Genomic DNA, 572,430 nt, shown 5'->3' on the forward strand with positions numbered 1-572,430 from the left:
TGTTAAACAATTTGTCCCTATTTTAATAGTTGAAATGGAGTTTGTTTACTTTGAAGTTTTATTTATTTAATCTTGAAGGAAATAGGGAATCACGAGAGTTATTTACTGATTATCCTAGGGAAGGGAGGATATTCTGGACACACCGGTCTCCTTGGAGTTCTTCCCGGAAAGGACAGAGGGGAACAGCGGAGGACCCTCCCTTTCTGTGCACTTCAGTCTGTACTCCAGTCTGCAGTGCACACTCTCCCCCAGACGCTGTTGCTCATTTCATTAACTTCTGTGTTGTGTTGTTTGTTGCTGTTATTGTTGATTCTGTTTTGAGTGGAGGACTTTTAGAAATTTGTGTGGAAGTGAGGAAAGAAGACATGATAACCTGAGGAGGAGGATTGGGAGGCCGTTTGCTGAGCTGCAAAGAGCTCTGGACTTTGTCACCCTACCATGAGGTTAATTTTCCTTATCTCCCAAATGAGGGGGTTGAACCAAATGCTCACTTGGGTCCCATCGAACATAAGCATCCTAATTCCCTGAAGCCCAGGAAGATGCTGAAAGACTAGTTGATGTTCAAAGACTACTAACACTAATCTTTAGAGGCACAGTTTCTGGGAATCACCTCAGAGTTCCCGGCTCTTCTTTTCTGTAGAGGAAACTGAGGCTGCATGGTAACACGGTGAGGTACTGCCAGTGTCCTCCAGATCAACTGCTGCCATGTTCCAGTCCTCAGTGAGCTGGTCACAGTCTGTGCAAAGCAACCAGAAAAGCACTTCTGGCAGCAGGATAGGAAAGCAAATGTCAGAATGACTAACCACAGTCTCACAGAAGTAGAAGGTGACTTTCGACAGATAAAACAATTATTATTTTGGAATGTTTTATGTCTCTTGGTTCATGCTCAGATCCAGAAAGAGATTGCCACCATTCTCCCTAGCTGTGAACACATCAATCAACTCCCACTTAAAAGTAATTGATATTAGAGGTCAAAAACACATCCTCGTCTATCAATCAGTCTCAGTTCTGGTAGAATATTCTTCTGTTAGAGCTGGAAGCTAGTGTCCCACCTGTCAAGCACCCCCAGAAAAGCACCTGGGTTGTTATTTGGAAGTATTACCTGCTTACAATTTTTGCTGCTCTAAATTGGGAGGGGGTGTTTCCAGAAAATAGGACAATGGCATACTTAGACCATTTTAGTCCTCTTTCCATCCTGAACATTCCTCTGAGACAAGTCTTTGAATACTTCCAGATATACAGCCCACTTTGTCAAAATGTAACACCAGGGGCACCTACTTAAAGACTGCAGTAGTAGAATCTTAAAAAAAAACAAAAAACAAATAAATAAAACCCATAGACAGACACGGAGAACAGCTGATTACTGCCAAAGGGGAGAGGGTAGGGGGCTGAGACGAAGGAAGGGGAATTAAGTGTGACCGGGTGTCCTTTATTCAAGGAAAATAAAATTTATAAAGAAAAAGTAAAGCCACCAGATTGGGTAGGGTTGCCGGATTGAATACAGGACAGTATCAGTAAACCCAAGTCAGATATAAGTATAAACACAGTGTTAAGTATATCCCAAGTTTTGGATGGGACATATGCTAAAACATTACTTGTCCTTTGTCTGAAATACAAATTTATTTTCATTCTGTATTTTTATTTGCTAAATCTGTCAACCCTGTACTTCAAGGGCAAAGCAAGGGAATGATATGGGGCTAACAGCTCAGGGGTGGTACAGGCTGTGGAAACTGGAGACACGTGCTCCACACAAGGGCGTTTAAACATGACTCTTTAAAAAGCACTGTGAGCCTGCAAAATGTGTCTGCAACTAGATTTGGTCTGTGCACCCCCAGGCCCTAATCTTGACTTCTTGGAGACCTCTGAACATCAGAAAGTGTTTCTTTGATCGAGTCAAAATCTCCCTATGAGTTTCAACCTCTCTTCTAGTTCTGCTTTTCACCTATTCTTCATTCCCAACAGAGGGAATGAAGAATAGGTGTTGATACTTTTAGGTATTAAAAGATGCCTCCTGTTTGCCTCTACGCCCTCGCTTTTAGGCGAAACGACTCCCATGTTTCCACTGTTGATGCGGTTGGCTCCCACACCCATCGCCCGTCCTGGAGCCTCCCTTCTGTGCTGACCGCAGGCTGTCTTCTCCCCGCTGTTCTAGCTCTACTCTGGCCAGAGCAGACTACGTCTGGAGGCTTGTGTTCCCTTCTTCCAGCCTCCTTTCTTAGACATACACTGTTCTTGACTAAGCTCAGCTCTCCGTCTACCTTCCTACTAGGCCTGACATGGGCATGGCCCTTTACTAAGATCTGGCGTTCCAGTTGAAGGAGAAAATTTTCTTTCCCTCCAGAGCCTTAGAGAGCAATGGCTTCAAATCCTGCTACTTGCACAGGTTAGCTCAATCTTATACATATAACCTCAATTTCCTTATCTGTAAAACAAAGACAACACTTTGTGGGCATTGAAATAGATAATGTATGGAAAAATACATAGCATGTATGGTTAATTCTGATTATTTGCAGCAGTTATATTCTGTAACATTTGAAAAGTGAACGTTGAACTATTCCTAGAAGAAATACAGGGTCCGGTGCCTGTGAGCCTGTGGTCACATTTTTTATAATTAATACATAACCCTTTTTATTTTTCAACTTCCAAAATATTGATTTATTGAGGCCTAGCTACTAGTCGAGAATATTTTCCAGGAACTAAAAAACAGGAATAAAAGGATGAATAAAATATTATTTCTACCATGTTATATGTCCCTTTAACAATGAAATCCAATTCTAGCTAGAACCTCATCCCACATAGGTTATACATAACCTTTAATATGTGTTCTATTTAAAAACACTTTGTTATATATCGCCGATTCATGAACATTGAACTCACGGGCACTCGTATGTGGATGAAACTTACCTAACACACACTTTCTCTGTAAAGCGCAGCACAGCCTCCTGTGCTAAGGGCACTCGACAGCACCTCAGAACTTCATTTGAGGGTCTTTCCATACAGCAAAGTCGCCAACAAAGGAAAACAGTGCAAAACACATAACACTAAATAGACTGAAAAACCAAAAACAAACAAGCACAACACTTGTTTACCATAGAAGAGCTGAAATCAGAAGGCAGAGCATTTGCTTGACCTCAACTGGGAACGTTTGCACTGGCAGACACAGGTTTATTTGCTGCTCTGCTCATGTTTGTGAACAACCTCGAGAGCACCACGAGCAGTGACTTGGGAATTACAAACACATTTTGGTGAGTGCGTGAATTCACAAGTATAACATCTGTGAATAATGAAGATCAACTGTACTTTAACACCACAGTTAACATGTTAATACCATTTCCTAGTATTAAGTACCTCTGTTACCGAGTTGTTTGGTTTTTTGTTTTGTTTACTTGTTTACCTTTTTTACACCACTTTCTATCCCCTAGTTGTTTTCAGGAAAGCATCTCTGCATTTCCGGCAGATGCCTCCTCATAGCTGGGCAGAAATATGTCAGAATCACCCGTCCCACCCACTGCCTTAACCACCTCCCACCCACTGCCTTAACCACCACCGCGTTTTCAAGGGGGGCTGGCCTCGGCTCTCCTGTTTGCCTGTCTCCAGGTTCCACTACCACCAGCTTCCAAGGTCAGCAGGGTTGTCCCTGGTGTTCACACAACCACTCCTTGTTTTCTAACTCCCACCTTGCCTCTTCCCTGGGACTATCAGGGATCAGAGCGCAGAGGATTGTGGAGCTCGGCTTCCAGACCTTGGCACTCACGGGAGAAAAGGGTTCCCTTCCCATTGGTGTGATTTCAACACGAGGGAAACTCTGTCTGCTGCACAGACACCTCCTACCTCTACCTCTTCACTCAGGCCTCAGACTCCACACTCCAGGGATCTTAGAACTGCAGGGGCCGGGCCTTTGCCACACACCATAGCAACAAGGTGAGATGGGGCTTACCAAGCCCACTTCACAGACAAGGAGCTCGGGCTCCAGGAGGCTAAACAAGTTGTCCAGGGCCACCGGGCCCAAGCCCCTTGCTCTTTCCACTGCACCAGGTAGCTTTTGCCTCGCAACCTTCACAGGGCGGGGCCGTGGTGCCTCGTCAGCTGTTGTGTGAGCTGTTCCTGTTTGAAGAGCTGTGTTGAGATATAACCCACACACCACACAGTTCACCTGTTTAATACAACTCGATGGTTTTTAGTACGTCCACGGACAAGGGCAGCCGTCACCTCAGCCAGCTTTAGAGCATTTCTGCCACCTCAGAAAGAAGCCCAGCACCCTTTAGGGACCTCTGCCTTATCTCCCGCCCTGCTGCACCCCTACCGGGAGGAATCACTGGTCTGCTTTCTGTCTACACATTTGCTTGTTTTTGACAATTCTTGTGAATAAAATAGCATATTGTGTGGGTTTTTTGTGACGGGGTTCTTCCACTTAGAAAAGCGTTCTCAAGGTTCATTCATGTTGTAGCACGTATCCATGGCTCACTCCTTCCCGTGGCCAAATCACGTTCCGATGTGGGATATTCCCCCTTTTGTTCATCCACTCGTCAGCTGACAGACACTGGAGTTGTTTCCACCTTTTGACTTTTATGAATAATATTATTGTAAACAAGATTTCAATATGTGGACGTATGTTTTTGTTTCTCTTGAGTATATACTTAGAAGTACAATTACTGGCAATGAGAGCTATTCCTTCTTAAATGCATGTGGGTCCTTAAAGCCACACAGACCTAGATTCAACTTTAACTCTCTTACCTTCTAGTTGTAAGATTTCAGGCAAATACACCTCTCTTGGTCTTAACCTTCTGGCATGAAAAGAGAGATAATTATACCTATTTCTCAGTGGTCTTGTTGGCAGTAGACAAAATAATAAGGGAAAATTCTTGGCCCACAGAACTGCCCAAAGGAGCAGATAATTAAGGCAGCTATTCCAAAGTCTCCTGAATGTGGCATTCCTGCAGGAAGAGTCACGGAGCAGCTAGTGGTGCTGCAGAGGTTGGAGACCAGTGGGCTGCTGGTCTCTCCAGGCCTTCCTGCTTTGATGATCAGTAACTGAGGTGTCTGTTAGTGACGCTGGAGGTGCCGTCTGGTGAGCAGGTGGAGGGGTGGGGAGTGGAGGGGAGGCAGAGGTTGGCGCTGCAGGAGAGCCGGGGAGCTGCGTGCAGCTGAGGGGAGAAGCAATGGCACAGAAAAGGGAAGTTAATCTCTCTCACTTCAGTTCTGCCAGGCATGTGCTGCCCCTTTGGTCTTCTCTTCTCTCTGCTAAATGATCTCATTTCCTTTCACTTTAGTGAAAATGGTTTTCCATTTTCCCAGCACCAGTGTGGCCCTTTGTGAGTCAGAAAGCAAAGGGCTCAAAACCCTGGTTAAATTATTCTGGAATTGATTAGCTCTGGGGAAAATCTTGCCAGCAATTTGCCCCTCGGGAGCACAGGAGGCAGAGATTTGTTCCCATTGTTCACACCCCACCTCCCCGAACAGGCCACATTAGCCTGCCCACTGAACCGTGCAGCCAGACAATGGTGGGCCTGGCTGCAGTGCTGACCTCTGCGATTTCTCAGTACACTGGAGGGTTTGCCCCAGCTCACCCTAACCTGACTAGGCTGGCACACCAGGATCCAGTGCTCAGAACTAAAAGAGAAATCTTTAGACTGTGTTCCTGTGAGTAGGAGGGGGAAGGAGGCTGCCTGCAAGTTGGTTATAAACTAGAAATAAAAAGTATCCCGATCACTAACAAAGCTTTGGGGGCTTCTGCTACAGGCCAGGGCCAGCCGCCATGCTCAGGGAGTCACATCTTCATGCCATGCTGGCTACGTTAGAGCCACTTAGGAGGAGCTCACATTCACCATTCTGTCCACAGTTTATAAAGCTCCTTCACATACAAAACCTCACTGGACCGTCACCATAGTTATGTGAGAACAGAAAGAGAGTTCTTGTTATCCCCATTTTACATGTAAACGAAGTGAGTCACTGAAAGGCTTTGTGACTTTAGGGGTGATCACACACTTCTGGACCCCCATCGTTTAAAGCAGCTCTTTGGTGTAACAGGTGTTGATGCAAAAAGTCTTCTGCATGATGCAATCATTTAAAAAACCATTTCTCTGATCTGTATCCCAAGTCTAAAGCATTTCAGAATAAGTGGCTCCTAGGATTTCAAGTGGGAACCAGAGTGCTGGACTGGGCAGGAGCATGTGAGGACCTGTGAGGGGGCATCAGAAAGACAAATGGAAACGCATTTCGTTTATCTATCATTTTGTACCATCTCTGTGCTCCTGGTTTCCAGCTGGGCCCTGCCGTGATGGAAAAACACCTATAGCAGATCTCTCAAGCAAACGGGAGCTCGATGGCTTATTCTTCAGGCACATGACCTTATCAGCAAACCCAATCCATGAAAACTTTCAAACTTGCAAAATAGGTAAATTAGGGGTAGAAATAGTCACTTTACAGTGGCTGCCTATGGGACTCTAAAAATGCACATTAAAAATTTCAACATAGGACTTCCGCCAAGATGGAGAAGTAGATGGAGGATCCACCTCGCCTCTGTGCACAACCAAATCTAAGAACAACTATTTTTAACAGCAGTCACAACTAAGCCACACGGAAAATCGACAATACGGAGTCCAAAGGACAACTAGATACTCGGCTGGACCGGTACGAGGAGCGAGACCAGCAACGGAGCAGGTTAGCAAGAAAAAATTCCCGGGGCAGTGCGCGGTGCGCGCAGGGAACCAAGGGCGCGATTGCGAGCGAGCTGGCTGCCGGAGCGCACAAAGAAGGGGCGCGGTGGGTCGCTCAGTCGCGCGCATTTACGTGCGGAGAAGCCAGTGAGAAGGGAAGCCGGCGCGGGGCAGCAGGCTCGCGCAATTCCGATCGGATAAACCCCAGGCGTGCGGAGTGACTGGAAGCGCTGGGCTAGCGGAGAGGACCACCATTGCTCCCTCTCTGACCACGCCCCCACACACAGCGTCACAAACCAGCGACCTGGGTCGCCCCGTCCTGGTAAACAACTAAGGCTTCGCTCCGCTCACTTAACAGCACGAATAGACCAAAAATGGCTCTAGGACAACTCAGAGCCCCAGAACCGATAGACCTAAGTGATGAAGAAATAGCCAGTCTTTCAGAAGCACAGTTCAAAACACTGGTTATAAGGATCCTTACAGAACTGTTTGACTTTAGTCACAAATTAGAGAAACATATGGAAGCTAAATTAATTGAAATGAATGGGGATACAAAAGATACCAATAGTAATGGAAAGAAAATTGGGACTCAAAACAAGGGAGAGAACCAGAAGGAAGAAAAAAATGATAAAACAGAAAGGAATGAAGAAATAAGAATTCAGAAAAATGAGGAGAAGATTAGGAACCTCCAGGACATCTTTAAACGTTCCAACATCCGAATTATAGGGGTACCAGAAGGGGGAAAAGCACAATCACCAGTTGAAAAATTATTTGAACAAATAATAAAGGAGAATTTCCCCAAGATGGCAAAGGAAATAGACTTCCAAGAAATCCAGGAAGCTCAGAGAGTTCCAAAGAAGTTGGACTCAAGAAGGAACACACCAAGGCACATCATAATTACATTAGCCAAGATTAAAATGAAGGAGAGAATCCTAGAAGCAGCAAGAGCTAAGGGGACAGTCACCTACAAAGGAGTTCCCATCAGACTGTCAGCTGATTTCTCAAAAGAGACCTTACAGGCAAGAAGGGGCTGGAAAGAGGTATTCCAAGTCATGAAAACCAAAGATCTACAACCAAGATTGCTCTACCCAGCAAAACTTTCATTTAGAATGGAAGGACAGATAAAGTGCTTCTCAGATAAGACCAAATTCAAGGAGTTCATCATCACCAAGCCCTTATTATATGAAATGTTAAAGGGACTTACCTAAGAAAAAGAAGATAAAAAAGATGAACAGTGAAAGGACAGCAAACTCACAGTTATTAAGAACCATACCTAAAACAAAAGCAAACTAAGAGGATAGCTAGATCAGGAACAGAACCATAAAAATGAAGATCTCAGGGAGGGTTAGCAACAGGGGAGTGGGAGGAGGGGAAGGTGGGAGAAGGTACAGAAAATAAGTAGCATAGACAGTAGATAGAAAATACATAGGGGGGAGGGTAAGAATAGTAGGGGAAATACAGAATCTAAAGAATTTGAGACACATGTTCATGAACTAAAGGGGGAAATGGTGGGGGAGGGGTATGCAGGGTGGAGGGGAAGGGAGGGGGGAATAGAGCAAATGTAATGGCATAATCAATAAAAAAAAAAAAATCCTCACCAGAAAGGAGGAGAGACAGAAAAAAAAAAAATTTCAACATAAATTCAATGTTCATAGAAGATTTACTGTCCATCGGTTCTCTCTCTCTCTCTCTCTCTCTCTCTCTCTCTCTCTCTCTCATTTGGCAAATAAACAATTGAGAGAAGGGCAGTTACAGGAGAGAGGATCATTGGACTGAAATGACCCTCCGCACCAGGGAGGAGGGAGACAGCCCAGCCTCTGCCCTGGGAAACCAGAGGAAAAGGATCTCATGCACTTACCTCTTCATTTACTCGGGGTAAAACTCATTGAGGTAAAATTTACGGACCATAAAATTCACCCTTTTCGAAGTGTTTGGCAAATTTTGACAGATACAGTTGTGTGACCACCAGTACAAGCAAGATAAAGAACATTTTCATCACCCAGTCAAATTCCCTTATGTCTCTGGTGTTAATCCCCTCCCCTCTTCCTGCCCCGGCCACCACTGATCTGTCTTCTCCCCCCATAGCTCACCTTTTCCAGAATGTCACACAGGTGAAACCATGCAGGGTATAGCCTCCTCTCCCTGGCTGCTTTCACTTAGCATTGAGTGCTTTTTGAGTTACTTTTTATGTGTTGGGTATATAGATACGTATGTATTCACAGTTTATTCTTTTTTTCATTACTGACTAGTACTCAATTGTATGGATGTAGTACATTCTGTTTTACCATTTACCATTTCAAGGAGATTGGCTTTTTTTCCTGAAGTTCTGCTTTGTTCACAGTTGATTCATATCACCCAGTGAGGATCTCGCCAGAGAAGTTTGCACAAGAGGACTATGATCTTTCTCTTCTCTCTACGTGGATGATATAGTTTTGGAAGGTGCTTAAAAGTGCCTGGAAATCCTGAGTTGGCGAAATAACATGTAGGTAGGAGACCCACCTGCCTGCCCTGGCTTCCCGAGGCCCTTGATTGTGTCAGTGCCTCTCCTGGGTTCAGAGGGCCTAGTCACAGCCGGTGGTCCTGAGCCCAGGTGCGCCTGTGACCCATCCTGCACCAGCAGATGTGAGCTGTCCCTCGGGCCCAGAGGTGAAGGGCTGAGCCAAGGGAGATTCAAGGAATGGGCTGGGAGGCCCTGGATGGGAATGCAGACCAGTTGTGGGAATAGCTTAATTTATCATTTCTAAATGTTTAGACAGCTGCTATAGGGGCCTCCATTTCCACACTTGCTTCACACCTGCAAATGTTGCGAGGGCCCGCTCCTGGCTGTGAGTGGGGAGGCACCTGGGAGCTGCATCCTGCACTCCCATAAGCAAAGGCTACACGGCACCAGTGGCCCTCTCTCCTGGTTCAGAGGAATTAAGTCTGTACCTAAAGGGACTTGCTCTGCTCCAAGAGTGTAGCTTCTGTGCTGGGAGAATGTCACCTCATTATTCCATCTGGTCCCCTGACTGACAGCAGCTGTCAGGCCAGGAGAAAACAATCTGTGCTTGGCAGTCCTTCTAGTGTCCCCAACCAATCCCTCACCCACATCCCACAGCAGTTGTTTGCCCCTCACTCTGCTCGTGCCCCCCCCACCACCGCCACCACTACACACACACACACAACAGTGGTCTCTACAGACACCGCCACCTCCTACTTAGTGGGAAAAAGACAGGCTAAGACGGAGGGCCAGCATGTTCTCAGCCACTGCCCTCCCCCTGAACATTTCTTTCCATCTCTAAAATACCAAGTTTCCCTGACATTCTGTTCTTTTTCTTCTTTCCACTAGACTCATCAATAGATTTGACTTCTCCCCTCCCCATATATTTGACTCCTGAGTCATGTCCCCAGAGCCACTCTCCTGAGCTTCAGAACCCAGTCATCGTTGTCTTCGTCCTCTCCTCTTCCATGTCCACTTGGTTACTAAACCCTGTGCCATCTATGCTCCAAGCATCCCTAAGCCTTCACTTCTGCTCCACATCCCTGCCTGTGTCCCTGCCTGTATCCTTGATATATCCCCACCCCAAGCTTCCCAGCCTTCTCTCAGTCCTCATCCAACAAGCATTACTGCTTTCAAAGTATTCTCTTTAAAACACACTTGTGATTGTGTCACTTCTTAATTTAGATGCTTCTAATTAATCTTCCAGGTTTGAGTGTTTTCTGAATAAAATCCAGACATCCCGGACTGTGACACATGTCCCCTGTGATACAGTACACTGGGCCAAGGGCATCTGTGGGCAGTTGTGCAGTGTGTACGCAGAGGCATTGAGCCAAGGGCAGGTGCTCACACACGGCCAGGAAAGGGGCCTGGGGAAGCTCCAGGCCTGAAAGGGCACCGTCTCTCTACTCCCCCAGCTCCTCACGCCCACGCCTAATCGACTGCACTCCTAGTGAATCACTGGTAATCTCAAAGATGTCATGCTGCTTCCTGTCTGGAATGACCCTGCTTATTTATCCTTTTGCATGTCAACTTTCTCATCCTTCGTAACAGCTCAGATGTCTTCTGTCGGGGGAGGGTCTTCTCTGACCAACAGGGCTGTTTTTCACGGTCCTGTGACACTCCACCCTCACCTCTATCACAGTCCTCAGTGCCCTGAGTCATTGTCATCTGTCCATGTCTCTCATCCTCTTTAGACTGTGAACTCCGTGAGGCCAAGGACTGTGTCTTGTCCATATGTTACCAGAGGTTTGTCATGACATGGGTATTTATTACACACCTGTGTGTCAGGTGCACTGTGTACTGTTGCCAGTAATGGTGGGCTAACGATCAAGAAAGAGATTTCTCCTGAAAGTCTAACCTTAAGCATAACTTGTCAAGGATCATAGCGGAGGTCCCCTAAGTCATCTTAGGGAAACAAAAAGCTCCCCATCCTCCAGGTTTTACTGTACTCTGATAGAAAGCAAGAAGTCCCTTATGTGCGGGCACAGATTATCCACGTCAAGTCCTAGGGACAAACGTTCAGTGAGCAGGTGAGTAAGTCTTAATGCTGCCCTTGGGAGAGAGCGCCTGGGCTGGTGCCTTCAGATTTCGCGGTCTTGAGTGCAGGGGCAAGCAGGCAGTAAGCCTGCAGCAGCAGGTCCACGTCGGCGGCTGTCAGGCACTTGAGTTCTGTAACTCCCTGTAACTCCCCTCTTTCTTTTTAATTTTTTTATTTTTCAACTACAGTTGACTTACAATATTATATAAGTTTCAGGTGTACAACACAGTGATCAGACATCTCCATAACTGACAAAGCAATCACCCCAGTAAGTCTGCTACGCACCTGTCACCATATGCAGCTACCACAATACCACTGACTATGTTTCCTGTGCTGTACTTCACATCCCCGTGACCGTCCTCGTAACTGGCCGTCTGTACTTCTCAATCCCTTCACCTTTTCCACCCATCCCTCCACCTCCCCTCCCATTGGATGATGATCAATTTGCTCTCTCATATTATATAAGTTAGTTTCTATTTTGTTGGTTTGTTTATTTTGTTTTTTAGGTTCCACATATAAATGAAATCATATGGTATTTATCTTTCTCTGTCTGACTTATTTCACTTGGCATAGCACCCTCTCAGTCCATTCATGTTGTCACAAGTGTCAAGATTTCATTCTTTTTCACAGCCAAGATCTATTGCATACACGTACCACAGCTTCATTATCCCCTTGTCTGTCAGTGGACACGTAGGCTTCCTCCATATCTTGGCCATTGTGCTTCTTGGACAATCTTCTGATTCTAACTTGGCTTCCAAGTAATATGACCGCTATCAGTCAGCAGGCTCAAGGGCTCTGGTTTGGTTCCTCTAGTAGTTATTTCTCCTTGTAAATAACCAACATGGATGGGCTCATCTTCATGGTGCTGACCCAGCTGGGTTCTGGGTGTACAAATCTGAAAGCCAAATCTTGGACCTGGACAACCTTACCAAAGCAATGAAACATGTTCTGTGAAAAATCTTGAGACATAGACAACACCCCCAGGAGGGGACACACCATGGAAGTATGCAGCTACAAACGAGAATTTATTTAGACAGCCTGGTGTAACGGTTACCATACAGGCTCCGGGGCCCGATAACAGAGGCTCAAATCTTGGTAAGTTATTTCATCTTTCTGTGCCTCAAGTTCCTCACCTACTAAATGGGAATAGTAAAGTGGCCTACCTGTCATCATTTTCTCCACACCTCAAGCCCTGTCAATCCTTGCAGTAGTCCTCAGACAGAAATGCTGAGAAGTAATAGATGAGGAAACTAAAGCTCAGAGAGATGAAGTAACTGACCCAGGACCACAGAGCCACAGTGACGGCACCCAAATTTAAACCCAGCTGGTCCATTCTCTTTCTACTTTCCCCAATACCTAACCGTGCCAGAGAAGGGTCATGGGCCCCCACCCATGCTTGTTCCCGCTGCTGCTAAAAACTCAGCACCAACCTGCAGATGCTGCTGCATTGCCCACAAGCATAGGGAAGCTTCCCTCACCCCCGCCTAGAGCAGCCAGACAGACCTGGGCTCCTCAGATGTTTCCACTACTTCAGAGGAGCTGATACACTCATGGGCTGGCTCGTTTCTGATGGACTGAGGTTTTTTATTTTTCTTTCTGCCCTTGTGTGAACACTGGCATAGACTTCATTGTTTCTAAACAGAATGGTTGATATTTCAATAAATTTAAATATGATAAGAATCATCTAAGGCGATGACAGCATGGGATGTGAAGCCCTCCGGGCCTGGCATTTCCATTTCCAATGGGAATGTTCGGGGCACCCTAGGAGCGGTGTCAGTATGATTAAGACATCACCATAATCATAGAAACTTAGACGTGTGAAGTTCAGCATAAGAACAAATGCAAATATCCCACCAGCACCAGCCGTGGACATAAATTTCTGTTGGCTCCCTTCTAGCAACTGAAGCTCTAATCTCCGTACAAGGAACACCAAGAGATTTCGTAGGATCACAGACTGTGTGAGCTGCCGGGAACATGGGACTGTCACTCTGCTAGCAATGAGCTAACTCTGAAACAAAAAGGATACATGACTGATCCCTGGTCCCATAAGTTCATAGGGACAAAGTCCAGAGCAGGATCTGAGTCTTTTTCTTCCCACAACTTGTTGCCTCTCTGTGCCCATCTTGAGCTCCAGTTTCCCCTTTAAAATGGTGTCTTAACTTGTTTGGGCTGCGCTAACCAATCACCATAGACTGGGAGGCTCGAACAACAGAGTTCTGAAGGCTTGTAAGTCCAAGATCAAGGTGCTGCAAATCCAGGGTCTGCTGAGAGCTGCACCCTAGTTTTCCAATGGCTGATGGCCGCCTTCTCACACAGCAGGGAGCTGAGAAAGAGGGAACCTCCACCTTTGAGGGCTCCACTTTCACAACCTAATTATCTCTCCAAAAGCCCCAGCTTCAGATGCCATCACATTGAGGATTAGGCTTCAACATATAAATTTAGGGGGGACACAAACATCCAGTTTGTAGCAAATGGGAATTAAAAATAAGTCCTGGGTTTGAAGGTTGTGAGGATTAAATGGGATAGTACATGTGAGTTGCTTCATAAACTGCAGGTATCACGCAACTAGAGGGAGCAGGAACATGGAGAAGAAGATGCATTTTAGAGACAGGCCTGGTGGGAATCCTTGCTTCCCATTTGCTTATCTAAGCCCGATTTCTCTAAAATGTGATGATCTTATTACCTGCATAAAGTTGTTATGGGATTTAAATGAGATATATTATGCAAAATTCTAATTCTCTGTCAAAGACAGAGAACAGAGTAGTTCCCCCTGCCCCACCCTTATCACTTTGCATGGTTTTGGTTACCGGCAGTCAACCACAGTCTAAAAATATTAAATGGAAAATTCCAGAAATAAATCATTCACACATTTTAAATTGCTCACCATTCTGAGTGGTGAGATGAGATCTTGTGCCATTCTGCTCTGTCCCACCCGGGGCATGGATCGTCCCTTTGCCCAGCATGTCCACACGACCCACCCTCAGTCCCTTACTAGCCAGCCGGGTTAGCAGGTCTGCTGTCGTGGTGTTGCAGAGCTGGTGCCCAAGTGACGCTTATTTCACTTAATAATGGCCCCAGGGCTCAAGAATAGTGATACTGGCAATTCAGACATACCAGAGAAAAGCCGTAAATTGCTTCATTTAAGTGAAAAGGTGAGTACAGCACAGTAAGATATTTGGAGAAAGAGGAAGAAAAGAGGGAAAAGTAGAGACCACATTCACATAACTTTAATTACAGTATATTATTATAATTGTTCTCTACTATTAGTTATTAATGTTTATCTATTACTATACTTAATCTCTTACTGTGCTTAATTTATAAACTACATCACAGGTATGTATGTACAAGAAAAAATATATTAGGTTTGGTACTATCCACGGTTTCAGGCATCCACTGGGGGGGTCTTGAACCTTTTCCCCACAGAGAAGGGGGGACCACTGTACTAATTCTCTATCATGTGTGCTCAACTGAAACCAGGTTTCTGGTAATATTCCTAGAAATGGAAGATATTTGCTGAAACAGGCATTAGCCCAAATAAAGCACATAGGGTCTTTGCTTCTTTTAAGAGTGCCCACCATTTCCAAAGGTGGCAGTGAAACGAGCTGAGCAGATGACAGGCAGAGACGACCTTCTGTAAGGTTGACAAGATGTCCAGGGCTGGCCATCAGAATGAAGCCTGTTGCTTCAGTATTCAAAGCAAGTAGGCTGTGCTATTTCTGGGAGCCTTATTTGCTTATGTAAGGAAGCTCTCTGAGTTGCCGTATTTACAAGCAGGAGCAGATTAGTCATGCAGGGACACCATGCAAGGGGCGCAGGTACTGCTAACCTTCTAGGTAGCCCTTTTCCCCTCCCTTGTAATGGAGAATGATATCAGTTCGATTCCTGACCAAATTTTACATGTTTTCCTACATGTTTTTAGGGCCAAGGTGACCTACTTTCCTGTTCTTACTCCTTTTTGTTTTTATTTTTCAGGTAGTACATACATGCAAAAAAATGCACACAGCACAAGATGGTGTTCAGTCTCCTTCCCATGCCTCGTCAGCCCTGACACACACCCCCACCTCCCCACAGGCAACCACCTATGCCTTATCCTCAGTATCTCTTCAGGAATATTCTTTCTATTCTTTCTATTTCTTCACTGAATAAATACTTATTGATTGCCTGTTCTAGGTTTTGGAGATAGAGCAGGGATAAAAAAATGGAAAATTCTTGCCCTCACAAAGCTTACATTAAGTGGTACTTCCCTTTTCAGCTATTGAATATACATTCTATGTTTTTAGAACCGTGTGTCCCTCTGCTTCAGTACAGCAATCATGATGCATTATACACACTTCTCTGTACCTTGCTTTTTCCATGTAATACTGCAGCTGGGAGGTTAATAAGGGCCACACTTAAACTTAGCTCACAGGCTTTTTTGTTGGGGTCGCCTGGGCCCCAAATACCCAACTCGGCCAGAAGGAAGGTAAAGTCCACAGTGACTCCTGACCAGACAGAGGTGGGAGGGAAAGGCTAGCATGAGGAGGCCGTTTGCAGGTGAGGGGGTGGGAATAGCCATGGTAATCAAGTCTAGATTTCTGCAGGAGGTTTAATGTTGAATTGGTCGGGGCTCTTTTTGTTCTCAGCCAGTGTTAATAACTCAAGTTCAACTGGCTTGAATGGGGAGAATCTATTGGTTTTCAAAGCCTGTAAAGACACGGGGGCAGCTCCCAGAATAGAAGGAGACACAAGAATCAGCTTGAGGGTCCCAGGTTACCTCCGACTTTTAATCCGTCTCTCCTCTCTATGTGTCTGGTTTGGTGGCATGCCAGCCTCCATCTGTCCCCCCAGCAAGCAGATCCTCTACATTTTGTGGAGAAGCATTGGTGCTACAGGTTAGGAGAGGACTGTTAATGGCTAGGATGGTCACCTTTTTGATCAGAGGGATGGTATCTGTTCCTAAAAGATGGGCGATTGGAAAGCTCTCTCAACAGATTAGCAGCAGTTACTAAGCCCTGTTTCCTGGGCTTCCGCAATCACTTTTCAGAACAGTGTCCCTGCCAGTCTAATGTTTCTTGGGCCAAATGGTATGCTTAAAACTCAAGAAGAATGCAAATTTCCAGAGCTATTTTAGGAAGTCTTATGCAACTTGTTTGTGTTTTGCCTCACTGACAATTCAATCTTTCATCAATGTATAAATTCATCCAACATTAATAAGCACTCAGCACATGCCAGGCACTGTTCTGGGCTTCTGAAGATACCTTGGCTGAATGAATGATACTTTGTCCCTGGTTTGCAAAGAGACTCAGTCCCTGCCCCAAAGGTGTAGTAAAAGAAAATGGGCAGATGGCCACTTAGATCATTATCACACACGGGTGAGTACAGAACTGTGTACAAGATGCTGTGGGAAGAGGGGTGCAGCAGCTCACCCTGCCTGGGGGAGACTTGGGGGGGGATGCACACAGCAGAGTCCTAGAGAGGTGGGGTTGGGGGTAGCTGGAGATGTTTATTAGGATTCTTTTGGGGATAAGACATAGAAAGCAAATTTAGCTAACTCAACTTAAAAAAAAATATTATTTGATTTCAACTGCATTCTAGCAATCATAGAATCACGACCTGGAGGACCAAAGGCACCCAGGCAGCAGTGTTATCTCCCCATCACTTGTGTCTGCTGCCCTTTTTCTGTCTGCCTCCGCTGGTGTCTCTCTCTCGGCAATCACCCCTGTCCCAGGCCAGCTTTCTCTACTCTTCAGTGTACATGCAGGAGCTTCTCCTGGCTGGGGGGAGAGTGGTGGAGGGGATACTGAATGGGAGAGTAGAATGGAGAGCTACACAGAGGCTCATGGAAGAGTCCAGAGCTCCCAGCTGAGAACTCCTTTACAAGGCCATGCAGGCCTTCCCAGGACAAAGAATGAAGTCGACTGGCCACACAGCATAGTCTGTAATGGCAAAGGGAGGGCCAGGTATTTCCAAAGGAACAGGAAGGAAAAAGTGCCTGATGTTGAAGATAGCATATGATGTGTTGAAGGGGCTACCTGACCGAAGAAATGAGAGCTAAGGAAGGGAGGACGTTTTTACACCAGAGAGTCAAACAGGAGCAGAAGGCATGCATCGCCCGTCAGAACATCCACTTGTCACAGGACAGTGAGTTGTGCTCAGGGTGCAGGGCAACAGAAAAAAGGAAGAAAGTCCTTTCATTATGAGTTTTACATACACACACACCTTGTTTTTCCAGAAGCCCAAGCCCCATGAGCTCTGAGGTCAAAAGTTAGTGGAAAAAGTTTTCTCAGAGGTCCGGCTGGGCTGCCCCCATGGGAGTGGGCTCACCACAGTCATGGTCCCAGCTCCCAGCTGGCCACACACTGTGCACACAATGCTTAGTACCAAACAAATGAACTTGCCTTTTCTCTGGATTCAATAAGCCAGCGGCCTGGAGAGGGACCCCCAGTTGAGGGTACATCTCTGAGGTTCTTTCCATAGGGGTGTCACCCATAACTTGATTTGTTCATTTGTGGGCTGGATTCTGAAATTACTGATGTCACACACAGGCACACACACTCTGTCCCTTGTTGGGCAATTTTCTATAACTAAATTCACAAGTTCACAATGTTAGGCATGCTCCTGGTGGTCACCGTTCCTACGTATTCCCACCCAAATGCTGGGGCAGGAAAAATGCTAATCCACCCAACAGATTCCACTCTGAAAGGCAGTGGGGTCAACTGGTATTCACAATCAATTTTATTTATCTATTAGGTGGTTTTCTATTTGCTTTGCAAGACTTCTTCCCGTCTCTATTTGACTGGAGCAGGGATTGGGTAGCATGGGTCAGGGGAGGTAGGATGTAAGACCACCCATTTCAAGAGGCTCTGAAACTAAGCTGCTCTCCTTTGGGGTGTATCTCTGGGTGGGCAGTCTCTTTCATTTAAATACTCCACTCACTCCCCCCACCTCATCTCATTCATTTGGAGTGGGCAACCAAGTTTTTGATAATATAGGCTGTAAGTAGAAGATGGTAGAGCTCCTGAGTTTTAAAAATGAAAGGCATGCAGTGTGACTGTTTTGTCATTCCTTTCTCTGAGCCTGGGCTTTTGAGTGTAAGCCTCGTTCGTGGCACCAAGTACCCCAGAGCCTGTGTGAAGGGGGAAACCAGCTGAACTCAATACTTACAGAAAGACTTTTTTGAGACCTGGAAGATGGTTCTGGGTTCAGGTCCAGCTAAAAACCATAGCTTGTAATCACTGAGCCCAGACTCTGTGCTAAGCATTTTTCATGGATGATGAAACCCTTCCACATCCATCCTGACAAATAGGGATTATCACCCCCATTTAGTAGAAGAGCAAGCTGATGTTCAGAGATTAGTAATTAAATTGCACACTTTGTAATGACAGAGCCAGAATTCAAATTTAAGCAGTTTGAATTCAGAAACAGTATTTCACACTCTCTTACCACTTAGCTGGGTGTTTGGGGGAAATTACTTAACTTGTCTAAGCTCCAGTGTCCACATTTAAAAACATAGTTATAATAATAGTACCTGCATTCAGGGCAGCTGAGAACATTTGATGGGAAGAAGAGTCTGGAGCAGAGCGCACACCGAAAGCAATGGGAGCAACTGTTTATTATGTGATGCTTTGTAAGGCACAAGCATTTCAGACCTGCCCTAGATGAAATCTCCTTGAACTCTGTCCTGGTATCCAGGGCTGTGTCCTCAACCCAAGATCTCTCCAGGGGTGGGTGGCTCAGGATAGGCCTTGACCCACAAAGGCTCCCAAAGTGAGAAGGAATTTCTTATTAGATGCAATATGGGGCCTTTAGTCCAGCCAGGTGACGGGATGCGCCTGCCTCATGCTCTCTCTGACCACGCCCTACTGGGCAGAATGGGGAACCCCTGCCTCCAGTGCTCAGCACTAAGAAGGACCCTCTTGGGCTGGTCTGTGTGATGCTGATGGTGGGTGGTCCTTTTAGCTGGAATGTTCCTGAGAACAGATGGGACTCTCAGAGCTGTTTGAATGTGGCAGCTTGATGTATATTAACTGGCAAACTGCTCAGCGTGTAGGGCAGCCCAGAAGGAAGCTTGCAGTTGTGAGTGGGCGAAGGGGACCACAGAGGGAAGTTGGCATGCAAGAAGGCACAGTGTAGGCGGAGGGAAGGGCAGAGCTGTGGGTGGGGCGTGCTCAGGAGGTGAACCAGGCTCAGCTCTGAGCCAGCTTGGCCCTGACGCCTCACCAAGAAAATATATTAAGTAATATTTGCTTAACTGATCTCATAGAAATAGCATCGTGGAAGCTTGGAATTAGAGTGAGGTGCTGTGAGAGGCCTCTGCCTGGTGTGACCTGTGGATGGGAAACCCAGGCCCAGAGAGGGAATGAGACTTGTCTCAGTTGCACAGTATGTCTTCATTCTGATTGTCGGTTAAATGCAATCTCTTTAAAAATAAATCCAAATATGCAGACTTTGGGTGTTTTCTTTAAGTTTTAGGAGTATAATGAGCAACACATAAGAGGTTTGGAAAGAAAAGAAAAAAATCATTCAATACCCTAATTATGATCATTTTGTGCTTTCATTTTCAGGATTTAAGAAAAACACTTTTATGCACCTGCAATCATAGAAAAGAGACAATTCTGCTTTCTCATCTAAGAGTGTGATATTTTCTCATTCTACAGTCTTCAGAGTTATTACAAAAAAACATACTTTATAGTTGGACAGTAAATCAATGTTCAATGACACAGAATAGAACTCATGAAATGTGGCTGCTCTGAAGTCAGTTACAGCTTCCTTGGTGACAGCTTCACGTCTGTCTAGTGTCCTTCCTGTCCTATTGGGACACGCCATACTTTTCAAAATGATAACTTGTAGCCAAAATGAGAAACAGGACTGGGGAGACTGGCTGAGCTTGCCTGGAATGCCAGATATTACCAATGTGTACGGTCTGCAAGAATAACATCATCGCTAGTGCACATTAGAATCACTTGGGGACTTTTAAAAAATATTCTGCTTAGATCTGATGCCCAGAGATTCTGGTTTAATTGTTCTATGATGGCACCCAGACATAGGTATTCTTTTCAAACTTTCCAGGATTCTAATATGCAGCTAAGATGAAGAAGCACTGATGTAACAAGCCAAATCCTGGAAAGATCCTCACCACATGTCACATAGAAGATTTAGAATCCTGTCCTATAACAGAGTGGAGACTGTTTCCATTTGCATAATGTGACAGCTACAATTTGCATAGAACATACTTAAAATTGGCAAAATAGGCCTCAGAAAATGCTTGTTTAATGGGAAGAGAATGAAGGTGATCAGAGAAACGTTTGGGAGTGTGTGTGTGTTTTTTTAAAACTTCACCTGATGATGTTTATTTATTTGATTTGATCTTTATATATTTTATTGATTATGCTATTACAGTTGTTCCAATTTTTCCCCCTTTGCCCACCTCCACCTACTCAATACCTCCAGTTTTCTCCAGCAATACCCACCTTAGTTCATGTCCATGTGTCATGCATGTAAGTCCTTTGGTTACTCCACTTCTTATACTGTTCTTAACTACCTCTGGCCTATTCTGTACCTACCAATTTGTACTTCTTAATCCCTTTATCTTTTCCTCCAGTGGCCCCCTTACCCCTCCCAGCTGATAACCTTCCAAATGATCTCCATATCTATGATTTTTTTCTGCTCTGCTTGTTTGCTTAATTTGTTTTTTAGATTCAATTTTTGATAGATATGTATATTTTGCCAATTTATTGTTCATAGTTTTGATTTTCTTGTTCTTGATTAAGTCCCTTTAACATTTCATATAACATGACTTTGTGATAATGAACTCTTAGTTTTACCTTATCTGGGAAGCACTTTATCTGCCCTTTCATTCTAAATGATAGCTTTGCCAGATAGAGTAACCTAGGTTGTAGGTCCTTGCTCTTCTTCACTTTGAATACTTCTTGCCAGTCCCTTCTGCCTGCAAAGTTTGTTTTGAGAAATCAGCTGCCAATCTTTTGGAAACTCCTTTGTAGGTAACTATCTGCTTTTCTCTCACTGCTTTTAATATTCTCTCTTTATCTTTAATCTTTGGCATTTTAATTATGATGTGTCTTGGTATGGTTCTCTTTGTGCCTATCTTATTTGGGATTCTCTATGCTTCCTGGACTTGTATGTCTATTTCCTTCACCAAATTAAAGATGTTTTCTTTCATTATTTTTTCAAATAAGTGTTCAATTTCTTGCTCTTTCTCTTCTCCATCTAGCACCCTTATGATTCAAATGTTGGTACATTTGAAGTTGTTCCAGAGGCTTCTTACCCTATCCTTATTCTTTTGGATTCTTTTTTCTTCTTGCTGTTCTGATGTATTTTCCTCATGTTCCAAATCACTGATTTGATTCTCAGCTTCATCCACTCCACTGTTGATTCCCTGTAAATTTTTCTTAGTTCACTTAGTGTAAACTTTATTTCTGCCTGGGTCTTTTTTTATGCTGTTGAAGTACCCAGTGAGTTCCTTGAGCATCCTAATAACCAGTGTTTTGAACTCTGCATTTGAGAGGTTGCTTATCTCCATTTTGTCTAGTTCTTTTTCTGTAGTTTTGTTCTGTTCTTTCATGTGGGCCCTATCTGTTTGTCTCCTTAATTTAGCAGCCTTCCTGTGTTTGTTTCTGTGTATCAGATAGAGCTATTTTGACTCCTATCTTAGTAGCATGGCCTAATGCAGAAAAGTGCACCATAAGTTGGATAGTTTGGGGCCTTAGGTAATCATCTCGGCTGGGTAACCTGTGTGAACCAGGCTGATGGAATCTCACATATGGTGCTGGTACTCTGTGGCTCTGTGTGGGGGAGGGCTCAGAAAAGGGACAATGGCCACGACCTGACCTATGGAGTTTTGTCCAGGAGGAAGCTGTCCCCCACCACTTGCCCTATTGCCAGACATTTCAATTTTTCCCCATAAAGGGCAGCTTCAGTTTCTCCCCAAAAGGTGCCCTTCAAGCTGCTGCTCCAGAGCTGGAGACCAGAAGGAGTGAGTCTGCGTAAGTCCTAAGTCCATGCAAGCCCTTTTAGAAAAGACTCCTGAGATTCCTGCAGTTTTTTGCATTACCCCAACCCCCACTAGTTTTACAGCCAGTAGTTATGGTGACTTATCTTCCTGGCACTGGAACTCTGGGCTGAGTGGTCTGGTGTGGGGCTGGGATCCCTTGCTTGTGAAATATCCCTCCCAATTTTTACTTACCACATGTGGGTGTGGGACCCCCCATTCTGAGTCTCTGTATCCCTGCCCCTCCTGCTTGTCTGAATGAATGTGACTTCTTTAACTCCTTGGTTGTTGGACTTCCATACAGCTCAATTTTCTGACAATTCTGGGTGATAACTGTTTTGTAGTTTAGTTGTAGTTTTTGCTGTGGTTGTGCAAGGAGACAAGCTGTGTTTACCTGCTCTCCATTTTGGCTGGAAGTATGTTTCTTGATTTTAGAGAAAAAGGAAGGGGTGAGAGAAACATCAATGTGAGAGAAAAACATCAATTGGTTGTTTTCCCTATACACCCTGACCAGAGATCAAACCTGAAACCTAGGTATATGTCCTGACCATGAATTGAGCCCATAGACTTTTGGTATACTGGATGATGCACCAACCAACTGAACTACATAGCCAGGGCAGGGAGTGTATTTTGAAAGGGATGGTAGTGACATAAAAGATCTATTTCTGGCCCTCAAGAGGGCTTTGATGGCTCTCCGTTTCTGAGGCTCAACAGTAGTTAAAAGACCTGGACTGGTATTGCCCAGCAGATTGTGAATGCAGGGTCCATCTCAGCTAGACCCATGATGGATGTCCGAGGTGTTCCTGATATCTCTTGTGAACTAGATTCCTTCTACCCAGAACCTACAGGTACCTTCCAGAGAGCTGGGCAAGTATGCTGTTGGCATCAGCAGTGTAGGTCTATAGTATGTTGTCAGTGAGCAAGAAATTACAGTAGCTTCTAGCTTCATCAATCTCTCTTCAGTTCAGATTTTAAAAATAGTCTCAAAGGTTTTCCTTCATTCTGGATTGGAAAGTTTTACATGACTGATTGGGCACATTCAAAGTTGCTAGTCAATATTGTGCACTCTGGGGTCCTTGACTCTGTGTCTTTAGCTTGCCTGTCTGCCTTGAAGGACTGGAGAAGAAAAAGGAAATCAATCATTTCCAGCAAACCTTATCTGAGCATCTACTCATGAACTGTGGTTGCCACCAGAGTCTCATAGATGAGTGAGGCACAATCTTCGCCCTTGCTAATTAAATTGTGTGTCAGACTGTGATAAATCTCATCTCTGAAAGACATGGAGAGCTGCAGGAGCACACAAAAGAGGGCAATTTATTCATTCCAAGGGCTCAGGGGTCTCTGCACTGAGGAGTGGCTATTTGAGCTGCACTTAGAAGGAAGTTATTCCAGAAATCTATTATTGTATAACAAACCACTCCAAAACTTAGTGGCTTTAAACAACAGTTGATTACACAAGGTATGTCCAGAAGGTATTGAGCCACATCCTGTGCAAAAATAGAGGCATTTATTAAAGAAGATATAAGATACAAGAAACATTGTACATAGGACAATGATGCCTTAGTCCCCTTCAAAGTAGGCACATTGGAACCTCACATGGTTCTCCCAATCACCTTCCTCATTACATTTTCCTGAATCTTATTGACGGTCTGAAATCTCTTCCCTTTCAAAGGTGAATTTAATTTAGGGAAAAGCCAGAATCTGCAAGGCACCAACTCTGAGCTGTAGAGGGGCTGAGTCACCTGAGTGATTTGATGTTTCTCAAAAAAAATCTGCATGAGACATGATGCATGAGCGGGGGTGTTGTCATGATGAAGCTGTCAGTCACCAGTTGTCCATAGCTGTGGCCTTCTGAATCATCCAAATAGTTTCCATGAAGGAATGTTCAAGCTTATCACAAAATTTGATGCAGATTCATTGCTCTGCTTGCTCAATCATTTTGAAAGCAATGGCCACATAGTACTCATGTTCATTCAATGGCATTTACTGCCCCCACTGAATAGTACATTGGAGTCATCATTGTTCACCCATTTGTGTTCCAGTCCACTCTCCTTGGCTCCCAGGTTACATCAATGTTGTGCAGAGCATTCTAGTTATATTTACCATGGCTGAACTTCTGGATGGACCTAGTATTTTCTCATTTCTGTGAGTTGACTGGGCTGTCTCAGAGTTCTCATTTGAGGTTTCCTGTGAGGTTGCATTTAGGTTGCAGCTTGGGCTGAAGTCATCCAAAAGCTCAGCTGGGTTTGGCATCTAAGTTTCATCACTCTTCTGTGGCACCTAGCCTGAGATGGTGGGAAGCCTTGGCAGGTAGAGTCTCTCTATCTCTACCCAGTTTCTCCACCTCAGCCAGCTGGGCTCCATCACAGCATGGCAAACTCAGGGTAGTTGAATTTCTTACAGGAAGCTGACTTCCCTCAGAGCATCATTCCACAAGACTAACAGGGAAGCTGCAAACCTTCTTATGATCTAACCTTGGGAGCCATGTAATGTCACTCTTACTGCATTCTATTGGCCAACCCAGATTCAAATGGAGGGGATCACACAAGAGCACAATGACCATGAAACACACATTGTTTACCAGCTGCCACAGAAGATAGGATTTCAACATCCAAGATGGAGGAAGGAAGTATCCTTTGCTGAAGAGACCTCATGAGCAAAGCATAGGTATGTGTGGAGAACAAAGAGTGGTTTTAGTTTTGATCACTTTTCAATCTAAATAGAAGATAAGACTGGAAAGTTTGGAGGAGGTTAGATCTTGGAAGAATGTCAATTTTGTTCTGTAGGCAGTAGGGAACCACTGCATATTATGGGATGGGGAAATCCACACAATTAAATCAGTGCTTTGTTTCCACTGCCCTTGTAGCAGTTTGGAGGGAGGTTGGGAAGATGGAGGAGACTCTGGGGGATTGAGAAGAAGGGGGCTCTCAGAAAACAAATGCAGTGGGCCAGGTGAGAGAGGATGAGAGTTCCATGAAAGGAGGGGCAGTGAGGCTCAGTGGGACAAGGAGGGAGGATGGGTGCAAGAAATGGTTCAGAATAAGAATAATCAGATGGAGCAATTGACCACATGTGGGAAATGAGGGAGAGGCTGGACTAGGAAATGAAGTTGGGATTTTGAGACTAGGCGACTGGTAGGAGAGAAGCCTGAGATGGTAATAAATCTGCAGTGTTCAGATTAATTGGCTGGCCAGTGGCAGGTGGAGACGTTGGAAAGGATAGGCCACTGGGAAAAACATGGTTACTCTATAGATGTAAGAATATCCTGGAGAACATATTTTTTAATGAAAATACTAGAATTTGAGAGTCCGATTCAGCATGTCTGAGTGGGTCCTGGGGTCTGAGTTTTTAACATCTACCTCAGGTGATTGTGAATCTGGTCTTAGGGCCCAAGTTTGAAAAATACTTTTGCAGATAATGCATATCAGACTCTTAGTGCATTGTGAAAGGTGACATTACACTTGTAAAAGGAGGATGAGGAGCCGAAGAAGGCAGGGAAGTTATCGGGAGTATCTGTCTTTGCATGTCAGGGAAAAGTGCTCCAAGAAGGAAGAAGCATGCCAGTGGGTCACATGCTACAGGAAGACTGAATGAAGTGGAAAACATTCTCCAGGCTTATTCATGAAATCTTTTGTGGACTTGGGGGTTGTAGAAGTCAGTGTATAAGAAACTAGGGAACGAGTTGAGTCAGGGTAAAGGAGGTCAAGTGTAGATGATTTCTCCCTGTGGTGTATTGGAGGGAAGAGAAGGAGAAAAAAACTGACTGCTACAGAAAGGTTGAAGTGTGTGTCCTTTCAGAAAAGAGAAATGAAGGAGGCAGAAAGGGAAAGAGATGGTGGAAAAGCAGAGAGAGAAGATGAGAGGAAGAAGGAGGAAGGAAGATAATAGTAGGGCTTAGTGATAAAGGCAAGGGGCTTTTATATCCAGCTTCCAATCATGATTGCTACTTACTAGTTCTGTGACCTTGAAAAATGGCAATCTATGAATTTCAGTTTTTCCTCCATGCAGTGAGGATAATAGCACCTACCCTACTGGACTGTGGTAGGAATTGCAGTTCTCGGTACAATACCAGGTCTCACTCAGCTGGTGTTAATGCTGCTGCTGGTTATTATGAAGGTGGAGCAAGGGAACAAATGTAATAATACAAATGACAATGATATTTGATACTGCAAAAAACAAACATTTCACCTTTTAAAAAAACTGTATTATAAAATTTTCAAACATACAGATACTAAAAAGTGACTACCCATAAACTCTCACCCAATTTAATAATTCCTAAAATTTTGTCACACTTGCTTCATCTATTCCTTTTGTTGTTGCTGAAATATTTTAAAAGAAATCCCAGATCACCTATAATTTCATCTTTTTACACCTAACAGACATAGCAATTAAAACTTTTCTTGAGAGTCTGGTCGAGATGGAGGCATAGGTAAATATGCCTTGCCTACATGCACAACTGTAGCAAAAAATACAACTAGACTACAAAACAAATATCACCCAGAATTGTCAGAAAATCCAGCTGTGTGGAATCTGACAACCAAGGATTTAAGAAGCCACATTCAGGTAGGAGCATCAGAAATGCAGAGAATTGAGGAGGGGCATGGAAAGGCACAGAGAAGCATGGAGAGGGGCAGAGAGGTATGTGGAAAGGCATGGAGATGGAAATGGCTGGTCCCACATCCAGGTGTGATGGATAAAAATTGGGAGGAATACCTCAGGAGCAAGGGATCCCAGCCCCAGACCAGACCACCCAGCCCAGCATTCTAGTGCCCGGAAGATAAGTCCTCATAACTTCTGGCTGCAAAAACCAGTAGGGGTTGGACAGCCGAGGAAACTGCAGAATTCTCAAGTGTTTCCACTTAAAGGGCCTGCAACAGACTTAGAACTTTAACTCCCTCTCAGACTCAGCAACAGGGCAATAGCTGGAAGGGCAACAGCTGGAAGGGCAACAGTAGTATACAGGGAGACATTGAAGTGACTGGCATCAGGACAAGTGCTGGGAGACAGCTTCCTCCTGGGCAAACTCCAGAGGCCAGGCAGTGGCATCATCCCCTCTCGGAGCCCTCCCACACACAGAGCAACAGAGTGGTGACATAGGTTTCCCTGCCATGGCAAATACCTAAGGCTCTGCCCCACTCACCAAGTTCAGTTTTCTAGAATGGGCCACACCACAAAGACAGGGAGTCAAAACAGCTATACCTAATATCCAGAAACAAACAATATGGCGTGGAGGCTGCCATATTGAGGAGATAAGTGAGAGAAGAAACAAAACTCTAGAAAAAAGAATTAACAAAATTAAAGCAACCTATGAGATGTACAGTTCAAAACACTGGTTATCAGGATGCTCCTAAAACTCACTGGGTAGTTCAACAACATAAAAAAGACCCAGGCAGAAATGAATGTTGCATGAAGTGAAATAAAAATAAATCTACAGGGAATCAACAGTGAAGTGGATGAAGCTGAGAATCAAATCAATAATTTGGAACATAAGGAAGGAAAAAACACTCAGTGAGAACAGCACGAAGAAAAAAATCTAAAAAAAATGAGAATAGGCTTAGAAACCTCTGGGACATCTTAAAACCTACGAACATCCAAACCATAAGGGTGCCAGAAAGAGAAGAAAAAGCAAGAAATTGAACACTTATTTGAAAAAATAATGAAAGAAAACTTCCCTAATTTGGTGAAGGAAATGGACATGCAAGTCTAGGAAGAACAGAGAGTCCCAAACAAGATGAATGAAAAGAGGACCACACCCAGACACATCATAATTAAAATGTCAAAGATTGAAGGGAGAATCTTAAAAGCAGCAAGAGAAAAGCAAATAGTAACTTACAAAGGAGTTCCCACAAGACTGTCAGCTGATTTCTCAAAAGAACCTTTGCAGGCTAGAAGGGCTCTGAAACAAGAAGTTTTCAAAGTAATGAAAAGCAAGGACCGACAATCTAGATTACTCTATCCAACAAAACTATCATTTAGAATGGAAGGATAGATAAAGTGCTTTCCAGACAAGGTAAAACTAAAAGAAATCACTATCACCAAGTCATTATTATATGAAATGCTAAAGGGAATTGTATAAGAAAAAGAATATTAAAATGACATAAATTCCTAACTGTCAATAGCTGAATCCAAAGAAAAACTAAGCAAACAAGCAGAACAGGAACAGAATCATAGTTACGGAGATTATTTGGAGGGTTATTAGTTGCAAGGGTGCAGGGGGAGGATAGGGAAAAAGATTATGCAGAGATTATGAAGCAAAAATTGGTACAAAATAGACAGAGGGATGTTAAGAACAGTATAGGAAATGGAGAAGCCAAAGAACTTATATTCATGACCCAGGGACGTGAACTAAGAGAAGGATTGCTGGAAGGAATGAGGTACCAGGTAGAGAGGAGCAAAGGAGGGAAATTTGGGATAACTACAATAGTATAATCAATACAATATATATTTGAAAAACATGTCTTATATTATCTCAGTGTAATTACAGAACTAACATAGTCATTCACTCTTTGAAACGTTCTAATTCTATTGCACAATCAGGTTTCCCTAGTTGTATAAAAAGTGACCTGTCCAATTCAAGATCCAAAGTGCATTCATGCACTGTATTTTGTTGTTATACCTTCAAAGTCTTTTAATCTGGCACATTTCCTTCTCGCCCCTTTTAAAGCCATTGAGTTACTGAAAACATAAAACGAGTCAGTTGCTCAGCAGAATGAGTCACCTTCTGGATTTGTCTGGTTGCTTCCTTACAGTGTCACTTAACTTGTTTCTCTAGCCCCAGAAACAAGTTTGACCCAGAAATTTCTTCTACTAGAGATTAACTTGAATGGCTTAAGATCAACTTTTGTGAGGGCAAGCACAGTTCAAGGATGTACTTTGTACTTTACTGGTAGAATTTTGTGCTTCACGTGGTAGTGGTTGCAATCTTGCTGCTCATTAGAATCAGTTGGGGCACTTTAAAAATGTCCATGCATAGGCTATACCCCATACCTTTTAAATCATAATTGGTAGGGATAGGCCTCAGGCATCAGTACTTGTTAAGGCTCCCCCAATGATTTTCATGTGCAGGTGAGGTGCCATCTACTCTATGTCTCATCTCATCAAGACACCCATGCCTTGGTTCTCCCATTTTTAGTGATTTCACCCATTCTTGGTGATGCCTTTAAAATGGAACAGTGGAGGTCAGGTGGTGGCAGCCTTCTCTCTCCATGTAAAGTCCTCAGTGGGGGGCAACTTTGCCAGTAAGTCCCACCATTGACCACAGATGAAAATGAAACTACCAAGACATGATCTGCTTGGGGAGGAGAAGTGGTCAATCTCTCAGAGGAGAAGGACCAAGAACCTCTTCTTCAATGGCTTTTATTAAGTTATAATACACAGGAATACAGGTAAAGCTCATCAATCGATGTCAGGCGGCACGGAGCAAACAATAGATAACATTTCAAAGAAATCTGAGGGCTTAGTCCAAGTCAGTGTCTGTCAGGTAAGGGGGTTCCAAAAACTTTGGGAGACATATTCATTTCCTGCTTGGACCCTTATCATATGGAAAGCACTCTTAGCACAGCAGGCTTCACAGGACTTTGTGAATTCTTTCTTATGCCCGATCACCCCGGAACCTGCTCTGGCCAGCAAAGGAATGCACCACCTTCCCAGTCTTAGGTTTTTAGGCTTAAGTGGATTAAAGTCAGGAAGCACTTCTCCCAGATTAAAATAGGAGCTCAGGCTATGTCAGAATAGCCAGGGAGTGAGGGTCTATCACTCCCTCTTTGCTACAGCCCCCCCAAGTCCTTCCTTGAGGGCCTCCCAAGTGATCGTGTCTGGCTTAGGTTGCCCCTCCTCTGAGGGGTCTTACCCATCTCTGACTAAACCGACCAAGTGTTGGGGGCGGGGGATGAAGCAGAAGCAGCACTGCTGCCAGAGACAAGCTTTGTCTCCTTAGTGGCTCGCATTCTGGAGGTCGCTCACTCAACCTTAGCCATGGGGGACAATTACAACTCCTAAAATCAGGCAGAGCGGTTCCCAACAGTCCTCCATTAACATACCATCTGATTGTTTCATGAGGGCTAAAGATGCAAACATTCTCTGAGGTGAAGATCTGTAGCAAGAACCTGGGAGTTCACTTCATTATATGATGTCAGGCCACCCTCAGCAAGTGAGGTGGGCAGGAATAGAACAGAATGTGCCGCTAGGAATATGGTGGGCAGTTAATTATCAAGGAAAGGAAGACTGAGTGGCCAAGTGTCCAGCTGGGATTAGAGTATAAATTTGTATTGGAACCAGTGGTGGCAAATTTCTACAGCCAAGTTCAGCCAACCTTGGAGTCAGCAAGGTGGGTACTGAAGGACAAGGGGTGAGGGAATCAGGGTGCAGATGAAACCATCACCACAATAGCATCAGGGTTCCTCTGTGTGTGTCTATGGTTTCCCCCACCTGGACCTCACATTTCCTGGCCAACTGCTGCTTATCCTTCAGGTTTCATGTCATATGCTACCTCATCTGGAAGGCACCCCTGACTTTCCAACTGATAAAGCCCTTGTCTGACTGAGTAGCCCTTTTTTCTACTTCCACAGTTTTCTACGTTGCCCTACTGCAGCTTGAATCAGCAGCACAGCAATTGTTTATTTGGTTGTATTTCTTATTAGAGTATAAGTTCTAGTTCAAGTCCATGGACATGCAATATGGGCTGTGAAGGAAGAGCACTGTTGAGAAATGGCAGCCATAATAGAAAGACTACTTGTAAACCCTAAACATCATTATTGATCTTGGTAACTGAGGGTGGTCTCACACACAGAAGCCCATGCTTTCACATTTTAAAATCATGGGTCAGATTGCATCAGCCCCTTCTGGAGTGTCCAACATTCTTGGCATAAAACCCTGCTGTGGTCTGAATGATTGTGCCCCCCCCCCCATTCATATGTTGACATCCCAGTGCCCAGTGTGATGGTTTTAAAAGGTGGGGCCTTTGGAAGGTACTTAAGTGGAGCCCTCCAGATTCTGATTAATGTTCTCATAAAAGAGACCCCCACTTGGCTCCCTTGCCTCTTCCACCAAGTGAGGGCACAATGAAGTCTGCAGTCTAAGGGAAGACTCTCACTCAACCATGTTAGCACCCTCATGTTAGATTTCCAGCCTCCAGAACTTGGAGAAAGAAATATCTATTATTTATAAGCTACCTAGTCTGTAGTATTTTGTTAAAGCCACTCTTACGGTCTAAGGCCAACCCTGAATCCCCATAATGGCCCACAAAGATCTGTGATCTGCGTCCACAGTTGCCTTCACTCTCTGCTCCCCCCACAATGGCTCCTTGCTCTCCCTCCATCAGTCTGCACATGAGCCCACCGCAGAGCTTGGCACGCGCTGCTCCTCCTGCCTGGAAACTTTTTCAGACAGATATCAGTGTGTCTCCCCCACTTTGTCAGGTTTCTGCTCTGTCGTATTCTCAGGGAAACCCTGACCACCCCACCTCTCTCTGCTCTTCCCCTGCTTGCTTCTTCATGGCACCTACACCACTTGGCGTCCTCTCACACACTCGGTTTCCGTTTGGGTACAGTCTGCCTCTCCCCACTAGACCGTAAGTGCTGTGGGGGTGGGACTTGTTCTTGTTTGCCACTCTCTTCTCAGCCCCTGGAACACTGCCAGATTTGAAATAGATGTCCAACATTTAGTTTTTAGCATGAAGGTATATGTACCTAGTGCCTTTGAAAGGCAAACAAAACTTGAACTTAGGAATGGGGTGTGTACTTGTCTACATCCACTGTATCCTCCAACCCTCATAGGATGAAGCACTAAGTCCCAGAGAGGCAGAGCCAGGGCTGAGAGCAGCACCAACCACCCTTGGGCACAGAGGACAGGGCCAGGGACCTGTTGTGGATGAACTGAAAACACAGGTGGCACAAAGAAGCCAGTAAGCCCTGGGAAGTGCTATTGCCTGGGGTGGCAGACAAGATACGTTCTTTCAGCAAGCCTATGTGAAGCCTTGCTGTGGCCTAGATCCTCAGCGGAGCTGGGACACAGACTCGCCTGGACAAAGAAGACATAACACTGTCCTCAAGGAGACCACAGAATGAAGGGGGCCCTGAGAAGTCAGCAGGTAAAACAAGGAGTGGGGGTGCTGGAGGCTGGAGGGCTGGTAAGCATCATCGTCATCATCTCCATTTCACAGATGGGGAAACCAAGCCTGGTTCACAGTATTGTGAAGATTAAATGTGTGTACATACATACACATACACTTGCATACATATATGCTGTATATACTTATGTGCACATATACATACACAGTCATCGTTTTTATCCACAGAGGGGAAATGTTCCAAGACCCCCAGTGGATGCATGAAACCACAGACAGTATTGACCCTATTATACTCTCTTTTTTCCTATACATACATAGCATTGACACAGTTAAATTTATAGATTAGATACAGTGAGAGATTAACGATAACTAATAAAAGCAGAACAATTATAATAATATACTGTAATAAAACTATATGAATGTGATCTCTCAAGATACCATACTGCACTCACATTTTCACTGACAGGAAGCACTTTACAGCTTTTCTCTGGCGTACCCAGAGCACCAGCATCACTGCTCTCATGCTCCGGGGCCACTCCTGAGTGCACAAGGGTGGCTTGAACAGGGCGCTGCACGGCAGCCCGGCGACAGTGCATCGCATGCTGGAGACCGCAGCTAAGTGACTAAGGGTGGGCGGCTGCACAGCGTCAGTGCACTGGACGAGGGGGCGACTCGCATTCTGGGCAGGACGGTGTGAGACTCATCGCACCATTTTGAATGGCGTGCAACTGAAAACTTACGAATTGTTTATTTCTCGGATTTTTCATTTTATATGTCAGACCATATCCAACTAAGGGTAACAAACCAAGGGGATCAATGTACATCTCAGAATAGTAAGAAAGAGAAGGAGAAGGAGAGAAATATCAATGTATGGTTGCTTCTCCTACATCCCCTGCTGGGAACTGTCCCACAACCCAGACATGTGCCCTGGACTGGGAATCGAACTGCGATCTTTTGGTTCGCAAGCCCATGCTCAATCCACTGAGCTACACCAGCCAGGGCTTACATGGAGCTGCAGCATGAGAGGGGAGTAAACCGGCCCCCTGGGGGAGGGCCCCCAGTAAGGAGCATGACGGAGGCTCTCAGAACACTTGCTCACGCTGGGAACATCGGTCCTGAGGTGACACTGGTGTGATGAAATGTTACCAGGGCAGCACAAGGTCTGACCAGAAGCAGAGCGCAGCACTAGGGACAGCATCAGGGAGGCTTCCCACAGCGGTCTGCTCTCAGCTTCCAGCCTGTCCAGGGAAGTGGCCACAGGATGGCTCCATGCCTCCAGGATAAGCCAGGGCCATCTGCAGGCTGATTGTGATTTTTTTTAAAGAAGGAAATACAATTTTCTGGTGCTGGAGAAGACATTAATTTTGTTATGGGGGCTGCATGAGTCATCCAGGAACAAAGGGAGAAATGTAAGTACACTTTCTAACAGCCTTTTGTGTGTCACTTTGTGCCTGCCCAAGGCTGGTCATTATTTCAGGCAGCTCAGATCTTCTTCCACTGGGGAGGTCCAGTGTCAGGGGGCCCCTTTGAGCTGGAGACACTGGGCCCTAGACTTCCTAGGTCCATACCAAAGCCTGTTTTGCAAGCCCAAAAAGTCATGGGGGAAAAAAATGGCTGCCTCCTTCCTCTCTGGGGTGGGGTTTTGGAGACAGCCAGAAGGCTTCTTCACATATGACCTTGGGTATGATGTCCCACCACCCCTCAGCTTATCAGATTTCTCACCTGGAAATGGGGTGCAGTGAGAGCCCTCTCATCGAGGCTAAGACAAGGATGAAGTGTGGCAGCACAATCAGAACACACGCCTACCTCAGTGGGCTCTGCAAGTCTTAGTTCTGCCCCTCCCAGCAGGTGAAGAGCCCCCAGGCCCTCCCCTTCCCCTCCAAACCTCAGTATGGGATCTGTAAGAAGAGGTACTCAAACTCGTTATAATCCTCCAGAACTGACCATCTAAAATTCCACGTTTGAGGCAAGAACAAATTTGCCTCGAGGTAACAAGGGGTATGTTTGTGCCTGACTAGTCAGAGAGTTGAACGGGTCATTAATGGTGCCTAACTGAGTAATAGCTCCCAGCAGGTGCTAAATCAGTTTGGTTGTTGGTTCCAGTGGACAGTCTGTACCGTTTGTCTCAACAGTGTGGTTCTTTATTTAGGGAAGAATCACAGGTGGGGGCGTGAGACAGAAACTGGAAGGACCCTTCCCTAAGCCTCGCTGAGACTTTATCAGAGCCTTCCCTTGTGGGAAGAAGAGGGGTTCAGAGCAGGCAGTTTGTACTTGAAAGCAAGGGGACTGGAGGAAAACCCTACCCCCAGAGCTGCCTAAACTATCAGCCTCCTCTCGGGCCCCAGTCAAATTCAGCCTCCTCTAAGAAGTGCAGAGCCTGGCCTTTCGGAAAAAGGGTTTTGGACTAAGAATCTTGTCCTGAATCTATCTCTTACTGGCTGTGTGACTTTGGGAAGTTATTTCTCCTTTCAGAATCTCAGTTTCTTCATCAGTAAAATAGGGGTAATAGCAATCCCATTCCTCACAGAGTTGTGTGGATTAAATGAAATAGGGGAGGCACCCTGCACTTAGTAAGTACTCAATAAGTGGCAACTGTATTAGGCCTTTCTAGGGCCTCTTTGGTTGGAGAGTCTCTCCTCTACTTATACAGCAGTTGCTCTGTCCCATCAGAGAGGCTTAGGACTATCCATGGATCTGCCTCCCTCTCCTGGTAAATTCTCAGCTTCTCCAGAGTGAGGACTCCTTCAAATCCATGTCTGATCCCTGGTGTGCCTGGCACAGAGTAGGTGTTCAATTAAAGCATCCTGAATTAAAAGGAAGGCGAACTACAAGAGAACAAAGAGCATTTCTCTCCTTGCCAGCCTCCCTCATCAGCCTAGCTTCCCGGCTTCTGCCGCCCAGTCCTTGGGACTGACTACGCCACGGGAACCCAGGGGGCAAAACCGGGCAGCAGGAGAGAGGCGGGCCAGTCACCGCATGCCCAGGGCCCATCTTCAGTCTCTTTGGCTGTATAGCCCAAAGTAAAACAATCCACCAGCCAGACCCTGTTTAGGCTACACCAGCTATTCTCATCATTTGTAATGGAAGTCTCCAGCAGAACATCACAGCTAATTGCAAAGAAGGGTGAGTCACACCAAGCTGCCTGAAAGGAAAGGACACTCACAAAAGGACAAAAAGACCAGCTCTGGTGTCAGGCAGCTACGGGGCTTTCGGGGAGGGGGAGAGGGAAGCAGAATCGTGCGTTCTGCCCCTCCGAGCAGGTGAAGAGCACAAAGAAGACACCAGCCGTCATTATGTGTCACAGACTGTGCACAGGGGATCGTTCTTTACGTATCTTACAGTATTACAGTTCTTTGAGATTGTAAAAATACAAAAAAATATTCTAAGTAACAAGACCAATATCTGTACACAAGACTTTTTAATCCTGTGACTGTGCTGTGGAGGGAGCGCTGTCAGCCTCGTTTACAGATGTGAAAGCTGAGACCCGGAGATTTTGTGGTTTGTCCAAAGTCACAGTGATAGCTGTGTGATATAAAACCCAGAGCCATCTGCCACCAAAGCTGTTATGCAAAACTTCCCAGGGCCAAGAGACCGTAGGAAGAGGCTGACAACTCCATCATATTATCAAGAGTTTATTAAGGGAACTTACATACAAGTCCTGTCTCCGGAGGTGTCAAGACAACGGCTATCCCATGTGTCGCTGGGCAGGCACTAAGGACATGTATAGGACGGGGCAGGATGGATAGGGGTACTGGCGCATGACCAGCCCCAGATGAGGGGGAAATGCCTTCCACACTTGCCCAGGTGGAGCAGTAGCCTGTTCCAGGAGCCAGTACAGACCAGCATGCTGAGGGGCAGGGGGAAGGGGTGATCAGATGGTCTCTGAGGGAATTTTGGGGAAGCAACCTCTGTTCTGGCCTGGATCTAACTGTGAATCTGGCCAGTGGTCACATCATGAAATAGGCTCTCCTCCACAAAAGCCTGGGCTCCATTCTCTGCACCATGGTCTGGTCCAACCTTCCAGCCAGTGCAGGAGAGACCTCTAGCATCCCTGACACTCGTCGTCCAGTCTGGTTTGACTGCTTCTGGCAATAATGTTTCACTACCTAGCAGTGTAACTACCTAGCAGTTACAATTCTAGGGACTACCCAGCACTTAACAGAAGTGTATACATATGTCAGGCACTATTCAGTGCCCATTACAAACATGGACTCCTAACTCTAAAACAGCCCCACGAAGTAGGTACCATTATTTCCTTCATTTTACAGATGAGTACAGAGAAGTTAAGAAACATCCCAAGTTCACCCAACTGTTATGTAATAGACCTGGGACTTGGCCCAGGTGCCTTCCCCGTAAGGTCACACTCTTGTCCACTTTCTTGAGAGCCTTCCTCAGGCCACCCACTTTGCTGCCGTGTTGCTCTGTTTAAAAGATTTTCCTTATTCCAATCCAAGTCAGCTGCCCTGAGACTTCTGCCCATGGGTTTTAGTTTTATCTGATGCTGAAAAAAATTTTTATCTCCTGTTGTATGTGACAGTGCTTCAGCTAGCTGCCCACTTCACTCTTCCATCCCACCTGAATCTTCTCTTGGTTTGGTTCTAATTTCCCTCCATCTTCTGGAGTCAATGACCTCAGTGAAGGATGCAGAGCTGTCCCAACATTCCAGGCATCATGGAATGAGTCTCCAGATTAGATGAGTTTATCAGGAGTCATATCACCCCATTGGCTCTTGAGTCATTTTATGATGAACATAGTGAGTCAGAGGCTCCACTCACATGGCAATTGCTTCTCTAGAGGGCTCGGTTCAGCTTCTGAGCCTGTGCACGAGAGCTTCTAGGCTCTTGGAAGGTCCATGTCCTTTCTGGACTTTCAGTCATCCTGGGGCTCTAGACATGGTGTTCTCATAGATGAGGCCAAATGAGAAAAGAATAATAATTCACAGCAGCGACCAGGTGTCACCCTAGGGTTGTCATTGGTTGGCATCTGAAGTGATGCTCCTTCCACCTCAGGGCTACACAGGAGTTGGGTTAGGCCCGTTGTAGACGATGTGAAGGTGCCACTTACGGGAATAAGGAGGGTGGATTGCGAGCTGTCAGATCTGGCTTCTCAGCACTTACTGGAATGTGCCTATTGAAGCAGTTCTTCTCCCAGCCCATTCACTAAGCAGTGACGTCTTAGAAGGAGAAGGAGGGAGGCAGGAGAAAGTCAAATTTTTGGTCGCTTGTTGACTTGATTCTTCACCATGTTGCTTGTTATAAAGAATCAAAATAATGCCAGGGAAGGGAGTCATCCTTGGTTTTGGCTGTCATAAAACATGATCTAAGCACAAAAGGAAATGTATTGGGAAGTTACCAGGGAGCTCATGGAAGTAATAGGGAGTCCAAAGACAGCCTGGAAGCAGAATAGGAACCAGCACAGGAGGTACTTGACAGTCAGTGTTGCATCACGATGTTGCTCTGCTCAACATTCAAGGCCCCAGGGGAGAGTCTGCTTGGTTGGCCATAGGTCATAGGCCCACTTCCTTGGCTGTACTATAGTGACAGAGGAGGGATCTGATGAAAAGAGTTTCCTGGAATGGGGGCAAAACACACCAATCTGCACACAGTAAAGGGCGTGGAATGGAGTTACTCCCCCAAAAGACACTGGGGTATTTTATTTTTAGATAGGAAAAGGATGCTGAAGAGCCAAAGTGAACATACGCACAAAACATCAAACACCTACTCCATCCATAAAAACTGGAGCTCAAATCACTAGTAATTTAGCCCTGGCAGGTATGGCTCAGTTGGTTGGGCATTGTCTTGCAAAGTAAAGAATCACAGGTTTGATTCCTGATCAGGACACATGTCTGGGTTGCAGGTTGGATCCCCAGTCAGTGCACAAACGAGGGGCAACCGATCAATATTTTTCTCTCACATTAACATTTCTCTTTCTCCCTTCCTCCCTTTCTCTCTCTCTCTCGAAAAAAAAATCTCTAGCAATTTAAAAATAAACAAGGAAACCAGGACCTCCTTCTTTGAAGGCACAGAGGATTGATGTTAGGAGAACCCAGATCTTCTGCAAGGGTTAGAAGATGTTCCATCCCATCCCTGGGAAAACTAGATGAGACCTTCCAATGCAGCAAAGAAGTCTGAACAAATTCAGGTTTCTTATCAAAGCAAATTGAAGGTCCATATCCTGCTACAATTATTTGATCCAAAAAGACCACAGAATGTAGCCCATCTAAAAGCATTGCTATGAGGGATAAATTAGATGATGTGAAGCTCTGAGTGCAATAAATCTGTTGTTCTCTCTTTTGGTTGTTCCCAGTGTACAAACAGCTTCTCTACCTATGTCTGGTCTAAACTAGATGTCCTTGTCTGGAATTATGGAAAGATATGGCAGATCTGGAGGGTTGAGTTTAGGGCCAATTTTTTAGGTTATAAGAGGGCAAACTCCAGCCAAGAGACAAGGAAAAACAACAATGACACATAGGAAATGGGCAGGAGCAGCCATTTGGCATGTTCCTTTGTGGGACTCCTTCTGTTTATAGATAATTAGGCCTGCTAGACAGGGCACCATAAACAGTGTATTCAGACAAGATGGGGGATGGGTTGAATGGGAAACCGGGCCCACTGGGCCAGGGTCTGACACAAAAAGATGGCCCATAGGAACCTCTGCTGTGATGTGGTGACACACCATTGCCTCTTCTGGCAGAATCTGTGCCCCCACTGGTGGGGACTGGACTGCACCCCCGTGATCCAGCAGCATGCTCCCAGGCTCAGAGGGAACCCAGGCAGAGCACCAGTTGCCAGGCCTTGACTGCAAACTGACACCTGCGAGCTGAGAGCAGGTCCAATTCCAAATAAGGTCAGAGAGTTCAGGTTCAAAGACAAGTGTCCAGAAGTTTACTCTTGGAGATTCTGGTTTTCATATTCTCACTGGGAAACCCATACTTATAGCGTGTGTTCAGACTGTCCTTGTGCACCAGTAGGCTGCTCAAAATGTTGCAGCCTGGGCTCACCAGGCTGTGTAACTGGCATCATGCCCATTGACATAACTCACTTTGGGAATCTTTCTTCAAACTTCAAAACAGATCATCCCTCCAAAAACCTCAGTTCGGTGCTTGCTCGAACCTCAATTGTTAATGGCTGTGCGTAGTGGAACATTCTTTCTGTACCTTCTACCCCCTGGTTCTAGTTATGTCCCGAGATGTCCCTAATTATGGCAAATCCTTATTCCACAGGTGGAGCCTCACTTAAGCACCCTCAGCTCCCTCTATCACTCACTGGCAAATTGTTCAGATCCCAGAGCAGATCTTTGCTACCTTCTCAGGCCCAGGAGGCTTTACTTAACCCTTTCAGTGCCCACAAGCAGGTGCTAACTCCTTCTTGTCTGGCTGGAAGTCCTGGGCAGCCGAGGATTTTACTCTTCCCTCAGTCTCAGTCAGCTGTGGGTCGGGGCCCATCTCCAGTTGTCCCAAGCTTGTCAGGGCTTTGCAATTAACCAGCTCGGCCTGTGAGGGGGCAGCTCTGCAGGGCCTCCCGTCCAAGCCCCCAGCCCTATGGCACTGAGTGGCACTGAGTCCAGGTGTTTGGCTGTGAGCCAGGGATTCCAGGATTGGGTCACTCTGTCCTTCTCCCGATTCTGTGTCCCCAGCAGCCCACCGCAGGGCCTGGCCCAGATACAGAAAAGGCGGTGCCATCAGCCTCTCACTGCTGCCGTTACCTGACACCTACCCGAGTGAGAACCAGTCACCCTGAGCCCAGAGTCGTGACAGGCCTTGCGCAGCTCTGTGCAGGCGGGGCTATAGCTCTTGTCCTTTTAGGGGCCACCAGAGGACTGGGTGTGTGGGAAAGGGTTGTGTAGGTTGGGCCAGGAGCCAGGGAGGAGCTGCAAAGCTGATCTTGGCAAGTGGAGCACTGTCTGTGCCTCCGACTCAGGCAACTCCTGGGCTGAGAAAACAGTGCAGTAGCAGCGGAGGACCCCTCGGAGGGACAAGGCTTCCATTTTCAGCGAGGGGCACCCATAGCTCCAATCGGCCGCATTGTCGCTGAGAACTGTGGGGCGGTTATCAGAAGCTCTTATAGGAACAGCAATGTGCATTTCATTGTGTGGATTTACATTTGTTTTGTTCACTTCCCTTTGTTTCCTCAGAGTTGCTTCTTGTGTACATGTTTCTCCTGAATAGTTTCAAATAATGTTAGAGGGAAGGCATCCGCCTGCCACCCCCACTCTATCTTGATGACTTCTCAGCTAAAGAGGCAGGCAGGGGCAGCTTCCCCCAAGCAGAGAGTGGCAGCCAGAAAGAGCTGCAGGAGGGAGGGGTGGGGATTACTGAGCCCCTTTTAAGCGTCCAGAGCTCCATGTATGTGATCAGATTCCATTCTCACTGCAACCCTGGAGATAATAACCTTGGTTATTCCCATTTTGTATTCTTTACATGAGGCAACACTGAGGCTCAGAGAAATGGAGTCACTTGTATTACCCACAGCAGGTAAGTGGCAGAGCCAGGATTAGAACTCAGGTCTGACCCCAAAGCTTCCCTCACCTCCATGGTGCCTCTGGGCTCAAAGGGGAGAGGCGGGGCTGCCCCACCTCTCAGGTTTAGAGTCAACTGCCCCAGAACCACTCCTGCTCCCACCCCTCGGAGGACCATGTGTCTAAGGGCTGGGCCCCTCTTAGGGATATGAATGAACATCCTCAGCATTAAGACACATCAGCATTAAGAGGACAGTGTCTGAGTCTGGAGGACCCAGCCTCCCCAGATGGATAGGCCCCTTGGCTGGGCTCTGCTCTCAGGGACTCTGGGGAGGACACATATATTGAAAAGTTGTCAGTGGGTAGAGGGTATTCCGGCTGGCCAGGTTCACTGTCAAGAGAATGTATTGTCCAAGGAACTCCACGCAGGTGGATTTAAGTGTGGTCAACACCCCCAGACACTCTGTGTGTACCTGCTTAGCCGAGCCATGGAGTCCGAATGTCTGGGGTTTGATGAATAGCACCACCCTAGATGACAGAACTGGAGGGTCCCCTGGGCTTATCCCATCGAATGTCCTTATGTAACAACACATGGAGGAGTGCAGTCACACAGCACATTCACCCCGCCAGCTCCACATCCCCGTCTCCCAGCGACCAGCTCAGTGCTGTCCCCTCCCCAATGGCTGTCACCAACCTGGGTAGCCGCCACATCAGAACCATTTGGTTCTGGGTTAGAATCTCCAAGAAGGATCCAGGAATCCACATTTAAAGAAATGTCCAAGGCAATTCTTATGTCTGTTGGCTAGGCCATGCAAATAAGGTTTAAACAAAATTCAATTTTAGAAGGTTTTACCAAGCAGAGCTAAGGGACTGGCTTAAGGATAGCCTGATTTTATTCACCCTCCTCTTGCCCCTCCTGCATAGTGCCAAGTGCAGCAAAGGGTCCTGCCCAGTGGATAAGTAACCTGGATGAGGCACAAAGGGTTAAGAAGTAGCAGTCATCATTTAGAGGGGTCTGCACCCTCCAGATCAACTTAGTCCACCATTCAGCCCACATCACTCCTTTGGGTCATTAGTCTGGAAAGTTGCCCCTTCGTGGTGGACTGGCAAAGACCTGGCCAAAGAGTCCAAAGAACCGGACTCTAGACCCAGCTCCAAGGCTAACCGTGCAACCCAGGGGAGAGCAGATGTCCCCACGATGGGCCTCATTCACTTCCCTGCTATTCCGAGACCTGCACCCCGTGGCGCCCCACCCTGCTCACTCTCACATCACGGGTCCCTGTGATGCGCTGATGGAAAACCCAGCCAAATCACCGGTGTTCTCCACCACACCCATTTAGACCTGGAACATGGTAGGTGCTCCATAGAGTTTCATTATTCAAAAGAAATTAATTTGGAGGTTGAAGCACTGTGGGGGTTTATTTTGATTTGAGACTGACTCAGGGCCACAGGCATATAAGAAAGAAAGGATGTTCTCCCGGGAGACCTGTTATATGAACAACTCTTTAAAATCCATGTCTCTGGACCTTATTTTATCACATGATGCCTAGCCCTGTGTGAACGTATGCTGAACCAGCTGGCCTGAAATGAGCTGTTGGAGCTGGTCAAGGAATGGCAAGGGGAAGTCCTGTGGTCCCTGCGTCGAGCGTGGGGACCAACACCAGACAGAGGTGTGAGTGGGAGGGAGGCAGGAGGCCTGCCAGCTGCAGACTTGGGGGTGGTGAGCTGACTTGGAGACACACCGGGGACATTCCGGTTTTAAAAGAGCCTGACTGTAGGGTATACTCTTTGAGACCACATGAAAGGAATTCATTACAGCTGCTTGTGAGGGAGGTAGAGGAGGCTTCAGGCAGCATATGCTGGATTTCAGGCAATGTCGGGACAAACTTAGAGACTGATCTGGTGGCTGAGCCAGTCCTGCAGGTTTCTAAGAGAAGGTAAGTATTACCTTCAGGAAGGGGGCTATTATCCCAGAGCTTAGAGCAGACCCCAGCACAGGAGGGCTGCAACTGGGTATTCACATTCTGGCTGGATTTTTATGCAAAATCTCCCAAATGTTAAGACTGGTTACAGGTTCATGGAAATGCAGACCATTCTGTGGTCACATCCCATGACAGTCTCATTCTAACCTTTTCAATCGTCCCACCACTGACCTAACTTACCCTCTACCAGCTGGTGAAATATTTTTTTAGTTCCTAATTAAGGTCCTAAGAATTGGCCTGGCTCATCCTCTTGAATCATGGCAGGCCAGGCCATGACTGGCGGCCTTTAGGTCAGGTGCCTACCCCTGCCCAGTCCAATCAGCTGTGGCCAGCAGGCAAGAGCGGGTGCGGGGGCCAAGCCAGGGTCTCGGCCAGCACAGTTTGTGGACAGGCCAGTTCCCTTACACAGGCCGCAGTCAAACATGTCAGTACATGTGTGTTATCTGAAACCCCAGATAGCCTCTATCTGTCAGCGTTCTCCAGAGAAACAGAGAAAGAAATATGTGTGTATATTAAATATATAAACAGAATATATACATATGTATATATCCTTGGGGGTGGTGAGCTGACTATAACTGAGTAGTATATGTACTATATATAATGTACACTTATACATATACAGAGAGAGACAGCTTTATTTTAAGGAATTGGCTCTTTCAGTTGTGAGGACTGGTGAGTCCCAAATCCACAGGACAAGCCAGCAGCTTGGAAGCTCAGGCAGGAGTTAGCACTGGGTCTTGGAGCAGCATTTCTTCCTCTGTGAGAAACTTCAGAGTTTTCCCTGAAGGCTTTTAACTGGATGAGCCCCATGCACAAAATTGAGAGTAACCTCCTTGACAGATGTCAACTGAGCACAGATGTTAATCCCATCTACAAATTACCTTCACAGTGACACCTAGATGAGTGCTTAGATATGTGAGTACTATAATCTAGACAAGTTGACACCAAAAAACTCTTCCCACAGCACTGTGAGGTAGATACCGGGTCTCCCACTTTATAGATGAAAAGACCGAGAGTCACTCAGAGTAAGTAACCTGCCCGTGGTGGGAAGGGTGGTGTGTGTGGTCCAAAGCCCGCCCTTTAACTCCTGCTCCACCTGCCTCTCAGTCAGGCCGGAGGGCCGAGGACGTCTGAGGGGGCTTTGTAAACTCCCTCCTTTCCAGAAAGAGCTTTGAGAAAAGGTATTTCAGTTTCCTTTGGATGTAACATTTCCTTCTTTTCTTCTTTTCCTTTTCCCACGATTTCTTGCATTCTTCCTAGTCTCCATACAAAACTAGAAGAGTGGTCTCCTTGCCCACTAGTAAAATTATAAAGCTGTTTTATAAACTTTCTTCCTCTCTTCAAGAAGTTTTGTCTGCATTGATTAGAAGCAGGAAAAAAAAAGAAAAACAAACAAAAAGAAAACGGGTCAGCATTTCTAGTTTCTCAAGCTGCTTTCCAGTAAGGAAAGAGGCAAAGAAAACTCCAGAGATGGGCATGAATTGGGTAAAGATGGTTTCTCCTGAAGAGATGCTGCTTCCCAGAGAGGGCGCATTTATTTAATTAGCTCTGCTGGCGCACCTTCTCCAGTCAAAGATTTTGAGTTAGAGTGACCCTGAAGATGAGGTCCGTGGCTTAGTGCTCACTGTGTTGATAATGAGGTTGATAACGATGACGGTACCTTTCTATGTGTACGTAATGCTTTTCAAAGGCACTCACCCACACGGTGGAGACACGCTTACAGGGGTGTCAAACTCATTCACCCGGGCCCACATCAGCCTTGCGGTTGCCTTCAAAGGGCTGAATGTAATTTTAGGACTATAAACGTAACTACCCCTTAACAGTTAAGCAAGAGCTCAGCACTGCCACTGGGTAGAAACAAGGTGCCAGGCAAGACAAAACAAGGTGGAGGGCCGGATTAGGCTCTCTGGCCTAGTGTTTGCCACCTGTGCTCCAGGGTGTCTCTAGCCCAGGATGTCCTGTCTGTGCTCCCAGCACTCCTGCTAAGAGACATCTCTGATGTCTTTGTGAACTAGAGGATAGAACATCGTTGATTCATAAAAATTCCTAGAATATAGGAGCCAGAAGGACCCTCTACTTAGCTCTTTTATTTTACAGATGAGGAAACCGAGACCCAGAGACCAGGTAACTTGCCGACACAGGGTGCCTGGGAGCTGTACCATAGGAACGACTTGTCTTTCTTTGCTTTAAAACTGTCCAGTCTGAGCTGCTTTGAGCTGACAGAGAAGAACATGCTCCCAGTCTCCAGGGGCAGCAGCGAGCTCTATAAAAAGGATGATGTGTGAGTTGATTCTGCCCCCTGTTATCCTTGGCGTGGCTTTGCATGCCAGTCCTTAACCCTTTGCAGAGCTCTGGGCAGTGTCTCCACAGTGGGTGAGAAAAAGGGCAAGGCAATCCCTTGGAAGAGCAGGAAATATAGCGAATTCCTGAGAACAAGTGAAGGAGATGAGCATGAGGAGCCTGAGGAGAAGGAGAAGGGAGAAGTGGGAGGGGACAAGGGGCTGAGAAAGCCATCTTTCCAGCTCCTCCACTAACAGAACAGCACTTTTGACAGATTTTCCTTATTTGTCTCTGAAGGGGATTTCAGATTATTCAAGATGGACTCAAGTGGTTGCCAAGCAACAGTGTTACCATCATCACTGCCATGGAAACCCTTTCTGTGGCACAATATAAATATTTTTCTTTAAGAATGAGACGAGGAGTTGCGTGGGTGACAAGTTATTTTCTAATGCTCACGGGCCGTGGCCAGAGCCTGCAATAGATGGAGGGAAAGAAAGGACCAAATTAGCCTAGACTCTACATAGTTCACCAAACAGGCTGTTTTTATTTGTTTATTTTTCGGTATAAGAGCCAAAACTGTGAGGGGGAAAGGGCAAAAATATCAACAAAAATAGTCCATTGTTCTAAAGTGGAGAGGTAAGACCTTCCCATTTTTCTCATTTGTTTGTTTGTTTGTTTGCTTTCCTCATGGATGAACTGTGGGACTGGTTGGTTAGAAGAAGTCATAAACATATTTTAAAGAGCTTCCAAAGCCTCCTCTTCCTCCTCCAGCCTCCTCCAGTGCAGGACGAAGCTTTAAGAGAGTCAAGAGCACCACAGATTTCTGGGAGCAGTAGTTACACAGTGACAAAGGAGAAGGGACATTTTTTTCTCCTCATGTACTAACTACATCAGAAGTTAGAGCTAGAAAAATGCTTCTTACTTTTGCTACCTTAATCATGTCCCCAGGGTCACAAGGTGTTTGTGGCCACACTATTGCTGCATTCAGCTTCCTCAAAAGAAATTTCTGTCACCTAGGTGGGGAGACAACACCAGATGACCTCTGAGGTAACCTCCAGTGTGAGATTCTAGGATTCCCAGGCTCACACTCTCAAGAGTTTATGATTCTTCCCTGACTGGTATGGCTCAGTGTGTTGGGCATCATCCTTCCAATCTAAAGATCACTGGTTCAATTCCCAATCAGGGCACATGACTATGTTGCAGGCCAGGTCCCCAATTGGGGTTGGTGGCATGTGAGAAGCAACCAGTTGGCATTTCTCTCCCTCTCTTCCTCCCTTCCCCTCTGTCTAATAATAAGTAAATAAAATCTTTTTTTTAAAGATCCTCTAGCTCACTTATTCATTAAAAAAAGAGTTTATGATTCTAAGAGTCAATGGTTCTATATTCAAAGATGCTTTGATTGTATTATTCTAAGAGCCTGTTATTTTCATTGACAGGCAAAATGAATCCAAAGAGCTGGGGATAGGGTGGAGGAACTGGTCACCACTGTGCTGCTGTGCTGGCCTGTGTCTCATCCCTTCCGGGGCTCAGAGCACTGACGTCAAGGCCTCCGCCTGGCTGTTCTCCAGGTGGTTTCTGATACTAGACTTTCACTGGCTTATGTATCTGGTCAGGGAGCTGATGAAACAGCCTCACAGAAGGCACAGCCAGGCTGCATCACTGACTAGGGCCTGAAAGCGGCCAGCATCATCACTTGTGAAAGCTGGCCACCTGGACTGCATTTCTTTCCCTGGGCTGTTGGTAGGAGAATGACAGTGGTCCTCTAATCAAGGGGCACTTATGGAGGGGCCTGGCCCTACAGCCTGACCTTGCCGGTCCCCTCCGGAGGAAGGGTGGAGGGAGAGGGTGGCTTTGCATGGAAGCTCACACTGTAGCAAGATGAAGAATTAGGCCTGGGGCTTTAGCACCTCTCAGCCTGGTTTCCTGTTCTGCAGGAGGGGGGTGGGGTGGGAGGAATAGCACAATGGATGGAGCAGACAATAACCAAATCTGTGAAATGATTCAGGTTTAGAAAGGAGGCAGGTCCACTTATTTAACAATTTTCAGAATGCCAAGGAGTCCTCCTCATCAGGAGAGGGAGGGAGTGCTAGAATCCAGTGAAGAAACACCACTTCCTTCACGGCGTAGTCAAATAAAAACGCAGTTCCAGGACAGGACTGGTAACAATTTTGTTTCAAAGAAATCATTAGGTAAATTCATGGATGATGAATCCTTGGCAATTTTTTTGTTTGTTTTTTTCTTCACTGTGAAAATAGTTTTATTGCTGGGTTGGTTTATATAATTAATATATGCTGTTTGGAATAAATTGAAAAACATATAGAATGAAAAAAATATCTTTTAAAAGTCACTTAAAAAATCCCCAGCCAGAGATGACACCATGAACCATTTGTTCACAATCACTCGTCTATCCATAAATGTTGCATATACATACCCATATATCACTTGACATATATTAAACTACCTCATAAATGCTGTTTTTATTTTGGGAGATTTTTAAAATGCAACCTGTCGCTCTCTCACCTTCCTGCTTCACTTCTACATGCCTCTGCACCAGCAGCCACCTGCCTTCCCATGCAGGGAACCCATGGTAGCCACTTGGGATACCAGGCGCTGGGCTGGAGCTCAGGGAGGCAAGGGAACATATGAAAAAATATATTGAAGAAATATTTTCAAGTCTTATGATTCAGATCTAACTCTTTTTATTAGTTTAATCCCTGGTGCTGCACTCAAAGGTACTGAGATGCTTGGAATGCATCACAGGCTTTAGGACAAGGGAGGGGAGGGTTTAGAAACAAGCAGACCCCATCCCACAGTGAGGGAGGTTGGGGGGACCTTGGGCCTGTGCCAGCCACTCTGAGTCTCCTCCATAAGGCCCGGCATACCTACTTCACGGGGTTTGGAAAAGGGAGATGATGAAGGTGAATGGACCGCCCGATGAGGGAGGAGGCAGACAGCAGGGAGGAGGGGGCCAGGCACATGGTAGATGTTGAGTAAGTTGTGCTTCTTACTACAGGAAAGAGGAAGTAATTAGAACTTGGGGGACCATTCCAGTGGCAAATGTATCAATCGAACTGTAAATACAATCTGAAAAGTGTTCAGGAAAATAAAAAGAAATTAAAAAAGGCTTTTTGAGCAAAGTGCAAGGGCAGAAGGAGAAAACGAATATAATAAATGCCTTCTCAGGCCAGTTGGTTGGTTTTGGAAATTTTGCACCTTAAAGTAGGTGGTTTCACACCCTGTGAGGGCCTGGCAGGAGCAGCAGGTGAGAGAACCACAGGGAGCAGATCTAGGGAACAACAAATGCTGCAGCCCTTTGGTGAGGCTGGGAGGTGGGGGGTGGCGGGGCGGTGAAAAGCCCCAGGAGGACTCCGTAGGGGTGCTGTAAGTCATCTTGTGTCCTGAAGATCAAACAATCATGGCTTGGGAGGGATCTTAGAGGTCGTGTGCCCCAGTCCTCTCAGAGGAGGACGTGTCTGCCTGGAGGAGAGAGGCAACTTCTGAGGCCCCACGGCCAGCCAGCCAGTACCAAGTCTGGGAGCAGGGAGTGCCAGGGCTCCCTGTGGCTCTTCCTCTGTGAATGGGGAGCAACAGACCTGCAGGAAAATGTTACATCCCCTAACAGCAAGCACAACCTGGGGACCTGTCTTCACCTGATTCCATCCACCTGATTGACTCTGGCTTCTGCAGGGGCTGGAGCCCCGAGGGAGGGTTGGTTTTGTGAGTGAGCTGGACCAGGTCTCAGTCCAACAATGTGCTGCCCTGAGATTTCCAGATGCCAGTGGTATCCACTGCCCCTCCATCTCCACCTGACAAAATGGAAAATGTTCATAGATTGTTCAGAAGTGGCCCTTAGTCTGCTGTCAGGGGGCTGCCTCACTCAGATCCTCTTCTAAGAAAAATTTCACTAGGAATTTTTCCTCTCTTTCACCTCAAGGAGGAAGACAGAGTACCTGGGTTATTTCCATACCTCCAGGAGACCGTGAGACTCAGAACATGACTTGGTAATGGGGCCCATGTCACACCTGCTTGCCCCTGAAGCCTGTCGGCAGAGTGGGATACTTCCCCTCCATACCATTCATTCCATTCCATTCCATCCCATGAGCATTTGCTGTGAGAGACGCTGATGGAAGAGATACTGTATTTTTGCCATGTATAATGCGCACCCACTGTTTCAGTGCACACTATACATGGAAGACATGGAATCGTTATACCCATATGTAACGCGCATCCTTACTTTTCCCTCAAAAAATTTGGGCAAAAAGTGTGCATTGTACACATTTTAAATACAATAATGTAGAAATGGTCCCTGTTCTCAGGAATCATAATTTTACAAGGATACGTAGACATGACAAGATAAACCTAACCTTCACAGAGAGTAGTTTTTTCTTCTGTCTTGCTAGTCCTTCACCTAGTTCTTTATCACTCCGACAACAGCTCCTCCCTGATTTGGGATTCTGTAGAGACACGCCCCCCTCCCACCATGATATCCTGGTGTAATACCCTTGTGTAATACTTTGCCTGGAGTCCACATGAGGATGCAAACTGGTGCACTGATTGTGGCCACCAAACCTACTGTGGCTAGTCCACATCAGGTTTTATCAGTTTATGTTTAATTTGAGCCGACCTTGAAAAGTTTAGAAGTTTCACATAAATGTATTGCTCTCTAGCTTCTCTTAAAAATAGGAAACATTAGCAACATTTGGGTCATTACTGACAATAATGGAGCTGAAAGCAGCTGTGACCTAGGTGAACGAATCTGCTCATCCACAAAACCACAGTGTTGCACGTCAGGAAGGCAAGGAAGGAAGTGAGACTCATCAGGCTGATAGGCCCTTACTACCTGATGGGATGGCCCTCATTTCCCCTTTCAAATGTATCTTGAGTTTCATGCTCTTTCAGAACTTGCTGGCCTTTGATTTAAGGTCCTGACTTCCTTTCCTTACTTGAGTGTTAAGGAGGTCCTCCCTCCCCTGATGGTCAGCTGGCAATTCTTAAAGGGGCCATGATTCGTATTTGTTCATAAAATAAAACATGTAATTTTGATGTATTAGGGAAAGGGGGTGTAGTGCGTGTTTAGTTATTTGCTGGTGAATACATCATCCATCTTTCTTATAATCATCTTCTTAAAACACAATGAAGAAATTTTAAATTTTGAGTCTAATATTCCATAATAGACTTTTTAGATAAGACATAGACTTTGTAATTTGACCCAACCCCAGCCACTATTTATTGCCTCCTCAACACTGGGGTTAAATACTGGTTGCCCTTTATTATCATCCTCCCATCATTAACAGGGGTAAACACTATTTTTTATGACCGTGAAATATTTTTCTTTACTCATTCTCATGTCTCCCTGAAGGTGGTAAAAACAAAAGCTAGAGAGAGAAGGCCAAGTACTTTTTAAAAATCTGGAACATAGTTCCAATTGGAATAAAAACTATTTTTATATACTTAATATGCCAAGTGGACATAAGTTAAGTTTAAATTTTCTTCTTAACTTATTCACTCACATAATCTGCCTGACCCTCACAGATGTTCATACGAGCATTTATAGCTAATAACATCTCACTGATCTGCAATTTCCCTCTTCCTTTCTGCAAGGCAGGGAGGGGGCAGGTATGACTAATAAGCACCATCTCACAAAGCTCTGCTGAAGCCAGAGAGAGACTGAGAGCGGTCCCTGAAGTGGGCACTGCGAACGGCCCAGAATTTGAACCCATCCTCCCTGGCCTGAATTCTGCTTCCACTAGCTACTCTGGAATTTTAAGCAATTCTTGGTCTGAGCCTCATATCTTGTACAAATTGTGGATGATACCACCCATTTTGTCGGACTGATGTGCCGACTAGATGTAACATATTAAAAGTGGAGTGGTCGAGGCATGCGATGGGTAAATGCGGCTGTTCCCCAGTTCCGTGCTGACTTGGCAGCGGCAGCTCAGAGCCTGGCCAATACCTGTGTACAGAGCGTCCTCTTCGAGGAGTGTTTTGAATGCTGCGGGGAAAGCTGCCTACACCAAGTGCTCAAGATGGTTTGGATGGCAAAGAGAGATTTTAGAAAATCTTTGAAGTGGTTTTGTAAAAACAAGACTTTAATTCATGTGAAAACAATTAGTTGAAGATTTACTGCTTCTCCTGCTTATTTCTCTAATACGCACTGTTCAGGCCGGGGACATCAGTGGGTCACAGACTCAGGGCTTCTCCGCAATACCTCTCACTGTGATTGCAGGGCCAGCAGAACCATGCCGCAAAGACATCACTAACTACAGCGGTTCTCCAGCTTCGGTCCACACTAGGATCGGTTGATATGCAGATCCCCTGGCCATAACAGACCTAGTGAATTACAATCTTGGGGGGGAGGACAGGAAGGTGCATTTCATTCTAAAACACTCGCTTCCCTTCTCTAACCCCCTCCCTAACCCCCTTCCACCCCCTGCATCTTCTACATAGTTTCTTTCTTTTTTTTTAAGGCTTCATTTATTTACTTTTTAGGCGGAGGGGAAGGGACGGAGAAAGAAAAGGAGAGAAACAACAGTGCATGGTTGCCTCTCACTCTCCCCCTACTGGGGACTGGCCTGCAACCCGGGCATGTGCCCTGACTGGGAATGGAACTCATGACTCTGGTTCCTGGGCCACTCAATCCACTGAGCCACACCAGTCAGAGCCATATGCTTTCTTTTTTTATTTTTTAAAGTATATTTTATTTATGCTATTACAATTGTCCCAATTTTCCCTCTTTTTTCCCCTCCACCCAGTACCCTGATTCCCTCTGGCAATCCTCTGGCTTAGTTCATGTCCATGGGTCATATATATAAGTTGTTTGGCTTCTCCATTTCCTATACTGTTCTTAACATTTCCCAGTCCATTTTGTATCTACCAATTTGTACTTCACAATTCCTGCACCTTTCTCCACCCTTCCCCATTGCCCCTCCCAATTGATAACCCTCCAAATGATGTCCATATCTATGATTCTGTTTCTGTTCTGTTTGTTTGCTTAGTTTTTTAGATTCATTTGTTGATAGTTGTGAATTTATTGCCATTTTAATGTTCATAATTTTAATCTTTTTCTTCTTAAATAAGTCCCTTTAACATTTCATATAATAACAGCTTGGTGATGATGAACTCCTTTAGCTTCACCTTGTCTCAGAAACTCTTTATCTGTCCTTTGATTCTAAACCATAGCTTTGCTGGGTAGAGTAATCTAGGTTGTAGGTCCTTGTTTTTCATCACTTTGAAAACTTCTTATTTCAAAACCCTTCTAACCCACAAAGTTTCACTTGAGAAATCAGCTGATAGTCTTATGGGAACTCCTTTGTAGCTAACTCTGCTTTTCTTTTGTTCCTTTTAAGATAGTCTCTTTATCTTTAACCTTTGGCATTTTAATAATGATGTGTCTTGGTGTGGTTGGTCCTCTTTGTGTCCATCTTGTTTGGGACTCTCTGTTCTTCCTGGAATTACATATCTATCTCCTTCACCAAATTAGAAAAATTTTCCTTCATTATTTTTTTTAAGATTTTATTTATTTATCTTTAGAGGGGAAGGAGAGAGGGAGAGAAACATCAATGTATGGTTGACTTTCGTGCGTCCCCTGCTGAGAACTGGCCTGCAGGGAACTGGCCTGCAACCCAGGCATGTGCCCTGACTGGGAATCGAACCGCGATCGTGTGGTTCGCAGGCCCATGCTCAATCCACTGAGCTACACCAGCCAGGGCTTTCCTTCATTATTTTTTAAAATAAATTTTCAATTTCTTGCCTTCTCTTCTCCTTCCAGCACCCCTATGATTTAAATGTTGGTATGTTTGAAGTTTTCCCAGAGGCTCCTTACCCTATCTTTGTTCTTTTGGATTCTTTTTTCTTCTTGCTCTTCTGATTGAATGCTTTTTTACCCCTTATGTTTCATACCATTGATTTGTTTCTTGGCTTCATCCACTGCACGACTGGTTCCCTGTAAATTGTTCTTTATTTCACTTAATGTAAGCTTCATTTCTGCTTGAATCTTTTTTATGCTCTTCAAGTACTCAATAAGTTCCTTGAGCATCCGAATAACCAGTGTTTTGAACTCTGCATCTGATAGATTGCTTATCTCCATTTTGTTTAGTTCTTCTTTGGAAGTTTTGTTCTTTCTCTCCTTTGGGCCCTATTTCTTTGTCTTCTCATCTGCGCAGCCTCCCTGTGTTGTGTCTACATATTAGGTACAGATGCTGACTCCTTGTCTTAGTAGCGTGCCCTATTGTAGAAAAGTGCATCTGCAAGTTGGATTGGGTGGAGACTTAAGTAATCACCAGGGTTGGGCAACGCATGTGCTCTGATACCACATCACCACTCTTTGACTCTGCGTGGGGGAGGGGTTCGAAAGGGAACAATGCCACTGCCTGGCCTCTGGAGTTTTGTCTAGGAGGAAGCTGTCCCCCAGCACTTTCAGCCAGGGATGCCAGACACTTCAATTGCTCCCTAAATACCACCGGTGCCCTTCTAGCTGCTGCGCACCAGTGTTGGACCCAGAGTCTGCATGAGCCTAAGTCTGTTGCAGACCCTTTAAGAAAAGACTACTTAGAGTCCCAGTTTCTTCTGCTGCCCCAACCTGAACTGGGCTTTACAGCTAGAAGTTATGATGACTTATCTTGCTGGCACTGGGCTGGTATAGGGCCAGGATCCCTTGCTCCTGAGGTATCCCTCCCAATTTTTATCCACCACATATAGGCAAGGGAGCACCTGTTCCCCATCTCCGCATCTCTGCACCTTTCCATGTGTCTTTGCCTCTCTGGCTCCCTCCTACCCATCTGGAAGAATGTGGCTTCTTTAACTCCTTGGTTGTTGGACTTTCACACAGCTCAATTTTCTGACAATTTGAATGATAGTTGTTTTGTAGTTTAGTTGTATTTTTGCTGTGCTTATGCAAGGAGGTGAGACGCCTCCGTCCTGACCAGGAGTTCAGTGATCTACGTATAGTTTCTGACCCAAGTCATAATCTCAGTTGGAACTGATTCAAGGCCAAACAGTGGTTTGTTTATTTGTTTCTTAATTTGTTAATCTAGTGTTTTAATAGATTTATAATTCATATAACTTGGGTATATTCTCTAGATTTCACCATGATTGGTCAGTTGTGATATATGACCAATTTAAGCATATTTTTAAAAATTAATCATATAATTTTTTAGAAATTAAGCATATAATTTTCAAAAAAATTAAGCACATTTTTAAAAATTTAAATGTGTGAATTAAAAAAAATTAAGCATATCATCTTAAAAGTTTGCTTTTAAGAGTAACAAATTCCTGCCTCTATAAAGACCTGTTTTTCCACGGACAGTTTTAGTCCCAGGTTACAGAGGCCTCAGAATTAAGGCTGGGACTGCTTTCACGGTTAGAATGTGAAGAGTTTCACACTCTTCACACCTGGCTGAAGGGTGTCTTCCCACCACTGACACACTTCGATGTTCTGTACAGAGCTCATGTATCTTTTCCCATCCAATGTACCTTCAAATACTTAAAACCAGGATCCTCTCTGTAACCTGTTTCCCCTCGGCCTCAGCAGCCTTTGGGTATAGAGTCCTAGCAATGATTCTAATCCAATGGTAGTGGTTTTGCTCCTCCTTCATTTCCCTCGGGCTCCTTGGGTCTCTTTCTTCTCCAGCCTCACCCCTTCTGTGCAAAGCAGGAAGCCCCTTGAGGTCAGAGTACCTCTGCTCCTGCTGCTGCTGGTTCTGCAGCAAGGAGCTGCCCCTGGTATCCCCAGAGTTGCAGTCTGGAGAGGCTAGAGCAGCTAGATGCTGCTCCTTGGTCCTCTTGGAGAATTTGGTGGTCCAGCAACTGGCTGATTTCCCTTCAGAGCTATGGGGTGCCTCTGTGCCATGCTGTCACACAAGAAAGTCCCCAAGCAGCCCAGTGGAGTCTTCACGTCACTCAAGGTCCCTGAGAAAAATGGCTCTTTTAGCTTTTGCCTGCAACCTCTCTTTGCAAAGGGCTTAGTAAGAAGCCTATCCCTGGGGCAGGCTCGGGTCCAGAAGACTGATCCATCTTATTCTGCCAGAACCCTCCCTTGTGAGACACAAGCTTCTTTTTGCATTTTGTATAGGGAACAAACAAGAAAATCAATGTACAGGGCCCGCCCTACTACTCAGTTACAGCATGCCCAGGCCTGTTTAAGTCCAGCATGGGACCCCCGTCACATGCCTGACCCTCTTCCACAAGCAGTCAAACAGGGCCCAACTTCACGGGGACTCTGCAGCTAGTTTAATGCTCTGCTGTTGCTGTGGTGAATTCTTCATCATTTATCCCAGAACTTGTGCTCTGTGAATGAATTTCTGATGGGACAATGGAGCATGTGTGTATGAGCAGTGTGAAATGCATGGTTTCAAGTCTGCTGCGCAGTGGGCAGTGTATGAGCCAAGTGGTTGGCTGGGCACCCTGGGCGGGACCTGGGCCAAGACTGGTGGTGAAGACAGTGTCAGTAGCAGCAGAGGCAGCAGTGGTGGCCACAGCAGCCAGCTCTGGGAGCGAGGAAGAACTCTGCATGAGAGCCGCAACAGGGCCACTGCGGGGAGGGGCAACGTGCCTGTCTGTTCCCAGAACCCACCCCTGCAGCATCTGCTTGAATATCAACTCTCTGGCATGAACATGAGACAAGAGCTGCCGAAGCTCAGACAGTAAAATTTGTCAGTAAATTATTACAAAGTAAGGATATACAGCCATGAGCAGTTGCTTAGAACATTGTCCCAATATACCAAGGTTGCAGGTTTAATTCCTGATCAGGGCACATACAAAGATAAAACCAGTGAACGCAAAACTAAGTAGAACTACAAATTGACGTTTCTTTCTCGCTCTAAAATGAATTTTTAAAATTTAATAAGGGCATCAGGGAGTTACTAGAATTCCTCAAAAAGTTTAGACTCTAGTTTTTAAAACTGCTGCAACATTGCAGCAGCCTTAGAGTAGAAATTAAATGTAGATTGTTGCGTTTGATGGAAAAAACCCACAATTTTCATGCAAAGTTTAGGTGAACCAATTTTTAATAAAGAAGACAATGGTAAAATAAATTTTCTTTGTAAGATACAGTGACAGAATGCACAAATAGATGCTCTGAACTATGTAAAATCATGAAGCTATTTTTGGTTTCTTGTATGATGTCCCTAAGGTACAGGAAATGTCAGAGGAAACTTTAAAGTACAAGCATATAAAATTAATGTAAAATTAAATTCAGACCTCATAAAACCAGTTTGTATGAAGAGTTAAATCTTTTTAGGAAAAATGTTTCATGAGAATCACAGCTCTAGATGTATACTAAGAGATATATTTCAAAATAATTTATCAGAAATTTATTTCCATGTTACCACAGCTTGTAAAGTACTCTTAATAGCTCAGTAAGAGTTGAATCATGAGGAAGATTATTCTCAAAATTAATGTGATCCATTGTCAGTTTATAGTCTTGCATCTGCCAAGAGCAACTCATACTGCCTTCAATTATATTGATTGGAAATAAAATTGCTATAAATATGAATGAAGAAACCTTGTGACCAGTCAAAATATCAACTTAATAAAGTATAATTGTCAAATTACATAAAATTATGACACTAAAATGTTATTATTTTGCAACTTGTAAATTTTTGTTACAACTCATATATTGCTATTTACTTACCCATTATGTTTTATTGGTAAAAAATTTATTTTTTAATGGTAAAAGCTTAATATTTTAGTACCATTAATGGCCCTCGTCCCTGCTTTTCTGAACAAGTTGGGCTGCATTTTCATTTGCACTGGGCCCTACAAATGGTGCAGACCACCTGCCCACGGCCTCCTTCCACACAGGCCACGCGTCCAGAACCTTAAGTTTTCCTTTACGTGGCATGGTGTGGAATCTTACTACCATCCTACTACCACTTGCATCTTTGCTGTTTTTCTTTTGCAGAAGTCATTCTTACAAAACTGCTTGCATTCAGGCATGGCATTCAGGTCAGTATGGATAAGAAGTAGACTACAAACTTGTAGCCTTTCAGGAGACCACATTAGCATGTTTTGGCAGCCTTCCTTCACTGCTGGCCCAGGCTAATTTTGCACCCAACTAAAAAGTCCAAAGTATTTCTATCCTCCTTGCTTGCTGTTAAGCCATGCCTCACTCATTCTGTACATGTGACGGTGATTTTTGGTCTGTAGTGAAGTCATTTCCATTTATCTGTTGAAATTCAAATTTTCAAATCTTGTTAAGATGATTTTAGACACAAATCCTGCTGTTTAATGCTTTCTTTTTCTTTACAACTCCATGGTGTCTCAGATTCCATCAGTATGTTTCCTGTTTTTATCTCAGCCGATGATAAAAACGGACTTGCTGGAGGGTGCTACTTAACACAGGAGAACACAGTATCTGCAACGATTTGACTGGGCTGGTCTTTTGGAGGCAAAAATGGCACTAGGCGTTACCAGTGATTGGACCTCGGTTCAGCAACCTCAGTTCTTGAGTTCTGGTGGAAAGAATTCAGAGCCAAGACTCAAGCTCTCAGGCAAAAAGTTACAGAGGCAAAATAAGGACCCTTGGAGCCTAGGGGAGAAAGAGAGACAAAGAAAATGTACAAATGCTCCTAGGGGAAGGGATGGGGTGAGTGCCTGTGTGTTTGCTGGTGGGGGGTACGGTGTGGAAGCAGGGAAGGAAAGTGCTGGGTCCTTAGTCTTGAGGGGTTTTATCTGAAAATCTCAGGGGAGGATCTCAATAGAATATTCATCAGCTTTCTAGGTGTGTACCCTTGGTCTCCACTGACTGGTCAGCACTGGGGCAGAGATCGTTAGCCAGCACAGCTGGTCCTGATGTCAGCCATGGCATCAGTTGTCTGGTTTTGCTGCTTTTCTAGGCCTGGAGCTGCAACACAACTGAGGCCTAGATGTATATGAAGCAGGTCAGAACTTCATTACCTTGGGGGCTTAATGCTTAAGGGCTGTTCTACGGCCCCAATGTTCTTTCTTCTAAGGGGTTCTAATGCACCTGACTAGCCACATGCTAGGGGAGGAAAGGTCAGGGGAGGATCTGAACCGCATTACCAGCAATTTGAAAGGTCAGGGTGTTACCATCAGTAATTAACTAATTATTAATTAAAAAAAGGAGTAGCAACGGGACTTAAACATTGAGCTTAATAAAATGGGGAGCATGAACCTGATTGATTAACCAGGAAAGTACAACTTCACATTCCAGGGGACCACAGCTTTGCTCCACCAAGGGGACTAATAATCCTCCCTTCTCTACTCTGGTACTGATTGTAGCAGGGCACAGGGGGAGGTGCTGGACCTTAGAGGCCTGTCAGTCTAAGGGGTTAGACCCATCCAAAGCCCATGAAAGCCTGGGAAATTGATCGGTCAATTTTTTAAATCTTCTCATCTTCTCCAAACCCAAGCTAATATAATCCCAGGGAAACAAAGAATCTCCCTCTCTCTCTCCCCAACCTGGTAATACACTTGCCCTCTGTACTTTCTCTCTATGGTCATGTGGCTTTAGTAGCCAAATGGCTGGAGCCATGTGGACTCTGACACCGGAGAAGCTGGGAAAAAGCTAAGCTTACCTGTATGGGGACTGAGATCACTTAGCAGCCACCTGTGGGTTCCAAAAGAACTACCCATTCTCTCTCTCTCTCTCTCTTTCTCTCTCTCTCTCTCTCTCTCTCTCTCTCTTTTGCCTGGAACCCCACACTCATCCCATGCACTTGTGCATCCTCTCTCCATAACCATGTGACTTCAGGAGCCACATGGCCTGTAGCCATGCAGACTCCACATGCAGGTTCTAGGAAGAAGCCTGAATACCCCAGCACAGCAATGGAGTGCATCTGGAAACACAGGCTAAGCTAGCAGTGTGCTGGACTGGACTGCAGAGAAACTCTGGCTTTTGTCTTGGCCTTGCTAAGGACACAGTTGAACCTTTTCCATAGTGAGATGCACAAAGATAGGATATTGGGAAATCAGGAGGGGAACCATCTTGATTTTATATCATCAATAAAGCTTAGCATGGAACTCAATCCTCCCATGCAGGCCTCAGGAAATTCTTTTCTGAGAGACACCACAAGAACTCCTTTTCCACTGATAAAAAGGGAGTCTAAACTGCATGGTAAGAGAGAGGTATGCTAGCAGAGGAAAGGTAACCCTGGGGGTAACATCTCAGCCCAGTTTTGCCCATTTCTAGGCACCTAGGTTTTCCACCTTGGCGACCTTCCATGCCCAGCCTATTGTCCTTGCTCTGCTCATGCCTGTCTGTCTGCTACAGGTCCTTTGCTTCTGGCCCTCCCCACCCCCTCCTGTTCCCATAACCCAAATATGCATGCTTCCTCTCCAAAGTGTTATCTTTGATCATCTTCCCCTTATTAGACCTTCCACTAAGGATGCTTGTACTCAGAAACAGCTCTGGGTAAAATGATAAAGTGTGCCGAGCTCTCTCTCTTTTCTGCTTTTCTTTTTTTAAACCTCCAAACTCACAGGGCAGACAGAAGAGGCTGCTGTGTCTGCTGCTCTTCATTGTTGGAGGTGGCTTGGGCCTTCTGTAAGGTGGGGTACCACTTACAAAATCTGCAGCAAAAGGAAAGAAAAAAGGCAAGTCAAATGCTGAGGTCCTTGGGATTTAATTTCCCTCCTGGGAGAACTTCCTTCGATCTGATAATGTGCGGAAAACGTGGCTTTGGAAAGATCATCTTATCTTCCTTATTTGATCCCTGAGGAGTTGGCTACATACCTCATTCAGGTAACGAGAGTTGCAGAAAGATAAGAGTGTGGGACTATAGATAGACAGGGAAGCAGCGGAGAGTAAGATTTAATTTCCTGTTCTTTTCGCTGTTATGCCACCACCCCTTCCAAATATAAATCATCATATGTGAGTCCCTGTCTACAGCTTGACTTCTGGCTCTACCTTCCAGACAAGAGATTTCATACTTCTGAGGTGGGTTTCACCGATTCCACATCTAAAGGGCCTGGGGTTCCTTGGCCAGAGTGGATGACCCCTCCAGTTTCCATATTACCTGTAACTCCAGTTTCTGAATCTATGCTAATCGAAGCCTCAGAACCCATGAACCTCACTTCTTTACAGACCTCAGCGCCACAGCTTTTCCTTATTCTTAGCTTCCCACGGATCCCCTGGTTCTTACCTGCCTGTCCGATTCCTGGATCATGACCCTCTCTAGGCTTAAGCCTCGTCTCCATTGCAGCACAGGCTGGCCTCAGTTGTCCTGGGCCATCTCTAACATCTTCCATCACCTTTGATGCTGGTGCAATGATACAGCTCTTATTTCTTCCTCCTTGTTTTACTTACAAGCTGATTATTGTTGTAAACTGCTGGGACAATCTCTGGAAAATAGCCTCTTCTGAGAATTTCAGGAAAGGTGCTCCCCTGAGTCAACCAGACATTCCCTTTCCATTCCTATATGAGCAGTAGGTCTTCTTCCATTTTTGTAACCAAACCAAACCACTTGGTTTTTACAACCATTGTATATTGTGAACAGATGGGCTTTTTGGACACCAGACCCTATTATAAATGATCCAGAACTCTATATCAAAAGGAATCCTGAGAAAAAATTTACAAATTAAAAAAAACTTACCTTCATGACTTTAACTGTTTCCCAGAACTGACTTTTCATTTATGGATTGTCCTTTGAGTGGCACATGGGTTCTCTGCCACCCGACTGCTCCATTCTCTGCTCTGTAAGACTCTTGCACTATGTTCACTGGACATACTGCAAGAGTCTTACCTCATTCAAGGACCTCATTCAAGCTGGACCTCATTCAAGCTGCATGCCTATCTACCTCATTTACATTTTTGTGGAAAACCAGTGTTTTGGATGCTACATTTAAAGGGCTGGCATCCCCCAGAAACCCTTCCTAGTGCCCCGGGGCCATTGGAATTTGCCACAGCTGGGGAAGTTATCCCTCCTACCCTCACATCCTAGCAGAGCCACCCGAGTCCTGGCTCTACACTTGTGGTAAACTGATTTAAATTTTACTCTCTCGCTCTTTTTAATCTTCTGCTTTCCCTAAATCCCTGGTGGGAATAGAATTGTAGTAGGTTTTAGGTAACAGCTTCACAGGCTTAATTTTATTTATCTGACAAGTTTGACTCTGGGGATATCAGCTGTAAGTTTATACAAAATAGCCTGGAAATTATTAACTTTTCAGTCCAGGGTTCTGCTAGCCTCATATCAGGACAGCAGGGCTGATTATAACAATGCTGTCCTCAAGTTCTTTGTAAGCAACGAACAAACAAACCTCGTGCAAGCCTTGCGCAAGTGACTGCAAGCAAAACTATGAGCTTTAGACAAAATTTCCCAGAGAAGTTTTCTCCACTGGCTTTGTAGTCCTGTCCACACTCCCCGAAGCTGTCAGCAAGCTGGCTCGGGAGCAGACGCACAATAGTGTAGCTTCGCTATTTATTAGACTTTCTACTCTCTCCTCTGGGACTGGCAAACTTGGATCAGGAGAAGAAACTTGAGACTAAAAAAGAAAGTAAAATTAAAAATAAAATTAGGAAAAGAATAAAAATAGAAATAAATAGATATCCCATTTTCCTGGGAAGGTTGAAGTATCTAGATACAGAGATTAGTGAGCCTATTATGATTAGCATGAATAACATCACAGGATGTTAAAGGAAGTTGGGCTTGAGATGCTCTGATATGGATTGGGCAAGGAGGGAAGGTGGACCAAGTGTCCAGGGAAGGTGGGGGAGCATAAAGAGAGAGAAGCCAGGCTGGTGGGACCAGGGATTCAGGGAATGTGAGGCTTTGTAAGGGAGGTGGGGGGCAACGAATTTGAAACATCAGGAGGATCTGGTAAGAGGTGGTAGGTGTCCCAACAGGTAGAAGAAAGGGCAGAGTCCCGCACTGGGTATTCTCAGAGGAGTCAGGGCACAGGAAAAGGAAGAGGCAAAGACAAGACAGATTCAAGGCTAGATCCACTGAACTGATTCCCACAATAACCCAACTTCCCAGAATGAGGTCCTCAGCCTAGAGCCTGGAGCCTGGGCTGAGCCTGCAGTAGGAGGAGGCAGGAAGGCTATGGCACTGGTTTGGGATGTAGGGCCTTCAGGCCTGTCACCTGGCATAATCTGAAGACTTTGGGTGCGAATCTGCTACTGCTTAGTGCAGCGGTTCTCAGCCATTGTTGAGCTTTAGAATCACCTGGGAAGTTCTTCAATGTACTGATACCTAGGCGATCCCTTTCTCACACCCCAGCACAACCCAGACCCATTCAATGAGAATATATGATTATCTGGTGATTCCCATTCCAAGGCTGAAAACCACCAATGCACAAACAAGAGCCACACTGTCAGTGCCTGCAGGTGAGCTGTGCGATGTGGCAGCCATGTCAGCGTGTGTAAGGAGCCATGCGATGAGACTGATTTTGAACTAGATGTGCTGGACTTGGCGATCTAAAAAAAAAAGTAAAATATTTCATTAACGGAGATATTTGTTGAAGTAATATTTTTGGTTAAATAAAATATATATTAAAATTAATTTCATTTTTTGTCTTCACTTGCCTTAATGTGGCTACTAGAAAATTTACACTTGCATATGTGGTTTGCATCCTATTTCTTTTGAGACGTGCTGCTCAAAAGTTCCAGGTCACCAATCACACAACTGACATTGCTTTTCCAGTGTTGCTGCTCCAGATGGTATGGACTTTGGAAAAAAGAGCACTTTTCTCAGTTTGTAATTATGTATTCATTTGTCTGTATACTTGTTTAGTATGTGGTATCCTCAGTGGGCCATTAGTTTACCTATGTCAGCATCTAGCTGAGTATCTGGGACATAGTAGAAGTTCAGCAAATATTGGTTAAGTGACTGGATAGAGGAATAAATGAAAGAGCGAACCAACATATGAATAAAATAGATCTCTCTCTTGTTGCCACATTCCCTTGACATAGGGGTTCATCAGCAAGTCTCCTGCTTAAGCTTGCACTGCAAAAGAAAAAAAAAGATTGTTTTGCATAGAAGAGAAGGGCCAAAGCAGAGGGGAAGTGCAAGGGCTCTGAAGACAGAAGGACCTGGGCTAAAATCCAGGTTCAGCAACTCTGTGAGCTTCCTGGGCTCTGGTTTCTCCTACCTGTGAAACTGAGATAAGATTATCTCAAAGGGCTGTTGTATTATGAAAGGTTTAGCAGTGCCTAGCACATAGTGAGGAAGAGTTGGTTTACAAAAAAAAGAGAACAGGACTAGTCTTTGAGATGCAATCTCTTCTCCACAGGAGATTGTGGCAGTTCTTTGCCTCCTGGAAGGCAAACCTGCTGCCCCGACCTGAGCTGGGCAGTTCTTCAAAGTCTGACTCTCGCTGTGCCTTTGGGCAGTTGTTGACATTGGAGGGATTAAACTTCTAGTGTCTTTGTGCTACACAAGAAGAATTTTGCTTTAGCTGATGGCACAGCCATGGCCATTGCTCTCAGACTGCATCTTTCTTCCTTACCTTCATTAGCAGAGCACTTTTGGATGAGGTCCCAGATTCAGATCAGAACCTTTCGAGATAAGCTCTGGGGTGCAGGGAGGGGGCTCTTCTGTGCCCATATTTGGACACAAAAGGAGTTGCCTCTTTACCTTGCTCACCATAGCTCATAATACAACTCATGAGGACAAAGAAGGAATGTTGAGAAATATGAGGCTTGACCAGTATATGCCAGAATGTTCTAGTCTGGCCAAAGAGAACTCCCTTGTTTATCAGGTTGACAGTTGAAGAGGGAGAAAGGGCAGCTGTCGAGAAAAAGAAAGTAAATTTATTCTCTCCTTTGGGAGCTATTTGAAATTAATTTTCAAGCTAAATTTATCCAGATAAATAAAATGTTATCTTTAGGGACATGATTAGTAATTTATGTGTCTCTTCGAGATGGGTAGAAGCATATCCATGTGCCAAAGCTGATACAGAGGTGATCAGCAACATTTCTACAAAACCCTCAATCCCAGGTTTGGAATACTCGACGACTACAAGGACATACATATGACAGGTCAGGGCCTGAAGTTGTAAAGACTACAGAATCACTAATGCTGTCAATGCCCACACTGTCTGCAGTCAGCAGAGGGGACAGAATATCAAAATGGGATTAAAACAGTAAACTGCCAGGATTTGTGCAGAAACTGGGTGGAAGAAGCCAAATACACTGCCTGTGGCTCTTAGGTTGATTAGGTCTATGACATACAAATTGCCAAGACTTGACTCTCATGAAATATTAATGAGTGAGACCCTGGTTTCTAACTTAGCAACTGAGATCAACAGAAACATTGCTGAGCAAGTTAACATTGTATTATATTGCAGGGCATTAACAAGGGTGTCAAGGAACTATTCACAGGCTCGGGAAGTGCTATTACCCACCTTGACAGACAGGGCCATGATGTAAAGCCTGATGCCTGGTTAAGTTTCAGAGCAAAAACCATTAGTTAGCCTCTTTGGAAAGGGCTTCTAGTTCTGTTGTCTATGAATGCACTGTCTAGTATCAAGGTCTTTGTCTTGGATCCCTGCCTCCCACTGAATGAAGACATGGAAACACAAAGAATTAGCGATCTTTTACCATCAACACAGGCATTGACTCACTTCCCACTTGAGTCCAGACCTGACTGGATTACCCAAAAGAAGCTCTTGGCAGTGATCTGAAACCACATGGAGAGCTGGTCAACCAATTCTAACTATGACCCGATGACTAGCAATTCATCCTCAAGTTCCAGACTCATTCAACAATCACTGCAAGCAACTCAAAGTGAATTCCATCCTGCACATCTCAGTCAGGCTCAGGAAAAGCTCCAAAGAGACAGCCCTCAACCTCTTTGACTCCATTTCTCTCTTTCTTGCTTGATTCTAATTTGTCACCCATGAGCTCTGACCTACATTTACCTCATAAATTGAGGTTTATCCCAGCCACCTCTAAACTAGAGAAAAATACTATAAAATTTTAAAGGTAGAATTATTGTACTGATTCATTATCGATCCGAATGTGTTCAAGTATACTGCAGTAACAATCATGACCTCTCAATGACTGAAAACAGCAAAGTTTACTTCCTGTTTACCCTACATGCCCCTTTAGGGTTGGTAGGAGGCCTGCTTCATATCATCCCCACTCATTCATAGTAGTCAGGGCCATATGGTGTAGGACAAACATTCCTAGTCCTACATGTTAAGAGCATGTAGAAAATTCTGGAGTCTTGAGCCAAAATCCCTGAGAAACAGACTGTAGCAGACATTTGTGTGCAGGATGATGACAAGCAGACGGAGGGGTGGAACGTGGTGCAGTTGCAACAGAGTGGATGCAGTCCACTGTTTGCACTGGTCAAACCCACTAGCTTGGTATAGTAAGTTCAGTCTATCTGGGAAACAACTTTTCTGGGATTCTGGCTGATTCCCTCTAACACTGACCAGAAAAATGATCTACAATCTAGGTGGCTGCGGTTGGCTACAATACCCATTTTACATTTTCTTCACTGTTGACTTTGCCAGTCAAGGTGTTTATGGTGGTAGAATGACCCAAAATTATTACCCCTTGAGCTCTGAGGTCAGAATTCTGCTCTCTGACCACAACTATTGCACTTGTCGATTTACTATCAGAAGATGTAGGAGCATACTGAGAAAAGCCCCAGTATATCAACCAATGTCACTGTGTAAAAGCAGCTCTACTTCCCCCTGACAGTCAGGGTCAATTACCCCCATTAGTATGGGGAATCCTTTCCTCACCTCCTTCTTTTGGCAGAAGGAGCTTAATATGACTATGTGGTAGATGATACTTAAAGTTTATGGTGCACTTACTATGTTCACTGGTGCAAATATTCCCTCTGGAGACCAGGACCCTAGACCTTCAGAGTCTCATGCTACAGCAATGAGAAGCATTAACTGACCCTGAAAAGGAAGGTATGTGGGGCCTTTCCTACTTTTATCCCTTGGTTTCTAGACCTATGTATTCTACCAACTAGAGATATCAAACCATATAATGGTCTTTGATTGAGGGTGTTAACTGCATCCTCTCCTCTGCAGATGGCGTGGCCTTGCTCCGGAACCATAGAGAACTACATCGGGATTCTCCTCTTGGAGCATCCTAAAAGGCTGCACATAGTGCTTTTTCCACTACAGATAAATCTAATATCAGTAGGGTCTGTACAAACATTTGGCCCAAGTCGTATGGCTTTTGCATTGCATCTTAGGCTTGCTGTGACTCAAAGCTGACAGTCTTTCATGCTACCTGGTAAATGGGTCAGTGTAATACCACTAAGTGGCCTCCAGCTCCTAAAGACACCTACAAGACACTGAGGCTCCTTTCTTAGTGGTAGAAAGTGTGAATTGCAGTAATTTGTCCTTTATCCAAGAGATGTTCCTGCATGTCCCAAACCACTGGACCCCTAGAGTATACTGATGTGACAGTGATATGTTCTTCTCGAGTGGTACATGATGCTGATGTGTCTCATTAGTGGTGATGTTAACTTTGACCCTTTGGTTGAGGTGGTGTCTGCCAAGTGTCTCCTCTGTAAAGTTTTATATTTTTCCCCAGTAATTAGTATCTGATGAGGAGACACTTTGCTACTATATAAGTATCATATTTATCATCACACTTTACCCATTGACTTTAGTATCCATTGATGATTCTTGCCCACAAAAATTATTACTGTGGTATTTGCCAAATGGTGATTTTCTATTTTTCATCTTCCCTTCTACATGTATTAATTAGAAGTCTTTAGGAGAGATCTGTCCCTTCTTCCTCATTTTAAAACTCAATTATTTTGCCCTGGCTGGTATAGCTCAGTGGATTGAGTGCAGGTCTGTGAAGCAAAGGGTCACTGGTTCAATTCCCAGTCAGGGCACATGCCTGGGTTGCAGGCCAGGACCTCAGTGGGGGGCACATAAGAGGCAATCACACATTGGTGTTCCTCTCTCATTCTTTCTCCTTCCCTTTCCCTTTCTCTAAAAATAAATAAAATATTTCAAAAAAAATGAAAAATCAATTATTTTATGTGTAACACTACAAACATATATATTCACTTTTTCTATAGGTTACAATCCATTATTATCATTACTTATTTTATTGCTCAAAATTCTTTCAGATTTGGCCATTGGGAGTTTCTTCAAGTGAAGTACTCCCTTAAAAATAATTTTTTTTATTTCGATTAGTTAAGACCATTGTCTCATTCCACTGCAACCTCTTCTCTGCTGTATCCCTCCCACACCCAATAGTGTTGTAATGCCCATGAGCATTTGGGGGTTTTGGCTAAGGAAGAATTGAGTTGGCGACATGTTTAAATTAGTTATTCTACTTATTGGGATATAATTATATGGTTTGAAATCATATAATTTGTAATTATACAGCTGTCTGGTGTAGAAATGGTTTCCAGAAATGTTTCTACTATCCAAACTGTGTACAACAGGAGGTTCATTTCAGTGCGAGTGTGTCCTTCAGTCCCAGCACTGGAATTATGTAGATAAGGCTTGGTCTGCTATTATAAACCTGTTCATCTTGCAACAAGGGTACAACAACCTTTAAAAGACAAATATATTTTGAAAGACTCAGATGAAAAACACAAATACAAATAAGAAGCAAGTGTTCACTTAAAAGTCCATAAAACTCAACATGTCATTATAATTCAATTTGGAAAGACATTTTGGAACATTTCTTTTTTTAAAATATATTTTTTAATTTTATTGATTATGCCATTACATTTGTTCTATTTCCCCCCTCCATTACCTCCACCCTGCACACCCCTCCCCCACCATTCCCCCCCTTTAGTTCATGAACATGTGTCTCAAGTTCTTTAGATTCTATATTTCCCATACTATTCTTACCCTCCCCCCTATCTATTTTCTATCTACTGTCTATGCTACTTATTTTCTGTACCTTCTCCCCCCTTCTCCTTCTCCCACTCCCCTGATGCTAACCCTCCACGTGATCTTCATTTCTATAGTTCACTCCTGACCTAGCTGTCCTCTTAATTTGCTTTTGTTTTTGGTGTGGTTGTTGATAACTGTGAGTTTGCTGTCCTTTCACTGTTCATCTTTTTTATCTTCTTTTTTCTTAGGTAAGTCCCTTTAACAGTTCATATAATAAGGGCTTGGTGATGATGAACTCCTTCAATTTGATCTTATCTGAGAAGCACTTTATCTGTCCTTGCATTCTAAATGAAAACTGCTGGATAGAGCAATCTTGGTTGTAGGTCTTTGATTTTCATGACTTGGAATACTTCTTTCCAGCCCCTTCTTGCCTGTAAGGTCTCTTTTGAGAAATCTGCTGACAGTCTGATGGGAACTCCTTTGTAGGTGACTGTCCCCTTATCTCTTGCTGCTTCTAGGATTCTCTCCTTCATTTTAATCTTGGCTAATATAATTATGATGTGCCTTGGTGCGTTCCTTCTTGGGTCTGACTTCTTTGGGACTCTCTGAGCTTCCTGGATTTCTTGGAAGTCTATTTCCTTTGTCAGAACAAGGAAGTTCTCTTTTATTATTTGTTCAAATAAGGTTTCCACTCGTGACTGTTCCTCTTCCCCTTCTGGTACCCCTATAATTCGGATGTTGGAGCGTTTAAAGATGTCCTGGAGGTTCCTAAGCCGCTCCTCATTTTTTTGAATTCTTGTTTCTTCATATTTTTCTGTTTGGTCATTTTTTCCTTCCTTCTGGTCTACTCTCTTGATTTGAGTCCCAGTTTCCTTTCCATTACTATTGGTTTCCTGTGCATTGCCATTCATTTCAATTAGTTTAGCCTTCATATGTTCCTCTGATTTGTGACTAAAATCAACCAGCTCTGTGAGCATCCTGATTACCAGTGTTTTGAATTGTGCATCTGATAGTTTGGCTATTTCTTCATCGCTTAGATTTATTGGCTCTGGGGCTCTGAGTTCTTCTTGAGCCATGTTTTGATCTGTTTGTGCCTGTTATGTAGGAGGAAGTATTCACCAGGGCAGGGCCACCCAGGTCGCTGGTCTGAGACACTATATGTGGGGGCGGGGTCAGAGAGGGAGCAAATGGCGGTCCTCTACGCTCGCCCAGTCCACCTCACCGCTCACCCCCTGCCTGTTTATCTGAGCGCAAATATGTGAGCCCACCGCCCTGCACCAGGAGGTCTCAGTGCTCGCCTCTTCACTGGTTTATCTGCATGCAAATGCTCGACTGATACAGACAGCCTGCTGCACCTCTTCCCTGTGTCTGCCCATAGCTAGCTGGCACCTGGGATCCGTGCCCTGGGCTGCCTGCACACTGTCCCAGTTGGGGGATCTTCCCTGCCCAACCCACTCCGCTGCTGGCTTTGCCCCCCTCACCAGTTTAGCTGAGCAGTTTATTATTTTCAGACTCCATATTGTCGATTTTCTGTGTGGTTTGGTTACATTTATTGTTGTTAAAACTTTATTGTTTTTAGGTTTGGTTGTGCAAGGACGCAAAGTGTTTCCACCTATGCCTCCATCTTGGCAGAAGTCCCTGGAACATTTCAATAAAAGAAATAAGAGTATATACTCCCAATTTTGTTATATATTATGAGTACATTCTTTTGCCATCTTTAAATACATTTATTCAAGAATTGAGAGAAATTTCAGGGGAAAAAAAGTTAATAAAAAAAAGGAAAGCAGTGAAATAAATAGAAATTATTCTGACAGCAAGAATAGAACTATAACCAAAAAATTAATCATATTAAAGGCAGTATTTCAGTAAGAAGAAGAGATAACTTTCCAATGGGATAATAATGAATAGACTTTGGATTGTTTAGTGATCCAGTTAACGAAGAGGAATGAATCATGTGAACCCACTGGGGAAAGATTTGCCTTTCCTGCTGATAAACTAACACCTGTGAGGGTAACCTACAACTCACTGTCCGCCTCTACAACGAGGACGCGTATGACTAACTAACTGATTCACGAGTCAGTGAGTAATTCTCAAATCAAGGAGTGTTTAAGATTAGTCACTGCTGGAGAGAACTTGAAATGCTCTGAAGTCCTGCAATCATATAGAAAAGAAACTTCATTGGAGTTTTCCCCAAATTGACAAATCAGTTCTAAACATTACATGACATTTCCAACTATAAATTGTGAAGCAGAAAAGAACTTCGTGAAACCAGTACAAAACAATTTTGAGTAAGCCTGCTGGGATAAGACAGACTTGTCTCCTCCGGGCAGAACTGCCGGCAAACTGTTGCCACAAAGAAGTGATCCGAAGAGTACGTGGCTCCCCCAAAATAGGAAAAAACATAGTCTGTTAGGCAGGGGAGAAAATATTGTATCATTTTCCTGGATTTGGTCATGTTTTTGTCAACATTTTTTAGATTTGAAATCCGCTGTGATTTCTTTTCTCATTCTACAATAAATAGATACAGACTCTCAAATCTCACTTTGCATTCATAACTTGGTATTCTTTTTCTTTAAGAGAGCCCCCAAACTGTATAAGCTTCAGGCCTCACAAATCTGAATCTGCCTTTTTCCTGAGATCTTAAACAGGGCAGGTTTCTGAAAGCAGGCCCCACTACTGTGGTGGGGGCTTTTCCCAGCCTGGGAACCAGCATCCTGACTTTGCCCAGTGCATGCAGACGCCTCACGTGCAGGAAGTGGGGGCAGGGTCACGCCTTACCCACTGCTGCCAGGCCCACAAGAGAGGGAATCCACGTGAAAGCAGCTCTCAAGGTCATCCCGTGCAGGGTGGACACCTGCACCCCATTCATGAGGTGTGAAACGGTTGCCGTGCATGTGTATGAGTGTTTATCCAACAGGTCTGCGAGAAGTGTGAATCTTGGATTTCTGCCAGTTTTATTCTCCAAATAGAAACTGGTGGTGGTGGTTGGGGGTAAGGTGGGGGTCGGTGATGACAGGCAGAAGGGCTTATTAATATCAATATTTCTCACCATGACTAGTGAGTATCCTGGGGGCCCCGAGGATCTGACAGTTTTTATTTCCTGCAAATGACACCTTGCAGGACCTCAGCCTTCTTCGCAAAGTTTGGGATGGATTTGCAATGATCAAACAAATGGCAGCCTCAACGCAATGGATCCTTCTCAAATCACACGGTGGATATGGGATGACACTAAAAATGCCCTTAGTATATTTCCATGTTTCCACTCCTTGTTCTGTCTTCAATTAGAGCATAGCTTCACTATCATCTTGTGCTGCCTGTCTTTCTAGAAGGCCTTTCTTCCATCTCCTCCTTCCTCAATGGTATCATCCTTCAAGAACCAGCTCAAATGCTGCCTACTGGAGAAGCCAACTCAAGTCCTGCGCATACCCTCATCTCTCTCTCTCTTTGTCTGTGTCTCATTGCTCTACCTATTCTTCACCAAGACAGCAGTTCTTAACTATTGCCTGTATGTATACATTTTATGTACCAGGTTTATACAACCAAGACTAAAAACTTCTTGAGAGCAAAACCTAGGTCTGAGTCACTGTTTTGTCTCCAGAAGGGCCAGCAAGGTCTGTACTTGATAAATAAATGTTGAATGAATCATTCCATTAACAGTGAGCTTTACTTTATCTAGTGCATGCAAAGCGCTCAACCCAGGTCCTGACATATAGCAGGCACTCAGTAAATGATAGCTATTATTTTTTCTGTTTCCATACAAGCTTTTTTCATGGCTCTGAAATGAGTAGGCCCAGCAGAGAAGGCAGTACTGAGTTGTCACTAGGAATATGGCATCTGAAGCCAGGCTGCCTGGTTTTAAATTTTGCTTTGCTACTTACTAAGTCTGGGGCCTGGAGCAATTTGAGACCTCTTTGCACCATGGTTTCTTCATCTGTGAAATGGACCAATGATAATGAGCTGCTGCAAGGATTAAATGATTCAACACATAGAACATAACCTGGCACACAGTAAGTGCTATGTTAGTGGTAATTATTATTATTATTAGTAGTAGTAGTAGTAGTAGTAGTAGTAGTAGTAGTAGTAGTGTAACTGCTGTTATCATTATCTAGTGATTCAGACTAGTGCCACTCATTTCCAGAGACCTCTCAGAACCCAGTCTCTCTTAGATTGATGCATGAAAGACTTCGGCCTAATTCTAGGGCCCCTATGCCTCATTTCCTGGGCCCCTCAAAATGTACTGCCTCCCTTCCTTATTCCTTTGGCCAGTGTGGCAGAACACAAGGATGGGCATAATCCCTGACTTCGTGTATCTGAAGGGTAGTCACATGAAAGAGGAGAGGATTCACTTTGGCTTCACTGGGCACACCTTGAACCAGGAATGGAAGTTATAGGAAAGCCAAACCCAGCTCAGTGAGAGCAGCACTTGATCACACTCAGAGTTGATGACACTTAGAGTGGTCAGGCCACGCACAAGGCTGCCCTGGTAGGAAGCAAGCCCTCTGTCAATGAGTGTTCAAGCCAAGTCTGGATTACTTTTTGATACAGTTAATTCAATCACAGTTGCTATGGAAAAATTTAGGAGCCTTGGATTAGTTATCCATTGCTATATAACAAAATATTACACAAATTAGTAGTTTACATAACACATTTTTCTTACCTTGCAATGTCTGTGGGTCAGGGACTCAGAGGCATTGCACAGTTGGCTTAGCGAGGTGGCTCTGGCTTGGGGTCTTTCATGAAGCTGTGCCTAGATGTTGGCTGGGGCTACTTTAGTCATTTGTTGGCATGACTGGGACTGGAGCGCCTGCTTGCAGGATGACTCATTCACACACTGTGGGCAAGAGGCTGCAGTGCCTTTCCTCCTCTCAAGGCTGCTTGAGTGTCCTCATGACATGGCAGCTGACTTCCTGCAGAGCACATGATCCTGAAGAGAGAGCAAAGCAGAAGTGCAATGTCTTTTTAGCTACCCTTGCAAGTCATATTCCATCATTTCAGCCTATAGACTTGTAACCAATAGAGAGCAATTAGTTTGCTTTGAAGGAAGGAGATTCAAAGAATTTGTGGAGTTATTTTAAAAGCACCGTAAGCCCCTAAGTGCTGAGTTATTGTGATTGCTTTATGCATTCCTAGACCAAATTTTTTTAATGAGCAGCGCTGCTAAGCTCCTTTGTTAAAGTTACCCACACACACAGGAGTCACTGCCTTGCTCCACCTCCAATGAGCAGCTTAAGAATCTGTATCTGGATTGCCCAGGACGATTCAGCCCCATCAGTCACTCTGTCTCTCTCTAGATTCTGGCTGGCCCCACTCCAAACAGCTTCTTTGCTTCTCCTTCTCTCGTATCATCAGGAGAACCCACCCTCTTCTGGAGGCCAAGGCCCTGGCCAGTTGGGTGACAGTGGAAGGATGGAAAAGTGAGATCCTTCGAGGTGCTCTGGAGGAGCACTGCCTAAACTGCCCAAACTTTCCACTTCATTTGCTCTTAAGACCATTTGCTCTTAAGACCTTACTTATACTATTTGGAGACATATTTGAATGAAAAAAATCCACCTCTTTTAAAAATCAAATAATCTAACTAACTTTAAGAGATTCTAATTGGTCAATCTGAGCCTGGGTTCAGCCTGCCCTACAGAGGGAGTACTGCCCTACAGTACTGGCAGGGAGCTGAAGCTTAATAAATGACATTCCAAGTGAAAAGATGGACACTACTTGAGGTCTTAAGCATGGTCATAAGCCACTATGTCATGTTATCCATATTCATAAGCAGATTTGTAACATGTTCTCCCTCCTTCAAAGTAATGCCACCAAGCTTCTAAAACGCTGGGTGGTTTCTAGATTTGCAAAGGTGACTAAATTGCTGTTATGTAGAATCCTGGATTATCAGGTTTAAAGATTGTTTAAAGGTTGATTTTGTGTGTATTTTGGGGCAGGAGAAATGGTTAACACATTCCCTAGCAAAAGTGCTATGCTTTCCCTATATAGATTTTAAAGCAATGCTCATAACAACAGTATGAAGCAGGTATTATTATTATTATTATTATTATTATTATTATTAAAAGCTGCCAATAATAAAACTCTAAGGATGAGCTTAAAATAAAGTACTTTGCAAACAATTACCAAGTCAATAAACAGAGGCATTCTTTTCCTGTCTTGCTTGTGAACTCCTCATTCTTATTGTTGAGAGGGTTGTAAGTGGACAAAATTGTGGGAGCTTTCAAAGAACTGGAAGGTGGCAGCACAATGCAGACAAAAAGCAAGACTGTTGACCAGCCAAGAAAGCCTCAGCTGTCTTCCAAGTTCTGGTGCTAACGGCGTGACAGAGAGCACATTGATGTCCCTCTTTGAGTCACCTGTGAAAGGAGGGTGTGTGTGTAAGGGGGTGAGATTGCTGAGCACAGGGGTCACCCGGGGAGCTTTATAAACACACAAATTGCCCACCTTGGGTCTGCCTCTTGTCTCAGAATTTTAAAAGGAGGGCACCTGTTCAGTTAAACCAACTGAACAGGTTGTTTTATTCACAGTCCTTGGCACAAGCTGGTGTTTGGGAACCGTAGACCTGAGGATCCCTAAGGTCCCTCCGAGTTCCAGAATTTAATTCCATTTTAGGACATGGAAGAAGGAAGAAGCTGTGAGAGGTTGGAACAGTTTGGGGAGCACTGACCCCGTAAAGGCAACTCTGCTTGCCCTCACCCTCTGGCAAACTGCCCAAACTTTCCACTTCATTTGCTTTTAAAACCATTTGCTCTTAAGACCTTACTTATACTATTTAGAGACATATTTGAATGAAAAAAATTCACCTCTTTTAAAAATCAAATAATCTAACTAACTTTAAGAGATTCTAATTGGTCAATCTGAGCCAATGTGGGTATCAAAATAAATAATGATACTAATTTATTACAACCTATTGAATATAATATGAATTCATGAATCTATGTTTATATAAATAAACAGATAAATGGAAGAGAAGGAAAAGAAGCTCTTCCCTGTAGTAGAAAGCCAACTCATAGGTATAGAAGACATGACAAAGTTAGATATTCTCCCCTCGGTAGGCATCATAGTAACCATGGATTCAGGCAAGTGTTATCAATGCATGCTGAAACAAATGGGTGAGAATGTGCTGAGGAACAGAATGTTTGCGTGTTCTCAAGTATATTCCCACAGAATTCTTACTAATGACTAACAAAATGCTTATTAACTTGACACAGAAACTTGGAAGAAACTAAGGGATAGAACTTAGGATAGTCCTATCCCTATCCTAAGGGATAACAGCACCATTAATGGGGCAAGTGGACACTGTGCAACACCTGTTAGGATGTACTAAGAACACAATGCCACCTCAGTGGTTTTCCCAGCAAAGGTGTGTAACCCACCCTGGCCAGTGTGGGTCAGTTGTTTGGGCATTGTTCTGCAAACTGAAGGTCATAGGTTTGATTCCCAGTCAGGGCACATGTGTGGGTTGCAGGTTCAGTGCCCAGTTGGTGTGCATGCGAGAGGCAACTGATCAATGTTTCTTTCTCACATCGATGTTTCTCTTCCTCTCTTTCTCCCTCACTTCCTCTCTCTCTAGAATCAATAAAAGAAAAAAGGAAGTATAACCTGAGTCTAATCATGAAGAAACATCAGACAAACCCAAATTAAGGAATATTCTGCAAAACAACTGGCCTATTCTCTTAAAAAATGTCAAGATTGTGGAAAGCAAGTGAAGACTGGGGAAAGGTACCAGACTGAAGGAGATTAAAGAGGCACAACAACTGAATGCAAGACATGATCATGTATTACATCTGGAGCCTGAGGAAAGGGAGTTAAGAAAAGATATTCTTGCTATTGTTGTCATTGTCTTTCTATAATAAGCATTATTGGGCTAATCAACAAAGTTGAGCAGAATGTGTAGATTAGAGCATATATGGTATAGTGTTAATGTACTAATTTCTGGTGAGCATATTGCGGCTGTGTAGGAGTGTGCCCTTGTTCTTAGGAGATGCACACTGAAATATTTGGGAATAAACTTGCAATTTACTCTGGAATGGTTCAGAAAAAAATTGTGTGTAGTAAGAAAGAGGAATAAAACAATGTATTTCAAAGAAGAATATCTAGGAAATCTGTTCTTTTCTTTGTAACTTTTCTGAAAGTGTGAAATTATGTTGAGTTAGAAAAAAATCTAAAAATCAAATACCCTTAAATGGCTATGGGCTTATCAATCATTCACATCTTAGTGTGAAGTCATCTAATCAGATTGCCTTTCCCTTACTATTTAGGGATGGTAGCTGCCCTGAAGAAATGGCAGTTTACTGGGTCATGGAGGAAGATAAGCAGTTTGAGAACTTGCAAAGCTAGAATAGTCAGACAAAATGGGGCACTTCCAAGGGAAACTTAAAGATAATATAAATGTGAAGAACTATGGGACAAAGACCCAAAGGGATAGAAGAAGAATTCAGAAAATCAGGCAAGAGAGGTCAACAGTTCAAAATTTTGCCTGGAGCTGCAAAGACTTTCTTTTTCACCCTTTCTTTTCTCTGCATCATGGTATTCTTCTCAGCATGGTTGCACATTACATGGAGTGCCCAAACCCTCTTCAGAACAATTAAATCAGAACCTCAAGGGGTTTGGGCCTGGGTGCCAGTGAATTTTAAGAAGCGCCCCGGGTGACTTCAAGGTGGAGCCAGGATGGAGTATCTCTGAGCTGTCCTGTGGGGTGAGCAGGACGCTTGCTCATCTCAGCAGCCTCTATCTGGCCAGCTCACTTCTAGACTCTCCCCAGGCTTCACATGATCACCAGGCTGATCTTTCTAAGGCATAGATGCAATCATACCAGTCTCCCATCTAGAAAGCTTTCCTGGATTTTCTAATGTGCTCACTCTGACACAAAAGGCTTCCTGTTGTCTAACCCCAGCCAGCCTTATTTCCCCCATGAGCTCCCTGCTGAATAATCCCATACCACTCTCTTCTTTAAAGTTAAACATTCCTAATTTTAACTGTCTTTAGTGACATTGTATTGTCCCCAACTCTCCACAAAAAAACTTGTACTGTCTCCTCCTCTGTACCAACATTTGTCTTGCTGCACCAGACAGTCCTCCCCCTGGCTTCTAATCTTAGACCACTGAAATCCTCTCATTCCTCAAGACTCATGTTAAAGGGCTCTTCCTTCATGAAGTTCCCCAGATCATCCCAGTTGGACCTAATATTCTTCTCTGTCATTTTCGTACCTCCTATTATAACACACAATTATAGCCAGCTTCATGTTATTGCTACTTCTTATAATATGGTTTTCATCCATTAAAATATACCTTTAGTTACTCAAGGGTGAAGGAGGAGCCTAGAATATGTAAAGGCAAATGCTTTGGAAGCTGCCAAATCCTAGTTTGCCTTTGGGGTGGGTTTAATAATATGTCCACAAATTTTTGATATTCCTTCAAGAGGTGGAGCTTAATTCCACTCCCCTTGATTGTGGGATGGACTTAGTAACTCGCTTCTAACAAATGAATGAGACACAAGTGACAGCATGGCTCTGAGACTCATAAAAAGCATTGGGACTTCCTCCCTGCTCTTTCCCTCTTGGATGACTGGATGTAGGCAAATCCAGCTGCCATGTCATGAGGAGACTCGCTTTTTACAGAGAGGCCCAGGGTTCCAACAGCCAGGGAAGAGCCGCCACCACACACAGGACCAAGCCATCTGGCAGTGCATCCTCTGGCTTCAGGTTGGAACCCTGAGAACCAGGTTCAGGCCAGTCTTCCTGGGATGACTTTACAAGCACTGGCTCCCTTAAGTTCTGTTAGGTGAGCATCATTCTCAATATGATGTTTCAGGCAAGGCTTTAGCTGCATAATTGCTTTCCTCATTTTATTCTGGTTTTAAAAAAAACAGATTTTTAGTAACCCTATGTAAATAACTATATTGCCATGATAAGTAAGGAGGCTTAATAAGAGTTTCTGACTCTAGGAGGAACAGTGAGAATTCAATATAATTTTAAAATGTTAATTTCAGTACCTAGAAGCAGCATCTACTCAATTGTTCTGGATTAAGGAGTTTAAGGAGAAAAAGTGCTTGCTTTTATATTTGGAAAATCGAACATTTAACATCCACAGTATTCCAAACAAATAATCACAATAAAAATTTTCTCATCAGTTCATTCAGTCCTATGTAATTAATTGCTGTTCAACTGAATCTTGAATAGCAGTCTCATGAGTGAGGATTCTGGAAATCCTCACTCAACACACTGGCATGGCCTGACAGCTGTCTAGGAGATGCATCAGAAGCCTGTACCCAAGAGTCTAGTCTCTGAAATGTCAATACTTAGTACAGTCCTTGTCCGTGGGGCTCTGTGTCGGTCCTTTGTTTAAGACAAAGTCAGGCCTATAACTGATAACAGAGCCTTCACAAGCATCAGCATAATAAAAACTATCTTAGGCCACAGAGAAAATGGCTGTGGTTGACTTATTACTGATAATTTTCCAATGTAAAGGTCTAATGAGAGTTCATAATAAGAATAATGTAACTGACAAGGAAATCTGATTGCTTCATTGACATGCATAACAAGATGATGCTAAAGCCATTCCAAAACCAGCTTTAGACAACAAGTCTCTAAGACTAATGATAAAACCCATGTTCAGAGAAGTCAGAGAATATCTACTTATAAAAATAGATAAACATAATCTTATAGAAGGAAAACATTGAAATGTAGCATAATAATCATAAGACTATATATATAATATACCAAGATTATATCAAGCATATAATTTAAAGAGATTCAATAAATCTGGCATAGGTCCTACACATTCATATTTTTATAGATCTTTGTAAGTAAGTCTGATGTACATCTCTGGTTGAAAACAAGTGACAAGAAGATCCTAGATTCAAAAGAAGGAGACTGTGACAAAGTTAGCATTCTAAATCATAATTGGAATTATGATTAACACCCTATTATTGTCTAATACAAGGCCAAGTACTACTAGGATGATGACAAATATTAAAAACTCAACAGAGTTTGGTCAATGTTTCCTCTGAAGTTAAAATATGAGAAGTGAGGACATTGACAAATATCCAAGGACTTCCCATGAATCACATAATTTCTGAAATCTTTACGTGGGTAATGTTTTCTTACCCATTCAAATTTAACCTGGGGAAGACTGAGTGTCTCTTCGGATTCGACTTTTCCCGTGGAACTTTACAATGGTAGCAATTTTTTTAAACCTAATTATTTCTGGCATCTGTCTTTTTAAAAGGTAAAAGAACAAATCTTTGTGATTTTCCAAGGACCCTCTGGGAAATCTCAAAATAGATTTCAGTATAAAAGATATCCTGAAACATTCCTCTTTTTTATTTCTATATTTGGATCTGATTTGGGGAAGATAAAAATACAAAAGTTGTTCGAGGAGAATTGGACATTTGATTAAGACAGGAATGATAGGTGCCTGAAAGCAACACTTAATTATGTACTTAACCAAAATAACAATAAAACATTTTTTAGACAATAGAAAGTAACATGATTGTAAAGAACATGTAAGCTTTTTCATAACTGAGATTTTTCCCTAAATTATCAGGAATATGAGGGCTGTCTGGAAAAAGTCCATCCATTGTTAATATAATAAGAATGTAACCTGTTAATTGTTACATAATTGTAACAATTATGTAACAATTGTTAATATAACATCAATGTAACCTGGCAGCCAAGGACAGTGGACTGGAATGTACATGTGTGAACAATGATGGCTTCACTGTAGTCAGTGGGAGCAGTAGACACCATTGAGTGAGCATGTGCACAGTGTGGCATCAGATTCAAAGACTGAGCAAGTAGAGCAATGAATCTGCATCAAATTTTGTAGTAATGCTTGGACATTCCTCCGTGGAAACTATTTGGATGACTCAAAAGGCTGCAGCTCTGGTCAACTGGTGATTGGCAGTTTCATCATGACAACGTGCCTGCTCATCCATCATGTCTTGTGCAGAGTTTTTTGGCAAAACATCAAATCACCCAGGTGCCTCAGCCCCTCCATAGCCCAGATTTGGCACCCTGCAACTTCCGGCTTTTCTCAAACAAATGACCTCAGAAAGGGAAGAGATTTCAGACCACCAATGAGGTTCAGAAAAATTTGACAGGGAAGCTCATGGCAATTGGGAGAACTGTGTGAGGTCCCAAGGTGCCTACTTTAAAGAGGACTGAGGTGTCATTTGTCCTATGTATAATGTTTCTTGTATCTTATGTATATCCTCTCTCTTCTTCAATAAATATCTCTATTTTTCATATTACATAGTTGGATACCTGCTGGATAGACCTCATATAACACACTTAACATAAAGGATTTTTGCTATGTTGAGAGATTATACAGAAATGAAGAAGGAGCCTTTATATTGTTAGCAAAGCCATTAATCAGTAAATCAAGGAGGAAAGCCCATTAAAGTGGGCCAACTTTACTAAAATTTTAACATATTTCACAAGTTTCTTTATTCAAGTATTATAAACCAAGACAAGTAAAATTCACTTACCAAGTCTTGTTTTTTATCATGCTTCTTCATATTCTGGGACAATCTTTTACTTTAGGATTGGCTTCAGGTTTCCATAAGGTAAAAGTAACTTTCTTATTTTTTTATTTAAAAAATATTTTTATTGTCATTCTATTACTAAAAGTAATTTTATAATAATTACTCTAAGAAGTTCTTTTTCTTGACATGGAAAGGATTCCTCCCTGCTATCTTCAAATGAAAAGAAGTATTTCAAAATATTCTGAGTTTTAAATTTTAATATAATGTTGATAATTATCACCCACATAAAAAAAGCTCTTTGGGGTTTTCAATAATTTTTAGAGAGTAAAGGGGTCCCGAGACTAAAACTTTGAGAGCTGCTGCTCTAAATCAACTGCTGTGATGTGGTGCTGTGTCCTCAGGAAGTAGAATACAAGGGACAGAATTAGGACTCGCCACACCCACTGTCACTCTTAGTGACCAATTTATGGAATCTGTTTCTCGTCCCTGTAACTGAGCTCTATGGGTTCAGAGGTTCTGGTTTTCAGAGAGCAAATGTTTCTAGCAGTGGTCCCAGCAAGATTCCCATTCAACTTTTAACTATGGCTTTCAGGGGGCCGCTTTTGACTTGTGCTAAGAGAACAGTAGACACAGAAAGGAGAGGAGACACAGTCCAGGCAGAGGTCACTGGCTCCACTATAAGGAGGAGGTAGGGCTGCTATAACCCTACAGAGGCAGGTAGAAAATGGTCAGCATCCAATGTTGATAATAAAGGCATGTGCAGCTGTGACAGCCGTGAGGCTCAGACCCTCAGGGATACAGATCTGGTCACCACATCAGGTAAGCCACCTACACCGACAGAGTGGCCAGCTGTGGTTGAGGGGAATCTGGAAAGCTAGTCAAAGGAGACAATAAGCATCAGTTGCAACCTTTATAGGTGCTGCATCGTGAGGGTGCTATTATTCTTGCAAGTTTCCTCATGTAAAATGACCAACCAGGAATCTAGAGGAGCTGTTCCCAGGATTCACTGTACAAAACACCTGGCTCCAAGTGGCACAGAGTGGGCTGTGATGGATGCTCCTGTGCTCCCTCCAGTTGCTCATGGCCTCTCTAAGAACTGGCCACTCCAGCTCCATCCTTCTTCAAGAATTCCTCTCAACGGAAGAGTGATGCCTAATCCAGGATCATGCCTGCTATCATGGAGACAGCCTAGTGATGAGGGATATGAGCCTCTTGCCTTCAGGTGAGACAACTTTGAGGGGCCATCCCAGCTTCAAACAGCACCTGTGACAGTGTGAGGCCTTTGTTATGACTACAACACAGTTCAACTTCTCCCTCTGCCCAGTGCTAGGCCATGGGTCCCCACCTGTGTTCATCCTGAGCACACAACCCAGTAAACTTCCACACACTAGTCCTTATCTCAGAAATTGCTTCCTGAGGGCCTGATTTAAGGCAAGGGCATATACACGACCCTGTTCCATTTCAGTCCTACACATTTTTCAAAATCATACATCTGACCTAAAATTTAAATATGTCAACTTACCTTAAATTAGAAGCTGGAGAAGCATGAGGCAAAATCAAAAGCATTTCCATGTTCAGGTAAATTAGGGAAATAGTTAAATAAAATAACATACTTCTTTACAATGAAACTTCTCACAGCTTCAAACATGCTGATTTGGAGAAAACCTCTCCAAGAGGAGGCCCCTGTAGTAAACAAATTCTTCCCAATGTTTTCTGAGCATGGATTTAAATGTTTACATTTCTTTTATTCATTTTTGTACTTAATTTTGCTGCATACCTATTAACATTTCTTGAAGCAGTTTTGTGCAGGGTATGGTTTAGGAAATACTGGTCTGTATTTAGAGACAATTAATTGTCTACGGCCACACCACCCTGAACGCGCCCAATCTCATCTGATCTCGGAAGCTAAGCAGGGTTGGCCCTGGTTAGTACTTGGATGGGAGACAATCATTCTGCTTGGCATCTTTAAAAGTTAACATGGCTCTGGGGGTGCTATTTATAAGTCACTTACAAAAATTGTCAAGGAAGTTAGAGCTAATTTGTTCTCAGTCAATTGCTCAGTAACAGACAGAGATATTGAAAAATCAATTCACTGAATGTATAAGCTGCCTCAAAGTTGGAGTCATTATTTTGAACTTAGCCTTACTAGGACTTTAGCTATAAATGTTCACAAAAATGTCCCCTGAAAATAACCATTCTGAACTTGCTGAGAGGGCTTATTCATGAGTTCATGAAGTCTCCACACATGTCTGGCCAATAGGTACCCTGTGGCAAAGGGGATGTGAAGAGGCTCCTCTTATCAATTTCTATGGCTCTTGCCAAGTGAACCGAGTAACACAATCCTGATGACTTCACCCCAAATGATGGACCCATCGATTGGCTGAATATAAAAAAGGCTAAATGCTATAGTGAGCTTTGGCATAAATTAATTCCCAAGAGAAGCACTCCATTTGGATGGTGTCTACCTGATTCAGTCAAACTCTCTATTTTAGGAAGTACAAATGCTGGGCAGATCTCTGACACTAAGGTCATTACCCAGACAATCCTGAGCTTTTTTTGTTCTGGTTCCTCACTGAGTTCGTTGCACTTTTCACTCAGCAGCACGTGGACCCGGAGGGCCTAGGCAGCTAAAGAGATGGCTTCCCTTGTTACTTCACTAATCCTGTGCATCTTTATATACATTCCCCATACCAAAGGGAATCTTTGCAATCACATAGAAACCTAACTGATACAGAAATTAGTATAAAGAGTAGAGTTGCAAGAGTTCCTCAGTGGAGACATGACTCAGATTAAAATGCCACCAAATGGAGAATAGTGGGAATAACCATAACTTGATTGGAAAGCTGGTGGGTCCATGGTTCCTGGCAGTGAAACAGTTAATTATGCCCTCATATTTTGGTCTCAGGATCCAAATGAGGTACTCATCAGAGATGAGTTTTGGAGGCAATCACAAATGCCATTACACAGGCTATGCAGTTTCTGGGTAAGAATGGATAAGATTGGAAAAGGAATTGACTCTGTCTCCAGCTTGCACTGCTCCAGGCCGATAAAGAAACTGACCCCATTCAGGAAGTACTGTTTCTTTGCCCTTTCCCTTCTCATAAAGAGCTGCAGAATGAGATCAGAAACTGATTCGATTCAGAACTTAAGCAGAAGCTCAATTCCTAGACATCAGTGTCTATGGTAAATGTTATATAGGGCAAATGTTTTTGCCCTAATTGGCAAAAACAGGAATTGTGAAAAACTGAGTGATATCTGGGAAGTATTGAGTAACCCAGTGATTAGAAGATTTCCAACCCAACTGGAATTACTTCAGATAACCCCTCACCATCCCTGCCATTTCCTTCGGGTGAAACAATTCGTTCCCATAGCAACGGTAACTTGTGACTATCAAGTTAGTATAGATTCATCATAGATGCATCTATGTGAATCCCAGACCATGGAAGAGAAAAAGCAATTCAGAATTCATTGCAGGCCAGATTCTAGGGAGGAATATGGGGACCTGGGCATAAGGTCATCTGCTCAAGGTAGAGTGACTGTGTAGTAGGGTCAGCTGATTTTAAAGCTGTGACGCTGACAGCAAATGCCGACTTTAATGCTTGCATGTCTGGCCAGAGCTTTTGTTCATGGGCATTATATCTACTGACATTTCACACAGTTTTAACCTGGTGGACCCCAGTAACAGATCTCAGGGACCCCAAGGGATCCACATACCACACTTTGAGAACCACTTACCTAAGGACACCATGGGGTTTCCTGAGATAACCTTGAGGATTTGTAAGTTTCATGTATTCATTTTTACGATGAACTAGAATATGTATATATAAACACACTCTGGGTCTTTGGGAGGGTCACCTCACAGGTGGAACAGAGCCATGCACCTCGGGGCCCACACTTACACTGTATCCAGTTTTGGTGGCAGCACATTTGGAAGTAGTTCAAAGAGGTAAGTGTGACAGGAGAGGGCAGGGTATACAGGGAGGCTGCATGGACAAGAGCGCGGCCCCGACCATCAGGACCACCTTCATGACAGAGAGGAGATTTACCATGTGGATCTCAGTTTATTAGCAGTAAAGACATTTTAAAATAGTCAATGAAAAAATTTCCATTTCCAAGTCCAGAAGTCTAATGGAATCAGATGCCCATTTCCAGTACCAATAATACTGCAATGGGCCTCTTCCTACACAGAGCCAGAGAGCTAATGAAGTCAGCACTCAAGGGCAAAGTTTGGCTAAGTATAAGTCCTGATTCTCTTCAAATAAAAAATAAAGGTTATTGTTAATACGATTTTGCTTATTAAAAATAATTCAGGGTATTCCCTGAATTATTACATTTAAAATACAGAAACAAAAAAGATTTAAAAACTGACACTAAAATATAACTTTTTATGTTAAACTCAACATAAGAGTTTCCATCAAACATTATCGCATTAAACTAATTTTGATTGATTTTGCAGTTTTGTTTAGATTTAATTTAGAAAGTTTATTTGAGCTTCACAGTTGAATAAGTACCATAGGCATAAGGAGTTTATTTTTTTACTTGTACATATTTATATGAGATCATAATAAAAATAATTAACTCAATGCTGTGAGTACATGAGAATTCTTTACCCTGTAGAAATGGGTGCACACAGACTCACATGACCTAGAGAAGAAAGTTAAAATATTTCTAGAGAAAGGCATGGTGGCTTGCAACTATTTGTGGGTCAGGATGCTCCTTGGAAATGACCCAAGAGTTTTTTACTTTGACTGACAGACAATACTAGGTAGATGGGAAGGGTACCTGCAGGATTGGAAGCACAGCTCATAGTCAACAGTAGATTTTGGAAAACTGGAGATAAGCAGGCACAGCTGGCGGCTATTAAAAGGAGAAGCCAGTGGGGTGGTACTGCAGGGGCTTGACAGCAGTGACCAGTGTGTGGTTTTGCCACTTTTACAGCCCTAATATTTGTAAAAGCTAGGGCAAGCGTTAAATCAAAGGCCTACATATCTATTATATGCCTACATTTAACAGTGATAAATCACAGTTGAACAACACACTTTCTATCCTCCCTTAACAAATATATCTTTATAATGGTAAACAGAAAAAATATGTGAAGTTGAAGGTTTCTAATTAACAAAATATCAAAAGTGACTGAACATAATTATTACCAAAGATACTAGAATTTCTGTTGATGGGCCTGTGGCATTGGATGAGTAATAAGTGAGACATTCAGAACTCATAAATTACTTTCAATAACACTTGTTTTTTTGCTTTATGCTACCAAGGTCACTGATTAGATAATTATACTTAAGATTTTCACGTAATTTGTGTTCTAGGAAAAGAATGACCAAAAGCTGCAGTGTCCAGTATGATAAAAACTCACTAAGTGTGGTTATGAAATTTAAATTAATTAAAATCATATAAAAGTAAAAATTAAGTTTCTCAGTTGCACCAGCCATATTTCAGGTGCTCAGCAGGGCTTTCCCTGTGGACAGCACAGACCGGAGCGTTCCCGTCACTGTGAAGGTCTATCAGACTGAACTGATCGGAGAAGTTAAACCTTAAGATGAAATTGTATTAAAATGACCCCAAAATGATTAAATTTGATAAAATATAATTAAGGTGTGAGTTGGGGAGTGGGTAGAGGGATCAACAAGAAAAAAAAAACAAAACGAAAAAAAGAGAAAGAACTCATAGGCATGGACCACAGTGTGGTGACTGTAGGGGGTGAGGAGGGAGGCAGATGGTGATGGAAGAGGGGTATTGGGGGCATAAATGGTGATGGGGAAAATTATTTTTTTTAAAAAGAAAGTGTCAAAAACAAAAAAAGTAAAATTATTCTCCATACACTTTCAATAAGTTATTTTTTCTAAAGTATTCAAAATTACTTAAATTAAAATATAAAATACAAATTATAATAAATATATTTTAAACATGTAATCAAATATATATTATATGTTTATTAAAATATTTAAATAAAGCTTAAACTTGACTTTTATTTTTAAATTTTAACTAAATATTATTAACTTTTTACACAAATAAAACTATTTGCAATTCCAGTGTTCAATGTACATTTAGATGCCAATGTAAAGGATCATTATCAGGCTTTATACATATGATGTGCAGACACACACACACACAAACATTAAAAGTGCTGTGGAATGAAAAAATAAAGATATCCAGACTGGGAAGGGAAAGCTGACGCTGTTTTTATTTGCAAGTGAAATGATCATCCATGTAGAAATGATGGGATCTACAAAAAAAGCTAATCTGACTAATAAGGGAAGTTAGCAATGTTATAGGATTTCAGATTAATACATGAAAATCAATTTTACTGCTAGCAATGAAAATCAGAAATTGAACATTTTTAATATCATTTACAACAGTATCACAATCTATGAAACACTTAGGAATAAATCTGACAAAAGATGACATTTCCTATAGTCTTTTTCAGCCTTTACGCTGAAAACCACAGAACAATACATCATAGGGAATACAGTCAATAATATCGTAACAACTATGTATGGGGCCAGGTGGGTACTAGATTTTTGGGATGATCACTTCTAAGTTATGTAAATGCCTAATCACTGGGTCGTATACCTAAAGCTAATATAGTATTGTATTTCAACTGTAAATGAAACACAAAAAATTATTTAAAAATAAAACGAACCATGAAACATTGCTGGGAGAAACTAAAGACCTCCAAAAGTGAGAGCACCTCCCTGGGGAGGCGCAGCCCAACTCTGCCGGTAGCAAGCGTGTCCTGGCCTCCAGGAGCACGCGTAAACGGCCAAATCTGTATCGGTCCATCATAAACCGGGGGAAGTAGGCAGACCAAGTCTTGGGATATGAGCTGGGGCTGATGTTTCTCCCTTTTGTACTGCAGATTATAGAAACTGATAGATAATAGAAAGAATATGGGCTTTGCAGTCAGGCACACTTAAATCTCAATTGCTGTGACTTTAGCTGCTTCACCTTTGAATGTTATTAACCTCTGAGCCCCAAATTCTTATTGGTAAAGGGGTGATGACACAGATGTTAGCAGAAACTGGCCGGATACTCACTAACCTCTTCCTGGCATCAAAGAAGACTACATTTCTCTGGCTTCCTTGCAGTTAGGTTGAGGCCACATGACTAGTTCTGGTCAATATAAATGGGTGGATGTGTTGAATATCAATTTCAGGCCTGGCCACGCAGCCCCAGTGCAAAGTCATGTTGCTTCTCCCCCCAATCCCATGGCTGAAACTGAAGGCTGCTGAGATCGTAGTTCTCTGAGCCAGCAGAGCATCTCGACTCACAGTGGACTGCAGCGTGAGCAAAAATTAACCTTAATTGTGCTGAAGTTCCTGAGGCTCAGGGTCATCTGCTACAGCAGTGGACATATGATTACCTTACCTTGGAAGGGGTGACATTAGGATTGTTCGTGGTATATCTATCTCGTGGGTCATTTTCCTCTGCTGTTTAATGGGGTCTAGCACAGAGCAGACGCCCATGTGATAATGATTATTATTTCTACCAGTTTCCATGAGGGCTCCCTCCTTTTCCCCGACCTGCTGCTGCCTCCCTAAGATACTGCTAAATACCAGCATTACAGGTAATTTCACTACTTAAACCTGTTGGACATCACTTAGGGAGATAAAGTTGAAAATGACAGTGTAGAGAGGTAAGAGCCAATATAGAGATGATTTTTACAAGACCACTAATGAACGGATAAATGGACAACCATAAAAGCTGGAACTGCCACTTGGAAATTTCTCCTAATAGCCTACGACCTCCTTCTCCCCACTACAGCAAGTTCCGCTATAAGTAGCTCAAGATATTTTCTCTGTGAGGCACTTAGCCTTGCCAGGAATGCAAATCACTGCCCTGGGCTGTTTTAACAAAGACATCTGATTTTTAAATAGGATGACCATAAATACCAGTGTTCCTGGGACAGTTCCAATGTGTGCCTGTAGTCCCCGGGTCCCATCCAGTGAGCACCCCCCATCCTCTCTTAAGTGTTCTGGTTTGGATGACAAGTTATATGGCTACCCTATTTCTAAATAAAGTATGTGTGATACATTATTTTCCTCAAATCACTGACTTTAGTTGATTATTCTTGACTTACCCGGTGAACCACTTATCTTCCCCTACAGCATGTCTTCCCTTTGACCAGAGATAGAGTCCTCAGAGGAACAGAACTATTAAAGGAGTGGAGAACTGAGGAAAAATAGGCTCTGCTGAAAGTAACGATAAGGAGTTGATGAGTAGACCCTAATTTCTTACCACCTCCCTCCCCCATATCCCTAGAAACTGCCATCTCTGTACTTTTTGGCAGCTTATCCAAACCCGTGGTGTAAATAAACAGCATGAGGATTCTGTCTTTGCATGGTTGGCACATAAAATATAAGCTCTTGTGTTTTGAACTGTCAAAAGTGAAATGTGAGGCAAGCCTAAAATCCCTTTTCTGTCTCCAAGGAGATAACTGCCAAGACCTCTCCTGAGAAGCTGGGCTAAGCTAAATCTCCTTCGGTTGGAGATAGGGCTAGAAATAAGGTTTCGTGAGAGGAGGGCCAGTGGTGGCCACTGGGGAAGGAGAGAGGTTCACGTAGGAACACAGGAAACTCCCCCAAACGGGCATTGATTGACTTTGCCGGCCAGACCTTTCATTTAGATAGCTAGAAATAATATAATAACTTCCAAGGACAAACATTTATTGAGGACCTCCATGTGTTCTTACTTAGCTAAGCTTTATGGAGGATACAAAGGCGATCTGACCATAAAGGGCTTTTATTATAAAAGAATTTGGAGACTGAGATGCTTACAAGGGCCACATGGGTGGCATGAACAGATGAAGACAGGATGTAAGAAGAACAGTGTGGAAACTACCATTCAGCCTCAGCGTCCCGGAGACTGTAGGAAATGATGAGAACTGTGGGCACCGGGAGAGACAACATCTACTTCAAAGGGGGCAGCCACCCCCCGGGTGCAGACAGCTATTGTGAGAACCCAGGGCTGCCAGGTTTTATAATTTTCTAGGAGAATCTAAAGATACAGATTTTTATTCAAAATGTGCCTATTTTTAAGTATTAATGTGACTTTTTTCTTTTTGAATTCTGTGCCCTTATAACACTATGAGCCCAAACAAAGCATCTCTGTGGACAGGAGGAAGTCCTTGGGCCTCCAGTGTGCTCCTGGACCCTAGACTTGTATGTGCGATAGTTCCCAGTGTGTCAAAGATCCAAGGGCAAATGGGGTTTAGGCACATTGTAAACGCTGTAGAAGCAATAGTTTACCTCCAAACAACTCTTGTCAAACCCTAGAGTTGGAAGGAGGCTTAGAGTTCATCAGGTTAACTCCTCATTTTATGGAAGGAGCTGAAGTCCTGGCACAGAGTGGAGGCACTAAGGCCCCACCCAAGGTGAGATTTGTCAGCCTGGTCAGAGCCACTGAATGGCTCTGTTCTGAGGCAACGAAGCGTTCGAATGGCTGTGTTCCTCCGTGTCCCACCTCAGTGAGGCCATGCCCCTCCTCAATGAGGCCGTGCCCCAGTGCCCTGCACGTGGTGTCTGTACCAGGCTGCTTCTAGGTGGGTGCCTGGCCCTGGAGCTCTGTTATCCCTGAGCCTGCTAAGAATATCTTGCAGGCCAGTGTGGAGGGGTTTGGGTTAAATGTGAGGAAGAACCTTTAGATTGAAGACAATGTCAGACCTTGGAGAGGGTTCTGAATAGCTTCCTTCAGAAAGATTTTGGGCAAGTTAGCATGCAGTAATTCTTTGAATTTAGGAGCTGAGAAGGTCATTTAGTCCATCCCTCTGCCTCCAAGGAGCCTTGCCTTTGCTTTACAGTCTCTGGGAGTTACTAAGGCAAGAGAAAGCCACTTCTGCTGCCATGCTACTATTGTGCCTTCTCGGGGATGTGCCTAAGGGAAGAACACACAACTTTCACCTTGGTAACATGCATGTGTTTTTTAAATCATATTAGAATTTTTCAAGTCCCCTTGAAGAAAATATGGGATATAAAGAACAGCAAGAAGCACAGTAAACATAAGAGACCTCCCACTCCAGATGAAGCCGAGGCAGGGTTCACTATCAATAGTTTTCCTGCAAAAGGCTACTTATCTTCATTCTCTCCCTGCACCCCCTTCCTTGGCTGCAGAAGCTATTTTTAAATCACCCTAGCAACGAGAGGACACAAGCTGGTCTTCCTGTGATGTTGCAGTCACCAGAGACTGGAAGGAGGGTGGTAGAAGAATCCGTCTCTCCCCTCCTGGCAGAAGTGATGCCCTTGTGGTACAGGATTCAAGTTCCCTGCCCTACCCCCACCTCCTTTCTTAACTTGGCCATCATCAATTTATTCTGAGAAAACATCTCTGACTTCAGGCTTCAGAGACAACTGTGACAGGTGTTCAGGAACCTGAGGCAGAGCTGCACCCTGTGGTGCCACGGTGAGCTGGGCAGCAGGTAGTAGTAGTAGCTGTGGGAGCGGCCCCACCCATGCAGCAAATAAAGGCATATGTTGTCTGCAGAGAACAAAAAATTAGTAATGAACCAACTTAAAGCTGATCTGCATTTTACTATTATCATAGGCCAGCAACTCTCTTGTCAATGATAAATACCCCTGAATGTTCCCCTCTCTCATGTTGTTGCTCTGCTGGCCCCACTCCCGCTGGTGGGCCCCCTTGGCTCATGCTCCACAATGACCAAGCTCGTGGTGTTAATGCCCAGGAAACCGAGACATTCTTCAGCTCGAATTCTATCAAGTCCTGCTATGTACTGAATGTTTGTATCGCCCTGGAACTTCACATGTTGAAGGTCTGACGCCCAGTGGGGTGATATTCAGAGAAGAGGCCTTTGGGAGGTAATCGGGTTTAGGTGCAGTCACAAGAGTGGGAGAGTGAGTGCCCTGACCAGGTGAGGGTGGAGTTCTTGCTGTCTTTCTATCACGCAAGGACACAATAAGCCACCATCTCAACCAGCAAGAAGGCCCTCACCAAGAACCCAGCTCAGACTTCCAGCCAACAGAGCTGTGTGAAGTAAATGTTTGTCATTTAAGCCACCCGTTATGTTTGTTAAAGCAGCCTGAACTGATTAAGGCAAATCTGTCGTGCTGGTGCTTGGCGACGAGACACAGAGACATCTTGGCCGCATGAACAACATGCCCCTGAAATGTAAAGTACCTGCTGGTTCAGGGACCTTTCCTGCCAAGACCAGGAACATGAATTACAGTGAGCCAAATACCCAAAGAGCCCCCCTCACCCATCATACTAGTGCTCAAAGGCCAACTGGTAGGTATACACTCCTCTGAACCCTGAATGAAATGTGAAGTTCAAAATTCCTCTGTAACAGGGACTGCCACTTAAACAAAAACACACTTGCCCCTCGGAAGGGCTTAGATTGATCACAGGAGAGTGAAGAGTGGAGGAAATGGGCCCTGGTCAGGTGGTTCAGTTGGTTGGAGCATCGTCTCATACACCAAAAGGTTGCAGGTTTGATTCCCTTGCTGGGATGCATACAGGAGACAATCAACTGATCTCTCCCTCTCTCTCAAAGCAATGAAAAAAACATATCCTCGGTGAGGACAAAAAAAAGAGTGGAGGAAATGGGTATGGATGGAATAAGCAATCATAATAAATAAATCATTTGCTTGAAAAGTTTTGCAGAAAGCCTACTCATGCATTTTTCTGTTCTGAGACAAATTTGTAAACATAATAAACACATTCTAAATGAACGAAATCTTATCATGTGGCCAAACTTTATACAGCACACCAAAGGGCCATGTGTGAGTGCAGCGAGTCCTGACAGCACACGTGTGCGTGCCGGCTGGGGCCCCTGGCAGCATTTACTCTCCGGAGGGATTACACTACCCCCTCGGAACTGTTCCCTAACCTTCCTTCTGGGTCCCTCCGTTGAGCTCAATTCCCGCTTATTTTGGTAAGAGTGCCACTCACATTGAAGTGCGTCAGAAGCAGGTCTTCAGGACCTTGGCAGGCTGAAAATACACTGGTGGTTTGGATTCATTTTCTCTTCCTATTTTTAATCCTCTTGCATATTTACAGAGGGCCTTCCCCCCCCCCGGGGCTCCTAATGCTTCTCAGCTGTGAGGTGTTCTTCCCAAAATCGCCTAGAGGCAGCAGTCGGACACTGCTGTACCACTCGGGACCAAGGAGAACCCTTCACACAGTCCGCCCGAGGCCCCCCAGGTCTAGGAGCCCCTCACTCACCATCACCAAGCAACCTGGAGGTAGTCTCTTCACCCATCTCTACCCATCTTCCTTGTCATCTTGCACTAGATCACTTTTCAATAACTTCCCAGTTGGATCGCCAGTGTCAATCACAACCAATGTCTGGGAACAGACAGGATAACTGAAATATTTAATGGTGGGCAGAAAGTGAACATTGCAGTACTAGAGCAAAGGCCCTTCAGTTGCTGGGTGGGCAGAGGTCTGTGGGTCCCAGTGGAGCAGCCAGGACAAATAAGGTAGCTGGCTGCGCTCAACACGGTTCAGGCTGCAGTTCGCTTCCAAAGAGCACAAAAATATTTTTAATATTTTTAACAACTGGGGCAGCTTTGCCTGTGTGTGTTGGCTGGATATCAGCCCTGCTGAAGAATCAATCCTGGAATTCTTAGTAGGTATCCCTAGAGTGAGAACAAAGTAATTTACCCAGTTGGTTTAAGCAAATTGTAAGCAAATTAAAAGGAATCTTACATAAGTGTCCCTTTCGAAGACAATCACAGCAGCCATTTGAACTCTGTGCGGCCGGCCACAAGGTCATGTCAACCCTCCTTGTATCTCCTTCAGTTGTACTCAGGTGGTATCTGCACAATACACCCCCGCCCGGCCATCATACCACTGCTTGTCTTTTCTTTTTTCTGGAAACACAAGTAGCCCACTGGGGCTTAGAATTAGAATTTGAATACTATGGTAAGGGCAGGCCTGGTGTGTTACTTTGTATGTACTCCATGCCCTTAGCAAAGGTCAAGATGAAGACACACTGGAGAAACACATGCTGTTCCGGAAATCTCATTTTGAGAGAAAGCCATCACAGAGACAGCTCTCAGGACAGCTGTGCGTCCAGTTGTGCCATGACAGAAAACCACCTGCTTTGCAGCCACGTCCACCACTGGCCACATACTGCCTATCCACCCATTCCTTCAACCCTTCTGGGACCATCAGGGTTCTTTCTTTAAAGGATTCCAAAGAAGGATTATTTTGAACACATAACTCATTTAGTGAATTGAATTACATGAATCACAATTACCTTGCAATAGCCTAAATATGCATTGGGTTATCTTTGTTGGAAATTTCAAGCGATTATACCACCAAACTGTTGGCATCTGGTGTCACCTGTTCAAGTAGGCTTGAAATTACCGCACAGTACTTTTCAAAGTGAAATTTTAAATTTTACGTTTATTGTACAATATTATTTTAGAATCTGGTTGAGACTGCAAAAATTCCCTTGGTTGCTCATTATAACTATCTAAATATTTCAGTGGGGTCAAGAGACTGATTAACACAGGAATAGACAGCTAATGAATAGGCCACTTAACACCTCCTTTCCCTAGATAGGCAGCCACAGCCAACCCTGCGAGGGGAGGGCCTCACCTCGGAAGCTGCTGGTTTGGCCTGGGAAAGTAAACCTGCAGAAGCCATAGCCTTCAAATGTAAACCTGTAGACTTGACAAACTATAGTGCTGACTGCATGAGATTCCTCTGAATGCAACATAAAAAGTTACTACTTTTTAAGATCTCATAGGAAGTGAAAGAAAATTTGTTTGGTTATTGGCTTCCTGAGATCAAGATGGCAAGCGGCCTTTCCATGATATCATCCTGAAAGCATTAGCTTCCTTGGAATCAATGGACAATTGAACCCAAAAGGTTATTAGCTAATCCTTATCTTAAGTTGTTGAAATGATCATTTTTGGTCTGCTGCTGCAGTAATGAGATTCATAGCTTCAGGATCTATTGTGTATGCACTTCAGGCTTCACTGGGCCTTCCTCTTCATTCTGGTATTTTGCAACAAATATTAATACATTCTTTTCAGAATGCTAATACTTTTATAGCAGATCATATTCTCCATCAGGTCTTACTATTTCTAAATTGAGCCTCTTTTTCTTTATTTTTTTCCATCTGGCTTCATGTGGCAGCAATTCCATTCGCTATATAAATCCTTCAGCTCCGTTTTGTTTTCCTTAACATTCGACAACCAGGATTTGATTCACTCAAGGTTCCCTAGTCTGGAGACTCCCCACTGTGTTCCAGTGGCAGGATGTTTCTAATCCACATTCAGCTTGGAGGTGATCTGCAGTCCGTCACAGAGAAGTGATGTTTCCAGGTCACTAATTTTAACCTTGCAAACTCTTAAGAGTTTAGAAATTACCATCTTGGGGAACGATCTAAGTCACTGTCCTTGTTTTTAACTAGTCCCTTGGCTGCCCATCATATTATAAATATCATTTGGCTTACCTAAAACTTCTAGATTTATATGCCAAGTCAGGAGTTTGTTCCCACTGGATTGACATTCACCAATCGGAGATGTTTAATATCAGTTTCACTCTTTTCCATGTGACACAAAAAACGTTAACTAAGGTCAGTACCTTCCTTGCATTGCTCCTCTTTCTAGTTCACCACCCAGAAAAGTGGTTTTTTTTTCTACATCTCTTACTTCCTATCTCTTAGGCATGCCCCTAGACATAATAGAGGGACTGAGGTATCACTAATATGGGGGAAATACTCTAAAAAACTTGGCACAAAATCTTGTTATGGGCTATTAAAAATATCAGTAATGTCCACTAATTTATTTTCTCAGGAATTCTCTTTACCCCTCTATAAATATGGTGTATACATGTCTTAATTTTAATATGAGAAGTATTCTTTTATCCTCTTACCACCCATATATTATATTTGCCTACGGGTTCGATGATCAGGTCCTTTAGCACCTATCACCTCACCTGATGTGACAGTAACTTCAATGTGTCAGTGCCATAGCACCAAACCTGACAGTTTTCTCATTTATTTTCCTGAAAGAAACATATAGAATATCTAGTCCACCTTTCTCACTTTCAAGATGTGGAAACTGAGGCCCTGAATGCTGACGTGATTTGATTAAAGCTGCAAAATGAGTTATTTCAAGATCAAGATTCTAACTAGCTCTCCAGCATTTTCATATAGTATTCCCATTTAGGTATTCAGGTCCATGTCATTTATAAGGAAGCATTCAAACATTCTGACCTGGCATTTCTGCCATGTCCTTCATGGGCCAGTTGTCCAAAGAGATGGGTCAGTTATGCAGTCATCTCCATTCTTAGCCTGTCACAGCTTCTTCCTGAATAATTTAGTAGGCTTTTGACATGAATTATGATATAATTCAAATGTTATGTTTGGGCAGATGATATGTAGCTCATTTCTCTATGCATCATTTTATAGTCCTTAGGACACATTTCTCTTACACTAGATGATAAACACCTTAAGGGCAGTGGTCATTCATTGTTAATATGTTGGATTATAACAGTTACTTGAGAAATGCTTGACTAACTGGATAATTATAGGACTTGCTGAGGACATATAAGTAAACACATCGTAATTAACTGTATATATATATATATAACTGTCCAGTAAACCCATGTTAAAGGTCACTCAAAGGTGATTTTGGCAAATAGGCAAATGTAAAAAAGAGAACCTTGATCTGTGCCACATATCATACATGAAAAAACTCTCAAAATGGAGCATAGACCTAAATATAAAACCAAAACTATAAAATTTCTAAAAAAAATAAAACATAGGAAAAAGCCTTTGTGGCCTTAGGTTAGATGAAGATTTCTTTCTTTCTTTTTTTTCTAGATTTTTTATTTGTTTATCTTTAGAGGGGAAGGGAAGGAGAGAGGGAGAGAAACATCAATGTATGGTTGCCTTTCGTGCGTCCCCTGCTGAGAACTGGCCTGCAGGGAACTGGCCTGCAACCCAGGCATGTGCCCTGACTGGGAATCGAACCGCGATTGTCTGGTTCGCAGGCCCGCGCTCAATCCACTGAGCTACACCAGCCAAGGCTTAAGATTTCTTAGATACAACACAAAAAGTAAGATTCATAAAAGAAAATAATGATTAAATAGGACCTGAGCAAAATTTAAATACCTGCTCTTCAGAAGATACTGGAGCCCTGACTGAGGTAGCTCAGTAGATTTAGTGTGGACCTGTGAACCAAAGGGTTGCTGGTTCAATTACCAGTCAGGGCACATGCCTTGGTTGCAGGCCAGATCCCCAGTAGGGCACACATGAGAGGCAACCACACACTGATGTTTCTCTCCCTCTCTTTCTCCCTCTCTTGCACTCTCTAAAAAAAATAAGTAAAGTCTTTAAGAAAAAAAAAAGATACTAGAGAGAAAAGAAAAAGACAAAACAAGAATGAGAGAAAATATTGGCAAAACAGGTATCTGATAAAGCCTCTGGTTCTGAAATATAGAAAGAACTCTCCAAGTGATAACAAGAAAGCAAACAACCCAATGTTGTAAATTGGCAGAATATTTTAGCATACCTTTCAGCAAAGAAGATACATGGATAGGAGATAAGAACCTAAAAACATTTTCAACAACATTAGGTACCAGGGAAATACAAATGAAATGTGTCTGGATAGCCACAGCCTGGTGGATAAGTCTATTAGAACGGCAAAGAAGGACAAACACTGGCGAAGACATTGAGTAATGTATCCCATACATTCCCCGTGGGAATGCAACATGGTACAAAATTTTTGACAAATATTTGAGAGCGTTCTTTTGTTCAGTAAAGTTAAACATATACTAACCACATGATTTAGCAATCTCATTCCTATGACAGAAAGAAAATATTCACACAGTAATCTGTATTGAAATGTTTGCAATAGCTTTATTTATAATTGCCCCAAACTAGAAACAATGTTCTTTAAATGTTCTTTAACCATTTAAACACAGACAAACTATGAAACCTCTACAAAATGCATACTAATCAGCAATACAAACTATTGACACACACAGCAAAATGGGTGAAACTCAAATGGATTCTGGTAAGTAAAAGCATTCAAACTCAAAAGGCTACACCGTAAATTACACATGACATTAACAAAAGGTGAAACTTCCCAGAGAACACTGATCAGCGGTTGACAAGGGCAGGGAGGGGCTGCCTGCGAAGAGGCGCAAAGGTATTTTTGAAACTATTTGACAGTTTTTTTAAAAAATAAAGTTAAACATTCAGTTTTTGTGCTCCTATTTTAGTAACACCTCAATGAGCTTTCAAAGTTTTACAGTTTCAGATTTTATACTTAGCTCTATGATTCATTTTGAGATTTTTTGTATTTTCATGTATGAAAATGGTCTATCTTCGCCATTTCACGATTGTATGCATTTGTTAAAACCTACAGTACTGCATATTAACAGGTCAATTTTACTATATATAAATTACTTCTCAATAAACGCAACATTAAAAACAAATTTTTGGTTTTTCCTTTGTTTCCACACTCCTCAATTTTGAGAAGCTCACTGAGGTGCTATTAGAACAGGAGCCCCAGGACCGGGTGGCTGCCGCCCCCTGCACCCGCTGACTACCCGCCTCTCTTGGACTTTGGCAAGATTCTTCACCAGGTTCATGGCTATTCAAACATCTGTTAAACAATTAGTACAAAAACTGCTTATGGTTTGGTTAAAGCCAGGTGGCCTAGCCTTTACCAAGAATATAAATTATTTTTTTAAAACGTGTATTTTGGTGGTACAAGAGCATAAAACAGTTCATACCGCACAGCAGGTTGGTTTACAAAGACACACCTGTTGAACCTACTGCCTGGTATTGGTTGTGAACAAAGAATGTAGCAAACATACAGATATCCCCCATTTGTCTAAATTTTTTAAATGTAGTACGAATTATGTTAATATAGTTGTAAAAATAATGTAAGCAACATAAAATGTAAATGTTTATGTCAAAGTAGTGGAATTGTCTATGATTTTTTAAATGTATAAAAACTTTACGCATACATAAAAGAATAGAAAATTGTATAAGAAACTGCTAAAACTGCAATGGTTTTTGGTTGTTTTGGTACCTTTTATTTCTTTCTATTTCTAAAAGCATAAATATTTTTACCTATTTCCAAAAATCATACACACTAGCCACCAAAAATATTTGAAAGTACTGAAAAGCACATATATGTGGGCACACATATATACTAGTAAATAAATATCACCACTTTAAATGTTTGTTGCTTGGGTTCCACTCTTTTTTTAAAATACACAGTATGAAAACAGTTTTCACGTGCATTTACAAACATGGACTCCCTCTACCTTACAACAAGCTCTTTTCACTTAATGGTATTTCATTATCCCAGATCCCTGCTGGTCTGCACCCACTGCAATGGCCTAGCAGCAAGAGACTAATAATGTCTACTGCTGAGCCTGATTCAATAAGCAGCCTGCTCTCCAGGCAGACTGTCTTCTTCCAATTTTCCAAGCTAATGCAGGAAAAATGTGTAACTGAGATAAATGCGTACCCAGTGTTTTCCCATTGTCATCATACTTTCCTGAGGCTCTTTTTGTGCCTGTGTTCAAGGGCAGAAAGAGGCTCTTTGCAGCACCTGACTTGACTACTATAGCTTTGTTGCTGGTGAAACCCGAGAGCTGAGTCTTTAAGACGTCTGGAACTACTTGAGGAAGCTCCCTCCCTTAAGTGTCCGAGGGGAGTTTTTGGCTAGAGCTGTAACTCACCACTGGGGCCCTGAGGTGATGACCAAAAGGACCTATTCTAAAGCTGCCACCCCGCAGGGGTGGCCCAGACCACAGGGCTTCCTGGTCTTCAGAGCTAGGTCTGTCCCCGCTGCAAGCACCAGCGAGTTACCATGCAGAGCAACTTCTTAGGTAGGGGCTGGCTTGAGCAGCTACAAGATCTGAACTATGCTTTAACAAAGCAGCTGTGTACAAGACACAATGGAGCCAAGAGGGCTTGGAGGAAGGGGACCCCTTGCAGCCACAGGAACAGTCTGGTTGTAAGTTTACCACAGGGCTTGGGGAGGGAACAGAAGGTGCCAGTGGGAGAGATTTCCCTTCCTTTATGTTTTTTGTATTATTAAAAATGTAATGCATGCACATTGGAGAAAACATATAAAAGCAAAAATGGAAAAGAAAAATTACTCATAACTTCATTACTCAAACATAATAAACTTGTTAGTAGGTATGGGGTCTTCTTATCTTCTTTTGTGCAAGGGAAAGTGGATCACGCTGTACACACCAGGTATACTACACCAAGTTATAACCTACCTTTGCTTAGTTAATCATGGGGAGAACCTCGTTCTCTGTCATTAAATGTTCTACGTTGCTGAGGATGAGCAAAATGAACAAGTGAGGTCTTCAGCTCTTTCACATCTCTCCACTCCGTCTGGATCCTACTCTCCAGGCTTCCATACTCAGGGTCAGCTCATCTCTGATAAAGTACGGCTCTGCCCAGGATTACCTGACTTTTACAAGAAACTCTAAAAAGCAGAATAATCTCTACAAACCTCAAATTAGTCACTAATGACAGAATATCTGGGCGGGAAGATGTTTGGGTTCTTAGAACTGTCTACTGTGTCAACTCTCTGGTTGAGAAGGAATATGAAGATAATGGGAACAGCTCATGCCTTTGGTGGGATGGGTGTAGAGATGTCTAAATTTCTCCTGGAGCCTGACAGGATGGTATAAACTAACCCACTGATGCATTAAAATTTGCTGATTATGGAGGAACAGCGTGGGGTTTCGGGGGAGACTCACCCACAGCCTGGGGTAACAGTTAGAGCCTGGGGTTAGAAGTCACACAGTTATGGGTTAAAACTCTGGCTCTATAAATTTCTAGCTGTGTTGCCCAGGGCAAGTTATTAGCAACTCTATGTCCATCTCCTCACCTATAAAGGGAGGTGGAACACATCTCTCACAGGGCTGTTATAACAAGTAAAATGGGATAATATATGTAAAGTCCCTAGCTGGTGCTGAGCCCTCAATAGTAGAAATTATGACAAAAATAGCAACATATAGTTTCAAAAGAATTTTGGCCAGCACAGAATTATATAGAAAATCAAGAAAATTTGATACACAAACATCTGAACTTGCATAACAAAGTAAAGCCTGATTATTTATATCATAAAGAATGATTTGCTTTGCAAAGATTTAATTAATTAGTCAACAAATATTTAATGGGTGGGTATATGTCCCAAGCACAGCAGCAGGTCTTGGGTACATAGAGATAAGTAAGTCAGTCTCTGCCCTCAAGCTCCTTACATTTTGATGAGGAAGATAGATAATTAAGTCATTTCATAAGATAGTTTCATATTTGCAGTCACAGATACACATAGGTATAACCATAGATACGGGCATAGGCATCAATATAAACAGACACAGGCATAGACATAGGGATAGGCATGGTCCTAGATAGATACATAGATGATAGAGATACAGAGGCCTGTGCATAGACACAGACATAGGTATAAACATACATAAATACACATAGTCAGATACCGGCATCTATGAGGCAGACATGGACATACACATGGACATAGATATTTTCCCCTTTGTGAGAGGGACTATGAAGGAAAGAAAAGAGGAGAATATAATAAAGACTAATAGGTTTGATGATGCTTTGGCTAGAATAACCTCCGAGGAGGTGACATATAAGCCAAGATTTAAATGATGAGGAATTAGCCATGCGAAGATCTGGGGAGAGAGCAAACCTAGCAAAAACCTCAAGTGCAAAGATGCTATGGCAGGGCCAAGCATGGTCAAGGGAGAGAAAGCTGGCCAGGGTGTCTAGAACATTGTGAAAGGCAGGGAATAAGGGGAGACATGGCGGGAGAGGTAGGCAGGAGCCAGGTCATTTAGAGCAGGGGGAAGACAAACATTTTTTATAAAGGGCCACACAGTTTCTGTTGGGACTCCTTAACTCTGCCCTTGTGGCAAAGCAGCCATAGATAATTTATATATAAACAAGTGTGGGTGTGTCCAATTAAATTCTCTTTACAAAAACAGGTGGGAGGTGGACGGGTTGCTGACACCGAAGAGCATCGGTGTGTCAGCTCTTGATTTAGATTCTTGAAGGCCTGGATGAGGAACCTGGACTTTATTTCAAGTGTGGGTTTTAAGCAGGGGAGTGATAAAATTTGATTTACACTTTCAAAGGCTTGCTCTGTTCTGTGGAGGATGGACTGGGAGGCGAGGGGCCTGGGAAGGAGGCTGTAGAGACAGCCCAGGGAGAGGCGATGGTTGTGCAAAACCAGAGCTGCAGCGGTGTTGAGAGGGGGCCAGATTCTGATTACATATTGGATTAGAACCAATAAGATTACGGAATCAAGAATGATTTCTGGGTTTTCGCCTTAGCAACTTGGTTGATGAGGCTACAGACACTAAGATGGGGGCATCTAGGGGAGACACATATTTTGAAATGAAAAGAGTAACAGTTTTGTTTTGCCCACCCCCACCCTGTTAATTTTGAGATACCGTCAGATATGTGAATGAGTTACTAGCTTGCAGTGGTGTTTGTCCATCTAGAACCTCACAGGGAGATCCAGTGAGCTCTGCTCAAGGGGAGCAGAGTATGCCTCCCCAAAATGTGCCCCTTTGACATGTGGATTATTTTGAACTGAAGGCAATCAAGACCCAGCAGACTTCAGGAAAACCTCCACCTCTTCCTTAAATGCCTGAAAGGATTTAGTTGGGGGCGTGGCCCAAACACATCAGACTTACCTGTTTGACAGGCAAACGGCTCTTTACCAAAGATCTGCTCTTCCTGAGAATCACTGTCCTCCCCTTTGAAGCCCCCGGCCTGTCCCATTCCTTAGCTCAGGACTGCATGTCAGTCTCAATTGTCTGACTGCCATTGGGTCTCATATTTTTATGAGGCTCCCATGCACAGGAAATTAAATTTTTCTCCCATTAACCTGTTGTATGTCAATTTAATTATAAGAGTAGAAGAAAACATTTTCCACCTTGACACCAGCTATAACTAGAAACTGGAGAGTCATCGGAATGCAGGGATGGGTACCCTTCAGATTATCTAGGAAGAGGGAAATGAAGGCAGGAGGACCAAAGGTAGAACCCCGGGTCCCTCTAGTACTTCGAGGTCTGGTCGAGGCAGGAGACAGCGGAGGACACTGGGAAGCACAGCCCGTGACCTAGGAGGGAAGTCAGGTGAGTGCGGGGTCAGGGAATCACCACTGTTTTACGCAGGCCATAGACAGCTGCACCCAGTGCTGCGGAGGGACTGGATTCAGAGTTTTCTCTGGAGGATTCACTACAGGATCTATGGCCGTTCAGCTCTCTGGGGTGTTTAAAATATGATTCGGCCTACAAAAATTACATTTATCCACAACTTCTTCGTTACGAATCAACTTAACATGCATTGAGTTATTGCCATGACTCACTTATTTGCTAAGAAATCATGAGAACAAAGGTAATTCACAAAGTGTCTTAAATTAAGCAGCCTATACTTAGAGGGAGGGAAAGCTAAACAATCATTTTCCCTTGCAGAATAAGAGAGGGGAAAAAAGCCAGGTGTTGATTATCTGTGCCAATCAGAAACAGAGTAGGGATAACAGAGCCCTTCAGTAATTCACAAAATCTGCAGGTGATCTCTTTTTAGGCGGTGGTTTTATCTCTCCCACTATTTAGATTTTAAATTAGACATGATGAAGAGAAAGCTGCCTTAATTTGAACTGCTTCCTTTCTTTTCCCCTTACCACTTTTAGGAAGGGATGATAATTAAGAAACAAAAAGACCTCAGGGCTTTGGGAAAGGAAGGAAAAGCAGGGACTTCTAGAGCGTCACTGTTACCGAACGAGAGGTCCGAGGGGGGAGCAATACAATATTCGGCCCACCTAGGGATGCCAAAAACTGCTACAGAACAACAGGGGCCCCTCCCAAGGATGGAATACTAAAATCTACTGGGCTCTTCTGTCTGCCGCCAATTGGAAAGACATCTCTCAATGCCAGAGATTTGTGAAAAGGAAACAAAATGTTTATTTAATGCTATTCAGGCCTAACGCCACCACTAAAGTAGCAAAGTCCTTTAGGATATACACCTACACCCACACAGCTCTCCTTTCTCCCACTGTCTCAACTCCGGGTACCGTAAATCAGGAAAAGAGCACACGTCTGTGTTTCAGGCCGCTGGCACCGTCAGCTGTGTCACCGTGCAGGCAGGATCTCTCTCTCTCTAGTTAATCCAAAGTACTGTGGTACCCTCTCATGGTCCACTGGCAAGAGTTCTTTGTATCCAGTTCCAGTCAAAGTCTCTCTTGCTTTCCAGGCCACGCAGCCAAAGGGGGCACCCCAAAGCCGCGTGGGCCTCTTCTACCAAAGCTGCAGGGGTTCGCACTCCACCAAAAGCATGTGGCTTTCTTCTTCACCTGGCTGCAGGGATCTCCATTCTGCCCTAAACGGTATGGCCCTCTCCTCACCTGGGCAGTTATCCCCTCATGTCCTGGAGCCAGTCTTTTCCAAGCTCTCACACAGGCCTTCCCACTCAGGGGCGCAGCCCCAAGTTCCATCCTGGGTCCAAGTCCACTCCCTTCCCCCTGGCTCAAAACTTGGCCACAGCTATTTAACATATCTATGAAGCCAGTTAAAGGTTATAGATATGTTAAATAATCATTCCAGAGGTTAGCTGCAAAACTATTGCAATGCAAAACAGCTCTCGATGGCCCTGCTCCATTGTCCCTTCCCCCTGGGGGTGGGGATGGGTGAGGACATCTTATGTCTCTCCAATATTCCTATACACTTTGAATTCTGGACACCATTCCAAATCTATTTTTGGGGTGCAACCCCCTTGGCTGCACCCTGTATCATCATCAGTTGGTTCTCAAGGCTGGCAGGAGGTAAGGTCTCTCCCACGGGCTCTGCAGGGCTGGGAAGGTGCCCACCACCCACAGGGCAAGCACCTGGCCCTGCTGAGGCAGTTAGTCACACATCCTGGTTTGCATTCAAAAGTCTGCTCTTTCTGACCCAATTTGGCCATTGGCACGGGCCTCACTGTGTCTTGCCATGGCTCAGTTCTCCTATCAGTGCCCTCCCTTCCCTGACTCTGATTCTCTCCTTCCTGCCCTGTGAAGAGAAGTTCAGTCTGAGGGGCTGGTAAGTGCCTGGTGAAGGGCGTACTGTACCTGCTCGGATGCAAAGAATACAGAGTTTTCCCTAGCTTTCACCTCAAACCAGTGAGCCCTGTAGGCCCCCCAAGGGATCAATGAGCTAAAAATAGCCGAGGCTTGTAAATGAGCTGGAATCCTTTCTGCCTGCCTTCTTAGTCCTTCACAGTCAGGGGCACAGGGGAGGCGTACAGCTCAAGTGCTGTTTATTTTTCCTGCCGTTCCTGGTGGAGGCCAGGGCAGCTACCCCCCTGTGGCTTATGGATTAATGATGGCATTTCCACTCTCCAGCTTCCCAGTCTCCCGTGAAGGTACAACTTGTCCTGCTCTGGGACGCCAGTTGGCACTCCTTCTGGAGGAAGTGGATTTTGAGTTGCATTTGAAAAGAAATGTAATGCCACACGGATGTGCTCTAAATCAGCCAGCTCCTGTTCCGTCAGATTACGTCCCATCCCCCACCTCCTGCTCTTCTCCCTGAAAATTCTCCTTGCCTGGCACGGTGCACCAGCAAACAGGGTATCCATCCATCTTATCCTTTAATATTTTCGAATGCCTGCTAGGTGCTGTATACTATGTCAGATACCACTGGGTACTGTGCCAGATGCTCTGAATTCACAGATGAATAAATGCAGGTTATTTGTCATTTCTCATTTGCCCTGGGAGATACAAAGCAAGGGAAGGGTGTCCCAGGGTCTCTCCGTTTTTCTCCTACAAGGCGAGATGAAGGGCACAATGAGGAGGAGGCAGCCCTGAACACCTCCAGGGGCGAGGAGTGGGAAGGTTATTTTCTTTGGGGTTCAAAGCCCTTGAGATGGCCTTGGTGGCTTCAGTGTTTGCTGCATTTTGGCAACCAGTCAGCACTCAACAAATGGCAAGAGAGTGGCTAAGAGCGTGGGTTTTTCAGTTCAGCCGGGGGGGGGGGGGGGATGGGGCTCACACCCAGCCTTCCACTCACACCACTTCCAGGCAACACCTCCAGAGCCTATGTTTCCTCGTCTGTAAAACAGGGTCAATGACAGAATCTTCCTGGCGCTACATCCACACCCACCCCCTGAGTGCTCTGGGGGCTGCCAAGGGTCTTCGAATTCTAGGATGTATAAAAATTACCTGGGGACCTAGTTCTAAAACAGATTCCTGGAACCCCACTATCCTTAAACTCTAATTTATCAAGTAGCATGTAGGCTTTAGAAATCTACATTTTTAATAAGACTTCCCCAGTCTTGAGGCAATGGCTCACACACAGACCAGACTCTTGGGTAACTGTCAGTCTAATACCACCTCTGTGCCCTGGTTCTCAGTCTCCTGCCAACAAGCCTAGGGTGGCACTCAGGGTCCATAGACCAGACTCACCAGGCCAGTTAAAACTGTGGGCAACAGCTTTGTAGGTGATGGCATTCTGCACACTGGTCTGGTGTTTATTTACCTTATATTTAAGAGTTTCTATGGAAAAACGAGCTCCTATTTAATTACAAGGTAACTTCGAAAACAAAACCTACTTTTTAGGAGAAACAGTCCCAGGGGTGTCCAATCCGGGACCTTCAGGATGCATGCAGTCTAACATGGCTGTGAATGCGGCCCAACACAAAATTGTAACTTTACTTAAAACACTATGAACTTTTTGTGATTATGTGTCACAACGTATTTAATGTGGGGCCCAAGACAACTCTTCTTCCAGTGTGGCCCAGAGACGCCAAAAGTTTGGAAGCCCCTGGCTAGGGCTGGACAAGGTGTAATTGTTGGACCCTAGTGCGAGGCTTTCCTCAAGAACCTGAAATAAGAGGTCACTCTAGTGGTCACTCTAAAGTGGTCACTCTCAGTGGTCACTCTAAAATCAGCCCATGGCCGGTGATCTTATGAGTCACAGGAAATCCACCTTTAGGAGACAGTCGAGCACTTGGGTCTGGAAGATTTTACTGGTCCCCAACTGGGTGTATTCATTCATCCCCCAAGCTTCCATCCTGTCTCATCTTCTCAAGTCTTCAAATATTCACTACTTTCTGTACCATTTCTATGTAATATTTCCTTTTAACCTGATCTTCCCCTACTTTTCTAAAATTTAAAGTGCTCAAGGAATCTTTTGTTTAAGAGGGAAATATGCGTATGAAAATTAGGGCAGATCTTGGCCCCAGAAAGAAGGTGCCCCCGGAGTGAGAGGGCCGGGGTCATAAGGGCCAAGAGTAGGGAGGGCCTGCAGTTGGTAGAGGAAAGCAGTTGGCGGGTGGGGCGGTGGGTGGGTGGGGGTGGTAAGGCCTGGAGAGAATGAGAATTCCACCAGGGGAGGGAATGCCACTCCCTGGGAGGTCAGGAAGAAAGAAGGTGTGGGGACAAGATCTGATAGAGGAAGGGATCAGTCAGCAAGGCTGCACCTGGGAGAGGATCCAGGGGACAGGGAGCAGCGTGGGGCTCAGGGAGGGAGGGCAGGGGTATGGTCAAGGCCAGAGGAGGCCCAGGGGCAGAGCTGAGATTCCAGGAGGCTTGGGGTTTGCTAGAGAGGATAAAATGGAGTACATGGTAGGGAGGATGTTAAGCAAAAGGAGACTGAGGTAGGGTGTGTGCAGAGATGAGGAGCTGAGGAGGGGCCACAGCAGGGTGATGTGGATGGATGAAATGTTAGGAGCAGGGGAGGGGGTGTGTCCCCACAACACCACGCTATAGGGTTATGTTCTTGGGTCTGGACTACAGCAAAGCAGTACAGCCAGCAGCTGGGGGAGAGATGCCATGTTAGTGGCTGCATTTCACCCACAGGGAAATTCTGCATTAACATCCCCCAAAGAAACATCTGTGTCTCCAGAAAGAGGGCTGCTGGCATCAGCAAGAGTGAGGAGGTCAGTGCCAGCCCTGTCCACTCCCAGCAACCTCGGTTGGGGGCAGGGAGAGAGCTTGCCCTGTTTGGCCCTAGAAAGTAAGGTCCCGGAGAGGAGGAGCTTGTCTGTCTTACTTCCTGCCATAACCCTGTGCCAGAGCAATGCCAAGCATATAGTAGGGGTTCAGAAAGCATTTGGGAATGAATGAATGTGTGAGCATGTAGGTGAACGGCAGCAGCTCTCTACACTGTGAAGGTGGCTGAGTCAGACTTGGCCCAATGTCATTAGCCTTGGGGTTGTGACAAGGAGCACATAATCGGCTGCCAAGCCCACAAGATCCTTCGGACCCACCTGCCTTGGGTGAGGGAAGCCCCCTTGGACAAAACACAGACTCCAATCTGTAGCCAGGGCCACACTTAACCTTGGAAAGTGCACACCCATCTTCTGACCTGAAATACCAATCTTGGAGACAAGATTTTTTCTTGGTATTTTGGCAAAACCAGACTTCTGTGTCTGCCAGCATGATATTAGGCTCTGGACCATGAACATTATGAAAATAATAGTAATAAAGTCACTAAAATTATTGAGTATTTGTTTTATACCAGGCTTCACATATATTATCTGATTTAGTCCTGACCACGTGTGAGGTTCACCCAGTGAGGACTCCATCAGAGGGGCTGAGTTCTTGCCCAAGGCCACACGCTGCTAAGCAGCAACACTCAAGTGCTAGCAGTAGGACACAGACTTGCACATGCCAATGTCGCCTCCTGTCTTGTCACCACCATCTATACTGAATCCCACCCAGGCACATCCCATCTGCAGTCTGGCCCCTCTCCCCCCCACAACACCCCCCACCCCCATCCCACAAAGAAACTTCTCGAGGTAGAGAAGGAGCATAGATGGGGAGACAGGACCTGCATTTGACCTTTCTAAATTTCACTGACTGTGTATATAGCTTTAGGTGGGTCACACAGCTTTTTCAAGCCTCAGTTTATTCAACTGTAAAGTAGCTGAAGCAATTTTTGCCCAATTAATGAATGAACCTTCCTCCTTATGCCCTCTGCAGCTGTGAAAGAAATCAAACAGAAATGTAAACGGCAGCACTTTACAAAATACAAAGCATGGTTTGAACTCACACAATTATAATTACACAGCTTTACATCGTCCTTGGGGTTGGTTTGGTTCTAAGGGAGCAGCACTGCCTCCTTCTGTGATGCTCTGAGACATGGCCCAGGGCTTATCTTCCATGGGAGTGCCCAGGGCACAGACCCCATCTGAGGGAGGACTCCCACAAGGGATCCGAGTCAGGCTGCCCCGCAGAGCTCAAGACTTCAGGAGGCCAGGGTCAGGGAGGCAAACTGGGAGACAGCCATCTTCCATCTGAGGCAAGGACAGAGAAATCCAAAACACGCTGAAAGAATGGAATTCCCCAAGTATTTTTAAGCAGTTGACCTACTGTGCAGAGCTTCTCCCTCACCTGACCTTGGACCCAGGTAAACCCACTTGCCTGGGTTAGGGCTGTTTCTGCAAGTGACAATGGGCCATCCTGACTCTGACCTGCTGGTTGAATAAGAGACCTGAGCTGCTGCTTCCCAACCACTTCAAAACTGTCACTAGGTTTCCGGAAGTGCTAGGCCCAGGGCTGGGTCTCAGAGACTGGCACCTTCTCCCAAGCTGGAAGCCTGTCCACCCTCCAGTGCCTGGCTGCCCGTGCAGTCTCCAGTTAGCTCCTTTACACACCCACAGGGCCAGGGGTGTCTGTGCTGCCCCCTGAAGACCCCCAGGCCTCGGCTCCTCTCTTCTGGGAGATGACTGCACAGGAAGTGGACGTGGCCATTGCCCCAGATTGACACCTCTTGTGTTTGGGCAGAAACTTCAGGCTTCTTAGAAGCTTAACTTCAGCCCTTGACCTCCCTGTTTTCCTTTTTCCACTTAAAAGGCAAAAAGAAAAAAAGAAAAAATCTATCACCAGGCTATTTTAGGTGAACTCGCTGAAAAAAAAAAAAGAAAACCAATGTTGGGACGTCACAGCTATTTTTAGCTGGATCTCTCTCCCTCTAGGACTCAGGCTCTATTTGGGAGCCCAGGGCCTTGGTGGGCAGCCAACCGTGTGCTTTTTCACAGAGTAATCCCCTGGCATATGGCAAAGCCTCCTGGTCCTCCTCACTGTTTTAATGGAGCGGAGTTTGTCGGTGACAGCCTAACCTTTGTTCTGGTTCCTTACTCACAGGCCCGGCCTCCGGAAGCTCAGCATCTTTTATACTTTGCAAAGCACTTTGCAGTCGGGATCACTGTTCTGCTTCCCCAGGCTTCAGATACATCAGAACACAGCAACTTTTTGCAAATTAATGAGTTTGTTTCCAGGTCACATGTTGTCATTGAAAATTGTTCATTCCGTTAGCATAAGAATTTTTGATAACCCATGAACTGAAGTCATGTGGAAATGTCTGATCTGGGACCCTTGTTCCCAAATACAAACTCAGAAAGTCACGTGTATTTTTAATTGAATTTATTGGGGTGAGGTTAATAAAATTATATAAGTTTCACATGTACAATTCTATAGCATATCATTTGTACATTGTATTGTGTTTACCATTCCAAGTCTCCTTCCATCACCATTTCTACCTCCCCTCACCCCCTTTCCCTCTGGTAATCACCACACTCTTGTCGATGTCTATGGGGTTTATTTTTTTCATATCCAGTCACCTTTTTCATCCAGCCCCCCAACTCCCCACCCCTCTGACAGCCATCAGTCTGTTCTATCTATGAGTCTTTTTATATTTTGTATGTTAGTTGATTTTGTTCTTTAGATTCCACATGTAAGTGAAATGATATGGTACTTGTCTTTCTCCAATTGGCTTATTTCACTTAGCATAATACGCTCAAGGTCCATCCATACTATATTGCAAAAACTAAGATTTCCTTCTTTTTTCATCCACTGTTGGACACTTGGGCTACTTCCAAATCTTTGCTATTGTAAATAACATTGCAATGAACACAAGGGTGCATATATTCTACTGAATTAGTGTTTTGAGTTTCTTTGGATAGATTCCCAGAAGTGGTATTGCTGGGTCATAAGGCAGTTCCATTTTTAATTTTTTGAGGAAACTCCCTACTGTTTTCCACAGTGGCTGCACCAGTCTGCATATCCACCAAAAGTGCATTAGGGTTCCCTTTTCTCCACATCCTCTCCCACACTTGTATTTTTGTTGATTTATTGATGATAGCTGTTCTGACAAGTGTGAAGTGATATCTCACTGTGGTTTTAATTTGCATTTCTCTGATGATTAGTGACATCCAGCATCTTTTCAAATGTCCACTGACCAGATGGTATGTCCTCTAGAGAAGTGTCCGTTCAGGTCCTTTGCCCATTTTTCAATTGGATTGTTTGTTTTTCTGGTGTTGAGTTTTATAACTTCTTTATAAATTTTGGATATTAACTCTTTATCAGATGCATCATTGGCAAATATGTTTCCCATTCAGTGCATTGTCTTTTTTATTTTGTTGATTATTTCTTTTGCTTTGTAAAAACTTTTCTTCACACATCTTCTCCATTGGTCAGAATTTGCTCTACAAAAGTTTTTCTGCTACTTTTTTTACTCTCTGGGAGATAAAACAGAAAGCAAATTATGAATGTGTCAGATGCCATGGTTTCTCAAACCTCAGGTCACATCTTTTCAGGTATCATAAAATCAGTTTTTTGGGTTGTGACCAGCATTTTAAAAGATGAAATAGAATAGAATAGAAATCTTAGAGTGGAATACACATAATGAGTATTGTTTCATGATATTTTTGTTCCTGTTATATTACATACAGAGGTTGAACTATATAAAATTATTATTAATTAGGTCAAAACACTTTCATATACCTCACCTTAAAAGAATATATGTGTATTTGACCATAATGTAAAAATTTCTTTCTGTGAATCATAATTTTAAAAAAGCTTGAAAAAGACTATTGAATTGGGAGTCAGAAAATGTGCATTTGGATTCCAGCAGAGGTCTTGACTAGCTGTGCACTCTTGCAGCCTCATTCCCTTTCTCTGTACAGTGGGAGTGATCAGCAAGTTGATGGGACTGATGTCGAGAATTGTGGGAGAGAATACATGTGCTGGAACAAAGTAGGTACCTGCTTATCATCAGTTAAATCTGGGGAGAACAGTGGATACCAAGTGCATGTCGTTCAGGACTCATTAGCTGCAAATCTTCTCAACACAGAGCAGCAAAAGCAAAAAATCAAAGTCTAGGAGTAAGGTGGCCACAGGCATAACTGGATGCAAGGACTCAAATGATGTCACCAGATCTCTCTGTCTCTCTACCTCTCAACTCTACCTGCCTGTAAGGACAGGGTTCTCTTAGCAGGAGGAAAGGAAAGAATTGTTACCTACAGTCCTGGTTTATATCACCCCACTAATGACCTCATAGGTACACCCAGATGAAGACTGACCCAGACTGGCACATGTGCTTTCTCATCAGCATATCTAGGAAGATGGAATAAAACTGCCTGAGGGACTCGCCCTTCCCTGCAACCAGGGGGTGAAATGTTGCCAATTGTTGGTTCCAACAGAGAAGTGAGAAGATGGTGGGACTGGGGATGAGGGCAGTTCCCAAAGGAAGAGAAGCTTGTTATCTCCAGAAGCAAGAAAAGAAAGGAACCCTGGGCAGACCAAAGCAACAGATGTCCACCGAACAAGAGGAGTAAGAGACTCCCAGGTGCCTGCGTGGGGCACCCGAAATAATATTTCTCCTTACAGATGTCCAAAATGTCCATCCACAAAATATAGTGCAGGGATGGTGGACAAAATGAAGTGGGTTATCCAATGGGCAGCCCACATGTTCTAGTATGTCTCTCTGTGTCAGACTGATATGGGTCTCAAGGCTTAAAATACAATACCTAAAGGACAGACACCATTCATAGAAGGCATACCCATCACCAAAAGGCCAGAGCACAGATAGGAGTCAAAAAGATTTATGGCTTTCAGAAAATGCACAATGCTCCCAAGAGTAGCACCAGACAAAGGAGTAAGTGAGAAAACCCAAGAGAAGAACAGATATAGTAGAACATGGCCTGAGAGAGGAAGTGGAGGATGCATTTCTGATACTGATCATAAAATTGCCCCCAGGGAGAATACAGTAAGCTACTCGCATATTCAGATCTCTGAATATATAACTTGGCAAAAAGCAGAGCATCTGACACATTTATAGTTTGCTTTTTGTTTTATCTTCAGGGGAGTAAAGAAAGTAACAGATAAACTTTTCTAGAGCAAATTGCAATCAATGAAGAAGCTGTGGTGGAAATGGGGAGGGCAGGGGGCAGGTTGTGAAGAACTTTGGGGCAAAAATTGTTCAAGTAGTCTCACAGTTAGTTTATGATAATGCAGGGGAGACAGCTGGACATAGTCAAAAATCCACCCTGGAAACGGGACAGGTAGATATCAGAGACTTTGCAAAAATAGGTATCATTTCATGGCCAGAGGGCAGCTGGAGAGGATAAACAAGCTCTCAAAAACACAGTTCTGATGGTGTATGTACAAAAGATCTTAATGAGGAGAAAAGATGGTGTTATCTTAAGAAAACAGAAATGGTAGAAAATTCACATAAAACAAAAATAATTTTCTGTTTACAGTGGAACCAAGTGTTGTATTTGTATGTGTATTTTTATTACCATTTATCCCCCTTATCCCCTCTTCTACCTGCATCCACCCCTCACCCCCACAATCACCACACTATCGTCCATGTCCATGAGTCCTTTTCCTTTTCTGTTTGAGTCCTACACCCTCTACACCCCTGGGGCTGTCAGCCTGCTCTCTCTCTATGAGTCTATCTCTATTTTGCTTACTCAGTTTGTTCATTAGATTGCACATTTGAGTGAAATTGTATGGCATTTGTCTTTCTCTGACTGGCTTATTTCACTTAGCATAATATTCTCCAGGTCCATACATGCTGTCTCAAAGGGTAAAATTTTCTTTTTTATGGCTGAGTAGTATACCATTGTGTAAATGTACCACATTTGTTTTTATCATTCATCTATTGATGGACATTTTGGCTGCTTCCACAACTTGACAATTGTAAATAACATTGCATAGGAGTGCGTATATTCTTTAAAATTAGTGTTTTGTGTTTCTTTGGATAAATTCCCAGAAGTAAAGTCACTAGGTTATAAGGCAGTTTCATTTTTAGTTTTTTAAGGTAACTCCATACAGCTTTCTACAGTGGCTGCACCAATCTGCATTCCCGCCAACAATGCAAAAGTTTTCCCCTTTCTCCACATTCTTACCAACACAAGAACAAAGTTGAAGAAATCACGCTACCTAATATCAAACTATACTATAAGATCATAGTAATCAAAACATCATGGTACTGGCATAAAAACAGAAATGTAGATCAGCAGAACAGAATAAACAGCCTAGAAATAAACCCATGCCTTTATAGTCAATTAATATTTTGCAGAAGAAGCAAGCACATACTATTGGGTAAAGATCATTTATTCAATAAATGGTGTTGGAAAAATGAAACTAGACCACCTTCTTATGCCACAAAAAAAAGAATAAAATCGAAATGGATTAAAGGTGCAAATGTTAGACTCAAAACCATAAAACTCCTAGGTGAAAACATAGGCAGTAAAATCTTGGACATTGCTCATAGCAACATTTTTTCTGATATATCTCCTCAGGAAAGGGAAACAAAAGAAAAAATAAACAAATGAGACTACATCAAACTGAAAAGGTTTTGCACAGCAAAGGAAATCATCAACAAAATAAAAAGACAACCCACTGAATGGGAGAACATATTCGCAAATGATACATCTGATACAAAGTAAACTCCTAAATTTATAAAGAAGTTATAAAACTCAACACCAGAAAAACAAACAATCCGATTAAAAAATGGGCAAAGGACCTAAACAGACACTTCTCCAAAGAGGACATACCATCTGGTCAGTAGACATTTGAAAAGATACTTAATGCCATATCAAAAGAGAAATGCAAATTAAAACCACAATGAGATATCACCTCATGCTTGTCTGAATGGGTATCATCAATAAACCAACAAACAAGTGCTGGAACCAAGTTTCTTAAATACCATTTTTATCTTCTTGTGAATTACCCAAGTATCTGTCTTCAACCAGTGACAGTGCTGATGGTTTAATCTCTCTCTCCCTCCCTCTTTCTGTTTCATTCTCCAACATCTGGAGTCCCCTATTCTTTAACTTTCTATTCTACTATTGACAGGAAACTTGGGCAGTCGTTAGTTTTGTCATCATCTTAGGGTGGCCGTGAAACAATTTTGAACATATTTACACTAAAAAGTTATTTATCTGTAATTCACATTTAACAGATGGTTGTAAGTTTTCTTTGGAGAGGGTGAAGGGAGACTGTGCTAAATCTGCAGCCCTACCCCACCCTTACCCCCAGCCCCTCCTTCTAGGAAGCTGCTGTAATGGAGAAGATAGTGGGTGGAGCAAGGGGCTGAGAACTACCACAGCTGTGCAGGTCCCCAGGCTTCCAGAAGGGAGTGGCACAGCTTCCACCCTCTGTTTCATTCCCCCTACAGTCCCTCCCCTCACTCTAGGCACAGTCACGCACTGAGGAGGGGGTGTCCCTCCATGCTGCTCTTTAGCTGCACCTCTCCCAGTAGAATGGTTTATTTTCCTGTTCACACACAAACACTGTGATTTTGTTCAGCTCACAGAGCCATGGGGAGTTGCTACATCTCCCACCTGGAGCTTTCTTCTCTGGGACCTCTGCCACTCCCATTACACACAGCCTCCCAGGATTCTCCAAGTCAGGCCATCTTTGCCTGGTTAAAGTGAGTGTTACCCCTACCCCTCCTACCACACTTCCTCCAGCGGCTTAACATGGAGCCACTGTCCTCTTCTTTTAGGCTTTCTTTGTAGCCCTTCCATGGTTATTGTAGCTCCCCTTTGAACACACTCCAATTTGCTATGGTTTTTTTTCAGAAATGAGCTGTGCTCTACTGGTCCCAGTGTTCTAGGCAGGATCCTGGGGGGAGGGGTGGGGGGAGGGGGAAGAAGGGGGTGGCAGGGGGTGGCCTCCAGGCCCTACCCAGTCAAGCCTACTGGGGCTTGACAGTTATGGGGACCATCCCAGGAGGCAAAATACCTCCCTGGCCCTTGGTTTTGGCTTCCTCATCCTTCCTACTCCCTCTTTCACTGAATATATCTACAGGCTATTAATTGTTTTGTTTAAATTACCTCTCTTCTCTTCTTCTCCCAATCAAATATCCCTTCATTAAAGTTGATGGATACGACCATATTTTCTGGGTATCTATGGAATTCACATACACAAGTTCCATATTTGCATACACAGTTTAAAATTTTCTTCTTAAAACAGGTTTTTCTTATTCAGAACTAAATAAGAAAGAATCTATCCCATGAAAAACTAACCGAGGAGATTTTATTATAGATCAGTTTAACAAAATGGAGAAAGCCATTTACTCTTAGGTAAAGCACTTTATGTGTATGGAAGAAATGCTTCAGTGACGATAACTGAGGTCAGTGGGAGTGGGAAGGTGGATTTTTTAAAGATCTATTCGAGTATCAAATTACTGCCACAGTTCCTTTCTAGAGAAGGTGATCCAAGAGTTCAGAGACTGTTTTTTTTGAGTCACAGGACGAATGTAAGTCTGTGAAGCTAGAAACTCTTATAGTAATTACAAAAATATGACCAAGGTAGGGGAGGGGTACCTAGAAAGAAGGAAGAACCAGGAAAAACAACGAAAAAGTTCTGCTGGTGCTGCAGCCACATAGGGGCTTAACATAAATCAGAAGTGGTTAAGGGATGTGTTTATTAAAGTTGTTTGCTTTAGGATATCCAATATAAAGTCTTCTCTCTTTCCTATGAAATCATCAGTAAAAAAAGTCAACATTACTCATTGCTCATTGTCACTGTGGAATGAACTAATTTTTCTTAGAGAGCTGAAAGATGCTGAGTTCTTCTGAAAATGAATGGTACAGGGAACAAAGAAAATAAGATGAAGTTGGAACACTGAGAAAGCCAACTCTGGGTCACACCTATTAATCAGTATTAATATTAGATTGAAGAATATTATGCAGCCACTAAAATAATATTAATGGAGGTTTTTGATATGAGAAATGGTTTATGCTAAATATTAGATTTGACAAGCATGGTTTAAATTTTATATACTTTATCATCTCAATTACCTAAAAATTACAGAAAAAGGACTGAAAGGAAATTTACCAGAATGTTAACAGTGATTGGCCTTGGATGGTGGAATTACAATGACTTTTTCTAATACTTTATGCTTTTATGTATTTTCCAAGCTCTATACCATGAGCATGTATTACTGTTAACAACCAGTACAAAAGAAAGAAAATCAGGTTTCTCAAAAGTCCCATTTGACCTATATGAATTTTTTGTCCTTCTTTCTCTTCCACATATGTCTCCAATGGAGTCTAGAGAACCACGCTGGGACTCTAGCAGCCAGGGTGAAAGAAGTAAGACCCAGTGGGATAAAAGTCAGAGGACCCTAACTTTGCTGCTTCTGGCCTGGGGCACATATGGACATAAAATAGAATACAGGACCGAGAGGATGCAGCTTTTGGAAACCAGAACTCTCTGCCGCTACTCTCACTGGGCCCAGTATAGTGGTTTGAAACTCATATTGACTGTGGCTACAGGTAACCAGGTAATTTAGAGGAGGATCATACACAGTGCTTACTGGTATTGGAAGTGACTGTTTGGTGGGAACTTGCCAAGAATTCTTCCTAGCCAAGTGCTGAACACAGAGACCCAGGGAGGCAGTGTGAGACTGGGAGGCGAGGTTAAAACCCAACTGTATTGCTAGGAATTATATTGGAAGATAGGAGAAGGTTGCAATTTGGAGCTTTCATAGATATTTCTTTCTTTCTTTCTCTTTCTTTCTTTCTTTCTTTCTTTCTTTCTTTCTCTTTCTTGCTTTTTTTCTTTCTTTCATATATCCATCCATTCCTTTATTCATCCAGTAAAAATATATTGGGTCTTCTTGCTAGGCACCGGAGACACAAAGCAAATAAGGCGTTATCCACCATTTATCAGACTCATGCCAGGTCCTTTTACCTTGGTGGTGCTGTCATGAACACACCTAGGATTTTTATAGTCTTGATCAACCTGTGAATAAAGCAGAACAATGACTCCAGTTTAGCGGGGCTGGGAAAGGGTTTGCATCCATAAATCCTCCCTAGGATCAATCACACCTTGTCCCACTGCTTCCTATCACACAGAATCAGAGAAAACAAAGCATTGGGAAATATCAAGGGCCACAGGAGATTCTCCCAATCTGGCTCATTTGTATGTCACTAAGGATCTGCCCAGGATTGTGCCCAAGAAGCAGGATTTAATGAAAAACAGTAAGTGTACACAGAGCTTTAAAGGTGATAAACTGACTTTAAGTCTATTATGTTTTGTTGTTCTAACAGGATGACAATAAGCTAGTCAGAGGTTACCATTCCCATTTCACAGAGGAGAAGGCAGGTTTGCAAAGGTTAAGTCCTATGTTTACGCGTAGGCAATAAACTGGATATCCAGTTCAAGTCCTCTTCGCCCTTCCAAGTTCGTGGCTTTTTTATCACAACCCATCAGAGAGTACAGATGGCCCCATTACTCTAAGAAAAACAGCAGGCTCGTGGCACACTCAGAATGCAGGGCGTGTGTGCCGAATGTGTTAGGGGCAGGATAAGGCTGGCTGTATTCATTTTTTATGGCTGCTGTAACAAATTACCACAAATTCAGTGCCTTAGAAAAAAGAAATTTATTCTCTCACAGTTTTGGAGGCCAGAAGTCTAAGACCAGTATAACTTGGTAGAAATCAATGTGTCATGGGGGCTGCATTTTCTCCGTAGGCTCTCGGAGAGAAATCTATTTCCCTCTTCCCTGCATTTCCTCTGGCTACTGGCACTCCTTAGCTGTGGTTGTATCAGTCACTCCAATTGTCAAAGCCAGCATCTTCAAATGGTCTTCTCCTCTGTCTGTCAAATCTCCCCCAGCCTCTCACTTATAAAGATACCTGGTACTGCATTTAGGGCACACCTAGATCATCCAGGGTAATCGCTTTATCTCAAAATCTTTACCTTAGTCACACCTGCAAAGCTCCTTTTTCCAAATAAGGTAACATGTATAGTTCCAGGGAGTTGGACCTGGTATGTTTAAAAGACATTATTCAGCCTTCTGCCCTGGGCTAGGGATTGCACATTGGTGATGTATTCTGCCTATGGGTAACTGCTCAGTAAAAACTGAGTCTACTTGGAGAAAGGGAACTATGATAGACTGACAAAAGGATTTTGGGAAAACTATGTGGATGAAGGTAGGGCTAAGAAGATTTCTTAAGTAGCAGTTTGTTTATTGATTCTCTTAAATCCGCTGCCTCTTCCCTTGGTCCTGCAGTGTTGGCTAAGGCTCTTAGCCTCCTCTCTCTTCCACTGAGTACAGCAAAGATGGAATGGCTCTGAAATCCTGGAAAGTCAGAGCTAGAAAGTTCGCTTGGGCTGATTCCCACTCCCCTCCTTCACTGAGGGAGAGCCTGAGGTCTAAGTGAAACCAGGCCTGCCGAGTCCCTTCCTCAAAACCCAGTATTTCCAGTACTGGAGGTTATATGTTTAAGTATTCAGCACAGTATCCCCCACCGAGGCTTCAGGTCTGGGACATGAGGGTCAAAGCAATAGTAACCGGGATTGACTGAATAAATGGAAATCCCTTTTTTATGCCACCTTTGAGCCCGGCTATTGTACTTCCTGCTCATTCTCCCTGGGTGGCCGAGGTATCTCCTTTTCACTCTCCAGATCTTCTTCTCCCCTTGTGGTTAATCTCTGGCTCCAGACTCACCCTGTTTTCTCATCCCTTAGCCCAAGGCCCTCATAGCTCCCCAGGACTTCCCCCTATTTCCCTTTGCCTCCCTCCTCCCCACTGCTGTCCCTCCCTCTCAGTCTACCTGATTCTAGCTAGCATCCTTCGCAATAGGCTCTTTGTCAATTTCAAAGCCAGCATGATGAAAGAGTGGCATAGTGACTTCTGGAGGCAATAATTTTTTTCTTGGTCAGGTTTAAAGCCTCTGAGGGAGATAACTGAGGGAGATAGTGAGAAAGGAAGAGGAAATGAGGGAGGGGGGTTACCTTAGCTTCTCTGTTTGCAGGCTTTACTTGCATGAATCTTTCCTGTCACCAGAATGATGAGTCAATATCTGGGTATCTACTTACATAATTACGCATTTGAAGTTTGTGTGCATGAGCAAAATAGTCCCCTAAATTAAGATGTCTGGTACTTGGATGGTCAGACCGATGCTTCTAATTGTGTCAATGTTCCAATATCATTAATTAGCCATGTGACCTTTGAACTTATGTCTCCTCATCTTTTGAAGATCACAGGGATAATAATAACGACTTCACAAGGTTTTCGTGAATCCTCTAGCACCGGAATTAGTACCAGCTGATAGTAGTATTTGTGAAACTCATAGCTGGGTCACTTCCACCGAGAAGACTTTTCTGACCTCCAGCTTCCAGGGAAAGTGACCCCTCTTTCCTTAGTGTACCTTCTTTACCCCATTTATGACTCTGTCTTGAAACCTGTAATACTTTATTACTCTACTCGGCCCCCAGCAGCCCCACACCCTCATCTCTCTGGCTCTAAACCTCCCCAGGGCAAAGACAGAGTTTACTCATCTTTGTAATCCCAGTGCCTAGGACAGTGACAGGCTCATGGGAGATGCCCTGTAAATATTGGGTGACTTGATTTGAAGTGGTGAGGGTTTCAGAACAAGCCTTTCAGGACAGAATTGTTTCAGATTTATTATGCCAGTTGCTGCCTCCCTGTATTTATTAAGATTGATGGCAAAACCCGTTGAAAGGCATTTGGCTCTAGTAGTCCCAGGAGATTCTGTGGGCTCTGGTCCACCCTAGGCAGACAGGCCTTGTTTAGAAAGATCAGACTGTTTACTATGCTGGCAGTGCCCAACTTGCTTCCCTCCCAAGCTGGCAAAGTTCACCATTCAGTGCTGTCATCTCACTGAAATGGTAAGGGCTCAAGTGAAAGCCATGTACCTCTCCAATATTTCCAAGGGGGCTGCTTCATGGGGTCACTTTCCCTGGACAGAACAGTCTTATCTAGCTGCAACCAGAGCCTTCAAAAACTGTCAGGGTTGGTTCTGTCTAGCTGTGATGGATGGGAGGATAGCCCGAGTAGCCACATCTAGACAGAAAGAGTCCGTGGGCCTGGAGGTGCCAGAGGCCATTCTCCAAAAATGTCTGTGGTATATTCTCAGGATAGTGTGCCACCAGTACTGTGACTTCGGAAAGAATAAACTGTGTGCCAAATCTGAGGGTGATGGGAGGCCCCACAGAAGAAGGAGCTGCAAGACACAGTGGGGAGTTTCTGAAATAGGTCACTGAAGGAAGCAAGAAATTGGCTGAATGGTTACTGATAATTAAAGCTAATTACCATGTATTTGGAAGCTGCTAATGTGACAGACAGTTTTTCTTTTGAACCCTCATGACAACCTATGTAGTAGGGTTATGCAAAAAAGAAACTGAGGCTCTAGAACTGAGTGATTTGCTTAAGTTCACACAATAAACAAGTGACAGAAATAGAGTGAAACCCAGGCTGTGGGCCCCAGTCTTCTGCTCCTACCACACTCCACCACTATGGGAATGGAAAGACTATATTATGATGTCTCTTGTATGCGGTATTCTGCCTGGGCCGTACACACATAAGCCCAGCTGATTTGGGGGGTCATGCCAGGTGGAAAGGCGTGACCCACTGCATTTCTTGTAAAACAAATAATCCTCTTGTCCCCCTTATGGCCCATTTCTTGTTATTATGTCCGTGCTCATGTCATTGCCCTGTGTTGAGATGGGGTTTCCTGAGTCAATCACTATAAAGAGGCAGGACCTGACCCAGAAAACTAAGTAGAAGGGAGTGAAGATTCCTGTTCCTCTTGAGGTGTCCCTCACTGCCATACCAGAGGTCAGAAAGCATGGGTTTCTAAAGCATGACTCTTAGGTGTTAGATGGCTCCCAGCATATAAAGACTGAATGAAACCCAAAGCCACAATCTGAAAATGACCAAGCCATATTTTGAAAACCAGACTACATAGTTGCAAATTAATCCCTACACTTATTTTCCTGCTAGTATGTCTGAACATTGGGTGCAGAATTATTTAAATAACTCAGCCTGACCTCTGTTCTACAGGGAACGCTTTTTTTAAGTATATTTTATTGATTATGCTGTTACAGTTGTCCTAATTTTTTCTCCCCATTATTTCCCTCTGCCCCCACCCTCCAGCATTCCCTGCCTCCCTTAGTTCATGTCCATGGGTTGTACATATGCGTTCTTTTCCTTCTCTATTTCCTATACTATTCTTAACCCCCCTGTCTATTTTGTACCTACCAATTATGCTTCTTATTCCCTCTTTTCCCCCATTTTCCCCCTTCCCCTACCCACTGATAACCCTCCATGTGATCTTCATTTATGTGATTCTGTTCTTGTTCTAGTTACTTGCTTAGTTTTTGTTTGTGTTTTTTGGTTTCAGCTGTTGATAGTTGTAAGTTTGTCATTTTACTATTCATAGTTTTTGATCTTCTATTTCTTAGATAAGTCCCTCTAACATTTCATATAATAAGGGTTTGGTGATGATGAACTCCTTTAATTTGACCTTATCTGGGAAGAACTTTATCTGCTCTTCCATTCTAAATGATAGCTTTGCTGGCTAGAGTAATTTTGGATATACGTTCTTGCTTTTCATGACTTCGAATACTTCTTTCCAGCCCCTTCTTCCCTGCAAGTTTTCTTTTCAACCAATAGCCTTATGGGAACTTCTTTGTAGGTAACTATCTCCTTCTCTCTTGCTGCTTTTAAGGTTCTCTCCTTATCTTTAATCTTGAGTAACTTAATTATGATGTGCCTTGGTGTGTTTCTTCTTGGATCCAATTTCTTTGGGCCTCTCTGACCCTCCTGGACTTCCTGGAAGTCTATTTCCTTTGCCATATTGGGGAAATTTTTCTTCATTATTTGTTGAGATAAGTTTTTAATTTCTTGCTCTTCCTCTTCTCCTTCTGGCATCCCTACGATTCGGATATTGAAGCATTTAAAGTTGTCCCAGAGGTTCCTCAGCCTCTCCTCATTATTTTGAATTCTCATTTCTTCATTCTATTTTGGTTGGACATTTATTTCTTCCTTTTGTCCCAAATCATTGATTTGAGTCCTGGTTTCCTTTCCTTCACTGTCGGTTCCCTATATATTTTCCTTTATTTCACTTTGTATAGCCTTCACTTCTTTCTTCATTTGTAAATGAACTCAGTCATTTGTGTGAGCATCCTGACTACCAGTGTTTTGAACTCTGCCTCTGATAAGTTGTCTATCTCCTTGTTACTTAGTACTCTCTCTGGAGTTTTGATCTGTTCTTTCATTTGGGCCATATGTTTTTGTCTCAGCACACCTGTTAGGTTGTAAGGGGGAGGAGCCTTAGGTATCTGCTAGAGCAGGGCAACTCTCTTTGCTGTGTTGTAGCTCTGTCTGTGGGGGAGGGGCCAGAGAGAGAACAATGACGCTTACTTGGCTCTTGCCTCACTTTCCATCACTTCTACAGGGGAACTTCTAAGGAAAGATTGAGGTTAGGACATTTCAGAGGAGTAACAAACTCTGAGATCACCGTGGAAGGTGAATCTTTGGAAATAAGAGTTGGACTGTGTTGTTTTTATGAGTCAGCACATGGAAAGTCTTCCTCCCCAGCCAACCTGCACGACATGTATCCCTCAAGATCCTTTGGGCGGCAAGAATGGAATATGTTGCATCTAATTGATATAATAAGGAAATTTGACATAACAGGAGCCCAAGGGCAGGGCAGGCAGGCCCTGGGCACCATGCAATCTGTGCATTAACAATGGCATCAAATACACAGGTCCTTTCTGCTGTTCCAGTCAGTGGTCCTCAATTTCAGCTTCTCCCCAGAGCTGGTTTCCCTTGTGGCTTTAAGATAGCTGCTAATGACAATCAGGGCTACATGGGTCCTGTGCATTGAGGAAGTATGATGCTTCCTCAAGCACGGACTATGATTCCTTAGTCTGAATGAAACACTTTCCACACTCTCACACCAGGACCAGTGACAGATGCCAGTGAAATGCTATCGCTGACAATTGGTGGGCGCCTGAATAAAATCAGGATTCAATGGAGAAATTCAGTTGGCAACCAACAGAATCTGATGCAGAGGGGCTGGGTATAATTTTATCAAGGAAAGAGACAATTTCCTTAAAACTGGCCTTTGCTTCTGTGATTGGCTAGAATTTGGGGGCCCCCTCCTTGCCTGCAGGCTGAGAGCCAGGTAGGGTGGCAGAGATACACATTGCCAGGTACACACAGTGCCTAAGATTTGTTGACTACTTCTTTATAGTCAATGTCTGAGTCACTGTCCAGAGTCTCAAGGGGTTGTAGCTGCCAAGGGCTGACCCTGTGCTCATGGAGGCAACTAGGAGACAGAAGAAATCCTTAAAATTAGGTCTCTGGAGAACTGCCAGGTACCAACATGTGCCATTGTCTTATGCAAACCTTTCTAGGTAGAGATTTGCCTGGTGGCCATATTCATAGCCCATGGGTCTAGGAAATTGCCTTTGTGGTCTGGCAGTGCTGAGTCAGACCATGTGCTTCCTAGAGGCTGTCCATTGAAACTCTGAGTTGATCCTTTCCACACACTGCAGTTAACATGGCCTTGAAAAAACTGTGAAAACATCTGTATCCCTTCACTGAACATTAATTTTCTAAGCACCTCCCAAGAAGCAGACACCAAGAAGTGATGCTAACATGCTCGTCCACCTTCTTGCCTCAGAGATTATTACTCCCCTCACCTAAGAAAGTAAAGGATCATCTAAAGGCAGACACTTTAGTGAGTCGGTGATTGGGTGGTACTGCTGGGGGAATGGGGAACGACTGAGGGAGGAGCGTATGCAGAATGAATTGCACATGCTTCTGTGGGGAAGAGATACTGTGGAGCATGATAAACATCAGAAGTCATTATAGGGTCAAGGCTATACTAAACTAACCTTGAAAATAGCTAATTGCCAAGGAAAGGCAGTAAGTCATACTAGTTAGTACAGATAATATAGAGTGGTAGTTTCCTTCATCAGGTATATCGTATGTCACTCCTGATAGATGAGAGAGTTGCTAAAGCTAAACAGAAGGCATCTTTTTTGTGACATATCTCCTCAGACAAGGAAAATAAAAGAAAAAATGAACAAATGGGACTACATTAAGCTGAAATGTTTTTGCACAGCAAAAACAAACAAACAAAAAAACATCAACAAAATGGGAAGACAATCTACTGAATGACAGGAGATATTTGCCCATGATATATCTAATAAGGGTCAATAGCCAAAATCTGTAAAGAACTCAGACAACCAAACACCAAAATGACAAACAATTCAATTAAAAAGTAGGCAGAAGACCTGACTAGAGGCTTCTCCATGGAGCACATACAGATGGCCATACATATGAATAGATGCTCAACATCACTAATCTTCAGAGAAATGTAAATTAAAACCACAGTGAGATATCATTTCACACCTGTCAGAATGTCTATCATCAATAAATTAACAAACAATTGATGGCGAGGATGTGGAGAAAAGGGAGCCCTCGTGCACTGTTGGGAATGCATGAGGACTGGTGCAGCCACTGTGGAAAACAGTATGAAGGTTTCTCAAAAAATTCAGAATGGAACTGTCTTATGACCCAGAGATTCCACTTCTGGGTATATATTCAAAGAAATTTAAAACACTAATTTAAAAGGATATCTGCACCCCTATGTTTATTGCAGCATTATTTACAATAGCCAAGATTTGGAAGCAACCCAAGAGCCCTCCAATAGACAACTGGATAAAGAAAAAGTGGTACATATATACAATGGAATATTACTTGGCCATAAAAATAATGAAATCTTATCATTTGCAACACTATGTACCTAGAGGGTATCATACTAAGTGAAATAAGTCAGAAAGAGACATGTAATTTCAGTTACAGGGGGGAACCTAAAGAACAAAATCAATGAACAAACAAAATTGAAACAGACTCATAGATACAAAGAATAGACTGTTCTGGCAACCGCCAGAGGGGAGAAGGGTTGCAGGAAGGGGTGAAAAGGTGAAGGGATTAAGAAGTAGAAATCGGCAGCTACAGAATAGTCCCGAGGATGCCAAGTACAGCATGGGGAGTATGTCGATAATATCATAATAACTAGATGTCGTGCCAGGTGGGCACCTGAAATATCAGGGAGATCACAATGTAAAGTATATGATTGGCCACTATGCTGTACATCTGTAACTAATACAAAATAATGTTAAATGTAAACTGTGATTGAAAAATAAAATAAAATAAAACACTAAACAGAAGGTAAGCCTGGTATCAACGGGAGGACTGCCCATAGCTGCTGTCAAGGCCGCCCCTGTGACTCCTCATCTGGCGAGCTCTCGTTTCAAACACGCAAACCACATACTGATCTTCTTCACTGGTGGTGGTGTCTCAGCGACTGTCAGTGGCATGGCTGCCGGCACTATGTAGCCTGCCTGGGTCAGAGTGGCGGAGGCGCGCGTGTGGCACATTAAGCACACACTCCACTCTATGCATAATGGATTTTAAAGGCAAACAGCATGAGCCTCTGCTGAAACCATGTGTGAGTCTGCATAGGTGTTAGAGTGTATTAGGTGTGTATGGGTGCACCTGCCTATCAGAGGAAATGCTTTCGCATATGTGGACTTATGTTTCCACCATAAACATTCCCACAGAAGCTTCAAAAATTCTGCCAGGCCTCAAGACGCTGTCTTTGGGCCACCTGGGAATGGAAGACACTGGCGGTGTCCAGCAGGATTCCAACCTGGGTGGCCATTCGGGCCAACTAAGCAGCCTGAGCTGGACAGGCCAGGAGAGCTATGATCATCTCATTTTCCTCACAGCAATGAAGTACCTTGAGGCAATATGGCAGTTGTTTGCTGTTCTGGGAAAAACCTTACCTGAGGCCATTACTGGGCCTACACCTTTCCCTGTGTGCATTGACTCCTCAGATTTTGATGAATTCAACTTACCCTAAACCTCAGAGGGTAAAACACCATTCCCCCCAAGACCACCACTGCCACCACCTTCATCTTCATCTCCACCTCCTCCTGTAGGTATCACCTCCCCCTTCCTCTCCAGTCACCAGCACTACCACAACCAACACATTATTGCCTCCACCTCCCTGAACACCACCACCTTCACACCATCACCAGCACTTTTACCATCATCGGCCATCATCATCTCCTCTGCTGACATTGCTCTGACAGCTGCCACCTCCACAGCCACCATCACCACCATCTCCACCTCCTCTGCCACCACCAACTTCATTATCCCCACATCCATTTCTACCATCATGCCACCATCTCCTTCACTACTGTTGTCATCCTTATCATCTCCATCATGACTTCTACCACCATAGTCTGGGTATTTAAATATAAGCCTGCACAGTATTGGGATCACGCCTCGTTTGCTGCTATCACTTACAACAATTCTTCCCCTTGTAAAAAGTCTTACAGTCTATCCAAGCACAGACTAGAAGACTATTTAGTTTAGCTGCTGGCACTATCATTCATAAATAAGGGATTTAGATTAAATTGCCTACAGATTGTCTTCCAGCTCCAAGATTCTTTGACAGGTGTGTGTGTCTGTCTGTATGATTTCGTGTGTACATATCCATGCCTGTGTGCATGCAGGTGGCCAGTTCAGCCTGGTATTCACCTTCTTTCCATAGAATTTCTGACAGAACTGAAATTCAGAGTGAGTACAAGGGACAAGAAACAATGATCTACTGTGCATGCGCAAGCTCCTCCATGCTCACACCATTCCGTTTAGCCCTATGAGCTAGTGGTGTGTCCCAGGATCTCTGGCTTGTGACAGAGGTTTGGGCTGCATAACATAAGGAAGAATCACCACAGAGGATTAGAAAGAACTGGTGTTAAAAATCTTTCGGGCCTCTTACTTGCTGAATGATCTTAAGTGATTCACTTTTATCTCTTAGCTTAACTTCCTCTCCCTGTAAGTGGGGACATTTTTACCCACTTCCTAGTATTACTGAGGGGATTAAAAGAAAAGATAATATGTGACAATATCTGATTCCAGGCCTGGAATATGAAGGGTGTTAGTTCTTCCCCTCCTCTCCCCAACTGCACTGAGATCCTGCCGTCTTCAGTTGGTCGGGGAGCCCCGTTCTTGATCCCTTCCTCTGAGACAGTGGGTTTCCTGTTCTCAGTTCTATCTCAAAGGCTATGAAGAAAGAACACAGTGATCCTGTAAAATGTCACTGAATCAGAAGCTCTGCAGCTTTGCCAAGAATCTGGGGGAGAGGACTCCAGAGAAACTACAGGGGAAGTGACAGGACACAGTTCTGGTCTTGAGCTCTCCCTATGGGGATGGATTCTAGGGCTTACATCTTCTCTGACTCTTTACTAGGGAACACACCACACACACACACATACACACACCCATCCTATTATTGATGCAGAAGACAAGGAGAAGCAGAGAATGGGATCAGAGCCCCTCACCCCCCAGAAACCCAGAACTGGTGCCCATGAGGTTTGATGATTCAGTGCCCACATCCAAATGACTCTGCCAAGATAGTGCCTTCTGCAGCAGCCCCCACCCCTGGAGCATACAGATGAAGGAGCTGGTGGCCACCCTCCTAGCTCCACTCAGCAGGTTTTCTTGCTCAGCTTCTCTCCCTTCTGACCATGTGAGTCTCTTGCTAGCCTTTCACCCAGGTCGCTCTCTCCATCTCCTTGGCCTCACCAAGGCTGGTAAAGCATCCAGAATGGGACTGGTTGGCCAGGGGGCTATAGGAACACAGGCTGAGGCTGCAGAACCATTGAGAGACAATGGCTTAGTGACAACGACCTCACCTCTGTCCCAGTGGCTAGCACTGTCCTCAAAAACCCAAGGTCAACTCTGGGAATCAGAGCCAGGGAGCCAATTGGGTCTGTCTATTCAGCAGTCATGTGCTTCCTGAAAGGTGTCTTCACATTTCCTTTCTAGCTCACAAACTCCCTATGGAAATAAACACCCACCAAACCTCAGGATTCATGTGTTGGCATCCATTGGCGGTGAAGACCGCACTGATACCATGAGCCCTGGATTTGATCCCGGTTCTACTACATACTGGCTAGATCACTTTGGGCAAGTGACTTATCATCTTTCTTTATGCTTTGCTATCTTAATCTTTAAAAATAGGGATAAATAATGACATCTGTTTAAGAGTTGTTGTGAATTTAAATGAGATTATTTAAATGAGAGTCATCTTCTGCTCTTGAAGAATTTCTGATGTTCTACAAATGTTAGTTAGTGCTGCTCTTACTACACCTACTCCCACCACTACAACCATTATTGTCATTATCAGCAAAGCTTGTTAGAAGAGTTAACCCCAAATCTCAAAGTTAAAATCAGCTTTAGTTATCACCTAATAAGTACCTACTATGTGAACACTCTGATGGGCACTTTTGTCAGCATTAACTAGTCTAGCCCACACAATTAGCCTGTGCAGTAGGTTATATAATTTCCCACCCATTTATAGACCTCAGCAGGAACAGGGGGGTTTCTTATGTCCCAAGAAAAATGGAGGTAGGGAAGGGAACTTTGCATATTCTTGACCTAGGCATTCATCTAGTTATATATGTATTACTTCATTCCCCCCAAAAAAGAGTTGAGGGCATCTATAACTCATCCATGTGTCAGGTAGTGGAGTGCCCTCAAAAGTACAAAAGCAACAAAATTGATAAGCTGGAATCCCAGCCCCATCACTTACTGACCAAGTTACTCTGTGAGCTTCAGTTTCTACCTCCTACGGATCAGCTATGCAAACTGAGAGACAGTCACTAAATCCCCACTTTTATGATGAGCATGTGGAGATTCAGAGATGTTGAGACTTTACAAAGTTTACAAAACTACTAAGTAAGTAATTAACAGGTTGATCAGACTTTAAATTCCAAAGCTCTCCTCATTATTCTAAGCTATCTAAATGGCACCCTGGGAAGGGCAAAGCCAGGATTCAAATATAGGACAGCGCTTCCTATTACATCATGGTGCTATCATTTTTCTGGGGACATTGGACTTAGTGGGGGAAAACCAAGATATTCCGATTTCCCCATTTATACTTGTCCCCTTCCAAATGACTAAGTATCTAAAAGTCTTCTGTCAAGAATAATTTAAAATAAGCCCTGGCTGGTGTAGCTCAGTGGATTGAGCGCGGGCCTGCAAACCAGACAATTGCGGTTCAATTCCCAGTCAGGGCACATGCCTGGGTTGCAGGCTGGTTCCCTGCAGGCCAGTTCCCAGCAGGGGATGCACGAAAGGCAACCATACATTGATGTTTCTCTCCCTCTATCCTTCCCTTCCCCTCTAAAGATAAATAAATAAAATCTTTAAAAAAAAAGAATAATTTAAAATAATACTGCCTTCAAAGTGAGGAGGCAGAGGATGGGCTCATGGGAAGTGGGGCAGCCCAGATTGCAGCTGGAGTTTCTGACGTTTTTAATTCATCCCTTATTGCGTAGAGCACTGCAGTCTGGCATCTGCCTCTACACACCATGTGAAAACTCTCTCCTAAGGTTATCAATGATCTCCTGGTACTCAGTTACATGGGTCTTTAAAAATTTGCCATATCTAGTACCAACTATATACTAATTATCTGTTACCCAAAAGTACTGTGGTTGGCAATTCAACATTCACAGGGGCATCAGGCCTCAAATAGATTATAGTCTCTAGTGGGAAGTGACAAGAAGAAATATACCCAGAATGCAAGGCAGAGGTACAGAGGCATGGAGAGCCTGAGTGTTATCCCCCACTGTCATCTCTTCCATCTCATTCTCCTTCTCATCCTACCATCCTTTCCGTGCAATCTTCCCACAACCATGAATGAGCTACCTCCCCAGCCACCAATCCCCATTCAGCATCTCCAGTCCAGGTGGGTCTCCCTAATCAAGCTGTAATCACTAGTTGTCACTCTGATGGCCCTCAAAACCAGTGAATTCAAAGCAATGTTCACTATCTTTCTGCCACCAGCAACACCTTCCTAATGAAAGGTATCATCGTTTTAACCTCAACACCCTTTTTCCCCTCATCCTCTAAATTTAATCAACCTCCTAAAATCTTTTAAATCTTCCTCCTGGATAGTCCTTGAACATATCTGCTTTTCTCATCTCTATAGTCACCTAGTTTAATACTACTATCTCTTGCCTGAATTGTTCAACTGATCTTGACTCCATTTCTGCTGTGCTCTCACCTGCTATTTGCACTATATCAGACTGATCTTTTTAAAAGCTAAATCTGATCTTGTAGTTCAACATTTAAAATCTCCTTTGCCTTCAGCATAAAATCAAAACTCTTTACCCTGCCCTGGCTGGTGTAGCTCAGTGGATTGAGGGCAGGTCTGCAAACCAAAGGATTTCGGTTCAATTCCCAGTCAGGGCACATGTCTGGGTTGTAGGCCAGTTCCCAGCAGGGGTCGTGTGAGAGGCAACCATACACTGATATTGCTCTCCCTCTCTTTTTCCCTTACCCTCTAAAGGTAAATAAATAAAATCTTAAAAACAAAACAAAACAATAACTCTCTACCCTGAACCACAAGGCTCATTAAGGGCTGGCCCCAGTCTTCTCTCTTCTCCCTTCCTTTCTCTCATTTCACAAACCATTAGGGTGATTAAATAATTTTCATCCAAATAGAAATTTAGGAGAGTTAAAGGAGACTCCCATAATTTTACTGGGATAAACTAGGACTCTTCAGAACAAACAGAAACCTATTCAATCCATAATAGCCATTCCAGACCCTAAATCTATAAAACTTTTTCTCTTCCTTCCCAAAGCTGTCAACTTATCTCTATGTCTCTCAGCTCCCATTTTCAGAGATTGGGAATTCATTTGTCTCAGCTGATGATTTCAACACAAGCCGAAGTTATAGCTCCTGGCCAGCCTCCAGGTTGGTCAACTGCCCTTATGTCAGGTAACTGAGATGGACCAATGAGAGGTGTCCATGTGGACTGCCTCATGGCACAGTACATGGACACTCGTTCATCATCACTCACTAAAAGGTAGTTAAAGAGAGAGAGAGAAGGAAAAGAGGAAAGGGAGGAGGAAGGGAGAAGGTGAGAGGAGGAGGAGAGGAGAGAAGAGAGACTAAGACCTAGGGGCATTCAGTCCCTGGTCCCAGTTGTTTATGAGGGCCATCCATTTCTCTGCTGTCTCTGCAGTTTAGTGATTCAGAAGTTTAGTTTTTTGTGTGCTTTTTGGTTTTTTTGTAAGGTTTTGTTTTTTTTTTTTTGCTATTTCTTAATAAAGTCTTGACTAAAATGGGACCACAGTGAAGTCAGGACCCCCATCAAATGACTGAAGACAGCTCTTGGGGTCCACAACTCCTGGTCCTGCTCTGCCATCTGTTTAGTCCTAAGGTTCAAAGGAGCCTAATCAGGGGCCATGTACAGCCAGATATTACAAATTCTTTGGATTAATATTTGGCTTATCTATAAGGTTAGGATTTTGTGGTTAAAATGTATTTGAAAACAATTGCCCTTGATTTTTTGAGTCAGAGACAATGTTCATTTATTGTTGTCTCTTTGGTGTTTAGAATAGGCCATGGCACACAGTGGTGTCAATAAATGTTAGATGAATGGATGCATTATTGGATTTACTTTCCTTTACCACCCTGGCTGCTCTCCCCTGAAGGCTCAGGCTTCTAAATCACCTGGAACTTTCTTCTACACTTTAAAAACTGCCTTCCTTTCTTGGGAATATTTACCTAGAAGTTATAGGCCTACCCTTCTCCACCTCTCACAGAACAGCCAACCAACCCATCAGCTGGCTAACTTAGAGGATGTTTTTTTTTCCTTCCCAGCTGAATTTTCTTCCATCTCCCTTTCAAATCCTGCTGTGCTGTTACTCAGTAATGGAAAGAGCAGAAATTACTTTAGAAAGGAAGCCAGCTGGTTCATTAGTCTGATTAAATTCAAGCAATGGAATCTGAGCACAGTTCACATGATGAATGGTGTGCCTTCTCCTTGGCCACAGTGAAATTTGCAGTGATTATTAATCTTGGGGCTCAGTCACCCCTCACATCTGCAAAATCATGTGGCTCAGAGAGAAAGGACAGAGCCACAGCAAGATAATGTCAGGACTTTCTGAGTAGAGGTTGTTCAGTCTCCAATGTCTCCCCTGTTGCAGACCTGCTAAACTCCACAAAGTATGCCAGGCTCCCCTAGTCTGTTGGAAAGACCCTGTTCTTCGGAAACAGCAAGACTTGTCTTCGAAATCAGATTTTGCCATTTATCAGCTGTGTAATTTGAAGTTCAGAATTTTTACCTGAAAGAGGGTATAAAAATATGTTGAATAGGGGAGTCCCAGAGACTAATAACTGGTGCTGGCTGGTGTGACTCAGTGGATTGAGTGCCAGCTTGTGAATCAAAGGGGCACTAGTTCATTTCCCAATCAGGGCATATGCCCGTGTTACGGGCCCGGTCCCCAGTAGGGGACATTTAAGAGGCAACCACATTGATGTTTCTCTCCCTCTCTTTCTCCCTCCCTTCTCCCTCTCTAAAATAAATAAAATCTTTAAAAATACACACTACTTAAAGCTCCAAATCTAGTGTTTCAGAATGTCTGAAGTATAGACAGGGATGGGCAGAGGTAAGAAATGATTCAGAGCAAGATTAGCAGGGGCCAAGTCACGAGTGGTTTTATAGGTTGGACACAGGAGTTTATGATTTTGTACTGAGAATATTGGGGAAATTGTAACAGTCAAAATCACAGGAGCACAATATGATCAGATTTGCATTTTGGGAAGCTTGCTCTAGCTATAGGTCAGAGGGTCTAAATCCTATTGGTACTAGGCTGCTTGTAGGGATAATGACTAGGACAGTCATCTTGAAAGAGATGATAGGAATCTAAATGAAGACAGGAAGTAGAGTGATGAAGAACCTGCCTCTCTTGCACCGGATTTAGAAATCAACAAAATAAATTGTGATTGTGAAGGGACTAAAGATAGAAAGGGCGCTAGAGAGGGGATGTCCTGCTGGTCCTGAAGCTTTCAGCTTGGGTTGCTCTGCAGATTGGGGGGAGCCAATGTCTATGGAAAGAAACAGAAGTGGAGGAGCAAATTTGTTGAACATTAGGAGACAAGTTGAGACTAGGACATGTTGAATTGGAGGTAATATTTCTAATGTTCCACTTATTGGTATAGAATCCAATAGAGGCAAACAATTAGATCCTATCTGAAGGTGTCGCCTCCCCAGGCCTTATTTCTAGGAAGATGAACAGCCCAACTAGCCAAAGACCAATCTGATTATGCCTCCAGTGTGACAGTTTTCCTGGAAAGTCCTTTTGGATGCTGTAGTAGCCATGGCTTGGTCTAGAAATGCTTCTAAATTTTCTATTCAGCAATCTCACTCACTGTGCATAACACCTAAATTTACCATTTCTTATTGTCTTAACCATTCAGGGATGCTCATTGTGACTATACCTTTCCTCTGCTAATTCCAGCTGTGGGAGCAGGAGGGCAGCAGCTCTGATGGGAAGGAACAAAAACAGGTTAGGGTCCTGCAGGAAGAGGTCAGAGATGACCCCAGATGTTACAGAGAGGAAAAAAGACAATGTTGGGGAGAATGTCAGGGATAAACTTAGGAATAATTAAAAGCAAGGACAATAAAAAACAACAAAAGATGACAAACAACTCATACACATAAGAATGTGTCCTAAACCTGGTCTACAATGGCAGAGAAAGAGGAAAATGGACTTTAAATTTGCCTTTAGAAGGTGGCTTTATGGAATAAAAAGAGTGCAGTTTTTAGAGCTTCACATTCTTGGGTTCCAACCCCAGGGATAAGCCTGGATGTGTGACATTGGCCAAGTCATGGGAGCTCTCTGGGGCTCAGTTTCTTGATCTCAGTTTCTTCATTAGGTCCCCCCTTGCAGGAACAGGGTGAGAACTGGCCCAGCAAGGCATTGAGTGGGGAGGAAGTGATGAGTTCATTTCAGTGGTTGCCACTGTTGTGATTACCTTCCAGCTGTTCTTGGCTTGGTTCTCTGTGTTTCACAACCACAGCAGCAATCCTGCACCCTTGAAGGAACCCAGACATGAGGAACACGATCTGGCCAAGTGCCCATAGCCTAGAAGGGCACTGACTGCAGAACATTCCCTGGACACATCTTCACCTGAGGAGCTATGGAGGACCCTCTAGGTTTGTGAAAAAGTGAAGTTTGGCATCAGCTTCCCTTGAGTTTGAAGACATCTGGGAATTATGAGGAGAAGCAATGAGGCGGAAAGAGCCTGGGTCTTGGCATGTGACAGAATTGGTGACTTTCTGCTACCACCCCAACTATGTGATCTTGGGCAACTCACCCGACTCCCTCTCCCGAGCTTCAGGACCCTCTCTCCTTTGAAAGGTCACTATGGCACAACCCACAAGACAGCGCACACAGCAGGCACATGATGTGTGTTCTCCTTCTTACCCTTCTTTCCTTCTCAATGGCATTGAGATTCCAGAGAAGATTAGAAATTAAGTATGAAACCGCATAGGGCTAACTGACATAAATCAATCTCATAAATGACTGTTAAATGTACTTGTCATTAGAAGAGTACAGAAAAACAAGCATCCAGAATTCAACAAAATAAGCTGACGCTGGATTTCTGGATTGATGGCAAACTGGCCGAGTTCCTATTCTTCCTATTTGCTTATTTACTTATTTACTGATGTTGAAGAGATGAGGTAACACCAATACCCAAGCTGAGAAAGGAAATGTCCAAGTGCATACACGTTTTGAGTTTAATCCTTTCAAATACAAGAATCGGACAGTCATCTAGAACCAAGTAGCCCAATGATGCACCTCAGCCTCTGGAGCTCATTTTGGGGACTCTTCTCCATCACCACTGACCACACAAAAGTAAGAGCATAAACAACATATTTCTGATCTTTATTTATGTATTAAGCTATCATGATGAGATCATGGAGGTGAAGTCCAAATTTATATAAATTTTAATGATCAAACACAGAGCGATACAGAATTTGAAAGCTTGCAGTAATGTGCTTAGGCTTTGCCTCAAGACCTGAGGAGGAAGTCATAAGTTTATGCATTGATGATAGTAATATTTCCAAGGAGAACATTATAGAAGAGCTGTGTGGGCAGCAGTATTTACCTTCTTAATGTCATTATCCTTAGGAGAACCACCATCAAAAATCTGCTCACTGGTTCTCAACACAGTGGCACACCTCATCAGTCCTAGACGGTCAGTTGGGCTTCAGTTGAGAGACCCAATGAGGGCCCCCAGGAAGAGTTTAACCAGGAGCCTGGAGAGGTAGGGGTAGGAAGGTAGGTAAGTGATTTATATGTTAGGACCAGAAACTAAGTTCTATCTCTTCCTTGCCTGTGTGTTAGTTTCTCGCACACATGAGCTATGGGGTGGGATGGTAGGACCCATGATGTGCTGGCAAATGTTTGAAAACCAGCTCTGATGGAGTAGGGTAGGGGTGCCTGATTTATAACATTTGTGGATTTCAGTAAATGTTAATACTCCACTCCATTTGTGGAGTATTAACATTTGTAAATACTCCTTCTACAGCTGATTTCAAAACACCAAAATAATATCACTGAATGCAGAATTGGGAAGAGACGTACGCCATCATGTCCAGCATACCAGTGGGTAGGGGCCTTGGACCACCACTATCCATAGTTGTCAGTAGGTCCCAAGTGTCACAGAAGGGCAGATGGAAGGCCTTGACAAGCATTGAAGACACAGATTAGGCATCGTCGCCTGCCTCTGAGAAGTCTCCTTTTAGCGCCCTTCCACCCACCTACCTCAGCTGGATCCCCCGTGCCTCTCTCTCCCAGATCACTCATGAGGCCATGGTGTCATCATTTGTCCACATGCCAGTCCTCACATTAAACACGGGGCCCATTCTTCATATCCATACCCCCAGCACCTATCAGAGTGCCTGGGGAAAGTAGGCTGATAAAGATTGTTTGGTAAGTAAATGCTTATTGGATAGACACCAGAATTCATGACAACTGAATATTTGAAGGAGAAGGGGGTGAGGAACACAAAAGCTGCCATCAAGCATCTGCAGAGATGTCATATACAAAAGGGATGCATTTTATGCCCATAAATAAAATAGGCAAAACTAAGACCAGCAAAGGGAAGTGACAGGAAACAGGTTTAGCATCTCCTTGAGCTCCCAGCCCTTATAAAATGTTAGAATGCGGGGTCCTTCTTGCCTTCTGCCTCTCAGTTGCACCTCCTGCCCCTCACCCACTTGAAAAATGGCCCTAATCCGTTTCCCCCTGCCTCCAGCCCTCCCCCGCACCCCATCAGAAGGAAATGAGTTTTTGCTATTGTCACAAATATCAAGGGAACATCTGCCAGTGTATATGCCTAGCCCAGCAGAGGTTGGGGTCACTGAGTTATGGAGGTCACAGTCCCGAGTATCTATTCCCAGTATATAAATGAATAATAAGAACTCCTGGTGGGCACTCAGGATTTCTTTCACCCTTCCGTTAACTCCTTGACTCTCTCCCCTGTAGACCTTAAGCTCACAGCATCTTTCTCACCACTAACTCCTCACCACAGACTGCTGTGTGAGTCTGTCATTTTTGCTCCACCTACTAGACCCTGAGCCTCTTGGGGACAGAAAGAGAGGCTCCTGTCTGAACCTGCAATGTTTAGCAGAACACCTGGTGCATCAGAGGTATCCATGATGCATTTGTTAAATGAACAAATTCACCAGTGAGAAAAAAGGAGCCCATCTCTTGCATTTCAAATGTGTACATCCAACTGGCAAAACTCCCACAAACACCTAGAAACAAGTTGCAGATCAAGACAGCTCTGAAACTAGCCATGACTGCGTGAGAAGGCCATTTGGGGAAACTTATCCCCATGCCACTTTCTCAGAGACAAAGAACTATCACACTTTAAAATATGGACAGTTTCCTCCTTAGAAACATGTTGCATTCTGAATGTTTATTTATGAAACTATTGTTTGAAATTCAGAATACAGTTTCTCATAGAACCATATTAAGAAGAGTAACTGACAAGGAAGCTCTAACTCGAGACATTTGCAAAGGAAAATAATAGGAAGCAACAAAGATATACTGGGAAAGTGATTTTTTATTTTAAATACCATAAAAGAGACATATGGAATGCATCAAACTACAATAGACTTTGGACGAGGAACACTACCAGGAAGCAATATAATGAAATTTCAAATGGCTTCTTTTAATTTATTGTGGATGTCTATAGATGAGAAAAAGCCAGTTGCATCTGGAGCAGTTGTGGTTACAAAGGGTCCCTGACAGGAGCTGGGCACAGGCAGTGGTGCTCAGACCTCAGGGGCCCCGTGAGTCACCTGCAGGACTTGTTTAAAATGCAGAGTTCAGGCCTCTCTTCCCAGGGAGACAGACTAGGTGGGTCTGGGGGAGAACTCAGGAATATACATTTTAGGAAGTACTCAGGGAAGTCTGACCCAGGCCATACCTAGCTGCTTGTCTGTTGAAGCTAAAGTCTCATCTCCTGAGACTGTTTGTTATATAGTGCCATGCCCCTCTTTCCTCCTCCCATGCCTTCTCAGTGGTGGGAGAAAGTGGCGATGACTACCTGCAAAAAGTATGTATGGATCAGGAATTAGACGTAAGAGTGTAGGCCAGGGAGATAAAAGAAACACCATCATTCATTCAACAAACACTGAGAGAGCTGAGATTCAGCTGATATGCTGGAGATGAAAACAGCAAAAAACTTTGTAGCTCCTGGAAAATAGCCTGTGCACTGAGCATCCCAACCCTTAGTACTCCTCTGCCAGTAGCTGCCCTCAATTAAACTCTTGTAGAATGAGATCAATAACACCTTTTTTTGTAGAATTAATGTGTATGTTGCTAAAGACATAAGTGCTTAACAGATGCTTGTTTTTATTATTACGTTGCTCTACAGCTCCTTAGAGAATGGAGACAAAGACACCAAAAATGTGGCCAGGCGGCAATAAACCAGTTTTATATTATACAGTCTAATGTGTTCACAAATGCTGTAGAATGAAAATTCAGGCAAGCTTACTGTGGAAGAAACTCTCTTAGAGGAAGTGGAGACAGTGCACAAGGGGCCTTCTGGTTTCTAATACTGGCTCCAGTGCTTATTGGCTGGGAGACCTTGAGAGATAACATCCACGTAAAGCGAAGCTGACAGTGCCCTCCCCACACGACTTGGGGGAGAGTTAACACACAGTTCTGAGCAGTGCCTGGCACATGGTAGTGTTCAGTGAGTGGCAGCTCTTGAACAGGTTTGAAAGTAGGAAAAAACTTTCCCTCAGTGGTAGACTTGAGGCCAAATAAGGACATCCAGTGGCCTTCTTTAAATTCAATCCAATTATTATTCATCCCTGCTCTGTGGGTAATAGGATGCCTATTAAGTTGTAGTCTATAGAAGATCAATCGTTGTCCAGGGAGGGGGCAGAACAGTGGATGTGAAGCAGGGTTTTGTAAGTACTGGAATAAATTATAAACACATTTCAGTGGGAGTATAGGAAAGAGGATAATTAACTTCAAAGGGGTGGGTTTAAGTGGTGGCACTATAAAAAGAGCAAGAGAGAGAGAGAAAAGGCAGTTCTCCTGGCCTTGGGAGCAGCTTGAGGAGGGGACAAGTGTAAGGTGTATTTGGGTGATGAAGCCAGTCAACACACATTCTGAGTCCTTGAAGGGCTTACCGGAAGAACAAATGGATGAGTAAGCCGCGGCCACTCCCTGGAGGACCTTGAATGCCATTTTAGAAAATATTAACTCTATGCTAAAGCAGTAATAACAATAATTCCATTTACTGAGAACTTGCTATGTGACTGACACTGGGCTCAAGTTTTTATAAATATTCTTCTGACCCCTGCAAAAATCTGTGCCTGATAAGTATTACCGTGCCCATTTTATGGATAAAAATTTGAGACTGCTGTGCAAAGGGAGAGCTCCGTAGTTTATATTTTCAGATGGTAGTTCTGGCAGCAACGCATGGGAAGAATGGACGAGAGAAGTGGCAGCAGTTAGGGGCTCTGTTAACATTGTGACATTTTGTCTCCCAAATTGGATAAAAGGAGGTAAAGAAGTGGCTGATATTTTTTAAAATGGGCCGATCCTCTCAAAAGTTTTGTGAGTTGGGCAGGTTTCATGGAATTAGAACCTTTTCCTCCTCCTGGTGGTTTTCCCAGGGGCCCACATGAAATCTTCCCCTGCAGGCACAGCCATGAAGAATTCCACAGCGTGTCTCCTGACCAGGCAGAGCAGCAAACGGGTCCAGAGTAATGTGAGGCACCAAAATTAGCCTTTTTACAAGCTCATTAAAGCATAAAGTTTAGCATCCATTGCCCAAAATATTACAGGAAGGCTTTTCTCTTTCTCCTTCTCCCTACTTACTCATACTTCCCTTGCCTTCTTTCCACCATCCCTTTCCTGACAGGCAGGAATCAAAGCAGGATCTTGGGTCATGTCTGTCTCCTTTGTTTTCAAATAAACCCAAAGTTCCTGAGCAACATAGTGCAGAATTCTAGGCAGGGGGCAAATCTGCAGCCTGTTAGTCAGTGCTCAAGTCTACCAGCTCCTGTGGTAAATTTTCACGTTCAAATATTGCTATGCTTAGGAGTGTGGAGACAGTTGCTGACTTGAATTGTCGCTTCCTGGGAGGCAGACAAGTGAGTAATATAGTTGGATTTATTTGTTTGTTTTTAACAGACTGACTTGGAGGAACAGACTATCTTTAATAACTTTTTTGCATAGTACATCTAAATACGTAAGCATTTTCACATGCACCTCTTCATCTAATCATCACCCACCCAGTGGTGCAGGTATGACCATCCCCATTTTGCAGAAGAGGAAACTAAGGCTTCTAGACACAGGCTGAGGTCTTCCAATTGTATCTAAATGGTCTGTTTGTAACTCTATTTTTGTCACTTTAGTCTTTTTTTATTGAATTCATTGGGATGACACTGGTTCATAACAGCATGCAGGTTTCGAGTATACAGCTCAGCGAAACATCGTCTGCTCACAGTATGGTGCGCCCATCACCCAAAGCGAAGTTTCTTTCCATCCCTATTTAGCCTCCCTTGGCCTACCTCCGCCACCCTCCACTCTCTTCCCCTCTTTCTCTCCAGCTATCACCACACTGTTGTCTGTGTCTTTGTGATTTTATATATATATATAGATATATAGATATATATAGATATATATACTTTTTTGTTTAATCCCTTCACCTACTTTCATCCAACTCCCCAAGCCCCCTCTCCAGTCTCCTCTGACTAAACCTCAGGGCACCTCTTTTTCCCCAAGCTTATCAGTTTTATGGTGGGGATTTCCCCAGCTTGCCTGGTGGTGGAGCCTCTAGCCAGTTGTGGGGCAGTATTTGAAAGTCGCTCAGTTGACAGTACTTAGAGTATCAGAGCCAGAAAGCACTGTTGAGACCGTTCCCAAAAGCCTTATTTACCAATAAGAAAGCTGAGGCCCACTGAGGGGCTGACCTGTCTACTTTCCCAGGACTGATTTACAGCTCCTGATCATGGCAGAACTGTGACCAAGAGCAAGTCCTATCTTCACAATCAAAGCAAAGAGGAGAATTAAAGTAAGGCCTTGGCTAGTGTCAGTTGACCATCTTGTATTTGTTTAGTGAAATAGAAAGATCCCCTATGAAATAATGAAATATGAGGTAGAAGGCAGCTTGGAGACAATCTGGTATAATCCTTCAGTTTTGTAGGTGAGAAAAGTGAGGCCCAGAAAGGCAAACTGAGCTCCCGAGCAGAAACTTGAACCCAGCTCTCCCGGTCCCCCTCCACTGACCCAGACTCTGTGATCACAGCCGTTTGTGTTGTCATATGCACTTCACCCAGCTGGTCAGAGACAGTCCGACATAAAAATTTCCAGACACAGGTATCTGACTCAGCCCTGGCTTTGCCTTGGCAGTGGCCATCAGGCATCTTCTGCCAGCTTAGATGATGTGTTCCCAGAGCAACATGGCGGGTGTTCGCTGCCAACTTTGAAGTCTCAGGGAATGTAAAGGGCCAAGCCAGTTAAACATCCAAAAATGCCCTGTCTCTCAGAAACAACAGTGACTCATCAGAGTGCTTGGGCAATGACTAGGAATGGCATTCAAGTAGCCACGGGGTCTAAAAACCCAGCTCAGAAGCCTCCAGCTCCCCCTGCTTCTGGCTCTTTGCTCACAGCTCTCTTCACTTCAATAGGCACCTCACTCAGAAGCGCAGACCTCCTCCTCCCTGAAGCTTTCCTTAACTGTTCCAGCCCAGAGGAGGTCTTTCCTCTCACATCTTGAGAATGTGCTCTATACGATTTGGCACTTGATTTATGCTGCCTTTTACTGCTCCTTCGAAACTGGTCAGAGTGTTTGTTTTATAGCCAACACAGATTGCAAACGCTCCGAGGGGAGCACATCAGCTTCTTCCTCCGCACCCTGAGTGCATCTCGGAGTGTCACACCGAAGAGCAGAAAGTGCTCAGCCTCACAGCTACTCCTGACTTCAAGACTCTTTCCCCTTTACCTTGTGTTTGCTCAATAAATCCTCACTTGTTTCACTGTAGCTGCAGCCTTTTCAAAGACAAAGTCAGCAGCCAGGGCTTCTATTAGCTCACGTCCAGCCTCTGCAAATTAGAGAAAAGGCACCCCTTCCCCCAGGCAGGCATGGCCCTGCCAGGCTGCAAGGCTGAGCTGGTGGAGCACGGGCTGGACTTCGTTCAGCCCCGTGCTGTGAGCGGCTGTACTTCCTGGGCACTGGCTCCTCATGAGGGCAGCAGCGAGCTCTTCCCCTCAAGCACCCCAAGCCCCATTCTGACTAGGAAGGCCGTCAGGGGGCATCAGAGGCTTCCAAGTTTGTTTTCCAGGCCCTTCCTTGTCAAAACCACATAAAAACAACAAAAATGCACATTGTAAGTAGTTCCTCAGTACTCAGAGCCTGAAGTCCACCCTGCTGGCAAGGCACTTGGGAGCCCTCTATAATAATGTCCCAACCTTCCTTTCTTCTACTGAAGGCCCAGAACTCACCACGAGCTGCCCTCCTTCTGCACTTTTCTTTCCCTCAGCCTAGAGTGCCCTTGTCCTGCTGATCTGCGCATCAGGTTCCTACTCCCCTTTCAAGCCCCACCACAAACGTACCTCCTCCATGATGACTCAGTCAGCACAACTAGTCTGCCTGGTGCTTCTTCTCAGCCCCAGCTCTCCCTGCCTTCCACGTTGTTTTGACCTCTGTTACCACCGTTTCCCCACATGACATTAGCGTGTCACTCAGGGGCCCACTGTCTTGAAGCCATCTGTCCATACAGGCATCTTTGTACTCACCCTGCATCAACCCACATGCTGAACTCAGTCAGCACCATCCTGAGTAGCCCTAGTCAAAAACAAACTGAGGGACAATATTGCCTTTACAAATCATTTATTTCCAAGAGTTTGGAGAACAGGGACTTCACAGCCCCCCTTCCCACCAGTAAAATATTTACCAATCTTTGTAAGCACCCCCATTCTCTAAATCATTGCCTGGCAGCCCATGTTCTCAGAGTTTCTCTCTCATTAATCTTCAGAAAGCTCCCAACCGAGTCAAGTCTTCGCACCCTGTGTCTGCATGTCTTCTCTATTCCTTGCATTCAACTTCGTTCCTGTTCTAATAGACAGAACAACTCAGTGTTGCCCCAGCCCCTACCTGCAAGCATACATTTGCAAATCTATTATGATGCTCAGCTAAATATAGGCTCTTTCTCCCTTTCTCCTTCTTTAGAAGGAGTCAAAAATACACAGAGCAAGAACGTTTTTCTTGTGACATGCACGTGAGTGTTTTCCTCCACAGAGAATGCAAGTTGAGAAATCAGGGATTGTGTGTCCCGCATCCACCCCACCTAGCACAGTGAAAATACATCAGTTAAGGCTGTGATCAGCCTTCTCCTCCACCGGGGACAGAGACAGTTCTACGCTCTCTCTGTCTCTCAGTTCCTCTTCCTTCCCAAGGAGGGCCTAGGACTAGAGTTGGGAAAAGTACCTGAAGACAAAGTAGGAATTTAATAGATAGTTGTGAAATGAAGAAATCAGTAAGTGAAAGGGAAACAAGAAAAGATAAGAGAACTGGAGAACCTCTTCACCAGGACTGTTTCAGTCTAGCTACAGGGAGCTTCGAGAACCAACCCAGGGCGACAGAACAAGAAGTGAGTAGTGAATGGAAGGATGAAGTGTGGACGCAGGCATCTGGTATCGGCCCTGCCTTCACTGCCATGTGCAACCTTGGGGAAATCTCTGAGCCTCAGTTCCTTGTCTGTCCCATCAGCCTGCCTGCAGATGACCCAATATGGACACTGACCAGCAGGGTCCTTGGGGACATTTGACATTCATGTTTGAGGCTTCTTCCCTCACATGCCCAGACACCCAGGGCCCCTTGGCGCCTCTGCATTTGCAGAAAGCTTTTCTTGGCTGCAGTCCTGACCGGAGACCTTCACTGCCTGCTGGTGGAAAAGAATTCTCAGCTGGGGAAACTGGTAAACTCCACATATTTTACAGATGAGAGTCAAAATTCCCGATGACTCTAAATGTGGTGTGCAATGGACAGAAGTCATCCTGCTGGTGTGACATGCCTGAGGTAGTGTCACCATCACCACTACTGCCCCATGAGGACATACACGTCATGGAAAGAGAAGAAGCAACAAGTCCCTGGTGCCTTGGCCAGTGTTGGCCCTCATCCCTTACCCCTCACCCCAGAGCCTTTTCTGTACTTGTCTACATTTTTAAAAGATGTGGTCTGTTGGCTGTGCAGGAGAACCGTCCGTAATCGTCTAAAAGCAATGGAGAAGGAAATTAAGAACCCTCAGTCTCTGAGACCTGGCATGGGGTTCAGAGCCTAGCTCTGATGGGCCTGTGAAGTTCTCCACCACATCTGAGGAGGGGCAAATCTTTTCAGCTCAAACAGCCATCAGGCCCTTGCAACCAAGGTCAGAGATGTCAGAAATGTGCCCCTGAGCAAGGAGGAATTTGGAAGCAACAGACACGCAGTTCCTGGGAATCGGAGAGAATTTCTTGATTTTTTTCTTTCTTATTGGGTCTAGATTTTAAGGCAGCCTGGACTTTTTTGGTTTGTAGAAATGCCCAATGGGTCATTTTATTTGTCAAACGGTTGTCCTCCGTCCCCAAGTCAGAAGGCCTCTGGCGCCCTTCGGAGCCCCACTGCTGCAACCTCTCGGAACTCCTAAGCTAACTCCTCCTCCCAAACCGAAGCCCTACCAGTGAAAAGTGCCCAAACCATGCCCAAACCCAAGTTGCACCAAAGGTGCACGGGTTCCCACAGGGCAGATCCGCATTCATGCGTGTGTGCGCGCACGCGTTTGTGTGTGGCATGTGTGTGTGCGCGCGCGCGGGTGTGTGGTGGGGGCGGGCTCTGCGCCCGGGGGCAGGGCTCAGCGCTGAGAGTGGCAGCGGGACTTACCAAACCGCTAGGGGCAGGGCGCCGCAGTGCCGTAGTAGCCGGCAGCGGAGGAGGACTGCTTCGGAGCCGCGGATAACCGAGCTGGCAGAAGACCCTAGTGCTGCCTTTCCTCAGCAGCGCCACGCGAGCTCTGCTGCGGTGCCCACTCTGGCTGCCGTCCCCTCCCTGAGAGGGCTGCGCGGGCTGGAAGACGCTCAGACGCCGGCTCCGGTCCCCTTTCTGTCTCTTAGTTCTTCTTTCCTCCCAAGTAAGGGAATAAGCTCCGAGGAAGGAGCGCTCCGAGGAACCGCGCAACCAAGTGTTGCCTGGTGAGAGGTAAGACAGTGGCCCGCGTAGCAGAGAGGGGTTTGGGGTTGGGTACGTGGGCTGCAGCAACTTGGAAAAGGAGGGCAAAGAGGGAGCTGGTCCGGTGGCCAGGGGAAGAAGCTGCAGCCGAGGCCACAGCGCCCACCCTGACGGTGCCACCTGCTCCAAAGTCCCTTCAGGAGGACATCTCCCGCTGTTAGGGTGAAGGCACAGGAGTGGCTCAGGGTGGGAGAATCTTCCAAACCTCGAAGGTGTGCAGGCGGGAAGCGGCCTTGCTCCAGGCAGTTTGCTGAAGCAAGCGGACAGGTTTCTCATCTTGGCTGCTAGGTATCCAGTTCGCTCTCCAGGGTGCACGAGGGCGGCAAGGAGCGGGGGACACTTTTCCTAACATTTGACCATCTCGCAGGGTTTCAGGACTTCGGGCACTCGGAAAAGCTCCTGGGCTAGGGGAGCTTCGAGGGAAGCTGAAGAGAACACGGATACGTTGACAAATGCAAGCTAGAGAAAGAGAAGGGACAGGGAGAGAATGTAAAGCTGACCTGTTTAGTCTCCGAGTCACAAGATGCGTGCGTGTGCGTGTGCGTGTGTGTGTGTGTGTGTGTGTGTGTGTGTCTTGAGGGGCACACATATAGCATCACCCGTGGGCTTAAAAACTCTACCAGTCCACCTCACCCTGCATATTCTGGTATTTCCTTGCTCCGGACGAGTGGACTAGAATTTGGGAAGGGAGCTGTGGAGTTCGAAAAGCCCTACAGGTGATTCTGATGCGCCGCCCCCATCCCCGCCATCATTGCAGTGGAAAGCAGGGGCCCAGAACCAGGAGGCATCACCCAGATGTGCGCGATCCAAAGTGGCAGGCAAGACCCTTCCCCCCACTTCCCACCCCCGGAGGCAGGAGGGTCTGCAGCAGCGCGCGAGGTTTTGTGGCTGCGCCGCAGTGGTGCGCGGGAGAACTACGAACCCCGAACCCGCGGGCGAGCTCGCAGGCAGGCTCCGCGTGTTTGTCTTTTCTGACTTCATTAGCATACGATGACCTCGCTGTCCGGAAGAGGGCCCGGGAGGGCTGTTTGTCATTCTTTCATTTTGAGTGCTTAGGGGAACGCACCCTTTGTCTGGAGGTGTGGACCAGGGGGTGTCACTGAAGAAGGGCATTCGTCAAGACACAGGGCCAAGGACTGCTCTCTGGTTCCAGTCCCCTGAACGACTTCGTTATTTCGGTGCCTGAAATTCAATGTCTAAAACACAGCAGACAGAGATTGCTGGAGCACAGGCTACCCTCTTTGTCAATGAAAGACTTTAGATCTCAGAAAGTGAATGTCCTCACTGTTTGGTCACGGACACACACACACACACACACACACACACACACCTTTATGCTTGGTGACCCTCTCATTCCAGAGATATGCCCTAAGGTGGGGAGGGACCTTGCCATTTGTGCTGTTAGAAATGGCTGTATTGCCAAAGACTTCCAATATTAATTACACTCATTAAATAAAGCAGCTTCAATTAGACTAACTTTCCTGTTATTCCCTGTTGTACCCCAAATCTAAGTCTCTTCTTTGCCAGTCTCACTTAAAGTTAATGTACAGTGCTGTAGACGTAGGTGTTATTACAGGTGTTTTTATGGGAGAGGTCTGGAGGTAGGGAACAAGTAGATGAGTCTTGCCCACCTCACAATTTTATGTTAGTGTTTGGTTCAGATTAACTCAGACGTGGGGAGGAAATGATAAACGTCAGAGCATCTTGGAATCTAGACTCCCAGAGATAGCAGAATGTGCTAAGGACATCTGTTCCCTGTCCCCCACCCCAACTTGCAGAGCACCTTCGACAAGTGGCCCTGGGTTCAGCCAGCCCCCTACTCCCGGGGTCTGGGCTGTACGCATGTGCGTAGCTCTGTCAGGGGAGGAAGCCGATAAGCAGCTCTACTCCCTCCTGCTCGCCCCGGGGCAGAAGGCTGCCTCCAGCTCTTCCCCTGGGAGGGAAGGAGAGAGAAGTACTGTTTTATTGTCGTCAAACTCTTTTTTAAAAATCTTATTGTGTTACATCATTATGATATACTCTTTTAGTATAAAAGTAATTCATATTGAATGTAGGAAATTTGGGAAGTTGGAAAGTGTGCAAAGAATTAAACAAAACACCCACAATTCAACCAGGCAGATTCCATACTGTCGATATATCAGCACACTTCCTTGTCATCTATTTCTATGCCATGAAATCTTACAGTCCACAGACATCCAACATTTATTGGGTACCTAACACATGTACTTTGCAGGTATTAAGTATTTTTATATTTACGTGCCACTCAGAAGTCCTCCTAAGGCAAGTATTATGTATTATCAACCCCACACGGTTCAGGTGACTTGCCCAAGTCACACAGCTAGTAATAAGTGGCAAAGCCAAGATTCAAACCCAGCCTGTCTGACTTCTGGGTGGCTGCTTAACTTCTGTAGCTGTTTCTCTGCCTTCTTGTACGAAAACTCCTTCGTGAACATCATCTTCATAACTGCACATTATCACACTGTAAGTCATTTAAGTTGTTTCCTGTCTTAAGCAACTACAGATAACTGTACAGTATCCTGGGCAAAGTCTTTGTTGTATACATTTGCAAATACTTCCTTTGGATAGATTCCCAGAAGTAGAATGACTGAGCCAAAGGACATAAATGTTTTAAGGCCCTTGGTATATATGACAAGCTGCTTCTCAAAAACACTACGTCAGTGTACACCTCCATCCAGCAAAGGCGACACTGCCGCAGTCAAAGCAGGTACCCCCTATGGTCTCACATAGATCAGGGCCTCACACAACCAAGCCAGGCTCCATGAGCATCTCTCTGGTCTCATGGGAGAAGGAACCACACAGATAATCTTGCTTTATATGCACAAATATGATCATCAAAACCATACAATATAAAGCTGTGCCTATCTTTATGTGAATATATGTCAGCTGCAGAATTCTCTCTCTTGATGTCACATTATTAACTTTGAACTATTGTGTAAAATATGTAAATGGGCCAAAGATCCCTCTTCTCCACCCAAGCAATTAGAACAGCCCTCGCTCCTATGAACAGGCATCACTATCACAGCCATATTCAGCCAGCCCAACTGATCTGTAGCAGTTTCTTCACAGATTGGCCGTGTTCACAGAGCTATTTGTTTATAGTAGGTATCCGAATTCCACAGCCAAACCACAGTGGGAGTTGTTGTCACTTCATGTGTAACAGAGTTCACTGCCTTCCCCCTCCCCAAATCACTCATGGTTAGTGACTACTAACAAAACAGTAAAAAATAAGGTTATGCACATCATCAAAAAATGTCCTCAGGCAATGAAACTGTGGCCAGAGAAGAGAATGGAACCAGATATATCAAAAGATGGGGGATGTTTTCTAAGAAAGCAAATTGGCCCCAGCTATGAGTTTTCCCCGGTTTTCCTCATAGCCACCTGTGCTACCAGCTGTGGGCTTAGTGGCTCTGGAATATAATCTGTTGTTGTAAATGGAATCAGTACCCATTGAGCCCCCACTATGAGATCTACTTATTCAAGATTGCTCAGGTCTTAAAAGTGTCTTTCCAATTGCCCATCTGGTTGCAGACCTCTCTCTGCTACACCTGTAGCACCTGTGCATACACTTACTTCCTTACGGTAAAAGGATTCATCTGCATATCTCCCACTCAGCAGTGAGTTCCTGGAAGGTACAGCCAGCAGTGTACCCACAGCACCTGAGATGGGACTTACGCACAGTAGAATTAAATGTGATGACTGAACACATAAGAGAATCTTCCAGGCACTACGTTGGTGCTTTACGTGCATTTCTCTTTTGATGCATCTTTATTGGCCAGTCTCAGAAATGTACCTGAAAGGTGTCTAGAGCTGTGCTCTCTATTTCCACACGGGACTATTTCCATTTTCATTTAATTCATTAAAATTCAATGAAGTTTAAAATTCAGTTCCTCAGCCACATCAGTCACATTTATAGTGCTTAAATGCCACATGTGGCTGTTGGCTACCATATTGGAGAATACACATGTATAATATTTCAATTATTGCAGAAAGTTCAGCTAGACAGTGCTGGTCAGACTGTAAGCTTGGTGCAGGCAGGAAGCATGAATTTTCTTTCTACTGTACCCCCTAAGACCAGCACAGTGCCTGGCCAGCAGAGGGGGAGGGGGAGAAATAAAAGAGGGATGGTGGTAGTAAATGTAGAAGTAATATAAGCAACACCGTTTGTTGGGCATCTACGTTGTGCCCCACATTGTGCTATATTTTGTATATACATTGTCTCACTCAATATTCACATCATACAGAACCTGGTATCGACTCTATTTCACAAACAAGGAAAGTGAGTCTCCGAAAATTCAAGTGGTCACAGAGCTAGTAGGACAGGCCGAGTTTTAACTCAGGCCTCTATGATTTCCCAAGGGAAAGAATTGGTGTAATTTGCAAATGTTAATGGCATTTCAAGAGTGTAAAATCTTGTTTGGAGGCTTAAGAGGCCCTATCCTTTAATGGGTGAGGTATGGAGAAAGGAACCCACTTGTAGTGTGGCCTAACCAGAGAGCCAAAACCGCCTCAGCAGAACAGGCCAGCCAACTCCCACCATCCATGTTTCCACCCAGGGAGGCCTGTCGTCAGCTCCAGAAGTACTTGCTTGGTCAGGATCTTACAGCCAAATGCCTGGCTCCCCACTTGCTGGTCAGTGCCCTTTCCACTGCTCCATCCTGCCTCGTAGGCCATTGGTTCCAGCATCATTACTATCATTATCACTCTGGTACCAGTTTTCTCTAATGTCTTCATTCTTAACAAATAAAATACAAAATCTCAAGGGAGGCCTAATCAGCACAAAGTAGAATAAGAATATTACTTTCCTTTTTCTATATTTTATAATTCTGTTGAAATCCTGTCAGGTTGAATTAGGAATCTATACCAGTATACATGTTAAGTTTAGTATTAACTAAAAAAAAAACCCCAAAACTCATTTCTCTTTTAAACTTGATCTTGAACTGTGTATCATCTGCCCCCTCCCCCACTCCATGCTTGTACAGATGCTGCCTTGGACCCAAATACAGAACCCTTGCATTTATTTTTAATTTTATCTTCTTCATTTAAGTCTGTCTTGCCAGCTTGCCCAGATATTTCTGGCTTTGATTCTGTTAGTTATTGTCCCATCTGGTTGATTCCCTGTCATCCTCAAATCTGATGAGCATGACCTCTTCAACTAAGTCATCGATAAAAATGATGAACTACATGATTCTGAGGCATTCCACTATATGCTCCTGAAACAGTTATTAATTCAATAACTAAACAACACTCTTTTTAGAAAATTTATTCCACTATCACTTGGCCCATATTTATTCTTTTTTTTTCAAAAAAATTATCAGAAAAATCTTATCAAAGGTCTTAATATAGTTCATATACTCTTTATCACTGGTATTTCCCTGATCTGCCTACCCAATAACATTGTCAAAGAAGCAATTTTGTTAGTCCGACAAAAACTTTTTTGATGACTGTAGTCCTAACATCTTACTACATATCTTATCCCAGAATTTTACTGAGATTAATATCAACCCTACAAGTTAAAAAATTTTTGTAAGTTATGTTTCTCATTTAAAAAAATAGAACTGTATATTGCCATGAATGTGATGGTGGTAGGGGTGGTAGTGATGATGGTAATGACGATGGTGGTAGTGATGGTGATGGTGGTGGTGGTGATGGTGGTAATGAGGTCATGGGTATTAGTGGTGATGGTGGTGGTTGGAGGTTATTGTGGTTATGGTGATAGCACAGTGTGGTGGTGGTAGTAGTGAGGGTGGTAGTGGTGGTAGTGGTGATGGTGATTGTGTGCTGGTGGTGGTCATAGATCTGGTGAGGATGCTGGTTGGTGGCGATAGTGGTAGCTGTTATTGGTGGTGATGATGGTGGCTGGTGATGGTGGTAGTGATTCTGAATCTCCGTCTTCCTTACTCTATGATTCTGAACAGATTACAGAGAGCAGTCTAGTCATCTCAGTTGCATGTTGTCTTAGCACCTTGGGATATTATCCAATTATTCCAAAAGACTTGTATTAATTTGCAGTGAACCTTAGAGTCTCTAGCATCATTAAAAATGGTGGGGAGAAGTCAGGAGAGCATCTGATCCCAGGTCTCTGATTCCTCTTTAAAATGAGGAATCCTCCATCCAAAGGGGAAGTGCCCTGCCTGGGGTCACACAGCTCCGACAGAAACCCAAGTCTCCCACTTTTCCCCAGGACGTAACTCCTTTTCATCTGTTTTTGAAAAAGCCAGAGGATTTATTTTATCGTTTTCTGCGAAGTGGCTATTTTTATTTCTCTTGGAATAAACCTCTGAAGTCACTGATACCTCAGGATCAATTAAAGATTCTTCCCTGATCATGATTTAAACAGAGAAAGGAAGAGAGCATTTATTTTCCAAGTGGGAAATGGAGCCCTTTCCATTTTAGGGCAGGAGCCCAGAAAGAAACAGTTCAAGTAGGAAAGACTGTTGAAATAATTAAAATCACAATGATAATAACTGTCTTTTACACGTGTACCATTGTCAGAAAACAATGTATTCGTATCTACCGCCCCTCCGGACTCCAGTCATAGGTGTGAGGCAAGCAGCAGGGATGTCATCAGCCTGGTTTCACTAGTGTGATTTTACCAAAGCAACGGCTGTGATCTAGAAAAGTCAATTATGGCAAGATAAGGGATAAAAGGTAAAACTCGGTGGCCACATAGCAGCTGGCAGACCCCAGCCTTGCCTGTCCAGCTAATCATTTGGGCCCATCACTCCTTTCTGTGTGGTCTGCCTGGATAAGTTTTCTCCTCACTTAAGGCATAAACAGTATCTTCTACATAGGAACTAAGCTCTCATTTTCCTGATGGCTGATCTGGTGTGAAAGTTCCAAGAAGCCAGAGGTCAACAAGGCCATTTTGAACCTAAAATGTTAAAATGCTTGAAATGTTTGGCCCAAGTATTTTCATCCCTGGCTGCATTTATCCACCTCTCTGCTCCGGGACAGCAGGCTGTGGCACCTCACCGGCTGCCTTGGGCCTCTGCTTGTCTGAGAAAAAGAACTAGAAAAACTCTCTCGATCTCCCAAAAGGCCAGAGTGTTCTTCCCAGTATCTCTGAGAGGCACACAAAATGGGTGCTCTCATCCAGTCCCCCACAGTCCCCATGCCAAGGTTTCATCAACCGCATGTCCATGATCCCCAGAACCTAGCCAAGAACACCCGTTGGTGGAAGTCGATCTCCTTCCTTTTCTCATGCCGCAGATGTCCAGCCACGTTGTGGCTGACAACAAAGTGATCTTTCCCAACAATTAAGAAGCCAGGAGCCATATTTTGCTAGAGTTGAGGAAGCCCCCGCTGTTTCTAGTGCTTAAATCACACAAACAATGGCAAACGTGCCCCTGAGAAGATTCACTCATCATTTCATCAACACTAAGTCAACAAATATACAGGGTGGGACGAAAGTAGGTTTACAGTTTGGAGTAAGCAAATCACAGAATTTGTGTAGTATTATTTGTTATTGTATTGATTTCCATATGAACAACTGTAAACCTACTTTTGCCCCACCCTGGGTATTGAGCACCTGCTCTGCACTAGGCAGAGGACTTGTTTCTGGGATTTGGACTAACTGGGTTTCCAGAAGCTGGGTGGAACTGTATGGAACAGAGTCAGAATCAGACATCATGTAGCATTTTCTCTAGATGAGAGTTGGAGGAGGAAGGTATTGGACCAAAGAGGTCAGATAATACTCCCTGGAGTAGATGAGCTTAAGCTGAAATTTAAAGGATGGTTAGAAGTTAAATGAAAAAGTGAGTGTGGGTAATGCATTCCAGGTAGAAGGAACAGTGCACACAAAGGCTCAGAGGCAGTCCTTGTCTATAGTTTAGTGTTATTTTGAGAAATGTTGGGAGATGAGTCTGGAAATGTAAGCAGGAGGGTCTTGTCTGTCAAGGTAAAGAGTGTGGTTCTTTTCTCACAGAGAGTGGCAGGGGGTAATTAAGTGGGAACTGACATGGTCAGATTTTAACTTAGAGCAACTCCCTCTACTGCAGTGTTGGGAGGAGAGAAGACATGAAGCAGGGAGCAAACTGAGAGGCTGTTTTGGAAATTTAAGTAACATGAGGGCTAAGGTAGTTCAGATGGAGGGAGGCATAGAATCAGGAAAGAACTGGTAATGAAGTAGGTGCAAGGATAGTGAGGGAGGCAGAGGAACGAAGGGTAATTCCCAGGCTCTGTCTTGTGTGCCTAGGACAGCAGTTGCCCCATCAACCACAAGAAACAGAAGCAAGAACAGGGCTAGATAACGATTCATTTCAAGGCATGTTACATGTGAGTCGTCAGTGAGAGATCCAGATGGGGAGGTGGTTGATAGATAAGCCATGTGGCTATAGACCCAGATTATGGAGCGATCAGCATAAGTAGTAGGTGAAACCACTAGACCAGATGAGATCATGGGAGAGTCAATTTTTATTTATCTCAATCCATGTATTGCCAGTATCCGAAAGGTCCATGTCAAAGGAGTCCCATGCTTCTTTAATAAGGGGAGGAAACTACTCATAGTGCTGAGACCCTGGGTTTGGCTGGTGAGCTGTGGCAGTAGCCATTTGCTGACTCAGCTGGACCAATGTCCACTTCTGCCAGGAGAACAGTCAGGCATGGCATTTGTTACAGAAATGCTTGTATTCCTCTTCTGCATGTGAGCTTCACAAATTTGAAAACATGATCCTTTTTTTTTTTCTAGAACAGTGGTCGTCAACTCCAGCTAAACATTAAAATAACCCAGGGAGCTTTGCAAAAATAGCAGTTGTGGTTCTCACGTGGGAAGATGCTGATTTAATTGGTTTGGGGTTGGGGCCTGGGATTGAGTAGTTTTTTTAAGGGTCCCCAAGTGACACAGTGTTCAGCAGAGTTAAGAAACATTACTGAACAAGAAATTTCCTCACTACTTTCTCAAATTACAGGGTTTTTAATTCCATAGCTCCTCTGGAAAATCTCCTATGAGTGCATTACAATTTCTCTAAAAACCACTCCAAAGCATGAGAATCTACGTTGCGCACTGCACTTCAGTCCTGGTCCTGCCTGAAGTTATCACCGCCTTTGCATTGTACAGATATTTCTCCCTCATGCCTTCCGGGAGAACCTTGGGGAAAAGAATCATGGGAAATCTTGTCAGATATCCTGGATATAACCATTGTCTACCACATTTCTGAGTTACATAACTTAATGCCTGTAAAAAGATGTTAAGAATCACCTGCTATGACTTCGGTGTGAACCTTGGGGGTTCCAAGGGTTCATTGCTGTCTCTTCTAAGTGCTCACAAAACAGCACTCAACCCAGCAGTTCCTGCATTTTCACTTATATTAGAATTGCTCAGAGACTTTCCCTCAGAGATTATGATTCAAAGGTGTAGTGTAGGGCCCTGGAATCAACATTTTAACCAGCACCCAGGAGGACTTTGGTTCAGGTCTACCACTTTTGAGAAATATGGCCTTAAAAATGGGAAATGAAGAATACACATTTAACTTATACCCACCCACTCCCCTAATTTTTTGAAATAACCAAAATATTTTAAGATATTTATCACAGTACTGACAACCCGAAGGTGTACCATATAACCCACATGTTAGAAAATTTGACAACATTCCATGATGAAGATAGTACACAAGAGTGAATTGAAAGAAAGCCCAACCAACCTATAAGTCACCAGAGTGGAAGGAAAAGTTGGCCTGGAGATGACAAGGAAGGGACTCTTAGAAAAACTTCACTAGCATCTCTAAATTAAGGTGGCAGGGGCTGCAAAGAATGGGAGGAAATATTTGTAAATCACACATCTGAAAGAGGATTAATATTCAGAATGTATAGAGAACTCCTAAAACACAACAGCAACCTGATTCAAAAATGGACAAGAGATTTGAAAGATACTTCTCTAAAGACACACAAGTGGCCAATGATCACATGAAAAAAATGCTCTTTCTGGATCGATCTGGAAGATGTTATGCTAAGTGGAACAAACCAATCACAAAAAGACAAATACTATACGATTCCACTTATGTGAGGTATTTAGAATAGTCAAATTTAAGACCATACTTTCAGGGATCATTTCTATAGTTAGTTACTAGAATAGTCAAATTTATAGACAGCAAACAGAATGGTAGTTGCCAAGGGCTGGTGGGAGGGGGGAATGGGGTGTTATCATTAGTCATACAGAGTTTTCGTTTTGCAAGATAAAAAAAGCTCTGCAGGTGGATGGGGTGGTGGTGGTTGCGCAACAACATGAATGTACTTGATGCAACTGAAGTACACTTAAAAATGGTTAAAATGGCAAATTGTATGTTATGCATATTTTATCATCATTTTAAAAAAGTAAATGTGTATGTACATATATGTGTGTTTATGTATATGTGTATATATATACACACACATGCATATAGGTGATAGGAAACACTTCTCAGTCACATTAGTGCCTCCTCAAACCTGCCTTGTCCACACTCAGCACAGGACTGACTGTCAGTGAACACACGGTGGAAGTTCAGTGAATAGTCTTTAGTAGTTCTAAAGAAGAGAGACATCTACAAATGTAAAAGTAATGTCTACCTGTAAAATAGACACTGTAATAAAAGAGAAAAACTTTTAAAAAATCTTCAAGTTATACTTACAGAGATTAAGGAGACATGGCAGAAACTGTCAAAAGGGAGAAGTCTGAGATTAGGAAACTTTGCCTCCTTTAAGATGAAAAATATCGTGTCGAATTATTCAATACGTTCTGGTCAAAGGGAAATTAATGAACATTAAAATTTGGGAATGGAGAAGATATGATTGATATAAAAGACATGAGGTGAACATTGAAACCATTCAAATATACACCTAATGTTTAAATGTTATTAATATGGTTACAAAACAATGCAACTGTCACAAAAATTCTTAATGAAAAAGATACATGAGAAAGTTCAAGTATTTTGGGGCTAAAAACTTAGATTACTCCAGAAAGAACTCGAGTGCTAAATTTCTCACCTTGTACTGTAGGAAACATTGAGTATTGTTTCATTGTTAATATAGATAAATATAAGTTTAAATATATTTTAAATGAGAAAGAGAACAAATGCACATAAAACTAGAAATTGTATGTTTTACTTCAAAATTAAGAGGAATATTTGGACTATTTAGCCAATATTAAAAACTAATAAATAGCAAGATAACATAAAAAAAGAAAGTGTAAAATAAGATGCTAGAAGTAAGGTCAGACATATTATCACATTAAGGGTGACTGGTTTACTTGTTTCTATTAAAAGACAAAGAGACATGTGAGGTTAAAAGCTAACTTTAAATATATGTCATTTCAAATAAAATGGGACAGAAAAAAATAGGGAAGAAAGAGTATAGATATAAAGGTTTGTCCAGAAAGTATGCACCCATGTAATATGAAGATATTATATAAACATTATATATTATATAGATATACAAATATCTTCATATTATATCTCTGTAATAGAGATATTTATTGAAGCAGATACAAGATACAAGAAACACTGTACATAGGACAATGATGCCTCAGTCCCCTTCAAAGTAGGCACCTTGGGACCTCATACTGGCCATCAGCGGCCCTGTTGTGTTTTCCTGATTCTCAGCAGCAGTCTGAAATCTCTTCTCTTTCAAATGTGATTTTAGTTTTTGGAAAAGCTAGAATCTGCAGGGCACCAAATCTGGGCTGTATGGGGACTGAGTCAGCTGTGTGATTTGATGTTTTGCCAAAAACCTCTGCATGAGACATGATGCATGAGAAGGCGCTTTGTTGTGATGAAGCTGCCAATCACCAGTTACCCTTAGCTGCAGGCTTCTGAATCATCCAAATATTTTCTGTGGAGGAATGTTCAAGCTTAACACAACATGTGAAGTAAATTCATTGCCCTACTGGCTCAATTATTTTGAATGTGTTGGCCACACAGTAGACATGTTCACTCAATGACATCTACCACCCCCACTGACTAGTACAGTGAGGTCATCGTTGTTCACACATGTGCATTCCAGTCTACTCTCCTTGGCTGCCAGGTTAATTGATGTCGCACAAACCACTCTAATTATATTAACAATGGCTGGACTTTTTCTGGACAGACCTTGTGTTTGTGTGTGTGTGTGTTTATACTCATTATATTACACAATTTTTGTATTTATATTATTTCTTATTTGATCACTTGATAAATAAAAGGCTGAGAGTGGCATTTGAAATCTTTCACCATTATTGGGTGTTGTATGCAACGTGATCTTTTCATCTATCAACATTTATTAAAGCATATATTTCTATCACAGTGTGTCTTCATTGTGAACTGGGTTCTTCAGTTATAGCAAACAACCCTCATTGTCCTATTTGATGAAATTTTTCTTTAATTGAATTTTGTCTCATATTAATGTCATGACTTCTGTTTTAGAGTTTGTTGCATCTGGCTGCCATACCTTTTCTCATCACTTTTTCTTTTAATCTTTGCACATAATTTCATTTTAGCAATGACTATGGTAAAAAAAAATATGGTTGGATTTTAGTTTGACCTAGTATGAAGACCTTACTTAAAATAGGTTATTTAGTTCATTTCTCTTCATTTTTATAACTGAAGTTTTTTATTTCATTATTTTTATGCTGCTAATTTTTTAAAATGTTTCTTTGCTATCTCCTTTATTTTCTTTTGCCATACAAAATATGTTTTCTTAGACTTCAGGGGATGCAACCCACAGCCCACGGGCTGCATGCAACAGGATGGCTATGAATGCAGCCCAACACAAAATCATAAATTTACTTAAAACCTTTTTGTTGTTGTTCATTGGCTTTTGTTAGTGTCTGTGTATTTAATGTGTGGCCCAAGACAACTCTTCCTATTCCAGTGTGGCCCACAGATGCCAAAAGGTTGGGCACCCCTGGTAGGAGATATATTAATGAAAACAGGAATTATGTAACTATTATTTTCTAAATTTAAATGTCAAAAATTAAATGACTCATAGTTAAACCAAGCAACTCAGAACAATTGCCATGTCCCATCCTTTCCTACAGACTCCAGACACCAGTTTATTCAGGCTTTTCAAAATGTAATCTGGGTTTTCAAGTTCAGACTTGTTGTTTCATAACTTTTTGTAACAATGCATATCTTCTCTGAATTTTACTTTTGCATACTGTTTTGAAACTGGATTTACAATACTTATCTAGACAGCTTTTAAAATTGGCTTTAGTACTAATTACCTGTCCTTTATGACATTGCTTCCTCCAGATACATTATTTTATTTTCGATAAAATAAACTCTGCTCATTAGTTCTACCTAATAGATTTTAATTCTGTTCCTGTGTTCTAGTTTTCTGGCTACCCTTCCACATCTCATTCATATCTTTGGATACCATCTTTCATTTTCATCTCAGCCTATTCTGGCTCTCTTCTGATTTGTAGAGGCTATGGCTTCTTGCCCTCTTCAGAGAATTCCAGTCTCCTAAAATGTCCTTTGAGGTCCAACTGGAGGAGCTCATTTATTTTCATTCTGTATGCTACTCTTTACTCCCTTATCTTGCATTTTCCTTAGCTACTGTTTTGCCCTTTACTCATTCTTAAAGAAGGAGGTATTCTGTATACTTATTGCTTGTCAAGTGACGGGTCTTGGATCTTGTTCTCCCTGAAGGCTGAATTGATAGTGGCAGGTGGATGTGCACAGACCACATCAAGTTTCTAAAATAAATTATCTCAGAGTAACTCTGCTTCAGTTTTATTTTTCGCTTACTGTCAGGACAATTCTTAGTTTTTGGAATGTATCACAGTTTTACTTAAATGTGATGAAAATATCCCAATATTTCATAAGCATTTTAATAGATATACTTGCATACATGCTGCATAATTGTATTCTAGGCATTATGCAATGTGTGTGTGTGTGTGTGTGTGTGTGTGTGTGTGTGTGTTGCATAATACCTAAAACACAAAGGATGAAATTTCTATTCCAGGGCATACAGAACATTTACAAAAATTAATTCTGTACTAGGTTACAAATAAAACCTCAGCAAGTTCTTCAAAACAGAAATAGTAAAGATCATAGCCTTAGCCATTAGAAATGGCTAATAAAAAATAACGAAATGGGGGACAAGTAATAAATTATGGTCCATTTACACAATAAAATATTATGCAGCATGGAAAATAATATTTCATAGAAGAATGTTTAATAATACCAAATAATGCTCACCATGTACTGTTAAGAGAAAAAAATGTTTTAAATAAGAAGTTTTAAGAATTTTAAGTGCATGCATCTATACATGGCAAAACTCTAGAAAGAATTTACAGCAAAATGTTAATTGTAGTTATGGTTGGTGGTAAGATTATATGTGATTTTTATTTTAGAGCCATTTTATAATATGACATTATTTTTGACTAAGATTAGTCTTCCATTTTTTGATAATGGAAAATAAGATTATATTTGCTTGCTGCTAGCCCTTTGGATTTTGCTGTTGTTCTCCAAAAGTCTTCAGAGATTAATAAAAGTGTTCAGCAACCTGCACTAGAAGTTCTCCTGGTCATCCTTGTTCCCAAATAGTAGTACAAACTGTTCTTTGCTCTTCTTGCTCTGAAATTAACCAATCCACTTCCCAAACTTCCCCTAATCTTTTTTTGGGGGGGCCAATAGTTTTTGTTTGTTTATGCCTCTTACTATTTTCAGACCATTTCGAGCTATTCTTCCATGATATAATTCATGTACATTTGTGCCATCTTCCTATATATTCCTGGGTTGTGTGTATTTCCTCTCCGTATTTCTAAATGTCCTTTTCAAATATAAAACTATGGATTAGTCCTGCAGGCTGTGTGTGTGTGTGTGTGTGTGTGTGTGTGTGTGTGTGTGTGTGTTTGAAAGGACCATTTCTTTTCCCTCTTGTCTTAGCCTTAATCTAGACTTTCTAGCTATTTATTATAGCCAGGCTTCTCTTTCTTGGCAATCATGACTTAAAGTTGGAATGGCTTTTTTCTCCTAAAACATCTCTTTTGCTTACTTCAGCAAACAGGGTCTTTCTGTTGGTCAGAATGAAACGCAGAGGAGTTCATCCAGTTAAACTTCATGATTCCATGTCAAGAAGGGAAATGACAACATTTGTATGATGCTCTATTTTTAGCCAAATGAGGCTTTCTGTAAATGTTCAGCCAGTACAAGTTCTCTTTCACTGCTTCAGCTTCCTTTGTGCCACAATAGTAGTGGCTAAGAATGCACTCTTTTCTCCTTGTGGCCAAGTGGCCTATAGAAAATGCTCACGGCAAAATTGCATATGTTCCTTACCCTTTTGTGCTCATGCATAAGATATTCTAGGTGCTATAGGTGCTTTAGGATCATAAATTTTATCATAAACCAATTTTGGGTCCAAAGCCATGTTGCCATGTAGACATATATGCCCATACATATAGTTTCTTGTACTCTTTATAATTCTGTAGACATGTGTGTGCTTGTATGTGTCATCAGGCACTTCTCCTCTTGTGTTTGTCTTTTTTTTTTTACCAGAAACATCTGCACTTTCTTATAAATTCATGAAATGATTCCACTTCTTTGACCCACCCATACTTACAAGATACAAGCCTTTCATTACTAGACATGAGCTTTTTCTTTCAGCATATGATGAATCATGACCCGGGAAGCTGGGTCTAGTATTGACAATTTGCTTTCTTTTTAGCCCAGCATCCCAACTGTCAGCAGAAAGAATGCATGGCAACTATTATCCCTAGTCCTGGGTTTTTCACTGTCTTGTCCAAAACTTGTGGGAGATTATATCAGTCTAGATGATAAGGACCTTGAATGCCTGGAAAAAATTAGACACAAATTGATAGTCAATAAGAAGCAATTGTTGGTCCTTGAGAAAGAGAATAATTGAAACTAGTAGCTTTTGTAAATCGCTCATTGCAGAGCAGATGGAAATGGGGTGAGGAAGTTATAAAGACTCGAGACATTTGCTGAGGCAGGGGAGGAGGTTGTTACCCTAAAACTGGAGGTCTGTCACAAGGACAGAGCTGACAGATAATAGAAAACAAGATTTGGTTGGTTGACTTCTGATCTGATATGCCAATTTTAGAGGTGGAATGCGGTTGGAGGTAAATAATATCAATTATCAAGCATACTGAATCTGGAGAATGACATTTCCATTGAAAAAATGAGGAAAATCTATGTTATTTCACTTTGAAGGTGGATGGAGGTGGGAGGAAGATTAAGTTTGAGAGTAGATCTATTTATATAGTTAAAAGTCACACCTAGTGAACAGTTGGGGGACTGTGTAAATGCATATGATTCCATCAACAACAGAATCTTGCTCACCTAATAAAACTCAGCATGTGATTTCATGCTCTGACCAAAACAATGTCAATCAAATCAAACAATTTTTTTCTTCTTTAGTGAGGGCTGGTTTCTGTTTTCTGTTTTTGTCTAGTTCAAAGTGCTTCACTCAAGCAGGTCAGTCTCTCCAGTTGGACTGTAATTTATTAAACACATTCAGCCACATGACTAACTCTGTGCTCATTTGCAACCTCTCCAGTATCCTGATCTAGCTCATGCGTGCAGCCACTCCTAACACCTGCAAGCAGAAGTTGGTACAAAGGAGCAGTTGAAGAGAAGCTCTTTTCACCTCACAGGCCCTGGTGTGTAGATCTCTTGACATCTCAGCCTCTCTTCACCCATACATGCCCCTGAGTGAATAGGGCTCATGAGTTTGGAAGATTTGGGGGAAGCTCCCCTGGCAGTTTTCTGCTTTGTTCATTAATTGCTTCCTAGGGGTGAAAGTGAAAATTTACATCATTTCATCTTTTACAAATGGTTCTGAAAAGCATTATTTTCCCTTCCATCTTCTTCCTTAAACTGAGGTGTAAGAATTTTCATCCCTAAATTCATGCTTTCTCTAATCTTAAACTCCTTTCTCTATTATATGAGACACTAATGGTACATTTACCTGTGTTTGATAAAGAAGAAAGAAAGGCAATTAACATCCATAAAACCCGATGAGCCAGGCACTGCTAGGAAATCCGTATTCATTATGTCTCATCCTTCTCTGTAAGGTGATATCACTATTCTGATTTTCCAGCTCAGGAAACTTGGACTCAGACAGATTAAGTACAAATGAGTAATGTGCTTAAGACCACAAATCTTGGAAATATCCTGGATGAGATGCAAACCCAGGTGTGCTGGACTTCAGGGTTATACTCTTTCCCGATTTCTGACAGATCTAGATTTCCAAGTGTAGGACAGTGTTGGTGCTTTGTTCTCCTCATCAGACACCAGTGGTACAAAGGAGCAGTTGAAGAGAAGCTCTTTTCACCTCACAGGCCCTGGTGTGTAGATCTCTTGACATCTCAGCCTCTCTTCACCCATACATGCCCCTGAGTGAATAGGGCTCATGAGTTTGGAAGATTTGGGGGAAGTGAAATGGCACACCCCTAATTAGTACTAAGGAATTCATTAGCTATAATTTTTATTGAAATTGAAAATATAAGAAATAATCTCATAACGAGAATAACTCTTTTAAATTAGACCCAATTTAGGAGTCTTGACATCTTGATTTCAGTACTTGCTCCCTCCAGCACAAACATGTCAGGTACACTTAGGAAACAAAAGTCTTTTCTCATATAGAAAGAGTATTTTACACATGCCAAGAGGTGGGTAAATGTACAAGCAAAATTACCTTTTGAACATTATTATTTTAACCAAACTGTACAGGAAAAGATAGGATTAATAGAAGACAGAAAAAGTCCACTATGATGTACAAAATAATAATTCCGATGTAGAACTTCAGGAGCAGGTAATTATTTAACCATGATGTATATTTATGCATAGTTCCAAATGCTGAAATTCACATATACGCATATAATACTCCTAAGGAACAAAAAGATATATGATGTGCGTTGCTCATACTGTAAGCCCACACAGATGACACATTTATATGCAGCACACATAAATTGAGCTCCATGTAATAACTGCTTAGCTAGCTACCTTCAAGTCAATGTGCTATAAGGCTCAGTCTCTAACCGATGTAGACGAACTCGAAGCAGATTGACTTGGTTGTGCCAGTGAAAATAGAAAGAAGCAGACTAAGATGGTGAAAGTATGGAATTTAAAAAATATTTTAAAGAGTCTATAAATAATAAATTATCTTTTAAAAAATAATTAAAGCACTACAGACAATGGAATCGCAATTTCTAATTTCTCTGTGTTCTTTGGAGGTAACCACTATATAGTGTGCATCCTTTCATCTCTCTTTGTTTGCACCATTAAAATATTACATATAATTCTAAGTTTTTAAAAATACCAATTCCTTCTAAAAGTTCTAATAATTATAATAATTGCATAAGGGAGATTCTGTGATTCTCATTTTACAAATGAGGACACTAGGTAGGGCTCAGCCTACTTAAGACTTTTCAATTATTCTGAGATCACAGAGCTTGTAAGTACCAGAATTAAACTAAGCCTTCCTTTCCATGGTTAAGATATTTATTCATTTAGTTGGGTTTTCCTTAAGGTCTTTTAATAAATTTTTATAGATTTCTCCACAAAGGTCTTACACATTTCCTGTTAGATTTATTCCAGGGTACACTTCACTTTTCATTAAAATTTTGAAAGAGATATTTTTCTGTTATGCTTTATTTTCTATTTGAATATGGCTTGTATAAAGGAGAGCATCTCATTTTTAATATCGATTTTACATACGATCACTTTGCTAAAATATAGTAGTTTTTGCTATTTTATTCTCTTGGTTTTTCTAGGTATACTGTCAAATCATTTAAAAATCGCGACACTTCCATCTTCCCTATTCTAACGTGGACACCTCTTACTTCTCGGTCTCAGGTGCCCAGGATCTCCAGTAGATTGTCGAATAGGAGACATCTTAATGGGCATTCTTTGTCCTTAATTTTAGTGGTGATGCTTCTAACACTTGCCATTTATTTTCTATATAAGTATACATTTGTGTATTCTTGCCCAGAGTATCTTGATGCTTTATTTCTTTCCAGTTTTATTTAGGTATGACATGCATACCACTGTATAAATTTGAGGTTTACAGCATAATGGTTTCACTTATATATATTGTGAAATGATTACTGCAATAAGTTTAGGTGACATCCGTCATTTCATGTAGGTACAAGAAAAAGAAAAAGTTTTTTTCCTTATGATGAGAACTCATAGGATCGCAGTGTCAGCTCTAGTCATCATGTTGGACGTTACATTCCTCATAATGTTTTACCATTTAAGTATGAAGTTGCTGTGGAGTTTGGGCAATAGCTGGTATGAAGTAAAGGATGCTCCATTTGCCTCCTAATGTGCTTAGAGGTGTATTTGCTTCTCCATAATATTTTGATGTGAAATTTTAGAGGTTTTTTTTACTATATTGAGATGGTCATACGAATTTCTCTTTTATTTTGTTAAAAAGCATATTATATTTATAGGTTTTATAATCTTGATCCATCCTTGCTTTCCTGGAATAAAGTCTGTGTATCGTTCTTTTAATTCTTTACTGGATTTAGCTATTTTATCGGGTGGGTTGCTTTATTTATTAAGGTGGTAGATCTGTAATTTGTTTTTATTTTTGCTCTCCCTATTCATCTTTTGTAACCAGGTTATACTGACCTTATAAAATAAATTGTAACTTAACATCTTTTTCTGTGCTCTGGAACAACTTATGTAAGAGAAGAATTATCTGTTCCTTGATGATTCGTATAACTTTCCCATAATACTGTCTGAATGAGGAAGGTCAGACAAGGAGACTTTTGAATATTGATTCTATTTCATCAGTTATTATTGGACTAGTCAGGCTTTTCTACTTCCTGAATCACTTTTTTAAAAATTAAAGTGTATTGACATAGATTTTTATGTTACTTTCAGGTGTATAACAGTGATTCAACATTTATATACCTTTCAGTGTGATCACAATAAGGTAGTAATCATATGTCACCACACAAAGTTATTACAATAATATTGACTAAACTCCCTGTGCTGTATATTACTCATGTGTGAAATTTATTTTATAACTGAAAGTTTGTATCTCTTATTTCCCTTCACCTTTTTCACCCATCCCTATTCCCTTCCCTTCAGCAATTATTAGTTTGTTCTATGTTTCTATGAGTCTTTCTGTTTTATTTTGTTTGATTGCTTGTTTGCTTTAGATTTCACTTATAAGGTAAATTATAGTATTTGCCTTTCTCTGTCTGATTTCACTTAGGATAATACCCTCTAAGTTCAATCGTGTTATTGCAAATGGCAAGATTACATTCCTTTTTCTAGCTAAGTAATATTTTATTCTGTATATATATCATGTCTTTCCTTTAAAATATTTGGGTTTAAATTTTTATTTAGTTATTTATTTTAAAAAGAGAGAAGGAGGAAGGGAGACAGAGAAAGAATTGTTGTTCCACTTGTTCATGTATTCTCTGATTATTTCTTGTATGTGCCCTGACCAGGGATAGAGCAAGCAACCTTGATGTATGAGAATGACGCTCTAACCAACTGAACTAGCCAGCCAGGGCTCACATTTTCTTTATCCGTTCATCTATTGATAGACACCTCATAGCTTCCATATCTTGGCTATTGCTAGTAATGCTGCAATAAATATAGGGTTGCATTTGTCCTTTCAAATTAATGGTTTTGTTTTCTTTAGATAAATATCCAGAAGTGAATAACTGGTTTGTCGAATCACTTTTGATAATTTATATTTGCTTTAAATTTTTCATTTCATCTAGACCTTCAAATGTAGTGCTGTAAACTTAAATATTTTATTCTTTCATAATTTGATAAAATCTTGCATTTATACTTATGTCCCCCATTCATTTCTAATATTTGTGATTCTCCTCCTCTTCTTCTGTTCCTTCTCCTCTTCTCTCCCACCACCTGCAAAGAATTATCTGTTTTATTATTTTTTCAACAACAAGAAGAAGAGCTTTTGGTTTTATTTACTAACTGTTCAGTTCTTTTGTTTTGTGTGCTAGCTCATTATTTTCTGGCTTTGTATTTAGCACTGGCCTCCTCAACTTTATTCAGATTTTTTTTATTTTTGCTAGCTTCTGGAGTTGGAGGCTTGGCTCATTTTTTTTAACCTTTCTTGTTTTCTAAGAAATTCATTTAAGGCTAAAAGGTATCCTTTAGGCATTGCTATAAGCAAACTGCACATTTACTAGAATGATATGCAATCCTTTCATGTTTCTTACTTTCTTATTAAACAGAAGTTACTTAAGAATATGTGGGGGTTTTAATTTTCATATTGTTACAGATCAGATTTTCTGGGAAACAGATTTTGAGATGGAAATTGCAGTGTAGGACTGTCATTAATTTTAAAGTGCTCTTGGGATCAGCACTTGTGGAAGTGAAGGGACAGAATGGGGTTTGGCAAAGGAAGTTGGACTCAGATGGTCCTGCTGAGTTGTTCCCAGTTGGGGTGAGGGGCCCAGACCTCCACGCCCCTCCTTTCTGTATCATTCAGCAACTGGATGTAGGTTGCCCAGGGAGAGGACATGACCTTGGGCAAGGCAGCTCTTTGCAGCTAAGGCAACTCCTGGAAAGAGTTGACAACAGAGAGCTTTCTGCCAGCAGGACTCCCAAGGAGATGGGGGAGTAAATCATTCTTTCCAGAAGGATCTGGTTAGCACAGTTCAACTACTGCAAATACATATAGTTCAACATTTTAACTAACTTGTGGTTGTTGGTGTTTAATCTGTATAAGATGTTTTCCCATGGATTCAAATAATTTTTTTACTGACTTTCATTGACTTCAGAGTATTTAATTAGATGCACATTCCAAAATGTATTTAACAATACTGTATTGTGAGATATTTAAATTGTTTGGACTTTTTGTTATTATATATAATGCTGTTAAAAATATCCTTAGAGTTGAAATCTTGTAGAAGTAGTAATAGTAGTCACAGAGGTAGTGCTGTTGTTATTGTCCATAGTTACTTTTGTAAGATAAACTTTTAAAATTACATTGAATGTACATTGATATTAAGCTATTGATATATAGTGCTATTTTGGCTAATTTACTTCCATACCAGCAGTGTTGGAAAGTTTCTGGGTTTTTTTTTTTGCTTTCTAATCAATATTAGATGTATGATCTAATCAATAAAAGATATTACCTCTCTTGTTAACAGTTTGACAAGGTGGCAGTAATACCTCACCATTGTTCTTATCCAATGATGTATGATTCAGATGAGTAGAAAAACAAATGACATTTCCCAGCATAAAATTGTGGCACCAGTCCCTATGTGGCAAGAACAAAGAGTTGATGTCTAACAATTCTGGAAAGAAATTGTATTACTGGTAGAAGGAACCTTAAATATCACTTATTCCACATTCTGCAATGATCAAATGAGAAAGAGTGAAAGTGACTTTTTCAAAGTCACCTACATACTAAATATTAACATTTACCAGGATTAGACCCATGGGCTCCAGTCAACACCACTCTACCTTCTCCTATTTACTCAGGAAATGAATGTGTCTTTCTTACTAGTTTACCAAAACCTCATCAAACTATGGTGTCTCTGAAACAGGGATTGATGAGCCCCTATGGAATAGTTCAGATTTTGTGCCTTATTCAAATCATATTATTTAAAAATCATGATGGATTTCTTGATTATGATAAATTTTCTTGATGACTGTCTTATTCCAAGTTCTGCCATGTGATCACAGTGCCCCTTTTATCTTTGTGTCACGTGGCATTATGGTGAAGTACACCTCCAAAGGCAGATTATCTGGATTTGAATCCTGCATTCATCAGTTAATAGTGACATAACCTACAACAAGTTACTCTGTGCCTCCGTTTACTCATCTTTAAAATGGGCATAAAATTTGTATCTACCTCATAAGGCTATTGTGAGTAGTCAACCAGATAATTCACGTAAATTGCTTAGGATAGTATATCATGTTGTGAAGGTTAGCTATAATTAGTGAGGTGTTTTACAGGCTGTGCCCTAGACACTTCTGGGGCCATCCAGGGACATATTTGTCTAGCTAGGGTCAGAATGAGGTGTAAGTGCCTCTGGGTGCTGTTGTCCATGGTGCTGAATCACTGCATGTTGCCCATTAGGATATTATTGATTCTGTGGAGTTAGTGGAAGAAGAGGCACATGACTGCCCAGAGCCTTCCACAAACTAAATCCTGGACTCCTGGCATGAACCATAAAATGAATCCTCAGGCATTTTACAATTCTTCCCAGGTCTGATAACGAGCAGAGACACTGGAGGGAATATGGGTTTTGCATTCAGGCAGACATGGGTTTGAATGACGGCTCAGCTGTCTGCACAGGGTCTGATCCTGGGTATGTTGGCATAATAACACCCACCTTGAAAGATTATTCTAAGTGTTATATTAATGAAGAACAAGGCAGCAGATTCTCAATAAGTGGTTGCTATTTTTGTGTTGGTATGGGCAGCAGCAAGTGGAGGAAGGGAACAGAAAGGGGAACTAGAGAATGGGAGATCAGAGTATGTCAGAGAGGGAAGGGCAGGAGAATGAAGAAGAGAGTGCTCATGGGCCAGTTTGTCACAAGTTCCTCCTGGCCCACAGGAACTTACCAACCTGAATGTGGTTTCACTCACTGTTCCAAACTTGAACATTGTCTATTTGGTGTGGTTCTGTCATGGTTACTGGTAAAACACATACACACAAGAGCACATTCCACACCACTGTCACCACAATACCTGGTACATTTCCAGTGCCATCTTTTCTAGACCTTCCTGAGCCCCACACCATGCCTTGCAGTGTCTCTCCCTGGAAAGTTGTGTTTCAGACATAGAGATGAGCTGTGGCAAGAATAGAGCTGTCATTTTTTTCACTATCTCAGATTTTTCTGTTTGTTTTTGTCCCTTCACTTTCTGATAGGAAACTCCTATTATCTGTTCTGTGCCCACATGAGATTATATTTTCAGCACAAAATGTCACAGGAGGAAGTGTGAAAACATAGATTAAGATTGTAAAGAAAGGAAAATTCTGCAGGGAACATGCCATAACATGAGAATTTTAGGAGCTAGGCAGGCTGACAGGGATTCAGAGGCCCCAAGCTTTTCAATAATGTTTTATTGCCTTGGGAAAGTGGAAATGATTTGGGAGATCCAGAATCTGTCTTCCTTAAGGAGAAGGAATCCCTTCTGGCATTCCAAGATTCTCTTCTTAGTCCTGTCCTTTACATCAATATAAAGCAATGCTTGCAAAACACTGGCCTGCATCAGAATCTCCACAGCTCTTTAAAACAGATTGCTGGACCACCCTGAATTTCTGTAGGTCTGGGATGGGTTCCAAGAATTTACTTTTATTATAATCCCAGTGATGCCAACACTGCTGGTGTGAGGACCACACTTTAAGAACCACTGATAAAAAATTTTACTTGCTATGATTCTCATAAACATTATGCAAGTAATTCTACTAACAGCCCTGTGAACCATGTATTACTGTTATCATTATCCCCATTTAGAGATAAAGAACAACTTGTTTAATGCCTTGTTACTGTAAGTGGTAGAACCAAAGTTTGAATTCTCGTGTCTCTCATTCCAACGCCCGACTTGTGCTTGATGCTTTGGGCAGAAGGCTCACTCCCTGATGCTGGAGATGAGTCACTTTCCCCTGCTAGTAATCTTGTGAAGGAAATCTCCTCTCACAATCCTCTCCTGACACCAGTTCCTTAGCTGTGGAGTCCAGAATCAGATCATAGTGTTGCAATTTACAACTCCACTCCTTTAGCATCTCCACTGTAGCACCCCTAGTGACAAAGCCAAGTGAACATTCTCCCACGTTTTGAGAACAGTGAGAGGTGGCCCCAGGGCAAGAGCACGTTTTTTTGAAGTCATGGGTTTTATCTCATACTTCCTGCATATTTTACAGTCTATTTCATTGTGTTTATGTTTTATAAACTGTATATTTTTCCCTCAAATACTATTGGCTTTCCAAGAGCATGCCATGGTTTTTCCTCTGGCCTCCAACTTACCTTCAAGTTGTAGGACGAGGCTTTCCACAGTTGTCTTCTTGATGGTATCAGCACCCAGCACAGGGCTTAGCCCTTATGTACTCAGTGCTTATTTATCCGGGAGTGGTATGGTGAAATGAAAGACAGTAGGATTTGGAACTAAACAAACTTGGGTTCAAACATCAGTTCTGTCTCTTATTCACTTTATAGCTATAAAGTGGGCATAAAAAATACCTTACTCACAGGTTTGGTGACTATTGTAAATGCAGTGTGCAAAGCACCAGATGTGCTATAATCCGTAAATGGAAATTGCTGTTCTGACTTATTACAATATAATGATTCATTGCACAGGTGAATAAATGAATGAATGACCCACACTCAAGCTGTGTTGGCCCTGGGCTGTAGACACTCCTCAGTCTGACACTGTCTGCCTACACCTAAGGCAGCCCCTTCAGGTAGCATATCTCAGCTCCTCCCAGGAGCCTGCATGCCTCTCCTGGGTACCACCACCCCTTCTCCCGTCCCTCCTCAACACACACACATGGGCAGCTCTGTTCAGCCTAATAATTTCACAACTCTCTGAGGGCAATGACTTATGTTCAATCTGAGATACTAATGGGATGCAAAGTTCTCAAATATAAGTTGTCTCTGAATTCCTATGGGTAGCACATAATCTTTTATTTTTATGTTTATATAAGGACTGTATACTGGTAAATGAGGTATTATGGATTACTCATATTTGCTATTCATGAACTCAGATTAGCTCATTACTAAGTGTCCTGGGGGCTCTAATTCAGTTATCTGTGAAGTCAGGCTGCCTCTAAATCTCAGTAACTACTGCCTCCTCATTTGGCCAGATGGTTAGAATCCTGCAACCAGGAGAAAGTCACATTGTTATCATTGCAATGTCAGACTTGTTTTGGGTTGGTTGTGGTATTCAGATACTGCTCTTCTTGCTTTTTAATGAGAAATTATAGTTCATTGAACTTCATTATTATCATATTAGTTTGTAGAGGATATTTGGTTAACCCAACAGCATGAAATGATATATAATTGTGTCAAAGGTATTTAGGCCTCTAATTTTCCAACTACTAGGTCTTAACACAAGTTTAAGCATGAGTCAAGCATATCTTCTTGCTAAACAGATACATAGGTAATCTGCCCTCAAAAGTGCTTATGTAATTCCTCTGGTGATTTATGACTACATACCTAACTACCCTAAAACTTAGTGGCTCCACAATTAGTTTATTATTCTGCATGACTCTGCATCAGGACTCAAGTGTGGCTCAGCAGGGACAGGTCGTCTCTCCTCCCTGTCATGTCTACTAAGGCTGTAACATCCAAAAGAGCTCCGTGTCTTCCATGCCCAGCAGTACAGCTGGGATGGCTTAAATGACTGAGAGCTGGCTGGAATGGCTTGACTGGGGTCTCACATCGGGGGGCTTCAGGTCTCATCATCAGCTGGGTTGTCCTGTTCTCCTCTATGTAAAGTTAAGCTTCTCTTTGTTCATGTGGCCTGTCTGTCATCTCTGCAGCAAATGGCTGAGGCTCGGCACTACAGTTCAGTGTTCTGCTCCCAAGGACATAAACGTGGAAGCTGTCAGGCCCTCTCAAGTCTTAGGCCTGACACTGTCCCAGTGTCACTTCTACTTCATTCTGTTGGTTAAAGCAAGTCACAGGCACAGTGCAGACTCAAGGGGAAGGGACTAAAAAGGGCACAACTATCAGGAGGCATGGTTTCTGGGACATCTGTAACCCTGCTACAGTAGCGACAACTCACTGATGAGGTTAAGCAACTTATGTAACTCCCAACATGTTATAAGGTCAAGCATAATAAAGTAAGTGTTATAAGCTCATAGATTATAGTTTATAGTTAATTAATATAGTGATTATCTTAGTAAAATGTGTGCACTGATTCATGTTTTTTATTATAAAATAAGGGACTCATAAATAACATTATCAATAATTTTATGTCAACTTGTGTCTTTTGTTCCTCTCCAGTTCTTTCCTACCACTCAGTTCTTTTTCTGCTCGGACGTACAAACAGGTGTGGCAGAATCTTCTGCCCCACACAAATGGTCTCAGTCCAAAAGATTAAGAACCATCTTTCTAGTGGTCAAGAAGTGAGGCTTTAGAAATATTGTAGCAGCTGGAGCTACAAAGTAGGCAGGACACTATTTTCACCCTGAAGAAGCTCAGAGTCTCATAGGGCCATTGCAGTCAGTACCATCATGGAGAAAAGCCCAAGGAGCTATTGGAGAGCAGAGAAGATGTGCCTGCACACTCTGGACAAATAAAGGAAGCTTCTTAGAGTAGATGATACTTGAATTGAACTCCAAAGGCTGCATAAGAGTGACAGAGCTGAAGAGTCAGTAGGAGCAAAGGCCCAGAGATGGGGCAGTTATCAAGATGTGACTCCTCACAAGTCTGGCAAGAGTGGGTTTTTTAATCTCTCTAGCTTTTAGTCATTCTTATCTTTTAAAAATATGCTCATTATGATTTTGTTATAAATCATCAGAGGCATACAAATAAACTCCCCCAATCTGATGCCATATTCATGAATTAATGTTTTTATGAGAGCAAAGAGGAGATGAAGAGGTGTTTGTTCCTGCATAATTGGCTATGGCTGATTCATTCAAATGAATAGAGACCTGGGGTGCAATTCAATACCCATTGAATTTGCCGTCTTCCTCCTGACTTGAGATTTCCATGCTGACATCTGTTCAGAACAAATAGAGTTTGATCCAGTATATGAAATTGCAGAGCTAAAAAATAAGTCAGGAGCCATTATTCCCACCCCCTCATTTTATAGTCAAGGAAACTGAGGCCCAAGGAGCTGCAAGTATTGTGGAGAGTGGAATAGCTGCAGGGACAGAAAACACTCTTCTTCCATCCAGGCCTGACAATATCTAATCTGAGTGTTATTTAGAAAACCCTATTACATTCTTTTTCTGTCAGAAAAGATGTTCAGGGGTGGTAATAAAATGACTGTTCATTCTGTCAAGAGGATCTAAGACAGGAGCGATAGGGCAGGATGCTGAAAGGAAAATGCGGGAGATGGCAGGAGCAAGCCCTCTTGTATGGTAGCTGTTGTCTCTATCAAAGGCCAGAGAACTGGAGGGGGCCTTCGTGTGAGAGCCTGGTCAGCAGGTGCCATTTACAGAGCCAGGCAGCACTGCAAGCCCCTCACCTTCCCTGACAGAAATAAAGAATGGTGCAGCTCCATTCACCAGGAAGTTGAACACCGAGCTACAGTAGAACACAAGTGATAATAATGTGAACATTTGTTGAGTTACTGCAACACATATCTTTTTATCTTGTGACCCCTCCTCAGTTCCTTCAGGAACCTTTTCCCTCTTCCCTGTGCCTGCTCCCGACACATTAGATGGCCCATACTCCCCTGCACATATCTGCGCCACTACTCTTACTGCTTGGGTGCTAATTATTGGGTTGGCAAAAAAATCTATTTAGTTTTCTCTGTTACATAAAAGATGCAATTTTCATTTTCACCAATAACTTTATTGATTTGGATATTTTTAGTATATCGGCTATCTCCCATGTGTATAATGTTTATTGTTCCCAATTAACATCTTGATTTGATTGCTATCAACTTCAACTGGTCTATTCAACCAGTATTCAACTGCAGTTTTTGTAGTATAAATTAAAATATTTTAATTGATATAAAAAATAAAGAAGAAAAAACTCTCTCTAGCAGTAGAATCCCAACTAATAAATATAAAGGGAACAATGGAATTAGGAATTTGCTATCATCATAATAATTAATCCTGGCAAGCATCATCAGTTGGATGTTAAACTAGTGGATAAAAGTTTGATGAGTCTTCACTAAATTACCACAACTTGGAGCAGGATAAGATCAAGTTCAGAAATCTTTGGCACAACACAGAGACTTTGTACCCCACTGCTTTTCAACTGGTTGTTTAAGTCATAATGCTGTACTGGGTTTGCAACAGGATAATAGCAGTCATTACTTATTGAGTGCCCACTGTGTGATAGGCATTTTGCTGGGTGGGGTTTGGGGGTAGGATTTTTTGCATATATTAACTCAGTTAACTCTAACACTAACTCAGTGAAATTTGTATTAGAATTTTCATTTTTGAGATAAAGAAGCCAAGGTTTAAGAAGCAAAAAAAAAATGTCTAAAGTTAAATAGCTGTAAGAGTCACAGCCAGGATTCCAGTCGCCTGCCTTCTGATTTTGAGTTCCACGGTGTTCCATCATGTCCTGTGTCTCTGGGCCCTCTTAGTGCCCTGAGCTTCTGAAAGTCTGCAGAATGATACATCAGAAAGGTATTCTCACACAAAAGCACTGGGGGGTCTTTCTTTCTCCTCACCGTATCCACTAAACCCTTTGCCTCATTTTTCTCATCTAAAAATAGGGAAGGTGGTGCTACTGTACATAGTTGTCATGAGGACCACATGAGATAACATATGTAAAGCATAGAACACAGTGTAAAACAAGTGTTCAGTGGCAGTGGTAATACCAGTTGTGATGTTAAGTTCCCTGGTATGATGGAACACATTTTTAAAGGTCACTCCTCAATTTTGGACTGAAACAACAATCAGATCATAAAGAGCTCTGTGTATCATGAAAAGATGATTACATTTTATTGTATAGGCAATAGAAACCACTAAAGAGTTTTATTACCCAGAGAGATATGATCTGGTTGGCAATTTAGAGCCTGCCAAGGGGAGGAGAGCAAAACTCAAGGCAGGAAGACCAGGAGGAGGCTGTTGCCAGAGACCAGGAGAAAAAAGATGGGGATCTGAGTTAATGAACCTGCCAGTGTGATGGAGAGGAGGGAACACACAGCGGACAGTCACACTCTGGGACTGGTGCCAGTGGTTTGGCAGGAAAGAAAGGGGGACCTGCTCCAGCTGAGTCCTGGCTCCTCTCAGGGCACAACCAGAATGCAGACAAGAAGCAGGCTGGAGGCCTGGGAAAGTGCCGGTTTGGAGTGCATTGAAACATAGGAGTCATGGTGACTATTGTAAATTCAGATGGGAGTGGGGAAAGCATGCAGGACCCAAGCAGCATGCCAGGGAGTCATTGAATCTGTGGAGGAGGGTAAGAGCTTTCAAGGAGGTGATGTAGAGGCAGAAGAAGGCTCGTGATGGTATTCTGGAAACACCTAGTATTTAATGATGGAAAAGAAGAGGCAGAAAGAGACTGAGGAGGAACACTCAGAAAGATAAGAGGCTCACAAGGGCTATTTTCTGCCATGGCAAGGTTGGCAGAGAGAGCAAATGAAGGAAGAAAGGCCTACAAGGAGCTGATTGGATTTGACAATTAGGGAGCTGGGGACTTTGGTAAGAGCAGGTGCCAAGAAGCAGAATCCAGCTGGTCAGTGGATTCTGGAGAGAACTGGACTTTTTAAAGACAGAAACTAGGACTTAGGTGCTCAAGGGGATGCAGGCATCTCAATCCCTTGTCATGCTTTCCCACCTACTGTTGGAGAGCTCTGATTGGTGGAAGGTCTTCTCTGCATAGCCCAAATCTCCTGCCAACATCTTCCCTCAGCTGTAGTTTAGCCTTGCAGGTTCACTCCTCCAGAAAACTGTACAAATTGGTCTCCAGCCCCTCCGCTGTTCCTCATACGCTCCAGGCTCCCCAGACTTGCCTTGAAGTCTGACTCTCCATAATGGGTCCTCTCTTACTGAAACTGGGTTTGTTCTTTGGTAATATCAGTCTTTAATTTGTCCTCCTATTAGGTTAGTGTCTTTTCAACATTTTTAACCTCAACTCAGAACAATAAATGCATTTTACATTATGATTATTATACACATGTGTATGTAACTGAAAGGAGGTGAACTCTTACCTTCAACTCCATTTCATTCCATTCCATTCTTTCCTCATCTATTTCATGCTATTAAGTGCTGGCCTGGCCCATCACAATCTCCCAACCCACTAAACTGATTCGGTGACTGATGGCAGGAGCCATGGAGCTAGGAGGGGCTCAAAGAAAAGTGTTTGTCTGAATCCCTCCCCCTCTACTCCCTCAGGATCTTCTGCACTGGTGCCCACAAGCCTGCCCTCTGATTGCTTTTTTTTTTTTTGTAGTTCTGAGAGGAAAGAGAACTGCTTCAGTCACTAGGATGTTAGCCAGCCTTGGGGGTATTTGAATTTCCAGAGTGACTCACCAGAGGAAGTTCAATGGTGGAATTTAGAAGTCAGCGGAGGAGAGAGTGGCTCACCTTTCATATCACCCACACAGGCTACTGTACTTGTACTTACACAAGTACAGTACACAATAGCCTGAGGCATTTTCATGCCTTGAGGATGTCCTGAGTTGTCTCTACTACCACCTTCTGTGGGAGATATTTTAAAATTTCCCAGAGCTTAAAAGTATGGCCACCTACTTTCACAGGCCACCCAGCCCCACCCCAGTCCAGCCACTCGTCTGGAGTCCTGCTGGTCTGGTCTCTGTGTCCTCTTCAGACTTCCCTGAGGAAGCATCCTTCCCTTGAGAACCATTACCTCCTAAAACCTTTCAGCCAAGAAAATTTGGAGATTTTTTTAATAAGAAAAGATGGCTTGCATGTTCAAACACCCTTATTCACCATGTCTTTTCTATTTCTTCCCAGGACAAGCAAGGATTTCCAAATTTGCCTTGACTATAGATAGGATGTTCCCTGAGGAATAACAGAGGCCTTCACTCACCTGCTGGGAGGTGCCCACCGCCTCCATAGACACTTGGATCCCCGAGGCATCTCCCGAAGGGCTTGTCTATCACATACCTGCAATGAGCCGGGCCCTGGGCTGGGCCACAGTTTCACCCTGGTGAGCAAAACTCCATCCTCAGCCTCAAGTGTTCGTATCCAGCTTCAAGATGAGTGAAGAACGCTGGGTGTCCCTCACTCCTGAAGAATTTGACCAACTCCAGAAATATTTGGAATGTGAGTGAATTAATTGACCCATCTGGGGTGGGATTTCTCCCTGGTTAGGGAGGACATTTCTGGAGAGCAGAGCAGAAGACCACAGAGAATCAAGTCACACCTGAAGGCTTATATTTTCTATTCTTTTAATTTTTTATCCTCTCCTGAGGATATATTTATTGATTTCTTTAGAGAGTAGAAGGTGGGGGGAGTGAGAGAGAGACAGAGAGGGAGAAAGGGAAACATTGATGTGAGACAGAAACACCATCAGTTGCCTCCCATATGCACCCCAACCAGGGGTCGAACCCACAACATTTTGGTGTATGGCTGATGCCCCAACCAACTGAGCCACCCATTTATGGCAGCTTATATTTTTCTTAAAAACACAGAATTAATGTCTTAAACATAAAAACAATGATCTTCACAGTCTATAAGTAATACATTCTCGGCATAGATATAGGGAATATACAGGACAAAAATAAAGAGTAGGTTGAAAAAAATCATAGCCAAACTCTGTGCACATTTTGGACACACCCCTTCTGTGCTCATTGCTCCCCAGGGCTCAGTTCCTAAATCTGCCTTTTCTTGTAAGCCTGCATTTTCCACCCGACGTACTATTGTAAATATATCCTCAGGTCATCAGAGCCTCTTCAGAGCATAATTCTGAAGGGCTGCAGTCTGCATGGTCACAATGTTAAGCACGTACTCTAACATACACTCTGTTTGGACTCACCTCTTTTCTGAGTAAGATACAGAATTCTGATGCATGTCTGTTTCTTGACTTTGTTCTGAAAAAGTCTGGGCTTTTTTGAGTGGGGCTCTTGGTTTCATTCATTACACCCAGAAACAATTGCAGTGCATCAAGACACAGTGGCGGCTACACCCACATTCACGTGCTGGCATCCGGCTGTCCACCCCCATTGCCCCCCACCCCCCTTAGGCATCTCCCAGTCCTGACTGGTGACAGGAATTTCCCCGGGCTGTGGCAGAACAGCAGCTGACTGCTTCACTCTGTACACACAGAGTGACCATCATGATTGTGTGTTGGCACCACTTTTTTACCTTCTGTCTTCAGAGCTCTCACCTGCACTGCTGGTCTTTCCCCTTTGTTCTAAATCACCTCTCCCTTCACGATAATTGTGCTTTTGCAAATCACTAGATCTGCAGCATGCTGACCTGCCCTACAGAGCTTGCCTGGGTCATCTTCTGAAGCACATTGGGCAACCTGCCCCCTTCCCACAAGGCAGACACCCCAGTCCATATCACCGGTCTGGGAGTCAGAGGATCAGGCTCGATGTCTGCTCTGGCTCTTGCTCTTTGTGATTTGACAGCTTTTAACCATCCGGGGCCTCAGCATCCTCTTCTGCAAAATGACAGAGTTGGACTAGATGATCTCTCCCTGTGGTTCCCAGCCCATGTGCTCCCCAAGGTCAATAGGAGTTCTGAAAGTTACTGGCCAGTCTCTCTCCTAGTGCCCTGGAGCCCATGGCCTCTTGTCTTACCTCAATGGGTTTAGAGAAACTTGGTAATATACAGACAAGGAGCAAGGTGTGGCCCTCCAGGGTAAACTCCATTTAATTCCGTCTGCTCTATAGATCAGCAAAGTACCAGGCCCTCTCAGGGATGAAAAAGAAGCACAAAGGAAAGGCTTACCCTTTAGGCATCAGACGCTCGTCATGGAGTCAGAAATGTGCTCCCGACACTAGCAGAGAACGGATTTAAGGCAGTGAGCAAGGACTCTAGCTGAGGTGCCTCAACCGAGGGCATATATGAGGAGGGAATTGAAAGTCAGCAAAAATTGGGAAGGTGTATTAGTTTTCTGGGCTACTGTGACAAAGTACTACAATATGGGTGGCTTAGGACAACAGAAAGTGTCTCACAGTTCTGGAGGCTAGAAGTCCAAAATCTAGGTGTAGGCACGATTGGTTTCTTCTGAAGGCTGTGAGGGAGGATCGGCTCCAGGCCCATCTCCTTGGCTGTCTTCTCCTTTTGTCCCTTCACACGGCATTTTCCCTGTATGTGTGTCTTAGTGTTCAACACTCTGGCTGGTGTGGCTCAGTGGAGTGAGTGCCGGCCTGCGAACCAAGAGGTCGCTGGTTCAATTTCCAGTCTAGGACACTTGCCTGGGTTGCAGGCCAGGTCCCCAGTAGGGGACACAAGAGAGGCAACCACACATTGATGTTTTTCTCTCTCACTTCCTCTCTCTAAAAATAAATAGTCTTATAAAAAAAGAAAATACAAATCTTCCTTTTTATATGAACACAGTCATATTGGAATGGACTCACCCTGCCAAAGGGTGACCTCATTTTAACTTCTACATTTGCGATGACACAACTTCCAAATAAGGTCACATTCTAAGGTACTAGGTATTAAGCCTTTGACATATAAATTGTAGTAGATATAACTTAACCCATAACAAACGGTTTCACTGGGTGAATTCTATGAAGGAAAGACATTTTAAATGTGACTAGTCAATAGTGGGAGGAGAGGGGTAGAGACAATGGAGGCAGAGGTAGAAGGACACAAAGGGAGGCACATGTGGGGATAGTAAGAACTTCTGGGCTAGGTGGAGAGGGGAAGCAGGGGGTGGGGAGGAGGACATAAGAGAGATGGGGACAGCAGGCAGCCCTGGCCCTGCATGTCAAGGCGTGGCCTGTTGACCAAGGTGGCAAAACTGAGAGCCGTGAATTTGGCGGCTGTATGCAGGGTGGCCTGGTTGAGGAAACTGCCAGTTCAGGGAGGTCTGGCAGCAGCCTTTGGGTGAAGTCTAGTCTAGCTGAGGAACAGAACTAAGATGATGAATGTGGCGAGGAACAAATGCTAATTTGTGGAAAATTGCAGTGGAAGTGTCATCAAAACTTATGGAACAAAAGGAAGCCAACAAAGACACCTCAAAGCCTGTGAATCTGTGGGAAATGGCAACATTAGGATGCAGGGCTGGTGAGGATGGTTTGGTAATGTTGATTTTGAGATGATGATGACAGATGTCCACTTATGCATTCATATGTATCAGGCTCCAGAGAGCCAGCAATGAGTGAGAAAATCCTGCTATAGAGAGCTCACAGCCCAGTGGGGAGCAACAGACAGGACTCAAACAATGATCAATGTGATAGGTGCTGAGGAGCGGGGAGCATAAAGGAGGAGATCTAGCCCAGCAGAGGGGGCTGCTTCTAGATTCCAGTAACATTGGTAGGAGGGAAGATGGGGAGGACGTTCCAGGCAGAGGACGTGACTTGGATAAGGTAGCGAGGTGAGAAAGTCATCAAGGTAGCTTTCAGGAACTGCAAGCAGTTCCAAGGCTGGGGACCTGTAGAGTCCAGGTTGGTGGGTGGCATGGGGGGAGTCAGGGAAGGAAGTGGAAGGTAAGTAGGACCCTATCCTGAGAGATTCTGCTTTCTGAGTGGGAAGTCCTGTGGGCCCCAGGAATGTAGGCGGTAAGGGAGATGGGCATGAAGGGTTAGACTCAGGAATCCATGTGTGGAGACAGCAAGGAAAGAAAAAAGTAAGAATAAGGACATTTCAGAGAGCAAGAAAGCGAGGAAAGAACTGAGAGGATGGTGATCTTGATTTAGGATATGCCTACTACTGGGCATCAGAAAAGGGAAGAGAGTTAGTAGGAGACACAAAGAGAAAACCCAGCAAGACAACTAGTGAACAAGAGTACCAGGTTAAGGTAGGTAAGGGACCAAGGGGCCCAAAGGTGGCAAAGCCATTGAGAAGGAAGGGGGTGAAAAGAAACCAGAGTATGTGGTAGGAATGGCTCCTTTGTGGTGTGGTCTTTGCACCACTGGCTTTGTCCTTCTCTGACCCTTCCTCATTCTGTCCATGTCCTAGGACTAGAGGAGGTGTTTTGACACCATTGTTCTAACAGTTCCTGGAAAATGATTAATCTCAGAGGAAACCCTGAAAAAGGCACTTACACCAATTTTAGACACATTCTGGTATTCGGTCAGATTGCATTGCCATAGCAACTGCTCTTCCATAACCACATGAACAGGAATAACTGAAGTGGACAGCCTGAGAATTGATAACTTTCCCTGGAGGGTTTACCAGGAAGGAGAGCCCAAGAATTTGAAAACAAGTTACTCTTGGTGTGTTCTGTTTATATAGCAGAAACAATGTACTTTCTTTGGTGGTCTTTTATCACAGGAGAAGCCATGTTAAACTGCCCTTGGAGACATATATATTTATTTTACATGTATATATACATACACACATATATGTATATACCTATGTATATAATTGGGGATAAGCTTAATGGGAATCAGTAGTCAAAAAAGATAATATGAGCCCTGGCTGGTGTAGCTCAGTGGATTGAGCGCAGGCCTGCGAACCAGACGATCACGGTTCGATTCCCAGTCAGGGCACATACTGGGGTTGTAGACAGGTTCCCTGCAGGCCGGTTCCCAGCAGGGGACGCATGAAAGGCAACCGTACATTGATGTTTCTCTCCCTCTCTCCTTCCCTTCCCCTCTAAAGATAAATAAATAAAATCTTTTAAAAAAAAAGATAATATGATACTAAGAAAATTTTTGTTATAAAATAAAAGTAAGTGTAAAAATTTTGAAAAACCAAAATATAAAACTTAAAGAAAGCTTCCTGTAATCCTATCTCTAGTGATAACCACTAATATTATGTAAAAAGTATATATTTTAGGCTATTTGTATGCTGTCTTCTTCACCCTAACAAAATGCTTCAGGTATCTATTGCTGCATCAATACAACTTCAAAACTAAGTAGGTTAAAGCAGCCATTTTGTTTTCTCCCGTGAATCTAAACAGGGCACAGGAGGAATGACTAGCCTCAGCTCCACAGGGTTTGGGGTTGGGGTGGGATGCCTCATGTAGTCCAGCATGGCTCTTCACTCACATCTGGCGCCTCAGTGGTCCCACAGAGGGGCTTTCCCTGCCGGGGCTTTCTCATCTGCTGGGACCTCTCCATGTTGGCTTCTCTTTCCACCAGGGTATCTAGGATTTCTTACATGTGGCTCTGGGCTCCGTGGGCATAAAAGCGGCAGGTGCCAGGCCTTTTTAACACCTTGGCTCAGAGGCTCTAAGTGGAACTCTCTCCACATTACATTGGCCAAAGCAGTGCTGGGCCTGGCCCAGATTCAGTGTAGTAAAGGAAAGGACTCCGAGTCTCGAGAAAACGACTCACATGGCGGGCCAGGGGGGGCGGGGGGGAAAGGCTGATGACAGCCAGCTGTTGGGACCAGCTGACACACAGTAGGCTATATCGTGTGTTCCCATACCGTGCTGTACTTTTCAGAAGTACGGTTTTTAGTGTTTGCAGAGATTTTTTTAGTTGGTATACATTATTTTATTTAACCAAACCACTGATTGTGATCTTAGAATGCATCAATATTAATAGACTCATTGTGCCTGGTAAAATAAACTGATATTCACATTCTCTCCTGCCCTGATCAGACCTCTCTAGAGAACTGAATTCATTCCCGGGACCACAGTTTACCATGGACAGGAACAAACCGTAACTATTGTGAGCAGTGCCACCAGAATAGTGAGGGGCCTCACAGCCTGGGATGGCTGAAAATACCATGCGTATGTGCGGGAGAAGAGCAGACCCAGGGAAAGGCGAAAGCAGGTTAATTTTATTAAAATAGCTACAGTGCTATTGTGGGGAGGAGGTGTTAAGCTAATTTTAAATCGCTTCGAGAAGCAGCCCTGGGACTAACAAGAGGAAATCATTTAAAGAAAGACTTTAGTTTAAATTAAGAAATGCACTGGTTCTTAATGGTCAAAACTTCCCAATATGAAGCAGAAGTGACTTCAAAGCAACTGAATTTTTTTCCCCTAGAACTGCGTGGGCAGTGTTGGCTGAGACGCTACAGAGAAGATTAGAGCATCAGATGTCTGTTGATTAAATGACCTTCATTAACCTTTCCAGTATTTAGTTTCTTTTTGTAATCATGTTTATTTTTTCAATTAGAGTTGAGATATAATATTATATTAGTTTCAGGTATACACCCCAGTGATTAGACATTTTATAACTTACTAAGTGATCATCCTGATAAGTCTTATACTCATCTGACACCATACAGTTACTGGAATATTATTGACTATATTCCCTATGCTGTACTGTACATCCCTGTGACTATTCTGTGTTTAAAGAGGTTGCTTTTCAACCTCAAGGGACATGAGCACGTGGGGATTCCTCCTACTGACCCAGCTCCTAACATCTTCAGAGATATAATTGGCTTCTTGTCCTTCTAATCCTGATATTTGGGTGGAGAGGTTACAGTCCCAGTTTTTAAAATAATTTATCAAAAACAGGAACTACTAGCTTATTCAGAAAAAAAAGGTAAATCGTCAATTTGGATTTTTAATTCTCTAAGAAATTAAACCAAACATTTGCTGCATCTGCTAGTAGTTGCTTAATTTTGTGGATATTTTAAATCTGGGAGACATCTTAGACACTATTATATCCAACTCCTATTCACTTTACACGTGAGAACACTGAGTCCAGAAGACCTCAATGACTCACCCAAGGTCACTCAGAATAAGAGTTAGAACCAAAATTCTCAATTCCAGGTCAGATCCAACTTGCTTTAATTTAGTTTCAACAAATTAAACAAACCAGTACCCACTGGAGCTTAATCTTCAACCATATATTGGTTAAAATATGTATATATATATATATACATATATATATATACATATCAATTCAATTACAATAAAGCAACATTTTAACATGCATTTTAAAAGAATGAATCAGTAAATGATTCATTCAATTGAATCATTTTAAATTCAATTTACTGAATGAATCAGTAAATTGTGCTATTCAGAAATTTATTTCATTCAAATCATATCAAAGCAAGGCAAAGTTTCTGACTTCAAAATGTATGTAATTTATAGCTCCAAATTCAGACCTGTCAATGTTAATATGGGCATCAGAGAGAATGTTTAGGACTGATTTATAGAACAATGGAAGGCTATAAGTAAGCTTCCTTGAAAACTTGCTATTGAATTGGCCAGATGATACAACTTAGTCAAATGTCCATGGGGTTCTGGACCCATAAAGGGCCCTGCTCCACATCTCTTTCAACACAACTGGCATTCTTTCCATTAGTGATGACTGGACCTCTGTCCATGGCTCTATGCACAGGGAGAGACTTCTGCGGAGCAATGGCTGTCAAATGTGAACATGCCCACAAATCTCCCAGAGACCTTGTTAAAGTACAGTTTCTGAATCAGCAGGTCTGGGGTAGTTCTGAGACTCTGCATCTCTAACAAGCTCTGAAGTGATGCTGATGCTGCTGGTCCAAGGACCACACTTTTAATTACAAGAAAATACCAGTTGTCTGATCCATTCCTCCACCTTCACTTGAAATATGATTCATGAGGCCAAATTATTTGGAGAGTGGGAAATTTTACAAGCTAACAATACAAATTTTACTTATACAAACAAGTCATACCAGCCATTCAGATGATTTATCATAAATCAGAAAATCTTAGTATCCTAAAGAGGGTTTTCTAATATTGCCCAAAATTCCCTTTGCTTCAGTGTGAAGTCTTTTTCTCTTATTCTCCATACAATACTGTGGCAAAGCCAGCACTTCCACAGGTTTTCTGCCAGTTGTTAATTCAGTGAGTCTCAGTGGTCCTCAACCTTAAATGGCACATTGGAGATACCTGGGAGGCTTTGAACACTTCTGATGCCCCGCCTACACCTTATACAAAGCTGCACCCTTGGACCATTTCATCATAATCTGTAGGCATCGGACTCTAACATTGGTAGTGTTTAAAGTGCCTCAGGAATTCCAACATGCCACCAAGGTTGACAGCTGCTGGTCTACCTTTTCTCTCTACGCCCCTGGGCAAATAGGACAAGAATGGCAAGACCCATCCCTTTTCTAGCCCTCATTTATTCCATAAATCTTTATGGAACATCAATTTTATGCCAGGCAATGGGCTACAAGCTGGGGAGAAACAGTGAACTGGGAAAGAAGTGTAACTGGAAGAATGTATCAATGCCTAGGAAGCTGGATCTTCTCACACATGCTCCTCATATTCTGCTCTGGGGCCCCATTCATCCTGGATGAAAAGGTGGGCCTGCTGATGCAGCGCTCTTGGGTCTGGCATCTCCGTCTTTCCAGGACCCCTGAAAATCTTCCTTCTTGCTTTTGTGCATTTCACTGTGTTCTTGACTCCCTGGAATATTTAGGAAACCTATACATCTCAACCTTCATCAGAAAAAGGAAAGTCTAGTCATTTGTTTTTCCTCATGTGCCAACTTTCCTTCCCCCTCCCTCTGTGTCTCTCCCTCCATGGGCTGAGAGTCATTTATGGTCTTCTCAATCTGTAAAATGTGTTCCTCTAAACTCATCATCATGTTTGTTTATTTTTTATTCTTTGTTGTTGTTTTTCCTGTGTTTTCACAGGCAAGCCTTACTAGTCAGCCTCAGATATACAGGAATGTTACTTAAAGTCTGCTCATCAAAAGGGAGGTCCATAGACCTATTGGACATAATTGATGTTACCTAGGTTCTCATTTGAAGTGCAGAATCTCAGGCCCTGACCTAGACCGTGAATCAGAATCTGCTCTAAACCTGATCCCTAGGCAATTCATGTGCATGTTATGGTTTGAGAGGCTCTCAGGGAACTTTGAGGAATGCAGAGTTATCAGAGTACCTTAGAATTTCATTGTCATCTGTAGGTTTTCAGATTCACTTTTTGAAAATGTTAATTTATAGTTATTTCACAGTGTAGTGGTCCAACTAGGACCACTACAAATATTCAGTGTTCTTAACTGGAAGATGGTCCATAAACTTTGGGTTCTAGTGTCGGCAGCACATGAGCTATAAGCACCAAAGCTCCTGATTTGTCTGCGTGTTCAGACAGAGGGCATCCCTGTCCCACACAAATGTGGCAGCAAAGGTGCCTGTGAGTAGGGCCAAGTTTTCTCCTTAAAAGGGCTTTGAATTTGCTTGAACACTAAGAACAAGTACTTGGTTAAGGTCCCAGAATTCTTGGCACATAAAGCATAAAGAGACGATTTTGTATTGAAACTTCCTTGGGTGTTTGTTACCACCAGTGACCTTGATCACAGAGAAAAGCCTTCTACACCTCTGATTTGAGCTAAAAACGCATGCTGATGGTCCTGCAGGTCTGGGCTAATGGAAAACATATCCCCACCTTGCCAAGCATCTGAGTAGGTTGACCTATCTGTTGAGTGGAGTTTTTTAGTGTTATCTACCTAAACAACAGGGAATGTCTGCCACTCATGGTTTTAGATTTAGCGGAGTGAAAAACAATTTTTCCTTTTACAGAATTATCCAATATGTTCAGCCACTTAAGGCATTCTTCATGTCTCCTAATAAAAACCCATCCATCGAACAGCAGTTGTGAGTCTGGACTGTACTTTGGTACCCATGGGATGCTTCCAAGTATGCTGATTCCTGGGTTCCCCAAAGAGGCTGACTTCGCTGGTCTGGATGAGACCTAGTTTCGGTGTGTTATAACATGCAGCCAGGTTTGAGAGCCACTGTCATAAAGGAAGGGCCTTATTTTTCTCGTTTCCCAGTGTTCATGTACCCAGTGAATCCAGCACCTGTGTCACATTGTTAGGTATGTTAAAAATCAGAGTCACCCACTCATTTGCTGTGTGCCCTTCAAAAAAGAGTTGTTTAAATTCCACAAACCTCAATTTCTTCTTCTCTAAATAGGGATAATTATTACACTAGAAAGTCATTATGGACATTTAAATAAAATATATCAGGTGACTAAGATAATGTCTACCACTCAACAAAGTAGGAATTGTTGGCAAAGGATGGTGGACATTTAGAAACAGAGCTTGATCTCCTCTGAGTCTGGTGTTGGTCTTGTAATACAGGCTTTGACTGGGAGTTCTCTGCTGAGCTTGAGCTACTGGGCCCAGAGATGGTGCCCGAGGTAGGATCAGGCAATGTTCAGAAGAAACCCCTCATTAAGATGGAACGAAATGGAGCAGTGCCCACTTACTCCCCAGGAGAAAGAAACCCAATCCAGGAATCTGTTGAGAAGAAAACTCTGAGGCCCTGGCTGGTGGCTCAGTTGATTAGAACTTCATCCTGATACACTGAGGTAGTAGGTTTGATCCCACATCAGGCCACAACCAACCAAGGAGTGCATGGATGGGTGGAACAACAAACTGTTTTTCTCTCTCATTCTCTCTCTCTTGCCCCCTTCTCCCTCTCTCCCCCAACTCTTCCTCTCTCTCTAAAGATCATTTTTAATGAGGACATTTTATTTTTTAATATTTTATTTATTTATTTTTAGAGAGGGAAAGGGAGGGAGAAAAAGAGAAATATCAATGTGTGGTTGCCTCTCGAGTGCCACCTATGGGAGACCTGGCCCACATCCAGACATGTGCCCTGACTGGGAATCAAACCAGCAACCTTTGATTCACAGGCCAGCACTCAATCCACTCTACACCAGCCACTGTGGTAACGTATCAAAGAACATCTGAGGAGAAAGTAATGGGTATCATATTTGAGAATTAGATTGTCTCTCTTTTTCAAAAGGGAAAGGCCTTGGTGCTGTGAGCTCATAAAAGAACAAGTAAATGTGGAGTGAGGAAGACCCCTCAGGGAAATCTAAGAGCCAGTAATTTCTTGCATTGTTTGCTATTTAGTTTTAAGATACTAACCAGAAATTTTAAAATAAATACTCATGCCCTGGCTGGTGTAGCTCAGTGGATTGAGCACGGGCCTGCGAACCACACAATCACAGTTCAACTCCCAGTCAGGGCACATGGCTGGGCTGCAGGCCAGTTCCCAGCAGGGAATGCACAAGAGGCAACCATACATTGATATTTCTCTCCCTCTGTCCTTCCCCTCCCCTCTAAAGATAAATAAATAAAACTTGTAAAAAATTAAATAAAATAAAATAAATACTTCTTAGTTTTTCTTTTTAAAACCTGTTTACTTGAATGTTAACATGTGATGAATATGTGTGTATGATGTGTGTATGTATACATATATACATGTATGTGTTGGGGTGTGTACAATCTATACATATCAATGTATATCTACATATAGATATATAGTATACATTTAAATATAAAGTGAGATTAGATCAATAGCATTTAGAACCAAAGGATCTCTGTTAGGATGAACTGTGAAATCTCCAAAATGTGACAATAATCAAAAGAGTATAAATTCAAATGAAATTACTCTCTTGGTTCTCAATCAGAATGCTGCTCTACACTGTTCTTGCAGAAGCCACACCAGGAGGCCTCCTGTTCCAAAATGTGCTTTTTTTTTTTTTCAGTTTGGCCACTCTGGCTGAGCTGAAAATCGCCCACTAAAATAGATTCTAAAAATAATGGCTTTAAAAAAACAACTAAGCTACTTATAGAATAATTTGAATATAATTTGTGTTCTGCGTTAACTGAGTTCTTGTTCTAAACTCTTCCATTTGACTGCCAGAGTGACCTTTAGAAAACAGAGACCGAGTTATGTTACTCCACTACCCAAAATTTTTTAACAATTTCAAATTAATCATCTTAACTTGGCATTCAAATCTGTCCCCCACAAATCTGGCCGCAAACTACTTTCTGGTTTTCACTTTTCCCAAATGTTCTGCGGTACCCAACTCCACATTTGTCCACCCTGCTCCTTCGGAAAATGCCCTCTTCATTTTATGTTTGTCTTTCAAAACCTTATGCATTCTTTACAGCCCAGCTCAAATGATAACTTCTTCAAGGGGTATCCCCAGGCTCCGCCCCAACACCACTCCCACCCTAATTTGACTCCCTCCCCACTTCTTTTACCCCTTCTAGCCCAGGCTTCCTAGAGCTTCATATTATTGCTATAGCATTAATTACGCTTTTCCTTGTGTTGGCAAATGTTTGAAAAGAAATAATGAATAATGCTTAAGGGAAAGTAATATTGGCTTTTTAAAGATTTTTTTGTTATTCTATTACAGTTGTCCCAATTTTCCCCCCTTGCCTTCCTCCACCCATTCCAACCCCACTCCCACAGTCAATCCCCTGACAAGTCACTCATTTTTTTCCTGATTTTCAGATTTTTCATCAGTAAATTGAAGACAATTTTACCAAATTTTAATGGAATGGTAGGGGATACTATATGAGAATATGCAGTAAAGGTCTCCAATAAAGGCAGGCTATTATTAATTACCACAGTGGTTCAGATCATCTCCTCAACTAATTCATGAACACCTCACAGCATCTTATTCTCCATACTGTTTTGTGAATTGAATGGAAACAGCCCAAATTGATGGCATCTGCTGCCTGGATCTCACTGAACTATTAGTTTTTCAACATCTGTTTTGAATTTCAGAAAGAAGTGTCCATTTTTAGGCATCAGCAGCATTTTCCTGTGGCATTTCAATACGTCTCAATCTTGAAATGATTATAACTTGTGCTTGATTGGATCCAAGTCAGCAGTGCCATGGAGAACAGCCCAACCCATGAGCACGTGCACTTCACATGGGCCTAAGAGACCATAGTCCCCTCTACAAAGAACCTGAACACCAAAGAACACTGTGTCAGCTTTTAATGGCATTGCCCTTTGCTCACATGTTTAAATGGTGGCATTAATGAAACTTAAAAAGCCCTCAATTATCCAGAATACTATGAAACAGGGAGAACTCAGAAAGCCTGGTTTTCTTCAATGTCTAGAGTGTTGGTATCAACACTGATGCACTCAGGATGTGTTTCTAATAATGATCAGAGACCCTCTTTTCTGGACTCTTAATTGCTTTATAAGCCTGACCCCCACCAAAGAATCCACCGTTTTCTCCAGTAGTTTCTAATTTATTTTTTACGGAAAGCAGAATTTCCTAAACCGTTATTTTTCTGGAATCTTCTTAGTCTCTGTTTCAGCACCAAGGACAGAGTCTCACACAGCTTAATGCCCACTCATCCTATTTAAGAAAAATATAAATGTTTAAAATTTTTTGTTCAGATGTTTTTGATATCTTAGACAAAGACGTTCTAGCGTATTGCAGTTATCAATGTAGAACTAAGCTAGGATATGGGCAAGGTAGACAAGGTAATAATAACACTATCTGACAAATGCTGTTATGGTTATGTACAAGTCACATGAGACTCCAAGGGAGGGAATGACTGATTAACTGGTAAAAGAAGACTTTACAGAGAAGCTGATATTTGAGCTGGGCACTGAGAATTGAGTGAAGTTTACAAAACAGGGAAGAAACAGCATGAAAAGTACATGATTTATTCAGGGATTTCTGGAAACGTGGTTTGATGTGGCTGAAAAGTGAGGTGAATGGAAGGCTAAGGTTAGGGTTAAGAAACAGACTAGGTCAGATGACCAAGTATCTATATATTGAGATAAGAGGGTTAGCCTTTATCCTAGAGAACCTGAGAACCATCGAAGGGTTTTGAGCAGGGTCATGACCTGAGTAGATTTGTGTTTTTGTAAGTTACTTCATACAGCAAGAGAGAGAATGTACTGGAAAAAGGGAAAGGAGAGGGAAGAGTAGAAGAGTGACACATACCCATATGATCCTGGGAGTGAGGGGCTGTTCCATCACAGCAAAGGTTAGACACAGAGAATTTACTTGGCCCATCTCCCATTAGCTCTTCGCCAGTGTTTCACATGTGGACTGTGTCTCTACAGATTCTCCCAAGAAGATAAAGGATGTCTTGTCTGAATTTAATGAGAGTGGAAGCCTCAAACAATATCAATTACATGAGGTAAGAACATTTCCATTTCAAGCCTTTCTATAATTTGGTTTTCTTTTGGAAGTTTAGTCACTTTGAAGAACTTGTTTCTTAACATATTTTCTTCTTTCTCAAGTAAACCATTGGTTACCTGGAATTATACATTTCCCAAGTCCATTCAGCCTTTCACTCTCCTAGAAGACTACATCATGCTTTCTCTCTTTTCAAATCTCTCACACACCCCCCTTGTTTTCAGTTGATCACTGTGTTTTTTACTTCACTGGGAACCTGGAAACAGAAGAGATCTTCCACAAGATTTTCACCCACTCACATACATTTCCTCCTGTAACTAAAAATGAAATCTTCATGCTCTTAATTCTAGTCCCTTCACTGTGTACTGAATTCCATCTTCTTTTGGTCTCTTGACAGGGATCGCTTCAGCAACACTTCTCTCTCTCTCTCTATCTATCTATCTATCTATCTATCTATCTATCTATCTATCTATCAATCATCTATCTATTTCTATCTCTATTTCCTTCACATCAGTTTTCTTCTATATATTTGATTTTTCTAGTAAACATATACACATTTCTCCTATAATAAAAATTTTCTCTTGTTTCCACTTCCACATTCAGCTACCACCTCATTTCTTTCCTGCCCTTTATAGCAAAGCTGTGTAAAAGATTTGTCTATACTCACTGCCTCCAATTTCTCTTCTTCCAATGTTCTTGAAAGCTCTGCGGTCAGCATGTAGCCCCTTACCACTCCACTGACACCGTTAGTCTATATAGCCAAGGATCTCCATGTGGCTACTAAACTCAATAGCCATTTTACTCAGCAACACTGGACATGGTTGGTCAAATCCTCCTCCACTTTCTGCACTTGGTTTTCAGGCTACCACACTCTCCTGGTTTCCCTCCTGGTTTAAAAATCAAATAAGCATTTCAGACTTAACATACACTAGGCTGAGTTCCTTGATCTTCGTCTATAAAAGCTGGTTTTACCAGCAGTCTTCCCATTTCAGTAAGTGAAAACTCCATTTTTCAAGTTATTCAACCTAATACTATGGAGCCATCATTGACTTTTCTCTTTTCATCACATCCCACATCCAATCGATCTGCAAACCCTGTCATTTCTACCTTTAAAATACATCCAAAATCTAGCCGCATTTCATCCCTGGCAGTGCTACCACCCTGAGTCATCACTGTATTTTGTCCAGATTATCGCTCTAGTCTTTTAACTAGGCTCCCTGTTTCTGCTCTTGACTTTTAAAGTCTAGTCTTCACACTCATCCTGAGCAATCCATTAAAACTTAAGTCAGATCATTTTACTGCTCTGCTCAACAACCTCTAATGGTTTCCCCCACCACCTGCTCAGAATAAAAGTCAAAGTCATTACAATCTGCACCTCCTCCCTATGCTCAGACCCCATCTCTTGCTACTTTCCTTCTCTCATTTCCTTCCAGCCATATTAGCCCCTTGATGTTGTCAAACAAGCCAAGGTCCCTCTAACCTCAGCACCTTTGCACTTGCTTTTGCCTCTTCCTAGAATGTGCCTCCCACAGACTTCCATATTATTCATTTTCTCACTTCCTTCAAGTGTTGGCTCAAATTATTTTCTAAGTGAATATCACCTTCTCTATCTTCCGGCTCTGCCTTATTTTCTTCCTAGTACTTCTCACCATCTGTCACACTATATAACTTACTTATTTGTCTATATTTCCCACTAGAATATTTTTGTTCACTGCATTTTCCCACAAGGGCCCAGAAAAGTATCTGACACATAATAGGCACTCAATAAATAAGGGCTGGATAAATAAATGCATGCAAGACCTCCCCCACCTTCATATTCAAGTCATCTTGAACATCTAGGCGCTGTGCTGGGCACTATAGAAAATATAAAGGTGAGAAAACATAGTTTCTACCCTTTGAAGCTTAATTTCCTCCTGACAGGGTCAAGTTTAAGAGCCATGACCCTGTATTTACATGGTTTTAGGTTAGATCCCTACCCCTGCTGCCAGCCAACAATGTTTCACCTGTCTGAGCTTCAATTTTTCATCTGTGATCTAAAGTTAAGAACAATAACAACAAAAGACCTTGAAATTTGCAGATAGATTAAATGAAATAATTTTTTGCAAAGTGTGTAACACTTAGATAGGACACTTAAAAATGGTACTAGGCCCTGACCGATGTGGCTCAGTTTGTTGAGCATCAGCCTGTAAGGAGAGGGGTCTCCTATTCGATTCCCCATCAAGGCACATGCCTAGGTTGCAGGTTTGGTCCCCAGTTACAAGGTGAGTAGTCACTGGTTCAATTCTCAGTCGGGCCATGTGCAAGAGGCAACCGATGTATGTTTTTCTCTGACATCAATATTTCTCTCCCTCTCTTTCTCCCTCCCTTCCCCTCTCTCTAAAAAATAAATAAATACTTTTTTAAAATGGTATCCATTATTTATTATTCTCTTTCTGTCCCAGTTCCCCAGAATGTTTTCAACTCAACTCCCTCTTCCCTGGTCCTGTGTCCTTTTTGAGGACCTGTTGCAGAAAAGTGACTGATCAACAGGATAAACTTGACCACTTGTTTATTCATATTGTTATCCTTCAGACAAACCCATCATTCAACTTCTCTTTTGGGCACTGGGAAGGAATCGACAGAGCTCATACCTTCCAGGTACATCTGGGAGGGGCTTTGGATGAAAACGCACCAATTGCCAAGAGAAGAGAGCCAGAGGAAGGTTTCTGGAACCTAAGCTAGACTGAGAATACACCATTTCAAAAACATTCCTAAAGCGGAGCCATGTGGGGAAGATGGCAGAGCCAGCAAAGAACTCCCTCCCACCTTCTCCCCTCACCCCTGCTCTAAAGAGAAACAAAGCCTGGGGGGGGGGGGGGGGGCTGCTAATCAGCCTGTCCACCCTGAGGCTGACAAGTGGGAGGAGAACAATTTGGTCAGGGCCACCCAGGGTGTGAAGGCCATGGGAGCTTTCAGAAGCTGGGAGCAGCTTGGCTGTTAAGAGCGTGCTGCCGCCCCCACCTCCATCATGCTGGCCCCCACTCTTTGTGCTCCTGGCACTGCTGTGTCCCAGGGGAGCTCTGCCACTCTGGTTTCATTCTCTCTCACACCGTGGCTGACTTCTAGTAGGTGTAATGTCCCAGCATGGGGTTGGGGAAACAACAGTGTTTAATTTCTCTTAAGCATGATGGCTTACTGCTGCTAAAATGTCTCAATGAGAAACCAGCTAGCAGCAGGAAGGGGCAGGTTGCTAGGAAAGTGAGGTGGGGTTGCAGAGCCACAGGGCTGCATCTGCCCACGCCAAGCGTGCCCAGCCCCTCAGCTCTGACACAGATCAGCTCTGACACTGCTTTATGAATTTGAGCAAGTTATTTTTGCTCTCAGAATCTTTTCATCCACAAATGGCAGTAACAGTCCCACCTCCCACTGCTGTTTTGAGACTTACTAAGAGATGTGTATGGAAAGTGCCCAACACAAGGTAAATTATCCATCTTGCTCCACCCCCCTTTCTTGACCTGTGTAAGAATTAACACATTCTCTTTACACAGCTTGCAGCAACAGTTGCCTAGCTAGTTCTTGCACGAAAGCTGCAGTTTCTAGAGAAAAAAAACAGACCTGAACAATGGCAGTGGCTATGATGTTACTCCAGGGCTCAGAGAATTGCCAGTGTGCCTCACAGCAATTAGTTATCTGGTTTGCACATAGTATCCAGCCACTCCCTACCCATCACAAATTTACCAGCCAGCTACTCTGAGCCCGACCTGTGCTGATAAAGAATTTACTCACTCATAATCCAGACATCATTTTGACAATGGCACATGGTCACATCTCTTGGCCTACTGATACTGGGCTGCTTAGAAGATGTGGCAGGGGACATGATATCAGCACTAAGACCTGTAACAAACACAATAGCAGGAGCACTGGACTAGGAGTCAAAAGATCCAGCTTCTGATTTTACTCTGCCACTAGCCGGCGGAGACAAATCACTGAACTTCTAGAGCTTCAGTGACCTGGGGAGATCTAGTCCCCTCTGAACTCTTCTGATGTGAATGCCCTGAGTTTCTGGGCTTATTCTATTCCATCTTGTGCCACAGGAGGGGCACGTAAACAATTGAGCATGTGTTCACAGTCATTATTGTTTTTGAAGTTCTCTAAACAATTTGTCAGTTTCTCTCCTATGGTACTCACCACTATGGACTCTGTTTTAGTACCTTTACCATATATATCTGAGTCTCTTGAAGGTATGGACCCTTGCTTAATGCTTAATTTATTGGTGTATTCCCCAGTGGTGTCCCATGCTGTCTTATACTTAGGAGACTCAGTTTATATGTGTTGACTGAATGGATCCCATAATAATTGACAATCAACTGTACCAGTTAGAAATCCAACATTCATTAAAGTACCTATCAGGAAACACTGTGATAGGTAGTGTAGGTGATACGAGGAGGAAATAAGGCATTTCATTATCTTCCAGGAGTTCTAAATCTAGTCAAGGAACAAAGGCACATGCTGGATAACTATATATTGATAGAGGGCAGCTGATATGAGGGTCCCAAAACAGGAACCAAGGTGGAAACGTATAGCAATTCAGGCAGAGGAGATCATCTGGATTGGACCCTAAAGGATGGCTGGAACTGTAATGGGTAGAGACAGAAGCAGTTCATGTAAAGTGCAGAAGGGTTGACCAGAAAAGACCACAGAAGTCGGTATAGACAGAGTGTGAAGGTGTACATAGGCACCGATAGGAGAAAAGACCAGAATGGTCTCGGAGCTTGAAGTAGCTACAAATCTAGGCTGGAGCGGGATTATGGGAAGACTATGAATCCCAAAGGATTTAGGGAATGCACAGGATAACCCACTGGACTCTGGAAACGTTACCCGTTAGACCTTCTATTTACACTGATTTTTATTTCATCTAATTTCTACTTTCTAATTTCTCTTTTGTGTATGTTTTTAATTATAGTAGAGGAGCACAGTAGTACATGTGCATAATTTATAAGTAAAGATAAATGAGAATGCATACTTAAAATCTTGTGGAGGGACACATGATTTTAGAAATTTGGAGACAACTGATCTCAAGTCTTCTATGAGCTAACTAGAAGCCACAGACATTTCTGAGTAGAGAAGCACTCTGCTTCAGGAAGGTCAGCCTGGCAAAGAAAGATAGATGGAAGGACAAGTAGCTGGATAGCAAAGAAATCTCTGAGACATACCCTACCATAGCAGGTAGGATAGGTGCAAGAGAAGTCTAAAACCAGGGTTAGTGGCCCCCTTGTCAGAGTGCTGGTAGTTGGGCAATGGCCACAAATAGACTTGGATGTGACAGGCATTGCAAACGCCCAGTACACAGGAGGAAGAGACAAGACCTAGTCTTAGGCTACTGGGAGTTCAAAGCTGAGCATGGAATGTTGAGAGAATAACAGCATCATTGACATTAACAGAAACTGCAGGGTCAGAAAGAGGAGCTGATTTAGGGAGGAAACTAATAGAAGTTTAGAATTTGAGTTCTCCTAATCTAGCACTCATAATTTGCTGCAAAAGAAACTGAGCTTCAAAAAGTGGGGAACCAGTCATGAGATCTCCTGAATCTCACAATGATCTTGTTTGGTGATCTTTCAGCTTTGGTTTTATAAAAGCATTACATTAAACTTTATTCAAGTAAAATTTCTTTTTATAAATCACTTAGTACAGTCTATTTTCCAGAAACATTTTTATGCTAATAGAATTCAATTTAATGCTGACCCCAAAAAATAGCAAGACATTTTGGACCTCAAAACTACATTTTAAAACAGTACTTAATTAATACAGAGCAAAGGAAAAAACAGTGCAAAAAGAGCCTTAAAATAAATTAATAACAGTGCCATCAGCATTCACTTGGTCAAATCTAAGAAGAAACAACTGAATCTGTGACCTTCAAGAGAGCAAGTTCAGAGGGGATGGATCAGAATCCAAAGTGAATGAGATTAAGGTGAGGAGCCTAATGTGGTCCGTTTGGAGAAAAATGAAGGAGGAGGGAAGCTAGTAGTAGCTCTACCAATCAGCAATTTCTTTGGAATAGTGACCTTGAACATGCTTGTAGATAGACAAGCAGATTCTAGAAGATGCCCTCAGAGGCAGGGAGAGTGGGGTCAAAGGTCATAGTGGGTGGAAAGTAGAAGAAAAAGATTTTGCTCTTGCATACTTGGAAAAAGGAGGAGGATATGTGAGGAAGATACAGCCTGTGCTGATAAAATTATGGGGATAGAGATGGACAAAAAGAGGATGAAATAGAGACATAGAGACTTAGGTACAGAAAAGATAGAGATAGAGATAGAGACAGAGACTGGTAGCTGTCACAGGAAACATGAGTCCACCCTTTGCTTAAAGATCTCTTTATCTAGTAAGAGCCTGAATCAACCTCTCTTAAACCAAATGAAGCTTCCTCCAATCCACAAAAAAGATGAATAGCCTGGCCTGGTGCTAAGTAGAAACTGCCTTATGACTTCACTACGGGATCAAGAGTTTGTAGCCCAAGCCTGATGGTATACATGCAAGCCACAGCTCCTGGTTCTGGGAACATTCCCAGAACTTCCAGAAGAGACAAGGGGTTAAATGTTATCAACATTTTGGAGGGAGAACCAAATAGGCTCCCAACAAGGGATTTTATCCTCGTGGCTGTTATTATTCACAAAAGACTGCACAGCAGATCTTGGAGTAATGCTTCCTCAAGAGATTTCCAGGAGCATCTGCTGATTTGATGAAGAATGTGATGCCATCAAAGCATGAGCCAGTGATGACTCACTGCAAACTGTTGAGTGTTTGCTGAGTGCCACAGCCTCTTCTGGCTGGTTGCTCCCAGCCTGGGCCCAGAAGCCAGGCAGTACTGGGGGAGATACAGCAGGGAGACATTCTAGTTTTTGGCATGTTTCTTGGTTCTGCCTTCTGTCCTTGGCTTCCTGCTCTTCTCCCAGTGCCTAAAACCTTCACAAGGACATGTTCTGAGAGCAGCGGAGCCAGACACCCTCCCCCATTATCTTGAGGTTTGTTCAGGAAGGTGCATTATGAAAGTCATAAAGGATGGAGCCTGTTGTTTTCTCTTCCAGGTTTTTCCTATTTTTCAGGTCAGGACCTAAATACTCAGGAATTACATTACTCAAAGCACAAGGAGAAAATTGACATATCACAGAAGAGCCATTTCTTTCCACTGTGTTTTCAAATACATGCTTCTTCATCTTAACCAGGATTCCAGGGCACTGAGCTAGTCCTGCTCATTAGAGCCAAGTCCCTCACATGGGCCTGAAGCCTCCACTCCCAACATTCACTCTTCATCACTCCCTTTTCCATTTGAATTTAGCAATGTCTGGTTACAAAAGCCTCCTGTGGTTCCGTGCCCCCCTGAGCCCTGACATGCAGCAGCCACTGTTTTCTCTTCCTTACATCCTCCTCCCTGCTCCCTGCGCCTGCCGTTCTCTATCGCCCCCTGGCCTTTTCCTTCCTGCCCCCACCACTCCACTTCCACTCCACTTCCACTTCCTTCTGCTTCCCTTTCCACTTCTTTTGCCTGCCAGCTCCCTGATTCCTTTTTTTTCTCCCCCTGCTCTCTGTTCTTTGAGTCTCTCCACTGATTTTGCTCTCTTTGCTCCTTCTCAGACAATTAGCTATGATGTCTTCAAGCTGTTCATGAAGGCATACCTGGAGGTGGACCTTCCCCAGCCACTGAGCACGCACCTCTTCCTGGCCTTCAGCCAGAAGCCCAGACAGGAGATTCCTGAGCGCCCAAAGGAGGAGACCAGTAACAGCGAGGCTGGTGCCCCAGGTACACGGACCAACATTCTCCATCATAGAAGAGGGTTTTTGCAGCTCTAACCCACTTCCCACAGGCATAGTAACTTACCTGTGGGTTGTGACTGGGGACCTAGTCACAACCTGTGGGTTATAACCCAGGGGGCTATACCTCACAGGAAGCCTTATGTGATGGATCTCTCAGTAAGAAGAATAGAGAAAGGCATAATTTCTGCCACTCAGACTCATAGGGAAGGCTGGAGGGAGGAGAAGGCACAGACTCAGGTACGTCAGGGAGAAAAGAGCCTTTCACAAAGACTGCCAGTCTGTGGATGGAGCACAGTCAGCTTGTGCACCCAGGCATGGGACAGCCAGAAGGAGGGTAAGGTGCGGTCACTTGTTTCTGGAAACTTGGGCTATAATAGGGTAGAAACAACCAAGCCCAATAAGTAAGCATGAGCCCTGCTGACAACCAATGAGGCCACAGATACAACCCAAGCAATCCAGACCCCAGGGAAGGCCCCCTACCTGCCCATCTAAGAAGCTGGAGGCATGGGCCGGCCTTCAAATCTTCTCTTTGTTCTTCAGATTCTGATATACAGAATGCAGATAATGCTGCCAAAGCAGATGAGGCCTGTGCCCCTGATACAGGTAAGTCCTTGGAATACAAGATTTGGGGAGGAATGGGGAAGACCTCATTCTTGGGGTAGAGAAGGAACTCCTAACCAGCAGCTTTGTCTCCATGTAACTGTTTGCCCCTGGGCAGATCCTATCTGCCTCCATCTCTGGGGGCCCTGCCACACAAATGTGCTGGGATTCTGAGGCTGGGTAACAGTTCTGGGCTAAGAGACAGATGACTCTACCAGTGGATGGCTGGAGGCAGGTAGGGCAAGAAGGCAAGAGACTGCCCTGGTTGACTTCCAGCGACATGCATGTGCACTGGTTTGAATAAGTTGGGAGGAGGAGCAAGGAAAGCCGGCTAACATTGTTTTGAAGATCTATTTTCCAGGCACCTCCATTATTGCATATTTTATTTAGTCTTCACAATCACACCACTTTACACATTAAGGAACTGAGGCTTTAAAAGTTTTTTTTTGTAAGCCAGTATATGACCTGCAGAGCTGGGGAGCCAATCCAGAATTGTCCAATCTCAAAGCCACGGTTTCTCTGCCTGTAACATGAGGTGATAATGTGTTGATACGGAGGTTAAGTAAGTTATGTGTATAAAATGCTTAGCATAGTGCCTGAAACATAGTAAATGTTCAATAAACATAAAAAATTATTTTTCAAGCCACTCTCTGGAAATGCATTTTTTAAAATTTTCAATTGTTTTTTCAATTAGAGTTGACATACAATATTATATTAGTTTCAGGTAGGTAAGTATACTTTACTCTAAACTCGTCATGGTCTTCCAAGATCTCCTTCCATCTTCACCTTCAGTTTCCAGGTGCATCGGTTGGACATCCTATTCCCGTAGAAGGACTCTCGAGGACTCTCTCCCTCCCAGGTTCTCTTGGAACTTTAAATACGAAGAGTCAGAGAATCAGACCTAATTGCCTACTCATTTTTGTCTGTAAAGACTGAGACACATGGATGAGTTCCAAGTCTTGGGATGTGGCTAGGGAATAGAGAATACAGTTTTACTGTATCTTCAAGTGTATATAAAGCAGGATAGATGTGAGATACTACAAATAAATCAGAGCTCATTGTAACAGGGACCTAGGGTGAGAGAATTTCTCCTAGTGGATACTAGATATAGTTCAAATCTTTTTATCTTACCATAACAAGAAGGGATCATCAAGCTTTCAATGTTTAACTTGAAAGACTGGTGAGATCAGAAGTTCAGTATGGATGGAGATCAGAAGTTCAGTATGGATGGAAAGAGCATGGCTGGGAATGGAGAGCTGCCTTGGACCATACTGCTCGGACTCTCCTAGTCCGAGTACTCAGAACTTCAAAAGGACCCCAAGAGAAGTTACATTTCACTCTCTGAGTTACCACATTGTCTGGCCGTCGTTTGTTTTATGGCCAAAGTTTCTGAGGTACCAAAGACTTACTAGGGATGCTGTTATTACATGATATTTGAGAAAAGATAATTGATGATGATAATGGAACTTGGCTAACTTATTTGACCACCATGCTTCCTGGCAACATTTATATCATTCTGGGTCTGAGAGCAACTTCCTGCTCTCAGAGAAGTGATTTTTGCTTGTGTATGTGGAGTATCAGTGTCCTGCGGTCAATCATGAAAGGCCATTTACCTGGCTGTTGCCAAGGGAAGTATAGAGCACTTTTTTCATCTTCTTTTGTAATTCAAGGTTTAAAGTAGAAAATCCTTTTTCTGAGAGGCCACTTTTTATGGATTCTGTACCTGTTCATTAGAAGAAAGATCATAGGGCCAGGCAGACACCACAGAGAAGGACCTTTCGCAGCAAGGAAGAGCCATGCTCCGGAATCACCGAAGATAGGCCATTGGTTGAACATTCTAACCTTCCTGTTGCCCAAGCAGAAAGAATTCCCATTCGATGTGGCCCTTTTAGTGTTTTCTGTAAGTTGCTGCTCCCTGTCACTGGACACTCAGAGATAGTTTTTAGAGGGCATGGATATAGAGAGGTTGGGAGAAGAGAGAGAACACTCAAAGGGCCTCAGAAAAGTATAAATTACACAGTGAAATATAGACACCTAGTTTTCCAGTCAGTAATAACCTTATATTTCTGGCCCAGAAGACAAATAATGTGAAAGAGGCAGAGTTTTCCCACCTATGAAAAGAAAAACTTCAGAGGGAAAACTTACTTTATTTCGGTGGTACAGTAAGCCACTTTCTGCATTTAAAATTTCTTATTGTATTTTTTTCCATTACCATTTAGTCCCCTTATACCCTCCACCCCTGCATTTTCTTAATTCAACAAATTCAGCTTGCAGTTAGTTGAAATTCTTTCTAGTTTCTGGAAATTAATTATATGTCAATCCCAGTTTTCTCTTTTGACTAATCATCTTTTTATTGATCATTAAATGTATTTAATGATACATTTAATACATCATTAACAAGAAGAAAGTTGTGAAATCTCATTTAATGAAAAGAAAATTGTGAAAAGGTATATTGGTAAATGACCAATTGTCTGAATTTTGGAATCCAAGCCAAAATTATCTTTACAAATTGGGTAAATGATTTCAATCTGTTGGCTATTGACATTATGAAAAATTACTGTCATCTTTTCTGAAAATTGACAGAGTATAGGTGAATGTATTCCAAGGATAGAGACAGTTCAAATAGTCAGAATGAAGTCCATTCAGAGTAGAAACCCCACAAACCGGATTTCTGGTTGCCACTGATTTGATCGTGTTTATGTAACCAATGCTTTTGAAGACACATACAAACTTCCTGCCTCCGCCATGAAAAGCATTTAATATTTACTAAACAGAAGTCATTGAATGCTTTCCTCTTGCCTATTACAGAATCAAAGATCACCGAGAAGCAGGTGCCAGCTAAAGACCAAGTGGCTGCAGCGGCCGTGGGAAACGCTGCTGCCCAGCCTGCAGACTCAGACGCCCCCACCGTGCACCTGAAGGACGTGGTGTGCTACCTGTCCCTGCTGGAGACAGGCAGACCTCAGGATAAGCTAGAGTGTAAGTACTCAGCCTGTCAAGGGCTGCAGCTTTTTCCTAGAGGAAGATCCAGTGTTCCACCCATCACGGTAAACATGCTGGAGGTTGTTCCGGGGCCATGGGAATGGGTCCTGCCTCCTCGGGAAAGGTTTTTCTGCCCCGTCTTCAGCAGTGATAGGAACGTTTCCTAGAATCCACCCTGGGGCACAGTACCAGATGCAGAGAGAGTGGGAAGTGCATCTGAGACCGTGGTACTGAGAATCAGGATTTAGAATGGAACCGATCTCCGCAGGGCTTCGAGACTCCCTTCCTTTGCCGGCAGGAATTCCTGAAGGCCTAGAACCAGGAAGCTGCTGCCTCCTCTTAGATTTTTTCAAGGAAAGATATTCAGCATCTGTCTTCCTTCCCATATTCTGTGCCCAAGGAACTCCATTACTATGAGGAATTTTTTTCCCTGAGATCTAATCAGCCTTCACCTTGTTAAAGCATATTGCCATTTTTTAACCCATAATTTGTTGGCTTCTAGAGAAAAAGGGCTAGTGCATTAAGGGAGTTGAGCTTGGAATCACACTGCTACTAAAGTAGGTTTCAAAAACATACGTTTGGGAGGAAAATAATAGCTGGTGACAAAAAGAAAAGCCCACAGTGGCTGAAACAGTCTTGCAGCTGATTCACTCCAGGGATGGTCTCACTGGCCTCTGTGAGCCTGCAGGAAAACTTTTTAAAACGGGTGGTGATAGGAACTTGTTAAAAATATGTGTACATTGTTCTGGCTTCTCTTACAACCTTAGCAGACATTAAAGGGAAAACATACACATTATAGCAAAAGTCCAAATTCCAGTAATTAGTAAGACACCAACAAAATTTAAACATCAGCGAGGAAAAGTCTGGCAAAGGTTAACACTTGCCAAGAACAGATGAAATTTTGCTCATTAACTGATCTTAAAATCATTCTCGTAGGTTTGAGGCGTTAACGCTTGCAAGTCTTAAACACTAATTTGGAAGCAACTGTAGCAGATTTCTGTTCCTTCTGGCTAATGTTAAAAGTGAAATGTCGAATTATTTCTACCATTCAGATGGATTTGGAGTTGCAGGCTTTATATTTGTTCATAACTACCAAAGAGGGTGTGGCAGACACTTCACATCAGTGGCTCTCAGGCTTATCTAGTAATGCCAATACAAGGACACTGCCTATGGTAAAACTTGTATTATAGAAAATTGCAAATATAGATAAAAGTGGAGAGTCCAATGGACTTAGATGCTCCTGTCAGCCACCTTCAACAATTACCAGTTTATTGTCAGTCATGGCTTGTTTATGCCTCCCACCCATTCCCTCTGCCTCAGATTACTTAGAAGCAAATTCCAGACCTCATATAATTTGTGATCTGTAAATATTTTAGTATGTACTTCTAAAATATGACTTTTTATTCAGTATAACCACAACACCATTATCACGTCTAAAGAAAATGATTCCTTACTACCATCAAATATTTGGGCTGTATTCACATTTTCCCAATTATCTTACATATTTTTAACTGTTTGAGTCAGGACCCAAGTAAGGACCGTGCATTGCCATCAATTATGTCTCTTCAGTTTCTTTTCATCTTTTGCTTATTTTTTTTCCTTGCAATTTTTTGTTGCAGAAACTTGGTCATTTGTCCTGTACAGTTTTCATCTCCTTTTCTTGTTTATAACTAAACCAAACAAATTTAAATTCTCCCCTGACTTTAATAATTAAAAACAGTTAAGCTTTTCTTTTTAATGACCAAATATACATCTTATTGGAAATAATTGCCTGAAATCACCATCTATCACCAACACAGTAATAACAATAATAACTCTCATCACTGAACACCTTATATTTGCTGAGCACTTGCAGTGGATTATCTCATTTTAACTTCATAATAGCCCTGGAAGATGGATGTAATTATTCTCTTTGTAAATGTAAGAAAGCACAGAATGATTTGTCCCAGGCCAGGATACTAAAATATAGGATGCTTACTCGCACATTCTGCTTCTACCCCTCACACACAGTAGGACTAAGAGAGCTCTGTGCTAGAGTGCCCCCTGCCCAGGGTCCAGGAGCAACACAGTGGGAGGTCTGTCCTTCTTTGTTTTAAAAAAATTGTTGGCACGGCTACAGATGTTCCCCATTTCTCCCCACCTTTGCCCACCTGCACCAAGCCCCTCGCCCCTCCTCTGGCCACCACCACACTATTGTCTGTGTCCGTGGGCTATGTCTATATATTCTTTGGCTAATCTCTTCACCTTCTTTTATTCAGTCCCCCTCAGACTCCTCTCCGCTGAAATCTGTCAGTCTGTTCCATGTATTCCATGCCTCTGGTTCTGTTTTGTCCATCGGTTTATTTTGCTCATTAGATTCCACACATACATGAGATCAATCATATGGTAGTTGCCCTTCTTTACATCATTCCGCCGTCTGTATGGTAAGTCAGACTTATATGCTATGTGCCTCTGACCAGGACATTCTGAGGACTGACAAAGAATCAGAAGCCCATGACCCTACTCTAAACAACTTAACCTCAAACCAGGGATGCCCCACTGAACAAACAAGAGCTGCAGAGACATTAAAACACATAGAAGGACATGACAACCCAAGGGCAACTGCACAGGAGTGCTGTGACCCTGTGGGTACATGCTGAGAGATACAGAGTGGCCGTAGGGGGAGGGCGGGTCAGGGGAGGCTCACAGAGAAAGCCGGCACAAGGAAGGGTGTTACAGGAGGGGGGAACATGAAGACATGCTCGGCTCTGCCCCCACCCTGCTTCCTTCTGAGACCACAGACAGGCTGTCAATTTCAGGTGAACAAAGTGCAAGTTTCCAGGTCCCATAAATGAACATTTAGTCCTTCGCTCAAATGTCTCTCCCGAATCTTCTTCATCCTATATCACCTCTCTACTACTAGACATGATAGAGGATATTTGTGAATACCACGACGACATGCTATTCTTTTAGAAAAAGAAACGCGATAATTTCTATAACAGTAACTACTTCGTAGCACTATGGAGGATTAAATAACTAATAATGATAAAGTGACTTGTACCTATAAATGCCTTATATAAGTGTTTATTAATGAAATAAAATAAAAATAAATAACATCTGCTGTATGCTTTCTACATTCCAAGCACTGTAGATTAGGCATATAGCTTTCATATTATTCCTCACTTCAAAAAATCTAAGACAAAGAAACCATTATAAGCTCCATCTTACAGATGAAGAAACTGAGCCTAAATGACTTAGTTGACTCCCAAGAGGGAGTAAGGAAGAACTAAGATTTGAATTGGCCTCATTCCACACCCTTTTGTGCGCAACAGAAGCAATGCTCCATCTATACTTCTGGTGCCCCTGCCCCACCACCAGCTGGGCATGCTTTGAGTTGTATTCCAGTGATGCTGACAGGTCTGAATGCTCTATAGGGAATTGCTCTCATAACCTGGATCTTGTCAGTCCCAGAAGCCAGGTGGCTTGGTTCTCCTCCCTCTCCCCACTTCTCTTGAAGGAGGTCAGACTGTGCCTTTGGAGGGTGGGTGAGCTGGCTGCAATAGCCTTTGCCCCAGTGGTGGTCAGAACTGATCTAAAACTGGCAGCAGCAAAGCTTCAGCCAGTCCCTGGTGCTTGGATGACGCCTCAAGCCTCATCTCTGTGTTTCTTGCAGTCATGTTCCGTCTCTATGATTCGGATGAGAACGGTCTTCTGGATCAAGCGGTAAGCTCTCCAAATAGCCCTTCTGGATCCACGAAAGGCAGAGGAAGAAAGGAACAGATAGAGAAAGAGTCTGAAAATTCTTTGTAAGAGACCTATTTTTATAAGAATAGCAATACCTCAATACGGGATACAGAAAAGAGTAGAACACCCCCCCACCTTCTATTTCCAAAAAGCCAGCCTGCAGGAGAGTGAACTCCAACTTGTCTTTTCGTTCCAGAAGCCCAGGATTATAAAAATCTCAGAATGGGGAGATGCTTTAGTATCTTATCCAGTTTAATTTCCTAATGGGTTCAGAACTTCTTCCTGCAATTTCCTGCTGTAGTCCAAGAGCAGAGGAGAGGAGCTGGGAGAGGCAGCAAGACCAGCACAGGAGGGCAGGAGGAGGGCAGGTAACTGCAGGTGTGCTCTGGTGTTGCCCTTGCCATCCATCCTCTCATACTCCAGGGCACTAACTTTAGGAATTTGGCTCTGTCTGCTTTGAACACCTGATCTTATCTCATTGCACCTGAAAAAGCCTGAGACTCACCCCTTTCCCTCCGGAATAGGCAGAGATAGGTCAGAGATTGTGGAGCGAAACGAAGAATAGAAAAGGAATAAGGCAGAGAGGGGAGAGGGTGAAAGAATCATGCAGGCCTTGTCTTCATGGCTGGCAATGTTAAAGATGGGACTCACCGACAGAAAGGCCCTGAAGTTGGGGTGTGTAGGGTCGAGTCAGAACAGAGGGAAGAAGAAAGGGAACGAGTCCACTAGACCAACTAAATCATCCATCCCAATGCCCTCCAAACTCCGTCTATGGGAGCCCTACAGCCACAGTGCAATGCTGTGCTTTATGTCATGCGAGGGAACAACCAAAGAATCACAGACTCTCGACCATTGGTGGACATATGTTTATTAACTATCTACTATGTGCTAAACACTGGGGATAAAGCAGTGAGCCAACTGACAAAAAGAAAAAAACAGCCCTCATGAAGCATTCATTCTAATGCAAACACACACACTGAAAAACAGTACAATGTGTGCTAGAGATGTGTGCTAGAAGAAAAACAAAGGAGAGAAGGAAGTGTTAGAGGGCACTGCACTTTCAGCTAAAGGAGCTAAGGAGGGTCTCCCTGAGGGGGCAGCTGGCAGAAGCTTGAAGGAGGTGAGAGACTGTAAGTCCTGAGGAAACACCTGGGTCTAGGGGACCTAGGAGAGCACGTCTCGCCTTCCAGGAGAGAGGACAGGGAGTGCAAAGGACCTGAGAGGTGCCTGGAATGTTAGCAGATTACCTAGAATGCCAGAGTGACTGTAGCAGAGAGTTCAAGGTGAGGTCAGAGTGAGTCAGTAATTAGAGATGAGATCAGAGAAGAAGTGAGATGAAGGGTAGAGAAAGTTTACAAAGTATCATCAAACCTTTGAGGTGATTGAAAGGGTTGGCTTTTTACTCTGGGTGAGTGGAGAACTAACTATTGGAGATTTTGAGCAGGGGAGTGACATGGGTGACCTGGTTATAACAGGATCACTGTAGCCTCTGTGTTGTCTAGACTGCGGGGGTGCAAGCAGGGATCCTACGTAGGAGGTTTATTGAAATCAGCAAGACAGGAAGTGATGGTAAATTGCACCAGGATAGAAGCATTGCAGGTAGTAAAAGTAGTTAAATTTAAGATGTGTTTGGAAGGTAATATTGGTGGACGGAAGCAGTTTCAAATTACCTGATTCAACTTCCCACTGAGAATCCCTGGCAGCTGGACGCCCAGCGTACTGGGTGAACACTCCCAGTACTGGAGAGTTCACCCGCTGCCTCAGAACAGTCTCCCCGCTGCTGAGGGCGACTTAGAAAGGCTTCCTTCCAGCACAAAAGGCACCTCTAGACTCCCAGGGAAATTTCAACATCAAACCTACTTCTTCCCCTCCCCCTTTCCCACCAACAGTGAGGCCAAAATAAGCCAGCCCTCACCAAATCCCTCCCTACACCCCTTGTTTGCTTCTGCCCTCTGTGGCTGACCAGGACACCTGACTGGTGGAAAACCGATTCTACACAATCAGCCTTCCAGTATTTGGAGGTACTTCCACACCTCCTCTGAAATGTCCCCCAAGCTCAAATTTCCCAATTACTATGATGTTTCCCATAAGGCAGGCTTAAACACGCACTCTGGTCAAGTTCTGGTTTGTCAACACCATTCTTAAAACGTGGCACAGAACTGAATTCACAGCTCCATGGCTTGTTAATCATCCTCATGTGGCCTGACCCGGGTGACGTCAGGCGAGCTAGGTCTGCCTGAAATCTGCCCCCTCTGCTTCCTGAAAATGCCCATCCGTGTTCGCAGCTCAAGGATGAGTCTAATTCTCAGTTCCTGAATCGTGTTTTCTCATCGAATCTTAGTCCCAACTGGACTCACAGACTCTTTCCATTGGAACTAATGCCAAACCCTGTCTCCACCTTTCTGCCTACTTTCTTATTCACATCTACCACCTCATGTGCAGTTTTGCAATGAGTTACTTTTTAATTGAGATAAAATGCATTTTTTAAAGATTTTATTTATTTATTTTGAGAGAACGGAGGAGGGAGGGAGAAACAGGGGGTGGGAAACTCCGATGTGCGGTTGCCTCTTGCACGTCTGCTCTGCCCATCTTCCCACCCGGTTTGATGTTGAGCCTTGCTCTTAAAATTCATCTTCAGTTGGTTTCTCCCCTTGATGTTTTCTAGGAGATGGATCGTATTGTCACCCAAATGCTGCACATTGCTCAGTATCTTGAATGGGATCCCACGGAGTTAAGGCCTGTGAGTTTCTGGAAACACGGGGTGACTTCTGAGTGAGTTTTCAAGAGAAAAGTGGGACACACTCAGGAGAGAAATAGGCAGGCTCTTCCCGACTCATCTTCTTGTAGGCAGCTTCTCTGGGGTCCTACACCTTGATCTCCCTCTTCGCTGATGGGAAAAATCATAGGCAGCAGGGGAAAGTGCAGACATAATTCATGTAATAATTCCCCTGACCTTTTTATCAGAGCTAAATTTTTATAACAGAAGCTCATAAATCAAAGAACTTAGAGCTAGAAAGAATTTTAAAGATTTTCCTCCATCATCAGGTAATAAGAGTCATTTTGTTTTTTATATAAAGTTACATTTCATAGACCTTTTCTCTAATCCTCACTACAGTGCTGAGTACACAGCAACAGTGTTTCCATTTTACAGATGAGTGAAACAGAACCCAGGGAGTCCGGCTGGCTGGCTTGCCCAAGGGCACTCAGTCAGGTCAGGCAGAGCCACGCCTGGACCTCTGGTCTCCTCGGGCCCCATTTTTCTCCTCACTGCTCTACTCACTGTGAATGGGAGGGGAAGGGGGAGAAACACAAACCAGACAATGCACAACAAAAGAGAAATACGAGGGCGGAGGGTGGGGTAAAGGCGTCAAAGGTGAAAGCGGACAAATGCTGCTCTGTGGATTCCGCAGATACTGAAGGAGATGTTGCAGGGGATGGACTACGACCGGGACGGCTTTGTGTCTCTGCAGGAATGGGTCCATGGAGGGATGACCACCATCCCATTGCTGGTCCTCCTGGGCATGGACGACTCCGTAAGTCAGCAAGCCTCAGTTCAAAGGTCTCTCACCGTTCAGGACCATCAAGTTCTATGTGGAATTTCATGTCAACATACCACCTTGGTTCTGCTCCAGTGGGCAAACATATGCTCTAGGCCAGCCCAAAAGTCCTCTCTTTTTACCTGTTAGTGGCTAAACTATATTCATTCATTTGACAAGCGTGCACTAAATTATTAGCAAATAAAGATACTGTTCTGAGCTCTGTGAGGGGACACAGATACAATATTCACCCACCAGAAGGTTATATTCAACTAAGCAAAAGAAAAAATTCAAGGAAGAATTTCATCTTTTCCACAAATTAAGTTTAAAAATGCTAAGAGTTGGTGAAGGCGGGAAGGGGAGGAAAGAAGGAAAAAATACTAATCTGTTGAGAGGCAGAAAGTGATCAAAACAACCAGAAAAAGTAGGCACTTTTCCCCAGTTTATACATATGAAAAGCTGAGATTCTTAGCCTAAGGAGCAAAAAGAGGAGTCAGAGTTTATTTGTACTTGACTCCAAAGATACTTTACTTTCTAATGGCCCACCCTTAGGAGAGAAACCCGTGGGAAAAAAATACCAGGGGTTGTTTGCCTTGGTCCTGAAGGGTGCATGGGATTTTGATATCCCGTTGTTGCGTGAAAGGTCAAGTGGAAGGACCTACAAACAACAAATGTGAGTTTAGTTCTGAACCAACAGTGTCGTGCATTTATTTTTAAATATGTTCTAAATTGTTAAGTTTCTACATGTAATATAGGGGTTCCGAGAAAGCATTCCTCAATGTCTTAAAAGTCACATTGCTTGTCTGGCTTTTTCAAACCGCACATATGACCACTGAAAAGTCTAGGGATCTTTGAATGCAACACATACAAACCCTTTCCTCTCCCAGTGAAACTGCAGTGGCAGCAGAAAGCTGCTGTGCACGGGGAAGGTCCCTACCACATCCTGCAGCCGCCCATGTGCAGGAATGGAAGGACCACATGATGGCGCTATAACCCAAGCGCACAGGGTACTTCATCCCAAGTCAAGGTCTTTTTGCTTCTTACCTCAAATCTATTGAAAATAACATCCAAGAAAGGGAGAGTCAGCTAACTGATTTCGCTAATACGGGTATTTTCAGGTAAAATGGCAGTCCCTTGGGTTGGCCCCCCCACGTTGTCTGCCGAACAGTGCTGTAGTTCCCTTTCCTGAAGAAAGCCCCTGGTGTGTGGAGGGAGGGGGAAAGATGGAGGGAGAACAGGCTCTGAGGCCAGCAAGAGCCTCAATTTGACTATTGATTTAGTCACTTATTGTTTGTGTGGTCTTGGGGTATTTATGTAACTTCTCTGAGTCTCCTTACACGTAAGGAAGCACTCTAGTTTTGTGTCCCCTACTGTCTAGCACAGAGTACAAACTTAATAAAAGTTTCAATTATGAGGCACTAGATTAGAAGCTTTGCTTATAGAAACCATTATTAAAAGGCTGTAATTCAATAAACTCAGGGCTTGGCAGAAGTAGGGTTTTGAGGTGGTGAGGAGAAAGGACACCAGGGGGTTGCCCGCTTTTGGACAAGCATATGGGCTCCTCTGAGGTCTGTGGCTGTGACCGGTGTGAGAACACGAGAACTGGGTTTGAGTCCGGCACGCTGGATTCTGTGTATCTGTCAGTTCTCACCAGCTCACAAGCGTAGTTTTTACAGCCCTAAGGACCAGCCCAACAGTGGTGCTGCTTTGATGGAGCCCATAAGAAAGGTTCAAGGGCAGCGGGCATGGAGGGGTGTCTCCGAAGACACAGCCTTCAGTAAGGCTGCGCTCTCAGGGGCTGGACGGCAGGGGCCCTGGTGTCCAGGGAAGGCGTGTGATGGTGGGATGCCTGGCTTACCTAGTGAGTGAGGGCGAATCTGCTTCTGAGCGCAGTCAGGAAGAAATGTCTTCACCCACTCTCTGTCTCTTTACTATTTTATCTGTGTGCAGAAAGTTGATGAGAGAGTCCTAGCTGACCGTAAAAAATTTGAAAGTACAAAAAATAGAAATTAGAGAATAAAATAAATTCACAGTGCTTCCAGCCATAGCTAACCTCTGTTAACAGTTTGGTGACATTTCTTGGCATCAAAGATCTTATTATATAAAGCTGAAATTATAATCGATCCGCAGATGTGCGTTCTGCTTTTTTCACTCAGCACTGAATCATGAGTGCATTCCCAGGCCATTATACTTTCTTATAAATATCTTTCTGATGGTCCCTTCACATTAAATCATATGGCTGTACCACAACTGAACACTTGGTAATTTTGAGACCTTTAGGATATTTCCAGTTTTGCATTATTTGAAATGAATAATGTTAAGTTAAACAACTGACAGAGCACAAAAATGCTCACCTTAATTTCAAAATTTATTTTTAGGGTGGAATCCAGGAAAGGAAATTTGTGTGTCAAACGCTATAAACTTTCAAAGGATCACACATGCATATGTACATACACAGAAAGTCTGTTCTGATTTGTGCTTCCACCAGCCATGTAAGGAAAGGCTTATTTTATCCTCCCCACATATTCCTACTCAAATATTCTCAATTTTTAACGCTTGCTAATTTTAGAAAATACAAGCACACACAAAGAACTTTGTTTGATTTCCATCTTTTAAATTTTTATTGAACTTATTGGGTTTACATTGGTTAATAAAATTATATAGGCTGCAAGTGTGCAGTTCTACAACACGTCATCTGTATATGGCCCTGCGTATTCACCGCCTCAGGTTACATCTCCTTCCACCACCATTTATCCCCCCTTTACCCTCTCCTGCCTCCTTCCACCCCCCCAGTTTCCTCTGGTAATTTCCATTTCTTTAAGAGTCCTTACACCAGTAAAATAAATGCCTGTCTTGTCTTCCAGATATAAAAAGAAAGTCTCCCAAGAAAACATAACAGGAGGCAGCCCCGGCTTCTGCTGGCTGGGGCTGCCTGCTCCGCACCCCATTCATCCCCTTGCTGTCCCTCCAGGGCTTCAAGGGGGATGGCAGGCACGCCTGGACCATGAAGCATTTCAAGAAACCAACTTACTGCAACTTCTGCCACGTCATGCTGATGGGCGTTCGGAAGCAAGGCCTGTGCTGCTCGTGTGAGTAACGGCCTTCAGGCTGCTTTTCCCCAGAACTACCTTGCTCTGCACGTGGTGGAGCCACTCCAGAAACAGTCCGGGTATTTCTGCTTCCTAGCTTGAGGGCCCCCCCACGTTGTTCTGGGCCATAGACCCTCGGCCCTAGAAAAAAAGTAACTGAGGCTCACACATAATGAAAAAGTATCTCACACTAATTTCAGTTGGGTTTTGCTAGTGAATATTTTGGGTGGTCAGAGGAACCTAGGTGGCTTTTTATTAATAAGTAATATAAAATATATATGTGTAAATGCAGTGGAAATTGAAGCCATCCATTGGTTTCACTTTATAATCCGTTTAGTAAAGTCAAGTGGGAGAAGAGAAAAAACCACAGAAGGAAAAAGTGGGCAAGAGACTGGAAAGGAGACAAAGCAATGGAGAAGGAAGACAGCAGGGGTGAAGTAAGAAAGAGGGTGGATTTGAGGAGGAAGAGGGGGCAGGGATTGCGGAGAGAAGGCTTTTGGGTGCAGAGTCCTGCCAGTCACCCCCCAGACAGACAGGTCTGAGCCCACCAGAGACTGGGGAGCTGTTGCTGCGGGGAGGACGGTCGCGTGCGGCCCACGTTACTGTACCTTTTCATCTAAACACACACGCGTGAGCTAGGCAGCAGGCGACCTCGGCCACAAAAGTCGTCTTAGCAGAGATGGGCCCAGTGTCCACCGAGGGCGTCAGCAGGCTAAGGAAGGGGGCTGCCGGTGTTCCCCTGCACCTTGCAAATCCAGCTTGCACCACTTCTTACAGACCAGTCTCTTTTCCTAACGGGAGAGCTCCAGGTCTGGGGGCCCCTGCTGATTGCACAGTCATTGGTGGCAGTAACACCAACGATAGCAATAATAATTTGGGGAACAGCTAATCGGACCCTGCAAGCAGTGTTTTATACAAATTATCTCATTTAATGCTGCAAAACATCTGCAAAGAGAAAGAGAGGTGATTTTATTCCCATTTTGTAGAAAACCCTAAATTTCATAGATATAGAACAATTTACCCAGAATTAAGAGGGTGGTTACAAATGGCAGAACCAGCGTTCAGGCCCGGGCCCACCACCAGTACCCCAGATGCACAATACTGAGGCGCTGGCCGAACGAAGAGGACCACTCCTCATGCTGCCCTTACGTGGAAAGACCTTCCAGCAGCGGACGGTGTCTTGCCAAGTTCACTGCCAGCAGTGGAAGGCAGTGTGGCAGGGTGCAGAGTGCAGGAGTATGTTTAGCAGGTAACCGTGAACTCTCTGCTCAATGAACAACCAAAGACTGTTTTGAACTTCTGTTCCTCAAGGCCAGTTCCAGATGTCCCCTGCCCCTGACTGGTCACCCGGGTCAGGCACCGGCCTCAGCTGGAGTGTGGGGGGCCAGCTGGACTTTTCCTATGTGGTCATTCACAAGCTCTTTCTTTACTTTTGTTTTTCAGACTGTAAATATACTGTCCACGAACGCTGTGTGTCCAAAAACATTCCTGGGTGTGTCAAAACGTACTCAAAAGCCAAAAGGGGCGGCGAGGTTGGTGACACCTACTGCCTTGTTCTTCTGCATGCTGTGTCCCCGGCAACATGTCCATCACCAGAATCCTGGGCAGGAAGGGGCTTTGGGAGCTTTATCCAGCCCCTTCTCTGCCTCGAGGACCACTCTTAAGCCATCTAGTTCATCCATCAATCCATTCAGCATCTGCCTGGTACTCACCACGTGCCAGGCAGTGCTAGGGGGCATGCAGGTTATTAGATGGTCTTCAGCCTGTTGGAGAACTGTGCAATCTAGTGGGCGAGAAGCAGGCACAGAATCAAAGCACAAAGTAGTAAGATGGACAATAGCAATTGTGTGGGACGTACAGTGGGCATACCAAGGAGGAGGCCAGGGAAGGTTTCACAAAGCAGGTGGCATTTGAGTTGTATCTTGAACCCAAATCAGGAAGACTTCACAAGGGATCGAAGCAGGCAAGGCACCCAGGCAGAAGCCCCAAATGCAAAGGCATGGGGGAGATGTGGCTCATTCTGGGATCTGTACTTAGTGTGCTGTGACTGGGGCAGAGAACACTTAAAGGGAAGTGGCAGGAGCTGTGCTCTGAAGATGAGAACTAGCCTGGGAAGGTTATGTGAGGTCAGCTGAAGAGTTGGGAAGGAGTTTCCTGGGCATCTAAGGGGACATTGAAGAGCTTTGGGCACGCGAGATGTTGGGTTTGCGTATTAGGTTCATTGCTCTGACCATGGTGCAGGAGAGGGGTCCAAGGAGAAAAAACCTTCCCACAGTTTGAGCAGGAGGCATGCTGCCCCGAGGGCCCAACCAGGGTGGGGTTCGCACCCACAGGCTATGCTGACAGGTTTTCGGCAGCAAGGTGGTGGCTGCGTCTGTGTCAAGTGTCTCCCAGCCGTGCCAGTTGTTGAGTATTTTGACTGTGGCACTGGTTAAGGTGGAGGAGATGCAGGGAGAGCTGGAGAGATCTTTGGGAGGTACTATCACCAGGACTTAGTGATAGAGATGTAGACGATGAGAGAAGGGAAGAGGTCAGGAATGGCTCCTAGGTTTCTAACTTGGCCATTAGGTGATGCCATTCACCAAGTCTAGAAATAGCCTCTTCTCAAAACCAGCAGGGGAAGGACACTGCTTCCTGCGTGGAAGATTCCAATGAGGGATTGGAGTCAGGAGATGCTTAGCAGGTGGGAGCGATGTCCAGCCGTCCCCAAAAGGACTCCATGAGAGAAGGGCACCTGCGAGGAAACACGTGCATGCCCCATGAGACACCGCATGGCCTCCTGTCTACTTCTGTACCACCCTCATGCCCACAGCTTTCCATGTCCATGCCTTCACCGCGACACACGGTGCACTTCCTGGGCTCAGGCCCTCGGCCTGCATGCTGGCCACTTGCCACGCAGAACAGAGGGAAGCCACTGAGGGGTCAGCAGGGCACTATCACCTGAGTCTCCAGGGGCAACTCAAGTCCTTCACCACCTCCTCCAATCCCAGAAGAGAATGGAGAAGGCAATGTGGTGTTGGGACGCAGCCATGGACTTGGAGTCAGAAGGTCTGGCTATGAAGCTCTGCTTGACCACTTATCAGCCTTGGAACTTAGGGCCGGTCAGTTAAGCTCTCTGAAGCCTCATTTTATTCTCCATGCAATAGAAATAATAATAACCTTGGAATAAATTCAATGTGACCATGTAGAGGACACATTGATTAGCAAACTGGATTCTTTACACCCTCAAGGGTGAATGGCAGAAGGTGAGAGGCTACAAAATAAAAGTGACACATCTTCTAGAACAAGCATTTTACCAAAAACCTTTTGGGAGAAGGGGTAGTAACTTAACTGATAAGTGACTTGAAACTTTTATTTAATAAAAACATGGATGGCATAATGCAGATATTCCATGTGGTTTTAATATTGTGCTTGTGGTTGTCCCTTCAGACTAGGCCCCCTCCCCCCACTCCCCCCCGAGTCCATGCTCTTCCTTCGGCGATCCAGGGTGCCCTGCTGCAAAGTTTTGAGATGTTCTGTAGAATTCAGAGGGGAGACACCCGAGGGCTCAGGCTCCCAGAATTTGGTGTCATGGGTCACTTTGCACTAACACACACACACACATACACACGCATCCCCATGGTTTCCAGGTCCCTGGGCTGCCCTGGTGGCATTTCCTGGCCAGGGAGGAAGTATAGCCAGCTTTCCAGGAAACTGATGTAAAAGACACCAGCCAGTAACCCACACTAATATCTTTGGACTTTTCCTCTAACTTCCTTCTAAAGAGCTTCTCAACCTTGGCTGTCCATTCTAATCACCCAGGGTGCTTTAAAACATACTAATGGCAGTTCCCATCCCCCAAAGACTCTAATTTATTTGGTCTGGAGTGAGTGCTGGGATTTGGAACTTCTAGGAGCTCCCCAGGTGATTCTGATGGTCTGCTAAGACTGACAGCCAGTGGCCCTTAGGAGAAGGGAAGGGGAAGGAAGTTACCCATCCGTGGGCACCTTCAAAGGGCAGAACTGTGCCAGGAAGGCTCTTCCAAGGGCACGATCTCATTTAATCCCCCATACAAACACAGAAGTGGGGCTTACTGTACCATTTCTATAGAGAAGGGAACTGAGACTCAGAGAGGTCCCGGAACTGGCGAAAGCTCATCCTGCTGCTAAAGGGAAGATCAATGACTCCAACCAGTTTTGTCAGCTGCCCAAGCCCACCTCCTGTTTCCCCGGCATCAGGCTGCCTTCCAGAAGAGGGAGCACATGAGCACATCACCCTGCAAGGAGTTCTGCAAGACAGACAGATGCACTGCCAGACCAAATGCTGCTCAGAGGCTTGACTACCAGGGGAATGAGCTATTCAAAGCACAGGAAAAGTGGTTTTTCATCTACCTCAATGAACAAAATGGTGGTTAGGCAGGGAGAGACCACAGCAGTGCAGTGCAGCAAAGCAGCCCAGCATCCTACATGAGCAAAAACTGAGCAGGAAACCACCCCTCCGTCCCCACTCCTCCACCCTGCGCGCCTCCCTGACTCTTCTCCTCCAGCCCAGGGCCCCAGGGGCATGGTTCTGCAGCCTTCCCTGGTGTCCTTCCCTTCCCTCCTGCAGGTGATGCAGCACGCGTGGGTGGAAGGGAACTCCTCCGTCAAGTGTGACCGGTGCCACAAAAGTATCAAGTGCTACCAGAGTGTCACCGCGTGGCACTGCGTGTGGTGCCGGAAGACGGTGGGTTGGCGCCCAGGGCAGACCTGCTTCTGTTCAGTGTGGTTTTTTGCTCAAGCTGCAGCCAGGGAGCAGTGGACATCCTGCCAAAGGCCTGAGCACAGACAAGGGAAGCCTGGGGGTGCCCAGAACCCCATTCAATGCCCTAAGTCTGATTGTGCCTCCAGTGAATCACCAAGCTGCCCAGAAATGGGACACCCCCAGAACCAGGGCAGCAAGGGCTGCTTAAGAAGCTGGCCAATCCACTGTCTGTGTGGCCAGTCAGTGGTGAACAGGCTGGACCATTAACTTTTTTCTCCTGGGTGTCATCTGAGGCCAGCAGCTCTACCAGAGTTGGAGAGGAATTAGACACTAGAATCCTGTTCCTCCAGGCTCCAGAGGAAGGCACACTCCTTATGGCGGCCCCACTGCCTGGGCCAGGGGCCTGGGCCTGCTGCCGCCAGCAACATCAAATGTCCACTTCATCTCTAGACATCTGGAACCCACCCAACCTCCTTGCCACAGCAAACTCAGTGCCGTGTCTTGTTCCCTAGACCAAGGCCCTTGATCAGCCTCAGAAAGGACATGGCTCCAAATTAAACTGTAGACTCTTCAGATGCAGAGGTTAAGTCAAGGGATTTGCTTCCAGCCTCTTATGAATTTGTTCAACAAGATCTTCATCTTTCCAGTGTCTCAGCTCTCAGGGAGCAAACACCCGGGGGAGCTCTGGAATCCACAGGGGGTGCCACACTGAAGCGCCATGGACAGGCCTGCTCGTGGCCACTTCACTCCAGCAGCCATGGGTAGCACTTGGTCCCCTTCATCTGCCCACGGCAGACTTGGCAGCCCTAACTACACACAACAGCCATACAGGCACCCATGCCACACATAACACACACCACACACATACACCACATACACACACTCAGCTATACTGCCAAAGCCAGCAGCCCATCAGGATTTGGGGAGCACTAGACAGCTTGCCTCCTCAGTAAACCTTTGAAACCTCCTATTTGATGTTTCTTTGGTCACTTTCACTCACACTCATCTTCATTGTTTCCTCCAGTTTCACCGCAAATGTGAATTATCCACAGTGTGTGATGGTGGGGAACTCAAAGACCACATCCTGCTGCCCACCTCGATATGCCCCATCACCCGGGTAAGTGCCGCCACCCCCTGGGGCTGTGGTCCCCCCCATCACCCTGCATGTTCCAGACGCAGGCAGCAGCCGGATGCTCACACCCTCCAAACGGCTTCATCCACAGCTCTTAGGGTCTGTGTCTTCAGCACAGGTTCAAATGAGGTCAGTGCTGCACCCACCAGATTGTGAGGGAAAACTCCCCTGATTGCGATGGTTCCCACTGCGGGTCACCCAGAATGCTCTGAAATGGCCCATCAAGGAAAGCTCATTTGGTCTCAGCCCCTTGCGGGCAGAGCACGGCTCAGGGAACTGCAGTCCCCACCTGCGTAGGCCAGGCCTCCCAGGCCTCCCTGTCCCTGTCAACCTCGTGTCAGCCTCTCTTCTCTGTCCAAACATCTGCCCTGACAATTTCTACTTGAGTGTCTCAGCCCTCAACTCACTTCATGTGCATCAGAAATCATCTCTGTCTCCTGTGCTGACACGTCCTCTTTCAAACTAGCACCAAACACCTTAACTGTTCCCTTCCCTCTTAAGGGTGTTGCCAAGTTCCACTGACTCCTCACATTTCATTTCATCCCTGACTTGACCAGCTACTCTGTTCTCTTTAAAAACTAAAGAAAAATCACTTGGGAAAACCATTAGGCTGTACCTACTGAGTTGGAAATGCAAAACTCCACGGTCCAGGAAGTCCCTCCTATGTATCTACCTGAGAAATATGAGCATTTATTCCACCAAAATACATGCATAAGAATGTTCACAGCAACTTTACTATAACAGTGATAAACTGGAAATGAGCTTAATGACCACTGGCAGGAGAATAGAAAATAAACTGAGGCCTGTTCATACCATGGAATACTATATGGGGGGGAGGGAAACTTTGTTTAGATGGAAAAAAGGGGGAAATCAAAAAGACATAATCCTGAAAAAAACTACACTCCAAAAAGAAAAAAGACATATTCTATGATTTCATTTATATGAAATTCGAAAGCCAGGCAAAAGCAGGAGGGCGTCAGGAGTAACAACAGAATGACCTGTGGCAGTAGTCACAAAGGCATACAAGTAAGCAGAAATGTATTAAACTGTAGATTTAGATTTGAGCATTTTACTATATGTAAAATAAAACTCCACAAAATAAATAATAGGCATATTTTAAAACAAAGAAAAGAGGACAAACAAAACTAAGACAAGTAACTTTCTCAGTATCATTCCATTCAGCTAGTACTGAGCAGAGAAGCTGGATTTAAGACCTTACTTCTCAGAGTGCAAGCTTCTAAGTCAACAACAGATTTCTGTTCGTGTCAGTGTTTCCTTTCCCCGTATTCGCTCCAGCGTCTCAAAGTTAACGTCAGAGCAAATGACGACAGAGGCCTGGAGAGTCCTAGGGAAACCAGTAGGCCAACATTTCTTAGGTCCAAAGCCCCACTTTGAAAAACTCCTTCCCATTCTGTACTGCTTTTCTAATTCTTTCTTCTTATTAACCATTTGTTTTTCTTCTGACCCCTTTTTCCCCCAAAAAGATGCTTATCTCTCCTCTTTCCTCACAGGACAGGCCAGGTGGGAAGTCTGATGGCAGCGCGTTGGCCAAGGGTGAACTTGCAGTGCAGGTAAGTCAGCAGGCTCGGGTCTGAGCATTCACTCTGCGTCGGTCCAAGCTCTGGAGAGGAAGACAGGGTTTGGGAAACACATCTCAGCATTTGCTTTCTCGTCTGATCAATTATATCACACGAGACACTTTATTGGCAGCCCCCGGAATGACCTTGGACCACGTACTGTAGGCAAGTGGCGGAAAGGGAGGTTGGTAGATCCCAGGGCTGGTCAAATTGACCTTTATCACCTTTTTAGGAATGATTTGCTTTTAAAATGTCAGTAGGCTCACCACCTAAATAATAACAAGAGGGTGGCCTAAAAATACTTAGTGGACTTTCCAAGACTGCCATGCTATCTCTAGAATGCAATTGGCCAAAACGAAGCTAACGTACCCAAAAGTTCTTCTTCATCCTTACATGTATAGTTAACAATTCATTTTTTACTTGGGTTCACCAATCAGTATCTTCTCTTTGTGCCTTCCACAAAGTTCCAGGGACTGCAGGAAAGACAGCGCCATTCTTTACGACTTTTAGGAATGTTCTAATCTGCTCCGGGGTGACTGTCTGTGTGACATCCAGAGGCACCTTGGAACCTGAAGAGTAATTTTTACTTTTGGGGGTGTTACTCAAAAATATTTAACAACCTGCACAGCATGGGCACTGCCCAGTCAGGACAGATGCAGGATAACCAATCAGATGCCAGCTGTGAACAGCTGCTGGGCCTTCATGGTGGGAGTGTGCATGGGTCCGCTCCACCCGACTCTCTGGCCCTCCAGGTATCTACAGCTTTCTCACATTATTAAGGTTACCCATCATTGTTACTTACGTTTTAATTTTCACAATGGAGAGGGGGATGGGCACTGGATAAGTGAGCATTAGATCATGAACATGGAGCAGAATTATGTCTCTGTATCACTTTCCTTCAGCTAAACCCACAAGTGTTTACTGAATACCTACTCCAGTGTCTGGTGTTGTGGGACCCTTGGTAGAAGAGTTATACACACACACACACACACACACACCTGGCTTTTGAGACATTTAAGATCCAGTTCACGTTTTGAGACATTTATCTAAGAAAATAAAACACAGCACAGGCTGATTTGGCTCAGTAGACTGAGTGCTGGCCTATGAACTAAAGGGTTGCTGGTTCACTTCCCAATCAGGGCTCGTGCCTGGATTGCAGGCTAGGTTCCCAGTAGGGGCAATCGAGAGGCAATCACACATTAATGTTCCTCCCTCTCTTTCTCCCTCCTTTCCCCCTCTCTAAAAATAAATAAATAGAATTTTTAAAGAAAACAAAAAACAAGTAAGTCACCACAAAAGAAATCCAGAAGGTATTATGTGTTTCAAGTGCAGTAGTATTAGTTGCAGTAATTGAGGAAAACTTCACAGAGGATGTAACTCTCGAACTGGGCCCTGCGGCTGACAAATTTTTTTAAATGTTGTAAAGAAGGAAGGGGGTATTTCCAGGCACTGAGCAGGAGAAGAAATCAGTGTGAGCCAACCCACGGGGCGGGGGGCGGAATGCAGGAGACACATTCACTGGAGGCTAAGAGCCGGGCTTAGCTGGAACCTCAGTGAGGGTTAGAGTCATTGAGAGGTAACAGTCGAATGGGGCTACGCTGAGATGCTTGGATGACAGGTTAGGAGATTTGGATTTTATCCTCTGAACAATGAGGTGTTATTAAAGGTTTCTAGCAAGGGCGGCATAACTAATGTGATGTCATGGGAAGGAACTACCTGGGGGACAGCCTACAGCACCTACCTGAGCTGGGAAGTGCCCGAGCAGTGTGGTTACTGTGGCATACTGTAACAGGATGCCGGAGAGAAATACAGCTGCCGGAGAGCAAGGGACATTCCAGGGAAAGAATTTGGCAGAACAGGGCTTCTTTCCCTGGGTGACTGGATGAATAATAGTGCTGCACTTAAACTGGACCAGGAAGCCAGGAGAGACAACCAGTTTTATGATGAAAGAAGGTAGGTGAGGTTCGAGACATGTTGACGTTTGGAGCGACCTAATAGAGAGACATCTAGTGGAAGGGACCCACTGGACAGTGAGAAATGTGGAACTTTCCTAGAAGGAAAATCGACGCTGGGTGGAATTCAGAGTTAACTTCACGAGTGTTATTTTATTTCAGTGTTTGACCAGATGGCCGTACCACCAAAGGTCACATTCAGTTGTATTTCTCACAAAACCGAATCTCGTACTGTGGGCGCAATGCCTCACCATTGTTGACTATTTTGAAGCTATGATGCCATCGTCCCCTCTCTGATTTTGACCTCAAACCCTGTCACCATTCACACTACTTAAAGACCAACAAACTGAGACACCTAGCTACTGACCCCCTCAAAAGTTCAGCCAGCAGACAAAGATCTACCTCCCACCCTCCTCTCCTCCATGCTTGTAACCGTTTTCTATCCGCCTCTCCCAGATGCTATCTTAGTGTAAACTCTCATCTTGTTTCCCTGTTGGCTGAAACAGAGCTAATTTCCTTTTCTTTTACCTTTTTAAGTATAAGATCATCCCCACTCCGGGTACCCACCCCCTGTTGGTCTTGGTGAACCCCAAGAGTGGAGGGAGACAAGGAGAAAGGTATGTTGTCTTCTTTTTCAAAATGAAGAGGCTGAAACTGCCTCAGCTGGGTCCTTTCTTCCCTTTAACCACACCAGAGCAGACTGTGGAGACAAGCAGACCTGGGTTCAAATCCCAGCCCTACTACTTACATCTTAATGATCTGGTTCAAGTGCCTTGGTTTCCTCCTCTATAAATAAATGATCATTTATCCTCTCTTAGGGTTGTCGTGAGGACTGAAATAGACACAGTGCTTAGCCTGGGGCCTGTCACAGGCGCCATTATTATGGCTCCCAGAGTCAGCTCTGACACGCCTGTTTCCTTCCTAATCTCTCAAGTGTTCTCTTGAGTAAGAGATGTGGCACAACTTACCATTTGGAACTTCCTGACCTATCCAGCCCCTGAGAAAGCAGGGTAGTCACCTCATCAGTGAAGGAAATGCCCAGTCTGTTGGCAGCACTGAGACAGTAGGAAGAGAGAGGGAGAAGGGGCAAAGCAGCTCTGCCTCCAAGTCTTGTTCAGCTCTGGGTAATGTACAGACGGCATGTGACCTTGAATCCAGCTTAAAAATAATAATACGTAGGGTTGAAGCAACAACTCTGAGAACCCCTACCCCACTCCAAAGGGCGGAGCGCCCCTTCTGAACTGATCTGACGAGCTCAAGCTGGAGCCTTGAAACCAAGCCTCAACGGGGTCATTGCCCCAGCCCCACCTCCTGTGATTCCTCCTGATTCAGAGATTTGGGTGACCTTTCCATCGAGGGTCCTTGGATGCCTTTATATAGTCCACGAAGAGCAGAACTGTACAACCTGGAACATACAGAACATTTGGGAGAAGGTGTCCATGAAGGAAGAAGCTTTAGGAGAATGGAAGTTCTGTTCTCTGAGTTTCTCTGCCCCGTTTTTTCTGCAAGGGACGATACCTCTGGGATTGGGAGCTGGAGTCTTGGAGAGCAGGAAGGCCTTGAACCAGGGAATTAGGGTGTAAGTGATGCACCTGACGCTGGGACTTTAGGGTCTGCAGGGCCTGCCTTCAGTCTTCTCCCCAGTGGGGTTTAAATGGACCTTCATTCCCACCATCAATGGGCTCCACAGTTATTTGCCCCACTGTGACTTCTCATAATGATGTTCTCCTTCTCTGCCTCTCCTCTCTCTCTTTCTTTTTTTTCCCCATAGAATTCTTCGGAAATTCCACTATCTGCTCAACCCCAAACAAGTTTTCAACCTGGACAATGGGGGGCCTACTCCAGGGTATGGAGAACAATCCTTACTCCTTATTTCTCCCCCTCCCCTTTGGCCTTGGAAGAATCCCTTTTTTGTCACCTTTCTTTGTCTGTTTTTCATTTGTGGACTTGCCCTTCCTGGTGTTTTACTCGTTTTCTCTTCTTTTCCTTGTATCTGCTCTTACTTCCTTTGGAGATGCTCGGGCCCTCTCATCATATTTGACTCCAGGGAGTAGCCTCCTGCATATGCCATTCATTTGATTGACAGGAAGGGCAGGCTGGTAAATTATTTTAACTTATTTGCAAGGCCATGTTAGCTGGTATCTGATACTGAGTCATCAGAGAGGAAAGAATTTCCTATCACTCTCAGTCAGTGTCAGAACACTGCTGCATGCTCTGCTGTGGGTCATTTTAGGATCAAAACAATTACTTATCCAATGAAATCACTTCTTCCCTGGATTGTCCGTTTTAAAGATTGTTAAGCTCCCTGTGGCCCTTCTCCACTCAGTTGCCTATTGGCTCTTTCACTGCTCATTAGAGAGGGAGAGCAAGGAAAGGAGACCAGGCAGCCCCTTTGCGACTGGGCTGAAGGTCTGGCGGAAGGAACAGATCTTTGTGTTGGCACTAACATGGTGAGCTGTGGCTCCCTGTAATCAGTCTGCTCCAACCTCGGGCCTGGAAGGCACCCAAAGACTGTTCTGAGCAGACAGAGATGCTGCATTAGAACCACGTGCTGGCCAGAGGCTGTGTAAGGTCCAGGTCCTCCGATCTGTGCACACAGGCTGGGCTTTTTAACACACAGCCACTTTGCCCAACCTCCTAACCTGCTCTTCCACATGGGGTTCTGCAAGCCCCACAGAAAGGCTGGAGGAGGGACTCCAAACAAGGAATCTGTCTCTGTCTTCAGTTTTTTGACACAAAGTTGTCATGTATGGAAGTGGCAGTGCAAGGCCCAGTCAAAAGAAGAAAGAAACCTGAGTGCAGAGTCAGCACCTCTGCCACGATTTAACGCTAATGTGAAAGCAGAGCCCACCCACACTGCCACAGGTGCGACCGTGACTGCCAGCTACTTCTCCCTTATGACATGCGGCTGAGCAGCAGCCCATGGATGCCTTTCCCAGCCCATTCTCTTTGGGGGCATTTTAAGACTTGAATGCAATGCTGTCGCTTAACTCATTGTTCCTAAATTGTTTTTGCCCTGGGTGACAAGCCTGGTGACAATCTCTAGGGCTACTGTGCTGAGTATCTCTGAGGTCAGTGTGTAATCAGGCAGGCTGTCTAGGTGATTGGAGCCTCCATTCAGAATCCACTTTCTATAGGACGGCAGGGAATGAAGGGGAAGGGAGGGGATTGGAATTTGCCTGCACCTGCATCAATGACTCACAAAGCCCCAGGGGTCTTCTCAGACCACTAGGGTGGGCAAAGAGGAGATACTGAGCTTCAGTTTCCCAGAACCCACCCCAGGGAGTCCATGAGTCATGTTTGCGCTAAAGCAGAGGTTCTCATCCCTTCCGTGCCAGGAACCGTAGGCAGTCTGATGGAGCCTGAGGTCCCTTTCTCAGACCAATTTCTCAAAACATAAAAGGAAATACATAGGATTACCAGGGAAACTAATTATATTCAAAACAGTTATCAGAATGTTAAGAAAAGAAATTTGCAGTATGAAAATATATGTGATTTCCTAACATATTCTATGTAGCAAATTCCACAGGCAAGTCTAGTAACTATTGTAAATTAAAAGCAGTGATGAGCATAAATAATAGCATGAAATATGTTCCATATCTGTAGTAAAACATTAAAATACTTGTGATTTCAACTCCTCACAAAGTCACAGGTATTGTTAATATGTCTGTATTTGCTGCCTACATCTCACAATTGAAGAAAACGCTAAATGTCCGTTAGAGCTTAGGGAAGAAAAGAATGTAATATTATCTCCTCCAAGTTTATGGTTCTGGATTCTATCCACAGACAGTCCCTGAGAAGGTTAAGGCCCCCGTGGCGGGGGCGGGGAGGGGAGGGGATGGTACTCACTCCACTTTGGTCTGGACGCACAGGAGAGCGGGATAAAGACCTAGTCGTTCAGTGCATCGGATTTAAATGGGAGGTTGTGGAGACAGTGCAGGCAGGAGAGCCGGAGGGAAGTCAAAATGTAGTGGGTTAGTTGTATGGTTGCCAAAGTAAGCAAACTATGGATTCCTTTGCACAAATAATAGAGAATTTCTAGGAAAAACAAAGTTCTGTGTTGACCCCAGATTCTCCTTATACAAGGATGGCCCCTGAGATTCAGACTCAATGGCATTGCTTAGTAAGTTCTGGTTTCAGAACATCAAGTGACCCTTTCAACCCCAAAAGGAATCAAGGTCATAACATACTCCCAGGAAAGGAGGTAGGGGGGCTCTCACTCAAGCAGTGTCAAAGGTCAGCCACAGCCTAGTCAACAAGACCATTTCTTTCTTTTACTTGCCAGACTGAACTTTTTCCGTGACACCCCAGACTTCCGAGTCCTGGCCTGCGGAGGAGATGGGACCGTCGGCTGGATTTTGGATTGCATTGGTAAGAATGGGCTGGAGGGGCCTTTGCAGTTTACTTACAGTAAGTACATTTAAAGTCCCAGGACAGCAATACAAAAGAAAGAGAAATGTAGCCAAGTCTCGGTCAACCTTGTTTCCACTCTTGGACCGATGCTTGACTAAATACCTACTTTGGGTGGAAAAACAAAGAAACAGGCCAGCGGAAAGTCTCCCACAGGTACAGATGTAACAGTTTGTTTCTGGCCTTGCTGAAAAAGCATCTGTGGTGGCTGGGGTTTTGTCAGTGGCAGAATAGACAGGATTAGGTGGTCGGGGGATGGCCAGAGCTGAGACCCCAAGTAGGTACAGGCTGGTGGATGAAGGCCAGAGCACTAAGCACAGATGCATATCCCAGAGCAAATCGCCTTGAGGTGACCACCAGGAGCCCACACCCAGAAGACACACCCAGAAAGCGCAGATCAGTGGGAGCAAAGAAAGGCCACACTGGGCTGTGCCCACTACCCCTCAGTCAGAGGGGCAGGGGGGAAAGCCCAGGCTGGGACTCAGGGGCATGGGTTCTAGTCCAGCTCCCTGGGTACCTGACCCCCAGGAAATAACAGTAAATAACTGACTCCCAGTAAATAACAGAAACTGACTCTGAAATCCTGAGATGAGAGTATATTTAAGATCTAACCCCAGAGAACCCAAGTAAACACTGGGATGTGGAAACAAGGATAGGAAAGGGAAGAGCTGGGAGAGCCATCATCAAAGTCAGAGACTGGGCCCAGAGCAACAAGCCCTGGGCTGCTTCTGTCTTCCTGTCATTCATTCCACAAAACTTGCCTGTGCACCCCCTGTACCAAGCTCTCCTCGAGGCAATGGAGATGCAGCAGTAAGCAAATGGACAAAAATCCTGTCTTCATGAAGCTTTCCCTCTACAGGGGAGACACAGGCAATAAGCAGAGAAATAAGTGAAACATATGTCAGAAGGCAATAAAAATATAGCAGGGAAGGGGCAAAGGGGACGCAGCTGTGGGGGCCCGGGGTGCAGTATGATTCCTGGTGGTCAGGGAAGACCTCGCAGAGCAGATGACGTTTGCACAGGGACCTGGAGGGAGGGTGGCCATGAGAATACCTGATGGGACAGCAGTTCAGACAAAAGGAACAGCAGCTACAAAGGACATGGGGTAGGAGCAGGCTGGGCTGCAGACTGCATAGGAGCCAAGCACGGGAAGGTGGAGTAGCAGGGCATGCAACAGAACTACTACACAGCCAGGTCACCAGCAAGTGCAGAACATTACACGGAATGTGGCTTTTGTACTGGGAAAGTCCCGAGGTGCCGGATGATTTTTGAGCAAAGTAGGGATACAACAGATTCAGGGGAAGGACAAAGCAGGGAGACAAGTTCAGAGGCTCCTGCAGTCATCCAAGTGAGCGATGGCCCTGGTTTGGACACAACAGAAACAGAGGAGGTGGTGAGAGGTGGTCAGATTTTGGGTATTTTTGAAGGTAGAACCAAGAGAATTTGCTGAAAAACTGGAGTGGGAGATGAGGGCAAAAGCAGGGTCAAGGATGGGCCATGATAGACCCTGAACAGGGCAGGGGAGGCTGAGCCTCCAGGGGTCATAAGCAGAGCACCTGGTCGGCTTATGGGGTGCTGCTCCAGGGGTGGGACCAGCACCTGCACCCCAGCCACCTTCACGTCCCCTACACACACATTGGTTTCCATGGACACAGCCCTGCCAAGCAGCCACCCACACTCTCCTGTCACCTGGGCTTGAGCTGTTTGTGGGAGGCGTCCCCTGGGAGCTGAGGAAGGAAAAGCTGATCAGCAGAGGGCGGATGGCTGCAGCACTGACAGCTGCTTGCATGGTTCCCTCTCCATCATGAAGGAGAGAGTAGGCTTTCACGAAAAGTTTTAGAAGGTGCATCTGCAGAGGACACAGGTGATTGAGGCTGCTCAAAACAGAAAGAAGGTCATGTGAGATGATCTGCTTCCACAGCTTAGTGGCTCAGAGAGAAAGAACAGTGGTAAGAGGCCTGACTGCACAGTGTTCATTCACTCATCATTCAAGAAATACTGTAGCGATTACGCAGTGCTCTCTACAACCCCAATCCTTGATCTGTTCTCCCTCTGTAGCCAGCGTGGGTTCACAGTGTGTGTGTAACACACCTGCAGCTTCCCCTTGTTCTTAAGGAAAGACAAAAACTCTTCAGATGACCAACAGGGCCTTGGGTGGTCTCTCAGCTGCCCATCCTTCCAGCCTTATACCTCCGTTCTTCTCCCTCTAGACTCAAGCCTCACAGGCCCTCTCTCAAACCCTTGAATGTACAGTTCCTTCCACCACAGGACTTTTGCACAAGCTGTTCCTCCTGTCTGGGATCCTCCCCTGGTCTGTGCTCAGTCAGCTGCTTCTTCAGGTCTCAGCCAAAGTGTCGATTCATGGGGAAAGCCTTTCCTGACATATCCTCAGCCTCTGTCCCCTTGTTATAGGACTGCATTCCTTTCCTCTCCAGTATGAATTTGAAATTATGCCTCATTTATGGGAAGACTTCATTCCTATCTGTCTCTCCCCTTCAGCTACATGTACAATGTGAGCCTAAGTGATGGCCTTTTCACTTGCTGTTAGGGCCTCAGCAACTAACACAGCATCTGTGTATGTGTGGAGATACTGCGGTGAATGAGGTACAGTTCCCCGGGGAGGTCAGAGCACATTCAGCGAACAAATGAGTAGTCAGTTACAAGGCAGTGTGAAGAGATCTTCCCTGGTGCTAAAGAACCATCCTGGAGAGGCACCTGGTGCAGATGAAGGCAGCCAGTGGGGGCGGGAGGTGGAGTGTCCTCTCAGAAGCAGCATCTGAGCTGAGCAACGCAGAGCTTATGATTTAAGGCCCTGAAAACACTAAGATGTCATTGGCATGTTGGCTGGGAGGGAGGATGCGTAAAGGGTGAGGCTAGAGAGAAAGGCAGAGCCTGGAAGGGCCTGGTGTTGCCATGCTAGGGGGTGAGGGGAGCCCCGACAGTGTGAAAGCAGTGGACTGATATGATTGAGCTTGTGGTTCAAGGACTGCCCACCCTGGTGGAAGTTTGGTGAACACACAAGGCAGTGGAACCAGAGGCTGAGAGGAGGCACTGGCAGCCACACCAGTGGAAAGGGGTCATATCACACCTAACTCAGGCATCACCTTGGAGGTAGAAAAGATTGCTTGGAGATCTACTGAGTGGAAAGCAGGCAGAAACTGATGAGTACATGGATGTGGGGTGAGGGAGAAGGAAACCAAGGATGGCATCCAGCTTTCTAGCCTCCACACTGTGAGGATGGTTGACCTGCTGAGAAGGAGGCTCTGGAAGAAAGAGCAGACCGAAGGAAACAAGGGCCTTCCTGGCAAAGGGAACAGAATGTGCAAGGGCAGGGAGGCATAAACACAGACCAGAGGTGCTGGGAAGGATGAGAGAGTCTATTGTTTTGTCCATCCTCCATCTCAACCCTCCCAGCAGTCATCTCAGCCCAAGGTCTTGACTGAGCTCAGCCACTGCTGGCATAAGTCAGACAAGCTGGGGGACCTATGAACTCCTATTTTGCTGGGGCAGCCCTAGTATGAGCCTCATGTAGGATGCTGATTCCTGCATTGCCCTGTCCCTCCACCACTGCTCCCCCATAAAGTCACTCAGTCCCCCAGCACTAGGTGAACTGAGGGTTATGTAAATAGCGCCCCCTGGAGCCCTGGGTGCCTGTGCCTCCTTTAACTTTCTCAGCCAAACTGCTGCTGTAGATCTTCAGCCAGATCGAAACATACATGGTCTGCTGTGCATTCTCTAACGCAGTCTGAGGCTGCTTCACCCCAGCATGGGAAATAAGATTAGGAATCTGTGTATTTGCAAGTCCAGGGGGTGGTGGAAGTGGCAAACTGCTCCCTGGGTACCAGATGACACCTGGAGGTTTTCTGTCAGATGCAATGTTATGTTTAAACTTTCAAACATGAGTGACTTTAGGTGTAACGTTTTCAGTTTTTCAAATGCCTCGCCACTCCCCGATGTCTCAAACCCCACTTGTGTCACTGTCTATGCACCTGCCAAGCCCTTGAAGAAAGGACAGGCATGGCCCCGGAGCTGTAGAGAGCACTGCGTTTGGATCCTGGCTCCGGCATTACCTTCCTTCTCTGTTCCTCAGTTTCTTCATTTATGGGGAAAATGATAATACCCAGTAGGGTTGGTCTGAGGGATAAGTGTAATAAGTGCTGGTTATCATTAAGGATTAGAGCTCTGCAATCGAATGTTTTTGAGCTGTGCTATCATCCCAAAGGGACACATTAGGATGAAATTAGAATGAAGAGGTGCAAGTTACAGGGAGACCGATTTTGCTAAGTAGGCCGGGGGAAACCCACTGTAGTAGTCAACACGCTGCAGGTGGAAGAAAAAACTTTAGGAAAGGATGTGCTCCCCATCATGGGAGGTATTCAAACAAGGAACGCTATGGAGGGGTTCAGGCATCAAGCGAGGGATAACTAAATAACATGAACATTCTGTAACCTGTGGCATCTTCCTCTGCATGGGTTACAGATAAGGCCAACTTCGCCAAGCATCCACCGGTGGCTGTCCTGCCTCTTGGAACAGGAAATGACCTGGCCAGGTGTCTCCGCTGGGGAGGAGGTGAGTCTGCCTGGGAGGGGCACTGCCCTGGGATAAGCTTTCCAGTCAGCAGGGATGCTCCCCAAAGTTAAGCTTTTTAGGGATAACAGTCCACAGAATCAAACTCCACTCTGGAGCCAGATCGACTTCATGAGCATTTTCCTGCCCTGCACTCCATGCCGAGGCCCATGCCTACCCCTTACATTATTACTGTCTTGGAACTGTCTGCTTACTCCCTCCTTCCTTAGTAGACCAAGTCCACTTTGAGGTAGAGGTCCCTTTGTCTGCCCCCCGAGTACCCATCCCAGGAGGGGCTCACTTAGGTGTTTTCTGCATAAAATCTCCCCTTCCCAAATTACCGATCTTCTAAATTAGGACTCAGAACTCAGACTGAAAAGCCACATCCCTGGCTGTTAGCTGCATCCAGATCATCTTAGCTCCCCATAGCCACGGGCCCTCATTTTGAAAATTCCCTAAGAGGGAACTCAGAGTAGTAACCTTACAGGGCAATGGGCAGGAGCTAAGTTGAGACCTTTGCAAACTGCAACAGCCCCGTGGAGCTGGGCACATTCCAGAGGGCGGAGAAGTTCAGATCAGCACAAGCAGCACACAGATCAGTCTGGCAGGCAGATCAGAGTGGGACTTAAGGTGGCTGAGCAATTCAGAGAGTGATTCAAGACCAGGCCTGGCAGCGGTCAGTGAGCAGTCAGAGATTGGTGTGTGCTTGGGCCACAGTGAGTGAAAGCCAGCCCTAGGAGGAACTTGGCAGGCACTGGAAGAGTTTTCAGGGTCCTCAGCCACTCACTGAGACTAAAAAAGAACCTTCTGTTCAGAGGGCCAGGCAGAGTGTGGCCCCAGGCCCTGAGCATCTAGGCAGCCTAGCTAGGCACAGATTTCATGCAGGAAACCCAGCCTGTGCTCCCACATAATCTCCAGGCCCTCCACTATATGCGTGCTACCAGTGCTGTCTTGTGGGGCATCCCATAAAGAGCTGAGCAAAGCCCTGGCCACTTGAAAATACTCTTCAAGTTTGCCCCACATGTAAGCAGAACACAGAAGTGTGGCTCTAGTGGTTGGAATGTCCTCCCATAACTGAAAGTTTGGGGGTTCAATTCCCAGTCAGGGCACATACTTAGGCTGCACATATGATCCCTGATCTGGGCATGCACAGGAGGCAACCAATCGATGCTTCTCTCTCTCTCTCTTTCTCCCTCTTCCTTTCTCTATAAAAAAAAGCAATGAAAAAATGTCTTACAGCGAGGATTAAAAACAATAGAAGTGTTATTTGAAAGAAAAGACTCTCCCACTAACCTCTTATCACTTACAATTCACATTCTATGTTAGTTTTCTATTGCTACATAACAAATTATCATAATGTAGAGGCTTAAAACATTCATTTTTAGCTCACAATCCATTAGGCCTGAAGTCCTGGAGCAGGGTGACGGGGTTCTCTGCTTAGGCCCTCGCTGACTGAAATCAGGGCATTAGACAGGCTCTGCTCCTCCCTGAAGGCTCTGGGGGAAGAATTTGCTTCTAAGCTCATCGAAGTTGTTAGCTGAATTCAGTTCTTCATGGTTGTAGGACCGGGGATCTGTTTCCTTGCTGGTTGTCTGCTGGGACCACTCTCAAATGCTAGAGGCCTCCCTCATTACTTGCCAGATGGTCTTTCCATCTTCAAAGCTGGCAACAGAGAATCTCCGTCATGTCAAATCCCTCTCAAGCTTGGAATCTATTTCTTAAGGAAAAGCCCAGTCCATTCTGAGGACTCTTCTGATAGGTCAGCTCCACACAGGACAATCAAGCTCCCTTTGCTAAAAAGTCAGTGGTTTCATTTAACAAACCTAATTGGAACAGTGACTCTCCCATCTTATATTCACAGGTCCCAGGGGGTTTGAATGGTGCATACACTGGCCAGAGGGTGGGGGAGGGGAGCAGGGGCAGGAATCTCGTGGGGGTCATCTTAAAATTCTGCCTACCACCCTGTTCCTCTGCAACACGACATGGTGTGGAAATGGATCCTCTGTTCTTCAACATGCAGCTTGCAGCACCCAGCCCACCAATTCTCCAGGTCATGCCTTCGCTGCCCAGCCTGCACCCACCCCACCCCATCTACTCCAGTGTTCAAATCTCCCCAGCTTCTTTCTAATTACTCCATATTGTCCTCTTCTTTTCTGTGGCTCAGGAACTTAAGTGTCTCTGGCCCACAGACACACTAAGGGGATTTCAGGTCACAGATGCCCACGGGATTCCCTGCCCTGACAGCGGCCTGTACATCAGCAACAACTTAGCTGTCTGCTTTGAGGCAAATGCAATGTTATGCTCTGCAGGTTACGAAGGAGGAAGCCTGACGAAAATCCTGAAGGAGATCGAGCAGAGCCCCTTGGCGATGCTGGACCGCTGGCACCTGGAAGTCATCCCCAGAGAAGAAGTGGAGAATGGGGACCAGGTCCCGTATGACATCATGAACAACTACTTCTCCATCGGCGTGGTGAGTTGGCCAGGGATTGCCTTTCTGCATAGAAGAGGAAGCTCAGATGGGCCGGAGAGGTTCTCATCCACCATTGTTCCCTTCTGGGTCCCTACTCTTTGCCTCCAGCCTTGACTTGTGTCCAAGCATCTTGCCTCTGGACATCTGTATCACACCAAGCCCTCATCCTTGACTACAGTGGAAATTCCCTCCCCTGTAATTTTAATGAACACAAGAAAAGACAGGTCATTTTCAAAAGACAGATTTACCCTTTGGATAAACAACACCAAGAAATAACCAAGGGGCAAGGTCAGCAGGAGACTTTCACATGAGCTTCAGGAGTTGGAACTCTGTTCTCCAAGGAGGACTATGTGGCCCCAAGCTGGTTTGGCTGCTGTGGCTCTCAGAATTCCTTCTCTTCCGTTTTCTCTCCTCTTCTCAGCCCCATTCCCCACACTCCAGGGGCATCTCCCTGGCTGACTGCTCTGGCTGAGCTGTGTCCTCCGTCTTGGTGCTCCCACAACCCTCTGTGCACTGTCTGAATTGGATTGAAGGGATTGGTTTACTTGTGCCTGTCTCTTCCTCCCTCTACCATACACACACACACACACACACACACACACACACACACACACACAGAGAAATGGTTCCTCCTTTCTCTTCTTCCCTCAGCCCCCAGTGCTGTTACTTTGTTTCAATGAACTCAGCTTCTGGCCCAAAGAAGATGAAGTATACGGTGCTTCCCAAACTGTTGGTGCAGGATGGGAAAGAAAAGGGATCCATCACTGCCATAAATAAAGCTGGTGTTTGGAGGGAGGTGCAACAAAGACAGTATCATGTATTGAGCTCCTACTATGTACTCTCCTTTACATATTCTAGCCCTCACAGCAATCCAGCAGGTGTCTTGTCCCCACTGTCCCCATTTTACAGGTGAGGACTCAGGACATGGGACGAGTAAGGGGCAGAACTGGCACACTCATGCTGTGCCTCATTCTGAAGGCACTTTTTGCTCTGGGTCCTTGTCTGGGAAATGATGCTGTCCAGTTTCGTATGCATTTGAGTCCCTCCAGACCCAGACTATGTGATACCTGCCTCCTCACCCAACCTCACCTGTGCCTCCTTTGACAATGTAGGTTATTTAAAAAAAGAGAGAACACTCAAGAAGAAGAAATGACAGATATATTGAGGCAACAGGAGGTTTAAGGAAAAGGTTTTGTTTTTTAATAAGACTAACAGAAACATAGAAAAGGAAAGGATTAATAATAGTAATACCTTACATTTATAAGATTTAAAATTTTCCATATTTACTGCTATTTTCTTGGTTGTTATGACTACACTAAAGGGTAGTATTATCTCTACTTCATAGATAAGGAAACAGACAGACTAAGGAATTTGCCTTCATTTTCTGACTCCTAATACACTGCTCTTTTTCTGTTACTAAAACAGAAGAGAGAGGCATCGCTGGGCCCACAGTCAGGTTCTGAGAGGATGGCGCTGTTGGACCAGCCGTGAATTCGGGGTCTCTGTGCCCTGATCGTGTTTATCTCCCCAGCCCCTTGGTCTCAGCTGGTGGAGACATCTTCCCCTAGGTTTCTTCCAGCTCCCTCACCAGTGACTCCTCCTCCCTCCACTTCTTGGCTCAAAGGCCAATCTCGTTTTTGGATCACCTTCTAGGCCATTTCCCCCATTGGGAACATGCGTTCTTCTCCTCTTACAAATCACACATGTATGTCATACCTGGTGCTCACGGGGCTTCTGGAGCTTGGCCTTTCCATCATTACATTTTCACAAAAACTTAAGTCTTGCCTGTAATGACTAGGATATAACTTGCTAATATTTTTGGGTACCTACTGCACACCAGGCAGAGTTTTCCTGTCAGTAGGTATTGTCATTATCTTTTCGCATTTTGTAAGAAGGAACTTTAGCTTAGAAAGGTGGAGAGACATGTCTGAGCCGGTGAGTGGTGGAGCTGGGAGCCCCTGCTGTTGAGATCCGAAGCCCACTGGCCTATGGGCCATGAGCCCCACAGCTTCGGCACACCCCCTCCCCTTCACACCACCAGACACAGCAGCATTTGGGGGGGAGGTGCTGGGGATGACTCAAAGACAGCTCACCTGTGCCTCTCAGAATGCAAATTCCACCCTGATGGAATCCCATCCTGATTTGTACTCTGATTCAGCTGGTCTGGGTAAGGTCTGGGAATTTGTATTTTTAACAAGCCCCTGAGATAATTCTGATGTAGATGGTTCCTACAAAGTCTTCAGTAAGTGAAGACAGCCTATGAGAGCAAAGAATTGTCAAAGGAAGTGGCTCTTCACAGAAGCAGAACCCAGAACTGAAATCATCATGGAGAAGAGAGAAGTGGGGAAAACCAACACCTCTGAGCAACCAGCCAAAAGTGAAAGCTGAGCGCAGAACAGGGTGACCTGCCCAGGAACCTCTAGGGGGCAGGTTACAGTCATGGCTGCCGTCAGGCTCTTCAGCCCCAAATCCTCTCAACACACCTACACTCTGGCTGCCCAAAACAGCATGATTCCTGACACCCCCTGTCTGCCTCTACACAGAAAAAAAAATAGCACTCAGCATTAGCTTACCAATTGAATGAATACAGTAAAAGAGAATAGACAACCTCCCCTCAACTAGATAACCAAGCCTAATCCCAAGAGCCAATGGCAATCATGGTTTTAATTCATTCTTGCAAATAACTGGGAAGGGAGGGAAGAAGACTAATTGTCCCCTTGAGAAATGCATATGAACAGATTCTCCATCCCACTCAGTGGTCAAGATATTTCTTTTCCCTAGGCTGACTTATAATAATGCAATCTATTCATCTTTCAACTTATCAAGAACTTCACAGTATCTTTCCTTATAATTTCCCCACACACACCTTTAGCTCATACGTACTTAATTTTTTTATTGCAAAGCAGTGAGGAACTAGGATTTTTTTATCTCCTTGGTGTGCCCTTAGCCTTCTCTCAGTGTTTGCAGGGTTTGTGTGCTCCCTCTTTAAAAGTTGGAAAGGGAAATCCTTGAGAAAACAAGTAGCCAACAGACAACCCTAACAAAATCTGGGGCTGACATTTGCAGAAGCTCTTGCTCCCTATTTGATTTCCCAAACTTTGTAAGAGGAGAAGTAGGTATGTAAACCAACCCACAGTTTTACTTCCTTACAATGATTAGAGTCAGACTTCTTTGGCAAAGAGAGCCTTGCGAAGTCTTTGCAGCTTGTGAAGGCCCTGGAATATCTATTAATATCAAATGTCTGCCGCTTTGCCTTACAGAGGTGATGACAATGACTGCCGCTGTGGTGCCCATAGGCAGTAAAGAATTCACCCTAGTCGTTCACTGGTCCCTTTGTTACCAACAGAACCCATTTAATAGATGGGGAGATAAACAGCACAGACTCTGGCCTAACCAAGGAGTGACTGTGGCCTCATTGTCACCACGTTCCCATTGCCCACATGCACGCCAGCTCCCCTCAGTGAGGAGTTGAAATAGTTGGCCTTCTCAGTCCCTCTGATTCCGTCCATTGGCAAGAGATTTTAAACACAGTCATCCAGGACACTACTTCCTCTGACTTCTCTGGCCTCCTCGTCTCTGCTCTTTATTTTTGGATTTGCAGAAATGTCAGAATGGCCAGGTATCAGTGACAGGAAGTTGGGGACTGCGAAATAATTCTTCGGGTATGTGTAACTCTGAATGCCTCAAAGGCTCTGCTTTCACTGAGCCTTGACAGGATGAGCGAACAGCTAATCCCTTGATTGGATGAAATCTATTTTTTGACGCTCGGGAACCCTGGGGGCCAAGGAGAGACCACAGCCACCACACTGCCCCACGCACCATTTTCCACCTTACAGACTATACTTCTCAGACTTCAGCAGCCCAGTTTCCACAGTGACAGCCATCCTACCCATTACAGAATTTAACATTTGGACTCCCTCAGCCTCAGGTTTTTCTCCGTCACCTGTGAGAGCCAGGAAGGTACCAAAACAATGGAACTCACTAAAAGGGTCTTCAACAAAAGGTCTATGCTCTTTTCAGTTCCCCAATCTGCCATAATTTTTCAGAACAATCCAAATTTCAAATGATCTGTTTTACTGTCTTCTCACTCTCTTTTTATCTTCACAAATTGCCAAAGGGACTTAGAAATGCATTGTCCAATATAGTAGCCATTAGCCACCTGCAGCTGTTGTGTCCTTGAAATGGGGCCAGTCTAAACTGAGAGATGCGCTAAGTATAAAATACACACTAAATTTCAAAAGTGTGACATGAAGGAAAGAATTGAAAATATTGCCATAATTTTCATATTAATTACAAGGGTAGGATTTCTTCAGTAAAATATATTCTTAAAGTTAATGTCCTCTCCTTTCACTTTTTTGAATGTGGCTACTAGAAAACTGTAAACGTATTTCTACCGCACATCACTGGCCTAGACATCCCGACCTCTCAGAGTCTAGACACTGCTGCTTAGGTTTGGAAGGGGTACCGAAATATTCTGTCCCACTGTGCGACTGGACTTTCAGTTTGGGGAAGAGTAGCCATGTGTCCTCACCGCCGTCATCTCTTCACCCAACACTTCACAGAGGGGACCTGAGAAAATGACGTCTTCAAAACTGCCATCATCCCATCCACAGGTTTGCGGTTCCCATCAACACCCCACTCTTTTCAGAACAGAAGTCCCATTTTGCTGTAATGATTACTAAAGAAGGCTTTGACCCGTTGTAGCATTGGTTTCCAAAATGTAAATGAGATCACTACTAAATATAAGGACAGCCCGCTCAGTGCCTGACAGAGAGAAGCCCAACAGAGGGTAAAAGTGAGTCTTGACTCTCTTTTCAATCCTCAGAGAGGGCAACATGGTCAGATTTTGACCAGCATTGACTTTTCAAGAGTGAACAGCACAGGAACTACTCGATTCTCCTTCACCACTTGGTGCATTTACCGGGGAATTACATTGTCAAATTAGGACCCACATGCTTTACTAATTATATTGTAAAAGCTGCTCTTTGTGAAAAGAAGTCTTGCAAAACCTAGTTAGGAAAAGCCAAGGATACAGGAACTCCGCACGGGGAGGGGGCCTGTGCACACATCCCAGAGAATAAAAGAGCCAGGAGCCCGTCGAAGCAGCACTGGGGGCGGGAGAGTCATGAAGTACAAATCATGCCAGGCAACGTGTGATTGCTTTTTTCTTTTCTTTTCTTTTCTTTTTCCTGACAGAAGAAAATTGGTTCTTCAAAGGAACACAAGCAGATGGAGTGTTTTCTTGAATTCTAGAGAAGCGTTTGACAGATGTCAGATGGATTTTGTTCAGGGTATTCACTGAAACTTGCTCAGGGAGAAGGAGGTGGGCGCAGTCTGGCAGCACGGAGCACAGCTGCCAGGAGCACCGCCCAGGCAGCTCTGGGGACAGAGGACAGGGGCCCCCGGGGTGTGTGCCTCTCCCCTCGTGCATCCACAGGGGTGCCTACCTAACCGAGACCTTCAACTCTTCGTGTGTCTTAAACTAAAATCTAAATCAATAACTAGAGTTTAAACTTGAAATTTCTAAGACATGATTTCATCACAGAGTACTTGCCAACCACAAAATAAGCCCACATCCTTGACCTACCCTGTCTACTCTTCAGCAGGGGGTTGGCTGCTGGCTGGCTTTATTCCTCTGCCAAGTGTACATACTACAAAAGCTCCTCTCTGCCCCCTACCTTGCTTCTGGACTCTCTGTCCCCCACCATTGGCTTGTATTTTGCTCATCACACACAGCATATGCTCAAAAAATGCTTCTTCACTGCACTATGCCTCCCTACGTTAAAAAAAAAAGAACTCCTAGAAAAAAATATTTTGTAGAGTTTCCACATTAAGAAACAGAATTAATACGCACTAGCTGAGAATTCACTGTATGGAATTTCAGTTCTCTTTTACCCACATATTCCAGTAAATGAGTTTCTGGGTTTTTTTCCCCCTGAACAAATCTGAATCAGCTCTCTTGTGTTTGTTACTCACTCACGCCAGCCCAACTGGCCTGTGTAACTCTAGAGTTCATCACCTGCCCCTAATGCACTGGCGTGGGACCACAGGGCTTGCGGAACAAGGGGGCATCACACGTTCTTCTGCTGGAAAATCAGACCATTAACTAGCGTAGAAGACCAAGTTTGAGGAGGAAAGATGAGTTCATTTTCAGGTCTGAAGTGCAGGGATGGTACTAAAGATAGATATTGTGGAGACAGTATCTAGATGCTGGCAACAGCCATAAGAACTCCAGACGGCCCCCACACTGAGTGTGGGCTACAGACGGCACTCGGGGCAAAGAAGGTCTGGTCCCAGGATGGAAAACCCAGGAGCCTGGTGTCAGGAGCCGTCCACACTGAGTTCTCAGGAGATGGTGGCCAGGAAAACAGCAAGGGGTGTGCTAATGGGAGGGCAGCAAAGTGCCCGTAGGATGTGGTAATGAGCCTCTCGTGGACCTTGGAGCGAGCTACTTCCAGGTGCGATCAAGAAGTGGAAGCCAGGAGTTTAAACAGACTTTCTATTCTCTGCTAGGCATGTTATCAAACACTGCCGATTGTTTCTACTATTATGGGTGGTTAAGAGTTAATGTATCACATGTTTTGCCAACATCAGTTTTCTGGGTTTGACAATGTATTGTAGTTATGTAAGAAGTTATCGCTGGGAGAGCTGGGTGAAAGGGATGCAGGAACTCACTGTACTCTTTTTGAAACTTCTTGTTTTAAAATACTCCAAAATAAAAAGTATTTTTCTAAAAGTGAATATGGCAAGGCATTTCCAAAGGCTCACCCTCGGTAACCCTCCTCCTCCCACACACATACAAGGGCTTCTTGCGTTCTCACTGCTCACAAATCCAGACAGATACCCTCTCTCCTCAAACACAGGGCCGCAGCAGCAGTCCCCTTCCCTCCCCCTGGACCATGGCCAGGTAGAGGGTGAATTCTGCAAGGAGTCTACAAGCGTGGATGCCACTAGCCCCTAACCTTGGCCCTGTTCTCTCCCCTGTGAGAAGGGCTCTCAGAGGTTGGGGGATTCCAGTGAGAACCTTTGCTTCCCGTCCATCCACATTGCACGGTCATGGCCACTAACTAACCAGGGATCTGCTTTCTGTGTCTTCTCCTTTCAGGATGCTTCTATTGCACACCGGTTCCACGTGATGAGAGAGAAACACCCTGAGAAATTCAACAGCAGGTAAGAGGGCCTTTGGAGGGCAGCGGGCCCGGCTCGCCGCGGTCCAGTCCGAGGCCTCCACCTGCTAGCACCCGAGTGTTCTTGGCCCGGCCGCCCAGGGACTTCGCTTTCCTGCCACGTTGCCGGAAGGAGGGCTTCCATGTCCAAGACGAAAACGAAAACAAAGTCAGAAAACTGCCGCCGCCTAGCCTCCCGTCCCCTCCCAGAGGGAGACGTGCAGAGGGAGGGAGCAGGGGGCGGGAGGAGTGGGGCGATGCGCCAGCCGGAGGCAGTGGAGTCGGTTTTTGGCTGAGTGGAACCCTTCCTGGGGCTCGGCCGCTTTCCCAAAATGTGCCGTTCCCCCACCCCCAGGCCCCACGATTCCTGGGGAGAGGGCAGGCAGGATGGCAGGGCCTCAGCTTCTCTCGGGCCCGAAGGGGAGGGGGCGGCAGCCCGGAGCCGTCCCGGAGGACCGGGAGGGCGTCGCCGCCTCCTCCTCCCCCGGCAGCAGAGGGCAGCAGAGGCAGCGGGACCCCTTCCGCACCGGGTGAGCAGTGTTAGGTCCGCACGGGAGAGGAGAAAGAAAAACCACAGGTCAATTGCAAATAAAACCAAACCCTCCCTGCTGACGGGAGGGAATTTTCAGGAAGTGAGTGGGGCCTGGCGTTAACTGTCCCTGCGATTGTTAAGTTACCTTTCTCTCTTCCTTTTTTCATCTCAGTTAATTTTCATCCCTTCTCTTTCCTCTTTATTGTATCATTTCAAGATGACCCCTGGGTCCCACTCTACTACCCTCAGTCAAGTGGGGAAAGATTCACACTGAGCTTGGCGGGCCTGACTTTCTTGTTGATGAGGGGCCCGCGTGTCTGAGGCTTTCACTTGAAGCCCAACTCCCGAAAAGCTCCATCATTTCAATTCCTGCTCCTTTCCCCTGACCCCCAACCCGAAAGTTTAGCCAGGAAGAAGAAAGTTTTTAGATGTTCAGAGATCAGAAAGTGAACATAATGAAGCTCTTTCAGCTTCAGGAACAGTGATCTGCAGGATCCTATCATTGCTGAACTGGTCTCAGGGCATGCATTCTGTTGCTCTCACGCCCACACACAGGCCACGCACACTCACAGAACGCTCCTACTGTAGTCACAAACTTACAAGGCAGTTAATTGATTGTCTTCTCACAACAGTTTTCACTCTCATGTTTATTTACGAAATCACTTTTTAAAAATACCCCATCCACTCCAGACTTTTGCGGTCCTCTTTTCATATAGGTATTCGTATACATACTCATGCGCACATGCTTGTTAAGATCCGGTGTGCTTGTGAAATCCATGGGGGTTCTGTTTATTCATTCAAAATGAATATATCTTTTGAAAACATACCACTTACCCATACCAGGCACTGTTCCAGAGATGTTTTGAATAGACCTGTGGGAGTGGGGGGTGGTCAGTCCAATGGTGGAGACAGACTGGAAGGCAGAAATGCATGGGATTTGCGTTAAGTGATGTGAATCCAGGTGACCAATGTGCGTGCAGCTTGGTGTGGAGAACTTTCCAATAACAAAGATGCCCAAACCAAGACACAGAAAACCATGTATGTATTTTCTAAGTTGACAAAAAAAGAAGGGCAACCCAAGGAGAAGGAACCAAATGTACACAAAGACATCAAGAAATGAGACAATGCAGTGTGTTTGGGAAAGAGCAAGCTGTGATCAGTTGTGTGCTGTCTTGGCTCAGAAAGAGGCAAAACCTCTGTAGCTGCTAGAAAGCAAGGGAACGAAGGGAGGGAGAAATTTGTCCATATTCCAAAAATTCATAGGTCAACATATGACATAAATAGAGCAATCATATACATGGTTGAGTACAATTAGAAAAACACCTGTTAGAAAAAATGTCGTAATTATGCATTTCAGTGCGAAGAATGACCAAATTCACCGTGTTCTGAATGACTGTTTTTCCTTCCTACTGCCCAGTCCCCATTAACAAGACCACTCTGCAGTTAGGTTCATGCCTCACCTTCACCTGGTTGAGGTCAAGGTAGTATGGTCCTCTAGAATGACAGGCATGGGAATTTGTATATAAATCCATGTGCCTACTAATAAGTGAAGAAATTGTGGGGTAGAGGTAGGCTCTCGTTTACAAGGTCCCAGAACACTTTATATTAAGAACTTTGAGTTCATGCTGCTTCTTTGAGTCCCCCCTGCTTGCTCGTGTTGAAAACACCCAGGAGTGCCCAGTTTGTCCACTGAGAGGCAGGCGAGCAGCCATTTTCTCAAAGCTTCCTTATTTAGCTTTGGAGACAGTTTTAAATAGGCAGGTGGTTGTTGCCATGGTTACCCCATTACACCAGCAGCTAAACTTAGGAAGGGCCACAAGGGATAGGAAGAAAGCTTGATACCAGGGATTTGGAAATGTAAACGATATTATCAAACAAGGCTTCCTTTTACTCCGCTGAATTTAGGTTTTCCGAAAAGTAGGCACTGGTTGGCTGGAAGCCCTTACCTTTAATGCTGGGGTGCTGGGCCCACAGGGATAACCCTGAGGTTAAATCCAGGGAGTGGTCATTGTTTTTTCTTTGTTTTGAATATGGAAATGTGACTAGTGGAAGTTGAATGTATCAGGAAACTTGAGTCTTTCACATAGTTCATTGAGTTTTCAAGGCTATTCTAACAAGAATTAGAATTAACCTGAGGCATGGGAGCTGTGGGAGCTCTAAGGACACATTGACCTTGTATGCAAGATATCTAATCTCCTTTTCTAGAGACAATGTCCATAACTATCCAAAAGTTCTTGGAGGGATCTATAAACATCAAAAGGTTAAAAGTCACAGTTCTGGGGCATGTTTGAATTCTAACAGGAATCAAAACACTGAGGTTTCAGCAACGTCTTTCCCCGCAGTGGCCTCTCTACACAGGTTGTTGCCAGAGAGGGTAGTTGGTTGCACAAAACTAAATTATGTTCCCTGATGGAATTGCTTTGTAAATGGAGCCAGAACTAGACCCAGGGATGCAAGAAGATGAGCTGAGTGTGAAAGTCAAGGGCCTTTGATGGCAGAGAATGTATTTTTAATACATTCTACTTCCTAATCATTGACAAGCTAAATATTAATTGCTAATTTAGGAATGTTATGAAAATTATCATCTTACTGTTGGCATAAATAGCAGAAGAAAGATTTAATACAACTGAGACTTAACAAATTAGCAAGTGTTCTAGGACACAAGGGGAAATAAGACATGGTCCCTGCCTTTGAGGAATTCATGGTCTAGCAAAGAAAGAAAAATAATCCTCAATTATTTTTTACAAAATTATTTTCATATACAAGGAGATTACATTTAGTAAGCAATATAGCATACAGGAAGTTGTATCATACAAGTGCAAAAATAGAGTTATAAGGGAACCAATCTAAGAACTGTTACCTTTTGAGCTCCTACTACATAGCAAGTGATAAACTCAGTTTTTAAAATACATTAGCTGTTTAAATCCCAAAACAACTCTAAAAGGTGAATGTTAGCATTTCCATTTTATAGGGAAGGGAACTAAGGCTGGGAGAAGCCAAGTCACCGAACTGAGGGCATACAACTTTTTAAGCAGTAGGGCAGGTGTGATTCTTTTTTTAACTAAGATATAACTGACATATAACATCATGTTAGTTTCTGATGTACAACATAGTGATTCAGTATTTGTATATATTGTTAAATGATTACCGCAATGAGTCTGATATGATTCTAACCCAGCTCCTAACTGCAGCATTCAAACTATGTACTGTACCTTCTGTCTTCCAAGGATTTTACCTAGCAAATACTTATTATGTATTGAACATTCTGATGGGAATGCATTATGCATGATCTCATTCAGGGCTCACAGTAACAAGAGTAAGTGCTACCGTCCCCATTTCAGAGATGAAGAAATTGAAGCTAAAGAGGGTGTACCTCTTACCTCCCCATGCACCATGAGGAAGTACCTGCTGAGTTGTAAACAGGGACCACCGCTCCTAACTTGTGTGAAATGACTCCTCCCTGGGAAGGAGCAGGACTGACCACATGATTTCATGGCTCAGTGCAAAATGTAGGGCCCCTTGTTAAAAAATGTCTAAGAATTTCAAGCTGGTGACGACAGAGCATCAAGCCAAGCCCAGGGTCCTTGTAAATGTGGGGCCTGTGAAACTATACAAATCTCACATCCAGGAGCTGGCCCATGGAAGAGAAAGGTTAATAAAAAGACACACATGCCAAGGCTTAGAGTGGGGAGTTTGCAATGCAGGTAAAAAAAATGGTGGAAACAGGGTTTCACTGAGGGGAGGAGGGAGTGGGGTTATCAGCCTCACACAGGCAGCTCTCCGTATTCACATATGAGCCAAAGATGCCATGAGTCTTACAGATAGATATCCAAGGACCAGCCTCCCATGAATTTCTACATGAACTCTCCAGGAAGAGTTTTGCTTATATGTAATATATACATAGAAGCTACCTAATTCCACTATCACTGTTAGTGAGTGTCCAGAAAGAGAAGTCTAACTATAGAATTTTTTCGTTGTTGGTCAGAAACTCAGAGCACTTAAAGAATGTGTTATTCCAAACCTGTTGAGTGCCATCCACTTGAATATGTCCCTCAGCAGTTTAGACTGAAGCAAGATATCTCCGGTCAGTCCCTTCAAAGGGACTGAAACAGTACTTCATTGCAACCAGAAGCTGACCACTTTTCCCAAAAGCCCTTGAGTGATTAACAGGCTCTAGAGCGTTAGCTTTCCTGGAGCCAGGGCCATGGCATAGCTGGGGAGGAGTAATGCAGCCTGATTTCTTAAGTGGTGGGAAATATGTCTTGAAAATAACTAAGCACTGAATAGATATTTATAGAATGAGGCAGCAGGGTATGGTCTAAGTTGGCATCAAAACTTGGCTCTGCCACTTACTAATGGTGTGACCTTGGGCAAGTTACTTAATCTTTTTAATCCTTTGCTTCCTCCTCTGAAAATCTTACAAAGTTGCTACAAGTATTGAATGAGATAATGTGTAATTTCATGACACTTAGTAGGTTCTCAGTAGACATCTGTCGTTGAATATTATTGAATGCAAGCATGAGGAAAGCATTGCCTCAGATACCAATGAAGCATTAACAATGAAAGGTCTTCTGATGGCATGGGATTCAGTTATCATTGGGCTGTTGGCTCATTGGCATGGCCCTTGAACTGAAGGTTTGAAGGACAACTAAAAGCTGGAGGAGACCAACTGTGTTACGTCAAATCCCAAAACCCCTCTCTAAGGGTGGCACCAATTAGCCAGCCAGAGTTAGATTCTCTAGAACTGAAGCTGTAGAGAACTGGGTAGAACTTTTCCTCCACGGTTCCATCAGTGTCCAAGGGGCAGAATTTTGGGGTCTGAATACTAGAGATTTTAAGTCCAAATGCCAACTATAAGCTAGACAGAGGTAGGGGGTCACAGACCCTAGGTGACATGGTAACAGGAGGAACAGAGTGGGAGTAAGTAAGGGGTGGCAGATTGCATTGCAGGTGCCGTGTGCACCATGGGTACTCAGGGCCTACCAGCGGGGGCCATGGAGTGCCCAGTTGGTGCATAGGTGAGTGATCCTGGGCAGTCAGACACCTGACCTTTGACTGCCCTTTTCTCATTGTCTTCTCCCTCTTTAGATGAACAGAGATAGTCTGTAAATCATACAATTCTAGTAAAAAAAAAGGGCCTCCTCTTTTGAATACCTACAGTATGCTCTGTAGTTACAGCATAAAATGTATCACCTATTATATAAGACCTTTTCTTAATCAAAAAATGAAACCATTCTAAGTTATTCTTTCTGGGAGCCCTGTGAGGTAGCCCGATGTTACAGCCCAGATGTTTGACTTCCCCGAGCATAAAGGCGCAATAGCATCAGTCACAGCAGAATTAAAATCCTCACCTTTGTAGTCTGCACTCTGCAGCCTGACCTGGGCTTTCCTTGTCCTCATCTTGTACTTGGCACCCATGAGAGACTGGTCCTAGGCACCCAGAGATCCAAACTATCTGCCCCTGTTTCCCCTCAATATTGCAAACTATTTTTTAAGTATTTTGGATTCAGAAAAGCCCCAAATGAAATTGTGACATTTTCTATTTCTATTCTTACACCTGTAGGTATTTATAAAGGAAATGCAAACCTTATGCGATGTTCAAATACCTTTGACTCCTCAGTCAGTTCTGACAGAGCAGCTGATTCAATTACTTGAGTGTTTCTATACCAGCCCACAAAAATGTTTTAGCCCCCATCCTGCCCACACCTCCTTGAGAGAGATAGAGAGCAAAATGAATGAAATATGGGTTCGTGTTTTTCCACCAGATACTCATCATTATGCAACTGCAGAAGACCAGGGTTTTGTTTCTGTTTGTTTGTTTTGGTTTTGGTTTGTTTTTTGGCCGTCTTACTTGTTTACAGTCAGCCCTTGATTTTTTTTTGCAGAAATGAGGGAACAGCAACATGGACCATTTAAAACTGTGGATGGTCAAAGATTTTAGGGGCAGTTATTAATATTTAATATGTGCAGGTCTCTCTGCCCTAATTTCAAAATGTTTTAACTATGACAAAAGCACATTGACTGTTAACATTTCCCTCATTTTCCCCCGGCTCCCCCATCCATGTCAGAACATACGCACGAGCCACCTGCGATGTGACAAGTCTCCCTATAAAAGCTGCACGTTCACCAAAACAGTTCCTCACTGCAGCTTAACAGGCCTTTTCTTCCAGCCCCTGCAGGCTAGAACAAGAGAGGTGTGATTTGCGTCAACAAAGAGTGGAATCAGTTTGTGATAACATCAGAAGGAACTTGAAAACAAGCAATGTTTTCAAGTCTTTTAGACCAGATAATTCAAAAGTTGAGTATTTAGTTATTGATTGAGCTCTAGAAACATTTCCATCAAAGAGTTCAAGATATAGTATAAAATCCAGTTCAGAAGGGTTAAGGTCAGCATGATAACCTCATGGGAGAAAATCAAAATACACAAACTAGGTCCTCCAATGGGTGTTGGCAGTCTGGGTGTTTTCCAGAAGGGAGAGGTCAGTCAAGTCCTGGAACTTGAGAGCATGTGTTCTAAGGAAGGGCTGAATTTAGGATTGTTTCACCCAAAGAGAGAAGACTGGGGGAGAAGTGATTGTTGGACTCAGATAGTTTTAAAGTGTTTCTCAGGAAGGAGGAACTAGGTTATTTTTGTATGATCAATCAAGTGGAAAAAATGACTCGGTAGACCAATTTGAGCCCCCAGTAAATAAGGTCAATGTATGAATTACTACCATCTTCAAGTGCAGGGAGCTACTGGGGAGGGAGTCCACACTTCATGCTAAGGCAGATGCTGGACAATCATCTGGGAGCACCAGTGGGGCCAAGTGCCCATAAGTGTGGGTTCTGTCATCAGACAACCTGGATTCAAATGCTGGAGTTGTCCCTAACCATGCATGTGTGGCCTTGACCAAATTATTCTTCTACCCCTTCAGTCTGCTCACCTGTAAAACTGGAATACAACTCTATTTCAGTGTTCTAAGGCTGCTGTAACAAGTGACCACAAACTTAGTGGCTTAAATACACATTTATTACATTACAGTTTTGTAAGTCAGAAGCCTGACATAGATCTCATTGGACTAGAATCAAGGTGTCATTAAAGGGCTGCATTTCTTTCTGGAGGCTCTAGGGGAGAATCCATTCCTTGCCTTTTCCTGCATCTAGAGGCTGCCCACATTCCTTGGCTTGTGCCTCCCTCCCATCTTCAAAGCCAGCAATGGCTAGTCAAGACTTTCCCACATTACATCCCTCTTACAGTCTCTCTCTGTCCCCCTCTTCTACCAAAAAGGACCCTGGTGTTACACTGGACTCACTCAGATAATCCAGGATAATCTTTCCATCTCAAATTCAGCTGACTGTCCATTGAAATTCCATTTGCAACCTTAATTGCCCCTTGTCATGTAACCTAACATATTCATATTCACAGGTTCCAGGGAGTAGAACTTGGACATCTTTAGGACATTAGTCTGCCTACCACAAGTACCTAACTTCATAGAATTTTTAAAAGATCCAATGAAACAATGCACCTGAAGTGCATATTACAGAGGACTGGTACATCAGTGCAAGCTGTTAATATTAATATTAATACTATTACAAAGGCCGATCCTACATCAAATAGTTGTTATGTTAGATGACATAAGAGCCCCTAAAACTCTGGGATTTGGTGATTTTCTTTTTTTTTTTACCTGAGAAGCTAGTTTTGTTTATTTTTAATCAAATGTTTTATTTTGAGATAAGGATAGATTCACAAGCAATTATAACTAATATAGAGAGATTACATATGCCCTTTTCCCAGTTTTCTCCCAGTGGTAACATCTTGGGAAACTATAGGACAATATCACAGTCAAGATGTTGAGATTGGCTAATCAAGATCAGAACATTCTCATCAGCACAAGGATTTCTCGTGTTACCCTTTTATTTCCACACATGCTTTCTGATTTAGTGATTTTCTAAGAGGAACAAATATATCTGTGAGTCAAATATATGGGTCATCAATGTAGCAGTAAACGGCATTTTTTATTTGTCTTGATAAAATGTTTTTTAATAAAGTACCAACACATTTATCATTAAACAATTTAATAATATATCCTATACTATGGTTAAACAGTATATTGTAATATCATTTTAAATCACATGTAAAGTTAAAAAAAGTTAGAGTAAGAAAGGCCCAATAACTCATAGTCCCATCACTCAGAAACATAATATTGCCATTTTGGTGCATTTCAGCAGCTTACTTGATATACATACTTTTAAATATTGGTGATAACATGTTTTTAGAAAGTTGTTTTACTGTTTTTTAAATAGCTTTTCTTTATACCATTAAGGCTTGTTGTAGAAAAGTAAATCATAGGTTCCCCTGAGAAATAAACACTCTTAGCATGATAACATATTTCTCTTCAGCACTTTCACTACACAATTTTATTTACTTGAGATTACACCGTATATATTGGTTTAAAATATGATTAACACAGTAGCACTTACAACTTATTAAAGGAAAATAATATCAAGGAGCTGATTAGAGTGAGTTTATCTGCAGTGGGAGTTTTATTAGTCTTTTCCAATTAAAAAATCCCAATGATTTTGGTTAGTTATATGAGAGTTTTAAAGACATCATTACTCAAGTCCCTCTGCAAGCAAAATAACTATTTGATATGTTATGCAGCTCTACTTTTGCGGAGAGTAAATAAAAAGATTCCATTCTCTTAGCAGAGTTCTCAGTCCTGTACTTGGTTTTGCTGTATCTGAAAAAGATCACTTTGTGTTTTATGTGACCATCAGAGGCAGCAACAGATGCCATCTGAACTTGCAGACATACAGTTTTTTAAGCACATGTGACTGTCAGGGATTTTATCAAAGGGCTTAGAAAGGTGGTATTCCCAATGTAATCAGCATCACCCCAACTCAGACTAACAATGGGAGCCATCGTTTATTGAATGTTGCAAGAAATTCATGTATATTATTTTTAATTGGCACAACTGTCCAAGGATGAGATAAAGATGATTGATCCATTTTACAGATTAGAAAATTGAGGCTCAGGAGATTGTGCAACTTGCTCAAAAACATATAACTAGTTAACAAGGAGCTGCTATTCAAACTCAGGTCTGCCTGACTACATAGCCTCCGCTCATCTTGCTACACTTCCCTGCCTCTCTAATTACCCAGTCTGAAACCCCACAACCAAAGAAGCACCCAAGAAGGAAACTAAGCAAGAACCACAAAGACAATCAGTAGGACCCATGAAAAAAACCTTTAATAAACAAGAAGCATTTTTCGTGGACAGGAGCAGAAAATGTACTGGGAATGGGCCTTAAGCGTGTGAAGGATTCACAACAGGACATGGTGACCACACCTCCTTACTCTTCTTCTTAGCCTAGGAGTGTTTAAGTGGGGGAAATGCGCTTCTCAAGTGAGGAATGTGCTTCTTGGGCGGGGATGGTAGAAAGAATCTCCTGGCTCACTGAGGACATGTTCAAGGCCAAAGTGAGTTTTGGAGAGAAGTTGTGGAATGTCTTTCAAAGGCTTCTAAAAACAGAAGGCAGCCTGCCTCCCTCATCTGGAATGACAAACACATTGTCTTCTCTGAGCCCAGGAGCAAGCTCGTTGCCCTCCACAAATGAGAGCCCTCTGCCCCCCACCTTCAGTTGACTTGGATGTCCGCTAAGAAAGCTCTCAGCTTCTCTGTTTTTCAGTTCCCAGTGGGCCCCCAAGATGCCCCCTCCTCAGGATTTCCCCGGCAGCCCCTGGCCCACCAGCTGCCCTTCACACTCAGGCCCACCTTAACCTGGAGCTGCCCGTGTTTCTGTCCTCCTGCTGCCGCACAGAAACCTGCTGCCCCAACCCACACCCCACTGTATAAAATTTAAACTCACCTGCTTTGCTTGCATTCAGGAACCTTTAGAAAATTTTTCTCCTTGCCCTGGCCACATGACTCAGTTGGTTGGAGCCCCGTCTCATATACCAAAAGTTTGCAGGTTCAATTCCCAGTCAGTACCAGTCTAGGTTGCTAGTATTGACCATTCGGGGTGTGTATACACGCCCCATTCAAGGCATGTATGAGAGGCAACCAATTGATCAGTGTTTCTCTCTCCCCTCCCCCTTTTCCACTCTCTCCAAAATCAATAAACATATCCCAGGATTAAAAAAACAAACCAACAAGTTTTCTCCTCAAAAGCCAGTCCAGTCTTATCATTTTCTTGCCTTCCCCACGCATTCCCTTAACTCCTCAGACATCTCCTTCCGGGACCTAATCATCACCTATGACTCGCTTCCAAATGCCATCCACAGTGTTATGAACACTCCCTTCCTGACCAGCCCAGCCCTGACTCCACTTTCTCTGTGAACCCACCTACAAGATTTTTGATACACTTTCTCCCACTCTGATTTTTTTCCTCTTTGTCTTCTATAAGTCATTGTTTTGAAGCTAAACTTCATCTCTCCACCTTGTTCATAAACTTGCTCACTCAGAAAGGTCTGAACCCTTTTTGGAGGGATCCACTGACTGAAACCAGAAGGGCGGTGCTGAGCATGTTCCGTCCTTCAGCTCAAACGTGTTGAGCATCTGGTTTGTGTTAACATCATGTCAAGGCCGAGAGGAAATACGGATTACCACAGCCCCTATTTCCAGGCGCCCATGTGTGTAGCTGGGAAGATGAACTTATACAGAAGCTACTATCAACTCTATTAGGTCCCTAAGGCTGCCATACCAAATCACCACAAACTGGGTGGCTTAAAACAACAGTAATTTATTCTTTCACAGTTCTGCAGGCTGGAGTTCTGAAATCAGGGTGTCAGCAGAGTTGGGTCCTTCCCAGACTCTAAGGAAGAATCTATTCCATGCTTCTCTTCTTGCTTCTGGTGGCTGCCAGCAATTCTTGGCACTGCTTGACTTGTAGCTGCGTCACTCCAATCTCTGCCTCCGTCTTCACATGGCCTTCTCTTTCCGTGCCTCTGTGTCTCTCTGGATAGATCTCCCTCCTCTTCTAAGGTTATCAGTCATTGATTTGGCTCATCCTACCCTAATCCAGTATGATCTCATCTTAACTTGATTATATCCATGAAGACTCTATTTCCAAACACAATCACATTCACAGGTACTAGGGTTAGGACTTCAACATGACATTTTGAAGGGCGCCATTCAGCCCATAGCACCAGCGTTCCCACCAACCCTCACAAAAGAAGGAACCACAACATTATATGTTGAGCTTTGTTTTAACAAGAAGACATACATAACGAATGTGTTGTGGGAGTACCTGAGAAAGTGGGTAATATTAGACTTCAGAAGAGGGTTACATATGATTGAGGGCAGAAGGGTTGAATGGATACCGGACATGAGAGAAAAGGAGAGCTGTTCCGAAGTGAGGAGGAAACGCAGGCAGGAGTCAGCTACAGCGAGCTCTTGGTGCTCTGCCAAAGGACGGATCTTGGATCTGTCATTCATCCTATGAGTGAGTGAGAGTGAGTGAACAGTGAGGTGGCCAGTCCGCAAATGCTTTTTGAGTAGATGGATGGAGGAATGAATTCTCCTTCACAGTATTTCCAGAGCCAAAATGTCAAGGCTCCTAGAAACATGGGGGCCGTTACATATTGAACCTTGTCGAAGTGTTAGAACAGTGAAGGGCATTAGGTCAGACAGAGGCCCTGAACTCTGCAGCATGTTATTTGGTTGTGAAGGTAGAAATCCACATTGGAAAAAAACTCACGTGTCATTCTTTCTTCCTCAACACAATGATTTCAGATTCTTCCATGCAGAAGTTGACTTAGGTGGCTTTTAAACTTAGCTTGATGTTTTTTGTTTGTTTGTTTGGTTTGTTTTAGCTCCAGAGAAAAGAATATCAGAGTTTATTAACCTTAACCTTGTGTTATACTTTACTAATTTTAACTTTGAAGAATTACTGTCCTTTGCTTAATGGCATTTTGTGATACACCAAAGTCCATCTTCACAGTTAGAGCTGGTGATATTAGCATATTCGTTTCACCGTATTCTCCTGAAACTGTTCATACATACACATTTTGTTTAAAAACAAGTTGAAAAACAAGAGTAGGTATATTCTTAAGAAACATTCAAGTGATTAATTTTAATTCCTTATTTAAATCAATATTTACTCAAGAAAACCTTAATGCAATTATTATTTGGCCAAAGGAAATTTTGAAAACTGCCTGTTCTGGACTTACCAGGATACTCAGTAACTCTCTTCAGTGAAATAAGTGAACTGTCTCTCAAGAAAAGGAACACTGGGCAAATGCTCACCATGAATCAGGTCAGGTGGTGTCATCCTATGTGCAGTGCAGAAACTAACACCCGGGTTTCACCACGTTCAAAATCAGAAGAACTGAGTTTCAGCTCCTGCCCTGCCTCTTATTTAGCTGATACCTCTGGGAAAGTTATTCACTTCTCTGATCCTTCATTTTCTGCTGTGTAAGAATGGAAATTACAGGTATCTCACAAGATACTTATGAGAATTAGAGTAGGTAAATCAATGGATTTGCTATTTATTACTATCATAATATTAGTAATTACAATATCTGCTATTGTTACTGCAGGAATTTGTAAGGACACGCTGCAGTATCTATGTGACTACATTGCAGAATCTCCCATTTAAATGCATAGTGATTCTCAACTATAATGATAACTCATAGTGCCGAAGCTCTGGAGAGGACTTCAGGTTTTAGCTTCCTTTCTAGTGTAAGTATTCTTTCTATTAACACCCCTCTGGGTCAGAGAGTGGTCATCAAATGTCTACTTTGAAAATCGTAGAAGTGATTAATTTTTCTTTAGCCTTACCACTTCACATTTTACTGAAAGAACATTTTCCTGATCTCCTAATGCTCTTCAATGAAAGAGGAGCTCTCCTCATTCCAAGATGTACTTACGCCCTCAAATTGCCAAGGCATCAGGGACTTCCATAATTGTTCAATATTCATGTTTATTGAACCTACACTTAGGCTGAAATTCCTCATTGTCTAGTAACAAGATCTTTTCTATTCTGTTGAATGAAGAGTTTCTTTAATCTTGAAAGTGGGCCATTTTAGAGAGCACTGCAAAGTGCCAATCAAGCCAAGTACCCTACCTTGCCTTTGAACTCAATGAGCTAAAAGTGTGTCTGTAATCTCCAATTTCGGGTAACCATAGGGCAAGAGGTATTAGGAATGTCATGGGTACATACAAACCCCAAACTGGTTAGTTTAGTAAAACTTTTATTGGCACTGTCGGCACAGAGCATTCTAATTAATTAGGTTCTCCCCTTTCCTTTTCCATATTTCCTGTGTCTGAACCTGGGCAGGGAGAAAAATGGAGACTGCTCACAATCAGGGCGTCTGCCGACATGTGCATGGTTGGGGTGAAGACAGTACATCAGGCTGCCCTCTGATTTGAGGGTTCGTGCCGGGTTCGTGATTTTGTGCTTATAATCATGTTCCCCACCCCACCCGACTGGTGATGAGTGCACTAAAGAATAATGAAATTAGTCAACAGTAATAGTCAATGGGTTTAAAAAAGCAGAGATTTGAGGACTGGATAATTTGTCCTTTAATAATCAACACTTGATAGTATAATGTTAATATTCACAATAACCATCCAATTTTGCAAAGTGGAAATTTCAAAGGAAAAGTAAGCATGAGCTTAAGCTACTTCTCCAGTATAACTTGTCCTTTAAGGACAAGTTCATTACTCAGTGTTCCATGGCTGGTAAATAGCTGATAAAACCAGGCTGTGCCTGACTTATAAACATAGAACAACTGAAAATATTTTTCTCCAGAAAATGTGGAATGATATTTTATTTTTGTGCATGTAATCTTTGGAAATGCCAGCGGCTTCAGGTTTTACCCTGCTGTGGCTGATAGGACCTTGAAATTAAATACATATTAGGACTCATAACCAAAGGTGCCAACATCCCACATGGAAAGGATCACACTGGGAATGAGGTAGAGGAGACATTTTTTAGGGAACTTCTAGGAAAATTCCTAGAGGAAATGACAAAAGACTATATGAGAGGTCACACATCCAAATGCCAGCGGAGGCCAGGGAGTTAATGTAAGTGTGAGAAGTGAGTGGATATGAGGCTTTAAGGAGTGGTGGGAACTCTAGCAAAGTGGAGAGCATGCGCCCTGTGTAATGGAAGCAGCCAGTACTTAGCTCCAGCCAATTGTTTCCAAGTTAGAAAGCAACCAAGTATTAACAGATTTCATTTCTCAAGAGAAACTGGGCTCCACGTGTATACAAAATCTTTCCATTTTAAACACTAATGTGCAAGACAAATAAACACATTTCTAAGCCCCAAAAGATCCATGGGGCTCCATGCTGTCACATTGATGCCCAGGAAATGTACCCTTAGAGATATGATAGGGACCAATGACTTATTTTCCTTGCTTGACCTCGTTCACAAATTCTCAGTACTGCACATGGAATCTGGTCTCCTACCAAAGGAGAGAATGAATGGGCTTGAGGAAAACTTAAGAAGTCAGTGTATTTGCATTGTGGAAGGGTTCCTAGATGTTGTAAAAAAGAAATGAGGCAGAAAGAAACAGGACCCAGAAAGTCAAAGAGAAACATAAAGCAAAGTCTGTGCCTGATTACTAAACAAATGTAACATGAAAATAGGAAATGTCCCATCCTTGTATGGAGAATAAAAATAGAAGCATGAGACTGTACCCAAGGAGGATAAATTTGGACCTTCTGCAGAAGGGAAACCAGACAGCTAACAAGATCCTCATGAGGTTTGATAAAAACCTACGTAGGTAGCTACCCAGGTGATCTCCCTTGGATACCTATTAAAGTAGCGTTGGTTAAAGTGAATTCTGAAACAAGTTAAAAGGAAATTCACAGAAAGACAGAGGGTAGAGGATCAATCATCAAATACGCTGGGAAATTCCAAATTTAATATATTCCTTTCCTGTACTATATTGTAAAGCCTTTAACACAGATTCTCACCTATGGAGACCATGCAAAAGCAGGTTAAAGCAGCCACATGTACTTGACTGTGAATCCACCTACCCCAGAGCATCTAGTGGGACCACTACTTTGCTGAATTCACACTGGTGAAACCCCTGTGTCAGAGATGAAAGGGCATGCACATAGACATATACCCATACACCATCTCCCTCCTGCCTGCGGGTGCAGGAGTGAGTAACGTGACAGAGAATCCTGGTTCATCTCTGTGACTCTGGTGTCAAGAAACTGAAGGGCCTGGGATGGAGGCAATGCTTTAGCCTCTTCCTCGGCCATGAGTGATAGTTTCAGAAGAAACAGGCGTGCCGTGCGGGACAGAGAGCTGCCCTGTTGCTGATCCGAGAAGGACTGTTCTTCTAGCCCATGAATTTCAATGCTGGGTTTCAACTGGGATTTTCAATCCCAATTCCCTGGCAAGGAATTGGGAGCTTGTCACAAAAACCAAGAGGAATATCTGTGGTCAGAGTCCTGAGGACCAAATGGGAGAGCTTTAAAATGAGATTTAAAGGGGATAAAGTAGAATGTTCAGATGAAACTCTAAAATCACAGCCTACGGAGGGGCAGCAGGTGTGAGCTAGAAATAAGACCCAGCAGAAGAGGTGCCAGGCTGTTCTCCTGAGGAACTGCAGAGAGGAGCAGGGGCCACAACCACGGTGGGGACACATTTGCCAACTGCACAGAGAGGGAGCAAAGGGAATGGGTTGCATTCATTGGGAGAGACATGCATGACCTCCTTGAGAGAGGAGAGAGAGGGTGGGGTTGAGTGCACAGCAGCATGTCACACCAGGGTTGGGGAGGGGGGAGGAGCGGGGACGGTGACAAGTGCACACGATCGCAGTCACTGAAATGGGTGTTAGGAGTATATACGCAAGTATAAGAAGTCACAAATGTCAGAGCAGAAGCAAAGCCCAGAGCATATGGATGAGATTTTTCAAAAGGGTGAAACATGAAAGGATTTTGCTGGCAGTGTATTCACTCCAGTCTTCCCAGGCAGAGAGCCTCCAGTTGAGCTTTCCCATTTAAGAATTCTTAAACTGGCATAGGAAGGAGATGAAATAGGGGCGGCAAGAGGGTATTTGTACAGGCACTTGCCCATCTAATGAATTAATTGTTGACTTGCCTTGCTAATGATTTCATGACTGAAAAGGTAGAGGAAGCAGGGAGGGAACTGCTTATACTCTGTACTTAATTCTGACCAGGAGGCATCCACCTGGTTGATGGTGTGGGAGGCACAGGAAACTCAGGAAGAAGTAACCAGATCATCTTGTAGTTCTACCACAGCAGGAGAAGACATCTGATGCACCCTTACATTATGTTCTCTACTCCCCTTCCTACCTCTGCTCCTTCTCACTTTCGCCTGACACATCCTGGCCCACCCTAAGAAGAACTGCAGCCCAGAATTCAGGGTGGCCACCAGGGATTTTAAGGTGGAAGAGTGGCCCGGTCCTCCCTGCCCCCCGGGGAGTTGAGGAAAGCAAAGATTCTCCAATCCAAATTCAGCAGGAAAGACATGCCACTTGTATTTCACGCTGGAATTCAGAAGCCATAAGGACACACAGCCAGTTTTACACACAGCAGTGGAGTTCTATTGCACCGTTATTGGAGTGTACACCATGTGACCCATGTTATTCTCAGTTAATATTCCTAACGACTGCTGCAAGTCAGGTAACGCTATCTCTATTCAAAGAAGAAACTAAAGGACGGACTAAATGACTTGCTGAAAGCCACAGAGTAAGTACATGACTGACTTGTGGCTTGAACCCAAGCCTTTATGTCTGCTAAATAGAGCTTCTTCAGTTCCACTAAGCTGTCTCCAAAACCAGACACTGGATATGAAATGGGTTAATTGGCTTTTGTAGGTTAGCCTAGGAACCCAATGTCAACATAACATTGTTTCTATGGGGAAATGTGCTCAGAGTGACAAACAAGTGGCTTAACCAAGGAACTTTTGTAATCTGACCTATCATATCTCGGGCTCTGCCTCATACTCAGAAAGGCCGGTTGTGGGAGGAAGCGAGTTGAGGGAGGCTCAATCAGCCTGTATCTCCTTAGACACCATGACACCATTCCAATCTAGCTTTGCATTTGCCAAGAGGCAACAATCTCAAACCCAGCTACAAAGTGAGCAGTGTAGTAACTACCACAGAAGGTAGACGTGAAGACCTCATGGGAGAGGCTTAAGGTAGTAAAGCAACTAGTGCAGTTTCAGCCCACAGAGAACACTGGATAAGTGATTCAAAGCAGCTGGTGGGGGCAGCTAGGGCAGAAAGGGAGGGAAGGCAAAGCTTAGCTGTTTCTCTCGGGGTCTACCTGGGAATTATGGTAAAGTGGGGGGTATAAAACTGCTTCTGGGGTTTGCCCCTGTTTGCCCAGGCAGTTCCTAGTTTCTAGTCTTATTTGATCAGGACCCAGGAGTGGCCTTCATCAGCAGGAGCTCAATTCCAGCCAAGTGGCCTGTCCTCTCTGGGCTTTCAGGGCTTACATTCTAAGCAGGTGTCCTCTTCTACCTGGGCTGTAACTGCGCCCACCTTCCTGGGCTGTAATTGCACCCACCTTCCTGGGCTGAGGGGTGTGTGAAAGCTGGTGAAGCGCGGTTCAGAATCACAGAGCCACGGGACAGCGAAGCAGTCACTAGAGAACCTGAGAGACACACATCTGTCTCTGCTCCTTTCCCTCCAGAGCAGGATTTCGGTTTGTCCCTATGTTTGACTTTGTTCTCTGAGAACGGAGAGCAAGCTGGTTCAGAGCCCTCAAGCCTCAGCCAAATTGGCCTGAAGGGGATTTTTGTTTCATGAATAAAACTTCAAAGGAGGAAAGGATTGCTAAAAGCCTCCAAACACGGAGATTTTTTTTTTCTTTTTTAGATGGGGGAAGGGAGCTATTTTCTCCTGGCAAGGACAGATACTAACTGGAAAAACACTCCAGAGACTCAGGCACTAAGGAGAGGAAAACCCTAGCTGCCTTGCCAGCTGTCTCCCCTGAGGGTCACCCCCAAAGTGGCAGGACCATGTGGCAGCAGTCACATCACTGTGGCAGTTCTCAAGTGGGGCTTCAGAGAGACCACGGTCTCTGAGAGGCGGTGTCTGTGAGCGTGTGTGGTAACGGTAGAGGGACAGTCTCAGAGAAGCCCCCGGTTTGGCCAGCATGTGTGCTGACATGCGCACATGCACGCCCCGAGTTGTGGGAGGATCTGATTGCAGACTATGGCAGGCTTTGTGTTGCAGTCCCACCCTTAGGGGGGATATTGTCAGGTGCCAGGCAGAACTCAGGAGCGCCTACCAATGGAGAATATGTCCATAGTCCACGGAAACAAACACAAACTGTCTTGTGTGGAGGAAAGGGGCCACTGCTCAGAGAGAATAGATTCTCTAGAACCCAAACTTACCCTCGAAGGTGTAGAGAGGCTGCTCTGGCCAGTGGGTTTGGTCCTTTGTTACTTTGGGGCAAGAATGGAGACCAGAGACCAATAAGGAGGCCCAGAACTCAGACTCTGTGGCAAAGAGTGCCAAGGGGTCTTGAGCAGCCATAGCCATGCATCCTAGAGCTGGGATTCGGGGGCATGGCTATGTCTGGAGTAGTAGTCGTGAGCCAAGCCAGCCCACAGGCAAGAAGGAGAATTGCTCAGCTTTGTAGTCACTAGCTTTTGTGGCTCTGGCTGACTTTTCCATTTCTCTCAGATGCCTCTGGGGCTTAGCAACAGGAGCTGGGGTTTGAATCCCAGCGAGAGCACCATCAGGGATTGGCCTCAGTTTGCTAATCTGTACCAGGAGAAGGCTTTTATGCCTTAGAAGAGACCCCCCATCCAGAGCTGGTGTGGAGCAGCCATTCTGCGAGCACCCATGTACTATCAAAGAGTGCAATACTTTTATTCATTCCTTAATACCCTCCACCTTGGGAGCCATACTGAATAAGATTTCTGTCAGCCATAAAGCTGTTCTAGGTAGTAATTCATTTTTCCATTTTTATTATTCAATAACATCCACTTGCCATTCAATCAGTGCTTCTGGTTACCAAGAGGTAATTGATTTAATTCCATTTCATGTCAAAATAATAATAATAATAATAACCCACCAGTTAGCCTATGCAGTCTTTATTACGAGTAAATGCACAAACACTATTTCACATTAAGAAATGTTGACAGCAACTCCTGGACTCCTTTCATACTTTGGAAGAGTCCTTGGAACCTGTGATCTCTTGCCTGGGAATCCCTAGACCCCACAGGTCCTTTAAGGGCAAATGATCTGTCATCTGGATTTCACAGGTAATTTTTCACACATGAAAATGACTTAAATATCTTCATAGATTAGTAAGAGGATTCCATATTTATACTATAAAATACTGCACATGCTTGGCAGCTTGCTCCCTCCTTTGTGTTTCTTCTTATTTTCTTTAGTCCTTTCTTGAGCTCTCCCATTTTCATTCCCCGTGTTTCTGCCCACCCACTTCTGATCTCCACCCGTCCATTCACCACCCTAGATTATCCTGAGTGCCATGAACACCAGACTTGTCCCCAGCATGAAAAAAAAGAGCCAGGGAATACCTTGCCTGATGAAGCTGAAATACACTGAGCCAAGACAAATCTGTTGGCAAGAACAGTGGGCACAAGAGTCACGCTCAGAGAACAAAAACAGCTATTTATAAAGCCTCCTTCCTGACTGACAGAGGCTCACTTTCCCTTGTACCAAAGAGCCACTGCCCCTCCTAGAAAAGATTCTTCTATCCACGGCTCTGTGCCTGAGGGTCACCGAGTGCCCATTCCAATGAGCAGTGAGAACAGGGGGGCAGCATGCAGGGTGGATTAGATGTGGTGACAGGCTTTCTGATGGGCCAGGGCAGCTGGTTGTGCAGGAGACACAGATGGCCTCTGCAGCACCTGTGAGGTGATGGCCACGGGCCCCTCACAGGACTTGACATCCTGGCCTTAGAACCAAGCCCACCTGATTTTCCCCCATCTGTTTTAAACCTCTGAGCTATACTTTGGTTAACACAATTACTAAACTTCCAAAGGCACCTGAGATTCAAAAAATGTCAAATGTTCACAGATAAAGCATTCTTGATATTATCACTAACGTTCATCATTCAATTATAATCCATCTTAGGTTGTGTTTGCCCTTTGTGTTGCTCTCATAGCTGCTTGATTTGGGCTAGATGATTCTTCACCTTAATCACCTGACACTAGCCTGTTATCTTCACCAGTAGTAGCAATAACACAACCAATAGCCCAGAAAAGAAAACGCTCTAGAGTAATAAGTGAGATCGTTTGTTTTGTTTTTTCATTAAGATGAACCTTATGAAAATTTATAATTAATGTACGCTAGGCATAGTTTTCCGCAGATGGGTAGTTTTTGGCCAAACGGTGTTCTTTTGAAAAGTTGAATTACTTGCCAACTCTAATAATCAGGGAATTTTTACATAAAAACACATATTTCTTTCTCCTTTTAAAATGGCAGCTGTGGAGCTAGCTGGGCATCACATCCCTTCATGTGGCCCACTGAGGAACACAGGGGCCCTCCCCCCATCCGTGTCGGGCTATCAAGTTGTTCAGGGAGCTTGGAGAAACCCTAGAAATCAGCAGTTCAGAGCCAGCCTGACACAGGAGGCCTGACTGAACCACAACCCACTCAAGGAACCTGATTATCAAAGTCCAAACCTCAAAGAAGCCTACCTCCACTTCAAGGGCTCCTATTTCTAGAAATAGCTGTAGTGTCCTCTTTGTACCCTTCTAAGCCCAAAGACATGTTTTCATGTTTTGATGACTTCAAAAGTCTGTTGCCCTTAAAACTCCTTAGATTATCAGAAAAGGGCCATCAGAAGCTCATTGCCTTTGCTGGTAAAAATGCCCAGCAGCCAGCTTGGTCTCACTCCTGGCCGTCCTTGAAAACCGGCTGCTCTTCACAGGCTGTCAGTGGGGTAGCTGAAGCCAGCCCTAAATTGCTAACAAATATAAAAGAATATTCTTAATTAATCCCTCATCTGTCAAATGAACAGATCAACTAACTAGTGTGCAACTGATGTTGTCTTCTTATAAAGCAAGGGGAAATTAAAGAAACCCCGAAACAGAGTCAACCCGCAGTGTCGCCGCTGCTGTTTCCCACTGCTCCCTGTGGCTGAGAGTCCCTCGGAGCACAGATGAGGGTCTTCTGCCTCAAGGATGGGTTCACCTGGAGAGTTTAGAGCCTGACAGTGAACCTGGGAGTTTTGGGAACCTGGCAACCAGCCTCAGGACAACTGGTTAAGGATTAGTCATCTCCAGTTCAAAGGTGGTTATGAAAAGGGAAGAAATGCTGGGCCATAAAAAGCTCATAAAGAGAGATGCAGAAAAAGCACTCCAGAAGTCTTTAAAACACTGTTAGTTTTATTTTCTTCAAAAAATATTGGCTGCCTGGGATAGACCCCCACACACCTCCTGCCTCCACCACACTACTCCTGTCTCCACCCCAGCAGCCGCTGGGGAATGTCTCCAGTAATCGTGTCTCCTAGCAACAAGAAAGGACAGTTAGTGAGCACTCACCATGCATTAAACACCTGCTTGGTGCTTCGCATTGGCCACATGAGCTTCACAACTTTGGGGGACAGAGAATAATGTTCCCATTTTATAGAAGAAGAAATGAAGGTTCAAAGCACTTAAGGAGCTTGACTAGCCAGAAAGTGGCAGAGCTGGTCCTGATCCCTAGCCTCCCAGATTCTAAATGCCGTGTTTCTTGGACAACTGAAGATGAACCAGGCAAAAGCTAATGCTACATGCTGCAGCAGCAGCCCTCCAACGTGGGCTAAGAGGAAAGGGTCTGGGAGACATCTTCAAAAGGGAAGAAGGAACACCGGCATCCAGGCCCCCTGTTAGCAGAGAGGCGGGGCAGAGGAGGAAGCGGGGGCTATGTTCCCCAACCCCCTCAAATTGTGAGATATCACATGTCTGTAGGATTTTACCAAAGGCTTTGGAAACGTGCTGGTGCTGAGCTGGTAAAGAAAAAGGAAGAAAGGGGAGATGAGGCAAAGGGGAATTCACTTCAATCTGTGAATTTCCCTATTTTCAGCAACAGGACTCATAAGGTTCTTCTGAGAATGGAAAGAGATAGTATATGTAAAATGTTTAGCAGAGTGAGAAACGAAAAAGCCAGAGTCTCCCTGACAAGAGGCTTTCTGTACTTGCAGATCAACAAAGAACCCGTCAGCACTTTCCGCTGTACGATCTGCTCTGACAGTGTAGACAGAACAGTGCAGAAGAATCCACATTACTGCTCCCTGGTGTCTTGGTATGCAATGACAGCAAGCAGGCTGGGAGTTTGGTTTCCTTCCTCCTAATCTCCGAGCAGCTGGGACGGGGCAGCCCATAACCCACAGGGAACCCACCTCGGATAAGCCTGCCAGTGAACTCCTTGGCAACAACTCCCCAACATACACAAAGAAACGCTCTGCCTTATCTTCTCTTATATCACTCGGCCTAAAGCCGACCTCCACTTCAGGGCCCACCGTGAGTGGCTATCCTCAGTCGTGCCGGTTCTGGGAACCACCATACCTGATCAGCATTTATCCCCACAGGAGTCTCTTTTTTTCTCTGTCCTTACCCCCATGACCCCTGCCTTTGTATTTTCAATGATTTGGTGGCTATAACAGAGGCAACCAAATAATTCCCCTTCATATCATTTTAGATAAAGACTAGTAGCTATTTTTCTCAGTAACCAGATAAGTGACCTTCATTAGGAAGACAGTACTTTGATTATTGACAAGGCATCAGTAACATTCACTCGATGAACTTTTAATGCGTATAGTGGACATGGGCCTTCTGTAGACAAAGACCTGTTACAGATGATTTTACATGTTCAATATTCAATATTTTTAACACTATGTTAAGTATTAGCCTGTCTTATGGTAAAGAGGCTCAGAAAAGTGAAAAATTTACTCCAAGTTATACAACCCATAAAAGGCGGAGTCAGAATTTGAACCCAGGGACCCTCGATTCTATTCTGGGGTCTTTACTTTAAGCCACACTTCACTCTTATAATGACTGGCTGAAAACGGTCTATGTTGAACCTGCAGTGGGAGGTGGCTGAAGAGCCATTTAGGTTTATCACCTAGGTTTCTCTGTTCCACTCTGTGCTTGAGCTAGTTCAAGGGCACATTGCCTCTGCCCCATTTCTGAGGGAAAAAAGGTACAGGGTGTCCTAGGAGCATATGGTTTTGCCCGGGGCCAATTCTGGTCTCCCTGACTCCCTCACGCTGCATAGATTCAAGACCAAGAGGATTATCCTATTCAAGACATAGGATTTGTTCCTATGGCGAATGTGATCCCAACTCCCCTAGAACTCTGCTGGCCCCTGGGAACTGGGAGGGCCTGACACTCTTCATTCATGAGGCAGCATTTCCCAGAATGTGAGGCCACCACTAACACCCCAGTCCCCAAATGCATCCATTTAACAACCTGAACCACAGCAGTCTGGTAGGTGTAATAGAAGCACACACCACTACCCCACACAACATGTAAACACATGCCAAGACAGGGCTGCAGGATAGCAAAGCACAGCTCTCAGGTCAGACAGTCTGGGTTGGGTGACCACTCTGCACATACTTGCTTTGCTACCTTAGGCATAGTCTCAGTTTCCTTATTTGTAGCAGTAATACCTGCTACATAGGGTTCCTCTGAGAAGTGAAAGATATAGTATATGTAAAATGTCTACCAGAGTGCCATGAGAATAGAATTAGTTCACTTCTAATTTAAACTTGCCCAAGTTAAAATAAGAGAAATAAAAACTCTGAGATTTTGAACACCTAGTCTCCTGTAGGCCAGAGGCCAAGTGTTGGTGCCTTGGTGAAGCTATTAAAAGTACATAAACTGTGAGGACAGAGGCCCTACCTCCTTACTCATCACTTATCTCCAGGCCCTACACTGTGCCTGGCTCACACTAAGGCTGAATGGGTGTTTTATGGAGAGATGGATGGGTGAATGAATGGATGAATGAAAGGGCCAAAAACCTTTGATGACAGAAAGGGCTGCCACTGGGGCATTAATCTCCCATGCCCCTCTCTCAGTAAGTGGCACCTCCCATCCATCGCACTATGAAGACAAAAACTTGGGTGTGCCACTTGGACTGCTCCTTCTCACTCACTCCTTACACCCAACCAGTGCTGTGAATTCCACCTCCTACATTTTAGCTTGCGAATATGTTCTCTTCTCCCGAACTCTGTTGTCACTGCCTTTCTTCAGACCCTTCCCGATTCTCTCCTGGATTCCTATACCACCTCCAAACGATTCTCCAAGCCGCCCGTCTGTACTCACCCCTTCCAATCCGCCCTCCATACTTGGGGCAGAGGGATCTTTAATAAGCACAAATCTCACCAGGTCACTACTGCCAGTACTCCCACTGCCACCCCTACTTAAGGATGATCCATGACACACTACAGACTAAGATAAAGCCCAAACACTGAAGCACGGCATCCCCAACCTTTATAGTCTTTCTCCGGTCTGCCCCTGCAGCCCTACCTGTCCAGTCCTCCTGCATCCCACCTTGAGTTCCAGGTCCCCTCCAGCAGGCTGACGCTCGCTCTTGCCCTGTGCCATTGCCTCAGCTTCTTCCTCTGCTTGGATGCTCCTTTGTCACCTTCTCGGTTCCCTTGCACATCCTTCAAAACTCAACCCTGGCCCTGCCTGCCTGGGATCCTTTTCCTAACTGTCCCTGGCTGCATCAAGAATTGGAAGTCGCCTCCTCCCAGCTACCCACAGTGCTTCGTGCTTAGCTCACAACACTATGGTCTGTCTCCTTGTCTGTCCTCCTTTGGTGCCTGGCCCATGGAGTGCCATGTTTTATTCTTCACTGTGCCTAGCACACCCCCATCTAGTCCTGGCACAACAAATGTTTCTTGAATTAATACTTTTTTCTCACACCAAACAAGTGCTTTCTCAGAAGCATAGTCTCAATCAACATCTTTGGACAATCATGTGACCAGTCAAGATAACTAACCAAGGAATTGGGTGTGATCTATGACTCTGGAAAAATCTAGCAGATTAGACATGTGGTGAACATATGTTTTCAATGAAAAGTCAAGACATGTGACCTGACAAATATGATCACATATTTTTCTGTTCCTGAAAATGTTGAGTGTATCATGTATGCACTGTCACTTTTGCCTAGCTATGTTATCCAAATATGCCAACTCAAGACATTAAAATAATAGCTAATAAGTAGCGAACATTCTTGTTGAGCTTATTATGCAACAAGCATCATGTGAAGTGCTTTCTAATCATCTCATCTACTCTCAACTGCACTTTGAAGCAGATCTTTTTACTGCTTCCATTTTACAGATGAGGAAACTGAGGCCTCAAAATCTGTCAAAGATTACACAGCCACAATAGACATCTAAGCAGCAATGGACAAGTAGTCTGTTTGATCTTTTCAGTCATTCTTCAATACTGACCTGACCATGACCTCTTAACCTCATTTAGCTCATCAGAAGAGTCACTTTTGGACACAATAGCTTGTGGCTTCCAAAAATTTTTATTAAAGCTCTAAATCTCCTGGCAATAACTCTCAAAAGTCATGATTCAGACCTGCAGTGATATTTGAAAATGGCATCACAAAGCAGGTCTCCTGGCTACAGAGATGTTCTTGCTGCTGGAGAGGAATGCTCAGACTTGACATTTATGACAATCTGCGTTTTTCCTGTTATTGGGTCTTTTGTCATCAGTTTATTGAAAGGCACTGACCCTCATTCTCACCTCCCTGAGAAATTCCCTCTTCCAGCTTTAATCGGTCTGTGCTCTTCCTCAGTTGTCAGTTCACTGGGAATGACAGAGCCGTGTTTCTCAAAGTCCTGACAACTGACCACCTATGTAATGATCACCTGGGCGCTCATAGAAATGCATATTCCTGGGCTCCCTCCTACAAGTATCACAGAGAAACTCTGCAGATGGGAGCCCAGGAAGCAGCATTTTATTCACATCCCTCAGTTAACTCTTATGAATACTAATGTTTCCAAACCACATATGTAGTCTCTAGATGCTCCCAAGTGGACGTGTGGTTTCTGGATCAGTGTTAGCAGCTTGTTATAAAACAAGGTATTCTTAGGCCCCAACCCTGAACTGCTGAATCACAACTTGCCTTGTGTTTACATTACTGTGCATGCAGAGAGACTGTGGCCTAGAATAATGTTTTCCAACATTTTTTCACATCATGGCATGCACAGAAAGCAAAAGCACTGGGGGGGGGGGGTACATACAGATGAGAATGCCTTCTGTGAAACAGCCTGCTCCAGACCCTTGCCTGGCCACCCTGAAGGTGCATACCTGTGACACAGCACAATAGGTATAACTCCCAAAATCTTGCTTATTCTTATTTCCTTCATGATTTGTCATTTCTTTTCATGCAAGCTAAGAGTCAGAAAAGCTACTTCCCAATCAACTAGGTCTTAGAAATCTTCAAGCGATGGAAAAACATAGTCTTATCTTCGAGTTCTGGGTGGACCTTTAGAGAAATGCAGACAGAAAAGTTGTGACTGCTATTCTGACGAGTCATCTGCTATAGCCTAAGGAAAACTAGGAAGAAATAAGAGCCTTCTTCCTTCTGGAGAATGCTGCTTTCCTCTTAGTTCCCAAATCCGAGCACAGAGGATCAGCAACACACAAGGTAGCCTCCTCTTTACTGAAGAATGTGCCAAGAAGAATGTGATTTTGTTTAATCCTTCCTTAGCAAAATCTGCCAGCTCATAAACTGGACAGGTGTCCCTTTTCTTAGCCAGCCCCTGATAGTGGGACAACAGTTGGGATGGAAGGAATGGAATACCTTCAGAAACATTTCCTGGTGAGACCATCTGATCAAAACAACCAAGTGTCAGTACATACCATCTGACTTTGCAAAGCCCCCAGCTGCATGGGAACCCCATTGTTTTTCCCCACTAAGTGAAATGTTGAAAAACTGAGAGCTCAAAAAATGGTGAGCTCCTACTTTGAAGCAAATATGACAAGGTCTACCTAAAAGAAACGTGGTCATAGCCAAATACAATTGAGGAATAAGTGAGGGAAATCACTGCTACCAAACAACTCACTTTTCTTTTTCTTCTCTTTCCATCCTTCCTGCAATTCTGTGCCTAATTCTCTCCACTCTGCTTCCCCCAGTGAGACCATACACAAAGCAGCACCTGTCTTGGCTGGTTCATTGTGCAGATGTCCCTCCACCACCCCAAGACTGTACATCCCTCCAGTCTCAAAAGGCAGTGTGAGCTTCCCTTTGTACCCCAACTATTCCCAAGAGAAGGTTCTGCCTTCTGCATTAGTAGTAGAAAGGCCAGTGACCAGAGCATGCTGTCACTTGCCACTACTGGTAGATTTTCATGGAACTCTTCTCTCGATTCGGATACAGAGGCAAACAGGCCTGTTTCCTGCTCTAAACTTCCCCCAGGAAGTTCAGAGACCAGCTGGCAATTCACCCAGAGTAGCCATGATGTCTAAGAAATGAATGAGTTTTTCCCTTTAAGCTCAGAGCAAGAACAGTTGGTAAAAAAATTTCCACCCTTGCTCATCTGATTAACAAGTGATGAAAACAGAAGCTTGGGGAACTCGGAGGGCCAAGGCCTCCCAGCCCCAATAACATAGCTATTTTACATGACCATCTCAAGTACAGAATATTGAGCCGTGTCTCTGCTTCATGGTCCAGGATGAAGAACAAGCTGTGGTACTTTGAATTTGGCACCTCAGAGACCTTTGCAGCCACCTGCAAGAAACTCCACGACCACATAGAGTTGGAGGTAAGTTCCCAAGTGGGAAGAAAGGTTCCTGAACCTTGATTCTGCTCCTGGACTGTCACACACACCCTCAGGACATGTCCCCTTGGGTCCTTAGTTGGTGATCCAGAGTGAAGTCCATGTTTACCTCCATCCTCCGCAGCCTCACTCAGAGGAGGCTCTGGCCACTGCGCTGGCCTCTCTTGGCCTGTCCAGGGAGTCCTTGGAGCTCTGGAGCCTAGTGGCTCAGAGGACTTAAGGCCACAGTCCATTCCTGCCCTCAGCCCTCTTCCCATTATGCCTTGCAATTCCCCCATTTCAGGGCAGCGAAGACTTAGCTGCTACCAGCCCACGGAGAGGAGCTGCTTCTGCACTAGAGGCAGCGCCCCAAGCCTGGGAAAAATCTGGCACCTAGTGGTCATAGGGCAGCAGGGGTGAGAGGGAGTCAAGGCCAGAGATTACCAGGCATCCCCCAGCACACTCACATGGGCTTTCACGGCTACTTCAAGGGGCCAACTTATAAGGAGCCAGTGTTGGCTTTGCAGGTGTGCAATCTCTGTAGTCGCTCAGATGGGCCCTCCATTTAATGCTCTTCTGTCACCATCTTGAAATTCTTGATAATTCTTTAACAAAGGTACCTGCATTTTCATTTTGAACTGAGCCCTTCAAACTATGTAGCTGATCCTGTCGGTCCACTCTTGTCTTACTGATTCTTCCGGTGCTTGTAGCAGCCTGCCTGCCTCAGGCAGTTTGCCTGTCGACTCCCCTTCTGGGGCTGATAAGCTGCCCACTCCCACCCCACTTCTGTTGGTGGCTCTGGGAAAGTGCTCTCACTGCTCTGAGAAGGCCTCCTTGGTCTCCGGCCACCTTCTCCGGCCACCATAGAAGCCCAAACTTCTATGCACATCAGCTCAGTCTCTCTTCTGCAGGATCTCATGCCCATTGGTTCCCTTGCCTGTAGTTCTCAGCTACTAACCCCACCTTCCCAAGGGATTCTGGCCCATTGTCTTATTTTCACTTGTGAAAGACCAAGCCAGAGAGGATAGGCTCCTCCTGGCCCACAGGCTTTGTCCCTAAGCCTCCATTAGTAATCAAGTGGGGCCTGCGCATCCCTATAAGAAGCAACATTTGGCCTGAAGCAGTGTGGGAAAGCCCCACCACTCCCTGCCGGAAGGCGGTCTGCACTCACAGGGAGTGTTCACAAACAAAACACAAAGCCAGAGATTCTGTGCTTGCATTTGACTCATCCCTCTGCCTCTCCCCGTTGGTTGCTGAGTTACCAACCCCAGGGTGGGAGGAGCCAATCCAGCTAATCCCCCTGAATTTTTGGACAGCTCAGTTATAGGGCAGAGAGGCCTAGAGGCCCGGACTGTGTCCCCCCATGGTCCCCCCCACACCTACATCTGGGAAAGGCCGAGGAGCCAGGCTCCCTGTTGATCTGTAAATTCATTGCCTAGAAGCTGCAGGAAGAAGAGTGCTGGGCTGGAGAGAGCGTCACTACCAGAGTGCGCATTTTTCCTGTTGGCATGACCCTCTAGTAGGGTCTCTTTAAATATACCCTAAGTGAGGGTCAGCCCTGCCCCAGTCACTGCCAGCTGCAGGCGCACAGCAACTGCTTGTTCTCCCTGCAGCTGGCCTTGAAACTGTGCCCAGAATAGAGCAGCTCAGTCCCCCTGCCTCTGTGGCCTGCCCTCCCAAATCCCTAATCCTGCTCCCACCCCCATGCCAGCCTTGCCCATAGTCTCCTCTGGATCCAAGACACAAGGGCTCTTCCTTAAGTGTGGAGCAGACAGGTCCTCTGGTTGCCAAAGATGCTGGTGGACTCTGGTGGGGGGAGGGTGGCTTTTAAGGGAATTTCCTGTTTTCCTTATCTCTTCATAATGAGTCTTTTTGGTGTTTATTCATGAGGCTAAGGGGTAGGGTGTCACGTGACAGGCAGCTCCTGACAGTTGGCAAGATTAGGGCAGACACCAATTTTTCATTTAGAGAGCAGTGAACTGAAAGGTCCTGTGCCTTGTCACCCAGAGCAGAGAGACAGGAGAGGGTGAGGCAAGTGAGTGGCAGGTGTGAGGAGGCTGCAGAGCACCCCAGGGAGATGCGAGAGCGTCAGGGGCCCCTGGAAGGACAGTGGAAGAAGCTGTGTTAAGTGACCTCAATGTGGCCGCTGCACACAATAGCTCACCCATCAGTTCAAGGCCATCTACCCGGAGAATAACCCCAGGCAGTTATTTATACTACTTGTCACCATCTCAAAGCCCTACCGCAGCCTCTATTCCATAGTCACACAACAACTAGGCCAGGTATTATTATCCCCATTTCATGGGAAAACAAACAGAGGCACAGAGGTTCAGAAGGACAAACAGAAGAGAGAGAAAAATAAAGAATTCACATGCCCTGCCTGCCTACCATTATGTGTCCTCATTTGACACTGTAACCCAATGAGGAAAGTACTATCACATTTTTAAATGAAGAAAGTGAGCCTCAGATACATTAAGTAACTTGACAGATTTCATTGCTAAAAACTGGTAAGAGAGAAGGTCTCCTGGAATGAGTTTAGCTTAGAAGCCAACAGAGAGTTTCACCTAACAAGTGCTAGAAACTCAGTGGATTCTTCAGCACTGATGTGCTGTTTCTTCCTCCTTGACTGAATGTGGGACCACCTGGTCCCCTCTCAGCCAAGGCAGCTGGGGCAGTCTGCTGACAAAGGCTTCCAGAACAGAAGACACAATCTTCCTGCTCATTTGAGGAAGGAGTGGGTTCAGGCTGGACAGGGTGGGTTAGAGTCAGAGAGGAAAACTGCCTCAAAGTTTACACAAGGTTTTCCTATGCAGCATCTCATTGTGACCCACAGAATATGCAGGACAGATATTGATGTCCTCACTTTATGGATGAGGAAACTGAGACTGAGAATTTCAGCAACCTGAGAGAGGGCAAAAGGTAAAGGGTTCAGGGGACAGAAAAGAAAATTAGATTAGAGTGTGTGTGTGTGTGTGTGTGTGTGTGTGTGTGTGTGTGTGTTGCTGGTAAAAAGAAAAGAGCTGGGGGTGAAACTTGGAGCTAAAATGAGGGTATACAGAGGTCTCCATTAAAAGTGTCTCACATGGAATTCAGCCTGTTTCTATGAGGCTAGTGGCTTGTTGAGAAAGACTAGGGGACTTGGTCTCCTCTGAAATTAAGCTCACAGCCCAGTTAACAGAACACGTAAGAGGTAATATAGTACTCACTTAACAAGTGCTAAGGAATGGGATCCAGGGGTCTCAGGGTGCCATCTGAGCCAGATCACTCTGGACAGGGGAGAAGATTCACACACAGACACTAGGCCAGGGCTGGCCCTGCGAAAGGGGCCTGGCCTAGACATACAAGCCCTCGAGGCTTAGCCCTGTTCTACAATTAGGTGAAGTAACTTGCTAAACTCTGTGTCTGGGCCTCAGTATTCTCATCTATATGATGGGGTAAGGGAGGTTAGCCTACTTCCCAAGGCTATAATTCCAATTAAAGTTTTCAGAGTTAGTTGTCTTTTTTTTTTTTAAAGTAACTGGTAATGGTGCTAAGTGCCTTGCAGAATCTGCAAAGCAGCCCTGAGTGGTGTCCAAATCACCTTTTCAGAGAAGGGGATAGAAGCTGAGAGAAGGCAAGATGCTCACCTGAAGTCCACAGCCTATGAGTGGTCAGGTCAGGCATCAAACACAGATTTGACCTGAACCAGAGAGTTCCAAGACTGTGCTAGCACTTAGATCTTGAGCAGAGATTCTCGACCAGGTATGGGGCGCATCTGATCCCCTTTTATTTATGTTAACACAGATAACATTAAAAGCAGGCATGAGACTTTTACCTTTATCAAAAAGAAAGCATTAAAAAAAACATTGCCAATGCTCACCCTAAATGCTCCCCTCACGGGAACACAGAGGAAGGCCTGTCTGTGAAAACTAGTGCTGTTCCTGGGAAATGGGTACTCAGTGACTTGTATGCAACTCTAATTAAGAAGCCAGCTCGCATCATCCACATGACTCTCATCAGCCCTGCTCTAAGGCAGTCTCTCAGGGTCTCTCAGTCTCTGAGAGACTTCCCTTCTAAAGCTGCCCTAGATGTTCATTTTAATCTGATTTCACCTGAATAAACAGGAGGGGGGTGGGGTGAGGGAGGGACACAGTGAGTCACCTCCGCACCCCAGGCCCAGAATAGCCTTGCAAAAGTTTTTAGATGTGATCATAGTTAGGTGGAGCGAATGAGGCAGGCTGCGACTCGAGCACTTATTTTACATGCTGTGGAAATTTTTCATTTTACCAGCTAAAAATAAGAACTTCCAAAATTCCTTGATATTTCATCTGCTTTAAAACAGTGTTCACAAGGGAAGGCGCGCCAGATCCAGTAATGTGAACCTCTGTATGGGGAAAAATGAGTCCAAATTTGGAAGTTGCTCAAAAATAATCTGTTATATCCAGAGCATTTTGGAAATCTCTGCACATCAGTTCCTCCTCTTCAATTTTTAAAAAAATTACTACTTTAAAAAGTCTTGAAAACAGTATGTCAAATTCTCCCTTTTCCCTCTCACTTAAAATGGATATTTATCAATATTTTGTTTCATTCCCTTCAAGTATTCTTAACCAAAAAAAAATTACAGACAGAACGGAGTGCCCCCACAATCCTTTTGCACTCAGCGACTTGCTTTCTTCACTCGCCATTATGTTCTTGAGATCCCTCCGCGTTGTTGCTGATAGAGCTAGTTCGTTACTTCCGGCCGTTCTGCGGTGAATACCCCACCCAAACCGTGAGGAGCAGAAACGGGGCCTCTCAAGCACTGCCAGTGGGAACGTAAGTGATAAACCTTCTGTCTGGCAGTGGCAGTAAGTGCTGAACTGAAAATGACTTTTTGGACCGCATGACCTGGGAGGTTATTCACAGCCTTGACCTAGAGAATTTGCTACACCTGAGCTCACAAGAGGTGGTACAGTGTAGCCTTTTTTTTTTTTTAATCACAACAAAATGGAACCAACCCAAATAATGGTGTCATTCTAACACTTTAAACAGCGTGAGTGAAAGTCCTAAATGCCACTGAATTATAACTTTAAAGAGGTTAATGTTGTGTTGTGCAAATTTCACCTCAATTTTGATGAGTTTAATTTTACAAAAGGGAGTACGCTGGGCACAGTGCTAAGGATAGTTAACCTATATCATGATGTGGGCCCTGTCTATGAGAGTCATAAACTCTGAAACCAACATTTAGCACAGCCATGTGCACGTAAAGAACCTTAATAAATAATTAATCTGATTAAGGTGGCACAGACAGTTTTAGTTACTCCAATCCAACCAAGTGTCATTGTTTCTCAAAAGAGAGAGATCAAGGACTTTACAGGTGAAGTAGCTTGACCAAGTGCACCCAGCCAGTAAGTGGCAGAAGAAAACCTGTGGCTCTCCAGCTCCAAACAGGGGCGTTCTCTTCTTCTACCTTGGTGTCCACTTGCAATATTGGGCACTTTTCAGTTCAAGGGGAAGAGATCTTCAAGCACCTTGGCCTCTTCTGGCATCGTTGAAACCTTCTCAGCTTAGGCAGGTAGGGCCTTTCAGAGCTAGGACTAATGAAGGTGGGAACTGGCCAGATGCTCAGCCCATCAACCCAGCCACAGTGATCCCCAGGGCGATGACATGAAAGCATGTTCATGGGGAAGGGAAAGCTGACAAGAGAGTAGAAGGAATTTTGAGTTTATGGAAAATCAAAGGTGGCAACCTGATTGTACATCAAACCCTAGAGTCAAAAGGAAGGTAGGAAGGGGCCTTGGAGAGATATCCTGCTTCTGGTCTGTTCCTTCCCTCAGTCAAGTCCACTGGCTCCAGCATTCCAGCCTCCTCGTCGCTGTGAGACCACCCAAGGCAGCTCTTGCCACTTCCGATTTCTTCTTCTTGCTCATCCTACAGTTCTCTCTGTTCCTGATTCCCTCACCCATTTCTTCCTACTCTGTCCAACTATGTCCACTCCAGTCTTTTCCTGGTCATAAAAGTAATCCAAACTCATGGTAGAACATTTTAAACTATAGAGGTACAAAAGGGAAGGAACCCACAATCGCACCACCACTCCAGTGCTGGCCTTGTTTCACTCTGTAAGAATATCAGCCCTTGTTTCTCCAAAAGCAGGTTCCTGGAGGACTGCTAGGGTTCTCCCACTTCTTAAATCCTTACCCATTTTAAACACGGCTTCATCCACCCTATCTCTCCACCTCTTTAGCCATGAACTGACTACAAGTTTCCTTCACTGATCCTGAAAGTCTTTCAGCCTACTAAGAAGCAATTGTTTCTGCCAGTCTTCTCTTACAAAATTCTACTGTCAGCTCGCAGTTTCTGACACATAACTTTTCCTCTTTCTTAAACGACGCTCCTTTTTATTTCCTTCAAATGTGTAACCCCGTGTTTCACTTCAAGCCTCCATTCACCCATATGCTTTTATTTCCCTGTTCTTTTTCATTTTCTTTGTTCTTCATGAATTGCTTTGATTTCCTTTGTCTTCAGACTCCTGGCTATCCATATTTTGTGTCTTCCAAGGACTTTGGAATAACTTTTAAGAATGAATTCTCATGCCTACATGGAACAAAGCAGTAGGGAGATATGCAGCCCAGGAGCTAGACAAGGCCCAAGGAGGTCTCGTCAGGTTCACATGACTTAGCGTGTTGGACTAGAAGGCATCCCTCAAAAGGTTCCTGGAAGATCTCCAGCCTAACCCCTGCCCCAGCAAGCTTAACATTTCTACTGCCAAGGTCCCTTAGTGGAAGAAAACTTTCCCCAAGCAAATGCATCTTCTAAGTAATGATGAACTGTGAGGCCCTGTCAGTGGCAAGTGTATTCTTTCTCTTAGACTTTTTAGAATATTGAAAATAATTCATGATCTTTATTTCCACACTCAGGAGATTCGATGATTTCAGGGAAGAAAACTATTTCAACCCACTCCACTTCTACAACTGAGTTATGAAACAGACAGAGAATATTATTATATACAATATGTCTTATTGGCTATAGTAGATAGGTCACTGTTTCTCTGCGTTGGTCAGTGAGGTAATAAACTTGCTGATCCTAGTCTTTTATGGAAGAGGTATTGGGAAGGTAGAAGAATTGACTGTTCTAGGAAGGGCACCAAATCTAACAAGGTATCAGATGAATGCCACTGTGCACACGTCCATGCTGTACCTCAAGTCCTTAGGATCAACACATTAATAACAATAGCAGCCCCTATGGAGCACTTACCTTGTGACTAGTTCTGTCCCGGCACTTGCATGCATCACCTTATTTAATCTTTGTAACAATGCTGCGTGCTGTATATCATTCCCATTATTTACACAAGGAAACTGAGTTTCCGACAGATATATCCTCCAAAGTCAGATGAGCCTCAAGCCAGTGCCCCCACGATGCCCCAGCACGCCCTGTAGGAAGTGGTCTGCGCCGCACTGCCACTTTCTGCCTAATTAGTGCATGTGTCTACTGAGTGGTAGTGGGATTCCCTGTGGGACTCGGCATATCTATTAGTCCTGCTGTCTGAAGCGAGGACTCTGTCTTATTCATTTGGTATCCCCATGCCCTGCACAATGTCTGAAGTGAAGTAATTGCTCTGTATTGATTGTAAAATTGAATCAAAGTGTGAAAAATCTCATAATTAGTGTGAACAGGAATAGAAATTACCACATGACCAGCCTCAGGTGAGACCTTTTTGTTGGAAGCCACCAAAATAAAAGGGACCCGCCCTGCTCCCTTTGTTTTTAAACATTTTTGTTTACTTATTTTAGAGAGAGGGGAAGGGAGGCAGAAAGAGAGAAACATCGATTGGCTGCCTCCCACACACCCCCAACCAGGGGCCTGGCCCGCAATCCAGGCATGTGTCCTGCCCCGGTATGGACCAGGCAAGCTTTCAGTTTGCAGGATGATGGCCAACCCACTCAGCCACACCAGTCAGGGCCCACCTTGCTACATTTGTAACGCAAAGGGGGAGAGGGCTGAGCCTGCAGCCGGGCACTCAGACCTTCTCCTAACAGTGTGGCGAGTGGGAAGACCTCCCACGCCTATCTCTGAGCTGTTGCTGGGACCTTTGAAAGTTGCAGAGGGTGTGGGACAACTGTGCACCCAGGACAGGAAATGCCAGAGTTCTCCCACCTCTTTCCCACCAAAGAGAGTTAAGACAGTGAGTGGGCAGAGCCCATATGGTACCAAGGGTGCCAGGCGGCTAAGAGGTCAGAGAAAGTGACCCTGAAAGGCAGAAGAAGGGGGGGTCTCCATTCCGAGCCCTCTCTCATGGCCCAAAAGCCTAACTGCCTCTGAGCCCTGCCAGTTCCTATGGCCATTGGTCCCGGTCTCTCTCTGCAGGAAATTCTGACCCCACAGAAAGCCCCATCCACCCCAAGTTAGCCAGAGCTCCCCAGACAGACTGAAAATCCTATTAATCTGCATCCAGACCAAGAATGCCCCAACACACCAGGTTTCTTTAACTTGGGGAGGGTGGAGCAGAGGGTAGGAAATGGCTTTGCCCTCTGTCCAACTCCGAGGCAACCCACCACTCTGCGCTCTCAGAAACAGCAGTTTTGTTTTTGGAAACTGGCACCCAGTTACAGGCTTGCTCCTGGAAATGAATGTGGTTCCCCCCAGCTGCAGTGCTCTACTTCCAGCCTCCCTGCCAACACCCCCTTGCAGCTGCCCCTCTCAAAGGCACCATTGTGCCCGCCTGGCACAGCAACAGAGGAGGGCTGAAGAGGAAGAAAACATTTTCTGCCCATGGGATGTTCTTAAGCAGGTTGTGTGTACACGGCTTCGGTGCTGCATTCCTTGAACCCACACAAACCCGCCAAAACTCCATCATCCTTGTCACAGATGGCAGCCACTTCCCAGTCTTGCTGGCCCACCACAGCTCACTGTCAGAAAAGGCAGAGCACACAGCTGGGTGGGCAAGGCTGGGGGGGGGGGAGTCAGATGACACGTTTTTCAGAACAGCACTCTGGCCTGCCAAAGCAAGGCTGAACAAACATAGACTCCGAATCCCTGATCTAGAAGGGAATTTAGTCCCACTTACCACTCAGAACACTCATTCCGGCGCATGCTGCTAAGTGCACATCCAGCCTCCTCTTGACTACTCCAAGGGTAGGGAGCTCACTCCTTTTCCAGATGCCTGCTCCACTGCTGGACAGCTCTGACTTTTACAAAGTTCCTCTCGGTTGTCGAACAAGGACCTGTGTCCTGTTCATCACCATATCCTTCCCTTGCTTGTACTTAGCACAATGACTGAAACAAAATAGGTGCACAATCAGTGTTTGTGGCATGTATCACTGAATTCCCTCCCCACTGGGGCTGTGTCTACTCTCTGGCAGCACACGGGACATGCTTCTTGCTCCTCCACATGACCGCCCTTCACAGGGCTGAAGATCTGTTCTCCGTGCTGTTGCTCATTGATCCTCACTGAACTCAACGTCGCCAGCTCCTTCTACGACTTGAGGCACAGACCTGTGACTGTGCTGACCACTCCTGTCTTGCCAGACCCCATATTTTTTCCGGTGTCCTCTTTAAAATGAGGAAGCAAATCCCTTGTGTATAGAATACTCCGAAAGTGACCCCATAGGTTATATAGCACACGAAATGAACAGGAGTCGGGTACATACTGTATTCGTGAGTCGGGCTGTCTCCTTGATCTCATCATTTGCACCTCGTGCAGGAAACCTGCAGGTTTATGAAGCCTACCATGAATTTGGAAAAGAAGGACCTGCCTTAATTTCACTGAGTCGATGTTTCTTCATCTGTAAAAACAAGCCTAAACATACCAACACTAGAGGATTGTAAGGATTAGACATAAAATATACAAACTGCCTGGTTTATAATAGTTAATAAATGATGTATATTAATGTTAACCATATAATGTGTATATCAGTATTAGTATGTACCTGCCCACAACAGCCAGTAGCTCCTAAAATGATATAAAACAGCCCCTCTAAATGCAAGGAAGCCACTGTCCTGTAAGATTTACCATGCCAGGCCAATTTTTTTTGAAGTTGTACTGGACTGTCTTTCCAATAATGCTATCACCACTCATTAACACCACTCGATTTATCACCTTTTCTTCCCTCAGTAGACACATGATTTTACTGACACTGAAAACATTCTCTCTACTTCTTCTCTAGGGAAAACAGACATCATCGTTTGCCCTGGCTGCTTTTCTTTCTTTCCCAATAAATTTCTGTATTCTGGCCACAGGCCCTGCAGATATGCAGATATCTACTTCCTTCCCAGTGGGGGGCTGGAGCCAGCTGGCTTGATGGCACATGTCCTTCCAACACTTTTCAGTGATGTCATGTTGGTAGCTTGAAACTGGCCATAGTGAGAATGTTTACACCAGAGAACACCACCGTCAGAGCTGCTGCTTCTGTTTAACCGACCCTCCCACCCAGAGACCCTGATGTGAAGCCTTTGGCAGCACACTGCTGCCTTCAGCATCCACCTGACCTTGAGCACAGGAATTGTGTCCCATTTCTGTTCCACCCCCAGGATTTAACAGAGTAAATAGATTCTCATTCTGCTCAATGGATAAACCGATACCTTTGTCTTCTACCTCTTAATGTCTCTCATATAAACTGTGTCCCTGTGCCCTATTCTTGTTACCAGCTATTCAGATACAGGTTTCTCTTAGCTATGATCTGAGGACCTCTTCTTGCAGACTTGGATTAACCTTCCATATCTCTCGCTAACCTGGACATTCAGTCCACTTTATTCTGTCAATATTACTCATCCTGGGAAGTTGTGGGGAACCATCTGGAAGGAGCAAAACCTTCTCAGGTTTTTAAAGGAGTACCTTGGTTTCCATTTTGGGATTTCTCCACACGTTCTTTCTTTCGATTAACAAATAGTTATACAGGCCATCTGACATGGGTGAGGCCTGGCAGACAAGATGAAGAACCCAGAGCAGTGTAACCCACATATGGGCCCTGCCCTCTGAGAGCTCACAGTCTCCATGGGACAGGCAAATATGCAAAATACATGTCAAAATATACATTTCCCATGAAACAAAAACAAAGCAATGAAAATTCAAGAAGGAGAATATCGATTTCTAGCTAGAGCACTGGGGAAAGCCTCACAGAGCAAAGAGCTTTTGAGCTGGAAGGGTAGGATTTTAATAGGCACAGCAGAGCTGATGCGTAGTTTAGGCAGTGAGTACAGCAGAAACAAAAGCAAGTTTGTTTCTGTGGCCTATTTCGCAGATCAGTTTCGGCTACCATGCCTGGCCTTTGCTAGAGCCCGGCGAACCCTGTTCCTCAGCTACTTTCCTCTTTCCAAATCAAAGGGCCTTTGGACCAGTGCCCGGCCTCCCCCACAGTCTAACATACATTCCAATCTGACACACCAGGTCACAGAGAGAACATCCTCCCCACCTGCCAAAGCAGAAATGTTCCCACTGTAAGTGAACACTACCTCCCCACCCTTACCAGGACCCTACTGGAACCTGGGGCTATACAGAGTGGTATACTGGTGCTTTCCCTTCACCTAATAGCTATCAGCATCCTGATCCCTCAAGAAAAGCAGGGATGATCTTGGTCAGGTCTGTATGTTAGCCACCTCTCTGCCCTTGAATGTGTATCTGAGGCTCTGTCATGGAGGCCAAGCACTGAGGGAGGCGACTGTCTCATGCCCACCCCCATCTCAACCTACCAGAACCTCTATTCAAGTGTGTCCAGATGTCATCCAGTCTTCCTCAGCTTTTTCCTTCCTTCCATGCTGTAATTGACATACTGTTTTCCAAGACATTGCCCAGCTCTTTTTCCTCTTCAAAAGATGCCTCCACCCCACCCTGACCGGTGTGGCTCAGTTGGTTGGGCGTCATCCCGCAAAGCTGGAGTTTGCAAGTTCAACTCCTGGTCAGGGCACATGCCTGGGGTGCATGTCCCTGGTTGGGGTCCATGCAGGAGGCAGCTGATCAATGTTTCTCTCTCTCTTTCTACCTCCCTTCCCCCACCTCTCTCTCAAACACACACACCCATTTTTTCACTCACTTGTGAAGGAAAAGGCTCCAGTGTCATCCCCAGGCCAATATCCATCTCACCACCATGTTTAGCATCTTCTCTTGTACACAATTTACTTTCCCCCGTAGGCATTCCCAGCTTCCTCTCCCTCTATCCATTCATCCAACAGGTATTCACTGAGTATCTTTTCTGCCTCGAACATCTGTGAACAACCGTTTCCTCAGGTGCATTACTCTTTTAGATCCAATCTTCTCCCTCCCGCCCCATTTGTCTCCCAACCACATGGTGCTTCTGACTGTTCCCTCACTATCACCCCCAAAGTCCCCAGTTGAGCCCTAGCTCTTGCAAGAAATAGCTGCGTAACCTAGAAAGGTCACTTACCAACCCTAGATCTCATTGTTCTCATTTCAGTGATTAGAGATTACCAAATCTAGTGTTCCATCTGGCTTTCTGTGCTTTGGCCCTCATCCAGTTGCCAAAAAATTCCTCTTTACAAAATCACTCATGACCTCTTAGTTATCAATCCAAAACACCAAAGGTCTAATTCCAGAGATGCTGACCCTGATTACCTGTGTGATTTTAGCCATTTATTTCACCTCTTTAAACCTCTATTGTTCTCATCTATAAAATGTGGTGGTTGCATTGAATGACCTTGCAAGACTCTTCAGGTCTTTCATTCCATGAGAACATAGATGCAGAGAAGAAAGAGAGAGATCCTTTTTGGAGAGTGGACAGGTAAGAATTCCTGGAGAAAATGGCATCCGTAGAAATTTGGAAGAAAAGCAGGGAAAGGGACTATAGTAAGAATCATCTTCTAAGGCCTGGCTGGTGTAGCTCAATGGATTGAGTACATGCCTGTGAACCAAAGAGTTGCTGGTTCAATTCCCAGTCAGGGCACATGCTTGGGTTGCAGGCCAAGTCCCCAGTAGGGAGTGTGCAAGGGGCAACCACACACTGATGTTTCTCCCCCTCTCTTTCTCCTTCCCTTCCCCTCTCTATAACATTCTTTAAAAAAAAAAAGAAAGAAAAGAAAGAATCATCCTCCACTAATCTGTATAATGGATTCGGCTTGAGACAAACCGACTAATGAGATACAAAGGAAATATACAACTGATCTGATCCAGCCTCTCGATATGAAAGTACTGATTTACTGAAGATAGAGGAGACAGGCTGAGAATGTTTAAAATCTCTTGCGTCTCTTGACACCTCAAGAGATGCAGTCAGAAAAATTCAGAATCTGGGAAAAGCTACAGCTTTACTTCTCCAAAGTGTGATCCATCACACATGCAGCATCAGTATTACCAGGAAGCAGGTAGAAATGCAGAGTCTCAGGCCCTGCCTGAGGACTCCTGAATGTGCATTTTAATAATCCTGCACTGAGTCATGCACAAATACAAGTCTGAGAAGCACTGTGTACAGGCCCAATGACCCATTTCCTTCAATACATGTTAAAAAACAAGGTAATAAAGTACGAGGAGCTTATAGATAAAAGAAACTAAAAGACAATCAGCCAAATTTGATCTGTATATCTTGCAGACAAACCAATTATTTTTTTAAATGAGACTATAGAGGAAATTTGAACAATTACTGGATATTTATTGATATTAATGAATTATTGTTACTTTTTGAAGAGTAATCATCGTGTTGGGGTAATTCTTTTTTTAAAGAGTCTTATTTGAAGACACATACAGAAGTATTTATAGATTAAATGCTAGAGTATCAGGGTTTTGCTAAAAAATAGTTCAGTATGGAGGTGGGGAAACAAACTGGGGAGAAGTTAAAACAAGATTAGCTGTAAACTGCCAATTGCTGAGGCTGAGATTTTGAGTACGTGGGATTTATCATTCTCTCTACTTCCCTCTATATTTGGAAATACCCATAATAAAAAGACGAAGAGAAAGACCAAGAAAGAGTCATCAAAGATGGGAGGGGCAAATCAATAAAACGCAGTGGCAGGAAACCTAAGAAAGAAAATGCCAAGCGGAAAGGGGGCAAGGACCCCCAAGAGCCATTGAAGCCTGGGCGGGGGAGGGGATCATTCCGGCGAGCAGACGAAGCCCAAGGGCAGGAGTGTGTAAAAAAACAGCCTGCGCTCTAAACCAGAGAAAATCCCCGTAACTGTGGCACCGTGAATCAGGTTAGAAGAAGGGAGAATTTCCTAGTTGCTAAAAACTGAAACAGGTCATCAAATAAATTATGGGATCTCCTTCTCTGAGGACCTTCAGAAATAGGCTCCTCAGGACTGAAATGGAGGCGGCCTTGCTCTGGGGAGAGCAGGTTCACATCCGCAGGCTTTTCAGGTCACCGCGGCGGGCGGACGCAGGGTGGGGCGAGGGTAGCGCGGAGAGAAGGGAGGAGGGTGGAAAAGCCCACAGCCCGGGCAGGGAAGCGGCAATGCCCTCCCTCCCTCACCTCCTCTGCTCTAGGTCCCACTCAGGGCGCAGAGGACCTTGGCGGATCCTAGTTCTGCCCACAATTATGAGGATTTTAGGGATTCGAGATAGGGGGAGGGGAGATGAATTGGGAGCAAGAGGATGAATACGAATTCGAGGACATTTCATTTGCACATAACTGCGCCTTGACTTCATAACCCAGTCTCTGGTTACCTGTACACTGGCCCTCCACCAAACAAACAAACCATCCCAGGCTCAGAAAGAAACCAGAACTCTGGGTATCTTCTGATCAAGGATAACCAGCAGTGAACGTGGCTGACAGCTGGGGGCCGGCGCGCTGGGGCTGGGAAGAGGCGGGCGCAGGAGGCTCCTGGCCGGGGCTCTGGCAGATTCCTGAACCGCTTCCAAGGGGGTAGGAGCGGACTGGCCTTGATGCACTCCACCCCACTCTGTGCCTGCAGCGCTGCCTCGGACTCCGAGGCCCGAGGGCCGGCACCTCGCCGCCCACGTACACTGGGAGTATGGTCGCAGGCTTGCCTGTCTCACTACCCAGAACAAGAGCTTTCTGTTTCAGCGCAGAACTGGTCTATAAATACCTGAGTTCCACTGCAGCCGCAGCCTCGAGGGCAGCCGGCTAGCTCAGTCTCAAATTAGGGATGGCTAATCGAGCGCGTAGGGACCACCGCCCTCCTTGAGCTTTCCCCAGAAACCCCCTGAGTCCAAGCAACCGCAGGGGACCGGGTGACGTCATGGGATTGTTGGAGGATTTAGCTCAGAAACCCGCCGGGGAGCGGCCCAGGGCCTGTGATCCATTTAAGCCGACAGAATACCACTGATGGCTCCACTTTCCCAAATCTGGTGCATCACCTTTCCACCTTTCCTGAGACCTAAGAAGGCCTGAGGTTCTGGGAAATCATTGTGTGATGGCCAGTTCAAGAACCCTGAGGAACAGACATGCACGGATGGGCTGGCAAGGCCCTGGCTAGCATGGGTCTGGCCAAGGGACCGTTAGAAGGCTTCCAGCAAGGTCTCAGGTAGTAGGAGAACGATTTGAGTCTTAGTAACTAACTTGCAAGATTATTATGAAGGTAATGAATGGGATGTATATAAAAGCTCACCTGGCAGATGACAATGCTTAATACACATGCACAGTGATGATGATGATTTCATCTTGTATCTGGTGAGCTGTCCCATGGAGGAGGAACAAGGTCATTCTGTCTGGCTTCAGAAAGGAGAATAGGACTAATGGGTTGAGGCAGTAAGAAAGAGCATCTGGCTCAACTTAAAAAAAACTTTCAAAAGTCAGAATTCCCCAATGAAGAAGTAAGTTCCTAGTTACCAGAGAAGCACACTCTATTCCATTTTGTAATTGGTAAAACAAGTCATGAGGACAAGATACCATAAATTAAGAGCATCAGAGAAATCAGAAAGTAAGCCAACGTGAATGACAACAAGCCCAACATTTCTATTCCTTCTCTGTGAGAAATCTCTAGAAGCCTGGATTTGTAGATAACCTTGAAGACCATGGATTTTGGCTGCATGCTTTCGATTTTTCCTGACTCAGTAAGCAAGATGAAGAGCTTGAGTTTTATAGTGAAATTCCAAACTTAGACCCTCTGGTGTTATTTTTCAGCTGTGTAATCTTAGCTCACCTTGCTGGGTCCAGTTTTTTCTTCTGTAAATGAAGTAAACTACCTACAAATCTGACAAACAGGATCAGTGCTAATGTATTCCTTGCTGCACTGATAAACATTATGGCAGAGAGGTCTGAATTTATTGATAAATGAGACAGGCAAATTCAAGCTTTCTGGCCTTTTGTCCTTGGCAGGGGATGTGGGTGGTGGAGACTGGGCAAACAAACGGTGCCACCTCAGCAAGCACACGTGCCAAGATTGCACTTAGGATGCAGATGCGGAGACAGGCACCTTCTGAAAGCCTTCCAACCCTTCAAGTCTTCTGCTTTCACAGGAGGGATAAGAGGTGGTAAATGAAACTTTCCTGTCACTGTTGAGAAACTAGCGTGTTAGGTTGTGGACTCAGTGTCCTATCCAAATCTTTACAATGTTTAGGAAGGGTCAGAGTTGATGATAAAGAGGCTGGACTGCAGAACAATTTTTCAGTTGTCTTGTGAGCCATCCCCAAAGCCCTTTTAAACCTATAGACCTTCTGGTCTCTGGAGCCTTGTGCCATCTACCCCAGACATGACCAAGACATGACTCCCCCATCCCACTGCAGTGGCCATAGCACTAGGCCTGAGCAACTCTGCCTGAGATTTGGCTTCTGACAGAAGCAGGCTGGTGGCTGAGGGCCCATCACATCCTTCATGAGAGCCTCCACCATCCACCACACACACAGAACCTTGTATTGGGATGTACTGATACTAACAGATGGTCTTTTCTCTCTGTCCCTCAGTGTGATGGGGTTGGGGTGGACCTGAGCAACATCTTCCTTGAAGGCATCGCCATTCTCAACATTCCCAGCATGTACGGTGGCACCAATCTCTGGGGAGAAACCAAAAAGAACCGAGCTATGATCCGGGAGAGCAGGAAGGTTGTCACTGACCCTAAGGAACTGAAATTCTGCGTCCAAGGTAAGTCAGGCATGAGGAATATGGCTCTAGGTCAGTGCCCTGATAAAAGGGTCTTCAGGTGGGTGGTATTCAAGTTCTGCAGATACACTGACTCATCATTCCTGATGTTGCAAAGTTTCCAACCTAACTGGGAAGAAAAAATGAATAATAAGGGAACTCTTAATGACAGTCAGTAGGCAAGCTGTGGGACTCCATGAGGTCAGGAGTCAAACACTGCTCCTGCCCAGGTTACTACTGCCTTCCGATAACTCTTTCCAGTAGTCAGTTCTCAACCTTCACCTCACTTCACCTGTCAGTGGTATTTGACCCAGCTGATCACTCCCTCTTCCTGAAAATACTTCGCTTCTGGGACTCCACACGTTCCTGGTTTTCCTCCTCCCCCACTGGTTACTCTTTCTCAGTCTCTTTTGCTGATTCCTCATCTTCTCTCTAACCTTTTGATGCTGGTGGGTCCTCAGGCAAGGTCACCAACCCTCTTTTCTTTTCTGTCTATACTCACTCCCTCCTTGATGACCTCATCCAGTGGTGAGACTTTATTTAAATACCACGTGAGTGCCAGTGACTCAGCACGTCCAAAACTATCCCTCCCACAAACTGTCTCCACCCACAGCCTTCCCCAGCTCAGTGGATGATAGCTCCAACCTGCCTGTTGCTGGAGCCAAAATACTTGGCATCATCCTTGACTCCTCTTTTTATCCCACATCTCATATCCAATTTATCAGAAAATCTGTTAACTTTACCTTTAAAAGTAACGGGTGCACCCACTTCTCACTGCATTCCTACCACCTTTGTCAAGCCACCATCCTCTGTCCCTTGGATTACTGCAAATCCTCCTAACTGAATGTCCTGTGTATACCCCTGCCCTGTGCAGCCTGTCCCACCACTGCATCAGAGTACCCCTGCCAAAAGGTGCCAGATGATGCCATGTTCCTGCTCCAAATCCTGCAGTGGCTCGGAGTAAAAGCCAAAGACCTTCATGTGACCTGGAGGGTCCAGATGGTCTGGCCTCCCATTACTTTTGAGACTTCATCTTCTGCTATTCTCCCCCTTACTCCCTCTGGCTTCTCTAGCACCACAGGCTGCATCCATGAACTGACTATTCTTTCTGCCTGGAACAAGCGGTTAGTGTGGCTTGGTAGCATCAGCTGTGCCTTCCCCTCTAAAAGTACCCTTAAACCTACCTTTACCTCTACCCCTTACCAGCTATGTCCACCAATGAACCAAGTGGGGACTCAAACAGAGTTTTTGGCAGCTCCAGCTGCTCTGTGGATTGGAGGAAAGGGTGCCACTGATCCTCAGGGGTTCTCAGTAGACTGGTGAGCCGGGGGAGAGAATCCATGTGTGAAGGCATTTGCAAAGACATCACAAGAGGAGGAGGAGACTTGGTTAGAGTCCAAGTGCTGCTACTAACCTACTTTTTGACATCTCAGTTTCCTCTGCTGTAAACCCAGTATCATATGTAAAGTTTTGATAGGTGAATGGATGGGGTTGAACCAGATCATTGGTTCTTAAACCAGGCTTCCTCGTTGTAAATGAAGATTCCTAGGCCCTAGCCCAGATCTACCTAATTAATCTCTGGGTTGGTTCCTGGTAATGAGCTCCCCAGATGACTCTGATGAATTGTGAGGTTTATTTGAGAACCACAGACATAGACAAGTGTCCATGAATCTAGGTCTCTCCCAGGCTATCAGTGCTGAGACTGGATGTGATCCCACCAGTAAAAGGAGACAAAACTTGGCTGACCATTTATATAGGGAAGGGTTATTTGCTTGTTTTGAACCCATCTATTAAGACAACCAGATTGTCATATTCCAGGTTAAGTCATTGAGAAGTATCATCTTGACAACTCCACCCTTTAAGAGAGGACTCAGAAATTTTTATTTCTGTTGACCTCTTAAGTCCCCTTTATTTCACAGTAAACTTTTCAATTTGTATAAATTATTAAACTGAATAATGTGTTCCTTCTTCCACCCTTGGCAGGGGAAGTTGCGGGTGCCAGCAGAGGGTGGGGGAAGCACTGGAAATTGTAGAAAGTTCCTGAAAACTTTTCCCACCCTGATGCTCCTACCTCAACCCTTACTCTGACATCCAGTCCCATCAGAACAGAATCAGGGGAGACTCTTCCCCTCCCCCAACTCAGGGGCTTGGGAAAGCTCTTGCTGAGGACCTGTTCGGGTTCGGACACAAGGACAACCTACATCTTCCCCTTCCATATCTGACCGTATTTCTTCCCCTTCAAGCAAGAGCAGTGTGTCTGCTGATCACTCTTGATCATCATATACAGGAACTCTCTATACAGGAACTCTCTTCCCCAGATCCCCCTCTCTCAGCCCCAGAATGTGCTTTCAGAGCTAAAAATGAAGCTACTTCCTGTTCTTTGGAGGAGGACATGAGCTGATCAAAGCACCAGCTGAGAAAGGCGCCCTGGCTTCTGGGCTTTGCAGAGACACTAACACTGAGTTTCTTTTTGAAAAAGCCACGATCTTATATAAGTTGAGATAGTGGAGAAAAGCTGAAGAGACAACTTTAGTAGGAAAGCATCATCTTGGGAGTCAAGAAACTTGGATTGCGGTTCATACTGCCTCTCGCTAGTGTGTGACATTGGGCAAGTCCTTTCACCTTCTTGGATTTTAATTTTCATTATCTATAAAATAGGTGAGGCTAACAATCATATAAATTTCTATAGATCATGGGTTCTTCATGGCTCCACAAAACTAAGGCATGGACAAGTTTGGTATAGGTGGACTCCTTGGACATAATTGTATGGCCAGTTTCTTCCTTCTTTCAGTGTGTTTTGTCCCACAGTTTATAGGCCAGCAGCTGAGAAGGCAAGGGTCTCTCTCTGTAGCCTCTTCATTTGTTGGGATTCTTTACTCCTTGGCAATTTCACTGGGATTGGAGGTGAGGGAGGAGTCAGCAGAGAGTAGTAGGAGGGAAGGAATATATCATAGGGAGTATAAGAGGAAAATGACAATAGAAGGAGTTAGTATCAAATCTTTCTTATAAATCTGTCTTTGCCCTTAGAAAAGCAATCCAAGAAAGATCATGGGTCAGGATTAGCATGGAATGAATTCTGTAAGAAATTAACTGATTATACCCTGGCTGGTGTGGCTCAGTGGGTTGAGCACTGGCCAGCAAACCAAGAGGTCACCGGTTCCATTCCCAGTCAGGACACTGGCCTGGGTAGTGGGCCAGGTCCCCAGTAGAGAGTGTGCGAGAGGCAAAACCACACATTGGTGTTTCTCTCCCTTTCTTTCCCTCTCCCTCCCCCTCTGTCTAAAAATAAAATAAGTAAAATATTTTAAAAATAAATTAGAAAGCAATAAAGGGAACTGGGAAAAGCACGAAGCAGTTAAATGACTAGGGTTTACATTTATACTTTAGTTTTCTAAACCTTAGGAAGTGACCTCACCTCCCTGAGTCTTAGCTTCCTCATCTCTGAAAAGGGCATAATACCACCTAGCTTTTTATGAAGATCATGGATATGAAAGTGCCTGGAGCATAATTTAAGCTCAAAACTTTAAAAAAATTCCCCTTACCTTTAATCCCATTTCATGCTGGAGCATACCAGTTGAATTCCTGATTTTGACGTTTTTATCTCTGGCATCTCTATCTGCTTGCACCATCACCAGGAAAGAGCAGAACTCACACCAGACTGCAGACCAGCCTTTGCCCCAGCACATTAAACTCATGCCATCAATTGTACTATACCCAGGGTCTCCTTTCCCAGACCTTTCAGATTCCAAGAATGGAAGTGGACATATTCCCAGTGCCTGACCCAGTGTAGTTAGTCAAAAAAAGGTTGTTGGATAAATGAGACATACGTAGATATTCGTTCTTTTCAATTTTTGTAACACCAATAAGAATAGTGACAGATAGTCTCTTATATTTCATTTTGGCTCATAAATAGTTTGCATATATTAGCTTCAAATAATTCTAAGCAGAAACCCATGAGCAAGGTATTCCCACTCCCATCCATATTTTTATCTCATACTGGGGAAAAACAGAGGTCCACGGGAGGGGTGTGGCTTATATAATTTATGTCCAGTGGTGGCCTCACATCCAACGTCATGGTTTCTAGCCTAGCCCTAAGCGGCTAGTACCCAACCAGAAAATGTATTTGAGGTCCTACTGTGTGTATTTCAAAAGCCAGGGCCCTAAAAAATGGGAAGAATTTATGACCCAGCATGGGAAAGTCCCCGCACACACATGTTGAAATTCTGCTCCTCCTGTGGGGCCAACCCTAAGGGCCTGTCCTTCCTGGGGCCCATAGAAGTCAGTCCAGCTCTGAACTCCTGGAGCATTTAGCTTTACCTTCTGTCTTGACAGTGCACTGATGATGGGTTGCCCTGGTCCATAGACATGTGCATCCTCGTCATATCTACTGCCAGTGCCTGGAAAATGAGGAACATGTGTTCATGTTCATGTTCCCTTGAAAGCCTAACACTCTACTTGGCTCACACTGTCCTACAGCAATGTTTGTTGGAGGGGAGTGGGGAGGGAGATCGAATCTTGCCTTTGTCTGCCCACACAGTGGGCGGTGAATTCTGGAGCAGGACAGGAACAGACACTTAGTGAAAGATCTTGGGGGGAAAATAGTCTCATAAAGAGTTATATGTGAGTGTTAGTGAGGCTGCAAATTCTGCTTCATAGAACCATGACAAATTCATTTGATAAGTAAGAGATGTCCTGGCTATATAAGTAATTCAGCTGTAACTTAGAGGACTTGTCCTTGAGAGTCATTATAGAGTAAGGGATTGAATATTGAACTAAAAGCTAGAAGACCCAGACCTTCCCACCACCAGCCATGTGACAGTTGGTTGAGTCACTGAACCCCTGTTACAAAATGGGAACAATGATAGTCTCTCTCCCTCAGCTCGTTTGAGGGTTAAATGAGATTATCCATGTAGGGCACTTAGCAGAGTACCTGAAACGTGGTGAGCTCTTGATTAATAGTACTCAGAATTATCATTAAGTGATAAGTGAAAGATGATAAGTACTTAGTATATGATTTTTTAAAGAATTTCACTCTCTTGACCTTCAGGAATTTGTTCTAGATTCCCTTTAAATTACCTATGGCCCTAACAACCTGTAACTCTGGGGCTATTCATTGTCACCGTGCTTAAGCGTGTGTGACTGTTGCTGCCAGTAGAGTGGTTACCAGAGCTGGCTGCCCAGTGAAACAAGGGGAAGATAAACGTGGTAAGTCTTGAACCCCGCTGAAACACCAAGGGCACGGCACAAAACCGGGTTGGTCCCGGTGAAGTCGGGGAGCACAGTCCTGGGCAGCTCTGCCACTGTTTCTCTCTAGCCCCACCCTACAGATGAATGTGAGACTCGCAACACCTTCTCTCACACTCTTCGCTGAGGCTCACATCTGCCCCAGTCCAGCCTTCAGGCTGCAGCCAGCAGCAACCTTGAGGCTGTGCCACCCATACTTGGCCCTTCTGGCTATTTGATATCAAAGCAACATTACTCTCAGTGACTTTGTAGTCGATCCCACTTGAATGACAAATGTGGTATTCTAGACAAGATTCTGAACAGAGAGGGCAAAATCTCCCTAGAGCTTCACTAGTTTATACTTTTTGTAATTCCTGGTGGACAAAGATAGGGAGGCAGACATTAGAATGTACACTTTGAGTCCATTTCCCAGCAGTGGGGACATACTTTCTGTCATTTATTCAACATGCTATGAAGCACCTACCCAGTGCCAGGCACTGGACAATAATGAGCAAAAACAGGCACAGTCTCTATACTTAGCCAGTATGGAGCACGGGAGCCAGGTGTCAATAAAATAATCCCACACATAGGCACGTAATTAGGTGGTGAGTGCCAAGAAGCAGAGTCATGTGGCTACCCAGCACCTCAGCAAGACCAACAGGCCAGAGTGTAGCTAAGAGGTACACCTTGCTAGCCTGGTACTCAAACCAATGGAGCAGGCACTCACAGAGGCTCCCTCCTGGCAAATGCGTACAGTCGTCGGATCTCGCCCAGATACCAAGGTCTCATCTGGCAAAGGGAAAACCCTCCTGCTTCACAGTCAGTTGAATGTGTACTATGTAGGTACACATGGTTCAATCTGCTGTATCCTCTGCCTGCTTGGATTTTCACTTATCGTATGGACTATCCTCTGAATCCCAAACCAAGGGAATAGGATGCTATACAGCCATTTGAGAGTCACACTCCCAGATGAGGAGCTAGAGCTCAGAGCAGACAACACAGCCATTGCAAGCACAGGAGTTTCTTGTTTCTTGGGGCTTGCTTTTCACTTATGTGAAAGCATAATAGAACGTGACCTGTTGGCTTCAGGAGTTGTCCAGGATTGTAGGTTCCCAATTTTCCCATTCAGTACAGATCTGACCAGAAAGACTATCATAGTGAGCCATAGTCGGCCACTCACTGCTCATTTGGGTTGAGAAAAAAATAGAAATGTTCCTAGAAAGTGTGCGTTTCACAGAAGTTTCTCTAGCCAGGTCTCTCCTGGGGGCTGAGATAGAGTAAGTGAGTGACCCCTAAAGAACCTGGGGGAGTTTTAAGGGGGACTGTGTGCACTGGGATTCCCCTCAGCTCTGGGAAGTAACTGTGGCAACACATATGTCATTCCTCTCAAACAGTTACAGGCCTACAGAGACTTCGTTCTGCTTTTTACAGGAAGTCACAGCATTGTCATTTAGTCCTTCAGGTGCCCATATTGCAGTTGACATTCCCCAAAGTAGGCATTATCTTTCCCCTCTTTGCATACTCTACCCCCTCTTCTACAACCCACTGCCCCCCACCCCACATTCCCTGCCTTATTAATGTCCTCACTTGTTGCCCAAGCTAGAGACCCACAGTCTCTAGCTGGCCCTGGAGGTCTGCCTCCCACCTGCCTCCTGTGCTCAGTCTCCTAAGCCCGTATCTATTCTCAGTTGACCCAGCATCAGTTGCTTTTGTGGCATCTGGCAGGGTTGCCCCCTGGACTCTGCAGGTGAGGCCAGGTATATTTTTGCATCTTCCCAATAAAGGCTGCACAATCTGTTTCTCAGATGCATGTTTCTATAGAAATTATGATGTTTTCTATGTAGTATTGAAATCCTGGAGTCACGGGTCTCTCAGAAATTTAGAGATCATTTTATCCTGTAGGTAAGGAAAGTGAGAACTAGCAAGGTAAAGTTGCTTGCCCTTGGCCAAACCCAGACTGAAATGCAAGTCTTTTAGGTCACACAAGCCAGCCCTAGGTCCACTAAGGCAGGGATTGGCCAACTTTTTCTATAAAGGGCCTCATAGTAACTATTAAAATAGGCTCTGTGGGCCATAGAGTCTCTGATGCAACTACTCAGCTCTGTCCATTAACCTAAAAGCAGCCATGGAGAATATATAAACAAGTGGGCATGGCTGTGTCCCAGCTCATTTACGCACACAAACAAGCAGCAGACTGAATTTGGCCCTCAAGCTGTGGTTTGCCAAACCCTGTACTAGAGCCTCATGTGGTTCACACCCAGCAGCACTGGCATCACCTGAGAGTGTCAAAAATGCAGACCCTCAAGTCCCAGGCAAGATGTCCTGCAGCCAAATCTGTGTTTTAACAAGATTCCCTGGGACACTGAAGTCTAAGAAGCACTACACTGGTGGGCGGGCCACTCCCCAGAAGCATGCCAGGAAGAAACTTAATACTTTAGAAAGGTCACATGAAAAGATGGTTCTGAAACTAGAGCTAAGTCCTACTGTTTAAACACGCAGTTCTTTTTACACACCCTGACCCAATTGGAATTCACTGGAAATTCAAAGTAAAGCAAGCATTCATTCTTCTCCAGCTGACTTCTAAATCAAGAGGACTCAAACTCACACTACCCACCACCCAAAGACCTGGGAGGGGCTGGTGAGGTAGAGGCTGCTCCGCATCTGCAGAGGGGAAACTTGCTCACGCAGGTTCAACCTCTAGTTAAAACTCCAACTTAATTCCTGCCTTAGGAGGTTTGCTTCTCAAAACAGAACCACAGAGCCAAGGAACCTTTCATTTCTCACATGCAGAAGAAACTTCCAGGCTGTCTCCTTGGCAGGCCTAGACATCTTACATTTTCCCTCTCCTGCTTGCCTCATCTTGGTCCATGCACAGCCCCTGTTCCCCTGGACCAACTGTTCAGCCATTTGATATCAGCTGCCTCCTAAGACCCAACCCACAGCGAAATTCCACGCTGGCCACGTGTTCTGCACAGCGTGAATGCTAGTGTTCTTCTTGGTCTGTTTCTAATGTGTGCAAGAAGTGTTTCATCTTCTTAATTAACCAATGAATATGTATGTTATTCACTGAGCACTTACTTATGGGCCAACCCTACTGCATATTTAAAAAATTTAATCTGTCTTATGGCTGAGGACACCGAGGCTAATGACCACAGAGACAATACACAGTAGATTCTGGCCTTCAAGAACCTAGTGCTCCAGGTGCTGTAGGGATGCAAACAAGAGTACCACATGGTCTAGCCTTTCAGTGGTTCACACATAGGAAATACATGTATATTTCATGTTAACAATCATGTTGACACTGGCATGAGAGGCAAGCAGCATGGAGCAGCAGAAACAACGTATCATAAGAGTATGGAAAATCAGGGAAAAAGGGTCCCTCTGTAGAAACTCTATCCCCAGCTGTCTAGCACTGTGCCATGCACCTAGAAGGTGATCCATAAACATCTGATGAATGAATGAATGAAATGAAGGAACAAGACAGAATGTGCTGTGTGTGCTAATACCTAAAGCTCACAAGGATGTGACAAGACAGTGAATAAGAGAAGGGGAAGATGGGCCAGGAAACCAGCACACAGAAGAAGCAAAAAACAAGGCCATGGAATTTGTATATGATCTTTTGAATGACAGGAAGTGATGAAGGGTTTTAAGCCAGGAGCAACAGGAGGTGAGAGTAGGACTAGTAGGAGGGTTTGGATTAGAGGAAAAGGAAAGGAACTGGTAGCAAGGAGACCAGTGCAGAAGCCAGTGCAGAAGACAGACATATAGCTCTCTAAGACCTTGAACTGGGAGTCAATGCCCAAAAAGGAAGAGTGGACAAAGTCAACAGGAAGTGGGAGACAGACAAAGGGGACATTGTCATGTGGGAGATGCACTGCCCCCCACAAACCAGCCAACAGGATCCCAGCGCCTACCCGCAAGCTCAGCCTTCTCCTGTCTGCCTCCACACCCGCCTCCCTCCCCAATGCCAGCAGCTCCTGTTCACAGAGTGGATGCCCTTAGACAGGGGCCTGCATCTGTTCCAGCTTCAGCATGCTGCCAGGGCCTATCTCTTCCCATTTTCAGGCCAATTCATTCAACATTTGTTAGGCACCTACTTGAATTTAGCACTAGATGCTAGATACATTTTACATTCATCATTTTACTTTAATTCCCTACAGAGACACTTTATAATTAGAAAAATGAGGCCCACGGAGGTTAATTGACCTGTCCAAGGCCACACTAATTGGTGGATCTGGAACTAGAGCCAAGTCCCAGAATTCCAAACATGGCATTCTTTCTGAACACACCACGGCACTCTCTGCCACCTCCACATTTCTGGCTGGTCCTGAGCTGACAACCAGAAAACACCCCTCCCAACTGCAGCTCCCTTCTAGCTTTGCCTTTCTGGGGCAGCTGGGTAGTGTGAACATCTCTCTGAGCTGTGATGCATTTTGTCGGTGTGTATCTCTATAATGTACCTTATGTGTGTCATGCCTGAGAATCAGGTTTGAGTTGAACTAGAAAATCTCACCATTGGTTGACTTTATTACATACACTACGCCTGAAATTGAAGCTTCTTGAGCTCGGTGAGCAAAGTAATGCCAGATAATAAACCATCTGGTCTTTTGCCATCAGGTGAAGAAACTCAGCTTTCCACTCAATAAGACTGTTGCCAAGAATCCTGAGAGAAGGTGAGATGAAGCTTAGCCCAACCTCACTTCCCTGGCTTCAGACACCCTATCACTTTAAGAGTTTGGTTCTGCCTTGAGTCCTTTATACAAAGCTTATTTTTGGAGTCAGACAGGTTTGAATTCCAGCTTTACCACATGCCAGCTTTGTGATATTAGGCAAGTTCCTCCATCTCTCTGAGCCCCAAGGATGGTGTTGCTGCTGGTTTGTTTGTTTTCTTAAATTGGGATAATAGTTTCTACAGAACAGGCTTGCCACAATGATCAAGAGCAATAACTTTTGTAAAGCTCCAGGACTGGCCTAGAGTTGTGCCCAGTAATGGTCAGTCTCTCCGTGTCCTCGCTGGGACCACCAGGTCAAGATTTCCGGTGGCTCCACTGTTTCCCAGGCCTCATGAGACAGTCTCGCCCTTTGTTCTTCTCAGAGGCATGATGCTGCCAGACCCATACTTCAGAGCCATTTCCAGGAGATCCTGTCTTCTTGAGAAATTTCCCACCGCACAACCCCTGCCAGCACACTCCTTCTCCTCTTCTGAAACACCTTATTCTTAGCATAGAGAGATTTAGAAGCCCCTTCCCCAATGTACAGAGCCTTCATCAGAAGCCTGCCCAGCCCCAGAAGAGAAAGCCACTGGGAATGGAGGACTCCAGCCTCACCCTTCAAGCAGGCTCTCAGGAAGCCACAACACTGGTCATTGTGAGCCAGCACTTGCTTCGGCATAGGGCAGTGCTGAACATTTTGTCTTCTGCACGGTGTGAGGAATGGCAAGAACTGCTGCCAGTCTGCTCTCGACCCAGACAGTCAGAAAATGCAGCCTCCACTGCCATCGTTGGAAGAGCTCAGACAGACTTTAAGGATAGAACACCCCAACCCCCAATATGGGAAAATGGAGGCCCTGAGGACAGAAGTGACTTGCCCAAGATCATACAAGATAGCCAGAGAAGAGACCAAAATCCCAACTCTTTCCTGTTGGGGCAACACATTTCCTCTCTCTCTGATCCTGCAGCTTCTCTCATCTTCAGAAAGCAGATGCTCTTGCTGGTTCTCTTTTCTGCCTGCTTCCATCTGGATTATCCAGAGTCCAAGACTTCTATGCCCTGATGGGGTTTTACAGACCCCTGGGAGTAGAAGAAACCTACAGCCAGTGTGTTGAGGGCAGGGCACAAAGGCAACTCCCCTAGAGGGGGTGCCCAGCTGGAGTAGGGGTGTCAAATCGATGTCTGAAAGATCTTGAGACCCCACTCTGCTGCCCCCTTGGTCAGCCCAAGAACAAGGGCGGGCCTGGTCATTGTGGGATTATAGTGTGCACTCACACACAAGGAAAGGGAAAGGGAAAGGAAAGGATTTAATGACTTCATTTCCAAATAAAAAGCTCAGTATCCTCCTTGTTTTTGAATAAAAGAAGAAAAATATGGATACTTTACTCACCAGGAGGGGCAGTCACCATAAAATCTCAAGGTCACAATGTCTCTGATCTTCATAGAATCCCTACACTTCTCTTTTTCAGCACGCTATTCTTCCCCCTCCCTCTCCTCCTCCTCCTCCTCCTTCCTATACCTGCCCCCCCACCCTCTTCCTGACCTCCCCCTTCCTCCTCCTGCACTACTTTCTCTGGGTTACATTAATTAACCATTTGCAGAAGGCCAAGCATTTACCATGTAGCAAAATCAGATTCCCAGAGGAAGTCCCTTTCTAAGAAAACAAAACACCACAATAACAGCAACTGTTTCTTGAGGGCCTGTGCTGCTCTCTGGGCAGGGCACTTGTTGGCTTCACTTCTGAGCCTCACGACAACCCTGCCAGTGAGCTGTTATATCCACAGTTTCCAGATAAAAGACTCAAGATAGGTTAAGTGACTTCTCCCAAGATAATAAGACCAGTGAATGCCAAGCAATAGGATTCAGACTCAAGTCTGTTTGAAGCCCACAGTCTAAGTTTCAGCACCTGTGTCAGGAGGTCATTCTTTATGTTATGTTTACAGGATGCCTTAGAATCAGCCCTCCTACCTGGGTAGTTGGCTGGCCAGGGGCCATCTGCCTTATCTTGTGTCTGAGTTAAAATCTCTAGAGAAAGTATTGGTCATAGATTATAGTTCAAGTTAGTTATGATTGGGATACTTGAGATGCCAGGTGGGAACACTGTGGGGGGGCGGGGGGCTCCTGTGTGGCCAGTTACAGTCTTCCTGTCTTACTCGCTTTTTGGGCGCAAGGAAATCCCAAAGACCCCTCCCCTTCAGAAGATCAGGAAACCATCTTCTGGGGTCCTTCACATCTCCCCACCCCCAGGCTATTTTCAGGTTGCGGTGCTTCCAAGCAGCTTTGAAGCTCTTTAGCCAGGAGCAGTCTTTCATCTGCACAAACCAGACCCAGTGGGAAGCTTAGGCTGGCAAATCAGTGTGTGGCTTTGTTGGGCTTTGGGTGACTGAGCCACCAAGGGCACGTGGCCCATCTCCATGGAAATCTGGAGGCAGGAGAGGAGCCCAAGGTGACACCAGCCACAGTGTCTGCAGGCCAAGCCTGAGAGAGGCTGGATAACTATGCTCGCCTGTCTAGACTGTGAGGACTAAACCTGGCCCCACCACAAGGCAGAGCAGGGCTTATATCTTTCCTTTCTGAGGAGAGCAAGAAGGTCCCACACAACCCCAGTGCACACCAGCTTCTCGGTAGCACGGTGATAAGGACATTACTAATCGCTATTTACAGAACACCTTCACATTCTTCAACTCTTTTACCCTCAAAATAACCCATGAAGTAGGTTTTACTGTCGTTCCTGTCCCCGGAGGGAATTTTTGTCCATCTCCGGGCAAAATTAACATGTTGAAGCCCTAATCCCCAGCACCTCAAAATGTGACTCTATTTAGAAATAAGGCCTTTAAAGAGGTGATTAAATGAAAATGAGGCAGTGAGGGTAGACCCTGATCTAATCTGATTGGTGTTCATTTAAGAAGAGAAAATTTGAAAGAACAACAAACAAAGCCCAGAGTAGAGAAAAAAATAACAATAAAGATTAGAGCAGAAATAAGTGGAAAGGAGTCTAAAAAAACTATAGGAAAGAACAGTGAAACCAAGAGCTTGTTCTTTGAAAAGATAAACAAGATTGACAAACCTTTAGCCAGACTCATCAAGAAAAGGAAAAAGAGGACCCAATAAATAAAATCAGAAATGAAAGAGGAGAAGTAACAATTAACACCAAGATATACAAGGAATTGTAAGAAAATATTAAAAACAATTATATGATAACAAATTGGAAAATGTGGACAAAGTGGATAAATTCCTAGAAACAGCCATGGCTGGTGTGGCTCAGTGGATTGAGTGCCAGCCAGTGAACCAAAAGGTCACCAGTTCTATTCCCAGTCAGGACACATGCCTGGGTTGTGGGCCAGGTCCCCAGTTGGGTGCACTCAAGAGGCAACCACACATTGATGTTTCTCTCCTTCTTTTTCTCTTTCCCATTCCCTCTCTCTAAAACTAAGTAAATAAAATCTTTTTAACATATAGAAACATATAATCTTCCCAAACTGAAACATGAAGAATCATAAGATATGAATAGACCAATTACAACTAATGAAAATGAAGCAATAATCAAAAAACTCCCAACAAACAAAAGTCCCAGACCACATGGCTTCACAGGTGAATTTTACCAAACATTCAAAGAATATCACCTATCCTTCTCAAACTATTTCAAAAAAATTCAACAGGAAGGAAGACTTCCAAGTTCATTTTACAAGGCCAGGATCATCCTAATTCCAAAACCAGATAAGGACACTACAAAGAAAGAAAATTATAGGCCAATGTCCCCAATGAACATAGACGCTAAAATCCTCAACAAGCCCTGGCTGGTATAGCTCAGTGGATTGAGCACGGGCCTGCGAACCAAAAGATTGCGGTTCAATTCCCAGTCAGGGCACATGCCTGGGTTGCAGGCCAGGTCCCAGCAGGGGCCAGTTCCCAGCAGGGGATGCACCAGAAGCAACCATACATTGATATTTCTCTCCCTCTCTCCTTCCCTTCCCTTCTAAAGATAAATAAATAATTTTTTAAAATCCTCAACAAAATATTAGCAAACTGGGTCCAGCAATACATTAAAAGGATCATACACCATGGCCAAGTAGGATTTCTTTTGGGGATGCATGGTTGGTACAATATTCACAAATCAATAAATGTATTACACCATATAAACGAAAGGAAGGGTAAAAATCACATGATCATATCAATAGATGCAGAAAAGGCATTGGATAAAATCTAGCACCCATTTATACTAAAAATGCTCAGCAAAATGGGAATAGAGGAAACTTACCTCAGCATAATGAAGGTCATATACAAAAAACCTACCTCCAACATCATACTCAATGGGCAGAAACTAAGTGTTTCCTTTGTTTCCCTTAAGATGAGGAACAAGACAAGGATGTCTGCTTTCACCACTCTTACTCAAATTAGCACTAGAAGTCCTAGCCACAGCAGTCAGACAAGAAGAAGAAATAAAGTTATCCTAATTGGAAAAGAAGTAAAACTATCATTATTTGCCGATGATATGATACTATATAGAGAGAACTCTAAAGATTTCACAAAAAAACTATTAGAACCAATAAATGAATTCATTAAAAGAGCTAAATACAAAATAAAGATCCAGAAATTAGTTGGATTTTTATACACCAATAATGTCAGAAAAAGGAAACTAAGAAAACAATCCCATTTACCATTGCATTAAAAAATTAATAAAATACCTTAGAATAAACAACCAATAATGTAAAAGACCTGTAGTCAGAAGATTATAAGGCACTGAAGAAAAACTGAAGAAGATACAACTCCAGAATAAGTAGAAACACATAGTGCTCATGGACAGGAAGAATTAACATCATTAAAATGTCCATACTACCTACAACTACCTATAGATTCAACACAATTCCTATCAAGATATCTATGGCAAATTTCATAGAGTCTGGCACACACTCCTGCCCCTAAGAGCTTCAGATCAGTGTTGGCTAACTAGTATTGCCCGCCAAACTGTTACGATTCCAGCCCAAAGCAATGACACCTAACATCTCAGTTTACCTGTACCCCTGTAACCCAGGTGAAGGGACCATGCCCGCAGGTGTGACAGAGCTGCCCGAGGGTAGAGAGCGTGCTGCCTCAACACTGTAGTGGGATGGTTCAGAAACTCCAGTGCTACCACATGGTCAGGGTTTCAGCACCCCCACTGACAGTTGCTGGGCTTCCTGGGCTGGCCCACCGCAGCCCTCAGACCTAAATCCCGGAGCGCTGATAGAGAGGGAAACCGGGTGGAAGTTGGACTGAGGGTAGCCATGTTTCCCTTGCATCTTAAATGACAGTTTTCATAATGTGAACCAGCAGCCAAGATTAGAATGAAGAGAAACATTATGAATTCAGGGAGAGAGGCAAAACCAGCCTGGGTCACCATTATGTGTTATATGCAGATTAAATAAATTAATTCACGGAAGAAAGCTTATTACTCGGTTCAGTCAAGGCAAATAGTTATCATTATTATTATTAATTAGTAATCATTATCTTTACCTCTTTTAGGCCAAACCTGTCAAGGTTTTTGACACTAAAGCATGTATCTTTAGTTTGTTCAATAAACATTTATTGGAGCTGAGCTAGTTGTTAGGGATACAAAGAAATAAAAAAGAACACAGCCCTGCCTACAACTTTCAGTGGATTTGGGAGAGTGGGATGACTAGAAACAATTGTTGTGGGTGAGATCCACCACCTGAGCACAGGCGAAGGAAGAAGCATGGTGCCCTGGGTATCCTGGGAGGGTAAAGGGGACTTCTCCAGCCAGAGGAATACCTGTACAGGGAACAGGGCTAGACAGTAAATAATCTTGCACACTGGGCTAAGGAACTAAGACATTGTCCTTTGGACTTCCAGAGCCACCGAAGAGTCTTAAGAGGGGAGGGAATAGGTCGGATGTGCCTGCTGACTATAAGAGCTCTGCCAGCCCTTACCTGTCAGTGTTGAGCTCCAGCCCCTCCTCCAGACAGTGAGGAGGACTAAAACCATAAAAGCAAAACAGGGCTGTTGAGATCAAAGAAGCAGGCAAAGGAGCAGAATCTGGGAAGAGATTAGAGGAGGAAAAAAATAGACTGAGCAGGATGTCCACCTAATCTAAAGCTCACCTGGATTTGCAGCCTCTCTGAATATATGAAACTATGAGGAACACGGAAGACTTTTTTCTTTAATGTTTTAGCCCAAATATTTTGGTTTGGGGCCTCTTGTTTACAGCTCTTAGAAGATAGATAGACAATTAGAGATTGTTGCCAGTAATCAGAATGGATGTGGCAGAAAAGGAAAGTGAAACTAATATATTTTTACTGCCCACTCTTTCCTGTACAGCTCCACCATTTAATCAAATAACCATACTTTGAGGTCAGTGTTTTACTCCTAATTCCTAATTTTCAAGTGAGGAAGCTCTAGATCAAAGCAATTAGGAAGTAACTTGTTGATGTTCCTTTCCCTGCCAACTCCTGCACATGTCTGGGGCAACTTGAGCATGCCTGAAGATCTCCCAGAGGGCTTGTTAGGACAGAGACTATTGGGCACAGCCCCAGAGTTGCTGGCTCAATGAGTCTGGGGAGGGGCCTGAGCATTTGCATTTCTAACAAGTTCCCAGGTGATGCTGCGGCTGCTGCTCCAGACTACACTGCCTTCCACACCTTGGCCAGTCAAAATCCATTACCCAGGCCTCCTTGCTCCTATTGTTCAATTACAGCATTTTCTCCACCTAACCCTTTTCTCCCTTTTGGCTAAAAAGCCTTCAAAACTAAAATATTTTGTATTCGTAGTTCTTAACAGAGTGCTTAGCAGTTGTTTGCTACTCAGTAACTGTTGAATGAATAGATGAGTGAATAAATTAATTTCTGCTTTACTAAGGTACATGCACATTTCATCTTAAATACTAATAAGGTGAAGAGTGTGAAGACAATACTGAGGTATGAATTGCCAAAACCACACTCTGAATCATTGGTACCTAAAGTAAAAACCTGGTATACCAGTTGTCCTGTTCCTGGATTCTAAGTTTGGAACATTTAGTTGTTTTGTGTGCCTGGTCATTGACTTGCGCTCTGTTCTGTTTCATTTTAATACCAAATTTAATTTGTGCTTAAGTATCTCTGTGCTAGAAAGAGTAAAAGGAATTCAGTGATGCCAGAATTTCCTAAAATATGTCCCAAAGAAAACTACCACGGACAGTTTATAGGTATCACACAAAAGAAGAGTCTCGTGGTCCAGTAAGTTTTGGGAAACAGAGATAAATACCGTAGGTTTCTTTACCTCCAAGCTTCCTGTTAGGCATTGTATTTAGGAAGTTGAAAGAAAAATCAGTTGAGCAATGGTGGAGAAGGAGAGGAGCAGCAGAGTCTTTCTTCAACAGTGGACAGGAGTCACCCTAGCCCCTTCATGCCAGACTATTCGGAGCACAAATTCAAAGGCAGAACAGCAGAAAAGTGTACAAATAGCCTAGCTCCTACATTTATCTCCTCAGTCCCACATTTGTGCAAGCCCCTACCCCCCACACACCCACCATGCTGATGAGATCAGCCTTCATTACTTCTCTTCTAGAGCCAGGAAGCAAGGTAATGTGTGGGAAGTGATAACTGCAAGGTAATGTGTGGGAAGTGATAACAACTTTAGAGTTAAAGCCATTCAACAGGAAAATTTGCTAAGAGACCAAGGCATTGTAAAAGCTGGAAAAACTTGAGTCCATTAAGTCCTCTGCTTCTTAGAACATTTTGTTACCAGGGAATGTTTCAAAGAAGGAAAGCATTGAACTACCACAGCTCTGCCAGTTACCAAAGCCGCTACAAAGAGCAACACTTTATAAGACATCTGTCTGTCTCTGCTACTAGAGAAACTTTCAAGTTCTGCTTCTTTTTTCTCCTCCTTTCTTCTACCTCAGTATAACTAACTCCTCACCCCTAGACACTCTATATATTTCTCTCTTCTCTCCTTGTCCTCCTCTTTCTTTCTCCTCCTTCTCTGCCTCCTCCTCCTCCTCCTTTCTCTCTCTCCCTCTCTCCCCCATGTTGATTTCACAGACACTGTTGAAATGACACAGTAAACTAGGAGTATCCAATGCCTATTTAACGCTCTTTGGTAAGAAGGGAACTAATTAAGTGACTGGAGGTTCAGACATGTGTTGTTTATTGGAAGTCAAGTCCTTGGGAGAGCCTGGAGCATTCTCCTAAACAAACATTGCCCTTTCATGACTTCTTGTTCCAAGTCCAAATGAGATGGAGGCTTTAAGGAGACAACATCTTTTCACAGATGTGAAAAAAAGAAGAGTACCAGAGAAGAATAGGAATGTCAATGTATGGAGGGGGGAAAGCTATGTACCTGCCACAGAAAGACTGTTGTAGTTTCTGGATCTGTTGGCAGTCGATGTTCATCAGGGACCACAGTAAATTAGACATTAGCAATGTTGACCCATTCGTGGTCAGCCCAGTGGTTTGTTTAACTGCCTTCACTAGAAATACATCCATCAAGAGAATGTTTTTTAAATAAACAAAAAAAGTAAAAACAAACCCAATAGTCTTTGAAACAAAAAGAAGTAGAAACAAACCCAAATACCTACTTGCCAGTGCTAATAAACACTATTATAACATATCAGGAGGTTCCTAAGAAGACAGAAACTATCTGTTAAAAAAACATTTACATAGACACAATTTTCTAGTTTGCGAATATTAATAGGATGTTAGTGATTAACTACAACCTATGAGAAAAAGTACCTACGTTTGTCCTAGTAGCCAAAGGAATTGAGGCTTTTAAAGAATCTGACTTTTATTTTGCTTCTGTTTTAAATAAATAAAAATTGTGCTGTAAAAGTGAGTCTTGGGCCCAACATTGAATCTTAATCCTGCTATTGCTCTCACAAGAAATTGAGCAGGCACAGTCTAAGCCTCAGGGACTTTAAGGAGAAGGGCACCTTCCAGGGGCTGAATCAGAGGGAACCGCCTCTGTGGGAGGCCGCCAATACTATGTGACTCTGGGCCAGAGAATTTTCTGTTCCTATTTTCCTGCTGCTGACACAGAATAATCTGGTGTAGGTGAAATATTCTTTTCCTTGGCCTGCATGGGGCACCTGGTGTCCTGAAGGAGGTCATTGATTTCCCCAAGGATGTCCAAGGAGACTGGCTCACCACCAGCTCGCCACAGGCCAGAGCTGCATCAGGCATCATCGGAGGGCCAAGATGTTATTCAGACATTCAGAGAAGAGAAACTTGGTCCAGCTATGGATAACGACCACTTCATCAACATTCCTTCCTATATTCATCCTAAGCCAATGTGTTTTTAGCTTGAAAATAATTTCGGAAACAGAGGGTTCATCATTTATGTTACTCCACCTTTGAAGAAGTTCTTGATATGCCAACCTACCCATTAGGTGCATATTAATGTTCTGAATCATAACCTTTTTTTGCACTAGAACTGGCTTTCTGTTCATGAAAAGATACATGTAATGGCCTTTGATGAAATTCCCTATTCAGCATGAGTATGAAAATGCTGCATGGTGGGAGATGAAGAGATATAAACAGGTCTGGGTTGGCCACTAGCGACCAGACCTTCTGACCAAAACCTGCCTGAGGAACACAGAGGTGTGTGTGTGCTGCTTTTGCTTGTCTCATCTGCAGACCTCAGTGACCAGCTGCTTGAAGTGGTGGGGCTGGAGGGAGCCATGGAAATGGGGCAGATCTACACCGGCCTGAAGAGTGCGGGCCGGAGGCTGGCCCAGTGCTCCTCCGTCACCATCAGGTATGCCTCCTCACTACCCAGCAGCCTCCACGTCCCCCAGCCTTCTTAGATTTGAATGCAGGAAGCACGGTTGGGGTCGGGGGTGGGGGAGGCAGAAGCTTGGCGATGCTTCTTATAAAGAATGTCTTTCTTTGGAGACCATTTCCTAAACTGGATATAATGCCATCACCCAGGACATAAACTAGTGGGACCACTGTAACCAGGTTGCTGTTAATTTTAGAATGAATTGGTAAAGTTCTCTAAACAGGATTCCTGAGACTCCTTGCCTTTTTAATCTTTACAAATTAAAACATTAGATGTATGCCAGAGGGCACACTCTGACAAAAACCAGGTTTTCTGCTCTGCTCTTTTTTGGATAATGGCCTTAGCAACACTATTTATTTCCTATATGTCTTTGTAGCGCTAAACCACCCACAGCAGGAAACCCATCCTAACTGGTTAGGAGGATGATGACTCTTCAGGGTATGGACCACACAGGTCAGCCACTGCAGGCCCCTGGAAGGAAAGGAGCCTAAAGGGGAGGATCCTCTGATTTCAGTTGCTTCTGTTTCATCAATGCAACTAATCAGATTCTTCTCCACCTGATTATTTCAGAAGTCTTTATTCCTTTCCCTATTCCATTCAATTTCCACAGGTCCAATCTATTGACATGCCTTGGGGGTCTCCTAGAAGGGACCACAGCATGCAGGTCTTCCAAAGCTATTTGACCACAGACCCCTTTCTTGGGCAAGTGACCTCAGAGCACATTTAGAGAAACTGCTCTTCACATGCCCCTGCATCCCACAGAATGATCCCCTGGGCTTGTTCACCAGTGTCTCTTAGTGAAGGTCTATCCCACTAGCCCCTTTGCATCATTCTTTCTCTGTAGCTTCTCTGTCTTTCCTATTACTCCCCCAGAGCTTTGCTCCTCTTTCTCTCTGGGATGCTGCTCGGCTGGGGCCCCTGTTTTCCAGACTAATCTCTGTACTCCCTTCCCCGCCCAGTCTCCATGACCCTAACACTGAGTAGGCCTAGTCAGCTATACATCTAAGCTATAACTTAAATAGATCACAGAGAATGTAACATCTTGATCCTGGAAGAATAAAAAACACAGCCTCTAAAAGAGGGAGGGATTTATCTTTCTATTCAGTGGACCCGTTGCCAGATAGAAACAGAGAGGGTGAGCCAGGAGCCTCATCCTCCTGGGTGTTTTCCAGATACTCTCCCAGTCCCTAGAACAAAAATCCACTCTCTCCTCTTCTTATTTGTTCTGTTGTTCGGTTTATTGTTTTTTAATAATTAACTATCCCCAGGGTCAGTCAGAGAATCATCTGCATTAAAACACAACTTGCCTCCTTTGTTCTATAATTTCAAAAACAGGGAAGTTGCCAGGTGAGGGCTTTCTGGCCAGTGGGTAGGATTTGTTCCCTGCTCACCCAGACCAGAGGCTTCTGAAAGGACCTGCCTTTTCTCCTGAAGCCGATGTAGTACCAGTTCACAACTCTTCAACCCAAGAGAGTAAGAAGACCTCGTGTCTCTCCTTTTAACAATCCGTATGCCAGAGAAACTTGGTCCCAAGCAAGAAAGGACACGTTCTCTCCTCCTGCCAATGGGGACAATATTCCCAATGACCTTATTTCCCAGCTAAGCCAAGTCCACGGTTCATGCAACCACAGAGTGCAGTGCTGTTCAAGAGGTACAAGAGGGAATGGTTAGGATCTGGGGCAAGACACACTCACACCTGATCTATCCTTTATACAGGTTGGAGACATTATATCATTGATATGATGCAAAATCTCACACGACATGGAAACCAGGCTTTTTCCCATTTCATAACCTTTCCCATTTCAAAGTGAAGTTTCTGGCGTCATCTGCACACCTTCCAGCTGATTGCTTGACTGAGGGTCTGCTCAGCAGTAGTGCTGCCATACTTGCTGGCCACTGTATCCCAGGCTTCTGTGGACTTCTCTGCTCAGCCAGGGTTGTGTTTCTCAGAGTAGGGTCTGAGAACCAAAGCTACAGAATCACCCATAGTACTTATCAAAATGCAGACTCCTGGACTTGGTGAGTCAATATCTTTGGGTGGGTTCAGGAATCTGTTTTTAACAATCCCCCAGGAGAATCTTGGAGAACCACTCCTAGCTGGGCAGATAAGGTCTTCCCACTTCTGTTTCCCTGGAAGGGACAACCCCGATTCTCTGACTCCAAGAAGCTCACTGTGTTATCTCGGTTCTCGGGGTTCCAGGACAAACAAGCTGCTGCCGATGCAAGTGGACGGAGAGCCCTGGATGCAGCCACCTTGCACAGTAAGTTTGCCAATCTTTGAGCTGAGGGTGGGTAGCTTTATTTTGGGTCCTTTTGGAGCAATGACTTAATATGAAATTGCTGAATCTCAGAGTTGCACGAGCTTTGAGAAATCATCCATTGCAACCCCCTTCCACTTTATTCATCCATCCATTCTTTTACCTGCCGACCTTTCATTGAACATGTGCTATGTGCCAAACTGTGAGGCACCAGTTCCAAAATGAGAAGTGGACCCATCTTCAAAGAATTCTTAATTCTTCTGAGACTTCATCTACAGTATCCTTGAGAGCCTCAGCTTGAATCATTCCAGCGACAGGGAACTTACCGTTCCAAAAGGAAGACTGTTCTGCTGATGAACAAGTCTCATTATTAGGAAGGGCTTCTTTATATGGAATTGAGATCTGCACACTTAACCTACAACTTCCAACCAGTCACCCGTGGGAGTTCCTGGGGGAGAATTCCCACAGTGCATGGACACAGTCACCCTGGGAGTACCACAGCCCCGAGGACCTATCTGAAAAACCACTGAAAGAGTAACCACATGAGTTGTCTATTTTGTTTATGGTGTCTACCCAGCACCTACCACTGTGCCTGCTTTTCTGATAGTTACACAATAATACTTGTTGAACAGTGACCAAAGACTGAACAAATGAACAAACATAAACAAAGGGGACGTCCTAACCCCCTGACTCATCGTACTCATGTTAGCTCTCCACTAGCACTACTACAGGAGCCATGCATCCTTTCTTCTTAGTTGCTTCTCTGTTGGAAACCCAGCTAGAAACTCGGTGGTGAAGAGAGACCATTATCCTGGTGTTCAGGGCCCAGGGTGTTCATGAGGATATTACATTAGTGATATTCTCTATAGTGTCTTCAGTGTACAGATCTCAAAAGACCAAAGTAATGTTTCTAAGCTTTCTCGCCCTGGTGGAGTATTCAGATACCTCAATAACCTGCTATTTTGAGCCCTTCAGAGAACATCAAGTGGTCTTCTACATGAAAAGGGTCTCCATGAGATTTTAGTGGGCCTAAGCTGCAGGTGTGTTTCTATAACTCTTTGTTCCATGTAACTTCTGCAAAGCATAGAACTGGCTCCTAGAGACAGAATGTAGTGATGGCATCTTCCATAAAAAGCAGAAATTTTTCTGAAAAATCTTACCTCAATCTCATGTCTCTATGAAGACTGAGAAAAAGAAAACACGCTATACCAAAAACTAATAATGGCTTACCACCTTGTTAGAATTAGACCAGAGGGGGGAAATTTCTACTACTTATGATTTTGATGGAGCCGAACTGAAAAAAATCTATCCAAGCTCCTCCTGTCTCAAAAAAAAAAAAATTAAAACCTGGAAGAAATCAAACCCTGTCCCACCTGGTTCAGTGAAAACTGGGCTACCATTCCCTGAAACCCAAGCACCGGTTTTTGAAATAGCCAAATACTTCTCCAGGCCCTACCTCCACCCTCTGTCCACACCGCTCCTGAGAGACTGCAACTCACGGTGAAAAACATCATAACCCAGTGAGTTGATGGTATGTAATCCATGGAAACCCGTAGGTAAAGGTACAGCAGTCTGCTCAGGCTGCCATAACAAAGTACCAGAGACCAGGTGGCTTAAACAACAGAAATTTATTTTTTCACAGTTTGGGAGGCTGGAAGTTCAGTTTCGAGGGGCTGGCAGGGTTGCTTTCTGGTGAGGCCTTTCTTCCTTACTTGCAGACAAACAGCCACCTCCTCACTGTTTCCTCTCATGGTCCCTTCTCTGTACATATGCACTTCTGGCACCCTCCTCTTCTTGTAAGGACACCAGTGCTACTGGATTAGAGTCTTACCTTCATGACCTCATTTAACTTTCATTACCTCTTTAAAGGTCCTAGCTCCAGACACAGTCACGTGGTCAGTTAGGGCCTCAACATAGAAATGGGAGACTGGCAGACACAATTCAGTCCACAACAGAAGGTAATATAAAGTCATTCTTAAACTCGCAAGGATTAAAACAGAAGCACACTTACTGAAATGTTTTCCCGAAGGTGCACAGAAGTGGTTTGGAATAAAAAGATTAATGGTGGGACATCACAGCACAAGAGAACTTTTGGCAACCATTGAAATTAGTTAAAGTACAATGAAGTTTTTAAAAACTGTTAAATACACTTATACAAATAAATGCAGATGGCAAAAATCATTCCTTGCAAGAGAAGATACATAGTGTAAACATTAGTAGCCTGGATCCCAAACCTAAGGTTCTATTAACTAAGGCTGAAAGCATTTAGGAGACATTATTGAAGGACTAGTAAAAATAAGCTAAAATATTTATTGTATCTCTTTATTTTAATAATTAAAAATATTACTCAGAAAAAAAATTTAGTAACTAAATAGTCACTTAGTAAAACTAAAAACAAGGCATATACCTTTCAAATCTGGGAGAATTTAAAATGTATGAACCTTATTAGTGTAGCAAAAACAGAAAGCAAATAACTAGTAAATTTTTTTTTAAAGATTTTATTTGTTTATTTTTTAGAGAGAATGGAAGAGAGGGAGAAAGAGAGGGAGAGAAACATCAATGTGTGGTTGCCTCTCACTCACCCACTACTGGGGACCTGGCCTGCAACCCAGGAATGTGCCCTGACTGGGAATTCAACCAGTGAACCCTTCGGTTTGCAGGCCTTTGCTCAATCTACTGAGCTGCACCAGCCAGGGCACATTTAAAAATTTTTAAGTTTGATGAAAAGGTTAAGACTAAAGAGATCAATAATGACAAAAATGTAGTCCCTTTATAAAGGTTCAAGTCTCTTAATAAAGAACAGTAATCTCATATTGGGTTAAACTCTAATGACATGCTTTTTATAAGAGATATACCTAAAACAAAAGAACATATGTATCTATTTATCATCTTTTTTATCAAGCATAGATAATTTGAAAGAAATAAATGATGTTATTAATTATATTAACTTTAGAAAAGTTAACCTTCCAACATGCCAAAAACATACAGTGGAATAAAAAGGTCACTTTTACATGATAAAAAGTACACTCAAATATGAGATGTAAGGGTCATAAAATCTTAGGTATTTGATAACAGAATCAAAATATATAATGTGAAGAACAGTATCAATATATATTCTGAAGAAAAAAATAGACATATCAGAAAAAGTTGATAGCAATACAGGTATTGAGAGGCTTTAAAATATTTGTTTCTGCCTTTGAAGTCAAGTAGCAAAACAATAAATGACATAAAACTTGGATGAAATAATAATTCAATAGCTTACAAATAAATTAATAGATCATAAACTAGTTTACAAAAAACATCTATATAAAATCCAGAAGCAGAAATTACAAAGGTTATTTTATTTCACCATGAAGCAATAAAACTAGAAATAACAGATTAAGTGAATAAACAAACAAAATTTAATTACTCAGAGATCTTAAAATTTTCTAAGAACAATAGGTTCAAGAGATCAAAACCACCATTAGTGACTATTTAAAAAATAATAAAAATTTAAAGCTTCTCATTCAAAACAGAAAATATAGTTTAAGTTGTATTTGGAGGTATATTCAGAGTCTCATATGCATCCATCATTTTCAAAGGATAAAAAAAGCAATAATAATTCCAAAATTAGAACAAAAATAAAACAAACTTAGAAGAAGCAGAATCAAGGAAATAATATAGAAGTAGAAATTAAATAATTTAAAAAAGAAAAATATAGATCTGGTTTTTTAAACATGTCAGATGTTTGAAAACCTAATTTTAAAAAGAGAAAACCAATGATCATAGATATTAAAGTATAAAAATATATAATAAACATAATAAATATATATATAAATGTAGTAATGGTTTTATTTCATTTTAACATATTACATAATAAGAGAAATATAAAAACAAATGAAGACTTAAAGACTTAACACATATAAAAAAGATTTGAATTTAGAAACATATCTCTAAATAGGGATCCCAAACAAAAGTCAATTGTTTTTTAACTTAAAAAAAACAGTGCAATAGCTAAGGCATTTAATGAAAGAACTATGAGGAAGGGCTTCCCGCAAGATATTAAAACAGCTATAAAGCCACAACAGTTGGCACAATATTGTATAGATAAATCAACAGTACAGAAGAGGGCCCTAGGAGACCCTAGCACATAAAAACTAATGAAGGAAAAAAGGAAGATCATAAACGAATTTGAAAGGAATGGACTGTTTTAACATATGCTACCCAAGAAATTGCCTGTTTGGGAAAATGTGATTATATACTGACTTCTCACCTCAAACTATACTCCAGAAACAAAACAGAAAAACTCTAATTCTATTAAAGAATTAAATGTTATTATCTAGGAGGAAAATATAGGTGACTATAATCACACTGTGAGCAAGGACTTTCTAGAAAGGAAAATGTGACATAGTCGAATATTAACAGATTTAAGTCTCTACAAGTCAAGAATCAATATACATCTTTAAAAGGCTAAGGACCAGCCCTGGCTGGTGTAGCTCAGTGGATTGAGCGTGGGCCTGGGAATCAAGCAACCACCGTTCTATTCCCAGTCAGGGGAGCACATACCTGGGATGCAGGCCAGTTCCCAGCAGGGGACACTCAAGAGGCAACCATACACTGATACTTCTCTCCCTCTCTCTCTCTCTTTCCCTTCCCCTCTAAAGATAAATAAATAAAATCTTAAAAAAAAATAAAATAAAAGGCTAAGGACCAGTGGTTTGCAACAGCAATCTCAACAAACAGGTTAACTCCCATAATGTATACTGAGCTCTTCGAAACCAGCAGGAGAAATACGAGGAATGCAGCTGTGAACAGACAATTGACAGAAAAAATGCCATGGGCTAATAAACCTATGAAATAATATTTAATATAACGAATTAAGAAAAAAGGAGAGAATTTCAAATTGAAGTAGTGAGAGTCCTGTCATGTTTCACTTACCAAATTAGCACAATTTGTTTCTCTTTTAAAGATGCTATAATATTCACTGTTGTCAGGGGTGTGGGGAGGCGGACACATCAACCAGTGAGGCCAGAGGATGAACTGGTACAGCCGTTCTGGGGAGCACTTGGAGCCATGTTGTCAAGAAGATCCTTACAGATATTAATACACATTGATCCAGTTCATTTGCCTGCACCCTTAAAATTGTTCAAATACTTCTTGGTATTTATTCTAAGTAAAACACAGGTTACCAGGAATATAGGAACCAATGTATAAAAATGTCAATTTCTATATTATTCATAATAGCAGAAAAATGGAAATTACCTAAAAGCCCAACATTTATGGAAAGAGTTAGATCAGCCGTGAGATTCCCCAAACGGAATAACTTTCAGCCCCTGAAAATTATATTTAATGTATTTTAATAACACTAGAAATGTTTGCAAAATAATGTTAAGTGAAAATATTTGATTTCAATGTTATTAAAAACAGAGGCACAGAAACAAACTAAAAAAAAAAATACCCAAAAAGTTAATAGCAGTTACCTTAAGATGATTTTTAAATTTTTTCCAGAATTTCTTTTTTTTCTGGAAAAAAATTTTATTGTTGTTCAAGTACAGTTGTCTCCCTTTTCACCCCACCACACCCCCTCCACCCCACCCAGCCCCACCTCCCACCCGTGAACCTACCCCCTTTGGCTTTGTTCTTGTGTTTTTTATGCATGCTTCTTGATGGCCCTTCCCGTTATTCCTCTCCCCCCTCCTCTCTGGTAACTGTCAGTTTGTTCTTTCATCCATAATTTCTAAATTCTCAAAGATGAGCATATATTTGTTTATTAAGATACATATATAAAAATAAACATAATTTAAACCATTGCCTTTCTGCTCACAGCACTGTAAGATGATCTCTCATGCTTTAACATCACAGTGAGGTGGCATCATTGGAACATTGAAATTAAGAATCTTCCAAAAGATAGTACAATCCCAAAGTTGAAAAGATTCTACTTATCTAGTTCAGTGATTCCCAAACTCGAGTGTGCATTTGAATAACCCGGAGAGCTTTTAAAACACAGCTTGCTGGTTTTCTTGTCTAGTAGGCCTGGATGCCTGAGAACCTGCATTTCTGACAAGTTCCCAGGAAATGCTGATGCTGCTGATCTAGGGACCACACTGCGAACAGATCATTTTGTTCAACTTCCCAATTCATCGATAAATGCCAGACTTCTGCTCCACCCCTAGCAAAGCCCAAATGTCCAGCTACATTTGAGAGGTTCTGTTGGCAGGAAACACTCTTATAAAGCAGGGCACCCTAAGGAGTTGGAGAACCCAGGAATTGCTAAGACCTGAGAGACTGTGCAAACCCCTCTCTCCTCCCCAAGGCTCACTTTAGGCAGAAATAGTTCCTTGGCTGTTTAAAATGTCACGAAGACTAGTGGACACCTTTCAGGTTCGTGCCTTGCTATTTATCTCTAACTGAAGTTAGGGCAGGCTTGGGTACTTCCCCGGTGATCGGGGAAGGGCCCACACTTGCAGTTATTGGCCATATTGCTGGGCATGATGTGAATTATTTGCCCTGAGAGGACAACATTCAGGAATAAGTCGCTCAGTTTATTGCTTTTCTTGAAGTAATAAAAGTGTGGTGATTACCAGAAGATGGCCCCCCAAACAAAGTCAACTCCCAGCACTAGTTAAATTTTAAAATTTACTCCATTTTAAAGGGGGAATTATATGCTGCAGTCGTTTTGTGAATTTTGAGCTATCACACAAGAGTCTACTGTACCACTTTTCTGTATAATAGAGCAGAGAACTAAGAACATGGGGCTACTATCCCTAGTGCTTGTCAGATGTTCTAAATATTATGACAGGTGTTTAAGAAAATCATAGAGACTTTGGTTAATTGCCTGACCTGCCCAATTACCAGAGAAATTTGAGTTCTAACTGTAGAAACACAAATGCTCTCTTTCCATCAGGGGTTTAAAAGTCAGTTTTCACCACGTTCAACTATCTTCTAAAATGAGATCTTCGCTACTTAACTACACTAGCTCCTCCCAATTTGGGGATGAGGGATTAAGAGACTGACATCTCTTTCACTCCAAAGAAGTATGTGATCTCTTATTTCTTGCCTTCAGTGTATATACGTATAGTCAGCTCTCAGTTATCTGTATTACTAGAATCATAAACCATATCGAAATCTCACGTTATCCAGGATCTCCAAACTTACCCCAAGCCCTTCGTCAAAATTGCTGAAAAACCAAATGAGAGGGAGTTGAGTTTCACTTCCTCCTCTTTGCCCTGGAGGTGCCAACAAGCAAATAAACAGCTGGGCTAGAGGGAGAAAAAGGAGAAGCCGGGGTCTCCTATCATCTAAAAAAAATGGGCTCCATCAGCGGGAAATGTAGGCAGTGCACCGGCTGCCACTCTGCCCCCAGCGTAGCCATTCCCCAATGCCAGGACATTCTCTCTCTTCTTGGTGTGCTAACCGGTTAGTACGTACACAGCATGTGCTCTGAATAAGCACTGCACTGGCTGAGGGCATACTGAGGTGACTATGATGAAGTGCTTCATCAGGGGTCCCCTCAGGGGACTCGTGTGCAGAGGGAGTACGAGGAGGCTCACCACAAGGAAGTGTGCCACAAATTGCTGGCATGAGAGAGCGCTGGCATAAGATAACAATTCCTTAACTTTACATTTTGCACTTTACAATGGGCTTTCATTGACAGCCTATCCTTAGGTCTTCACAACAAATTTGTGAGAAAAACAGGACAAATATCCTCCTATTACAGTTGGTGAGACCTGGTTTTGAAGGTTAAACAATTTTTTCAAAGGCTCACAGCAAAGCTGTGGGAGTTCTGGGACCCAAACCCAGGTCTTTGAACCCTAAGTACCTCTTGTTTCCACATCGTCCTTCTACACTCTGAACACATGTCATACTTGATAAATGTTGTTGATGTACTAAGAATGCAGGTTAGTGATGTGGCAATGTCACCAGGCCATGTGCAAATAGGAATTAAGCATTTTGAAGACATGCCCTAGGGATAAGATTGGGAAGAAAGGCAACAATGAGAACTCACCAGTATCTTTCACTTCAAATTGACTTAAAGTTTACAAGAGAAAATACTCATAAAACCTGAAAGTCAAAAAAGAAAAAAAAGGAAAGTAGAAAAGAAACACACATGCTTTTTTAAAAATTCAGGTCTTTCCTGGAAGGCAAAGAAAAGAGGAAAGACCTAAGAGACTCACTTGGAAACTCTCCAGATGATGATGCTTAGGTCAGAGGTCAGACAGGAAGTCAGCTTTGAGTTACTGGTTGACATCTCAGCACTGCCTAAGCAGGAATGGCTAGGAGCAGTGGAGGCTGGGAATCTGAAGAACTGGGCTCTGGCTGTTCTGCCCCCCTCTGTGTGACCTTAGGCCTCTATCCTGCAGAGGGATTGAATGAGATGGTCCCTGAGGTCTTCTCCGGCTGTGACATTCTGAAAGTCTATGAATAGTAAGGATATGAGACAGGTGCGAGCAGATTACCACGTGGGAACCTCACACCTGTCTGTCCCCAGTGTTTCCGCCCCTCACTTCCAGCAGTGCCAAACTGCAGGCCTACTCAGGGTCCAGCTGCCAATTCTGAAGTTGTTCAAGGACATTCGTCCTTCTGCACGGGGCTCCTTCCAACCCGAAGTTGGCCTTCCTTCCTCTCTGAGACTCATTCTTCCACAGGCTACTGGGCTTTGTGCACCACTAATTCATTTCTGCCTCTTTGCTTTTAGATTAAAATTACTCATAAGAACCAAGCACCCATGATGATGGGACCTCCCCAGAAGAGCAGCTTCTTTTCGCTGAGGAGGAAGAGCCGTTCAAAAGACTAAACAGTGTGCCAATTGCCAGTTAAACGAAGAGAGAAAACAAGAAACTGTAACACACACACAAACATACAAATATACACACTCTCCTCTCTAACCAGTGGAAATGAAGCCACTCTTTGGGAGGAAACCTTCACCCTGCCAACATTCTCTCGATTTCAACGATGGACATACCCCAACAGAGCCAGTGACAACAAAACATTTCGAATGGATGTAGGGCCCGTGTCCTGCAGTACATTCTGAATGAAGGTTAGCTCATGCAGCAACCTCCCCACTCCCAGAAGGCCTTGCGTGAGACTTTCTGAGATTGAAGGAGAAACCCCCCTTTCTTCCCACCAGTGCTATAAGTTTCCTCATGGACACTCGCAAGGAGCAGGCTGCAGGTTTCCTGCTGGTGGTGAGATCGGATGTGGCCAAGGGAATGAGCTCCCATTCCAGACAACTTACACAAAGGTCCCTCTGTAACGAGACAAACAGTCTCCGACACTCAGAACATAACCCTTGGCAGAGCCCGGCCAGTGCACGTTGGTTTCTTGGTTGTCCTTCGAGCGACAGCTTCTCTCTGAACCTGCTGAGGAGGCAGAAAGGCTGTGGAAAGCTGTGCTTCCATTCTTGGTTCCCTGCACTGTCCGTGGGCACTTGTTATTTCCTGAAGCCTTCTCCTTCTCCTGGTGGCTGTGTTTGTTTAGAGACGGCTCCAAGAGCCCCCAGAGCTGCCTGCACAGGACACCTTAAATGTGGTATTTATTTTCTTAGTTCTGTGAACACCTGGGAGGGAAAGCAGAGAAACTGGGATTTATTTTTCAAATTGGTGTCATAATATTGTGTAAAAAAGGGAAGAAAAAAAACCACCCCCAGCTTCTTTCTTTTTCAAGCCAAAGCGTGTTTCCTGTTTGAGTTGCAAACCCTGGTGGCAGTGTGTTCCTGAAGGCAGGGAGGGAGTCAGGAGGGAAGGGCCGTTTGCTGAGGAGACCAGCAGACAAAGCACTGGGAGGGTCCTCCCCGCCCCCCACCTCTTTGCACCTAGCACTCCCAGAGTATGTATGGCCTGAAGCCCCTGCTGATGACCGTCTTCTGTGCGTGTACATATGTGTAGCATATATATTTATAAATATAAGTATTTATTTACTAATGGACTTTCCCCGATTGAAAACAAAATATGTAGTATAAGAACAGAAAATGGGAAAGATAAAGAAGGTTTTTACTCCCTCATTCCACCATTTCCATGTCAAGACACATTGTCCCACGGTGGCTGTGAGATTTAAGGAAAATGAAAGTAACTTTGTGTCACAGAGAGACTGAGAGTTTCTGTTCCGGATCCTCTGAACAACCATGAAATAGATACTGGGCAGGATTTATTCTCCCATTTGTCAGATAAGGAAACTGAGTCTTAGGACAGTTAAGAGACTTGTCCACGGTATCTTGGCTAATGGGGTTTGGGAACAGGTGCCACCTAAGACATTCAGTAGAGAAAATAACCCACACTCCTTGGAATAGGGTCATTTCTGGTCGCTGAGAATGACTCCACTTGGATCCAGGTTGCCAGGGGAGAACGAATGTGCAGCACATGTGTGGACGGGACAAGCCCACGTGAGAAAATGAGGCCTCACGAGGCTCCCCAGAGATTCTCTCCGGCCCGAACTGGTAAGAAGTTGGTCTGGGGTTGAAGGCCCTGAACAGATCATCAAATTCTCCACTTATCACTTCATTGTGGTCATCAGAGTCTCTCAGTATGGAAACAACCCTGGCTGCTGGGATAACCTCAGTGGAGAGTCACAAAAGGACTGAGGTACCTTCTGCAAGGTACTTCCAGCCAGTACCCAGAGGGGTCTCGGCAGAGTTCAGTGGGCTTCATTCAGCAGGTGGTGGCATTGCCTTCCTCTCCCGAGGGCCAGTGCCTATGAAACTTCTTTGGTAAAAGAAACATTTGCTTCAGCACTTTTGCTCCCCCAGGCCTCCACACTCTCTGAGATTTCTCAAGGGGAAACCTGGACCCACTGGACACTGCCCCACTGAGCTTCCTCTAACCTCCTTGCACTGGGTCAGGAGCTTTGCACAAGGAAGAGAAAATTAAGATTGTGTGTACAAATTGATTCTAATTGTGAAGGAAGCAGTCTTCTAGGACCATGTAGGACAGACATCAAGGACCATCCTGCTGAACCTAACAGTGCAGAACACTCAGCAAGGAGAAAACCGGGCCGCCCGAAGAATCTCCTGAGTGATGGGATCCATGATGATGGGACCAAGCTCCAGAATGACAACAGGTACTATCTTGGAAGCCACTTGGTTCTGAAACAGACAGAGGTTTAGGTTTAGGGTCACTTACTGTATGGCACTTACGGAAGTTTTGCATGTGTTTCTGCCCTGATCCCCCAACACTGAGGCTGTTAAGACTCAGCACTACAAACAGATGAAACTGATTCTCAAAGATTCACAAGTCAGAGACTGGCCCTCTGCCCCCTCTACTCTAGTGCATGGAACTTACAATGTTGCTTAAGAGACATGTCCTAAGTCTTTCTTAGAGTCAGAGTATAACAAATGTGGGTGGAATTGCACTTCCAATTTGGTAATTTCAGTAAGTCTAGTGTTGTTGTTTATTCTCACCTTGCAATTCATCCCTTACGTACGGTGACTGTGGTTTCTTACTAGAGAGTAACTCATCAGAATGGACCTCACAGAAACCTCTGAGTTTGGCAGAGAAGGTATTATTATCATCCCAATCTTGACAATGAGGAAAGCAAGGCTTATGGAGGTTTAGTAACTTCTCAAAATCACACAGGCAGTCAGGGGAGAATCCAGTCCTGATTCCTCATCTTATTTTGATTCTGGCCATGCCACAGACATGTTCTCACCTGCCCCCGTGCTTCTACCCCACTGGCAATAAAAAGAATAAAACAGGAAATCTTTGACACATTGTGTCGTCCCTGGACTAATGGGCTAGGAGTTGTGCCTCATTAAAGCTTGGTCTTTGTGGGTTTCCTCCACTGAGTTGAGAATTAAGATAGACTTAGTAGGATGATTATATTTCAGATTAGAGACCAGCCCCTCTCAAAAGAGTTCTTTCCACAGATGGAAAAGATATGTGAAAATTGCCAAATAAATTAGGAAATACTTGGCAGAACCTGGAAGAACCTCCAGACTGGCGTTACATAACATACATATACATTATACATATGCACATTATATAAGGTAACATAGTACTTAATGTGCTGTATATATTATGTAAATTGCATATTTGTGAGTAATCATGATAAATATAGAGACACACTAATCACTTTTTTACACATACTCAGTGACAGATTAGGAAGTTTCTTTGCCAGAGTCTTAAAACTTACTCTCTCCTGCTGCTTTGGTTTCAGCTCCTGCCAAAAATAATTGCATCAACTTTTCCCATCTCTATCCCCCTTTCCTGCTGGCCAAAACTCTCAGTTACCTCCTGTCCCAGCTAGTACCTTCTGTGGAACACTACCACAAATTGGGATCCATAAAAATAGAATCATGGGATGGGAAGGATCTAGACTCCCAGATCCCCTGTCACAGGCCTACTCCTCAGCACTTGCAGGCAGGCGGGTGCTTCGTGCTAATGTTAAAGGAAGAAAGGAGGGGAGAACGGGAGGGAGGGGGGAAGAGCCTGCCGACCCTCCAAGCAAGGAAACTTCGGAGTGTTTCTTCGCCACCAGTTCCAGGACCCAACGCTAATTAATCTGTCAGGAAGTTATTTCAAACAGCATATCTGAAGCCATGTTTATTTAAAAGGTGTTTCACAGAATACTAGTAACCATGAAATGTCCCATGAAAAAAAAGAGGCCTGTGGTCAAGTACTAGATCTCCTTCGAGGAGTTGCATAAAGAGGCTTAACTCGAAGAACTCACAGTAAAGAGCCAGAGAGGCCTTTATCTGTCTGCCAACAATGACAGGTTAGAAACACTGGCTTATGCCCGCCACTTCTTTTTGTTTTCAGGAAAGATGGGAACATGCAATAGCCATCCTCTGCAATAACATTCCAAAAAGCACTTTTCTAGGATGAGAAGTCTTCATTCTTAAGATACTCTTTCTTATTTCTTCTATGTGATTAACTACTTTTTAAAAAGATTTTAGTTATTTATTTTTAGAGAGGGGAAGGGAAGGAGAAAGAGAAAAACATCAATATCTGAGAGATATATCAACAGGTTGCCTCTCATGTCCCCTGACCAGGAATCAAACCTGTGACCTTTCGGTTCACAGGCTGGCATTCAATCCACTGAGCCACACAGGGATGATTGTTTGACTACTTTTATTGTTTCCATGTTCCAATTGTTCTCTATGTCTTCGAGCAAGAATCAAAGACTCTGTCCCCTGAGTGGGGAAGGGATTAGGGGGAAATTTAGGAGAAAACATGAGAGCTGCCAGGGGTCAGACTTCTTCTATGTGGCTCCACAGAACAGAACTAGGTTTAAAGAGCACAGTTGTAAAGAGATCTATTTTTATTCAATTTAATGACTGCTCTTAGACCTGACCTAAAAGGAAAGTGCTGCCTTGTGGGGGAATGAATAGCCACCATCTCTTACAGGGAAAGCCTTGACCCAGTTGGGTGGGAAACAAGCAGTGGTTGATCTACCTTGTCCAAAAAGCTGTTGAAGTATTTTTGTAGGTGTTAATGTTAAATCAGTAGGTTTACTACTTCCTCTTGGACAACATACCTCTGTGTCTCTTGTCTGAAAGGGTGAAAAACGACTCCCAGAGAGCTTTCTGGACCAGTTAGACCACATTTACACATGGGAGGACTGATCGGACTTATTGGTACCCTCAAGGGGAGCCAGTGGTAGTGATCTCTCCTTGGTAGCTGTAAGAATTAAAAGCATGAGTTTATGTATTAAGAAAGAACAAAAGAAATTTTGCATTTTATCAGGGTCCACATTAGTAGTTTGGAATTCTTCTCCTAGTCATAAATACCAGACCTGCATCTGACTTGCAGCAACAATAAAAAATAAACTATCCCACATCTCAAATATCAATCAAGTTTCAGATAAAAAGAGAGAGAAAGAGAAACAGGCCTGTACAGAATTTCACATGGAGCCATCACTGTTAGCTCACTGGACAGTCCACCACATTGGAGTGCATCGTTAACTTTCCGCTACAAAGAGAAAACAGGAAGGGGAGATAGCAAAGGGAATTCCCACTTATTATTTATTGGTTGGAAGGCATCTTGTCTAGGTCTTTTCATGTGCTGTCCCATTTAATCCTTAGAGTAGCCTATGATGTAGCCACTGTACTTGTTTCACAGCTAAGGAATTAGTATATGGAGAGGTGAAGTACTTTGTCCAAGGTCAGACAGATAGAAAGTGATACAGCTGGGACTGGACATGGATCTATCTCACATCAAAATGTGTGCTTTTCTACTATATGTTAGTGCCTTTAACATTCTTAAATAGTGATCCCCGCCCCCTACTATCATCCTGAGTGATTGATCTCTTATCTGGTCAACCCCTGTGTAGCCATCTAATCATGTTCCTACTTAAGAATTTCCAGTGCTTGTCCACATTTGAACTCAACAACCTCCATGGACAGCTGGAACCCAGTACCTCACTCCTGCAATCAAATTGGCAGCCATCCCTTAATCAATGTTTCAGATGTTAGCTGAATGGGACTCATTTCCCAAGGCCGACATAATAGATTTTCTATTTAACTCCATGAGTGGGAGAGCAGCAAGCACCCTTCTCAGACTTAAATGCCATGGTCAGCAGTGATTGGCCTGCTTGGGGAAGGAGGGTGAGGGTTGGGAAAGGGAGCCTCCAGCAAGAAGGGTTTGCATGTGATCCTCATTAGTGATAGGCGTGGGCTGGGCCATCTGTGTTCCACAGGAGAACAGAATGGCAGGCGGCCTTTCAGATGCCAAGAGATGCTATCTAATGGGAAGATCCAGAAAGCTCAAAAAACAGAGAGGAATTTTCCTCATGGGCATCTCTGTGGGAAACCAGACACAAAACCAAAGGTTTTTGGAAATTAGCTGCTTAACTTACAGGATTCCACTGTAGCTATCACTTCATTCTTTACATCCACGGTGCAGGATGGCAAGCAGAGCCCTGCAGCCTTTCCTGCGAACTAAACTCCCTTAGGTAGAACCCACAGTAAACCTATGTTATCCTGAAATTTGTGGATGCAGTGGCAGGTGCACTACAGCAAGGCCTCAGAGTTTGCAATTAAGCCTTTAAGTCTCCCAGGGGTCAGGATACACTGCAAATAGAAGACACCATTTAATTGGATGCTCAATGCAGCTTCTAGAGAAGTAATCAGAAAACGTGGAGGACTACTCTAAAGAGGTCAAATCAGGAAAATGCAATTTGGAAGTAAAGAGGATAACATCAAACCCAGAATCTAATGTGTAGTAGGTAATAAGTAAATATTTGTTCAATGAAGTAATAGTTACAGTGAATATAGTGGGTATCTGTCCTTCTACCCTGGAATGGATAAAGGGAGGGGGGTGGGGGGAGTGGAGATGAAAGCTTTTTAACTAACAAGTCAGGAACTTGAAACCACAGGATGTAGAGGGAGCTCATGGGGGCCTTTAACTACCCAGACATCTGTTGAGTGATGGATACAGCTAAATATGGATCATCAAAGGGCTTTCTAGGTCACATGGAGGGCAGCTTCATGATTCAGAAAATATGAAATTCAACTTGGACAGAAAGACAGAAATGTTTGCATTCTACTTCTTAGAGATCAAGTCAGAATTGACAAAGAATAAAAAACAGCACGGAGGCGGAGCTACAACATAGTAAGATCCGAATAATAAGATACAGACTCGTGAGATGAAAAGAGATAGAAAACTGGATTTTTTTTAGCAGGTTTATTTGGGCAAGGGAGATGAGGATGGACACTCTGGTCCAAAAATGGTAGAAAGGACTGAGAAAACTATTTTTTAAGCTTAAAGTTGAGTTAATGGTAAAATGAAAATGCCCAGGCATTGATGAAATTATTACTAAATAACAACTGTGATTTATTGTCCAGTCCAAAGACTATTATTACTTTTATGAGCACGTCTAAACTTCACAAGAACCTGATGAAGTTGTTGCTGCGTGGTTCCCCTTCTGACAAATGAGGAAACAGAACCAGGGCCAACCTCAGGCAGCCGATCCAGGATTTAGATCTGTCACCATCAGCCTTCAAAGTCCATGTTCATGCATGCAGTGCCATCACCGATTCCTCTGAGCTGCAAGTACGGTGACGGGGATTTACCCAAACCAGCCCCCTGTACACGACTTAGTTCCCCTTCAGACTGAAAATCCAAGACTCTCTCCTTCCACAGAGCAGAAGTGGCAAATACCATTCATCCGCACATACAGGTACGCTGAGGAGGAGCAGATCCGGGCAGCAGAAGGCGCACGCACAGTTTACCCCCCTTTGTATTAAGTCTTCTCTCCAAGGCACCGGCTTGGCCATATCCTAAGACATTACCCAGAGAATAGACGGCCAGCAATAGACACCTGCTGACGAACTCTACCAGACCAGAGTATTCACATAATATAAAAGGTCACATTAAAAGATACACAGACTATGTTAAAGATCAGGAGCAGTGAAATGAGGTCAGGTAGTCACACATCCAATTTAGTAACTGGTATCTAAAGATGGAATGGAAATTCAAAGTGCCCTTTTAAAAATCTGTTAGATCAATCATAATCTGGGGTAATAAGACTGCTTCTAACATAATGCAAAAAAAAAATGAACTTTTTCCTTTCCAAAAAAGTTTTTTTTAATGAAATCTTACTAAGAATTACAAGATGAGGGATAATAAAATGGTCATTTCTTTTTACTTTAGTTCAAAAGGAAAGGAATTTATAAACCTCACAATATAAGTGTCAGTCCAGAAAAGTCCAGAAAAGTAGCATTTTCTGCTGAAGGATGAGACAACAGTATTTTCAAAGTTATGAATGAATTTATTTTTTGTCCTTTTTTTAAAAAAGAAAACTGGTACCAATTGGTTACCAGAAAATGGCATGATCTTCAAGAAAAGAAGAAAATTACTGGTGAATATTTCCTCTCTCCCCAACATTCTTGAGGTAAAAGGATTAAGAACTAGATTTTTTAGCTTAGAGAACCGAACATTCATGGAGGGTTTTAATAATAGAGGGTGTCACTGAATTGTTATTTAGGGTTTGCTATCATCAGACTCTGCTATTATCAGGCATTAAGGTAATAATAATAAACCTAAGAGGATTAAGCAATTTCCACCTCCCATCCCCTCTCTGTCAGCCTTTTAAAGCTTCCCATCCCCCACTCCCCAGTTAAATATACTTCCTGGAATTAGAACATCTGGGAATAATTTTTTTATTATGAAAATGTTTAAACATACGGAAAGCTAGAGCCATGAGTATAATGTGTTATCATTTTGCCATATTTGTTTTATCTTTTCTTTCACCAAAATATTTTGACATGAATTACAGATGCCATGACATGCGTCTCACACCAAAATATCACACGTCCATCATTATGGGGGACCCTCTCTAAAGAGTTAAAGTGTGTGTGTGCCCTCCATGTTTCTGGAGAGGGATTTCAGCGTGTTGTGTATACATGAGCTCAGTCATTTCTCAACCGACTGAATCATTTATAAAAGAAAGAGGAACCTAAGGAAGGTTTGGCTGTATTCAAAATATTCAAAATGTTCCTGATTGATCTGGAAAGAGGAAGATAAACAGCACGTTGACTAAATTCTCAAAAGACACTAAGTTGGGAAGTGCTACAAGCACTAATGTTGCCAGAAAATGCAAAGCACTTGAAGGAGTTAGAAATTTACCTGAACGATGCATGTTATTTTTGAAATAAAAATCGTTTAAAGCATTAGCAGTTACAAAAAGACTGGAAACAGTGTTATTTGGGGCAGGCCAAACAGTGAAACCTCATATCTGTGTGTTCATTTAATCATATAAAAGATCGTTATCACTGTTGCCCCCATATGTGAAGAATATGAAACTAGACTGAGGGAGGGGTGGGCTGCTGAGATGTGCACACAGATCCTCTCCTCCACTAGGGCGTAATAGAACTGGAAGTGTGTCAACCCCCGGGAGAACGTCTGGCTCACTTACGCGGGGTGAGATTTTATTTTCAATAGGCAAAGTATTAGGGAGGCAGGTATCGTTGCACTTGTTCTGTGTTTAGCTGCTGTGGCCAGGGCAAGCTGACTGCAGATGTTCTGGACAAGACAGAGGGCAAGGTGTCGGTTGGTTTGCTTGCAAATTCTGCTGACTCGGTGATTCTGCCAAACAAAAGGGAAGCAGGTAAATGAGTGACTGCAGTTTCCAGAATATTCAACCTGTCTTCTGTTCAAGAACAACCTAGCTGATGGCAACAAATGGAAACCATGGCCTGATTCCCAGCCTGTGGCTGGCAGATCTGAGCACCCATCTGGCTTCCCACACATAAGGAGGAAAAGCTTTCTTAACCATGTTTCCCAGTGCACATCTGCATACCCTGACTCATTAAATACCCCACCCCAGCCTCCCTTCCCCCACAGCATGGCATCATAAGATCACGCATCACCCTCCCCTTCTTGACGTTGCTGCCATGAGGATGAACGTCTTTGTTAATTAACATGGAAATGAAAATTGTTTTCACCATCCTGAGAGTAGGAACTTGTTTTCTTCCCAAAGCGCCCCCTCTTTGGAAGAGCACAATCTCTTCTGAGCTCCCTCCTCCAGCCTAACCCTTGGCCCTGAAGCCCAGGATCTGCTGATGGGCGTGAAAACACATGAGCTCACTGGAGCTTATGTAAGAGCTGCTGGCAGCCCTTCCAGGGAGATGGATGGCGGCCGGGGCTCAGTACACTCACATTGCCTTGCCTGGGCAATAAGATTTCTCTTTTCTCTACCCCCTCGGAACAGAGAGGCTCACTTGTACTGCTGTGCCTTAGTCATTTGTAGCAGGGAGTCGAGAAAGCACAGCATTCCCTCCTAAATCCCAGTGATTCAACCTAGCACAGCTTCCTGATGGGAGAAAATAAGCCTTCAAAAGACCAAATTCACTTGCACATGTTGAGCCCCCTTTATAATGGCACTGCCCCTTGTCTCAGCTCTTTGGATCACCCCAGAGGAGCAATGAGAGAAATAAAATGGGACCCGAGGACAGAAGCCTCCTTGATATTTCGGAGGACTCCAGCTCAAATGTGCCTTCTGAGATATTTGTGAACAGGGTCTAGGGCAGAGAAAGATGAAACAGACGAAAATTCCCATCTTCCTTCCAAAGGAAAAGTAAAGGCAGGTCATCTGCAGGAAGTCGATCCTGCCTTTCCAGCCTCCATTTTCTTGAAGGCAGAAAGAAACTTTTGGGGACTGTACTCAGGAAACTGAAAAGAAGTGAAAAGACAGAGGAAATGAGGGAGGGCCAGGCTCTCAAGAGGAGAGGGAAGGTTGCAGGTGAGGATTTGGTTTTCCTCCATCCACTGGGGTGATGGGAGGCCCCACAAGGCCCTCTGCAGTAAGGCTCTTCTCCGCTGCCTCAGTCACTCCAGACCTGGGCAGCTGGAGCCAGCGCCAGTGAAGATCGGGGTGTGAGTCTGTGCCTGTTCTCACTGTCCTTCCTGAGCTTCACAGACCGAGACCCAGGGGCACTTCCTGCCTGCACAGCATCAGGTCGGAAAGTGCACTCCTCACCCTCTGCTCAGCCCTGCACGGCTTCTCCCGTGGGGCCAGCTCTGCTTCCCATCCTAACACCAATTAGCAACAGACACTCAGGCAAGTCATACTATATCTCAGTTTTCCTACATGTAAAATGGGGCTGGAGAAGATGATTAATGCAACTATTATTTACTCAGTAGTAAGTATTTTGTTGTTAAATAATGTCTGTTTACCAGGCACTGTCCCCTAAATGCACATGGTTCAATGCAGTCCTCTTACTTCTCCATCTTTTCCCATCGCAGCTGCTCTTCTCAGCCTCCACCCACCACGGTGCCTGCTTCTTTCACTTTTTCTCCTTTTATTCTCATGATGGTTCTCTCCCTGCCCCCTATGATTCTATTTTTAGAGTGTTCACACATAAAATTAGAGCATTAAGGGATCTTAAGGGAACATCTGCCCACTTTGTTATCTCGAGGCAAGTCTGTGCTTAAAAGGTCCAAGAAAGATCAGAGGACCTTGTTCACAGCCCAGTTCCAGGATTCACTCGAGTGTCTCACAAATTCTCTCTTCAACAAATTATCCATGATGTCTAACTCAAACCCCTCTGTCCAATACTACTCTTTTTTTTCTTTACCTCTGAGTCATATCTCAGGCATAAAGTACCTTCATTGGGAAGTTTAACCCAAATGACATAGTTGAACATCCAGATCATAAGGAAGTTAGTTTCCATGTACAAACAGCAGAATCAGAAACCAAGAAGAGACAGAGGCCATAGAAGTTAAGAGGATTTACTTTCTGTAAAATCAACCAAAACAGAACAAGTAAGCGTAACTCAGCCAGACTCACAATTCTGATACAACTATTTCAATTAACATGAAAAGTCTATTGAGCAGGGAGTTCTGGAATCACAGGCCACTCTTGTCGGAAAGGCCCTTCTTTAGACGGTGGGTCTAACCTTGCACACAGCGTTGGTATCCAGCATAGCCTAATTATCTGCGCTCTGACCATTGTGGTTGAAAAACAAATGGTAGTCATTCAGCATTGTTTCCCTTGTCACCGTGTACAGAATTCCCTTCCAAAGCCATTCTCCCAGACCCTTGGGCCAGGTCTACACTTGGGTAGTGCCTGACAGTCCAGATATTGCCCTTTTTGATCTGTGGGAACTGGCCAAGGCAGCTTCCAATCTTGACAGAGGCTTTGTGTCTAGTGACTAAGTCACCTCGCAAGGAGGCAGATTTCAAAACATGCAGCATTTTATTTATTTATTCCTTCCCTAGATAGCAAGAGGCAGGAGACTGAACGGAAAAGAAGAGGATCCTACAGCAAGTTGCTGACCCAGCTAACGGCACAGCTGCCCTCTTCCGTAGAATGGGAGAAAGAACCTTTTGTGCCTCTCTGTAGCGTTGTCCTCAATGCTCGGCAGATATCTCAGAGAAGTTGTTATTGCTAGCAAGTAATCATAATTCCAAGAAGCCACCAGCAAAGGGGGTTCTTATGGATGCTTTTCTTTCTGAAGAAAACAAGTAAGACCCCACTATCTTGGAAGAGTCTGACAAATGTTCCCTAGAGGCTGCTGAGGAAGGGAGCCATTCCACATTCCCTTGTGGTATGAGGAATGGAGGAACCTTCCTGGGAAACAAGAGCAACAGGAGGAGTAGGCTATAGCCTGGCTCAGCCACGTGACCTTGGGCATGTCCTTTAGCCTTGTGAGATCTCTTTCTTGATCTACCAAACAAGAAGGCTCTAAAGACCTTCCCACTTCAGTGACCTTGCTTTCACCCAGGGCAAATGCTGCGTCCATCGGAGAGATGGCAGGGTCCTCATTCTCGTGGGTCTCCCCCACCCCGCTGACCTAGGAGGGCTACTGCCAGCCCTTCTGCTGAGAATCGATCTTCCCTCTTGAGGACTGATCATGCTCAGAAATCAATGGCTTTGTGGAGGCCATCATGAAAGAAACACTACAGGGAACCTCTTTGATAAGCCCTCCTCCTATACACACACTTGCATACACAAATACAGACACACACACTCAACTCCTAAAGTGTGAGCATTTTCCATTCTATGTGTGAAATCTATTTTACCCTTTGTAACTGCCAGTGTGTTTGGAGGGAATTCAATCCCACTAATGGAAAAGCACTGCTTCCTTTTAGGGAACTTAGCTAACCCTCAGTGTTTGGGGGTGACCCTGGACAGAAGGTGAAGCTACAGGTTGTAACACACCTCCACTGCGGCCCATAAATGTAGGCTCTACCAGCCGAGACTGAGGCAGTAACTAGTTAGCACAGTGCCGGGGTCCTTCCCTTTTTGCTCGTCCACCTCCACTGCCTCCCCACCCATAGATATGTTGTTCCGTAATGGTTGCCTTCTCCAGCCTGCCCATCTGCCTGCATAGAGTGCCGTGGACTCGTTCTGTAATGCACTGTGTATATGTCTGTCCTGACTAGTTTTACTGCAAATAAAAATGACAGCAGATGGCTGACCTCTGACTTCCTGGTGGGTTCTTTTCATGCCATTGCTTGAGAGATCCAGACTGTCTGATCTGCCACAGCGCGCTGAATACATGCACGCTCCTCTAGACTGTTCCGAACCTTTCCACAGTTACCCACTGCCAGGGAGGTGCCACTGATATTCCAGAACTGGGAGGAATTGAAACTCTCCATTGCCACTTTCCTAGTGTTGAACCAAGGAGAAAGGAGGCCAAAAATCGTAGTAAATAAGCCCTTGCTAAACACTGTATAGATACATATACACATATATATGTCCATATATTCTCACTGACATTTGAAAACTCGCCTGTGAAGTAGTTAGCATCTTATAGGTGAGGAAACAAAGGCTCAGACATGATAATTAACTTGCTCAACAAGGTATACAATCAGTGACTCAGTTCTGTCTCATACTCCAACATGTATGCTCTCTCCTCTAAACTAGTGCTTCTCCAAACATGACCCATGGACTGCTTACATCGGAAACATCTGAGGTCCAGCCCTGACCGGTGTGGTTCAGTGGATTGGACATCATCCCACAAACCAAAGTGTCACCAGTTCAATTACCAGTCAGGGCACATGCCTGGGTTGCTGGCCATGTCCCGAGGGTGGGGGCGTGCAAGAAGCAACCCACTGATATTTTTCTCTCGTATCTCTCCCTCTCTTTCTCCTTCCCTTCCCCTCTCTCCAAAAATAAATAAATAAAATATTTGGGGTGGGGTTGGGGAGATACACCTGAGGTCCAGATGCCTAGGCCCCACTCAGAACTCCTAAATCAGGATCTCTGAGAGTGGGACCCTGCTGTCTGATATTTTATGTTCATGAAAAGTTTGAGAACCACTGCACGCACCACACCGGAGGGCAGGGACGCTGGAGGACAGGGTCAAGCTGGAGCTTTAGAACAGCTCAGAAACTGGAGCCTGTCGAAGAGCAACCTGAAACAGAAGAGGCCGGGAGAGGATACTGGTCTGGAATGAAAGAGCAAATGGAAAGTGAAGCCGTGGACTTTACATCACAGTTGGCTGGCCCCTCTCCCCAAAATTTAGACTCCAGGAACAAGTCTATTATCTGGCCTCAGGCTGATGCTTCCCCCCCACCCCCCACCCCGAGCCTAGCAGTCAAGGTCACACCTGGGTGGGGCTAGACAAGGAGGTGTGGGCTCCACACAGCTGCCTCAGGGACTGGGGCCTGCAAGGGGGCAGCAGCCCTGGGAGGATGAGGCCACGGGTGCTCTGCAGCTGCTTGCAGGCTCCTGCCGCCTTTTCAGCTCCTGCCTTCCTGCCCTGCCTGGCCAGTCCCCAGGGTGTGAAGAGCCACTTTTGTTGTCTCTTCAGCAATTCCTGCCTTAATTGACCGCCTAGGTTCCAAAAGCCCTGGAACCCAGGCACTACACCCTCAGTCTTCTCCACACCCCTACTCTCACCCTCCAGGCTGGGCAAGGACGCTGCCTCAGGGATCCTAACCAAACTGTTACTCACTCCTACCCATTCCCTCCCCCTCCCACCTGGGTCTGCTGAGTTCTATTTTGTGCCTCGGTCTAGGTGGAGGTTTCTGAAATGGAGGTTGTGATGTCTGAGGTGGGGCACTGTGAGACAGAAACATAATTGCCACTCAGGGGCAGGACAAAATACTGGAAATAGCTCAGCTGCCCACTCCACTGGGGAGCTTCAGCGACACTAACTATACGTGAAAAATATTTTCCTCAAGAAAATGGCTTTTCTGCAGTCAAGAAAAAAATTTTAAATCTCCCACACCAAATTTAATATAACCAAATTTGCAAAAACACTAACATTATAAATCCAGAAAGTAGTTTATGATACAGAATTCTTACAGTAACAATGTTTTTGGAAGTCTGTAGCTAAGGAAAGCAGTGCTTCAACAAGGAGGATCCTGGGCCATTCAAGAACAAAGGCCTCTGGCAGTTGTGTTTGCATTTTAAACACTAGCAAAGAGTAAGCCATTTGCTGTAGCATTTACAAGACTTTCTGACACACAGGGCTTGGTGCTGCTCCTTCCCCAACCTAACAGGTTACTGTGTGTCCTTAAAAGTAACAAAACTGCCTTTGTTTTTCAATGTTCTTTCCCTCCTACTTTCCATTAAACTGGACTATCAATCATTACAGAAATATTTCCAAATCTAAAACCCTAAAGCTATTCACAGGGAACGGAAAGTCAAAGGCAGGAAAAATGGGGAGGGAAATAGATCAGAGAGAAAGATCAGAGAGATCGGAGCAGATAACCGGGGTCTCTGAACTGGAGGGATCCCAGAGAACAGTTGGCCTGACCTCTCGGCCGACTGCCCTGCACTGCACCTGTGTGTGCACAGTCACCTCTGCTCAAAGACCTGCTGATGGGCAGACCACCACCTTCCCAAGGAGCCTGTTTGGGATCAGTTCTCTGAGCCTGAGATCAGCTCCTATTGCACTCAAATCTGCCTGTCATTAACTCCCATCGTTGAGCCCTGACTTGGCCACTAGCAAGACAAAATAAAATCTCACCTCTCTTCTGCAAGACAGCTTTTAGATATTTAGAAACAGCTACCTTGTTCTAAGGATTATTTTTATTCCCTCCAGACTAAACATCCTCTAAATCCTTCAGTCGTCTCTGATATGTCATGCCTCTCAGACCATGACCTATTCTTGCAACTTTCTCTGGAAAAAGGACAGTTTGCTAAGGTCCCTCTTAAAGTGCGATTCCCAGAACCAAACGCAGCACAGTGCCCCAGAAACAGGGGGACAAGTGCAGAGCCACATCCTTTCCTCTGGATGTCACATTAGCTTTCTTTGGCAACTTGTCACCCTGCTAATTCATCCTGCTTTCACAGCCAAACATCTAGCTCCTGATGAATACTAATAACTACCATGGGTATGGTGCTTCACAGATCACAGAGTCCTTTCAGAAACGTGATCTCACTCTTCACAACAGTCTGCTGAGGTTAATTAAAGATGAAGAAACTAAGGTTTTTTTCCAATGCCACATGCCCAGGCCTGAAGCCCTGAGGCTGTGAGTTCAAATCCATTCTCTTCCAAACACACACGTTGTCATTTCACTTGCAGCTCTGTTAAAGGCCAAGAAGGTTTCCCTAGCTCCATTCATTAGTGGTTATTCAAAATCTTTTCATTTTAATGTTCCATTTTATCTTGTTAATTTCTGCCTATCCTTTAACCTGTCTGGATCTTCTTGACTGCCATGTCTGCCACCACTTATACTAAAGGGGACACACTGGGGCAGAGAGACAAAGCAGAGGAGGATGAAGTACCAAACTGGGGGTGGGGGGTACCTGGGAAGGAAGCATCTCAGAAAAAAGGGGCCCCAAGTGTGGTGTGGCGGGTGCCTGTTGAAGAGGGGGTCAAGAGCCCAGGTGCCGGCCCCGTCCACCTGGGCTGGTCTGTCACCCTAGACAAGAGTCTCGGTCGCTCAGAGCTCCACTTTCCAAGGACAGGGCATCTGAGCAGGACCAGTCAATTTCTAAGACCTTCCCCCATTTTATGAATCAGATTAGAAAAGACCTTATTGTTAATTCAATGGTTCATCTTCTCTTTCAATCCAATGAAGTTATTGTACATTAGACTTCATTCAAAATATTTCACTTGACTTTTTTCTACAAAACTTCTTTCTAGAAAGAAGAGCAAAGATGGCTATGGGGCCATGGCAATCACCAACATTTATTTTATCTGAATGTCAGCTCCATTTTCGTTGCTGTTGTTATTGTTGTTTTGAGCTGGGAAGTTAGGGAAAGGATTACAAAACTCCCTCTCGAGAAGCAGGATTGCAACAACTATCTCACAAAAACTAAGGAATCCTCAAGGGGGGCTGAACAGGAGGCTCAATTTATCATTTCCCCTGTAATCAATATAAAATTATTATATTAATGAAATACCTAACAGTTTTTTATACTAAGTCTTCAAAATCCAGAAAAGATTTGCCAAGCAAGCAAGGGAGGGAGACATACAAGTTCACATACCTAGTCAGTATAAGGAAGAGCTTGGCTTTGAACCTCTGTCTATCTGATGATAAAATGCATCACTTCGTGTATCATGCTGCCTCCTAAACTTCAGGAAGCATTACAAAAAGAGCATGGTCTTTAGTCCCAGAAAGACTTGGGTTTGAATTTCAGCCAGGTGACCAGTGATGGGGAGGTCACTACGTAGGTTATTAGAGCCATTTTGTACTATTACCTTACCTCTCCTGGCCCTCATTTCCTCATCTGCAAAATGGGGACTATGATGATGACATGTATCTTGTGAACATTAGACTTTTATAAATAGTAGTTTCCTTTCCTTGTCTAATAAAACGGAAAAAAACATGCTTATCTGGCCACAGTTTAATCATGCAGCAGCTTTGACCCTATTTAGGGAGGGAAAAGTAATGAAAAGCAAAACAAAATTGAGAAAGGGAGCCAGCTCCTACCATCTGCCTCTTTGTATATTCTTTTAAAAGCTCCACAAAATGCAGGTCTAGCCAGGGCAGCCCATACAACGTTATGGAACCGGTGCCCAGGCAGGTAGATGCCTACACACTGCACTTTCTTCTGACCTTTGCCCCTCAGGGATTCTAGCAGTTAAGCCTCTGCCCCAAACCCAGTAGAATCCACCTTGGCTATTTGGAGAGCCTGAGAGGCCAGACTCTAAGAACCACTCCTGGTGCCGCAGCCCAGGTGGAGAAGGGGCCCAGTAAACACACAGTGTGTCATGAGGCCTGAGTCCTAGCTGGCGTTTGAACCGTGGTGAAGAAAACAGCTCCTTTTATGCAAGATCCTCATGTGAGCTTGGGAAGAAGGACAGATGGGGGTTGCAAAACTGCCATTGTCTTAATCAGAAAGTATTTATCAAAATTAAACACTCTGTCCCGGCGTATTTCCTACCCCTCACCCTCCCTCGCACATTCTCTCCAGACTCGCCCACCTTTACTGGGGCAGTCCCTCTGCCGCCGGGTCCTCCTCCTGCTCTGCCCCCACCAGTCCCGCTCCTCCCCATCTTCACTTGCCAATAGGCCTTCCCTCTCTCAGCCCTGCCACCACCGTGACCAACATACTCACACCACACACACACGCACACACCCCACCACCATACATACCTTATCCATCTTCCTCTGCCTACCTCATTTCTACCACCACCGTGATCCATACAGACACAGTCACAACACACATATACACACCACCACACCCTCACACCCACATTCACCACCACCCTCACTTACCTCATACACACATACACACCCCCCACACACCACACCCCCACACCACATACACATACTCCCCCCTCCACAGAGGCACATACATGTGGCACATCCCACAGCCTGCTACACCACACACCTCCCACTGGTCCCCCACCCGTGCACACACCCAACACACAAACAGAATTATTACCCACCTCAGAACATCTGATCTCCTGGACTCTGAAGACTTACCTTTTTTCACCTGGATTAGAGTCACTCATATACAAACATCTCTTATCGCCCCTAACTTGACTGTGAGCCCCTTGAGGACAGAATCTGCTTCTGTTTTTATTTCTGTAACCTGCACAATGCTTGGGAGATGGTTGGGGCTCAGTCATTATTTCCAAGTGAATGGAATGTGAATTCCCAATGACTCAGTCAATCCAGATGGGTCCATAGGACCTAAATGAAAGGATCAGGGAAACCAATCACACCCGCCCTGCGCTGGCCTGGCCCTGGGGGCTGAGGACTGCCGTCTCTGGTGGCTGGTCCTGCCTGATCCTGCTCCACTGCCTCGGTTTCATTCCAAGGGAAATATTTGTTCTGTGAGCAAATAAAATGAGAATATGTACTAATCTGCTGCAAAGATACACAGAGCTGCCTTCAGCCTGATGCTTAGCTCTCTGAGGGCACTTCAAAGAACAGTGAGAATAAAATGTCCACATGGAAGCAGGAAAAGTGTAACTCTTTCCTTCCCGGAGAAGAGGGGAAATGAAGACCGGATGACAAGTTCCCCCTTGAACCTTTCTGAATAAAACCTCCTGTGGGCCTGTCAGGACCCCAGATGTGATAGGTGATGACAAGAGTCTCTTTCGTATCTTTCTACAGATCCAGAAGGGCCACACCTGTGCTTTGAAAACACACTGACACACACTCACACCAGCAACCTTTACTTTATGTCCATGGTTAACTCACTACTGGAGAAGCCTATCGCCCAGAAATGTGTGTGAACTGAATCAAGCTTTCTTATCTCCAATCCCACAGCAGGTAGCCTTCTGCCCATTACAGGCCAGGGATCTGTGTGCTTACATTTTAACAAACATGCTAAATGGTTGGAGAAATCAGTGGGACCAAAATTCCTAGTGGCAGAAAATTAGGAAGAGATCTTTGTATTTTGTTTGCTTCCTACTGAGGAATTCTTAGAAGTTCAGAACCTTCCATAATAAGCTGACATCCGATACAGTTGTTTCCGAATACAGCTTCAAGTTTGATTGCAGGGTTTGGAAGCGTCTGACCGAGGAATGCAATGTTGCAGTGTTCCCTCAGCCCAGCCCTGTCCCTGCCTACCGTCCAGAACAGGAAACAACACTACATGGAACTAGCAGATATGGAAATCCAGTGTGTGCGAATTAAACCATTTATTAAATGCCTGAAGAGAGACCACTTCAGACCCCCACCGTGCTTTCTGAAAATGTAAGCTGGGACTCTTCCTTCGTTTCCATGTTCTCTTAACAGTGCGTCTTCTGGGTTGAGCCGTCCTGAACAGGCACGCCTGTTTAGAATTCTGGGTCAAGAACAAGTCTTTGCTACTCCATACAGCAATCCTAGCTGCCATTTACTCACTCTTACTTGGTATTTGAATCCTCTAAAAAAAAACTGCAGTTAAAAAATACTGGTGTCATCATCTACCTCATTTTAAAACTGGAGATTCTGAGGCTCAGAGAGGCCAAGTAACTCACCCAAGAAAGCCCAGCTAGAATCAGAATTCTGACTCGCTGACTGTGAAGCTCCTTTCCAGGGGGACTACTTCACGAGGGGAGCCAGCCTACGCAGAAGCCATCTCTGCTATATTACTACTTTGTTATTCAAAGTACCTGCTATTCTCTACCTTATTAGATCCTCTATTTTTTTAACACATGCATTGTAATTTAAAAGCCACACAATATTAACGCAATCAATTCAAAAGACTTTTGAAACCTGTTTCCTTTGAAAATGAATTGTCTTTTAGATTCCCCCATTACAAAGCAGAATTACAAGACCTCTCTGATGTGTTTACAACACCCCTGTGCTCTGAGTGTTATTGCCTCTCCCAGGAGCCAGATGGATGCTGGAGCAATCCTTCCTTTGTCTGACAGCTGTCACTCACAGTGGGAAGGGGGCAGTTGACAGGGCCCTCATCTGAAACGGGCAGCAAAGTCCGGCCAGATCTCCAACAGCCACGTCTATATGAACACACCCCGAGGTGCACGTGCGCACGCACATGAAGCTGTTCATAGTAGTGCTGCTTTTTTTTTATTTAGTTATTTTTCAAGTACAGTTTTTGTCTATTTCTCCCATCCCAGCCCCCCCCCGTGCTCCCCACCTCAGAAAAATGGTAAACAGCCTAAGACCCAACAGAAGAAAAACGATAAAACAATTAACTAAATGATGTTATAGCCATAAGAAGGCATATCAGTCAAACCTTAAAAATGTAGTTTATGAAGAGCGTTTAATGCACTGGGGACATGGTGATAATATAATGCTATACACAATGCAAAGTTGCATATTAAAAAATACACCATATTTTTCCGACTATAAGATGCATTCCCCCCCAAATTTGGGAGGGAAAAGAGGCTGCGGTGTCTTGTAGTACGAATGCAGCGTACCTGGCTTGCTAGTGGGGAGGGGCGGCAGCCTATGTTATTTATGTTATTAAATATTTTAACGCATTTTTTGCTTCAAATTTTTTTTTCCTATTTTCGTCCTCTAAAACCTAGGTGTGTCTCATATTCCGGTGTGTCTTACAGTCCAAAAAATTCAGTATCTCCATTATGTAAAACAGCTAAGAAAAAAGAGAGGAAATATGTTTAAATGTTAACAGTAATCATTTCTAGAATTATAGGTGCTTATTAGTTTGTTTTTAATTTCTTTTTGTATTTTCCCAATTGTACACAATGGGTATATAATGATTTTATGATTTGAAATATGTTTAAAACTTTGCAAAGATGAAATTCCCAGTTTGGGTGAATTAAGAATAATAAAAAATTAACAAAAACAATTTTGGAAAAGTTGTAGGAAAAAAACAAGTGATACTGTTAAATATCTGAAAAGTTTCTGATTATAATTAGGCCATAAAGTTAAAAATTTTTTTGAAGTATCATGATAGATACACACGTCTGCCAGTGGAAAGAACAATTTCTACTTCAGATCCTACTCTCTTACAAGGAATAATGTGACAAGTCTTGTAAAATAAATGTAACAGTCTACAGGATTCTGTTACTTGTCAGCCCTAGATCTGGGCTCAAAATGGCTTGAACGGACCTCTAACATTCACGGTCAAGCGTGAGGAAGAGCTTTTGGAAGAAATCTCAGGTGGAGGTGGAAAGGAGGCAGGGGGGGAGCTAACACAAGCTTCCTCCCCAGCCATGTGTGAGCTTAGTCACTTACTCCCTGAGGGCGTATAGAACTTGGTTCTCTTTGCTCTACACAAGTTTTGAGAGGTGAAAAGCAGGACTTGCTGGGTTGATTCCAATCATTTTGAGGCGCTCAGAGTGCCAGTAGCCCCTAGACAGCTGTCCCCATTCTTTCTATGGACCCAATCATGTTTATTTGCACTTCAGAGTGTTCAGGGCCAATACAAAGAGGGGGCTGACACATACTTTTTTTGACACCCCCTTCTCTCCATCCAGAATCTGCACTCTTTTCCTCTCATCTCTGTACTCTGATGTACTGCAAGCCACCCGTCATACCCATGAAATTTGTCTTCCCCAAAATACCCCTTTCCACCCTTCACTCCCCTACTCCAGAACTTACCTTGGCTTCCTCTTGCTCAAGGACTTAGCAAAATTCCTCAAATTTCCGAACACAGTTTACTCTTCCAAACTCACCTTCCTCCGCCCTACACCAACCCCCACAGCCCATCCTCCCCACCCTCCACCCCAGCACCAGCCCAGCCCTCCCTGGCCTGCCAGCTGCACTTCGGGGACACTCATTAGTCCCATCAGTTGGAAAGAATCGTCCCTGCACTGAGAGACAATACTGGTGTTTCGTCCAAATTATTCTCAAAGATGCAATTTTCTCAATGTTCACTTTTCTCCCATGAACTTTCGTTAAACTTTGGCCTCAGCAGCTTTGCCTATCTCTAGTGAGAGCTCACGGATGGCAAAGGATAAAATCGTGGAAGAGCCGCAGCACCAGCCCATCACATGTCTTCAACAGCTTGTTCATTTCACAGACATGTGCTCACGGTTGCAGTTTTATATGCACACACAAAACAAATGATCATTTCCTTCTAATAAATTGTTCTTGGTTTACGTGATAGAATTGCGTACTACATGCTTTTGATAGTCTTTTTAAAAACATCTCGGTGGTCTACCAAGAAAACTATGATTGCTGCTCTGACCGGTGTGGCTCAGTTGGTTGGGTGTCATCCTGCAGAGGGAAAGGCCACTGGTTCGATTCCTGGTCAGTCCCCAGTTGCAGAGCCCATGAGAGGCTGCCGATTGAAGAATGTGTTTTTCTCATATCAGTATTTCTCTCCCTCTCTCTAAAAGTACATAAATAAATAAAATCTTTTTTAAAAAGAAAATGATGGCTTCTGTGAGGCAGGACGCCAGGATGACTTTGCGAACCACTCTTCAGACACAGTACACCCCTCTTCCCCAACACACACTCGTGTGATCTCCACATCCTGTTCTCCGACAAAGACTGCCCGGCACTCTCCCCTCCCACAGCACGTAGGTCTTTCTGCCCTCTGTCCTGAGAGCCAACAGAACTCCTTTAGCTCCTTCAGAAACCAATGAAGAAGCGAGAAATAGAGAATACTAGAATCTCTAGTATTCTAGAGAATACTAGACTTCAGAGAAAATTAGTTAAGAAAAAAACACTAAGTGAAATCTACAAGAGGAAAATATCTCATTGAGAAGCAAGATGTTGGGAACTCTTTAATTTATCCCAGGGGATATTGGAAAGGTCATTAGTGGTCATGAAATGTTAGCAGCAAATGCCTCAACTCATACAGAGAAAAGGGGAGGGAGCAAGGTGTATTATGTTTATACTTTCTTCTAGACACTCCACTAGATGATTTTTAAATATTCTATTATTTCTCCTCAGAAACCTTAAAATTCCTATCTTACAAATGATGAAACAGGCTCAAAGAGATCAAATTTGCTCAAATTCACCCACTTAACAAGTGGCAGAGCCAAGATGGAAACCTACACTGCCCACACCCACTAGGAACTCACGTACACACTCACTGAGTTGTCAAAGAACTTTGTGAGGCAGGAGTTGTTACACCCATTTTTCAGAGAGGAGACTGATGAGCAGAGAAGTGAAATGACCAGGACCAACCATCACAGGGGAGTGATGTAGCTGAGACATGAGATGGAGCTTTGGCTCCATGTTCACACAAGGGAGAGCAGGTGTAACTCAGTAACTGTGAGAGAAGGCAGTGAAGCTGGAAAGCAAGGGGTGTGGTCTAACCCACAAAAGATCTTTGAATAAATAAGGAGCTTCTTCCAGACATACGTCTGTATAGCTATTACCATATCACCATATGGATTACTTCATTACCGTTCACATTTACAAGGAGTGCACATAGGTGTAAATGAATTCTACCTACATTCCAGCCAGGAATGTGTGGGTTGGAAAGGGTAAGACACAGATTCTGTAATGAAAAATTACACCGTGTCATTGAAATCAGTTTTAACACATAAGGAAGAAGAGGAAAAGGAAGGCCTTATTTAGCTCTTACATTCCAAGGTGGCTGAGACAGCCCTGTCTGAACAGGCCCTGAGGTCAGTTTCCAGGTTCAAGATGAACATTCCTAAGTGGGAAGGTCCAGATGAAACCCAGATAAATATACAAAGCAATTAAGCTTTGGAGAAAGGAGCAAGAAAAGTAACGAAAGATTTCAAAGGTGGTTCAAGTCAAACGGCATGTGAAATTCTCCTAACCAAGATGCTACCTGGTGAAGAAAATTTCTCAGTCATCAAGCCAAAATGTTGATCTTTCTTGGCTGCCTAAAGGAAACCCTCCAAGGCACTGAGGTCTATCTGAGCGAGCTACCACATTTAGGAGCACCAGGCAGGGAAGAGGAGAAATAGAGTGGTTTTTTCAACCTGTTCAAGATTACCAGCCCAGAGGATAAGGGGGGCACCTGTAGGGGAGGGTATAGGCAGAATGAGTCGGTGAGGAGGCTGAGCCCCACCTGCTGCACAGGCCTGCATTTCTGAAATGAAATGTGAGATTTGGGAATTTTGGTGCGGTACGAACACCTTTGAGGTGCAGGGAGCTGAGATAAGGCTGTAGGGTCCCACCAGGCTCCACGCCACTCCAAACCTGGCTGAAACGAAGCTCGGTATCCCAGGGTCCAGGTATTGCTGACGAGGAAGTGAAGCCTTCCCTTGGTGTGACCCCCGACCAACTGCAGAGGCTGGATAACTAGCTCCTATTCCTCTCCCACCACGTGGGCAGGCAGAAGCTGGGCATACATAAACACAAATCCACAAAAAGAAGGTAACCCAGCTCCCTGCTTTCTCAAGTAGCATGTTTTGCTGTGCAGTAGAAATTACTTGCTCATTCACACATCTGTTCATCCTTTGGTGGCCATCAGCTAAGTGCCAGCTGCTGTGTTTGGGGATGGGTAATTGAGACCAGCATCCAAGAGGGCGCCTGTTAGAGGAATTTGTCCTGTGGGCAAACACAGACATATGAACAATGTGATGTATGCTCTAATCAAGGGCATCATAGGCATATTATGTTGGAAGCCCTTCTGTGTCCTTTGGTTAGTAGTTTTTAAACACCTATGAGATGTACCCCATGGTTCCAAAATGTGAATGATCACTCCTCTGATGACTGAATAAGACCCCAGACCTGTCACCCACACCCCACTTAGTCTTGTCTCCTCCTGGCCTAATATTCCAGAGTTGAGCCACACAGGAACAACTGCCAGTCCCTGGCCATTCCAGTTGCTGCCACGCCTCCGTGTGTTTGTGAATGCTGTTCCCTCTGCCTAGGAGGCCTTTCCCTCCTTGCTGTGCCCATTGAAGTCCTAGTAACTAATCATTCTAGGCTGGCCCCTGTCAAGTGCCTTCCTTGACCCTACCAGGAACTACTCATTGCTCCTTCATGTGTACTCCCAGAACCCATTTATAGATCTCTATTATGGCACCTGTAAACACTGTATTATTGCTATTTGTTCCTGTGCCTTTCACCCACCTCCCACCAGGCTGGGAGCTCTCCTGGGACAAGCCTTACACTGAGTACACCAGCCAGTCAACAAATGTTTATGGAAGTGGAAATGGAATGTACTGCTGTGTAAACTCCTATGTGTCTGTCTTACCTTGCTAATGGCCTATTAAAAGTGACAGCCCTCCCTGGCCAGGTAGCTCAGTTGGTTAGAGCATCGTCCCAATATGCCAAGATTGTAGGTTCAATTCCTGGTCAGGGCACATATGAGAATCAACCAATGAATGAATAAATGAGTAGAACAACAAATTAATATTTCTCTCTCTCTCTACTCCCTTTCTCCTCTCTCTTTCTCTAAAATAATTTTTTAATTTTAAATAAAATAAGTAAATAAATAAAAGTGATAGCCTCATCCAACAGGAGGAAAGAGACATTCACATCCCACAGCCAAACTCTCTCATCCACCTAGTGTTGACGGTAGGGGCAGGGGGCAGAAATATTGTATAAGAAACGCCAATTTGCGGGGGGTTTTAAGGTTGTAATGCATATGCTTAAATGTGATTGTCTAGGCAATAGAAAACATCTAGAATGATACACAGTAGTTAATAGTGCACGTTTCTGGAGATTGGAGACAGGCTAGGAAGTGATGTGGGGATTTTACCTTCCATTCAACACCTTTCTGTGATATTGAGATTTTTGATCTGAGTCTCTGTTGCTTTTCAAATAAATGAGACATGAAAATGAATACTGTAACTATACCTTTAAAAAACAATCAAATTAGATTGATGTTTCCCAAAAGATACATACTGGAGTCTCACTAGAATGTTCATAGCAATGTCATTAATAATAGCAAAAACTGGAAACTGCCCTAATGTCCATTAACAGTAAAATGGATAAGTCAGTTGTAACATATTCATACCATGGGATGCTATACAGCAAAGAGAATGAATACGGCAAAGAGGTAGAGAGAGAGATGGCTACACACTACAAATAGGTGACTCTTCCAAATGTAATGTTGAAGAAAAGAAGCCAGAGACAAAAGGGTAGACTATAGGACTCCATGTATATAGTGTACAAAAGCAAGCAAAATCGATCTGTGATGTTAGAAACCAAGACGGGGCTCCCCTTTTGAGGAATGGGAGGAGGTATTAGGGACTAGAAGAGGGCTTGAGAGGGTCTTTTGGAGGGGAGAACTGATAATGTTTTAAAATCTGGACAATAGACATACAGAGGTGCTTGCTTTGTGCAAATTCATCAAATTCCACACTTACAATTTGTGTACTTTTCCATTAGGCATGTTAAACTTCCATAAAAAATAAACAAACTCAAAATAGGCCACAACTGAGATGCCCGAGCATTCCCTTACATTAAACAGATAATCCCTGTGAGAGTCAGATGCTGACCTTCTAGCTGCCCAGATACCCAGCCCTGGGACAGTGGTGAGAGATGGGAGCTAAACTGCGGTCCCTAATGGTGAGCAGCCCCTGCGTCCTTCCCTGAGGCACAGCCTGTGTGCAGAGAGGAACGGACAGAAGACCTGAGAACACCTCTGCTGTGCTTTCCAGGATGGGGTGGTGTTCTCATAGTTTGCATTTTTATTTTTTTTATTTTTTAAAAGATTTCATTTATTTTTAGAGAAAGGAGAAGGCAAGGAGAAAGAGAGGGAGAGAAATATCAATGTGTGGTTGCCTCTTGTGTGTAACCAAATGGGGATCTGGCCTGCAACCCAAGCATGTGCCCTGACCGGGAATCAAACCAGTGACCCTTTGGTTTGCAGGCCGGCACTCAATCCACTGAGCTACACCAGCCAGGGCATAGTTTGCATTTTTAGCCATGTAGTTTGGCTTCTTAATGGGAAAGAATTCAGAGAAGTGTGAGGAGCAGGGACAAGAAAAGGTTTTCAGGTGGGCTCTGGTTTAAATGGAAGCTGAGTTATGCCCCGGAGGTAAGGTCCCAGAGGCAGATGATCAGTAAGAATCATGGTGTAGGCAGGGCAGAAGAGGCCATCTACATGCTTGTAAACACTGCTTGGCTTCAAGGGGCAATAGAAGGGGCGATTGAAGTCCGAAGCCATGTGATGAAATCCACTGATGGAACATTTCACCTGCGGACTCTATTACCAGCTGGCCATGGCTGAGCTTCTCTTTCTCTAACTCAAGATAAATACAGTTTCCCCCATAGGTCTTATGGAGCTGAAGCAGGGTGGGGGTTTACAAACTCAGTCAAGAGCTGAAAGAACTGCCCTCTTTACCACTGCTCTTTAGCTGCCATGCTTGAATGAAGCAGGCCCATGAAAAAATCCGCACTCCAGCCCCCACCTCCCACTCAGCCCCGCAATCTGCTCCTCCAGTGGAGCTGTCTGGTGGTGCCAACATGAGGACTTCCACAGCTCAAGTTGGGCAAGTTCTGAGTTGGCCTGCTGCTTAGACTTTGGGGGCTAAAGTCTGAGCATGTCACAACAAGCATTGACCCCTGTCCATGTGAAACTCTCCACGAAGGGCATAAAAGGAAGCAAAAAGAGGACTCTGAATGGTCAAAATAGATTTTGCCAAGTCTACACATTCAACTTCATTTACTTCCTCATTGGAGGGGGCCCTTTAGCTCTCAGGACCCATGGAGTCTTCCTGGATGCCCACTGCAAACTCACTTGATTTGCTGGTTTCCAACCCCATAGTGGGTCAGAGGTGGAAAATTACAGCAGGCATGAGGGGCTGCTGGAGAAACGTGTTCTTAATATATTGAGAAATTCTGATTGCCAACTTAACGTAAAAAAGAAGCAGGAAAACTCTAAAGATCAGACACAGGTTCCCTCAAAAACCCAGTAGCCTAAAGCTTCTTTGTACACGTGGGTAGAGGCAGTCCTTGATGGGCCTCGGAGGTAGAGCAGGATGCTGGCATCGGACTGGCTTGCGGAGCAGGTGACTCTGATCTGTATGGCTACTGAAGGGTGCGGGAGACTGGGGAGAGACTGCAGGGTTCCCAGGGCGAGGATCCCGCTGCAGAACTGGACTATATTCTGAAGGCAATGGGAAGCCATGGGAAGTTTCTAAAGATTTTTACTCTATTATTTTTTTAAGGTTTGGGGCTTAAGGAAGAAATGCCTCAGCTCCCAACAACCTAAATGTTGTTGAGATACCAGCTTTTCTTGATAGTGGATTTTTTTTTTTGAATCTAGGAATGGAGAGTCAAGAGAAAGAGGCAGGAGAGAGAATGTCCTCAAGCTCAGGAAAGGAGCTGGGAGAAGGATAGGCCTCCTTAGGCCAGTGGGTCAGAGGGTCAAGAACATGCATTTGGTCAGAGGTCCGGCTTGCTCCTTCCTAGCTGAAAACTCATGTGTTTTTTAACCTCACTTTGATCCCCTGTTTAAATATCTGCAAATTGGGTATTATTACTACCTCTGAGAAGGACTGGGAGTATTAAATAAGATGATGTACGTCAAGTGTCCAGCAGAGCCTGGCACATAAGGGATGCTCAGTAAAAGCAATTTCTTTTCTCTTTCTAAGGTGGTTTTAATGAAGACAAATTCTAGCTTCCCTGGATAATAATTCAGAAATCTGGCTGCAGTTGCTGGAGCACTTTCCCAGCACAGCACTATGACTCTGGTGGCAGAAGCAGGTGAGCAGCCAGAGCCCCACAGGCAAGACAAAGGAAACCGGCAGAGTGGGAGACTGCAGGAGACACAAAGTAAAGTGTTTCAGAGCAAGAGCTCTGTTCAAGATCTGCATTGGGCTCCCAATTCCAGCTCTTACCAGCTATGTGGTCTTGGGCAAATGACCTAAGCTCTCTGTGCCTCAGTTTCCTCATCTATAAAATAGGGGTAATGATGGTATCTACATCACAAGGCGTTAGGAGGATCAGGTGGATTAATATAAGCAAGGCTCCAAAGGGCCTGGCATAATGAAGTGCTCTTGCAGTGTTGGCTGTTCCCTGGGGATGAGGCAGCCCAGCAGAGTGGTTACTGGCCAGGCTCTGGAGAGGGCCCCTTGGGTACATGCCTCTTCTTACTGGGTGCTAGTTATGGGGTCTGGAGCGATTAATGTAGCCTTCCTGTACCTACATTTTTTTTCTCATCTGGGAAAAGTAGAAGTGATAATAATCGTAGCTCCTTCAGAGGGCTATTGTTAGGACTAAATGTGCTAATACATAGGAAGTGTTTAGAAAAGTGTTTAGAAAAGCTTTTGAGTAACTGTCAATTATTATTATTATTTTTTTTTTAATTTTATTTCTTTTTAGAGAGAGGGGAAGGGAAGGAGAAAGAGAGGGAGAGAAACATCAATGTGTGGTTGCCTCTTATGTGGCCCCCACTGAGGACCAGGCCTGCAACCCAGGCATGTGCCCTGACTGGGAATCGAACTGCGACCCTTTGGTTCACAGCCCACGCTCACAGCCCGCTCTCAATCCACTGAGCTACCCCAGCCAGGGCAATTATTATTTTTTTTAAGATGTTATTTATTTATTTTTAGACAGAGTGGAAAGGAGGGAGAAGGGAAAGAGAGAAGCATCAATGTGTGGTTGCCTCTTGCACGCCCTCAACTGGGACTTGGCCCACAACCCAGGCATGTGCCCTGACTAGGAATCGAACCAGTGACCCTTTGGTTCGCAGGCCAGCACTCAGTCCACTGAGCCACACCAGCCAGGGCTGTCAATTATTATTATTCCCTGGCTATAACGACCTCTGAAGATGAGATGGCCCCTATTTATTTAAAGAGACATTGAATCTAAGATTTTCTTTTCTCTCCTCAGTTTTTAGAATATTTATTTCTGAATTTTAGAAAATGCCAGCCAGATAAAATTCTTTATCCCTCAAAGACAAGAAAAACATTTAAGTACCTTTTGACGCTGTCTTCAAGTCTTTTCCTCCTTAAGATATAAGAATAGAAAAGGATCCTTGGGGCCATGTAGCCCCCACCCCAGGCTCCAGACAGGGCCACAGTCACCACAGACAGCATTTCTAAGAAAGGAACACAGGTATTTTCCTAATGTGAGGACCAAGGTCGCCATGCTGTCTCATTTTCCGGCTGCCCTTTTGGTGATCATCAGTTCAAGGCAGGGTTGCCTGCTTTACATTTTACCTTGCTTTTCGGATTTTAGGGGAAATTTTTAATCGTGGACCCCTAAAGGGAAACAGAAGCTTTCAGACTTGGGGTATGAGACTCGTTTTTCTATCCTTCTGTGTTGTTTCTCTGTAGATACACTGCAACTTGAAGAACAAGGGGCTAGTTATTCTACTGTGATTGAGTGAGTTTTGCCACTGCCAGAGGACAAAAGCTAGATTGACTCTACATGAATGCTCCCAAGGGCGGGTCTCTCTTTTGGTTATCTTTTGCAGTCCTGTTTCTCCCCTGGAGGAGAGGGAATGATACATTAGAAGATGTGCTGGACAAAATCTCCAGTGTTAAGCAATGTTCTTCGGAGGAAAGACTCCATGTAAGAGACAAAGAACTTCCAAATACTGACACTTTTTATGAAGGTAAAGGTAACAGGAAGATGGGGGAATGGAGTGGCACTGGGGGTAGGGCAAGTAAGTCACTAAGAAGGAAAAACATGGGAAAGAAGAAAGGCAGAAAGAGAAGACACCGCGAACACTTGGCAATAAGGAGGCAGCTCTGGGCCCAGAAGTCAGTCTGACAAGACGAATCATCCTGAGTTATAACCCACACATTTCAACGAACAGCCAAGGTGCCCAGGCCTGGGCCTGAACTCCCTGTCTAACACAAGCTCCAAATTCTCTGAATCACAGACTCTTAGAGCTGGAGCAATCCTCTGAGTTCACCTATCCTACCCTGTGCACTCTCTCTAAATCTTTCTGTGTAAATGCGTCCTGTGACAGGAGACTCATTACATTCATTCATTAGAGCACTTCAAACATTTCAGAATCCTTCCTAACACTATACTGAGAAAACTGCCTCCCTGTGACTTCAGTCAGTTTTGTCCTCTGTTGGGCAAACGGGGTTCAAATGATATTTCCTGGTGGTTTTCTGGGTAACAAAGGTATATGCCAGATCTCCTGCCTTAGGGCTTTTTCAGGTTCCACAAGCTGCAAGCTATGTGACCATTGTCAAGTTAATCTTTCTGTGCCTCAATTTCTTGTCTATAAAGTGCAGATAATAATTGCAGAGATCACTTCAGTGCTGTTATTATGAAGACTAAATAAGATAACCTGTAGAGAATTATGTATGACATGAGCAGATCATATATTAAGTGCTCAGTAAACTTCAGCTGCTGAAATTGTGCAATAGACCGTGGGCTCCTCCAAGACAGACTATATCATATTCTTCTCTGTAATGTTGTTGGTTTTTTTTTGCCTAGGACAGGGTCTGGCTGAGTATTTAGAATTTTTTTTTAAGATTTTATTTATTTATCTTTTAGAGGGGAAGGGAAGGAGAGAGGGAGAGAAACATCAATGTAGTTCCTTTGTGCATCCCCTGTGGGAACTGCAGGCCTCAACCCCATATCCCTACTACCCCCCCTACTACACCAGCCAGGGCTGGCTGAGTATTTAGTATAAAAAAATGTTTACTGAATGATTAAATAATTAATTGGCAAGAGCTCTATTCTGATATAAATCCTGAATATGATCTTATGTTTTCAACAACCTTCTCATAAAAACCCATTCATTCCCCAACTCCTCCTGTGCCCCCATCATAGTCACCAATTATTGCTACTTAATCCAGAAATACTCACCTTCTCTTTCCAAGATGCGATGGGGAAATTTGGCTTGAGGCAAAGTTCACGAGAGTCACTCCAGGCACCAAGTTCAACCCCATGGAGAGAGTCCTACACTGTATCCTTGTATGTAGAGTTATAAAGTGCTATGACATATATGGTATGGATATATGGCCCCGTGGGCTGCAGGCCTTCCAAAGGGCTGGAGCCTGAGACAGAAGCGAAGAGGACCACCAAAGCACTTTTGGAGAAAATAGATCAGAGAGCAGACAAGATTGAGAAGAGATGGGACAGGATGGGGAGCAGACAAGATCAGGAAGCTAACCTGCCCCCTGCGTCTAGGTGAACAGATAGGGCCTTCAGGATGCCAGCAACACCCTGCGAGTACGACTGGACTAGGGTAACCCCTCCATGCAACAAACAGAAATGGTGCTCAGGAATGAAGAGAGGCATTCAGGGAAATTTTTACTGCGGGGGGGGGGGAAACGTGAGGGTATCGGGGGCAGTAGCAAAATGCTCTAGTAGGAAATGAGGTATTTCAGAACTGTTTATTAAAAGTGCTGAGCACTTTCCCACCCATCAACTCATGCCCACCCCAGTCTCTTGTAAAGTCAGTAGCTTGTGCCTAGTCAGTGATGGGCCCACGACTCAGTCAGGTACTCCAGGTTCCTTCCTTAGGCAAATTCCCATCTTTCTTGGGCTATAACCACAAACCACGTGCCTGCTCACTCTGTTTGAGATACAAAAGAGTGGAAGCAGAAAATAAGATGAGCAAGTTTTGACTTAAAATTTTTTCTAAAAATCCACACTGTATTCTTTATCATGGGATCGGGGAGCATCTCCAGAGTTCGCTAGCCAGGGGACCCCTTTGCTTGGGGTTCTCTCCTAACATTCGGCATCGTTCCTCCCCACCGCTAGCATACGGGGGGAATGGCAGGGCAAGCCAGTAGAACATAACTCCCTCGCAAGCCCCAGAATCCTAAGGGAGAGCAGAGTGCTTCCCCGAGGTTTTCACAGGAGGGGGTACGGGAGTTGGGGAAGATGGGAGAGGATTGCTTATTTATTTGTTTCCTGGAACACCCTGTTAAGAATCTCAGCAATTGCAGTTAGTGCCCGATCGTTTGGCAAGCAGAGCAGCCAGCCTTTCGTCGTTCCCAGCTGCATGGGATCTAATTCGAAAATGCACCATCTTGTATTCAACACTTAAATGGAAAACAAGCAGCCCTGCGAGGGAGGCAGGTGGCCTAACTCTTGCAAGCCCTTTTCGGAGGATTTTATGTTTCTAGGTCGGTTGACTGGTTGGTGCCGTCCCGAGAGGATTTTGTTGAGCGCCGACCTCTCTCATCTCGGATCCAAAACACACACTGGCGAGGTTATAAACCGCTATTAAACATGGGGAGAAAACGGGATTTGGTTCTGCCTTAGGCCTTGCTGGAATAAAATAGTAACTAAGATCTGTTTGAGAGCTCAGATTTTAAAGAGAGATACTGCTTATTCTTCCCCGCTGGAAAACTGGTTAAAGGAAATTAAGGCCTCTCCTAAAGGTAACTAAGATTAGAGGGCTCTGTTTCCGTTTTCTGTGTTTCTGTGGGCCGAAAGCCCAGGTCGGTCAGCGAGTTTCTCTCTGGGTGGAATTATGAATTCCTCTAGCCTGACTTCTAAAATGATAACTTTGCTTGGTGCCGCAGCTGTGAACTTCTGTCGCCCCGCGGCCGAATCCTGACGATGGCGTTGCTAGTGGGAGAAATGGGTGAATGTGTAAAAGCTGTGCTTCGGTGAAAAGTTGGGAGAGCGGCGAGGAGAGCAGTAACTGCAGTTCCTCCGAGCCTCGGCCCCTTTAAGTGCTTCACTGACTCAGCTAAGCTTCCCCGCCTCAGGTCGCGTTTTTTATGAATGAAAAACGTCCTCGCATTCATTATATAAACAGCCTGTGCTGATTGGCCATTGGACCCCAGTGCATAGATTATGTAAAACAGACCCCTGAGGTGTGGGGAGGGACGCGCTGTTGACCAATGTGAGCTGGAGTTGATGGGGCGGCTTGGCTGGATTTGCCCGCAGACAGGGTAAACAAGAGGTGATGGACAGCTGCAGTAGCAGCCTTAGACCAATGGAAACGCAGCTGAGCTAAGGCTGTGGACCAATGACAGCGGGCGGAGCAGCGGGCCGCCGGGGCCGGGCCAGCGCTCCAGCCTGGTTGGCAGCTGCGGCGCAGAGTCCAGCGGATTGTGCGCGGAGCGGTTCAGTGTCCCCAGACCGGTTCGGCCCTACCTTTTGCTGAGGCGCCCAGGCCCGGTGCGCGCGTGCGTGAGCGCGCCTGCGCCCGGGGCTGCTGCAAGGCGGGGAGAGCCGCCTCCTCAGGTGAGGGGGCGTCGAGGGGGCATCGGGGCGTCGGAGGGGGTTCCAGGAACGGGTGCGAAGGGCCCGAGAGTTTAAGGGCTGATTCAGAATCTTCAAATCGGGGTGCACTTTTAATTTGGGCTGACCCCCACCCACCCCCGAGGCTGACCTCCCTCCTCCTCTCCCCCTCCTCACGTGTCCCAGTCCGGTTCGGCTCCTGGGAGCCTTCGGGCGGGGGTGGCTAAAGGTTCGGGAGCGCACGGAGAGCGGGTTTCCGCACATCGCGGGGGAGGCTCTCCGAAACTCGAAGTAAAGGGGCTCCCGGGCGGGGATGGGGGGCTCGGAGTTGCGGGGTTTTACAGTCTCTGGAGATCTGAGGTCCCTGGGTGACTTGGAGGCTCGCGAGAAGAGACGCTCGGGGGAGCTTTGCAGTGGGGAGGAGGGGGCTCGAAGCAGCTTAAGCGGGGGGGGGGGGGATATTTGAGAGGTGATGCCCCCAGAACACCAGGAGGGGTTAAGTGACATTAGGCATGTGCAGCCTGCGGGGTTGGGGGTCGGCCCGGAACTTATGCAGGCCTTGCAAGTTTCAGGTTGTGGAAAGTAGACACCCAAGCCCCCAGCGGACTGAGCGTCGGGCTGCACGGCGGTCGGTTCTCGAGAAATCGGGGAGCATCGCCTGGGAATAGTTGAGAAAAAAAAAAACCGGTGCGGAGGGGGGATGGAGAGATGCTGGAGCTTCGCGCTGGATTAGGGATCTAACTGCATTTTCGGAGGAGAGGGGGCCTCTGGAGGGCACTGAACTCCCGGTTGAGGGTGGGTGCCAGGGAGAGATGTTTGGAGATGTCTTTCGGGGAGGGGGGAGGAATTGGAGGCAGTTGGTAGCGTCCGGTGCCGCAGCTCGTTTTTATGAATGTGGGCGACTTTATGAATGAAGCGGGTTTCTTTCGTTGGCTCGGTTGCTCCCTGCGGCTTCCCCCCCCCTCCCTTTTTTTTTGTGAATGAAGCATTGAGCTTCCTAAAACGCTGGGGTGAGGGGCCTGCGTCGGAGGCTGGGCGTGCGTTCGGAGTGGGGGCAGGGATGCATCCGAAGGAGTTTTCATGAATGGGGAAGGCTGGGAATTGGGTGGAAGTGTGTCTTGTTTTGTGAATGGGGCCCAGCGCGAGGGATCCAGTTACAGCCTTTACCTGATGTGTCGGCTGCAGCTTGCTCTCCCATTCATAAAACCAGGCCCGCTGTGCGCTGCGGGGGAGGGGCCTCAATCGCACCGCTGCGCTGTGTTAAAGTTTTCCTGGGGGCACCAGGAAGGGAGGGGGGTGCAAAGGAAGTGATTTAACTCCTGGATGAGCTGGAGTCTTCCCTTCAGGGTTAAAAATATGTATATAAGTACTTTGAACATGATTTTTTTCTAGCCCTTGAACTCTGAGGGCTGCATTAAAGATCTTCAGTGCCTTTTTTTGGATTCGCTTATGACAGCTTCTTTTAATTTTTTAAAAAAACAGTTTTGCTCTTCATGGTGAAGTATTTTGCAACGTATTTCATTGTGAGACTGAAAATTTCTCTGCCTCCGATCTCCTTGCCCCTTCCCCAAGAGACACTTACAGAATTTTTAAGGCCACAGTTTAATGGGACATGTTTTTGAAGGGCACGGAAGACTCGTTTTCATGACCCTCAACTCAGTGTTGGTGATTCTCAGATTGTGTTGTACAACGGGTTGGTGACATTTGAGAAAGGTTTTATTCTGAGGAAGGCAAGCAAGCAGGCTAGCGGGAGTGTTTTTCTAGGAAGCTATGAACTGTGTGCAGTTTTGCTTCTCTCCCTCTTTGACTTGGAAAATATCTGATTACTTGGGCCAAAGTGCTGAGAGAGGAGGCTGGCCGTTAAGGGTTTCCTTGCATCCTGTTCACCAAAATTTGATATGCACTACACAGTGTGAAAAACAAATTGGATGGAATTACCCAGTGAGAAAAAGTTCCCTATTTAAAATTTATATACAATTTAAGCAAAAGAATTATCCTTAAGCATTTTACATTGCTTAAAGTTGGAGTAATAAAATTGTTTTCCCCATTTTGTTCACTTAACTGGTTTTTTTTTTAAATTTGGAGAATAAAACTGAGTGTTCTGGAAGATAGTACCTACCTAAAATTGTTATTTTATTCCTCCCAAATTAGAAAAAAATCCCTCTTCTCCATTTTGATCCCCAAACTCTCTTTCTAGCCCTAAGACTTGACAGTACTGGAACAAGTTTAATTTTTTTGGCATGTTTGGGAAATATTGACATAACTATAAGGAAAAAACAATTTTCTTTCCATGGATCTTTTGCTTCTAATGCTTTTCAAAGAGTATGGTAGTGACGCATTTAAAATGTGTGCAATGGAATTTAGTTTTCTCTATTACTTTTTATAGCTATTTTTTTTCTTTTAGAAGTTGGAGATAGTCTTAGGTATCTCTGAGTTGCCATAGAGATTATTTGTGGCATTACAGACACTACACCTGTTTGGACAGGTTTAGGTTTTAGAAAAGAGTGTGTGAAGATAAGTATACCTCTGATCAATACATTCATGGAACTATATATAGGGTTTTACCACTGACCTACAAAATACTTTTAGAAACATTATGTATGTCAGACTCTTAATTGGCAATAATTTGGAATGCTTAAACCCAGTTTTCCACTTCCTGTCACTGTACTGTCAAAATTAAATTATGTGAAAAAAAACACCCCAAAACCCAGCCACTACAAATACCCTAGAGAATTTTCTACAGGAGAGAACTTGAAAACACCCTTTTATAATGAAAATAAGGTCTCTTTCTTTAAAAAAAAAAAAAATAGGGGACGGATGATAGCAAACCTGTATACTCAAACAAGAGAATGGGAAAGAGAAAAGGATGAGTAAGTAAATGGATTTGAACTGAGCAGCATGATGAATCTTTGATGCCCTTAAACCTAGTGTTAGTCTGCAAAGCTAACACCTTGAGTGGGCTTTAAGTATCTCAAAGAAAGGCAGTGATTTGCACAGGCCCTAAAGAAGGAGCAGTATAAAATTATTTCATTTTTCTCACTCCCCTCAGTTAAAATCTCCCAAATTCATATTACAGGAGGACCCTTTACCCCCCCGAAATTACTCAATGCTGAAACCTTTCAAAGTGATATTAGAGACGTTGGAAGCACCATGGATGGGTTTTATGACCAGCAAGTCCCTTTTATGGTCCCAGGGGTAAGTTTACGTGGCTTTTGGTTTGTTTTGTCCTCCCCCTTCAAATTCGAATCTTCTCCTTATTGGTGTAGTGCTACCACCCCCTTTCAAGACCCCTTTATTACACTTGAGTCTTCACTGTATGTTTGCCTTTTTCAGAAATCTAGATCCGAGGAATGTAGAGGGCGGCCTGTGATTGACAGAAAGAGGAAGTTTTTGGACACAGATCTGGCTCATGATTCTGAAGGTAGTGAAGCTTTCCCCTCCGCGTTGTGGCTTCCTCAAATGGCTCCCAGTGAAAGCAGTGCGTAGACTCTTTTCCCTAGCGGAGGAGTTCTCATTCTGGTGTCTTCTGTTTTCACTTCTAGAGTTGTTTCAGGATCTCAGTCAACTTCAAGAGGCTTGGTTAGCTGAAGGCAAGTTTCTTGGCTGTCCTATTTTCCATATAAAACATTTTACTTTGCTTTTTAATGCAACTGAAAGGTTTAAAATAAAAATCTCTTTTCCAGCACAAGTTCCTGATGATGAACAGTTTGTCCCAGATTTTCAGTCTGATAACTGTGAGTATCTTTCTGGTGGTAGATCATTTCTTCTGAAATTGTTTGGTCTTGGATTATACATGTCTAGATTGCTCTTATCAGCATGTTTGGATAATGAAATACATTTTGTTTCTTTTAATAATTAAAAGTTAATCCCCAAAATTTTTGTTTCATTCCTATTGTAATTATTTCTAAAGTACTTTTTATTCTGCTGCAGGTAAGATTTAGTGGACATGATTTAACCCTAAAATTTTTTCCCCTGAGAATATTGTAAGGCTTCAAGCTCAAAATTGTAAATTAATTGACATTGTATATAGTAAGATATTGGACCAAACATCCATTAATCAGACTTTATCTTACAGTGTTTTCTGTTTGCTTTACAAATTAAGCCCTTGATGCAGATCATGAGGCTGACATTTTTTTTCTTTGAAAGGTGCAGAAAATTGTTCATCGAAGACTCAGTTAATTGAGGCTTCACCTAACACTGTCAGTTTTATTCCTATTTCTGAGTTGAAAAGAGTGGTTACAGGGTGACCTGATTTACTCCTATTTTTCATGTAGTTGTCAGGACTTTATCGTTCAGAGAATAGTAAAAACTTTCAAGAGATGGTCATTAAATGCTCATGCCCTTGAGATAACAAATGCAATGGCAAGCTCAAAAGACAGCTTGCTCTCCAAGCTGGCAGGGGTGTGGTTAGCCTTGCACTGATCTTTCAGAGCTGCTCTCAACAGGTTTTGGGAGCTTTTATGGTCCAGGCAGAGCTATCAAGGACAAAGCTGGCTGATGAAATTTGAGCAGTACAGGGCAGCTCTAGAGAGCATTAGTCACTGGCGAATGAGCAGGTTTAAGAGAGGCCTGGAGAAAATGCTGCCTCTCTTGAGAGTTGCATCATAGAGAAATTCATGTCTCTTAGTCATAGTTTATAATAGCAAGCACCTGAGCCAGGCAAGGATTCAATTTCTCATTTTGTACCAACAAATTTTTCCCAGCTTTGTTTTATCCAGAGAGACAAGAGACCCTAAGAGAGAGCGAGAAAGTGCCCTGGGAGAGAAGGTGTCTTTGGGTCCCAGTAAAAGCTGGGTGTTCTAAATCATGAAAAACCAGAGGGTACCAGCTAAACATTCTCTAATGACAGGTCTCGTATTCAAGCCACAATGCCACGAGACTTTAAAAGGAGATAAACTATAACCCATGGATGTTTGGTCACCTTAACTTTGTCACAGCTTGCTGTGGATGTTTCCTCAGGAAAGTAAATGATGTTAATTTTTGCCCTTTAATTGCTTTTAAGTGATTGGGAAGCTTGCCACTGAAAAACTAAGTAAAGATAACCTGCAGTGTGCATATGTGTGTGTATATGTGTAAGATAAAAGGTAGGCTTTTGCAATCCCATTCTGTTCTGTGTTGACAATTTGACACAGCCTTTCTAGTTCTTGCTTAGAGCAGCATAAACTGCGATCTGTTTGGGAGGTGGCTTTCTTGGCAGAGGTTCATTGAAATGCTTTTATGACACTTTGTTTTTTATCCTTGCCTGAGGATATGTCCATTGGTTTTTAGACAGAGAGAAAGAAACATCCATGTGAGAGAGAAACATTGATTGGTTGCCTCCCATACACTCCCCAACTGGCAACCTAGGTATGTGCCCCCCTGACCAGGAATCAAACCAGCGTTCTTTTGGTGTATTGGGGAATACACTCCGAGAACCACACTGGCCAGGGCTTGTTTGTTTCTCTGAAACTCAAAAGAATTAAAAGGGAGGTGAGATGACTGCCTTCAAATTGATTTTGTGTGCTGAAGCAGAGTTATGTTCTTTAGAGAAAGATGTCAGCACCCAGGATTTATATTTGAAGAGATTTATCTGCAGGAATAAGCTAAAGGGAAGAAATCAATAATTGTTCTGGCTCCTTAGAAGTAATTTCTGCTCAGTGAATGGAATGTGTTAAATTCTTTAATTAAATTGCCATACCTAAAATGGAGGAGCTTTGGGAGATATTTATGCTTACCAAGTGTGCTCTGTTTTTTACTTTGTTTGCTTTTTGCTTTAACTTCTTAAGGTTGAGCTTTTCTGTCTTTTAAGGATAAAACAGATGGTTGAGTAGCCTCAAAAAGTATTTTAATAATTCCTTCCCCCCCTCTCTGACTGTTATTTCCGGAGATGGAGTGTCAAGAAGAATAGATTGAAATAGATCCCCTTGCCTTAGAGGTTAAGGAAGATTATACAAATATGAGATGGTGTATCCTTCATCCATCCATCCTTGCTTTTACGTGTGACTGGTCTGATTGTTGTTGAAACTGACAACGTAGATTCATGAATGCTGGCAGAGCCCAGGACTGGGCCCACTCTTCTCTGTATCTCTCAGTCTAGAGTTGAGGATCAGCTTCTGCTCCTGTCACTTTTTGGAAGAGTCTATGATTATTCCAGGGGAGGGAGACACTCATTCGGATTTAATGAAACCCTATAAGTTGGTTTGAATCGATCAATCCACAAACTATAAAACAAACTGGCACTTGGCTGGTAAAGAAAACCTTTTCCCTACAGTAGCAGAAGCATTTGGAACAAATACTCTGTGGCCTACTACTTGTAATAGTCTACCTTTTTCCTATATGAGAGAAAGAAAATTATTAAGTAATTTGGGTAACTGATTTTATTTTAGCATGTCAGTTTTGAAGATTATGGCATACTTTTTTTCAGTAAACACTTATATGGCCAACTTCTAAAGAGATTATATCTTGTCAGTGTTCCAGATTTAGGTTCCTACCCATAGACATCCATCCAGTGTGATTTGAATAAATGAAACCATTGTTCTTATAAGCCATATAAATGCCAAGCTTACTTCTAGCTATATAGATTTCACCCTACATCACACATAGTATAAGCATTGATTAAGTATCCCCATCTGGAAACTCTTAAAGGTCAAATTCAAGGAAATAAAAAAAAATGTAAGCTATAGCCTACAGGGATTCTGCCATTGCCCTCCCCTCCTCCCCAATTGTCCCTTGGTCCTGAGAAGTAACCTTGAAGATCCCAGGTTGTTAGAGCTGGAGCTCCCTTGCAGAGATAAGTCTTGTCCAATCCCTTCATTTTACAGAGGGGATAATACAAGGTCCAGTGCTGGAGAGACAGACTAGTGTGGTAGGGACAAATAGAAGGGGTTAGGTGAAATGAGAAGAAGACATTATAAAATACCCTTAAAGAAGCCATCATGAAGCTACAGAGCCAGGGGATACTTGGCATGTTAAGGTACCCTCCGGGCTCTCCCTCATTATTTCAGGCGCCTTAAGACAGCTCCTGGGAGAGCTGTAGGGAGACTCCAGCTGTCCAGTTCAAAACCTCAATGCTCTTCATTCTGTGACCCTGAGAAACTTACTGAATATCTTGGTACTTTGAGTGTGTTCCATGTAGGACTCAGAAGAGAGAGAGAAATTAATATAATAGAAAAGTCATAAAGCTGACATGTTTCCTAGAAGACATATTAGTGTGTGTACAGATAAAACTGTATTGTATAGCCAGTGTATTATAAATGAGTGTGTGCATATCTATATAAATGAGTGTGTAGCTAAACATGTGCATTAATTAACACATAGAACTACCAAACCAGGGAATGTGTCAGTAGATAGATGCGTACACATTTTCACAGAATTAACTACAAACCAAAACCATGGGTAAGATTGGAACTCAAAATTCTTAGATTTGGGGTGGGGTAGGGTGGGGTGGGGTGGGGGTTACATTCGTTTTTCCAAACTGAGTGCTTGGGCACTTAAGGATATTACTGGATTTTAGCATATATAAATAGTGTTTTTTTAATGCAGGTTCCAAATTTTTTTTACAAATCATTATTTCAGTTGTGATATTGTGAATGTTTACCAACATCTCAAATAAATAAAATATTTTATGCTGGGGAGAAGGCATGAGAAAATCTTATTTTAAAACCATGGCCTCTATACCAAATATAGTTTAGAGGATTATTTTAAAATCCAGCGATCTTATTTTCCCGTTGAAGTGTTCCTTTTAGATATGTATTTCAAAAAGAATGAGTGGACTGCAGAAAGTACGAGTTCTAAGGACTGTCTAATTCACTGATGAAATTGACTTTTCATAAAGACATTGCAGTAGATGGCTGGGGAATAGGATTAACTGTTGTGACAGCCTTTGAGCCTCAAACACATTGATCTTAATCCTGTTTCAATATGAGATTATTCAGTTGGGTGTTTTTCTTTTTTACTATGAATGAGGTCGGTACTGTAGAGACCGTGCCTTCCTTCTGGAGAAGACTCATTGTTTTGGTCCCAGAGGTGGTGGGTGTACAACTGAAGGTTTACTTGCTCCGTGGTCTTGGGCCATTTCAATGTGAAAGGATTATCCTAAAGTCTTTTTAGTTATAGAAGGTAAAAAAGAAAATGATAGGCACTTTAAAAAATGAGAGTGTTGACAGAGTCAAAGCTATCAGTTTGTCCTTTTCTAGAGTCAGTAGTTGGGGAGGTGGGGAGGAGAAAGAAGAGGGCTGAAGGAAGCAGGAGGAGAATCTGGGGTGGGGAGAGATTGTTTCACTGCAGGGTTACAGCGCTGCTTTCAAAGGCTCAGTAGGCTCACCCACGCCTGACCACTGAGAGGGTGCTAAATGATTGGAAATCCTTCCTGTTTTGATAGCCTCCAAGGTCCTTAGACTCAAGACTTTTAAGAAATCAAGACCTAGAGATCCCATTTATCTGTGAGAGCCCTATGTTCATACAAAATGTTTTCCTCTATAACTTTAATTCAGATTGGCTTATTAAAAACCATGGATTTTTCTCTGCCTCTTAGAATCTTTCTGCCTGTAGTCCTCTAATAAAACCTAGTAACCTTTGACAGTCCTTTGAGTTTGGCGAGAAAAACTTGGATTGTCTGGTAGATCACCCAGGTAGATTCCAGAGGTAACAGAATCCTGGCATCATTCATGAGATGACTGTCTATCCCCTTCATCTTTCTTCACTTTTACGAGATTGAGACAAGTAGTTTGATAAAGCCAAGAATTCGTGCTGTCTGCAGTTTCTATCATCTAGTGGTACCATGTGGTGGGGTTAGATGGAGTGTGTGATTCTGTACCAAGGGACCATTCCCTCCACATGTTTCTCAAGTTCTAGTGACAATGAAGTACGTCCAGGCTCAGAGACCCACTGTCCCCCATTGGGCACATGGTTGCCCTTGAGGCAGCTTGGGCCCCATCTGTGCCCTGGCACACAGTACTTCTCCACTTGGAATCCAGAGAGTGCAGTCTTGTCTGTTGCAGCTCCCAGCTCTTGGACAGGGGCCAGGCATGCTGATGCCAATACCAGATTAGGTTGCTTTTTTAAAAATTCAGTTTGTGAACTCATCAAGCTCATTTAACAGAGGCTTTTTGGTCGTCAGTTTCTATCATTGTCCCATCCCTCTCAGAGGCTCAGCTTAAAGGAGGGGCAGAATAGTGTGTGTGTGTGTGTGTGTGTGTGTGTGTGTGTGTGTGTGTAACCAGAATGTAAGTACACCTTTGGGCCTGGCAGCTAGATAATGGACTTGCAACTCTTCTCAGGGAGAAGAGCTCCCACGTAAAAGGATCCTGCACAGCAAATAAAGGAGGCTCCTCTGTGTAGGAGAAGGAAGCATGGAGCAGAAAGTTAAGGCAGAGGGTGCAAGATGCTAGGGAGCAGGATAAGAGCTGGCTTTAAAAGGCCAGGAGTTTGAGACCCATCTGCAGAACAGCCAAGACCTCAAATCTGATTCTGGTCAGAGAGACTTTCAGAGAAATGCTCCCCCAGTCACCTCCTGAGTCCACTGGGGGTGGGGGTGGCAGCAGCAGTGAGAAAAGTAAACATCAGACATTTGAAAATAGCCAAATATTTTACAAAAACAGGAAACAACTAAAATTTATTTCCTGGATTTGATTTTCACAAAGTTGGTGTGCTTTTCCTTGAAATAAAGTTTGGTTGTCAGACTGGCTTTATCAGATCACTCTTAAGAGTGATTATTGAAGGTTGGGAAAAAATCTAAGAAACCAACCAGTTTTTAGCCCTGTACTTTATTTACATTGCTCTTGGAGTAGATTTCGCCCTCTGTCTTCCCTTTTGATGTCCCATGGGCATTCAGGAGGCATTAGAAGCCTTATAGGCTGGATGTAGATCTAGGAAAAGGAACTGTGAATCTGTTCCTAAGAGGTAGTTTACCCCCATCTCCTGCAGCCAGAGAATCTAGGAGTGTCTCCAGAGACCCTCTCCCTTGGGGAGGAAGCCAGGTGGCTCCTGTTGTAGCATTTGGCAATGAATGCAAAAGCCAGGGAGTCTGGAAAGGCCAACTTCCAGAGAAAGCTGTCGTCTAATGCAAACCAGCTCGTCCCTGGGGCAGGAGAAATACCACTGAAGTCTGTTTCCCTCAGCTGGTAGCTACAGTCAGATTCTGAATCAGGCTGTACAAGATAGTTTGCTTCTGCCTTTCCTCTTTTGCCAGAGGGCACTTGCGACCTCACTTCCAGCAGACTTGCACACCCTTGCAGATTTCAGCCCCAGTCTTGGCCATCTGAATCTTAGGGAGGGTGTGGAGCAGGCAGGAGCCTGCAGTGTCTGAATTTCTTACATAAACACAGCTCGCTGGGCAAGCAAGCATCCCTGCGGCGACAGCTGGGCTCTGCTCCGAGTGCCTGAGCAAACTGAGCTGCAGAGTCCCCCTCTTGCCGAATGGAGCATTCCAAATTAGTTGTGAATGGAGGGCGGGGCTCCCTTGCAGACTTTTTCAATGAATAACCAGACCCCATTGTGTAGCCTGTGGAAAAACAACCAACTCAAACAACACGGGGACTGTTAGAAATGTGCTTGTGATTGGCAGCTTGGAGAACCTCCAAAATTAGTTTCCTTTGGCTTTCCTGCTGCTCCCTGTTCTCCTGGCCTGGACTTAATGGGGTTTGAGTTTTCTTTTAAGTGTTGACTTTAACCCTCCAACTGCCAGGCGGATGGCCTGCATTTATGGGGAAGAGCAGTTCCTGACCTATCCGCCTCCCTTTCTTGGTCTCCCACTTTAGACTGTGGCTGTCTAAAGGCAGTGATAATAGGAGAAGGTGGTTTAGCTTCCCTGGGGAGAGAGGTGTTGAGACTCGATCTGAGGATATTACCCTTTTATCTGCTGTTTCCCATGGGGCTTCGGCTTTAGCTTCCCATTGAAGAGTCCTGCCTGCCCTTCTGTTGCAAGCTCCAGTCTTGATTCCAGGCCTGAAGAACGAACGGGTGCTTGCTGCGCCAGTGCAGATGTTTCTTGTTGAGGCTTCCACTTCAACACGGGAGTGACCGAGCTGTAATTTCTCTCCTCCTTGGCCTTCCCTCTTCTATTTAATTTCCTATTGTGGCCGAGTATGTGCCATAAAATGACACTTGCCGGAGCCTCACTTATGGCTGCGACCCTTCCAGTGGGTACCCCTTCAAATGCCTTGCTTCTTCAAATGAGTTAACCCAGCAAGTACCAGAAAGAACAGCCTCTGAGCAACCCCCAAACCAGAGTAGCCTCACCCCCAGGATGAGGTCAGGTTCTAGGGGTACACTTGTCTCAGCAGCACCCACCCCAAATATCCTCCAGCATCTTGACTAAGACCTCACAGGCAGCCCTAAACCAAGGACTGTGTGGGCTAGACTGGGGCTGTATGATAAGTATAAGAAGGACAATTGGTTAAAAAGTAAAACAAAAGTTAATCCAGTGCCTTTTCCTCAGAGTTTTTAAAAGAGCCTTCCTTAGTCCCTACTCCTTATTCTCACAACCAAAATGAGGTTGTTTGCATTTGTGTTTTTGTTGTAAAGAGTTTTTTTCTGAAATATTTCCCATGCTATAAATTGGCCCTTCCCTATTAAAAAAAGGACAGGCCTGGGCAGATTGCCCTTTTGTGAGGGAGTCTGAAACCTCTCAGGAGGTAACCCTAGATACCAGCTGTTTAAGAGGATGCTGATACTTGTGCTTCTCCAGAGGGGCTGAGAAGGACTTTAGCTTTCATAAACACTTTTCGGCCAAGGGCCTGGAAATGCTTTGTAATTGCCTGAAAGGACACTTAATGAGGGTCTTTTATACTTTTCCCATAGAAAAGGTAGAAGAGAAAAGGGGGGATATCTCTTCTACGTGGCCGCCCTCAGTAAAGACCAGATCCTGGAATGCCTACCCTAAATTTCCTAATCTGAATTTTGGTAGAGAATAATTTAGTGGTGACAAGTTCGCCGTGCAGAGGGACACCTCAGGTCAGAACACTTGCACCCCTTCTCGGCTCCCTTCTGATTCCTTTCCTTCCTCTCAGCCTTGGAATCTTATTTCTTTGAGGAGTAAGGAGAAAGCAGCATAGGTTTTAATGTGTAGTATTCTGTATTTTGACAAATATTAAACTTAGTCCCTGCTTCCCAATTTCCATTCTGTTGAAACAGGAAACAATTTCTCTTTGGATCTAAATGTCTCCAAAAGCAGAGAACCCCCCTGCCTTATGTTTCTTTCTGTCTTGCTCAGCCATGGCACCATGCTCTGCACCAGCCAGTACTTGCTGAATGTTATTTTGCACCCTACCACATTCTCTATTATGTTCCCTTCCCACTCCATCTTTCAACAGCCCCAGCACCAGCCTCTAGCTGGTAGGGAAGTAACTCTGTAGAGTGTCTTGAGACCTGAGTTCCAAGTGTCCTTGGGATGACCTCAGAGATAAATAGAAAACAACTATTTAGGGCTCTTTCTCATTTTCTGATTCCTCTTTTAAGCACACACACCAGCCAAGTCTCCCCAGGCTGCATTTAGACTTGGTGCAGCGAATGCTCTGTTTCCCAGTGAGCGTGCGCTGGAGAACAAGCTACTGTTTGCGCACCCTTGCAAGCCTGTCGGGTGTCTGCTTTTAGGAGGACGCCAGAGGTAAAGGGTGTGGTTCTCAGTAGGACGCTGATTCACCCAGCTTGAGTCTTCTCCTGTCAGTTTTTAAAGATGAATTTTAAATTTGAAGATAAGTTTTTCCACAGTGCTTAAATCCTATTTCAGATATTGTTAACACTTTCTTTAATGCCAGTTTAAATGAGAATTCTATAAATTGGGAGTAAATTACAGAAGGAATGTTAGAGAAGGTTTAGGTCTGCATTTTTTTCCCATTCAGGGACAGTGCCCTGTTCTGCTCCTACTGGTGGTATGTTTCCCAGTGAGCAGCCCGTCTTGGTGAGATCTGGGGTGGTTGACATGAAGCCTGTAGTAGAGGAATCTGTCCTGTCATCTGTAACAGAATTTGAGGGTGGGGCTCTTTTTAGACCTCTTTCTGACCTGTGAAAATTAAACATAGTTGTCTTATCATGTTGGTAAAAATTGGATGTTAAAATTCTTTGAATAGCTGCCCCAAGAAAGTAGTTGGTAGAAATTATACTCACATTCTCCTTTTGGCATAATCAGGCCAGTCAGTTACCTTTCCATCTTACCAGTGTCTTAAACTTGAAAAGTAACCAGTGCCCCGGGTGGAAGCAAGGTCTCCAAGCTATAGGTCTAAAAAGATCCACCATGTGGCAGTCAAAAGGGGGAGGTGCATTCAAAGACAGAGAACCACTTATTTTTACCTTGACTCTTCTCATGGTCTGCCCTGTACACTCAGACAAACCTTTTACTTGGCTGTCAGATGCTTTAGTTTCTCTGTAGCCTGTGAGTTTTAGGGTGTGACACTGTTCATGCAATTAGAAGTATACATTCTGCACGAAATATTTCATGAAACAGCTCTGTATCTATTCACACTCAAGCCCTACCTCCATCCAAGTTAGATCAGTTCTTTTCTAAGCTCCTTTTCCTCCCTTTAATTTCTAACTCTAGCATTCAAGGCCTCCAGGTTCCATTTTCAGAATTCTAAAGTAGCAATCCTGAATTGTTAGAAGAAATGAGTCCTTTGAAGAACTGCACAAATCCAAGCTGTTGCAAAAACAGTTCTGAAGTGTGGAGAGTGTGTACTTGAAGGAAGTGAATCTGAAACCAGTTTATCTGGGTCAAAAAAAACCCCAATCCTCTCTACTACCATTGGTATTAAATTATCTTCCTTAATTGATAACAGACTTTTGTTTGGAAATGACTATTTGAAAGATTTGCAGTTTTGTACCAAGAATAAGATGCAGCTATTCTGTGACGGACACTCATTTTTACCCAGGTCCCCCTGATTTTAGTACGTAGGTGGCCGTCTCTGACCTACATGACCACTTCCTTTGGGAGGAGGAGAGAGGGCGTATTAATACAAAGAATCTCTATCCTTCTATTTTAGCCAGACTTAAAATAGAAACTTTTAAAAATCACCCGTTGTCATTACTGTTAGTACTGTGATAGAGGTGAAGAGAGGACAAGACCAGTATCCCAAATGCCATTTAGCAACTGGCCCTCCCAGTTAATGACCAAGGATATGACCAGCCAAATTCTTTACCCTGATGGACTTGCCCTGGGACCACGGGTCAGCTGAAGGATCCTGCTGCTCCTACAGCAGGACAGTCTGCCTCCCTGTGCATAGACCCATTTTTATCCTGAGCCCTTCCCATGGCCCTTTCAGTTTTGGTAGGCGGGGGAGGGCAAGAGCAACTTCCAGCTCCTTGCAACTGAAGGTTAAATAGCCTTGAGGGCTAGTTTTGCTCTTCCTGTCCAAAGCTATTTCCTCACTGTCATCCTGGGCACCCATGTTGGTATTTTTCATATCAACATTTTTTTCCTCTCAGGAGGGAGAGTGAACAGGTAGGGGAAACCTTGAGCCCCCAGGAAGGGAAGGGCACCCTCCACACACATTTCAAGTGGTCAGCCTGAGTAGTACTACCCCCCCTTTTGGGCGGCAGTTGTACACTATACAGTGACCTCCCAAATTGACTTTCATGGGAAAATTTAGCTTTTTATCTTCTGACCAGTAGTAGTTCAGGTGCTGATTTGATTCTGAGATACCGTGTGCTGGTTCTGCTGGCCAGTTGCTGCCATTGTTGAAAGAGGTGAAGGAAGGAGGAGGGAGGAAAGGAGGGAATTTCTGGTGGGGTGGTGTAATCATTGGGCCAGGACTAGCAGAAGCAAGCCTCCATATCACTTCCTTTTCTCCCCATTATATGAAGCAAGTAGATAATGTAAACATTACAGTTCAAATAATACAGTCCCAGCAGTGTAAAGAATGCCCCCCATAAAGCCTCGGAAAGTATAGCCCCCCTGTCAAATCAATGCCCCATTCTCACAGAGAAATTGAAATCCCTTTATAAGTGTAAAACCATATTTTCATCGTTAGCCAGAAGGGCTTTGTTTTGGGGTCTAATGGAAGCTGCAACCTGGGGGCCCCTTAAGCTGGAACTGCTGATGTGCTTTGATATCTTTGGAACTGGATTTCTCCATTGTTGACCCTGTCTTGTCATATAAATTCCCCATTTCAGAGAGCAGTAAGGGCATAAAGTACTATAACACCAGCCCTATGGAAACAAAATTTACAAACACTTCACTGTCCAGAGCTAATGTGGACACTGCAGCAACTTGTCATTGAAGCACTAGTCCTATGGACAGGCAGCATTTCCCCCGAGAAAGAGGTCTATGAGCCTGATACATTATCCCTTACTCCGCCTAGACCTGTGTGGCCTGAGTCGGTAGCAGAGATTTAAGCTTATCCAAGATAAACAGAAAACGGAAGCGAGGCTTACAGAGCACAGCCTCATGGTTTTAACTTCTCCATGGTGTCTGTTCTGTTGTCTAATTTAAAACCCAGGTGGGAGAAACACTATCACTAATTCTAATTCCTGTATCCTGGGAGAAGTTCCACTGCCTTTGCAGGCGGCCTCTTAGAGTTGTTTTCTATACCACTCTGCTAATGATCTTCATACAGGGGTGGGCAATAGTAGGTTTGTAGTTGTGAGTGCAAAAAACACCAAGTTCAACCTTGTATTATTATTTATTTATTAATAGTATTTATCTGTACTAATTGCTTTATTATTGTTGTAATCGTTTTGTACTCCTCCTTATGATTTGTCTTTTGGGTGATGATGACTGATAGTTTCACTACTTTTGCCCTCTGTATAAATTTCACTACTTTTGCCCTCTGTATAGTTTCAAGGTCAGGCCAGTTTTTTTCTAAGCTCCTTTTCCTCCCTTTAATTTCCAACACTTACATTCAAGGCTTCTGGGTTTTCATTTTCAGAATACTGAAATGATCTTCTGATGACCCTGCTGATCCTGTTTTTCTACCATGCCCTTTGTGAATTGAGAGAGGGCACTTTGGAGACACAGTCTCCACACTTTCCTTCAAAGTGCTGTATCATTTTTTTAACAGAAGCTCACCAACACACTATTCCTGGGCTTGTCCCAATCAGGTTCCACCTCTTGAGTTTCCAAATACTTGGTATAAATTCATCTACTCTTATGTGCAAGGAAGATGTCTTCTCCTCTCACCTCCTACCGCACTGTATCAAGGCCTGCTCTAGTCTCATGGTTATTGTTTCAGTCTGGGATTCCCCAGCCATTTTTACGCAGGGTCATTAAGACTAAATCTTGCACTTGGGTTGGTCCTGTTCCTATATCAATGTAACCTGAACCCTCTCCATTGGATCTCTCTTTCCCTTATTTTATGTCATAAGTTCCAAGTCCTTTTTTTAAAGCTGATTATATTACCACAAGTTTCTAGCTCTCAATTATGAAAAATAGCATGTTTTTTGTCTACACACCAACTCCTAAAGCCTCTGTTTTGCTGACTGTAGATTTTTCCCATTGCATAGGAGAAACCTGATTCCTGGAGCCAGATGTTCCAGGAACTAGCTTTATCTGTTGCTAATTTGGCTCTTTTGTTATTGTGCAGATTATATTGACCATATAGGAAGGACTTCCATAATTGTTAATTAATGAATTCTGCTACCTCATGCTTGATCCTAAACCCTAGGGCCCTGAAATATACTACCAGGATGATAATCAGTCTTTTAGTCCTTGCTGAGAAATAGGACAAGTGGGAAATGACCTGGAATAATCAATACCATGACCCCCTCCACCTCATCCCCAGTCCCCACCCCCAGTCCATCACCATGATTAATCACTGTTCTAAAATTCTGAATACTGCTGCTGTGTCAGTCTTGAAGAGATCATTACGTATATTTACTGATAGCAAATTCCATCCCAGAGCAGAAGCCTTGCTTTCTTCTTGTGGGACTCTGCCCAGCAAATTCAGCTACCCTTGCAGTTCGAGATTGCAGAATGAGCCTGCCCTGAAATTTCAGCCCCTGCGTGTGGTATGCTCACCCAAGTGTTAGCTGTACCAGATGTTTTATCACATTTCCCATGAGTTGCATGGTGAGCCTTGATTCCACACCAGAGTCCTGCCATCCTTGATTCCCAGAATATTTTCCAATCCAACATAATTTCTTTTAACACAGTTTAGGTCTTCAGCTACGCGTGCCTTTCTGATCTGCTAGGTTGGACCAGTTGGAGCCCCTAGCAACTCTTGTGTCATTTTTCCCTAAGGCACAGAGCACCAAAAGTCCGGGCCACGCCCCTTTCAAGCTTTTGGCCCTGGCCCTGCTCAGCCTGTATGCACAGAAGGAGCCAGACCAGCTGCTTTGGAGGGAAGAGCAGGAAGGAGAACCCCAAAGAGCAGAACTTCAATTCTGCAGTTTTGCCAACCTTCACAGGTTGGCAATGGCTGCATTGTAACCTCTTGAGGATTCTGCTAGCTGTTCTGGTGGTGTTCTGAACCTGTTGTGCATAGTCACAAGGGGTGGATGTTCTCCAGTTTCTTTCCAAGGACGCTTAGTAGTCCTGAACCAGATGTATTTTTTTAGTTTCTATTATGTGTATATTAACGTCTATGTGGATTACTGGGAGATTTTAGTTTTGTTGATTTTATAAGATGGCTGTCATTTCATGCAGGCAGTGGTACAGGTGGCCGTGGGCGACAGTCATGGCGATGGGAGTGGCAGCTTTCATTTTGTCCCCTCCAGGGTGTGCTCATCTCCTTTCTGAGTGGGCCAGAACTGCCTTCCCGCCGCCAGATTGAGAACCACCGGCATGAATGTTAGAGTGTAACGAACATTTGTCCTGTGTGATTGCAGATTCCTGGAGCGACATTATCCAAACATGGTAAAGATACAGGATAAACAGGACACCGTCCTTTCAGTTTGGTGATAGGCCAGGGGTGACTTTCCTCACGTGTAAACGCATGGTTTTGAAGTATCTTGGAGATGGGAACATTATATCTGCTTCACAGATTTATTTTTTAAATATGTTGCTATGTCTGTTGCACTTTTCTTTGTACAGATTTATTTTTCTTTCTAGACCATTTGAAGGCAAGTTCAGACATTCTGACGTTCACCTCCGAATGCTTCAGTGTGCCTCTCCAACGATTAAGGACATTCTTCTATGTAGCCTAAGAAAATGAGCTTTTATTCACTACTATTCAGAATTTCCCAGCTGTCCCCAAATGTGTTTTATAGCTGATACTGATAACTGTTTTTGATTTAGGATTCAATTAAGAACCACACATTGCATTTGTTGTCATGCCTCTTCCATCTTCTTAAATCTATAATAATCTAACATTTTTTCCTGTAGCATTGAGGGATTTTTGAGGTTTTTTCAGAGGCCTGGTTGGTTGTTTTGTAGTTGTTGACTCTTTAGGGTACATTTTTAAAGGATGTACAGAAATGCAAATAACCTACAGGAAGGCGGGTCTTAGGCCTGGACGTCTGTTGTCAGTTGTCTCACGTCTGATATGTGTTGACCTTAAAACACTACTGAAAGCTCAGTGAGTCAGATGGAGGTACTTGAGTCAGAGATAGTTTGCGTGTGTTGGAGGGGAAGGCTTTTGAGGGACTCATTTAAAAAAATGTTTAGCACATCTTACTAAATAGCTGGTTTTATTATTTATGGGTGATTTTTTTTCACTATATTCATTTTTTTTTTAACCAAAAGGGTTTTTAAGTATTTTATTTATTTACTTTTAGAGGGAGGAAAAAGGAGGGAGAGAAAACCCATGTGAGAGAGAAACAGATCTGATCCGTTGCTTCTCGCACATCCCCACTGGGGACCCAGCCTGTAACTAAGGCTTGTGCCCCAACTGGGAATCAAACTTGTGACCTTTCAGTTTGTGGGATGACATCCAGCCCACTGAGCCACACCAGTCAGGGCTCGCTATATTCAATTTTTAAATCTACTCTCACATACCTTAACTGTATTAGATATTAAAGAAAATGGTATATTCCCCTATACCTCCTCCAGTTCTTTTAGAACTCATGCCCCCTAACTAAATTAGACAGCATTTCAAATTTTTGTTTTTGGCAACTGTTGCCAGGCAGAATCAGTGTTAACCATTCAAATGGGTTTGAGCATATCTGTTATTTGGTTTGGAAATCCGAAGGCATCTCCTTTTCCAGATGTTCTTTTTTTAAGCTTCAGATCCACTTACTTTATCTCCCTCGAACCTCCATGTTTCCCCGAACAGGGGATCTTATCTTTGTCATTCACTAGTGCTGCTGTAGCAATTTACAAAGAATACTGAACTATTAGGAATATATTTTATGCTTGAAATGAATTTCTGATCTCAGCCCTAGAATAAAAACATATTTCTGACCTCTTCTGATAATATGGTACAACTTAAAAAATAAACTTCATTTTATCTACCTAGCTATTTGAGCTTTGTCTCAAAACATGTCCACAAAGGGTCCAGAGCTGAGGAAAGACAGCAGTGTACTGGGAAGTTGGCCTTTGGCTTTGTTGTCCTCTTCAGATTGAAGAGCCCATGTGACACTGCATCTGGTGACGTAAGCCCCGCTAATCTTTGGCAGTGGGACACTCTGACAAGTTAGGGGTACATCAGAAAAGCCACACCTACCTACCAGGGGTTGTCTGGTAGGTTGTCTTCAGCTCTGTTGCCAATGTTATTTTTATATTAACATTTCCCTCTGCCATATCGTATGGGCAAATGTCTCTGGCGCCTCCACTCCCACATTCTTTTTTTTTTTTTAAGATTTATTTATTTTTAGAGAGGGGAACAGAGGGATAAAGAGTGGAAGACATCAGTGTGTGGTTGCCTCTCATGGGTCACCCACTGGGGACCTTGCCTGCAACCCAGGCATGTGCCCTGCCTGGGAATCGAACCAGTGACACTTTGGTTCCCAGGCCCGCACTCAATCCACTGAGCTACACCAGCCAGGGCCACCCCCACATTCTTGAACTAAACAGCACATATTTCTTAGTGTGGAGGGAAATGGGTGGTAATGGTCTAAGAGAAACAGTGAGCTAAAGCTGGTGGCAAGGGAGGTAAGCTTAGGGATAGACTTCACCTCAAGGTTACGGCTCTGGAATCTTGAGACGTCTCTGACCACAACCTCGTGCAGTGCAGGTCGTGTTGGTTCCCAAGTGCTGGGAGAGGCTCTGGGGATGGGGGCTGGCCACCTGAGCCACAGCCGTTCTGATCAACTTCCGCACAGGACACAACTCTCCATGTAAAGTAAGATCAGGGCCCCCGAGTGTGACCAAATAAGGTCTCCTCTGAGGTCAGGCCTGCACAGCTGATACGGGAAAGATGAGTCTGCACCAGATGAAGGTAGTGAAACTGAAGAAGGGAGGAGGAAAACCCCCAAACAAAATCTGAATGATGACAACCGGCGGAAGGCAGGCAAAGCCTGGGTGTGAAGTGGGGGAAATGGGGATGGACTTAGTCTTCCCCCCTCGAGCGGCAGTATAACCGATCGGCAGTTTCTTTAACACTCAGAAACAACACAGCTGTGTGTTGCGTGTCTTCACAATGAAGTCTGGGACAAATTGCAACATTGAGGATTATGAAATACCAAAGAAAAGGTTTATTAGACAGGGTGTTTTTTGTCTTTCAAAAAATTTCTTTTCATTTAAATAGTTCATCCTAACATTCAATGTGTTTTTCCTCGTTTTGATACTTGGTGCTGTAAATAGTGAAGGTCACTGCCGGCAGTGGCATAGGGCAGCTTCCTTGGACAGATTCCACAGGCCTGTATTTGTGGCAAGTAACAGATTTTGTCAACAAAGGGAATCATTCTTTCTTTCGACTGGGCCAGTTTGTCTATTTTTTATTTTAAAATAATTGGGTTATTTCTTTGGAAGACTGCTTCTATACCATCAAAGAAGAAAGATTTGCTAAAATTTTAGAAACCCTGGTAACTATTAACTCAATGATACTATTTGACCAGGACAGGGCTCCTTAAAAAAAAAAAGAAAGAAAGAAACTTAATTGAAATAACATATAGCAATCATAAGTGTACAGCTTGATAAATTTCCACAAACTGTATAAGTATTTAGATGAAGACCCAGAATATGAGAAGACTCCTTTTGCTTTTTGAATGGGCACTACCCCCAGACTCAGGAATAACTTCTATCTGACTTTAAACACCATAGATTAATGTTTAGGGAGAGAAGGGGAGGGAAGGAAACATCAGCGTGTGGTTGCCTCTCACTTGCCCCCACCTGGGAACCTGGCCCACAACCCAGGCATGGGCCCTGACTGGGAATTGAACCTGCAACCCCTTGCTTCACAGGCCTGCACTCAATTCACTGAGCCATGGGCCAGTTCCTTTTTAATGTAGTCTTTTTTCTCAGATTCCCTCTGGGAGGCAATATGACAGAATGACTAAGAACTGTTTAGGCGGCAGTCCTGACCAATTAACAGCTATGCAAACAGGACAGATTTCTTACCTTTTTAAGCCTTGATTTTTCCCATCTATAAAATGGAGACAGTGGAAATAGCTTTCTCCTTGCATTGGGAAGATCAAATGAAATAATATGTAAGAGCAACTTAGCACAAAGTAAATGCTGAAGGGTCTATCTGGCTGCCTCTTTCTTGGTCTGTCAGCCTCTTTGTTTCCCAGAGATATTAGTTCTCATCTATTTTTCCCTTGTCTTTCAGCTAGGTGCAATGTGATATTTTTGTTGTGTTGAAAAAAGTTTTATATCCTTTCTAATGTACAACTCAGGTGAGGGAAATACCCGCCACCTCTGTCAGGGGGAGAGATTACTGAGATGATAGTGGGGAGTCCTTGCCGCCTCTCCCTTCTCTAAGCAGCAGCACCAAGACCAATTCCTTTCATTCCTTTGGGCCTTGGGGGTCCATGTTTATAAAGGTAAGGGCCTAGATTAAGTGGACTGTGAGGCCCTCATCTAACTCTAATTGTTTCTCTGAAAAGATGCTGAAAGTCAGATTCCTCACTAAATTGTACCTGCCATGAAGGAACACATATGTTTTGCTTATCATCATACCCCCCACACCCTCAGGGTACCTGGCCCATAGAAGATGCTCAGCAAGTGAGTGACTGAAATCTTGACAAGGAAGGTGATTCATATTCGCCAGGAGCTCTTTTCATAGCACCACTGGCTTTAATGGGCCCTTCTTCTGTAACTCTGAACTTAAACTCAATATTTCTAATTGTAGAAAATATTCATCACTACAAATGTCAACCTTTTTAGCATTTCTTTTAAAACTTAGGAATTCAGACTTCATGAATTTCTCAGGAGTTCATGATTCTCAATTTCAATTTCTGGCTGTGCTGTATAATCCTAGGTCTCTGTCATCATTTAGTAAGTCGCCTGTGTGAGGGTAAATACTCTATTTTTGAAAGCACAGTGTATAACTATACAACATCATAGCACCGTCTGCAAGGTGCTGTGCTATTTTCTTTATTTCTCAAAGCAGCATCACACACCTCATTTTCCAAAGAAGAGAAAACTTAAACGCAAGGAATATTTGTTGGGCTGCTGCATTCCTGTTTTAAACATACATCACTGTCTTTGACTAAGACATGCCAGAGTCGGGCTCCTTCACACACTCTCTGGCCCAGCAGCCCCTCCGGAGAGCTGAGCCCTCTTTCTTACCACTCACACGGTCCCTAATGGCTTTCCCACCAGTGATCTGTGAAACTTTCAATTCTCATTCCTGCTGTGCTCCATTCCCTTCTTTCTCATTTAAATGGTTCTTCCTGGGGAAGAAATATTTATGACTAACCTTGTGCCTAGCCCTGTAGGGTAGATGTGGTTAAGAATTAATTGGAAATACAATCCATTTAGTCACCTACTGTCTTAGTCCAATCAGGCTGCTTTAACAAAATGCCGTAGATTGGGCGGCTTATAAAACCCAGAAATTTATTTCTCATAGTTTTAGAGGCTGGAAGTCTGAGATCAGGGTGCAGGCCTGGCCGAGTGAGGGCTCTCTTCTGGGTCTCAGGCTCTAGCTGGCGTCCTCCTGTGGCTCTGCCCTCTTTACTTAGTTGTCTTCCCAGGTTCCCTCACCTTCTCACACCGTCATGTCAGGCATTAAAACTTCAGCGGATGGATGTGGGGGGACACAGACGCTCAGAACGTAGCTCTAGCCAGCAGCTATTTCTTGAATTGCTCCTCATGTAGAGAGCATAAGATTCCAGGTCTAAGACAGTTTGGGGGTGCAGGAAGTATGTAATTTAGAGCTGAAATGGTGAGGTGTACTCACTGAGAGTACTGTGTAGATTTAAAGAAATCAAGGCATCAGAATTACAATCCTCATATCACTGTTCCTGAAGCCATTATAAAATTCTTCTTTTCCGGCAGCTTTGGTGTTAGTCTCATCAGCAGAACTGGTCATTTTTCTAGTAATATGAAAATGTCAGGACATTCTAAAACTTGAAGTGAGAAAATGGAATAATACTATAATTGTTTACTTTCTAAACTTAGGTCAAACAGTGATTATAAGTTATTTTGTTTAGGTAAAGTAAGAAAAGTAGACTTTTTGTTTACACTGAGGCATAACCCCCTTCACTGCCTATTTTGACAAAACTTGTATGGCAGAAGGTTGGTAGGAGAGGCAGAGACAAGGGGGCAGCACTTGGAAGCACCCGGACATCCTCTGCGTCAGGGAAGTGGTTTTCCGTGTCAAGTTGTCTGACTCTCCTTTCTCGTTTACTAACATTTTAACAACAACAGGCTTAGCCATTTTCTGTGTCTGAATGTCTGAAAACATTCGATAACAATTGGGACTTGGCTGCCATGATGTCACCATCAAAAAATCATGAGAGAGGCTCTAATGACTTCTAAATATAATCTGCCAGTTCTGAACTTAATTTTATGTATTTAGGAACAGCAGTTGGCATTATGTAGGAAAGAATTATGAAAACCTATATTTTCCAGTCAGTCACTGGCAGGACTTTGCTGTATAAACTTGTCATCTGTGATAGACTCATTGATCTCATTTGTTCACTTCTGGGACCAGAATTCAGGGTTGGAGGAGGCACCGGAAAACCTGTCCACCTGAAGATCGTTCAGTCTTACCAGACAGGAAAGGGGTGATTATTTAGCCTTAAGCCGACTTAGTTTAATCACTGAGAATTAACCAAGCTCCTGGAAATATTTTAGGAGTAAACATTGAGTCAAACAAAATTTTAGCAGGTTACCGAGGCACTGACTGTGGTTGCTATTTAATGAGACCTTTGATACACTGGACAGTGACTGACACAAAAGCTTAACTCATTCTCCCCCACTGCCCCCAAAATAGCTGGACAAGGTAGCAGTTCTAATCTAGAACCAGAAGAAAACAGCCCTCTCTTAGTGCAGCATCTTTGGAGACTGCCCCGCTTTGGGTAAAACGTCCCCTCTAAAATGAGTTAGCTAGCTCCTAGGTAAGACAGAAAAGGCAAACCTGGTTCTGGTAAGTCGCCTTGACCTGGAAAACTCTTGTTCCTTTGCCCCATCAGAAGCGTGTGTGGAATATGTAGTTGACCCCCAAACACAAATCAGCAGCTTCATATGCTATTCCATCAGTGTAAGAATAGTAATTGGCACCATCCATGAAAAGATTGGTTATAAAAACCTACCCTTCCTGGTTGGTCACTAAGAAAGGAAGACCTAAACACAGAGGTTTCCAGGACATTCCCTGTATATACGTAGCTCTTTCTAGTTTGTAGCTTAGTTCTTTGTTGTATTCTTTTGCTTTTAAACTTTTTGAAATGCCCCTAAAGTTGAGTATCTCTTCCTTAGACCTGATATTTTGAGTTGCTTGAGAAAGGACTTTTAAAAAGTCATATATTCAATTTGTAAATATGCCTCTATAATATGAAATGTATTTGCCAGAGGAATTTCAAGCCTTTGATAAGCTAATGTGTAATGTCTCCCAATATATTTTTGGCTGTTTATTCCTTTTGGGATACAAAATTCTTCATGCCTGCAGTTCTTGGTTTTCTGTGACATTGCATTTGTGGGGTGGGGTGGGGGGACCATCACCTGCAGGATTTATAAGGATTTCAGAGCCTCTGGGAAGCAGACGAACACCAAAGAAATTTGGGGAAAAGACTTGGCTGATGAAAGTGTCCGATGATGGATGATTTCTGAGTTTACAGAGTGTTTCATCAGTTTGAGATGGAAGGCCCTGTGTTTAAGTGTTGGACTTTCTCTGGCTTGTGGCCTGACATGAGTCCCCAGAACAATCGGCCGGATCCAGGGTTTGCAGAAGGAAACATTGTGCTCCCTGTTAATCGGCCCTGTTCCTCCCTCGCCCCTCTTCTCGTTTCAGTGGTGCTTCATGCCCCACCACCAACCAAGATCAAACGGGAGCTGCACAGCCCCTCCTCCGAGCTGTCGTCCTGCAGCCACGAGCAGGCCCTCGGTGCTAACTATGGAGAAAAGTGCCTCTACAACTATTGGTACGTGGAGCTGGAGAAGGCTGACCAGAAAGTAGCCTTCAAGCTGCTTCAGACATTACTCAGCAAATCACTCAGGACAGCACACCTCATCTTTCCCAGCAGTGTAGTCCTCTAGGTGTAGGCTGGTTCAGATGCGGCCTTTGTGCTGAGCGTGAAGGGCAAAACTGTTAAACCGGCTCTGGGGGGTGGGGGGACTGAGTCGGTGGGGTACTGAGCCCCGCTGTGGGAACACACCTTGAGTACTAGGATATTTGGTCTGTGGCTTCGAGGGAGGGAGTATGTACTTCTTCATGTCTGTCATATGTTAATGTGAACTTTAAGCATCAAAAAAGTAATCTTCGAATCAGAATATATGAAAAAGCCCTGATGCTTGTGCCCTTTACTTAAGAATATCCAGGCCCCAGGAATGAAGCTTTAATTTTAAAGCACTCTTTGCTCTAGAAGTTAAACATAGATCAGCCTGAAAGGGGGAAGGAGAAGAGTTGTTAATTCAAGCGATGTTACAGCAGAAATTTTTCTTGAACAAAGATTCTGACTAATTTCTGGGAACCTTGGAATACTTGGGAGAGGGGCTAGAAAACTCCCAATGCATAAATTCTCCCCCGATCTATCCACCTCTGCACAACACATACATGGAGAATTTTGTTGGAAGGGGGGAGGAAGGAAACCGGAAGCAGAGGCTAAAATTATCTTTGAGAAGAATCACTAAAAGTGTTAAATAAGTCCCTGTGACGCAGGGTGTTTGTCACTTTGAGAGGTACAAATATTCCCTCAGGGCTGCCAGCAATTTAACTATGTTAATGCTGTCATTTCCTGGTAACGAGTTCTGCTACATTCTGCTGGACCTGGTGACCAAGCTAATGGCTTCATTGCAGCTTAATGGTTCCTTCTCTTTTTCTGTTTACAGTGCCTATGATAGGAAGCCTCCCTCTGGGTTCAAGCCATTAACCCCTCCTACCACACCCCTGTCACCCACCCATCAGAATTCCCTATTTCCCCCACCTCAGGCAACTCTGCCCACCGCTGTGCACCCTGCTGCAGCTGGCCCAGTACAAGGTGTGGGCCCTGCCCCCACCCCTCATTCGCTTCCAGACCCTGGACCACAGCAGCAAACCTTTGCGGTCCCCCGGCCACCACATCAGCCCCTGCAGATGCCAAAGATGATGCCTGAAAACCAGTATCCTTCGGAACAGAGGTGGGTGCTGATCTGGGCTTTGCCCCTCCCCATTTCCTCATAGGCAGAGGGGAAGCAGTTAGTCTTATTTACCAGGTAACTGTAAAGTTCTCATTCCACAGAGGCATCTTGTGAGGTAAGACTAATAGTAATATGAATATGATCTATTTATATACATCACCCTGTTCCTGAGGTACTCCAAGTGGTTTGTAGACATTATGACATCCTTATGAAGTAGAAACGAGGAGATAATTGGAACTGTGACCCCATTATACAGCCAGGGAAAGAGCGGCTTTCCCAGAATACATGGTCTGTTGACCCTCACTCAGAGAGATTTCCTGACTAGATGCTAGAATTGAACCTTGGTTCATGCCACACATAAACAATTTATCAGCACTTGACTTACATATTAGAGAAGATTGCTGAATTATAGGAGGTATCATTATTCATCTGATTATAACAGATTTTAGCAGTTGGAGATTAACTAAGTTATTTATTTATAACTGTCTACTTTTGAGAGAGAAATCTCCTGGTTTCACTCCAGGTAGTTCTACATTTCCAATATGGAAATTAGAGCACCAGGAATAACTGGCCCAGAGTCATTTATTCATTAGACCAACTAACGTGAAGGGAACCTACTCTGACAACACCAAAATTGGGTCCCATTCTTCTAACCCTGTCATCTGCCGTGTTCTAGCGGATGCCTCCCATTACATACAGTGTTTGGGGGCTTTTTTTATTTCACGTCTCTCTGGGATAAGGACATAATGTAGGCACCTAGTTGTCAGTTAGGTTACCAAGGGCTGCAAGATGGTGACCATTGCATTTCCTTTCTATTTTTCTTGCTCTGCATTGGGTGGGTGTGAGGACGAGAGGCAAGAGAGGAAGGATGTTTGCGCGCACCTTCCCCAGGCCTGGTCCAAAACCCAAATTCCTCCCAGTGTTTTCTCGGAGGTCACTTTCTTTATTTCTAGATGAAATGCAGAAAAACATTAGCACTCTTAATCTGGTTCTGATCCCCTTACCCCCTTGCTGTGAATGTTGCCATAAAGAACTACATAATTAGGCTGGTTAGTGTTGATTCCCTGGTGAGGCCAAATGCCACTAACACCAATGATACATAGGGCCCAAGGGGTGAGCATCAGTAAGGGGCTGGCTCACTAGCGGGCCTCCCCATTTGACAGAGAGCTCATCTAAAGGATGTGGCCACCACTGAGCTTTTTGCCAGCTATTACCTTGTTAACAGCCTTGCACTTTTTCAGGAGAATTTGGAAATTTGGATTTTCATGTAAAAATTGCAGGTTGCCTTTTTTAAAGTTGGCAAGTAATTCAAATTAAAAACAACAGTGACACTTTGCAGACTAAACAAAACCTCTCTGTGGGCAAAATTACCCTGCAGGCCTCCCAGTTTGTAAACTCAGGCCTGGATGCCATTTTTATTCCAACAATTTTTTGCTTTTGTGCTTTTAAATAGCATTCTCCTGATTTTCTGCAGGGATTATTAATTGAAGGGGAGGGATGGAGTGGGACATATATTCAATATTTCAAATACTTAGTGAACTTTGTATTGATTATACCATATGTAAAGGAAAATTATGTTAAATCTCTTTTATTTTTACAGTCATACAGTTTAACCACAGGAGAAATTTGTTGTTAGGCGATTTTGTCATTGTGCTAATATCACAGAGCGCACTCACACAAACCTAGATGCTGTAGCCTATTGCTTCTGTGCTACGAACCTGCACTGCATGTTACTGTACTGAATACTGTAGGCCGTGGTAATGAGATGGTATTTGTGTATATGAATGTCTAAACTTAGACAAGGTGCAGTAAAAATAAGGTGTATAAGATTAAAAACGGTGTATCCATCTGGGCACTTACCCTGAGTAGCCCTTGCAGGGATTGGGAGTTGCTGTGGGGCCGTCAGTGAGTGAGTGGTGGGTGAGGGTGAAGACCTGGGACACTGCTGCGCACTACTGTGGACTTGACAAACACTCTGCACTTAGGCTGCACTAAACTTATAAAACAACGTGAGATTAAATCAGTGATGCAATCAAGAGGCACAGTAAACATGGGATGTATGGAGCTGCAGCTGGTGTTAACATGGCATCTGTTCACAACACACTGCTTTTTTTGTAAGTAGAAAGAGTGCACTCTAAGGGTAAAAAAGCATAGTAAATACATAAACCAGGAACAGTCGTTTATTATTTTCAAATGTCCTACAGTGTACGTAATTGTGTGTGCTATACTATCATCTGACTTGTAGCACAATAGGTGTGTCGACACCAGTGTCACCATAACATGTGAATAACGTGTTGCACTGTAACATGACAATGGCCACAACATCACTAGATGATGGGAATTTTTGAGCTTCCTTTTAATCTTACATGATCTCCATCTTTTGTGTGGTCACTACATTATGGACCACATTATACGTCTCATGACTGTATTTCCCCCCAATCCCTGTTTCCTAGATGATTATGTCAGTGGTTAACTGAACTGGGGACAAATACCCTAATTCTGCTGGAGGTTATTGGCCCTGAGGCGGGTCTGGCAGACTGGGAGCCTTACTCTCCATAATAAAGCAGGTCTGTCTCCAGGGAATGAAGCCTCCTCCCAAAAGGAAGAGGTTTGATCCCAGAGGTTCCTGCCCTCAGGTATCCAAGGAGAAAGAAGCAGGAACCAAAAAGGAGGTATTTCTTTTTGGGGGTGATTTCCTCCCTGAAATTTGTCCATCTTGGACATCCTTCCTCTTACCCTCTGCCATTACAAAGATGGCTAAGTCTAACATAAAAAGACTTCACACACACTGGGATGGTACAGAGAGACTTGGGGAGAAGGGTGAAGTCCTGAATTGATAAATAAAAACACGGGAGCGATCAGCTTTGTACATTGGAGCACCGTAGTCTCAAAGTTGAGAGTGTACAAGAGTTCCCACGGGGGCTTATTAAAAATGCAGCTTTCCGGCTGCACCCCAGAGATTGATTTGGCGGGTCTGGAACAAGGACTGGGTATATTATTGTCACACTTTGAGAAATCATGATCCAGCCCTTTCTTTCAATCTTATCCCTACTCCAACCCATGGACCTTTCTTTTAAGTAACAAGTAATCAGTACTCTGAATTCTACCCTTACTGCCCTTGTCTGTTGCTGAGATGATGTGATCTCTGTGTGGTGCAAAATACATTAAAAAAAACAACGTGAGTTTGCATATAGATACTGGATAGCTCACAGAAAGTGAAACAAACTGAAATCCCTGATCTGATATTGTAAAAGGAATAGTAGTTACAGCCATGTGTGATAACAAGTTTAATAATCCCTTACTTAACCACCTTTATGCCTGCCTGAAAGCGGGACTGATTACTCCTGTTAGTAATGGTAGTTTGTTCTTTGCTAATTTTTTTGTTTGAATTAGAAGGGATATTACTTGAAAAAACTAACCTCCTCAACAAAAATACATAGTATTTTGTGGGATAGAAGGAAATACAGTCTCTTTTGAGCCTTTTAACAGCTCTGTAAATAAGACAGAGTGGAAAAAAACTATTTTGCAGTTAAGAAAATCAGGCCTAGAGCAGCTAGAGGACTTCCTAAAATGTTCTGTAGCCAAAGAAAGGGTTCTATATTTTGAAACCAAACCATTAACTTAGGCGGCCCATATGTTTTGGTTATGATTGGGGGAAGGGGGTTGCTAACATTCATTCACTGTCTACTGAGTAAGTGACCTTGAGAAATGGTTCTACCCAGTGATTCCACTGCTAGGATTATATCCTAAGAACCCTGAAACACCAGTCCAAAAGAACCTATGTACCCCAATGTTCACAGCAGCACAATTTACAAGAGCCAAGAGTTGGAAGCAGCATAGGTGCCCATCAGTAAATGAATGGGTCAAAAAACTATGGTACATTTATACAATGGAATTCTATGCAGCAGAAACAAAGAAGGAGCTCCTACCCTTTGCAACAGCATGGATGGAACTGGAAAGCATTATGCTGAGTGAAATAAGCCAGGCGGTGAAAGACAAATATTATATGATCTCATCTTTAAACAGGAACCTAAACAACAAAACAAACAAGCAAGCAAAATATAACCAAATACACTGAACTAGAGAACAGGCTGACAGTGACCAGAGGGGAGAGGGGAGGGAATTTTAGGGGAAAAGGGGAAGGATTTACAGAAACTAGTATAAAGGACACATGGACAAAAACTAGGGTGGGGTGGAAATGGAAGGGAGGTGGGGAGCACTGGGGGGGTGGGCTGGGATGGGAGTAAAAGACAAACTGCTTGAACAACAATTAAAATAAATAAATTTTTTAAAAAGGTAAATCTATGAATAATCTATTGGGGACAAATCAGAGTTTGGCTGTTGTCCAAAATAAAATTATGCTTGCTCTAAAAAGAAAATCATTCTAACCTTGAACTTTATCCATTTCTTTACCTCTTAAACTACCATAATGTTAGTCATCTCTTAAAGTATAAAATCCTAGTAAGTTCCTTCATCACTTAACTAAACTCATGCTGTAGCACATCTGTTTTGTTCTGCTCAGTGTGCCTTACCGCTTCAGTTGAGTAGAGCAAACCATTTGAGGTTTAAAAATCATGATTTAGATCCCCCCTTTTTTACACCACATTTAGCTCAGTATCTTACTTGTCTTCATTATGTGTTTTGACAAAGTGATGGCAGTTTGTGGTTATACTTTGAACAACTAAAATATAATCTAGTCAAAAGTACATTCTTAATGTTTTATACAGTCTTAGCATATAATTCTTCACAACTCAAAATTTATTTTTAGAAGATAAATACTTGTTTGCAAGCATGATATATATTCATTTCCTCTCAAGGGGGGGGAACATGTAACTTGGCATGTTGAGATATGTTCCATTTACCCTTAAAGACCACAGCTGCTTCTTGAGGAGTGTTTTCCATCCGGCCATCCCAGTCTCGCAGGTTTTTCGTCGCGCTGTCCACCGTTTTTACGTGGGCTCAGTGGTGGAACTCAGAAAATATTCTTACGTTATGCCCCTAGTACTGGCCCGATGTGTTTTTGCCTTTGACTGTACTCTTTCTCATTACATCTTGGGTCTCCACAAGTCGACTAAAGAGGGTGCACTAAGAAATTAATCATCTAAGATTTTTGGAATATACTGCTCTCTCACTCACTTGGTATCAAGAAGCAAAAATTCAAGAAAACACAAAATTTTTAAAAATACTGCTACAGGTGGAAAAATTTTTCTGCTGCTTGGTACACCCTGAGGGTGTATTATAATAGACTGTCCTGCCAAATTGATAGAATATGGTGCCCCAGAGTCACCTAGAAAGGATCGGGCATCTTCTGAAGGAGCAGATGGCCTAACCTGCTTACGTTCTCTCTCCTTGGTTATGATCAAAGCTTCAAAGCTTAAAAGGGTGAGCTTAAGTCTTCTGAAATTGTGATTTAGTAGGTCATTCTCTAATAGACTAAGAGAGTTAATAAATTCAAGTTTTTCTCCTGTTTCTACTTCCTCCTTTAAAGTCTATCCCTGATAAATTGCTGTTCATTTTTTCTTTTGTAGCTTTTAGAGAGGGAAGAACTTGACTGTGAGTCACATTTGCATCCTGGTCTGGAATGAAGTGTCTGATGCATCTTTTCTCCATGCACTCTTGTTAATAGCACGTTAGGTATGGCAGCACAAACACACTTTGAGATCCGAAACCAAGTTTCACAGATGCTTAATGGAACCTTCTTTAACAGACTCAATAATGTACTTCTAATGAATGGTTGGAGTGAGGGTGCTTTTAGTTCTGAATCTTAAGAGAGCTTGTTTTTAGTATTCTACCATGTTTACTGTAGGGTTGTGGTTTTTTGTTACCTTTTATTTAAGATAAAAGAAATTTCCTTCTATCCCTGGTTTACTGAGAGTTTTTAATATAATGGATATTGAATTTTACCAAATGCCTTTTCTTCCTCTGTTGAGATGATCAAAGAAATTTCCTCCTTTAATTTCTTTTTTAATATATTTTATTGATTATGCAACTACAGTTGTCCCATTCCCCCCTTCATTGCCCTCCACCCTACACACCCTGTCCCACCCACATCCCCTGCCTTTAGTTCATGTCCATGTGTCATAAGTTCTTTAGCTTCTACATTTCCCATACTGTTCTTGGCCCTCCCCCTATTTTCTACCTACCATCTATGGTACTTATTCTCTGTAGCTTTTCCCCCTCTCTCCTCCTCCCAGTCCCCTGTTGCTAACCCTCCATGTAATCCCCATTCTGTGGTTCTGTTCCTGTTGTACTTGTTTGCTTAGTTTGCTTTTGTTTTAGGTGTGGTTGTTAATAACTGTGAGTTTGCTGTCTTTTTACTGTTCAGATTTTTTATCTTCTTTTTCTTAGATAAATCCCTTTAACATTTCATATAATAAGGGCTTGGTGATAATGAACTCCTTTCACTTGACCTTATCTGAGAAGCGCTTTATCTGACCTTCCATTCTAAATGAAAGCTTTGCTGGATAGAGCAATCTTGGATGTAGCTCCTTGCCTTTCATGACTTGGAATACTTCTTGCCTGTAAGGTCTCTTTTGAGAAAACAGCTGACAGTCTGATGGGAACTCCTTTGTAAGTGACTGTCCCCTTATCTCTCGCTGCTTCTAGAATGCTCTCCTTCATTTTAATCTTGGGTAATGTAATTATGGTGTGCCTTGGTGTGTTTCTCCTTAGGTCCAACTTCTTTGGGACTCTGAGCTTCCCGGACTTCCTGGAAGTCTATTGCCTTTGCCAGATTGGGGAAGTTCTCCTTTATTATTTGTTCAAATAAGTTTTCCACTTGTCGTTCTTCCTCTTTCCCTTCTGGTACCCCTGTAATTTGGATGTTGGAACGTTTAAAGATGTCCTGGAGGTTCCTAAGCCTCTCTTCATTTTTTTGAATTCTTGTTTCTTCATTGTTTTCTGTTTAGTTGTTTCTTTCTTCCTTCTGGTCCACTCGATTGATTTTAGTCCCAGTTTCCTTCTCATCACAATTGGTTCCCTGTGCATTTTCCTTCATTTCACTTAGTGTGCCTTGCTTTTTTCATCTAATTTGCAACCAAAATCAACCAATTCTGTGAGCATCCTGATCACCAGTGCTTTGAACTATGCATCTGATAGGTGGCTATCTCTTGGTCACTTAGATATATTGACTCTGGAGCTTTGATCTGTTCTTTTGTTTGAGCCTTTTTTTTTTTAAGGGGGGGGGTCAGGTCGTGCCTCTTAGTGAGGGGTGGGGCACATAGGTATTCACCAGGGCAGGGCAACCACTTGCTGGATTGTGATGCTGTATGTGGGGGTGGGGTCTGAGAGGGAACAATGGCACTTGGTCTGCTCTCTCTTGGATTTTGGTCCCCTCTGCCGCTTCCCACAAGAAAATCGTGCCCTTTTGGTGCTGGTTCCCAGGTGGGTGGGCTTGTGTACATTCTAGTACCCTGTGGGTCTCTCCAACGAACTCTCCTGTGAGGCTGAGAGTCTCTCCTGGCACCTCAACCCCCACAAGTGTTTTCAATCAATGCTTTTAGGCTTTATCTCTCGGTGCTGGGGCCTTGGGTTGCGCTGTCTGTCTCACTGCCCATTTCACCGGATTTGTATGTGTAAGAATGTGTGACCGAGGTCAGCCAATCACCACTTTTTCTCACCACAACCTCTCTCCGCCGGCCACCGACTCCACCCCTCTTACCAGTCTGGATGAATGGTTGTTGGACTTCCATACGGTTCAATTTTCTGTCAGTTCTGGTGCTTTTTTGTTTCTAAATTTTTGTTGTCCTTAATTTTGGTTGTGCAAGGAGGCACAGTTGTGTCTACCTATGCCTCCATCTTGGCCAGAAGTCCTCCTTTAATTTCTTACTGTGGAGAGTTCATTGATTTATATGGAACCAACCTTGTATTCTTGCAATAAATCTAACTTGGTCGTTATGTATTCTCTTTTGCACATTGCTGGACTTGGTTTTCTCATATATATTTAGGACTTCTGCAACACTTAATTGAGAAGAACGTATACTTTTTTCTTGCATTGTCCTTGTTGGGTTTTAGCATTGAGGTGATACTCATCAAATGAGTAGAGGGTGTCCTCCTTTTTATATATTCTGGAATAGTTCATGTGAAATTGGCATTCTTTATGCCTTGAATTTTGGGGAGAATTTATCAGTAAAACCATTTAGGCCTAATATTATCTTTGTGGGAAGATGTTTAATTACTGATTCAGCGTCTTTACTATTTATTGTCTTGTTCTGAGATTTCTATTTAAAAGTGAATTTAAATTATTTTTTCTAGGAATTTTTCTATTTTGTGGATTTTTTAATTATCTGGCATAAAGTTGTTTATAATATTTTCTTCTTAAAAATCCTCTATAGCATCTGCAGTGATCCCCTTTTCATGTTTGATAATGATCTAGACCTTTTTTTCTCTCTTAGTCTTGGCAGACAATATCATTCGTCTTTACAACAAATTAACTTTGGCTTTACTCATCTTCTCTATTGGATGTTTTCTATTTCATTGACTTTTGCCTTTACTAAAATATCTTAGTTTTATTTTCTTTCAGTTTATTCCATTTTTCTATTTCTAACTTCTTTGGTTGGATGATTAGCTCATTAATTTACAGATTTTTTTAATAATATGCATATAAACATATAACCAAATAAAACTTCTCCTAAGTCTGGGTGACCATCCATTTTGTTTTTCACTGTTCGCTTATGGTTCATGTCTTGTCTGGGTGTGATTGGTAATAGCCACCCCTTTTTCTCCCAAAAGTATCCTGGTTGGGACAGTCAATTATTTCTGCCTGCCCAAATCCTGCTTAAGCTGTACCCCACATGTTCTGATTTGTGGTAGTCTAAAAATTCAGTTTTAACTGTTTTCTGTTATTTCTTTCAGTCTTGAAATTCTTTAAAAATATATTTCTTAATTTCTAAACATACGAGAGTTTTCTAGTTGCCTGGACTATATGTTTTTTTTTAAATGTCATCAAGAGAGCATTTAAAAAACAATTACAGAAATAACTAGAAATAGTATAGGCCAGTGGCTCTGGAATTGGACAGACAGACCCGGGACTGAATGCCAGCTCTGCTATTTCCTATCTGTATGACCTCAGGCGGGGTGTTAATTTCTCTAAGTGTTGGTTCCTTTGTCTTCTGGCTGAAAATGGAGAACAGTGGATACCACGTAGTATCATTGGGTGGATTAAATGAAATCATATTGGCACAGTGAAGGTACTTATTAAACATTAATTTCTCTGACAATTTTGCTTTTGCAAAATCACTTTTATATTTCTTTCTTTTTTTTTTATTTTAGATTTTATTTATTTATCTTTAGAGGGGAAGGGAAGGAGGGAAAGAAATATCACTGTATGGTTGCTTCTCATGCGACCCCTGCTGGGAACTGGCCCCTGCTGGGAACTGGCCTGCAACCCAGGCATGTGCCCTGACTGGGAATCGAACCACTTTTATATTTCTTAAAGGAAACTATACTTAAGGAAACTTCCTAAAATGATATAGATACCACAATTCTGGAAATTGCAAGTTTTGAAAATGTAAAAAGCACTCTATTCCTAATCATGTTTCTTTATCATCAGATTTATTAATGTTTACACATAAAACTAATGGTTTCACTATTTTATACTGGGGGCATCTCATATTTACATAACCTTCCTTCTTCCATATTTGATCTTGAGAAATCAAACAAGCTTCTAGGCCTTTAAAGTTTTATCACTGAGTGTTTTATCACTGCTTAGATGGGCCACTTTGAGTCTAAGAGCTGACCGGCCTTACGGAGCCCTGAGAGCTGTGTCAGAGCTCTTTGGTGTGCTTTTAGGGACAGTGTTTGGGTTTTGTTTTGCAACGGTGTCTGGCTCTTGGTATGTGGCAGGAAAAATAAACATTAATGTGAAGTTGGGTAGCACGTTGCCACCCAGAATATACATCAGCATTCTCAAGCCCTGGCCGGCTGGCTCAGTGGACTTAAGTATAGTCCCATACATCAAATGGTTGTGGGTTTGAGCCCCTGTCAGGGTGCCTAGCAGTTGCTGGTTCTTCCTCATATCAGTGTTTCTCTTTCTCCCTCCCCACCCCCTACCCAGTCCCACCCTCTTCCTCTTTCTCTCAAATCAATAAATATATCCTCAGATGAGGATTTAATATATATATATTAATTAATTAAAATTCAGCATTTTTTTCTGAGAAAGGAAACTGGATATTGGGTAAACAACTAGTGAACTCCATGCCTTGTGTGTGTGATAATATTCTCTCCCAGTTCCTTAAGACATTTCCTAATATTTGCTTAACTTCCATTTGGCTTGCTGTGGGCTGGGGGTGGGTGGTGGTACAGTTGATGATGATGTTTAAAGGTAATCAAAAACCTAACAGAGTGCCGGGCCCTGTTTCATGAATTATCTTACATAAAAATCTTTACAACAGACTTCTGGGCAGGTGTCCAGGTTGTCCTTATTTTAGTGAGAAGGAAACTGAGGCTCAGAGCAGTTACATAACTCACCCAAGGTCACACAGTTAGTAAGTGGTAAAGATTGGATTTCAGCCTACGATGTTCTGACTTCACAGCCAGAGCCTCTTACCCAGCTATGCTGCTTCTCTGTTTTCTGTCTTCTCTTACCCTTGACGGAAACACAAAGTACTTGGTGTCACAGTGTCTTAGCTGATCTTACATATTATCTCTCGGCTAGCCTCCGAACCGTCACTGCTTCACCTGGCGCCCACAGCCACTGTATAGCCTTCACGGAATCCACCCTTTTCTCCTTTTTCCTCCAAGCATTGTGTTTACTGTGTGTGTGTTGGCAGCAGAAACAGAAAAGGAAATGCAGAAAAAGCATCGAACGGTTTTCATAACGTAAACCAAATGTTGGTAGCGTGGGTGAGCTCTTGGGAGGAAAGGCGCTATATAAATCTGACAAATAAATAAATAAATGGTTCTTTAAATAAACTGGCATTGAAAAAGCCTTAATCTGTAATGTATTGAATTTAGGCTCCCTCAGTAGTCAGAAGTCTCCTTTTGCTCATCAACTGTGAGCTCACTGTGGCCTGAGTTCTGTTGGGAAATGAGGCTGGTGGGGGTTGGAGGGTGACTGGGAGGGGGAAGAGGTTTGTTAGGGACCAGGCTGCTTTTCCATTGAAAACGATTGCCTGCCTCAGTAAACAGGCATCTTTGTCATAACTGTATTGTGTACACAACACATTCTTAGACACTTCAAAAGGACTGCAGGCAGGGGAAGGGAGTTCAAATGAAGGTCAGTGAGTAAAGTTCATAGGATGTATTTTGAGGAGAACTGAATCACTTCACTAATCTCTGCAAATAAAGCCATTATCGGCAGCAAGCTTTGAGAGAATCTTTCTTCCCAACATGTTGGTTTTGTGACCTACCCTCAAGATCCCCTTCGTCACTTCTGTTCCCTCAAAACAAACCAAAACAGAACAGTCCCAATTATAGAATTTGTCTGCGCATCTCAGGCCCCTAAATTTCACAAATCCTCAAAAGTCACACTGGGAGGAGGGGGGAGGGTGCTGGCCGGTGCCCATATGGAAGTGCCTTTTCCTGAAGGGGCTGTACCAGGACAGCTCTAGAGTTTCATTCTGGAAGGTGAGAAGATGAGCACTGAGCGGAAGTGGAGCGATAGGGCTTGCCAGCTGGAGAGGATCTGGTTACAGAACTGAGTGCTCTGTGCCATCTCCAGCCATCAAAGGAAGTGATGTGTGGAGGTCACCTTTGAAGGTGCTAAGATGCTGGCAGAGGGGAAGCTAAGGAACAGGACCCTTATTACTGGTCACTCCTGCTAGTGTAAGCTTTGAGTGCTTGATAAAAATAAGGCCTTCAGAGTATCTTCATCTTTCTTTTTTGGCCCACTGCTTCAGAATTTTGTTCAAAAATTCAGGTTTTCTGCGTGCTGCTGGTACCTCTATTTTAAATGTCAAGTCTAACCCTGAGTTTCAGTTTTACACTTCTTCAAAGAGTATACAAGTTTTTCCTTAAATAACAGCAACCTAGAAAATCTCATTCCTATGAAGTTCCACTGTAATGCATTCTGTGCCTCAGCTTAAGGCTGTCAACCCAGTCAGCCTTAAATAGTTTTGAAAACTTATTTAATACGTTGGTGAGGTAGATTCTGATGCTTTTAGTGTCTACCCTGATCTAAGCAGTGCTTTATCTGCACACAATCTCTTCAGTTTAAGATTTTAAATCTTGACATCCTGAAATCTGTTGGCCACCTGTTGCCACAGATTGATTCAAATCAAGCTATTAATAGGATTCAAGTTAAAAGTAGAGAGTAAGACCTTGCTGTTACAGGATTATATTATTGATTTAAAAAACTTACTGAAATTAGTTCTAAAATCCTTTACTTTTTTTCTCAGAACCATGGCTCATATTTTCTACCTCAGAGCATATATTTACAAATGCTTTTCTTTATACACACAGATTACTGCCTTATGCATGTTTCATGAATTAAAGCCTCACACTGAGGGTTACCCTGACTCCTGCACCCACTCTCCTGACGTCTACCCCAGTCCGTCAGTGATTACAGCTATGTCAGAAACCTTTTGTACACATAATTCTATTTCATCATTGCAGCAGCATTTGCATGTAATACATCCCCATGTTACAGATGAGGAAACTGAAACCAAGACAGTTTGCCCTTCATCACCTCCCCAGTACGTGGCTTCACTCAGGACCTCAGGCTTTCCTGACCGCACTGCCTTCCCAGCAGGGCAGGGGCAGTGGCACTCATGCGGATTTCCCTGACAGCTATAGGATGTTAATGGTGCTGGTTAAATAACAATAACGAAAGGCTTTTATTGTTCTGTCTTATTAAAAAACAGTGCATGTTTATTAAACTGTTGATAAGCAAAAAAAATCACCAAAAATTGTCACCACCATTTAAGTAAACATTTAAGTGAAATCTTTCCAGGTTTTTATATAACACCATAAATATTGTTTTTTATTTTTGTAAGAATTTGATGCTCTGCATTCTTGCACAGCCTGCCTTAATATATCACAAATGCCTTTGCAGGTCCTTACATATTTGTATGTTGCATCATATTTGGTGATTCAATGAAGTGGCTATATTACCACATTCTTAGCCAGTTACCTTGCTAGACATTTGCACTGGTGACCATCTTTGTAGTTTTATCTAATCATATCTATGATTTCAGCATTTTTTATGTGCCAGACACAGATTTATTAAGTGCCTGCTTATCCTCTTTCCTCATGATCACTAATGAAGTTGAACTTTTTGTTCGTTTCTGTCAGTGTTACTTCTTCAGTGATTTTCTCAATTTATGTCCTTGAACCATTTTTCCTTTTGGGATGTCACCTTTTATTAATTTTTTAAAGCCCTTTATGTCAGCAATATTAACATTGCTGTAAGAGAATTTTTTCCCAATTAGTTTAATTTGGGGGTTTGTTTCTGGTGTTTTCTGTTACAGATCTTTCCCACTTGTTGTTTCTCTGTTGCTTTTGTTCTGGTGTTTTTTGATATATAGAAATTTATAAAATGAGGCATGTCCATATTTGTCTTGATGATTTCTGCTGTTGCTGTGATATGTAAGAAGGTTTTTTTCTACAAGGTTATATGTTTTTATATATATTCACTTTACTGTCATGATTTCATATTAAATCTTTATTCCATATGATATTTCTTTAAGTGTATGGTATAAAAGAGCAGTTCAGCCTTTCCCCCCCACTAATTTGGAATGCTTGCCTTAACAAATAGTGAATTTTGGAATATATATGACAGTTTTCGACTTCCCGTTTAATTCTTTTGGCATGCCTATCTTTCATTTCTTGTATTCCTGTTTTAATTATTGTGGTTTTATAATTGTCAATATGAATATATCATTATTTCTTTTCAAAAATTATTTAATCTTCCAAACAAAGTTTAAGGTCATTTTTTTCAAGTTGTTTGGGAAGGCATTGCTTTTATAAAATAATACATTGAATCAACAGCTTCGAAGTCCTAAATATTTTCTTAAATTAAACTTCTCTATTATTTCTCAGAGATCAGGTTTCAGTTTTTATTCCTAAATGGCATGCTCATTTACTGATTATTCCTAGGGACATTTTATTTTTGATTATTATATAAGATTATTTTTTTAATTACATTTCTGAATTGTTTATTTGTACTCTTTGGTCTTTAAAAATTTTATCTACAGGTGAGAGAGTAAATGCAGTTGCAAACAAACATATACCTCTATGTTAGGGTCATTAGCAAGTAATTGCTTTTATGTGTTCAGATACATAATTCTGACCGATGGTGTATGAAACAAACATGCATGGAAAATAAGAAGCTACCATGTCATTGTTCCGACTGTTTTTGCCGGTCTCTGACTCAAGAGGTTTGAAATGTGTGATATAATTTTGGAAAGTAGATAGAATATTCAGAAATAAGTGTTTTTTAAAAATAACTATTAATAAGTACGTTGCAAATAATTTCATTTATCTGAACATCTAGTCCTTAATGCTAAACTATATAGTAGGTATTAGTGATGTTCCTAATTAAACAACATAACTCTTTTCTTGCAGATTTCAGAGACAACTGTCTGAACCCTGCCACCCCTTCCCTCCTCAGTCAGGAGTTCCTGGAGATAATCGCCCCAGTTACCACCGGCAAATGTCAGAACCCATTGTCCCTGCTGCTCCCCCGCCCCCTCAGGGATTCAAACAGGAATACCATGACCCACTCTATGAACATGGGGTCCCAGGCATGCCAGGCCCCCCAGCACATGGGTTTCAGTCACCAATGGGAATCAAGCAGGAGCCCCGGGATTACTGCGTTGATTCAGGTTAGTATGAGGCCATGCCATTTCTTCATTTTCTCATTCATCTTTCTGGGCATTACTGAATGCCTTCTACATACAGGACTTTGGGGAATAGTTTTATAAAATTTGCCCTCATAGAACTTAGGAGCTGATAAAGCAGACATGTTTATGCATAACTGAATACAAAAGAAAGCATAAAAGCCATGCAAGTGGTAGAGAATGCAGGTGGCATTCAGAAGTGGTACAGAGTAAACCTCTGAGGCCAAGCCTGGAGATCACTGGGGGTCCAGTCTTGGTAATGCTCTTTGTAAGGCCTGTTATCTTAGGGTCACAGCCACAGCGAATGTTAGTTTTACATTCCTAGTTCCATGGCTTTCTTTTTGAATACAACAGACTCAAACTTTCAATATAAAAATGAGGAAGACAGCCCACACGTAGGATGGAATTCTTTCTGTTCTTGAAATTAATGATGTTCCAAGAAAGCACCTAGTATGTCATAGCTCTATGGGGTGCCAGGTATGCCATGGAAAAGGTGTCCTGTTGGTTGGTTCATGAGATTTGCTGCTCTGTTGCATTGCTTAGATCTGGGGAAATTCCTGTGTCCTTCAGTAGCTGCTGATGTACACGGGGAGAGGAACGCATTAGAGTGCCTATTATTTGGTTATGGGTTCCTGTCTAGAACCTTGGGAATGCAAGAATTTAAGCTGTACTTGGGGGCTGTCCCATCCCCCTTCCCCACATGTATAGTCATTCACTGACTACATATCTTATAGGCCAGGCTTATTAAACGAGATCATTAAGGCAAAGGTGAGTTGGTTGCAGCTTGCACATTTAGAAGTTGTTTCCTCCTCTTCATTTTTCCTTCTTTCAGAAATGACTTAAATTTTTTTACTCTTTTTGCTGTTGGTTCTAAAGAAATTAAAGGGTGGTGGGTAGGTTTTCAGCCTTCCCTGAGCATGCTTTTCTTGAAGACCCTAGGGAAGGGCGAGGCAGTATGTACTTGAATGGCTTTGCAAATAGATTAGGATATAGAATTTATTCTCAGCCTTTTGTGAGATAATACATAGGTTGCTAAATTCATGCAGAAATTGGTTATGGGAAAGGCTGGGGAGGTAAGCAGAAGGGAGACATCTGTTGCTTTATGATAGAAAAATTACCAAGTGTAGGAATTGATAGCTTATAAAATTTCCACTGGCATCCCTTCTGAAGGCTTTGATGTATTATTCTCAGAAGCAGGCATGACCAGCAGCATTACTCCTTTGGGATTGGCATTTAGTCTGTGCTGGTGAGTTTTTTACTCTGCCCCACTCCCTTACAGCCACACACTCAGCAGATGTTACCATATCTGTAATTCTTTGATCTGAGTGGTGTTCCTGGTGTGTAGGCTTGTCCTACACGGGCACAACTCAACTTGATAACATGATGCCAGCAGAAGAGATCACTTCTGCATGGGTTTCATTCTAACAGTTCCAGTATGGTAAAAATGTACTTGCCAAACCCACTCCTGCCAGTACTTGTCCTAGCTTCATAGCTTCAGATCCCCTAATCTCTTTGGCCTAAGAATACCTTAACCTCTTGCAGCAGAATTGGACGTGACCGTCAACTATAAAGAAGAACAAATTGGGAAGATCTAAAGTGACCCTCCTCCCCCTCCAAACCCTAAAGCCTCGGAGTCATTATAGGCAGAAAGCCAACTTGGCCTTTTAAAAGCCAATTTCTTCTACCATTAACTCTCTCACTAGGTTTGGTGTTAAACTAATTTCTAAAATGAGCAAGTTGTGAGAATGAGACCTCATTTTTTTTTTTCTCTCAATTCTCCTGATTAGAAGTCAGGAGTCCTATTTTCAGATAGTGGGTTATATAGTGTTTTCCATGTTGCTTCTTAGCAAAGAAGGGAAAAAGGGTGATGCCTCTTTCCCAGGACAAGGCCAAAAAGACATGACTTTGGAGCGGGAAAAGGTTTCAGGCTTTACTGCAGAGCTGCAGTTGAGTTGATGTGCTGATTCACCTGCAGACACTATTGATGAGAGTGTATATGTTTCTATTTCTCTTTCAGAAGTGCCTAACTGCCAGTCATCCTACATGAGAGGGGGTTATTTCTCCAACAGCCACGAAGGTAAGTAGCTTTTTTAAAAAGTACATTAAGGGAAGCTGAAAATTGCTCAGTTTCCAGGCTGAGATTTGAGATCATAGGTTAAGCCTTCCTTAGCTCATAAATATGAGAGCTAACTGATCATCATCTTCAGTTATTTTGCACACAGGGTTCGAGGCATGCTCCTGAGCACTGTGAGGGCCACCATCCTTTTCCATGGCAACGACCCTAACTTTCCGTAACAATCTAGGGTAGTGATTCTCCCATGGTATTAGCTTCACGTGGAATTTGTTAGAAATGCAAATTCTCAGCACCCACCCCAGACCTCCTGAATAAGAAACTCCCAGCGATCTGTGTTTTGACAAGCCAGGTGATCGGATGCACACTCAGGTCTCAGAACTACTGTAGAGTCTTAGCTTTGGCTATACATCAGAGTCATCTGGAGAGCTTTTAAAACATTTGGTGTCCAGACCTCACCCAGAGCAATTAAATCAGAAATTCTGGGGTGGGACCCAGGGGTTAGCAGTTTCTAACGCTCCCCACGCGATTCTAATGTGCGTCCAAAACCGACAACCATTGTTCTCTAGAGTTTTTAGAGGAAGGTTGAAAGAACTGATAAACAGCACTATAAAGAATTGGCTGGTTTTTGGAAGTGATAGGTTCACAAGTGTGGTTTCAATGAGTAGCTGCTTCTCACTGACTTCGTTAGAGGGGAGACCAGATGTTGTTGCCCTGAGCACTGGGGGTATTCAGAGTGAGTGTCCAGCCCTGGGAAGGAAGGGCTATCTCCTGGACTGTTGGCTGTGATCGGCGCAGCTGTGTGGGGCTCTCTTCCAGGTTCCTGAATGTTTCTACAGAAGCAGTTGATGTCTGCATCAAGCAAACTAAGAGGGAGTGGGGGAAAAGAGGGAAGAAAACATTTTGCATAATTACAACGTTTAGAAAGGAGCATGCTCTTAAAGGAAATATTTTTAGTAAGGCATTGGGCTGCTTACTACACACAATATTTGGTGAGTTTGTATATTCTTTTCCACCACTCTTTCCCATTATTTCCCCTTCCCCCACACACAGAGAAATTCATTTCAAAGAGACCTGCACTCTTACTTGCTCTGAATTACTCTTAACATGATTTTTCTCTCCATATGTAGGCTTGACCACAGGTGCCAGTGAAACAGTTAGAGAAACAAGAGTTTCTGATTGGTACCTGTGATTACTAAGACAGCCATCTTACATTAGTGTTCACCTGGAATCTTTGTGTGCTGTTTGAATCTCTCATTTCTACTTTGCTCCTTGAACAGGTCCTTCCTTCCTGACACCTTTACTTGAGCGATTAGATAGTTGTGGCCACAACTGATGTAACTCCTGGCTCAAATTCAACTGACTTAAATTTCACTTAAACCAACAGCATCTTCCAGATGTTTTAGAGAACCACATGTGGCAATAACTAGAAACCACAAAATATATCAAAACAATCCTTACGGGCAGGCCTTCATCTGTTTACTTTGAAAACCAAACCTAGAACATAATCTAGATGTACATTTTTTCCTCTATGTACTATGTATGTCTGCATTATTATCTTTATCTTACAGGAAGAAAAGTTCTAAAAATAACACGGCAAGTTTAACAGATGTGTGAACTTTGAAGTATTATACTTATAGTGACTATAATATGGCCAGTCAGACATCGTTTGAGTCGTCAAAATCCATATGGAAAGTCAGGAAATTTATACTTTTCTGGCAGTAAGGCAAAAAGCATGAAGCATGATAGATTATGTAATTCTTGTTGATATAAAGTATAACAGTTTATCATAAAAGTCAGCTTTCTAGTATCAAATTGGAAAATAAATTTATAGGAGACACTGAATCTCTGCCTTCAAACAGCATTGTATTCTTAAATCTTTCAATGGACATAACACATTCTCTTTTTTTTTTAAGATTTTATTTATTTATCTTTAGAGGGGAAGGGAAGGAGGAGAGAGGGAGAGAAATATCAATGTATGGTTGCCTCTCGTGTGTCCCCTGCAGGGAGCTGGCCTGCAACCCAGACATGTGCCCAGACTGGGAATCGAACCACCATCCTCTGGTTTGCAGGCCTGCGCTCAATCCACTGAGCTACACCAGCCAGGGCACATAATACATTCTTTCATTTAAACATTTATTGAATGCTTATGTACTGAGTGCTATGAGGATCCTAAGATATTAGAACATGGTCCTTATCCTCAAGAAATTTAGAATCTTGAGAGAGAATATAACATAAAAGTCTTACATGATCCAATTAACTTCTTAATGTCACCACCTGCAATTAACTATAACTCGTTAAGTTCTCACAATTTGATAGTGTAGGAATTATCTTCCCCAGTCATCAGATAAGGAAACTGGAACACTGAGAAGTTAATTAGCTTATTTAAGATTACACTGCTAATCCAAGTCTGGCTCCATGACCCATATATTTTTTTTAAGCTGTCCTTTTATTAATCCTCATCCAAGGGTAGGTTCACTGACTTCAGAGAGAGAAGGGGAGAGAGAGAAACCTCCACTGGTTGCCCCAACCAGGGATCAAACCTGCCCAACTAGGGCATGGCCCACACTCTTTAATGTTTAATACTACACCGTGGCTCATTTTTCCCCTACTGTATTGTCTGTCTTCACCAGTTGGGATGCAGACTCCGTGAGAACAAGCACCGAGTCTCTATTTTCTCAATATCTACCTCCTTCTAGCACTGTTAGTTCCTGGCAAAAATATTTATTGAATTAAATAATAAATGACAATAAAATATACATCCTTTAGGTAGTTAAGCAAACAGAGATAGTACTTGGAGCCAAGGAAACAAAAACAAATAATTCAAACTTCAGAACAATCTCAGTTTCTTTAATTTGGGCAGTGTTTTCCCAGTCAGTCCCAAGCCTCTTAAAAATGGTGCTGGTCCTGCCAAGAACTTAATCTGGGCTGATCTCGAAGAAAGAACAGCAGATCGTTTCCTGGCGCCTTTATCTGTGGATTTTTCAAGTTATAGCAAAACTCTCTCAAGATTTAATGATAGCCCTTCAGTGCAGAGTGTCTTCCCCTGCCCGTCCCTGCTGCATACCCGACACGCATACACTTGTACTACACAGCCAGGTGAACGGACCAGAGAACTGAGCACAGGGAGCCTCATTTACCAGATGGAGCTTCTGGTGCTTTGTTCTGAGAAGTGTGCTGGCGGGGGAGAGTGCACTAGAATGCTTACACCTGAAGCAGGCTAGACCACAGAGAAGGATGTGGTCTCATCAGGTCTGTCTGTTAACCAGCTTGGATTTGAACTGCTGATCTTGTCAGGGTGCCTGGTGATATGGTGATCAGCTCGGAACGCACATTTAGGGTTTGTGGACTGAGTGTCAAGCCGTCCTTCCTCCTTTACCCCTTCTACTTGTTGCCCTAGCTTCCTCTCATTTCTACGCACATGTGTTGTTGCACCAGTCAGTTCCCCTTTCTTGATCTCTGTTTTGTTATCTATACAGTGAGTAAGTTTTATTGCTAGAAAGTCTCTTCAGATTCCTTCCACTGTATTTGGTGATAAGAACTCCAACCTGCTTTTAAAGTTATTGCTCATCGCAGACCTCCACATTCCCAAGTCTTTACTCATTTTGGCGTTCTGTCTTCTCCAAGCTCTTTAATAATTAAATGAAGTATGTAGACAGCTTGGTCAAGTTGTAAGAAAGGTTGAAAATGGCAAGACTGTGTACAGATCAATGAAATCTATGCAGCTAGGCCAACTGAGACAGATGAGATGTCTTTTCAGGTATAAAGGTCTTAGTCACAGCAACACTGGTCCATGTAGACATAAGCAAGAAGTGAAGGAACTTACTGGTGACTCAGCACTTCCCTGCAGTCTTAGCTCTAATATCAGGAATCGATGCTTCTCTGACTGAGGCTCAGGTGATTAGATGGAAGCGCCAAGGCCTAAGTCCTTTCCAAGTCCCCCCAAATCCATTCTGGCGTAGATATTACAGTTAAGACGGCTTAGGACCCAGAGTGGTAGAATCCCATTTTAGTTCATAAATCCAGAGTTTTAGTAGAACACAGCGAGGGTTTGTTAAGCAGCATTCTTTTTAAATCCTTCTTCAGGTTTTTCATATGAAAAAGATCCCCGGTTGTACTTTGATGACACTTGCGTTGTTCCTGAGCGACTGGAAGGTAAGCAGCCCCATCCAGTTTGTTGCGAAGCTGGCGGGTTGGAGATGTCAGAGCACCCTATCAGTCCTAATGCTAAATTGGCGTTAACTTCGTTTGCCCGATTCACCCAAGAAACTTAAAACTAAAGCAGTACATATGTCTCTTTGTCCCAAACAGGCAAAGTCAAACAAGAGCCCACCATGTATCGAGAGGGGCCCCCTTACCAGAGGCGAGGCTCCCTTCAGCTGTGGCAGTTCCTGGTCACCCTTCTTGATGACCCAGCCAATGCCCACTTCATTGCCTGGACCGGCCGAGGCATGGAGTTCAAGCTGATAGAACCTGAGGAGGTGAGCATGGGATGCTGGACTTGCATGACTATTTTATTTGTTGATGGTGATGAGGTTTGTTCTTGTTTAGTTCTCCATTGAGGCTTTTTACTGTATTAAATGTGCTCTTGTCATTCAGATTCTGGCCTGGTCAGTGCCCTTCCTGTGAATAGGACAGGTTTCAGACAGGCAGAGTTCTCCACTATACAATAGGACACATAGTAAAGTACCTGCAAAGTCTGGAGTCATAAAGACTTATACCCAAATATGGTCTGGTGTCCCTTCTGGAAAGTCTTTTCCTGATGTTGTTTCAGTGATAAACCCATTTTTAGGTTGGCCCTCGTATGCTGTAGCCTACATGTAAGGCTATAGAGCATTGTTATGACACTGTGGTAATATGTTATAGAATGCAGCTACCCCACTATGTATTTCAAATGGCTCTAACCTAAAGAAATAAAATTATGAGAGATAAGTTAATCTTATAAGCTCAGATTTTTAAGTGTATTATGTGACATCACAGTAATTGAGAGATAACACAAACCTTCATTATTTGTTCATAGAAAAGAAACATTGTTAACTTTGTTACTGTCCATTTGCCTAGAACCATTGACAGAAAGGCCTATGGACAGAACCAGGACCATTTCTTCAGTGGAGAAGACACATCATAGAATCCCTTTCCTGAATATCACATAAGAAAATGAATCACTTTAGGCTCTCAATTCGACATATTCTGAAGGGGTTGATTTTTAATTTCTATTTGGTTTAGAATCTAGAGAGATTGTAAATGAAAAAGCAATAGCCCTGAAAATCTGACATATGCTGCTTTTAGTAGCATGTGGTTAGGTTTTAGATATTAAACCAACAGAGCAAGAGGTATCTTTGGATTATGTGTAATTGAAAGTAGATGTTTGAGTAAGAACTGCAGTTTTAAATGTTGTTCCATTAATACCAAGGCTCACATTAGCACGCTAAGAGAGAGGGTAAGTTGGTATGGGGGTTAACAGCAGGGGGTGGCAACCTGGCACTTGGTTTGGAAGAAGAAAATGGTCTGAAAGTTAAGAGGAGAATATGTGGATTGGAGGCAGTTATAACAGGAGATATGCATATGGTGTTCCTTATCTTGTACCATTCATGAAACTGGAAATGTGTCAACATCCCATATTGTAAAGTTTCTGTTAAGCCTCAATCTACCTTCAAAGCCAGAGTTTGGTACTCTTGTGTTTTTCGAAGCATTTCTTTATGGCTGTCATGTTTTAGGCTCGCAGCCATGCTGGAGAGCCATTGGCCACACATTCTTTTCCTCATAATCGGCCTGGTTTATGTGAGGCTTGTGAAAAGCATGTCGCCTAGGCTCAGAGGCTTTTTGAAAGTAAATCTGTCATGTGGGCAGCCCTTATTGATTTATCCCGTTTTACAAACAGGAGCTTTTATCGCTTTATTGCCATTGCCTAAGGCCTAAGCACAGGCTGTACAGCTGCAGGTAAACCTGGTTATGACCCTTTGTAAAGCTATTATTGAATCTTCTGCTCTCCTACCAGTGGTAAAGAAAATGATGAACAGATGGCAAAGGGCCCTGCTTTCTTACTTAATACAGAAACTAATATTAATCCAGAAATGCTCATAAATGCCAAGCGTCCAAGTCGTGTGACAGGCCTGTGGCGGCCTTGAGCCTCCCTCAGCTGAGTGGACGGCTTTGTTTCTTCAGGAAGCACTTCTTTCCACTCCACCTTGAAATCCCCATGCACCCCATGAACTCCGAATGTGCATCCTTTTCATCCAGGATGGTTCTGTTCCGTCTGTGCACTGTAGCCTCGGGATGTGCAGCATTCGTTGTGTTTTTCTTCCACTCCACTCCTCGCGGGCCCTTGTCTTGTTAATGTCAGGAAGATACCAACTCCTCGAAAAAGCTGTAAGAAGTCGTCATTGTGGGGAGCTTGAAGGGTGAAGTGGAGGAGGAAGCTGTTTGGGACGTAATTGTAGGCAGCTGTGTGGCTGAGTAGTGCACTCTGGGTAATTATCCATAATATCCATTACACTGTGCATGGAAATTGTGGTTTTAGAACTGCGTTTTGGCAGGCTCCCTAATCAAATGTCTTTTGATAGTCATCCAGCTTAGCACCCTCTCAATTATGACTGACTCGGCTTTAATCTGGAGCCATTTTCACTGTGAATCTGCATTAATGAATATTTTGGGGGTAGGGTTGTTTGTTGAACATGTGGCAGATAACTGGTGCCATGGGGAGGTGTAAAAGGATGAGCTGCAGAAAGAGCTGCTCCCTGTGCTGTGGTTGCTCTCTTAAAAGGAGAAGAAAAGCTATGTGGAATTTTTTTAAACTCCTTCAGCCTCCCTCCTCAAGAAGCCTGCTATCAAAGAAACGATTGGGAAAGATGAAAGGCAGAAAGAACTGGTAACAAACCGTTGCCTGCTCCCCTCACCCAGCCCTCATTTCCAGCTGCTCTGCAGTTGTGCTGCATTACGCATTACTGTAGAAGGAACAGCCCCAGTGAGGGCTACTGAATCATAGGGCCCTGGCCCAAGAAGATGAGTCAGTAACTATGGTCACTACAGATGCTTTGAAGGCTGTGCATACACAAAGCCTCTCCAGTAAGCTATTGCATAAGCAAGTGACAGCAGAGAGGGGTTGTGGCTGAAGTGGAAGAATATTCAAGAATTGTTTTCTACCACTAAATATAGCAAAATGGTGAGGCTGGACTTTTTTTAAGGGCCCTTGCATCACTTGTGGCTGACAGTAATTTAAGTACAGTTTCACAGTGTTGTTTTCTTTTGAACAGAGTTGATGGACATGTTAGTTTAGCAGATTTCCCTTATATCACTGTTTGCAGATGTAATTTTTGGTTAATTTTGCCCTCTTGGCTATTTCAAAGCTAGGGTCGAATGGGTATGTTATGGAGAAAGGAGACCCAGGGACGTGGTGTGTGCCGTAGGGGCAGGAAGTAAACAGATGCAAAGCTGCTCTTCACAGGTTTCTTGCAAGGCAGAGTGGAGTCACAGCTAGTTAGTTGTTCTAATGTAATTAGGACGGATGCATTCCTCCTCACTTATCAGATCATTTCTGGTATTTATTAAAGGTCATTTTAGAGTCCTGAATGCAGATGTTGTTTTTATTCTGTCCAAATATTTTAAGCAAAATGCTGTTTTATGATCTACTTTCCACTTGCACTCTTCCTTCTTCCCATTCCATATTTCACATTTGGTTTTCTAAATATCAAAGCAATATAGTTACTTCATTTCTTTAGAAAAAAGTTTTCAGAACTAACTTAAAATGTTCAAAACATGATCCCTGGTTCACATACATTTAAGACCTCGAAAAAGACTTAATTTCCAGTGTTGTTCTTTTCATATCTTGACAGGGTCATATTATAAGTAGGATTTGGGTTGTTAAGGTACTTGAGAACAGAAATTGCTTGGCCATCGTAATAATTGGGGAAACTCTACTAGGAAGTTTTCTCACTGTAAGGCTTCTCTGCCCAAAGCTCCAGTTACTTCCCCCCATCACTGCACCTCAGGCGGACTGGGTGGGTATAATGCACTTCAAAACTGTTTGGGAAACCCTGTTAATTTTTCATTAAGTGGATAATGGTGCTACATGTTTTAATGTCCATTCTGCAAGTCTGCCGGGAGCAGAGGATTGGATGGCAGCAGGCTGAAACGATCTGATTCCCCCGTATTCCATGAGCTGAAATGAGTAAACATCTCCCAGCCCCTCTCCAATCTTATTAGAATTGAACTTTTGCTCTGCTGGCCCATTAGCTACTCACTAGTGTTTCTAATATTTCAGGAATGACCGTTCTAATTATTCCTTATTGACTTCTACAGAAACCATAGCACTTAATGGCAGCATGTTAATGGTCTGTGGGTATTGGTCAATAATTCATATGTGGAGAAACAGTAGAGAGCCTGCTTCCTCTGGGACATGAGCCAAGCCCTCTGTTATCTTATGGTACAAGGATTCTTCCACCTCTAGATCTCACCTCTCCACAGTTGTGACTGAATCATCACCTTTGTTGATGTTTAGCCTTGAGGGAATTAAATGCTCTTCCTTCCAGGTCAGGGAAATGGAGCATTGGCCAGAGGAGTCAGATTATAGAACCAGCTCTCCTGGAATTGGGAGAAAACCACTAGGCCCAAGGAATGAGTTTCCATTGCTTTTCTGTCTCTTCCAGGTTGCTCGGCGCTGGGGCATCCAGAAGAACCGGCCAGCCATGAACTACGACAAGCTCAGCCGTTCTCTACGCTATTACTACGAAAAGGGCATCATGCAGAAGGTGAGCAGTTGCAAGAGACACTTAGACCACTCTGACCACTTTCAAAGAAAATGTCAAGGGCTTGTATAATAAGATTGTTTATAATGGCTGACTGAAGAAAAAGTTTATCCTCATAAATGATTCTGTGGTAGGAAAAAGTCTTAGAAAAGCAAACTGAAGACAAGAGTCAAATGAGATATAAGACTAACTTTAATGCTCTTGAATGTATGTGAAAAGAGGTTGTGGGTGGAGCATACCATTGGAAAATTAGGCTCTTTTTCTTTACTTTTTCTCTACCTCTAATTATGAAAATGTCTAGACAGTTGGGTCAACTGTTGTATCCATAAAGGAGCGTGTGGGAATCGACTTGAAGATCTCTGCTCCCACAAGAGTTTCACTGAAGTCTTTACCTCTAAACCTCCAAATATGTTGGCTTAATATTCTCAAAAGTGTTAGAGGAGTAAGAAATCTTTCTCTTTTAGAACCTATAAAAACTGGAACTCCGGTTAATGACCCAAGGCTTGTAAAATGACAACAGAATCACCTGGTAGCAGTTTGTAGAATAAAGGATAAAGTGTATTTTGAGGAAAACAATACAAAATCTTTATTGGAATAGAAGTGAAGAACCACAATCTTAAAATTCTATGGATAGGCAAAAGATGGAAATGGCAAATCTTTGATTGGTCTTTGTTAGCCACCTGATTTTAATCTGTACCCAGATTCTGAGATTTACATGTGTAGACAGTCTGCATGGTAGTAGCTGCCACAACACACTCAGCAGAAGCATATGATTCTTGCTGCTGAGAACTTGTCTGCACTAAAACCGGGCTAACCTTTTTCATAAGTAGGTGGTAATGTGACCCCATATTCTTAGCACCCTGAAAAATAAACAGCATTTCATGGATGGTCGTCTGGATGAAATCCAGACTTTTAAGTGCTTTGTATAGGTTCTAAGTCTGTTTCCAGTCCAGGCACCATTTAACTCCCGTTTACTCCCTCATACTTGACCACTTTCATTAGCATTGCTGTTTTTCTCTTAATTAATGGAATATTTATTTACTAAAGAATACATACCACATTCATATAAGTGACTGCATACTATACAATGAAAAATCACCTGTTATAGCACCATCCTACTTAAGAACTAGAACATTTCTAATGCCTTCTATACCTGGCCAGCTTTTACTTGTTTTCTGTTTCGGGAATCACCTTTTCACTCCCAAGAATCTGAGTCCCCAGGCTGAGTTACGTGTTCCCCTTTTATGCTCCTGTCTATCAGCACCTGCACTCACCTGTATTGCTGCCCTTCTCTCTGTATTGTACATTTCTCCATTACTTGTTGTTTCATCCACTGGAGTGTGAGTGCCTTTGGGCAGAATTGGGGGGGGGGGTTAACTTCAGGGCCTGCCTGGCACAAGGTTCATAGATACCACAGAATGGGGGGTCACCCTCTTTCCTATATTCCCCCTTTTTTATATGTATAATTTAGTGGTTTTTAGTGCATTCACAGAGTTGTATAACCAATATCACAATAAGTTTTATATAACACTTTTTACCCAAAAAAGAAATCCTAATTCCTTGGTAGACCCCCTTCCCCCATACACATGCCTTTTAGTGTTAATATTATCAGGTAGAACCCTAAATTCAGAGAGGGGAGCCATTATTCCTTTACTTTTCTCAACTCCAGCTCCCATCTGAGGGGATGTAACCAAGACACAATAGCTTGAACTGACAGCAATGAGCTAGTTTTCCTAGGTTTTCTAAGGAACTAGAAGAGAGCTTTATTTCTGAGATGAAAACAAGCAGAGATGGGAAGGGACTAGAATAAGGCTTGGGTGGGTTCAAATCCTAATACTCCCATTTATTAGTTGTGTGCTTTGAGGAAAGTCACTTCACCTCCCAAAGTCTCTGTTTCCAATACAAATGTAGATAATAATCCCCGCTCTAATCTGCAGTCTAATAATATGTGAGAATGTTCCAGAAAAAAATAATGTGCAATCCAATGTAAGGGATTACTGTTACATATGTATGACCTGTGAGTAAGTGAAAACTAAGTAGAAGGTGAGCGGCAGCACGCCAATGTGGGGGAGGGACTTAGAAAACCTATAGGCCCACACCCTCTGTCTTTGAAAGGGAAAACTGAGGTTTACAGAGCTTGGAGACTTGTTAATGACTGACCTAAGACTGGAAGCCATCCCCTTCTGGCTTCTGATCTAGTACTATTTCCACTACGTCATCCTGCCTTGTTCTTCCACTTGTGAACTGACTCTTGAGGTGGGGAACCAGAGATTTAACGTAAAGCTGTGACTTAGAAAAACTATGTAGGGACAGTTGAGTGTACGTGTCTGCCACCTTATGACTCGTTTGAAAATCCTTATCATCCAGTACCCTACACACAGTGCTGGTTTGTCGTGTTTGGGTTCTAAGGGACACTGGTGCAGACCCTCAATTTCCGGTCACTGGACATAAAGCATCCCCACAAAATAAGCTGTAACATCTGTTAACATAATTGTACCATTACCTCCACAACCTGCCACTGTAACAACAGACTTCTTAAACCCACAATTTGGAAGCAAAGCCATATTTCTACGATCAAAAAGATTTTAGAATACCAATGGAATGACTAAAGGGCGGGATAAACTCAACATTTTGAATTTTTGAGTCCAAAGTATTTACAGATGACTTTAGCCACTTTCCCTTGCCCCTCTGCATTACCTGAGTGAAGACAATGATCAGCTTTGGTTATCAGTGGTATGTGTCCTCTTGTGCTGATGCTAAACAGTGAGCAAAGAATGGGTTCCCAGTGACCTAGGTTGCTCATCAGTACATCATGAGGCCTTTTGGTGCTAATAATATTACCATACATAAAATCCATATAAAGTAGCTCTCAGTCCCTCTGTGTAACAGGACCATGGAATGAGTAATTTAAAACTGTAGGTAAGCCAAGAAGCAATTCTCTTCGGCTTTGGAACAAACTTAAATTTACACCTAGGCTCTCTTATCAAATTCCTAGCCCTTCAAAATAACAAAGCTTACCGTGGAAACTGTGAACTCCGGAGGTGACTGAAATCATGGCCTGGCTTTGGCATTGAACATTTCAGTCCTTGTAACACCGTGCACCAACAAAAGCATACCCATTCTGTCTTTAGCTGTGACTGTAAGACAGTGAGAATTTTGTAAAAGTACCTGTCTAGTATGGATTTGAAATTTAAATATCTCAACTGCTGGCCTGTGCTGTCCACACAACAGTTGGCAGGTAGCAGGTCCCCAAGATTTGTCAAAATAAATTGAATGATTTGGATAATCAGTTACTGGTGAGCCTCCTTCGGTCTCTGGCTTCCTGAGAGCTTGGCGACTTACAAATACCTCATTGTTCTTCCCTTAGTTCCCACCATGTCCCACCAGCTGGGCCTTAGCAGGTGTGTTTTCTCTCTCAGGTGGCCGGGGAGCGATATGTCTACAAATTTGTCTGTGACCCAGATGCCCTTTTCTCCATGGCCTTCCCTGACAACCAGCGTCCGTTCCTGAAAGCAGAGTCCGAGTGCCACCTCAACGAGGAGGACACCCTGCCGCTGACCCACTTTGAAGACAGCCCTGCTTACCTCCTGGACACGGATCGCTGCAGCAGCCTGCCCTATGCTGAAGGCTTTGCTTACTAAGTGTCCGAGTGGCTGAGCAGCCAAACCCTAGAGCTAGCAGTTCCCATTCAGGCAAATGAGGGCAGTGGTTTTGTTTGTGTTTTTGGCTGTTTTTAAAGCTTGCCCTTTGAGTATTATCTGGAGAACTCAAGCTGTCTCTGGATTGGCACCCTTAAAGACAGACACCTCGGCTGGGGAGTGGGAACAGGGAGGGGCAGAAAACCCACCAAACGGCTGGTGCCTCAGCTCTGATCCTGACAAGGTTTCCGGGAAGAGACTGCAGTGGGGCCTCCTTCCCATGGACTATTTGTGCAAAGCAATACCTTGTTCAGGTTGGTACCCACAAACCGGGACCGAGTGCGTGACAATCTGCATTGATCACAGACTGCAAAATGCCTTTACCTGGAAGGGCTCTGATTTGCACAATGTATTGAAAAATAAATCACCAACCCGTAGGACAGTAGGTAGGCTAAGTTGGGAAGGCTCAAACCATGAAGGGTTAAAAATATATCTTAAAATTCAGAGAGCTTGTCTAGCTCAATCTGAAATGTTTCCCCTTGGTCTAGAAAGAAGGGGGAGGGTCAGAACAGCTGTTCCCCACTACATGGTTCTCAAATAAGAAACCATTGCTACTCTTGGGGACCTTCTGGCCTTGTGTCACCAAGTAGAACAAGCCCCTTTTTCCTCCCAGTCACATGGCTGTGTGTGGATGGCTTTAATTTTAGGAGAAGGCTGATTAACACTTTTGACAGTATTTTGTTTTGCTTTGATTCAGGGGATTGTTTTGTTTTGGTGGTTGTTTTGGAAAAACAGTTTATAAACTGATTTTTGTAGTTTTGGTATTTAAAGTGAAAAAAATAAACCTTTTGGTAACTGCACTGCGTCCCTTAGATGGGGTAGTGCCGATTTATGAAGACGCTGCAGCTTGAAAAAGGGGCTTGGTGGCGCGTCCCCTTAGCCGTGCACAAGCCCACGTACTGCCTGCTTTGTGCTTTCTGCACCAGACAGCCTGACAGAACGTTTGCACCTGAGTTGTACATTTTTGAGGTGTGTGGGGCAGCCCGGACACACCGCTCAGATTCTGTGTGTACAGTCCCCCTGGTCCTTAATATGCCCTCCCTGGAAAGCAAATGTACATAATACATGTCATGCCCATTTGAAACCTGGTCACCTGGTGGGAACCCTGGGGATTCTTCCCTGGTTATGACTGATGACAATTTCCATTTCATCAGTTCGTTTTGTTTTCCTTTTCCTTTAACTCTTGGACTTGAAACCCTGCATATGATTCAATAGGGTTTGAGACTTACGTGTGACACTGACAGGTAAAACGATGCTAGCATTTTCGTTTCCTGCCACCTTAAAAAAAAACAACAGAAAAAGCTTATCTAATTGCTGTATTATATTGAAGAAGTTTTAAACACCCCAGCTAAAGCTATGTGTAAGTCAAGCTCAAGTAGAGGAAAAGTTCCCTTGTAACGTGGCAGCCCCTCGAGGCCCGCTGTGTCGACGGCACCCTGCGCTCCCTGCCGCACCAGCAGGTGAAGGACGGCTGTGCTGCTCTTCACACGTGAAGGACACCGCTGGCTTGGCGAGGGCACAGCGTGTGCTTCGAATTGTCTTTCTGTTGGTGGAGCGTTCCATAGTTTCGAATGGTGCCCCTTCTGACCAGCAGCACATTTGTGAAGAGGTTTTCTGCATAATGGGAGTATTTTATAGCTATGGAAGCAAAAGTTTTCCTCTGTTGGAAGCTAATTAGCCCACAAAGGTGTTGAACCTACAGCTTGGGCCTTAATTAGCACTGTACTCTAATCAAAGGACTCTTTTTTTCAAACCATATTTATAGCTTTCTAACCTACGTATAGTCTATACATAGATGCATATTTTATCCCCAGCTGGCTAGAGAGTTATTTGTTGTAAATGCTGTATAGGATTTGTTTTTCCTTTCTTTACTTACCCTGGTTTGGGTTTTTGAGTTTGTTTTTTTTAATGGATTTACGCTCCATTACCAAGAATGAAAATAACCCTCATAGCCTGAGCTCCCCCTCCCCGCTGTCACGGGACGTAGGATGGAGGCGTCACCGCTGCATTCCCATCGGACCCATGCGCCCCCTGGATGGTTTTATTTTTGTGTGTGTGTGTTTGGTTTCGCTTCTTTTCCAGAGTGTGGAACGTCGACAGTGCAGAACGGCTTTCACCTGCCAGTTGATCTGAAATACTTCACCCTCCGCAGGGCCGTGTGCATCCTGCCAAGCTGCGTCATATTCTGTACTGTGTACAATAAAGAAGTTTGCTTTCAGTTTGCCAAGTGCCCCAGACACGCCTCTTTCTTGCCCTCAGTAGTATGATTTTAAAGTGAGCAGAAGCCACCTGGCTTTCCCTCTTTTTCTGCTTCTCTCACTGTCTCAACTGTTGAGCCTTACCAAGGACTGTGGACTTGAGTAGTTGAGGGAACCATTACCTAGGATAGAGAGCACAGCTACTCTTTGGGCTCACAGCTCTTAAAAACTCTGGCTGAGAATCTAATCCAAAGGAGTGGAGGTAGAGGTTCTCTTCCCAGCCAGTGATGAGCTGAGACCACCCCATCCCTTGGAGCCCACCTACTCACCAACACTTACTAAGTTTTTTGAAGCATAGCTCACGTTGGGCTCTGGGTTGTGTGAAAAGATTATTGACTAGGATAGGACTTGGGATTCCAGAACGATTCTAGCTCAGCTTCTTATATGGATGGATACTTTGAAAAGCAGTAGAAATTTAAGCACTTAAAAATTTTACAAATAGGCGCTGGCTGGTATGGCTCAGTGGATTGAGTGCCAGACTATGAAGCAAAAGGTCTCCAGTTCAGTTCCCAGTCAGGGTACATGCCTGGGTTGCAGGCCAGGTTCCCAGTAGGGGGCGCATGAGGGGACAACCACCCTGATGTTTCTCTCCCTCCCTTTCTCCCCTCTCTCTAAAAATAAAGGTTTTTAAAAAATTTACAAATAGTTGGTCCCATGAGAATAGCTGCAGGAAAACTAAGGAAGATCTTGCCTGTTTTGTTTTTTCCAACCACAAAGCAGTGAAAATCTTGCAAATTTGTCTCCTCATGGGTTCACTTGGGGAAAGTCTGGAAGAAAATAAAGTTTGCAGAGTCATATGTAGTATTAGGCCTTTTGGTGTTATTTCATCCTTCTGCACCTTGGGCTTTTCAGGATTCCTATTTCAGTAGAGAAGTAGGTAGAGCCTTTTTTAAAGCCTGTAACAGAAGGCTTTCTGTAAGTTTATCTCCTATCTCTCTCTGACCATTTTACAAGCCTTTAAGTGTAAAAACATCTGAGACCAAATCGGTGCACAGCCGCTTGAATGGGAGCCTGTGAGAAATGAATGTCGGCCACACAAACCCATTAGCTGGGACAGATTAAGATGCTTGGGGAGAAGGCTGGGGAGCCCAGGACAAAGCGATCTCTGCCTCTCAGCTTCACCAAGATAAGGCTTTGACAGTCAGCACCCCATTGTTCATGGGCTCATTATCCAGCCTGGGCCCAGACCCAGATCGTTAACCTAACTCAGGAGGTCACCAAACACTGGGCCGCCCTTCTGGTGCTGGGTGCTAGGATAAAGAAACCCAGAAAATGTGAAGTTTACTCTTCATCGAGGTCCCTTTTCACAAGCTAAGCCAGGGAAACAATGCTTATTCAGTTGTTCAATGACAAAGAAGTAGTGTGAGCAAAAGAATGTGCTTTTGAGAGCCAGAGTATGTGTAGAATCTAAATTCTAATGTAGCTGGGACAAACAAATGTGGAAGAAAAATAATCGTGTTTCCAGTTGGTTGGAAACCTTGGACAGTTTGTTGCCCACTGGTACAGGTGACTGCCTGGAGCTCAGTTTGTGGCTTCTGGAAAACAAAAAAGTTCTCACACAAGGTAAGTACCGATTTTATTCAGCATAAGTACATTGTACTTAAAGTAGGGGGTGGGGGTGAGAGTGCCACAGATGAGCCACTGAGTCCTTTTGATCTGAGCGAATAACACTTGTGTTCCATTCAGAAGGGGCCTCTTGCATGACCAGACTTTCCTTAGCTCCTCCAATTTAAGAGCTGGCTCTACACCCAGACCTGGGTTTGTTGGCCTTGGCAGTGAACCTCACATAGCTGACCTTTGGATAGCACTTTACAGTTTACAGAGTACTTTTTCATTCCCATTATCTTTTTGGCAGGCTTTTTAAAATGGCAACACTTTGTTGAAATTGAATCTGAAAATACTCAGGGCTGTTAGCCTCAAAATTACGTTCTTAGAGTGTTCATAGCAGCCACTCTGGAAAGAGGACTAGACACTGGGAGGAGGGACAGGGTTTTGGCCCCAGCCCTGAGACTGATTGGATTAACTAGAGGATCTCAGAGGGCCATCCTGACCTAAGGTCTGAAGTGGAAAATAGATCACAGGGGAGCGAGACCAAGTAGTAGGCTACTGTAGTAATCCAGGTAAAATGATAGAGTGGCTTGGTCCAGGATATAAGGAGGTCATAATCTTGATATATTTTTATAGTACAGCCAGTAGGTTTTCCATGTGTAGAGACAAAGAAGCCAGTAGTGTCTCCAAGGTTTTTCACCTGAGCATAAGCAAGCATTGAAGTTGCCATTTAAAGCTGAGACTGGATGAGATCACTAAGGGAATAAGTATAAGTGAAATTTTAAAAAATCTCTAGGACCAAGCCCCAAGGTAGGAGAGATGAAGAACCATCAGAGGAGAGTGAAAAAGAGTGGCTAATGAAGTAGAAATAACCAGGGGTCTATTTCCAGAAGGATGGGAAGGCCGACTCTGACAGATGCTTCTCATGTGTCAAGGGGGGTGAGGACTGGGGCTGAATTAGCAACACGGAGGTTATGAATTACTTGCACAAGCTATTTCCATAGAGAGAGAACAGAACTGATCAATAAATACTACTGGAATTCAAGGGAGGTTGGAGTTTATTCTCATTGGGGGCAGGTCAGAGGAAGCTCCATGGTTCCAAAATCCTGAGTTTGAGCTCAGGCCAGCCTCTCTCACAAGGCCTAGGAGTCCATTCTCATAATCTCAAAATCCGAAAGAGGCCTAGGAGCCCCTCCCTGCCAGGTGTCCTGCCCGGAAGGTACAGAGTGCATTGTTTGAGCATAAATGAGCGATGAAGTTGGGATTACCACCTTTTCCATCCCTGTGGGACTCTATTCTTGTTTTAACCTCAAAATTTTGTTGAAATGTTGTTTTCTAAATAACTCGTTTCCATGTTACCCAATTAGCATTATGTTCTTTGTAGAAAAACAAAACAAAACAAAAAACCATACCCCAAATTCAAAACTATTCTGGAAACTCAACCTAGAGATCACAGTTAATAGTTTACATCTTCCCAAATGGCTTTTTTTTTCAATACTGTTCTTTAAATTTAAAAATGTGGTCATATTTGTATCATACAAAGCTTCGTAACATACTTTTTAAACAATATAGTTGAACACCTTTCCATATTAGGAAGTATTCTACAACGCCTAACTGCATGCTATTCCAAGGTACATATGTAATATAGGATATTTAAGCAGTCCCCTCTGCTAAAAATAAAGGTACCACAAATATATACCCCAAACCAAGCCAAGTGGTCTCCATCCCCCAAAATCAAACAAAAAATAACAAGTCGTGCCTTTTCTAATGTCCCCAACTAGCAACAAATTTCTATTAATTTTACCTTCTAAATATCTCTCGAATCCACCCTCACCATTGGCACCATAACCAATCCATCGTCATCTCTCACCAGGACTGTTGCCATCACCACATAGCAGTCTGACCACAGCTACTCATGTCTCTCTGTATTGTAGTTAGAGTGAGTTTTTTTTTAAGCCCAAGTCATTCTCCCACTTGAGACTTTTCATTAATACCCACTGGAATACCTAAAATTTAAAAAGAAAACAACTAACAATGCCAGGTGTAGGCAAAAACACAATGGTAGGAGAGACTAAAATGGTACCACTTTGGAAAACTATTTGGCAGTTTTTTATTAAGGTAAATATACATCTACTCTAAGATGCAGCAATTTCAATCTTAAGTATTTACCTCAGAGAGATACAAACATAAGTTCACAAAAAGATCTCTGTAAGAGCATTTATAAAAGCTTTATTCACAATTCCCACCCAAAACAACCCAAATGTATGACAACAAAAGATCAAGTAAGTTGTGGTATCCACATAAAAATACTACTCAGGAACAAAAAAGGAACAAGCTATGGCGCTAGAAATCAGAAGGCAGTAATGGGATGGGTGGGCAGGAACTGGTTGGAAAAGGAAAAAGGGAGGTTCTGGAATGATAGGGACATTCTACATCTTGGTTTCAGTAATTGTTACATGAATGCTTGTCTACATTTGTCAAACTAAATGTCTAAAATCTGTGTATTTTATTTTGCATTAATTATTTCTCCACATAATATTTATAGTCATTTATTGGGATTAAACCAAAACCTTAACTTGGCCTTACAAGGTGAGTCCTTGCCTGTCTCTTCAGCTTCATCTCGCTACATTCTCTCCTTTTTGGTAGACAGCATGTTCCAGCAGCCCTGCCGCCTTCTGGTGTCTCAGCTCAACGTTGCTCCCTCTTGCTCCGGAGCAGCCTTGACACAAACTGTTCCCTAAACCTGAAGTGTGACACTGCCATCCCTAACCCCAAGCAGCTCAACCCCCACCCATTCTGTTAACCTCAATTCTAAGCCCCAGGGAGGACAAGCAACTAATCTTGCAAATAAGTGAATAAACTCAATTTCCTGGCCTTCCTGGATACATGATCTTGTCTCCCTCCTATTGTATGAGTGCTCTTTTCCAGCACTCACTATCTTTTTTCACAGTACTTCTCACAATCCTTAATTATTCACTTAATTTGCAAAGTTAGTTGATTTTCTTCTCCAATAGACTGTAAATTCTGTGAAGGCAGGACCGTATCTCTTTGGCTAACTTCTTTATCTCCAATACCAAGTAGGTAATTAAGAAATATTCATTGGATGAATCAACATAGTAATGAGCATCTTTATTTTATCTGTGACTTTCAGGGTAAGTTTCTAGAAGATAGATTGTTTGGGCAAAGGGTAGGCACATTTTAAGGCTATTTTTATGAGCTGCAAAGGCCCACCAAAAAGACTATTAATTTGTACCTGCATCAGTGGGAGAGTACCTGGTTCTTACAAACTTTGTCTATGCTGAGCATTATTTATATTTATGCACCTATTTGCCATTCCTTCCTTCTTTTCTTTACTTTGTTTATTCAAATATTTATATTGAGCACCTATTAATACCATGTACCAAACCAGATGTTGGGAATTCAGTAATGAATTAGATCATTTGTTTTTACATTTTTGGCTTACATACCTTATAAACGAATTTTTGAAAAGCTAGGTACCCTTTAGCATTATTTTAAGTTGACATTTAATATCTTCCATCATATTATTAAAAGTCCAATTTATTGCAGACTCTGACATTTTAAAATACAATTATTCCAATTTAACAGCAGATTCTATATACATTAGCAATTTAATTACCTCCATCTCTAAATTATCACCATTCATTATCACCAAATACACACTCTTGTTAAAAATGTTTTATTTTTTCACAATCTCTTCTTTAACATACTTTCATGTCACTTCTTTTTTTACTTTATTTTTGTTGTTGACACCATTACAGATGTCCCCCTTTCTCCTGTTTGCCCATCTCCACTGAGCCCTACCCCCTTATGTCACTCCTTCCTATCCTTGAATCAGTATTTCCAGGTGTGTCTCCAAAAGAATTTTACCTTAATACAACATATTTTTGTGCTTGGAAGTCTTTATCCTACTCTTTCATTTTACTCTCACATAATTATATACAACAAATTATTTAAAATAATTTCCTTTGATGATAAGACTTTCCAAGTTAAAAATTATTCTTTATTATGTGATTATTACAATTATTAGTTCATAATTGATCAAAACAGCATAAATATACAACCAAATCTGATATGTAATTATTAAACATACAAAGTAAAAACTGGACAGAAATTAATCTCTTCATAATCTTACTGGGATAGGAGTGTTACTGGCTTTTTCCATAAGTTCACTAGAATAATGAGGTAGGGCTTAGCTTCAGTTCTATTCCCAATTACAATTTTAAGTAAGGGCTAAGATGAACCATATGACAGAGAACGCTAGCTGTTGACCAAAATAATTTTTTTCTCACTTGGTAATAAGACTGTAGCCAGCTGTGTGACTGGCTGTATTCCCCAGCCTCCCTTGCAGTGTAACTGTTGGTTATCAATATCTTACCTCTCAGCTCATATTCACCCTTTTTGTTTGCTCTGTGAAATGGATCTGGGCCCTTTAAAATATTTCCTTTCCTAGTTGGCACTGAAGCTTTGTCAGTAGAAGGAATGACTTTGAAGGAGAAAAGCGTTTTACTTTCCAGTTCCTGAGTGCAGGTTCCCGCAGTGACCCACAGCTTCTCCAGCATCCAGCTGCTGCAATGCTTAGCAGCCCAGCTTCCCAGACACTTTTGTAGGAAAGTGCCGTGAACAGTATTTCTCTGTCCTTCAGGGAGTCATAGCCATGCCCTCTGGCACAGTAAAGGATTAACTCACTGTACTTATATTCTCCTATTCCTGCACATTCCAAAAACGGGGGGGGGGGGGGGGGTGGTAAAAAAAAAGGCCTTTGCTTGGCTCCTGGGCGAAAACTTTTAAACTCTTGGAATATCCCGCTGGAGAAGTGTCTTTGTTTGCCTAGGACCTTGGGCCTGTGCTATGTTAGTCTATGCTAAGTGTGATTTGTAGTAGGGGCCTTGGGCCACATGGTGTCAACTGACCTCTGGAGGGGCTGGAGACCAAGTAACTAAGGTCAGCCATATGGTCAGGAAGCCATGCATGCCCACGGGACCAACCCTCAGTAGAATCTCTGAACATCAAGGCTCAGGTGAGCTTCCCTGGTTGGCAATATTTTGTGAAAGTTTTCACACATCATTGTCATATGACTCCAAGAGGGCAACCGGATGCTGGCAACTGGACTCAGCTCTGTATGCCTTTGTGCTTTGCTGATTTTCATCTGTATCCTTTCACTGTAATACACCATAGCCCTGGGTATAACAGCTTTTCTGAGTTCTGTGTGTCCTCACAAATCAAATCTATGCCTGAACTTGAGAAACCTAAAACACATCTCTATAAAGTTTGAAACTCAGCCCTGAGGGAAAAAGAGAGAGTGGAGACTCTTCCTTAGGCACTCTATCCCAGCCCTAAGGGCAAGGTCCATTATACCTGCTGTTTCTTTATTTCTGCAGGGCTGATTCCTTGTTTTACCACTCTCTTGTTACAGTTAGTAATTCTTCATATTAAACTTTCCCTTTTCAATTACTTTGTCGTTTTTTCTCCTCATTGAACCCATATAGACACAGTGGTCATGTTATTTAGCCCTCTCTAAACATAAATAATGTGTGCTATTTCCAGGCCGGAGCTTTTAAGAAAGCAGGTGTACCACCTGCATGTACTCTTCCAGCTGGATGTAGATGACGATGAGACCCTGATGATGATGGTGTCACAAGCCTCAGTTTCTGATTCACCACATGCTAGAGAGCATCTGCCAATTAAGAAATAAACTTTGATTAAGTTTGAACCATATTTGAGTCTATTTGTAGCAGCAGTTTAACCTACCCTAACTAATATATCTTATTCACTTTAACGAGTACTTAGGAATAGAAGGAGGTATGTATGTGTTTCTAAATGCAAATGCCATGCCATTCTTGAAAGTCCTTCCAAGTTACATATCAAAAATCACATACTTATCTTTCATTAGATATTATTGTAAGTGATCTATTAATTGACAACTCTGTTAAGTCCTCCTTCCATTTTGTGTGTGTGTATGTATGTGTGTGTGTGTGTGTATATATGCATATATATATGTGTGTGTATATATATATATATACTTATAAAAATGGAAGTTACCAGTATCAGACTCTAATCATTTTCTCAATTTCCAAGTATATCAAAAGAACTTCAACAAGTCTTAGCTGCCAAGTGACTCTACATCAGTGGTTCTCGAAGTGCGGATTCCAGGCAAGCTGTTTCAGTAACATCCAGCAACATGTAAGAAATGAAAATTCTCAGGCCCTACTCAGACCTACTGAATCAGGAACTCTGGGGATGGAACTGGTAATCTGTGTTTTATGAATAAGCCCTCTCGATGGTTCTGATGCATGCTCCAGGTTGAGAGTCACTGCTGCACACTATGCCTGTAATTCTTTCACTCAGAGTTGGATTAATTTGATAGTTTCCAAAAGTGTTAACATGAGTATATACATCCCATCCTCTCTGCCATATTCTCCTAGTTAAAAGTAACTCCTAGAGTGCCCACAACACTCAGGGTGAAGGGATAACACAAAGGTGAGAATACCAGGAAGCAAGATCATCGGACCACCTTAGCCTCTATCTGCCACATCACTAAACAGTTTTTGTTTAAATGCCTTTCTTTTAGCGCATGTTTTAACTCTATTTTATCAAAACTCTGGAGGTTCCATTTACACCATTCAATTATAAACATTCTAAGAAATGTTTACTAGAATATTTTTGGCAAAGCTAGGCCTCATGTTCAAACCAATCAACCAAAACAGACTACAACTTATTTTCGATCAGAAAGAGTCTGATGTTATTTTTAATTCAAATAAATATTTTAATATAAAGAATAACACAAAAAACTTCATAATACAAAAAATACAAACTGATATATCAGTTTGAAATAATATATTTGCAGCATATTATGTGAGAAAGATTATTAAAAGCAGTCAGGTCAAGATCAAACTGATGCAGATCTAACACAATTCATCATATTCTAGTTACCAAAACACGATGATAGTGGAAGCCTTCATTATATCATAATTATCCAGAGTGATGTGTGGCTAAAGTTCCCAATTATTACTAATGTGATGAGGTACTGCTTCAGTAATGTGTGCCCATGTGCTCAGTGAACTCTGGTGAATAGCTTTCGGGGCTAATGCATTTAAAAGGCCAAAATAGCTCCATTAATTTCATTACACATTATGATTAAGTTTCCCATGTACTTAATGAAAAAGAAAGGTATATACTGCTAAAACTAATTGGTCCAGAAGCTAGCATATAATTTTATTTTTTGTTAATAAGAACTGGAAAATCTTATTATAAGCTAAAATAAGATGAGTATTGACTCTAATTGCAATGCACATTTCACAGTATGATTTGACAGAATAGTTTTGAACTATTTTATTGAATGACGCACAGAAAATTCAAAACACATGAGATTTTATGTAGTATATATTTTGTGTGCTTGTATGAAAGGTAGTTTATTTTGTTTACAAATTTTTTTAAAATTTTTCAAATCTATGAAAGGTCAAAAGAATGCTATAATGAAACTTCCAGCCAAGATAGAAGCATAGGTTGACACACGTTGCCTTCTCGTACAACCAAAAGAAGGACAACAACAAATTAAAAAAAAAAACAACAGAAAATCAAACTGTATGGAAGTTTAAACCAAGGAGTAAAAAAAAAAGAAACATTCATACAGACCAGTAGAAGTGATGAGAGGACTTATGGCAAGGCAGCAGGTGGTAAACCACGTGAGGCAGTGGCTGGGGGACAAAGGCGGTCCCACATTTGTGTGTGGATAAACTGGGATGAACAACTGGGGAGTGAGAAGACTGCACAACCCAGGGATCCAGCACAGGGAAATAAAGCCTCAAATGCTCTGACTGAAAAAACCTGTAGGAGTTGAGGTAGCAGGAGAAACTTCCAGCCTCACAGGAGAGTTCACTGGAGAGACCCACAGGGTCCTAGAATATACACAAACCACCCACATGGGATTCAGCACCAGAAGGGTCCAATTTGCTTGTGGGTAGTGGGGGAAATGACTGAAAGCTTGCAGATAGCCGAACAAGTGGCTTTGTTCCCTCTTGGACCCTTACCCCACGTACATGCCACAATGCAGCAATGTGGGTTGCCCTGCCCTAGTGAATATCTAAGGCTCCTCCCCTTACTATGTAACAGGCAAACCAAGACAAAAAAGCATGGCCCAAATGAAAGAACAGATAAAAGCTCCCGAAATAATACAACTAATCTATGAAGAGATAGCCAACCTATCAGAGTTCAAAACACTGGTAATCAGGATGCTCACTGAAATGGTTGAGTATAGTCACAAAATAGAGGAAAAAGTGAAGGCTATGCAAAGTGAAATAAAGGAAAATATACAGGGAACCAAGAGTAATGGGAAGGAAACCGGGACTCAAATGAACCATTTGGACTAGAAAGAAAGAAGAAACATTCACCAGAACAGAATGAAGAAACAAGAATTCAAAAAAATGAGGAGAGGCTTAGGAACCTCTGGGACAACTTTAAACATTCCAACATCTGAATCATAGGGGTGCCAGAAGGAGAAGAGGAAGACCAAGAAATTGAAAACTTATTTGAACAAATAATGAAGGAAAACTTCCCCGATCTGGCACAGGAAATAGACTTCCAGGAAGTTCAGGAAACTCAGAGAGTCCAAAAGAAGTTGGACCTAAGGACGCACACACCAAGGCACACTATAATTACATTACTCAAAATTAAAGATAAGTAGAGAATCTTAAAAATGGCAGGGGGAAAGGAGTTATCTACAAAGGAGTGCCCATAAGACTGTCAGCTGATTTCTCAAAAGAAATCTTACAGGCAAGAAGGGGCTGGAAAGAAGTATTCGAAGTCATGAAAAGCAAGGACCTACATCCAAGATTATTCTATCCAGCAAAGCTATCATTTAGAATGGAAGGGCATATAAAGTGCTTCTCAAATAACGTCAAGTTAAAGGAGTTCATCATCACCAAGTCTTTATTATATGAAATGCTAAGGGAACTTATCTAAGGAAAAGAAGGAGATCAAAACTATAAATAGTAAAATGACAACAAAATTGTAACTGTCAACAACTGAACCTAAAAAAAACAAAGACAAAAATGAACTAAGCAAATAACTAGAACAAGAACAATCACATAAATGTTGATCACATGGAGGGTTATAAGTGGGAAGAGGGAGTGGGGTGAATGGGGGAAAAGGTACAAGGAATAAGAAGCATAAATGGTAGGTACAAAATAGACAGGGAGGGGTCAAGACTAGTATGGGAAATGGAGAAGCCAAAGAACTTATTATGTGTGACCCATGGACATGAACTAAGGTGAGAGAATGTTGGTGGGAGGGGGTATAGGGCAAAGGGGAATAAAGGGAAGAAAAATAATGGAACAACTGTAATAGCATAATCAATAAAATATATTTTAGGCCCTGGCTAGTGTAGCTCAGTGGAGTGCAGGCCTGTGAACCAAAGCATCACCAGTTTGACTCCCAGTCAGGGCACATGCCTGGGTTGCAGGCCATATTCCCAGTATGGGGTTGCTAGAGGCAACCACACACTGATGTTTCACTCCCTCTCTTTCTCCCTCCCTTGCCCATCTCTCTAAAATAAATAAAATATTTTTAAAATAAAATAAAATATATTTTTAAAAAGAACAATATAATGAACACATGTAAACATTTCCCTTAAATTCATCTATCCTCCTATCTACCTATATACTTTTTAATGAAAAAATGTTCACTAAATACTTTTTTTGTCTCTGCCAGCTTTCAGTCATTTTGCACTTTAATGAAAAGTGCAAAGACATTTCTCCAAGCCTATTGTCTGGTAAAATGCCTCACAAGCTGGATTTGTCTGATATTTTCTCATGATTGGACTCAGATTAAACATTTTTGACAAGAATACAACTTAAAAGTTATTGTGTACTTCCTAGCACATCACTTCAAGATGAACATAGTATCAGTTTGCTCCAATATTACTGATGCTGAATTTGATCACTTAGTTAAGGTGGTGATGCCAGTTCTTTCTATTACAAAAGTACTTCCCCCATATCATAAATAAGTAACCTGTTCACCAACTAGATTTCACCCAATGGTTTTATCATCCCCTGATGATCTTGCCTGAATAAATAAATATACACATGGGTGGTTGCCCAATGTTGATTATCTAATACATCTTGAAAAGTGAGCTGATCCAGAAAACTTCGCAGATAGAGTTTAAAAAATCAACACCCTTCATCTGCATTGCTTCAGTTGTCAGAGAGGCCACTCCTTTCAGTGAGTGACAGCTCCTAGGGAGGACTGATGAAAACAGATGAAAAGAATTCCTGCCCTTTTAGGTCAGATTCCCCAGAAGCAGAGCCTGAGATTGGAGTTCTGATCAAGTGATTGGAAAATATTCTCTGGACAGGAGTAAGATAAAGGAGCAAATAAAGGAAGTAAGAAAGGGCAAGAAGGAAAAGCTAAACAAGAAGACTTTAGAGTACAGCCCCACTTTGAGAAAAAACAATTGGCCTTTTTTATTCGATGCCACCCAGTTGCTGGCAGAGCCTGGGATGGTTGGGGGCATAGCCTCCCTTGCAGGAAGGCTCCGGTACAGGCAACAGCAATTTCCTGAAGAAGGGGGCAGCTAAAAACTGTTATCAGCCAATACTCACAGCAAACATTGAAAATCAAAATATTTTTAAACACTGAGCTAACTGAAGAAAAGACATCTGAAAACCAAGTTTCTCTAATTTATGACCCTTGGAATAAATAGGTCAATGGAAAAGATTAAAGGAGTAAGTTTCTATGAGAATTTTCCATATAATTAGAATATTTCAAGGCAGTGGATTTATCTCAGTTAGGTGTCTTTTGATAGCAATTGAAAACCCCAAATATGTGTATGTATGTATATACAGGGTGTGTGCGTGTGTGTGTGTGCACATATATACAGGCACGGGCACATACAGAAGGTGGCAGAAGTAGGTTTACAGTTGTTCCTATGGAAAAAGACATGTAATGGTATGTAGGTTATGATCATTACAATAGCTTTATTAACTCAAAAGAATGTCATAATGACACAGTGAACTTATGTACAATCTCCTTAGTGCTCAGATCGCCGGCCTTCATTATTTACACATTCTTGCAGTCTACTTGCTATATATACTCAAGCACACTGTGGCACAATGTCCTTTTTTTTTTTAAAGATTTTATTTATCTTTAAAGATGAAGGGAAGGAGAGAAGGAGAGAAATATCAATGTATGGTTGCCTCTTGTGAGTCCCCTGATGGGCCTGCAACCCAGGCATGTGCCCTGACTGTGAATGGAACCACGATCATGTGGTTCACAGGTCCGCACTCAATCCACTGAGCTACACTAGCCAGGGCCCACAATGTTCTTTATAAACCTACTTTTGCTCACCCCTGCGTGAACACACACACATACATATAGGCTCACATCACTGAAAAATCCAGGGGTAAAATATAGTTGGATCCAAAGACTCAGATGATTTCACCAATACCTAGTGTCTGTCCATCACACAAGACTCTGCTTTTCATTGTGTTTGTCTCATTCATGAGCTACACATGGGGGTGGTCCCTGGAAGCCCAAACTTACACTCTTATAACTTCAAGTCCAACAGAAAAAAACTATTGCCTGTGAAATAATACCAATAAAAGTCTTAGAGCTGAGTCTTCTTGATTCTGCTTGTCTTAGCTTTGGTCATGCCCCATCCCTGAGCCGACGGCTATGGCCAGGGAGATGATACCAAGGTTTATTTATACACCCGATGCTGGAGCAGGAACTAGAGTATCAGCTCCCAAAAAACCCCTCTGGACAGAGAGGTGGCTACCCAAGGAAAGTAGAGGGACTGTTATTAAGAGAAGAGGCAAAGGATTCTGGGCAGAAGGCAAAAACAACAGATGTCTCCTATAACTGATTTTTTAATAAAAATGTTTAGATATCTAATAAGGCAACTGAAAAGACCAAGGTTGGACAGCAGGGAGTGGAGCTAGGCACCTACTCACTCTTTACATCAAAATAAATTCTAGATGATTTAAAACTTTTACGTGAAAAACAAAACCACAAAAGTGCTGGAAGAAAGCATGACTGAATAATTTTCAAAGCTGGAAGCAGAGCTGGCCTCGTTAAACACAACACAAAATATAGAGACCATAAAGGATAATATTGATAAAATTTGACCACATAAAATCTTAAAAGCTTTTCTACATCAAAAGTGCCATACTGAATGAGATAAGGAAGATGTACAATGAAGATATAATAGCAATGAAAATCTATACAGCACATAATGTAGCAATGACCATATATAGCATAAATTATAAAGCATATGAGAAGAAAGACACTCAAACACATTAGTAGAAGGCTTTAATTCACCTCTTAGTCTGTGACAGGCCACATAGATAAACAATAAGAGAAAAGAACTTATAAAGATAATTATTAGTAAGGAATTTCTGATAAATAAAATTTCAACACTGTACCCTGAAAAAAAAAAAGAACTTATCTCCCCTCCCCCCACAGGCACATGAAACATTCACAAAATTTGACCATGTTATGAGGCCATAAGGAAGCATTCTCAGACAAATATACAATAAAACCAGTAACAACAAGAAAATCAGAAAGTAAAAAGACTCTTCTACCTTCAGAAAATAAATAGAATGTAAGATTCTGTCTCAAACATTTCTTGGATTTAAGAAAAAGTAACTAAAGTTGTAGTTTATGTAAAAATAATACTAACAAAAACAAAGGACAGTGTTCAGAAAAAAATCCATATCTTTATTTATACTGATTTTTAAAATAGAAAAAAAAACCTTAATTAAGTATTTGGCTCCATAATTAAAAAGAACAACAAATAAATTATAGGAGAATAGGGGGAAAAAGAATAACTCAATGTGTTAGAAAACAGAAAAAGAGTAGGAATAAGAATAAGAACAATGAATAAATTAAGAAAAAATACAATATAAAACATATATTTATATGTTTTTTCTAAATTAAGTAAGAGTGTGCACAAGCATAAATGTGGTAAAATATAAACACTTGGGAAATCTGGGTAAAAAGTATATGGAAATTCTTTATACTATTCTTGCAATTTCTTTTTTAAAAAATTTTATTGTTATTCAATTACAGTTGTCCTCATTTTCCCCCAGTATTCTCCCCTGCCCCCCACCTCCCTTTTTAAATGTCTTAAACAGCTTTTATTGTGATGAGGAAGGAGAGGCAATTTGGCCAAAGGTTTGGGATTTTTTTTTTAATGACAGAGACTTGAGCATACTTCAATACCTATGGGAAGATGCCAGTAGAGGGGAGAAGGAAAAGAATGGGGGAGAGAGAGCCCAAGAATGAGAGAGAATTGAAAGAGGTGCTTGTGACTATAAAACAATATATGTTCAATATAGAAAATCGGATAAATATAGTAAGTTCTGATAGATAAAATTTCAACACTGTACCCTGAAAAAAAAAGAATACACTCCCCCACCTTGTATATATCAAAGAATACAAATCACCCATCACACCAAGACCTAATAAGAAAGTTCATTGCTAGAGGCATGTCAAGGGCAGGGAGGCCAGGGGGAGGCCCGGATGACAGAGGCCTAGAGAGACCTCAGAGGCCCTCTGAAGTTGCTTATTCATTCCACAGGTGGGGAAACTAAGGTTTAGAGACACAGAAGTATTTTCTTTAGATTACAGAGCTAGTTTAAGGGCAAACATCGTTGTCTAACTCCTGGTCCAATGCTCTTTCCATTTTATAGAACCTATCACTGAAGTGCCTAGTGGTTGTCAACCTGGGGAGATACTTTCCCTGGAAGCAATGGCGGATGTATGAGAGCCTTTCTGGTCATCGTAAGATAAGGGGATGCTATTGCCATTTAGTAGATAGGGAGTAAAGATGTTGAACTTGCTACAGTGGTCCAGGGAGTCCTGCACAATGAAGACTATACTGTCCAAAACACCAACTGCACCTCTGTGAGAAAGCCTTACGAGTGCTGGGCCTAGAAATCAGGCTTCTAGGGTCAAGGTCCAACCCACTATTATTGAGCTATGAGACTGGGCAAGTCACCAATCCTCCTCATTCATTTGGAAAACCAGCATTTTATACCAGATGGGAACTCCCACCCTTCAGCCTGTGACTTGCCCAGATTCTGTCATCACATCTGGTGGGCCCCTGAAAGGAGGCCAGCAGTGGTCAGGATCTGATTCTGCCAATGACACACAGGTGCACGCAGAGAAAATCCCCAAACCCTTCACTGTGTCAGTTCCTTGGCTCAGCTGGTTCATATCTCACTAAGCTAGACATCTAGCATCTTAGATGATAAGTGCTCTTATTTGTAAAACTCTTTAGGGTTACAAAGCATTTTCTCCTGCATTATTTCATTCTTTTCCATTAGGCCCATGAAGTCGTTATTACACTCTAATTTTATGAATGAGAGAAACTAGATTCATAATACAAATGACTTGCCTTGGATAACTGGATCAGTAATTGGAAGATGGAGCTGGGTTGAAAGCCTGTCTTCTGAGGCCAAATCCAAAGCTCTTTCAACCCTTCTCTATTGCCTAAGGGCAAATGCTGGTTTTAAGTACCTGCTCCCTTTGGTTCAGGCTGGGCAATGATTTCCACATCCTCATCCTCCTTCTCTCAGGCCACTCTTCACTTGGATTAGAAATTAACTAAAGAGCAAGCACGTGGACCACAAGCTTGCTCTTAGCTTTCTTAGGAAACAGCTTTCTGACACCAGTGATGGATGATTAACTGGTTTAAAGCGTAGTGAGCAAGTCACTGGGGGTGTTTAAGAAGACAGTGAATGACTCTCAGGCAAAGATGTAGCAGAGGAGATTCCTGATTTGCAAACTCAAAGATCTCTGAGGTCCCGTCCAAATTTTACAGCAGAGGACCCTGTGCTTAGGGAGACAGCACGGTTTGGAAGCTGACTGGGCAGAGGCCCAGGCTACAGAACAGAGACAAATCTGGAGAAGGAAAGAAAGAAAAAAAGTCTTCAAGTAATTGTGAAGACTAAAACAGATTCTTTTCTTCCAAGAAAGAGACAGAGCCCCAACAGGGATGGGGAGACAAACTGGGTTGATGCCTAAAGAGGAAGTTAGGGGAAATGTCAGTATTTCTCAAATAGCCTTGCCCAGAAAACGTGTCAACAAACACCCAGCCAAACTTCCCTGCCTACAAACTCAGCCATAGCAGACGAGAAACAGAGGAGCCGTCTCTGGAGAGAAAAGCACTTGAATTGAGTTAAAAATATATTAAATTCACAATCAGTCAAGAATGCTAAAGGCCCAGAGAATATCTTTAGACCAAACTTCTTCCATTTCTCTGAAAGTAGGACTTTTTAAAAAGCATCATCTGAATCAACATTTGGGGTAGAGGGTGGGACTGGTCTTGCAGTGGGAAATGGGCATTTCATCTTTTAGCCAGAGTCATTTTGAATGCAATTCCAAAGGGAATTCTGGGAACTCTGCTTTTCTTACCATGGAAACCAGGTCCAGACTGCGTCTTTGCATCCTGGCACCCTAATGTAATAAATAGTTTCAGGTAAAAAAGGGATTCACATTTGTGGTAGCCAGTCTTTTTCACCCCAAATCCCTGAAAAATCTCATTCGACCATTTTTTCTTTTCTTTTCTTTTTTTTTAAAGATTTTATTTGTTTATTTTTAGTGATAGAGGAAGGGAGGGAGAAAAACAGGGAGAGAAACATCAATGAGTTGGTTGCTTCTCACACACCCCCAACCAGGGACCTAGCCCGCAACCCAAGAGTGTGCCCTGACCAGGTATCGAACTGGTGATCTTCCCTGGAAGCAATTTCCCATTTCCCTGGAAGCAATGTGATGCCCAATGTGATTTCCCTGTCTGCAGGGTGATGCCCAACCCACTGAGCAACACCAGTCAGGGCATCCCCTCTTTTCAATCATGGGTACACTTAACATGTTTAGGAAAAAAAGGTTTTAAAATAACTCCTTTTCTTATATACATAAGACATAGAGAAAATACACATGTATCAAAAATAAGGAATACATATTACATGTTTCTCCACTACCTCACAAATAAGAATTTTAATAGGTCTACTAGATTTTTTAAATTTAATTTTAGATTTTTGAAAGGTTCAAAATCAAAGTGGTATTAAGAAGATATTCTTTGAGATGTGTTGTCTCCACTTGACCCCCATCTACCTATCACATATCCACTCCCAGGTAAAGTCTTTTGGTCGGCCTCGTGTCCTTCCAGTGTTCCCAATGCAAACATAAGCACAAGCATAAATTCTAACTTTCTACCTTTCTTCCTACAAGAGATCACATACCACATATCCTACACGTAGCATTTTGTGCTTGAAAATATATCCTAGTTCACATTTTTTTCATTTGTTTATGCAAACATTTTTTACTAACATTTTTTGCTTAAGAATTTTTTATGGACACGTTTGCATATCATCAAATATTCTTCTAGAGAGTGATTTTTTGAGGATATGATGTCAGGAAAAAGTCCTGGGACACAAATATGCCTAGGTTTTTTTGTGTTTTATTTCTGCCTCCCCCAGGATAGTTTCTAAAATAGGAAAGAAGAATTCTGGAGTTAAAGCCTATGAATGAGTCCCAGCTCAGCCAGTTGCTAGCTATGTATGGATAATGACTGAGGCAAGACAGAGGCTGTGAGCTTCAGTTCCCAGTACTTGTACCTTCTCACCCACAGCTTGGCCTACAACCCAAGATGGCAGTGAGACTTAAATGAGACAATGGTTAGGAAAAGACCATTCAATGTGAGGCAAAAAGGTGTTAAAATATTAATATACTTATACCACACACACATGCACACACCCACATATACACCCGTGTACACACGTGCACACACACACACCCATGAGTATACAAGTATTTGCAGTTTAATAGGCAATCTCTTTGGTTACTGTTTTATGGTTTTTCAGTAAATAATTTTTCTCACCATTTGAGTCTTCTAAAAACACTTTTCTTGTTACATATTTAATGTATATGCACTTATAGAAAAATTAGGAAATGTAAATAAACAAAAAAGATACAATTGAAATAATCTATCATTTATTTGCAAACATCTCCCCAAATTTTCAAACGTGTGTATATGTTTGTATGTGTGTGTATATACACATTATATATATAATTTATAAAACTGGGCTCATAATGTATATTTTGTTTTCTGTAACTTCCTATTCCCACTCCACATATTACATATTGTTCCATATTCAGAATAGTCATATGGTCATTAATATAGATTTCTGTATTATTGTTTTTAATAAATAAAGTTACTATACTTTGTCTAACCAATTTACTTTTGTTGAAAATTTAAGTTCTGTTGAGATTTTTATTATTATACATAATGTTACATTGGGTAGCTTTACAGCCATAGACTCACATACACTGAGGAAGTCAAAGTAGAACAAGTGTTGCGTATTTTCTTTTATCCATTTGTCTGCTTTGGGGAGCCTACTATTCACCACGAACTCTCTAGGTGCTAGAGTTACGGAGTTGAATCTGATTCAGGAACTGTTAATTTAAGAAAGGATCCTGAAAAAATTATCATTACATTTTGGGTTCACTGAACTCCTTAGGGTTCCTGAAGTCACTTTGTCTTATTCATGAGACCCAGAAGTCACAACACTACTATTTTATGCATGAGCCCCACACTACTTTCTCACCTAAATCGACCTTTTCTCTGCCTGGAAAACTTCAATTCATCTGTCAAGACCCAACCCAGATATCCCTGCCCTGTGGAGCCTTCCCTGATCCCTCCCAAAATCTTCCCAGGAGAAAGAATATGTTTCTCCTGGAGAACTTTATGGCCCAAGAACACCTGTTAATTTCTGTAATGATCCATATACCCTTCGATTTTATCTCTCTTTCTGCATTGTAGGTTCCTTGAAGTTAGGGACTTATTATCACCAGCTATGCCCAATAAAATCCCTAACACATAGATGTTCTTACTGAAATGCTTATTGAATGAATTACTAGTATCATGTGCTTAATACAATAACAAATACAACAACTGAAGTTACATTATTGGCAAAGGGCTTTTAGCAAAGACCCATGGCCAACAACCAGTTTAAGGAAAGGCTCAGTTGTCCTGGCCCATGGGGTAGGCCAGCTTGTTTGTGTCCTTATTTTGCCATTCTTTCTTTTACCTGACTGCTGAAGACTTCACTTTCAAGTGTTTGGCTTGCTCATGCAGTCAAGGGGCACCAGGACCTATTATGCTCATAATTGGGGGCAATTTTTAAAGTAAAATATATAAAATCATGAGTAGCAAACTAGGGATGAAATAATAATTATTTCAACCAAGAAATCAGCAAAATACAAATTTTAAAAGCTGACCAACATCACAAAACATCCCTGTCTGATGTACTTCTCTAATACTTTAATTTTTTTCAATTACTTGGAGAAAAACATATGTTAATCTGAAATAAAGGAATACACAAAAACAATTCAAATACATTTTTCAATGGCAACATTCTAGGGCAGAAAATAGGCGTGATGAGCCTTAGCATGTTGTAGAGCCAAGAAGCAAGGAAGGAAGTGCTAAAAAAGTGATGGCCACATGTCAGAGGGACACAGGAGCCAACTGAGAGAGCTCCGAAAGGCCAAAGCTGGAATGATTTGAGCAACAAAGAGGTATTGGATTATAACCCAAAGTATAAAATAAGTATCTAGACTCCACACTCAGAAATACTGGTAAATGATTGAATGAGTCGGAAGGAAGGAAGGAAGGAAGGAAGGAAGGAAGGAAGGAAGGAAGGAAGGAAGGAAGGAAGGAAGGAAGGAAGGGAGGGAGGGAGGGAGGGAGGGAGGGAGGGAAGGAGGGAGGGAGGGAGGGAGGGAGGGAGGGAGAATGGATCTGTCTTCCAAGTAGAAGAACTCCAAATAATTTATGCAGATACTGCTCCCTCGAGGAGGGTTACATAACTCCCCAACCCTTAAGTGTGGGCTGCTCATAGTGATTTCCTTCCAAAGGCTACAGCAGAGAGCAGATGGGGTGGGAACAGAAACTGTACGGCGGAGAAACCTGGCCAACGGTGCCTCAGCCGGGTGATCAAGGTCAGCACAGGAGGATGCACCCTCTACATGGTGGGACGAAAATGACACTTTACCTTTGTGGCCTTCCTCCCCAAAACCCACGACCCCAATCTAACCATGAGAAAAAAAGAAACATTTCAACAGAGGGGTATTCTACATAACCTGACAAGTACTCCTCAAAACTGCAGTCTTCATTCAATAAAATAAAAATTTGAGAAATTGTCACAACCAAGAAAAGTATAACAATGCCCTGGCTGGGTGGCTCAGTTGGTTGGAACGTCTTCCTGTTCCACACCAAAAGGTTGCAGGTTCGGTCCCCCATCCCCAGTCAGGGCTCACACCTGGGTTGTGGGTTTGATCCCCAGCAGGGCACGTAATAGGGACAGGGGAAAGGGCCGATCGGTGTGTCCCTGTCACACCAATGCCTCTCTCTCTCTCCCCACCCACCCCCTACATATCAGGGAACTTATCCTCAGGTAAGGATTCTTTTTAAGTGTAAGAATGCATGACAACTAAGTGTGAAGTGCTATCCTGGATAGGATCCTGAAACAGAAAAAGGACATTGGGTAAAAATTGGAAATATGAATGAATATATTTTTAGTTAATGATATGTATCAGTACTGGTTCATCAACTGTAGCAAATGTAAGATATGTAAGTGGGGGGAAACTGCACAGGGTGCAGGAGAATGCCATCCTATCTCCACCATCTTTCCGCAGATCTGAAACTGCTGTAAAAAAGAAAGTCTGTTGGGAAAAATGGCTACAATGTTGGATTGAATTCCGTAAATGTGTAAGGAAATTATTTCTAAACTACAAAATTTAACTTTTTAATGAACATGTGTTGGGGCTTTAACATGAGAAGACTTGTTCTCAGGTCATTTGGCTGCATCAGGAGAAGCTTTGCCTGTTCTTGTGTTGAGAACACAGACTTTATCAGTAAACAAGGATTTCCACATCTTACCTGGAAGTATATATGTAAATATTAATGGCTAAAAAGTGAGGGTTCTGGCTGACAGACAGATGGGGGTCTGGAGCCCAAAGAAGTGACCCTCCTTTCCCAACCCTCCAAGGCATCTGGTTAGCTGCTTGGGGCTCTGAGAAGTGAGTTTGATCGTTCATTCAACAAATACTTGTGTTACTAGGAGACTCAGTGGTAAATGGGACAGGCAACATCTCTGTCTTCAGTAGGAGGTGGTCTGAAAATCCTGGACTGGACTTCAGTTCTGGGTGGACATCAGAATCACCTGTAGAGCTTTTCTAAAAAATACCAAAGCCGAGACTTCTCCCCAGGACCTCTGGGGAAGGGACACAGGGATCTGTGATGCTCCCAGGAGAGTCTAAAGCACGGCCAAGCTGAGAAAATTTAACTCCATGATGGAAGAACCACCCTCTCTAAATGGGTGTTCCGGGATCTTCATCGTCAAGGCCAAAGAAGAGAGGTCCTGATGTCAAGACCCTGGGGAGGGGAGGGCCCCCCACCCCAAGGGAGTCTGGGAGGAAGGAACAGGGATGGCAGAGGCCCCTCAGCTGAAGGCAGCACCGGAGTGGGTGGAAGTGGGGGCGGGGGGCGGGCGCTGAGGAGTGAGGTGCGGAGCAACCCACGCACTTGCTCGTTTTAGAACACATCAGCTCTTCTTAGACATGTGTACTGAAGAAGCCTCCTCCTGGAATTTTCCAGAGAGAGCTGAGGACTACTCCCAGCTTAAAAGCATCAAACTCAGATTCTGCTTATCTTGATACAAAGAATCTGAAGGGTGGAAGGCCCTTGAAGGGTCACCATCACCCCCACTCTCTCTCACACACACACACACATACACCCACTCACACACACACCCCTTAACACCATTAGTGCTATGAGCTGTAGGTTTCAGAGTAAGTTTTTGTGGTGTGGTCTGAACATGCCCTGTAGCTATTTGATTTGTCTTTTGGTGTTTTTACAACTGCAAATGAGAACTCAGTTTAAGGAGAGCCTGGAAAACACCATTAAGGGCTAAAGAAAAAGAAGCACAGGGTCCTGGTAGCCTAGAGTTGAAAATTTTCCACTGCCTTATAACCTTACAGGGAAGGTAGGACCCTCCCCACTTCACAGAGGGGGAAGCTGTGCCTTAAAGGGTTCAAAGCCTTCCTTCCCCTGGGTCATTTAGCCAGCTTGCAGCAGAGCTAGGATTTATACAACTCTGTGAGGTAGGTGCCATCACCCCAGTTTTCAGATGAGGAAACTGAGGCAGGAAGATGGTGGATAGCAGGATTATACTTGAACAGTGGTCTCCTGCTCCAAGGTCAGAGCTGTCTCCAAGGTATCACAGCTGACTGTTGGCCGGGCAGGCACTGTCTACCCTTCCCCCTCCCCCTTCCACACCAGAAAAGGATCTGGAGAACTTTCTGTGCTAACTTTGCAGCTTTTATGTAACTGTAACATTATTCCAAAATTAAAAAGTTAAAAAATGGCAAATATTCAATATAATTGTTCTCAAACTCTTTGTACACCATAACTAAACAAGATAAAATGATTTTTTTAAACATTCATTTTTTTGTCATCTTTACAGATTTTAAAATATCTGTTTCTGTGTAGGTTTTATAGTGTGCAAAATGTATCAATACAGGACCATATGCATGAGTTCTAGTACTTTCTAGGGCTGTAACAGAGCACCACAACCTACATGGCTCAAAACAGCAGATGCTTGTGGCCTCGCAGTTCTGAAGGCTGCAGGCTGAAGTTAAGGCGTCCCCAAGGCCATGCTCTCTGACAGCTCCAGGGATGAATTGGTTCCATGCCTTTCTCTTTGCTTCTGGTGTTATCTGCAATCCCTGGTGTTCCTTGGCTTCCAGACATGTCTCTGCCATGTTTGTTACACGGTCTTTTCCGTGTGTGTCTCTGTGTATCTTCTCCTCTTACACGGACACCAGTATATTGGATTATCAGCCCACCCTACTCCAGTAAGACTTTATCTTAACCACATCCGCAGTGACCCTATTTCCAAATAAGGTCAAATTCTGTGGTTCCAGGACGGCTATGAATTTTGTGAGACACTAGCCAACCCAGTATATAGTATGTCATCTGGCTCCCCCAAATTCACATCGGTCCCATCTACAAAATATATTCACCTGATCCCCAAAAGATTTAAGTCATTCCAGCACCAACTCCAAAATTTCATTTAAATGTCATCAGCTCACGAAGGCCCACATCTCATCATCTGAATCATTTATGGGCGAAATTTCGGGCATGCTACATCCTGGAACCAAAGTCCTCGTTATCCGTGGACCTGTGAAACCTGACAACAGGCTATCTGCTTCCAAAACACAGTGGTGGACAGGCATGGGGTGGGCCTTCCCAGTCCCAAGGGAGACAGAAGAAAACAGTGGTCAGGGCCCCAAGCCACAGTCTAAAAGCCCGTGTTCAAGTCTAGGTGACGGTCTTGGTTGATTGGTCATCTTGCTATTTTTACATTGGTTTAAATTTTTCCAAAATAAAAAAAAATTAAACAAAAGGAAAAATAGGTCATTTTTTCGTAATATAAGAAGTGCAGGCTAAAAGAAAAGAAGTTCGGGCTTATTGCAGAAAAAAAAAGTGCGAGCAATAAGTATCACCCTAATTCCATGACCCAGAAGCAACCCACTGTTCACATTCGGCATAATTCTACTTACACGTTGAATTTATTTTTCATGTTTTCTCATTTGTCTACATTGTACCTGTACTAGACATGTGAAAAAGAGAAATATATATTATGTCTATAGGATTCTGACTACTTTGTCCAAGCTGTGTGTGTCCTGTGCCCCATCTTTCCCAGCCATTTACCAACAGCATTGTTGGAAGAGGCAGTTGCCAATTCCCAGGGACATCCAGCCACCAGCTACCGTGCCTGGATGTCACTGGAAATTTAATAAAAGGAAAACACAAACTGTCCATAGTAATAAATATAACTCTATCCCCCACTAATGAGATATAATGGGATGAGGAAGATTCATAAGACTAGGATGAAATGTTGCCTTTTTCAGATTAAATCCTGGGCTTTTTCTCTTTTTCCCAGCTTCCAGTAAAGCACTTATATGCTTTCTTTTCTTCTTTTAGCTGACTATAATAGAGACTCTAAAGAAATTAACCTTCGAAATACATTATCACTGTAGATTATGAAGGAAGATGATCACAGAAATAATTCTTTGAGCTAAGGTATATACAGCTGTTAGAATCTGTGGAAATGTTGATGTTTGTTTTTAAGTATTGACTAAAATCTTAGAACTCTGCCTCAATTCTGCAAAGAATATTGCTCCAACAAAAAATGGGAACTAAAAAGAAACACCCTTAGTTATGACTAGGGATAAAATGTATTGGATTAAACTGGTCGATAATACAATGCTGAAAATTATTCAAGATACCTCATCAAATACTATCTATTTATATCTCCAAATACTTGCTCAGTAAATTCATGTTTTTGAGTTAGGGTTTAGTAATAACAGGTAAGTTCAACTATTTAATAAAATGTTTTGTTTCAATTTAAAAATAATCTCACAGTTAAATGCAAGAATCCCAGCAACAGAGCACCCGCCAGCTCCCCCTCCGTCGGACCAGGCACCCTCCCCCTGCCCACGACTGTTTTTATTAACTGGGATTCCGTCCATCTCTCTGTAAGTTTATGAAATGTGTTTTGGCTTGGAGCACAGAAAATCCATTTAGACATTAATAGTCTAGTTGCAAGTTATGTTATTCATTCACAAGAGTAACAACAGTGTACTGTGATTTTTTTCCAGCATTTTCCCTTAATTTTATTGGCTAATAAAATCCAAACACAGGAACCTTTTGCCCAGAAAGTGGCGCCAAAGGAAAGCAGCTGCCCACCAGACCCCCAGGGGCTCTCCAAGTAGGACCTGAGTCTTGTGGGGCACCCAGATGAGAGAGGAAGACCTGTTCTCCAACTGCGAAGGCCTCTGCACAGGGTCAGCCAGAGGTTATCCTTCTGTCTCCCTAACTGAAAGCAGAGAACTCTGGTCTCCCTCTAAGTCTCGAAAGTCAAAGTGGCGGTACCACTGTGGTATGCTCCCTCATTTAATTCTTTCACTCAAACATTCTTTTTCTAACAAACCTTAGCAAGCAAGTTGGAGAAAATGTTATGTACCACATTCTATTAGGGTATTGGGCACGTGGAAAGGGGCATGCAGCTCAGTAGCAAAGAGACATGCAAACCAATCCCTGTAGCCCCACCTGAGGAGGACCGTGTGAGGCAGGGACCGCGCACCTGGAGGCCCAAGGAAATCTGGTGCAAACTCAGGGAAACTGAGATTGAAACCTGACCAGTACATTTGTGAAAAATAATTTCCAAAGAGCTATTATATAAAAGTAGGTAGATATAAATCTACATAAACCTAATATAAACATATAGAAATCTATATAAAGTAAATATATACAAATACATGAACATTACTTCAACCTCATCAGACAAATGGTCAGAGATATCAGCAGGCAATTAACAAAAGAAAAAAGTAATAAGCAAGCAGTTTTAACACATCATCCATTTTATTAGTCTTCAAAGACACAAAAATTAAAACAATGAGAACAAAAGCTTATAAAATCCAGTTCTCAGAAATCTACAGAATAATTGAAACTCCATTTAATCAAGTAGTAATAGAAATTTATGCAAACCTCTAGGAAGACAATTGGACAATATAACACAAGTCAAAATAGTAATTATCCTTTTAAACCCAATATTCCCACTTCCACAGAATTTATCCTAAGAAAAGCATTGTAATGAAAAAAAACTATATGTATAAAGATGTTTGTCACTTATTTATATTATTATTTTATATTATGGTCACTTATTTATCATAGTGACAGATTGGCTCTATCATATACCTAATCCCAAGGGAATATTTTTATAGATTTCAAAAATTAGTTTTAAAGGCTTTATAGCAACATGAGAAATTTTTTTTTTAATTTACTTTAGAGAAGGTAGGGGAGAGAGAGAGAGAGAGAAAGGAATCAATTGGGTGTTCCACTTACTAACGCATTCATTGGCTGATTCTTGCACATGCCCTGACCTGGGATGGAACATGCCACCTTGGTGTATCAAGATGACACTCTAACCAACTGAGCTACTGCCAGGGCCATTTTATTCTTTTTTTTTTTAATGTTTTGAAATTATTTATTTATTTATTTTTAGAGACAGGGTAAGGGAGGGAGAAAGAGAGGGAGAGAAACATCAGTGTGTGGTTGCCTCTCAAGAGCTCCCAACTGGGGACCTGGCCCGCAGCCCAGGCATGTGCCCCGACTGGGAATAGAACTGGCAACCCTTTGGTTCACAGGTTGGCACTCAATCCATTGAGCCACACCATCTAGGGTTACTTCTTATAAAATTTAATAAAAGGAAAACACAAACTGTCCATAGTAATAAATATAACTCTATCCCCCAGACCCAGATGAGACTCCAGCATTAGAATCCCTCTGCTAGAATGGGTTTGAAGGTAATTTAGGAAATTTGGGGCTAGGTGATTCCATAGTCAGTGATTCCATAGTCCATTAACCCTTCTCTTTCACGCTTCCTGTTCCTGAGCCACCTCCCATTCAAGTCATCCAGTTTTATTCATTCCATTTTAAGATTCTTCTTTACCCCTCTGCCTACTCTCCTTTGAATGTAGACACCATGTCCTACTCATCGTCGTAACCACCTACCCCTTCACCAGCTGCTGATAAATTCAGTGAAATCACGAGTATTTAGTTATTTAACAGCGTACAAGTACGTATGAGAGCAAATGCAAAGAAATGACAATAATTTTGTTAAGCTGATAGAACTCAGAGTATTTTAAACATTTTTTATTTTATATTTTATTTTACAACACTTTTTTATCTTTTTTTAAGGTAGTACCAGTTGCCTGGAGAGGATTTCACCATGGTATCTAAAACCAGGCTCTTGGCATTTATGCCCCATAATAGTAAGTAAGTTTATCTGGAAAAATAAATTTATAAACTTAAAAGACAAGCCAAGACATTTTTGAAAAAAGTAAGGAAAGAGCCCTTATTCTATAGACATTATAACTTCTTTGAAAGCTATGATAATCATGGGAGTGAGAAAGAAGCCAGAAATCCAGACACCAATCTGAGTGTGAATGTTGTTTTATTACCAATGCAACGTCTGACTTGAGGAGCTAGTGCATCCAAGTGTCCCCAGTGCTGGACAGCCACCCAGTTTTCATTGTGAGCCATGATGAGTCTGAAAGGCCACACTTGGCAGAATAGCACAGGACCCACCTTGAACATGACTCAAGTTCATAGGGAAGCATCACTTATTTCCCTTTTCTTCTTGTCAGTAATTCTCCAAAATGCTCCAGTTTTATGATGACTTTCAAAGGAATTAAACTTGAATAGTACAAAATTGTATAATTATGTCACAGTTTAGTGGCAATTATTAACAGATCCATTATTATGAAGTAATGATGATTATAACAATAATGATAGCTAACATTCATAGTCTGTTTACCATGTGCCAGATACAGTGCTAAACAATTAGCAAGATGATTAGGCCTAGCAGCCTGCTAGTTCATGTGCGCTGGTTATTCAGCATTTAAAAAAATTCTAAGAATTTCAGGTGAGCCACAGTCTGGAGGCAGATGAGTCACACTGAGCTCTCAAAATACACACTGGATATGCAGGCCCTAGAGCAGGGCCCACATCTCCACACGGCAACAAGGGGCAGGAGCTGAACTTCTAAGGTTCCCTTTAGACAGGACAAGCACTTCTGCATTCATCACAGTCCCTACTGCTCCCTGTGAAGCTTATGCCCAGACCTCTTCATTTAGATAGCTTGCCTGCCTCCTATACATTTGAGTTTTTGACCCCTCCACCTAGACATTATAAGTATAAGCCAGGCATCTGCCACTAATTGTGCAATGCCAACAGGAAAACAAAAACTAGATGAGACATTGGCAGTCATATAGCCTGATAGTTTTTTCAATGTTTTTATAGCAGTGAAGCATTTCTTCTAGTAAAAATCTTACACAAAGGCCTGATCTCTAAAGACAAAAGAGGCACTGTTCTGGCTGAGGATGAGGAAACCCCAAGAAGCACCCAACCTGCTTGGCTCCTTATACTTCCCATGCTTCTCATTTCCACCTCCTGTGGGACCCCTCGACAAGCTAAGGGTGCTGGCAACAGTCCAGTCTTCTCATTCCAAAGCAGAGGGCACAAACAAGTGAAGTCATCTGTCCTCAGTGTCACAGCTAATTTGTGGTGAGAACCCAGGTCTCTGACCACTGACCAGATGATTCGGTGTTTGACAGTTTCTTCCATTAAGGAAAGAAGAAAGGAAGGGAAAAAGGGAGAGAGGGAAGGAAGGAGAGAGGAAGGACGGGAGGGAGAAAGGGAAGGAGGGAAAGAGATTCTTTTTTTCAAACCCCTTTGTCATATTTCACATACCAGCAATACCTTTGTTAGAAAAGTTTTAAATTAAATAGTCCAATATAGAATTATGAAAGCACATGGTACTACAGCTGAAAGGAACACTGAAAGTTTTTTATCCACCCGTTCATTTTACAGACCAGATAAATGCTTGAAACCAATCCCCCCTTTTAAGTGTTCCAAGTTACCATCCTGTTCAATATGTCAAGTACTGTTACATCTTGACTTGATGGTCAGAAGCCAGAACTTTCTATTTTAACCAGTTTCTTTATGAAAATCATGAAGTTAAGATATAAATTAAAGTTGTGATTTCAGTTTGTGATTTTCCTTAATCTTTGAAAGGCACTCTCCCAGTTGGGCACTCAAACATCTCCTTACTCCAGAAAATGCATTTACAAACTTATGGGAAGATCATTCAGACTGAGCTTTTCCAAGAGAATTCACATCAAAGGATCTGTGGTCAAAGAGCTTTTATTTTAAAATTTTCAGTTCATTGTGTAGACCAATTATTTATACAATGCATGAAATCCATTAATGGATGAATGATATATTTTTTTAATATATGGATTAAATGTTTTTTTAATGTATTGTTTTTCAAGTATTTTTCTGTCTTTTACGCCCATCCCAGCCCACCACACCCCCCCGTGCTCCCCACCTCCCTCCCATTTCCACCCCGCTTAGTTGTTGTCCATGTGTCCTTTATACTAGTTCCTGTAAATCCTTCCCCTTTTCCCTTGAAATTCCCTCCCCTCTCCCCTCTGGTCACCATCAGCCTGTTCTCTATTTCAGTGTCTTTAGTTATATTTTGCTTGCTTGTTTATTTTGTTGTTTAGGTTCCTATTAAAGGTGAGGATAAATAATAGTTTAAAGGGAATCACAAAATATAAACTCATTTCCCATTTTTTATTATTAGATTGTAAACCCAAAAAAATTGTTCTATCAAATTGCTCCAGCCATTTCTAAATCCCTACTTTCTATTCCTGCCCTATCATGAACCAATCACAAACACTTCGTGGATCAATCTTGGAGCTGCATTAAGTAGTTCCAGGGAAAAGGACCATTGAGGTTGTTGGTGTGGATGTATAGATTATGTCAGTAAGGCTGCTCATGTGAGCCAGAGAATGCTTCCCATTTAATCCCAGTCCTGGTCAGCTGTTTGGGGAATATGGCTGTGGTCTTCAAAGGCCTGGTCTTCAAAGGCCTCAATGGTCCCTTTATGGCTCAGGAGAAAGAGAAGCACACAACCTCCTACCCGCTCCACGTGAAAACAAGCAGGGCAGGGTTCAGATCATGGAGAGTTTGCAAAGTAGACTAAGGAATCTGGGGACTTCATCCTGAAAGTAATGGGAAGTTGTTAAAACACTTGAGTCATGTTAGGGTATGGAAAAGATAGGAATGCCCACAATGTGGAGCATGGTTTAGAGGACAAGAAGACCCATTAGGAGGCTTCCCCAATAGCTTTGGAAAGATAATATGGCCTGAAATCAGGTAGTAGCAGTCAGGTTTCAAGAGCAAAGCAGGGAACTTGATTGTTGATTGAGTGGAGGTGATGAAAGGCAGAGAGGAGTCAACGAGGATGCCCAGCCTTTGGCTTGAATGACTAAGATGGCTAGTGATGCTTTTCAATAAGATGGAAGCCCAGGAGAAGGACAGAGGTGAAAACAATGAGTTCTATTTCTGGCAGGCCACATTTGACCTTTCCTGACCCTGCGCCATGGCTCATGGTGGTCTCCAAACTGGAATGCCCTACCTTTATATCCACTCGTTAAATCCAACCATAAAAAGTCTTTGTAACCATAAAAGAGCTTATTAAGAACATTAAAGCAACATGAGAAAATATCTATTAAGTTATATTAAGTAAAGTTATAAAAATGCAAATTAAACAAGGTAAAGTTCTTGCCTTAAAATTGGCAAAAAAAATTTTTTTTTTAATTAGAATGTCCCAAACTGCCAAGGATTTGGAAAAACTGGCATTCTCACACATTGCTGGTGGTAATGTAAATTGGTACAAGCCTTTTGGAAGAAATTTGGCAAAATTCATGAAGAACCATAAAAGTTTGTATCCTGTGACCCTGTAAATCCTGTGACTTCTGGAAATCTACTCTAAGGAAATAACTCAAAATGTAGGAGAAAGCACTTTATACACAAAGATGTTTATTACAGCAGAAACTGGAAACAACTAAAATGTCCAACAAGAGAAGATTGGTTAAATAAGTTATAATTAATTTGTTTGCCTTTTGTGCATAACGAAACTGTTCAGTGGTGAATAGGAATGTTTGTGCTATAATATAAAGCATATATATTTTTTATATATCTGCTATTGTTCTAATATGTAATTAACTTCCATAGGAAAAAAGACTAGAAGGAAATGATCATAATGATTGGGTTATGGTAGTGAGTATATATATAGATAGCTTCTAAAGTTTAAAAAAATTAATTTCCCTAAAGTCATTGTAAATGGTCAAAATGCATTAATAAAAACTATAGTGTAACCATGACTGGTGTGGCTCAGTGGATTGGGTGTCATCCTACAAATGAAAGGTCACCAGTTTGATTCCCAGTCAGGGTACATCATATGCCTGGATTGCTGTCCAGGTCCCTGGTTGGGGTCATGTGAGAAGCAACAAGTCAATGCTTCTCTTACACATCGATGTTTCTCTCCCTCTTTCTCCTTCCCTTCTCCTCTAAGAGTAAGTAAATAAAATATTTTTTAAGTAGTACATAGGAAGAAAACTTCCTAAAGAGTGAAATAGAAAATTTTATCTGTGTTAGTACCAAAAAATATGTATTTTTTTCATGAACCAAGAATGAGAAAGACCGCAGGTAAAAGCAAACAGTTAATTTGTTTGGGTAAAGGATTTTTTAAATTCTTTATTGTAATTACAGCATTATGTGTGAACTTATATATTCATTTCAAGCAATCTACCCAATCATAAAAACCCATCCCTAAGACCTCATCTTTTCTTAAGGCTTTCCTAATCCTCTGATTAACCATTATTGCTTCTTTCTTGAACCAGCACAGCATTTGGTTTTAGTTCTTGTATAATCGCAGCCCAATAGTTCTTGAACTTTACTGTGCTTCAGAAATCCTGGTGCTCATTGCTGGACCTCATCCCCAGAGTTTGATTCAGATCTTGGCTGGTCATCGGGGGTAGGGGATCTAAAATTTTGCATTTCTGACAATTTCCCTGGGATGCACATACTGCAAGTCTGGGGACCACACTTTAAAAACATGGTAGGAATAGATGCAGAGGCAATAGGATACCCATCCCTAGGAGCAATGTCTATTCTGTTCCTATGTCAACCCATCCTGATTAATCCAAGATTATAGACAAGTAACCCACGATGTGCCATTCAGAATATATCCTGCCCCTGAGCTCATAATTGGTCCAAAGTACAGACTAGCTGTTCATTGCAGACCAATCAGAGCCCTTGCCCATGATTTATTCAAACACAGAACCATTCAGATGTATGTGTGCAGCCCTCCTGCAGTGGAAGATAGCCAGCACTACCGAGAAGCCCAGAAATACAGAGTCCTGATAGTGTTTTGTCAGAGCCTATGCAGATTTGGATGCTTTTTGGTGAAAGTGATAGACATTGAACCCAAACCATGAACAAAATAAGAAGAGAAATTTAAAGAACTGTCTCACATAAGATGAGATAAGATGGGCCCTCTGTCTGGCTGATATAGCTGCTGAGCGATGTCACCAAAGACCTGGGTTTTTCCCATCACTCTGCTCTTACTACTTGGACATCATAATTGGCCTGGTCTAATCACTGGGGTCAAACACTAAAAGATGTCATGTAAAAAAGGAGTAAGGCAAAGTCTTTGAATATAACCAGCACAGCCTCAGCCTTCATATCATGAAGTCACTCACAAAGATCTCCACCGAATCTAAGAGCTAACCTAGAAAATGTGTTGTTCAACTCTTTATTTGATCCCGTGACTCCTACCCCTGTATCATCATCATCATCATCATCATCATCGTCACTATTTTTGCCTCACTTGCTTTAGGTTGCTGTTTGGCTACCAGAGCCCTAACTATTATTTTAGTCTTTCTTAAAGTATCTTACTTTCGTCACCATGTCCCATTAAACCTTCAGGTAACCACAACCCTCTCTAGCCTGCAGCTTATGGCTTCAGCTGGGGTCCCACCTTTGACTCGAAGATGAAGCATGTATCCTAGACATGGGCTTATCAGTGCAGCGTCTCCACTCCCCTACCTACACCGGGCTGACAACTGGGCATGACCTGTTTACAGCCAGGGCTGCATATGAGGCTTTTGCTAATAATTCTGGGAAAAGAAACTTTTTTCCATTTCCCATTAGACATGAGCCAGATTGGTAGCCTCTGCAGCTGCTAGGAACCGTCTTGCAACCACAGGAGTAAAGCCAGTCTGAGAGTGGAGTTAACCCAGCAGAAACAAAACTGGATCTTGAACTCCTGGCCACTGTTGTTCCTGTTCTCTTTCTTTGCGTAAGTCAGAGGGAAGCAACACTGTCACCACTTGCAAACACAAGGGTCATAACTGATAAATCCTATTCCTCACTCCTTCTGCTGAAATTGGTGTGAAAGCAGAGACTAGATCTTACCTGCAGTTGTGTCCATGTTAGTATCTGGCACACAATAGATTCCAAAGCAGAGTTTTTTGGATGAACTTAAGGCTGCTTTCACAAGACATTTCTAGTAGGGTCCCAGAACTCCAGGTACCTAGGAGAGACTTTGTCCCTTCTCCAGGCAGGTCAGTTACTAATGCAAGGCCAGGATCCCTCCTTAGTCATCAGCAGAGATGCCCAGGTTTTTGTCAAAATGGAAGTTGCACTGTGGGTTATGACTGAATGGTCAACTTGGAGGTTCTACCTGGAACCATCTCATCGTCCATTCTCACCCAAATGCAGGAGTTTGCACAGAGCTGTCTATTCTGCAACTAAGCAGGAGGCCCTTCTTATATATTTTGTATGAGGACTGAATATTAAACCTGAAGTCAGAGGCCTGAAGACTGCTAGGTACCCAACAACAGTAGTTTCCTCCATTTAGCCTCTCCTGTTGTTTCCCAGAACCTGTCAGGATTCCCACATTCCAACAGTCCCACCTTGCTGGCAGAGCCTGAGGCTAAGAGCAGAGAGACAGTTATTGGAACCACATTAAATCTTTCTCAAAGGCTGATGAACAATATCACAGCCCACCCCTTTGGGCTCTGACCGAAGAGCCCTCCAGCCTGTTTGCAGGAGGCTAGGGGTCCCTCAATTTCCAATGCTCCCTGACCCATCTGAAATGCTCCATGCCTGGAAAACCTGACTTTCTGAGAAGACACTAGCCCAGAAGGGAGTGCCTGGGCTCTACTTTCAGAGGGATGTTTAGGTGTTTTCCAGAGAGAAGTGCATGCTTTGTGTCTCAGCACTGTGGGGCTCTGGGTAGTTTTAATTCCTACCCTTACTGCTAGGAGGAGGGGAAACTTGATTGTACCAATGTAGGAACTGAGAAGATGCAAGCAGAAGTGGTGAACCCCCTGCAGGTTTTCTTGTTGATGTTAGAGCTGACTGACCCCAGATTTCTGGTCCCCCAGTTCTGCAGACCCCACTAGTAGTAGGAGATCATGACAATCAATATACAAGTGTCACCATTTAGACCCTCCATGACCCGGACCCTTGCCTCTCTCCAGGACTCACGTCTTAACTGACACTCCTCCAGTGATAATCTTCTTGGAGTAGATCACTTAAAGCAAGCTGTGTCACCCCTCCAGGCCTTGCTCATGGTTTTCTTCTTCCCAGATTTGTCCTACAAATTCTATCCTATTCTGATCTCTACCCATCCAAAACTCTTTCCCCTTTCAAAGTCCCACTCAAATGCCACCATCTTGGTTTTTTTTTTTTTTTAAGATTTTATTTATTTATCTTTAGAGGGGAAGGGACGGAGAGAGGGAGAGAAATATCAGTGTATGGTTGCCTCTCATGCATCCCCTGCTGGGAACTGGCCTGAAACCCAGGCGTGTGCCCTGACTGGGAATCGAACCGCAATACTCTGGTTAACAGCCCCGCGCTCAATCCACTGAGCTACACCAGCCAGGGCTCCACCATCTTCTTTATCAATAGCCCTATCATGCCTCATCTCCCCTCCTTTCCCAACCCACCAATGACCTTTCAGTCCTGCGTGATCATGGTCACTTGAAGCTGTGTTGGTTAGGCTCACTGCCTTTGCCTCTCTACCTCCTGTATTGTTCAATTCCAGTATTACCTCCTCCAAGAAGCCTACCCTGCTGTTCCCAGGCTGGACTGAGCACTCCATTGAGCGTCATGTCTGGTCTTGAAATTATGTGTGTGTCCCTGAGTGAGCTGTGAGAACGCCCATGGCAGGAACAGAGTCACAGGGGTGTGCGTGTCCTCAGAGTCCAACACAGAGTCTGTCACATAATGGGGATCAATTTCAGGAGCTTAACTGGACTAATGTGCCTTCCAGGTGGGACATCTAAGGGACAGACACATGCCCCAGGAGGCATTTACCCAGTTCACTGAATTTTCTGGACATTGAAAGAAGGCAGAACCAATGAGCCTGACGCAGCCAGAAAATCGGTCCACTGCTCTGGCTCCTCCCTGGCATCATGGGAATTTGTCCCACCAGCTTTCAAAAATTTAGGTAGTTACATACGGTGAACAAGGTGCTCGGTGGGGGTGGGGAGGACCTAAATAAGGCTTAGTCCATCCCCCAGGTCACCTAGCAGCACACACAAACAAGTGCAGCACACAGTCCCATGGAGTAGAAATGAGGGGCATCAGCTTTGCTTGGAGCAGTCGAGAAAGACTTTGCGGAAGGAGCCATATTTGAACTGGGTCTCTGAGGATAAGGAATCCACCAAGCAGAGATGGGAACTAGGGAAGACAAGCAGGCAGAGGGACCAGCCAGGCAAAGGCTCGCTGGCGAGAAGGTACAGGCACATTGGCAGGTGAGCATATGTCTAGAGGGATGAGCTGAGGGCAGAGGGAAGTTTGGGGCCTGCTTGTCAGGGGCCTTGAGCACTGTGCTAAAGGCGAGACTTTTATTTGATAAGCACTGGAAGCCTGGAATGTGTGTAAGCAGAGAAACACAAACTGGCGGTGGTGTTTAGGATGAGCAGGAGGGACAAGGAGACCTGTCAAAAAGTGTCACTGCCGTCAGTGAGGATGATGAGGACCAGGACAGGGGGGTACGCCAGAGAAGGAGAAGAAGGGATGGCTTGAGACTTGAGAGATGTTGTGGGGGTGGAACCACAAGGAGCCGAGCCTGTTCGGCATCCTGAGTCCTTCCAAATCCCTTTTACACACCTCCCCACACATGCACTGCTCTCCGCTCCCCAGCTCCACAGCACATCCGTCTTCCCTCCTTGGCTGTTAAATTCTGAGGCAAGGAGATTCCAAATGCTGACTCCATCTTCCTTGGCCCATCTCAGCTTTTGGCAAATAAGTTGGTGCCGTTCCCCAGAAAGCTTTTCTTGAACTTCATAAAGTTAGCAAAGAGGAAAAGTGTTAACAGTGTATCTGTTGAGGCTCAAATTCTAATCCCAGCCCTAACAGTAACCCAGCTTTTTCACTCCCTGAAGTTCTGCCAAAATCAAAAGAGAAGGTCTGTGCCAGGACAAGCAATTTCAGCTGAACTAGCACTCCCGGGTCACGGCGCTGCTGTGCTCGCAGAATGCTCTGCCGCTTTAGGACAGGGTCCGGGCAGCTGGTGGTGGGGCATCCGGGTGGCAAGGTCAAAGGGAACAGGAGAAGTATTTTCCTTTGGTAAATAAATGTTGCACTGTTGAGGCTGAATTAAAGCAGGAGCTCTAGGAAGACATGTGCCATATAGTTATTAAAAGAATGAAGAGAGAAGGCACAATTCCATACTACCTTCCAGTAAAAGACAAAAATGGCTTGTTCCTGGCACCTTGGGGAAAGTCAAGGTTTGGGAAGCATTCAAAGCATATCCTTGAATGTCTGTTATTTAAAAACACTATTGTGTTTCATCCCCACAATTGCCCTACAGAACAGATGGTATTATGCCCATTTCACAGATGAGGGAGCTGAGGCTTAGAAAGATGAGTCATGTGCCTAAGGGAATACGTAAGCAAACTTTGTTAGAGTGAAGTTTGGACTGTATAAAATCTTCTTACTTTGGGAAACAAGAGGAAAAAATGATATTGATTCCCTTACATTTGTTTAGGACTCTGGAGTTTGCAAGGCACACTCACACATATTATTCTCACATCATACTCAGAAAGGCCCTGTGAGAAGGGCAGTAATGTCCCCACTGTAGAGACGGGGGGGAACTGAGAGTCAGGGGGAAGAAGGGATTTGACAGCTGAGCCCTGGGACTTGAACACAGAACTTGAGTCTGTGGGTCCAGACCCAGCTCCTTTTCCATAGTGGGTAGGCTCTGAGAAAGACATAAGGTCGGCTAAGGAGAGAAGGACATTCCCAGGAGAGAAAGAAGCAGAGAAAAAGGACCTCGGGAGAATTTAGGGTGTACGGTAGACAATCTCGATCTTTATCGACATACAGTGGTGTTATGGCCCTATGTGTCGGGCCTGGCCACTCCACTGGAATTTGAATGCAAATTCTGCCATTTAGCCCACCGGTGCCTCAGTGTCCTCACCTGTACATGATTATAGCAATAGCACCTCCTTCGTAGAGAATGCTGTGAAGAGTGAACGTAGAAGAAGCGCTTAGAGGAGGGCCTGGGGCATAAATAATCCTCATGAAGTTTTGCTGTTATTACTATTGTTATTATTGCTACTATTGCATCTACCATTGGCGAGTCCTGGGGGTGAGGCCGGATGGAAGAGCAAAGGCTTGGACTCTCAGGTTGTAAACTCTGACCCTTGTCTTCGTCTGTCCAGGCTGCTATAATAAAGGAGTGCAGACTGGGTGACTGATAAACAACATGTATCTGTTGCTCACAGTTCTGGCGGCTGGAAGTCTGAGATGGCGAAGCCGGCACAGTCAGGTTCTGGTGGGGACCCTCCCTCTTCTGGGCTGCAGACTGCTGTCTTAGTGTGTCCTCATATGGCAGAAAGGGGCAAGAGAACCCTCTGAAGCCTCTTTTACAAGGGTGCTAATCCCATTTCTGAGGCTTCACCTTCATACCTAATCATTTCCAAAAGGCCTTACCTTCTAATACCATCATATCAGGGGTTAGGATTTCAACACGGGAATTTGGAGGGGACACATTCAGTTCATTGCAAACCTGAAGGAGCAAAAGTAATAGGAGGCCAATTTTAGTTGAAACCAGGTAAGTGTTATTTTATGATGATGAGCCTGGCAGGAGTTTGCAGGCCCCCCTAACGCCTTCCCCCTTCTAGACCAAGCCCCACCTGAAGGCTTCCCTGGCAAGCCTGTGCTTTGTCCATCACCACACTCACCCCAAGACACTGTAATTGCCTGATAATTACCTGTCCCCTCCCTCCGGACCATGTTTGTCTTATTCACTGTGCATCTGGTGCCTAGTACACTGCCTGGCACTTAGTGGGAACTCAATAAATATTCTTCTGATGGATGAATGAATAAACGGATGGGGTGGAATGATAGTTCAGAGAGGACAGTGTGTATAGAGAGACTAGCCAAGAGGCAGATGCAAGACTCTGGGCTTGGATGGCGGCAGAGGTAAAGAAGAGAAAGTAAGAAATGCAAGAGTTGTGTGGAAGGAAGGACAGATAAGACTTGTAAAGGACAACTGTGAGAGCTCACAGGAAATGAAGGATCAATGTTGACCCCAACGCTAGGCTCCTGGACACTGGCAACAACCTTGTTAAAAATGGGAAGAAAGAAAGGAGAGGTTGGTTTGCAAAAAATCTGGCCGAGATTTTGCCCTGGTTGAGCTTCACAGAAGCTGGTGATGATAAAGGAGTAACACAGGGCAGTACTGGGGGAGAGGTGCTAGCTGCAGATGAGGATTTAGGGAGAACCAATTTGGTAACTTTCAGTGAGTGCCTGTTCTTCTGGGAAAGGGACAAGCACCAGGAGGGCCGTGGACCAACCAGTCTGAGGAGGCTCAGAGCAGAGAGGAGACAAGGGGGGTCAAGAAGGAAACTCAGATATAACAGTAATGGCACCATCATTCCCAAGCTGTCAGTTTTGCCTCAGGCAGCTGGATTCTTATGGCAGAACTGGATTTAAAAGCGGCCCTTGGCCCTCCTCAGGAACCCTCTTTCAGTCTACCTCCTCACCCTGCTTTTCCCTGCTCTTCCCTTCCCTTCCACGGTCACCCCATCTTTTCTCTGTTTCACACACACGCAAAACCCATAAAATTTAAATACACGCAAGAGAAAGGCACATTCACATATTCAAGTGTCCTAAAAGGGGAAAGGCAGTTCTTAGCTCTCGGGACCATATGCTCTCCCCATTTCTTTCTTCTTCAATCCACACTTTGCTGAAGACCTGTCAGGAGAAGAACTGAATCAGAAAGGAATGTCATTTTAGCCCTGGCTGGTGTGGCTCAGTGGACTGAGTGCTGGCCTGCTAAACCAAAGGGTTGCAGGTTCAATTCCCAGTCAGGGCACATGCCTGGGTTGCAGGCCAGGTCCCCAGTTGGGGGCCCATGAGAGGCAACCACGCATTGATGTTTCTCTTCCTTTCTTTTTCCCTCCCTTGCCATTTCTCTAAAAATATTTTTTTTTAAAGAATGTCATTCTATATCAAAAAGCCAATTTGAGTTAAAGCACAAAAACAAGAGCAAGCCATTTCATTTTTGTTTGATTTGTTTTCTTGAAACATTTTATTACAATCATGGCTACTCTGAACCCACGACTTCTCATCTCCTTGTTTCTGCAGGGACACTGCTGCTGCAGCGGTTCTGAAGGGAGAGAAAGCACAGGGCCATTTCTGCACGTTCTGTCTCCCTCTGGCAGGTGGCAAACCAGGCGAAAGAACACTAATGCTCCTCCACACTGCGGGACAATGGGGGAAAATGACTTTGGTGTGAAACAATCTCAGGTGTGCTCTGCAAACAGCGGGCTGACTCACTCCTTTTAGAGCTTTTCCTTTATTGATCAAACACAGCTGACAATGACTCTTACCTCCAGAGATGATAGGATGATGAAATACCATGGTCAAGTACTCTGCACAATGTAGCTGTGCCCTGAAAACTGGCTCCTGGTGGTCCTTGCTGTTTCTCAGATGAAATTCCCAGTCTCTGCTACCTGCAGGCCTCTAAGGGAAAGGACCCACAGAGGAGGGACGGGGTGGGGCCCACCCCCAGCGCCTGGCGGAGCTTCCCGCCTAATGGTTTCCAACAATTTTCACTTTATTACACATTTTTCTATTAACGTTCCTGACTGATTTGACTAAAATATCAAGAAACCTCACATATTTTGGGTGGCCAGAGCAGCATGCTTTCCCAAGCCGATCGCACTCTATGGGCCCAAATTTAATGCCATCTCCAAACAGAATGTCTATTTCTGGCCAAAAGAAGGCCCTGGAAAGACTGAACTGTCTACTTCATCAAGCGGTGCACTTGCTTGGAAGGGATCCAAGCGCGTTGGAGTCCTGGCCAGCCAAAAGCACCCAAGCCATTTTGGGAGAGAGCAGCCGGAAGTGAGGGCTCTGATTTTCATGTTAAATCCCCATTTGGCCTTGGAAATGTTAAAAATAAACTTTCACCTGCATCTGATTTTCCTCTTTGTTTTTGCAACTATTGTGTGTTTGAACAAAGAGGTAGCAAGAGCCTCTCTGAGCAGGTCACAGAGTTCAAGCCAGAGCCCTGATCAGCGGGACACAGATGTGACTGAACAAGGGGCCCCGAGCAAGAGCACCCTTGGGAATCCGAAAGCTTCCGCAGGATTGACAGGCCCCGCTCTGCTCTCACAGGAGAGAGACCTGGGAGCTGCCTGTGCATTTCCGCCTCTACAACTTGAGAGTAGGTGAGTGGTTGGGTCCCCCACTCCATTATGCTCTCCCTTCCTGCTTCCTTGCATTTTGGAGGCACCCATTAGATTTGGGGGTGGGTGGAGTTGGTTACAATAGAACAAGAAATCACAAATTAGGCCCCACAGAATGTATTGGTTACCTTGGAAACAGTATGTTGTTATAGAAAGAGCCTAGGCCTGAGATCTGGATTAGCCTGGGTTCAGATTCATTCATTTTCAGCTGTGTGACCTTGGGCAAATTATTTGGCCTCCCTAAGTCTCAATTTGCTTCTCTCTAAATGGGCATAAAAACACCATATTGATTAAAGCAATGCCAGCTGCTATAATAAACACACAAAAAAAGGGGTAATTGGCCCTAACATTACGGAAGTTTACTTCTGATTTGCCTGAAGTCTAGAACACGTGTTCCCAATCTGCGGCTGCTCTTCTCCAAGAGGGGAGTTAAGTGCCTGGGTGCTTTCTTTGTCTGGCTTCACCACTTTCTAAACACGGCGTTCAGGATTCTCCGTCTTGTAGGCGGCGATCCAAAGGTAGGGGGAGACGATGGAGGAGTGTGGGAGTGGAAGAAGAGTTTTATGCTAGGCCTAGAAGTGGCACACATCAGCTGCACTTCACGCTAGTGTCTACATCACAGTTACATGGCTGCAGTTAATTGCGAAGAACACTTAAAAAATTCCAGCTGTATGCCCAGGAAGATGAGGAAACAGGTTTGGTAAACATCTAGCTAGTCTGCCACATACACCAACTCTTCAGAGGGATAATAAAGCCTAAATGAAGTGATAACTATGAAAAAGGGCAGCTTTCAGCAAATGTTGGTTCCTTTCTTCTTTCTCTTCCCCCATGGCCCAACTTCTGCTAGAAGCAGTGAAGGAATGCTTCGTTGGTAATGACATACAAATCTGAGCAGCTACTGCCAATCAGCTCCCCCACCCCACAGCCCTCACCCAGCACTCTCCCGGTTTCCAAAGCAGGGGACCCTGGGACTTGCTCTTTCTCATCCTGATCAAGCCCTCCAGCCACAGTCCTTACAGGCCCATCAGGTCCCTACCCTTCCACAAAATTAAAAGATTTGCTGTCAAACATTAGGATCAGAAAACCATCCTTTTAGGAACAGCTGAGGCAATTTATGTTTGGTGTCACTGTGTTTCTGTTACATTTTAACTCGATACCTGTAGGTGGATCATTCAATCTCTTATTGCCATAGTCCCCACTATTCCCTGTTGTATTCCATCTGGCCTGCTTCAGTTACCTGTCTGGCTCTTGAAAACATTTAGATGTGATACCCCGATGACCTCCTATGGGCTCCCAGTTTCCGTACAGGACTTCATTACACTCAACCCATCACCCCTGTACTGGATACATCCCCAGTCAGCCACTAAGACCCCACCGCTTTGCTCTGAGCATACCTTGGCTCTGCTTTTTTGTTGTTGTTTGTACATACAAAAATCCATACATGGCTTTTCCTCCTGACTTGCCCACATACTGCCTTTCCTCACCCCAACATCAGTTTCATTATTCTGTGCGTGCATCTGGGAGAAAGGTTTGCAAGAAACATGTTTGCAAAAAACATCTTATCGAAATTAGTGTTTTCACAACATATGAGTAGAAGTGATTTCTCCAGCTCTTGGAGGGCTGATCTTTTTTTTCATTGACTGACTTCAGAGCACAGGTGGCAAACGCAAGGCCTGCAGGCTGAATCTGGCCTCAGGCCCAGCACCTTGTTTCCACTCAGCTACGGCACTGAGCTCCTCACCCCCAGTTAAGGAGAAGTTACATGTATACAGTCCTAAAGTTACATTCGGCCCTTTGAAGGCAACCGCCAGGCTGAAGTGGCCCCCAGTGAAAATGAGTTTGACACCCCTGTGAGAGAGAGGAAAGGACAGAGAGAGAAACATCACGTTGTTGTTCTACTCTACTCACTAATGCATTCACTGGTTGACTCTTGCGTGTGCCCGACTGGAGATCGAACCCACACCTTCGGTGTATCAGGACAATGCTCCAACCCACTGGGCAATAGCCTGGGCCTGCAGGGCCTATCTTTACATAGGTTGGCATCTGGTCTCTACAGTGTTTCTAAGAGATACTATGTCTCACATTCCAAACAACTGCATTCTGCACGCATTTGATGGCCCAGCCCTTTCATAACTTGAGAATTGCAGTGATCGAAGTTCCAAACTGGTGGAAGGCTCACTTCGGAGACTTGAATTTAAATTCTGGCTCTGTCACCTACTAATTAGGTGACTTTGGGCAAATCACTAAACTCGCTGAAGTATGTTTCTTTATCTGTAGGGTGAGAAGATAATCTTGCTTACAGTGTTGGTACAAAGACCTAGTGAAAGTTTTTACACACATGTAGCCATGGTGCTGGTGCATAGCAAACACGCATAAGTGACAATTATTATAGTTGCTCTGACATAAGGAAGAATTAGGACAATTACGATATTTGTTAAATTATGAAGAGTTTTTTTACATAAATTTCAACATCTAACTGACATATTTTCATTATGGAAAGCTTCAGGAAAGGGGAAACTTAATGGGAGGAAATAGAAATCAACTAAAATCTCATCTCGGTGCATTTCCTCTCAATATTTCACTATGTACATGTATACTTTACACAAGTGGAATTAAGCCAGGTATCATGTTACTTTACATCCAACATTTTTTCACTTAAAACACAATAAGCTTATTTTTCAGTAAAAAATATTTAACAAATGATAGTTTTAAAGAATTTAAAATTTAAGGGAATTTTATAACTACTCAGTAATTAATGATCTATTCCTTTAATGCAGAATATTTAGCTTATTTCCATTTCCTTTTTTACTCTCATGAACAACACTTCCGTATAAAATCCTGGAAATTTTATATTTTTATCTATATTTGTGTTTATTTACTTAAAATAGCTGCATAGAGGTAGTATTGCCAAGTCAAAGAGCACACACATTTTTAATACTCTTGCAACAGACAGTTGAGCAGCCCTTCAGAAATACCGTAAAACCTTATCCTCTCTGGGGTGTATTAAAAGTCATGCTGTTGCCTTCCTGTTCACGTCTGCGAGGAGTCCAGAAGATGACTTCTTTGCCAAAGAACAGCTGCTTTGGAGAGTGGACACTGGGGCCTGCCCAGCATGCACTTCCTTTTCCTAACAGTGCCCCAAATTCCTTTTGGGGACTTTGTCTCTGCCCCTTGTGCAGCCTTGATGGGACTCCAGAGTGGGAAGGGACCCCTGAGCAGCAGAGAGGATGCTGATGAAGTGCCAGCTGCAGGAGCCCCCGCCCCCAGGATCTGCCCCAGCTCCCAGGCTGCAGAGCAGTGTGCCCGGTGCTCCTGGGGCAGGCACCTGGGGGCCCTGTTTCCACAGCAGGCCCGCCCTTGGCCTCGCATGGGGGGCTCGCCCTGCAGTGGGTCTGGGCCAGTGCTGGAGCTTTTAAATAGTACCTTGTCTCTTCTTTTCCTTTCTTCAATCCCAAATTAGGCACAGAGAAGGCACGTTATCCTGAAGTGTCAGGCACAGGGAAGGTGCCCAGAACATGTTCAATGAAATGACCTTGGAGGGTGACTGAGAGCCCGAAAGAGAGAGACCGAAGGGCTGTCTCATGAGCCTTGTTCTGGAAGGCCGCGGAGAAGTCTACCAAGGGTGCGGACGGAATGACCCTTCCTCATGCTAGGTTCGTCCTGCCATCTAGTGGCGGGCACGGGAAGATGGGCAGGGACGAGGCCCCCCAGCAGAGGGCAGTCAGGACATGAGGAACCTGGGAACCCCAAGTGCTTGAGGCCACCATTTGCGAGCAGATGGGCTTGGAAAGACCTGGGGAGCAGTCCATGGCACCTCCGAGGTTGGGGTACTGTGTGAAGGCAGCAAGGACAGGAATTATTCTCAATAATAATTACAGCTACTGTTTATTGAGCACTTACTATCTACCAAAGACTGTCCAAAGTGCTTTCCATACCTTCAGTCTCCGAGCACTCCCAGCAGCCCCCTGGGAGCATGGGGAAACCGAAGCCCACAAAAGTCAAGAGACTGGCCCGGGTTCACACAGCCAGTCAGGGGCAGGGCAAGACTCCTATCGAGCCAGATCTGACTCCACAGCGTGGGTTTCTAGGAACATTTCTACAATCACCGAGAGATCTCCTGCATCCCTTCTTGTCCACCACCCCTGGCCCCACCCCCACCCAACCCATTCCCTGGATGACAGAGAGGGGTTCGGTTCATAGCGGTTCAAGGCCCCATCTCCACTTTCTACTCCTCTCTTGAGTCCTGCGCGTACTCTGAGCAACTCTGACATGAAGCTTTTCTCTCCCTGGGCGAGGACTCCCTGTCAGCGGGGGAGAGAAGACGGTGGTGATGCCCCGTGTCTACGGTCAACAAATATAAAATGTTTTAGACTAACGTTCCCTGTTCTTCCCCTTATTGGTCAAGTGAAGTGGGGATGCAAACCGGGCCCTTTAAAAGACACAGTTGCGTTTCAGATGGGCCACTGAAAGCTTCACTTCTAAATTCAGAAAGAGCTTCTTGTGCTTTGTAGGAACAATGGCAGGGCTGGCCCAGGGCTACCGAACCAACCAGCCATCCAGCGAACACACAAGGAGGCCAGGAGACCTGCCAGCCTGCAGACTGCCCCACATTTAGGGGATGCTGAGGTTTACTTAGGAAACTGCAGCCCTTCCTCCTGCCTGGCCCACCCAGACGAGTAATAAACCACCTATTTTTAGTTTAGGGTTTTGTTTTGCTTTTCCCTTTTTAGAAATTTACCCAGACCTGTTTCCCAGGCGTGAGAGCTTGAGTCGCATTGAATTTACTGCTTGTGGGGTTTAAAGAGAAAAGTGGTCTTCAGACACACTAAGACTGCAAATTCCTCCCAAGAATCAAAATTCGTCTGCGATAATTTCAATATAGTTCATTTAACACAAACACAGCACTTGATGCCTTACAAGACCAAAAAAAGCTGATATTTGGCATCTCCAAGACTCCTTCTCCGAGTCAAACCCTCAGTCCCCAGGTCCTGTCTCCCAAGCACCATCACGCCATCCTCGCTCAGCTGCTTCCAGCCCCGGCGGCTGCCTGCCTGCCTCCCTGCTGACAGCAGGGACAGCCCCTTCCTTGCCTTTTAAGTACCAGTGGCTGGTTCTTACCACTCTCCACTCTAGATACCTGTTGATTTCCCTTTTCTTGCAATGATATGATCAATTAACTTTATTCACTCATTTAGAAAACCAACATCTATTGATCTCCTATCATGCACCAAGCACCAGGCTAGGGAGGAGTACAAGTCACTCCCAGCCAAGAAGAAGACTCGTAAATGAGGCAATTACACCATGGTATAGAAAATGCTCAGCCAGAGATCTACAAAGATACAACGGGGACCTCCCATCAACTCCTCTCTCCACTTCCTTACCTTGCCCCCAGCTCTCGCCTCAAGCTCCTGCAGAGCTCCAGGTTTTGCTTTCACCTACATGGTTAGATGGCCCCCTTGCCCTAGCATGGCCAAAAGCAAAGCCAAACATGAACTGAAAAGGAGCTGTGGCAGCCTTTGGAGAGTGGACCAGTCCGATAAGAAAACACACGAGAGGGGAGAGAAGTCTGCAAATGCACCACGGGCACTAAAAATAAAATTTGCGAAACGCCTAAATGAAGAATAGGGGAATAGATGGATGAATAATTGAAGGATTCGATAGATGATTTAGTGAATGAACCAGAGAAGGAACTGTTGACCTTGAAGCAAAACTGAACTTTAGAATCTCTAACATGTGCGCTTGTTCATTGAATGCCATGCTCCCCAGAAGTTCCCCTGCAAAGACTTTTATTTTAAGAAATTTAAATTACTTAAAAGTTCACTAAGAATGTGACAACACACTTGAAAAACAACTGGAACTGCAAGGGGAGTTTCAGAGCCAGGGCTCAGGATCATTGGGCAGGAGAAGGCCGAGTAGCCGCCCCCATTCGTGTTGGGGAAGAAGCTCCAGGTTCCTCCAGCCAGAGCCTTGGGAGGGGACTTGGCTGTTGGGGGGCGCTGGTGCGGGGTTTGGGGCTTCTCATCCAACCAAACAGGTGTCCCATCCTATCAATGGCTAGAAAGTTAGATGTGACTCAAATCACTGTGTCCAGCCGCCGTTTCCATGTTTCCTACTTAAGAGAGAACTTTGGGGAAGCCTTTGGTGTTGCAAACAGTTGCATTCTAACATTGCTGTTCTTAAATGGAGATGTGCTGTAAAGAGGACCAGAATCATGGAGGAGACATTTGCCTGGTCAGGGGCTGTTCCAACGCTTAAATGCCTGTGAAGGCTCCCTGGTTCTTTGGGATAAACTGGCTGAAGCTTTTGACTTTGGGGTTTAGTCGCTGGGTGAGCTGGACATCACAGTCTGGCTTCGTATGATAGAAACAAAACACGTCGGCCATTTCCTTCGCTCCAGGAAATCCCAGCCTCTCGTAAGCTTCTGGGGTGATCTTTGAAGAACAAGTTTTTTAAAAAAGTTGTTTTTTTTTTAAAAGAAAATGCTCTAGCTCTCATTGAAAATAGTTGGAGAACAAATTATTCACCTTAAGGATGATATAGGTCTACAGTTCTTTAGCTGAACTCCAAAATCCAAGAAACTCTCAAGTTTTTAAATAAGCAATTTGACAGCAAACTGACTTTTCTGAACTAATTCAGATCTGAACTGATGTGAAGCTAGTTATGATCTTTAGTTATCCCATTTAGTGGAAATAGTCATGTATTTTTCTGCAGAGAAACTGAGGTGTTTGATTGCAGGTTCCCGCCCCCGCCCCCGATGGTGATTTTATGTGATACATGTAGCACATAACCTATCTGAAAGCAGAAAGCTTCTGAAAGCTGAATTGCTTCTGGCCCCAAGCGTTTTTGGAAAAGGTCTTGTGGGACCTTTTCATATCCATTTCTTTGTGGGATTCCCTCAGCAGCCCCTCAGCCCACCCATTTGGCTGCCCACGCAGGGTCAAGGCTCCCGCTCACCCTGGCACCAGGCTCTCTGTCCCTTCCTCCTGGCTGAGGTCCCTTCACCATCACTTCCCTCCTTGGTTAGAAATGAGCGCCTTGGCTTCAGCCATCCCAGACTCTGCTAGGCCGGGGCTCAGACAAACACTGCCCGTCTGTCACACACTCACGGAGCTGCCTTCTGTCACCTTCCACAGAACCCGCCCCCTGAGTCCCTCAGACACTAACTGAAACAATAACCTCCATCTGAATTAGCAAAAACCATTTCCAACTATTGGCCCCCAAAGGTAAACTCTAACCTTGGTATTCCATTTGGTCTCAGAAAAATGCAACAAACAATTCATATAAAACAATGATTGTCATATGTCATTCATACAATAAAAATTCAAGAATAACTTACACATGCAACAAAAGGAGTGGCAGAATAAATGATAGAGGTACATCTACTTTAAGAATATTAGGCAGCTATTAAAATTAATGTTTTTGAAGAACTTTAACAAAATAGAAAGTGCTCATAATACAATGTTAAATAAGAAAGCTAGATATAAACATGTATATAGTAGAAAAAGACTAGAAAAAATGTAGGAAGTCTTAACAGTTGCTATCTCTGATAAATTAAAATATGTGATTTTTATTTTCTTTTTTTATAATTTTCTGAAATAAGCATGTGTTACTTTGAAATCAGAAGAAAATGTAAGCTTTTAGTAAGAAAACTATATGAGCAGCATGGAAGATGACTTTGAAGATGTCTGTCTCCTTGAGTCACTCCTCCATCCTGTAACATTGATAACTACCAACCCCTAGTAAAATAGAAGATTCTTTTGTGCAGATTTTGAAGGAAAGAGATTTGTTTTGGTTGTGTCTCACTTTCTGAGAGGACCGTGTTCCTTTTGGGGTTGGACAAACATTTTTCAGCCAGACCAGAGCTCCTGATGGGAATTTGTTCAGGGCCATGGACTCACTGAAGCACTTCTGGAAACAGCCCCCTTCTAACCAGACTGGGGAAAAAAAGTCAGACTGCTGAGGCTGGAGCACCACCTTGTGGCCACATGTATCCTTTCCCAGAGTGTCATGGGGCCTAAGCATTTCCCCACTCTGGAACCCTCCATGGGCAGCGTCCTCAAGTCAGACTAGTTACTAAGAACAGCATTAACCATTCTGTAAAACTCCCCGCTTTTAATGCCTTAGGACTTTTGGTGCCAGAAAAGTTTCTGCTGAATTGCGAAATGATTTGATGTATCAAGAATAGTCAGGGATCAGGCTTGTGACTGAGAGATGCTTGGAAGGTCCTGAGCCATCCAAAACCATGTCTAGCGTCCACCATAGATGGCGGCATAGGTAAACACGGCTCACTGCCTTGCAAAGCCACATCGAAATTACAACTAAATCATAGAACAGTCATCACTCAGAACTGTCAGAAATCGAGTTGAATGGAAGTCTGACAACTATGGAATTATAAAAACCTGCACAGAGGGCAGAGGTTGGTGGTCAGTGGTCACAGCCAGTCCTTGCTGCTGACTGGTCTGGGTTAAGTCACTCCCACTGACCTGCCAAGAGGAACCAAGGCTCAACTATAAGCTCTAACCAGCTGACCTACCTGGCAAGAGCCCATGCTGTTTTGAACACATTGAGTTGAGGTATCTGCTGAGCATTCAGATGGAACCATCCAATAAAAGAGAGGTCAGAAATAAGGACATGGATCTGTGAATTTGGGTGAGGCTGGACACAGAAATGAGCCATCACTGCTCAGGACAGTCAAAGCCACAGAGATAGGGGGGTAGAGGTGACTATGATGAATTGGTTAGGGAGACAGGAGGACCAGGGAGGAAAAGAAAGCAAATACCATAGCCACCAACATTTTCTCAGAACTGTGACACTATTTTTATCCTCACTGGGATGGTCAATAACAACTTTTTCAAACATCCTGGTGTTCTTTATTTATATACCACCTTTTTCATAAATATTTTTTGCAGCTTATGATAAATATATACCAAAAAAGCAGTAAAATAACATGAAACAAATAAATCAGAGCAAGAAAATAGGAGATCAGGTTAGGAGGTCAAGACAGCAGGTTGGGGGAGAATAGAATTAGAATACAATTATGCAAGCCAAAGGGGACTACAGAGTTGCTACAGTAGACTTGCTAGTTTGGCTCTGAGCTTCCTAGTGGCCAAAGTAGGAAGAGATAGTCATATTACCTCCATAAGAAGAAACTATACTCTTATGCAGGATTAACTGATTTGGCCAAGAACATAGATGCCACTCTCCCAAGCTACTTCAACGTGCAAATATTCTGCATAATTAGATCCCCATTATCAGGGGGGAGTGGTAGAAAGAGAACTGGACTAGGACTCAGGATACCTCATGATTATAGTACTAGCTCTTTCACTGATTGCAGACCTAAAGCAGATCATTTACATTCTTTGTGCCTCATTTTCTCTACTGTAAAGTAACTCCTTTCACTTGCTGTAGCTTTTTTGTTTTGATGTGACATTCTGATTCTTCAGCAAATATTAACAGACATGAAAGGAGAAAAAGAGAAAAATCTACTGAAATTACATAAAGAACAATGGGGACTGCAGAAGAAATCTATACAAGAGCCACAATTTTCTGAGCATGAAAGAGAAAAGGCCACATTCATCAGTTAAATAGAAACTATTCAAGATGGCAGCATGGGTAAACATGGCTCACCTCCTCAAACAACCACATCAAAATTACACCTAAAATATAGAACAACCATCACTCAGAAATTGAGTTGAATGGAAGTCTCACAACTACGGAATTTAAAAAACCACATCCGTCAAGACTAGTAGGAGGGACAGACTTGTGAAACAGGCTGGACCCACATCCATATGTACTGGACAAAAATTCGGGAGGTATATCTCAGGAGCAAGGAGTCCCAGCTTCATGGCAGAACCCAGTCCAGGGTTCCAATGCCAGGAAGATCAGTCCCCACAAGTACTGGTTGCCAAAACCAGTGGGGATTGTGTTGGTGGGGAAAAAAAAGCTGGAGTCCCAAGCAGTTCCTCTTAAAGAAGCCACACACGGACTTACTCAGACTCACTCTCTCTGAGCTCTAACACCATGGTAGCAGCTTGAAAGTCACCAGTGGCATAAAGGGAAGAACCGAAGTGCCTGGCATGAAGGTGAGAGCTGGAGGACAGGTTTCTCCCAGACAGAAAGGCAGGCAGAGGCCACTGTCCCTATTCTGGACCCTGTCCCCACAGAGCCACAGAGACAGCAGGCTGGTGCCATATCTGAGGCTCTATCAACCTGGCTAACATAGTTTGTCCTGCCCTGGAGATCCCCAGAGACTCCAACCCACCCAACTTATGGGCCCACCCAACTCGCTTTTCCATATAAATGGCTGGTCTTGGCTCATGCTTCACAATTTCTTAAATCTTCCCAAACAAGCAACAGCCAGCCTCAGTGAGCCCCCAGCTCCTCTACCTCTTGTTAAGTGGCTGCACTCCTGGCACTAGCAGCAGCCAGCTTGGCTTTGCCTGGGAATCTGTAAGCCCAGCACAAGCAGCAGCCATTTCAAACAGTTGATAGCTCAGACAGGGTGGTCCTGGGCACAACACAGGTGGGGGCTGACCTTGGCCTGCACCACATGGGAAACCCCAGAGCCTGCGCGCCCAGTGGACAGCGAGAGACCACAGTGGAGTGAGGACCTCAACATCATAAAAAAGATCCAGTCAGAAACAAAGGACACACCAAGTGAAATAAAGAACAATTTACAGGGAAACAACAGTAGGGTGAGTAAAGCCAAGAATCAAATCAATGATTTGGAACATAAGGAAGCAAAAAACAACCAATCAGAATAACAAGAAAAAAAAACAATATAAAAAAATAAGGACAGACTAAGCAGCCTCTTAGACTATTGTTAGGACAACTTCTAATAATCCAACATTAGCGTCATAGGAGTGCAAGAAGGAAAAGAGAAAAAGCAAGAGATTGGAAATCTATGTGAAAAAATAGTGAAAGAAAGCTTCCCTAGTACGGTGAAGGAAAGAGACATGCAGATCCGGGAAGCACAGAGAGTCCCAAACAAGATGGATGCAAAGAGGCCCACTCCAAGACACATCATAAGTAAAACGCTAAAGGTTAAAAATAAAGGGATAATATTAAAGACAGCAAGAGAAAAGAAGTTAGTTATCTACAGGGGAGTTCCCATAAGACTTGTTAGCTGATTTCTCAAAGGAAACTTTGCAGGCTGTTAAGCCCCTTTGAAGGGATTAACAAGAAGTAGTCAAAGTGATGAAAAGCAGGGACCTGCAGCCAAGATTGCTCTACCCAGCAAAGCTATCATTTAGAATTGAAGGGCAGATAAAGAGCTTCCCAGACAAGAAAAAACTAAAGGAGTTCATCATCACCAAATCATTATTATATGAAATGATAAAGGGACTTATTTAAGAAAAGAAGATCAAAACTATGAACAATAAAATGGCAATAAGTACATATCTGTCAAAACTGAATCTGAAAAACAAACTAAGCAAAGAAGAAGAGATAGAATCATGGATACAGAGAACATTTTGATGGTTGCCAGATGGGATGGGGGTGTTGTGGAGTAGATGAAGAGGTGAAGTGATTAAGAAGTTCAAATAGGTAGTTACAGAATAGCCATGAGGATAGTACAGGAAACAGAGTAGCCAAAGAACTTATACACATGACCCATGGACATGACAATGGTGGGAGGATTGCCTGAGGGAGTGGTGGATGCTCGGTGCAGGGGGCAAAGGAAGAAAAATTAGGACAACCGTAATAGCATAATCAGTAAAATATAATTTGAAAAAAGAAAATAATAATATTAAGATGTGAAAAAAGCATACCCAATCCTCTGCGAATGATCACACGCACCATATGCTTATACCCCTTCACCTTTCTCCCCATCTTCTCACAGACTTCAAACTCCATGAAACAAAAGGAATATAAGACCCAATGCTGGGAGAGGGGCCAGGCCCTGAGAAGTGTGTTGAACCCAGGTAAAAGTGGCTTTGCAGATCTTCTCATGAGTGTATCTTTCGAATGATTGACTGTCTTCTTGGGTTTGGGAGTAACTTATTTTCTTCATTAAAGACATCTACAATAGTTTTCAACATTTTTTTTCTCTTAGCTTTCTCAGAGCTCCAGTTCCTGATACTGGATTTGGGATTTAGATACCTCCTTAAGACTTAAGACTTACTGGACCAAGAGTTGCAGATGAAAACAGCAACCAACTTTCTATCTCTAACTCTAGGAAACATTCTAGAGCAGAAGACAATGAAGTTTTTTTAAAGGGCTACATATAAACATTTAATGCTTTGCAGGTCATATGGGCTCTGTCACAACTACTCAACTCTATCATTATATCATGAAAACAGCTGTAGACAATACATAAACAATGGTGTGACTGTGTTCCAATAAATGTTTAAAAAAGCAGGTGGTGCGTCCTAGTTTGCAGACCCTGCGCTGGAGAGATGTTGGTGCTGGGCAGGACCTTAGAAATCATCCAAACAAAACTCTCATTTTACAGATGAGAGAGTGCAGCCAAGAGAGGCAAAGAGCCAGGTTACTCAAGGCCTGCCAGCCTGAAACAAGTATGGGTCCTCCTTTCAGCTCTGAGGGTCTCTGCAGGGCACACATGCATACACACCTCCTTCTCAGGAGCCCTGTTCTCCTTCCTGCTTTGGAGAAATGGCTGGTAGTGCATATTATCATCAGTTCCTCACTTTTCTGTGAAAGGTCTGTCCCATCCACGCTCCAGTCAGGCCACTCCCACCCAATTTGTACCAAGATCAGTTACTGAGGGTTTACTATTTACAAAGTGCCTGCCATTTATACCTCATTTCATCCTCATAACAATCCTATCCAAGATGTATAATTTTTCTAGCATATGAAGAAACTCAGGCTGGAGAGGCCAAGCAACTTGCTGAGACTCCATAGACAGATAAGGACAGAGTCAGGATTTACTTCCCTTCCTCGTGCTGCCCCTGGTTCATTCATGTGGATCTAGCCAGGCGAGGATTAAAGATTCTAGAATTTAGCCAGGGCAGCCCCATCATTCCCTCTACCTAGACACAGTCTTGCCCACCCTCAAGGACCACTTCAGAAACACTTTTTTCATGAAGCCTTCCCCTGCCCTTCTCTGGTCACCATCAGTGAGGACAACACAACTAAGCACCTACAGTGTTCCACCTGTACTGCTCACTGTGACATCTTGTGCATTAACATTTTCACACTGACTGCTATAAACTCCTCAAAGTCAGCACCAGGTACATAACAGGTACTTGGTGTATACCATCTGGTACTTGATATATGTGCCAAACCCTATGCTAAGACCCTTAAATGTATTCTAATTTTCACAAGAACATCCTGAGGTAGATGCTATTATCCCACTTCACAGATGAGGAAGCTGAGACACAGAGAGGCTAAGAGAGAGAGAAGAATGGCTTTCCTGTTGCCACAGAAGGTCAAATGGATGAGCTAGAAGGGACTTTAGTATGAAAGAAAAAGGAGGGGGGAATGGAGGGAGGGGGAGACCGGGGGGGGGGAAGGGAAAAAAAAATAAAAAAAAAAAAAAAAAAAAAAGAAGTCATCTTGTCCAACTTTTCCATTAGACATGAGCAAACTAAGTCTTGAGGTCACATAGCTAACTACTTATATAAAGAGCATCAGACTGCTAAGACTGGAAGTGAAATCCTTTGTGTTTCCAGTCCAAGAAGCAGTCCTCTGTGAAGTCGAAAACCACAGTCTCCATCTCAGCACTTCACACAGAGGTTAAGCATGTAGGAGGCACTCAAATGATATATGTCCACTGAAATGAGGGAGGAAGTGCAAGTGGGAGGGGGAGGGAAGGACAGGAGGGGTCTGGTTACTTTCTCTGCAAACTACCACTTACCAAAGGTGAAATAATCTCCATCAGGGGCTTTTGCGGCCTTCCACATGGTGAGAAAGTTTTCAAAGTAAGCTGCCACGCAGACACTGGTCATAGTGTTGCAGGAAAATGAAGCAACCAGACACCGAGGGTTTCTGGAGTACGAGGTTTTATTAACATAAACGGGCCCAGAGGAGTCAGTCTCCAAATTCTGAGCCCTGAACAAAGGATTCTTGGGGTTTTTATAGTTTACAGGGTCTTCTTGTCTACATAGCAAAGCGGGATACAGAAGGGGAATGGGGAAGTTAGTTCTAGTTATGGGGCAGAAGCAGAGTACAAAGGCTAAATTCGAAGGTCAGTTTTTAACAGCAGGGGTGTTAATCTCAGTCCTAGATAATGCACTGTTGTTTACTTATCCCAGACAGCCCCATCATTCTCCCTAGGGCGCCTGGGGCCTGGGCAAATAAAGGTTAAACAAAGGTTCTTCAAAGTTTCCCATATCAATAGGACACCGAAGGACCAGAAATATTCTTCTACCTCTCCCTTCCCATCGAAGTGCTCAACTTCCAACTTCCCACCAGGTCAGGCGCTTATTGTTCTCCAGGCCACTGTATACCACGTACTTCAGACCCAGGTGCTTGGCGACATCCGCCACCAACTTTCCCTAAGAGAGAAATGTAAATTCTTTATGTCGATCACTGTATCTGCATATAGACAAGAGGCAAGTACTGGTTCCCCTTACGCCCTCTTTTCCTTATTGTCTTCCTTAGAGAGGAAGCTCTTCCAACATCAAAATGTATTCAAGTTACCATCTGAGAGGCCACCGGTATTAGGGGGCAGAGGTTCTACCAACATCAAAATGCTGAACTTCTTCAAAGGCTAAGAGGCAGCCTGGTGGGAACAGTCAGGAAGATATCAGTATCTTTGTGATCAACTGCCATCTTTATTTGTATATGAGGCTCAGGAATACCTGAGAAAACAATATGTAGTGTAATAATGTTTTCGAGTAATGAATTATATCTGCACACCATTTCAAAATTGAGAGCATAATGAAGACACACACATACACGTTTTCTTTTTTGTGTTTTAGTTCCAAAATGTCCAAAGCACCTTCATCTCTATTTCTCTCTCTATCTCTCTCTCTTTCCCCCCACTGTTTTCTTCTTTTCCTTTCCCTACAAAACACCATGTAGCAAGCAGAGAAGACATAATTAATCTGGTTTAGTAGATGCAGAAAGTGAAGCAGAGAAGTGACTCAGTACCCCTGGGCTTCACATTGAGTGAATATCAGAACTGGAGCTTAGAGTTCCTAAAATAAGCCCTTCCAAAGTTTACCACTAAAAGATAAGCTGTAAATGGTATAATTAATTTAACAGACATTCCTGAAATGGTTCAATTCTGTTCTTAATATTTTTAATTGCCATTTCTGCAAGAGGCTGATCCCATGCATTACAGTTTTAAAATCTAATCTTCATATTTTTCCAATTTATATTTATTTATAATTTCAAATAGTACCATCATGGCAGGGATAGAACTTGTAATGACAAAGATGTTCTCTGATCCCCCATGCTGATAACCACTCTCCAGAAGTAACCACTTTCATCCGTTTTTGCTGTTCATTTCTAAATGATATGTGTGTACCATTACTTCTTGATTTGTTCCATTTAAAAAAATTTTTTACTTAAAAAAATTTTTTTCCAATAATTTTTTAAATTTATTTTTCAAGTACAGTTTTTTGCCTTTTACTCCCTTCCCGGCCCCCTCCCATGCTCTCCATGATCTGTTCCATTTAAGATATCATCTACTAAGTTCCTGCTATGAAAGATGAGCCCTCGTTTTTGTGCCCCCCCTCACACACACAGTCCATCTCCACCGTCACACATATATGTGTATTCCTGATAGCATAGTTTTGGGGTAGATCAACACTCAGTGCTTACACATAGCTGATGTTGAACATGTAACATTCTATGGTTGTTTTTTTTTCCTACAAATTTTTATTTTCCCTCATGTTAATCATTGTGGGTTTATTTGCTTGTTTGTTCAGTTCCTTTTCCAAGTACCCATTACTAATTTCTCCCCAAATTCTCTGTCAGAGTATAAATATACTCATGACACTTTTGTTCTTCCCTCTTCACTTCAGAGTTATCTTAATTTGTGGGGTACCCTTCATATGTTACCTGCAAACAAATGGGGAGCATTTAATGACTGGCTCTGGTGCGCAGTCACTCTCCAGTCTCCGAGGTCTGGAGTGTGGGCATGTGCTGCATCACACTGATTTCACAATCAAAGCCCCTCTAACAAGCACTGGGAATACACATATTTCATAAATACCAGTGAGATGTTGTGGAGTGACCCTTGTGTTTTTGCCCAGACTGAGGGTCTACCCCCTTCAAGGGAGGGCAGAGCAGCCAGGGTAAAAAGAGACACTCAAAGGTGGCCCCACCTGACATACTTCTTTCTCTTTGCTGAGATGGCCCCAGAAGCTGGTCACCACAGAGGCCCCACAGGCATCTTTTAAGGCAGCCTCCACTGATGCTTCATCCTTCAGGTTCCCTTTTACCACTTCAGTGCCAAGTCCCAGAGCACCGGTCCCAAGGTGCATTGGGTCGAGTCACATCCCTGGTCAGAACTCTCAGAGCAAACTTTTTGCTCTCCAAAATGGCCTTGGCCACAGAGCGACCCTGAGCTCCTGCAGGATTGGGGAAGAAGAAACAGAGGAAGAATCAGGAAAAATGTTCACTACAAAACATCTGGACAGGAAGCCCCATTACTCAGAGTACAGCGGTTGTGGTAACTATTTCAGGCTGCATCCCCATGGCTCGCAACGGCGGTTTTCAAACTAGATTTCCCGCAGCCTCACCAGAGGCACCTTTGCAGAACCCACGATGAAAAGGAAGAATGGGAGAGGCCTGAGGCAACAAGGAGGACAAAGCAGTGGGGTGCCAGACCCTCTGCCCAGATTCAACTGGGAAATGTACTTTTATCTGATTATAGATTTTATTTTGAGGTTCTTCACACAATTTTATTTTCAAAAGAGCTTCCTATTCTACATTTTTTTAACAGTTGAAAACTTGCTAAATTTCTTTTTATGGCATTTAAAGCCATCAATGAGATGACCATTACTTGCCTAATTTATCTGCTCTTCTAGTATATACTGAATGTCCTCTGATACACACCAGGCACTGTGCCGAGTCACTGACATTTGGGATCCTCTATCAGATTGGTTACATACCTGTCTTGACTATGTTTTTTTGTGCCTTCAGATCTACCTTCACCTGCTTAATGCCCTAGGAGGCTGACCTGTGTGGACCCCACCAATAGGCTCACTTGCTCTCAGGCTCACTGGCCAATGAGAGGCATCAGCAGGAGACCCAAGGGCAGGAGGGGAGGTTTTGGTCATCTCTCTCACCCTCTGCTTCTTCCTCCTGTTGCTTACCTACTCATTCCTGGTCTCTTCCCTGTCCACCATTATTTGTCTTTGGCTTTTCTGAAAGAGTGTGGCACTTGTTTCCTGTGGAATCCCCACTGATACAACACTGATAACCCTACAGGGTCTAACGTTCAATGAGCTCTGCTTTTGCCCAGAAATTTCAGCCAAAGTTTAGTCTTCTAGTAATAAATATGAACAGACAGCCAAAGGTCACCAGATATTTGAAGAAAGCCTCCAACAAAACCAAAATAAACAAACTGATAAAAAGAAATGGAAACAATGCAGTGAAGAGAAGAAAAGTTTTAAAGAATTAATATTTTCAGACACTGGAGAAGATTTTGCATTCAGAACACTCCATCTGCATACTACACTGATAAAAAGGGAGAGGGAGGCAGGAAAGAAGCAGAGAGAACATTCAGAAGAGAAGATGAAGCTCTCAGAAATTTAAAATATTATAGCAAAAATAAAGTTTCAGTAGAAAAAGTTGGAGAAATCTCTCAGGATTAGAAGGAAAAAAAACCTCCAAAGAAATGGGAACTAGAAAAGAGATTATAGAAAATGGAGCCAGGGGAATTCCTGAATGAGAGAACAGAGAAAATGGACATATGGAATTATCAAAGATAATTTTCCAGAGTACAAGGATTTTGCATGACCTTCCAGATTAAGGGGCCACTGAGTACCCAGCACAATGAATAAATGAAGTCCCACATTATTATTTACATAATTGAGGAATTTCAGAACACTGGCAATAAAAAAACCTTATGAACTTTGGTAGAAGGGTAGTTAATTCAAAGATGGGGGATCAAAATAGCACGTGATTTCTTTATAACATTGGAAGCAATGGAGTAATGCTATTTGGGGTGGGGGTTAATTTCTATTTAGAATTTTAAACGCAGCCAAATGAGCGATTGATTCTAAACCTTCTATATGAAGACATTTTCAGACAATCAAGATCTCAAAAATTTAACCCCATATGTGCTCTTTCTCTGTAAGCTGCTGGGAGATGTGCTCCAGCAAAAAGACAAACTAAAGCAAACGGAAACCAAACCCAGGAGAAAGACACAGAGAATTGTTAGAATAATGGGGGAGAGAATCCTAGAAAGGCTGAAACAGAAAAAGATAGCATTCCCAGAGGAAGTTCTCCATGGAAAGAAAAAAACAGAACAGACAAATTAAAGAAAAAAAATGAGTGACAGTTACAAAGAAAATGAAACAAATAAAAAAGAAATGCAATTATTAATTTCAAGGAAAACAAAAAGTTATATGAGAAAAGAAAGTGCACACTACAATGGCTCAAGTATGAACGATAATTACATAGTCATAACAAGAGTCCATATTAGTCCATCATTGATATGAAAAATACAAATAGTTATAAATTATATGGGTCAGATGAGAAACAGGAAGTATTGCTTGGGGCTGGGGATATAAGAGACCTAAAGATAATGAATAATATCTAAAACTGAAAAAGCAAGAAACAGCCCAATACCACAATATTTAGAAATATGGAGACAAACACCAGTAGAAACAGAAGAGTTAAATGTGGAAAGGGGTAGGGCAAGTTCTGCTGGGTTTCTTTTTAAGACCTGTAAGTAAACTTAAAACTATTATATACACATCTATAAAAATTAAAATTAAATATAAAATATTTGTTGGCTGTAGTAATTTGTTAAGCCTGCTGAAAGTCCACAGATGGTGGCTTAAACAATTGAAATTTTTTTGTCTCACAGTTCTGGAGGCTGGAAGCCCAAGATCAAGGTGTTGCTGTGTTTGGTGTTACTGTGTTTGGTTATTCCTGAGATGTCTCCCTTTGGCTTGCAGATGGAGAGCCTTGTAACTGTGTCTTTGTACAATCTTTGCTTTGCGCACTTGAGTCCCTCCTGTCTGTCTCTATGTGTATGAAATTTCCTCTTCTTAAATGGACACCAGTCTGATAGGGTTAGGGACCACTATAATGGCCTTACTTTAATGTAATTACCTCAGGAAAGCCCTACCTGCGTATAGAGTCATATTTAGAGAGGCGCTAGAAATTAGGGCTAGAACATATGAATTATTCTGGGGGGAGAAACAATTCAGCCTATATCATCGACTATTGTAATTATTTCTTTATAACTCTCCTACTACACTAGGTTCTCCTTGAGGACAGAAACTATTTACTCTTCATCCCTGTTTCCCAACCATGTGCTGAGGCTATTCTCTGGCAAACTCCAAGTTTTCAACATCTACATGTTGAATTGTGGACCAAAAGGGGCCATGTACAAAACCTGACAAGTTCAGGGGCGGCCTGAATGAATGAAATGAAAAAACTGAAAGCCCTGGCTGGTGTAGCTCAGTGGTTTGAGCTCGGGCCTGCAAACCACACAGTAGAGGTTCGATTCCCAGTCAGGGCACATGCCTGGGTTGCAGGCCAGTTCCCAGCAGAGGACTCACGAGAGGCACCCACACATTGATATTTCTCTCCCTCTCTCCTTCCCTTGCCCTCTAAAGATAAATAAATAAAATCTTAAAAAAAAAAAAAAAAGAAATGAAAAGACTGAAATCTCTGTGCTCTCAACTCATAGCTTTGGAGGTAAACAGTCCTGCCTTCACCTGTATGAAAGAATAAGAAGAGCTGGACCTAAACCAGGACTGTCACTTTTAACCACTGTCACTTTTAATGTTTTACTAAGACCAGAACCAGAAAAAGAATCCATCCATCTTGGCCCTGTTCCTTTAAATTAGCAAGGCATCACATAAACCTAGGAACCCACAAAAGTAGCCCCAAGAATATTCATTCTAGACATACTCAGTTGTCCCAGAGCTTCTTTGCCTGCTCTGGATTGTTCTCTCTTGGATCCAGTTCCCTCCCAGGTGATTCTATGTTGCAGACAGTGTCAACATAAGAAACAGCCAAAGCTATAGAGAATGTTTATGAGTTTAAACTCTCATACATATAAAAACATTATTTGAGCCGCCCTGGCTGGTGTGGGTCAGTGGACTGAGTGCTGGCCTGCTAACCGAAATGTTGCCAATTCAATTTTTCGTCAGGGCACATGCCTGGGTAGTGGACCAGGTCCCCAGTTGGGGGCATATGAGAGGCAACCTATCGATGTATCCATCACAGAGGGATATTTCTCTCCATCTCTTTCTCCCTCCCTTTTTCTCTCTAAAAATAAGTGAATGAATAAATAAATAAATAAAATATTTTTTAAAGAAATTAAAAATATTATTTGAGCCAACTGATGACATATGCCAGGGAGCAAGATCTCAAATACTGCACAGAATAAAATTTTGCAGTGTCTTTTATGCACTTGAAATTAAGGAGAGAATCTACGCAGATACAAGAAGGTGGCAGAAAGCAAAGCAGGGATTGGATTAACAGGATAGTTAACAAGACTATGCGCTCTCTTCAGGGTGGTTAAGGCTTATTTCAAAGACATGTTAACCTAGATGCAAAGAAGCAGTGGACAGGACTAGCTGTAGGAGAAGATAAGCCTTTCACTAACGAAGTTGTGTGCCTGCCGCCAGCCTACCTACCACAACTTGATCAGTTAGATATTTGAGATCAGATCACCGTGGGAGGTTATTTTCCACAGAACCCCCTTTTGTCTACAGGTGCATTTGAATGGCAAGCACTGTTCAGAGTCTGATGTGCAAACACATACAAAGGTAAGAGTTAACACGTGTCCCTGTCAAATTTAACTAGGCATTTTATATTTTTATCTGCTAAATTGGGCAACCCTACCTCAAACACCCAAACACACCCAGAGCTCCATGGTGACTGAAGTAGGGACCGGAGGTAGGCCATAAAGTAATCCGTCCACTCCCTTAGTTAAGTAGGAAGCAACTTTCTTCAACTCCGACACATCTAATCTGATTCTTTTACGAGCCACTCCCAAGGCTCTTATGCAACTGCCTACTCTGGATGTCTAGGCAGCAACTCAAGCCTGAGACTAAAACAGAATTCCTGGTCTTTTTTGACCTGCTCCTACCATGGTCTTCCCTGTTTCGGTGACCACGCTACGTGTTCTTCCAGGTGCTCTGAACACTGAAATCATTGCTTACTCCTTTCTTCTCACCTGTTATCTTGTCTGTCAGTGAACCCTGTTAACTTTCTTTAAAATATGTCTGGAATCTGATCACTCCCCACCACCTCATTGCTACCAAACCTGTCCAAGCCATGATCATCTAAACTGGATTATGGCAGCAGCTTCCTAAAAGGTTTCCCTGCTTCAGCCCTTGCCCCCTGCACTCTCTTCCCAAAAGAGAAGCTGAAATGATCCTTTTAACGTAGAAGTCATTTCGATCTCTCCTCTGGTCAAAATCTTTTAAGCCTTCTTATTTCTTTCAGAAAAAAAAAAGCAATATTCTCACCTTCACCCCAATGTCTTATATAGTCACCCCCATGTCCCATTTACTTTTTTAAATATATTTTTAAAGTATATTTTATTATTATGCTATTACAGTTGTCACATTTTTTTTCTCCCCTTTACACCCCTCTGCCCAGTACTCCCATTCTCTCCAGCATTCCCTTTCCTGCCCCCTTAGTTCACATACATGGGTCATACATATGTTCTTTGGCTTCTTTATTTCCTATACTATTCTTAACCACCCCCTGTCTATTTTGTACCTACAAATTACACTTCTTATTCCCTGTACCTTTACCCCCATTCTCCCCACCCCCATTCCCACTGATAACCCTCCGTGTGATCTCCATTTCTTTATTTTAAATTTTAATATATTTTATTGATTATGTTATTATAGTTGTCCTGTTTTTTTCTCCCCTTTATTCCCCTCCTCCCTATACCTCCCCTCCCACCATCATTCCCCCACTTTAGTTCATGTCCAGGGTCATACACACAAGTTTTTTGGCTTCTGTCATAACTGGCTATTGGTTTTTGCAAATATATTTCTCTCTTCTCCCTACTTTAATCCTCTCCTCTTTTCGGACAAAATTTCTTTGCTCCTAGAGCTCATATTTATTCTAGTGTAGAGATAAATCAAGCAGGCAGGGTAGCCAAACAGCAGCAGGGCGGAGCGGAGTTGCAATGGTAAACATGAAGTTCTGGAAAGTTCTTATAGAAAGGGTGCATTTGAGCAGAGGCTCAGGGGACATGAGGGAGAAAGCTGTGAGGGTAACTGGAGGAAGATTATTCTAGGTTGCAGGAGCGGCCAGTGCAAAGGAATTAAGGTGACAGTATGCTTGAGGAAAATGCAAAGTAAGCAAAAGGGAGGGTAGAAGATGGGGGTCCATTAGCTGGACTTTGCATTTTTCTTGGAGTGAGATGGGGGTGGGGGGTTGGAGAGTTTTGAGCAGAGGCATGTCCTCATCTTATAGTTTCAAATGGATCATCAAGAGGCTGAAATGAGAACAGATTCCTATTCACAGGAATGGCCTGAATGGATGAACATTTTGCAAAGATGGCTCTGGCTGTAAAGAACAGATTGTAAAGGAGGCAAGACTGAAAGCAGAGATGGCAGTTAAAAGGCCTGCACAGCTGTCCCAGTGAGGAAAGTCACTCAGCACATTCTCCTAACCTCCACCCACTCCATCCTTGCAGAATCGCTTGGGTACTGGTCAGGCATGAGACACCCCCTGCAAACCCATGGGCCTCGCACTTGCTCTCTGACTTGTCAGGAAGTACATGGAAAAAAGTCTCCAGTGTATAGCTTATATTAAAATGAACGATACCAACAAGTCAGCACACAATTGAGAAAGAGAGAATATGTCAATTGTCCATGTCCCACTGAGATCATTTCTGACAAACAAAATCAAATCACCCAAACCTTTTACCACATCAGAAACTCAAGCAACAGGACACCTTTCTTCATTCTTCCAGAGGGCTCTTTGTTCAGCCCATACTGACTTTAAAACAAGACAGGAAAGTAAGCCAAGTCATCATGCACTTCATAGTAAGGAGTTTTTCTTACCTGTTGCTCCAAACACTGCAATTACTTTCTTGCCGGTCATGTTACTGGACAAAGAAATAGTGTAGTAGCTGAATTTTCTCTTCAAATAGTTTCTGACAGCAGCTGAAATAGTTTTTCTTCAAGCATGGGAGTTATAAGCCATACCCCTCCTTTGCATAATTTTTTGGCCCTCCTTTGTATAATTTTTGTTGTTACCAGCTAGCTTACTCACTATGACACTGCAATTTTCCAAACAGGATTTGTTTGTTCCCTCACTCGTGCATTCAGCAAATGTGTATTGAGTGCCTTTGGTGTACCAGGTATTGCACTAGAGGCCCTGGTGGTCCGGATCTTGTAAGGGAGATAAACTAGTAAATAAACGTACAGTAGAGAGGAATGGCAGAGGGGACATGGGTTATGGAGGAACAACACCAAACCCAGACTGGAGGTGTTAGGGAAGGCTTTTCATAGAAGAGGATACTGGAGCTGGCCTAAAGACCCTCTGAGAGACCACCCGGGCAGGAGAAACCACACATAGCCAAGTTCAAAGGCATGGCAATTCTGATACGGGGTTCCCGATGGCTGCAACAACATTACATGTGTAGTGAGAAGACTGGGAAGGATTCAGGAGCCAGAACACAAAGGGCCTGGTGGGCATGGCAAGGAGCTTGGATTCATTCTGATAGCCACAGCAGGTTTTATGTGATTCTCTGGCAGCAGGGTGGAGGCTGAGTCGAAACAAGACCATGCTGGAGACTAAAGAAATGATACAGGTAAGAAATAACAAAGGTTAGAACAGAGCAGTGCTTGCAGTTGAATTGTGCCCCTTCCCCAAATTCATATGTTGAAATCCTAATTTCCAATACAGTAGAGTGTGACCTCATTTGGAGACAGGGTCTTCACAGAGGTAATCAAGTTAAAGTGATATTGTTAGAGAGGGCCTAATCCAATATGACTGGTGTCCTTATAAAAGGAGAAAATTTGAACACTGAGATATGTACAGAGGGAAGAGGATGTGAAGAGATAGGGAGACCACCATGTGAATATGAAGAGGCCACCTACAAGCCACGGAGAGAGAGGTCTGGCACAGATCTTCCCTCTCAACCCTGGGAAGGAAGTGACCCTATCAATATCTTGGTTTTGGACTTCTGGCCTCCAGGACTGTGAGACAATAAATTCTGTTGTTTCATCAACCCACTGTGTGGTACTTTGTTATGGGAGCCCTAGTAAACCAATATACACGGTAACAATGAGGGTAAAGTGAGAGATGTTTAGGAAGCATACTGATCCAATCCTTGATTGGATGTGGCAAAAGGGAGAGCAAGGAAGGAAAAGGACCAAAATAACTGTCAGCTGGATAGGCAATGGAGGAGCAAGTAGCGGAGCTCAGGGGACAAGATCCGAAGTGAACCTCCTGGGTTTGAGGCTGCAGGTTATTGCGTGATTGAGAGATGAGGAAGTAAGAAAAGCACATATAGATGTCTTCTTTAAGGAGCCTTGCTGTAAAGGAAGCAAGAGTGGACTATGGTTACAAAATGAAATGGAATCCTATTTCACAAGGAGAGACTTGAACATGTTTGTGGGTTAAAAGTGGCTCTCTCCATCCCTTACGCTGTTTATTTTTCTCCATAATACGTATGATTTGACATATTACAGGTGATTTCTTTGTTCATATGTTTATTTCCACACACACCCCCAACTACAACGTGTACTCCACGAGGGCAGTGACTTTGTTTTATTCACTTGTGCATGTGTAGATCCAGAGACTATAGCTATATCTGGCTCATAGTAGGCCACAGTAAGTATTTGTTGAATGAAAGTAACTAGGTTTCTAAGGAAGCTGGAAGGCATGGACTGTGCAGCACAAATGAAGGGATGCTGAAAACAGCAGCTATCTCAGGGGTACCTAGAACCCTCTGCCAAACAGTTATGAAAACATATCAAAAATGGGGCAAATCATGACTCTGCAGCCTGTCTCTTGCCTTTCCCTACACTGTCCCACTCATATCACCTGCTCCTGCCTGATTATCCTTGAATGAGGAAGCAATTCTCCTAACTGCCTCCCTCTACAGTGTAACCTGTAATGAAACAGAGAGGGAGGCTCTGGAGTTGTTACAGATTGGAAGAGCTGGTCGTGCACACCTGTCCATTTCTTAGGGACAAAGGTAAAGAGACTAAGCTGGGAAAGCTAAATCCATAGGGCCCAGTAAGTGGAAAACTGTTCTCATTTCTAAGATAAAGGTATTAGTGGAATAAAGTCAGTTATGTCATAAGAAAGACATGTAGTGTGCCTGCTACCCTAAACTACACATGATATTACTCTTGCCATATGGAGAATTCTCAGTAATATTCCCAGCAAACATGCAAAAGAAACAAAGATTTATATTCAAGTAATTTATCCATAGGTTATTAACATGGAAAAGAACTAGAGACAACCTAAATTTTAAGTAAATGATGGCACAGCCATAAGACAGAATGGTATATCTCCGTTAAAAATTACACTTTGTAAGAATTTTCATAAGGTGGGAAAATGCTCACAATATAAAGTTATATGAAATCAACAGAATAGAGAACTGCATATATAGCGTGATTTCAGTTTGTAAAGAGAAAATCACACACACACATGCATACGCATATATAGACTAAGAGCAGTTGCATGATTTGATGCAATATGGTGGTGGTAGAACCAGAGAACTGGGCAAGACACGGCATTATTGCTTTATACTTTGATTATAGCATGACACTATGACATGCACATCATCCTATGAGCTGACTGAAAAAAATTAAAAGCCTACAAGGACATACCAGCACTATTAATGTTAGCCTAGAGTTGAAACAACCATGTCCATCAAGAGTAGAATGAACAAAGTGTGGCATATTCGTACAATCACATACCACACAACAAAAAGACTGAATACACCAAATTCAACATGCAACAACCTGAAAAACCTCTTAGATAAAATGTTGAGCAAAAGAGTAAAGGAACACCTAGCATATGATTCAGTTTCCATAACATTCAAAAGCAGGAAAAACTAATCTATGGTGATAGACATGAGAAGTGATTAGTTATGGGGGCAGTTATTGGAAGGAGCTTAAGGGGGCTTCTGTGGGGGCTGCCATAGGGCTGAAATATTCTACTTCTTGATCTGGGTGTTGATTGTCCATGTGAGTTCATTTTGTGAAAATTTATCAAGCTGTACAGTTAAAATCTGTGTAATTTTCTCTGTTATATTTCATTTTAAAGCTTAAAAACTAATCTATAGAAAAAAAAACAACAACAAGCATTTGAACAGGAAAACCTAAAATGGGCAGGTACAAGCCTGTAAACATTTACACTGGATAGAAGCAAAAACTTCAGCTTTTTAACTAGGCAAGTCCCTACCCAGGGCAAATAGGAACACAGTAACTGTTCGATAATTTCTCAATGTTATTACAGTAAAATTTAAGCTAAATTATTGGTGTTCTGAAAAGGAAAAGATTATTTGTCACTTGCAGAGAGGTTGGACAAAAGAACAAAATCAAGAAAGGCCAGGAATTCAAGCTTAGATAAGAATTAAAATTTGCCCTGGCTCGTGTAGCTCAGTGGATTGAATATGGGTCTGTGAACCAAAGGATTGCCGATTCAGTTCCCAGTCAGGGCACATGCCTGGGTTGAAAGCCAGTTCAGGTCCCAAGAAGGGGTGCACATGAGGCAACCACACATTCATGTTTCTCTCCCTCTCTATCTCCTTCCCTTCCTCTCTAAAAATAAATTAATTAATTTAAAAAACAGTTAAAATGTTTGAGCTGGATGAGGAAGATATTTCTAGTAAAGGTAAAAGCTTTACAAGCCCATAACTATTTTAAACATTAAAAGGTTTAGATAATGCTCTTTGCTTTTGTTTTGTTTCTCATATCTTAATAGATTTTATTTCTTTATCAAATAATGCATTCCCATAGTAAAAATTGGGAAAATTCTGTTAAGTGTAAAGAACTAGAAACCTGGACTTCTGCCAAGATGGAGGCATAGGTGGAAGCACTATGCCTTTTCGCACAACCAAGTTTAAAAACAACAAAGTTTTAGCAACAAACACGCAGCCAAACCACAGAAAACTGAACTACACAAAAGTCTGACAGCAACGAACCCTTCAGCCAAACCAGTAAGAGGGGCAGAGCCAGCAGCAGAGCTGGGTCAGGCAGGAAAGAGCCACTGGACTGACCCAGGTGCGCCAGCAGCTGTGGGCGGATCCCAGGTGTGGAGAAGCAGGCGGACCCAATGAGGGCTTGTGGCGGTCATATATTCACGCTCAGATAAACCGGAGAAGGAGCTAGCGGTGGTGAGACTGATCGCGCAGGCCCCAGGGGCAGAAAGCGGCAGAGAGAACTGCCATTGTCCCTCTCTGACCCCGCCCCCACATACAGCGTCACAAACCAGCCACTGAGTTGCCCCACCCTGGTAAACAACTAAGGCTCCGCTCCTCATAGGTAACAGGCACGAACAGATCAAAACATGGCTCAAGAAAAACTCAGAGCCCCAGAGCCTATAAATCTAAGCGAGGAAGAAATAGCCAAACTTTCAGATGCACAGTTCAAAACACTGGTGATCAGGATCCTCACAGAACTGGTTGATTTTAGTCATAAATTAGAGGAACATATGGAAGCTAAACTAATTGAAATGAAGGGAAATACACAGGAAACCAATAGTAATGGAAAGGAAACTGGGACTCAAATCAAAAGAGTGGACCAGAAGAAGGAAAAGAATGACCAAAGAGAAAAGGATGAAGAAACAAGAATTCAAAAAAAAAAAAAATGAGGAGAGTGTTAGGAACCTCCAGGACATCTTTAAATGTTCCAACATCCAAATTATAGGGGTACCAGAAGGGGAGGAGGAACAGCCATGAGTGGAAAACTTATTTGAATAAATAAGAAAGGAGACTTCTCCAATCTGGCAAAGGAAATAGACTTCCAGGAAATCCAGGAAGCTCAGAGAGTCCCAAAGAAGGTGGACCCAAGAAGGAACACACCAAGGCACATCATAATTACATTAGCCAAGATTAAAATGAAGGAGAGAATCCTAGAAGCAGCAAGAGCTAAGGGGACAGTCACCTACAAAGGAGTTCCTCTCAGCGGATTTCTCAAAAGAGACCTTACAGGCAAGAAGGGGCTGGAAAGAGGTATTCCAAGTCATGAAATCCAAAGACCTACAACCAAGATGGCTCTATCCAGCAAAACTTTCATTTAGAATGGAAGGACAGATAAAGTGCTTCTCAGATAAGATCAAATTCAAGGAGTTCATCATCACCAAGCCCTTATTATATGAAATTTTAAAGGGACTTATCTAAGAAAAAGAAGTTAAAAAAAACATGAACAGTGAAAGGACAACAAACTCACAGTTATTAACAACCACACCTAAAACAAAAGCAAACTAAAAGGACAGCTAGATCAGGAGTGGAACCATAGAAATGAAGATCTCAAGGAGGGTTAGCAACAGGGGAGTGGGAGGAGGAGAAGGGGGGAGAAGGTACAGAAAATAAGTAGCATAGACAGTAGATAGAAAATAGATGGGGGGCAAGAATAGTATGGGAAATATAGAATCTAAAGAACTTGAGACACATGGTCATAAACTAAAGGGGGGTAATGGTGGGGATAGGGGGTAGAATGGAGGGGAATGAAGGGGGGGAATAGAACAACTGTAACAGCATAATCAATAAAAAAATAAATTTAAAAGAAAAAAAAGAAACAGTTTTCAGGGTCCAACCATTGAACACTATGGGGCACTGAGGGGTTGCTGCCCTCTGCACAATGCTCTTGGGCCTCAGCCCCTGTCATTGGAGCAGGCCCCATCCTCCTCCGTTGGCAGACCCAGGCCCATGAGTGACGGTGTGAATGTCCCTTTTCCTTCTGGTTGTTCAGGGTCTGCCGGGCCATCTGGTCTGTCAGTCGATTGGTTCTCAGCTTCAGGTAGCAGAGCTTAGTGTCTGTCCTGCTCATGATAAGGCTTTACTCTTTTGGCTGGTAGCCAAATAGGACCTGTAGGTATGGAAACACATGCATACCCTCTTCCCCAAGCTAAGAGGTCTACAGGGCCTTGCCAAGAGCCATCTCCCAGCAAAACTCTATATAAAACCTGAGGATGAGATGACTTTGGTTCCTTCTTCTGAAAATGTTTCTTAATTGGAGTACAAAGTGATTCAACACTATTCAGAAAATTATAGGTAAACAGTGCTAACATAATCAAATTTGGGTGGAAAGGACTCATGACTCCCCCTTTTCCTGTTTCTTAAGAAGATTTCTAAAAGTATGATGAACCCGTTCTACAATTGTCTGACTAGTTGGATTGTAAGATATTCCTGCTTTATGTTGGATATTCCAATGCTGATGAAAAACCTAAGGAGAATGGGCAAAGTATCCAGGACCATTATCAGTTTTAACTTGCTGAGGCCTTTTAACTTGCTGAGGCTGTCCTAAATGACTAAAGGCCTCAAGCCAATGGGCTTGTATATTTTTAGCAGATTCTCCTGTTAAAGCAGATGCATGTAAAGTGCCAGAATAAGTATCAATAGAAATATGAACGTATTTGAATTTTCCAAAGGGAGCATAATGAGTGACATCTGTTTGCCAAATTATTTGAGAACTTAGTTCTTGAGGATTAACTCCTGTAGATGGGGGTGCCTTGCTAAGGGCTTGGAAAGACAGGCCCCCTACCATTTCCACAAGCTGCAATGAGTTTAAGCGGCATGTTAATTGCCCTGTTGTTCTCAGGACCTGGTAGCTCCTAGGTTCAGAGTTTTCAAGAAAAGTGGGAAAGATGGGGGTGGGGAGGTGCTCTGAAAAAGTATGTTTTAGACAAAAGCTGGCTATCTGGGAGAATAGCCAGTTCTTCCCCAAGGAAATGATCAGTGTTTACGGGTACTGAGTTAAAAAAAAATGGTACTTTGTCTTCTGTGGAGAAGGGCTAGTTCTCCCAGGGAGACAGTATACCTATATTTCATTTTTATAATAAAGGTCACAGCTCTGGCATAAACAAGGAGGATTCTTAATATTTCTTTAACATGTCATATCCCCCCATCCCACTAATAGCATGCTTTAGAGTGACACATTTATGAACACATTCACAACTTTCAGAAAGTTTTTTCTCTACTGGCAAATACATTTACTTTTTTTAAAAATATATATTTTTTATCTTTAGAGGGGAAGAGAAGGAGAAAGGGAGAGAAATATCAATGTATGGTTGCCTCCCGTGTGGCCCCTGCTGGGAACTAGCCTGCAACCCAGGCATGTGCCCTGACTGGGAATCGAACCATAGTTGCTTGGTTCGCAGGCCCGCGCTCAAACCACTGAGCTATGCCAGCCAGGGCTCAAATACATTTATTTTTTTAAAATGGGAGTTTTGACCTGCTCCATTTCCAACCTGGGTCGGTTCACCCCTCTTTAGGCAACCTGGTGGCCCCCCCACTCCCAGGAAGTCAGCATATTGATGCCGAACTTAGTGAGGACACCCGATGGGCATAGCGCACTGCAATCCAGTCCTGCCTCAGCCTCCCAAATAGCTGGGACTTACAGGCACGCACCTCCTCACCTGGCTGGTCGCAACTGAGCCCGTGTGTCCCAGACTGCAACCCATGCCGGGTGCGGGTGTGGGGAAGGGTCTCTCTCGGCGTGCACAGGAGAGAAAGGAAAGCAAGGGAAACCAGTCTTCCCTCTGCGCCACTGCTGGTCTGGAGGAGAGACCCAGCCCCCCTCCATTCACCGAGAGTGTGCTCGCGCCAGTGGCTGCAGCCCTGCCGTGAGCTCGCACAGGCGCCGGTGCCACTGCCGAGCCCACCAGGCGGGCCAGGAGACTCGGGGGCCCCTGGCGGGAACCGTGAGAAGGGCCTACCTAGTGCGCATCAGTCCCTTCTGTTCCATACTTCCAAAATGCAAAGATCCGTTATCTAGGAGACATTCAGCGGCCCCAAAATGCTGCTGAACCTAAAACATTGCTCTTTTTCCTTTAGGGAGCCGGTTCCCCCATGGTTGAGGATTCGCAGAAACCTTCAAAGAAATTTTTTTAACAAATAAAAGAATCTTTTCTGAAATTCCTCCCGCCGCAAGCACAGCGATTACAAAACCAGTTTCAATTTTTGCCTTTTCTCCACCTGCACCTTTAAATCTCTATGCTGGATGGAGGGAAAAGGCAAAACTGAAGGAGCCGCAAGGGGTGACTTAAAAGAATCTGCTGAGATGCCTATAAACTGTCCTGTAACTAGTTGATATTTTTAAAGCTGATTAAAGGGAAAATCTTTGCTCTTTCTCCCAAGCCTAGACCTAGCTGGGGATTGTGCCATGGGGATCAGCTTGTGAGTACTTTTACAGTGTTGCAGCGAGCGCCTTTGTGGCTCTTAACTGCTCAACCATGCCGACAAGGTTACGGCAAAAGCTTGGGAGAGGGAGCAAGGCTCCTGCTTACTAAAGAAGGTACAGTTGCAAAGCCGTCACAAGAGAGGGCGACCTAGGAAGAAAATGTAATCCAACACATCCCACGACCTTCCCCGACAGCACTCGGGGTCGTAGGCCCTTACCTTGGGCTGGTGCGCGCACTACAACCAAGTTGGTGTGTTGTCCATAGCAACGATGGCTCGTGGCCTCTGGGTCCCTGATCCTGGGCTCCAGCTGATGGGGCACCGGCGGGCAGTGTCCACATCATTATGGATGAAATGAGATATTCACATGGACTACCAAGTCCAATGGAGGAAAAGGGACATCATGGCTTTTCTCTCAAGGGGAACAAAAGCCGAGGCCCTTGCCGTGACCAGCCTTTATTGGGTTTCTTGGCACATTACATGATGGTCTTCATTTACTATGCACAGGTTGCTTTAGGTGGTTACCTTTTACAGAAAACAAAGGAGCAACTCTGCTAATCACATCACAGAAGAGGGATATTTGCAAATGAAAAGGCAAAAGTGGTTGAACCGGTTACATTGGTCCTTGGAAAGGTTAGTATGGTTTTTAGGAAGTTACTTTGCAGTAAATATTTGCCACTGGGGGCTGGGCCCTGGCCATGCAGATGGTTTCCTACAAAAAAGCTGTATTGTTGCAAGCACAATCAAATAAACCCTTGAAACAGGATAACTTAGAGATCGACATGTATATGTGAGAATTTAATAAACCATAAAAGCAGCACCACAAAATTATTGATTAAATAAAGTTATTTTTGCAATATTAATACCTAATGCAGTCAAGCATTGTTCAATGATGGGGATAGGTTCTGAAAAAATGGGTCACTGGGCAATTATGCAGTATGTGAACACTTAGGGGTTACAATCAACAAAACAACATGAGATTAAATAAAGCATAAGAGAAAATGATACAATCAAGTGAAAAGTTTTCTTAGGCTCCGCCCAGGAAGAAATGCCAGTCAACCACAAAGTTAGGCAGTATAGAGCTTTACTGGAGTTTGCCGCACCCGCGGTTCCCCAGTCCACAGAGTGGAGCCAGGGAAGTAGCGCCCAAGCAGGGAATATGGCAGGATTTTATTTTGGTCCGCTCTCTGGCTCTCTTCGTGGGAGCTGGGGATTGGTCCCCTTTGAACAAAGCGGCAATATATCATTGGTGGTTCTCCTTGGGCTCAGGTTGCTATGCGGATATCCGTTTTGGCATAGCCTGCCCTTTCCGGCTCTCTGGTTTGACGTCAGCTGTCTTTTCCGGGTTGTAGTTCAGCTGCTACTTCCTCCTACTCCGCCCATCCTGACATGAAGAGACAGCTGCACGAGGCTGCCACTGTGCTGTACCATGGCATACTGTTTTATAACAAACTTTTTTTTTAAAGATTTTATTTATTTATCTTTAGAAGGGAAGGGGAGGAGAGAGGGAGAGAAATAGCAGTGTATGGTTGCCTCTCATGTGTCCCCTGCTGGGAACTGGCCTTCAACCCAGGCATGTGCCCTGATTGGGAATTGAACTGCAATCCTTTGGTTCACAGGCCCGCGCTCAATCCACTGAGCTATACCAGCCAGAGCAAAACTTTTTATTTTTTTTATGTTTTGGAAAATTTTGTTACACTTACTTTCATTATTTTATCTGTTTTTTGTGTGTGTGTTGAAATTTTTTTATTGTTCTTCAATTACAGTTGTCCCCACTTTTCCCCCATTACTCCCCCTGCCCTACCCAACCCCCACCTCCCACATTCAATCCTTCCCCCACCCCAACCCCCATTGTCTTTGTCCAGGTATCCTTTATACATGTTCCTTGACTTGACCTTTCCCCTTCTTTCCCCTGTTGTCCCCCTTCTCCCTCCCCTCTGGTCACTGTTGGTTTGTTCTTTATCTATTTTGCTCCCTTGTTTGTTTTGTTGATTAGGTTCCACTTATAGGTAAGATCATATGGTATTTTTCTTTCACTGCCGGGCTTATTTCTCTTAGCATAATGCTCTCCAGACCCATCCATACTGTCGTGAAGGGTAGGAGTTCCTTCTTTCTTTCTGTACAGCAAAATTTTTAATCAGTAGAAAGAGTACACACTAAAAAAAATGGTAAATAGCATAGTAAATATATAAACCAATAACATTCATTTATTATAAAGTATTATATACTTCGCATAATTATATGTGCTATATTTTTATAAGATGGTAGTGAAGTAGGCTTGTTTACACCAGCATCACTACATTACGATGGCTTAAGATGTCACTTGGCAATAGGAATGTTTCAGCTCCATTATAATTTTATGGGATCACCATCACATATGTAACCTGTCACTGATCAAAACTGTATTGGAAAAACTGGTAATAACCAAATGGAAAGAAATAAAATGACCTATGTTTCACACCAGCCACAAAAGTAGACTTTAGATGGAATTCAACCTGAATGTGATAGATGAAAAGAATAAATAGAAGAAAGTGTAGAATATCTTTGTAACTGGTGGGTAAGGAAAGACTTCATAAACAAAATTTCTCAGTATACTAGTAACCAGTTTGGGACCTTAATGTCTTCATCAATAAATGAGCGACAGCCCCACTCTCCTAAGACACTGAGAGGCAAGCCATGCAGTCTAAATCAGAGCCACCAACTCCCGTGGTTCAGCCACAAGGAGGAAGCAGGTGAGACACACATCCATAGGGACTTCTTGGACTAATCAGGAAGGAACGGGACTGATGGGGGAATCTAAAGAAAAAAAAATCAATGAACAAAGAAAATAAAAACAGGCTCAAGAGCCCTGGCTGGTGTAGCTCAGTGGATTGAGCACAGGCCTGCGAACCACAGGTTCGCAGTTTGATTCCCAGTCAGGGCACATGCCTGGGTTACAGGGCAATTCCCACCAGGGGACGCACGAGAAGCAACCATACATTGATATTTCTCTCCCTCTCTCCTTCCCTTCCTCTCTACAGATAAATAAATAAAATCTTTAAAAAAAAAAGTCAAACCCTGGCTAGTGTGGCTCAGTGGATTGAGCGCGGGCCTGTAAAGTGGGGGATCACTGGTTCAGTTCCCAGTCAGGGCACATGCCTGGGTTGCAGGTCAGGTCCCCAGTAAGGGACACATGAGAGGGAACCACACACTGATGTTTCTCTCCCACTCTTTAAAAAAAAAAAAAAGTCAAAATGTTTAAAAAGAACAGGCTCAAGATACAGAGAACAAATTGATGGTTGCCTGTTAGGAGGTGGGTTGGAGATAAGTGAAAAAGGTGAAGGTATTATGAAGGACAAATTAGTAGTTACAAAATAGTCATAGAGATATAAAGTACAGCATAGGGTGTATAGTTAGGGTGTATAGTCAGTAATAAGTTAATAACTATGTATGGTGCCAAGTGGGTACTAAACATATTGGGGAATCACTTCATAAATTATATAAATGTCTAACCACTATCATGTTCACATGAAATTAATATAATATTGAATGTCAACTGTAACTAATAAAAAGAGAGAGAGATGTGCCTCCATGTTCATTGCAGCATTATTTACAATAGCCAAAACATGAAAATGACCTAAACGTTCATCTATGGATAGATGTATATTTAAATGGAGTATTATATACAATGGAATATTACTCAACCATAAAAAATAAAATCTTGCCATTGCAACAACATGGATGAGCCTTGAGGGTATTATGCTAAACAAAATAAATCAGACAAAAAAATAATAAATACCATATGATCTCACTTATATGTGGAATCTAATAAAACAAAACAAAACAAAAAACCAAGCTCATGGATTTAGGGAACAGGTTGGTAGTTGCTTGAGGAAAGTGGGGGTGGACAAAATGGGTAAAGGGGATCAAAAATTACAAATTTCCAATTATAAAATTAGTCATAGGGATGTAATGTACAGCATGGTGATTATAGTTAATAATACTGTATCGCATAGTTAAAAGTATGTAGAAGAGTGGATCTTGAAAGTTCTCATCGCAAGAAAAAAATTTTTGTAACTATGTATGGTGATGGGTATTAACTGAACCTAACTGTGATGATCATTTTGTAATATATACGAATATAAGATCGCTACATTAAACATCTGAAAATTATAATGTTATGTCCATTATATCTCAAAGAAAATTTTTTTAAAAAGAGTCTAGGAACTGGTGTCTTGGCTTATCTGTCACTGGCCCAAATGATGTTTTGTTTGAACTTGAAAAAGGAAGCTCTTCCTCTGGGTGTACAAAGCACAGTGCTTAGATCTCAGCTTTCACGGACCCTTGCTAGGTATGCTCCCAGCAGAGGCCTTATTCTTCATATGCCTCGTCTCCAGTTTTCCTTGCCTACATTGCTCCTCAGATTTATGCTCCGCATTGCTAACACTTTTCAAAAACCTGGAAATGACCACAAAGCTCACCTTTTTAACCCCTCACTACCTCCCTATTGCCTACTAAACAAAATCTAAACTCCTTAGAAAGGCATGCAAGAGTCCTCTGTGATCTACCCTTTGTTGCCTTCTCCAGGTTATTGAATGACAAAATGAGCGAAAAACAAAACAAGAAACTGAAGGAAGAATGAACTAGTAAATTCCAGGACAGATGCTGAACAAAGAAGAGGTGTTGGGGGAGAGAGTCTACACTCTGTAATCAATAATCAGATTTGGAGGCAGCCTCTGGTTTTTCTCTAAGCTGTGGGAGTAAACTTCAGAGAATATTCCCAACTAGCCACGCTGCTTTTTTCTGCATATACCACCCCTACCCACAAAACTTTTATGGTTATTTTTTACTATTTCTTTTCCTTTTATCCACACATACAGTAGTTCCTCCGTATCCATAGGGGAGTGGTTCCAGGACCCTCTGCAGATACCAAAATCTGAGGATACTCAAGTCCCTTATATAAAATGGCAAACACATATAACCTATGCATAGCTTCCTGTATACTTTAAATAATCTCGATTACTTATAATACCTAATACAATGTAAATACTATGTAAATAGTTACCAGACTATATTGTTTAGGAAATAATGACAAGGAAAAAAGTCTGCATGTGTTCAGTACAGACACAACCACCATAGGTCTAACTATGTGTCAGCTACAATATAACATTTTGGGGAATATTTCTGATCTGTTGTTGGTTGAATCCATGGATGTGAAACCCATGGTCATTGAGGGCCAACTGATTTCCCATAATTAAGACCAGTGAGGTCTGCCCTCTTAAGAGTTGACCCAATCACTGTTTGCTTTCCGTTTGTACTGCCACAGGAGTCCAGTCCTCATCACCTCATATTTATGAGGGTGATGAGGGTACGTATCCCATGTGGCCACTCATTCAATAGTCTGACCCTTTCTAGGTGCTGAAGATACAAATGTGAATGACACATAAGCCCTCCAGCCTGACTTCCATGTCTTTTCCAGGACAATCTTCCCTGCTTTCAGCAAGTCAGTCAGGAACTTATAAAGGCAATTATTCTAAATTCTGTTCTAAATCTATTCAGCTCTAGCAATTCTAAATTCATACTTTGCTTTCCTTCATTCTCTCAACAAGCCCCCTCTCTTCAAGGAACTTGCAATCTAGTGGGGAAGACAGACATGAAAACCAAAATCACAGAAATAATTGTGGCAATGTGTGGTTGCCTCTTGAGCATGCTCCACTGGGGACCTGGCTTGGAATCCAGGCATGTGCCCTGACTGGGAATCCAACCAGCAACCCTTTGGTTTGCAAGCTGGTGCTCAATCCACTGAGCTACACCAGCCATGGCTCAATTTAGTTTCTATGATACTTAATCTCCAGATAAGTGAGTTGATGAGGTCCTGACAAATGGAGATAGGGGTGGGGAAGATAGAGAAGCAAAAACGAATTTTTTAAAAGATTTTATTCATTTATTTTTAGAGAGAGGGGAAGGGAGGGAGACAGAGAGGGAAAGAAACATCAATGTGTGTTTGCCTCTTGCATGCCCTCAATTGAGGGGACCTGGCCTGCAACCCAGGCATGTGCCCTTCAGTTTGCAGGTCAACACTCAATTCACTGAGCCACACCAGCCAGGTAAAATTTTAAAATAGCAAAAGTAGAATTGATAATGGGAGGAAGAGAGAAGAAAGTTTTAGCAGAGTCATTTAGAGGGCAGAGGAGGGGTAGAATATTAAAATTATTTTAATTTCAATTTGGATTTGTTCATTTTTAGTTGTAATTTTTAAAATATATTTTACTAGTTATGCTATTACAGTTGTCCCATTTCCCCCACTTCATTCCCCTCCACCCTGCACACCTCCTCCCACCCACATTCCCCCCCTTTAGTTCATGTCCATGTGTCATAAGTTCCTTAGCTTCTATATTTCCCATACTATTCTTACCCTCCCCCTGTCTATTTTCTACCTACTATCTATGCTACTTATTCTCTGTACCTTTTCCCCCTCTCTCCTCCTCTCATTCACCTGTCTCGAACCCTCCATGTGATCTCCATTTCTGTGGTTCTGTCCCTGTTCTAGTTGTTTGCTTAGTTTGCTTTTGTTTTAGGTGTGGTTGTTAATATTTGTGAGTTTGCCATCTTTTTACTATTCATATATTTTTATTTTCTTTTTCTTAAATAAGTCCCTCTAACATTTCATATAAGGGCTTGGTGATGATGAACTACTTGAACTTGACCTTATCTTAGAAGCACTTTATCTGCCCTTCCATTCTAAATGAAAGCTTTGCTGTATAGAGCAATCTTGGATGTAGCTCCTTGCTTTTCATGACTTGGAATACTTTTTTCCAGACTGTAAGGTCTCTTTTGAGAAAACAGCTGACAGTCTGATGGGAACTCCTTTGTAAGTGACTGTCCTCTTATCTCTTGCTGCTTCTAGGATTCTCTCCTTCATTTTAATCTTGGCTAATATACTTATGGTGTGCCTTGGTGTGTCCCCCCTTCAATCCAACTTCTTTGGGTCTCTCTGACCTTCCTGGACTTCCTGGAAGTCTATTTCCTTAGCCAGATTGGGAAAGTTCTCCTTTCTTATTTATTCAAATAAGTTTTCCACTTGTGGCTGTTCCTTTTCCCCTTCTGGTACCCCTATAATTTGGATGTTGGGACGTTTAAAGATGACCTGGAGGTTCCTGAGCCTCTCCTCATTTTTTTTTTGAATTCTTGTTTCTTCATTCTTTTCTGTTTGGTTGTTTCTTTCTTCCTTCTGATCCACTCCATTGATTTGAGTCCCAGTTTTTTCCCCATCACTATTACTTACCTGTGCATTTTGCTTCATTTCACTAAGTGAAATTTTTTCATCTAATTTGCAACCAAAGTCAACCAATTCTGTGAGCATCCCGATCACCAGTTCTTTGAACTATGCATCTGATAGGTTGGTTATCTCTTGGTTGCTTAGATGTATTGGCTCTGGGACTTTGATTTGTTCTTCCATTTGAGCCATTTTTTTAGGTCTGGTTGTACCTGTTACGTATGAGGTGCAGAGCCTTAGGTGTTCATCAGGGAGGGGCAACCCAGTTGCTGGGTTGTGACGCTTTATGTGGGAGTGGGGTCAGAGAGAGCACACTGGCGCTTGCTCCGCTCTCTGATTTCAGTTCCTTCTTCTGCTTCCCACAAGCAAATTGGGCCCTTCTGGTGCTGGTTCCTGGGTGGGTGGGCTTGTGTACATTCTAAGACCCTGTGGGTCTCTACAAAGAACTCTCCTGTGAGGGTGGGAGTTTCTCCTGGCACCTCAATCCCCACAGGTGTTTTCAATCAGTGCTTTTAGGCTTTATTTCCCTGTGCTAGAGCCCTAGGTTTCATGGTCTGTCTTGCTGCACGTTTTTGCCTGGTTTATCTGCGCACGATTGTGTGACCGTGGTTGTGTGACCGTGGTCAGCCAACTGCCTTGTGTGCCTCACTGGGTCTGACCGTTGCCACCCAGTGCCCGAATCTGCCAGCCACCACTTTTTCCTGCCGAGACCCCTTTTTACTGGTCACTTTGGTGTAGAGTTCAATTTTCTGTCAGTTCTGGTTGTTTTTTTTTTAAATTTTATTTATTTATCTTTAGAAGGGAAGGGAAGGAGAGAAATATCAATGTATGGTTGCTTCTGGTGCATCCCCTGCAGGGAACTGGCCCCTGCTGGGAACTGGCCTGCAACCCAGGCATGTGCCCTGATGAGGAATCGAACCACAATCTTTTGGTTCACAGGCCCGTGCTCAATCCACTGAGCTACACCAGCCAGGGCAGTTCTGGTTGTTTTTTTGTTTCTAAATTTTTTTGTCCTTAATTTTGGTTGTGCAAGGAGGCATAGTGTGTCTACCTACTTCTCCATCTTGGCCAGAAGTGGATACGTTAATTTTTATAAGATTCTGAAATATCCAGGTATATTCCAGTAACACATATACAGTGGAATATTACTTGGCCAGATAAAGAATGAAATCTTACCATTTGATACAGCATGGATGGACCTATAGGGTATTAAGCTAAGTGAACTCAGACAGAGAAGGATAAATACCATATGATTTCACTTATATGTGAAACCTAAAAAGAAAAATAAACAAACAAATAAAATAAAATAAATATTCCAGTAAGCAACTGAAATTTAAGCACAAAGCTAATGATGGTGTTCAGTGCTATAAATATCAGTTTGGAGACCATAAGTATATGGGTCCCTAACTGAAACCATGAAAGTAAATGAGGTTGGCTCTGGAAAACATGTAAAAAGAGATCTTGATTCCTCAGGAAATCTCTGGGTCTCAGTTACCTTAAATACTGATGCTGTTCCAGATGACTATTTTAAAACAAGCAAGAATCTAATCACCAATTCTTTAGAATCACCAATTCTAATCATCAACTCCTTAATAAAGATTAATAACCCAACTACCAAATAGGCAAGGTTTCTGATTAAACATTTCTCCAAAGAAGATCTATAAATGGCAAAAACAAAACAAAACCCACACATGAAAAGATGCTCAACTTCATTATTACAGAAATGTCAATCAAAACCACAGTGAAATAGTACTTCACATCCACTAGAGTGGCTAGAATTAAATGGCAGTTCCTCAAACAGTTAAACAGTGTTACCATACAACACAGCAATTCCACTCCTAAGTAGATTTCCAAAGAACTAAGAAGGGAAAGTGTATGTTCATACAAAAACTTCTCCGTGAATATTATTCATATTATTCAATAATATTATTCAATATTATTCATAACAGTTAAAAATGAAAACCATCCAAAAATCTATCAGCTGATAAAATATTAATATAAATAACTGATTAAATTATTAAAATGTAATGTATTTATACAATGGAATATTATTTAGCAACGAAAAGGAATGGTTTCACTTACATGTGGGATCTAAAGAACAAAATAAAGAAAATTGATACAGACTCACAGACACAGAGAATAGACTGATGGTTACCAGAAGGGAGAGGGCTTGGAGACTGGGTGAAAAGGTGAGAGGGTTGAGTAGTACAAACTGATAGTTACAAAACAGTCAAGGGGACATATAGAACAGCATAAGGAACAAAGTTAATAATATTGTAACTATGTATGGTGCAGGTGGGTCCTGAAATTTCAGGGGGCACACTGTGTAAAGAAGATGATTGTCTAATCACTATGCTATAAACCGAACATATAACTATTTGTCATAGTTTACAAATGTGTTTACCAGACTTTTTACAAGATCACAAACTTCTTCAGAATGGAGATTATGTCTGACTTTAGTGCATCAAGATTTGGTAAAGTGCTTTGGCTTTTAATACATATTCAAATGAAACGTTTATTCAAGAAGGAAAGATCTACAACGAAGATTAAATAAATGCAAAGTGCTGAACCCAGGTACATGGAAAACTGTCCTCTCCGTCCAAAAGAGGGTACAAAAATAGAAATTAATAAAGCGAAAAATAGAAATTAATAACGCGGAAAAAAAGAAATAAAAGATGGGAAAAACGGGTCGGGGGCATCCCCTCCTTTCCTTTCCGTGACTAGGATGGTTCCCCTGGAAACAAAGGAGTAGTCAGGGGTTACCGAGTGGCATCAAGGTGCCCCGCGGCAACCAGCACAGAGGTCAAACAGCGTGCTAACTTTCCCGCCTCACAAAAACGGACAAGAGGAGTGTGCCCCGCCAGAGACGGCGTGACGTCACATCCGGCCGACACTGCCCGCTTGCTGAAAGGGGAAACAAGGGCGGAGGGGAGGGGCCAAGAAAGCGCGCGTTCTGGGTGGGGGTGGAGCCGGGTTAAAGACGCTGCGTCACGTCCGGGAGACACAGATCCCGTGTGGAGGTGGTGCGGAGCAGTTGGCTTCCTAGCGGCTTGGGAAGTGGTGTGTTCTGGCAGGTTGCGGCGGAACCTCTGTAAAGAACCAAGCGATTGCATCTCCGACTGAAGTACTCCGAACCGAGCAGCAGCAGCACCCACAAGTCATGAGCGACAGCGGAGAGCAGAACTACGGCGAGCGGGTACGTGGAGGTGCTGCAGGGGCGGCTGTGTAGTCACAGTTTCTTGCATCTGGTCCCAGACCCGTCGGCCTCGGACCGGGAGACGAGCGATTTTGGCTTTGAAGCCTGAGGCCGGGAGGATGGGAGTCGGGTTAAAAAAGCCTTTGTGGATAGTGTTTTTTAGTCGTGAAGAGGCTGCAGGCAGGTTTATATGGCTTCGTACCGGAGTTGACGGTTTTTTCCGTTACAAGGGGGGGACTAAAAATGGCCGCTGCGTCCCCTCGGTGTTGGGGGAGGGGAGCGGTATCTTATTTCGCCGTTGCTCTCCTGCGAAGCCTCGCCGCAGCCATCTTGGGCTGGCGGGCTGGGCGGGCTGCCAGAGGCACAAAATGGCGGCGGAGCCGCGCGTTCTCGCGGCCTGGGCTCGCGCCGCACGAGGCTACTTGAGGGTTAGGAAAAAAAGGCATCGTTCTTTGGGGTCTTTCACGGGTGTTTAGGAAAGGATCGTCTTATGGGCCCCCAAAGGGTGAAATTTAGTGTATTCTTGGGGCTTTTAGGTTGGGGTAACTAATTTGAGGTAGATTAAATTCCCCGCCCGTTAGTTTGAGGGGATTGCGCGCGCGGGCTTTGTGTTAGGTTAAAAAGGAGTGGTTTTCTTTGATGATGAAGGATTTTCAGAGTATCAGGCCTGTTACCACAGTATCAAAATAGAGTAGATGACGAGGATTCGAGAATTTATTATATAGAACAGGTCTTTTTCCTCGGGGGTGTGTAGGAGAAATTGGCGGGCAACAATTCATGGCGCGGTTATTTCCTTTGTTTTAAGGCATTCTAATTCTGTGGGCCACGACTCGTGCCTTTTTTTTTTTTTTTTAAGGTCTCCGCGTCCCAGGTGTGGAGTTCGGTGAGGATTGATTAAATTGCAGAGATAGAACAGTTTCTAGGTTTTAAGCAGCGTGATGTAAAGGTTGGTTGCGTGGTGTAGATTCTAATGAAGGTGAAACAATGCAAAGATTGCCCGAGTCTTGCATATTTGGAGGTTAAGGAGAATTTTTTAGATTCTGAGCGCTATACAGGTTGATTTTTTAACCTGATGGGAATAATTTGGATGTTTTTACAGTTTCTTGGTTGTTAGGTTTTTTCTTTCGGGTAGAGCCACCTTAAGTTTCAGTAATTATCAGGCAAATCTATCTAAATACCTTATCGAATTCGCAAAAAAAAAAAACCCACAACGATTTGGGGTGGTTTAAGAATAAACTATTAGTTCCTGGTATTTTAATTTACTGTGCAACTTGGTTTGAACTAATCAGGCTTTCCTCTTGTACTAAAACAATTATTGGGTACTTTTGCACACAGTTTCGGGACTACAGAATGACTGGTTTCTGACTAGAGGAGGTCCCAGTTGACTATACCTGAATAAAGTACTTGTGTGCTCGTGGTGATGAAAAAATGACCAAAGGAAAATAAATTAGTATAATTTATATAAAGGGGAAACAGTTGTAATTATAGGTCCTGGTTTGGTATAATTCAAGAAGTGTCATCTCATTCATTAGTTTTTTTTTTTTTTTTTTTTTTTTCCTCGAGAATGTATTTTCATGTAATAGGATGTATATCCTAGTGTTTTCCACAATGCTGTCACATAGAATATGGAAGGAGAGAAAGCTATAAAATAACTGTAAGCTACATGTAGTAATTAGTGTTTTTGTTTTTTCTTAGAAGTCCAGACTTTTCCTGGGAGGGATTTCCAAACTTTGAAGTGATGGGATACTTCCATTTCGTTTGGTTTGGGGTGTGTATGTTGATTGCTTTCCAACTGGTGGTTTCAAAACTGAAGTTGTTAGAATAGACCTAAAATAAACATGTGTTTGGACTCCCAAAGACTGCTTGGCAAACCATAAAGGTCATTGGAACAGTTAAATAAAATGCCATAAAATGTGCTAGGTAGGAAGGACAGTCAGGAGAGATTGCCTAAAAATGTCCTTTCCAAAGTGCTTGAAAGTAGTGAAAAGTTGGCATTCACCGTGGTAATCTTTGACAAGCCTTTAGGCTCTCCAGCCTGAAAAATTCCACTCTAGGCTCTCAAACATTCCCAACTGGTCTTGTAAAATCACTAATAATACAAATCTCAGTTTAGCTGTGATGTCACCCCTCATTTTTATTGAAATCTCTGATCCAGACACTCCTATCCCAAAGTAACTAGAAATTTTCCAATCCTTTAGGTATTGGAGGTTGTTGTTTTCTGAACAGAATGATTGTGTGCGGAAAATGATAAATGAATTCTTTTAGGACTGGTTTCGTGTGTCCCTTTGCCTTAGTTTTAAATGGACTGGTAGGGTACATCCTTGAATGTTTGTGGTTTGAGTCACAGTTTTATGGCAGAATCTACCTTTACCCTCTACCTTGGATTTTTGTGTAAAAGTTGATTTAAATTCAAGAAATGTGTCTAATCAGAGTTGACTTTCCTGGTCTGGCCAAACCCATATAGAAGTAAAATGTTTTTCTTCAAATTCACCTCTTCCTAGAATTTCCAAAAATTACCTGCATTTTAAATATTTTATTAAGCAAAGAGTCTGGCACCTTTGCCATAAGAGATACTCATAGCAGTTATTATTAGAATATTGGCTATTTTGTAGAAGTAATATATTGGCAATCTAGGGACTTAAGTCTTATTTTTTGTAGACATGAGTAACATCTGGATACCATCCATCAGACTGCCTTTCAGATTCTGCTTTTTTCTTTTCTGCTGAATGGAGGGTTTTTTGATACTATGTGTTTTTAGCCCCAACTCCAAATTCTAACTTTAAAAACTGGAACATCTCGATCTGTGTTCTAGAGAATTGTACCAAATTTCTTTAATAAAATGAATGTATGTGGACCAGGGAGAAATAGTTTGTATCATTTTACTTATTTCACTGTAAGTGGTTAGGTATGAGTCTCTTGAACAAACCAGGTTAACTAAATGTTTTAATATTGTGGATGTTGTCTGAAACTGGAAGGTTGGTGGCATTTTCAAACTGAAATTCCAAGGGGTTATAAGGTAAGTATTACTGGTTTTGGTCAAAAAATTAAAAAGGAATTCAGATGGTGAGAAATGGTGTAAATTAAATTCACTTTGTACAGCCTTTTCCCTTATGGTAAATGAAACCCCAAACCTAGGTAATAAATATTAATGTTTTTATAGTTGACCTTAAACATTTTTGCCCTAGAAGAGAGCTACAATTGTTTATATCTTTTAAGTCTTAGTATTGTTTTATGTTGATCAGTTTTTACACATAAATTTTATTTTCTCATGATGGGGTGGTAGCTGGCTGGTAAGTGTTTTTACCAAGGTTAGTGGTGGGGGTACATCAAATTAGGTATTGTCAGGTTTTTTTCAAGCTGCAATCCAGGGGAAAGTTCTTAACTACAACAAATAAGTCTTCAGGTCCCCCCAACTCTTTGCTTTGAATTGGGTTTTGGAGTTTATGGTTGGTAGTTTTTATTAACATAGATGGTCTAATATGACAGGGTGAGATGAAGCCCCTGTTTTTGCATAGATTTTTGTGCTTAGATATTACATGAAAAGGTAGTCTTTGGAAAGTCAAAAATCATACACTTACTGTTGATGGAAAGTACTGAATGTTTTTGAATGTATATTCAGAGTGTACTGTTTTTGTAAGAGAACTCTTCAAAAGCATAGAGGTATGACTGATTTAGGCATGGTGGGGGTTTTTTTTTTCAGAGCACGTTCTCAGGATTTTTCTGTCCACCCAACCATGTATCTGGTAGAATGGCTACAGGAACATGTAAAATAGCCTTTATACTGATAGGAATATTGACCATTTTGTGGCAGGATTGATTGGCTCCCTCCCAACTTTTAAAATATTAATTACCTTGCAATCAACCTAATGAGTTTGCACCTCCTTTTTTTAAGTGTTTTATGAATTTCTGTTGTAATCCCTAGAATCATTTTAACAAATTATGTTGGAGATGGGACAAGTTTCTGCTTATTTCTAAGTATGGTCTCTTAACTAAATATTAGCTCAGTAGTAGTTGGGCTTCTGGTTTTATAGTGACCACTTAGCTGAGTTGAAATAACAGACCTCATTTACATTTAGTAGTGCATTTTGTAATTTAGATATAAAAGAAGAAAGGGGGTTGGGAGGGGGTGATGAAATAAAAGCAGGGAGGAGTCCATATTGAAAAGTCGTGATACCTAGATCTTTGGCCTCAATTCCACTACCATCTGCATCTAATTCCTATATCTACATACTCTTTAGGAGCCCATAAGAGGAAACCTGCTTGGGCATTCTGATTCCACGATTACATTTGTGCTGCCAGCAAACATTTCCCATTACATTTTAGTGATGGATGTTAAAAGAAATTACTGGCTCCCATGAATAAAAAGTTATTTTAACTTTTCCTGGATTAAATAAACAGTAATTGACTTTTAAAAACTATGTTGAAAAATACACTTAAAGAGACATCACAGCACTTCCCACAATAGCCATGGCTGTCTTTATCCCGAGGTGGGTATAAAGACTTAACTTTTTTTTTTTTTTAAGAAAGCTTTGATTTTTTTTCCCCCTCAGAAGGAAAATAAAACTAGGAGAGGAAATGGTTGACAGTGAAATAAAAATATAAGGTGAACTGCAGTGAAACTAGGGTGTTTTATGAAGACTTTATTTTGTCCAGGCTGTTAGACACCATTCCACTTGATTGATATTAAATCTTTTGAATAATTCAGGAGGTGAGCTATTTTTCCCCGTATTTGCCACCTTTAAAAGTAGAGTTTCTCCTTTGGACTGCAGATTTTAAATAGTTGTTCATTGAGGGGGGGTATATTATTCGAAATCACCAATGTTGCATTCTAGTTCTGTTTTCCTTCATAGATACTCAAACATAGTGGTTGGTTGATTTGGTTTTAGTTCTAAATTTAGTAGTTGGGCCTTTAAAAATGTAGTCTCACTAGAGCAACTTGCTAGGGAGGGATAGGTTCAACACTTTCCTGTGGTCCAAATTTTCAGATTCCCTGACATTGCTTTTCTATAGAGCTCTTTAGAAATGTGGTGTAAAATGTGTGAACTTAAATACATTTCTTGACCTTACCCACACAAGTCAGTTTGTAAACCTCTCCAACTGAGCCCTGTCATCATTGTACAAATGAATTGTCCGTGCTTTCCTTTCTTGCACTTTTGTATTAGTGTGTCACTTTTTTAAACTAGAGTTGTGCTTTTGACACTTAACATTTTCTATTGATGAATAAGAAGTGTGAAATGTAATTATAGTTTTTAAACTGTTAGATGAACAGTAAATGTTCAGTTGCGCACTTCACATTCAACTTAAGTATGATAAAGCTATTTTGGAGTAGAAAAATGAGGTTGATTACCAAAAGAGGAGACTAATATGTAGTTTCAGTTTTTTGAGCTGCATATTCTAGGTTTTTTTTAAAAATCCAAAACAAGGGATTTTTTTTTCTAGTTTCAGTTTTGGCACTGGATTTTATCCTGGAGTTTTAAAATATTCTTCATCCTGTTCTTTTTCTATTAAGGTTAATGTTGAAGAAGGAAAATGCGGAAGTCGTCATTTGACAAGTTTTATAAATGAGTATTTGAAGCTCAGGAATAAGTGAAGCTGAAATTTGAAAAAAATAAAAGAAAGAATGCATGCTAATTATCAGACCAGAAGTCCCACTTGTAGAATATTGAGCAATTTGTGTGAAGTGGGGAAGATGAAAGAAGTCAGAATTTGAAACGGAAGAATGAAGAAAAGAAATAAAAATGAAGTTAAGATAAGAAGTAATCTGGAATCAGAAAGCACTACGCTAAGTAATTACTAGTCTGTTTATGTGTCCCTGTATATTTTGCTAAACATGCATGCATTATTTGTTTAATAGAAGAAAATATATACAGGGTAAAGAAGTGCCTTCCAGGGGAAACGTTTAAATTAGGTAATTCTAATTTTAACTTTTTAGTTAAATTTTTGAAATGCAATTTAAAAAGTTGCCCTTTGTAGTCAAATATCAGGCAGGAATGAGTTCTCCAGCATGGGTAACAGTTGACTTCATGATGTTCCCTTTAGGTTTTTTTCATGTGTGTGTGTTTCTAGCTCTGCTGATCCTGGAGCATGAGTGAGTACCTCCAGAGTTGGAACTGGTGGTCCCTACCACCCCTGGACTTGTACAATGTACTGACCCTTGCCCTTTGGTAGTGAGCTATATAAGGCTGGACAAAGATAGGTTTACAGTTGTGAGTACATGAAACAGTTTATTGTCCTGTATTATTTTCTAATACTTTCCATATGAACAACTGTAAATCCACTTTTGCCCCACCTTATGTAGTAGGATTTTGTCAGTTTTCCTAAAGAATGTCAGCAGGATGGTTATAAAACCAAACACTCAAAACCCAAGCAAAGAATTGAACAGGATACTTTGGGCACTTGGGCATTTATGAAAACACTAATTTCTTTCCAGATGGCAATAGTGGAAAGCTATGACCACTTAGGTCTTAATTTTAAGATGTGTGTGTGCTACATTCACACGAATGACTTAATTTTTTTTTCTCTTGGCTTGTTCCAGCTGAATGACAAGGGTTATTGCTAAAAATCTAATGGCTTCCCTTAGAATAAGGTAGGTCACACATGCAAGTGAACAGGGTATCTAACTCAAAGTGGCAACAGCAGCAGGTGCTTCTTTCATTTTTTCATTTTCTGCTACTAACACTTAGCTATTATACTGACACAAGAAGTATAGATTATAAAGTAGGTTTATTCTAGTTTCCCCCTCTCGTTGCTTTTTGGGAGAATAAACTCAAAAGTTACGTCGTTTTCCTTTCTTTGTTGTTTTGTTTAAGGTGAATTGGGGTAGTCAGGTGATTGTAATGTTGTTACTCTTCAGTGGGATGGGTCAAGTACACATCTAAGTAATAATATTCAATGGTAGCCAACCAGTAGCAGTCTTTACCCTATTGGGGATGCCAAGGTTATTTATTGCTGACATGAAGAGCCTAAAAGCCTTTTCCGATCAATCGAAACATACACTTTTATTAACCAATGTCACCCCAATTAATAAAAATTGAAATTTAAGGAACACCTTCCTTTGGGAGTTGTCAAATCTACCACTTATGGGGAAAAGTGGCTTCGATTTCATTTCTAGGGGGACCCATTTTCTGAGACTTTAGGGCCTGTTATCATTGTGAAGTTAACCTTTTTATAGTTTTTATTTATCATTTAAGAAGAAAATTATTTCCATTTATAGAAGACAGTTTCCAGTTTGCCCTTTGCTGCTTTGTAAATTTTTTTGCTGTGTGCTAACTTTGCATTCTGAATCAGATTAGGCAGAGTTGAGGTAAAGTGATGTGAAAGGATATTTCTATTCAAGTCTGTGGATTCTTGTATTAGGAGACCTGAAAGGTCCTTGTTGTCCCAAAGAGAAAAAACTTACTAGTCTTTGAAGAGGTAGAAGAGAGTTTAGGGTTTAAATAGCCTAAGATAGAAAAAAGATGAAAATAAACATTGATACAGTTCATCCTATACCCATTTGGTGGTTTTGCCTCCTGCGGCCAGAGGCTTTTCTGTGCCTTCCACACCCCCACTCTCTAAGCTGAATGAGGTGGTGTGTGGCGGGGGGGGGGGGGCGACGACGACACAGGCCTCTTGTTCTGAGCAGTAAGGTATATACTCCAAGAGGGCTTATCAATGCTTTGTGGGGTGGGAAAGTGGAGCAGAAGTAACAGAAACAAGATTATAGGAGGTATCTTTGCCAAGGAAAACCAGATAGGTAAGATGGCATAAAACTTCAGACATTGACTAAATCAGTGAGACTTATCTAGCATCACTAAACATGTATGGTGCGTTTAAGGAATGTAGGTACTTAACTCTAGACTTATTAAAATCAGTTTCAGTATGGGGACCTGGTGTTTTAAGTGATGTGTAGGTTTACAAGAGCCAGTTTTAAGTCTATTTTATAGCATCCAGGTTTTTAAATAATACAGGAAAAACGTAGCATTTCAGTGGTTATATTCCCACTTCTATCACCTCTTTCAAAAAAAAGTTCTAAGATAATCCTGCCTTCTCAGAAGAGGGAGGTGAAGGAATTTTGTTGGACAGCCGAATTTGTAGGTTGCATGTACGTTTATGACAAAGCTTCAATCTATAAGAACTGAATTCCTCTAGCAGTTTTTAGTGAGGTTTTTGTCTTTATTTTGATGAGTGCTCATCTTAGTTTCATGATCTTTTTTCTTGAGGTATTGAGGTACTGATGTCCAGAATAGTGCTTTTTTGGTAGGGCTTTAAATGTGTTGGTGACTCTAGCTTTGTCAGCTGAGGGTGGACTTGGAATTTTCCTTGTGTGTAGATGGTTTTCCCAGCTGGCTTTACAGATCTGCCTGTGGATTAAGGTTTAAAGTTAACTATATGTTTTTAGATTTGGCTAATGATTTTAGGTCTCATTTCTTCTAGACAGGCTAAATTTTCCTTTTAAGTATTTCCAAACCAGCTGATGGTCAACATAACTACAGAGCGGTTTAACTTCTTGAAGAATATGCCTGATGAGAAAAGTAGGTAGAGGCATTAGGTAATTAGCCTAACCAAGTATTAGTATAGAAGGGAAAACCTTTGCATTAGGGTGTTTTCCCAGGGATTCCTGGTATAAAAAATGATCACGAGATACCTGCATGTAGCCAGTTATTTTCAGAGATTGAGTGAAAAGTCTTATAGTTTGATAGCTGCTGTGTCTTTGACACTAGATGTTAGAATTTCATGGGGGGAATCTCTTTAAGGATTAGACGTACTGTCTCTTCTCTCTTTTCTCTTAGTGGTGACAAGCATCCCAGCTTAAAATGAAGGGTCCTCTGTTTAATGAAGCAAGAGGTTTAAAGAAGGGGGGTGATCTTGACACTCCGCTCTCTTCCTTTCTACTCATCCCCAGGCTGGCTGGTTTTTGTTAACATCTATAGCTTTGTTGGTAATCTTTTTAACTTACTATATTGAGCACTTCCTCTAGAGCAAGTTGTACTTTTTTTGGTTTCCATTAAAGGTTATAATTGTTCCATGATGTAATCTTTCTAACAGTGGAATAAACAAAGGTATTTAGGAACTTTTGGGTCCCTGTTATCTCTTCTTCAAGATTAGTCATTCCCTGTGGTAGAAACAACACTCATTTTTTAAAAAAAACGACTTTGTACAGAGTATCATCTTTGTCGAGAGAACCATTTCCCTTTCCCACCCTGTTTTCATTTTTAAATCTCAGCATGGTGGAAAGTTTAATATTTTATGTCACATCACACAGTGCTTTATAAAGACTTTGAAATGTTGGGAATTTTTTAAAGTTGTTTTGGGCCTAGAGACCAGATCTCATTTTAGCAGCTTTTTTTTCTTATTCTAATCTTCAAACTTTAATTTGTGTCTTCTGTGTTGTATATACTTTTTTTCCTCTGGGTGTCATAGGAAGGATTCTCCAAATTTTGTTATTCTTTAAATCCAAAACATAGTCTAAAATGTTTGGGACTGTAGTTTTAAAATAATCCTGTCTTCTGTTTTTTCAAGAATGGCCAAAATATTCCAAAGGTCTGCCATAAAGGGAGGTCTCTTTATAATGACTTTTATTCAGCAGCTTCAATAATTGATTTTTGCCTATACTCTAATGTTGGTTCCTTTTGAGTCTGGTCATGTTTTGCTTTCTTGGGTGGAAAAACTCACTGGATTGTATACCACTTAATTTGCCTAAGATTGGCTAACTTGAAGGCTGTCTTGCTTGGTGATAACCTTAGTTAGCTATCGGTGTGAGTGTTCTTTATCCAGTTTTCTGTTTCTGCTCCTTGGCAGAATTTTTCTCTGGTTTCATTAATTACATATGTGTGCCTTTTTTGCTGATGAGTTTGACCATTGGTGAACTACTAAGTTCTCCTATTTACTTATTACTTCATTGCTAGGTGTTTTGTTGTTTGTTTTGAGAGAGTGAGATCTTTTTATGCCAGTCCTAGTTTTGATTGGGAAAGCTGTGGGTATATATAGTACATAGCTGGATTTGGGTTTTTGTGTGTAATTCCTGAATTCCCTTTCTGAGACTAGATTAGAAGTGTCTTACTTAATGTTCTGGTATTAATATGTACTTGAGATAGATCTTTAAACTTATTTTCAGTTTGCCCTGGCTTATCTCTAACTGAGGAAGCTATAGCTCTCTGATACCCTTTCTACTCCTTTGCATAATTCACTGCCTTTCTGCTGTAGCTTCATCTGGTTCCTTTGAAAATCTTACAGGGCCTCCCACCATGGTTAGATGGAACAGGGTCTAGTGTTCTTCATGCTGGTCCTTGCTTTCCACTAGGCTTCTACATTTCTTTAGTACTTGGAAAAGGTTGTCCTCGTCTCTTTTCCCACTGAATAATAAACATAATATGGAAGGTTGAGGTCTTATTTTAAAGTGAATAGCATTTTAAAAGTAAGTTTTATGAATTTCATAGGGCTTTGTTTTTATTGGTGATAACTTGATTAAAATAGGTATAAAGTATAGGTGTTATAGTTATTAATAAGGTTCTTTTTCACCCTAGTCTTTATGGCGTAACACTCCATAAACACAGTCCTTGGGCAGTCCTTCAGCTGCTTGGCTTTGACACCCCTTTCTGGAGAGAGTGGGGTCAGTTAACTCTTAATCCCTGCTCCAAAAAAGGTGAAAGTTAAAGTTAATTGACTTATGTCAATTGGAGCAATGTGATTGTCACTCCAGGTATATTCAGTTCCTGCCCTTACCTGTTTTCTTATCTTGGAAGGGGATTGCTTTCCCTCACCATTTATCTTACAGCAGCTTATTTGTTTTTAAAGTTGCCCAGAAAGTATACAAATTAAACTTTTGACATCTACGTGTAGGAATCCCGTTCTGCTTCCAGAAGTGGAAGTGCTCATGGATCTGGGAAATCTGCAAGGCATACCCCTGCAAGGTCTCGCTCCAAGGAAGATTCCAGGCGTTCCAGATCAAAGTCCAGGTCCAGATCTGAATCTAGGTAAGAAAGACTGTCTTGGGATTTCCTTCTGTTACTCTTCTAGCTTTGAAATTGGTTTGAGCTTTTGTTAACTAGGAAGATAGAGAGGGTTAGATCATTTGTTGGCCTATATAATGCTAGGGCTAGAAACAAATGTAATTGAAAGTTTTGAGAGACTGAAGACTTAAGTGGTTAAGAGCCTGGGCTTTTCAGTTAGGCTTCGAATCTTACCTCTTTTTTTCTGGCTTGGGCAGATTACTTAACCTTTTTCTACTTTAGCTTGCTTATCTATGAAGGCAAATTTTAGTACTAGTACTAGTTCTTCAGAATTGTTGTGAGGATTTACTATTAAGTAAACTGCTTATTAGTGTGGCTAATACACTGCAGAACATGTCTTTCAGTAACTGCCATTTTTGATAGATGTAGTCTAGTGTTATGCATGTATGTGTTTAAAAATGATACAGCGCACTATTTTTAAAATGTTAGTCAAGAGTAGCCCATACATACTGGTTTGCCCAGAATAGCCCCAGTTTATGCCTGTTGTCAGGCACAATTAACAGCATCTCTTTTCTTTTACAATGTGTTCTTCCTGGTTTAGATGACAAGTCATGTGGTCGGTCTAGTTAAGAACAACACTGCTGGGGGAAAACTGGTGATCTTTGTCTTAAGTGAAATAGTGTGTGCATAATGGGAGAAGCAGAAAAATAGGGTGCTGTATTCTGAAGGGGAGGGGAGGCACAAATGCATGTTTTCTGATTTTCAAAAAAATAATTGAAATTGTTTTACTATTTTAAGAAACGTTGGAAGAAAGCTAGGTTTTTGGGAACTCTTCCTTAGTAGGGTTGAATTAGCAGCAAAAAAAATTGATATCACTTGTTAACATGTTAGCATATGCCTGGATTGTGTTCCGTCCTCTGAAGTTTAACTCTAGAGTATGGAAAAGAATTGAAAGCCATATCTTGTCAGCTATTTTAGTCATGACCTTGAGGCCTTTGTTTTGCAGGTCTAGATCCAGAAGAAGTTCTCGAAGGCATTATACAAGGTCACGATCTCGGTCTCGCTCTCATAGACGATCCCGTAGCAGATCTTACAGTCGAGATTATCGAAGACGCCATAGCCACAGTCATTCTCCCATGTCTACTCGGAGGCGTCACGTCGGGAATCGGGTAAGATGAAAAATAACTTTATTTTTGAAGCAATGGACTTCTAGAATCATCTTAATGTTTTCTCTGGGTGGGGTAGAGGCGGGTTGTTTGTTTGAGGGTAGAACTGATTTAATTTGACAGTGGAGCATTGACATCAAATATGTGAGTTACCTTTTGAGGCTTTTTGTGTTTTGAGATAGTCTTTATTGTTTCTTTATTTTGTTTACTTTAAAATTTTATTATCTTTTGGGAAGGGAAGGAGAGAAATACCAATGTATGGTTGCTTCTGGTGCATCCCCTGCTGGGAACTGGCCCCTGCTCAATCCACTGAGCTACACCAGCCAGGGCGAGATAGTCTTTTTTTTAAAGGTATCTTATTTCCCAGCTCAGGTAGGTCAGTTGGTTAGAGCATTGTGCAGATGTGCCAGAGTTACAGGTTTGATCTCTGGTCTGGGCACAGAGAAGAATCAACCTATGGATGTATAAATAAGTGGAAAGACAAATTGATTCCTTTGGAAACAAAAACAATTTTTTACTTAAAGGATGTCTCCCATGTAGTGGTCTACATTTGGACAGTAGGTTACTTTATTGTTTATAAGATTTTTAAATTTACTTTTAAGAGAAAGGGAAGGGGCGGAGAGGGAAAGAAATACCAGTGTGCTAGAAGTATATCACTCAGCTTCCCCTTGCACGCCCACAATTGGGGACCTGGCGAACAACCCAGGGGTGTTAACCTGACTAGGAATTGAACCAGTGATCACTTGGTTCACAGGCCAGCACTCAGTCCATTGAGCCACATCAGCCAAAACTCAGTTAACATTTAAGTGTAACATTCTCGTATTGGTAACTTGGCCAGTGAATTAAAAAGTGTCTGCATTGTGCAGCACTATTATGAATATATTAGATTATATTTTGTGTGTGTCTTCCATAGTAATGTTACTCAAGTTTTCTGAGTTTAATACCTTTTAAACAATGCTTTTCTGACTTTCCTATTTAATTGTAAGTAAATTTCTTTTGGGTGTTGAGGCTTTTTATTGTCCACCATGATAGGTTCTGAATGAGGTGACATTTAGTGTGTTCATGTTGTGATTTCATTGTATGATCCAAATGGTTTTGTTCTTTGCTTGTTTTTGAGGGTGCAATGGAATTTATAATAAATGTGGGATAAATGAAAACTTGAGGTAAAATTGATGACAACTGGAATGTCAGCAAGATGTGGCTTGTTTTTCTTAAGATAATCCAAGAGAGCTGCTTAAATGTCTGTTACAGCAGTTTAGTACACATCTTTGACTTCATTTGTGTCTGTATATGCTTCTAAAAATAGAATGAGTTGCACCTGCCCTGTATCTTTACCCATTTAAATATTTCACTGTATGGGCAGTGTATCTTAAATCAGCATTTTAGTAGTTTATCACTTATTTCTCTTGCTTGTAGAGATAATGCTATTCTGATTATCTGTGTACATACTGTGAATGTGTGGGTTTCTTGGAATAAAACCCTAGAAAGTGAATCACTTGCAAAGTGTTTTAGTCTGTTTATTATCTATTGGGTTGGCCCAAAAGTTTGGTTGGTTGGTTTTTTTTGGTATAATGGTTCCAGTAGTATTTAGTTCTCTAACTTCATTTGAAACAATTTTGGTATATTCTGTCAGTGTGCATTTAAACAAACTTCTCATAATTGGCGAGTTTTTCTTTTTCTAATACTGAAGATGGAAGATGATAACGCGGTCTTTTCGGTGTATTAATGCATTTTTTTCTTCAAGAAGGGTAAAAAACGCACCTGAAGAGCAAAAAAAAAGTGTAGTGTATGGAGACAGTGCTGTAAATGATCAAAAGTGGTTTGCGAATTTGTACTGTTGATACATCATCCAAATAATTCTTTGCTGTGGGACTGTCGTGCATTGGGAGATATTTAGCAGCACCCCCTGGCCTCTCCCCACTAGAAGCCAGGAGTAGGAGCTAGTTGACATACTCAAAATATCCAAATCAAGGTTGTTGGTATAAATGAAAAATGTATCTTTTGTGGAAAAAACCATACTGACATTTTGGCCAACCCAGTACTTTTATTCTAAGTGACATTTCTGGCTAATTTGTGTGTGGTTCCCTTTCTATTAAAAGTTGAAAATCGATTTTTCTATTTCTAGGCAAATCCCGATCCCAACTGTTGCCTTGGAGTATTTGGATTGAGCTTGTACACTACAGAAAGAGATCTAAGAGAAGTATTCTCTAAATATGGCCCCATTGCTGATGTGTCTATTGTATATGACCAGCAGTCTAGACGTTCAAGAGGATTTGCCTTTGTTTATTTTGAAAATGTAGATGATGCCAAGGAAGTAAGTAAAAGCCTATCTGTACCTTATAAAATAGCAGTTGTGTCGTAAACGCTCAAGTACTAATCAAGTACTTGGGTAATGACAATTTTTGTTTTTAATATTGTAAATGTGTAAGTTGTAGCTTGAGTTGCGTTGACATTTCTTCTGAGAGTAGATTAGAGCAATACTTTCAATTTTTTGTCCTTTTATTATAGGAAATTTCAAATATATATATGGAATAACAAAAAAGTATGACTTAAAGCAATTGTTCCTATTCCCCCCCCCCCCCCCCTTAGATTCTGGCCCACTGTGCTCCAGCTCAGTCCCACCACATTATTTTGAAGTAAATTTTGACAAATATGACTGTTTCTGGATTTGGGGGGGGTCTAAATATAGGTATTAAAAATACAAGAACGTTAGTATCTTTAGAATATTTAATCAATGTTTATTCACATTGAGCAGTTTTCTAAAATGGAGGGCATTTAAAAATGATAGCAACTAAGGAAAAAGTTTTGCATATATATTGACAAACTGATTTCATATTTAGATGTTAATTGACAAGGAAAATGTAGGAAGTAAATTTTTTTACTATGTAGGCTAAAAGTAAAAGTTTAATTCATGAATCTGGGCTGCATTTTAAGTATTTGGGCTTTATATGCATACAGATTGATAGCTAATGTCATCTCCAAGGGATGTATAAGGATTAGGAAACCATGAAAAACCATCTGAGGTCAATGTTGAGATTGAGAATTCAGCTGTAGATAAGATTGTGTAGTTATTTATGAAAACTATACTCATTTTTGAAAACCATTAAACTGAACTAAAGGAAGAATGGAAAACGAAATGCAAGTATTTACAATGGGTAACTGAAATTCAAGAAATTTGAAGGAATGACTTAGGACTGGTGTCCAGCCATGGGTGGCCCAGGATGACTGTGGATGCAGCTCAACACAAAATTATAAATTAACATAAAACGTTACTTAGTTTTATAATTTAGATATGTACATTTTCTATAATGGTGGTTGCAAACTTGGGACCTGCTGGACAATTTTAAGATATTGTCAGAAGGGCTGCTGCATAATTAGGGTCGTTACTTGAGGACTTCTTTGCTTAATCTGTGGTGGTGCATATCACAGAAATTATACATGATCCCTTTTTTGCTTATCAATTTTCATTAATGTTTGTGTATTTAATGTATGGCCCAGAGACACCAAGAGGTGGACATTCCTGCTTTAAGATGTCATTTGGCCTTGTTTTAATATAATCGATATCCAAAGATATGAAGAGAAGTTTTTCTAAAATTCACTTAACAGTATAGGCTTGGTTTCCCTAATTTTTTTGCTATAGAACTGGAGTTATGGTACCTTTCTGAAGAAGCGTATATTTTGTATCTGAATCAGTAGTGCCAGAACCCATTCTCTCAACATTAAACTTTCAAATTAGAAAATAGGATTGGAATTAGAAATTAAAATCCACTTAGGTGGGGAGGGATGCTTTTTAAATGAGTCATGAACAAACTGCTAACTTTGGAGTAGGGATTTTCTTATTTATCTTGCCTTGAAGTACATACTGTTTCAGTTAATGTATATTCTAGATGAAAGAACTGTATTCCACATTTTTTTGCTTACATAGTAGGGATTCATCAGTTTGTCCATTAAAAATTAAGATAGTAAATATTTGAGGTCACATGAACCACATCTTTCCTTCCCTGCTATTGAAATGCAAAAGCAGCCCCGTGGAAAATATATAAATTAACGACTGGGGCTTTGTCTCACATTTGTGGCCGTCGATACTTGAATTTCATGTAATTTTCATTTATGAAATTTTACTCCCAGCCATTTCAAATCTTAGCTCATGGATCATAGTTTCCCAAATATGCACTGCTTAGAGCTAGAAGCACTGTAAATATATTAGCATAATCCAAACATTTTGTGTTTTAAATTGGCCTTTGTAGCTTTTTGGATAAACTCTTGAGGCTAGCTTTTAAAAATATAATAGGAGAAACAACTGAAAGTTGAGGCCATAATGTTCTACCAGTGTTAATTTAATGCATCTAACTGAAACATCCAGTTGGACTTTACTTAAAGCTATTGGATAGTTTATGACTTTGTTCAGTATGTATGTAACAACTTAATGTACTTTTTGAAGGCAAAAGAGCGTGCCAATGGAATGGAGCTTGACGGACGGAGAATCAGAGTTGATTTCTCTATAACAAAAAGACCACATACCCCAACACCAGGAATTTACATGGGGAGACCTACCTAGTAAGTTTATTTTGAAGGTAAAAATTTGATTGACTAGTCAGTGTGTTCACTTTCTCCAAGAAAATATATGTACTGCAGGGAAATCTTGGGCATTTCATCTAATTTTGCCACAGTATAAAAATCTTTTTTTTCCCCCTTAACTGGCTAAAACTATTTGATAGAATATGTTCAGAGAAAACATTTTGTTTGCCACAAATTTCTTTTGAACACCATTACATTACATAGATTGCATCCCACTTTATCATAAAAGAATATCATATATTTGGCTTTGCTGGGTAATTAAATGTTTATGATTAGACCATTTTACCCCTAAAATCAAGTTTGTATAACTCCTACTCAGGTGTGCTTTTATTTTTTGTTTCCATAAGCAGAATGGAAAAAACAGACTTCAATTTTTACAATGATCATAATGAAAAAATAGTTCTCCTTTGTCATCATTCTTACCAGTGTGTATGTTACAGTTTTAAACTGAATTGTTTAAATATAAGGCTCTTATAATTGTACCATACACACAGGATTGTACCATTAATTGCCCTGTTTCTAATAGGCTAAACGTTTTCCCACTTTCTTTAAAAAAAATTATTTATTTATTTATCTTTAGAGGGGAAGGAGAGAGGGAGAGAAACATCAATGTATGGTTGCCTCTAGTGCATCCCCTGCAGGGAACCTGCCTGCAACCCAGGCATGTGCCCTGACTGGGAATGGAACCGCGATCCTCTGGTTCACAGGCCCGTGCTCAATCCACTGAGCTACACCAGCCAGGGCTGTTTTCCTACTCTTGTAACCATATTCTCTATATGATTTTATTTGCCTACATGGGTGTCCAGCCTACAGTCCAACACAAAATTGTAAAATTTACTTAGAGATTGTGTCCGTGAGATTACGTGTTGCAGTGTATTTAATGAGTGGTCCAAGACAGCTTTTCTTCCAGTGTGGCCCACAGAAGCCAAAGGTTGGATACATACCCCTGCTAGGGAAAATGTGACATTGGCAAATAGACTAAAGTGAAAAGCAAGTTAGTAGAATATATTTGTGTACATTGTTAGAAGGGAAGAGAAGGAGCATTATTTATTCGCTATTTGTGAGAATTCAATGGAAGTAATACTCATTTCTTCAGTTGAATTTTTTGCCCAGGAGAAGAGAATGAATGTTACACTTGAAGCAGTTTCCCAGTTATGTCCACAGAGCTTGGCTGTGTAGATCCCTTAAGATTACTCTTAAGATCCAGCTGAACATGGCCTGTCTCTGCTGCTGTTAATAAATATCTGAATAGTTTTTTAGCAGCCAAAGGCATGTCTAGGAAGATAGGGAAGGCTACGTGATAATTTGATGAAGATACATTTATTATTATTCACAGTGGCAGCTCACGCCGTCGTGATTACTATGACAGGGGTTACGATAGAGGCTATGATGATCGGGACTACTATAGCAGATCATACAGGTAAGTTAACTATCAGTTTTCAGTTGCTAAAAACTTGAAGGTATCTGTTGCAACATAATTTAAAGTAGCACTATATTTGTACCCTTTCATAAAAGCATTACCTTTTATATCAAGATACCAGAATTAGAGTTTAAACTAGATTATAAGGTTTTGTGCCTTTTTAAATAACAGTGTATCTCAAGCATGACAATGGAAACAGAATTAGAGGCCATGGTTCAATGTCTCCTCCCCTTTTTATGAAGCATAAAATAAAGTTGTATTTTAAAAGTTAATGTTTTATGAAGTAGTTTTTTTTTGTACATCTAGTGTATTGTGCACTAAAAGGTAGAAAAACTGGTTCTCTGAAGAATCTATGAAAGTACTATTAAGAATACTTAATTCAGTGCTGACATAAGTTTATTACTAAACTATTGATAAATTTTTAGGGGGTTAGGAAAATGGCTATCATCTTTGAAAAGCAAAAGATCTTTTTTAGAATACTTTCAAAGATGAAATATAAGTTTTCTTTATTTCAGCAACAGCGGGTAATTTAGACCTTGTCTGTCTTGTCAAAATGCAAATTTTGTAATAAGTGTTAACTACAGGTACTAATCCATGGTACCTAATATGATGTGGTGTTGGGGTGTGGACATCTTTTTGCACACTATGTTTGGTGATGTAAGAAGTTGATGATTATTAATTTTTTATTACTCGTTATCTATGGAAATGAGTCTTTAAGGGTCCTTTTGACATCTTTCTCCAGCATTTTATTGCTAACAGCAGGTACTTGTGTATTAAATGGCACTTGAGGGATTGATTTGTAGTAGCTGAGAAAGCTACAGTGGTAGACTTAATTTTTATTTTAATTAACTGAAGCAGTTACTTAGAAATGTTCTTTGTTCTAATGATACTCATTTTAACCACCAGAGAGAGCTCTGTGCCAGTTTGTAGAGTTAGCATTTTACTTAGAAGAAATTTTGTAAGATTTTATTTGCATGTTTTAGGTTTACTGCATGAATTATGTGTTTTGTTTTGTTTTTGGGTTTTTTGTTTTTGTTTTTCAAAAACTTACAAAAATAAATGCATTTCTGCCTCCACAGAGGAGGAGGTGGAGGAGGAGGAGGATGGAGAGCTGCTCAAGACAGGGATCAGATTTACAGGTATGTCATGATTTAAAATATGTACAACACAAATGGCTCACATGAGAACACTTTGGTACAGGTATTTTGATAGCTAAATTGTAAATGGTATTGCACTAATTGTGATCTGTGGCATCTTAGATGGTCTTGACATTTGTTTACAGAAGGCGGTCACCTTCTCCTTACTATAGTCGTGGAGGATATAGATCCCGTTCCAGATCTCGATCATACTCACCTCGTAAGTTTTGTCTTGATATATTTTAGTTTATATAATGTAATTGTGTGGCTTGCCCTAACTTTCCAGGCTCCACAGCTCAGTAACTATTTCTTTTGCTGGGAAAGGGTTAACATACGTAGTGTATGGGTTAACATACGTAGTGTATGTGTCCCAAACTATGTGTGGGGTTCCACAAAGTATGAAAACAACCTTTGGGATCTTGTCACTAATTGAAATAGTAAATGTATAGTATATTGTCACCAGTTGTAGCTATTCTTTTTCTGAGGAGTGCTTGTAATTTTTGCACAGCTTGGAAACATCCCAGTGACTTTAAAACTTAGCTTATATTGAGTTAATACTTCCCTATTGTTTCACATTAGTTTTCATTTCTAGTGTGACTCTTGTGTGAAAGTCTTAACTCTTTTCACAGAAGAGAATCTGGTACATAGGAATGACTGGAATGGCAGAGCAGTCTAAAATTCTAAACATTAAATATACTTGATAACCAGTTCTCATTGTGGGTGCTTTTTTTTTTTTTTAAATCCCAGGTCGCTATTAAAGAATGAAGTGGAAGACTTCCTGAAACCTGCCCTAGAGTTTGGATATTGTTTGTGGACAATATTTTTTATTGTCTCCTGTTTAAAAAGTGAACAGTGCCTAGTGAAGTTAGGTGACTTTTACACCTTTTATGATGACTACTTTTGGTGGAGTTGAAATGCTGTTCTCATTCTGCATTTGTGTAGTTCGGTGCTTTGTTCAAAGTTAAGTGTTTTCAGAAAAGTATGTTTTGCATGTATTTTTTTACAGTCTAAATTTTGACTGCTGAGAAGTTTCTATTGTACAAAACTTCATTTAAAAGGTTTTTCTACTGAATCCAGGGTATTCTGAAGATCGAAGCCTGTGTGTAAAATGCTACCAAATGGCAAAAAGCAACAATAAAGTTTGATTTTTACTTTTCTTTCTAACATATCAGTGCTTAGCAAAACTGTTCAGATTAGGTTGTCGGTAGTAAATTTGAAGACCAAAATGCCCATTTTCCTTCAGTCCATAAAACATACCATACTTAATATACCTGCAACTAAGTGTTAAAAATTATGCTCTGTAACTCAGTACTGCTAGTATTAGAACTAATAATCTTTCCATAACAGCAAATGCTTAATGCTTATATAAATGTGGATTTGTCAGCCTTTATATAATCTGTATTGTTTATAGCAGGGAGTAAGAAAAGAGTTACACAATGTATGACTTTAAAAGGCTGTTTCTTAAAGCTGTTTTAAGGGGGTAATGGTATTTCAACTGGTTATCAGTAAGTGACAATACATTCCACCACAAATGTACTCTCGTTCTAGCTTTTAGGCTATTTAAAAACAAAACAAAACTGGGTGCTTCAGAGTTCAGGAAAAGAGAAGGGAACACTACTGTGTTGTGGATGAACTGAAGACTGCCTGTTCATTTTTTAAATATTATTTTCAGATCCTTTGCTTAACAGAGGAGGCCCAATTTCACTCAAATGTTTTGAGAACTGTGTTAAATAAATGCAAATGAAAAGTAAAAAAGGCTGGTACAACTCAGTTTACAAAGAAGATTTTGTTTATTTTAACCTTGTTGCTTAGAATTGATACATAGTTTTAGTCCTCCGAGCAGTGTCCCTTGGACTGAGGTGTATTTTTGGTGCTGGCTTTTCAAAACACCACCAAGCATGAATTGTGCATTTTTTGGGAAATAATGTTAAGAGCAAGTAACTATATGTTGGGGTGATTCATTCCATTTGGGAGGTATTAAATAACTCTAGTCCTCAGACTTGTTCTGGGAATGCCTGAAATACTTATTTTCTGTATATTTTTCCCCCTAAATTTTAGTTACTTGCATGGCCAGTTTGAAGGAAATTGCTATACATAGGATAACTTTGTTGGCCTGCACCTTTACAGTACGGGCATATCTTAGAGTATTGCAGGTTTGGTTCTAGACCATCACAATGAAGTGAGTTATGTGAGTTTAATTCCCCAATGTGTAGAAAAGTGATGTTTATACTGTAGTTTTATGAAGGACAGTAGCATCCTTACAAAATGTACATAATTTAATTTTAAAATACAGCTAAAAAAGGCTAACCATCTGAACCTTGCCATATTTACCTTTTGCTGGTGGTTGGTCTTGCCATGATATTGGTGAAAATTCAGTGCCTGCAAAATGCAATAAATGGTTATGCCTGTACTTACATATTTACTGTGTCCAAGGTACTTTATAAAGTACTTTTTTTTAATATGTTCATTTAGTTTGTAACAATCATAATGTATTTTACCTTGAGTCAAATAGCAATTAAAAGGTGCAGGATCAGGACCTGGGCATTCCAGTTAGCGCTCATAATTATGATGCCATTCTGCCTCTAGTTTGGGTAACTGAATGAATGAAAACATTGTTAATGGAGAATAGACAATATTTGCAGGCATTAGTTTGTCAGACTTGGTTGGGCAGAGTGTCTCACATGTATACTACTTACACTTTTGGTAGCTGTTACATACACATACAGTCCCCACCCCTGCATGTTTGTAATTCTAGTAAGCTTCTGGAACCAAGTAAATCTGTTCCTGGTAGATGTGAAAATGTAATCATAACTACTTTGGAAACAAGAATTAGCCCCTTCTGTAGTTATACACAGTTTGAATTGTAGAATGTGGTCCAGAAGGGGTTGAAATTATAAGGGCTCTGTTAAAGGTAGAGAAAGCTTAGTTTTTGTGATAAAAGTATATGCAAAAAAGTGTAGTACTTACTGCTTATTAGATGTCTTGCTAAGTGGCAGAATGGGTAGGCTAGAAGAAGCACCAGAGCCAGTGGGGTTTGGTCAGTGGGCATCTGATCTGGCACAGGTCTCCATGAGCTGCCCTAGCCAGTGATTGTGTCATTAAAGATTTCCAGCCATCTAATTAGCCCAGGGGGAGGGGAGGCTGTAAGCACATCTTTGGAAAAGCGATCAGGTCTAATTCATACATCAGAAAAGATGTTGGAAGCCCTGGCTGGCGTAGCTTAGTGGATTGAGCGCAGGCCTGGGAACCAAGCAACCATGGTTCAATTCCCAGTGAGGGCACATGCCTGGGTTGCAGGCTAGTTCCTAGCAGGGGACACATGGGAAGCAACCATACATTGATATTTCTCTCCCTCTCCCCTCTAAAATAAATATTTAAAAGAAAGAAAGATGTTGGCTTGCAATTAAAAATGTTTGTAAGCCACCCATTATCCTGTCAATGAAGAGGTTTTGTTTTTTCCCCCCAAAGATAGTGTCAGTTGGGATCTCTTACCTTTTGGACCTGGAAGAACAAAATTTTTTTATCACTGGAGTGAGACTCCTTTCCTATAGTGGGGTAGGAAAGCAAATGAGTAGTTCATTCTGGTTCCATGGGATCGCTTTGTGATCTTTTGGTTTAACTGCTGACAGATGATTGTAAACAGACAAAATGTCATGGCCATTGGCGTAAATGACATTAGGTAATTTAGGGATAGGATAAATTAGTCTTCATATACTTGCCTAAAGGCAAAGGGACCGGGGAATTTTTTTTTTGTTGTTAAAGATTTTATTTATCTTTAGAGGGGAAGGGCAGGGGGAGAGAAGTATCAATGGTATAGTTGCCTCTAGTGTGTCCCGTGCTGGGAACTGACCTGCAATTCAGGCATGTGCCCTCACTGGGAATCGAACCGCTATCCTCTAGATTGCAGGCCCGCACTCAACCCACTGAGCTACACCAGTCAGGGCGGACCCCAGGATTTTTATATGCCAATATCAATTTATTGTTTCGTAGCTAGAGGTCTAAGATAACTGAAACCAAATGCATTGAGTTGATTTGGAAAATTACTGAGTCAAAATAGTTAATCTGTAATACTGTATATGGTCTTGTGAAAGCATATTATATAGGAAACAATATAGGGTCCCAACGGTTGGCATAGTTTTTGGAGGCCTTGGAGAACCCCAAGCTCTCTGAAATGTTTGTAAGTTACTTCGCATGGGGAAAGAATGCCTGGAGATAATTCTCAGCCCTCATTCTCAATAGTATTTGATCTTAATGCTGTCAAGTAGGGGGAAGGGAGCACAATAAATTCTGAATTAGACTTCAAAAAGTTTCCACCAAGAAAGGATTTTTAGCAAATTTTACAGGAATGGATTTTGAGGGTCAAAGGAGCTGGATTTATCTATAAGTGCATATATCAGCAGTTTTGCTTTGGTCAACAGACTGGTTTAACTAGAGTTTATATAACCCAATATCTAGAACTCATGGACAGCCCTTTGAAAAAGGGACCAGAAATCATAAGATAAACCACTTGTGTATATGGTGAACCTTACTAGTTTTGCTAAGACATTTCCAAAACCTACTCATGTAACTATTGCAGAAAAATACTCAGACTTGTAGAAATAGTTGACACCGATTTGCAGTTAAGCTAGTTAATGTGAATCAAGAACACCACTATGATCAAAACCACTGCTTAGGGTGACAAGGTAATATGATTTTCTGAGCCTGGTTTGCAGTTGAGAGTATCCACTATGCCAGCATGATATTAGAGACAGGTGACCTTAATAACATCTTCCCAGTTAAAACTAAGCACTGTGTATTTTTCTTTGATCTGAAACAACAAGTTCATGGACATCTAGACAGTATCTGTTCTTACTGTATAGTTCCTGGCTTGGCAGTAGCATCCAGGACAGGAATGTTGGCAGTGTCAGTTCGGATGTCCATTCACTTAGGCTAGATACTGCCATCACCCCTGAGGGCCTTAACTTGCCAGTAGTAATGACCAATTACAATGTGAAATAATAGTTAAGGGGAATAATTGAAATAGGTAGTAAAACTGAGCTTTCACTGAAGTGGGCAGTACTCAGAGGGTGGGGCAAAATTAGGTTTACTGTTGTGAGCAGGCAAAACATTTTTCAGCCTACATTCTGGATCTCAATTTGCTACTCATGTCTGCACTGCACTGCACTACACTACACAACTTGGCAGTCATGGTTCTCCAGAGAACTGAATCAACAATGGATTCCTACAAAGTCATCTTTTTATATAGTTTCACATACATATATTTTAGCTTCTTGGTTGATAAATTATAAAGATGCTCTTAAAATATATTTTAACAATATTCATGTTCTCCATAAGTCCTAAAAAAAGTTGTAGAATGAGTACTTTTAAGGTTCAGAAATACACCAATATATGTGACATTTTGCAGGAGTTGACTTATTCTCCCCAGCAAAATGTTTTCCAATTTGATAGGGAAGCACTTGGCTCAAATATTTAAAAATGTAGGTTATCCAGTAGTTATAATATCTTTGCTTGTACCTTTGAGTTTAATTCAGTGTGTCCTAAGACAGCACAACAGTCTTCCCTTATCCATTTCATTCACTCCTGCTAGCTAAACTCCCTACGTAAGATGTGATGATGGTACTGTACCATAGATTAGACATTTTATAGGAAAACCAGAGGTTTACCTAAATCTCTAAGCAGTTAACATGCCATCATCTCTTCACTGTTCAATTTCAACTTTGTTAACACTTCCGGACAAAAGATACTATGGGAAAATGTAAGGCAGAAAAGGTTAGTTGGTCAGGTAAGGCTGTATTTAATAGGACATTTGAAAAGAAGGATGAGAGAGCCATATGTATTTTAGGAAGAAATATTGCATACAGGAATAGGAATTGTTAAAATCTTAAGGTGTATCAGATTAAAAAGGTGTTGAGTGTAAGATGAGGTGGGTAATGGGGGCCACATCAGTTAAATTTTTAAGTAATAAGGGAAGTTTGCATTTACTCACGAAATGGGGAACCATTGGTAGTGATAAGCAAAAGTGACAATTACATAAAAGGCTCAAATATGGGTGCCAAACTAATGAGTTCTCAAATCTAGTGGTAGTGACAGTTATGTATATAGGTAATTTAATTCTAATACGGAAGATGGAGTGGATTCTTGCGTGAGATGATCATTACTAGGTTTATGATCGTGTCTATAAAACGGGATTTTGAGAAGGATCATACAATACAGTTTCCACGGACACTTTTCAGAATTTAGTACAGATGAATAGTAAGACATTCACATCTGGAACATTCCTTGTTCCCGTAGTTTGAGCTTTTTTATATTGGGTTGGCCAAAATGTCCATCTAGTTTCTGTAAAGTAAGAACAGTTTTCATTTTCACCAGTAACAATTTTGGTGTTTTGAGTATGTCGGCCGTCTCCCATGTGATGTTCTCAATGACTTGATTTTATCACTATCAACATCCTCTCATCTACCTGACCTGGAGCATCATCCAGGGAGAAATTTGCAGTGTGAAACTTGGCAAACAACTTTTTAACCCTCACCTTAACCATCTCCATATACTGCATAAATCTTTTTAAAAATTTTTTTAAAAATTTATCTTTAGAAGGGAAGGGAAGGGAAGGAGAGAAATATCAATGTATGGTTGCTTCTGGTGCTTCCCCTGCTGGGAACCGGTCTGCAACCCAGACATGTGCCCTGACGGGGAGTTGAACTGTGATCTTTTGGTTTGCAGACCTGTGCTCAATCCACTGAACTACACCAGTCAGAGCTGCATAAATCTTAAATGTTTTTACCTTTCCTGAAGTAATAAAACAGTATGCTGAAAATTTTTCTTCCATCTTCAATATTAGTTATGCAGAAATGCAGATTGATAGAACAGCTGTCAGAAAACACTTGTTTTGAAGTGAAAAGACAACTAAGTGCTATTACAGCCATCTTAACAAAACCAAACTTTTTGGCCAACCCAGTACTTGCCAATTTTCATTAAATTTGTGGAGTTCCTCACAGTACTCCGAGTGTGTCTCATCAGGTATTACATGATGGACCATAAAAACTCAGAAGCATACAGTAAGTATTTAGCTGTTCACCTCAGTCAGGCTCTTGGCTACAACACAGGAGGGGTTGCTTCATCTACTTACGAGGTTGGATTAAAGCATTGCAGGTGTCGGGTCACTTCCACGTGTCTTGGTCTTTAAATTGGCACGCTGGTACATTCCTCACTGATTGCAGAAGCTTGAAACCAAGTTCAATTACACTGCAGTCCTCTCGAACATGTTTATTTCCTATAGGCAAACTGCTGCCAAGGAAAAAGGAGTAAATGGACCACTTTAACTTAGGGAGAATGCAAAAGGCATAAAGTGAGGTCAATGGTTCAGCCTGCTATCTACCAAGTTTTCCATTCTTGTGCTGGAGGTGTCTTTTTTTTTTCCAGCTTCTGAGCATGCAGACATGCCTTTGTTTAGGATAATTTTCCAAACAAAAGGAAATGCAGAGCCTACCTGACAGCACCTTGCATCTATGGTGCAAGGCAGAGCCTACCTGACACCATAGATGCTGAAAATTCCCAAATATTTGTTTGCCCAGACTCCTGTGCATATGCATGTGGACTAGTCTTGGTCAATCAAATGCTTCCAAGTTAAGCCCAAAAGGTAGGGACTTTAGAAAATTTGGGTAGAGTGGATAATAGTGCCTCAAAGATACCAGCAAGGTGGGATGGGAATGAGTGAAGGATGAGGGGAGGTGGTTCTAGTGGCAGCAGTGGAGCAAGTTGTGTCCAGATTTGGCAGTGATGACCTCACTAAACTGGCTTTGTGGTATGACTGGCTGTTAAACCCTTCTAAGCCTGATAATCCCCTCCTGGAAAGTGTGCAGACTACCTACTGTGCTTTAAAACAAAACTGTTTAAAATAACGAGTCTTTACTAACACAATACTCCAGCATTTGTGATGCCTAACTGGTAGCCACCCCTCTAGTCTCAGTTTATATTTCCTCCAATTCATTCTCCACTTACCAATGAAAGTCTTAAAGGTAAGTCGTATCACATCTTTGTTTTGAAATCCTTCGATGGCTCTCTTGCATTTAAGTATAAGTCCAAACATTGTTTAGTGACCTTCCCTTGCAACTTTTGAGTATTAGAAGCAGGAGGGAACATAAGTAACTGGTTTAGAAACCCTGACAATAAGCCACTTGGGGAAGAGAGAAAGGCAACATGGAGACAACTTGGAACTGTGTGCCTCATAAGGTGCATTCGAGTGGCAAGACCAGTTCCCTAATTTTGCTTACTGCCTGCTTGACCTTTTTTTTATTATAGCTTCTTTTAAAACATGCTTTAAAATGTAAGCTTCCTGAATCTGTAAAGGTTTATGGTCTCCTTGATTATGTTTACATTGATTTTCTCAGTATGCATTTTTTATTAAAGCTAAAAATGTTAACTACATAATATATATATATATATCTCTTCCCCCAAAAAATTGTCCATGGGTTATCTGACAGTTGTATTTATATATTATGATAATTCTTGTCTTTGTTCTAAATGTATTTGAATGAAAAGTTATCAGATAACTTCTGGTTTTCAATCCAGCATGTCAGGAGCTTGCAAGTCACCACTCCAGTCATGTTAAGAAGTAAAACTTAACAAACTGAAAAATCAAGAGCTCTTTTTAAATCCATAAGAGAGGTGAGGCCACAGGGCAAACCACTGACCCCTAAATTGGAGAAACCGAATCACAACTTGCTGGAGAAAAAACCCATAAGCAGAAAAGTCTGGAAAAACCAGCACCAGGATAGGAAAACCTAAATTGAAGAGTTACTGGAGGCTCAGCGTGGACAAGTCTGAGTCAAAATCTCCAAGAAGACCCAGTCATAGGAGGATCCTCACACATTTGTTGAGTTTTGCATCCAAGGGCTCAACTAATTGCTCAAATATTGGAAAGAGTTCTTGTGCTTCTGGGGAAGGGGAATGGAACCACTGTGAAATTCACCATAATGTTCAGTTTTTCTTAAGATCTACCCTCAGGAGAAACCAACCAGAGCCTTAACAAATGGGTTTTGTCAAGAGCCTAATAACTGAGCTGGGATGAGGGAAATACCCAATTCCAGCCCCCTCTTGCCATTCTGTTCCACCTCAGGGTCAAGGGTGCTGGTGGTGGGACTCAGCAGCACTTGTAAAGTTTACATTGCAGAGGCGCAGGCACACCAAAAGACCCACTCATATCTAGACCACCTCTGCTCTGCCCACACCTCATCAGATTACTAAAGGCCCATGTGCAGCAATTCCATTTATTCAGTACATCGTGTCCACCTGTCAAAAAAACTAGAAGGCTTATTAAAAGGCAAAAAACCGCAGTTGGAGGAGAGTAAGGATTAGAACTAGACTCAAGGCAAGGATGTTGGAATTAGGCATTTGTTGAATAGATAATTACATGCAGGGATAAGTAGGCAGAGAGATGTAGAATTTTCTGAATTCTAACAAATGCTAGAGATTAAAAATAATGATTTTAATGAGCTTATTAATAGGATATAGCTGAGGAAAGTGTGCTCGAGAAATTCTCAGTAGAAACCGATAAAAGAAAAGCTAACAAATATAATGGTAAAATCAAAAAGGGAACAACAAAAAGAAGGATTTGAAGCAATAATGACAATTTTTAATATTTATTTTTAGAGAGAGGGGAAGGGAAGGAGAAAGGGAGAGAAACATCAATGTGTGGCTGCCTCCTATGTGGCCCCCACTGGGGACCTGGCCCCCAACCTAGGCATGTGCCTTGACCAGGAATTGAACCAGCAACCACCTGGTTCACAGCCTGCGCTCAATCCACTAAGCCACACCAGCCGGGGCCAGAATTTTCTTAATACACTGTTACAAATAATGTCTGTGTTCCGTCCAAAATAAGGTGTTGAAATCTAGTCTCTAAAGTGATACAATTTGGAGATTTGGCCTTTGGGAGGTGATTAGGTTGTGAGAATGGGTCCCTCATAAGTGGGATTAATACCCTTATAAAAGATGCCAGAGAGCTCCCTTTCTCTTTCCACCACAGGATGAGTACACAGCAGAAAGACAAGAGGGCTATGAATTAGGAAGTGGGTCCTTACCAGACTGATTCTGCCAATCTCTTGATCTTGGACTTCCCAACCCCCAGAACTGTGAGAAATAAATGTGCTGTTTATAAGCCACCAGTTTATGGTATTCTGTGATAGCAGCCTGAACAGACTTAAAGACCAAACCACAGAACCTGGAATCTCGGAGAACACCAAACAGGATAAAAACTCCCCTGACCCCGCAAAACACAGAGGCATGTTCTCGAATTACAAATAATCAAAGATGAAGAAAAATTCCTGAAACCAGCCAGAGAAAAAACACACCTTACCTATGGAGGAGCAAACCTAAGAGTTTCATTTGGCTTCTCAGAAACCATGAAAGCAAGAAAAGAAGAATGGGAAATATTTAAAGTGTTGAAAGGGAAAAAGCCAAATTGAATTCTGTACCTTGTAAAATTATCCTTCAAAAGTGAAAATACTTTCTTAGACAAACAAAACTGAGGGAGTTGATTCATTCCAACTGAATGATGAAAAGGTAGACCACAGAGTTGTTTTAGGGCAGTGGAAGTATTTTGTTTGACCCTATAATGATGAATACAAGTTGTCATACACATTCTCTTTTTAAATTTACTAATCTTATTTTTATTTATTTTATTGTCAGTACATATGCCTTGCAAGAAATATTAAATGAAGCACTTTAGAGGGAAGGACAATGTCAAGATACTGAGAAGACAAGCTACAGATTGGGAGAAAAATATTTACAAAAGACATCTGATAAAGGACTATTATCCAAAATATATGAAGAATTCTTAAAATTCAGCATTAAGAAAATGAATTACCTGATTAAAAAATGGGCCAAATGCCTTGCCTGGTGTGGCTCCGTGGATTGAGTACTGGCATGCAAACCAAAGGGTTGCCAGTTCAATTCCCAGTCTAGGGCATGTGCCTGGGTCGTGGGCCAGGTACCCAGTAGGGGGCTCATGAGAGGCAACCACTCATCGATGTTTCCCTCTCATTCTCCCTCCCTTCCCCTCTCTCTAAAAATAAATAAAATCTTTAAAAATATATAAGAATTAAAAAATGAGCCAGGCAAAAGACTTATAAGAGACACCTTCACCAAAAAAGATATTAGCAAATCAGCATATAAAAAGCATATAAAATCAGCTGCTACACATCATATGTCATAGGAAATGCAAATTAATAACACATGACTATAATACACATCTACCTATCAGAATGGCCAAAATCTAAAACACAATGTCAAATGTTGATGATACTTTGAGGCAACAGAAATTCTCATTCACTGCTGGTGAGAAGCAAAGTGGTGCAGCCATTTAGAGGACAGACTGGAAGCTTCTCACGAAACTAAAAATACATAATCCAGCAATCGTGCTCCCTAGATACATCCAAAGAAGTTGAAAACTTATGTCCACACAAAAACCTCTACATAAATGTTTATAGCTGCTGTATTCCTAACTGCCAAAAACTTGGAGGCAACCAAGATATTCTTCATTGGTTAAATGAATAAACTGTGATACATCTAGACAATGAAATATTACTTAGCACTAAGAAGAAATGAGTTATCAAGACATGGAGGAAATTTTAATGCACATTACCAACTGAATGAAGCCAATTTGAAAAGAATACATGTCCTATAATTCCAACTATGACATTCTGGAGAAGTACAAACTATGAAGATGGTAAAAAGACCAGTGGTTGCCAGGGGTTGGGGCTTGGCGGGAGAGGCGAATAGGCAGACCACAGAGTTGTTTTAGGGTAGTGAAGTGTGGAGGCGACCACTTTCTCGAGGTCCCCCTGGTGCCACGGACACGCGCGAGTGAATAAATATGGCCGAGACAAGATGAGATCTGTTTGGGGATGGGGGCGTGGGCTGTGGCCAGTTTCTCTGGGGAGAAAAAGGCCCTGAGCGCCTTTTTCCATAGCCTTTTATTGGGTTGTAATACACAGGAATACAGGGTGGCAAGGATCAAACAGATAACATTTCAAAGAGGTCTGAGGGTTTCAGTCTGAGTGAGTGTCTGTCAGGAAGAGAGTTGCAGAAACTTTGGGAGACATACTCATTTCCTCTCTGACCCTTATCATATGAATGAAAGCATTCTTAGCAGAGCGGATTTCACAGGTTTATCAGCAAGTCTTTGTGGTGCCAGATTTTTCCCCAGGGCACGCTCTGGCCAGGCAAGGAGCTGCACCTCTCCCCTCAGGTATTCAGGCTTAAGGGGATTAGAGTCAGGAAGCGCTTCTCCCAGAGTACTTGGGGACTCAGGCTTTGACAAAGTTGGGGGGCGAGAGTCCATTGCTCTCTGATGCAGCCCCCTGAGTTCTTCCATGAAGGCCTTCCAGGTGATTGAGTCTGGCTTAGGTTGCCCCCCAGCTGTGAGGGGTCTTACTCGTCATTGACTTCCCACCAAGCTCTGGGGGCAGGGAGAGGAAACTGAGGCAGTGTTTGCTACTAGAGACAAGCTTTGTCTCCCGCGGCTGGCATTCCAAAGGTCGTCTCTCACCCTTAGCCACAAGGGGTAGAGATACAATTCCTAAAACTAGGCAGAGCGGTCTACAACAGTAAAGTATTTTGTAGGACCCTATAATGATGAATACAAGTCATTATACACATTTTTAAAATTTACTGATTTTTAGTATATTTTATTGATTATGCTATTATAGTTGTCCCAATTTTTCCCCTTTTGTCCCCCTTTGTGCTGTGCCCCCTTCCCTCCAGCCATCAGCCCCTCCCTTTATTTCATGTCCCTGGATTGTGCATTAAGTTCTTTGGCTTCACCATTTCCTATAGTTCTTAACCTCCCCCTATTTTGTACCTACCAATTATGCTTATTTCCTGTACCTTTTCCCCCATTCTCCCTTTCCCCCTCCTAGCTGATAACCTGCCAAGTGATCTCCACATCTATGATTCTGTTCCTGTTCTGGTGGTTTGCTTAGTTTGTTTTGTTAGATTCAATGGTTGATGGTTGTGAATTTGTTGCCATTTTAATGTTCATAGTTTTAATCTTCTTTTTCTTAAGTAAGTCCCTTTAATGTTTCAGGAAATAATGGCTTGGTAATAATGAACTCTTTCAGTTTTACTCTGCCTGGGAAGCACTTTATCTGCTCTTCCATTCTAAATGATAGCTTTGCTGGGAAAAGTAATTTAGGTTGTAGTTCCTTGCATTGCATCACTTTGAATACTTCTTGCCAGTCTCTTATTGCCTACAAAGTTTCTTTTGAGAAATTAGCTGATAGTCTTATGGGAGCTCCTTTATGGATAACTCTCTCCTTTTCTCTTGCTGCTTTTAAGATTATCTTTAACTTTTGGCATGTTAGTTATGATTATATTTGGAGATGTTCCTTACGCTCCTTACACTATCTTCATTTTTTAAAAATTCTTTTCTCTTCTTGCTGTTCTAGTTGAATGCTTATTTCTTCCATTTGTTCCAAATCATTGATTTGATCCCAGGTTCAACCCCTCCACTGTTGATTCCCTGCAAATTTTTCTTTATTTCACTTAGTGTAACCTTCACTACTCCTGGGTCTTTTTATGTTGTTGTCATACTCAATGCATTCTTTGAGCATCCTGATCAAAATAAACTGGTTGTTGATAGGAATCGTAAGAGTAATCACTTCTTAGGTGGTTGAATACAATTACCAATTACCTGGGATAGGAAACGAGGGAGCTTTTTGTGCTAATGAAATACACTATCTTGATCCGTGTTTGATTATATGAGTCTAATCATGTGTAAAATTCATGCTCTATTATAAATTTTATATACATTTCAGAAAGTTATGCTTCAATTAAAAAATTAAACTATAGTAGGAAGATTGTTTAAAAGAGGGACCATACAAGAATCAGAAAATATTTTAAAATGATCATTAATAGCATTAGAATAAGATTAAAATATTACATTTATGATCCAGAAATATTACATCTAGAAGAACAATAAGAAACAAGATAGAGCTCTTCGAAATTAAAATAGGATGAATGAATGAAACACAAGTTCAATAAAAGGTAAAGTTGAAGAAAACTACAGGAAGGTTAATAGAATACAGAAAATCAAAGAGGTGGAAATTATAGGATGAGTGATCATTAAAAATTAGATCATTTCAGAAGATTGGTAATAAGAGAAGTTATAGACATACCAGAGAATTTGGAGGAAGGAAAATTAAGGTAAAGTACAAATAAAGGACCCAAGCATCATGATGGAGTGAGAAGGCCCCTTTGCATCTCCCCTTGAATTTACAACCAGGCGGACACCTATAATCCAACAGAGGTTCTCTCAACACAGACACAAGAGAGATCCACATATTGGTAAATCTGAAAGTGGGCGCATTGGAACACATGGGGGCAGTGGGACAGGAGGAAAGACAGGGAAGTTGTCTGCAGAACTCCTCATCACCTCGGTCCCAGGTAATGCAATCAGTGAAGTAGTTAGGGTGCAGCCCTCACACTACAACCCAACAGAGGGTAAGAGGGGCAGAAACAGCATGGGCACTCAATCCAGCTCCCTAAATACTCCTCCCCATGGCTGCAGAAGTGGAAGCAGCAGTGGAGACAGGTCTGTGGACTCAAGCCAGAGCTCACACTGGCTGCAGCCCTAAGAAAACAAGATGGCAGCACTGCGGGCTTGGCAACCCGTCCTCACCACCTCCTTCCACCCCACACCAGCTACATCTCCAACCCAGGGTGGTGGTGCGTTGAGATCCAATTGACCAGGACACAGCAAGGACAAGCACTACTCAGGTCACCTAGGCAGTGATCCCCAAACACTCCCTTCATCCCCAGTCCCAAACCACCAGTGCAGGTGAGAAAAAACCCAAAATTTGTGCTATAGCACCATCTACTGGAAAACAAAAGAAAGAACTAATTGTCAACCTGCTGATCTGACTGGTGTAGCTCAGTGGATTGAGCGTGGGACTGTGAACTAAAGGATCTCTGGTTTAATTCCCAGTTAGGGCACATGCCTGAGTTGCAGGCCAGGTCCCCAGTAGGGGGTTGGGGGCACTCCAGAGGCAACCACACATTGATGTTTCTCTCCCCTCCCCCCCTCCCTCGGGATATTGAAGAAACTCCCACACACTGAGGATATTGAAGAAACTGTCCATGGTCAACAACATTATTCCCAGACACATGTCTGAAGTGAAGTGCCTGTCAACAGGTGAATGGATAAAGGAAATGTGATGTATATATATACATGTATGCATATGAATATTATTCAGTCATGAGAAATAAGGAAAGCCTGCCACTGAAACAAATGGAGAAACTCAAATATTGTATGCGGTCCCCAACATTTTTGGTGCCAGGGACTGGTTCCACAATTTTTCCACCTACTGGGGTGGGGGGTGGCGGGGAGAGTTCCCAGATGATTCAAGGGCGTTACATTCAAGCTCACCTCCCGCTGGCAGCCTGGTTCTAACCAGCCACAGACTGGTACCACTCTGAAAAAAAATTCCTGGAGATCTAACATACAGCACAGTGCTCATAAACAACAATAATGTATTATATAAACTTCAGAGTTGCTAAGAGATGAGATCTTAATTGTTTCCATCATAAAAAAAGAAATGATAATTTGTGATATGATAGAGATGCTAGGTAATGCTATGGTGGTAATTGTATTGTGAAATATAAATGTATCACACCAACATACCGAATACCTTAAACTCATACAATATTATATGTCAATTATATCTCAATTTTCAAAAAGCTACAATTGGAGAGCATAGTAAAAAAACACATATGATCACCTCAAGAGATACAGAAAATGTACTTGACAAAATTCGTCATCCTTTCATGATAAAAAGTCAGCAAACTAAGTGTAGCAGGAATGTACCTTGACATAATAGAGGCAATATACAACAAGGCCCCAGTTAAAATCATACTCAACAGTGAAAGATGAAACATTTTCCTCCAAGATGGGGAACAAGACAGGGTGCCCACTGTCACTACTCCTACTCAGTATCATTCTGTGTGTCCTAGCCAGAGCAATTAGAGAAACAAATACATGGAAATTGGAGAGAAAGAGGTAAAATTGTATTCACAGATGCTATGATATTATATATAGTAAACCTAAATACAATAAAAGAATAGGGAAAATAAATGAATTCAATAAAGTTGCAGGATATAAAATCATCGTACAAAAATCAGTTGCAATTCTATACACTAAAAAAAACCCATCTCTAAAAGAAATAAAGAAAAATTATTTACAATTGCACCAAAATCAATAAAATGCTTAGGAATAAATTTATCCAAGGAGGTGAACAATTTGCACCCTGAAAACGGTAAGACTTTGATGAAAGAAATTGAACAAGACACAAGCAAATGGAAATATATCCCATGTTCATGAATCAGAAGAATTAATATTGTTAAAATGTTCATACTACAAAAACTACTATCAAGTGATCTACAGATTTAAAGCAATCTCTATCAAAATTCCAAGGCATGTTCCACAGAAGTAAAAATATCCTAATATTCATTCATATGGAAACACAAAAGACCCTGAATAGCTAAAGCAATTTTGGGCAAGTTCAAAGCTGGAGGCATCACACTTCCTGACTTCAAGTTAAATTACAAAACTATAGTAATCAAAACAGTATAATTCTGGCATAAATCAGAAGCATACAACAATGGAACAGAATAGAGAGCTACTTCTGCATACATGTCCAAAGGACATAAAATCACTACCTCACAGAAATACCTGCACTCCCACCTTCACAGTAGCCAAGACCTGGAAATGGTCTGAGTGTTCACTGACAGTTGAATGGACAAAGAAAATGTTATTCGGCCATGAAAACAAAGGGAATCCTTCCATTTCAACAACCTGGATGAACCTGGAAGATATTATGCTAAGTGAAGCTAGACAAAAAGATATTACTGTATGGCATCACTGATATGTGGAATCTTAAAATGTTGAACTCATAGTAACATAGTAACAGAGTAGAATGATAGTTCTCAGTGGCTGGGGATCAGGGGAAAGGAAGATGTTGGTCAAAACATATAAATCTTCACTTATAAGTAAGTTCTGGGGACCTAAGGTACAGCAAGGTGACTGCCATTTTAACAATGTGCTATATATTTGAAAATTGCTAAGAGGGTAATTGCAAGTGTTCTCACCACACATGTAACTATATGAGGTGATGTATGTGTTAGCCTGATTAACATATTGGTAATCATTTCATATTAAATACGTATATGAAAACATCACTATCAGTATCCATTCTCCCTTTCTTCTTTGAATAGGACCCCTGAGTTCTGGCCAGGTTGCTCAGTTGGTTAGAGCATTGCCCTGATATGCCAAGGTTGTGGGTTCGATCCACAGTTAGGGCACATACAAGAATGAACCAATGACTGTATTAATAAGTGGATCAACAAATTGATGTTTCTCTCTCTCTTCCTCTCATGCTTTCCCTTTCTCTCTTTCTCTAAAAATCAAAAAATCAAAAACAAATAGAACCCCTGAGACTTTTAGGTAATCGCAGAAGACAAGGCTAAGTAATTCCCTTTCATTCCTGTAAACTGGTCATGTGACAAAATTCTGTCCAATGAATTGGGGGTTACAATGATAAGTGTGATTGTGGGCCATATTCTTAAAGAAAAGAAGAATGCCTTCCACTTTTCCTCTCTTCTACCCACTGGCTGTTATATAAATGTGATGGAAAAGACTTTTCAGATGAATGATGAGCAAACACAAACATGCCCACTTGTTTACTTGTTGTCAATGACTGGGTTGTACTACAACAGCAGAGTTAAATGGTTGCTCCATTAAGTCTAACTTATTTCTTACTTGGCCAGTGACAGAAAAAGTTTGCCAACCCCTGGTTAAAATTTTAAGACAATTGACAACAGTCTTGGCTAGTGTGGCTCAGTGAATTGAGCTCTGGCCTGCGGACCCAAAGGTTGCCAGTTCAGTTCCCCAGCAGGGCACATGCCTGAGTTGCAGGCCAGGTCCCTAGTTAAGGGCATGTGAGAGGCAACGGATAGACATTTCTCTTGCACATCCATGTTTCCATCCCTCTCCTTCTCCCTCCCACCCCTTCTCTAAAAATAAATATCTTTAAAATAAATAAATAAAAAGACTGACAACCCTGTGTTGATGGAATAGTCAGGCCTGGCCATTTGGAGTGTAAAGTGTTACAAACACTTGTAAAGCTATTTGGAAAACAGATTCGATAGAGTTAAATATACGGCTGCCTTGTTACCCAGCAATTCCATATCAACACATGTTTTTAAGATGAATGAGTACATATACATACAAAAATACATGTTCAAGACTGCTCAGAGCAGTTTTATTTATTATAATCCAGAACAGATAAACAAATTATGATATATTCATACAATGAAAAACTACATTACAAAAGCCAACCAACCGAAATACCAAAACATATTCAAAGAAAGACACAATAGAAAATTTATAAGGGTATGATTTCCCTTATATGAAGTCCAACAAAAGGAAACAATAATTTATGATGACAGAGATCAGAATGGTCAGCATCTGTGGGAGGTGAGTAGGGACTGAACAGGGTGTGAGGATGCCTATTTAGAGGCTAGAGAGTTTCATAATTTGATCCTAGTTGTGGTTAGAAATGTACATTTGTACAAATTCACCAAGCTATGCACTTAAAGTTTGTGTGCTTATTGTATGTATAACAACTTTTTTAAAAACAGAAGAGGTAAGCAAAAAGAAATCAATATATCTTGTAGTTTATACAGAATAATTGTAGTTGATTAATTTTTGGCCAAGCAGCAGATCATAGGATTTAATATATTTTCTGGAAAGGTATGACTTAAAAATGTAATAGGGTAGAATAATAGATAAGGATTTCTAAATCATGAGTGAAAATCAATCAACTACAGTAATATTCAACAAACATTACAATGTCTAGCAAAAAGAGTAAGGTACCAGAAATGCACACAGTATGAATCCATTCAAGGAAAATTAAAAAAACAGACAGATTGAAAGTATGTACGGCCCTGGCTGGTGCAGCTCAGTGGATTGAGCACGGTTTGATTCCCAGTCAGGGCACATGCCTGGGTTGCAGGCCAGTTCCCAGCAGGGGATGCACAAGAGGCAGCCATATATTGATATTTCTCTCCCTCTCTCCTTCCCTTCCCCTCTGAAGATAAACAAATAAAATCTTTTAAAAAATAAAAGAAAGTATGTATGTATATTAGGTATGCATGCTTAGGTGGTAAAACCACATAGGAACACAGGCAAGTGAGTCACATTAAGTGAGGAGAGTATTCACCTTAGGCAGTAATAGAAAGGGTTGTGATGAGGAAGTAAAGCGGGAGGGGCTTCCGACATGCTGGTGGTGTTATTTTTTGATCTATATGATGATTATACTAGTGTTCATGTTATCACTATGTCAAACTGTGCATACGTTTTAAGCACTTTTTTCAATGTATGTTTTATTTCACATAACAAAGATTTAAAATGAAGTAAAGATAAAGATGCTTTGAATAACAAAAGAAGAAAACATCACATTGTATACCTCAAAAAGACACAATTTTTATTTATCAATTATACCTGAGTAAAGCTGGGGCGGCAGGACAAAGGACAATAAAAAAGTCATTCATAATATATTACAGTACTTGGACTCAGTAGTAACCTGTACCAACATAGTCCAAATAAGGTATACACTGCATGTTAGTACACTGAAAATTGTATATAGCTGTGAGAGAATGGGGAGGAAGAAGAGGGTGGATATATAAGTAAAGGGTATTAAGATCTCAACTTCCATAACAAGAAATGAATAATGACTAAAACTAAGAAAGTGAGAAATAATATGTGTATTATTTAGAAATAGAGGTATGTACTAGAAGAGATACTAAAAGTTAGCATAGGTGTTGGTGGTTGTTGCTGAGAGAAAAAATGGAGAACAGAGGAGAGTCTCCTGTGGGTTTATTTACAGTTTTTTTTTTTAATTTTAATAAGATTTTTAAAGTATTTGTGCCTGAGAACCTAAAGGTCACAGGTTCAATCTCCAGTCAGGGCACACGCCTCAGTTTCCACCGGGTCCCCAGCAGGGGGTGTTCGAGAACCAACTGATTGATGTTTCTTTCACACGTTGATGTTTCTCTCCCTCCCTTCCCCTCTCTCTAAAAATAAAAATAAATAAAATCTTTAAAAAAGTATTTTTGACAAAAATACCTTTCAAAAAATAAATTATGAACAGATTAATTTTGTTCCTCCTTTATTTACTTATTAATGGGAATTCCACACATTGCAAATGAAGCAACTGATTTCACTGAACAATATAGAAATATATCGTGTTTGGCCTGAAGTAAAAAGAAAAATGTGCAAAAAACAAAGTGTGTGTAGGAGGAGGTTTTGTGTGTGTGTGTGTGCTAATGTAGACATGCTTTTCATCACTTTTTCTGACTAAATTTTTCCTTAACTTTCAGAGGTTAATGTCTGCTTCTGAATTTCATGAGGTCTGGGAACTTTGAAAACAGCTCTTCTGTGTGATGTTCCTCTTGTTTCTGGTTAGAAATTTTGGCTCAGCTGTGGTATTTTGTGGAATTTAACCACCCTGCTAGGGTAACACTGACCTGTTGGGAAATCAAGAAATGGACAGATGAGAGAGGCTTGTTAAAGCTCAAAAGAACAACAGAAAAGAAAATGAAACTCTACGTAGAACAAGCAAAGGTTATGAGAAAAGTTATGAGAAAATAAAACTGAAACTTGTATAATTTTGTTAACCAGTGTCACCCTAATACATTTAACAAAAAGGGGGGGCAACCTCATTCTGGAGGATTGGGCTGTGTTTATGAACTGTGGTCTTGCTAGTGATGGTATTGTTCGGCTTTTTCTTCAAGGGTTACATGGACCAAAAATGTGGATTTGTAGATGAACTAGAGAATACAAACGTTACACAGAGTTGTTTCCTGAACAAAGTGTTTCTGTTGTTTTAAATTTGGTGTGATGAAGTGGAACAAATGGTTAATATCTGTTAAAGCCATTCATTCATTTATTTATTCAATAAACCGTTACTGTGTCAGGTATTTTACTAGTCACTGAGAGTGAAGGTAAGAGGTGGGGGTAAGTGGACGGAGACTAAGAGAAACTGGCATACGCAGACTGACTTTAACAGAGGAAACAAGAGAGGTACCGAAATAAACACAGAACATGTGGAAAATGATCAAAGAGGTGCAGATGAAAGCCAACAGAAGCAGCCATCATTCTGAATAGGGGGAACCAGAGCTTGTGTGGATATCACGTGAGCCTGTGCCTTGGAGGATGGGTAGGGCATGTGGGCCGGATCTCATACAAAGAAGTTACAAAGGGAAGGGCTTACAGATATTTATGACCCATATTAAGGGATTAATAATATTTATAGTTAATGGTCTATCTGAGAGCTGGACTCAATTTCCCTGAGACACTCACTTCCACCCAGCAGAAAGCAGGACTATGTCCAGCAAGTCACTCTCGGACCAGAAACTGCTGACCCCAGGCACTGGGAGGCCTGCTGACTCAGGGCAACAGGAGCGGCTGAACCCTCGCCACCGCTCGGTGCATGAGTCTTTACTACAGCTGCTGGAACAGGGCCAGGCTTGCAAACTGCCTTTCATGCCACTTGCCAAGAGTGAATGTTCACTAATATTTTCCCCCTTGGGCAGAGAAATAAATGACGATGATGTCCTTGGCTTCCTCTTCTAAGGTAGTTGGTTCAAAATGTAGAGTCTGGTAAACTTTGTGCATTTCTGTACAGCCCCAAGGCTAGAAGTTATATTGTATAAATATACTTACATTTGTGGGTTTGCCTATTTATTCTCATGTCACTTAAAAGTATCTAGGTGGATGAAACACTTATGTCAAGTTTAAAGGCAGGGAAAACAGTAACATTTATTGAGAGACATACATATAAAGTAAGATAATACATACAGATGAAGTAAGATGAGAAAAACAAGATAATAAACACAGAGTCCAAGACAGTGGTTAGCTCTTTGGGGGGGAGGAGGGAGACATGGGGAGCTGGTTACATTTCTATTGGCTTATTTTGAAATCCGAATGGTAAAAGCATTTCTTTATTTGTGTGCCTGAAATACCTATAATATTATTGCTTTATCTCAAAGTCTCTTTTTGCCTTTTTATGAGCTTTATTGAGGTATAATTTACATACACTAAAATTTATCAATATTTAGTAAAAATTGTGTCCTAAGGTGTCACTGAGTTGTGATGAATATACAGTCAGGTAACCACCACAGAAATGGTGACATAGACCATTTCCATCATCTTCCAAGGTTAGAAACATTAAATCCACTGAGAGGTCAGGATTTATGTTTCTAGCCATGATAGGAACTGATCTTCAACCAGCCCTCTCACTGTCCACAACTATAAGACCAGGTAAAAGACGTGACACAGCTGCTTTCAGATACTGCGTAACAGGCAGCGTATATATTGCAATCAGCAGAGCAACTGGTTAAAAAGGACTGTGTAGAGATGTAGCCCGCAAAACCAGTGCATTTAATTGAAAAGGAGTCCTTAAAAAAATCAAATATATAAAAATAAAAGTCACAAAAGGAGAAAACAGAACTGGAGAAAACAGAACTGGAGAGGACACAAAGAGAAAGTAAGTAGTAAAATGGTAGCCCTAAATCCAAATGCATCAGTAATTAGACTGCATATAAGTAGTCTGAGCACACTCATTAAAAGACACATTGCCAGATTAAATAAGACCACAAGATCCAACTATATGCTGTCCATAGAAAACTCACTGTAAGTAAAATGATACGGGTGGGTTAACAATAAAAGGACAGAAAAAGGTGCACCGTGCAACTACAGTGAAAAGCTGAAGTAGCTGCATTAACATCAGAAAAAGCAGACGTCAAAGCAAGGACACTTACCAGGCACAAAGAGGGATGTTACACAGTGACAGGAGTCGATTCACCCAGAAGACACAACGATCCTAGAGGTTTCTTATTTAACAACAGAGCTTCAGAATAATAACTGATTATTCAAAAACTGATAGAACTGAAAGGAGATGAGGACAAACCCCAAACAGTTCCCTCTCAGGAATCCGTAGAGCAAGTGGACAGAAAATCAGCAAGAACATGTAACTTACAAACACCATCGACCGCCATAAAAGAACTGACATCATACAAAAAATGTTTTCTGACAATAATAAAATTAAAATAAAATGAACAGAATTATTATAAAATGCTAGTGAAAGAAATCAAAGAAAACTTAACTAGAGAAGCATACTGTGTGCATGGGTTGAAAGGTACAGTGCGTAGGAAGTCAAGTCTCCCAAAATGCCCCGCCCCTGCCCTACAGGGGCGCACTCACCAGCATCACGCGCATGGAGCACTGAGAGCCTGTCTGTGCACTATGCTGTCTCCTATCACGGCTCAATAACGGAGGGCCTACTGAGTGTCTGGCACAGGGATTGGGGGATAAATACAAGCAGATTATGATCTTCTCAGGGACAAAAAATGTACATGTATTATACAAAACGCATGAGAAAATAATGCGAGGCATGATCAAGATGTTGCCTGAGAATATCTCAGGAGCGACGTGGGACTTGTCCCAGACCTTGGAGGAAGAAGACTTTGATGTACACAAAGCGAGAACAGCTTTAAATTTTTATTGTTTCCCACAGTGAAGCTCATCCTGTAAAAAAATTGTTTATCTGCCAAATACCTAACAAGAAATTTGTTTTTCAATTTTTAAATCAGAGATGTTTAACTGTCAGAGTTTTTTTTTTTTCAGTTAGCAGGATGATTTCAATTAAATCGATATTACACAGACAAAAAGCAAGCTGATTTGACTTTTCAGTTGGCCTCTGTGGCCTTATTTAAGGCAAACAAGTTTTTAAAACATTGAAAACTCTTTTCATTTTCTTATGGATATGCCTATACATTCTTGTTCTAGCAAAGCAATAATAATAAAGGTCACTATATCTTATTATTTCAGTTTACAGAGGAGGAAACTGAGAATCAAGGGCAGAAATCCAGGACTTGCAAAGTAGATGTCTGAACTGAGATGTATCTGATAACCTTTGCTCTTAAAAAATCAGCTGTAGATAAGTGGGGCTTAAGCAGAGAGGGCATTACCCCGAGGGAGATGCTGGCTTGTATATGGTTAGTCTTCCATACAAATGCAGGAGATCCAGGAGGCTGGGCTACATGGAATTATTGGTCCATCAAATACAAGGTGTTTGGAAATAAAAGAAGGAGTCTTGGCAATGAAGAATGATGCTTAGAGTAGGGGCTAGCAGCACCATAGGGACAGCGGGTTTACTGAGTTAGAACCAAACTCGAGACAACAGTTAGATACATGGGAAGGAAATGGCAAGAGCAGTGCAGAGGTCAATGGCCCCATTCATGCCCCAACAGGAGCTTACATAAGGACACCAATGCCCAGGACACAATTTAAGATCTGTTCCAGAGGGTAAATTTGCATATAATGTTTTTTAAAAGATTTTATTTATTTATTTTTAGGCAGAGGGGAAAGGAGGGAGAAAGAGAGGAAGAGAAACATCAATGTGTGGTTGTCTCCCATGTGCCCCCTACTGGGGACATGGCCTGCAATCCAGGCATGTGCCTTGACTGGGAATCCAACTGGTGACCCTTTGGTTCGCAGGCTGTGCTCAATCCACTGAGACGCACCAGCCAGGTGCACGTCATTTTTGATAAGCAATCAGAATCAAGACATTTAAAATTCTCACACTCTTTGAACACTAGTTACAGTGTTTTAGGAACCCAAGCAAAAAAAAAAAATCCATTTACTTCCACTAGGATCTTTGCCCTACCTGGCCCAAACAAGCTCTCTTGAAGGAGACTGATACTCTCCACAATGATGTTTATCCTGAACAAAAGGATTCCAGCTGGGGCTCCTCACTCACATGTTTCTTCTCAGGTTTAGCTGAAGTCAGCTTGCCCTAGAGGGAATGGGACTTACTGTCAAGGCTGCCTCACAGGTGCAGAGAGGTAATTTTGGGTAGCCTAATATTGGCAGCCTGAGTGGGCTCTTTTCTTTGCTTTCACACCCTCCACATATTGGTCAGCAAAGATCCTCACTGCTGTCATCCTCAGAGAAGACCCGTGTTGGAGGGTTGGGCAGCATAAGATAACCTCCCCCAAGAATCCATCCTTCCACTCAGATGATTGACAGCCATCCTCCTTCAGCCGTATCAATCTACAAGAACCAAGAAGGTGCAGCTGGCAGACATCTAGGTGGAGGTGCACCTGCTAAAGTCCAGAGCTGCCTGTGACTTGCTCTTATGGATGCCAAGAGCAGGGTAGCCTGTAGGACCAGAACAATTGGCTATACTCTGCTCAGGGTGAGCTCCCCTGTGTGAGGCATTCTGCAATGGCATTACTCAAGCAGATGCTTCAGACCATCCAAACCCTGACCGTAGACACAGGAACATCCACTGGACCCGCACTCACCTCAGCACCCTCTAACAACAGTGCAGTACTCAACAGCACCTGAAAGTTCCCTCGATCCATGCCAACCCCACACATCTTCCTAATACAAAGTCGGATGGACTCCACCTGGGTTCTGCCTTCCTCCCATAGCTATAATCTAACTAAATCTAGAATGGCAACTCCAATAGTATTTGTCTAGAAGGTTTTACTGATAAAGATTTCATTTCAATTTTTTAATTGGGATATAAGATATATACAGTAGAGGATGTAAGTACACTTCAGCGAATTTGTGCCTGTGCGGACACTCATGTGACTACTATGCAGATCAGTGTGGGACATTCCAGCACTCCAGAAGTCTCACCAGGCCCTTAGTCAATGCAGAGAATTACCACTATTCTCTCATCGCTACAATTTTCCTGTTTTGTACTCTGGAACTGGCTTTCCACTCAATTTATTAGTGAGATTTAGCTTTGTTTTTGAGTGTACAGTACTTCATTCTTTTTCATTACTGCACAGTATTCCATTTTGTGCACATACCACTATTTATTTGCCCATTCTCCTTTTGATGGATAAGTGAGTTACCATTTTGAAACTATCATAAATGAGGCTCATATGAACATTCTTGAATATGTCTTTTTGGCAGACATTTGCTCTTATTTCACTTGGTTATATAATTAGAGTAGAGTTACTAGGTTATAAGATATATATGTATTTAGCTTTAGGAGATCAGCAAAATGCTCTTCCACAGTAGTTGAACCAATGTACATTCCCAGTAGCAATGTGTAAGAGTTCCACTTCCAACATATTTTCACTATCATTGGGTATTATGATGGGTATAAGGTGGTAGATCATTGGGGTTTTAATTTGTATTTTCCTGATTCTTACTGGCCATTTAAATATCTTTGAGAGTGCCTGTGTCAGTGTTTCATTCATTTTTAAAACTGCATTATACTGTGGCTTTCTTATTGACTTGTAGTTATTTATATGTTCAGACTGAATCTGTGCTAGACTGTGCTATTGTGAACATGGTTAAATGAGGAACTGTGATTCTTAGCATTCCCTTCCCTATATGGTTCCCAGTTAGACTTGACCCAAAGAGGAAATTGCACAGTATCTGGAACGTAGAGGTGAATCATCAGCCACTTACCACTGATGAGACATGGAGACCAGAGACAGTGAAAGGCAGAGGTCCTGGCAGGTCCTTGTTTGTCCTTGTTCTTCTCTGCTCATGAACAACTCATCTTCCCAAATGCTGCCCTGATAACCAACAGCCAGTCCCACTGGACATTCAGCTGAAGACTCACAGATGTAGTAGCTACAACAGCTTTTCACAGTACTTTCCTCTCAATGGTTCTACATCAACGTCTGGTCATATTTGGCTTCTACAGGAGCATCTCACACCATCTGGGGACATTTATTTCTTTAAATATACATATATATATTTTATCCTCACCTGAGGACATTTTTAATTGCTTTTTAAAAGCAAGGAAGGGAGAGAGAAACGTTGATGGGAGAGAAGCATTGACTAGCTACCACCCCCACACCCCCGAACCCGGGATCACAGGCGCCTAGACCAGGGATTGGACCTGCAACCTAGGTATGTGCCCTGACCAGGAATTGAACCCTCAACTTTTCCTATGGGTTACTGCTCTAACCAACTGAGTAACACTGGCCAGGGTCACCCAGGGATATTTAGGAATAAGCCACAGTTCTGATCATTTCTAGAAGTCTTATTCTGAATTTTTTCTCAAAGTTTTCTCAAAGACTTTATTTTTCATCATTTGAGTTAGATTTGAACTTTGGAAATGACCAAAGCTCCTCAGTATTCAGTCTGAGGCAAAGTGAGTGATTAATGTAGAATTTAACTTTTTGCTCAGAGCAAGGTGAAGGAATGACATGAGTGATTTCTAGAGAAGAGCAAGGAAGAGAAGCCTTTCAGCCGCGATGCTGTTGGAGTGAAGGTGTTGTCCTAACTTAGGCCTGCTGGCCCATTTACAGTGGGACAGAAAAGACTGGGAAGGACAAGTCACATTTGATTGCCTAAAGGTGTTTTTTTCTTTCATTCAGTTTTAAATATTGACAGCAGTTCAACACGATACTCTCTACTTCTTTAAAAGGCTAAATTGATCTACTTATAACACCAATCCTTCTCAAACTTTTTCAGAAATTAAGAGGAGAGAACACTTCCAAACTCATTTTATGAGGCCAGAATTACCCTGATATTCTGGGTAATCTATGAGGGCCAGACAAAGACCCTACAAGGAAAGAAAACTACAGACTAATGTCCCTTGTATGCATTGATGCAAAAAATCCTCAAAAAATACTAGCAAACTGAATCCAACAACATATTAAAATGATTATACTCTATGACCAAGTGGATTTTATTCTTGAAAGGCAAGGATGGTTCAACATATGCAATCAATCTATGTAATACATTGCATTAAATTGAATTCAGTCAAAAACTCACATTATCATCTCAATTGATGTAGAAAAAGCACTTGACAGAATTCAACAGCCTTTAATGATAAGGTTACTCAATGAATTAGGACTAGACAGAAATTACCCCAACATAATAAAAGTCACACATGAAAAACAGGAAGCAAATATCACACTCAATGGTGAAAAGCTGAAAGCAAAATAAATCACTGCTGTTTTGCACCCTAAGTTTTGGGTGATTTTTTTATGCAGTAGTTCAACCAAAACAGAGTGAATACATTGAAGATTCACCTTGAGGCTCATTACAGTATATGACATGAGGTAGAAACCCAAGCTAATTCTTAACTCCAGTGTCTCAATACTCATACATCTCTTAAGACTGAAGATTATGTCTTACTTGTATTCTGTTCCAGCATCAGAAATAATGATAATACAAAACAGGTACTGAAAATGTTTCTTGAATTGAATCTATGTATTCACTTTGAAAAAGTGTCATCTTGACTGTGTTGATCCTTCTCAAATAAATATAAATAAAGCAACATTTATCAATATAAATAAAGCAAGATTTATCTTGTCTGTATTCATGTGTGCCTTCATTTATCCCATTAGAGTTTTGTTGTTTTTAAAAAATAAATCTCTTTGATTCCAAATCAAGTCAATAAAAATTGTATTACTGTTGTAGATAATAACTGTTTAAACTGCAATTCCAGATGAATGAAAATTGAACAGAAAAATATAAATTTTTATCTTATACTGTGAAATTTTGCTTCAATTAAAAATTTAAACACCTCTAGTAAGTAATTTAGGTTAAGTTCTGTAGTATCAAAAGATACCATAGAGTCCTGGCTGGTGTAGCTCAGTGGATTGAGCACAGGCCTGCGAACCACAGGATCGCGGTTCGATTCCCAGTCAGGGCATATGCCTGGGTTGCAGGCCAGTTCCCTGCAGGGGCCAGTTCCCAGCAGGGGGAAGCACTACAGGCAACCATACATTGATGTTTCTCTCCCTCTCCCCTTCCCCTCTAAAGATAAATTAAATTAAATTAAATTAAATTAAATTAAATTAAATTAAATTAAATTAAATTAAATTAAATTAAATTAGAAAAAGAAAAAAAAGATACCATAGAGAAAATTGAAAAACAAGCCATGGACTAGGAGAAAATATTTGCAAATCACATATCCAATGAGTGACTTGTATCCAGAATATATAAAGAGTTCTTGCATTTCAATAGCAAAATGACATACTTAATTTGAAAAATGGGCAAAAAAACTTGAATATTTTTACCAAAAAGACTGGCAAATGTCTAATAAGCACATGAAAACATGTTCAACATCATTAGTTATTAGAGAAATGCAAATTACAACCACAGTGAGATACCACTTCACACCGGCTAGAATGGCAATAATTATAAAGACAGACAGTAACAAGTGTAGGTGAGGAAGTGAAAATGCTGGAACCCTTATACCTTGCTAGTAAAAATGTAAAATGCCACGTTGGAAAACGGTGTAACAGACTCTTAAAAAGATAGACTTGCATACAACTCAACCAACCAACTCCTAGGAATCTACCCAAGAGAAATAAAGACATACTCATAAAAAAGACAGGTATGCAAATGCTTGTAGCAGCCTTCTTCGTATAACCCGAAAGTGGAAACAACCTAAGTGTTCATCACTTGATGAAGAGATAAACAAAATATGGCACAGTGGTACGAGCAAATACTAGTTGGCAATAAGAAGGAATGTAATTCAGATTAGAATACATGCTTAAACATGGATACACCTCAAAAACATTAAGTGAAAGAAGCCAGACACGAACACTGCATATTATGATTCCATCTACATGAAATGCCCAGATGAGGCAAATTTATAGAAACAGATGGAAAACCTAGGGCTGAGGGGGGGGGGGGAGATTAACTGCAAATGAGCATAAGATTATTTCTTGATGTAATAGAAATATTTAAAAACTAGAGTATGGTGATAATTGTACAACTGTATAAATTTATTAAATGTCATTGAATTATACCCTTAGGATGGCTGAATTTTATGATTGTAAATTATATTCAATACAGCTGTTAAAAAAAAGATTTGTAATTATGTTAGGTGTTAATCAAGAAAGAATGCTGAATTGTAATCAGTGCTAGCAATCGCGGCAAAAATCCCCATTTAGTCAGAGGATATGGCTTTTTAAGAGACAGAAACAATTGTTCCCAGAGGAATCTATTCAGGAAATTCTGAGCCACCTTGTTAAAAAGGAATGTTCAACTATATATCTTATGGATGCCAACTGTTTCTTTGGAAGCAGTTCTGGCCATTAACTCCCTTCATCCATTCAGCAAAAGTCTTAGAGTGCTTACTTATTTGCCAAATATTATTTGTCAAACTGGAGGGGGATAATGAGAAATGAAAAGGCATGGTTTGGCCTTTAATCCGCCAGCATTTCAAAACCTGTGACTCCATTAGGAGTTTGGCCCTTCTTCCTTTTCTAGCTATTATCCTCTCTCTCCGACTTCGGAGCCAAAATCCTTACTGCTTCCTATTCCTCATTTCCCTATCACCTGTTTTTCCTTTTAGCAATATTTCAAGCATATGGAAAAGTATACAGTAAAATTATAATAAACATTTATGTGCCCAGTTAGCTCTTCATCTTTCAGATTTTTAAGCTTTAATCTGAGATCTTAAAAAAATTGCAGATACAATATTTTTCAATATTGAAGGCCCTTATGTTAACTTTTTTCACAAAGGTAACTGGTACCTTAAAATTGGCATCCATTATCTCCATACACATTTATATGTTAACATTTTATTTGTCTATGTCTTCATAAACAACAATACAATTATTTTACAATTTACAAACTGTATATAATTGATGTGATATTTTATATTTTTCCTACATTTTGTGTTCTTCACTCAAAAAATTTTTTGAGGTTGGCACATTTTTAACTTCTATTTAATATTCCATCACATGAATAAAGCACAATTTATTTATCTATGCCCTTACTGTTGGAGATGTAGGTTGTTCCCATTTTTTTCTATTACAAATAATGCAGCAATAAACATTCCTGTATTTGTTTCTTATGCAAATATGTGAAATTTTTATGGGCTCTAAATCTAGTGGGGGAATTGCTGGGCCACAGGGTGTGCACTTTTCAGCTTTGGCAGATATTTCTAAATTTCTCTTCAACTGTTCGGTTTACACTCCCACTAGCAGGACCTGAGAATGCCCATTTATCTACATTTTTGCCAACAAATGGTTTTATCAGATTAAATTTTGTCTATGTTAAAATATAAAAATGGCATCTCGTGGTGGCCTTTTTTTTAAAAAGATTTTTATTTATTTACCTTTAGAGGGGAAGGGAAGGAGAGAGGGAGAGAAACATCAATGTATGATTGCCTTTCATGCGTCCCCTGCTGGGAACTGGCCTGCAGGGAACCGGCCTGCAACCCATCATGGTGGCCTTAATTTACCTCTTCCTGATTATTAGGGAAGTGAGCATTTTTTCATGTTTGTTGATTGCTTAAATTTCTTCCTCTGTAAGTTATGTCTTATTCTTTGACTAATTTTCTATTGGATTGTTTTTTGTTGGATTCTTATTAATTTTTGGTGGCTCTTTGACCTTTGTTATATGCATTTATCTTTTTTTAGTCCAACTTTTCCCTTTTTGTGATAATCTTTGTCAAACAGAATTTTAAAATCTTAAATGTTACATATAAACTTTTTCTTTGTGCTGCGTGCTTTTTATACCTTGTTAAGATATCTTTTGAAAATTATTTTTAATTTTGTTAAGTGTGCTAATGGTTTTATGTTAATTAGAGAAAGATATTTATCAATTAGAAATGAATACTGGATTATTTACAAGTAAAATTAAATGATATCTGGTATTTCCTTTAGACTGGTTCATAAAAATGGTGGGAGAATGCAGAAGAAACAATATTGGCAAAATGTTGACAATTATTGTAGCTGAGTAACAGGTACATGGAGGTTTTTCATTATTCTAGCCTCACTTTACTTTATTCTTGGTTTGGCATTTTCCGTAATTGTAAATGTAGAAAGGGAGAGGGAGTGAAGAATTCTTTCCTAATGCAAAGGCATAAAGGTATTCTAAATGATTCACTTTGTAACCTAGTGCAAATTGTCTTCTGTCCTCACTATTCCATGAACCTGCTCTGAAAAAGTTACCAAGAAAACCTTACTTGCCAAAATAAATGTAATCTCCTTGGCTACCATTTTATTTGACCTCTCTGTGGAATCTTGCAATGTTGGTAACTCCTTTTTTCCTTTTGTTTAACTTTTCATGATTGGAAAATTTAAACCTATATAAAAGGGAGACCCAATAGTATGAGGGGCTCCCAAGTGCTCATCACCATCTTTAACAATGATCAGTTCATAGCCATGCTTATGTTGTCTATTTTTCCAGCTACTTTCTCCCTTCCTGTATTATTTTAAAGAAAATCCCAAATATTTTATTTATAAGTATTTAGTATGCATTATGAAAGTTTGAGAACTTGTTTTTTAAATTAAAAATGCTATGTTGTATTTTTGTTTATTTTTTGTCCTCATGCAAGGATATTTTTCATTGCTTTTAAGAGAGAGAGGAAGAGAGGAGAGGAGAGAGAGAAACATCACTGTGAGAGAGAAACATTGACTGGTTGCCTCCCATATGCACTTGAACTGGGCATCGCTTGGGCCTGACCCAGGGACCAAACCCACAACCTAGGTATGTGCCCTTGACTCGAAAGTGAAGCCACAACCTTGTGGTTACAGCATGATACTCCAACCAACTGAGCCCCATAGGCCAGGGCAAATATGCTATTTCTTAAAGAAAAAAGCACAATATCTAGAAAAATGGTCAATAATTTCTTAATACCATTAAATATTCAATCAATGTTCAGTTTGTAATTGTCTCAAATATTATGCTTCTGTGGATATGAGTATGCTCTACAAGTTGCTTGAATCATAATAAAGAAAAGACCTCTACATTGTGGTTTGTTGGCATGTCTCTTAATTATCTTTCATTCTAGGTTCTTCCTCTACTTCTCTTTTTCCCTTGAAATTTATTTAAGAAAAAGGCTCATTTGTCCTGAAGGGCTTATCACAATCTGTAATTTGCTGACTGCATTCCCATGGTGCCATTTCACATATTTTTCTATGCTCCGGTGATTTTCCCCCTGTAAATTGGCAATTGGATATAGAGGCCTGGTCATGTTTAAATTTTTGGGGCACAACAACTTCATAGTTGGTATTGTGACCTTTCCTTAAGAGGCACACCCTGTCTGGCTGTCTCTATTGGTGATATTACGAGGTGTTGAACATTAATAACTAGATCCATTAATTCAGCAGAACTTCTAAATGTTGATATTCACAGTCTGTATATATTCATCAGATGTTCTTTTTTTATTTTTTGGCTGGAATACTTTTATAAAGAAAGCCTCTTATCTATTATTTAGTTAATTGTATAGTATATAGAGGAAAAACAGAATATTTCTGAAAATAATGGATTGCTCATGTGCATCTTCCAAGAGTAACCATTTAATTTTTTAGTATTATTGTGAACTGGTACAGACTTAAAAATACTTATATATACAAATTACCCCATCTTTGTCCAGTGAGAGACTCTGAAAGTTGACCCCTAAGCCCACTGGCAGGACCTCACTAGGCTTTGATAACTCTCTCTTTCTTTTAAGGTTTTATTTATTTATTTTCAGAGAGAGGGTAAGGGAAGGAGAAAAAGAGAGAGAGAAACATCAATATGCGGTTGCCTCTCACACACCCTTCCGCTGGGGATCTGGCCTCACAACTCAGGCATGTGCCCTGACTGGGAATCGAACCAGCAATCCTTTGGTTTGCCGCCTGCACTCAATCCACTGAGCTATACCAGCCACGGCTGATAACTCTCTTTCTATTTGGTGTTGCAGGCTTCCCAAAGAATCATAGTTCCTTTTAGTGGGAAATACAAGCATGGCACTTTAAGATCACAATCCGGGCACCAGCGTGCTCATTTTTACTTATGTGTTTAGGCCTTTGAAATGGACAGAACTAGAGAATACTTTTTTTCTAAGGTAAATTCATCATGAATTTATGATACTTCCAATTCAAACTGAAGGTTTATTCTTAACTTCTACTTACATCTGTATTTTCTTTTTCCCATGCTAAGAATCCTGGTTCTCAGTGACACTGGAACGATACTAGAGTATGACGTCACTGGTTCCTTTTCTCCACCCCACAGCACACACTCAAGTCTCAAAAACAATACCAACACTGCTACCAAAAATATGATTGCCATAAACAATTTAAAATTTTTTGAGCAATTCTTTTTGTCTTTAGGGTATATCCTACTGGGATAAACAATCAAATTACTGTTTAAACTCACTTGAAATAGATCCCCTCTGTGTGTCTTTGCCACTAACTTGATTCACAGTTAGGTTTATTTGTTTTATTTTGTTTTCAATTTTTAAGAGATTGTTTTCAAATCTTAATTTTGTTTTATAATTATATAAAATATTTACATAGTTGCTAAGTCAAAACCGCAGACAAGGCTAGCTTCTACCCTCTTCCCCACCCTATTCCTCCCTCCTCCTACAGACAACCTTTCAAAAAAATGTTATGGCTTATCCTTCCACATTTTAAAAAATATAAGCAGTTCTTTTAAATAAATGCTTCTCATTATGCGATCCATTTTATTTGCACTCTCCCTTTATTTCTCTCTCAGTTCATGTTTTGGTGTTTAGGACCACCACCCCACAACCCATCATGGATCCCCTTACACAGAAAGAGAACCTGACAGGGAAAAATCAGGTACGATTTTGGGGATCAACAAGGACTTCCTGTCCAGAAGAGATGGTTTGGGGGTCAGGAGAGAAAGAGGTCCCCTTTAGTTCTTAGCACCTTGTATGTGGCAGATAAAGGTAGAACAGTAGCTAGACACACTTCCTGCAAATACCACATCTTCTGCTAGACAACTAACCTGAGGTTCTTCTACATGGCCAGGTTTGTGTTTCATCTTTTTTTTTTCTCTGAGGATTTGACTACTTTTAGAAACATAAGATCAGGTTTGTGGAGAAATCTGAGAAATCACGTTTTTGTTTTCCCAGCAGGAAAGAGATAAGGGACATAAGGTTGTTCTCCTGAACCTGACCCACTACTGACCATGAACTACGTTGGGCCCTACCTGTTTAGTCATTCCACCTCCCAAGTGGTAGTCTTGAGTGATGTGCAAAGCCCCCATATGTGGGTGGGTGGTACCAATGTATGTTTGCTTCTTGTTAGCAGCTAGATTGGAGAGTAACCTGTGTGGTCTCAGTTCTTGGAGGACCTCAAGGAATATACTCTAAATAGGCCAGGCACTCTATATTATCTGAAAGATTATGACCCTGGAGCTCTTAAACCCATGATACATAATCTCATCAACCTCCAGATCCCTACTGGTCCCTCTGGAAAAGACCTGCTTCTATCTAGAAGGCACCACTTCCTCTCTACTCAGAAACCAAATCCACTGACCCAAACAGTGAATCTAAGTACTATATGAGTGATGTACTGGATTCCTAGTGGTACTGACTTTAATATCCAGTTGCTTGTGAGGAGTGCAGGCTGGAGGATAGCCCTGGAAACTGGACTACTGCCTCAGGCTCTTTATTGTCACTAGGAATTGGCTAGTCCTGAAAGGAGTCTTTCCAGAGTCAGCAAGGCCTCAGATGTTAAAACATCAGAAATACAAAAGATAAAAAGGTTTGATTAATATGTCCCATGGGCCAGAGTTCAGAACTCTACTTAAGCATGCACTTACCTATTGTCATATTATTTTCCTCTGCTGGTCTATAGAAAAAACTGTTTTAAATAAAATTAATTTGCCTTAATATCTTCAGTGCTTAGCACAGTGCATTCTAGCCCATTATAAACAGTAAGAACCAGCTGGTCGGGATGGACAGTAGCAGATGGTGACAAGAAAGCAATGATGGTTATTCTAGTAGTCTCCTCCTTCTCCAGATCACATTGACATCCAAAGCCCATCTGGGTTCCATCCTGGGTCACTTTCTCCTTTCACTGTACACTGTCTTCTGACACAAGTTCATTTGTGACTATGGCTCCCATTGTCATAATAAGCAGATAGCTCCTTTCTCTGAATTTCCAGCTCTAAGTTCATGTCTCCAGCAGAAGGCCAAAGGACTTTCTCCTTGGATATCTCCCTGGCATTTAGAACTCAACATGCTCAAACCGAATTGCCAACTTTTTCCCCAAACCAGGTCCTCCTCCCATATTGTGTTTCAGTTTGCATCACCCTCATCCTCCTACATGTTTACCTGAAACCCAGGAGAGCACAATTGACTCCTTCTCCCCACTTCCCCTTTCCCATCAAACATTCAATCCTACTGATTCTATCTTCTAAATGTATAGTGAGCCTTAGCCCATGCGGCTTGGTTGATTGGAGTGTCATCACATATACTGAAAGGTCATGGGTTTGATTCCCAGTCAGGGCACATACCTGCAGATTCAGTCCCCAGTTGGGGCATGTATGGAAGGCAACCGATCCATGTTTCTCTCTCACATCACTGTTTTTCTCTCTTTCTCTCTCAAATCAATAAATGTATTTTTAGGCAAGGATGAAAAGAATTAAATATACTATGAATACACTTCTGGTCAAGATGGCAGCATAGTTAAGTATGGCTCACCTCCTTGCACAATCACATCAAAATGACAACTAAAATATAGAACAACCATCATGTAGAGCCATCAGAAATGGAGTTAAATGGAAGTCTGACTAATATGACAATAAAGTAACCATATCTATCCAGACTGCTAGGATGGGTAGAGACATGGACTAGACTGATCCCACGTGGCTGGTCCTGGCTCATGCTTCACAACTTCCTAAATCCTATCAAACAATTAATAGCTGGTCTCATGAGTCTCCAGCCACTGTATCTCTTGCTAAGTGATTGGGCCTGCCACAAGCAGCAGTCAGTCTTGATTCAAAGTTTGGCTTCACCTGGGGATCTCCAAGCCCAGCACAAGTAGCAGCCATCTCAGATTACTTTATAGCTCAGGCAGGGTGACCCTTGGCAGAACACAGGTGGGGGCTGACCTTGGCCTGTACCACCCAGGAAAATCCAGAGCCTGAAACCACAGTGGACAGCTACGGGCCATGTCATAGCACCACCACCCTGCTGCCACAAGCTGATCCTCCATGGATGCAGAGGTTGGTGGTCAGTGATCACAGCCAGTCCTTGCATCTAACTAGCCTGGGAAAATCCCTCCCACTGACCTGTCAACAGCAATCAAGGCTCAACTACCAGAGGAGGGTATACTCAGTCCACACAAAGGTGCATCTTGAGCACCCAGGTCTGGTGATAGGGGAGGTTGTGCTACAGGACCCTACAGGACTCCTACTGCATTAGGCCATTACTACCAACATAGGGAGTCATAGCAGATCTACCTAATGCATTGCAAGAAACACAGGGAGGCTACCTAAATGAGCAGACAAACATGGTCCAAATGAAGAAAAAGATCAAAATTCCAGAAAAAGAACTAAACCAAAGTTCTTTTAGTTCTTGTCTTGGGGATAAACAGTCTATCGGATGCAGAGTTCAAAACACTGGTTGTTTAATAAGGATGCTAAAGGAACTTAATGAGAACATCAACAGCATAAAAAAGATCTAGTCAGAAGCGAAGAATACACAAATTGAAATAAAGAACAATTTATAGAGAAACAAAATGGATGGATGAAGCCAAGAGTCAAATCAATGATTTGGAACCAAGGAAGCAAAAAGCAACCAACCAGAATAACAAGAAGAAAAAAGAATTTGGAAAAAAATTAGGATAGAGTAAGTAGCCTCTAGGACAACTTTAAGCATTCCAAAATTTGCATCATAGGGCTGCCAGAAGGAAAAGAGAAAGAGCAAGAAATTGAAAATCTATTTGAAAAAATAAAGAAAGCTTCCCTACTTTGGTGAAGGAAATAGACATGCAAGTCCAGGAAGCACATAGAGTTTCAAACAAGATGGACGCAAAGAGGCCCTCTCCAAGACACATCATAATTGAAATGCCAAAGGTTAAAGATAGTGATAAAGATCTTAAAAGCAGCAAGAGAAAAGAAGTTAGTTACCTACAGGGGAGTCCCCATAAGACTGTCAGCTGATTTCTCAAAAGAAACTTTGCAGTCCGGAAGGGATTGGCAAGAAATATTCAAAGTCATGAAAAGTGGGAACCTACAGCCAAGATTGTCCTACCCAGCAAAGCTATCCTTTAGAACCAAAGGGCATCAGATGGGAGGAGGAAGGGGGATACGGGTGGAAAGAAGGGGAAGGGGCTAGACAAAGAACATGTATGAATGACCCATGAACATGGACAACAGTGTGGGAATTAACTGTGGGAGTGGGGTGTGGGATGGGCAGGGGAGGACAAAGGGGGAAAATTGGGACAACTGTAATAGAATAAAAGTAAAAAATGATTTAAAAAAAAGGATTGAAGCACAGATAAAGAACTTCTCAGATAAGAAAGAACTAAAGGAATTCATCATCAGCAAACCATTGTTATATGAAATGTGAAAGGGACTTTTAAAGAAAAAGAAGATCAAAACTATGAACAATAAAATGGCAATAAATACGTATCTATCAACAATTGAATCTAAAAAAACACAAAAAAAACCCAGAGACAAAATCGTAGACAGGGGAGGGTTTTGATGGTTGCCAGATGGGAAGGGAGGATGGGGGGATGGGTGAAGAGGTGAGGGGACTAAGAAGTACAAATTAGTAGGTAGAAATAGACAGCGGATGTTTAGGAACAGTATAAGAAAACAGAGTAGCCGAAGAATATATACACATGACCCACAGACATGAACAATGGTGGGGGGATTGCCTGAGGGAGAGGGGTGTGCTTGGTAGAGGGGGCAAAGGGAGGAAAATTGGGACGACTATAGTGGCATAATCAATAAAATATAATTAAAAAGTAAATATGTTATGAATGGATCTGTTTCACCATCCTCACTGGTAACTCCCTGCACAAGCCACCCTGCCCTCTCACCCGGATACAGTAACAGCCTCCTAATTGGCCTGCCTTCCCTCAGTGTTCTCTGCAACGCACCCACCCTTATTTAAGTCACAGAATCAGGGATTACTCAGGTAAGTCTTTAACATAAAATTAAAATTTTTCATAACTTTAGAATCCTAAATTAGTTCTAAATACAGAAAAGGATATAGTTGGCTTTCCTATGTACACTTCTATTTATTGATTTGTTCCAGCAAGTACGTATCCCCTCTGTATTTGAAAGAAAAATACAATAAGCTGTATTAAATAGGGCACACTCACATCTAAGAGACATGAAAAGGAGACTCAGAAAGAATTGCCAGAGAAAACTAGAATGTTATTGTAGAAGCCCAGGCACGAGAAGGGTTCAAAGAAGAGGGTGGTCACCTATGCCAGTGCTGCAGAGAGCATTCAGGTTGGTGACAACTCCATAGCGTCACAGAATTTGACAACTACACAGATGTGGTGACCATGGCAGGTGTTCATTAAGGAGGGGTCGTGGGAGCAAAGTGAATGTAGTGGGCTGTCAAATGAACAAGGGCGAAAACGTGGAGATAATGAAATTTGACTGTGAAGGATCAGAGAAAGATACAGCAGTAGCTAGTGGAGAACATCTTTGAGAGAATAGTTTTTTTTTTTTTTTAATTTACCTTTAGAGGGGAAGGGAAGGAGAGAAACATCAATGTATGGTTGCCTCTTATGTGTCCCCAGCCGGGAACTGGCCTGCAACCCAGGCACATGGTTCTCACTGGGAATCGAACTGCAATTCTTTGGTTCGAAAGCCTGAGCTCAATCCACTGAGCTACACCAGCCAGGGCGAGAGAATAGTTTGAAGGATGGGGAGATGAATGGTTTAATAAGCAGTTAGTACTAGTCAACATGCTAAAAGAAACAAAAGGGGTGGGACTGTGGTGCCTTACTGGCCGTTAAACCTTGAGGGAGAGGGCCTTCCTTTGCTTCATCAGCTACAGGGATGAAGAGATGACACAGGTGACAAGGATAGTGATGTCAAGAGGCTGCCACAGCCAGGCTGTTCGAGTGCAGGGCAGGGAGAAGTGCAGAGGATCATGCAGGCTGGAAGGGCTGACGTGGGGATGCCAAGTCTGGAGCTGGAACACGGACATGCCTCTTGAACTGGAAGTGTTGGTGCCTCTTTCTTCAGAAAAGTAAAGGTTGAGGAGTTTTTTTTAAAGCCACCTTAATCATCAGTGCTTATGGATATTTCATCCTCTTTTAATTGTGTGCCTCTTTGACTGTGACTCACAATAAGAAATACATTCTACATTGTGACCTAATGAAATACATATAAGAAATAAAGATTTCACAAAATAATAGGTTCTTGCTATGCATGAAAAAAGTCTAACAAAGTTTGTATTAGATACTATCAATATTTAAATATAATACAGAGAAATTTTAAATAATACAAAAACATTGTATTTGGATTTGAAAAATGTCTCAAACCAGAATCTTGTTTCTAGTTCCATATAACCTGTTTACTGCTCTCTCTGAAGACAGCTAACAAACTTGGTTACATATAGTTCCAATATTTTAGCCAACTATTTTTAAAGGTCAGTTATTTAATTATTTATAACAAAAGATGAGAAAGAACCCAATATAAGATATAAATCAATAGAATATCTGACAACAAACTCATAACTATCAACATCTGAACCTAAACAACAAAAACAAAAACTAAGCAAACAACTAGCAACAGAATCACAGAAATGGAGATCACATGGAGGGTTATTGTTAGGAAGGGGGAAGTTACAGGGAATAAGAAGCATAATTGGTAGGCATAAAGTAGACGGGGAGGTTAAGAATAGTATAGGAAAGAGAGAAGCTAAAGATCTTATATGTAGAACCCATGGACATGAACTAAGGGAGGGGAATGCAGGAAGGTGGAGGGGTGCAGGCTGGAGGGGGGATTAAGGGGAGAAAAAAACTGGGACAACTGTAAGAGCATAATTAATAAAATATACTTAAAAAAAGAATATCCATCAAGGTGGAACTGGTGGGATTAACTGTATATACATACAATGGAATACCATGAGGTGTAAAAGGACATAAGAACTACATTATATGTTACCGTAGAGTGATACTCCAGACATATTAGGAAGTGAAAAAAGCAACAAAGAAGTGTTCACGGTACAGCACAGGGAAGGAAAAGCCAGAAGAAACATGGACAGAAGCTAAAACTCTGAATATATCTTGTCTGATCCACTTGACTATGGGGTCATATAAACACTTTATATAATCATAAAATGTGTAATTTTGAAAAGCAATCCCTAAAAATCAGAAGCAAAATTAAATAAATAAACCTAACTGTATATTGAGTTGGTGGCATAACCATACAAATATGAATGGTTTCGAATGAGTTTAAAATGTTGTAATTTGATTGCACATTCTTAGTGAGATGTGCCCTAAGGACAAAAAACTGGAAAAAAATCTTAAACTGTTTTCAGTAATTACCATGTTTGCGTTAGTGTCAGTCCTGTTATTCTAAGATTGTGGTGTGTGCCTCATGGGATAAAGCAAAAGAATGATTACATTGGTTTTTCAGTGTTGAGAAGAAAAGTAGAAATAGACTAAGATAGATGAGGTTCGGTAAAAATCCTGTAACCCTGAAGTTGAATTGGAAATATCACTATAAATTCATGTTGTATTTTATCAGTTAATAAAAAAGTATTTCCTCGCTGTATTTATTGAAATGGCCTTGAAACGCAGCCCAATCGAGCATCAGTGAGCACCGTACCCAGAGAAAGGATTGATTCCATATCTGGGGCAGGAAATGTGTAAACTGAACCTGATACATGTCAGAAAATCAGGAAGCCATTAGAAGCTACAAGGGTATGTTAAAATGGCCCAAGAACCAATCTGAAGAGGCATCCACTGACCCAAAATGGGACAATTGCCCAAAAAGATACATAAGAATAATACGATTGCTTGAAATACCTGAAATATGTTCACAGGTTCATAATAATGCTTGAATAAAAAACCAAAAAGCTTACTAGTCACCTTTTGAAGTTGCTAGGAAACGAAATCATTATTTTGAACTCTGGTAATTAAAAGGGGGAAAAAAAGCAAGCATTTATCCTGCTTTTCTGTTATGAATGGTACCTTGGAGTAAGCAAACAGTTGACAAGAAGTTTCTCATTATAGAAGTATTTCAGCTAATAAATGAAGAATGATATAATACTGCCATTCTGCAAACAACAAAGAACAATGGACCTCTGTATTGATCACCAATGACTGTTACCATCATGGAGACAACCGAACATTATTTGCCTCCTGATAGAAATACACAAACTGCTGTTTACATCTTGCCCCTTCCCTTCTCCCAAATCAAACCTCGATGTGATCGAGCCTCCAGATCTAACTACCGGTTTACAGGAAATAAAAGGGACAGAGGAACAGGGTAAGCGATGCTACAGGGACACAATCAGCAAAATCCAAAATCTAGACTGAAAAATTATGCAGGATAAATGAATTTCTGGGAGAAAAAAAAGAAACAGGAGAGGGCCTTTAGGGTTCGATATGGAAAGCAGAACGATTTTGGATGACAGAAGAGGTTTATTTTAGGACTTAGACCTGACATAATAGGAGAGCTGGTTGAGCAGCCGATGGAATCAGCTGTCTCTGCATCTGGTGCTGGGCCTGAAGGCAGAGAGGCTGACAATTAGGAAGAGCAGCAACAGGCTGCAACCCATGTTGGTCTCTCGCCAATCCCAAGCCTCCAACTTTGTTGATGTGGATGACGGACAGAAAGAGTAGTGCACGTCTTAATAAAGCTGCACATAACTTGGTCAGTTAATCATTATGTCCAGTAGTTAAATTTGAACTTGCTGCTATATTTTTCTCTTCATCATTTTGTACTACTGATCAATTTTAATCAATTTATTTAATCAACATATATACATACACTCCTAAATGATATGTATATCACTTAGGGATATGGCTTTTATGGTTTTTAAAAGATTGGAAAACTTCACTACGGTAGCTAGTGACTAAGCTTGAACAATGAATAGAAATCGGCCAGGTAGAAAAGGAGAAGAGAAGTCTGGGTAGTAGGAACAGTCCTTACATGTGCTCAGGGCCGTGACAGAGCTGAGCTGGTTTGGGGACTACAAGAGGTTTTCTACGACTGAGTTGCAGAAGATGAGCATGGAGAGGCTGGCAGGGGCCAAGTCTTAAAGCACCTGTATGCTCCACTAAGGGAATTATACTGAGGGCAACTGAAGGATGTTTGGGGGTGTGTGGCAAAGGCAGATCTGTCTTTATAAAGCACCTATAAATTTCCTTCCACAGTCGTAATTTCTTCTTTAATCTCTGGGAAAGTGGTAAATGTGGGCTTAGCCTGGCCTGAGTCTTAGCTGCTATTGGTGCTCCCACCAGAGCAGACACCCTCCTTCCCATGCTGACTTCCTCTTTCTTTTAGAGATTTTGATACTTACTGATTGCACGATTGGACCCACATTGTGGTGTGTCATTGCTGATCTTACTGAACTGTTACCTTTAAAATGTCACCATTTTACTTTTTTTGCTGAGTGTACCAAGGAAGTTTCCAGTTCTGAGTTTACTGGGAGGCAGCAAAAGGTGGTGGAAAAAAAAATCTTAGGCTTGTAGTTTCAAGTACTTGACTCTGTACCTTGTCCTGCATGATTCCAGGCAAGTTATAACCTCCCTGAGCTTCAGTATCTTCACGTGAAACATAGAACTAATAATGCTCACTCCGTGATACTGTTGTGGGGATTAGAGACAATGTTCTCTGAGCGTCTGAATCACAGCAGGTGTTCAATAACAGCAAACATGACAGGTGCCCTCAGTGTCCTTATTGCCCGCAGGCCTGTGGCGCTCATTGTGCCCATATAACCAACAGCTCCTCACTGCAAGCACCTGGGCCTCTCTGCCCCAGGGCTTTCTCCAGCCACAGAAGTATGATCAGCCCTTGATTAGGGCAGGCTGGAAATGCCAAGGAGGTGATGTCTTCAGGTGCAGTCCTCTTGATGAATGGAAGTTGGTAGAGTAAAACTCCTTCTTTCTTATCCTCCGAGTGAGACAAACTGAAGCCTATTCTACATTCTATATATTTCATCAGAGCTCTCCAATGGATTGTGCCTCTGTCACCTCCAAGTGGTACCTTCCCACCAGAACACCTGATATCACCGTCTTTCCCCTCCCTGCCTCCCTTTCTCCACACCCCTACCAGGGATCACCTCTCAAATAAACTGCTCGCACTCAAATCCTTGTCTCGTGGTCTCCTTCTGGGAACCCAATGAAAGACGGTAGCTATCATTCATTCATTCATTCATTCAGTAATTACTGAGTGCAGAAAATATGTCAGGCACTGCTTCCTATTATTGGCTCCATCTTCTAATAAGCCCTATGTCTAGGATTAAAAATTAAAGAAAAAATGTAGGGAAATGTCTTTCCCACAACATCATCAGTTCAACACAAAAACTGTTTTTATTTCTTCCTATTCCCTTCCATTCCTTATCCATGTATACATGATTTTACAGTTGCACTTGTAGACAGAATCTAGTGATCCAAGCTTTATTTTTCCACTTAGTTTCTGACCATGCCCATTTTCTCTAGCCTTCAAAATTAACACTTTAATGGCTGCCTTATATTCCCTTATGCCATCGTGTGACATTATGATGGTCAGTTTTATGTGTCAATATTAGGGACCGTGGTATACCCAGCTATTTGGTCAAACATTATTCTAAGTGTTATTGTGATTGGGCCAGGTTAACATTTCGATGGCTAGACTGAGTAAAGCAGATTGGCCCCCTTGAATGTGGGTGGCCCTCATCCAATCTGGGGAAGGGCCAAATAAAACAAAAAGGCTGACCTTACCCTCAGAGACAGAATTCTTTCTAACAGAGAGGCAGAGAGAATTCCTTTGGTCTGACTGCATTCTGACTGAGACACAGTCTTTTTCCTGCCTTTGGATTCAAACGGAAACGTTGGCCCTTCCTGGGTCTCCAGCTTGCTGACTCACCCTGCAGATACTGGGGCTTGTTAGCATCCATAATTGTGTGAGCCAGTTCCTTATAATACAATAAATCTATTTACATACATACACTATTGGTTCTGTTTCTCTTAAGAATCCTAATATAAACATGTAGGCTGTGTGTTTCCCCCTCCAGTTATGGCTAACACTGCACATAAAGTCTTTATTCCCATAATAAATTATTTTTTTAATTTTATTTATTTTAAATGAGCAATATATAAACATTGCACAAATTGAAAAGGTTTTCCTCCCTTTACAAAGAAACTTGTAAAATTATTTAAATTTAAATTTAAATTATATTAAAATTTATTATAAATTTCTTTTTCTTTTTTATATATTTGACGTTTTTTAAAGGGGAAAGGAAGGGGGGAGGGAGAGAAATACCAATGTATGATTGTCTGTCAAACGTCCCTTGCTGGGAACTGGCCTGCAACCAGGGCATGTGCCCTGACTGGGAATTGAACCTCGATCCTTTGGTTTGCAGGTCCACACTCTTTTTCTTTTTTAAAATATATTTTATTGATTATGCCTTACAGTTGTCCCATTTCCCCCTCTTCATTCCCCTCTACCCTGCACACCCCTCCCCCACCATTCCCCCACTTTAGTTCATGTCCATGTGTCACAAGTTCTTCAGCTTCTACATTTCCCCTACTATTTTTGCCCTCCCCCTGTCTATTTTCTACCTACTGTCTATGCTACTTATTCTCTGTACCTTCTCCCTCTTTCTCCTCCTCCCACTCCCATGTTGCTAACCCTCCATGTGATCTCCATTTCTATGGTTCCACTCCTGGTCTAGCTGTCCACTTAGTTTGCTTTTGTTTTAGGTGTGGTTGTTAATAACTGTGAGTTTGCTGTCCTTTCACTGTTCATCTTTTTTAACTCCTTTTTCTTAGATAAGTCCCTTTAACATTTCATATAATAAGGGCTTGGTGATGATGAACTCCTGGAACTTGATCTTATCTGAGAAGCACTTTATCTGCCCTTCCATTCTAAATGAAAGCTTTGCTGGATAGAGCAATCTTGGATGTAGGTCTTTGGATTTCATGAGTTGGAATACTTCTTTCCAGCCCCTTCTTGCCCGCTGATAGTCTAATGGGAACTCCTTTGTAGGTGACTGTCCCCTTATCTCTTGCTGCTTCTAGGATTCTCTCCTTCATTTTAATCTTGGCTAATGTAATGATGATGTGCCTTGGTGTGTTCCTTCTTGGGTCCAACTTCTTTGGGACTCTCTGAGCTTCCTGGATTTCCTGGAAGTCTATTTCCTTTGTCAGATTGGGGGAGTTCTCCTTTATTATTTGTTCAAGTAAGTTTTCCACTCATGGCTGTTCCTCTTCTCCTTCTGGTACCTCTATAATTTGAATGTTGGAATGTTTAAAGCTGTCCTGGAGGTTCCTAAGCCTCTCCTAATTTTTTGAATTCTTATTTCTTCATTCTTTTCTGTTTGGTTGTTCCTTTCTTCCTTCTGGTCCACTCCATTGATTTGATTCCCAGTTTTTCCCCCATCACTATTGGTTCCCTGTGCATTTTGCTTCATTTCACTTAGTGTAGCCTTCATTTTTTTCATCTAATTTGTGACTAAAATCAACCAGTTCTGTGAGCATCCTGATCACCAGTGTTTTGAACTGTGCACCCGATAGGTTGGCTATCTCTTGGTGGCTTAGAGGTATTGGCTCTGGGGCTTTGAGCTGTTCTTCTGCTTGAGCCATAATGTTTTGGTCTGTTTGCACCTGTTATGTATGAGGGGCAGAGCCTTATATGTTCACCAGGGCAAGGCAACCCAGGTTGCTGGATTGTGAGGCTGTATGTGGGGGCGGGGTCAGAGAGGAAGTAAAGGCACTTGTTACACACTCTCTCTTGGATCCCAGTCCCCTCTGCCACTTCCCACAAGCAAATTGGGCCATTCTGGTGTTGGTTCGGTGGGGGGGGCTTGTGTATGTTCTAGGCCCCTGTGGGTCTCTCCAGCAAACTCTTCTGTGTGGCTGAGATCCTCTCCCAGCACCTCAGCCCCTGAAAGTTTTTCCAATTGGTGCTTTTAAGCTTTAATTCCTATCACTGGGGCCCTGGGTTGTGGGGTCTGTCTCACTGTCTGTTTTTTTGCCTGGTTTATCTGCATGTGAATGTGTGACCATGGTCAGCCAGATGCCTTATGCCCTTACTGGGTGCCCGTTGCCACCCCATGCCTGGGATCTGCCAACCACTGCCTGTGCACCTGGGTCAGTCCGGCTGCTTTTTCCTGCCGCGACCGACCCCTCTCCACCAACCACTCACTCCACCCCTCTTACCAGTCTGGATGAATGGTTTGTTGTTGTTGTACTACAGTACGGTTCAATTTTCTGTCTGTTTTGGTTGTGTTTTTGTTCCTAAATCTTTGTTGTCTTTAAATTTGATTGTGCAAGGAGGTACAGTATTTTCACTTATGCCTTCATCTTGGCCGGAAGTCCCTACAAATTTCTTGTACACATTTCAAAGACTACACTATGCCTATTTCATACAAAAGGGACACCCTGGCTGGGTAGTTCAGCTGGTTTGAGCACCATCCCAACATGCCAAGGTGGCAGGTTTGATCCCCAGTCAGGGTACATACAAGCATCGACCAATAAAAAGTAAATAAGTGGAACAACAAATTGAAGTTTCTCTCTCTCTCCTTTCTTTCTTTCTCTAAAAATCAGTAAATAAATTTAAAAAAATGTTAAAGGCAGCGCACTACCACACTGTGTTTTTCACACAGTGATGCACCTTCATGTCCTTTCACACCAGCTGGCACTGCCTCGGCGCTTCTGACAGAAAGACTGGTGCCCTCAGCTCCCCTCGCTGCTCTCGTTTGTGGAAATATTTCCCCAGCAGAAGGATTCTCTCTCCCATGAAGACAAACCAATATCTTCCTTCTTTTTTTCATCACGTAGTCACTCTTTTAGTCGCTTGACAAAGGTTTACTGAGCATTTACAATCTGTTGAGCACTGTTCTTGGCTATGGCATAGAATGGTGAGCAAAGCAGGCTATGTCACTGCCTCACAGAGGTCAGTCTAGGGAAAGAGAAGTATTGAACCAAAAATTTCAGTAGAACCAGATGAATGAAATGCTGAAGAATGTTTGGGGTACAGAGGACCACCACAGAGGAAAGAGAACCTAGCCCAGTAAGGCTTTCAGAAGAAAGTGTCACCTTGCTGAGACATGAAGAATGAGGAGTTCACCAGGTGAAGGCACAGTGGGAAAGGTGCCCCTGGCAAGAGACAGTGCAAGAGGGAGACTGAGGGAGAGAGAGAATGGAGGGAAGAAGAGAAAGCTCCGAGTGCTAGAGAAAGGAGGCCAGCAAAGCTGACAGGGCCCGGCCGTGCAGGCCTCGAGACTTCGGTCTTAGGGGCAAAGGGAAATCACATAAGGGTCTGTTTTGGTTAATTCCTGCAGTTTCGTATTTATCTGTTCATCCTTTTCTTTCTTTTAGATATGAGAATACTTCTATCTATTGACTTTTTACTGTTTTTTGCACTGTTTTTAGTGCTTTTTATAGGGGTTAGAGTAGGCATACTTAACTTTTAACAGCCTAATTTAGAGGTAGGACCTTGAAACTAGATAGGTCCGTTCACCCACCTGCCCCATTATCCTTCATGCAATATTTGTCACATGTATAACTTCCATATACATTATAATTACCACTAAAAAGAGTTATTAGTTGGTTTTAAAGTCTTGTTTAGGTCAAGGAAATTAGAAAAAAAACTAATCTTTTACATTTATGGAGATATTTACCATTTCTAATGCTTTTCATCCCTTCTTGCAGATGAATTTCCATTTATCTTCAGCCTGAAGAACTTTATGATTTCTAGTTGTGTAGCCCTGCTGGCAAAAAACATTATCTTAGTCTTTTAAATCTGGAAAAGTCATCCTTTCATTTTTATTACTGAAGCACATGTTGCTGGATATATAATTCTTGGTTGACAAACATTTTTAACATTTAAAAAATGTTTTTACTCTGAACAATTACAGTGTGGGGCAAAAGTAGGTTTATAGTTGTTTGTATGGAAAATAATACAATAATTAATAAAACATAATACAAGAATAAACTGTTTCACATACTCACAACTGTAAACCTATTTTTGCCTCACCCTGTATATGCCAGCTAATTGGATAACCTAGAGGAAATGGATAAAGTGCTAGAGACACAATCTGCCAAGACTGAATCATGAATAGAAAATCTGAACAGACTGATTACTAGTAAGGAAACATCACAGCAATCAAAAATCTTTCAACAATCAAAGGTCAGGACTGGATGGCTTCACTGGTGAATTCTACCAGACATTTAAAAAATTAATATGAATCCTTTTCAAACTGTACCAAAAAAATTAGAGGAGGAGGGAACACTTCCAAACTTACTTAGTAAGGTCAGCATTGATGTGGCACCAAAACCAGGCAAGGACACTGTAAGAAAATTACAGGCCAATATCGCTGATGAACAGAGGAGCAAAAATCCTCAACAAAATATCAGCAAAATGAATGCAACAATAATTAAAAGGATTGCACATCATGATCAAGTGGGATTTGGGATGCAAGAACGGTTCAACATGCACAAATCAAAAAATGTGATATACCACATTAACAAAATGAAGGATAGGAGACCCAAGATGATGGAGGAGTAAGTGGATGTTACACTAACCTCTTTCCAGGACCAAACTGAAATTACAACGGAACTGTAGAGAAATCATCCTGAATAACCAACTGAACACTAGTTGGAGAGAAGCCTTATAACCAAGGACACACCGAAGTAGCCACACCACCACGACAAGACAGGTAGGGAGTGTGGAGGAGGTGCGAGAGGGCTGGCTGGGCTCCCATGGGCAGCAGCTGAAGGGCTAGAGGGATGTTTCAGTGGCTGGAGGCTTCTCCCTGAGAAGCGTTGGGTCTAAACCCCAAGTTGGGCTCCCAGGCCTACAGCACAAGAACTGGGAAAGGAACCCAAATAACATGTGGCTGTGAAAAGCAGCAGGGCTTCTGTCCACCAGGTAGAGACACCTGGAGACATAGAGAACCTCTTAAAGGACCAGTGCACAAAATTCCATTTGCAGCCACTTACCCCTGGCTCTGGAAGAGGAAGGGCAGAGTGAACTAGAGATGCATGAGGAAAGTCTGGGGCTGGTGGTTCCAGGGAGAGAACTGAAGGAATACCCACCAGGATCCCTGTGCTGAGTCATGCCCCATCTTGCATGCGTCATCTTTCTCAGGCAGAGCACTCCCTTCCAAGTGGCATCAGCCTGAGGGGAAGCAATAACCCCACCCACAGAAATTATTCTGCCTCACCTTATGGTACTTAAACCCTGCTGCTGAGGAGTATAGCTGGAAGACTTTCACTCTGTAAGCCTAAAAGAAAGCCTGCAGCCAGAGGTGGATCTCTGGGAGCTATGAGACTGTAGCTGACCATCCCCCAGATCCAGGGCTGGTAAAAGCTGCCCTTGGTGTACAGCCTGATTCTTTCTGCACACAAACAGGGGCAGCAGAGGGAAACACACGCTGTGCATCACTGATAGCTCTGAACAGGTTGCCCAGGGCCAGTTACAGACTGGGTTTGACTTAGGCGTGAACCAGAGTCTTACAGATCTATCTGTCACAGGTGGACACAGGTAACCAGGTTCTTGGTGATCACGGACAAAGAACTGAACAGAGAGTTTATAGCACAGAGAGAGCAGATTTATTAAGCAATAGTACACTCCACAGAACATGGGAGTGGGCCAACTCTGAGCAGATATCGACCTCATGGGCTGGAGGGATTCTATGGATCCTTCCTGGCTAATTTTTGTGGGCTTTTATTACTCATGTACAAGTGGTTGTATTTTAAAGCTACTGCGCATGTGGTCTCCCATGATTTCCCTTCATTGGCCACTGGAGAAGGGGGTTGCACAATCTTAATTTATTATAATGCTATTATAATGATGCAGGGGTCATGTAGCATCTTCTACACAGATACATTCATGAGTCACCATGATTCAGTGCTTTTCCAGGAATCAGGAACAACTGGTCTGAGAACAGGGTCTCTGTCCTGTATCAACGTCCTTTATCTTAGCCCTGGGGTACCTCTAGAGTTTCCTCTTTCCCATCTCCTGTCTCATACCTAATACACAGAAACAAACTCAAAGAGGCAGCCAAAATGTGAAGGCAAAGAAACGGACCCCAAATAAAAGAAGAGAATTCTCCAGAAGAACTAGATGAAATGGAGGCAAGAGTTTATCAGAAAGTTTAGAGTAAAGACTATAAGGATACTCAACAGCATGAAAAATGACATACGAACCATAAGAAAGGACCAGTCAGAAATAAAGAATGTGAAATAGACCCATGCATTTATATTTAATTAACATATAACAAAGTAGTCAAGAATATATTTGAAAAAGGAGAGTCTCTTCAACAAACGGTGTTGGGAAAACTGGACAGTCACATGAAAAAGAATGAAACTGGACCACTGTGTCACACCATACACAAAAATCAACTCAAAACTGGTTAAAGACTTAAACATAAGACTTGAATCATAAAACTCTTACAGGAAACACAGGGGATAAGCTCCTTGACATGGGTCTTGACAATGATTTTTGGAATTTGACTCCAAAAGCAAACATAAACAAATGGGACTACATCAAACTAAAAAGCTCCTGTACAGCAAGGAAACTGACAACAAAATGAAAAGGCAACAGTTCTGTAAGATGAGCTTTAAAACAGCACAACCCTCTGGGTCCAATCGTGCAATTAGTGATCTGTGGGGAGGTTAAATCTGCTAGGAGCTACTCAGCCAAACGCTCTAGGGTCTATTCTTGTTTTGAATCATATGCTTAGGATAAATTTTCAGGATTGGGACTTATGAATGAAAAAATATAAAAATTTTGTATCTTAGTATGCTTGCTTGTACATATTTGCTTTTTATTAATTTAGAGAGACAGAGGAAAGGAGGGGGACATAGATAGAGAGAGAGAGAGGTTGATTTTGTTGTTCCATTTATTTATGCATTTATTGTTGATTCTTGTATGTGCCCTGACTAGGGATTGAACCAGCAATCCTGGCATACTGGGATGATCCTGCAAACAACTGAGCTACCCAGCCAGAGCCTAAATATTTCTTATTAAATATTAATGAATATTTAGAGAATCTCATTTAAATGAATTTTTTGTTTCATTGTTTTGATTGAAATAAGTTTCTTCTATTTTTTTTCATTAACTTCTTTCTGGTTAATTTTATTTAGCATGTTTGCTTTGAGTATTGATTCGTATTTTTTTAAAAAAACACAGTGTTAACATTTTTTAAACAATGGAAGGTAGAACATGGGAGAAAGAGTTTCTGTCTGAATTTTGATTCAGAATAAGCAGATGCCCTAGGACGCAGGACCATAGACAGGAATATTCCATAGCTATTACAAACTAAATTCTAGAAGAATGTATTTGATGATTTGGAAAATAATTCATAGTATACCACAAAATATAGTTAAGTAAAAGAATTATGATCTTTTACCAAAAAACGGGGAGGTAGTTATAAATGTGGGACCAGTGGTTGGACTTCAAGGGTACTGTTCACAGACTGAATGATGGTTCTTCAAAGCCCACACAGGTGCCCACAGTGACATGGTCCCAGGGCCTTGTAGCTCCAAGCCCTAAGGTTGTTGAGCCAAGAACCTGCTACCCTTCACATCCACACCCTTGCTGTTGGCCTCATGATGGGCAGAATACGTTCCCATGCTCCTGAAGAAAAGAACTTCCTCTTGAATTACGGAGACCAGCCCATTTCTTGTCCTCATTTTTCATCCCTACTCTGGTCTCAGCCCACATCAACTTTTTTTCCAACACCAGATTTAAGAGATTTGGGGTTTCTGTTCCTTTTTTCTCAGAATTCCGTGGATTTTTATGTGAATATCTCCCTCCTCTCGGGATACCAGCTCTCATACCAAGCAATGAGGTACTTTGTATCAAAGGGACTTGTTGTATACTTTACCCAGGTGAAAACCTGTATACCCTACATCATCAGCATAACCAAATTTGGACTTCTATTCACATTATCAAGAGACTGAGTTTTGTTACTTAATACAAACATCTTTCATTTGGTAAATATCTTAAGATTTGGCTGAGATTTAAGCTTTAAGGAGCAGGTTGGGTCTATGTTTGCTCCATATACTAGTATTTGTCACTCTCCTTGGACCAGAGGTGACCTGAAGCAGATTATTCCCATGGCAAAAGGCAGAAGGACAAGAGAAAAGGCCCAACTGTGCTCGCCCATCTGAAGCCTTCCCTTTCAATATTCTTGCCCTTGATCCATTGTGGCCAAACCCAGAATCAAGGCGCATGGAATACATTCTGTCCTCCATGAGGCCCCAGCAAGGGTGTGAGTGTAAAACACTCCTACCGAGTAGTAAATAATGGGCACCAATAATCAATCTACCACCCTTAGGATAATGTATTTATACTTCGTTACAATTTAAGTAATATTCAGCATCTGTTAAAGCACAGACTTTACAGTCAAGTAGATGGGTTAGACTCTTCATTCCAGACCTTTGCTGGCTATGAGAACTTGGGCAGATTACCTCACTTCTCTGAATCACAGCTCCTAATAGTTCCCCATAAATCGTCCACAATTCCATCACCCAAATTTAAACCCTGTAAATATTTTATTTTTTAAGCATATATTAATTTTCCCACAAATTTAGAATAACACAGTATGTTTTTAGCTTATCTTTTAACATGCATTTCCCAAACAGTAAACCTTTTTTAAAGAACAAAATGATTTTCCTGCTCCCCTCCCCAATTCCTGTCAGAGTTCAGGCCCTTTTGGTGGTGCTGTGCTTGCAGGGGTGGGATCTTAGGCTGTGCTTCTGTCAGAATCACAGGGAAACCTTTGTAAAAACATGAATTCTGGAGGCCTGCAGACTTGAAAAGACAAAACACCTGGGGCTGTGTCGCGCCTGCACACACACACACACACACACACACACACACTCCATCCTGTCCTTTAATATGTGCTGATTCTCACAGTTGAAGTTGGTTAAATTCCAGTGGAATCCAAGGTACTCCTGTTTTCCATTCTAGAAGTCAGGGACACTCAGAATGGTTTATCCAAATATTTTAAACTGCCAGTTTTAGGGAAAAGCTTAGTTATTAATTGCTGCATAATTTTTGTCAAATGGATGTAACAATTTATTTTCCTTTTTGCTGGGTATTCAGGTTGTTTGCAAATTGTTATTATCTCAAATAAATAACGTAGCAATAAACATACATAAATCTTTGACCCCATGTCTAATTGTTTCCAGTGGAAAGATTCCCAGAAGTGTGATCACTGAGCCGAAAAGTAAAACATTTTGAGAGCTCTTGATAAGTACTATATTGCCAAATCGCTTGACAAAAAGGTAACACCAGTTTATTTTTGCACTGGCATAATCTTCAGAAGGTGTTATTAATGCTTTTAGATGCAACTCCAAAGTGGCTGTTTACACTTAGGGTGAAAATGTGACACTTGTCATAGAATAGAACTGAATGTGGGAGCACGTCCATATAATTTTTAAAAAATTTAAGTTGGATAAAATGTTTTGAATAGGAAAGATGATCTAATTTTTATTACATATATCAAAAATGGGTGTGCTGTAGAATAATGCTTATAGAAAGCAAACTGCAAGGCTAAGGAAACATTGCAATTTTCAGAGATTTCCAGGTAATGAAAAATAGAGAGGTGTAGGAAATAAACCAGAATCTCTGTCAGTTCACTTCTAAGAAAAAGGAAAAGGAACAAAACGACCAAATGAGCTCAAGCTAGAAAATAATTTAAGAATAATACAAAGGGGTTTAAGAAACATATTGAAAGGAAAACTGGTATTTGGAAAAATGCCTTGTGCTCTAATCAAAATATTGAGGAGCCAGAGGTAGATCCTATGGGACTTTGATATCATCCCTCAAACTGACACTCATGTGAAACGGAAAAACACCGAAGACAAAGCTGGCACTGGTGCTCAGGGGGCAGCCTGCAGAGCCCCATGGTCAGGGTCACCCACATGTCAGCTGGGCTCTACTGGCCCCGTCATGCCTGAGCCCCACGGGGCCCAGCCCAGGTCCACAGCCCGGCCACGCCTTCTGCTCATGGTGGAGCGCGTGCGTCTTGGAGGACTCTCTGCCTCCAGCTCTGGCTTTTCTGAGAACATGTCTGCTCTCCAAAGCAGGAGCCTGGTTCCTTGCTCCTCTTCCAACAAACCCTGACACACTCAGAAGAACATTACCATGTTCAACTTCACTAAGATGTGAGGGTCTTGGGGAAGGGTCACATTGCCCTTTATACCAAGAAGCACTTAAAATTACATTTTAGGCTTCCTGCTTCATAAACGTCCTTTGATCACTCCCTATGGGAGGTTTCTCGCTGGCTTGACCCCATGTGGGGCCCTCACGCCAACGATTTCCTAGCCCTCCCCTATCCTCTTGTCATTGCCCTGCCTATAAAGAGCACCTTTCCCCCACCCTGGCGCCCAAGAAAAATTAATTTCCTGCTTCTGCAAGTACAGCTCTTTGGTCCTTTTTGTTGCTTGAGCCCTAGCCAGCCTTTCCCTCCTAGGGGCATATCACGGTATTTCCTGAAACAAAGACAGCGACTTTCCCAAGAAGAATTCTGTTAATAGAGCTTATACTGACACACACCCCCAGAAGATGTTGAGACTCAGCACTCTGCCTTCAGCAGGTAACCGAGACTTGCAGATTAAATGAATCGCTCCATGTTCATAAGAGTGAAGAAGGGGTGAGAACTAGGGTTTCTATTCCTAAAGCTGTGGCTTTTCCTTGTCATATTTATATCTGCCACGTGATGGTGGCCATTCTTCTGTTTTTGACATGAGTTAATAACTTACTTCAGAAAGCCTGCTTTTGTGTCTCATCCAGAACAGCATCTTTGTCACCAGCCTCTGTACCTTTTGTTTTTGGCAACAGTTTTTGGGAGTAACTGAGTGGGACAATTCATAATCCCTTACTGCTGGATTCAAAAAGCCAGAGAACTTGTGAACTAAATAATATTACAGACCTTGGAGGTACAGTAACCACCTACCTCTGCCTTACCTCCTTGCCCTCCCAGAAAAGACGGACCAGATGAAAAGCTTAAACAGAGCTGATTATAACATTAGTTTTAGAATTGAATCACATTTCCCACTGACTTCAATATTAATTTGATGATGTCTTATCACAGAAAAATGTTTTGCCTGTAGAACAAAAAACATTAAAGGCAGTGATAAGATTTTATAAACTAGTCTTTTTAAAAATAATTCATATTTTTATGAACAGTGAAAGGACAGCAAACTCACAGTTATTAACAACCACATCTAAAACAAAAGCAAGCTAAAAGGACAGCTAGATCAGGAGCAGAACCATAGAAATGAAGATCTCATGGAGGGTTAGCAACAGGGGAGTGGGAGAAGTAGAAGGGGGGTGAAGGTACAGAAAATAAGTAGCATAGACGGTAGGTAGAAAATAGACAGGGGGGAGGGCAAGAATAGTAGGGGAAATACAGAATCTAAAGAACTTGAGACACATGGTCATAAACTAAAGGGGGGAATGGTAGGGGTGGGGGGTGCAGGGTGGAGGGGAATGGGGGGGGGAAATAGAACAACTGTAATGGCACAATCAATAAAATAAAAATAAAAATTAAAAAATATAATTCAAAACCACAAAGTACATTTACTCTACCAAGCCAAAGCCAAACTGGTATTTTTTGCAGCTGCAGGAACTCCCTTCCCAGACTGCAGCCCAGTGAAAATGTGCTCACTGACGCCCTGCCTGCCTTCACAGTCAATCTTTCAGTCTCTCTTGAGCCCAGGACGGATTCCCTTGGAGAGGGGGGCAGGAGTTAGCTGTTTGTTTATTTCATTGATCTGGTAGGGACTGCTAATAGTCCCATGTTTAGTTGTTCTTTTTAAAATAGCAACAACCACAAAAATTGCCTATAAGCAGCTGCATGTGTGTTATTTAAAACTGTCCATCTGAATAATGGCAAACTTCTGACAAAACAACAATTTTTGTTTGGGCATGGTACATATTTAGCTGTTCTTTTTGACAGTAATTAGCTAATCAGATCAGCTGCTTCCGAAGACCACTTCTGGTATGATTGCTAAAAATGTCTTTCATGTAAAGGAGGGTGATCTTTTAAAAAAAAAATATAGTCCAGGAGGGCATATATCCAATTTGTCTAAAATGGAAAAAAAATTACATAGGTAAATGAAAGAAAACAGAGGTACCTGGGATATAGAAATAGATGTCTTCCCTTAAAACTAGAGTTTGGTGTACTCATTCTAATATCAATATTCACTGGTTCTTGAGATTCAGAACTGAAAACCCCAGAAACCAATGGCCAGATGTAGCACTGATCTTAAAACAGATGACTGAGGCAAATGATATCTTGTTAAGTATGTTGGTAAATTACAGCGATTTCATAAAAAACATGTAACTTCTCTGAGGCCTTTTCTGTTGAGCAATACAGTAATGTTTTCAGCCACGCCGCCTCCTTTCCCTTAACGGAAATGTTGTGAGAATCAGAAATAATTTCTCTGGCTCTGAACGAAAGGACTCTCCAGTGGCATCATGTCTTATTCCATGCAGCTCTTTATTGTGCCTTTTCTGTCAGCATTACCAGAAAATGGCAATAATGCTGGACTGTTAGAACTTTTGTTCAGGTTTATGAGGCCTGTCCAGAAAATACTCAGCCAAGTAATATGAAAAATAGAGACATTTACTGAAGAAGATACAAGATACAAGGAATGTTGTACATAGGACAATGACACCTCAGTCCCCTTCAAAATAGGTACCTTGGGACCTCACACAGTTGTCCCAATTGCCACCAGCTGCCTTGTCATATTTTCCCGAATATCATTGATGGTCTGAAATCTCTTCCCTTCCCGTGGTGATTTTAGTTTTGGGAAAAGCCGGAAGTCACAGGGAACAGGACTGAGTTACCTGGGTGATTTGATGTTTTGTCAAAAACCTCTGCATGAGACGTGATGTATGAACAGGCGTATCATTGTGATGAAGCTGCCAATCACCAGTTGCCCATAGCTGCAGCCTTCTACATCATCAAAATAGTTTCTATGGATGAATGTTCAAGCTTAACACAAAATCTGATGCAGATCCATTGCTCTACTTGCTCAGTCATTTTGAATGTGACAGCCACACAGTGCACATGCTCACTCAGTGGTGTCTACCACTCCCACTGACTAGTACAGTGACATTGTCACTGTTCACACATGTGCACTCCAGTCCACTCTTCTTGGCTGCCAGGTTCCATTAGTGTTGCGCAAACTGTATGTGTTACAACGGCTGGACTTTTTCTGGGCAGACCTCATATTGTGATGTCATTTGATAAGTCCAATACTTTAACAACTCTGGTTTTGGGAGAAAGGCCTATTCCTTACTTTGACATTTTCCCCTATCTCTAATCCACCCCCTTTCTTTGTTGGTATTTATTAGAGAAAAAAGGTAAAATTAGTGTATTTTAGTAAATATTACCAAGCCCCTTTTCTGGATCTGGCACAGATATTTCAAAAAATGTGTGAGACAAATTCTAAGTGTCTAGTGAAGTGCGCCCGGAGAGAAGTGAACCACCATGACTAGCTGCATGTACATAAGTTTTGTACATGCTGGTTTTGTCTACTCAAATGTGTGGCCTTTCCAGGTTCCATGGCAATACATTGCCCTGGACCTGAATCACAGATTGTCTTGTTTGACTCTGCTGGGGCCGGGCCACAGCCAGAATCAGGTTTACTTCTGGACATCAATGAGTTGCATTTGCAAAGGTGAGTGATCAGAATGGTAAAGAGCAGACCTTCATTCATGGCGGGGGGGAGGGGGATGAGGGAGGTGAGGGAATGAAGGAACTGGAGGCCACACTGGTTGCTAACGTGGCAGGGAAGGAAACTGTTCCGAGTAGCTGCACACAGCATTACCATGAAGAACGGTGCTGCGCCTTCCCTCTCTAAGTCTCAGACTCCTAATTCATAAAATAAGCTGGTGGGCTTAAATATCTTGAAGGTTTCTTTTAGCTCTAATGGTTCAGAGTCTATAATTAGTGGGGAAAACTAATTTCAGCTCAATTCAAGGAAAAACTTGCTTTCAATCAATCAATCTTCTGATAACAGGCAGCTTCTGGAGGGGAAGAGCTCTCTGTTGGTGTGGGCAGAGTTGGGGTAACCGTCTGTTGGTAAATCTGTAGCAGAATCTTCTGTATCTGCTGGGAAGATGGATGAGATTACTGCTAAGGTCCTTTCCAACTATGTGTAGAAATGCTTCCCATTTCAGGTAGTTGTCAGGAGAGCAACTCCCACTACAGTGACACTAACAGGCTCCAAGTCCAGAACCTCAGTAGGGGAGGGAAAGCCCAACAGCCCGCAGCAGGGCGGTGACCTCCTCACCTGCCACCTACTGACAGGCCTGGTGCCAGGTCTCGACACATGGCATCCTTAACTCCTAGAGCAGGTCCACAACATAGATATTACTCTCCTTCTACAAAACGGAATTGAGGCTCCGAGACGCTGAGTGACTTTTTTAAGGTCATACAGCTAGTAACTGAAAATTAGAGAATTAAATTCCAGGTCTACTGACTAAATACACCACTTTCCACAATGCTTTCCTGTCTCCTGAAGCAGTGCACAATGAAACGTGGCAAAGGAGAAGGGGTACAACACCCCTTCTCTGTCCAGGAATCCAAATGCAGTACAAATAAGAAACCATGGCCTGGCTGGTGTAGCTCAGTGGATTGAGTGCGGGCCTGCGAACCACATGATCGCAGTTTGATTCCCAGTCAGGGCACATGCCTGGGTTGCAGGCCAGTTCCCAGCAGGGGACTCACCAGATGCAACCATACATTGATGTTTTTCTCCCCCTCTCTCCCTCCCTTCCTCTCTAAAGATAAATAAATTAAATTAGAAAATTTATTTAAAAAAAGAGACCATGGCCTGTGGGCTCACTTACATGCCGAGTTTGAGGCCAGCGTACTGATAACGGACATCTAATTGTAAAACAACAGGCTGCTGGTGTTTCTGCAGACATAACTGTTATGGACTGAATGTTTGTGGCCCCCTCCAGAGAATCCACGAGGATTTGCTCCCTGGGCACATCCCCAATCTCTCTTGAGGCATTTTCAACCTTTACTATATTTGATCCATGTTCCATCAGACCATAGATTCGCTGACTAAAATTGCTTTTCATTGTTACTCTGTTGTGTTATTATAGGCTATACATTTACTTAAGTGTATTATAGTAATGCTTAGATATCTTCCGTGTACCCCTCCAAACCCACTGGACACACTCCCTGGCCCTACTGTGTGCCAGAGGCTGCCCTTTATGGAAGGCACCATCTGTCCTCTGCCTTCTGCTTTGGTTCAGCCATTAGAGGGCACTGGCAGGAGTGGGAGGAGATGAGATGGCATTTACTCCCTCAGCTCCCAATCTGTCATGCTGCAATGAACAGTGACTGAGTGTCACCCGAGTGCGAGGTTTCTGCAGGGAGTTGTCCCCTGAGGCTCTGGCTCCTTTAAACTGTCCCTCCCATCACCCTTGGGGCCAAGAGCTGCTAATGGCTCCCTGTTGCCGCTAGTGGCAGGGTGCCACACCAGTCCTCGCTGATGTTCTTTAACCCACTCGCATCTGTAAACAGTGTTTCTGCTAGACTCTCAGTCACTCTGATGGCACGTGCCATCTGTTTCCGGCCGGGATCCTGACTAAGAGCCTCATTAAAAAGCAAAAGTCCTCTCACTCTTGGAGCTTTTTCACTCTTGTAGCTCTTCTCCATGGTATTTATCTATGTATGTCTAACTAATTTGCTTATCCCATTCCTTAATTTCTCAGTTTTAGCCATAATCGATCAGCTGTCCATGGAGGTCAGTGACGTTTGGCTCTCCCGCCTCTCCCTCTTTCTGACATAGTTACATCCCAGGGGCTTTTGTTAAATGAGGCTGGTGAATGGAGTGACGGCCTTCGTTCTTAGATAGGAAGATTCAACATTGTGAAGATGTCCGTTATCCCTAAGTGAATTTATAATGTAATGTAATTTCAGTAAAATACCAACAACTTTTTATGAAGCTAGACAAGCTGGTGGAAAAACAAACTTGCAAGAATAGCCAGGAAAACACTAAAAAAAAAAAAAAAAGATACAAGACAGACTAGGCATACCAGACATTAAACATACTATAAAGCCTTTATAATTACACAGTGGGGTGTGAGCATGTGAGTAGACAGACCAGGAGAAAAGAAAGCACAGAAATAGAACCAAGTTCACAGGAAACTTTAGCGTGTGATAAAGGTGGCATCTCAAAATATCTGAGCTAAAAGGATTTTTTAATAAATAGTACTGGAACAACTAGTTAGCTATTTGGATAAAAAGGTAAAATTAGATCCATACTTCATAGCCACACTCAAGAATAAATTCCAAATGGATCAGAGATCTAAATATATAAATGAAACCACACAAGTCCTATCTTTAAAAAATGAATAAATTTCTCTTTAACCTGAGTCTACAGGAAAACTTTCTCACCAGAACTCAAAATCAAATGGAATGAAAGAAAAGATTGATAAACTTGACTACATTAAAAAAAACAACTTTTGCATGAAAAAAAAAAAGGACAAAACTTGGGGGAAAATTTTTGTAACATGCTCACAAATAAAGGGCTTATTTCTCTAATTCTTAAGTAACTCATAAAATTGAGGAGAAAAACAGATCAAAACCAGACAGAATAGACAAAAGATATGAACAGTAAATATACAAAAAAATAAATATGACCTTTAAACATATGAAAAGCAGTTTCTCTTCACTCGTAAGAGAAATACAAATTAAAACTACATTGAGACACCTTTTCTCACCTGTCAGATTGGCAGAAATTAAAAATACACACACCTGGTTGACAGGCTGTAGAGAAACCAGTAGTGGGGGGTGCAAATTGGTATACTCTTTATGAAGAATTTCACGTGTATTTAAAACACACACACGTACACTCTTTTGACCTAGCAATCCCATTCCTAAGACTGTATCCTGATGATAATCTCCAATACAAAAATATATACATAAATGTTATTCAAGTGTCATAGTTTTTTAAAAATATTTTATTTATTTATTTTTAGAGAGAGGGGAAGGGAGGGAGAAAGAGGGAAAGATACATCAATGTGTGGTTGCCTCTCACACCCCCAACTGGGGATCTGACGCACAACCCAGGCAGCTGCCCTGACTGGGAATATCCTTTGGTTTCCCAGACTGGCACTCAATCCGCTGAGCCACACGAGCCAGGGCAGGGCTTGTTTTTTATAAGTTAAAAAATATTGGAAGCCACTGACATGCACATATATATCACATATGAGTACTATGCAGT

General features: G+C 42.9%; 4 protein-coding genes and 1 pseudogene across 11 annotated transcripts; 4 read left to right on the plus strand and 1 right to left on the minus strand.

The window, feature by feature from the left end:
- Window positions 1-144,551: 144,551 nt before the first annotated feature.
- Window positions 144,552-328,860, plus strand: DGKG (diacylglycerol kinase gamma). 7 transcript variants are annotated; one of them, XR_005080209.2, is made up of 26 exons: window positions 144,552-144,824; window positions 176,340-176,651; window positions 190,233-190,309; window positions 197,917-198,082; window positions 198,637-198,699; window positions 201,505-201,675; window positions 205,331-205,380; window positions 208,067-208,141; window positions 208,812-208,934; window positions 211,909-212,026; window positions 213,470-213,558; window positions 216,614-216,730; window positions 217,773-217,865; window positions 219,392-219,451; window positions 221,947-222,026; window positions 223,181-223,255; window positions 225,695-225,780; window positions 230,299-230,388; window positions 232,695-232,855; window positions 239,961-240,025; window positions 268,121-268,211; window positions 284,965-285,142; window positions 304,677-304,797; window positions 307,022-307,082; window positions 315,754-318,110; window positions 327,710-328,860. XR_005080209.2 is itself a non-coding variant. In XM_037129676.2 (25 exons), exons 2-25 carry the CDS (start codon window positions 176,585-176,587, stop codon window positions 315,850-315,852), a joined length of 2,376 nt encoding a protein of 791 aa, XP_036985571.2. In that variant the 5' UTR covers window positions 144,552-144,824; window positions 176,340-176,584; the 3' UTR covers window positions 315,853-319,018. The 7 variants fall into 7 exon arrangements, 5 of the variants coding, with proteins under 5 accessions (XP_036985571.2, XP_053513880.1, XP_053513881.1 ...); XR_008390203.1 differs by having other exon boundaries at window positions 327,714-328,860; XM_037129676.2 differs by lacking the exon at window positions 327,710-328,860 and having other exon boundaries at window positions 315,754-319,018.
- Window positions 154,898-154,973, plus strand: LOC119037477 (uncharacterized; annotated as a pseudogene).
- A 21,240-nt stretch (window positions 328,861-350,100) lies between the features above and the next one.
- On the plus strand, window positions 350,101-408,276 carry ETV5 (ETS variant transcription factor 5). The gene is made up of 13 exons (XM_037129669.2): window positions 350,101-350,263; window positions 353,337-353,455; window positions 353,594-353,681; window positions 353,803-353,850; window positions 353,944-353,994; window positions 375,439-375,568; window positions 376,476-376,763; window positions 391,266-391,525; window positions 393,558-393,617; window positions 397,698-397,766; window positions 397,923-398,092; window positions 402,257-402,358; window positions 405,775-408,276. Exons 2-13 carry the CDS (start codon window positions 353,411-353,413, stop codon window positions 405,994-405,996), a joined length of 1,533 nt encoding a protein of 510 aa, XP_036985564.1. The 5' UTR covers window positions 350,101-350,263; window positions 353,337-353,410; the 3' UTR covers window positions 405,997-408,276.
- Window positions 408,277-455,380: 47,104 nt separating this feature from the next.
- LOC119038745 (nmrA-like family domain-containing protein 1) lies at window positions 455,381-472,298 on the minus strand. The gene is given in 8 exon segments (XM_053657725.1): window positions 455,381-455,560; window positions 456,933-457,063; window positions 462,946-463,038; window positions 463,428-463,500; window positions 463,502-463,585; window positions 465,365-465,499; window positions 465,501-465,610; window positions 472,259-472,298. Coding segments are annotated over 8 exon segments (846 nt in total).
- An 18,506-nt stretch (window positions 472,299-490,804) lies between these two features.
- On the plus strand, window positions 490,805-512,010 carry TRA2B (transformer 2 beta homolog). Of its 2 annotated transcripts, XM_037131285.2 has the most exons (9): window positions 490,805-491,009; window positions 501,831-501,964; window positions 502,947-503,109; window positions 505,232-505,420; window positions 507,548-507,663; window positions 509,021-509,104; window positions 510,184-510,243; window positions 510,387-510,460; window positions 510,988-512,010. In XM_037131285.2, the coding sequence occupies exons 1-9, from the start codon at window positions 490,974-490,976 to the stop codon at window positions 510,996-510,998; spliced, it is 867 nt and encodes a 288-aa protein (XP_036987180.1). In that variant the 5' UTR covers window positions 490,805-490,973; the 3' UTR covers window positions 510,999-512,010. The 2 variants fall into 2 exon arrangements, with proteins under 2 accessions (XP_036987180.1, XP_036987182.1); XM_037131287.2 differs by lacking the exon at window positions 501,831-501,964.
- Window positions 512,011-572,430: the final 60,420 nt, after the last annotated feature.

This window comes from Artibeus jamaicensis, unplaced genomic scaffold, assembly GCF_021234435.1.
Source record: "Artibeus jamaicensis isolate MK-2021 breed Jamaican fruit bat unplaced genomic scaffold, CSHL_Jam_final scaffold_474, whole genome shotgun sequence".
NCBI classification, from domain to species: domain Eukaryota; kingdom Metazoa; phylum Chordata; class Mammalia; order Chiroptera; family Phyllostomidae; genus Artibeus; species Artibeus jamaicensis.

What these genes read in the sequence shown, in the direction of transcription:
- TRA2B (XM_037131285.2), top strand. Translation starts at nt 490,974, where the DNA reads ATGAGCGACAGCGGAGAGCAGAACTACGGCGAGCGG. An exon ending in ATGTAGATGATGCCAAGGAA is followed by an intron (nt 505,421 to 507,547) that starts GTAAGTAAAAGC and finishes TACTTTTTGAAG; the next exon opens with GCAAAAGAGCGTGCCAATGG. An exon ending in GACAGGGATCAGATTTACAG is followed by an intron (nt 510,244 to 510,386) that starts GTATGTCATGAT and finishes ATTTGTTTACAG; the next exon opens with AAGGCGGTCACCTTCTCCTT.
- DGKG (XM_037129676.2), top strand. Translation starts at nt 176,585, where the DNA reads ATGAGTGAAGAACGCTGGGTGTCCCTCACTCCTGAAGAATTTGACCAA. An exon ending in ACGACCACATAGAGTTGGAG is followed by an intron (nt 268,212 to 284,964) that starts GTAAGTTCCCAA and finishes TCTGTCCCTCAG; the next exon opens with TGTGATGGGGTTGGGGTGGA. An exon ending in TGCTCCTCCGTCACCATCAG is followed by an intron (nt 304,798 to 307,021) that starts GTATGCCTCCTC and finishes TCGGGGTTCCAG; the next exon opens with GACAAACAAGCTGCTGCCGA.
- ETV5 (XM_037129669.2), top strand. Translation starts at nt 353,411, where the DNA reads ATGGATGGGTTTTATGACCAGCAAGTCCCTTTTATGGTCCCAGGG. An exon ending in TCCCTTTTATGGTCCCAGGG is followed by an intron (nt 353,456 to 353,593) that starts GTAAGTTTACGT and finishes TGCCTTTTTCAG; the next exon opens with AAATCTAGATCCGAGGAATG. An exon ending in AAAAGGGCATCATGCAGAAG is followed by an intron (nt 402,359 to 405,774) that starts GTGAGCAGTTGC and finishes TTTCTCTCTCAG; the next exon opens with GTGGCCGGGGAGCGATATGT.